The sequence below is a fragment of the Cyanistes caeruleus genome, chromosome 9 (genome assembly GCF_971803275.1).
Source record: "Cyanistes caeruleus chromosome 9, bCyaCae1.hap1.1, whole genome shotgun sequence".
In the NCBI taxonomy this organism is placed as follows: Eukaryota; Metazoa; Chordata; class Aves; order Passeriformes; family Paridae; genus Cyanistes; species Cyanistes caeruleus.
Genome location: NC_141709.1, coordinates 6,463,605 through 7,040,320, shown reverse-complemented (window position 1 = coordinate 7,040,320; position 576,716 = coordinate 6,463,605). Strand labels below are relative to the sequence as shown.

The 576,716-nt window shown below is 42.9% G+C and overlaps 9 protein-coding genes and 4 long non-coding RNA genes across 33 annotated transcripts; 7 read left to right on the top strand and 6 right to left on the bottom strand.

Annotated features, from left to right (window-relative positions):
• Positions 1-40,863: 40,863 nt before the first annotated feature.
• LOC147651474 (uncharacterized) lies at positions 40,864-43,932 on the top strand. Its single transcript, XM_086841940.1, has 4 exons — positions 40,864-40,990; positions 41,390-41,484; positions 41,858-42,887; positions 43,014-43,932. The coding sequence occupies exons 1-4, from the start codon at positions 40,864-40,866 to the stop codon at positions 43,247-43,249; spliced, it is 1,488 nt and encodes a 495-aa protein (XP_086698066.1). The 3' UTR covers positions 43,250-43,932.
• Positions 43,933-47,192: 3,260 nt separating this feature from the next.
• On the bottom strand, positions 47,193-59,030 carry LOC111932481 (uncharacterized). 3 transcript variants are annotated; one of them, XR_015274081.1, is made up of 4 exons: positions 58,865-59,030; positions 58,328-58,485; positions 53,144-53,230; positions 47,193-50,269 (listed from the first exon to the last, which is right to left on the bottom strand). It is a non-coding gene; the product is annotated as an uncharacterized LOC111932481 (long non-coding RNA). The 3 variants fall into 3 exon arrangements; XR_015274082.1 differs by lacking the exon at positions 58,328-58,485 and adding an exon at positions 51,505-51,568 and having other exon boundaries at positions 58,865-59,028; XR_015274083.1 differs by lacking the exon at positions 58,328-58,485.
• Positions 59,031-101,219: 42,189 nt separating this feature from the next.
• On the bottom strand, positions 101,220-173,166 carry PLA2G4A (phospholipase A2 group IVA). Of its 10 annotated transcripts, none has more exons than XM_086842763.1 (20): positions 173,019-173,158; positions 172,517-172,970; positions 156,181-156,286; positions 155,890-156,028; positions 150,022-150,103; positions 136,123-136,271; positions 133,155-133,268; positions 130,697-130,734; positions 128,837-128,975; positions 123,715-123,851; positions 120,033-120,255; positions 119,294-119,408; positions 116,761-116,898; positions 115,735-115,827; positions 114,317-114,388; positions 112,279-112,530; positions 106,961-107,145; positions 103,870-104,065; positions 103,510-103,667; positions 101,220-102,674 (listed from the first exon to the last, which is right to left on the bottom strand). In XM_086842763.1, exons 4-20 carry the CDS (start codon positions 155,920-155,922, stop codon positions 102,543-102,545), a joined length of 2,256 nt encoding a protein of 751 aa, XP_086698889.1. In that variant the 5' UTR covers positions 155,923-156,028; positions 156,181-156,286; positions 172,517-172,970; positions 173,019-173,158; the 3' UTR covers positions 101,220-102,542. The 10 variants fall into 10 exon arrangements, with proteins under 10 accessions (XP_086698889.1, XP_086698891.1, XP_086698895.1 ...); XM_086842765.1 differs by lacking the exon at positions 173,019-173,158 and adding an exon at positions 163,399-163,428 and having other exon boundaries at positions 156,181-156,283; positions 172,517-172,955; XM_086842769.1 differs by lacking the exon at positions 173,019-173,158 and adding an exon at positions 163,399-163,428 and having other exon boundaries at positions 156,181-156,283; positions 172,506-172,592.
• A 23,649-nt stretch (positions 173,167-196,815) lies between these two features.
• LOC147651473 (uncharacterized) lies at positions 196,816-204,763 on the top strand. The gene has a single exon (XM_086842761.1). The coding sequence runs from the start codon at positions 202,832-202,834 to the stop codon at positions 203,984-203,986; it is 1,155 nt and encodes a 384-aa protein (XP_086698887.1). The 5' UTR covers positions 196,816-202,831; the 3' UTR covers positions 203,987-204,763.
• A 3,845-nt stretch (positions 204,764-208,608) lies between these two features.
• On the top strand, positions 208,609-216,475 carry PTGS2 (prostaglandin-endoperoxide synthase 2). Of its 2 annotated transcripts, XM_086842759.1 has the most exons (11): positions 208,861-209,030; positions 209,377-209,493; positions 209,605-209,748; positions 210,175-210,318; positions 210,699-210,880; positions 211,684-211,767; positions 211,936-212,182; positions 213,082-213,368; positions 213,528-213,675; positions 213,819-214,150; positions 215,614-216,475. In XM_086842759.1, the coding sequence occupies exons 1-11, from the start codon at positions 208,916-208,918 to the stop codon at positions 215,662-215,664; spliced, it is 1,851 nt and encodes a 616-aa protein (XP_086698885.1). In that variant the 5' UTR covers positions 208,861-208,915; the 3' UTR covers positions 215,665-216,475. The 2 variants fall into 2 exon arrangements, with proteins under 2 accessions (XP_086698886.1, XP_086698885.1); XM_086842760.1 differs by lacking the exon at positions 215,614-216,475 and having other exon boundaries at positions 208,609-209,030; positions 213,819-214,680.
• Positions 216,476-278,904: 62,429 nt separating this feature from the next.
• PDC (phosducin) lies at positions 278,905-296,943 on the top strand. The gene is made up of 4 exons (XM_023931591.2): positions 278,905-278,969; positions 293,388-293,471; positions 295,086-295,246; positions 296,333-296,943. Exons 2-4 carry the CDS (start codon positions 293,411-293,413, stop codon positions 296,855-296,857), a joined length of 747 nt encoding a protein of 248 aa, XP_023787359.1. The 5' UTR covers positions 278,905-278,969; positions 293,388-293,410; the 3' UTR covers positions 296,858-296,943.
• On the bottom strand, positions 284,608-291,063 carry LOC111932525 (uncharacterized). Its single transcript, XR_002866191.2, has 4 exons — positions 290,926-291,063; positions 285,032-285,094; positions 284,745-284,794; positions 284,608-284,660 (listed from the first exon to the last, which is right to left on the bottom strand). It is a non-coding gene; the product is annotated as an uncharacterized LOC111932525 (long non-coding RNA).
• Positions 296,944-301,392: 4,449 nt separating the features above from the next.
• ODR4 (odr-4 GPCR localization factor homolog) lies at positions 301,393-317,169 on the bottom strand. Of its 2 annotated transcripts, none has more exons than XM_023931605.2 (14): positions 316,706-317,169; positions 315,495-315,628; positions 315,267-315,398; positions 314,796-314,891; positions 313,573-313,679; positions 312,841-312,877; positions 312,578-312,718; positions 311,939-312,034; positions 311,413-311,478; positions 309,999-310,127; positions 309,247-309,337; positions 308,124-308,309; positions 303,020-303,112; positions 301,393-302,474 (listed from the first exon to the last, which is right to left on the bottom strand). In XM_023931605.2, the coding sequence occupies exons 2-14, from the start codon at positions 315,591-315,593 to the stop codon at positions 302,407-302,409; spliced, it is 1,341 nt and encodes a 446-aa protein (XP_023787373.2). In that variant the 5' UTR covers positions 315,594-315,628; positions 316,706-317,169; the 3' UTR covers positions 301,393-302,406. The 2 variants fall into 2 exon arrangements, with proteins under 2 accessions (XP_023787373.2, XP_023787374.2); XM_023931606.2 differs by having other exon boundaries at positions 316,570-316,726.
• TPR (translocated promoter region, nuclear basket protein) lies at positions 316,758-351,405 on the top strand. 6 transcript variants are annotated; one of them, XM_086842755.1, is made up of 51 exons: positions 316,758-317,218; positions 319,172-319,276; positions 319,708-319,781; positions 320,698-320,794; positions 321,012-321,115; positions 321,726-321,890; positions 322,104-322,196; positions 322,317-322,397; positions 323,396-323,483; positions 323,951-324,091; positions 324,910-325,001; positions 325,762-325,959; positions 326,460-326,567; positions 327,085-327,311; positions 328,328-328,491; positions 328,571-328,710; positions 328,801-328,949; positions 329,208-329,370; positions 329,624-329,758; positions 330,505-330,645; positions 330,804-330,966; positions 331,465-331,631; positions 331,849-332,001; positions 332,505-332,621; positions 333,269-333,472; positions 333,562-333,746; positions 333,941-334,088; positions 334,452-334,589; positions 335,210-335,341; positions 335,589-335,719; positions 336,128-336,338; positions 336,487-336,633; positions 337,017-337,215; positions 338,512-338,717; positions 339,224-339,285; positions 340,166-340,374; positions 340,670-340,942; positions 341,761-341,909; positions 342,720-342,803; positions 343,141-343,341; positions 343,682-343,813; positions 344,347-344,434; positions 344,892-345,076; positions 346,006-346,074; positions 346,646-346,737; positions 347,354-347,460; positions 348,126-348,221; positions 348,352-348,508; positions 349,165-349,283; positions 350,171-350,269; positions 351,186-351,405. In XM_086842755.1, exons 1-51 carry the CDS (start codon positions 316,972-316,974, stop codon positions 351,239-351,241), a joined length of 7,191 nt encoding a protein of 2,396 aa, XP_086698881.1. In that variant the 5' UTR covers positions 316,758-316,971; the 3' UTR covers positions 351,242-351,405. The 6 variants fall into 6 exon arrangements, with proteins under 6 accessions (XP_086698881.1, XP_086698880.1, XP_086698877.1 ...); XM_086842754.1 differs by having other exon boundaries at positions 346,643-346,737; XM_086842751.1 differs by having other exon boundaries at positions 346,628-346,737.
• Positions 350,006-370,461, bottom strand: PRG4 (proteoglycan 4). Of its 2 annotated transcripts, XM_086842756.1 has the most exons (12): positions 369,993-370,461; positions 369,343-369,441; positions 366,974-367,096; positions 364,848-364,967; positions 361,460-361,555; positions 356,034-360,011; positions 354,988-355,077; positions 354,372-354,511; positions 353,546-353,702; positions 352,803-352,982; positions 352,517-352,642; positions 350,006-351,541 (listed from the first exon to the last, which is right to left on the bottom strand). In XM_086842756.1, the coding sequence occupies exons 2-12, from the start codon at positions 369,437-369,439 to the stop codon at positions 351,438-351,440; spliced, it is 5,211 nt and encodes a 1,736-aa protein (XP_086698882.1). In that variant the 5' UTR covers positions 369,440-369,441; positions 369,993-370,461; the 3' UTR covers positions 350,006-351,437. The 2 variants fall into 2 exon arrangements, with proteins under 2 accessions (XP_086698882.1, XP_086698883.1); XM_086842757.1 differs by lacking the exon at positions 366,974-367,096.
• A 2,882-nt stretch (positions 370,462-373,343) lies between these two features.
• LOC111932531 (uncharacterized) lies at positions 373,344-403,322 on the top strand. The gene is made up of 7 exons (XR_015274077.1): positions 373,344-373,429; positions 374,548-374,615; positions 390,975-391,139; positions 393,437-393,486; positions 395,281-395,490; positions 396,801-396,933; positions 402,572-403,322. It is a non-coding gene; the product is annotated as an uncharacterized LOC111932531 (long non-coding RNA).
• HMCN1 (hemicentin 1) lies at positions 391,878-564,847 on the bottom strand. The gene is made up of 107 exons (XM_023931592.2): positions 564,072-564,847; positions 531,720-531,790; positions 527,569-527,727; positions 526,912-527,034; positions 517,896-518,067; positions 516,652-516,758; positions 513,481-513,601; positions 512,733-512,996; positions 512,330-512,474; positions 508,657-508,778; positions 503,961-504,236; positions 497,580-497,721; positions 496,696-496,823; positions 495,908-496,021; positions 495,112-495,270; positions 494,262-494,456; positions 493,451-493,549; positions 491,906-492,033; positions 490,114-490,258; positions 488,757-488,869; positions 487,468-487,627; positions 486,531-486,705; positions 484,164-484,291; positions 482,614-482,886; positions 481,634-481,729; positions 481,051-481,245; positions 479,930-480,060; positions 479,160-479,307; positions 478,583-478,709; positions 477,459-477,613; positions 475,247-475,525; positions 474,152-474,433; positions 473,100-473,208; positions 472,334-472,503; positions 471,870-472,024; positions 471,020-471,143; positions 469,622-469,723; positions 467,735-467,887; positions 464,536-464,687; positions 463,654-463,777; positions 459,637-459,812; positions 459,252-459,348; positions 457,044-457,166; positions 453,214-453,375; positions 452,303-452,584; positions 451,719-451,886; positions 449,260-449,373; positions 446,653-446,739; positions 446,054-446,245; positions 445,168-445,341; positions 444,171-444,284; positions 442,602-442,747; positions 440,902-441,052; positions 440,015-440,218; positions 438,353-438,466; positions 437,349-437,536; positions 436,840-436,936; positions 433,781-433,942; positions 433,477-433,590; positions 433,156-433,358; positions 432,845-432,926; positions 432,602-432,733; positions 432,234-432,383; positions 431,055-431,214; positions 430,017-430,141; positions 428,436-428,619; positions 428,170-428,267; positions 427,318-427,596; positions 426,457-426,647; positions 425,738-425,819; positions 425,153-425,289; positions 421,506-421,647; positions 420,352-420,496; positions 419,503-419,630; positions 419,024-419,180; positions 418,725-418,846; positions 418,378-418,542; positions 418,092-418,199; positions 417,817-417,954; positions 417,559-417,693; positions 417,057-417,326; positions 416,400-416,590; positions 415,807-416,020; positions 415,203-415,337; positions 414,533-414,723; positions 413,974-414,055; positions 412,699-412,968; positions 412,032-412,202; positions 411,335-411,505; positions 410,210-410,380; positions 408,776-408,946; positions 408,444-408,614; positions 407,893-408,063; positions 407,524-407,673; positions 407,216-407,353; positions 406,768-406,889; positions 405,734-405,971; positions 404,570-404,632; positions 403,442-403,561; positions 403,041-403,175; positions 402,550-402,663; positions 402,151-402,276; positions 401,361-401,489; positions 397,163-397,513; positions 395,319-395,438; positions 394,840-394,966; positions 391,878-393,239 (listed from the first exon to the last, which is right to left on the bottom strand). Exons 1-107 carry the CDS (start codon positions 564,325-564,327, stop codon positions 392,873-392,875), a joined length of 16,884 nt encoding a protein of 5,627 aa, XP_023787360.2. The 5' UTR covers positions 564,328-564,847; the 3' UTR covers positions 391,878-392,872.
• Positions 564,635-575,662, top strand: LOC111932532 (uncharacterized). Of its 2 annotated transcripts, XR_015274078.1 has the most exons (7): positions 564,635-565,237; positions 566,111-566,228; positions 567,626-567,742; positions 568,200-568,274; positions 568,524-568,718; positions 569,614-569,880; positions 573,687-575,662. It is a non-coding gene; the product is annotated as an uncharacterized LOC111932532 (long non-coding RNA). The 2 variants fall into 2 exon arrangements; XR_015274079.1 differs by lacking the exons at positions 564,635-565,237; positions 566,111-566,228; positions 567,626-567,742 and having other exon boundaries at positions 567,882-568,274; positions 568,421-568,718.
• Positions 575,663-576,716: the final 1,054 nt, after the last annotated feature.

The window sequence follows — 576,716 nt, the reverse complement described above, 5'->3', positions numbered from 1 at the left end:
ACACCTCTTACACCTCTAGGTATCTAAAAAAAGACAATCCAAATAAAGGAAAAATAAATTATTCTGAAAACTTACAAAAAAGCCCCTCTTCTGGCTGTTAGAGCACATTCCAATCATCCTGACATTTGGAAGATTTCGTTGGTAACTTCTTTAACAGCAGAGCCTGAAAGTACCATCAATCAACAACCAACACAGGGAAATGGAACTGCTCCTTTCAGAGTGCAAACCTGAATCTGTTTTATAATTAAAGAATATTAATACAGATCTATTATAGATTTATTTTTAAATTAATAAATAAAATAAATTAAAGTCCTTATTATTTATTATTAATTATTATTAATATGAAAAATAAAATAAATTTCTTTTTAAATTACTAATATAACTGTCAAGTGGCAAGAGTTATAAACACTTTTTGGAACAAAATAATTCCCAAACCAGCCTTCCCCCTTCCTAGGACATCATCTTCCCTGTTCCCATTAGGACCAGGTGCAGGTCCTTTCTTTCCTCCCTCCCTGCATAGCCATCAGTTGCATAGTACCTAGAGAAGTTAAAAATAAATACGCTTTTAATGCCTTTTCCATTCTCCATTAAGTTGTCACACCAGAAGGGGAGGGGTAGGGAACAGCAGATGGCACAATATTTTGTAGAAGTGGTTGGACACCCCATTCTCCAGTAGAACAGGGAGGGAAGAGATGAGATAAAAATGTCATTGCAAAAACGAGAATTTCCTGCCCTGTATCTGTTGCTTCTTTTGTGTTTGTCTCCATTTCAATCAGATTTAAGTGATGTTCCCTTGAATTCCCTAACAATGTTATTATCACTTCAGACATATTAAAGGACTGTGACACTCACCACAACAGTGTAAACTATTTTTCAACAAATTCTGCTTTAAAATGTGACATGTAATGTTAAATGTATGAGATGGAGAACCCTACAGAAAGATTATGTAACACACTCAGGTTTTTTCTTCTAAAAATCCATTTCCATTGAATTATTAGCTTTTCAAAATGAAATATTTCTGAAAGATGATTTAATTTCCCCAAGAGCTATTGGCCTTTGCTTGAAATGAGCTATTGGGTTCTGTCCCTGATGATTAATTTGGGATGTGATGAATAGCGTCAGATGCAGAAGTTGTGCTTTACATATATTAATGACATTCAGATTTAAGCATTTTTACCCATTTCACAAAAATGTTATTACATCTAGAAACTAAGAAGAACACAAGTGCTTTATTTAACAACATGATTTATGACAAAAATAAACAAATTAGGAGTGCAGTCCTGAAACTGCTAAATAAGGCTGGGCCGTACAATTCCTCTACACTAAAACCTTCACACAGATAAATATTTTAGGCTTGAGTGTTATTTGTCTTTTGCTTTTAGATTTTCATACTCTTCATTTCTTATTAGCAAAATACTTTTAAAAGGCTAGACCATAACTCCAGTTATGACTCCAACCCAAATTGGCTGCAGCAATGCATCACAAATGGCCAGAACCCCAGGCTGCAACCCAAATTGCTACCTCAACAAATATCTTCAAATGAGGACAATTATCGTTAAGCCCAAATTTCTTTCATTTTCATTTAGCTGTAACTGACATGTTGAACACAGATTTTTTTACCACAGCACATTCACTGACAGGCCACAAACAATTTTCTAGTTAGATATGAAACACAAGAAAATTTCTTTAGAAAATTCAGACAAAAAGTTAAGAATAATTCACAGACACGGTTCTCCTCTCCATGGCTTCTCCAGCACAAATTCCCCCACATCACTCAATTGTTCTACCTAATGCACAGGAATTAAAGAAGGAATTCATCATAAAATCACAGAATCAATAGGGTTGGAGAAGATCTTTAAGATTATCATGTCAAATCACCAAGCTAGCAGCATCACTAGACCATGTTCTTGAGTTCATGTCTCTGTTGGTGGTGAAATTGTGGCTTTAAGGTCTGAGTGGACTCATTTTTATAACCCAAATATGGCTTCACATGCCCTGGAGACCACAGAATTCCATTCAGCAATTTTCTCCGTGTAACCACAACTCCTACTAACAGAAGTGTTTATAGACTAGTCACACATTCAGTTCTGATCTAAAGATGTGGCATAAGCTCCACCACATCCAAGAACAAGTTTCTTCCAAGGTAAACTGCCCTCATGGGTAAAACCTTAGAACTTACTTTTAGCCTGAAACCACCTGGCTTTATACTGGAATTAAAAAAGTAGTAGACTAAAGACAGATAATAAACAGAACTTTTGGATGTATAAAAAGTTACCAGTCACTGACAGATAAAAAAGAGAGCCACAAGCATGTGAGTGAAGATCATCTCTATCTCTTTTGCAGGTCAGTGCAGGAGCCCAGGAAAAAGTTCAGGTGCAAACACAAACACCTCTAAAGGGGTAGCGTATTGAAGAGCCACAGGTTTGTTGCACCAACACACTTGTAACTAGCTCAGGGATTGAGTCAGAGGAGAGTCTGGAGTTACCATCTTCAGAAATATCTGCAAGGAAAAAGGTTATTACTTTTTTATAACAGACTAAACTTTATTTCCAAAAGCCATACCTGTGTATTTTTAAAGTTTTGTTTTATAGCAAAAAGCTACAGGAAGCCAAAGGAGGGCAGGGTTAGATGGGATACTGGGAAGGAATCATTCCCTGTGAGGGTGGGGAGGCCCTGGCACAGGGTGCCCAGAGAAGCTGTGGCTGCCCCTGGATCCCTGGAAGTGTCCAAGGCCAGGTTGGATGGGGCTTGGAGCAACCTGGGCTAGTGGAAGGTGTCCCTACCCACGGCAGGGGGTGGGACTGGATGGGCTTTGAGGTCCCTTCTAAAACAAACATTTCTGGGATTCTCTTTTTCCATGAAATTCACTTAATTTTTTAGCAATTTTTTATTGATGTGAATGAACACAGACACAGCTCCAAGTTTTGAACATTTTTCTAAATCTGTCAGGGGGCAAGTGTAGTGCATATCCCAGAGTGCAAGTTAAGGAAATTTGGGGCTTAATGGAGAGATCATTGGGCAGTAACGCAGGGGAACCATTACATTCAAGGAGCAGAAACATCCAGAAATATTTATGATGCTAGTAAATGGTACAGAAGTAGCTTGGTGTGTCCTTGGGCTAACCTAGCTGGACTTCTGGAGCCTTTTTACTGAAGACAGGAGCCCTGAAATTTCCAGACTGGACAAAGATAGCAAGGTGACTGCTTGTGACAGCTGGGAGCCACTTGTTCTCTGCCTATTTGGGCTGAGGAAAGATGCAGGAAGGGATTTCACAGAGGTTTGTGGAGATAAGGAGGGCAGCTTGAGCTGAACCTGTGTAGGGAGGCTCAGAGTTTCATCCTGGCACCCAACCTTTCCTGTCTGCTCCTGGCAAAGAGCCCTTCCCTGCAGTGCCCTAACTGGCCGTGCTGCCCAAAGCCCTTCCAGCACACAAGGGAAGAGCACAGAGTAAAATGATTTATCAAGCTTGGTAGAAATTTTCACCCTGGGACACTGATACATTGAAGCATCGGAAAGGGTAAAAAAAAATTGTTTAGGCTTTCAGTAAGCTAAGGGGAGAAAAATTAAAAGGAGAACAAACAGGCCCCTCTGCCCAGAAAATGGCCTTGTTTCCTGCTCCCAGGAGAACTGGAAAACATGAAAATGATGATTAATAATTGACAAACCTGCTGTCTCTTCCATAGGTTGTGGGTTTATGCAGAGATGTTGGATTTTATAATGGCTTTAACCCCAAATTAATTTGCAGCCCTCTGACAGTGGAATGTGGTAGAGGGGAAGAGAAATTCAGGGCAGATTATGACCAACAGTGAGCAGAAATCCTGTGTTCACCTACATCTGCAGGGATACGGGGAGGAAAACGCAAGTATACCAGAGATAAAATTTACACCAGGGTACTGGAGCTAATACCATGAAATCTCATCAGGGGTTTGAAATCCAGATTGTATTCCAAAGGTTTAAAGCTCATATCCCAACAATACAGACTTGGAAAGCATTCAGGCTTTAATGGGGGGAAATACTGAATTTGTGTGCCCTGAGGTTTCCACAGTTTCCCTACAGTGGATCTGGAGGAGATCATGTTTCCTTACAGGTTGGAACCTGGAATAGCTGGTGTCCCTGAAGCGGCCTGAGCCCCTGCTCCTGCGGATATCTGTGGAACCCCAGGATGTGCTTAGACCTCTAGAAAAACAAAAATGCTTATTTTGATGCCAAGATCCTTAACTGAAATTAGAGTATTCCCACTTAGAAGCCTAGGGATAATTTCTGAGGATTCTTCATTTAGTTTTGAGTCATGGGCCTATGCAAAGACTGAAATACAACAGGAATTCTGGCTGCTCCAAAGCCAAGAACAGAGGGAAGAGCTGGCAGGACCAGGAGAGTGAAGGCTGTGGTGCAGCACAGCTCTGAATATGCATGAGGCCTTTCCACAGGCAACGGGTCGAATCCTTTCCTTTCCTTTGAGACTATATCTTTGATTTATCCTGATGGAAAGACAATGGCCCCTTCCAAATCCATTGACTTTTACATCAGCCATAATTTGAGATTGCCTCTCTGGGGATCACTTACCTTGGGGAGCAGGGAATTTCAGAAAGAGACAGTTTAATGTGCAGTGGGATTGCCACAGCTGCACTCTTTCTTTTGCAAGAGGGATTTTAGAACTGATTTCCATGTAGAGTGAAGAGAAAAGCTTTTTAAGTGTTGGTTAACCTTTTTCAGGGTGGGGGGTGTAGTTCTATTAATGAGTTGTTTTGGTTTGCATCATTTCACACTGTGATATTTTTGTTTTTCTTCCTTGTCCTCTCTGCTGTTTGTCCTTGATTTTGGTTTACATTAATTTCAGTTATATTTAATAGATATGTTTTTTAGACACAAAAATTTGTGGAAGCTCATTTAGAAAGATGGAATTATTAATGAACCTGAGGGTAACTTTGTCTCAAGGTTCCTCTGCACTGAGCCCACTCCTGTTGGTTTAAATTGCCTTTCAGGGAAATCCATGGCTAATCAGCTTAGACCCCATACATTTGGCATTTATATACCTACCCCTGGTATTAAGCTCTATTTCTAGGTACCTGTAGATTATTTCTAATTATTTTATAATTACAGTCCTGAATGCAGAGATTGAGCCTCCTTGCCTCTATTAACAGTGAAAGGAGACCTCTCCCTTGCAGTCACTTACACATGCAGAGCCATTCTGAGTCAATTGGTTTTATTATTACTGTGCTCTTCACACTCATATGCCTCAAATTGGACTGGAGCCATTAGAATTTATCTGCTGTATCAAGGCAATCAAATGACAAGGAGTGGTAGTCATTGAGGATGGATTACTTTGGATCTCAGTATCATTATTTGCTTTTAGAAATATGGGGAGACATTCAAGCCAAGGTGGGATGCTTCAGATTTTAATTAATAGCTCCAGAATGCTGTTATTAACTTTTCTTTGAACTTCTTTCATTAACTAAAGATTACATCTATAGATTGAACACATAAAGGGAAGGATGCAAACAGGGTATGATGAAGTCTGTCAAAGAAAAGGATTTTCTAACTTTCCCAGCAAAAGGAAAAATGCAGTGCTCTTGATAAGATTTCTGGATTTTAATGCTGGGACTCTTGACACAACCCAAAGCAGGTAATTTCTTGCAATCAGTAAAGCATTAACACTTAGAGGGTAGAAAAGAGAGCAAAGTTGTTAAATGACAGTAAGGTAGTAGATCATATCAAATGATTTTTTTGTTCTGAATGTATAATTCTAATCAAGTAATTAGTTTGGACTCTGTATTTTTGAACTTGTGGAAGTTTTCTTATGTGAATATTAGAAATGTACCCTTCAAAAAGGGAATGGATTTTAAAAGTGAATATTTGATCTTACAGGATACTTGGCCTGACTGTACAAATATGATTCAGAACCTTTTCTCCATGTAGTCATGAAGCTGGATTATGGCAGAATATGCTTTCCTGATGGACTGCTTCATGATTCAGAGGAGTGGTTCCTGAGATCCTGACAGAGGAACCAACAGGTGACAGAGTTGACAACTGATCTAACCCAGCTTGGGGACATCTGACATCAATTACTTTGTGCCATGAAAGCCCAGCTCCCCCCACAACTTCTGGGAGTGTGTGGAGATTCCTCCCTAGGGTGGAGACACCCTCAAGGTCACTCCTTGAGCATGAGAAAAGACACTTGATCACTGGGATGGGTGAGTGACATCAATCTCTACTTAATAACTGTTTTTCTGGCTTTGATATCATTGTCCCAATAAACAAGGCACTATATTATTGCTGCCTGTACTGTGTAAATAATTCTGATTAGATCTCTTAGTCTAATCATTATCATAATGATTTTAAATAAATAATTTACTTGATATATTTGTAGTCCCATCCTCAATACTGCAGGACAAAGGTATATAAAGCCTTGAACCTGAAGGCTCTTTTAGACAAGTGCGAGACCAGGACTGGATTCAGCTGCTCCTAAAGTGTTCTCTGAGAAGGATTTTAGGGAGATGGGAGGTTCCTTATGCACCTCATGATGGAAGGGTCTCCCTGAAAAACCCTGCCTGAAGCTCCCATCCTACTGTACTACTCAGATAGTAGCAGTAATAACACTAAGCCAACAGCATTCTGCAGATTATTTTGCGTTCTTACTACAGGATGATTCTGCAACCCAAGCTTGCAGCCTTGCTTTCAGCTGGGAAGTCTGGATATAAATGATCCTGCACTCTCCTCTTTTGGGACAGAGTTTCCAGCCCTGGGCTCAGCTCTCCAAGGAGGTACCTGAGTGGGAAGGGGGATGATGAGTTGGAAATACTCTCAGGCTGTTGCACTGCTCTCAGTTCCCTGCACATGCAAAGGCAATGAGCTGGGTATTGCACTCTTGGCTGCATGCCTGGCTCCTGAAAAATCACTCAGGGATACACCATGAGCCTTTGCTGCTGGAAAAAATGCCATTGCCTTTGTAGGGTTGAGCCATCATTTCAGGCCTTTACTGCCTCTGTGGCAGCTGTACCTTCTGTGCACAATTGGCTTCCTGGCCATACAGGCTCTTCCACATTGCTCTGCTCTGATTTGCTCCATTTCATTTTTATTTTATCCTGTTACTTTCTTCTGATTCAAGTTGAGAGTTCAACTGATAACCAATTTTTCTGTAGTGCTGGTTATATTATGTCAGTAAGTGGGAAAAGCACAGCCTCTCTGCTTTCACTCAATGGGAAGTGACATCCTGCTGATTAAAATTTATTGCTAATATGTTTTGATGAATGTTTCAGAGTCTGTTATTGGTTTAGTTTTTTTCATTGCTGGATGCTTTTTATTTCTGTTTTATCAATTCTATTTCCTACAATTGTTTTAGACATAATGTATGATGCTAATAATGCGTCAACCTCAAAAATCAGGAGCATAATATGGTATTTCTACTGAAAACTGCAGTGAGAAAGAAGAGTGATTTATAATGTTCCTTAAAATTTGCAATTACATTTGTTGAGATGCCAGTCACATGCATAAAAGTAGAAGATGTTTGAATTTCCTGTTTCAAATTGTTTATTATGAAGTCATAATTTATAGCTGGAAAGCAGATTTATTATGTAAGCAAGCCACCTGTGATCAGAAGGACTATTCACTTCCCAGCACCTCTTCAATCCTCCTTTAAGCTTCCAGCACTCCTTGAGAAGACTTTCATGGAAGTTTTATGGCTGTTCAGTCCATTAATCTCTGCTCATTTTTTTCTCTTTATCCAATAATGCCACGGTCCAACTCCCCATGTGGAATCACTCATTTTCCTTGCAGAGATCTGGGTCATGTACTTCACATGATCACTTCAAGTCCATTTTTGTGATAACATTTTGTAATGAAACCCACCTTGTGCTAGAATAAAGAACTCAGGGAAGTTCAGCTGTTGGCTGAGGTAAAAAAAATATGTATGTAGGGTGGTATAAACTAATTCTTAGCTGTTTTCACCCTGGCTGCAAACAGTTTGGTCCTTGATGCCCGTTTTAGCAAGGCACTTTAGTGTATGACTACCTTTACACACCACATTTCATCTTATCCATCTTCCATGCACTCCCATTTTCTCCTCATTGACTGCAATTCCTCCAAACTGCTCCTGGAAGTTGACTCCAGAAGGCTTTTCAGGGAAAAGAATTCCTGCTGGAGCAATTCCTTTGCTGAGCAGGAGAATGGTCACCCTATGGATGTGCTATTCCATACATATTTATGCTCAAGCATGGTTCTCCAACTCCACCACTGCCCACTGACTGCTTCTTTCCTATTTTCTCCTTTATTCAAAGGATAAATGCTTTGGATCATTTGTCACCATCTCTATTCTTTAAGAATTTCCCCTGATCTCAGATGTGTCTAGGATTTTGATTTCTCTCTCCCCATGTTTCTTCTTTGTTTGCCTTTCTACTGTCAACTGCCTCCCAGTACAGATTGACAGTTATTTTAATATGATTATTTCTCAGTCTTCCAGGTCCTTTAGGAAAATATTAAAGAATAGAAATGATAACAGCAATTCCCTTGTTTCTGTGGAAAATGCCAATTTGGCATCCCCCTCCTCCTCTTTCTCTTTTGTTTATATTCAATAAGTCAGGTTTTGGATCTGTCCAATCCAATTTGAATTCACATTTAAATTTCTCTTTCACGGAAAAAAAACCCCAAATACTTCATTAAATTACGTTCTTTATTAAAATAACCATCAACATCTGTAAAGAAACTCACCAACATGATGTTTTACAATAGAAGTGGGCTTGCACAAATTAGCACAGTCTTGAAATATCTTTTTTATTAGGTTGAAATTCAAATTGTCAGATTTTTAATGTCTTCTGGATGAGGGGATGATAAACTGAGAGTTAGAAGGTCTCAGGTTGTTGAGAGAATTTCTGTGGTTTTCTAGGGAAATGGAGCATTTGGATCCCTCTGAAATCACAAAGACTTAATGAAAAGATCATACCCATGCCCCAACATATTGGCACAGGAGGTCCCTGTGTGAAGGGATGAGTGTTTCTGTCAGCTACTCCCTGAGGTACCCCTTCCTTTGTAACTCTGCCAGGAATATTCCAGTTCCTGCAGAATGATGCACGGTGTCACTGAAATTTTGGTGTTTTTGCTGGATCCTTTGACTTATGGATTTTTCCCTTGTGTTGTGGTTTGACACTGCTCATGCATCAGGCAACCATGAAAGCCATTCGTTTACTCTCTCTTGCTATAGCTGGGCAGAGAAGCAGGAGACAAAAAATTAATGAAGGGCCCATGAGTTGACATAAGGATTGGGAGAAAACACTTTAAGGGCAAATTAGGTTCAAATTTAAAGGTATAAGATAAATTTACTATTAACAGAATCAGAGGAGGATAATAAGAATTAAAACAATGTTGTACTATACTAGGAACAGCAAAAGTAACAACATGAACTCTCTAGCCTTAGTTGCAAAAGGACCCCATTTCATTCTTTCAGATCTTCTTTTATAGACAGTTCCAAAAAGGTCCAAGAAGGTAAACCTCTCATTGGTCATTAAACAAACACATCACCATCATTGGACAGTTAGGAACAACATCCCTTGACTGCTTCTTACAAGTAAACAACAAGGTGACAAACAACACCCAACAAGGTTGTTTTTCTTCTCTAAGGACTGTTTGGATTCCTCCTTATGATTTCTCAGGCCAGAGTGACAAACTTATGTGACTTAGTTTCACACAGACTCAAGCTAATGCCTTAAGTCTAAAAATCTCTTATTTGACCACTGTCAGTTCCCACAAAACAATACTTTAAAACACCTTTATTCCCCCCAGTACCTCCCTCCTTCCCTCCAACAGTGCAGGAAGACAGGGCATTGGGGTTTTGGTCAGTTCCTCACTCAAGATCTTTTTCTGTTTGATCAGGGAGAGGAGTCTTTCCTCTGCTATGCCGTGGGGTTCCTCCCACAGGAGACAGTTCTCCGGGAACCTCTCCAGCATGGCTCCAATCTCATGAGCAGCAGTCCTGCCAAAACTGCTGCAACGTGAGTCCCTCCCACAGGCAAACAGCCTTTCCAAAACTGCTGCAACGTGAGTCCCTTGTCCATGGGCTGCAGTCCTCTAAGAACAGGCTGCTCTAGTTTGGAAGCAAGGGCCCTCTCTCTCTATTTCTGGAAGAAGACAGCTTTCTCCGCTATCCACCTGCTCCAGTGTGAGCACATTTCCCATGGGCTGCAAGTGGTTCTCTACATCCCCCGTGGACCTCACGGGCTGCAGGGGTACTACCTGCCTTTACTGTAGTCCTCACTGTGGCTTCCAGAGGAATCTCCGCTCCAACACTTGAAGCAGCTCCTCCCTGTCTTTCTTTTCCATTGACCTTGGTGTCGCCATGTTTTTTTCCCTCACATGTCCTCATTTCCCCCCTTCTCCGACCAGAAGAAAAACTGCTGCTTCTGGGTACCGTTGTCAACAAGTTCCACTGATTCGAAGATTCTTGCAAGATCCCACAGTGCCGCGAAGTTGATCTCGTCTAGGTTCCGTGCTGGGGAAATTGCTTGTCACGCTTCCACTGCTGGCCAAGCAGCCCTGCCGCCACCACATGGGCAGTGGCAGCTGCTGCAGTGCTGGCGCTATTTAATGCCTCTCTTCATGCGGGACACCGGGAAAGGGAAGCCACCGCCCCTGCCCTTCTGCCTGCCGTGCAGCTGGCTAGGGGTGGCCAGGCAGGCAAGGCTCGCTGTGGGCCGTGCTGAGATGGAGGCGGCCGCCGTGCATTGCCGCGCACCCTGCTGGGGATGGGCCCCAGCAACCACGCTTCGCCAGCCCTGGGAAAAAAAAACTGTGCACTTCCTGTTTTGATTTTCTTCTTAAATATGTCATCACAGAGGTGTTACCAACCTCTCTAATCGCTCCTTTGCTATCAAAAACCAGGCTGTGCCAAATCAATTCACCTTCTTTGGGAAAGATCTAGTTAGTCACCTAAGCATGTGAAGGATGTGCTTAACTCATGTCCATAATCAAAGTTGTTCTTAAATTTCCCTTAACTTTGGGATGAGCTACCACTGCGAGAAACTGGCTCCAGGGCTACACTTCATATCTGTGCTTAAGCTTTGTGGTTCAGTGTTTCTCAGCCTTCTGGGCTCTGAGTAATCACTCAGAAAACAAAAAAAAAAAACCAAAAAAAAAAACAAAAAAAAAACCAAAACCAAAACAAACTATTTTTCTTTTGATTCCCTCACCAGGTATTTTAGTGGAACTCTGTCACTAGAGGACACAAAGTGATGCGAGGGTTCCCAGAAATCACACACACAGCAACTGCTTTTTGTGAGATGAAGAGAGCTTTTATTGTGGGGTTTTAGAACCCTATTTATAAGCTGTTCTGGTCAGGTCATCTTGATTGGTGGAAGGAACACCTCCTTCATCTCATTGGTGAGACAAGAGACAAAACACTCTCAGAACATCTGTATCTCGTTTTGGGAAAGTAATTATTTATTTACACAAATAATTCTTGAGTGAGAAAAGGTTCCCAAGACTTTCTCTTGGGAACAGTCAGTCCCTGAGAGTTTGAAATTCTCTCAGGTTCAGAAATCAGGTCCACTGAACTCCACTTTTCTTTCTGGCCCATTTCCCAAGAAAGGACCTAGTAAAGCAATGTCACTAGCTCTGCTGGAGCAAAGCAATAGCTCTGCTCCTGCAGTTGCTGTATAGATTCCTAATTATGGTATGAAGACATTTTATAACAAAGACATAAAAAATACCATTTTTACTATCTGTTCACATGCCAGCTATAATTAATTCTACACAGGGAAGTTTGCTTTCAGTTCATTTGAACACATCTACTCTTAACCTGGATGACCGAGTAATTTCTTATAAACCCAGTCATGGATTAATGTTGAAAAGATGTAGGTGACCTTTTTTTTTATTTTTTTTTAATTATTTTTTTAAGCCCTGCAGCCACCACCTTGTGAATATATTAACTGGAAAGCCATTTCATCAGTGCTGCAAGACTTAAGCACTTGTAAGTTGATCCCAGCTGTGTAAGATGCTGAGAACTGCCAGAGAAATGTGAAATACTGATTAATACAACAATATGCTATATCTTGGATTCAATCTATGATTTAAATTGTGTATCACAGGGGCACAGTGACTTCCCCATGAGCTACAGGGGAAACTCAGCTCCAGGGCCTGGCCCTGGGCATCTGCCCAGCTATTCCCCTCACATTGCCCTTGAAATTTAAACAATAATTTCATATTATAGCCATGAATGATATCTATGGGTATTTTCACTTGTGCTGCTGGAAAACTGTTTACAGGTAGGATTAAAAATTGGAGTACAGCTGAAAATCAAGATTTTTATATGAGCTAGACCTTAGTTATTGAATTTGGAGCTCACAGTAAAATTATATGTGTCTTCCCATATTTCAGGCCTCAGAGAGACAAATCCAAGCTCCAAGTGCCTGTGCAATCCAGCATTCCTAGATGGAGTACATCTTAGGGCCACTTCATGAGCCAGAAATGTGTAGTCTTCCTCCTGCAGTGTGATTTTTGTGTCAGTAATTTGGCATTAGCTTCTTCCATCTTCACTGGTGAAATGCCAGGAATTACAGTTTTCACTTCCACTCATTAAAATTGGGATGGTAATTCTTCACTCATGTGTGGATGTAGCCTCATGGAAAGAACAGATGAATTGGACAAAACCTTTTGTCCAATTTGTTTCCTCTAGGTTTGCTCCATCTCACGTTTTCTGACAGTGAGGTGCTGATGGGAGAAGGAAGAAGAGCAGAGTCCTCTTTCAGACTGTTCACCTTAAGTTTACCCTCCAAAACTTCAAGTTTTCATGGTCTGTGTGAGCCTTAGATGGATTTCAGCCTCAGTGAAAGGAGAAGGGGCAGCAGCAGCAATGTAGTGGTGCTGCATGGGTTTATGGTTCTGTTTGTTTGGATTGTTTTTGATAATTTGCTTTTGTGCTTTAGTATTTTCCTTTTAAAATGCCCTGCTATTTGTTATGCAAGAATATTGTTGTGTACTGTGGCATGAGTAGGACATTTACAAAATAACAGCTGAATTAAAGTGCTGATCTGGAGACCAGACTACAACCAGAATTTGATTTTGTGCATGTCACCTTTTTTTTTATTTATTTAAAAAGAAAAAAAAAAAAAAAAAAAAAAAAAGCAACCCAGGCATGCATGCCTTAACCTTCAGAAACTGTAAGAGCAGCACGGTCTTGGATCAAAACAGAGACTTTAGCTCTGTTCTTAAATAACAGGCAAGTTCAGCCCTTGTTTACATGCATGGGATTTTTCTTGACAATGATGAGGTTTAGAGCTTTAGGTGCTACTGGCACAGAATACATAATGAACAGTGGAAAACAACTCAGAGGCACCAGATTTTAAAAACACAGGCGTGAGATTCATGCTGGGCTTAAGGAGGTGATTTAAAAAATCCCAAGGTAAAGGGCTCAGAAGGGGTTAATTACTCAGGTGTCTGCTTGGGATATGGCAGCCTGGCAGAAAGCTGTTGTTTCATGTCACATGTGAGACATCTGTTTGATATCATTTATCACATGGGACCTGTATATTCTCCTGGAGGATCTCAAGGACACACTTTGTCAGTGCCACCAATGCTGGGATTAAGCAGGAGGGAGTCCTGAGACCCGCCCAGATCCAGGGATGCATCAGGGCTGTGCATCCTCTCTTCCTTCTTGTAACCTGTGAAATTTCAAAGCAAAAGCAACAGTAGAGGGAAAAAAGCTTACTTGTACAAAACAGTAGTTTTAAAGCTTTCCTTGCAGTCGTAAATGTGCTTTCTTCTCATTTCCAGGAACAGATTGAAGTCAGTTTACTAAAGTCTCAGTGGACTAGAATTGTTGGTTAACCTGGTAAATAACTTCCAGTAACAGGCATTTATTAGGAAATAGGGTGTTAAGGTCAGCAAATCTTCTAAATTTGCTTCTTTTTTCAAAGGACCAACATTCTGGCACATTTCATCCTTATTAACTTTTTATTCTAGAAGCTTCACATAAAACTCTTTGCCAAAACTGTCCTTTCAGGGCAGCAGTCAATGTTAAAAGCAATGGCCTAGAGATAATCAGCTAGAAATCAGGGTATGTCCTTATATCCAGACAGATGTTCTAAGGTCTTGCTGTGGCACCTGCACTGCAGTTGAGGTGTCCTCTGTATTCCAAAGAACACAATTAAAAAACATCAAGCAATTAATCATAGCAAACAAGATTTAATATGCATGGTGTCATTAAGAGTTGGAATAATGCTAACAACCTCTGAACTTCCTTGAGTTTTAGTACTTTTCCTCTAAGAACTGTGTTTCCTTTTTACCTGTAATCTGGGATATTGCAGCCCTTAATTACTGAGGAAAATACATTTCATATACGCATTTCTCAACCGTGTTCCTATCTTTGTTCAGTAGAAATACATATATGTAATAGTCATTCATCCTGAGTTTCTTTTCTCTACAAAGAGAAATTCCTTTCTTAATTGTAACTCTTTGCTGACTGATTCAAATTGTTTCTTATCTATTCTTGCACCCCTGGATTAGATTTCCCCTTTATACTCCGTAAGTGTATGCAACCATAATATCATTTTACATTTTGATGTTTTCAAGGTATTAGAGAAGATATGGAATATATTCAAGTTAATTCCATCTAATTGCTTTCTCATATATGCTGGGATATTAATATTATTCACATTCTTAAGGTGTCTGTGAAGGATATTTGAACTGGGCTAACACTTGTGAATTACCAGCCTTGGGAAGATTTTCTTTTCATGGCATATGGAGGATAGTGAAGAGGGGAAAAGTTTCCCAGCACTGTGGTTAAACAGAATCACAGAAAGGTTTGTTTTAGAAGGGACTTCAAAGCCCGTAGAGTGAAACCCCGTGCCACGGGCAGGGACACTCTCCACAGGTTGGGCTCCAAGCCCATCCAGCCTGGCCTTGGACACTTCCAGGGATCCAGGGACAGCCACAGCTTCTCTGGCCACCTTGTGACAGGGCCTCCCCACCCTCACAGGGAGCAATTCCTCCCCAGTAGTCCATATAAACCATATTCCTCTAGAATATTCACCATTATTTCCTCTTGTAATTTCCCAGTTTCAACTGGAACCATGTGAACATTTCAGTCATTTCAAAATTGTATTCCAACAGCTCATCTCTGAAGTTTTTTCCTTTGCCTCCTGAACCCTCTGAGTTCTCCTGTGGTTTACTCTGCATCATAAAGGAGCAAATGATTGCATTATGGCTATGGTGGAATGAAAGACTTTCTCCCAAAGAGCCCAGTATTTTTACATTGGAGGTCTTGATCCTAAATTTAGTGTTGTGCATGTTCCATGCTCAAGAGCCTCTGTCTTTTTCAGTGGGCCCTCTAGCCTGATTTTAGAAGGGGATTCTCTGCAGAGTGTGCAATTAGCACAGCTAATAGACACCAATAAATTATGATCTTGGATTTGTTTGAACATTTTCCACAATTCTTTAAAACTTGTCATTATTTGTAACAAATTTCAGCCTGCAGCTATGCCTTCTACAACTGTCTTGGTTTAAAAGACAGGTGTCCACTAAGGAAAGCAGAAGCCTCCCTTGGAATGAAAAATGTAAACTCCTTCCCTCCAAATTATTATAATTTTGAAATTAAGGGGCCCTCAGGCAAACATATGAAGCTAAGAATAGCAGTTCTTTACATGTATGTGTAGTAAAGCCAACAAACAACAACTCCGTCATTAACAGCAAACAGAGCAGGAACCCAGTGACCCTTCTCGGTCACTTTCCCCTGGGTGCAGTTCCGGGCACGGCCGGCAGGGGCGCTGCTGCTCCCGGCGGGCGGGGCGGGTGCGATGATTCCCCCGCGGCTGCAGGGGGCGCTGTGGCGCGGGCTCGGGGAGCACGCGGTAATGGCGGCTCGGCCCACACGGGAAGGGATGGGACAAAGGCTTTGCTTCACAAACCCCTGGAGCAGCTGATCTGGGTGCCGCAGCAGGACTTACAGAAACAGCAAGCTGGAGCGGCAGCACATCTCAGCAGGCAGGGGGTGCGGGGATACAGTGCAGCAAAAGCTCGGAGCAGCGCCGAAGAAGCAGCGGGGGTGGGACAGCGGCAGCCCGGCTCTGAGCAGGGCTGGGAGAGGGGAGCTCTGGATCCCAGGCACCCGAGCAGATGGTGAAAAGTCCCTCTTTTAGTGAGGTAGGTGTTGCTAAGGTCCCAGTTCAATGGCTGCTCTCACAAGCAGAGGCTCACCCCACGACAGAAGCAGCAGCTCTGGGCTGGGCTCCAGCGGCAGCAGCAGCGAAACTCCCTTCCCCAAGCAGCAGCCCCGACCGTCCTGCTCCGAAGCCCAGAGAGAGAGAGAGAGAGGGAGAGAGCTGCTGCCCCAGCCTCATCTTTTACCTGCCCAGTTCTTGCAGTGTCTCTGCCTCTTGGAGGGGAACTCCCAGATGAGAGAAGTACAACCAGATTCCCTCCTCCCCAGAGCTCCCCTGGGAAGTCAGAAAAACAAAGCCTGTCCCAAATGGAAGATGCAGGGAGGGATTTGAGGGAACTGGAGGCTGCCATGGGGATCCCTTGACTCATAGAGGCCATCCCACCATGGCTCCACGCTGCCATTGATATAACACCCACGGAGGCCAAGCAGAACCCAAAGCAAGTCAGGGTTCTTGTCAGAGTAACCCTTCCTATGGCATGGACGCCTTCATGAAGGACCTGCACCAGACAATCGAGGGCACCCTCAGTCATTTGCAGACAACACCAAAGCTCAGTGGCAGTGATGATCTGCTAGAGCTGGGAGGCTCATGACTGAGGTGCCATCGTAGCTGCTGCCTCAAGAATTTGAGAAGCAGAAATAGAAGAATAGAGATATGTTCTGTAGGTTAAAGTAGGAGTAGATGTTAGTAAAGCTTCCTGTTAGAATTTAAGGTAACAGGATAAAGGCCATCTCATGCCTTCTGTTTAATTAATAAATTATAAATTTGGGCTCAGAATAGGGTGTATCATAAGAAAGCCAAGTGTTTAAGCTAAAGATCTCTGAATACTTAAGCTAGACATTAGTTTGTAAAGAAAAGCCATAGATTTTTTAAAACTTTTTGTTTCTCAAAGATAATCTTACTCAGCACTTCATCTGGAATATGTTCCTCTGGAATATGTTCCTTAGGCCATTGAGTTGTAACTTTTGCAAAGTGAGAACAGATCAGATAAAATGCTTTTATTGAAATAAAATGACTGAATTTTTAAATCAGAAGTGCTTGTTGTTTTCATTGTGTTGTGGTCATTGATTTGGGGGGTCTATCCTGAAGGCTGAGGCCTTTTGGTTGCTGGGGTGGTGCAGTGTGTGCTGTGTGGGGCAGAGGAGAAAGGCGCTGCCTGGGCTGGGAGGGATTTGGGGACACCAAGTCCTTGTGACTTGTGGCACAAGGCGTTTGTTTGATGGAAAAGCCCCTTTTTAGTGTGCATTTCTCCTCCTAGAGAGCTGCCCTGGCACAGAGATCATGCTGTAGGATCTGTGCAGGAAGAAGTGCTCCCAGCCATGCCAAGTAGTTTTGCAGAGTTCCCTGTTCTGCAGGGGAGCAGCTCCCAGGCTGTTTTGTGGAACTCGTTGGGAGGCTCACAGTGATTTTCCTGCCAGGAGATTGGATCCCACTTGCTGTGTCAGGTGCCCCCAGAGGTGCTGCAGCACTAAAATGCATTTGCAAATGCAGCTCTTGCTGCCTCACTGAAAATCTACAGAGACACCGAGCCTGAGAGGACACGTGCTTGGCAACCCCCATTCTCCAGCTAAAACTGCAGGATCCCACAGTCTGCCACGCTGGACACTGCCTGTCCTTGGGTTCACAGCAAAGCAGCTGCTTGGTTTGTGTTTGCAGCCTCAGGCTCCTGCTTGCTCCCAAATGAGCAATGGCCAGGAGATCTGTGCAGAGCTGCCCGGGCTCCCTGACCAGGCCTCGCAGGAGCTGCAGCACACAGGGTGGCAACCCAGCCTTGCGAGGCTGTGAATCTCTTGGTGCTCACACAGAGGGGAATGGTGTGGGCTGAAAGGCTCTGTGTTTGCCAGGGTGTTCAAAAGGCAAAGGGAAAATCCTCCTGGACTCAGGCAAAGGGGACCTGCAGCTCACTGAGGTGAGTGCTGAGCTCCTCCAGCACCAATCCTGTGCTATGGAGCTGAGTCATGGAATCTCAAAATCCTAGAATGGTTTGGGTTGCAAAGAAGCTTTAAGTCCATCCAGTGCCACCCCCTGCTATGGGCAGGGACACCTTCCACTAGCCCAGGTTGCTCTAAGCCCTATCCAGCATGGCCTGGGACGGCTTCCAGGGATCCAGGGGCAGCCACAGCTTCTCTGAGCACCCTGTGTCATGGCCTAACCACCCTCACAGCCAAGAATTCCTTCCCAAAATCTATTTGAAACCTCTCCTATTTTTAGCTTAAATTATTCCCTCTTGTCCACTCACTATCTACCTATGTCAAAGATCAATTTCTTTTTTCATAAGCTTCCCTAAGGTGTACTGGAAGGCCACAATGAGGTCTCCCTGGAGCTTTATCTTCCCCCAATTTATTTGAATTCCATTACAAATCTTTAATTCCAGAAGAAATTGGTCCAAATGTCTCTGAGTTCTGCACTGGAAAGGGTTTGTTGATCCTAGATGCTTTATTGAAGAAATTAATGACCTTCCAAGAAGTACTAAAAAATAAATGCAATCCACTTCCCATTAGCACAATATAAGCAATTTTAGCTTATAGCTTATTAAATATAGCTTATAGCTAAAATATAGCTGCCTGAAATTTTAGGCAGCTGAGTTCACTGTCTTGTAGAAATCATAGAACTAAAACCTGTGAGAAATGGATTTCCACATTTGTATGTGAATTTTAGGATAAATAGAGGAAAGAAAGTAAATGTTAGCGGTCATAGTGTTAACATGAATTATGGAAAAGAAACCCCTTTCCCATTCATGCCTTCAGATAGCCCAAAGCTGTGTTCTCCCTTATCTCACTGCCCAAATAAAGATGCCATTAGTCCTGAGCTATGCCTGCCTATATTAGAGACAAAATTTTATGAGCACTTTTTGGGTGCAAATGGAAAGTCAACCTGAGAGTTATATAAAGGCAAGATCCAAGCAAGCTCTTTACTTACCAAGCTTAATGCCAATCAGAATACATTAAAGAAAAAACCCCTAGATTATACAGTTGGTAAACTGAAATTAAAATCTGACAATGCAAATCTTATTATCTTTTCACAAATCAAATTTCACTTGGATTAACCTTAATGGTTCAAATTCAAAATTGGTGCATGCTTTCTTCACCTTCTGCTATCTTTGTAGCCAGGTAAGTAAATGACCTCTGAGTCTGTCCCACAGAAGTTAGCAAATGGATATTTTATCAGGTAAACACTGATTTTAATGTGGAGTTTGTAGAGAAAAAGGCAGTTCCCTTTACCAGCAAAAGAATGGAGCCATCCCTCACCTCTGCATTTTGTGATGCCTGTACCCAAGTGTGTGACAAGAACTGTTCAAGACTTTACACTGTAAATTGCCCGCTTTGGGGGTGAGCTGCAAATATCTCTGATGATTTTAGCTGGGACATTAAGCTCATTAGCTCCTACAGCAGTTATAGGCTGACATCCTCTCTGTGGATGTCACTCTGTGAAGTTAGCAAGCAGTTAGGAAAGAGGATTTTTATAATTCTTTGATTCTCCTCCCCACATACCCCACTTTTAAGGAGATTCTGCTTTTAAATGGTTGATTTGAGAGCCATTTAGTCCCAAAATTTGATGAGCTGAATTATGGAGTAATTTAATCTTTTCCCAGTCCTGGTCCACTCTCGTTTACAGAACTTTCTCCTCCCTGTTTTAACCCCAGAGAATTACAGCTTCAGTTTCTAAACCTGGAAATAACTCCAGGCAGTGTAAAATTCCCCCGATCCTGACATCTCTCCAGAGATGGATTCAATGCTTGGGAGTGCATCACCACTATAAAATGTGCTAAGTCCACATCCTCATGGACTTGTATGAACCAGGTCAGAAGTGAGGGTTCAATGTAAGGCAGCACATTGATCCACCCTCGTTGGACTTACACCTCTGAGGAAGAAAACATTTGGAGAGCTTTGGGCACTGTGCTGCATAGAAATTTTGGATCACTCCCTTCCTCCACCACTGTTCACTCCTTGCAAGCTCCAGACCTTCATCCTTAATGTCCTGACTGACAGAGGTAATAATACAATGCTGGAGAGGTCTCCAAATACTCTGCTGGCAAGAAATTTTGTTTGTTTCCTCATCTTTAATTAATATTTAATTGGGTGTGCAGACAAGGGGTTTTATCATCAATTGTGGTGAACTGGCTTAGCTCTGTCAAAGCTAATGGTGGTGTATTGATTTATGCAGCATAAGAAGCTGACTTGGAGGTAAAGGAAAGGGCAGAAACTTTCTCCCTGGGAAGGAAATTAGAAAAGAAGGAGTCACGCTGTGATCTGTCGTATGGTAATCACGGTGTGCTGCCTGCAAGGGAAAGGTGACTTCTGCAAAAACGAGCGGGAGCTTTTTTCCTTTCTTTTCTCCCTTTTTTTTGTTTTAATAATCTTACTATCATTGTGGAAAGTTTATTGCCAATTAACTTTATGGGACGGGATCATAGTGGTGGTAAGCAATTAAAGAATACAGTCTGTATTTATGCAGAGGTGAGCAGAAGTAATAGAACTTAACTTGCTTTTTAAGCTGGGCCATAGCCTTGTCCCTGGATATAAGACTGAGATTAACTGCTGGGATAAGAACCTGCATTTTGTTAAAAATCAGAACATATTTTCTTTTATTTATTAGTGTTAGTCATAAAACTCCTATTGGAAATAGCACACAAATGAGCTCCTTATCCATAAAATCACTGAAACATAACATTACATTTACTACCTGTGGTACATAATTAGGCTCCCATTCACTTGTATAACCTTTTCTTCCAGCCATTGGTGATTCTGAGAAAAGCTCACTTTCTATTAAAAAGTTAAAGCTTAAAATGTCTATTGTTCTCTCCGTGCCCCACTCCTCAGAAGGTGTTATTTCAAAGTAGGCAAATCTGCAGAAACAACCCCTAATTCTGTTTATGAACTGCATCACAATTATTGAACTTCTCCTCAGTTATTTTCTCTTTGTGGGTGAAGTTATTTATGTAGTCTTTTACTATCACTCCCTAAGAGTGATTTTAATTATAAATAAAATAATTACTCCATTAACCCATCAGCAATTAATGTACAACATTATAGATGATCAAGATCAGGCATATTAAAGTTATTCTTCACAACTTCCATTTGCAAAATGAAGTCCAGTTTCAAAGTGAGGTTGCAGACTTGCTTTCAAGTTCAGTTATTGAATATAAATCTTAATAATTCGCTTAAATCCAATATTTAATTTTATTACAAAGTTTGAATTTCTCTAAGATTAGTTTAGTATTGAGGTTTAACCTTTCTCCAAGATTTGATACATTATCCTATGATTTGTTTTCTTTCTCAAATGACTGCTGCCATTGTCTTAAACCCCACTGAGCTCAACAAGGATACCACGTGAGGATGTTGAAGCCTGAAGCAGGCTGGGGAAAAGCTGATCATTGCACCAATCCAATGAATTTTTCCCTCTGAATAAAGTGATCAAGCAGTTCTTAGCTAGTACAACTTCAATTTCAGAAGCCTGAAGATTGGAGAACAATCTGGATGCAGCCCATCCTCAAAGGGAAGAAGGAGGAATTCTTCATCAGCTTTTAAGTGAAGAAAGACAACTGAGATTTGATATCTTCAGGGAGGGTAAATTCATTGCATGAGCAAAATTTTAGCTAATTAGAAATAATGGAGCCATATGAAGGTGCTTCTAGTATTTATCAACCTGCAAAAACAGCACTAAAGACAGTTTTAGGAGCATGAAACACAAGCTGCTAGAGGCTCAAGGCACACATCTGACAAGGAGTGGCTGAGGGAGTTGGGAAAGGGGCTCAGTTTGGAGAAAAGGAGGCTTGGGGGGACCTTCTGGCTCCGCACAACTCCCTGACAGGAGGGGACAGCTGGGGAGGGGTGTTGGGCTCTGCTTCCAAGGAACAGGGACAGGAGGAGAGGGAACAGCCTCAAGCTGTGCCAGGGGAGACTTAGATTGAATATTGGGGAATATTTCTTCATGGAAGGAGCTCTCCATCCCTGGCACAGCTGCCCAGGGCACTGGTGGAATCCCCATCCAGGGATTTAAAAACCATGTGGATGTAGCACTTGGGGACATGGGTTAATGGTGGCCTTGGCAGTGCTGGTTGGACTCAATGTTCTTAGTGGTCTTTTCCAATTTAAACAATTCTATGAAAATTTAAAAAATAAACACAAACTAAGGTCCCCTTCAACTTAATCAACAAGGTCTCTTTCTCCTTGTTGGTAATGAAGAATTTGGTCTAAGTCATGTTTTATTGCTGAAACTCGTTACTTTTTGTGGTAAAAGGATCAAGCTCTGCCCTAATACAGAAAAAAAATGGGTTTTTTTTGTTTCTTCTGGGTTAAGTACATCTTAATAAAACTGTGCCTAGAATGAATTTTGATGCTTCTGTGTAATGGCATTTAATGCCCTGCATACAACTCTCTCCTTCTTGTACCTTTTCTGCCACTTGCTTCAGAAAACCATTTGACTTTGGAGTGGATCCAGTCATTGGTGAATTATTTCTGAGCTCTTTTAGGTTTGAGAATTTCAGATGGAGTGGAGGAAAGGTTGTAGGCTGAAACAATTATAACACAGTCATTAATTGGACCAAATTAATCACTGTGCTCAACACAACGACCAGGGACTCTCACTTGCTGTAGTGCTGAATAGGAAAATCTTAATAAGCACCTTCCCTCTTACATGTGCAGGAATTTGAGAGTATTTGTAAAATTTTCATGCCAAAAGGGATTTCAGATTAAATAGCAATCCCGGTGTGCTTGTTATAGCATTTATGCATTTTATTCTCTGTAAATACCTTTTAAACTGCTTTATGAGCCTTCCTTTCAGCAGGTGCCTGGTTCAGAAAGCCTGAGCAAATGAGGAGTTGGAATTGCATTTCCAAACATGACAGAGGAGAATATTCCACAAGTGCTTCCATGAATAACAATGCAAATTCAGACAATATTAAGAGGTTCCTACCCTCAAATCTCTCCATATCTTTACTTGGGTAAATGCCACTAAAAATGTGGTATTTAGCTTCTTGTCTTCTAAAGTGACTCTTTTCTGCAAACAAAATTTGTTTTTAGAGGGTCTTCCTGGACTCAGAACTACTTAATAGTTTGAAGTATTTTATCTGAGATGTACATTCCAAACTGTGTATTTGTATTTATCATTAACTGTGAAGGACAGCTCCTTAATGTAATCAAGAATAAATTACAACCCCAAATAGGAAATTAAAGTTAATTTTGCACACAGCAGAAATGCAGAGGAGACTGTCTAAGTAGGTTGCAACTAATATACAAATATTCAATATCTTGCTGAGCTGCAAAAGAATTTTTATTTTCAATTTTCTCCTGAATCTTCCACTCATATTAAATTTAATTTTTTTTTAGTTTATTTTGAGGGCTTTTTTTAGGGGTTTGGTTTGGTTTTTTGTTTTTTGGTTTTGGGTTTTTTTTTTTTGGTGGGGCGGTATTGAGTTTATTTGAAAAGATTGTGGTACCTGTTGATATTGCTGGATCTATGTGCTTAACATGGATTTTTTCCGTGCTTGGAGCCAAATGTGCATATACTGCTCACATCCCCTACACTGTCCATCACCACATCCATGGGAACCCTAGTGGGAAGTGCTACTCAGAAATAACCCAAATCTGCAATTTTCAATTCTTTTTTTTGGTTATGCAGCAAAGCCTGAGCTGGCCATCCAACCTCCCTCACTACAAAATCGTGAAGAAAACACTTGACATGGTTTAATGCAGGTTTAGTTTTTAGTTGAAGGAGTCCACGACCTGCAGAAGGAGTTGCCTGTGGGGACCTGGTGGGACTAATCAGCTGGCTATTTTGAAGATTGACACCTGGTTCAAGCGCTTAAAAGAGCTGGATAGGCCTCGGTGAAAACAAATTTAAAGACGGGCAAGGCTGCGGGGAGCTCTCTTGTTCCCAGCCTTTAAGCGGGTACCTGAGTGCGGGGCAGGCCAGGCCCTGCTGCGGTGCTGGCCCCTTCCCGGGGAGCCGCTCCTTTGTTCATTCCGGCGGTGCCACCGGGCCACGTCCATGGCGAGAGCCGTGCCCATGCCGAGAGCCGTGCCAATGCCGAGAGCCGTGCCCGTGCTGAGTGCCCATGGCGAGAGCCGTGCCCGTGCTGAGTGCCAATGCCGAGAGCCGTGCCAATGCCGAGAGCCGTGCCCGTGCTGAGTGCCAATGCCGAGAGCCGTGCCAATGCCGAGAGCCGTGCCCGTGCTGAGTGCCAATGCCGAGAGCCGTGCCAATGCCGAGAGCCATGCCCATGCCGAGAGCCATGCCCATGCCGCCGAAGCCACCATGCGGCCGAGACAAGCGCGGAGAGTGGCCCGGCGAGCAGGGCTGGGGCAGGCCCCGAGCCCAGGAGCAGCCACATAGCCGAGACAGCCCAGGCCGCACCAATTTCGGCTGAGCAGCCTCGGCATGGCTCGCAGTGAGCTTTGTGTGCTTAGCAGCTTTTTGCCAGCCATGATGCAGACAGAAAGACAAAAGCAGCAGTGGCGGCTTTTCTTTCTTTTTGACGACCCGTATAAAAAACCCCGCGCAGTGGCACCACATGCACTGTGTCAGCACAGAGCACGGGACCAACAGAGAGGCACAGCCTGGATGAAATCAAACTTTCAGCCCTGCAAAACTCCATAAGAAACTGTTTCAATTAATAAAGCTTCAGAACAAATGAACCTACGAACACCAATTCTCTCCTGAATCAGGAAAAAGGAAAGAGTGAAGACATGTGTCATGGTTTTAAACCAATAACTGAGAAAATTACTTATTTCTTGCTGTGAGACATGGATTAGAACTAGAGCAAAACAGGCATAAAACTTAAAAGGAAAAAAAAAAGAAAGTTTACTGACAAACTACAATAATAAGAACACCAGAATAAACTTCCAGAAAAACCTTTTCATCCCCTATCTACCTACTATTCCCTTGTTCACATGACAACAGAGACAAAAACCTTGGAACTTTGATGGTTAAAACAGTCTCAATTCTTGCTACAGTCTTTTCACCAGTCTTTGTAGAGAAACAGAAGTTTCTTCCTGTTAATTTATGGAGTTTCTTACAAAAAAACTATTTTTGTTATAGTTTTCCATTGCCCTAATGTTAGCTGCCCAGAGCTGCTATTATTAGAGTTCACTCCTCCCATTTTCACATCACTCTGAAGTGTGTATGGGCCATGAGTCTAGAGATAGCATTTTTAAGGATAAGTTATTCAAAGGCAAAAAAGTCTTCTTCATCTGTTTCTGTGAGCTTCACCAGAAAACAGTTTTCTCATTGCCTTTCAAGGCTTCAAATCTCCCAGCACTTCACTATACCATAATTACTCTACTTTTTACTCAAATTTACACTTTGAACACTTTATTCCTCTCTAGATACTGTATCATGAATTAAAGGAGTTCTTTTCAGGACTTCATTGTCCATCTCTATAGTTTTAACAGAGAGATATTTCAGCTTAATTAAAGCATCTTCTTAATTCTCTACCTTTCCTGAAGCTTCTTTTCTTTCCTGTCACTGGTAGTTTATAAAGTCTCTTTTCATGTTGATCACTCTCTTTTTCTCTCTCTGGATAAAAAGATTAATCCACAAGTCTCATCTGGGTAATGAAAGAGTTAACATCTTGCCCAGGCTTTTGTAGGTGGTTCGGTGATCCCTGCCGAACAGGAGCTGGAGCCGTCTGCGATGGAAAGTTCCTCATAGCTGCTCTGGAGAGTGTGGTTGTCTCCGCTTGCTGCAGGTCTTGAGCTTCTCTCTCTCTTCACTTGGCAGTTTCCAGTGAATTCAGCTACAGCAAAACCTGCAGCCAAGCCAGAGATCGGCTCGGCCCGGCCCGGGGAAAACCTTCCCCAGGCCCCGCCATCTCCCGGCCGGGAGACGGGGCAGGCCCGGCCCCATCCCCGCCCGGCCACATGGCCTGGGCAGGGAATGGAAGGCCTGCAGCTCCGCCACCCTTCACAGCCAGAAAACAAAGAGAACCCAGAGAGCTCTGCTTTTACACTTTAAGGTAGGGTTCACAAGCTGATCCCACTTTTCAATGGCCTAAACTGCTCTCAGTTCTCAGCAATGACCAATAATTGGTCAGGAGAAAAGACTCCAGGCACTTCCCAGCAACTCCAACTCCCTTAAAGGTAAAGTAACTCCATGACAACATGTAAGGAAAACAACGTAAGACACTGAAGTCACTAAAGAAGAAGTCAAATTCTAAATGGGAGGAGATTGAAGAAATGTCTTAATTTTAGGCAAAAATTCTCTTTGAAGGCTATAGTGAAGATATTTTTGATATATCAGACTTAGTTTTTTTCCCCTGTAACTTATAGAATACGCTAGGGGGATGTAGCGTTATAACTACAGCTGTGAACAGAAGCACCAGTGTTGAAATAAGCAGATGTTGCAGTAGCTGTGGTCCAGTGAGAAGTTTAAACAGAAAGGGAGAACAGAAATGAGAAACTTTGCCCCAAAGATAGAAGAAGAAAATCTCTGTTCTCAAAAATAAGAGAACTTGTGGTTATGTACTAGAACAGCTCATCCTTCAAATTGTACCCCAATAAGCAAAAATAACCCATAGTGGTAGTTATAAAAAAATTACCAAAACATAAGAAAGATTTCATGATTGCAGATTTCCAGGAGGCTAATTCACTGTAATATTAAAGCCATGCAAAAACTGTTTCTTATAAAAAAGTCTCCATAGCATAGCAAGAGAGACTCCTCTCCCTAAAAGAACTGAGGAAGAACTATTTTAAAAGTAGTAAACTGACTAAAAGTCCCAGGTATTTTAAGTAAGAAAGAAAAGAAAGTGTAGGGAGATGAGAAGTGCTTTTGTCATAAATACATAATGTGATTTGGGCTTTTCACAAGTATTAAGATGAGTGTTACATGTAATTTATTAGAATAGCTTTTTGCTATGTCTTTTCTCTTTTTCTCCTGCTAGTAGCTAAAAAAATTTTAGGTGTAGGTCAAGAAGAATTTTGGATGTTAGGGCTATGTCCTGTCTCTACAAAGCAAGATAACCTCCAGTGCACAGATAATGGGGCCCAGGCTGCTATCAACACTGACAACCTGTAGAAGAAAGAATCCCAGCCCAAATAAAAAGATGATAAAAGAGAAATTGAAACCAAATGTGCATGCTCTAAAAAGGTGGGCCCAAGGAGTGGCTATGCAGAACAGTTCCTGGAAAATTTTGAATATGCATAAATCCATGTAGCAAGGATGGTATATAAAGGGTGTTTCCAAAGCAGCAGGTGTGCCCTTGGCAGAGAGCCAAGCACCCGGCCATTTTAACTCTTCTCTTTATTATCTTTGTCTCCTATTGTCTTTTGTTTATATTAAACCTTTAAAAATTTATTTGGAGAGTGAACCTCATTTTTCACACTTTGAAAGTTTAATCTGATTTTCTTATTTTTCTTTTAATATTGCTAATAAAGTTTTATTTACACCCTTTGAAGTTTGAGCCTGCTCTACTCTTTTCCTAAACCTTATCTTGCAGCAGAAAATAAACAATTCCAGTAAGTAAGCATTTAGCCAGCACTAGACCCACTACAACAGCGCAGAAGATTTTAGTAACAATTAACTTGAGTTGATAGTCAGAACATTTCAATCCAAGCATTGCAGGAACCTCTTAAATGGTTCACTTCTTATATTGAGCTGTTCTGTGTCTTGTAGGTAAATAACACAATATACACAGGGATATAGGAGACCTGAGAACTGCTCACATGACTAAAACTCACTGAAGACTTCAGCAAGCTTGGTAATACTTCCTTAATTACTGAAACTGGAAGTATTTTGAAGCAAACCCATTCTGTGTGATTTATGGTACCAATTTTGTAGGTCTGCTGCTCTTTGTCTTTCAGCAAGTTGGGATCTATTCAGTGGAATCGCTGGAGGTTTGGATGAGGTGCTTCATTCAGCAGAACCAGAGAGATTTGTGGGGAACTTTTGATAACAGTAAATGGACCAGATATTTTGGTGCTACCAGGTAATATGGGAAAGACAATAAAGGGTGGACACAGACAAAATATAAAGGTAATCACTGGTGGTGCCACAGTATTTTAATTCCCGATGTTAGATCTGTGTGGAGTCAGGAACTGCAAGGCTTTACCAATGCACCAATCCTCTCTAAAATGAAATCCAGTTTGAATGGGCTGTGATTTTTATATGTTTGTTATAGCTGGCTAAACAGAAATGTCCCAGAGTTGTGTGGTACTTTGTGTCTGCACTGTAGCAATGTTTTTCACTGACAGCTGCCTTGTTTACAGCTCCTTCCTATAGTAAATCTCCACTATTGTTTTGTCTTTATTGCCTGTGCCAGAAGGCTACAGAGCTAAAAGTACATCACAGCTCTCCTCCAATACTTATGAACCCTTTCCCGTTGTTCATCCATCATTTTAACTGGCAGTTATCTTGATGTAAAATATCTGGAAGTTTCCAATCACCTAGAATGCTCAGGATCTGGAAACAGTGGGGATTTTGGAAGCAACTGTTCATTAATAGAAATTATATAAAATTAGCATGGGGAAAAAAAAATATTTAACTGTCTTACTTAATTTATTTCAGAAAGTTTTTCCAGCCCAAAATCAAGTCAGCTTACCAAATTCTTAACTCTGGCTGCCTGATTTTATGAAGCCTGCATCCTTTCTGCCAGTCATTCGTAACAAGGGGAGATCCTGAAAGGACACATATTTAAACATCCCTTGTTTGAGGCTATGTCCCAGTGAGGTAGTTCTATAGAGCTGTAGGTTTCTCCTTTTGTCTGTTTATTTAGGGCATAAACCAGCTTAACATAAACTTCCAAGCACTGTGTTCACAGGGTAAGGCACAGATTGACCTTTCTCTCTGAGTTACCAGCTAGTTTAATCAGGACATCTATGCAGTGGTTGGAATTAGATGATTTTGGGGTTCCCTTCCACCCCATGTTCTGTGTTCATGTTCTGTGATTAATGGTTTTCTTCTGGGTGAAGAGGAACAGGACAGTCCTGGATGTGTCCATTTAAGTGTCCACATCACCCAGCAGGCTGTGGTAAGATATTGGTTTGGAAAAGTAGAACAAGCACTGCCATGCTCAGCAGCCAAGCCAAGGTCTTGGAAAATCAGAAGATTGAGCTGTTGCACAGGATTCAGAACAAGTGAAGGACCAATGAAGGTGTCCCTGCCCATGGTGGGGGGTCAAAATGAGATGGTTTTTAAGGTCCTTTCCAACCCAGACTATTCTGTGATTCTGTATTTGCACACCCTGAGCTTCCAGAAAAGAAACTGAATTCCTCACTGAGCATTCACTGAGAGCTCTGCACTGAAGCATTATCAAAAACCCTGAGAGATTTGTCTGTCTTGGTGTGGTTGGGCCCAGCTGGATGCCCAGTGCCTCACCATAGCCCTTCCATCAGCCCCTTCTTCATCTCGACAGGAGGAAGAAAATTTAATCAAAGGCTTGTGGGTTGGGATAGAGATCACTCAGCAATTCCTGGCATGGGCATGACAGATCTGACTTGGTGAATTTATATCAAATCTGATTAGGTGTAATCTTAACACCCCTTCTTCCCATCCTTCCTTTCTCCAAGGGCTCAACTTTACTTCCAAATTCTCTCCCTTGTTCCCCCACATGGCATTTGTTTTCCCAAATGTCCCTGTATTCTTACAGGAATTCTTCACTATTTTTATAGATAGACTGTGCTAGCTGTCAATACTGTTTGAAGAATTGGCTGATTGTTCCTAATTAACAAGTTCTGTTCCATTTGCGGGCTCATTGATTATGCCTTTGGTTGTCTTTAGTTGTTCCTGGTAGAGGGGAATCACAGAAGTCAAATATTCCAGAGTATTGTCCATCATTAATGGACAATAGGATGGAAAATTGGAACTCCAGGTTTGCCAGTGCTTTATACTTCTCAAGCTTTAGATAATGCACTGCAGCAATTTATTTGATTTTAATGACAGAGAGAAGGAAACGTCATTTTTTAGTCATTTCACACATGTCATTAGCAACATAATTTTAAAAGATAATGATTTACAAACCACCTGCTGTCTGGCAGATGCTTAAATATTGGCACATGCTTGGAATTTGGTATGGAAGCTATCTGAGGGTTTAATTGCCCACTAATGCAATAGCTTCTGTTCTGTGCAGGTTAATGAGGGACAGTTGCTTTGCTTTTGAAGTACATCTGTCAGGGATCCCGTTTATGAGACAACCAGCAAGGATGATCTTCACAGGTTTAGTCACTTGTTTGCAACTGTTCTCGTATTAGTTGCTTTCACATGGCAAGAAATAGGGAAGAACATCAGGTTTGTAATAAAATGAGACCTTGGAAAGCCTTTTGAAAAGGAAGCTCATGTCAGTATGTCAAAAAACAGTGATTGATATGTTATCTAAAATGTCCTGAGGATGTCTGATCTGCTCAAGAGTGAGTAGATAAAGTCATGTCCATCAGGGGACACTTTTTATGGAAGGCCCATGGCATCTCAAATCCTCTTCTAAGCTCAAGGTTCCTCCTTGAACACTTCCAGGGTGACACTTCCAGCAGCTCAGGCTCACATCTTGCAGTGACTGTTGTTTATTTATGGGTACACACATTCCTTTAGTGCACTTAACAGCAAGGAACCTAAAGCAAATTGGCACCATTTTCCACTAAAATTCAGACCTTGATCATAAGAAGACACTTGACTAGGAAAGAAAGCCTTTCACGTGGGTACCCCCAGGGAAATTTGTATCTTGGTCCAAATTCAGTCCTGAAACTGCATTTGCTTACTCCTATTCCCTTTCAGTGAAAAGTAAGAAAATCCCCACCCCCAAACCCATAAAATTTCACACATCAATAAGACAAAAATCACAGTCACTGTGACAGCATTGGAATTGCTTAGGGGTTCTAAAATAAGTGCCTGGTGCAGAAGCAGCACTCAAGCTATTGATTCCACACGTGGACCCAAGTCAGGTGGAGAACTGGGAACCCATAAGGACAGTTTTTTAATGGGTGTTGACAGTGACAGTAAAATGTTATAACAGTCTTGTAGTCAACAGGGTAACAAAGTCACCACCAATGTATTTGTGAGGTTTGTGATGGAAATATCAGAGTGGGAATTTGTTTTAGCCACTCCCAGGGATATGATCTCAGGCACTAATCTGAGCCAGATGGAAAAAGCTTGATGTTAGTTAAATGAGAAAATTATTGCCTACTAAACCTGTATGGTCATAGAGGAGGAAGCAGCAGTGCTGGCGCTTAAACCAACTTGGGGAATCTTTGCACGGACAAATCTGGCCAGGCTAGAGATGCCCAAGCTGACTGGAATCACAGATTTGGCACAGAATTATCTTTTCCTGCCTCCCAATGCCCTGTATCAGATGAATCAGAAAACTAATTCTTTTATTCAGATTTTTTATTCCAATTTACAGTGATACACTGGAAGGAATGACCACCCCTCTAGGTTTTTCAAACTCACTGAAAATGCAGCATCATTTGAAAAACTGGATTTTAAACATTCTTGTATTTATCCAGTTTACATAAGGGTTAGAAGCCCTGCTAAGTCCATCTAGGTATAAATTTCAAACAGTGGCTTGGAGAAACATCTATAAAAATGGAAGCATTAACAGTCCCTAAATGTTCCCCTTGATGCATGAGTGTTTTACTGAATTGTGGAGCTGCTTCAGCTTACAGCCTTATTCCTTCTCCTGTGACTCTTAACTCTCTTAGCCATAATTTTGAGTGATTAATGATTGAGATGTTATTTAAATCACTGAGCCTTCCTCTGTCAGAATTGAAAACTAACTCACTAATGGGGAGAAAACTGAAAAATCTGTTCATTGTTTCTTTCTTCTTTTGAGAAGTGCTAAAATCTTTGCTATTTCTGTTCTCTACTACAAGGACAACATAAAGGGATGTCTCAGAAGGAGTGATAATGTAAACATTTGCCCCTGACAGATAAAGCAGTGAGGAATAAACTGGCTTTGACAGCATTAACAAATATACAGTGCTGGGTTTGAAGGCATTAGCTGTGGAAAGGTTTGATAATGTTGTGGCTTTCAAATGATGGTCTCAATAAAGTGCTTAACAGATTTGTCTACTGTTTCCCATCTGTAAATGACTACATAATTTACACTTTTAATGGCTGTTAGATTACCTGTCTGCCATTAGACTCTCAGGCTGCAGTGAATGAAAAACAGAAAACACCACTTTCCCAGGACATAAATGATTAGTTACCATCGCTGGCACCCATGTATCAACCTCCGTGTCACAACACCGTGGCTCTGGAAAATCCGGATAAAATGGATGGTTATACCCAGACATTAATTATATTTAAGAATTTCTGTCTATTACCCATAGAAAGATGGCTCAAGAAAGGTTGTTTTATAGTCATGGCAGGTTAGAATGATGCTTAATCAAAACTGTGATGTTGAACATTGACAACCTGCGGAGATAATCTCTACCATAATAAAGGTGACCTTTAAAAAAAGGTTACTTCATTGAGGCCTCTTTTTTTTTTCCCTCTTGTCTGGCAATAAAAGAAGTAACAGAAAATTGTGGAGCATTTATTATGCTATTAGCAGCATTTAAAATCCTAAAATAAATATTGGAGTAGGTTGAGCACATACAGATAAAACATTTGAAAATATTTCAAGGTTTTGTAGACAGGTAGTAGTAAAGATGACTTGGTAAGCTAATTTGTTATTATCTTTTTCATAAGATCACTTGAAAAAATCTTTAAAAATGGATGGCTGCACGACTAATAAACTCTGTGAAAGATAAGCTATAACCTTTGAATAGGTTTCCGTATCTAAAAGGGTATGATAGAATTTGGATAGAGAAATTTTTCATATAGTTTCAAAGTAACATGGAACTTAAAAGGAGTATCTTTCATAATATGCAAATTTATTAGCAGGCTTTCTTTACTTATTGGCATGCAATGAGGTCTCCTCCATCTGTGTGTCACACTGATCAATCCTCTAAATTATGTGCACTGATGCATTTCTGGTACATCTTCACTCAGCTCGAAACCTTCAAGGCACTTGGGGAAACTGAATCCAGCCTTGCTCTAAGCAGTTGCTAAACTGTTCCACTTCGTGGTCTAAAACATGTGCCAGACTTCATCTCTCAGTCTGGCCAGTTTCTGTGACTTCCACCCCTCCCTCCATCCCCTCCAAATATCTATTTTAGTCTCAAATTCAGATGCTTTGGTTCTCCTTGGGGACACATGGGCAGAGGGTGGCCTTGGGCCACCAGCACCAAGAGAGAGGGGTGAGCTGTTTTAAAGGAGACTTTTGGTAGCTAAATTGCCTTGGTTTTTGATGGGAAATACTTGCTTTTGTACTGATGGTGCAAATATTTCTGTCACAGAATTTGCTGGTTCATTTGCTTAAACAAGGCTGGTAAAAATGGGATCTTTCCTTAAGTACACCCTGCCAGCTGAACTGTTTTGTCTTTTGTCCATTTTCTCAGTGTAGAATATGATAATTTCCCTGATTCCAAGATGTTGCCTGGGCCTTTATTATCTAAAGGCCTTTTAGCCTTTAGATAATAATAAATGAGATATAATATATAATAAATGAGATATAATATAATAAATGAGATAAAAATAAAATGGGATTTTCAGTTTCTAATCTAATTTTGAGTGATGATTTACCCCCACATCAAACAGGCCTATAGTTTGTGTCTAATTTACACTAGTATTTGAGGATCTGATACAGTGTTTATTGTATCTATTGTCAGTTTGATATGAACAGACCCTATTGTAAATAAGAATTAAACCCTGTAACTCAGCCTACTAAAATAATCTTATTTAATGAAGTTTCATTTCTGTCAGGCATCCTATTTCCCATTGTGTATAATTAAACTCAAAAATAACTGCCCGGCAACTAAAATGTGTAAGAACAAACACAAGATGCATTCTTGAATTTATTATCAATCCACTATTTATTTGCAATGGTAATATGCTATTTATATGTGAACAGTAAAATTAAATTTAATTGTTCATCAAGGTATATTTTGTTATAGTGACTACAGCTACAGTTTTTAGGACATTGTGGCATAAATCCAAATATTCCTAAGTAGTTACATCCAAGATATGATCTGTAAAATTAATAAGAATGTGGAAAAATAATTAATACTAAGAAATTGATTGGCAGTCTCAGTGAAAATGTCATCTTTTTTTTATTACAAGGTTGGTATATATTGCTAGAACTCCATTTTTCCCTTAAATTATATTTTTCTGTAATAGCTCTAGATAATCTTTCAATACAAGTTTTTATGGGTGTCTATTTCACAGAAGGAGAAAAGAAATACAACAGTGTTGTGAAAATTTAACACTGCTGTCATGGGGTGACTTTACCTGTAAGATAGCTTTGGGGGCTAAGGAAGTTGAAGCTGCTGGTGGCTGATGGGAGTCTTTTCTCCTGACCAATTATCAGTCATTTCTGAGAATTGGCGGTGGTTTTAACCATTGAGGAGTGAGATCAACTTGTGAACACCACCTTAAGATGTAAAGCCGGAGTTCTCTTGCTCTCTTTGGTTTCTGGCTTCTGAAAAGGTAACGAGGCTCTGTCTTGGCATCCTCCCCCTGCTCCAGGCCGGACAAGGCCACAGAGTGAGGGCGGTGGGGGAGAAACAGAGCCGGCCTGGCCTGCTTGGTTTGTAGTTTCTGCTGCTGGACTGAAACGTGACACCATGAACATCTGCAGCTTTTCCAAGATTTTTACTTTTCTTTTTTTACTTTACTTCTTTTACTACCTGGATGAGACTAACAGATTACTCTTTTTTCCCAGAGAGACAGAGAGAGAGAGACAATCAACATGAAGAAGACATCATAAAACCATCCAAGACAGTGAAGAAAAGAGTTAAGTTTTAGATGGGGAAGAGAGAATAAGGAGATGCTTTATAAGCTGAAATATTTTTCTGTTAAAGCTATGGAGATGGACAATAGTGTCCTGAAAAAACTCCATTAATTCATGACAGAGTATATTGGGAGGAATGGAGTGTTCAAAGTGTGGATTTTGAGCAAAAGGTGGAGTAGTTGTGATACAGTGAGGTGCTGAACAGAAGGGGAGAAGTAATAGTTGAAGATCTGGGGCCGATAAGAGGCAAAGAGAAAACTTCTGTTTCCAGAGAAGTTTCAGAGAAACTTCTGCTCACAGAGACAGATGAAGAGAACTTTTGCCTTTGAATAACTCATCCTTAAAAATGACATCCCTAGACTCATTGACCCATAACACACCTCAGAGTGATGTGAAATGGGAGGAGTGAACTGATGACAGAATTCCCAGGCAGCTGGCATCAGAGAAATAGAAAGCTATAACAGAAATAGTTTTCTTATGAGAAACTCCATAGATTAGCAGAATAAGACTTCTGTTTCTCTACAAAGACTGATGAAAAGACTCTAGCAGGAATTGGGACTGTTTTAAACACCAAAGTTCCAAAGTTTTTTTTTTGTCTCTATGTTGTCATGTGAGCAAAGGTGGGTAGCGGGGGATAAAAGAGTTTTCTGGAAGTTTTATTCTGGTGTTCTTATTCTTGTAGTTTTGTTAATAAACTTTCTTTATTCCTTTTAAGTTTTAAGCCTGTTTTGCTCTTGTTCTAATCCATATCTCACAGCAAGAAATAAGTAAGTTTTCTAATAATTTTTTAGTTGCTGCTTTGACAACTGCATAAAGGTTCCTCTCTGCCACACTGCTAACCAGGAGGGACAGACCCCCAGGCTTCCTTTTATTCCCTTAGAGCCATCCCAAGGCTGGGAGAGGCACCAACTCCTTCCAAAGAGTGAGGAGAACCTGTTCTGAGCTCACTTTCAGGGTGTGAAGCAAAACACCTTTGACTTAGGACACAGCAGGCAACACTTCTGGTATGAATTCCACAATTTCCAGATGAATCAGAGGCATTTCATTTGGATTTGTAATATCTTTGTAAACTTTTTTATTTGAAACAAGTATTAGATTTTAGCTAGTGTAACTCAGATTTCCTGATAGTCTCTCACTCTTTCTCAGACACTTTAAGGATCACTTAGCTGGCACAATCGGTAATTATCCTGTTGTACTGTCACTGTTGGACACAAAAGGAGTCACACAGAAGCAGTTTGAGATGTGGTGAAAGAAAGAGTATCCTTTATTTATTCTTTCGGTATTTATAGGTTTCTGACCACAACCAAGGATTGGATAGTCAGGTTAACACCTTCCCAACCACACTGGCCATGAGAAATTTCTATCAAAAGGCATATCTTTAATGGAATGTATAAACACCTATGTTTATAGTTACTCTCCTGGGAAAGTGGCTAGAACTTGTAGAAAAACAATATTGAAGGCCTGATTCTCAGGGCGACCCTGTACCTCCAAGTGAGTGAACCCTGGTGCACAAGGACTGATATCCATCTCCTTCAGAGTATTTATTGATCTAACTGGAGCAAACTTTTGAGCATCACTGGCTTTGCTCTCTGGTTTGCCAAAGAAGCAGCAGCCCGTAAGTGCTGAGGTGCATTAGCTCTTAGAAATTACATTGCTCAGGGAGAATAAATCCTCCCTTTTCTACTGTTGTAGACTATTGTTCTGAAAAACAGGTTGGACTGCTGCATGTTCATATAAATTTCTGTCTAAAAAGTAAACCAGTCCTGCTCCAGTCATTTCATAGACATGTACTTTGGTGCCTCTGTTGTTGTTAACCCTCTCACTCCTTCTCTGGCTTGCTCAAGGTACATATGTCAAGTTTGACAGAGTCATATCTCTGTGAAATTTTGTGATGTGACTGATTGATTTAGTTTGTTAAAATAATTCCTTATGTAAACCTTTCTTGCTGTCCTTTATATCTCCTCCTGTATTGACTATTAACACAGTGTTAAAATTGATTGTGGATGCTCAGGCATGCTTCTAGATGTGGAAGGTTCGTGGATCTTGCCAGACAGTTTGTGCTCTGCTGCACACACAGAGCTGGTGACAAGAATTGATGATTCTTTACATGTCTCTTGATGAAACACAGGGAAAATGCAGGAAATTACTGAGTTTCAAGAGCTGTAGGCTGCCAGAAGAGATCTTGCCAGACAGAACTGCTCTTTGGCCAAATAATGGTGCATTTTGCTCTCAGCAGCTCCCTGTAATTGTGTGTGTGCTTGTCATTCCCACTGTCCAGCTTCTGTCCCTTACAAAATTGTTTCACTTTCCACACCAGTGTGTGGATTACTCACCTTCTCTACTACTGGTGTTCCCTGTTGGTGCCGCTCAGCCCTGCCACTCCCTCTGCTGCCAGGGTTCCTCCTTCCTGCAGTACTTCCATTTCTTTTGCTCAAGGAATCCTATCCCACACATCAAGACAAATGTGCTGCTCATCCCTGAACAAGCACCTTCACAAATAAGGGTAAAAATCCTGCACAGAAATCAGCACCAACCTCCTGGACCTGCCTGTCCCTAATGCAACTGTGTGGATGGCTCTGCTTTCGTGGGAGTCTTCCTGGGAGGCTTTCACTGGTTGGTAAATCATGTGGGAATGCCAGTGGTGTCCACATAGCCAGAGTGGAAGTGAATTTTATGAGGAATGGAGTTGGACAGCACCTGGAAAAGATCCTGTGTGAGGCACTGAAGCTGTGCCTGCAATCCTTTAAAATACCAGTAGTATAGAAACCCAAATAGCACCAAGAAATTGTGAAGATTATTACTGGAAAGGAATTTTTGGCTGTGAGGGTGGGGAGGCTCTGGCACAGGGTGCTCAGAGAAGCTGTGGCTGCCTTTGGATCCCTGGAAGTGTCCAAGGCCAGGTTGGATGGGTCTTGGAGCACCCTGAAACAGTGGATGATGTCCCTGACAGGGGATAGGATGGGATGGGATGAGTTTCAAGGTCCCTTCCACCCAAACAATTCTTTGGTTCTATGACTGCTTAAAATCATGAGTTGGTAGCTGAAAGTGGCAGGTTTTTTATACTAAATGTTCCTGTAACCCCCTTGTCTGCAAAAATCAGATATTTGATATGCACTTATCAGCTCCAAAGTGCTGTGTAACATCTATGTGATTTAAAAAGAAATAAGACTGTAATTTTGCGTTCTGAATTGTGCTGCTGGTGACAGCAGTCAAGTGGCAGATTTTCAAGGGCGGGAGCAGGGATAATCATCTTGGTCAAATTACAGTTTTAATTTAAGAAAAACTTCTTTCCTTATTGAGAATATTACTATGCATATTTTCATTTTATTAGTTTATGTACACAACCACTAAGTTGTTTGCACATTATAGGATTTTATTTTGTACTTAGAAAATTAATGACATCCAAGCAACTTTAGATTTAATTTGATCAATATTTAATGATTTATAATTATCATTACAACTCAGAGTTTTGCACTGCTGTATACTGCCACGTAATGTTTAATCAAGGGGAGAGAGAGACTAAAATATAACTGGAAAACAGCTACGAAGTCTATGTTAAAGTAATGTAGTGGGATCATTACCTAAATTACAGCGGTCTAATTTAATAATTTTCCCAATTACAGCTTTAAGATTGAATTTCAAGAGCATTTCCCTAATTTATATTTTTAAATGCCTGCATTATGTATTTTTAAAAGTACGTAGACAAAGGCCGTAATTACTCCATGTTATCACGGTTTGAAATCTCTTTCTGATTGGAAAAAATTCCCAGGTGCTGTACCTGGGAAAATGGGAATACTATATAAAAAGAATATCAGAGACGGACAGAACACTCAAAAGATTTGGTTTATACATTGATAAGTGCCAGGTATGTAAATATTGCAGAAATCAGCAAAACCATTAAAGTTAATGTATCTGAAAACACTGAAATAGGTCAGAAAAATCCATCAAAAAATGTAATTAAAAAAAAAATAAAAGCTAAACCTCTTTTTCCACAAGTTAAAGATTTCTTTCCCTCAGAAATGCAGGTCAATACTGAAATTTAGTCATATCAACATGATTCCTCAATTTTTATATTTAAGTAAATCTTATGGACTCTGAAGCACCTTCTCTGATACTGCCAGTGAGATAGAGGCTTGTGTGTGGGAAAAACTCATTAGGAAGCCTGGAAAAAGTCTAAAACATTTTGTTTTATAGAATCCAAGAATGGTCTGTATTGGAAAGAACCTTAAATTCCATCCCAGTGCCACCCCCTGCAATGGGCAGGGATGCCTTCCACTAGCCTAGGTTGCTCCACACTCATCCAACCTGGACGCTTACAGGGATCCAGGGACAGCCACAGCTTCTCTGGCCACCTTGTAACAGGGCCTCCCCACCCTCACAAGGAGCAATTCCTCCCCATATTCCTCTAGAATATTCACCATTATTTCCTCTTGTAATTTCCCAGTTTCAACTGGAGCCATGTGAACATTTCAGTCATTTCAAAATTGTATTCCAACAGCTCATCTCTGAAGTTTTTTCCTTTGCCTCCTGAACCCTCTGAGTTCTCCTGTGGTTTACTCTGCATCAGAAAGGAGCAAATGATTGCATTATGGCTATGGTGGAATGAAAGACTTTCTCCCAAAGAGCCCAGTATTTTTACATCAGAGGTCTTGATCCTAAACTTGGTGTTGTGCATGTTCCATGCTCAAGAGCCTCTGTCTTTTTCAGTGGGCCCTCTAGCCTGATTTTAGAAGGGGATTCTCTGCAGAGTGTGCAATTAGCACAGCTAATAGACACCAATAAATTATGATCTTGGATTTGTTTGAACATTTTCCACAATTCTTTAAAACTTGTCATTATTTGTAACAAATTTCAGCCTGCAGCGATGCCTTCTACAACTGTCTTGGTTTAAAAGACAGGTGTCCACTAAGGAAAGCAGAAGCCTCCCTTGGAATGAAAAATGTAAACTCCTTCCCTCCAAATTATTATAATTTTGAAATTAAGGGGCCCTCAGGCAAACATATGAAGCTAAGAATAGCAGTTCTTTACAAGTATGTGTAGTAAAGCCAACAAACAACAACTCCGTCATTAACAGCAAACAGAGCAGGAACCCAGTGACCCTTCTCGGTCACTTTCCCCTGGGTGCAGTTCCGGGCACGGCCGGCAGGGGCGCTGCTGCTCCCGGCGGGCGGGGCGGGTGCGATGATTCCCCCGCGGCTGCAGGGGGCGCTGTGGCGCGGGCTCGGGGAGCACGCGGTAATGGCGGCTCGGCCCACACGGGAAGGGATGGGACAAAGGCTTTGCTTCACAAACCCCTGGAGCAGCTGATCTGGGTGCCGCAGCAGGACTTACAGAAACAGCAAGCTGGAGCGGCAGCACATCTCAGCAGGCAGGGGGTGTGGGGATACAGTGCAGCAAAAGCTCCGAGCAGCGCCGAAGAAGCAGCGGGGGTGGGACAGCGGCAGCCCGGCTCTGAGCAGGGCTGGGAGAGGGGAGCTCTGGATCTCAGGCACCCGAGCAGATGGTGAAAAGTCCCTCTTTTAGTGAGGCAGGTGTTGCTAAGGTCCCAGTTCAATGGCTGCTCTCACAAGCAGAGGCTCACCCCACGACAGAAGCAGCAGCTCTGGGCTGGGCTCCAGCGGCAGCAGCAGCGAAACTCCCTTCCCCAAGCAGCAGCCCCGACCGTCCTGCTCCGAAGCCCAGAGAGAGAGAGAGAGAGGGAGAGAGAGAGAGCTGCTGCCCCAGCTCCATTGTTATGAATAAAGTTGGCTTTTGTAGGTGAGGTTATGAATTGTGAATAATATAATTTTGTAATGAATTGTTGATTAATGTAATGAATTGCTATGCATCATTAATGTAATGAGTTATGAAGTGATAAGTTATCAAGTTGGGTGAACTGTGGTATGAGTGTGTGCCCACTGGAGGGGGGAGGTGAGAATCCAGTGGGTTGAATGCAGGGAACGTTCCAGAATGCTACCTCATGAGGTAATGGCAGCAACCGAGACTGTAACAGGAGGGAGCCAGTCAATGAAATCGAGGCATCCTGGAATGATTGGTCAGGAATGCACCACAAAATGGACCAACCCAGTGACAGGAAAAAGGCCAATCAATGAAAGTATCCAAAGCACACCAATCCAGCAACTTTACAAGACTTTAAAACCCCCAGGGTGCTGAGCACCGAGGGGTCTTTCCACAGAACTGTGTCCTGGAAAATATGCTGTGTGGTACACTGCTTGCTACTCTGACTTGCCACGTAGGCTCCAGGCTTACCCTGGGGTCTCATTCCCAGGTGTTCTTAATAAACAGGGTCACAATTTTTAAAAGTCACCAGCATAATTTTCTATTGTTATTATTATTGTTGTTGTTGTTGTTGTTTTTGCCTGTCCATAATACCATTTTTTACCTGCCCAATTTTCGCGGTATCACTGCCCCTTAGAGAGAAATTCCTAGATAAGAAAGGTGCAACCAGATGCTTTCCTCCCCTGAGCTTGACCACTTTTGTTTTTCTTGTTAGCGTTTCCTACTAACTTACGGGAAGATTCTAAAAGTGAAGAGGAGCAAAAAGAAGGAAACCTAACCCCCAACAACAACTTTACAGCTATGCATGATGTGAAAACACACTTTTTTAAAGCTGTGGCACATGCACTGTTGTCATTTGCATTGATCGATTTGTCACTGCGAGAGGCTGTGTGACAGTTCTGTCACCACCCTCTCCACACGCTGCTGTCCCAGCCGGTTCCAGCCGGTTCCAGCCGGTTTGCAGCTGGTTCTGAGCCCCCCGCTGTCCATGGGGTGCTGGGGAGTGGCCCGTGGGGACAGCAGCGCGTTCCGGGCTCCTTTGTGACGAGGGGCTGCGTGTGCCCAGAGCCCATTGTGACCTTGGGGCTGCGTGTGCCCAGAGCCCATTGTGACCTTGGGGCTGCGTGTGCCCAGAGCCCATTGTGACACCTGGGGCCACGCCCTGACCAGGCGGGTATAAAAGGGCACGAAGAGCCCGGCGGTGCCCACTCCCAGGAGAGCAGCTCCGGCAGGAGACAGCGGCTCCCGGGATACTGCGGCGTCAAGGCGCAGCAGAGATGTCTTCGAGCGAGAAGACGAGCGCGGGCGTCCAGCCCAAGCAGAGTTGGCTGCGCCGTCTGAGGCGACAGAAGGTGAGCGATGGGGCAGCACGCAGCTGCCTCGGGGCCGGGGCCGGGCTGCCGGCACGGAGGGAGCTGCTGGGCCAGGGCAGCCCTTTGGGTCCCACGCGGCCGCCTCGTCGTCAGCCTTGTCCTGGTGTGTGCAGGTGCAGATCCGTGAGTGGCGGGCAGCACCTCAGGAGGCTGAGGAGCACCGTGACTCCTGGGCTGGGCCTGGAGTGCAGGCGGCAGCAGCAGAGAGCCGGGCAGCGGCCCCGCACAGCCCCAGGGCCCGCGGCCGGGCTCTGCTGCACTCGCTGCGGCGCGGCTCCCGGGCCATCCTGAGCAGGGTGGCGGCTGTGATCCGGTCACACGGCCAGCAGCCGGGGACACAGCAGCACTTGCCTCAGGGAACGGGCTCAGGGACGGCGGCAGCAGGCCCCGCAGCAGGGGCAGAGAGCCGGGCAGCTGCCCCACACAGCCCCTGCTGTCCCCCCAGCCCATTGCCCAGCCAGCAGGAAGATCTCGGGCTGCGGGCAGGTTCAGGAGGGGTGGCACTCCTGGCAGAGCCACGGGCTGAGGAGGGGTCCCGCACTGAGGAGCTCAGCTTGGGCCCACCCACGGAGTGGGCAGAAGACACAGACCTGGGCAGGAGTGCTGACCAGGAGAGCATCTCAGGGTCCCTCCAGTCTGAGCCACTGCCAGATGACACCGAGCCAAGGAGGATGGCTGGGGAGGAGAATAACTTTGTGCCTCTCCCACGTGAGGCTTGGGTAGAAGATCAAGACAAAAGCCAGAGCAGTGAGGGAGAGAGCTCCTCATGGTCCCTCTCATGGATGTCATCAGAAAAAGACCATGACAGCGAGGAACCGACTCCCTCAGGATTCCTGATAAGTGAGTCAGGAGCAGGGAACTGGGGCTCTAAAGCTTGCACAGCCATAGAGGATGGTGTGGATCAGCCACAGGAAGCCCTGACCTGCCCATATCACATGAAGCCCCTGTTCTTTCACTTGGGCACAGGCACTGAGGAAGATGCAGAGAGGGATTTCAGGGAACTGGAGGATGCTGTGGGGACCAGTTGGAGGCAGGAAGAGTCGACGAAGTGTGAGAGGCTCAGATTCCAGCCTCTGCAGGGCCTGCGCTCAGCTGCAGCTGTCCCCATGCGGTGGCTGTCCCACTCCAGGAGGGCGCTCTGGGCTCTGTGCAGGGCGTTCGGGATGTCCCTCAGACGCCTCATTCCAGTGCTCCCCTCATAGAGGCCATCCCACCATGGCTCCACGCTGCCGGTGATAGAACACCCATGGAGGCCAAGCAGAACCCAAAGCAAGTCAGGGTTCTTGTCAGAGTAACCCTTCCTATGGCATGGATGCCTTCATGAAGGACCTGCACCAGACAATCGAGTCCACCCTCAGTCATTTGCAGACAACACCAAAGCTCAGTGGCAGTGATGATCTGCTGGAGCTGGGAGGCTCATGACTGAGGTGCCATCGTAGCTGCTGCCTTGAAGAACTTGAGGAGCAGAACTAGAAGAATTAATTGAGATAGATAGGTTAAAGTAGGGGTAGATGTTAGAAGAGATTAGTGCTAGGATTTAAGGTAACAGGATAGAGGTCATCTCATGCCTTCTATTCCTGTTTAATTGCTAAATTAAAAATTTGGGCTCAGAATAGGGTGTATCATAAGAAAGCCAAGTGTTTAAGCTAAAGAGCTCTTAATATTTAATATTAGACATTAATATTTAGTATTAGACATTAGTTTGTAAAGAAAAGCCACAGGTTTTTTAAAGCTTTTTGTTTCCTATAGTCTTATTCAGCACTTGATCTGGTATGTTCCTTTGGAACATGTTCCTTATGCAATTGAGCTGTAGCTTTTGTTAAGTTAAAACAGGTTAGATATAGATAAGTTACTTTTATTGAAATAAAATGATTGAATTGTTAAATCAGAAGTGCTTGTTGTTTTCATTGTGTTGTGGTCATTGATTTGGGGGAAGATCCTGAAGGCTGAGGCCTTTTGGTTGCTGGGGCGGTGCAGTGTGTGCTGTGTGGGGCAGAGGAGAAAGGCGCTGCCTGGGCTGGGAGGGATTTGGGGACACCAAGTCCTTGTGACTTGTGGCACAAGGAGTTTGTTTGATGGAAAAGCCCCTTTTTTAGTGTGCATTTCTCCTCCTAGAGAGCTGCCCTAGTGCAGAGATCAGTCTGTGCTAAGGACTTAAGTCACAAAATACCAGAATCCCAGGCTGCTTTGAGTTGAAAAGAACCTTACAGCCCATCCAGTTCTACCTCCTGCCATGGGCAGTGAACTTCCTACTGTCCCAGGCTGATACATCTTTAAGCTTTCAAAATGGAAATATTTCCTTTTTCACAGTTTTGAGATTGGGGTAAGGCATTCTCTGGTAGTTCTAACCCTTCCTGTCTCACCTGGAGCACAATGGTACCCTTCACACACTGTGAACAGGAGCTTCATGAAGATGAAAAACAATCAGAAAATGTTATTGCCCTTTGCATTATTTTCCCAGCTGAGCCATATCTATTAAACCTGCTGTTTGGGACTTCATTTACTCACAATGAGAGTTCTCTCTCCCTTTTGTCAGAGGACTCTCCAGTCTTGCATCCACTGGATTACAAATCTCCCATCTGCTTCCCTGGGACCTGGAATTCTTCTCTGCTTTTATGGAAACTGAAAGAAATCATTACCAAGCAGAATAGGATGGTGTTGTGAAGGAATTAAAGCAGACACATTTGTTTTGATGGATGAAACGGAGGTCTCACTTGAGGAGGGAAACAGTAATCTATCCATAGCTTTAATGCAAAAACCAAGAGCTTTTAAGATAAATTTCACAGGAAACAAATGTGGTTCGAAATAGGAGCCAATCCTTATATTACCACAGGACCAAGCTGCAGAAACGTACCTGGAGAGAGGTATGTATGGCAGCAGGGCAGCTGAGAAGACTGACTTTTTTAGGAAATATTCTGTAATATGCTGGAATTGGATATGAGACAGCAGCTGAAAGAAAGAGCAAAAAATAACAGCTCTTAGCATTGAAATAACTCTGGGATTTTGGCTGCAAGCAAGAGTAAATACTTTTCAAAATTATTATTTTTTTAATTACAGCCTAAGTAAGCCCATCTGAAGCAATTGAGCCTGGTCAAGCTGTAGATTTTTGCTTGGTCCAGTTCCAAACTCCAAGCTGAAGGCAGGTTCCAAACCAAGGTTCAGTTTCACACATTACAAAGTTAAAGAGAATATGCAAAAAGAACCCATGTCATACTGAGCTGCGTGAAAACTACACTATTCCATGGCCTTTGATCAAAATCCAGTGAGGCTCAGAGGTGAGATCTCTATAGAGACAACTGTGAGAGAGGGAGAGATCTATAGAATTCTGTTTAGGATTTCTCTATGAAATGAAATCAAAGGAAATAAAGAACAATAAATATGCCTGACACATCGATGTACTGTATATGAAAATTATCCTGCTCCTGGAGTGGTCTGTTTTGGTTCAATAATTCAGGTTTATTCTTTAGCAGCATGTCCTCAGAAGAAAATCTGTGGTTTAATTTGTGTCTATGCCAGTGCAATTTGCAGAGGACTGTTGTTACACAGAGGGTTTAATTCTTAGATTTTTTTTTTCTTTATCTTTCCCCGTACTATTCTCACTCTCAATTCTCAGGCCCACAAGCTAAAAAAAAAAACCACAAATAAACACGATTAGGAAAAGAACAGAAATACTCTTTAACATCTGTTCTTACCCAAACAGGAGAATTTATCTAAGACAAAGGTAAAATAAATTACAATATGTTTCTATTTTCACTTGAGAAAAGGTTTCTGCACTCCCAGTTTCTGCATTTGTTTAGAATTCTCCATATTTGCAAAGAAATCCCTTGCTCTGCATCTCCTTGGAAGTGATTTTTCTCTCTCTTATTCTTTAAAACACCTCCCCTTACACACTCTTTTATTTATTTTTAACTCTTATGTTGAAGGCTTTCATGAAATAACATTTTTCAGCGTAATATAATTAATAATTTAATTTAAAATACTGGTTGTTACTGAGTTACAACATAACTTGTACATTGATTTTCCTTTCAATGCTACTCCAAAATTAAATCCCTGGAATCAGAGACACAAATGTCAAGCAGAAGTATAAGGTGATACCAATAACTATTTTGTCTACAAAGTAAAAAGAATTTTGTTTTGTAGGAATTTCACATCTGCGTAGAACTACTTTGAATTAAAATGTTGATTGCTTTACAAGTAAAATTTTCTCCCTGGGATTGCGGAAAACAAGGCTCTTCATGGAAACTCTTAAGCACACGCACAGAGCATAGCACACAAAAAAACAGCTATGGCACTGCTCTAGGAGTCCCCAGTTCAGTGAAAAATTGTCCAGCTCACACTGTCCAGACTGGAAGGAATATATAGGCACTTACTCTGTGCTTGCACATCTTGAAACCCCAGAAGGATTCTTATATTCTTCAAGATTTTTGCTTTCCCTGTCTAAAATAGATTATTTTCAGTAAATGGATCACATTAGAACTGGTGCCTTAGAAATTAGAGGGTTTATGGTGCTTTGTGAGCTTGCTCCCTCACTCCACAATTGTTCTTCATTATCCCTCAACTCCAGCTGTACCACATTTCTCATAAAACCGGCTGCATGCCCATACTATGAGAAGTGCCCTGGAAATAGCACTCGAGATTCTCTGAAACATCTCCCATAAATTATCTGGAGTCAATGCAATGACTCGTTGCATGTCAATGCAATGACTTCTGAATGCTTGAGAAGGTTGTTCTCCCCTCAGCTCCTCACATCATCACTTTAATGGCAAATTCAGCACAAGAATTAAGTGAGGAGAGTCTTTGCTCCCAGCACTGATGTGGGCAAGCTGGCTCCAAATGCAGCAGGTGTTCCACTGCTTCTCCAGGAGGGTTGTGAAACACAGCACTGAGGAAGGAATAAACAGTGGCCAGGAAAGGGCAGTTTAACATATGTGGGGAAATAATGCCAGTGTTAAAAATAAGTGTGAATAACAGTTCTCTGTGATTCTGTAATTCTGAAGTAAAAAGCATTCTGCTTGTACTTGGAGCAATGATATACAAGATGTCAAACACACATGAGCACTGGGGTGATTGTGGGGCCTTGGTTGATCCTCACTCTGTGACTGTGACACACTACTAAAAATTAAGAGATCAAACTCCCTCCCCACCAAAAAAAACTCAAACCATCTTTTATTGATTTAAAAAGTACAATATTTTTTTTTCTCATTACTGCTTTCCATAGAAAAATCTTTCAAAGCCCAGAACAAAATAGGTGGATGGCTTAAGATTGGAAATCATAGGACAGCATAGTAGTTTGGGATGGAACAGACCTTAAAGCCCACCCAGTGCTACCCCCTGCCATGTGCAGGGACACCTTCCACTAGCCCAGGCTGCTTCAAGCCCCATCCAGCTTGGCTTTGGACAATTCCAGGGATCCAGGGGTGGTCACAGCTTCTCTGGCCACCCTGTGCTAGGGCCTCACTCTCATCACAGGGAATAATATCTAACCTAAATTTCCACTCTTTCAATTTGAACCCATTGCTCCTTGTCCTGTCACTAGAGTACCTGATGACATCTTGTTGTCAGCTAAAAGCTCCATTCAGATTTCCTACACCTGCAAAAAGCCTTATTGAGCTACCAAAATTCCTGTTCAGGAACCCCAAGAACCATTTTATATTGTTTACCCAACTGATGATAAAACAGTAGCGGGTAGGTGGTTATTTGGTAGTTATTTGGGTGTTCACTGGAATCATGGAATCATTAAGGTGGGAAAAGATCTTTAAGATCACCAAATCCATACCTTTGTTCTAGAACCACCCCCATGTTCACCATTAAACCAATTCCCCAAGTGCCAAGGACATGGAATCTGTCCCCATCCCCTGCAGAATGAGTTCAGTTTAATTTTGGAGGCTGTATACTGAATCAAATCAAGTCATGATCATCCCATGCAAGTTTCCCCTTTGCCACCACCTTTCCACTTGAGGTATTTCCACACTTAAGGACTACAAAAGAAATTAATGTTGCAATGGCTCCACTGTATAAAAATGCACGGATTTGACTTTGCATCATCCTTTTGTTTAAAAAGAAATCCATCCCAGAAAGCAGTGCAGCACAAAGGGCACACTGTCTTATTTCCCCTAGAATTTACATGGAATATTAACCAATGAAGAATTTTGATAATTTACGTTCTTGACAAAGGTTGTAACAAGAACAAGAAATGGGGGAAACTAATTCTTCATATGGGAAACAGAGAAATTATAATTCACTGTAATCGCTGCCTTAGATTTTAATTTTCTGGTTCCCTTGGGCTTCACAGTAGGAGAAACTGAAGGACCTCACAGGAGAATTAAAAAGGAATTTATATCAGTGAAAAAATTGACTCATAAATAGTTATAGATTATATTGCAAGTTCTTATCAGACCGGTTAAAACCAAAGCAGAGAGCCTAATTTACCTTGTCAGGGCTTTTTAATAATGATTCTTTCAATTAAAAATCCAATAAATACATAATGGAAAACTTCTATTGTTTTCAATAAACAAAACTGTGGAGAGAGCTGATGGAAAAACAACATGCCATCCAAAATCCTTCTTCCCTCCCATCTGTTTTTTCTCCAGTTTTACTCAGATTGGAGCTAAAAGGCCCAAATAAAAAGCATCACCACCCCATCATTATCCTGTAGAGTCAGGGAAATCTAGATCCCTGTCTCCAGATAACAGGGACAAGGCAGTGTGTCCCTCCCAATGTCCAGCAGCCACAGCACACAAAGCTCATATATTCTGTCTTTTGTTTCCAAAAGTGTGGGGTTTAGTGCTGGGAAGCTCTTGGAATGAGATACCTCCTGTCAGAGCAGCATTTCTGTGCTCACACTGCACAGGTCTCACTCTGCAATCCACAGGTGTGGAAGAAGAGAAGGGAGTGAAAAGAAATCATTGAGACAACATCCAGAGTAAAGACAACAGCTTGGAAATCCTGTATCAGAAAGCCTCAGCTTTGTCACTGTCTTCCCCACAGCAAAGAATCCCACAGCTAGTACCAAAAAGCTGTTAGGGTTGTTCAAACCCCTTTCCCAAACACAGCCTGCAGTTCCGCAGTGGAATGAAGCACCACTCACCTCTAGGAGCACTCCTGTCACTTGTTGCCTCTTAAAGAGCATCTTGGGAGTATTCCAAGGAAATTCAAAGTAGACACATCTAGCTGTGGGCATTTTCAAAAGTGCTTTGCCATGAAATGCTGCTTTGCCCATATCTTAGAGAGCTTGGTTTCATCAGAAAGCAAAAGTAAAAAATAAAAATACAGTAAGGAAGTGATAACTGAGAAAGTACACATTTCTATTTTATTCTTATAAGGAACCAGATTCCTTGACATTTTTAGGAAGAAAGAACTGTATTTTAGTGGAAAAAATTCCATTTATCTATTCTTTAGCAAAAGATGATCAGAGGGATGGAACACCTCTCCTGTGAGGAAAGGCTGAGACACCTGGAATTGTTCAGCCTGAAGAAGAGAAGGGTCTGATAAGAATTTATGAGAACTTGGAGAGGGACTTGGAACAAGGGCCTGGAGAGACAGAAAAACGGGGAATGGCTTCCCACTGCCAGAGGGCAGGGTTAGATGGGATACTGGGAAGGAATTGCTCCCTGTGAGGGTGGAGAGGCCCTGGCACAGGGTGCCCACAGAAGCTGTGGCTGCCCCTGGATCCCTGGAAGTGTCCAAGGCCAGGTTGGACAGGGCTTGGAACAACCTAGTGGAAGGCGTCCCTGCCTGTGGCAGGGAGTGGAACAAGAGATTTAACCCATCCCTTCCGACCCAAACCATTTTGGGATTCTGAAGATAACTTGGCTCTTTCCCTCCACTCAGTTTTCAACACTCATGGAAACAAAAAACCCCAACCCTTGGGAACAGCAAGGGCTTCACAGCGCAGGCTGGATAACACCTCTGCCAACTCAGAGCTGGACATTCCCAATGCAATTAGGAATGGGGCAGCAGGAGAAGCTGACAGGAAAAATACATCCTTAAGGATGCAGGAAGCCATCCTCTCCTCCCTGTCCTTTTCATGACAGTCCATCAGTTTGTCCCTGGCTGAGGACAGACACCTTCTGCACCCATGGCCTGGTGGAAACGAACTCCAGTCAGGAGCACTGGAGAAAATACAGAAAACTCTTATTTCTTGCACAAAGAGAATGAGTATTTTTGGTGGGAAGGCAGATTTCTGGATAAAAACATGCTTTTCTCTCTCATGGTTGAGCTACCTGGGAAAACAGAAAAAAAAAATTAATTCTGTCTTTACTAAATTTTCTTTTGCTTTTGCCTGAGGTTCCTGATGCTACCTCTGCTTTTCCCATGTATTTCTGATAAGCAATGTATTTTTGCAATGTATTTTTTTTTAATGTGGTGGATAAACCCACATTTTGTGAGGTTTCACATGGCATCACACAGCTGAACCCATATTTCTGTACCTTATTACACAGCACCTTATATGCATAAAAAACATGTTTTTCACAGTTTTTTTCCCAGGCATAGCCAGGCTAACTCTGGGGCTTGGGCACAGCAATTCCCTGCAGATTTCTCTGTCTCTCTCAAAAAAACCACAGAGGTCATCTCCCTCTTCCTAGTAAAATCTGCAGCAAATCTTAATTTTCAGCCCGACAGCCCAGCTGAAAAATGTGCTTTCTGCAACATTGTTGTGCTTAAATGATACCAAAAATCAATTGTAATTAAAATAGAAAAAAGAAAAACACCAATACAAAGCTCAAAAAGCAAATTTACACATTTTCCAGAATACTAAGCAATGTCCACAAATGGTCAGTTCTTCACTCAAAAAGTTGTCTGCCCCCAATGCACAGTCAGTGGGTGTTACCTGAGGAGCTGTAGGCAATAAAATATAGTATTTTACTTTTTTGTTCCAGACAGGATTGTTTGCCCTCAGCTGTAGACTTCTATACCCTTCATCCTCCAGGCTAAGTATCAGCACCAAAAACAAGAATGAAACTGCTACACAAGACTTACAAGAATGAGCCTGATTAGGCCATTATTTCTACAGCACCCAGGTAGATGGAATTATTTTCTGTAATGCTTAAAAAACCAGATATTTTCTCATCTTTCAATTTGCATTGATATAAAAATATTTATTTCTTTTTAAGAAAGAAAACTCACCTTATAATTATTTTCCTATTTCAAACAAATCTTTTTATCTAAGGGTGAGCCCAGGTTGTTACTTGAGATTGTTTGCATAAAATCTCATTAGCCTATTGATTCTCCTTCTAACACCTTAGGTAGTACTTCATTACCATGCAAATAGAGACAGGCTTTTTACATGTACATTAATGCAGCACTGATTATTCTCCTTTCATAGTACTGGCAAGAAAGCACCATAATGAAAGTCATCAATAATTGTTCAACAGGTGAAAGAGATTAGAATCAAAGAGACACTTCTTATCAGCAAGAGATTCCTTTTTCCCTCCAAAACACGAATTTGGCTGTTTACCATTCTCAGGGATCTTGCAAGGCTCCCAGTTTCATCTTTTCATCCCACAGACAGCCACAATGCACTGCAGGGTGAAATATTTTGGAATTCAGAGTGAAATCCTGGACCCAAAGGAAGCAGTGGTGCTTCCAGTGCTGCCTTCTTCCTCCAAATCCCAGTTTTGTCATTCCAGCAAGTTCCAGCATCTCTGGGACTGCCCCTGGGACAGAGTTGCAAGTGCAGAAACTCCAGCAGGGAATCTTTGTTGGCAAACAGCCTCTGCTGGAATAGAATCACAGAACCCCGGAACATCCTGAGTGGGAAGGGACCCACAGGGACCATCCAGTCCAGTCCCTGTCCCTGCCCAGACACCCCAGCAATCCCACCCTGTCCATCCCTGGGAGCATTGTCCAAACACTCCTGGAGCTCTGGCAGCCTTGGGGCCGTGTCCATTCCCTGGGGAGCCTGGGCAGCGCCCACCACCCTCTGGGGGAAGAACCTTTCCCTGATCTCTGTCCTGACCCTGCCCTGGCACAGTTTCAGCTATTCCCTGGGTCCTGTTCCTGGGCACAGGGAGCAGAAATTGGAGCTGCCCTTGTGCTGCCCCAAAGGTGGAGATGTCAAAGGTGTACTTACAGGAAGCATAGCCCAAAGGAACCCATGCTCTTCACAAAGAGCTCAGCAGAGTCTTTGGTAAGGAGCAGGACACAAAACAGAGAGAAGAGGAGAACAAAAAAAACCAACAAAGCACGCTGGAAAGGCAGCAAAATACAACTGCAAAAAGCAGTTTTGCATTTTGCAAGATGCAAAAATGTCTTGAGAGGGAGCCCGGCATGAAGCAGGTAACCCTTCATGCTCCACCTGACTGAACAGTGATTTTATTACTGCTTCTTTTGTGTGATTACACCCAGGAGCTGCCATTTCAGACACCACAAATACCATAGACAGAGGCAGGGACTACCCATGGGGTGATATTTGTGCTGAGCCAAAAACCAAAATCTCATCTTCTTCAACTCAGGCTGCATAAAGAAGGAAGGATAGCTGGCTGCAAAACCTGCTGGGGTGATAAGGCAAAACCTACATGTCACCAAGGTCCTCAGGAAGAAAGGCATGCTGATCTCTCTTCCCTATCAGGGAACAGAGGGATGTATACAGGAACAGGACTCAGGGAATGGCGGTAGCTGAGCCAGGGCAGGGCCAGGCTGGAGATCAGGGAAAGGTTCTTCCCCCAGAGGGTGCTGGGCACTGCCCAGGCTCCCCAGGGAATGGACACGGCCCCAAGGCTGCCAGAGCTCCAGGAGTGTTTGGACAATGCTCCCAGGGATGGACAGGGTGGGGTTGTTGGGGTGTCCTGAGCCAGAAGTTGGACTCAATGATGCTTGAGGGTCTCCTCCAGGTCTGAAGATCCTGTGATTCCATGAACCAGGAACAGAGGTATGCACAGAAGAAATACAGGGATGCCATAAAAATGCTGGAAGCAGCCTCTAGTATTTTTCCTTAAGCATAAATGCAGACACAGAGCAGCAGCAGCACTAGAAATGTGGCTGTGAGAGGCAGTAGAAGACACATATTTTGGAACAGAGTGCTAAGTGGGGATAAAAAGAAAAAAAAAAAAAGTGAAAAAACACCTGAGATTTTAAGTGACGGAAACACTTCCTACCTGTTTCTCCCAAAGTTAAGGGCAATGGGGTCTCCCATGTAGGCAGACAGGACTTGACTGTTAAATTTTCCTGCAAAAAAAATGAACCTGTAAAAAAGAAAACATCAAGTAACCAGCCAAATAAAGGAAGGGAAATTTCACTTATATGTGCCTATAGTTTATAATGAATTGGGCCCAATTTCTGTATCAATTGTGAGCTGAAAGCCAGACCTTTGCTATAAATTCAGTTTGATTACTATTGTTGTCTTCCTTTTCAATAGTTTTCCCAAGAGCCAATAGAAAAAAACAAGACTCTATTATCAAAAAGTCCAGCAAGGAGGCAAGGAGGAGGAGGGAATACATGAAATAACAAAAAATGTAGATGTTTTGAGCAGAACCCCCATTAGAAGGAAAGGGTTTTACTCCATAGGCAAATTTTACTCCATTGCCAAAAAATAACAAGTAAAGGAGCAAAAAAATAAATATGTATGAAATTCTGTTCTGTCTTGTCAAAAGCGAAGCAAATTAATTGTGTAAGTATACATGTAATACTAATGATATTATACAGCTCAAGCAAAACCAGCTAATGAATCCCACTGCCTAAAAGAGCCTGCTTCAGTTACCAGCATTCCAGTCACAACTGCCACGATTTCCACTTGTGCTGTCAGAACACAGAAGTGGCTTAAAAGAAAAGGCAAAAGCTCTAGAAATGCATGTATAATATTTACTAATCACTACTAATTCAGAAAGGTTTAGGAATCTGTATGCCTTCAGCTGCCAAATATCATCTGAAATGTTTTAATACACTCCAAGACACTTATTGCCCTTTCACTTGTGAATTTTAGACAGGATTACATTTTCTTGCTTGGTTTCTTTGCACAGAAATTGTGCTCTATGCAAGGAATCAGCATTATGTGATTAACAAGAAACAAACAATACAAATAAACAGTTTAAAATGGGCTGGAGTAACAGGACATGGGGAAATGGTTTCCACTGCCAGAGGGCAGGATTAGATGGAATACTGGGGAGAAATTCTTCCCTTCGAGGGTGGGGAGGCCCTGGCACACGTTGCCCAGAGAAGCTGTGACTTCTCTTGGATCTCTGGAAGTGCCCAAGGCCAGGTTGAACCCTGGGATAGTGGAAGGTGTCCCTGCCCATGACAGGAGGTAGCACTGGATGGGCTTTAAGGTCTCTTCCATCCCAAACCATCCTGAGTTTCTGTGATTCAGTGCATGGTGCTGGTGGCACCCAAACCAATGTGGATAGAAAAGAAATGCCGTATTATTCCTGCCACTATTAAGGAAACAATTCCAATACAATGATACTTATCATCCAAACCAGCCAGAAAACAAAATCTTTAATGGTATTAATGATAACAATGTTTTCATCATTAACAGATCCTGGCACAAGATCATCCAAATTTGCTATGCTGCTAATTCAGAGAGCTGCTGCTGATTCATCCCAGACAACTCTCCATGTTCTCTTTTTTCATGCATTTCAGAAAACAGGAAAAATTAAGTTGATGACAAACACAAACACGGGGTTTACCCCTAAAATCTGTGGGTCTTAAGGGTTTTTGTTTGTTTGTTTGTTTTCTGTTTTTTAAGCACTACAACCCATATATCAAACTTGTGTTTGATGATTCAAGCCCAGAGCAGTATTTTGTGAACCCCACTAGCAAAGGGCTTTACGGATGGGAAGAAAGGAAGAGGGAGCCCATCAGTTCTGAAAGGGTCCTTACAGGATAGGGTCAGTGTCAATAAACAGAAATGCTAACTGGTTCACACTGAATACCAGGGAAGTACATGAAAATGAGCAGCTGGGTCGGTGGGTGAGTGAGTTGTTTCTATTCAAATTCACTTTGAAAGCTGTTAGATTAAATTGGACCATGGCAAATTGTGAGACAATTTGCCTTGCTGCTTAAAAATCTATAGTCTAAGTAAATCTCTCTCAAAGCTTCATCTCTGTTAAACTAAAATAGAAGACTCAGTATTAAAGAGCAAAATTTACCTGTGCTCAGCAGTGATGGACTGTTTTTGCTCAAAAGACATTGCTTAATTAAAAACAAATGGGGTTAATGTGAATTAAAGGTACAAGCTCAAGTGCAATCAACAGTCAAGTCAATGAGAGTGGGGTGACCTTTAAAGGAGAATGTTTTCACTCATTAAACACATTGCTGACTTTTGGGAAAAAAATACAGAGTTTAATAAGAAAAAAGATAAGGAGTTGCTAATGGGCTGTGAGGAGAGGATCTAAAGAAAAACAATCTTACATCTTGCTCTTCTGTGGCAAGTGAGGCAAGGACCTATATTTTTAATGAATATTTTCTGTGCACTTCCATTTATCTTCTCCATATTGTTCTCCCTAAGTATATACAGTTAAATCAAAAGAGACACTCACTAGGGAAAAATAACCCAATAGAGCCTAACAACAACAAAAGTGCTGTTATCCACAGGAACACCACAGCTTCTAAGGAAAAGAGAAAATCAGGGAGCCATTAATTAGAAAATTATTTCCAACCAAGGTGGCAAGGTTTATTTTCATGTGGAAAATGGGAATGTTGCTGTTTATGTCTCTCAGAGGCCTTTAGAGATGCCAGCTGTGAAGAAAGTTAGAAATGCTCAAAAACAAAAGAATTTTTTTCTACACTTCAAGGCACAATGGCAGAAAAATAAACTAATTGCATCCCATCTTCTCCACCAATACATAAACAATGGGATGTTTTTAGGAGTGGGGTGTAAGACAGCAGCCAGCCAGGGCCACCCCAACCCACTTTTTATACGTAAAGACTCTTGAAAGCCTAGGAGCAGTTTTTTTATGAAATTTCAGAGAAATAAGAGTCTTTAGAGAATGCCATTTTGCCAACAGAGCCCCAGTCCTGCTCACTGGGGAATTTCCACTAGGACAGAAAACACAGGCCCATGAGGAAGTTCTCAGGGAATGAATGAGATTATAATTTTATAGCACAGTTACCTGCACAAAACTTACTTCATCTTCACAACTCGCTTGATTGCTTTTCCCATTATTATTGGAAAGTCATTCCAGAACCTCATTTCCTCTATCTGTGAGCAAACTTCTGAAGTCCAGATGGAATTTATGAGCAGGCTATTTGAAACCACTCATTCTTATGCTAACATTTCACTAGAACTTTCTCCATTGATTACTTTTCTCCCTAAAGTGCCTCTCCAGACAAAGTCTATCACCTGTCAACTTTAATTTCACAAGGTGTCATCATATAAAATAGGTCTCTATTTCTTTAGTCAATCTAATAATTTTAGAAAAATATGGGACATTTTGCAAGATAAATGTTGGAGAGCTAGGATTTAACATGAGTAATAGGACTTGGAGTAAAGGAGTGCTTGAAGGCAGGAGGCCTTTCTGTCCTCCATCCCTCCTGCTCCCTTCTCAGAAGTGACACCTCCAAAAGGCACTTTAATGAGCCTGAACTGGGTAATAAAACTTTACAAACACATATCACCTACACACAGAATAAATCAGGAGCTGTCCTCTGTAATAAGCAATTTCCAAGGATTGAAGCACTCAATCCTTTCCTTTCTTTCCAAAACAAGGGTATATTCACATCTTTTTCTCACTCAAAATACAATTTAAGACCCTCTACCAAGGAATAGAAAAGGTTACACAGACTAATTGTGTCACAATTCATTTTCTCAGGAAAGTTCCCAAAATCCCAGACTGAGGATTAAAGGATCTAGCTCAGGTTGGTCCTGCACAGTTCCCAAAGCCAGGAGGAGAACTTGCAGAAGTATTGCTCTGTCTACACACTGCAGGAAGATAATAAAGAGTCCTCAATTTACTTTAGGAAAATAATATGCAAAAAGAAGAATTACTCATTATACAAAGGATTCTGGGAACACCTGCAGGCTCCAGAATACCAGTTAGTTTTGGGCAAGTCACAGATTTTTTATGTCTCTTTTCTGTGTCTTTTCTATGTGTGGTTTCCATAGTTCATGTTTAGGAAAAAAAAAAAACAAACACAACAAACAACAAACCAATTTTTCTGATGTTAGCAAGATCCTGCCTGTGCTAATCCTACAGATGGGATGACACTCTGAGTGAGTGGGAATAGTAAGAAGGGAAGTGCCACCCAATCTGATCTGCTCTGGAAAATCACAAAAGCTTCAGTTAAAGCTAAGCCAGAAAAAAAACCCCACATTTATTGAGTGGTTTGTGGCTACTATAAAAGATTGAAGACAGAAGATGGGCTCATTTAGTATTTCATGAAAGGTCCCATGAGAATTGTGACAAACCAGAAAATCTATTTCTTCCCCATCACCAACACGAGGCCATGCACTCCTTCTCCAGACCAAGGTTATTTGTCTATCCATGTTCTAATTTGCTGATAGACATCACACACTTCCATTCCTTTTCATTCAAAATTAGATAAAAGTTAGGAAATGCACCGGCACACCATGTCCCCACAGAGAGACACTCGGATATTCAATGTCATCTAAAGTCTCCCTGATGTGAGTAGCCCAGACTAATTTATTGCCTCTCCTAGTCTAGACAATATAAACATCATTTACTGTGACCTGTGGTGTGCTGCTTTCCCTTCTGTTTTTCAGACCTGTTTAGTAAGTTTCAGAGAAGCACAAATGCAGAAGTCAGAGACCAAATGACGGAAATTATTTACTGAAACCTGGAGATTCACATCCCTCTTGATTTTAACACAAATGGCAGCTTTCACTGTCTTTAAAAAGGAGACTGAGGAGCTCGGCACTCCGTACCAGCCAGATTTAAAACTCTCTCCAGGCACTTGCATTTCTTCTGAAGTAGCAACGTGAGAAGAAAACTCGAGTCAGGAGCTCCACAGTCAGTGCCAGGACAGGAGGATTTAACACCAACAACCAAAAAGGATAAATGAGCCCCCCAAAACCCCTCTCTGGAGCCAGAGGTGAAAGAAGGAATGTAACAGATGCACTCACTGCCAAAAGGAGACACAAACCTGGCAGGGCAGCTGCTCTGTGCCTGGAACTCAGGGACAATTTAGAGAGCCAAGAAAGCCCAAGCCTTTAAAGCCAAGGTGTCCATTTCCAGCCCGAGCCCTTCATCCCTCAGGTGTTGTGAGAGCATCTACTTCGAGCAGCCCTTCCCACAGCCCTGGGAGGTTTGGAGAGTGTTTCTGTACTCTTAGCACAGGAGCTCATTAAACCTTCTTCCCACCAGGAGAGGAGGAGAATGAGTCACCTGCTTGAGGGGATCTTAGTTCAGTTCCTTATTTAACTCATGTCTGGCAAGGAGAGGATGTCCTACCCTCACACAGGGAGGGTGGAGGGAGATCAGCCTTCGAATCCTCAGCAGGGATGTTGCGCAGGGCAATAGCACTTCCATCCTCCCTAGAACACCTAGATCAGGGGAAATGTTCCATGATTTACTGGCATCATTGCTTTTGCCCAGAGCACTGATAAAAAAGTTGGCTTGGACAAAGTAGCAATAAATGAAAACAGAAAATAAATAAAATTTCGGGGGATTATTCTCATTGCTGCTCTCATTTCAGAAGAAAGCCAGAAGGGAGTTTTCCCAAGAAACTCTGGTTTTCTTAAAACCTTCTAATAACAGATTGAAACTATACCCAGCCATCCCCACTGTAGGACTAGAAAGAAAGCAAAGGCTATGAGGAAATTTCTGCTGTTAGAGACACTTTGGTTTTGTCCTGGGACAGGAGGGAAATGCCTGATTTCCTGTAGCTCCTCTCTTTGTGATTCCATTGCAGGAGAGACTTACCACTCCCTGCTCAGCATCCCTTCTTATTCAGTCCTTCCAGCCTTTAGCAGATCCTCAGCGGGTGTTTATTGCTGGCTAATGCCAGGCTGGATGCCACTGGCAATGTGGCTGATGGCGGAGGCAGGAATGCAACAAAACACTCCGATGTTTATGCACCACAGCCAACTTTATTGAGTTCTCACTTTCTTAAATAGATCATTATCCACGTGGTCAGTCCCCATTGGTTGAGCTAATTGTCACCTGGCCAGCCAGCCAATAGCTGCTCGTGTCCCCAGTGGCCTGGGCCTGCTATCCAACAGTCCATACTGGTCAAATTATATAATTGAGGTACTTAGATCATAATTTATGTTATAAAATTTGGTTAAATTATAATCTTCAGGCCTTCAGGCCACCACAACAAATTCCCTTTTTTGTTTTTAAATATAAAAACAGCATCTGTCATCCTGTCTGCAGGGCCCTTGGAGACAGAGTGACAAACATGGCACTACTATGTATGGAATAGTCTTGATGACATCAATAAAAAACTTTGACTTTTTCACACAACAGCCCCAGCCCCTTTCAGCTAGTGATGTATCTCATGGTATAATTGGTGGTGTAACAGGAGCTATCAAATGGGATTACTAGTGATGTAAAATCTCAAAGTGGCATGCAGCAGGCTTATTAACTTAATTTTACAGCTTAACATTATGAACAAGGAGCATTTTAACTTTAAAACCATGGGAAACATTTAACAGGGAAAACAACACATTTCAGTTTGGTTTTATAAACCCTTAAGTTCTTATATATATTTATATATGCCTTTAAACAGATAAAAGTCTTTAAATAAATTATCATCACAAAGGTCCTGGATCTTCTAAGTGGCAGTTGTGTGCTAAAATCACTGCTCTACGCCATCTACTGGAGGCCTTTCAGGAAGATGATGTCTCTGATTCCGAGCAGAGCATAGAGCAGGGCAGACACATCTAGCTGGTATCTACTGTGTCCCTGAGTCTGTCAAAACATACGTGTATCCATGTCCCCATGGTGGTCCCATGGACCTCCCATGGTCCCATGGACCTCCCTATTTGTTTGTCATAATGTATTTTGTAATTAGGTTTGGGTGGTAGGGCATCACCAGATGACTGCAGTGACAAGAAATTATTTAAGATCACTGTGTTTTGTGAATTTTACGGTACTGTTAAGTGATTTAATGTGTATACAGCCTTAGCCACTCTACTCTGTGGTGTTTCATCACACATGCCCCCTTTTTGTTTCTCTAAAATACATTTTAAGTGCCATGTGCTCTTTCTACAATGGCTTGTCCAGTTGATTGAGGGGGGAATACCAGTTTGGTGGGACACACCCCAGAGTTGTAGAAATTGTCTAGTTTTTTGTGATATGTATGCAGATCCATTATCTGTTTTGATATTATGAGGGATACCCAGAGCAGCAAAAGTTAATCACCAATATGCAATGGCATCCCTACTTTTCTCCCCTGATACTCTTATGGAAAAAGAAAAGGTATTGACTGACACATGCACATATTTTAATTTTCCAAATTTTGGAATATGCTTGACATCAGTTTACCAGGTCTGTAAAGCTTTTAATCCACAGGGATTAACTCCCATTTGTAATGGAGCAGTGTAGCCCTGGCAATCAGCACATATGTTTACTATGTGGCAAGCCTCTGTGTTGGAAAGCATAAACTGTCTCTGTAGGGCTTGAATGCCTTGGTGAAAGAAGGCATCTGATGCCTTTGCCTGAGCCAGCATATCTAGCTGTGGTGCAGTCCAGGTGGGGCCAGCCAGGTGATCTGCTCGTGCATTTCCTTCTGTAATAAAACCTGGGAGATTTGTGTAACTTCTGATATGAAGGGTGTAATAAGGGCAAGTTCTGGCCTGGATGGTGTGCTATAAGGTTTTTAGTAAGCCAAATAACTGTGCATTGTTAACTTCCTTTAATAATGTTCGGTCCAATTTTTGTGTCAAGTCTGCAACGTATGCAGAGTCAGTGACTATACTCAAAGAACTGGGGAAAACTCTGAAAAGCCATGGCTGTGGTACATAGCTCCAGTAACTGAGGTGACCCTTTCTCATATCCTTCCAATGTTTTCCAGCCTTCTTCTTTCCATGTTACAGTGGCTTTTCCCATTTTCCCAGACCCATCAGTAAATACAGTAATTCCCTTAAAGAGTGTTCAACTGTTCAAGGGTTTTAGGGATAGTTCAGTGGTCTTATTCATTTGCAGAAGTGTATGACTTGGTAGGTAGTAATCAATTTGCCCTGAGAAATTTTGTAGAGCACTTTGTAAGAAAGCTTTTGGCATAGCACCATTCAAATTCTCCTTGTGTCACAGGCAAGATGATTTTTGAAGGATCTTTTGCACTCAATTGCAAGCATTGTTAACAACATTTAATGATTAATTGAGCGATTAACTCAAGATGATAGGGACTGTCTTTTTTGGTCAGTGGGGCAAGAACATCCATTCTAAAATATGCAAAGGCTCAAACCATTGAGCATCCCACTGCCCAATAACGCCAGTAGGATGGAAATTGCACTGCTTCTCCAAGTTGACTTATATTGCATATATTGAACATATTGAACTGGAGTATAAATTAATTTCACTAACTGCTTGATGTCAAATGGTGTTACTTCTTGGGTGGTTAAAAATCATGGCAAGTTAGCAACAGCAGGGGACCCCAATCCATACTTGGCAACAAGTTGGCATAATTCAGAAAGAACCGGCCATTGCAAAGGTGTGTACTTAGCAGGCATGGTTCTGCTGCCTCTCAGCACAGGGTACACTTCAGTTGTTCTGACCTCGGGCTTCAGTCATCTGACATGGACACATCAATTTTTTCTGCTGCCTATAATCCCCACTCATGACAGCCACTCACTTTACCTGTCTCCAGACACTGAATCAGGAGTAGCCATCAGCAGTGCAGCTATGGCTGTGTTCTCTCTGGGTTTGGTGAGGGGATGATGACTCCGGCTGTCTCTGTGGATGTGTGTTGGGTTGCTGGTCAGTATATGTACCAGGGGCTGCTTTGATTCTGGTAGTGATGGTGGTGCATGCGCAGCAGCATCAGCTTTAGAGATCTCTGATTCACCAGCACTTTTGGGTTTTGCATAGGCTTGACTTCTGCATGAAGGCATGTCCCTAGGCTCTGCCCACAGGTTGCAGCAGTCACAACAACAGGCACGTGCATCCAATCCAGGCTGTCACAAGCGCAGTTTTGCAGTCTAGCCAGTCAGCTCCAGGATAAGGCAGTCTGAGCACATCCATGGTGATGCACGGTGCATGTGATTCCAGCACAAGCTGTTCGAATGGCAGCTGGGGCACACTCATTCCACAGCAGTTAGGCACTTCTTCGCAGCAGCTAGGCACGGCTTCACAGCAGCAAGGTAGATCTTCACAGTGGCTGGGTGCGGTTTTGGTGCAATCGGTGAGGTCCACTGGCAGTGCAGAAGAGATGCCCCAGCATGAGCCGGCAGTACTGCTCCACTCAGCCATGGGATGTCCCCTGGAAGGGACATCCCAGCATGGGCAGGTGGTGCTGCTCCACTCAGCCATGGGATGTCCCCTGGAAGGGACATCCCAGCATGGGCAGGCAGCGCAGCCCCGCACAGCTGTGTCATGCTCCTCCAGGGAAACGTCCCGGCACAGAGTGGCAACATGAATTCAAGTGGCTGCTTTGCCCATCCTTCTCTCTTGTGTCCCCAGTGCAGCGTCCACACTTCCTGCTGATCTTCCTGGTGCCCTACCCTTGCTGCTGGCCTCAGTGGACGGCGCCCACAGTTTCCCTCCGCCATGTAAATTAAAATTCAACTTGGCAGCCTGTGCATAGAGTAAGCGTTCCACATGTGAGGCAAAGAGTTGACAAGCTGCTTCCTTTCTGCAAGACAAAATGTTTATCAGGGGGCTCCCCAAATCAATACTGGGGAGCTGTGGCAAATTTAGAGGCCCCTGACACTTAAAATTTACAAATTTTCTGCTCAGTATTTAACAAGAGCTCAGCTATAATTAATATTAGCTTGCCTGGAATGCAGGAATAAGCAACTAAGCAAACTAAACTGTGAACTCACTGAACTAAACTAAACTCACTGCCTGTGAGGTACTTAGTTTTTGTAACACTACAATGCCACAGCCAGGCACTGTGGAAGTGTTGAAGTATGGAAGGAATTGTGACTCCCTAAAGGGTAGACAGATGTGTGCAGCTGCTCATAGGAAGCACCCAACAAAACTATTGATTAAAATATTATACTCTGGAAACCTGAGTTCAGTTTTGAAGCTGAGCTCTCCAAAGCTTTCCCTGTCTCTCCATCCAGCCTTTCCTCCTTCCTCCTCTGCAACACAGAGAATGAAGAAACCCCATTTTCCCTCTTCCTGCATATCTCAACCATTTGATTTAAACCATCCTTTACAAGCTGCTCAGGTCACCCTTTATATCCCAAAACATGCTAATGAACCAGGATGTCCCACATGAACAGGAAAGAAGACATTTTTCCAAGGAATGTGATGGAGCCACAGAGCTCCTGCTCCCATTTCTCAACATGTTGCTGCTGTGCACCCACAGTACTCTCCAAACTGGATATTAAAAAGCCTCAGACTGGAAGAGCAGCCCAGGTTAATTTTGAGTAGAGTTTGATAATTAGAGTTTTCAGACAGTAGGAACACACCTCAGGCATTTTTGAAACTCAAAGGAAAGACAATGTGATATTGTAAATATATTATCTCTATGCAAAGATAAAAGCTGGAGTCATACTCCAGCTTTACTATGTGGTCATAGTAAAACCTCTCTCTCTCTTTTGTTTTCTGATATTTTTCTGCACTTCTGTAGATCCTGGTCTTCTGTTTCTTCCAGATGTATCTGCTTTAGACAAAATATTCTGAAAATCTGTAGTAGTGTGACACCAGCTTACTACAGCAAACTAGCTCTAAAAACACTCACAGCCCACAAGTCCATCCATTAAATGGATGGCAATTTGCATAAAACAATATATAAATTTTAAAACCTGTGGAAAATAACTGAGATATTTGAAGGTTGTTACAACTTGCACCAAAACTCTGAAATTCTGTCAGCTTTGGGAGTAAATTTATTTTAGCTGCAATGTCCCAGTGTCCAATTCTCCCTGCATTGCCTGGTAGGAATCATCCTTCCTTTGCAAGCCAGGGAAAACTCAAATTAGCTCCTGCGTAGAAAGTTGTGCTTATAATCACCTTTTTTAAAGGAGCTGGAAGTTTGGGGAACAGATTGTGATCAACAATGAACCCACTTGACAAGGTCAGGTGGTTTGTGAAGAGAAAATTGTTGCCTGTGTAAAAGTAATTAGGTTGCACTGAAGAGAAGCTGCCAAAGTCCCAGCAGCCTCCATTGGGGTAAAGCAGAGTAATTAAAGCAGTTTTAATGCCTTTTTACACCAGCAAAGTCTGGCTCTAACACTGGCTGTCAAAAAAAAAGGAATGTGGAACCGATGAATTGGAATCATTTCATAAAATGCTACTACTAAATAGTGAGGTGCTGGTGCTGAAGTACCCAGTTATCCACTGGAATATTAACCCTGTGCCCACAGGTGTTCAGGTGGGAAACAGAAGTGGGGAATTTGGTGCAATCACATGTTCCCTGAGCTAAAGCCTTGAGCTGCTGCCAGCAGGGGAGTCCACAATTTAATCTGCTGTGCAGCTCCAGCTCATGTTCTGCTCTGCAAAACCCCCCAAAAGGGTCAGCTAAAGCTTTCTCCAGCAAAAAACAAGAGCATTGACAGAAAGCCTTTGGAGCAAGGGAAAAGCAGGAAGAGCTTTAAGAGCTTGAGCACAAGTTGGATAATCCAAAACTGAAGTTTTCCAGACTGTTGAGGTGAGTGTGCCCAACCTCAGCTCAGCTCTCCTTTACCCAGACTATAACAGTTTTAGATATAAGTGTTGTTTCTCCTCCCGTATTTCCTGGGAAAGAATTTGCCATTAAGGTCTAAATTCCATCCACAGGAACCAAAGATAACTTCAGCTGGTGAAGAGATAAGACTTAATAATTTCTTAACCATTACGGATGTTTCTATAGTTCCCATATATTTTTGAAATTTGAAGGGCAGGTGTTGTTTTGGTTTTTTGGGGTTTTTTTGTTTTGTTTTTAATTAAGCAAAGCAGACAATTTGTACTATCTCTGTTACTTTCTCCTCACCCACAGAAGAGCTTTGAACAACTTCTTCCAGTTCTTTCAATTTTACCTGCAAGCTCAAAGCTGACTTTCCTCTGCTGCTGACAAAGTGAACCTGAGCAGTGGGAAGCCAGTAAATCTCAAGCAGCAGTGATGCTTTATGTACCTTAAGTACTGCAAGATTAAAAATGTGGTTTTATCACAGTGTGATACCGACGTTAATAACTCGTCTGGAGCAGGAATTCAAAGCTTTCACTATTCTATAATTGAAAGTAGCCCAGTTGCACATGGATTCATGTAGCAACAGAGGAGCTCAGATCATCTTAGTCAGTGTTTCACTCCAACAGGAGCCCGAGAAGGGCAGTGAAGCATCACTCAGTCAGGCATTACCAACACTGGGGTTTGCATTAGCAAATGAAGCTACATGCAAGTCACAATCCCATGCCAGGTGACTACAAAGCAGGTCAGGCATGCAGAAAAATTCATTCGTGACACTTGCTGAAAGCAGAGAGAACATTTAAATTTCAGATTTTCAGCCCATCAGCAACAGCCTTACCTGCTGCTACATTTTCAGTTGTCCCAGCAACAAGCAATTCTTTTTCTTTCAGTCTTTTTATTATCACTTCTCCTCTTCAATGGGCTTTTGTGAGACAATTATTTATAAATCTTAATTACTGTTTCATTTTGTTTTGACTGGGCTCAATATAACAACTCCAGGCTGCCACAGAAAGCAGTTGTCCCTCCCAGCAGGGCCATGGCCACTGCAGCTCTCGCTGCAGAGCTGGCACTCACAGATCAAAAGGAGGCAGAGCAGCAGGAGCAGGAGAGACTGGAGGGATTTCAGGGCAGCACAAAGCAACACTCAGGTGGTCACAGCCTGGGCAGGGGGCAGGAGGAACTGCAGCTCCACTGTGCTGAGCTATGGCATTTCCACCAGAGACAGGGTGGGAGATGCCCAGCTGCAGCGAGGGGTGGGCACAGGTCACCAGGAAAGCAGGCAGGGACCACGGGGAGGGAGCTGGACTCCACTGCAGGGAGTACTTGGGATGTCACAGCTCTGAGAAGGGTGGGGTGACTGTGTGTAGAGGCAAAGGCACAGGAGAGGCCATTCAGGGACACTGGTGGAGCAAGGAAAGAAAAGAAACCATCCTCAAATAATTTGAAGTACCCTTTACCCTGCCTGGGAGCTCCTGAACATCCCTGTGCAGAGACCTCTCCTAGTACAGTGGGGAAGACTAGCTTTTTCATCTTGCTAAGCAGAAGGAACATTTAAATTCCAATAACGCCTTTAAAATCTCTGCGTCACACACAGTTCACTTCAGAGTATGGAGATGCACAAAAGAAAAAGAGCAGGAGAAACCAAACAACCACCAGCAAGAGCAATTTGAAACATTCATCTGGATGGCAGTGCTATTTCACACCTCCTCTTTAGCCACTGCTGGCATCAAACTGTTGTAGATGACAATATAGTATTGGCTTTTGCATTTATGTATTAGCTTTCACCTATTATTAATCACAAAGATTTTAATATGGTACAATTTATATTTCCTTTTGACTGCTTTTTAGTATAGTATAATCTGTTAGTTTATGTATGCACCCTATAGTTTATATAAATAGTAGTGTAGTGAATATATGATATTATAGGCCTTAACTAAACACTGGGTGTTAAAATACCTCAATGTAAAAAAAACCAAAGAATAAATAAATTCTATGTAAAGGAATGATGTTAACCCCCCTTCTCCACTGACTGAATTCTCCAAGTGATAAGATAACTGCAACACAAACCAGAGCACCAGAGGACAATTAGAAAAAATACCATGTTAAATTTAAGGAGGACCTATTAAATCCTTATCAGAGGATATAAACCCACAGGATGGAGACACAAGAAGGGATAAAATATATTAACTTGACACACAGGATGTCATGCAGATAAACCAGAGTATGAAGAAACCAAACAGAAGAATTCCCATAACATCAAACAGTTCACAAGAATGTGTGAATAATGTATGGACCTTATGAATATTCATGTATCTCAATAATGTAAGAGTATAAAGATAACACTATCAGAGACTATTGGTGTATTCTTTGGCTGTTTGCCAGGAGCACCCCAGCACTGGACTTTTGTCTCTTATTTTATTCCCTATTAAACTTCTTAAAAATCCTGAAGAGTTACTTCATTTTTCACAAAACTTAGCACAAAACCCAGAATCTGAAATGGTTTCCAATAAAAGCAGCACTTCCATAGCTGCCCTGGAGCTCCATTAAGCTGTGGTTGCCTTCAGTGGTGGAGGTGCAAGTTAATTTTTATCTTTTCCTTAATTGATTGCAGCTAGCCATGCTGTTCACCACCCTGTTCCTAAATCCCTGTCTCACCTCAACACATGGTGCTCATCTACGGACTTCTCAGGGAGCTGTTGCACATTTGGTGCTGCCTTACTCTCTAGTCCTTGGACTAAATGAGGAAAAGTGCATCTCCTTTTATTGTTAATGATTAACTGCAGCATAAAACAATCTGAGACGGGAACACTGCTCTTGTGCAGCTGCATCCATTTGGAGGTTGTGGGTTCTGTCTATAAAGACAGAACCGTGCTGGGGTGGCTGGGACACAGAGCAGCTCATGGCCTCTGGGAGCTCATCAGATCTCAGAACAGCAGTGAACTGGGAATAAGATGGGGTTCTAGACAAGGTGGTAATGCTCAGGAGATACTGAATCACAGAATATCCTGGGCTGGAGGGCACCCACAGGAACCATCCACTCCGAACCCAGGCCTTGCCAGACACTACAGCAATCCCATCCTGTGCTTTCCTGAGTGTTGTCCACAGGCTCCTGGAGCTCTGGTAGCCTTGACCACTGCCCTGATCAACTTGTGTCTAATAAGTGTCAGAATGTCATTTTATCAGCTTTTGGTTACGATTTCACCCCCTTCTTTCTCAGGGCACACAATTCACCTGACTTTAAAAGATCATAAAAATGTCAAGGATGCAAAAATGCTCTGTGTGTGTCCACAGCTTTGGTCCTAAATCAGCTCTGCATTTACAGTCATCTCTGAAAACCAACAAAAGTCTCTGGGCACAAACTGTCACCATTTGTATTTCCTAAATCAGCTTAAACACAACCTAAAACACAGGGCTCAGTACTGCTTATAAGCCTGTGTAAATGGCTCTCAGTGCATATACATTGCACATTTCCCACCTGGATTTTCCTATCTCATTTGTGCAAAGCAGGCCCAGATCATCTTTCTGTAGCAGATCAGGCTGTAGAGAGGCAGCAAGGGGAGCTTCAGCATACAGGGAAAGAAAAAACAATTCACTCCTCCCTCATAAATCATAAAGAAACTAGGTAGAACACAAACTCAGGCAAATTCCTGCATTTCTGGTGAAAGAAATCTAAAGGTAGCAACCAGAAACTTGTCAGACACCTACAGAAATCTAAAAAAAAAAAAAAAAAAATCAACTTAGGCAGACATGTAAATATTTTTCAAAAGAAAGAATATTTAAATGAAGTGGTTGAATGTCCTGAGGTGGAATTGAAGGAGGTTTAGTCAGCCATAATTTCATTTGAAGAGCCTAATTAACACCCCTGGATTTAAATTCCATATATCATTCTGCATTAGTTTTGCAGTTGTTGAAAATGCCATCACAAGAAAACAATGTATACCATTTCTAGGGGTGCATATTTATAGCATTTGGCTTCTTTATCCCAAAAAATTGCCATGTATATAAAGAAAATCAATCTTTTCAATTTCCAAACTGCTTTAGAATTTATGTTCATTTTCTATTATAAGCATTTGACATGGTCTATGAGAAGTCAGATGGAGAAATTTCTACCCTTTACAGTCAGGAAGAGTATGTTCATTAATATTTTTAAACTCTGCAGTGTACAAGTCTTAAAACCTGAGATATCCCTTCACATTTTATTTCCTGATGCTCAATATCTTTTCTGTTGCCCGTTTGTGATAACAATTCCTTTGGGGCATAATGAGGAAAAGCCAAAGTTTGTTCCACACAAATTCTTCCTTCCATTAATAACACTGACAGGGATAGAGATGCTGAGGCAGTTTCTGTGCATTCAACAAAAAAACAAAAACCTAATATGAAGCTGTAGAAGCATTTTTGGCTATATTTATCATCAGATGGTGCAATTAAAGACTGACAATGTTGCAAAGCAAACAAAACAGAAATAACAATTGAGGCCACACCTCCAGGGGGAAAGTGAAAGTCAGGGTGTAAAATTATCACCTCCTGAGCCTGGTCAGCTTGGCTTAACACAGATTTGCAGGAAAATACAGGTGCATGACGTAGATATATATTAATTTAGCTCAAATTTAGCAATTAGCCCTCTTTATATATTCACAGAACTTCTGCTCTGAGGCCAGAATCTCAAAAAGTTGTGAGTCACTACTACAACTCAGTCTATGTGACCCTGTTCATCCTTAAAGGCTCAGACAATTCAAGACTGTTTGTCTGCCCTTCTTCCCTGTCAAAAATGCAACTATTAATTAAAACCCGGAGTGGAAACAATAACCAAGCAAAAACTGGACTGATGCTACCAAATTTTTGGAAAATGGTTCATTATTTTTTATTCCATGTAGCTGATGACCAGTTCTGGGGGTTACATTCCTGCTGAGAGGAAGGCACCAGGAAATCTTGAAAGTGTTGGGTTTTCTCTCTTCTCAAATAAAAAAAGTAGGGCAACCATGTGTGAGAAGATGCTGACACCACTTAGCCAACAAAAGCAATGGGGAAAAAACAAGGTTGGGAAGTCACCTCCTATGGATTAAACAATTACCTTGAAAATCAAAGGCCAAACTCAACAATGCAAGGCACAACTTCTGAATGGTCTGATGGGCACTGCCCACACAGGCAGGAAGGATACCCCCCAAAATGGGTAAAAGGATGTGGAAGATCTGTTTCCCATAAAAGATTTCCCTATTCTTCCTATCATCAGTGAAGCTCTGCACCAGCTCCTGTTCATCAAAAGTAAGAACAAGGCAGAAAAATCTGGAACCTCAGTGCAGGGTTTGAGAGGGGAAGAGTATTTCCCCAGGATTATATTTTGCTTAAATTTTAGTGTATCTGGTGAAATCAAAAAATAAAATGTGCATGTGGAGTGCCATTGTGAGAGGCTGAAGGACCTGTGATGGGAATAACTCAGGGAGGGGATGCAGAGAAGTGGCACAGTGAACACGCACCAACACTTCTTCCTCTAGAATTTGACAGCAGAATTCTTGGAGGACACAGGAAAAATTTGAATCCACAGTGAATTTCAGAGGCTGCAACTCTCTGCCAATAAGTGACAGTGTTCTTCTCCAGTATTATGGGGGAGTATTGTCTTCAGGAAATGTGGAGCTTAGCAGGATTTCCAAAACTATGTTGCATCTCAGGGATGGAGTCAAATCTAAACTAATACAAAACAAAGTAAACATGCAAATCTGGTTAGGCAGAAAGTACAGGTTGTCTGTATCCTACTTATAAATTTCTGCTACTTTCCGTGCAGTTTCAATCACTTTTTTTTTTTTTTTTTTGAGAAGAGAGGCCAGTCTCAGGAATTGCAATATAATTGTGAAATTTAAAGGTTAGCATCCAAGTATATTTTCATTTATCCTCTTTAGCTCTGAAATATCCCACCAAGCTGCTAATATCTAATAATCCATTTAGAGAAGCTGAATGTTATCTGTACAAATTAAATTGTTTACATTCACCTTGGCTTACCATAAATAAACATGCTCATTCATTATTTAAAATGCAGCACAGCATGGTGAATTTTGTGTTTTCCCTGCTCGGTTTTGGCTCTAACCGACTCCATAAATACATTAGCACCATCTTTTGGCTAAACTGGTCCTGACCTGTATTTGTATCTTTTCCTTACAAGTGGGGTAATTGGATTTTTCTGGAATTCCCAACCTTTTGAACATGAGGAAGAACCAAACAGGGAAGTGAAGATCAGGCTGTGGCTGACAACCCAACGAAGACAGCATTTTCATATCCACACTGGGGTGCCTTTATGTTGTTGCAGCCCTAAAACTGAATTTTTATAATTATTTGCCATCTAGAATTGTGTAAAGGTGATTTTTTTTTTTTTTTTTACAAATGCAAATCACATCCACTAATTATTAATCAGATGCTTGTTTGCATCATATCTTTTTAATAAAACATGGAATATGGGCATGCTCTAGGGATTTGCTGCTACTTTGCCGCTCACTTGTACTTTATGTTACCTGATATAAAAGGCTCTAAATTTAGAGTTAAGGTGGTTTGTAAAAAGTATTTTTCCCTCTTTATTTTACCTTACATTTTTTTATATGTTAATTCAAATTAATTGAAAGGTGGGATGAAAATGCAGCTTCTATTTAGGCAAAAATCTCCCCTCCCTGGTGTATTCCCTTTATCCTTCTGACATCCCCTCAGGGAAACCATCTTACATCCTTGCTCTGCTAATGGTGCCTCAATAGGATCACATCAGAGCAAGGATGGAGCGAATATACAGCAAATACGACAAATTCAGGACTTCAGGACATTGTACAAGCTGGACTGCTGGAATTTCAAAAGTAACATGTTCAGTTTTTTTGGTTTTTGTTTGTTTTGTGGGGGGGTTGTTCGTTTTTTGTTCTGGTGGTTTTGGTTTGTGTGGTTTTTTGGTGTGGGGTTTTTTGCGGAGCGGGGTTTGTTTGTTCACTTTGCTTTGCTGGATCTGAAGGGATTCTGAATAGACGTTTCAAATATGAGCACAGGTGGAGCACAAAGGACCTTGGAAAAAGTGGAATTGTCTCACAGTTACAGACACAGAGGATCCTCTCAGTGCAGTTTCAGCCTCACCTCAGTGAAGTGTCCCAGTCTGCTTCCACAGAGCTTTATGGAGTTTGGCCAAACTCCTGTGGGATTACCTGGACCTGCAAGGAAAGAGTGATGAGGATCCCCAAGTCCTTGGTCTGACCTGGAGAGAACACAACTCAAGGTCACTCAGGGGATTTCCATCCCATGAAATCACCACACACAAAAAGGGGTGCAGAGGAAGGGGCATTTCAGAGCAGGACAACAGCCAACTGTAAAGATGGGGGATTTCAGACAGAAGAGACAGAGTTTGGCACAACCTTCTGTCGAGTTTGCATCATCCATAGACCTGTTAATCCCATCAGAGTCCCCTCTACCTCATTTGCAACAAAACATCTTCCCAGGGCAAACCAACATGAAGTATTGTGTATTTTTAGTGATGTTATCTATATTCCAGCTGGAGAATGGGATCAATTGGACACTGTTCTCCACAAAGCTCTCACTGTTTATCACCACCCTGATCCAGGAATACAGATAGTGCCAGGGGCATATCCTGATGTGAGTGTTGCAGCTGTGTTAATCTGGAGCAGAAAAATAATTTACTGCATGAGAGCAGCAGATACCAGAGCAGAACCTCACGTGAGAGGGAAGCAATGACAAATACGTGCCATGTATATTTATATATTTAGTATGGGCTTTTAAAAATACATCTTTGCCAGTAACAGCTGCTGGAGTAGGGTCAGTGAAAGAAAGTCAAAGAAACTTGCCTGAAATTGGCTGAACCTGTCCAAACAGAAGGCACTTCTCCTTTCTTCCAGTTCTTGTTTTGGACTTGTGTAGCTGCAATGAGAAAAACTGGTAATAATTGGCTACATTATGACTTGCTGTTACATTATGACTGCTAAAGCCATGCAGTTCAAAAGTCTCCTGTGTAATATAATATTTATCTGTATAATTTTTACATGTATACACACATACCTACAGCAAAACATATGTTTTTATCCCCGCTGATGTAATTTCAATCCTCAGGACTGAGAAGAATGGAAAGATTGCTTGGACTGGATGATCTGAAAGGTTTCTCACCTTAATAATTTTATTATTCTATGATTCTAAAAGAACGTGTGTGTGAACAGGAATGTTTTAAGGCCACGTGGAACAGCTGGAAATAAGAGGCAGAAAATAATGTCTTGAAAGGATGTTGGCATACATCTGAAAAAAATGATGGTAAGATAGGGAGAAAAACAAGGATGTACAAGAGCTTGTCTCATTCTAGCTGGCAACAATCACATCATCCAGGAGATTTATAGGGTGAAAAAACACATAACTTGAAATTTCAGGAAGGAAGGGGAGAGATTTTTTCATTATTTATCAAATGAGGGGGAAAAGACGTTCCAGGGCTACGTTGCCTATATGACATATCTTTTCAGGTAGGGAAAATTTTCAAGGATGTGGTGGGATTCTGCTCTCATCTGAAGAGCCAGATTATCATAACTTTGCATCATTGACTGAAAGCACAGAGTTCAGGAAATGACTCTCGAGGGACCCAGTCTGGCTCTATCTCATTCCAGTTCCTTCCAACCACATCCAGTGGAGAAGCTGCCCTGACAACACACACCAATGACAAAATCTGTGCCAGCAAAATTTAATATAGGAGAAGAGAAGGGCAAAGAACCAAAAGGAAGGAAAACTGTTATCATTATATTTGCAATGCAGAGGCAAAAACTGAAATCACCTGAAGCAAGGTAAAACTACTTGAACTGAAAAATTGGAAATACAAGTTTCTCTTAATTCGGAAAGGCTAAAGTCTCACCACATACCTTTTTGCATGAGTAATTTTAAGTTCAAGGAGATGTCTTGGATAAATAAAAAAATACTAAAACCAGTGTGTTCCTTTAAAGGTACAACCCCAACTTGTTGCAATTAGCTTAAATCAATTCAGAAAGTGTTTGAAACACACCAAAAAAAGTTTCTAAATAGAAATATGCTGAATGTGGGGAAGGGAAGGGTTTGAATGTGCAGGAAGGATTTTTCTCCTTGTTGCACTGGATTTACTGGTCATTTCTTAAAACATCTCTAAGGCTTCTAAATCTGTAGTTCACCCTTGTTAACTTTTTAAGTGTGAAAGCTTTGAAATTTCAACCAACAAAACATACCCTTTTTCTTCACCTTCCCAGTTACTATTTGATAATGGGCTATGAAATCACGTATTTGAGGAGACTCTAGCCAGTCTCAGTGACGCTGGGTACCTGCATTAAAAGCAGCACTGTTCTGCTCTTTACAAATTGCAGTTTCCTCAAGCCAACCACACATTATTTGGAGTCCTTTGGCACAGTGTGTGTGCTGCACCATTATCATGGGAAGTGTTTTGTTTATTGAAAACCCACTCTTTCTGAGCCACTAAACCAAGTAAAATTCTGCATTTAACAGCACTCTGCACATTGGGCCCTGAGAAAGGACTGCTGCAGTCCTGTGTTCAAGCACTTTACTGCAAACAGTAGAAAATCAGCTCCTGCCAGGCACTTAAATATTCTCTTTTCAAATCATCTAAGGACATCTTATGGAGACTGCCTTGTTTAGAGATTTGGTGTCACTGTTAGAGGCACTTCTGGCTCTGCACAACTCCCTGACAGGAGGGGACAGCCAGGGGGGTCGGGCTCTGCTCCTGGGGAACAGGGACAGGAGGAGAGGGAACGGCCTCAGGCTGTGCCAGGGGAGGCTCAGGTTGGACACTGGGAGAAGTTTCTCCATGGAAATCGTGGTCAGGGGAAAGGATGTTGTCCTCTGTAAAAATACAAAATAATAACTAAAGAAAAATCCAAACAGGAACCACAGTAGAGTACCTTAAAAAAAAATCCCAAACAATCCACACATCATCTTGGATGATCTATTTCCTTCCATAAAGACAAACCTGAACACTACTTCCCTCTTGGCAGGAAAGGATCCTTTTAAACAGCCCTAACAGACGTGTCACTGCTCAACAGTTGGATTTGCTTACCATATAAAACCATCCTACCAAATACCAAGCAGGCCAAGTTTTCCCTGGCTCTTGAAAATCAGCCTCAACATGAAAAAATATATCAAAATTCTCACCAACGCTAAATCAGCACTCCACAGGCTAAACCATAAATGTACTCAACCAAGTCAGCCTTAGAAACTTTTCATTTAGCTCTACAAAGATTACACTAGATCATCATTTTCATTAAAAAGAAATGTCATGGTTCATTCCTTCCTGTGATTGAAGAGGAAGCAGCAACATCTTCCAAAACTCGGGAGAGAAACGTATGCTGCAATAAAAAATAAATAAAATTGTGATTGTTGTTCCATTAAATATTTCAGTCTATGATTATAATTACTTCCTGATTGGGAAGAATTCTCATGTTAAAAGCCCCATGCAAGGACAGCTCAAGTAGACCAAAAAAAGCAATGGCAGAACCCACAGGATGAGCCAGGTACAAGATTCAGGGACAGAAACTTCACTGGTCTTCATTTGTTCTGGTTTTATTCTAATTGTGCAGCTGAAGAATATTTCACCCTTCCACCACTTCTCTGTTACCTGTCCAACATCCATAATTTAGCCAAGCCCTGGAACAAAACTGCTGGAATACCTGAAGCTGATTTTGGTTGTGGTAGGTTGGCAAGTCCTTGGCAGGTTTTTCCCTTTGATACCTGCAGCAGCCAGAGTGGGATGGCCCAAAGACTGGATATGAATGAGTCCTTGTTCACAAAGAAAGCTGCTGTCATGGAACAGGAGGCAGTGTAGGGGTACAATACAGGGGTATTGGGCTGGCACAGACTCCACAGACTGTTATGGTCTGTGCTCAATGGATCCTAAGACACAAACTAAGGAGTAAACATAGAGGAGAGCAAATGGGGAGGGGTTTGGCAAAACATCTTTCTTCTCTGCAGATCATTTGTGGTCAGAACTTTTTACTGCTGGAGAGCAAATGAGTTTCAAGGAATGATTTATCCAGAAGTCTTTCTTTAGGATTTAATGACTGGTTGGAATGAAGGGCTGATGGAGAAAATGAGGGAGTAGGAATGGGAGAGTCTCAAAAAGCAGGAGCTGAACTTCCCAACATTATGGGTGATATATCTATTTCAACCATGACCCAAAACTGAAAGAAATCTGTAATCTGAAAAGCAGGAGGTGCAGCAAAGGTGCCTTACAGGCAGTACACAGCCATTCCCCAGGGCCCATGGCAGGGGGACATTAATGGGATGGAGCCAAGCCCCAGGCACACTCAGCCTCCTCTCAGGAGTGCAACACCTCCATGCCATTTCCATCGCTCCCCTCTGGCAAAACCATCTGCTAAAGCCTGATGCTATCCAGGATGGGAGTTGTACTTGAATCCCAGAAAAGCTTGGGTTGGAAGGGACCTTAAATCTCTTGTTCCACCCTGTGTCATGTGCAGGAACACCTTCCACTAGCCCAGGTTGCTCCAAGTCCCATCCACCCCATTGTCAGACACTCCCAGGGATGGGGCAGCTACGGCTTCTCTGGGCACCCTGTGCCAGTGAGCTGCTGGATATCCAGGTGGAAGCAAATCCTCCAAATTCCTCTGTTTGAGAACCAGTAAAATAGACTCTGATAATTGGAGAGGAAGTGATGAGCAGTCTCAAGACAAAAGCAAGTTCACACATTTTCCCTTTTACTGAAAGCTTCGTGTTCAACCATCGTGTAAACTCCACCAGAAAACAGTACTAATCTTCCATCAAGAATCCAAGCCCAAATTTGCAAACCAAAGGGAAGACTGAAGGAGTCTTTTTGTTGTTTATACAGCACTGTCCTCCAGCTCTTTAGTACCACAATGTAGAGCACTAGTAATTCAACATAAATACATAACTGTACATAAGGAGCGTACACGGAGTCACGCACAAACAGCATCCCCAAAACCCACAGACAAGGAGCTGGGAACCTTTGCTGTTGATCATGACTACTTTCTTTGTGTTAACTTTAAAATAGTAATGATTTTCTTTTATCTTGAATACACGAACAATGAAGTAAAACAATGTCAAGTCAGATGAGAGAACCCTAAGTCACTTCAAACAATTGAGATCTGACGCTTACTGTAAGTACAGTTCTGCTTTCAACAGATTAAAGTACTCTCAGATCTATTTTTTGTTCTAGTCAAAGGCAGGCATGTTGCATAAAACATCAGGGGGCTTTCTTTGATCAGATGCATAATTTTACATTTCTTGTTAAACAGTTATAAAAATAAAAAGGCCTTATAAGAGGTAAACTTGGAGGATATTTATACTCACCTGATGACAGCTCAATCGGGGTCTTGAGTTTAGCACCACTTTCAAGATGTAAAAATAATTATTTGTAGAGTAAGTTTTCAAGTTACATCTCTAGAGGAGATAAAGGAATGATCCACAGCTCTGTGCAAAACAAGTCCCACTTGGAGAGGGTTGTTACCTTCATTGAAATAAACCTCTGCTTAATATCACTGGATTAGAATAGAGAGACTTTCTGAGCATTAATAGGGCCTTTTTGTGCCACTCTGCAAGTTCACAGGAATGATAAAACTGTCTTAATTAAGTCTAAAGATTTTCTCAGCATAAGAGATTATCCCTGGGAGAGGCTGCCAGAGCAGTTCTTTGTCTTCAACAATTAGATCAGATCTGAGGCACAAATGGCAAAGCCCAGAACAGGAGCTTCTAAAAATAAAGCATGGCAAGGACAGGCTGGTACTCAGCCTCAACATATAGCCTCGTTTACTGAGGGTTTTAAAGCTTCTCCAAAAATAAAAATTAATTTGAGCTATCAAGTTTTTATATTGATTTTCCTCCTTCTCATTTAGGGGAAAAAAAAAAAAAAAAAAAAAAAGAAAAAGAAAAAGAAAAAAGAGGAAGGTTAATCAACTGTTGAGGAATTGGAAGGAGATTAACCATAGGAAAGAACTTGTAATACAAAGGAAAATGGGGCTGTTAAGACCCTCATACTTAGGGTGAGATAAAAACCATGCTAAACTGAAGGTTTTAAACTCAAGCATTTCTCCAAGTTTTTTTATCTTGCAGCTCTGCAGATTTTAACACCCAGCAAAATAAATCCAGCCACACAGCAAATAGCTGCTTTTCCTGGGAGCACATTATTTTGTTGGATCACCAAGTGAGCACCAGGGATGCACGGAACAGTTTTGGTTTCCGTGTTTCTCAGGCAACTTAGTTTTAGCAGTCAGAGCAAAAAGAGAAGGATTTTTTTTTTTAAAACATAAAAAAAATCAAATAACCTGCTGGCAGATTAAAGGAGTTTTATCCTCATTTATCTAAACTCTTCATCAACATCCTTAAACTCAAAGGGATGTAGGTCAGCTCTGCTGTCCTTTCTTGAGTCACATCTGAAACCCTGACAGGGTTCAAACATTTTGAACAGCATCAGCTCTGTGTGTGCTGCCAATCCCACCCCTCCCCTCAGGAATGTTAACTTTCATCCTCTGAGACACTGTGTTTTAAAAGTGCAAATTTTTTTCTTGCCACAGTGATGCTGTAGCATTTCTAAAGTCTTGGTCTCTCCACAAAAAAATGCTTATTGGTTATGGAAATAAAGGCCAGCTCAATGCTTTGGGTTGGGTTGATTGACACAGAGTTAGGAATTCATACACACAACTTTTCCAGACTATAGTAAGCAATTTCACTCTGATTTGCAAGACAGCAGCTCAGAATCATCAAAGTTGGAAAAGACCCCCAAGATCATATAATTGCATTCCTTTAGTGGCCCACTCTCTGCACAATCCCTCACCTGTTTCACAGTATGTGCAGAGGTCTGATGGAAAAACAGCACTAAAATTCCAGCTCCACACTCATTAAAATTATATACAGGTCCCTGTGTTGTGTATCTGCCAATGTATTATTTATTCTCCTTCCCAAAACTGGGATGGATTGTGCAGTTTTCCTTGGGGAGATGCACAGGAAGCCAGGATCACAGCTCAGACAGCTGACCCATAACTGGCCAGGGGGATATTCCAAACCACGGAATGCTGTGCCCAGTGGATAAACTGGGGGAGCTGACTGGGAGGGAACGATCACTGCTGGGGGATTTAGATATTGGGCATCACTCATCTTTCTTGTTGTTTTCCTCTGTCTTTCTCCCTTTCACTACAATTATTATTATATTTTATTTTGTTTCAGTCACGAAACTGCTACTTTCTTCCCAATCTTCCTCCCCACCTTGGGAGGAGAAGTTAAACCACAACAGACAGAAGAATATTTTTGGCTGCAGCTTTGTAATTCTCAGACAAGTCCTTTGGCCAGTCCGTGCCATCCCTAGCAGGATTTTTTTTCACGTCAACCAAGGAAGGAACAAGGTTCCAACGAGGAACCAAAAAATCCACTGAGGCTTTCAATTCATCTTTCAGCTGTACATCAAGCATTTAAGGATAAGTGTCCACCTTGTGAACAAGGAGCTTTGGTAACACAGCTTGGGGAAAAGAGCTCTATTCCAACTTCCAAAATCAGACACTATCTCCTGTCCACCTTTGTGCAAAATAATTTGCAAAGAGCAGATACCACAAGATGGGGCAAGTGGTGAGGAAAACTCCTTCCTTCATTCAAAGGTTTGAGGGTGCTCTTTTCCAGCAGTTCAGCTGGATCTGTGCTAAAATACTGATGGATCCATTTGCATAATCCCCTCTGAATAATAAATAACAAGAATAATAAAAAACAAGCAAGAATCACAGAGTGAATACTGCATCCACACCAACAGGAGCTGGTGTCAACCTCACGCTCTCCTTTGCTGCTTTTGGGACATTTTTGTTTCTGTGAGACCTAAAGCAACATTCTGCTTTTATTTCAAAGTTTACATTCCAATGACTGATCCTTTTGTACTGAGCTCCCCTATGGGTGCTGCTCCACTCAGAGCTCAGAAAACATCTCTCCACCCTCCATGATCTGGTTTTCTAGGTGGTTTAGACAGTTCCAAGCCAGGCTGGATGGGGCTTGGAGCAACCTGGGACAATGGAAGATTCCCTTCTGAGAAGGACCTCTCACCTGCCCATAACAGGGGTGGAATAAAATAATCTTGAAGGTACTTCCAACCCAAACCAGTGATTCTGTGATATCTACAATAAAATCCCAGTTTCCAAGTTGCAGTTACTGTCTAAAGAAAAATTTCTGTGTGGCAAGTGATGACTGGAAAGCAGAGAGAAGAAATTCCCTGTGTCTCACATCCATGCAGAGGTGACAAATGGGGGGGACAGGCAGTTTGGCAAGACCAAGAACAACCAGAATTCATATTCCAGGTAAATGTTAGAGGATTATCCCTCAAAGAGACATGGGGGTCTAACCAGGAAGGACCTCCCAGCTGCAGGCAGGCAGCAAAAGCCTGAAAATCAGTTAAATTGAATTTCAGCTAATGAGGCAGTTTGGATGGAAAGCACTCAGACAACTGTGACATACAAACACTCCCCTCCAGTGAAGTTGTGGGAAAAGGCTGAAACCTGCCCATAAAGCCACAGCACACACATCACACGTGAGCAGGCCAGGACCTTGTCCTGAATCCTGGAGTTCTGCACTGAAAGCACCAAAATGAGGAATGAGGCATTGGACTACTCAATTTTAGCCAATATACCTATGGAAAGGTTCCAAGATACAAGAACAGTCATAAAAAAAAAACCCAACAAAAAACAAGGTAGAAGATGAGATTCATGTATTTTAACAGTTTTGGTGCTGGCTTTTTCAAATGATCCCAGAATGCTTAATATCTAGTTTTTAAACCCCCCTTTTCCTGTTAGTTTTAAACAGATATGTTCTACCCTTTTTTTATAGTTTTAAATTAAACTAAATGGTAAGAATTTTTCCTCATATGCTTTTTATTTTTAAATGAAAGATGTTTTGCATATACATCAGGTTAGGAAGAATTGTTGGCATAGAGTGACTTTTTAAAAAAACACGAGGTTCAGAGACTTTACATTATTATCCTGTTATGGTCAACTTCGAGTAAATATTTTCTGCCATGGGGTGAATCTTGCTTTAAAAAATTCCAGTCTTCCATACCAAAAATGTGGCATAGCTAAAACCTGATGTTTGCAAATGTACAACCAATACCATCTAAAATAAACTCCAGCAAGGCACCAAGATAGATGTTTCCTTTGCTTTGGAAATTTTACCATGGTACAATACTAGGAAAACACAAGACTGATTATTATCCTCAAACTTTCCCTTTAATTCTCAAGCAGGAAACACCAAGCTGACCAAGACCATCAAAATACTCCATAAATACTCTGGTTTCTAAATACCGGAGCCAAGGGCAGCTGAAGTTTCCAGTCAGGGCTTTTAAATCAGGATTATCCTAGGTAGAGGCTCAGGAAAGCTCAGCATGCTCATTTCAGGTGCAAATTGAGCTGTTCCCAAAGGATGGGCAAAAAAAGTTAATAAAGCCTTGGCTGGCACTCAGTTTGAACCCTGGTTGAATCACATGAACAGACATTGTGTTTCAGGGAAAAATAAAAGGCATTGCTGACATCAATACATCAGAGCCAAAGCTGCACAAGTCCCAGAACTGAAGGGCTGCTTGATATCGCCCAAATGGGGAAGCAGGAATTACAAATGGCCAACACCTGCTGCATTACTGATCTGGATTCTCTTCTTCTGAGCCTGTGGGCATAATTTGAAATTTCTGTTCCATTTGTACTAGACCAAAGATTTCTGTCAAGGCACCATCTGTAGCAATGAAATCCCCATCCAGTTCCAGTTCCTGACACAAACCAAACCAAGCCAAATGGAAATTAAACCTGCAAAACACCTACATGAAAGCACACCCTTCCAAACTATCAAAGTCCTCACCCATCAGATTGTATTTACATCCTGTGTAAAATACCTTCTGGGATCATTTGGAACAGCCACAACCAGGAAAAGCCTCAGTAAAAGCAAAAGCACAACAATATGAAAAAGGCTAACAGCCTGCATCCCCAGGGCACTCTCCAAAATTGTTCATTTTATTCTTCTGGGAACAATTGGGGTGTTTGGGGCAGTCCAGCAGCTGCAGGTGGTGGTCCCAGGGTGTGCAGGGACCATGTGCATGGTGCAGTCAGCACTTTGGAGCAGACAAGGAAATTGTTTCTGATATAAAAATCATCTCTGAACAACTCTGTTTTCTTTCTTTCATGATCTGCTGAAGGGAGTAGATGACTGGGGATGGGATGAGATCCAGCACTTTTCCATAGTTTTTTTCCCCAGGAGCACTTGGAAGAGCATTGGATTCTCAGCAAGGTAGCAAAAATAGAAGCTAGTATCTTGCAAGGAGAGAAAAATGAAGGGTTTTCAACACTTTGCACATTTTAAGCTGGGACAGGGCACACAACCAAGTGTTGTGCAAACACAACATGTAAGAAGAGAAATCTGTCCACATTCCTGTTTTGCTGAGTTGTGAGAAAGGATAAGAAGGTCTTGGAACACAATACTGCAGGGTGGGACCAGGGAGAGCTCTGTGCAGCAGGATCATGCTCAGCACCTCCCTCACCTCAGCAAATATGAATTATCTGGGGCTGGTGACCCAGCAGAATTGTTTGGCATGAGAATTTCTCTGTGCTTTTGAAATTAATTTAAGAAATGAATGCCTTTGACACCCCTGGAGTGGGGATCATCAGCTAATATCCATACTGACCCCCAAGGGAAGCTGTGCTTCAGGCAGCAAGAAAGAACCAGCCTGCTGGGGAGCCTCCTGTTCTTGGAGGCCTGAGTTAAAACCTTCCAGGGAGAAGAGATAGCTGCAACTTGGGTCACCACAGAGTGCCAGAGGGGTTTGGATTGGAAGGGACCTCAAAGCTCATCCAGCTATCCAGGGATACTTTACACTAGAGCAGGAAGGTCCAAGCCTTGATGTCCATGAGCCCTAGGAAACAGATCCCAAATTTTAGCACCAGTTCACCATGATCCTGGTCCCCTTCTCTGCGAGCCCCAGGAACCTCAGGCAGATCCTGTACAACCTGGTCTGGGGCAGGACAAGCACTCCCAGGCTGCTCCCTTTGCTTGTTGACAGCCAACCATGAATCTGCCAAATCCCACCTGCCTGGGGCTCCTTACAGACATTAAATACTTTCTACAAGAGACACAATTGGCTGGGTCAAGAAATTTATTGAGCTGTTCCCACAGACAGTTAAAATTTATGAAGGGCTTCATATTAACTAGATTGTATATAAACATTTTAAAATGCTGCATGCAGAAGTAACTGGAATAACTCAGAGCTGAAGCCATGGGGATTTGCTTTGAAAAAGTTGCATTCTTCCCGTGAAAACATTTTCATGTGACCAGAGGTTTTACACCACACCTATGTAGTTGTGGCTACTGAGGGAGAATTTTGTTGCTTTTGTCCAAAGTCACTTTGAAATGGCATCCCCTCTGAGATGGAGGGTTTGCTGCTCATTTCTTTCCTGACACTTGAAAAGAACACCCAAAACCACACACAAGCAGCTCTTCCACAGCTTAAGTGGTCTATCACTAATTAACACTCATGCCACACTGAGCTGAGCCCTTCTCCCTGGTCACTGGAGGCACAGACAAGGAGGGGAAGTTAAAGTCAGACTGGAGAGGCAAGGAGAGGCTGAGGCCACCCAGCAAAGCCCTGGCACAGGAATGCAACCTGGGATTTAAATATCTTAACTCTGTGAAGGCCAGGATTTCTCTGTAAAGTCCCAGAAGCTGTCATTGCTCCCTCATGCTTCAGTTCCAGTTTGCCATTGATTTGTGATTTATGGGTAACCCCTGCAACATCACCTTGCTGAAACTGCAGACAGCCAGAGGCGATTTTGGGGCCAATCAGCAGGATATATGGATGGTTTTACCTTCCCTGGACCTCTCAGTGTGACTGTGGATTGAAATCCTCCTCCAGACTTTCTGCACTGGGATGTTTGGCTGAAGGTCTCCCAGTCCCAGTGAAGTGGAAAGAAAAAGAGTAGAAGTCAAGCCTGTGAGATCAAGCTCAGTTTTACAATTAATCTGAGCATGGGAATGGCTGGAGCTGTGTCAGAGGAGGGTTAGGCTGGATATCAGAAAAAGGTTCTTCCCCCAGGGAGTGGTTGGGCAAAAACACAACAGAAGAGACACAAAGACACACAAATTCTCTTTAAAAAGACATTTTCCTATGTGCTAATGTAACAGAACAATAGCAGGTAAAAATATGACAACCCAAAATTAAAATTAATGGCAAACTTCACAACACATTCCTTTAATCCCTGAACTAATAACACAGAGTGTAAAGCTCATTAGAAATTCCTCACAGGACTGAACTCAGACTCGAGGAAGGGTTAAAATGGGCAGCCTTACTATTTGCTGTTTTGCTCTCCAAAGCCTTGCACTGGGTGCATTTAATGTGCTCGGGAAAAGGGTGAGAGAGGTCCCTGCAACCACGAGATTTCGAGGGAAATTGTCACTTTCTCCTCTTAAGTGACAATTTTGTAAATTCCCAATGTGACAGGAACAATGGAGAAAGCGAATTAGGAGAGGGGAGGGAGGTGGCTGGTGCTGGGTTTGGCACAGAAGGAGCTCCACAGGCTCATCTCGGGGGTTTGCCCAGGAATTCCGGCTCCTGCAGAGCACGAGTAGCATCTAGAGGATGTGGGGAGAACTTCCAGAGCAGGGAAAACTCATCCTCGGGGATGGGAACAGATTAAGAGAGGAAATAAAGGCGTGCCTTTATTCCCCGCCCCCCCCACCCTGCCATTGTTCTTAGAGCTGCTTAAACAGCCCCAGTCAAATCCCATTTTGCCAAATTTAAATGGGATATTATGGCATATCTGCTGACCAAAGAGGCAAATTAATAACACACACAGACACAAATATCCCACAAATCCCACAGCAGGTGGGGAAAGGTGACAGTCTGCAGGAAGGAAGAGTGGAAGGCGTCCCCAAAATGGCAGGGGTGGAACAAGGTAAGTTTTAAGATCCCCCCCCCAATTCAAAACAGTCTGGAAGTCAGTGAGGGTGAATTTTATTTCTCCATTCTGTTGAAGTTAACAGCCAGCAATGGCAGAGGACTGGTCACCTGGCTCAGCCACCTGAAGCCTCATCTCTGATGAGAAAGGATGCAAAAGCATCAGCTCTTGTAACAAACATCTGAAAACTAAACAAAGCCAACAGCCTCGGCTGGTTTGGAACCTTGTCTGAATGTCCCTGTGCTAGAAGACATCCAGCACAAGCTTTGGAAGGGCACCTTCTCCTCCTTTCCTATTTCATTACACATTTACTAAAATCAGAGCTCATTTCTCCCACTCCCCCCTCCACCCCCGGCTGCAAAACAAGCAGAAGCAAAAATCCATGCAGATATCAACCAGTCTCTCTCTCTTCCTTTACTGGAACTCCACCTAAAGCTGCAGCTGTTACCACAGCTTCTGCCCAAGGAGCCACTTCTGTTCTTTCTGGAAGGGCACAGAAAAGCCCTTAGCCATCTAACATTACTGTTGCACCCAGACTTTAGAGGGCAGGTGACTTCATCAGCTCCTTGCTAACCCACCTGAGCCAAAGGAACACAATTTACATGCAGAGACAATAATTTGTTGCAGGTTAATTAAAGCACAGTCCAGCCCAGGAATTATTAGTCCAATTGCAAAGATACAAACATTTGGGGTGTCAAGCATCCAACTGGCTCAGCCCTTTTGCAATGATGGGGTGGTTACAACCTGGACATGCAGAACTTTCTCACATCTCCCCCTTTTTCTGGGAGCTCCCCCTTTCTACTTATTGAGCCTGAATGTCCCTTCACTGTCCTCAACATCCCACCTTCCTCACCAGGAGGGTTCTGATGCTGTTAATGGAATTTCTTCTCCAGTCTGTGGCTTTCTGAATGGTTTGCTTACTTGCTTTTTCCTCATTTATGCATAAATCACATGCTGTATCCAGTTTTCCTTTTTTTATGGGCAGTCAGTGTATGCTGGACTCTTGTTCTTTGTTCCCTTTGTTATTCCCAAATCAGCTTTATCAGTGTCCTTGTTGCATCTCTGAAGGATTCTTAGTTTCCACTCCTTGCAGGTGTTTACAAGCCCCACAGGCCCTCTGTAGCTTCCAGTGGTAGCATTCTGGGGGCTCACTGCTATGTTCTCCTATTTTTGAGTGCTAATAAGTCATCAGCCCAAGTTATTTCCACAAAGATCCCCTCTCCACGGTGACAAATGATCCACTCCAGCAGAGCAGAGATCAGGAGGCCGAGTAATTCACATGGATTCATGTGCAAATAAGACAAAGTACCAGCAGCTCTTGATTTTCCTTCTTTTTTTTTTTTCCCGTAAGAAATTCTTTCTCCTCACTCACAATCACCCTCTGAAACTCCCAACTAAATTGAATTAATGGTTATTTGAAATACTGTTTAAAGAGCTAAATAACTAAACCTAAATAACTCACACTCTCTGGGGTAAATTCTGCAGGACTCTCAGATTTGGGCTCATTTATTCCTCCTCTCAAATGGTTGTTATTGCCCACTTCAGGGCTTGCTCCAGCTCCTGCTGGAAAGTTTCCAGCTGTGACAGAGGAATGTCAAGTCCAAGAGGGCTGGTACCTCCTCCACATGTGTTTTTGTAAGATTAGCAGCTTCCAGCAGCTTCTCCTGAAAACTGGATCCCACCTGTGGTGTCTTAGCTTAACTCTTAAATACATCAGGAATTGGGGGCTGATTTTGCCAGGGGTCAAATTGATGGAGAGATTTGTTGCTTCTTGATAGTTTCTCATTTTTGGAAAGGTCAAACCACCGTGGTTTGGTTTTCCCATCAGCTCAAAACACATTGGGTGCCTTTCCCTTGCCTCTACTCTCCTCCTGCCACCTCTGAAAATACATTGGAGTAGCTGTGAATAAGTGCTTTCCAAAGAAAATAATTCCCAGAGGTGAAAAATACCCACCTCATGAAGTTTCCCACTAAAATTTTACTGCAGGGAATGAGCTTGAAGCAGCACTCAGAAATAGGAACCAGCCATGCCAGGGACACTGCGGGACAGAGAGCTGTCACCTGGGTGTGATGTACAAATGTGGTGGGCCTGGGGAACTCCTGAGGAGCCCCAAAAAGGGGTCTAAAGAGGTTAAGGACTACCTGGAGAGAAAGAGGCCCGGGGAAGAGGCTGCACATGCTCCTGGCTCTCACAGAAAAATATAAATTGTGTGCGGCAGTGTGCTAAGCCAGCAAATTGCAAGTAAATCTGTTCCTGCGGAGCTCTTCCACCACCCCATCCCATGGGAAAGCAGGAAATCTTTCTATCATCACCTCAGGTAGTTCATGCAGACCAGGATAATGCAGCCTCAAAAGCAAAATTCCCCAGCACTTCATTTCAGGGTCCTCTGACTTCATTTCCAGAGCTCTCCTGCTGAAATGCTTGCAGCCCTGAGGGACAGCAGTGTCACATTTTACTCCTCTACCTTTAGAGACAGATATGATCTCGAGAAGAGGCTAAATTCTCTTCAGCTACAAGACCAATTTAGCACCATAAACGTGCAGTGAGAATTTATCCGACAGCCTCTGTCCCAGCACTCAGGGAAGGCTTGCTGGACCCGAGGTGACACATCAGCATCGGTCCCACCTCCATCTCCTCCCTCCCCTCAAAGAAACAAAAACGTTAAGAGCCAACACTACCCACAAAAGACAGATTTTTGACTAACTCCGTGTGTTCCTTACTGCTCTCTTGGACTGTTCAGTCTCTTTCAGTGCTAATCTCCTCTCATTTACTGTTTGTATTAAACAATGACCCGGGGTCAAAAACTGAGGGTGAGATTACAAGGGGGGATTCGTTGCATTTTCAGAGCGTTTTAGACGTACAAACACATACTGACCTCTTGGGATACTGCCTTCAAAACCCAGCTTTGCAAGGTCAGATCAAAGCACCTATCACTCCAATTGTCCTTTGAGCCATTTGCAGATTTCCTGACTCCTCCTAGGCATAAAAGAGTAGAAGATTTCAGTCTCTTTTCAGCCCGAAACATGCACCCACACTTCCCAAAATCCCAGATTATTATTTCCTCAGTCTGTGCCTTGACTCCCATTTGCTCGACAGGCGTCACACAGAATCCCAGAATGGTTTGGGTTGGAAGGGCCTCAGAGCTCACCCAGTGCCACCCCCTGACACTTTCCACTGTCCCAGGTTGTTTCAAGACCCATCCAACCTGGACGCTTCCATATCCCGTATTTGTCAAATTGATGTGAAATTTCTATTTCAAATGAAATATTTTCCATTCATTTATTTTTCTCCAGGTAAAACTGTTATAATTAGAGATTTTACTCCAGCTTGTTTCCAGGGTCCTACCAAACAGGAGAGAAAATAGGAACTACTAATTTTATTTTTCAGAAAACTCAGTTTCTACTTGTTTTCCTTTTCTTTCCCTTGTCTATTGCTCCAGACACAGGAAAACCTGGCCATATTATAGGCAAAGAATAAACCAAGGAGATTTGATGGAAAAATTCCAGTTTTACTGCTTAGCACACTGGAGCTGGAGGAGGATAAACTCAAATACTCAGAAATATAGTGCAGTGTTAGAAGCCTTATGAGTATCTGGGTGGCCTGATCGATGTCCCTGAGCCTCCCAGCTTTGCCTGCACCAGCCAGCCAAGGAGAACACCAGGCACTGGGATGCCATAAGGAAAATGGGCAATGACACAAAGCCTCAGGGTGGCCTGTAGGGTAAACAAGGTGAGTAATGATCCCTGTGAGCTCCTTTCTGGTGCTGGAAATGAGTCTGCAATTCCCACCTCGGTATTCAACTCCAAGCATAACCCATTCACAACAATTTCAGATTCATGGAACAAAGCTGGGTCCTTGAATTATGTCTGGGATAGCAGAAAGTAATAAAATGTTATTGAGCTGATAGTTGTCATTATGCACTTATAATCATGGAATCATTAAGGCTGGAAAGGACCTGTAAGAGCATGGAGTCAAAACCCTGTATTTGGCTGGAGGGGAAATGGGGGGGCAGGGAGAACCCAGATCACCACATTTTCATTTAAAAAATATAAATTAAAAATTAAAATAAATCCTGGAACTTTGATCTCCAGTGTTTTGCTCCTGCCTTTCTGGGGTTGCTGTCCTTAGTTAATCCAATAATGAGAGCAAAGGATTGACCACTCAGAATCCATTTCCAGTTCCTTTCCTTCCTAATGATCACTTTGACTCCAAGTGGAACTGAGCAGAGTTCTGCTAATTGTCTTCTGAAAGGGGGGAAAAAGAAAGCCACAAAAAGCAAGTTTTTCTGAGCAACCTGTGCCAGGGCCACACCACCCTCACAGTAAAAACTTCTTCCTTGTACGGGGAGGGGAAAGAACATTTACACCAGATTTCTACTGGTGCAGCTTGATCTCCTTACTTTCTGCTTTGCCTTCACCACCTGCACTTTCCAGCCTGCTCTTTAAATACTCGTGGACCCCCCCTCCATTCCTTTAAAACTTTTTATTGCTTCTTGTTAACAATTCCTTAATACCTGTTTAAGATGTGCTAAAATGAGGGAATAGCCTTGTGCTTTTCCAAGCCGTCCCACAGACCCAGACTGTAGCACTGTTCCCTCTCCACCTCCTGGTACGTAATGTTGGCTTTGCAAATAAAGAAGAATATAAAAATGTCCAGGCCCCATCCATTGCAAAAGGCAGGGTTGTTTTGTTGTTTGGTTTTTTGTTTTGTTTGGGTTTTTTTTGTTTTGTTTGGGTTTTTTTAAAATAAAATAAAATAAAATAAAATAAAATAAAATAAAATAAAATAAAATAAAATAAAATAAAATAAAATAAAATAAAATAAAATAGCACCCTTGTTGCTGAAATTTATGGACTGCTTTTCAGTTTTATCATTTTATCCCATTTGAATGGTTAAATCAGTTAATCCTGGGTAGCAGGACCAGAGACACACCATAAACCATCTGAGGGTGTTGTGGTACAAATCCCTGTTGGAAAAGCAGCAGAATTTAACTCCTTCCCCTCCAGATCCTCTTCATGGCTCCAGGCAGGCTGCAAGGTGAATATTTATTCATTAGCAGCTCTAAGGGTGCTGGCAATTATTAATTAGCCAGTGAAGTCCATCAGGGTTGGGAGCAGGGAAGGTGAAGCGCTCTGATGGGAAGGCTCATGGCGAGAGGAGGGACGAGTGCTCGAACGCAGTGATGCTCAGGCACAGGGCTCATTTCAAGCTAAAACACTCACCTTCCATCCCACCTTTCATCTGCAGTTCTTCAACTCCTGCTCTCAGGAGCCACTCGAGCCCCAGGGAGCTCAGGAATGAGCTCTCATCCAAGCGGGATCCCGAGGAAAGCCATTCCCATCTGCTTGGGCTGCTCCCTGCATGCGCCCCAGATCTGGCAGACCAGTCCCTAAACCCCTCCTGCAGGCACCATCCCGGGAAATCCACCTTCCCGAGAACAACAAAGGATCCAAAATGCATTCTCCTCATCAGTTATTGAAACTTTAATCAGTTGTGCAAGAGCCTGGATGGATGACTGAAAAGGCAGTGGAGAAATGCACCTGTGCTTGTGTGAGTTAATGAACAGGATGCTGAACCTCATCCTGTGATGTTTCCACTTCACACCGCTGTCTCCCTATGGGATATAGTGGGTTTTTCTGGAAGATCTGGCATGGGCTACTCATGCAGACTAAAAATCCCCACAAAAACAATAATAAGGAGTAAAACAGCAACAAAACCCAACCAGACAATCCTGATCTGACCCAAAACATTAAAATCCACTTCAGGTCACAACCATGTCATTCACAAGGGCAGGTTTGGAACTGGTTTCAGAGGTGCAGGTATTTCTCTTTTCCTTGGGTGGCAGTACTAAACTTCCAGTTGCTGCCGCCGGGACTTTTCAGATGAGCTGCTGTCCCTCACATCCATGGCTTTCCTCGGTAAAGAACAGAAATCTGGGCACAGCCCATCCCTCGGCCCCATGTTCAGCACTGAGAGGAATGATGAGTTTGTCTTCACAAACAAGCTGTGGGTCAGTTGATAAGATGCAGCTATCAGTGAGAGACGACAGAAACAATGGGATGGATTCCAGTAGAAGATCAAAGAGGCACTGAAAGAACACTATGAATTCCATAAAAGTTAAGAAGGGATTATGCATTGGGGGTGGGGGGGGAAGGTACCCCAGGTGTCAGGCGTTCCGGGAAGCCTGTACCTCTCAAGTACCTCAGCCTATGGGGAAAGGGAGAAGGGACAAGCGGCCGGGAATGAGGATAAAAAGGAGGCTGCGCCCTCCAAAAATTTGAGAGACCCCAGGGGAATGCCCCATGGCCTCTGCCTTTATTCGAATAAAGAAAAACGACTCCTCTGTCTCCTTTTTGGACATAAACCTCTGGTGTTTGTGGATTAATTTTCCTGACAGCACCAAACGGAGGAGCCATCCCAGCACCAAGAGGTGGCGCCCAGAAACCGGGAGATGCTGCTCGTGGGACTGGTTTGTGTTGGGGCAGGGCCCAGCACGGTCCTGCAGCATCAGGGTGAGGAAGGCAGGTGGAAAAGACACATCAGGACAGTTACAGAAACTGAACAAAATGAGAATCAGCCTCCATTTCCAGCTTTCAGGTCTCCTCATGCTCCAAGCACCAAGCTCGGGTTGCTGCAGCTGTGTGCACACCAAATCAGCAATTTGTTCTTTCTCCACATCTTTGCTATCAATTTATTCCACACAGACCCTTGACTCCTTCTCCTGGCCTCAGCTTCAGTTTTCTACAGCCTTTACAGGAACACTGTAATGCAGTGAATTGCAAAATTCCATAGTAAAAGTCCCTACTGTGTTTTCCAGTGTCCTTAAGCTAAAATTACTTGTGTTTAAAGTGAGAAGTGAATATTCAATATCCATGTTTTGAGCACAAACTACTGAATGAAGAAAAACAAACCTTTTACTGAAGAAATTAGTCAAATTGGGCAAAAACTTCAAAGTGCAAGTCTATCATATCTTGATCTTTCACGTTACAAACACAAGGTTATGATCAGCAACAGATTGAAAGAGGAAATAAAAAGAGCAGGGGGAAATCTGGTTTGTCACTGAAATTCAGTACAAAGAGATCACTGAGGCAAGACATTGTATACATTTAAAAATAGATTTATTTTACAAAAAAAAAAAAAAAAAGAGGGAAAATATTTACAGTTTGAGAAACGGGTAAGACAGTACTTCAGAGTACCCAATCACTGACTGTGTGCTATAACTTACGGGCTGAGTTTTCTATTGCTGATCTATTCAAGCCTTTCTGAATACTGACGAAGGACATAACAATTGGCAGCAAGGAAAACATCCTATAAACCCACCCCATGTTTTTATCAAAGGAAAGAAGCCAAAGTTAAGTAAGCTTCTAATCACTTTAGTAAAATGTATTTGTCTGGATTTGTACCCTGAGCAACCTGATGCAGTGGAAGGTGTCCCTGCCCATGGCAGGGGGATGGAATGGGAGGAACTTTGAGGTCCCTTCCAATCTAAAACACCCTGGCATTCCACAATTCCTCACAGCTCTCTCTCTCTCTCTCAAAAAAAAAAAAAAAAAAAAAGTTTATAAATTGTGGAGGGCACTACCAATATTTTAAGGTACTTTTGAGAAAACTCTGAGTTTCTGTTCTGCACTGACCCCAGTGGAGCCTCTTCTGCCTCTTGAAGGGAGAAGAAGAGCCCTGGAGGTGCCACTGGCTGGATCCAGCTGCTCCAAGCCCCGGTTCCATGAGGAGCGCTGCAGGTGTTTTAATGAAACCCTTTCCCTTCAGGGCAGCAGAGCAGTGACTCCCCCCGGCCTTTCCCTCGCACAGAACTCCCGCAAAGCCCAGGCACTGTTTCCATCCCTGGCTCAGGCTTTTCCCCTGAATGGGGTGCACACATTCTCCCTGTCCTCACCCTTGGCTTGCTCTCCAGGGAGCAGCAGGATGGCAGCAGCTCCACGGGCCCCTTCCCTCACCAGTGACAGCAGCGTGGGCACAGGAGCCCCTCTGCCAGCAAGGAGCTGGTTTCCCTGGCAATCCTGCAAACCAGAGAATGTCTTTATCCTCCCTGTGCACCTTCATAGAACAAGGGAGTCTTTAATATATATATATGTTCGTACATCAAAAGCCCATTACCTTCCCCATTCCTTTCAGCACACTTTTATTTGACTGAAGTCACCTCCAGCTGCCTTTGCAACTTTCTTGATCTGCAGGCAATCGGTGGGAAATGCTACTGCTTTTTGTGTCTCCTACATTTCAGTCTGTAGCAAAAGTTCCTGAAGAAGAGCACTCTCTGTCTCCCCCATCAGATTTTTATGGAAAATGAACCTCTTACCCAGCCCAGTGCATGCTCTCTATTTATTTACACCATTTCTTGTCAGTGCCAAGCAGAGCAACAGGCAAACAAATTTCTTCAAAGTACTCCCCAAAAATGATATTTGAATTTAAACACTTCACCTGCTAGAATGAAAAGTCTGTATGGTGCCTGGAATGACATATTTCCCTCCCTATGCTGCTAGATCTGCCTAATTATTATTGTCATTCTGATTTAGAAACAATGTATGGGGACAACTGAACACTTCTGGGAGGGTCACCTGGACAAAACTTCAATTAAACATTTTGTTTAGGAGACAAGGAACAAAATAGGAGCATTGCTGCAAACACAGGGTCTAACAGAATTTACAAAGGGGAAACAGGGAAAAAATGTTGGACTGCTGAGCCACTCCATCAATTTTGTGCCCACTGAAACCACCCTATTTCCACAGAGCCACAGAGGGTTGGCTTAGTGCTGGAAGGAACTGTCACTGACAATTTACATTCACGTCCATTTCAGAGCGCCAACAAAACATTCTCCAAGATCTTTTTTTTCTTCTCACATCAAAGAAACATATCCTGTATTAATTCTAAACCAAGGAAGTGTTAAATTAATTGTTAACATTTCTCACTGTTACAAATTCATGACTTTTGGAGATATTTTTTGTCGTTCTGAAAGTTTCCTTGATTTCCAAAGAGATAATTCTAGTAGTTTTTACACAATTCTGAAAAGTTCCTTGAGTTCCTAAAAAACAATTCTCATTGTGGAGTTGTTTGTTGAATTCCAAAACAAATTTAGCCACTAATTGGAGAGAGGTTGCTCTGGATAAAAATTCAGATCCTGCACAACTGTCCTTAATCAGAATGCCAATGGATCTGAGCCATAGTTTGATACGATATTTGAGTGTCTTCCAGCCTCAGGATTCTGTGATTCGTTGTCAGGAAAACAAAATAAAGCAGGTAACGATTACAAAATAAGCTGTGAAACAATCCAGCCTCATTTGTGCAGGTAAATATTAACTGAGAAGGAATGAAGAGTTTGCTTAGTTCAGGGTTGGAGACTTAAAACAATGCCATGCACGATGCTGTGGGGAAAACGTCATGGCTCATTAATGCTCCTGTTTGGCTGAAGGGTTGGGCAGCCTGGAAGTGCTGCCAGCCAGAGGCCACAGAAAAAGGCTGGATGATTTCCACTGGTGTTTTGATGGATATCAGGCTGTTAGGGATGTCCATGGCAATGTGGGGAAGAAATGCTGAAATTTCTTCTCTTTTCTTGATGCTTCCATTTCTCACGTTCTTCATAGAATCCCTGACTGGTTTGGGTTGGAAGGACCCTGTTCCAGCTCTGCCATGGGCAGGGACAACTTCCACAATCCCAGGTTGCTCCAAGCCCCATCCAGTCTGGCCTTGGACACTTCCAGGGATCCAGGGGCACGCACAGCTTCTCTGGGCACCCTGTGCCAGGGCTCTTCCTCCAACCCTGCCTCTGTGTGAGTCCCCTCACTATGGAATTCTGACACAGAAAATGTTTAATCTGAGATTTCCCCTTGTGACTTTCAGGACTTTCACAGGACCCAAGGCAGGGGAAATGAAGATGGGAGAAAAGAGTAAACAAGTTTAGGAAACAGTGGTCGTAATTTTTGCTCCTGATTAAAAAAAAACCAAAGGGTTGAGATCAAACCTTCGATCATACTATCATCTGAGTCCTCCTCTTAAAATAGCAAACCAACAGATCTTATCCACTGGAAGGTGTCCTTGCCCATGGCAGAGGGTTGGAACAAGATGACCCTAAATGTGCCTTTCCATCCAAACCATTCTGGGATTTTTATGGATGAATGTATGGAATGTCAACCACAGCAGCTGAAGTACTGCAGTAAAGTGGACCCAGAAAACATTACCCAAGATACAACTCAGAGCTCACAAAAAGTCAGGGATTCTTCCAAAATTTGCTGCTGAATCTGACACACCTTGAATGTTATGTTTGCTCTGTTGTCTCTAAAGAACAACTGCTATAAATAAATGTATGTGTTTATCTGCATCAAAAAGTCTTATTGTTTAAAATTAAACCAAACCAAAGAGTCTCATTTTCTTTCTTGCCTTCTCAGTGATACATAATAATTTATGAGCTACTTAGCTGTTAGGTCTTTACAGCTGAAAATACCTAAAGGCAAGAAAACCAATAAGGCACTGAGCAAAATATGAGAGACATGTGAGGATCCCACACTACAATTGCCAGCCACAGTGCCAAGGTCCCTCCCAGGCACTCACTAACTCCTGAAATTCCTGCTGAATAAGAGAAAGGCCACCAGTTTGTCAGCACCCCAAAATCATTGGAAATCTCGATTTTCCTACTTTTAGAAGCAGAGGTATATGTTCCTTTTATTTGTCCTTGTTCATAATGTGAGCTATGGGCTGGCAAAAGTTTTAATAGCTACAGCCCTATGAAATGGGTGTATTGATATTTAAATCACTTGGCAATTAACCGTGCATTAACTAACTAAACTTAGAGTCTTGAGCAGCACTCACAGGTGGAGGGGGCTGGGTTAAACTGGGGGGCTCAGTGCTCACAGGCACTGAGAGTGCCTTGTCCATGTTTTCCTTACACTTGCCTAGAGAATCCAAAAACATAAAGCTGCTCAACTATTCAGTCATAAATGTCTTGTATCCATGTACAGAATTCTGAGGCAAAAAGAAAAGAAAATACTTCCAATTATTTTTCCTGCTTTACCACTGAGAAGTAGAGAAAGAGAAAATCAAGTTTTGGGGTAAGATTCCAGAGGAAAATCTGATGATAAATGTGCCTTCCTGTAAGGGACGACCGAAACCTGTCCAGTTTTCTACTGAAATGATTTCTGTTCCAAGGTTAATCACCTTTTTTTGCAGCTTGAAGTACCAACTGTGTTGTCCCTGAGCCACTCATTCAGTCACAGAGGTTCCCTGAGGGACAGCCTGGTTGCTCAGGGGCACCTGGTGTTAATGTCCTGCAAAAAGCTGTTTGTGCATCCAGGAAGAATGTCACCAAACCGTCTGGGAGCCACTCGAGCACTGTGTCCTCCTCCTGCTGGGAAGCAAAGGCTGGATCTTCATGTAATTTTTATTTTTCCTAAACACCCTGTGTTTGTTTAGAAGGCAAAATACCGTTGCTTGGCTATTACCTGCGGATTCATAACACCAAGGTCTTTGTTTTGTAAGGGCTTTCCTCGATGTCCCACCACACAGGGAACTGGGAAAATATGAGCAAGGGCTGTTTTCCACTGCAAGGATTTGCCATCAAAGAACAGTGATTCAGTGGCATCCTTTAAGCCAACAAATTTTTGTTAAGTGCATCTTACAACACCATGTTATAAAAAAAATTTCAATGGAGTTGAATTTGTCAACCTGACATTTATTACATTACACAACAGAGCAGAAGAGTTGGCTTTGGTCACACTGTAGAACACAAATGCTGGAATTTTACGTTGGAGTGAAACTTTCAAACTTCACCAAATTCAGCTGTTCAGACATGGTGCAGCTGCAGGGCTCCAACTCCTCATTCTGGTTTGAAAGGAACCCAAACTTCAACTAGCAAATTGCCTTCAGATCCATATGCCAGGCTCAAGGGAGCAACTTTCCTGTGCACAACTCCCAGGGCATGTTTGTCCAGCTTGGCCCCTGCTGTATGTTCACAGGAGGAGCTCTGGCCTCACACTTCCAGTCACACACACAGAAGGGGCTGCTGGGTCTGGACCTTGTCCTTTAGGCCATCCCCTCCTTCTTGTTAGCATCTATTTAAGGAATCAAAGTGAGTCTGGTGGGTTTATTTCATTTCAATCAGCTCCACCAACACTAGATTAGATATTGGGAAGGAATTGTTCCCTGTGACCATCAGGAGGCCCTGGCACAGGGTGCTCAGAGAAGCTGTGGCTGCCCCTGGATCCCTGGAAGTGTCCAAGACCAGGCTGGATGGGGCTTGGAGCAACCTGGGATAGTGGAAGATGTCCCTGCTGATGGAACTGGATGAAATTTAAGGTCCCTTCCAATGAAACCCATGTGTCATTCTATGATATTTGCTGATCTGTTTTCTACTCTGTGTATCAGGCATGCCATTGGTCCAGTCCAGATCTCTCCTGCTAAATCCTTTTAAATAAATGCACCAAAAACAAGTTCTAAAGCAAAACATTAAATAGAAAGGGAAAATTATGAGACACTGATTAAAGACCACTCTTGTCCTGGGTTACAAGAGGTTAGAACTGCCTTGGTTGGGCAGAGGTAGAACTCATAGCAGAAAGATGGTTAGGTTTACTACAAAACTCAGTGTTAGATTTATCTCTGTGCCTTCAAATTTTCACTCAGATTGATAGGAATTTGACTCATACTGTGGGCAGTTATCACTGCCTGGAAGAAAAACATCTAGATTAAAATTAAAATGTACAAAACTCCAGAGGCTGCGGCCTTCAAGACAGAGGCTTTCTCACCCTGGGAGTGCCTAAAGCAGGCAATTGAGTGTCCCTCAGTGTTCACCTGCTTTTCACATCCTCACCGATTTTAGCCATTTTATTACATTTAGGTCACTCTCATCACATTTTGTTGCTTGCACAACTCACCCTCCTTGCCACTGGGACTAAATAATTTACAAGCACAAAGACCAACCCCAACACTGCTGCCCTTTCATGGCAGGGACCAAACAGCAGGACAATTATCTTTGGTACTTTAAATACTTCCTTTATATAGAGACATGCACTGGCCCCAGGGGTTAGAAGAAAAGTGGGGTGGGTTTGGTCTTGAGCAATGACAGTCCATATATTGAACAAAAATTTTAAATATATATATTTAACTGTATAAATACCTGTGTTAATCTAGGAGATTGTATTTCCCGTACCTCAATTTACATTGAAAAACTGCTCCCTCACACAACCCCACACCTGCTGCTGGACCTTCCAGGTATCCCAGCTCACAGCCACGTCATGGAGTGTGGTGGAGTCACCATCCTTGTGTTCAAAAGGTGTTCAAAAACCATGTGGATCTGGCACTTAGGGACAAGGTTTAATGCTTAACCTGGTGGTGGAGCTGGACTGATGGTTGGACTTGATTCTCTGTTAGGTCTTTCCCAACCTTAATGATTCTATGATCACAATATCCCAAAATAAAAGAAAAGGAAGTGAGTAATAAAGACATAGTGGATTTCAGATGTCAAATTATTCTCTCATTTATTTTCTGGCAGCCCTTGAAAAAAGAGTCAGAAAAGACACAGAGGTAACATCAGAAAAAGTCCTTTGGTCTGGTGGGGTATCGAAACCTGCTCTGTATCACCTTGGAATCAATTTCTTTACCTAAAAATGAGTTTGAAATGTGGTTTTAAACAAGGTGTTAAAAGAGGCTTGAAGCTGAGGGAGGAACAGCAAACTGGAGTTAAACAGCATTACTAACTTCTGGATTTCTGCAAAGTCAAAAAAGCATCAGTTCAAAAGAGCTTCCTCCCCGTGTTGTAAAGGAACATCCTAAGCAAACTCTGAGACCGCCTACGGCACACGTTTGGATGCAAACCTCCCTCCTTTCAGCCTCTGCTCCCATCCCTCATCCCACAGTCCACAGCCAACAGCGAGAGCCCCATGGAGGAGCAGAGGGACCTTCTCATCACAGACCGGACCCCAGCCCTCCAGGCTGTCTCTCTCTGTGCTGGCAGCATCCAGGGATTATTAGTGCCAGAAGCAGGGGCTGAGTCACACAGAAACGCCTTCAGACAAATCCCTGGGGTTTGGTAAAACCGAACCAGGATTTGCATTGAATCCACAGCTGCAAAGCGTCAGTGTCTTTGCTTACCAAACACGCTGGCCAAACACTTCCCTCAATCTCTTTTAAAGCCATGGCGTTAATTCTGGTCTCTATATTTCCAGCACATGCCTTAAACGAGCTGTGAGAAAGTGTCTGGAAGGTGCTAAGCACCATTGGGATGTGGAGGGTATCTCCCACATTCTCCTCCTCATCCCAGAATTGACAGACTGCCTGGCACAAGTCCCGTGTCCCATGCTGCCAGTGCTGGCCCGGCCATCCATCCAAAAAGCTGGGTGAGGAGCAGAAATGCAGCTAAATTACAAAATGGCACCAAAAATTATCTAACTTTAGAATCATAAAATCATGGAATGTTTTGGCTTGGGAGAAACCTTAAAGCCCACCCAGTGCCATCCCCTTCCACTACCCCAAGTTGTCCAAGCCCTGTCTGACCTGGCCTTGGACACTTCCAGGGATGGGAGGTGTATCTTTACCAGTGTTGTTTATTCTTTAATGCCAGAAGTTACAGTTTCACTCCAAAATAAGCCCAGAGCTACCTATTTTTCCCTGCTCAGTTTTGACTTGCCTAAAACAAGTGAGAATTGTCTCTGGATGAGAATTTGAGAGGGATACAAAGGCCAAAACCACCTCCAGGTTCCCAGGTTTCTGTGGGCAGTTTGGCCACAGCCTATGAGGAGGACACACTGGAAGAGCATTGTACTGAATAAAGACAAAATATTTAAGTATACAGCTGGTTCGATTTTAAATTCCCTCAGTTCTTTCTGACAGGCCTCAGGACAGCCTCACAAATGGGCTGCTGGCTCCAGGTGAAGATGGAGTGGCAGGGAAGCCCCAGGTGCTGCAGAAAGTTCCCTCTGCAGACATCAGACCCAGCATTAGTGACTCCATCACAGCTGGGGTTGCCCTTTCAGTGCCCCCTTTGCCCCCATGTCTTTCTCAGACCTGGCTGTGTTTCTGGCACCCCTGAGATCCAGGTCTCTCCTACCACATGGGTCTCTTCAAGTTCATGGCTGCCTGCTTTGGGAGTTCTGCTCTCAAACATCTCCTGGCAAAACTTAATGAAATCAGGAGTGTTTTGGCTCGGTCTTTGTTCTCTAATTTCAGGTCTGTGGGGCTTGGCACTCATGGGTTACACAGACACATAAGAATTCCTGTTTCTGTTGGGCCCAGTCCTGTGGGGTTTGGTTGTCTGAAGGTTAAGGAGTTGTCATGTCCTTGCTTTGCCTCAGTGCCTGCTCCTCACATGCACAGCAGTGCTGTGTTTGTGTTGCCATGGGGAATTACAGGGAACCCTCACAGCCCCTGCCTTCCACCCTGCATGAGAAGGGCCCTGTGTAACCTCCTGCGTGAGTCACATCCCTCACAAACCTGTCCATCCCAGGTACCAGGAGCCAGTGAGGGGTGAATTTACAGCTCCAGGAAACGTCTGCTTGGCTTTGCTTCCAGTGAGCACCGGAGCAAAACCTGTTATGTCAACACAAGTAGTTGCACAACTGACATTTGATTCCACATCCACTCCTGTGCACAAGCAGCTCTCCTGGAAAACCAGCTCTGTGTGCTCTGTAGGAACAGCTCTGCAGGTGATCACTCACACTCAGGGCTCAGATTTCATCCCACAGATAAAACATGCCCAGGGGAACGGGAAAGGGCATTGGCTGCCGCCCCATTCCCTGCCAAAATGGATTTTCTTCTCACCAATACAAACATGCTGAGGTCACCGCTCTGCAGCTCCAATGCTCCCCGGATCAGTGGGGTTTATTCTGAGCATTCCCTTCTGCTGGTAAAGGCAGGCAGATTTCCAATGCCCATCCTGGTACTGCAGCCTCCCCCAGGGTCCCCAGGAAGAGAAGCTCAAGGCCATGCTCAGTGCCAGGTGTCCCAGACCCCACCAGAGCTGCTCTCCAGAGCAGACCAGAGCTGTTGCCAGGGCCCACCAGAGCTGATTCCAGGGCCCACCAGAGCTGGTTTCCAGACCATACCAGAGGTGTTTCCCAGGAACTGAGCTCACCCCTAAGGCTACACCATCTTCACCAGTGCAGGGTGATATTTCCATGTCCTTGAGGCATGAAGGATCTTCCATGTGCTACCCCTACAGCAATGTTTGAAGCCCAAAATAATTAATTCTCTAAATCCACCTTTTTCTGCCTCCTATGGACCACACACTGAGTTGGAAAAAAATACTGTACACAGAAAGCAGAAGAACCTGCATTAAAGAGAGGGAAAATGAGAAACAAAGAATTACATTTCTAGGTATGGGAAAACTATGTGTGGTTGGTGTCAAATTGTGTGTCAGAAGAGGGTTTTTCCTGCACTATTATTCTCCTTCCACATTATTTTAAATAATGTCTAAGGAATTCTCCTGCTTTATAAGGAATCCAAGATTAAAGGCAGCAAAGACTCATCCTTTGCACTGTCAGTCTTGTGAGCTGCCCCACACCATCGAGCTGCTCCACATCTCTTCACAGAAGAACTGAAAATAGCCCACAAATTATCATAATAAAACTGTCTGAAAACAGCAGGTGACAAATATAGTTTTATTTTTTATCATCTGGTAATACTGTGATAATATAAACTGTATAAAGCATGATAAAACTCTTCCATAAAACAGAGTAGGTACATATTATAAAATAAAAAATACAAATATTACATTACCAAAAGGAAAGATGACATTTAAAAGAAAATATTACAATAATATAATGGTACCATTTCCTTTCTGTATTCCAGAATTTATGAAACATGTTTAAATTATGCAGCACTAAGATAAGTTACTTTTATTTTCTCTCTTGATGATTTTAAACATGCACTAACTCAAACAGAAATAAAACTTATTGATAATACAGGAAATGTTATTTAACCACAGAACTTTGCATGTAGACTTGGACCAACCTAGGCTGGTGGGAGGTGTCCCTGCCCATGGCAGTGGGTGGAACGAAATCAATTTTAAGGTCCCTTCCACCCCAACCATTCCACAATTCTTAGGTGCAGTGGCTGTTAAAAGAAATGCATTGTAATTATTTCCCTTTCCAGAGATTTACTGATTTTAGCAATTAAAGTTTTCAGAGGTGCAGCTGCATTTTCTGTGCATTTGTAGAGTTACAGCAATACTGGTTGAGATGGCACTAAAATAATCTCTGTCTATGCACAGTCTTTCATTATTCAAAGTACTAAGAATATATTTTTTAAATAGCCCTCAAGGCTTCACATTCTTACCTGGGCACATTTTACCAATCCCCAGTACACATTGCCACTGTCCCTCTGCAGAAATGTGTTGCTTTAATCATGCTCAAATGCAAAATCACTGTCAATTTATGATGAAACGTTCAGGTCAGAAATACACAAACTGACAATAATTTAACACATGGTTGCCAGTAGCTCAAGAGCTCAAGCAATGTAATTTTGAGAATTAAAAAAGAAAAAGAAAATATCAGAGGTTTAGTTTTTGCTGAGCAGTACAGACATTCTCATATAGCAGTAAAGTAGATTTCAATTTTTTTTTTCCTAATTCCATCTTACACTTGAAGCTGTGCCCAGTTTACATCAATTAAAAATCAATTACCCCCCCAAAAGAAACCAGTGTTTACAATTTTATAAGAAAACAAAAAGACACTGAACCCAATGATCTCCAACTAAGTCCACAGTTTTAAAAATTAGGATCTCAGCCTACTGAAATGTTTTTAGCTCTTTAAAAAAGCATTACAAACTGCTATTGGAACATGAACTTCATGAAGAAGACATGTTCAGGAGTGTTGCACAGCCCTGTGAGGAGCAGGGATGCTCCACTCAAGTCCCTTTGACTCCAGTTCCAAAGGCAGGAGCAGTTTCTGGGTGGGGCAGGGCCAGCCTCTACGTGTGGTTGTTGTTGAGGTTGCTCTTGTTGAAGAACCTCCTGGCCTCCACACTGCTGAGAGACACAGAGCAGCGTGAGGGGTTCTGCTTCCTGTACTCGATGCTTTCCATCATCGCCTCCTTGATCACCTGCAGGGAACAACACAGCCAGCAGGAAAACTCACATTTGAACCAGTTTGCAATGGGCAGGAACAGCCCCTTCTCCCATTAACAGCAGCTGCTCCCACTTTTAGCTCTGCTCCATCACTGAGCAAAGGGATTGATGAGTTTTAGTACAAATAGTATTTCTTGAGTGTATAAAACACTGATTTTAATGTGGTTAATAAAAATATGAGGGAGGCCACTAACAGTAAAGAAGTCACATGGAAATACACAGTATTTAAAAAACCCCAGTGAAACTCAGAAGGGTAAATCCAAGCACTAGGAAATCCATATTTCAAGGATGTAGAAAGTAATTATTATGTTGAGAACAATTAAATCTTCACTTTTATTTCCTTTGTGCTGATGTAACAATTTTTCCTCACTATATTGATTAAAACCCCCATATCTTTATATGGGATGATAATTACACTTGTCACTCCACAGATGTTGGGATCATGATGTCATGTTTTGCCAACTATCAATTACAAATAACTATTACTGAGTTAGCTGATAAAGAAATTTCCTACAGAGAAAACTTGTAAACTTGTAGTGTCCTTTTTGTCCAATTAGACAAAATACCCAAGTATAAAATCCTGCACATCATGTTTACATCTTTAACAGTCCCCTTTGCTCAGTTAATCTTCAATGGCTTTGGATGGTAAAATGGCAAAACCAAGGCAAGGACCGAGAACCAAGAACTGAGAAAATCAGGCAAACACTGAGGCAAAACCCTGTACCTTCTGTAGGGCAGATTTAGGGCTTTACTTACATGACCCACTCATCTCCCTGTAACAATCCAGGCCCTTTAACCCCCCATACTTACATCCATGTTGTTTAGGGTGTTGAACTCCATGAGGTCATGGAGCCTCTTGAAAGCCTCATTAGGATACTGGAAGTTGAAGGTAGAGAAAGGTGTATCTGGATCATCAAAAATATCAAAGTCTGCAAAATCCTTTTCTTCTTGTGTTTCTCTGGGAACGCCTGCACAGGACAAATACAAAAATTCCATCCAAATGCTAGGGCTGAGGATTTATTACCTTATTTTTAATGGTTCCTTTGAATTATTTCTCTAAGGACTGCAGACAAAGCTTGAGTTGTTTCAGAGGAAAAACATTCCTAGTACATAACGATCAAGTGATTCCAGAGGAACAGATGGATTCAGCATCAGGAACTGTGAGCTCACCTGGAGCTTTGTACTTCCTGAAGTTGATGTTGGCCAGCACAAAGTGGATGATGGTTGGACAGTCCTTCTCCGAGGAGGTGTCCTTTGGTTTGAAAACATAGCACTCTTTCATGCCCTCCCGATCAAACACGTTGGGGTCTATCTTGGGGAAAGGAAGCTTGTTCATTTTAGCCCATTTTTCAGCCAGCAGGATTTCCTGGAAAGAGGAGAAAGACGCAGGTGCATAAAAGCTTCCACTGCAAAGTCAAGAGGTTTGCAGAGACAGGGATCATGTGGGCTGGTTAATGTAATCCATAAATTATGAAGTCTCCAACAGAGGAAGACATGGAAGGAGTCCAGAGGAGCCACCAGGATGATCAGAGGGGTGGAACAGCTCTTCTGGAAGGAAAGGCTGGGAGAGCTGGGATTGTTCAGCCTGGAGAGGTGAAGCTTTGGGGTGACCTCACTGTGGCCTTCCAGGGCCTGAAGGAGCCAACAGGAAACATGGAGAGAGACTGTTTACAAGGGATGGAGTGATAGGACAAGGGGGGAATGGCTTCCCACTGGCAGAGGGCAGGGCTAGATGGGATATTGGGAAGAAATCCTTCCCTGTGAGGGTGGTGAGGCCCTGGTACAGGTTGGCCAGAGAAACTGTGGCTGCCCCATCCCTGGGAGTGTTCAAGGCCAGGTTGGACAGGGCTTGGAGCACTCTGGGCTAGTGGAAGGTGTCCCTGCCCATGGCAGGGGTGGGATGAGGTTAACATCCCTTCCAGACCAAACCATCCTGTAGTTCTCAGGACTAATCAAGTCCATCTCAGTGCAGATGACCCAGCAAGACCAACTGAGCACCTCACTCACCCTGCCCAGGCTCTACCACCTGCCACATGAGTCACAGGAAGGAATGTGGTCTGCCCCAGAAACCTGGGGGTGAATTTACAGAGCTGACAGTGAGGGAAAAGCCATCCATAATTTTACTTTGCAAAGCAGTACCCGTGCTGTGGCAACCACTGAGAGCTTCTAAACACCGGGCCACACATTGTTGTACTCCGAGTCAATCCCCACACACAGCAGCCTCTCAAAGCACATTGTGTGAAGAGCTCTGGAAAACAGGCTTCTTTTTCCTCGTGACAACTCAGTAAACAAAATAATTTGTAAATAATGACTCAAAAGCATGTAATGAGGGTGTGTGAGAGGGAGGAGAGGGAAGGTCAAACATCTTTAATCTTGGTTTTCAATGAAATAGGACCCTTCTTTGGACGACTGTTTTGGATACGCAAGAGATTAGGAGATAGTGGGTGTAAAATGGTAAACCAAGGCTCTAGTCATTAAGTTCAGCTGGCTGATTTCCCAATGGAGTAAAATATTAGAATGCTACCATAGATACAGACCACTTCTAAAGTGGCATTTGCCCTTTGCAATGCACCAATGGGACAGACTGGTTCCTGTTCCTGTCCTCTGCCTCAGGAATACACCTGTGTCTGACTCAGCACACATCTACTTGTACTCCGTAAACAATGGACCATTCCCTTCAACAAAGGCTTCTGGAAAACCTGAAGCACCATCTAATTTTCCCCCCATTTTTTATTGGGTTAAGGCAATTTTTGCCATTTTAAAATGACAGTTTAGAGAAAAACCTTCAGGATGCCACTAGAGTGCTAATTAATCTATGTTCCCCAAAACAACTCAGAAAATTGCAGCTGACAAAGACAAAATGTTTTGGGTAGCAAAGGGTAGCAGGGGTGACCATATACAGCCTTTTTCACAGACTCCACCTGTGGAACGTTAAAAAAGGGAGGAAAAAGATGTTTCAGAGGCAATAGCAGTGCTGTATCAGCAAATTTAGCTGCTGGGGCAAATACCTGAGAAAAAAAGGAGATATGTTCTTATGCAAATAGAATATTAAAGGAGAAAACAGACTCTGGGATTCAGTCATTTAAGTAAAAACGAAGGATCTCAAGCACTAGAAGTCTTCTCAGTGCTCTATTCTCTACAGTAGCCCCAAGAGACCTAGCGATTACAGGAATTTCTCCTTTTTATTCTCCTGCAATTTGGCTTTGAAGTTGGCAGCACTCATCTCAAACTCATTTTACTACTGCTGTTATTTTCTAATGTTTTTCTGGGGCTTTTGTCACTCCATGGCAGGTGAAGGAAAAGAATTTTCTGTTTGTTCTAACTGAAATTTATCTGTAAAGCAACAAGGAATGCCAATTGTTTCTCAAACAGGAATGTTTCCTGAGTTCCCTTAAAAATTATTTTAAAAATCCATTTGGGTTTGAAATAAATAATGCCTCATTTTTGAGGATGTTAGAATCACTAACATTGGAAAAGACCTCCAAGATCACACAGATCCACCAAATCCTGCCATGCCCACTAGACCACAGCACAAAGTGAGAACCTCACAGTCATCTCTGAAGTGCTGTGTTTTCTGTAGCAGTTTCCAAAATGATGCATGTTTGTTTCTAAAATGATCCATGTAAAGGCTTTGGGATCAGTTGGCGCTCTGTGACCTGCAGGTTGTACAGACTGACAGCTGTGCTTTCTGCACCTCTGCATGGCAGCCATGGCACTTGCTCCCTGTTTTCCTGTTGCTGTTTTGCTCTGGTCTGGATGGATTTAAGAGTCTCACTTAAACTAGTGCTGGGATTATCCTGGTGAGATGTAAATGAACAGTTAGCCCTGATTCCAAAAGGTTATTTATTTAGCAATCCTGAGATGATGCATTTCTGCAAGATGATGACATGAAAGCATCCATTTACATCACAGCACACAGAGGACAGCAGCTGGGCAGAGGGAGAGTACAGCATGGAAAATGACTTAATTGTTTAATTCTGACAGAAAATAAAACTCTGCAATCAGTGCCAAAGCAAAACTTCCATAAAAACAACCAAGCTCATGCTTCAAAGAACTTTCATTATCCCTCTTTGTGCCAGTTGCCTCATGGAAGGCATGTAAACAGGAACTGAGGCACAGGGCAATATTCTGCCTTGATGTGGAAAGAAATATTCCAAAGCTGTAGATACAATAGCACCAAGGCCTTTCTGGGACCATGTGGAATAGAACTGAGTCACCTTAAACTCCTGAACCCAGGAAAGGAAGGGTCTGTGTCACTTACTTTGAAAGGAGGGCTGGAGTCACTTGGCCGGGCTGAGAAATCAAAGGAGATGATGAGATCCACTCCTCTTTGGGGCCTTAGGATGAGTGGGTAGGGCAGGTTAAAGGTCAGCCCACTGTCCACGATATGGATCTTCTTGCTCTTCACATCCAGGGGCTCATAGATCCTCTCAAACTCATCAGGATCTGCATGGAACACAGGAAAACCAAGCAGGGACACCTGACGTAAGAACTGAGGCTCTCATGGGCTTTCCAGTGTCTCCCTTAGTTCTGGAGAGAGCACGGACTTTGAACTGCAGAGTGCATCCCAGGTAAACACACCATGAATTCAAGTGTAACTAAAACTCTCAAAAACTGGAAAATGAGGTGAAAAGCCAGAACTAAAAGGGCCCTCAGGAGGCCACGTGCAAGAGGCAGTCCCAGAGGTAGCTTGAGGTGAACCAAAAGGGACAAACACCCAGGTTTGATCCCAGCCCTCACACCCTCACTTCATCATCCCAAACAATCAATACACAAAGGAAAAAGTTTATGGGATATTCAGAGACATCAGGGGGTGTCACAAGATGGTCCCAGCCTCTGTTCAGTGGTGCCAGTGACAGGATGAGGAGCAATGGCCATAAACCAAAGCACAAGTTCCACCTCAACACAAGGAAGAACTCCTTTCCTTGAAGGGTGCAGAGCCCTGGAACAGCTGCCCAGGAAGGGCACAGAACTCTCTGGAAACATTCCAAACTCAGTTGGATGTGCCCCTGTGTCACCTGCTCCGGGTAACCCTGCCTGGGCAGGGGGCTGGACTGGGCGATCTCCAGAGATCTTCCAACCCTAATATTCTGTGATCCCTTCAGTGTCCTACAACACCTGCCCAAACCTATTCTCCTAGGTTCTCTCCCAACCCCACATCATTCCCAGCTCTCCCAAATTTGTCCAAAAATCCTTAATGTGGCTCTGCCCTCCTGTGACACTTGTCTGTGTCTGGTTCTGCTCATTAAATTGGGACTATCAGGTCTTGTTTTCAAACCTGCACCAGACCTAATGACCTCACACTCACCACTCTCCCAGGAACAAAAAGAATTAGTGACCCATATCCATAATTTAGGCACTGGACAGAATTCCCTGTCAGCCACTTGCTGCTGGTGCTGTGTCAGTCTGGTATCCACTACTCTTCTCTCTAAGCCCTACCTGATGTTTCCTCTAACTCAAGCATTCCCTCCTGTGCAGCTCAGGAAATAACAATGATTTTCCCTGTGTGTCTTCACACACTATGGATACCAGAAAATTAAAGTCTCTGGAAACTACTAAACTATCCCTGCTGTACTTAAAACTTTTCCCCTCACAGTCTTTTCTTGTTCCAGGCCTTACAAATATTTCCAGTGCATGGTTTTGCTTTTTAACAAAGATCTAATGCTCATATATGTAGAGGGCAGTGTAATATAAGGAATGCTGGATAGAAAAATATAATTATTTCTGCTACAATTGAATTTCCTGGCACCTAATTACTGACAATGATAGTAATCTGAAAAGGGAAAAAAAAAAGGTATTTTTGAAGCAAATGAAATCCATCAAAAATAATTCTAACTCTTGTCCCTGTCATTCCAGGAGCATCATGTGAGCAACAAACAAAATCTTAAAACAAATTCCTTTTTTTGCTTCTGTTGCTATTTATGAGAGGACTTTTTTCTAAGTAATGAGGCACCATTTCCCTACTATTTGCCTTGATTTCTAAAGGAAAGAACACTTTTAAATCATTGCCTATTGCTAAAGGGCTATGTGTGTTTATAAGCCTATTTTAAAGCAGATATATTTCATAATCATGAATTAGCATAAATGAATGAAAATATATCAGTATTTATCAAATTCATCACAATTTTAAAAAACAGTAAAAAACCCACACTGACTACAGTTCACTTTAGCACACGTAGACCAATTTGGTTTTCTTCTTCTTGTTCAAAGACATGTTAAACATAATTTAACCCTTGCTCTCACTAGAACTTCTAAGGAATTGCAAAAATATTTTTGTTCAGGTTTTGTCTTTTCTTATGTTACAAAAAATAAATTTCAAACATCCTTTACCTTTAATCAAGAACAGCATCACCTGTAACAGTGTTTGTGATGGGAGTATTATTACTGCCACACAAACTTCCTCCCAACACTGAAGAATGAGATGAATCCTATTGCTTACAGTCCTTATGACCTTAAAATCAAATTTATCAAAATAAAATTACTATATTTTAAAGGAGAAAACATCTTAATATTGTCAATAAATTTATAACAGCCATATAAGTGGGTTTCAGTAATCACAGTCTTTATAGAATCTCAGCCTGGAACATGAATATTCAGCCTTTTAGGAAAGATGGATTCCTATTACCTATTACCTATTATATACCTATTACCTTCCAGCCCATCAAACAGCAAACTGGGAGAAAATGGGAGAATGTGGCAGTTGAGGACAGGATTTAGTGGCAGTGCTGGGTTGATGGTTGGACATGATGATCTTAAAGGTCTTTTCCAGATGTAACAAATCTGTGGGTCTGTGTTTACCAGTCCAGCTCCATGTTTAGCCAGCTCAGTCCCAGCAATGGGATACACAGACAGATATTTGTTAGGAAATCATAAAGAGGGCATGTGCTAGAGACCACATCTGCCACAGACGGCAGCTCCAGTGGAATGAGGAGAAGGGCATTTGCTACTGACGTCCATCTACTACAACTGTTTCCATAAATACTGAAATAAGGAAGCAGAGATTAGGGGTTATTTTTCCCCATTGTTATGCACTTGGCATCTTCTCAAATTGTTCTGGTGTGTTGTAACACCAAGAAAAGAAACAGAACAACTCTGAGTTCACAATGAAATCATTCCTGATGAAATAAGAAAATGCTTAGCATTATCTCCACAAATAGAATCTGTGGAAAAGCAAAGCCAAGGGTTTTACTTCCAGACCAAGCAGCTGGGATCTCTGCTGCAGGCACTGCAGACCCTAAATTCAATCCTCAGTAATGACTGTAAGATTGCCTCAGGTCAGCCACAGTTCATCCTCTGCAGAGGGTTTGGGACAACTGGAGATGGAAAGTATTATTGATATCCTTTTTGATTCACTTATTTCTCCTTTGGAGTGTCTGGCAATAAAAGAGAGTAAGTCTTAAAGCAATACGGACTTCTCTCTGCACTCAAGCTGACAGGTAAACTGCCAGTGTTAGGAATAAATATGCACAATTTAAATGCATCCAGTGCCACGGTAATCTAAGGATTTAAATTTTACACCACAGTCTCCTTTTATCTGTGCCTCTGAGCTCCTCACCTCTTCCATGTATTAGGAAAACTCACAGCACTAAAATGTGGATACTCATCACATTACTGAATGACTACATTTTATATTAACTACTGACATTTCAAGGGGATTTTAACTATTCTTGACTATAATGCAACCACTCACAGCTGTCAGATCTGAGTTGTTACTGCAGGTTTATGAATGTGGGCTTTGGCTAACAGCAAAAAACTGCAGTCATGTCAAACTTTTCCCATGTTAACCCACAGAAGTTTCAGGCACTCCAAAGTAATTGTGTCAGAGGTGCAGAGCTCTGTCAAACCAGCATTTTGTTTCCATCTAAATCAAATCCCAGGAAGTTGATAGTTGATTCAGAAGACTATTCACGTGTCTTAATTATGCAAAATTCTCATCAACTGTCATTTTTTCCAACCATAAATTTCCTACCCACTTTCCTGCCTCTTTTTCTAAGTACTATAAATATTAAGACTACCCAGTTGTAAACACCTCTGAGATGACAGAAATATTTAGAAAGTGGAATCCAGATGGAAATTACTCTTCAAGCCCTGCAAGGGATTTGTTACATTAACAAATACACATTAGAGTATGGCTGCTACTTAAGCTTTTAAATGACATCTGGTATTTACTCTTGTTTAATGAGGGGTTGGGACAATCTCCTTCCCCTGAATAGGAAATGAGTGCTGAGGAGAATGTTGCTGTCACCAGGGATGGTTGGTAGGACTGTACCGTGAGGAACATCCTGGAAGGAACACCCCCTTCAGAGAGCTGTAGTTGTTCTTAGCTTGATGGATCACAGAATCATGGGATGGGATGGGATGGGATGGGATGGGATGGGATGGGATGGGATGGGATGGGATGGGATGGGATGGGATGGGATGGGATGGGATGGAAGGGACTTTGAAACTGCTCAGTGCCACCCCTGCCATGGGCAGAGATGCCTTCCACTATCCCAGGCTGCTCCTAGCCCTGTCCAGCCTGGTCTTGGACACTTCCAGTGCCAGAAGAACACTAAGAAATTAACTACCTTTCACTGAGCAGATTGCAGTGAACACTAAGGCAAAGGCTCCAAAATCCTAACCTAATACAATTATTCTTCACAGCTACTGCCCCACACACCACATCCCTCATGGAGTAGGGGAAGACTTTGAACATCTTCTGCAAATTCATATTTTTTTGAAATTCTTATCCTCTATATGCACTCTTGCTTAAGCCAATATGAAATGTGGATGCACCTGCATATCAGGGACCATGGAATGGGAGTGGTTTGTCAGGTGGATTCACACTGGGAAGAACATGGTGTCAGCAAAGTAAGAATCTATCAGCTGTGTCAGGGCAGGGTCAGGCTGCAGCTTATAGAAAGGTTCTTCGTCTAGAGAGTGGTCAGGCTCCCTTGTGAATGGGACCCAAGACTGCCAGAGCTCCAGAAGCTTTTGGACAACACTCTCAGGGATGCACAGGGTGGGATTGTTGGGGTGTCTGGGCAGGGCCAGTGGTTGGACTCCATGATCCTGGTGGATCCCTTCTAAAACTCACTGATTCTGTGATCCTACAAGTGAAGAAGTGTGTTGCCTCCAGGGGTTTTTCAAAAGACAAAGACAGCAGATGAGCTAAAAAGGTTCTGCAACAGGGAAGCCCTGCAGGAGAACAAGGAAAGATTTCATTTCCACCAGCAGGCTTAGAATTATTAAGAACCAAAGAAAAACCTGGATACCCTTTGCGAAGGCAAAGACAGTGAGAAAGTGGATGTAACAAAGGGCACCATACACAAAAGCAGTTTGGTCCCCTTCTGCCAAACGAAGAGCCACTGTCCCTCTAGTGGCTGTTTCACATGCTGTGTCAAGGGACAGGGCAGGGAGCAGACAGAAGTCACTGTGTGATGCCCTTTGAGCCTCCCAGTCCCCTCATAAGCTCTACTGTTGAACAATCCCCATGGTGCTGTTGTGACCCTCCTGGTGTGATGTTACCACGCCAGGAACTGCTGGCTGCCTCTGGCTTAATTAAAAACCAAACACAGCACCAGTGTTCTGGGAACTGACCTGCGACTGCTGCTGGCTCCTCCTCTTCCAGGGACTCCTGGGTGAGCAGCTCGGCCAGAGGGGAAAGGGGGTAGCAGCTGTTGAGGTTGAGCCCCAGCATGAAGTTGTGCACCTTGCCAGCACGGCCCTCGCGCGTGTTGAACAGGGCGCTGTCCCCCACCAGGGCCATCAGCATGCGCTGTACCCAGCTCTCCTGGCTGCTCTCCTGCAGCTTCTCCTGGCACTCCCGCTTTGCCTCAGCACCCTCAGTGCCTGCACACAAAGTAGAAAACACCCAGCATTGAAACATTTATTTTATATAAACAGGTATTTAAAGATAGAAAGTGTAACCTCAGCATTTCAGGGCTATAAAATAAAGGACCTACGAAAATAAAAAACTTCCTTCAACAAGACAGGGGCTGGATGATGGAGCTTTGCCACAGTGATTTCAGAGGAGTGCAGAGAATCCATTATTTCGACTGCACAGCCCTGTGAAACCTTTCATCTACACCACAATGTGTAGATGTGTGTAGTGTGGATGTGTTCATCAGGAAAATAGACTGGGAACATTAGATGACCTGAGCAAGACTTAATTAGTCTGAGGGCTTTCTCTGTAAGCTCTGCTGGGCTCAGGGACAGACCTGAGCTAATATGATCCACACTTGATGTAGACATAAATTCATCTGGATGTACATTGACAGCCTTCTCCATCTTTCCTGCCTATTACAAATCCAGCTTTCCTCAAGAAAGCAGAGCTAGTCTGCATAAAAGATAATGTTATAGTATAGGAATTCTACAATACCTGACATTATAATTTCAGTAAACTGTAAATAACAATTAATATATGGCTTTAATTAACTAGAGAGTACAATGAAAGATCCAGACTTAGATGTCAGCAGTTGGAGCTCGCAGTAAAAATTACCTGGACTGGCACCACCCTGCATTCATTCACCTGTCAAAACTTGACTTTTTTTTAACTTGACTTTTGGGGTGTTTTGGATAAGAAAATAATTCAGACTCAACCTTGATACTTTAAATCCAGCTTTTAACTTGTCTCTTTAACCCAGGCTTTAAAGGAGCTGAGCTTTATATAAGTAGAGAGAAAACAAGCATCAGAGAAGTCCAACATCTGTCCAATAACATTCTATGAAGTGAGAAGGATTTCCAAGTGTTTACAATCCCAGATTTGTTGGTTGTTCACTATGGCTACAAACTAGGAGAGAAGTGTGTTTGGTGCTGGCTGTAGTGTCTAAACAGGATATCCACAAATAAACACAAAACCTGGTACCACCTACGGTTTTACACATAAGGGGACTTGAAGAAGCAATCATTGAGCTGAGCTAATGACATAATTCACTGTCTCACCACACAGGATTTTCTTTTCTTCTGTAGATACTGAAATCATAAACAGCTGCATTCCCATCTTTTCTCCACTTGTTAAAAATAAAACCAGATTTTTGCAGGTGAAAATCATCCCAAAAATATCATCAAACACAGAAAGCTGACTAAGACACCAGAAATCTCCAGGTACTTTAGGTAATCAGAGATAATTGTAAATAGACTCTTTTCTTCCCACTGCCCAACATTCCCTTTGTGGTTGTGCCTCTTCTGGGCACCTGGATTTGGGCATTGTTACAAACATTGTACCATGCATGAGGAATTTCCTGTATCAGATGGCATTTGTAAAGGTCCTAGAAGACACCTGTGAATGTTGGAAATACACATTAAACCATTCTCAGGTAAATATTTGATCAGGAAACCCTTGAAAACAATGGATAGTGTTGGTTTAGGGGGCTGGCAGCAATTCCTAGGTGCCTCTGAGCTCAGCAGTTTGCTGGAAACAGACTTCTGAAGAGCTCTGGCCCAGCAAACATTTTTGGTGTTTCCACATTTATGTGGAATTCCAGACACATGTGAGAAAATCACCTGATGATCAGCTTGAGCAGGAGACATGAAGTGAAGCCCAGAGCCTTCTGGGGTTTTTTGTTCTGTTTTGCTGAGGCACACCACAGCTGATGGAAAAAGGAAACGATGAAATGAAATCTGAGCATTTTCTTACCTTTTGGATGCTGTGATTCATCTTCACTGTCTGAGCTGTCGTTGCTCACAAGGTGCTTTAGCCTAATATTTTCTGTTGAAAGAAATATAAATTCCTCTAAACTTCTGGGGTTTAACTGGCAGAACAGTTAAGAATTTCAAAACAACCTGAGTCATAAAGTTTTCATCATCTTTGTAATAGAAAATACAGCTGTGGACATTAGAATGTGAGCAGCAGGTATTGGATTTAGCCTGCAATTTTTGGGCTGAAAAAGAAAATGTAACCCTAAAACAGTACCTCCCACTCCCCTCTACATCATACACCTGACACACCTTATTCACCTTCATTAAAATGTAGATGTTTAGTTTCTGTACTCTCAGTAGCTCTTATTGAACTAGGAAAACATTACAGTGGTGCCAAGGTGGCACTGGGACTTCCCCAGCTCTGGTCCAAACTGTGGTTCAAGTCACATGAGTATTTTTACATCTGATCCCACTTCAAAGAACATTTTTTAAATTATATGTGAAATGAGTCACAGATGACAGATAACATTCTATGTCTCACTATCTTTCAAAAGCAGACTTTTCCATGATCACATTTATTGATAGGGATCCTCTGTGAGGAGGTGTTAACACTCATGGGTTGTATCAGAAATAGGAATCTGAAGGTCTCATTCTCATCCATAAAGAAGAGATTATCAAACAGCTGAATTCCATCCATTAGGAGGCAGACAGAGGTTATTATTTAAAAATTATCTCAATCTACATTTTCTCTTCTTGCTCTTCAGAAAGATCTGGCTGTCTAGGACAAGTTATTTATTGGTCAGATCTTCCCCTGTAATGCTGCCTTCTCAATAGGAAACAAAAAAATAAAAACCCTTTCATCATTAACTACATTCTCAGATAAAATTTGATAAAGTCCATCAAACCAAGCCACAACTTTACAGTCATCTTGCCATTTGTGTGCCAGGAGTGAAACCAGATTTGCAATCAATTTGCAAGCAAAGGACCAGACACCAACAGGCTTTGATTAGAATGGAGCAATTTAGCAACCCAGACATAAGAACGTTCAGGTGCATTTTGCTAATCCCTTTAATAACACAGCCCAATATCAAGAGACTACACAAGTAACTATCAAATGCTTGTCAGCTTCTGCTCTCCAAAAATTACACAACATAAATATAGGATTCTATTAACTACCAGAAAGGAGCTGGATAGATGCATGTGACTTTCAGCAGTTCTGACTGACCAGAAACAAAAGCGAGAGAAAGGAAAGAACATTCCCAACGCTCATTCCCTACATCAGCAGCATCCAGCATCCCAGCAACTAAAAGTAATTAATTCCACATTCTTAAATGACTACCAGCAGTGCCATCCTTTCACAGAGGGAGAATCTTCCTAGTAATTTCTCTGCATAATGGAATTATTTACTAATAGTACCTAGTTCTTCTTCCATGGTGGGCCCTTTATTCTGAGAATTGGAGACACCAAGGACTCTGTTAAATAAGATTGAAAATGCACTGCCCCAGACACCTGAAAGAGAAAAAATAAACAATGAATGGTGTTTGGCAAAAGGAAAATGAACTCCACGTATTTTAATAAGCACTATTTAAGCAGTTGTTTGCCCTATGAACAGACCTCTGAGTTTGGAGCAGGCCAAGTCATAAGCTCAGATGTCCAAATCAGAACAAAAACCCATGGAAATAAAAAACAAATGAACAATGCCAATCCATACATATCTCTGAAATCTTTGAAATTAATGTCTTCCAACAAACTGAGAGCTCCTTTTGGATTTCCCCTTGCTAAAATGCAAGGGGTTCTCCTTGGGGGGTGGCAGTCAGTCCCAACAGCAGCACACACCGCAGTGAGAACTACAGGTGGACACTTCTTCAGGGGCTCTTCAAGTGCCCCACGTTGGGCACCACTTGCCGCAGCAGGGTGGATGTTGGGGGGCTGCGACCTTCCTGAAAATGTGTCCTGAGAAGGACGGCTCTCAGAGTCACAGGCACGTCCCTCTCCTGGCCCAGTGAGAGGTGTCCAGCTTGTCAGCAGCTCTCTCCCAGGTGACACAGGGAAGAAAGGACTAGAGCTCTGGATAGCGATTCCACAGAGAAATCAGCCTTTATTAGTGCAGGGCCCTCTGCAAAGGGGGCTAGCACAGAAGCTCCACTCAACTGGGGACAAAACAGGGTTTATATAGGATAGGAGAGGGGTGGGGGAAACTTGGATACGTAAGAGGGTGGAGTGATGGGGAAGAACACCAGTGGGGTGCAACAGTTTAACATGCAACATGAAAGGTTTTCTGAGAAAGACACTTCTCTCACTGTGAGGGAAAGTGCCTGGCCTATGATGAAGCTCTCCAGGGGAGCGCCAACTTCTTGTCTCACATTTTTTGTGATGGCATTTAAAGTCCATGAACTACTGAAATTGCTTGTATTTTTAAGCCTCTTTCTGTCACATACTCACCCATCAGGAAATGCAAGGGATTTTCAGCATATTTCTTCACCACTGTCCCCATAAAAAACTTGCTTCCAAACAAATCAGGAGACATGAAAGTGCCATACTTGGCCATTCCAATTTCATATGGACTGAATTCCACCCAGTCTGCAAAGTCAGAAACAAAACTGTGCTCAGTCAGAAATCTCAGCCCGAATAGAAACAGAGGAGGAAAACACAGTGATGCAAAGAAATCTTAGTGAAATGGGAAGCCAAACAACCATTAGGAATATCAAATCAAGGTCAGTGATTTGATCAGCAGGGAAAGAATCCTCTCTCATTCTCTCTTACCACAATAAACTTTGGTGAAAAGAATGAGGTTGGAAAAGCAGAGGTGTAAAAGGGGAGATCACAAATGAGGAACACACAGTGACATCTGGTTTTCATCCCCTGCTTCAGCATGATTCCCTGCCACATGTGGATCTCGGCTCTAAGCTGCCTTTCCTTCACTGCAATTCCACTAAAAATATGGAGAGCAGTAACAGAGGTGGCACAAAACCAGTCATTGAATATCCCAAGGGTTGTGAAATATTCTAGCAGAGACATTTGGATTCTACCCAAAACTAAAGTTTCCTGGGAAATCCAATATCAAAAGGCAAAGCTGAGAGGCAGCTGATAAACTTACCAATTCAAACATTGCCAAAGATCTTTGAAAGTCTATTTTATTGAACAAAGAGCTCAAGAAAAATATGGAGTAAAATGTTCAAATGCATTTTCTGATCTTAGCAGAAAATATCAGAAGTGATTTGCATTCTATTGATGCAGGCCTTTGAAAATGGCCTTAGCTGACTCAGTCTTAGCTGACTTGGAAACACTTTTTTTGATACCAGTGGAGTTGCTTCCATCAGAGAGTTCAAAAAGGAAGCAAATAACAAACAAAACATATCTTATCTTTTTAGCATTTCACCCATTCATCTATTTCACCTTCCCTATTTTTAGCAGGGATTGATTTGATTGGAAATAAATCAGAAGTAATTCTGAAAAAGAACAGCAAAAGAGGCAGGTTTGAAATATCCCCACATGTCATGGAATGCCATGCACCCTCAGGATATTCCTGCTGACATGTGGAGCAGAAGGTGAACACTTGTCCTGAAAAGGAAAGATTTAATCATGACTGCTGGGAGTTTCATTTCACAGAGTAATGCTTATTTGCTTATCTGCTAAGTCAAATACAATATCCTATTTTCCAAATAAATCACCCACAAATCTTCACATTCACTGGATCAGAAGGAAATTCCTCTAAAGACTCAGTTCAGGAATTTCATATTTCCTTTTATCTGTGTAAACATGAATTAGCATATATGTATTCAGAAACAGAGTGACAGAAAACCTGAACTGAGAAATAGAATTAAGTAGTCTTAGTCCACCTCTAGCTTGCATTTGCACTGAAGGAGATTTCTCAAGTACAAAGCCTGCTCAGGGAAATAAAATTTCTGCCTTAAAATCCATGTAAATTAGGAAGTGTAAATATTTCTGTTCAAAATTTACTATTGCTCTCACATTAGGAACAGCTAAAAGGAGAAACAGAGCTTAAAATAAGAAGCAGTCAAGATCTAGTACCCTCTATAATGACAGAGATGTCAGCCTCAAAAGGCAAACCCAAGACCCACTGGCACAGGGAATACCTTTTTTTAGAGCAAAAACACTCCAGGTGCTTCTGAACTTGCTTAGAGAAAGACGTTATTAACAAAAGATCATTTTGGTTTTCAAACAGTAACCCAAATAAAATTTACTGAAAAACAGAAGTTCATCTAAAACCCAAAATACTCCTATTTTCAAACAAAAAGATACCAGTTTCCTAAGTAGCAAAGTTAAAGACACACTTTCCCATGAAATAGCCTAATTTACAATTCCTCATTTTCATTTCCAACAAAGCTTTGACAGCAACTTCTCCAAATAACTATTTTAGGAAATACAATGATGTATAAACCTGAGGCAAACCACCTGGCACTTCCCATTCCAGTCTTGTATACAACTCTTTATAGATGCACACATACTTATCTTTGTATAGCACCTTCCACAACTGGACCCACTCTCAACTGAAGTTACCAGAGGGAATTAAAATCTATCTAATAAATACAAGTAAAAGGGATTTTCTGTGTTACCAACAGCACTTCACACTGGGCAAGAAGTGAAAAAGAGGCATTATTTGTTTGTCCAATTTTAATCAAAAAATCATTAAAGTTGGTAAAGGCCTCCAAGACCATTGCGTCTAACTGTTGATTTCACCCTTCTCTAAAAGAGAAGGTGACTGAGACATCTTCCTTTCCCTGTTTGATATATTAATTTAAACATCTTTTCCCTGTTGGAGTCACCAGGTTTCTCTTTGGCTTGGCACTCCTACCTGAATACGTGATCACCCATCCCTGAGTAACTTCTTATCACTGTCCAATTCCCAGAAGTCAGATGCAATTAGTCTCAGGTGTATTAAAAAAAAGGGTTTTTAACCAGCCACACACCTCTCTCCTTGCCACAAGTGACTCAACACAGATTGAGAACACACCTGCAAACATCAGCTCTGAGACATCTGGTTTGACGTGTAGACAGGTGAAGAGTGGCAGAGCACACTGGGCATTACTGACCTTCTCTTTCATATTGCTCAGAGTGGTGTCCATCCTCTGCAGGAAAATAAAGACATTGGTCCTAAACACATCCTGTAAAGGCTTGCTGATACATTTCTATAAAGTTTTTCACTAATGTGTCAGGTTCTGATTTAAATTAAACATCTGTGCATTTTTTTCATCCCCTGGTGAACAGGGACTTTCAACAACCTCACACAAACATTAACAGCCCTTCAGCAACAGAATTCTATACGTCTGCCACTAAAAGCTGTGTTGCTTCTTTTTCAGTTTTAAATTGTGTAAAACCCACTATCAGTGTACACTCATAGGAGATAGAAGTGTATAAAACACATCTGCAAATCTATTGACACATTTCAATCTTGCCACAAGATCAAATCCAACTGCTGTTCACCTGACTCATTAGAACTGGAATTCTTTGTGCCTGATTGAACCAATTAGGAATTTTAAATTATAGAATACAACAGTATGAAGCTCTCCTGTTGTCTTTTTTCCAAAAAAATCTTTCATGCTGGAATTAGTACTTTTTTAAGCAAATGCTGTTTCTTATAGTAAAATGTACACCCTTTATTAAATGTCACTAAGGTAATTTCAAAATAATAGTAACAGTGGGAATTATATAAGAGTTTGACAGCTTTAACAGCATCAAAAGTGAGCACTCACATCATGGATCAGTGTTTCCCCTATGAGCATCCCGAAGATGTCTGTGAAGGTGACAGGCTGCCCTGAACTCTTCTTGTTCCACAGAGCCTCGATGTAGCGCTTGACCTTTTGAGGGGTGAGCAGCAGCAGGGGGTTGTGGCTCACAGAGTTCATCAGCTCCTCATTGATCTCCTTTGGGCCCTTGGTTGGGAAATCCGGGTGGGAATACAGAGTTGACATATACCTGCAATGGCAAACAGGCTCTGTGAGCTTCAAACCTGCTGCAGTGTCAGCGGCCTGAAAGCTACAAAATGCTCATAAATGAGTTGACACAGTTACTGATTAAATCAGGTTAATTAACTCTCCATTTATACAGGAAATTATTATTTCCTTTTTCTCAAAGCCCAGAAAGCTGAGCAATTTGTTCTAAATATCAAAAGAATCAAAAACTCAACATGCATTTTCCATAATGTGTATGAAATAAATTATTTAAAGAGTCCTCATTTTTCAGTTTAAGGAATAACAGATAGAACATCCTAAACTGAAAGGAGTTCCTCCAGTTAGCATAGCTGTTTGGCAGACTGGAAATCCTATGACACATGCAGTTCTCTCCCTCTAAGAGGTACCTCTCTGCCCTCCAGTTTCCAACAGCAGAATTCAACAGAATTACTAGGTTGGAAGAGATCTCCAAGATCATTGAGTCCAACCCATGCCCTGACACCACAACTAGGCCATGGCACCAAGTGCCACATCCAGTCTTTTTTCATTACCACTACTGAAAAATTCCTAAAATATCTCAGTGTATCAGAGAATCCCAGAATGGTTTGGGTTGAAAGGGACCTTAAAGCCCCTCTAGAGCCACCCCCTGCCATGGGCAGGAACACTCTCCATTAGCCCAAGGTGCTCCAAGCCTCATCCAACCTGGCCTTGGACACTTACAGGAATCATGGGCCAGCCACAGCTTCTCTGTGCCAGGGCCTCACCACCTTCACAGGAAAGGATTTCTTCCCAATATCCCAACTCAATCTACTCTCTGCCACTGGGAAGCCATTTCCTATTGTCCTACCACTCCATCCCTTTGAAATTTTCTCTCTTCATGTTTCCTACTGGCTCCTTCAGGCACTGCAAGGTCACAGTGAGGTCAACCCAAAGCTCCTCCTCTCCAGGTGAACAATCCCAACACTCCCAGCCTTTCCTCCCACCAGAGCTGCTCCATCTCTCTGATCATCCTGATGCCTCCTCTGGACTCTCTCTAGCAGTTCCACATCCTTCCTGTGCTGGGCCCCAGGGCAGGAGCAGCTCTGCAGGTGGCATCTCACCTGAACAGGGCAGAGGGGCAGAATCCCAATCCCTTTCCTGCCACCCACGCTGAGGGCTCAGGCCTGGGCTGAAGGGATTCTGGCCTCGATATGGACCCACTTTCCAGGATATGATGCTCCTATAATAAACTGAAGCACAGAAACAACAACCTGTGCAGAGAATTAGTTGACTGTGAGGATGTGGAAGAGGCAAATCACGAGTTTGTTACTGAGAAACAAGTTTAGTTTTACTGCAAACCAAGCTCAGACACTCGTGCTGGCAGCCCTGGCTTCTACTTGCTTGGGTTAGGCCACACCAAAACTCAAGACATGCCCTTCTAATCTATGAGAGGCTCATTTACTATTATTTACCCAGTGACCTGGCTCAGGTACACATCCCTTATTCCAGGCACAGCTCTGAGACACACACAGTGCCAGCCTGGCCCTGAGGTCATGCCCAGCCATTTCTCTGACAGCAGAACCAACCCTGTCCCACATGGGCTGCCAGGACTCTATCCACAGGCTCCACGTCAGCTCCTGGGGCGCAGGAAAGGGGAATGCAGCTGGAGAAGTCAGTACAAGGTTGAAGCAAGATGGCAGAAAAGCATTGCTCCAAGGCTACGCATGCAGCTGAGGGGACAAGTAAAAACCTGCCTCTCCCACCAGGAAAGGAATTATCCACCCTTCAGGAAAAAAAGAAAAGAGAATTATTCCCAAGTGACAGACTGCATGAAAAAGAAAAAGAAAGGGAGTGCCAAAGTGTACATTTATTTATTCATCAAGCAAGGAAAGACTGAAGGATGACATCAGAGAGTAAAAGCAAATTTGTTCAAACACAGCTGTCTCCAATCTGTTTCTGACTGGAGCAGTTCAGATAATCTTGCTATTTTAACTCAGATTTTGTAGGTTTACATTAGATCATGTATTCACCCCTGGGTTTTCCCCAAAAGAGACCTCATAGCCAGCAGAGTGACATTTGTCCTGAGCAGGGATTGCAAATCCTTCCCTAGAAACACAGGGTATGTTTTAACACCACATTGCACTATTCCACCATTCTTCATCCACCTTCTGCTCTTCACTGCTGTGACAGAAGTCCATCCATCTCTCTCAATGGACAGTGATGAATCTGCCCCCACCACCAGCGATAGAAAACACAGGTTCCAACCTTTTATAGTCCAGTCTAAAGGAGGAATTTATCTAGTTCACAGACACTTCTGACATTTCAAAACATCCTGGCATTCTGAAAGCTTCCCGCTAGTCTGGGAGGGCAGAATCAAGCTTCACACAATGAGAAATAATTGACAAAAAAATCCATACAAGGAATAGAACTGATCATTATCTCCTTCAATAGTCAACTTTGGGGTTAGAGTGTGAAATTAAAATTCATGTGCTTCCTTACACCTAAACCAGGTGATAAAACTCATCCCAGGTAGATTCTATGCTCATTTATATTACAAGTCTTTTTCTCTCAAAGAATTGAGACATTTGAATAATTTCATCCATGAGTCTGAAAGGACCCTGGAGGTCTCTGCTCCAGCCTCCTTCTCTAGGCAGAGCCAGCCTAAGTCAGATGAGGCTGCTCAGGGCTGTGCTCAGTCAAGTTCAGCTTTCACATGAGCACTGCCTGAGTCAGACTGAGAGGATGACACCATCCCCAGCCTACTCAGGTGAGGTTGGCTCAACACATTACAGTGCTTGGCCACTCTCACTGCAACATAGTTTCCCTAAGAGTTAATCCAATTACTCCTTGTCCTTTCTCCAGGCATTTCCAAAAAGAATCTCTTTTCTTCACAGCTATCAGGAACTTATTAGGAACCGAAGATAACAATAAGATCTCCCCCATCAATACCTGTCCCTGCTCCTCAAGGCTATTTTAGAACCTGATGTACTGTCTAAATTAAACAGTGCCAGTGGGACTGAGGCAGTGGGTAATCCACAGTGGGATGCCCTGCAGGGTGGCAGCCATGCCCCAGACATTCACAGTAAATCCATTAGGATTTTACACTGGGTGTAAAACAGAGCAAAAGATCTTTCAGTGATTTTGAGGAGCTCTAAAAGTCCTCCCAAAGCATTGTGGGTTCATTGAGTCATCAGCTTCAAATCACAAGGGATTTTTTTTTCACATTTCATCAGGAAAATAAAACAACACACATTAGTGTTGATATAGAAATATGGGTACGTATGTTGGCACCTCTTTTCATCCATTCCTGTTCTCAAAGCTCCTGGAAGAGCTCCTGGAGCCTGAGCTGTCCTTGCCCTTTGGGGCATCCAAAACACCTCCCCCAGCAGATTTGGATGTGTAAAATGTGCTGTGAATTATAACCATAGAAATAAGTCAGCTCTTGTGACAATTCCTTCAGAACTTGTTGCAGGGAAGCTGAAGATAACCAAGAGGAAGGCCTTACCATGTGGATCCAGAGAGCCCAGCAATGTATGTGGCACAGTCCAGGACTCCTGACTCATAAAGTGCTTTCATGACTCCAGCAAAGCCCACCATGGCCCGGAAACCCCCTCCCGAGCCCAGCACAGCGATCACCGGCACCTGCAGGGATGAGAGCAACACAACCACATCCGTGACAAGGGACACAGCCTGGGAGCACCCAGTCCAACCCCTGGACACCCCAAGAAGAATTAGAATTTATTTGAAGAAGTCACCACTTGTAGCAAGATTTCTAAACAAAAATACACTCAGAATTTCTTTAGGATGTCTGTCCTTCTTATCCACAATCCAAAATAGTGGAGATATTAAATTTAGTTATTAAATGAGCTATTTAGTTACAAGACCACAGATATTTTTAAAGCAACCTAAACACAAGCTTTAATCCAATTCATATAATTGTTACAGAGCCAAAGGCAGTAAAATTTACTAATGAGAAACAAAACAGAGACAAATAATATTTTGACTGGAGTTTAAAAACAGGTTTTATAACAAAAACATCCAGTATTACTACATAACATGAAGATGGTATCAATTTTATCATCACTTTGCAAAAACTAACAAAGAGGTAATGGGAATTAATGAGGATCTGGACAACTGCTCAGCCACCAAGAGAGAAGTGAGCAGAACCAGATATGTTTATTGTGGCATCAGGTTAAAATTGTGTCCACAGCGGTTTATTTTACACTTTTCTCCTTCTTACTGCCCAGCCCTGACATCCAGGCTGTTCCCCTCAACTGCACAGCTTCCCCAGGTATCCAAAAAGAAAACAAAATAAAATAAAAATTCATTTGCTCCCACCATCATATGTTTTGTCCTAAGTAAAAGGCTCATCTGGTTCCCAGTTTCCAAAACCCAGGAGGATTTTCCACTGTTCCATGGTGACAAAGAAACCACCTCTTGGTTGTTACTGAGCATAAGAATCACACAGCTGTGCAGAAAGCCCCTATCTGATCAAACTGTTAATCTGTCAAAAATCTCCCTGAAAGGCAATTTCAGGCGCCAATAGACAGGATTACTGACAAGAAAAGGATTCATGTGACTAGACAGCCCTGTTCTTTCTGCAGACTCCATGCTCCAAGCCATGAAACTCCCCTGAGGACTGACTGTCACAAGGAAATACCTGTGAACAATGACCAAGGCACTCAAGATGTTTCTTGAGGCTTCCACTCCCCAAAACTGCTTATTCTTGATGCAGTGAGATTATTTTTTACCTCCTTCATAAATGTTCAGCTTTAGTTATAGAAACCACAGGTATTCCCTGGCCCTGCATTCATCATGCAGCTCCAGAGATAGGGATCTATCCCAAAAATGACACAGCCCAGGGAAGGATTTGGGATATGTTTTGTTAAGCCAACACCCCAATAATGGAGCAGCTGCTTTGAAGAAAGAGCCATGTCAGTAATCACTCCTTTAATAACATGGAGAATCTTTGAAAACTTGTCAGGAGCACTGCCCATTCAGCCTGAGCAGACACATCCCAACAGGATTGAGATGTCACCTGCAGATGCAAGCCTGGAGAAGGTATGTGAGAACACTTCCAGAGCACCACTGCTCCACTCATCAGTGCACTGGCACAAGGGAAAATGGGAGTGTCCCTCAGGAGGCAGAGGAATCCGCTATGGAGACCAAGATCATCAAGTCCAACCATCAGCCCAGCACCACCACCGAGTTCAACACTAAACCTTGTCCCCAGGTACCACATCCACACATTTTTGAACACCTCCAGGGATGATGATTCCACCACTGCCCTGGGAAGCCCCTTCCAATGCTTTACACCCCTTTCCATGAAGAAATTTTCCTAAATATCCAACCGGACCCTTGCCTGGCACAGCTCAAGGCTGTTCCCTCTCATCCTGTCCCTATTCTTTGGGAGCAGAGCCTGACCCCCTTGGCTGCCCCCTCCTGTCAGGGAGTTGTGCAGAGCCAGAAGGTCCTCCCTGAGCCTCTTTTTCTCCAGGCTGGGCCTCCCCAGCACAGGTGGGCATTGCACAATAAATAAATAAAGCTTTAAAATTAAGACAAAAAATAACTGAAGAGAAACACCTACTGCACATTTCCACTCATTTATTTCAAAAGAAGTTGAGCTGCAGCATAAATCAGGTGAGGCAGGTTCAGAGTCCTCTCCTGCTCTGCAGAGGAAGCAGGAAGGTTTGTTAAACCAGCTTTTTAGCCCCAATTCAGTTTCTGACATGTTTAAAGCCACAAAACAGTAAAAATCAAAATGAAATACCTCAATCCTGCAATTTGCTCTATGGGATAAATACGACAGAGGCAGGGAAGGGGGGAAGGAGCTGCAGCCAGAGCACCCTGAGCCAAGAACCAAGAAACCATATCCTGATGAAGAACAGATAAAAGAGGCTACCAAGGGCTGCACATTCCTCTACTGAGCCCCAAATCCTTTGTACAGAAACAATAGCACATGAGTTCACTCAAACTAAAAGGTTCTTAATCATATCTTCCAGTAATCAGGCAAGAAAAAACTAAACCACACTAAATCTTGTTTTGGGAACGAGTAGTATAGATGTCTTTATCCAAATGCCCTGGAAACACAGTGCACAAAATCTGAATACCTGTGGTGGAAAAAGAATGCCATAGGGCACACAAATGATTAATAAAAAAACATTCTGCAAATCCAGTCATAGAGAACTATATGCTTTCTTTAGAAGATTATGATATTTTTGGAAAATTGCTTGAAGCAGCAAAAATTTAAAAAATAAACCAAGCAAGAACAGAAGTACGAGAAATATCTACCTCTGTGTTTCCAGAATGTGCCTCAGGATTAAGTTAGGAAATTTAGAACTACTCACTTTCCCATCCAGACATGTGTAATGAATTCAGAGGTAGTAAAGTCTCTCAACATCCCTGCAAATCATAAGCTACTTACAGATGAAGCAACCTGGGTGAACTTTGAGTATGTGACTTGTCCAAGATTAAACAAAGCCCACAGACAGCTAAGACTACTCAACGTCTCCCAGCTTCACGTTAAGGCTTCAAACAACCCATAAATCCTCCTGATATCTTCCATCTGTAGCAATAAAAGTAAGACTACAGCTGAATTTGAACAAAAAGGGTTTTTTCATTGCTAGAAATAGATAAAAATTCTGACAAGTCTGCTTAGAAATACACATTTGACATATGAAGAATGGAAGGATACCTACAGTTACTGTCTGGGAAGATGCAATTTCACTGATAAAATTTCAGTATTGGAGTCAGTGAGGGATACCAAGGGAAGATGATGACACAAAGAATAAGAGATATTAGCTACCATTTGTAATAATTCATGCACAGATACCACGTACATGGAACTGAGACCTGAGGCACTGATTAGCACTCCAGTTCCAAATGGAGCTTGGCAGAATATCCACATCCTTTCTGAGGAAGATCCTATGCTGCTCTAGGTCATACCAATGTCACACTGACAGATTCCTACTCTGATAAGATCTGCATGTGTTAAGATTAAAATAACTGATCTGAAAATTAAGAAATCTTGAAAATGTTCCTTCACAATACACACAATTTATCTCAGTCCAATTAAAATATGTACAATACTTGTTAAATTTTTTCATGTTCCTCAGAAAGTTCACAGAAGAACATTCACAAAACAAGACATAGTTCCAAAGTACACAACAATAAAACATTTACAACCCGCTCAAAACTTCATGGAAATGTAAGATATTCTTCAGTGCTGGTTGCAGAAGACTGTCACATTCTCTTGATACTAAAAACGCACAAAGGGAATCAATGCCGATGAAGGAATCAACCCAGATTAATTCATGGACTGTTCATTGCTTGACATCCCCCACAGGCACAGAATTCTCCTGTCACAATTCTTGAAGCAGCACAGGTGAGGGAAGGGGCAAGGAAGGAAGAGCTTCAACAACAAAAATTGCTGTTGCTACAACAAAATTAGTAGATCTGTACTAAGTGGATTCTTAATTAACTCTAAATAAAGCAGTGTTTTATGAAATCACTGAAAAGCTCAGTAGGATCTGGGCCCCTTCCTCATTGTGGTGTGAGGCCCTGGCACAGGGTGCCCAGAGAAGCTGTGGCTGCCTCTGGATCCCTGGAAGTGTCCAAGGCCAGGCTGGATAGGGTTTGGAGCAAGCTGGGCTAGTGGAAGGTGTCCCTGCCCATGGCAGAGGGTGGAAGTGGATGATCCTTACAGTCCCTTCCCACCCAAACCATTCCCTGATTCTGTGATATGACCCAAGGCACCATCAGCCCACTCAGATCTGCTGGCTTCCTTTCCTCTCGGCCTAGTTCAAAGCATCAGCAAGTCAAGGAAAACTACAGTTCCTCATGTTTCAAAGAAATAAAACTTCATAACCCTAATCCAGTTAAAAGGAGAAAAAGAAGGAAGGAAAGAAATAAACTAATTTCCATGCTGACTCTAAATTTAAACCAGCTCATTTCCTGCCTAGCCTTTCAGAGAAGAAGGTCACAGAGCACAGGATGGGTACTGGGCATGCAGGGGCACATTCTGTGCTTGGTGAGTGCCCAGAGCTACTGCAGGATTCAGCAGGTATTTCACACACCCTGAGGCACTTTTCAGATGGCAATCTCCCCTCGGAGCCAACACCTTAACCAAGCCTGGGATTCAAGGGGAAAAACTGGAGCAGTTTGTTCAAAGGGCCAATGAATCACAGAACCCCAGAATGATTTGGTTGGAAGGGACATCAAAACTCATCCATTGTCACCCTAGGGACGTTTTCCACTATCACAGGCTGCTCCAAGCCCCATCCAAACTGGTCTTGGACACTTCCAGGGGTGGGGCAGCCACAGCTTTCCTGGGCAACCTGTGCCAGGGCCTCACCACCCTCATAGGGAAGAATTTCCTCCTAATATCTAATCTAAATCTCTCCTTTTATAGATTCCCCCAGTCAGAAACTTTAATTTATAAATTTAGAACCAAGGAAAATTACTCTCCAGGCTAAATATTGCATGTTCATAGAAGGAAAAGAATTTTTATAATCTTTAATCTTTTTGTATCAAACCCTTCCACCTCGCATGCCTCATTCTTTCCTCTCACAGGCAAATGAAGGATTCCAAAGGGGATGCTAGTCCTGATGGAAACTCTCCGAACTTACATCACGGGAAGTGGTCAGGTTCTGGCTGTTCTCCCCTAGAAATGATTTGATGCTGTGCATGATGTTGTCTCTGCGCTGCTGCCGGAACCTCTTCTCCTCATCGCACAGGGCCATACTGAACCGCAGGTCCGTCGAGGAGCTGTTTGGAAAAGGGACAGGCTGTCACAAGAGGCTCAGTTCCAAACAGGATCACAAATGTCACTGTGGGAAATGAGCAAACAGAAAATACTCACCCACTTACATAAAATCAAATGAAATTGTATTTTTCATGTGACACCATCCATCAAAGTACAGCGTGTCTTTAAGACAAGCATTTTATATATAGAACGCATTAAAAGCGAATAAATAAATACAGCAAGCAAGTTCTCTACTCACATACAATTATAAATCTACAGCACAGATCATACTGGCATACCACAGGAAAAACTAAGCCCTTTTCTCTGTATTTTTCCCCACATGGTGGTACAAAACATGTACACAAGGCTGTGTAAGGATCTCAGCACTGTACTTAAATAAATGTACAACTTCAGCTGCCACTTCCCATGGACAGCAGAGAGGGGGAGTGGACAAATCCACCCTGGTACCCACTGAAAAACACACAATGGTGAAATGGATCCATTTAGGCTCAGATAATAATTCCCCAGATTTTTAAAACAACCTAATATGTAATAAAATAATAGGATTAAGAAAAGGGGGGAAAAGACTCCCTGGAAGCAATGTTCCATGAAGATATCTACAATCTTCATGGATATCAGGGACTAGCAGCAGAACTTGATAAGATACTTTACATTTCAAAGCCTAAGAAGACACAGTCAAGCATCTTCTGTTTATTTAATGTCAGAGATACAAAATGTTTGTAATGTACAAAGCCTAACTCGTTCAGGGTGGTCTCAAGGACCACCCACAAATACATTTTCCTTGTACAACATGATGAGCAGAAATTATCCCTGGGGGATGTTTGTCAGCCTCCAGAGTAATCAGGAAATAATTTGGCTTTTACAGTGCTCAGTGTTCCTATTTATAGTTACAGACAAAAAATGATTCCTTAAATTAGTTGCTCTCAGAAAAACATTTTTAGACTTGAAATGTATTGTTCTGATTATGCCTCAATGAGATTTTTGGTCTTTCGCCAGGATAAGTGAAGAATGAGGGAGAAAGACAGCTAGAGATGGAAAAAAAAGGGACAAATAAAGGTAGGCATCTGCTTAGCTTTTACATGAGGAAATCCTGGCCCTAAATCTTCACCTAAATTCACTGTGTGGTATTTATATTTAAATACATTTTAGGGGCAGCTCTGTAACAGCAGCTGAAAGTTCATGTGGGGGGCCAAGTTCCCAGAGAAGGTAAAACAGTAAGGATGAAGCTGCACCAAGTGAGGTCTGTGAGTTTTTTAGAAAAAAAGCCCTTGAGAAGAAAAGGCCTTCATATAAACCAGGCTGAGAGATCTCCATGGGATTGCCTCATTCCTGCAAACATTTGGAAGGGTCACACCTCTTAGTCCCAGTAAGCGTGTTTAGTCAATAACAGAATTACAACATGAAAATAAACCAAAGCTGTAAAATTTCCTCGCTTTTACAGTATCTCGTATTTCTATGCTACAACAAGGAATTTTTGCACTCTACTTCACATGTTTTTTGAAAAATCCAGCAGGATGGGACTCTTGGGGTGTCCTGTGCAGGGTCAGGAGTCGGACTTTGATGATCCTTGTGGATCCCTTCCAATTCAAGATATTCTGTGATTCTATGAAGTTTTTAATAAACAGTTTAAAATTAAAAAAAAAAAATCCTTTCCTGCTGGTATATTTTCACCCTTTAAATATATATATATATATATATATATATATATATATATGATACTCACCATACTTCCAGAGACAATTCCAAAGACATTTCTGTGACCTAAACAAGAAATAGTTAATTATGGTTACAGCACTTAGAGAGGGAAGACCCACAAACACACCTGGAACATCAACTACTACTGTCAGAACTTTTCTCTCTTTCTTTCATCTTCACATTTTTTAAAAAAGGAGGATATTTGTGGCACATGTGAATAAGATTCTTTTCTGTGGATTTTTTTTTAAAGCACACAGTGTGATTCCAAAATACACCACTAGCACTGAATACAGTGGAAAATGTTGGTAAGTGCTGACTTTCATTCCTCAGATCCTACTGTTTTGCCTTTCTTGCACTGCTAATCCCTTTCTGACAGTGCAACTCATCTCTATCCTGAGGGGATCTGATTCTCTTCACCCACTCATGGCTGGCAGGAGAACCAGGGGATCACATCTAAGTGCCACCTGTGTGAGAGAATCGCTGCTCTGTGTTCCACAGGAGCCACCAAGTGTCTCTTCACTGATAAACATGCCTTAATTAGCAATCAGGAAGGGTGATTGCTTACAGCTTACTGGAAAATGAAATAAATGTCACTGCACAATGGCTTCACTTGCCAACCACACTGAACTCCCTAGCCACAAGCTAGGTTGGTCTCCCCTGCCTTTCACAGTGCACTGAAAGGGTTGCATGCAAGCAAGAAGTTAAAAAAAATATGATTAAAGCACTAATTCCATGTCAGGCACAATCCAGGAGTACTGGCTGCGGAACTAAGATCGAATGGAGAGGTATTTTCAGCCTCTCTCTGTGCAATGGCCTCAATGGTGCAGCCCTGGAGGAGTGACAGAATGTCCTCTCTGTAAAACCAGATTCTCCTCCTTACTTGGAGCACGTGAGCACCAAGGATGGAACCACAACACCCCAGACTGAATGTCTGGTTGACCCTCAGATAGCAGTGAAGGATCTGGGATGCAAAGCTGCCTCTGACTCCCACATGCAGACCCAAATTCTGAAATGCAAATGAGGGAATTGCAAATGAGGCAGGGCATGAGCAAGGTGGGGGAAAAAAGAACAGGCAAAGAAACAACAAAGGGAGGACATGAAGAAACAGAGTGAAGAGTCACTGAGGAAGCGCTTCAAAGGCAGGGAAGCAATTACATTATTCCACACCTGGTATTACTAATTTAGAAAGCACTCCTGAAACCATGCAGTGATCCAATGCTTAGAAAAATGTATGCACATGAAATAAACCCTTGGAGGGAAGCATTCCAACAAGGAGATATCATGGCATATTCTATACCTTATACAGACTTACACAGACATTTCAGGAATACATGCTATGTATACATTGCCTACATCAGGCTCAACCTCATTTCATCTCCCCTTAATTATGTGCTTATAAATTTCAGAGTATATTTGCCTTTTTTGCAGTGTTTTTTTCCCATGTGACTCTCTACCAAGTTTTGTTGAGCACTGATGAGAAGTTCAAGCAAGGCAAGGCCTTGTATTAATGAAATGAGTTTTGTGAACTGTGTTTACAAAATGTATTCATCAGTTCTTTCTCACTGCCCCACCTCACACCTGACAGAACCAAGACCTGCTCTTAGCCCATGCTCTGGAAGCCCAAGAGTTACTGAAACACTTAATGAAATAAATATGCAGAAACTTAAAAAAATGCTGTTGTTTTAAAAAGGAAAAATAATGGAGGGTATCAAAATTCCAACTGCCCTAAGGCTGTGCCAAATTAAATGCTAAACCTCACATATGAAACTCTCTGGCCTCAAATAAATAGGCCCTTAACCAGTTATTTGCTGTAATTACACTTTTAAAGTTGTATCACATGGAGAACAGTAGACTGGTGACAAATCAAGATCTTGGATGATACAATAAACTACAGTCCAAAACAGAAATGCAGATAGTATTTATAGATTTTAATATGTGCAGAATAAGCTCAAATCCACCCAGATTTAACAACAGTTTCCAGCAGTTACAGTGCAGGCAGACAAGCCCTGTTCAAGTGATTCCATCTGGTTTGCAGACGTGTTTAAAGGGAATAATCCAATTACTGCATCATTGCATGTTAACCAGGGCTGTGTTACAACAAGCCACTTACAGAAAGTGAAACATACAATAATAAAATAATTCCTTCAGCTTTCTGGAAGCCACAGGCAGCAGCAGGAGCGGTAATGCACTGACCAGTAAACTCTGAGTAACCTCACACTAACTCAGACCATGAAACTAAACTACACTAAAGTTGAAGAAACTGCTCGAGGCAGAGAAAGTTCCAAACTAGACTTTTAAAGAGGATTCTTCCAGCAGGGACACCAAGGCATTCAGTGGCGCTATTTTGCTTAATTCTCCTCTCAGCAGGGCTGAAAGAAGATAAATAATTAAGGCTTAAAAGTGTTTTTAGAATCTGTGCTTATCCATGGGCAACAGTAAATGCTCAGAAAACTTCTGACCTGGGCAGTCATGAATGTCCAACTTACATCATTGAAAGTTAACTGGACCTCCTTCTTCTCTCCCAGCTTCAGAGAAGAGATGGGAAATGTGGATGTGCCAAGCGTCTCGTCCATAACATAGTTGGCGTCCATGAGAGTAACCTGGAAGAGATATCTGAATATTCAATTCTACTGCAAGAAATCCCTTTTTAATTCCATCAAGTGTCACTCTATTAGGAACGGCGAGAAGAACGACACAGACTCTCTTGGGAGTCGATCAGAAGAATTTCTCTCTCGGTTTATTACCTCAGGTCTTTTTTTAGAGCGATACGTGAAAAGTACAGAAAAGAAACTCTTATTGGTTAGTAAACTAACACATCACCATCATTGGTCAGTGGGGTTCACCACCCCTCGACTTTCTCTTGCAAGAAAACAAGGAACAGACAAACAGCACCTGCAACGCTATTTTCATCTCTGAGGATTGTTTTAATTCCTCCTTATGATTTCCCAGGCCACTTTCTCAGGCAAGACTGAGAAAGTTATGTGGCCTGCAATTTCCACAGGCACTTTGCTCCCTGTTTCACAGTTAGCATCCATAATCAAGCCTATGCCTCAAACAAACAAACAAAAAAATTATATGGAAAAAGAATGGGCCTGACCTCACCCAACCAATGCCCAGTGCCAACTAACATTTCTTTTAAACCAGGATAAGCACATGGGCAGTGGAGGTGGCACTTCAAGGAACTGAACTGCAGGAGTACACCAGGATTATTCACAACAGGATTTTCATCCCAGCACCCTTCTGGCAGCAAATCTCACCATCTTTCTAATACCTTCAAATTCTACATATAAAACACAGTATCTTCAAATTTGCAGTCAGTAAAATTTCCCATGGAGAAACTTGTATAACTCTATCTGTGATAGGCCAAAAAAACATCCAGCAACTTTTCAGAGAAGATGTAATACACATACCCCAGCCTCAGCCTTGACTCTACAGACGAAGATTGTTACAGCAGTGATTTGGCAAAGCCTGCAGCATTCCAATTTATACAAAGCTGCTCTCTGTATCCAGCCAGACCTTCAAGTCTCTTCTCATTCCCTCCATGTTGGAGCAGAGACCTCACCAAAATGTGATAATATCCAAAGATGGATGTGGATATGGCAGAGCACCATTCCATGCTTTTGCTTTAATCCACGTGGATCTATGTTTAGCAGACTTTTTTCCCCAGTGGCAGATTTCCAAATCCTCAAGTAAGATATTCAGAAAGAATTTCAAATTATCATTTACACGGTTTTTATTAAATGAGATCTCCAAACTCATTTGACTTATGGGTTTTTTTCAACTTTGTGGCATTTTATCTTCTAAAATATCACATCTTTGTGGCTTGGACTGTATCTTTTGCAGAAAACAAAAGGAATCAAGATACATGCACTTGAATAATTAGCACTGAATAATTAACATCTGGGATCAGCCTCTTCTCAGCTATAAAGAATCTTCTTCATCCTGTGCCACAAGCAACACTTTGAAATTATGAATTCTCTTTATATTAGGACAGAGCTCATTATTTTAATGGTATTTACACTGCTCTGTTTCCTTGCAGGACTTTATGCCCATTCCTGCAATCTCTGAGTGCTGTCTCTTAAAACCAAAAGTAAAACCTTCTTAGTGGGATTTTGAAGAGCTGCTTACACTTCAGAGGGAAAACTGCACTTGGGTTAAAGCTGCAGATTAAAACAATCCAAAGAGTCACAAGGATTGTGGAGTCTGAGCTTCAGAATTCACAGAGGGTTTGGGTGGGGAGTTTACTTTACACTGCACTCCATTGCAGAATGCAAAGGTTCTTGCCTACAATACCAGGTCCACAATTAACCATTATTAAATGTTGTCATCTACTCTTTGCAGGCAATTTTCAAGGAATTTTATTGCACTATCTCAGAACCAGCAACAGCCTTTAGTTACTGTAAAGATACACTTCTACCTATAATCCATCTTGCTCTATTTGTGACTGTAGTAGTTTTATCCTTTTCAAAACCCTTGAACCAAATTTTGTCCTCAACAAATTCAAACATTCCTAGGGAAGCTGCCTAAGTGTGAGGGAGCTCAGAGCAGGGCCCAGGCTCTGCTCCAGGAAACCCAGGAATGGCACCAGAGGAACAGGCTCAGGGAAGTGATACCCAGGAAATCATTTTCCTGAACTAGTTCTTAATATCTTTTGTCTCTAGTGCAGGATGCATGGGATAGTTCCTCATGATCCAACAAGCTAACCATGCATGTAATGCTCAAACTGGCAAAAGCCTTCCACAGGAACAAAGGGACCTTGTAGGAAGCACAATTCCCCTTCAGACCCAAGGCCTGATGGTCACAAGCTCAGCCTCTGTCCCAGTTGGCCAATTTAGACTGAACTCTGTAATCTTTGGTCAGAAGACAGCAGATGGCAGAGCCATCCTCTATGAAGAACAGAGCTCAAAAAGAACCCGAGCTAACCTTAAATCCTAGCCATGCCCACTCAGAAAACACTTAGACCTAACATTCAGCTCTTTTGCACAGTCTGGAGAAGTTGAACCCACTGAGACTGAACAGTGGCTTGGCCAACAAGGCTGTATACTAAATTGTCTCCAGAAGAGCCCTGTGTGGGCTCCAGGTGAGGAGGACACAGCAGAATCAGCCTTTTGCTTTGTCTCCATGGGCAGACACTTGACTTAAGCCCCACCTATTCCCTGTCTGTAAGAGCTGAATCAGGGTAGGAAGCAGGGAGTACTCCACAGCTGATGTGAGGGATAACAAGCTGCTATCCCTCAGGAGCTGTCCAAGAGATGACTCACAGGCATATCTTGTAATGACTCTTCAGGCTACCCCTTGAATAATTCAATTTGTCCAACACTTCTTGCTTAGGACCATGGCTAAAACCAGGTTTAACATTTTAAACAAAGGGGTGATCCTGAAACATCAGATGCCACACATGTGTAAGCCACTGTTATTCTACCCTTTATCTCCCAGCCCAGCCATGGGATTTACCTCCAGAATATTCTCCAGATTGGGGTCCAGAATGAACTCAAAGGTCTCATTCCACACGGGGTTGATGTCGTTGTTGAAGTGCTTTGTTCTCTTTCTGCAGTCGGGGGCAGTGGGGATGAACAGCTCCACGTAGGGATCTGGAGTGTCAACTGTGGAGTAGAACACAGGTCAGGCAAGGGAAAACTTCAGCTAGGGCTGGAATAATTTATATAATTGTGTGAAACCAGATCCCCTCATGGTCAGGGACAGAAAGATATCCAACTCTATAAATTACACAAATGTAATGACAGGAATGATACAATTATTCCAATAATTTCTGCAAAAGAAAAATTAGGCTTTTAGGAGGGAAGGGGGAAGCCTTGAGTAAACAGAATGGCACAGGGACTGAGTCAAGTTTATTGGTAATATGAAAACATCTGTCAGGCAGTGGTGTTTTTAAAAGCTTTATCTTCCTCCTCTCTTTCTAGCCTTTAATGGCTTTGGCTCATGTCACAGTAGCAAGTATTCCACAAAACAATGAAAACAAGCAGTTTTCTGTGGGTTTTGGATCCTCTTTCACCCTTTGCTGGCTTGGGAGTGATTGAGGAAATCAGTCACAGCACTGCAGTGCTGCACACAGCATAAGGAGCACGCAGCTCTGAAACACTGCCATTATCACAGCTCTGGGGAGTCACCACAGGATCAGGACCTTATTTACACAGAAGAACCCTGACTGAAAACAGAGATATGGCAACTGCAGCTGATAGGAATTACCAGGGGGAGAAAAGGAAACATTGGTATATCCCATTGGATGTGTCTAAAAATAGCCATTCCTGAGAGCACAGAATGCAGCCCTAAAAATGCACTTTCTAACAAGGGGTTTTCTGTACAATGGTGGGGGGCAGAGGGGGTGTGCTTGTGTCAAACGGGGCCAGGGGTCAGATGCTTCCAAGGAGAGCAGGGGAGATTATTTCTGCGGTTGTGATGGATCATGAAAAGCCTTCTGCTCTGCTGTGGTAAAACACCCACGTCTTCCAACACTGAAACATGGCATCACAGAATATCCTGAGCTGGAAGGGATCCACAGGGATCATCAATCCAATTCCTGGCCCTGCACAGACACCCCAACAATCCCACCCTGTGCACCCCTGGGAGCATTGTCCAAACACTCTTGGAGCTCTGGCAGCCTTGGGGCCGTGTCCATTCACTGGGGAGCCTGGGCAGTGCCCAGCACCCTCTGGGGGAAGAACCTTTCCCTGATCTCTGGCTCAGCTCCAGCCATTCCCCGGGTCCTGTCCCTCACCAGAGTGAGCAGAGACCAGAGCTGTCCCTCAGGAGGAAGCTAAATCCTCTCCTCCAAGTTTGTCCTCTGCTTTAGTGAAACATTATAAACCAAACCAATGCCCACCACAAACAATTCCTTAAAGGCCTCTTTTGGAAAGAGATTAAATCCTATCATAAGGGAAAACAAGTCCAAACATTACCCCTTGCACACATTTTAAGTGTAAAGATGCCTTTTTTCAATAAAGGCAAATTTTAGAAACTGGGAGTTCAATAAGACCTTATCCATGAGATTCTTGAGGCCCAGAACCACTTCTCTCTCCTGCTGGGAGAAGAAGGAAAAGAGGAAAACAAAGAAGTTGGATAATTTCAAATCAAATCAAATGTCTTTTGGAGAAAAAACCCTGACCAGCAACCAAATAAAAGGCTTTTGGAAACCAGTCACAAGGTTCTGGATGCATCCCCGGCAAATCCTATTCAGTGTTATCCTAATCTAGGTTCTCAAGTAGTTTTCCACTGTGCTCTGTACCTGTGGGGTTCAGCTAATTGCTCCATTGAGGTGGTCTCAGTGCTCCTTGAATAACAAAGAAGCAGGTATTTAAAGCTGGGGATCAGTGTGGAAAGCCTTTAAATAGCAACCTTTATTAGCTCCTGAGGAATTATGTCTGATCTTGTCTCTTTCCTATGGGCAGGAGAACTGGGGGATCAAGCCCCAAGTCTTTCCTCACAGGCAGATGTTCCAACTTGCCTACTTTTCCATTAGTTCCTTTCAACTATTACACAAAGCTCTGCCACAAAAAATCAAGAGAAACAAGGCTCTTTGAAACTAAAAATCCATCGAGTGACAAGGTCTCATTTGTGAAGTCTTGATATCCAGGAAGATTTGGCAATAAACACTCAGGCTTGCTCTGCCAAGAGACTGAAGTTGCCTACAAAAACCTGGATTTTAGACAAAATCCTGATAGCTGATCAGAATTCTGGGCAAAACATCAATGCCTCCCTCTCCATTCTAATCATGCTGTGATCAGTCCCAACTCTGTTACAAAAGACTGATTTTTCTTATCAAGAAAAACAGCAAATGGTTTCCTACCCAAAGCATGAGAAACCCCAGAGCTCTGACATGCAGTTACTTTACTAAATTCCTAACAGGCAAACCCTGGTAAGTGTTGAAACAGAAACTAAAACCAAGGCATGGATTAACTAAACTTGGAAAAATCAGTGTTGGTAGTTCAGTATTGCCAAGTCACCTCACTCCATCTCTTTATTAGCTTTTTAACCCAGGGCAAAGATTTAATCACCTGCCCTTTCATGTTTCAAAGTTTATTTGGAGCTATTTTAAGCTAGGAAAATGAAAATCTATTATTAACTTCCTTTTTAGATGAAGAGAAAATATACAGGAAGACTTGCTTGCTTGCTCTGATTAAGATATTGCTATAAGCGATACTAAAATACTTCTTTAAGATATATTAATCAAAACCTCACTCCTTGGATGGGTACCAAAAACTACCAGCAACCTGACAAATAACACAGAAGTATTCACTTAATGTATTTCAAAACACTGAAGTTATCAAATGTACATTAAACAGCCAGCGTGCACTCTCAGCATGGGTGTTTTTATTCCTGCCTGGCCTTCTGTTAATTGATTTCCCAGGTAATGTTAAAAAAACTAAGCTGAAAACATAACTAAAAATAGCTCGATCACCACCATCATCACAGAACCCCAGAATGGTTTGGGTAGGGAGTAACATTAAAGCCCATCCAGTTCCATCCCCTGACATGGGCAGGGACACCTTCCACTCTCCCAGCTTGCCCCAAGTCCTGTCCAGCCTGGCCTTGGACACTGCCAGGCATCAAGGGGCAGCCACAGCTTCTCTGGGCACCCCCTGCCAGGACCTCCCCACCCTCACAGGGAAGGATTCCTCCTCAATATCCCATATAACCCTGCCCTCTGGCAGTGGGAAGCCATTCACTGTTGTCCTGTCCTTCCGGACCCTTGTCACACATTCCTCTCCTGCTCTCCTGGAGCCCCTTCAGGCACTGGAAAGCTGCCATCTATATTTTGATTTTAAAAGGAAGAATCATTATGATGTATGGGTCAAAAGCTGATGTTCAATCACAACAAGACAATAACCTATGTCTGAGAATTATCTCTATCTGAATCTGATGATCCTAAAGGCCTTTTCCAGCCTTAAGGAGTTTGTATTGTGGCAGCCCTGTTGGGGAACTGGTCTTTTGTTGCAGCATTTGCCTGAGATACCAAGCACAGCGTCCTCAGCAGCAGCCACCTGCAGGAATTTGCAATTGTTCTCAGGACATTTTGAGGAAAGAGTTTCTCTGCAGCTCAGCCCTGCTCGGGGTGTTCCTTACACAAGTGCTGCCACTCCATCACCATTTCTCAGAAACGAGGCAGGCTGAACCAACGATCAAGCACAAGTTTCTCAAACCTTACCTGCACACTAAAAAAAAAATTAAGGCTTTCAGCACTGATGCTAACGAGGGTCCTGCAATTAGCAGCTTGGAGGCAGATGAAGTCTCGGGCATTTAACAAAATGTTGGTGATAATTCAGATTTATGGCTCCCCACCCAAAGCTCCAGGGGTTGAAGACACACATCCCAAAATGAGAGCAGAGTCAGCATCCCCATCGCTGTTTTTAAACTGCTACTTTAGGAACGGCTGAGAGGTAGAAAGTAAGGATTCATTGACTTTTCCTCATTTGATTTATCTCCTGGTTAAGTCATGGCTATAGGATTCTCCCTTTAAATTACATTATGAATCACCAAGTGAAACACACAGTGGACAGTAACTAGGGTCAAACATTTTCACAGTGAAAAATGAGTAATGCTTTAAGCAATCTGGCTATTAGGGAAACCTGTAAAATTTTCTGCAATGACTGGAAACCATTTGATCTTATGTTACTAGTCTGGTGAGATGGCTGTCATCAGGCCTCCATATTAATATGATTAATATTTCAGATATATGATTTATATTTCAGTCATTCCAATTTCAATTACTTCAACAGTATAATTAACAAAAAGAAACTATAGAAAGCCTGTTCAAATATAATACTGACATAGATACATGTCTATCTCAAAATAAAAAGTTGTAATAACCCTTTAATTATCCACCATTAAGAGCAATCCCATTGATAAAAACTTATTCGATCCCAAATGACCGTGTTTGTGTATTTCCCACGATTTTTTTGGCTTGCTGCACCCCAGTACAACTTGTTTAGCACATACAGCTGAGCAGTCTGGCTGAGGTCAAGTCAATAAGGGGAATTGCCATATGACCTCTCTTTCCTCGAAGGCGAAGGAAGCTAAATAAAGACAGAATTTCTATTCAAACTGTAAATTTTATGGGGCCTCACAGTGGCACAGAAATATGAGTTGGTGTCTCTGCCATGGTCAGGAGAAAGCAGTGAATTTTGAATTTTAAATTCATGGGTTTTCCCAGTTTCATGTGATTTTTCAGTTTTTAAAAAGGGAATTCTTAAAACCTGTACTTATCAATAAATGTCCCTCCAGTCAAGGAACAGATGCTTGAGATGCTCCAGACAAATCTATAGTCTAGCAGTAATGCAGAAGCCAGGAGACCTGCCAGAAGGCCACAGCAACCTAAAAACCCCAGAAGTACTCACTGCTGCTTATGTTTAAGGCACCACACAGGGAATGCCAGGGCTAGTGGCTTTGGGGATTTTGCAAAGGGGTGATGCAGTGCCAGATTTCGTGAGCGGAAGGTGACTCCAAGGGAAGTAAGGCAGCTCTGAAGAAGCAGCTATGCTTTGAGAAATCCTGGGATTAGGTAACACCTTCATTAAAAACTATTTGTGCCTTTTATGACAGTGCTTTTTTCATCTCTGGCGTTACTTCAGTGGAGGGAAGAACCAGCTCCCAGCACAGGCACTGCACTATCACCCAGTTCACTGATGTGGGACACCATTGCTTCAGTCTTGAAAGGGCAAAAAAACCCCAAACAAGTCAGCTTTTGGTCCAACCACATTTGTAGAAGTGCCTAGGGCAAAGAAACACTGCCTTCTCTAGGTTATCTGTACATGACCCTTTGCAGACACACACTGAAAAGTGACTGAAGCATTAAGCAAAATAACATTTTTCTAGTAGTGTGCCAGAGTCTAAGGGGTTTAGGGTTTTTTTTTAATGAATTTAAATGCCTAGTTCTCACTGTTAAACCAGTGAGATATCTTACTCCATGTGTTGGTTTTGCACAGTCTGGGTTTTGGTAGCAGGGGGGCCACAGAAGTGGTTTCTGTGGGAAGCTGCTGGAAGCTTCCACCATGTCTGGCAGAGCCAATCCCTGATGGCTCTGAAGATGGACATGCTGCTGGCCAAAACTGGGCCAATTAGAGAGGCTGTTAATGCCTCTGTGATTATGTATTTAAGAAAATAATCAAAACAAAGTGGGGCACAGCTTTTTTCCTAGTCAGAGAAGAGGAGGAGGTGAGAACATGTGAAGGAAAACAACATGGAGACACCAAGGTCAGTGGAGAAGGAGAGGGAGGAGGAGCTCCAGGTGCCAGAGCCAAGATTCCTCTGCAGGCTGTGGTGAGGCCATGGTGAAGCAGCTGTGTCCCTGCAGCCCATGGGGATCCACAGGGGACGCAGAGATCCACCCACAGCCCATGGAGGTCCGCAGGGATGCAGAGGTACAGCCACAGCCCATGGAGATCCACCTGCAGCCCATAGGGTAGGTGCTCACATGTCGCTAGAGGACACTAAATGATTCACACAAATACCTCTCAGTGTCAGAACAGAAAAAGTCACCTTTATTCTCTGACTCCAGTATTCATAGATTCTCAACAATGATCAGGGATTGGATAATTAAGTTACCACCTTTCCAAGCACACTGGTCATGAGAAACGTCCATCAAAAGATGTTTCTTAGAAGGAATGTGACAAACAACTTATGCTTATAGAACTTTCATGGGAAAGTAACTAAAACTATGAAAACATTATCAGAAAGCTTAATTTTTATGGCAACACTCACACAGGAGTGGGTGGATGCCTGGAGGAGGATGTGATCCAGTGGGAGACCCAGTGGAGAGAGGACCCTGCTTCCAGGCTGGAGCAGCCTGTCCTTGGAGGGCTGCGCCCTGTGGAAAGAGAGACTCGAGTTGCAGCTGTTTTGGGAGGGCTGTCTGCCCTGTGAGGGACTCACATTGTGGCAGGTGTGCTATGGATGCTGCCTTGAGAGTGCACCCATGTGAGAAGTTCACAGAGAACTGTCTCCTGTGGGAGGGACCCCACAGTCTCTCAGGGGAAGGACTCCACTCCCTGAGCAGGGGAAGAAAATCTCAGTGATGCACTGACCAAAACCCACAGGCCCTGTCTCCCTGTGCTGTCGGTGGGAAGGAGGGAGGGGCTGGGTAATAAAAGGTGGTTTAAGGGCTTATTTTACTTCTTATTATCCTCCTCTGATTCTGCTAGTAATAAATTCACTTTGTCCTTCTAAGCCGAGTCTGTTTTGGCCTTGGAGTGTTTTCTCCTGGTCCTTATCTCAATTCATGAACCCTTCATTAAATTTTTCTTTGCCCACCTGTGGCAGGTGAAGGTGAGTGAGTGACTTTGGTGGGTGCCTGGCATTTGGCCAGCATCAAACCATGACACTCCACCACCAAAGACATGAGCAGGACAGAAGGAGGCCTGGCTCAGCTCTGACTGTGGGTCCATGGAAATGCCAGACCTGAACAGGCTAATTTGGTCTGCAGCAAGTACAGGTATGTCATCATTCCTGCTGAATTACTCCAAATCCACAGTATGATTTTTAGTCCACATTTATGCTATCTGATGGAGCACAGATTACCCCCAGTCTGGCATAAACTCTACTAATACAGATTTACACTGGCAACGTTTTCTGAATTGGCAAAGCAAGTTTACACTGGGCCTGTGTTTGTTATCAGGAGGCTTTAGAGGTTTTGGGACTCTCCCAGCAGCCCCAGAGCTTGATTTCCCATATTGCTGAAGTGCAGCCTCAGGGCCTGTGAGGGAGAAGAGTCTCTTCCCTTGACTTTTTAATTCAGACAACTGTCAGGAATGCTTCAAACACCCAGCACTGAGCACACATTCCCTGGATTTCAACTGCCCTGTAACACTCTTGGCTGGATGCTTTGATAAAGCCTGTCACTAAAAACCATCCTTCACAAACATGTTCATTTCTGTGGTGGCAAATGTGAGGAAGGCTGATCATTTTCTCCCTCCCTTTCAGAACACATGCAGTCAGAAATAAATAAATGAACATTCTTGAGTTGTAAGAGCTTTTCTTTGGTACAGATGGATCTGTGGGACAGTTGGAATCAAAACAGAAGGCAGTACTCAGAAGATGAATCACAGAATGGGTGAGGTTGGAAAAGATCTCCCAAGACCATCAAGCTGAAATATCAGCCCAGCATTACCACCATGTTCACCACTAAACCTTGTCCCCAGGTGCCACATGCACATAGCTTTTGAACACCTCTAGGGTTGTGGCCTCCACCACTGCCCTGACAATGTCTGACCGCCCTTTCCAGGAAGAAATTCTTCCTGATGTCCAACCTGAGCCTCCCCTGGCACAGCCTGAGGCTGTTCCCTCTCCTCCTGTCCCTGTTCCCTGGGAGCAGAGCCCGACCCCCCTGGCTGTCCCCTCCTGTCAGGGAGTTGTGCAGAGCCAGAAGGTCCCTCCTGAGCCTCCTCTTCTCCAGGCTGAGCCCCTTTCCCAGCTCCCTCAGCCACCCCTGGGACATCACACCCTTCCCCAGCTCCACTCCTTTCCTTGGCTTCAGCTTCTCAGCATCTCTTGTGAAGCACCCCAAACTGACCCCAGTTCAGAGTCTTTAGCTCATGATTTTAAAGTAACATTTTCAAAACTAATTAAAAGTCTCCTTCAGGCAGCAACCTGCAGAACTCCTTACCCAAGGATCTGTGGATGAGAAGACCTATGTGGACTAAAGGAAAAACAGTGAATTTCCGGGAAGAGAAATTCAGTGATAGCTGATTACCCCAAGGGCATATCCATCTCAAGGAGTCTCACTGAAGGCAGCTGAGGAGAGGACAGGATCAAGTGGGAAGCATCACATTCTCTGTTCATATTTTTCCTTTACATCTCAGTATCACTGATGTTCTTCACAATTCTCCCTTGGATCAGGCATTAGCCCAACCCTAACACAGCTTCAAAGCACTCTTGGGACAGGGAATGAGAGGGAAAAGAATCAAAAGCAAGAAAAAGTCAAATTGTCACAGGAGACAAATGGCATAAATAGAGGGAGCCTCCTCCTAAATGGAGTGAAAGGCTCAAGCTGGAGGAACAGTGCTGTCCACAGGCCCTGAAGGAGAGCCCCACCAGGAAGCTCTGCCTGGAGACAGGATAGCACATGGAACAGGAGCAGCTCCCAGCCACCACGAAGCTCTAGGGCTGGTCACAGTCTGTCAGGGCCTGGAGCAGGGACAGGGGGTTCTCCAGCCACACAAGATGGATCCCAGGCCTGAGCCAGCAGTGCTCCATGTCACCATCATGGCATAACGGAGTCATGGGTGAGCTTCCTGTAGGATTGGAACAAGTTTTCATGAACCTTTCACAGAAAAAGTAACTGAAGGTCCCCCCTTCAGTAACTCCATGGCAAGCACTTGCAGACAGAATTTCTCATCAAAATTATATTTTTGCAGCTGGGAAGAGCAGTATTATCTGGATCAGTTTCAATGTGGAACACGTGAGCATATTTCCAATATGACTTCCACTTCCTAGTATTGGATATCCCTACAAAAGGAATAGTATACTGGGTGTGCCAAGGAAACTGAAATCTAGCAATTGGTTGCCTCACTGTTAGACTGAGATCTACAGCAGACATCTTGAACAGTTGTTAGCAACACAGGTCATTTAAGATTTTTCCTTTTATCCATCTTTTATGGATCCATATTTCACCCACATGAAGACTTGCACATGCAGCTTGTAGGATGTGGAGGATTGGTCATTCTGACCTACTTTTCCTAAGATGTTAGGCTGGAAAAGGGGAGCTGCTTTCAAAAATCGGGACCTGCTCCAGGGCCTTGCACAAAGAGCCTTATCTGATGGCACTCCAACAGGTAAATGTGCTGTAGCTGATTCAGGGTGCAGGACTGGCCAGCTGTACTCCAGAGAACAGAGCTGAACTCCAGAGTCCTGAATGAGCTGCTGTAACACAAACCATAATACAAACAGACAAATCACCAGTTCCTTCCTTTCAGCTAGGCCAGGTTTAAAACCCCACTCACATCTGCCTGGACTTCTGTGACTTGGGTTTAACCAAGCCAGCTTGAACCCCAGGAGCTCTGGCTCATGGGGAACAGCCCCAGGGCACGGGGGTGTGAGGAACAAACAGAGCATGTTGGACATCCCTTCCTCATTCCCAGATCCCAGAGCCAAGGCCAGACAGGTAAAGGTGTGTTCGCATCCCAGTTTCCTTTGGAGATGCAGGAAGAAATGAGGAAGGGCATCTCTTGAACTTGAGAGGATGTCCACAGCTGGCTGCAGTGACATGGACTGACCATGCCAAGAAGCACCCAGGAGCTGCCTCCCAGCTCTATTTAGACAAGTTTTGCAACCTGAGTTGAACTCTGGTGACTGCACTGCTCCCAGCACTTGTTTATCTGAGCAGTTTAAGAGCAGTAGAAATGCATCCTTGATTCAAACAGGGTGGACAGCAACTGGGAGAGAAGCTGAGTACCAGTGCTGTGAGCTATCAAACTTTAAACATGTTTAAGAAGGGAATTTTTTCCTCAAATTACCTGGAATGACACTGTTCATTACCACAGCATCAAAAGAAGATGAAGCAAGGAAAAGCTGCAAATCCCAAACAGGATTAAGCAAGATGAGTGATTGTTAAGAGCAGAGTCACACAACTGGTTTTCTCTGTAGATGCCACCATTTGTTGTGAAAGCCAGTACACTTAAATACACGTTTAAAGATAGAAGACAAATTTTACAATGCTTCCTCTGACCCAGTTTTCCACCAAGATCCCTAAAAGTCCAGAAGGGGAGAGATGCTATGGAGAGGAGAGCCAGTTTGCAAGCACTTCTCTTCCACAATGCTGCAGTTTGGGCCTCTGGTCTTTTTTCCTAGCAGTTCTTGTACTATCATGGAAGTAAGGAAAGGCTCTACAGTTTGAGTGGCATCTGAGTAGACTCAAAACTACACATCTACTATACAGGAACTCACTGTGCTAGAGGCAAGTTCTCCTTCAAGACGTCCAGTCAAGAGAAGTGATTTTACAAGGTCTGCAATCAGCAGCAAGCTAAACAATTAAGATAATGAAATCCTCGCCAAAGCCATGCAAGTTTTCTGATTTTTCACCTTGTAATAGCTTTATGTAGCAGGCTTTGAGCAGCAGGGGCATGGAATCCTAGAATGGTTTGGGTTTAAAGGGACTGTAAAACTCTCCCTGCCATGGACAGGGACGCCTTCCCTTATCCCAGGCTGCTCCAAGCCCTGTCCAGCCTGGCCTCCGACACTTCCAGGGATCCAGGGGCAGCCACAGCTTCTCTGGGCAACCTGTGACAGGGCCTCCCCCCCCCACCACAGGGAACAATCTCTTCCTAATACATTTTTTTGTCTTCTTTTTCACTGAACTGTGGTTCTGCCAATTCAGCAGGGTGCATTGGCTGACTCCAATCCCACTGATAGCTGGTAGAGGGATGCAGCAGGAAAGAAGGAAAGGTGTGAAGTAGGAGGTAGGTTTAGCTTTATTTCTGACTATCCTACTGTGATACAATTAACTGGCAAATTGCAGTCATTTCCTCAAACTGAGCCCGTTTTCCTATGTGGGTAAGAGGTGAGAGCTGTCCCTGTCCTCATGCTAACCCTTTCGTCATGTTCTCTCCCCATCTTGTTGACAGAGGGAGTGACAGAGCAGCCAGCCAAGGTCACCCAGCACCCATCTGCTGCACTTACTCAGCTCACAAACCTTCCAGCCTGGAAAGAAGCTGAGCACACCTACCAGAGCAGCAGCCTCTAAACCAGGATTTAAACCTTTGTAAAGCTACAGCTGCATCACCTGGATGTTGACAATACAGTATCCAGGACATGGGAGTCACCCAGACAGGGACACTAAAACTGAAACAAGTGACACCAGTAAAGGAAGGACTTCTACAGAGGCAACAGTAAATGGGCAGACATCTGAAATAAGAAGGAACTTGAATGAACTGCTGGGAAAGAAAGGGTCTGCCCTCGAACTTCTTTTGCCCCCCTCCCCACCATCTGAGGTGGTGAGTTCTTACAGGAAATCTCATTTATCATCCCCACACACGGATTCACAGAATGACAAAATGGCCTGAGGATGACACAAACATTTACACTGCCATTCAGAGTTACTGCCTCCGTGCCACCCCCTTTGTGGGGCACCAGACCTGCAAGCTAAAACTCCTTCAGGACAGGTAGAGTTCAGAGCCCCCAGATAAAAAATATCACACAAAGCACTTCAGCATACTTCATAAACTTAGATTTGCTCCAGTCTCTCAGAGCTGTTCCAGAAAGTCTTGGAAAGGCTGACAGGGAAAAAAGAACATCAAAACAAACAAAATCCCTCATGTTCCCCCAGGCCTCTACCACTCCACAATATAAAATTAACTCTCTTGTTCCCAGAGCACTTCTGGTTCATAACCTGGAAAAACGACAACAGAAAAAATTAAGGGCAATCCCCCAGAAGAGTCAACAGCTTGGGAGTGTCCATGAGGCAAGTGAAATTCAGGCACCCACCCCAAACAGGGCTCACACATGGTCTGTCACAGCCATCTTCCTGTCCTTGAAACAGAAAACCTGATGGAAAAATTCAGCAATTCCCTCAACAAGTTCAATTTTTGGCAAATCAAATAAAACATATATATATATATATATATATAGGTTGGCGCAATCAACTGTAAGGTCCTTCCACACTCACAGCTTCAAGCACCTCCTCACAGTAATTAGCACAATCATTCATTTGATCAAGCAGCTGCCAGGATCCAATGACAGGAAATAAAAACACTTTTAATTTTTCCAAAATAAAAAAAAAAAAAAACAATCTGTTTTTCTTGCTTTGGGGGATTTGCCAGGACCCCAAGGACCAGCCCTGAGTCCTTGGAAGCTCACCCAAAGATGCCTCAGACTGGGGGTGGCTCAGATTACTAAACTCTGGCAGTCTCCTCAGACAAGAAGCCATGCAGGTTTCAGTGGTCCTACAGCATTACTCGGGCAGGTTTTATCAAAATAAAACGTTCTTCCTGAGCAGCTTCTTGATTTTGATGACTTGCTAAGATAAAAGGATCTTTTTTCTAGGAAAAAAATACAATTATATTGATAGGTAATATTTGAAGTTTATACTATAGGGCCATATTTGCTCTGGTGCACAAAGCTGCCATGATCTTCTGGCTTTCATCACCCTTTCCATATTCCCTTTAAGATCATATCACTTCAACCTCCCTTTTTTCCCTGCCCATGTTGCCCACACTGTCTCATGACAGACACTTGTATCCAAGAACCTGTGTAGACCCCATGTATTTCTGTTTAACTCATCTTCTTACACATACAGACTCATGAGTTCCTTGTTCCACTCTTACAGCACTTTTCCTGAGGTCTTCTTATCTAAAGACCACCATATATATGAAATTACATATATCTGTATACACACACACACACACACACACACACACACCACTGCATCTTCTCTGTGTGATCTTTACCCCACAGGGGATGAAAGACTCCCAATTCCCTCTTTTCCCCTTTGCCAGGGCTCCCCTCTCTTTCCTTGTACTAGTGGCTGTTGAATATCCCCCTCTCAATTTTAGCATCAACAGTAGACTTCAATTACAAAAACCCCCTGAAGCAAAACTGTGGGTCAGAGCAACTGCTATAGTTTGACACAAAAGTAGTTTCCAGGAGTTGGGAAACACTTGTATGTCCAGTCAGCTTGATGGAAGAGCAGGAGGCAAGGTTCACACTCATCCTCCCTGTCTCAGCCTGCAAGCCTCGGGGAGAACTGGGAAAAGGGAAAGATGACCTGGCTACAAAGCAGAGAGACCCAAGGAAGCAGAAATATTATTTCTGCAAATTCAGGCAATAGTCTCTCCCTCTTCCCTCCTTAAGAGAAGATCGGAGTTGTTCTTCCTAGCGGTTTCCTGTTCAGCTGCAAAGTCCAGAGGCCCAGCAGCCTCCCAGAAAGAGGAAGAAGTGCTGGTGTCATCCATCTCCCTACCACAAGATCTGCTGACCCATTTGAGTGTTTTTTTTTACTTAATGGCCTTACATTTTTTTTTTGCTTTCTGCACTGACTCAGCAGAGCTCTGGGCTCTTTCTTTTCCCCACCAAACCACAGCCCTGTGAGGTGGCAGCAATTTCCAGTTTCACTGCACTCAGACAGCACTTTTGACCGAGCCAAAAAGCTAATTGTAGGTGTTGCTGGCTTGTAGGCAAATCGTTTACAACTCACTTAGCCCTTACGGATCAATGGAAAGGAGCGGCAGATCTGCTCTCTGAGTGAGAGTGAGCAGTGACACGGGGACGCTGCCCTGGCTTTAAACAAGACAGACAGAAACCCACCACCAGCCCACTAACAACCATTTAATGCAAAATGATTCACCATCTCCCCCTGCCCACAGCAGCAGGCTCATAGAAGAAAGGCAAAATAGTAAGAGAGATACTCACGCATGTCACCAATGGCTCCTTTGGTGACATTTGTGGCTTTCCTTACTGTCACAGTGAATATGTGTGAGTATTGGTGTTCCACCTAAAAGTCAGAGAGTGAGAGATGATTAAGCTCCAGAACCAAAAAAAAACCTATCTATCAAAATAAGGTTTCATTTTGTCCAAAAACAGAGAGCGAGAAGTCACCCAGTCAAAACGTAAGGGAAACTCATACTGGATAGAGCATCCTAAAGCTGAACTGCACCCTGGAGCTTTACCAAGAGGTACCTGCACTGGGGCTGCTGGATTTTCCTGCAGCCACACCTACTAATCTCAACCAACAACACTCCCCCTCACCACAGAACCTGCTCTGAGGCATTTAGTCAGGAGGAACCATTGACTTTTATTTTTCCCTTTACAGGGCTTTACAGGGACACAGAGATTGGGAGGAAATGTGAGGTATTCGAGCAAGGATCAGGTCTCACACAATTGTATACTTTCTATCTTTTCCTAACCAGCCACCAACCTTGTTAAATGCATTAAAATAAACACAGCCTATCAGTCACTGGGACCAAAACAACCAGGGAGAAGGGCACAATCAGGAAATTCACTGAAATTCATTTAAAATCATAGACCATACCCTTGCTATGGGGCATGCTTATTCAGGTTCTGACTGGTGCTTTCCTGCTATTTTTTCATCTGGTTGCTTCCTATTTTTTTTTTTTTTTCTTTTTTCAGAACTGGTTGTTTCAGCCAAGCCTCCTTATTTTGTGTCTACAGCTCACACCCAGAGACCTGAGCCAAACTGGATCTCTCTCACATGAATAAAGAAAAAAGTTAATGTCTTGTAGGTTTACATACCATTTTCACAAAAAAATAAAATAAAAAAAATAAAGAAAAGCCAAAACTAATCTTCTAAAGGCAGCAAAAGTGACTTGTGAGTGTTTAAGTGGCATTTGAGTCAGGACTCATTAAAAAGCACCTCCAGTGATACCGACACAACTCCTGCAGAAGCCCGAGGCAAGGCCACAGGCACAGCCACATCCCCATGGCAAAAGATCCAGGAGAAGATATCCACAGTGATACAGGGGGTGACTTCACTGCAGCCACTGCCTGACCCAGACACGGAGTTTATCAGCTTTATCTGACTGTAATCATCCCCACACCGTGCCAGCTGCTGGAGGCTCTGGCCAGGACTGTCTGTCTGTCTCTGGAATTTTCCCCTGACAGCCATAGGAGTTACCCGGATCCAAGACCAAATAAGCAGGCAGGTGGAAACTGTGGCAATGTAGTTTACTGAAACCATCATGGCACAGCAAGTGGTTCAGCAACCACAGGAAAAAGGGAATTCAGACTCTTCTGGATACTCCCAGTAGGATGTTGGTCACCTCGAAAGCATCAGACCCAGCAGAGAGGGTTCAGCTGTGGGAACCCAGAGTTCCTAAGGAGCAACACCTATTCAACAGCCTTCCATGGGCTGGCATGAGACATCCCAATGACTGAGTGACATCCATCACCTTCTGCACTGCAGCTTCCAAGAAGGATGAACAGGAAGGAGGATGTGACTTCTCCCTGAACAAATTTCTGTCCATGCCACAGGGCAAAAAGAAGTCGGGAGTCTTCCTCCACAGCAGGGTAAATGGGGATTTTCATGGGTATCTGTGAAGGGTTGGGAACACAACTATGTGAAGTCATCCCAGCTCTGTCATTTACCCTGCCCCAAGAACTTTTACAAGCTATGACTCTCCAGAGACTACCTGCGCTCACTGCCCCCTATTTTCAGTTTGCTGTCTGAAAATGCTCAAAGCTGCTTTATTATCTCCCTATTATATTATCTCCCAACTATGTCAGATTGATGAAGTTGGTTTCACAACTGGCCTCAGTTTCTTCATACAGACTGAAGCATTTCCTTTGTCATATCCAACCTTGTAATTAAAAGAAACAGCCCAAAGTCCAAACACACCACCCTCTTCCTTTTTCTCAGCTGTCAAGAAAGAGCTTGTCCTCCCTGGAGACCACAAATCAGAGATCATGAGCATTTAACAGTGAAGAGGAGTTATAATTAAGCAACAAAGATGGGACATGGGCGTGCTGGGTTTAGTTCTCACCTGATAGGTGAAATTCAAGTGCAATTCTTATGTCCCACAGCTCTGGCCTGAAAAGGGGGATACTACACCATCCTTCCTGACAACAAGCACTCTGTGAAGCAATTTGCTTGCATCTCCCATATGCCTAAACTCGTATGCCTAAATTCGTATGCCTAACATCAAAGCAAGGCCAAGTCACCACTTACCTTGCTCTCCTCCCAGCAGTATAGAGATCACCACTATTTCTATTACAAGCTGATAACTGCTTTTCTAATGCCATTGCAAAAATTGCTTTTTATTGACTTAAGCAACAACCCCCATCATTCCAGCTGTTGTACTGCCAGGAAAATTAAGTCTGGTTTAGGACTGGGATCCTCTGAAAGGCATGTGAGAACACAGAGGCCTGGCAAAACAGAAAAGCAGTATCTTCTTTCCGTGCCTCACCTAAAACAACACACTGAGGATTACAATTATACACAGTTATTAATATTTGGCCATAGTTATACACTTGGAGGAAATTTGTCACTACTGAAATAAACAATCTCCTTCTCAGTAGAAAAAAAATAAATACACAGATATACACAGGAAGCTTGAAAGTCTAGATCTCTTCTTACACCAAAATAAATGTTTTTCATGCAAATTAAGTGCAAGCGGAAATTAAGGCAATTTTCCACTTAGAGTCCCGTTTCTGAGGAGATCAAAAAGGCCTAAATGTCCATATTTCAGAAGAATTTATTTTATTAGTTTTTCAGAAGGAGTTCTGAAGAAGTCCCCTGAAAACACCATGAGAAATGTATTGACTCTGAATGCCTTTACAAATCCAGCTCTTACTAGTTTAGATGACTAAGCTGCCTTTTTTCAAGTGACTTATGTTCACCTTAAGTCTTGATAAAAATCTGTACAAATTCCTCAAGTACTTCTGAAAAACAGATGATGGTAAATAAATCACTTCAACGTTGCAACACTGAGAGGAGCAACATCTACATTCCTTTAAAAATCTAGGACAGGTTACAAATTTCAAAAACTCAGAATTAACTCCAGTGCAAGTTGTCCCTGCCCATGGCAGTGAGGTGGGATGGGCTGTAAGGTCCCACCCAACTCAATCCATTATGGGATTCTATGGATTTAAGAAACTAAAATACACCATCCAAAGTGATCTTGCTTTACACGTCTTTCATTTCATTTCCTCTTTCTCCATAAACTGAGAGAGAAAAGAAGAACCAAAAAGTTTTCACTGTGCCCTGACAGCATATGGGTTTTCTGAGTTATGGAAACTCGGATGGATAGTGTTCACTGTTCAATCCACAAGGTTTTCCATGACTGGAATCGCCATGGTTCAGCATCTCCTGTTTTCACACCTCACCTTAGCTCTCCCTACCTCCTTTGTTCTTCTCACCTTTGAATGCTTTCCTTTCCCTTAGTAAAATTTCCCTAATTATCTGCTTTGCTCTCTTTTAGATATCCCTACATTTGTGAGCACACAAATACCACCCCCTTCCCACCAGGGGCTGGGACCCAGCAATCTCCCATAACATTACGGGCGGGTTTTGCCTGCTGCCCTTCCAGACGTGCCCAGAAAGGCAGGGATTTGTATGTGTTCAATATCACATTTGTCATATTCCAGAATGCTGAATCATGGAGCGGAGCTCCACCAGGACATTGGCATTCTGTGTGCCAAGCAGTCAGGAAGCTCTGGCACAGGCAGACTGAACAAGTATTAAATGGGTTTACTTCCTTCATGTTAAGGACACTCGAGCTAACAATGGGGCTGGACAAATGAAAATATTTGTCTGTTTATCTAAGTAATCGATGTATTGGAGTCCATGCTCTTCTTTCACAGGGTATTACAATTAAGACAAACTTTTGTGCCCACACACAAATTTTATCTTGAAGTGCTTTTTTCCATTGTTATAATATTTATCCCCATATCAAAATAAATAAAGATGTATTACACACTTCAATTATTTGCATTTTTGTAATAGTAAGTTCTGTCTGTATCTGCAGCAGGTTTCTGAACATCTTAATTTATACCTCAGAGTCTTTCATAAAATGAGAAAAAAAAATCAGAAAATACACAACAATCAGCACAAGGACTTCTGGAAAATGCAGAATCTTTTTGAGTAATTTAATACCAAATATAATTTAAATCCAAGATTTTTGCATTGATGTAAGCTTGCTGCCCATGACTGTTCCAAATTTCAGTTAAACTTTTCACAGGATTTCAGTTTTCAAATTAAAAACCTTCAAAGATTTCCATTCACTTTCTAAGCAATTAAAGGATCAGCTCTTGCACAAACAGTGTTGATTCTGGAATTAGCAACATTCCCACAGCAACAGTTCAGCATTCCTAGGGAGTTGTAACTACATTTACTAAAAACACTTCTTATTTGTTATATTATATATGTAGGTCAGCTCCATTTTGTTGATTATTGGCATCAAAAAGTCCTTTTATGTAAGTGACTTAAAATATAACCAAGTGCCTCAGAGACTTCTCATAAAAGTACAGATCATTCCAAGCAATACATCCAGGAGAGGGCACTGATGCTGAAAGGAATTAAGTCAGTATTGTTTTAACACAGAAATCACCCTGAGGTTTGTCCTCCCTCCCAGCAGTTCACAGGACTGGGGAGGGAGTAAAAGCCAGTTTGACATCTTCTGGCTGCACACTGCCATGGAGGATGTGAGTGCATAGGGCAAAAACCACAGGGTTGATAAGAGATCACTTCTAGGAAGCAGAGGGAGTATTTTTAGCCATGTGAAAGTAAAACACCGTGACAAGTATGTGGCAGCTATCTCTGGGGACACCTCACTGCTGCTGCTGTTAGCCTGGCACTGTTACAAGAAGCCCCTGATAGGAACACGCCCAGTGTGGCTCCACATTTCGGCTTGGGCAGGAATTGCCATTACAGTGTTTCCTTTGGAAACTCACTTCCAGCACAGCTGCATTCAGAGGCTGGTGAGCCACAGGCTTGCCAAAGGGCAGCTCTGCTCCCATTTCCCTCCTGCTTCCCTTGTTCCTATTTCTACACTTTCACAGGCTGAGCTCACTCTCCCCTTGGGCCAGCTCCAACAGCATAGAATGGATTTTCTAACCCTTCCATGGAATCCCAGAATGGTTTAGGCTGGGAGGATCTTAAAGCCCATTCAGTGGCACCCCTTCACCCCCTGTCCTGGGCAGAACACCTTCCACAATCCCAGGTTGCCCCAAGCCCTGTCCAGCCTGCCCTTGGACACTGCCAGGGATCCAGGGGCAGCCACAGCTTCTCTGGGCACCCTGTGCCAGGGCCTTTCCACCCTCACAGGGAAGAATTCTTCCTAAGAAATGTTTGTCTTTTTTTGTATTGAACCGGATTTTTGCTCATTTAGCTGGATCCATTGGCTCACTGCCATCCCAAAGGTGTGACAGCTGGGACAAGAATGCAGCTTGAAAATTGGAATAAAGCAGAAGGAAGGGATCAGGGAAACTGTGCTGCTGAGTAGCACAGATCATCTCACTCAGAGCTTGCACGATATATTTTGAGGATTCTCTTTGAACCAACATTAGTGATATACACCACTTTAAGATCTAAATACCCCAAATTGTCAGCTTGCCCCTCCATTCATACTAATGAAGAGAAAAAGAGTACAAATCTGTCCCCCCCCCCCCCCTCCAAAACTGCACTGTAAAGAAGAAAGCTAGACACATCAACCTTTTCGTGAAGGAAATAGTAACAACTCTAAATAAGCACATAACATTGGAGTAACTTCCAACAGGGAGGTCATTATACAAGACAATGTATATCAGAGATGCAGTGCTACTTACCACAATGTGTTGATAAGGATCTATGATAGACATTTTTGCCTTAGTTTATTCAAGGCAACTGCCAAGTATGTATTTCAATCCCACGCAGGAGAGACTTCTCCTTTTTTCAGAACAGAGCTCCGTATGAAAGGTCCTTTAACTAATAAATAAAGAAGAAGATAAAATTAATCAGTTCCTTTTAAATTGTATTTTACAGAGCAAATAAATTCCCACTCTTTATGAAGGCTTCCACAATTCATTTGTTAACCAAGAACTTAATTTCATATAAGCTATGGAGATAAAGGTATTTACCTGCCTGAGCTGGAGAAATTTCTCGTGCTTATTTCCTCTACTTCCAGGTAAGAGCAGGAATCAAGTATCTTAAATTCCAGTCATCCCAGCCTTTCTAGCAGCTCTACTGATAAACAAAAGAAGTGAGGAATTACATTTATCCTGTAAATAGTAGTGTTTATGCTTCCATGCATTACAATCCTAGTTATGATTGTGAGCTCTGCAGGAGCAGCAATACTGCCCTCTGTAAATCCAGGAAGGGAATTCCAGCTGCAGCTGTATGTAACCTCCTGGCCAACCCTGGCTGTCTGGAGATGTTCCAGAAGCTTGGAGGGGCAAACTGAAAACCAGGACTTCATGTCTCTTCAACAGGCTCTCCATAGGCCACTGCTTTCTGAGCACTCTGTGAAGATCAGGGGCCACCAGAGGCCTTCAAAAACAGAACTGTTTTCAACTATCAAAGTAACAGACATTATTCCTTTCTGCATCTCTAAAAACCCTGGGAACTGGACAGGATCAGTTCTCAGATCCAGCTGGACCATGGTCAGACCTGAACCATTAGCAGAAATTCCAAAGTGAAAAGATATGAAGCACTATGTGGGGTTTGGTCTGAAGGGAATAATTCCTAATGCTAAATTCTGAAATAGCAGGATAAGCCCTAAACAATGATTTGTCACTCCCAAACCTTTGCTCTTGAGAAACTCAGGAAGACATGAAAATAAAAATTTAGTTTCATTACGATCACTAGAACATTACAATGTCCTTTCTTTAGTTACTGAATCATTAAGGCTGGATAAGCCCTCCAAGATCGTCAAGTCCATCCACTAACAGCACTGCCAGGTTCATCATTAAACTATGTCCCAAAGCACCATATCCCACATGTTTTCTGAACACTTCCGGAGACAGAAATTTCATCACTTCCCTGGTCATGCCTGACTATTCTTTACAGTCAGACCTAATGATAGTTTGAGGCTAGGAATCATCCTGGGTTTATTTATTCATTTTTATCTGAGGAAATGTGAATAAGAAAGACTTCACCATTGGAGAATCATGGTAAAGGTGTCCAGCTATATCATTTCTGGAGGAAATGCTGCCATCTTGGAAGGCAATCCAGGAAAGGGAACAAGAGGAGCTACCCAATCACCATAAAGGAGAGTAAATTTGTAAAACAAGAAAATACTCATTTCGCCTTAGCGCACAGCCAACTACCACGCTCACTTTAAGAGGATACACAAAACCAAGCCGAGGATACTGCTCTGTCTGGGGAAATAAGAGAACAGGTTAGACCCAGGACAAAAAGCCTGGTTTGAGTTAATGTCCTGCATCCTAAAGGCAGAGTTCCAGCTCCCCAGATGATCCCGTAGCTGGTTCAGACATGAGATCATGCTCTGTCTCCCTACAACCCCCCACCTCATTTGTTTCAACATCTGCAGGAAGCGCATTTGTGATGCTGCAGACAACAGTCTCTTCAGCTACAGGGCCAGGACAAGTCCCCAAGCGCCATCTGCCCCCCATGCTTGATGAGGCAAGGATCATGCAGATGGACAAAAATGCAACCACATCATCAACAACTTCATCCCAACACCCGCGCAGAGTGCAGGCGACAGGCAGTGCTCTCAGCGGGGACAGCAGAGCCAGGGAGCAAGGTTACCTCATACACAAAGCCTTGGAGCCCAGGTTCCCACACAGCTCCAACCATCAGCACTGCACATCCCAGCCCTGCCCATATTATGTTACTCCACATGGAGCTCCTGGCTTGCTGTGTTAATCAGAGTCTCTCGGGATGTGATAACACAGGCAAGTACCCAAGCACAGGCCCAGGTGCCATTTCAGGGGTCCAGGGCTGGCAGAGGGACAGCTATCCATGCTCATCCCAGTACCAGCAGGACACCTCAAGAGAAAGCAGACATTTAAGTTACTTGAATACTTAATCCCTTACAGTGGATTTAATTCAAATCAGTTAATTACACCACACCCTCTGGAAACTCGCACTACATTACCATAGAGTTTGGGTAAAGCGCACAAAGATTTCTACATGTAAAAATCGTAGTGTGGCAGAGGAGCCAAAAACAGCACTACCAAGAAATCCTGAATACACTCATCAAGAGCCGTGAAGAAAGTCTTGAAAAATGTTTACTGCAAACATCTGCAGCAAATAGAGCTATGATCCCAAAATTATTTTGCTTAATACCTCCACTACACACTGTCCATCCCACATGGCCTAATGGAAAAGTCTTCATGGAATCACAGAATGCCCTGAGTGGGAAGAAACCCCCAAGGATCATCCAGTCTGACCCCTGTCCCTGCACTGGCACCCCAACAATCCCACCCTATGCATCCCTGAGAGAGTTGGCCAAAATGATCCTGGAGCTCTGGCAGCCTTGGGGCCATGCCCATTCCCTGGGCAGCCTGGGCAGTGCCTGATCACCCTCTGGGGAAAGAAGCTTTTCCTGGTATCCAGGAAAACTTTCCTCTGGCCCAGCTGCAACCACTCCCTGGGTCCTGTCCCCAGCCACAGGGAGCAGAGATTGGAGCTCCCTTTGGGAGAAGCTGCAGCCCCAGTGAGCTCTGCCTTCAGCCTCCTCTTCCCCAGGCTGATCCTAACTAATTCAGGGCTGTATCACAAGCACATACAAAATCCTGCATTTGAGCTGGGGTTGGTGAGCCTCGCCCTTGGCAGGGGGCCTCCCCTTGGCAGGGGAAGCAGTGCCTCTAAACACATCTTCAAGGACACTTTGATATTCCCAACACAGATTGTTTTGCTTCCCTGATATCTGGTGGTATCACACCATCTGTAACTATGTTGTTGTCAGGGCTGACAGCATTCCTTCCTAAAGGAAAAGCACCTCACAGGCAGCACTACCAAAATTAACTAAGCTGGCCAGACTGTTTAACTGTATATCATAGGTAATCAAAGAAGAGATTAAGTTAACTGGAGAACAGAGGGTTGTGTGGAGACCTTCCAGCAGCTTTTCAGGATGCGAAGGGGCCTACAAGGAAGCCAGAGGGGGACTCTGCGTCAGGAATTATAGTGACATGAGCAAGGGGGAATGGCTTCAAACTGACTGAGGGAAAATTTAGGTTCAACATACAGAAGATATTCTTCCCTCTGACGGTGATGGGGCCCTGGCACAGGGTGCCCCGAGAAGCTGTGGCTGCCCCTGGATCCCTGGAAGTGTTGATGGCTAGATTGGATAGGGCTTGGAGCAACCTAGGAAAGTATCCCTACCCGTGGCAGGGAGTGCCACTGGATGGGCATTAAGGTCCCTTCCAACACAAATCATTCCATGACCCTCTGATTCTCATTGTTTTATTGGTCAATGTCAAAGTTTACAAATTACACAGCAAACAGGCCACAGTTTAGCCCAGCCCTGTCATGGAGAGCCAGCCTTTCCCTAAGTGCCTAAATCTCACTTTCACCCAAAAGTGAACTCCTATCAGGACAAGGGTGTTTCATTGCTAGGCAGAGTTTCAAACGCTATCAGTACCAAGCTATCAGTGGATAGCTGGATCACTCCTCGAGTCAAGGGTCTTCTGTGATCTCAGCTCATAGTCACTTGAGGTGACAGACTGAAGCAGAGAAGGGATTATTGCCTTGGAAGACCAACTGTAACAGAGTAACTCACAAAAAGAAGCTACACACACATAAACGGACAGAGAATATTACTGGAACATTTTCATCCTTAGTACATTCCTACAGATAATTCAGTTGTACAGGATGTGTCAAAAGATAAGAATAATGAGATTTTTCCCATGCTGAGCACAAGCTTACTCCAGAGTTAGTCTCACTGAGTGGAAAAGACCTGAAAATGAGTAAACACAGCACAATATAAGTATCATCACCAGAATACATCTTCACGAGTGTAAGAAAAATCATTAGATGGAGATTGTTTATATCAAGCTGTCCAATTCTTCTTAAAAAAAATCAAAGACATGAACAATTTTTAAAATAATAAGTGTGATTCACCAGCACAGTCATTAACTTTCAATCTATTAGGAGAAGAGTAAGGGGTAGAGAATAAGCTAAGTAATGACTCAGGCTTTTTGTATGAATGTCACCCTCCATTTCTATCAAATCAGATTACAGCATTTTATTTGGTTAGATTGATCCTGTGATTGTATAACAGAAATAACAAATACTGTTTCTACATGACTTTGCCTAGCATCCTGGAAAATCACTGTAATGTTATTTTTTAATTTAGGGCTTCCCACACAAGGAGCCTCTGACTCCATGTAGAGTACCCATCACTCCACTTCCACCACAAACAGAAAAGTAAATGTTCTGCTGATGTGCCAAGTAGACCCATGGGCCAAGCCCAAAGGGATGAGGGTCAACAAGGACAAGTGCTGGGTCTTGACCTTGGGTCACCCCAACCCCCTGCAGCACCAGGCTGAGGGGAAGAGTGGCTGGAAAGCTGGACAAGGCCCTGGGGGTGTTGGGGACAGAACTTAAAAATGAGCCTAGGTGGACCAGGGGCCAATGGGCCCTGGGCTGTCCCAGCCCTGATGTGGCCACAGGCCCGGGGCAGTGGCTGTTCCCTGTGCTGGCACAGCTGAGGGACCTCAAGTTCTCTGCCCAGTTCCAGGCCTTCATGACCAGACAGACCTTGAGGGGCTGGAGTGGGTCCAGGGAAGGGAACAGAGCTGGGGAAGGGTCTGGAGCCCCAGGAGCAGCTGAGGGAGTTGGGAAAGGGGCTCAGCCTGGAGAAAAGGAGACTCAGGGGGGACTTTCTGGCTCTGCACAACTCCCTGACAGGAGGAGGCAGCTGGGGGGGCTCGTCAGGCTCTGCTCCCAAGGAACAGGATGAGAGGGAGTGGCCTCAAGTTGTGAGGTTGGACATCAGGAGGAACTTCTTCATGGAAAAGGTTGTCAGACATTGGAACAGACTGTCCATAGTGGAGTCCCCATCCCTGGAGGTGCCCAGGGAAGTGCTCTGGGCTCGTAAGAAGGTGGGAATCGGTTACAAGCCTTTTCCAACCCCAATGATTCTGTAGTTCTATGACTGCTCTCCCCACACCTTGCTAAGGAAGCATGGGTGGGAGGAAAGATTCTGAGAAAAAGGACAAAAAGTTCAACCTTTGTGCCACATTTTCAGAGGACACCATGGGGTGAAGCTTATCAAGGAAGTTGACATAGCATAGCTAGACAGGAGATTTTAAGACTTGACTTCCTGCTATAGGGGAGGTAATAGATGAAAAGATAGTAAATTTTTTTTTAAAGATGACTTGTCAGCCTATAAGCAGTTACTGAAAATACAGGTGACACAACAACAGTGGAAGGAGGGCTGTAAAACACTCTAGCAGGACTGAAACTCCGGAAAAGTCCCAACAATCACCACCAGTGTAAAGTTTCACCTTTTCTAGTGCTGAAGGCTACTTCAGAGGCCCAAAGTGAGGAAGAAAAATTATTAGGCCATGGATACACTGGATACACTCCATACACTCCATATATTCCATATACATGGAATAATGCTCTATGTTACAGGAGGCAAGACTTGGTTAATCAGGGGCATCAGACATGGTCCTTTAATAAACTTGAATTAGGCTGGATTCAAAACATCTCCCCTGTCTTACATTCTGCAAGGAATGACCTCCCCACCAGGAATATTCAAGAGGCTGGAAGCATCTCTGCCTGAATACCCACACCTGTGTCATGTTGGCCATGGAAGTTCCCTGGACTGAAAACCCAGTCACGTGCTGTAGTTTCCCCATAGACAGCATCTGCAAGTCTGAGGCAACTGATTCAGGGCACAATGGTTTATGTTACAATTATCCTGCTTACACAAAGGAGCTCTAACAAGAATCACTTGCTGCAACAGCCTGTGAGGTTATGAGAAAAACCCATGTCACCATAAGTGAACTCACTGTATGACAAATTCACAGGAGGACTTCAATGTGAAACTGAGCAAAAGAGTAAAGGAGTTCATTTATTCAAGGAACGAAAGAGCCCCTTGAGTTAATACCTTTAAATAACTCTTCTTCAAAATCATATTTTACTTCAACTGAAATTGCACTGGAAATAAAAAACAGCCTTGAGAGGGAACAACAAACTCAGCTGAGAGATGCCAAGAATACTCTTTAAAAATGGCAACAATCACTATCCTTTGCTACAGAAATCAAAGCCACAAGGCAGAGAGTTTAGGTGGCAGAGTCTCAAAATTAATCAAAAAACCTCAGGCAGCTGACCAGGAATCACCACTGAGTAGGTCAGGGTTATGTGGGAAGCAGCTCACTTGTTTTCCAGCAAGAAAGCCAAGAAACAAAGAGAAATGTGAAAAATCTGATGGAAGTTCCTTGAAAAATAATTATTAGGATACAGACCTAAAACAATTAGAATGCACTACTCAAGTCCACCTATTACTTGTGTCATTTCAAGATCATACCTGCAGGTAATTTACTATGAGCACAGTGCAATTAGGAAAAGAAGATGGAAAAGTGCCCAACATTTCTATCCAGTAGTAATTTGGAACCTAGTTATTCCACAAACAAACCTTCCATCATATAATCCTGGAATGATGTGGGTTGGAAGGGACCTTGAAGGTCATCCAGTGCCACCCCTTTCCATGGGCAGGGACACCTCTCACTATCCCAGGTTGCTCCCAGCCCTATCCATCCTGGCCTTGGACACTTCCAGGGATGTTTGTCAGTCATTTGTTTAAGAGTATTTTCACTTTGGAAGCACAGTTTAAGGCTCACTTTCAAATTTCAAGATATTGGGTGTCCCAAGTACCCAGAGCCAGGCTCTCTAAAATGGAAAACTTCACTGCCAGTGGCAGCTTCCAAAGTCTTGCCAGAAATGCAAACAGTTATGCAAGAACTCCTAAAATTAAGTGATAGACATCTCAATTACAACACCTGACTGGGCAGAGCTTTTTGTTGACTATATTATTTTAATGTTTCTGTGAAGGGGGGAAAAGAAGGAAAAAACCTCCCCTGCATTTCTTTCTTACCTGGAGCATTGGCAAAACTTTCCACTTGCTCTGCTGCACTGTGGTTAAGAGCTGCTGCCTGCCAAAACCTCAGGATCCCCTTTCCAGATGCCTCGCTGGTACCATGAAAAGAACTGTGCTGCATGATTTAGAGCTCTATAATCAGCCTCCAAAAATCTCATTCCAAATCCATTCCTGTCCCTTGGGGACAGCACCTAGCTCAGCCAACTTCTAAGTGTTTCTGGGCCAATGCCTTTTAAAGATTTTATTAAAATCATGAGGGTTTGGTTCTTATGTATCTTTAACTTACCTATGCCTTCATTCCCCTTCTTTTGCATCCCTGCAAAGGGAAAGTAGGAATGGTTTAAAAACAAAAACTCTAGGGAAAATATTAGAGTAAGGTTTTATTTAAGTGTTTATGGGGTTTTGGGAGAAGAATCCAACATGTAAACGTGCCTGATGCACTCAGGCTTCAACTGCAGCTGACAGTCCTTCTGTAATACAGCTAAGCAGTGGTTTCACACAAAAACCCAACAAAAACAGCTAAGAATGGAACAAGCTGGTAAAATTTAGCAGCTAGCTTCTGGTCAGATAATGCAGGTAAAACAAATTTAGCTGAACATATGGTAAATATTTCCTTCCAATGTATTTTTCATTCTTTTTCAGTTTAATTGGTATTAGTTTTCAGGATTTCCTGGTATTTTGGCACAGGCTGTAGCGTCAGCCAGGCTGCTGGCACTGCCAAGCTGGAGGAAGGGTTGCACGCACAAGGTGTGTTTTGTCATCTCCCACTCGTCATGTCTGCACAATGTGACTCAACTTTCTGGTTTTGAGCTCCTCACTCCAAACACTAGCTCTGGTCACTGTCTGCAGCCAAGGGGACAATTGTGCAGCACTTCCTTTGGTCTCTATGGTCACAGCATTTAAAGCATGACAAAGTTGGAGTGACTCAAGGAAATCTGTCTGGACTTTCTAGTAAAAGTAGTCATGAACAAACTTCTGACGCTGACATTTTTCAGCCTCTTTAAATGCTGAGAGTAAAATTTATATGGAAATATTTCATGGCTATTGACAAGCTGGAGTCTGAGTAAGTAACATAAATATATGTTTTACACACAGACACAAACATAGACATGCCCAACACATACATTATATTTTTGAGAGGAAAGATTAAGTACTTCCATAACAGTGATCTTTGTCTTGTATCCAGCCCTTGGCTGCTGAACAAAGCCAGACCTGGAGCAAACCCCACCTGGCTCCACACAGCCAAGCCGCTGGCCAAGCAGACCTTCAGCCCTGGATCTGAGCTGTTACACAGAATCCCAGACAGATCTGGATTCGAATGGGCCTTAACCACCATCTTCATCCACCCACAGGGATGCCACTCACTATCCTAGGTTGCTCCAAGTCCTATCCACACTGGTCTTGGGAGATTTCCAGGGATGGGGCAGCCACAACCTCTCAGGAGCAAGCAGCTCCTGAGCTGCCAGCTTGTGTTTGAAGGCAACTTCATCTTGGCAAAGCATTTGCACAGGGGGTTTGATTTTCTTCGAAAGACTTGGCTGAGCTCTCCTCCACCCTCCTGTCCTGTTGGAGAGGGCAAGCAATGGTACCTTCCTGCTCAGAGACCACACTGGGAGAGGTGCCTCACTGCCACTGCCTGAGCTCCTTCCTCTTCCTGTGCTGTGGCTCTCACAACTTCCCCAAGTTCTCTGTTCCCTGAGCAGTTCTGCCAGCCCTGCCCCACAGACAAGTTCCTGCTCCTGCTCTTTCCCAAGGGCTTCAGTTTTCTGCCTCACTGTTGCCCTGAAAACTCAGCCTCTGAGCTTGCTAACATAGTTTTCTAAGGACTTTCCCAGGAAAGTAACTGTAAACATAGGTATGTGTACATTCTTTCTGTTACACGTCTTGTGATGGGCATCTCTCATGGCCAGTGCAGTGAGAAAGTGTTATCCTGACCATCCAATCCCTGGCCATGGTCAGAAATGTATAAATCCTGGGAGGAAAAATAAACTCGGTTCTTCTTTTCACCACACCTTGACCTGTGTGCGTGTGATCTATTCATCTTCAGTGGTAACACCTCACCATTTCAGACAGAGTCAGAGTGCCAACAGTTAAAACGCCAAGCTGTGGCACGAGCTACAGTGCAACCCCTGCTGATTTAGGAAGAAAGCTTTGAATCAGGTGCCACTTAATTTTTAGATAACTGTTATCCACGAGACACACAGGCCCTGAGAGGATAAAGGGAAGGACTGAAGCCACTACAAATGAATGCCCAACATTCCCAACTAAAGCTTTGGAGATGGATTAAAACTGAAAATAACATCTTTATACAATTTTTGGAAGATTTTCTCTATCATAATAAAAAAAAAAAAAAAGAAAAAGAAAATCTCTCTTTAATTCTCTTCACCTGGTACTGGTGATTCTACCAGTACCAGGAGGTTAATTCCATCAGTGGATACACAAATCAGAAAAAAAAGAGAGAAGTTTGTTACAGAGAAGTATCAAAACCCATAAAAAACACAGCAACTTCAGGAGTGTGATACAGTAACTCTCAGTCACTAAGGAGCCACAAACAATGATTTCAAAAGTAAAAGGACAGCAGTCAAAGGGAGGAAGAAACCCCAAATTTACATATCCCCTTGTTAAAAGAGCTTTGCAAAATCTGGGACACAAGGGGGACTTTCATGCTTCTCTCTGAGGCACAGAGGATTGGTTCAGGAAACTTAATCAACAACTACTCAATGACTACTCTCTTACCAAACTACCTAAGTTTCTAATTTAACTATTTCTTAAGACACTGAGGGCTTACTACCTCCCTTGCCAACTCAGACTCTCTCTCAGCATATTAAACACCCATGGACATGTTGTCTCTGGGGTGAAAGGGAAATAACTGACACGTTACAGGGCATAGATCACACAGTGCAGGTGTTTGAGCACTTTTCAAAAATATTTTTTATAAAGAAAATGTCAACTTGCCAAAGCATGAGGTTGTCAGAAGAGAACTACATCAGTTTAAATAAAACTGTCTGGGGGAGAGCTTAACCCCACTTTTACTCAAAACAGCACTTAAATGGAAAGAGCCACTAAGTATCCAGGAAAGGTCACTCTCAGATGGAGGAGAACAGCCTTGGCCCACACCATTCCTTTCAGATGGTGATTTTGATTCATATTTGACTTAATGCCTCTAAAGAAGCTATTTCATTTCACAGAATCATAGAAGGTTTGAAGTGACCTTGAAGTCCATCCAGTGCCACCCACCCCTGCCATGGGCACTGGCATCTTCCACTATCCCAGGTGGCTCCAAGTCAGCCCTGTTCAACCTGGCCTTGGTCTCTTCCAGGGACGGGGCAGCCACAGCTTCCCTGGGCACCCCGTGCCAGGGCCTTCCTATGCTCAGATGGAAGGCTTTCTTCCTAATATCCAATATAATTTTCTCTATATCAAAAACACCCTTATAAAAATTTAACCTGCATTCTCCAGGACACGGGGAAGTTGAAGAGCTCATTGAATAGCACACTGAGTTAATGCGTTTAGAATTCTTGGAAAAAGGAATTTAAGTATAAAAAGCAAAATAATCCATGGAAGCATGTCCCAGGTGAATGCAATCACTCACCAAGAAAGCCTGTATGGACATGTGCTGTTCCAAGTGGAAAATGCCAGAGAAATGCAAGATGTTGGCAAGCTTTGCCATTAGCAAAGAGCTGGTTCTCATTACCATTAGCACAGGCTTCGCAGCAGCTCCCTATGGGGATCTTACAGTGCTGGGAAAAAGCAGGAAGTCTGAAAGTATTGTCACTGAAACAAACATACACCCATAAAAATACTTTAGATTTAGGGAAAGCCAGGACCTGCTTCCCAGAAGCTGTACAAGCTCCTATTCCCATTTATGTCAGGTTTTTCACCAGCACTGTCCTTAAGTCACAGCTGTAGGGCTTTGGTTACAGAGGGAAAACTACTTTTTTTTCACAATACAAGTCTAAAAACAGCAGGTTTGTGAAAATTAGAGTCCTGCCTTTATCAGGAGATAAAGGGGTGTAACATTCAGTGTTATGTTCTATGGTTAGAAACTCATTATCTGTTCTGCTTGGATTGAGGAGGAAAAAGATTCAAACAGAACAGCAGCACATGAATAGTTAGTTCTGTATTTTATAAAAATTGTCTAGGACAAGAGATGACCACTATTGGAATGTTGACTTAAACACATACCCATATTGATGAAATTAAAGTACAGATGTGCCTCAAAAGTCTTTTAAAATTCTCAATTATAGGCTAATTTTGAAAACCAGAACACAAGAGGATCAACCAGAAAGTTTCTATTTAGTCACATTCCAGAGATCTAGAACCACCTTCTCCCCAAAATGCAGTTTTACGTTGTTTCTTCCAGGACTGCCAGATCAGGCAGCAGCTGCTGGCTTTGCATAGAGCTTCAGTTTTGCATGTGAGGTCCAAAGGCACAGTTTTTGGAATGGAGCATGCAAAGTGATGGTGCACGCCACAGCCAGAGCTGCTCTCTGTTCAGTGCAGTCATCCACAGGTTCTGTTTCCCCTGAAAGGGACAAAATGAAATCTCTGCTTGGGGGCATTTATTTTTAGCATCCACTTGACAGTACAGTAAGTTAAATGAATGAGAAACACAGTTTTAGTAATTAAACCCTATTTATAATCTCTACCCTTGAGAAACAGACATGGTAATGGGGGTGAGAGTGAGGGGAAATCACCACCAAATCAAAAGTAACTTCACACCAAAACTGTAAGGCCAAACCTTTCTACTTAAAGGTCTGGCAAAGGCCATGGAGCAGATGGAATGAGACAACCTGGACATGTCCATACAATTCTTACTCCATCAGCTCCATCTGTCCCAATATTCCACTTATCAGTCCTGTCCTGTCCTTCATGCATGTTTAATAAAATGTAATCCCTTGGTGACTGGAACTGCCACTTACAGAAAATAAGGACCTTTATGTAAAAGGATAATTTATTGTAGAATTGCACATCTTGGCAAAGGATATGAGCACTGATAATACTAGTAGGAAAATAAATTAGAGTCTTACTGATTTATGCTGAAATCATTCTAAAGAAAATACCAGATGAATATCAAAGATGAGTCAGCTTTATTATCGGGTAACTGCAAAAAAACAGATGTGACTGATACACCTCAAATAGTTCAAAACTTGTGTGTGTGGAAGCTTTTGACCCTGTATTTTGTGTCTCCTTCCTAAACTTGCGTATTTTGGGAAGCTGGAAAGATGGAAAGACAAAGATTTTTGTTTGCAGGCTTAGCTACATTTTGAAAAATACACATTCAGCATTCTAAGCTGAAGTAATCTGGAGAAAAAACAGCTCTGTATTCTTCTCTCCAAGTTACCAGTGCTACCATTCATCTGGAAGGAGGTTAAACATCACAATTAGGGAAGGCTTGTCAGCAGAGCTGTGCAGCTTGGACAGCAGCCCAGTGCTCAGAGACACCACAGGGACCACTCACTCCAGCTCTGACATCAACCCCAGATAACTGTGCCCCTTGCACAGAGCAAAGGGCACTCCCAGCACATCATCTCTGTGCTCTGGGGGAATATCTGTTTGGAATCACATGGACTTTATCATGGAAACACCTGTTTTTCCTCCAGGGATCACTTAAAGAGTCTGGGACACTCCCACACTGACTCCTACTCTAGCTGTACTCAGTCCAGGTCCCAAAAACATCCTTCCCTACATGCTGAGAAGTCTTGGAATTACCAGCACACAGCAAAAGCATGAGCTGAGATGGAAGTGTCATCCCCACAACCCACTCTCTGGGAAAAGAAAACGTTCTGAGAGAAAAGCTGCAGTGTCCCCTAGCCAGCTGTCCAGACAGGACCAGCACCGGCTGAGGAAGCACTACTGCTGACAACCCATAATAAACCCATGACAAAATTAATCAAATCTGTACATCTATCAATATATGGCTGATATTTTCCCCTCACTAACACTGTGGGCTTATTTTTTACAGGAGCTGTGTCATTCTATATAATACCACAGAAACCCAGAATGATCTGAGTTGGAAGGGACCTTAAAGACCATCCAGTTCCACCCCTGCCATGGGCAGGGACACCTTCCACCTGCCCAGGTTGCTCCAAGCCCCATCCAACCTGGCCTTGGACACCTCCACAATGTGTTCAAGCTGGAGAGCTAATTGATATTTCTCAAAAATGTCCATGAATTCTTACTTGCAGTATCTCCACAATATTTTTCATTTAAAACAAATAAAGTTTAAATGTTCACTAGTTCCTTTTGTTTTCCTCACAGTCTGTTTTAAAAAATAAAAGAAAATATTGGAAGCTTTTGGTGCTTAGTTTGGTCTTGCTTTGGGGACCACTTTCCCCTGTCCTAGAGCCCACCTCCCATCCCTGCCTCATGGGCTGAGTAACTCTGCTCCAGACATTGACACACAGGCTACTGGAAATTGGTACAGTCAGGAAATTTGGGTCATCTCTCTGAGGTAAACGGTAAATGAAAACTCTCAGAAAAGCCTGAATACCAAGGTGGTGAGGGCCTGCTTTTTTCTTCTTTTTAAAAAAGGAAGAATTCTTTTGAAAGTATTCTGTTACTACATCACGTTATTATAACCTAGGGCAGTGATGAGGTAATTTCCATTACCAAGGCAGGTTCTGGGATTTGTTTTTCAGATTACTGAGAAAGACACAGTTACATCACAGTACCACAGCAAACACAGACAAGAGTTCATCATCTTACAGCAAGATCCTGCTGCTCTTGCCCATCAAATCAAAGACAAATTCTTCCACAAATGATGTGGAGCTTCTGTTTAGAAAGAAACAAATGAAATAAAGCCAGACCAATTGATAACACAGTTTAAAAGTGTCTCATGAGTTGGCCCCAGGATTTAACTGAAAGCTGAATCCCTAGCTGAATCAGAGCTGTAAGGAAGGACCTGCTTTTATTGCTTAAATGATGCCCAGATTGTAAGGCACCAATATTTTTGACACATACTTGCCCATCAGTGTCAACTAAACAATTAGTTAAGAATTCAGTTTTGCTCCCTCAAGGACACTGCCCTTCTTCAGATACAGAGGATGTGTGCCCTGAAGGACAGGGAGACTGCTCCACAGCAGTATTATGTGCCAGGTAAAAAGTAAATTGGAATTTAATCTCTCAACTCCAAATTCACCACAGACCATACCATACTCAGGGCTTTTACCTCTTGAGCTAGAAATCTTCCATGGAAAACTAAGTATTTTCTCATATTTTGTAGTTAGTTTTCATATACTTGAACTTCTGAGTACATGGGGGAGACACTTCCTTCTCTGGATGCTACTTGCTGCTATCCCTGGTATTTTCCATCCAAAGCCATTCAATTAACATCATGTGATTTGAATTCAAAGTTCCCAAGTCTCCAGTTCCACTGCCAACACTGTCCTACTCCAACCCACATGGAAGTCATCAAGGTTCCCACATCCCTGAATGTTGCACATTAATTCAAACACTCCAACAGAGCCATTCTCATTATTCCTGCAGCAATGTGCACCCAGGAGGTAATTTCTGCATTGCACTGGGTTCAGCCCTTGGCATCGTCAGGAAGAACTGAGGTTATCCAAAGTGTCAGTGAAGTTTGCTCAATGGCTTTGCAGGAATACCTCTGAGGGAAATACTCACTGTTCACCCCATGCTGGTGATTTTCCCCTTTGTAGGATGAAAATTCATGAACTGAAGAGAAAAACTATTGCAAAACCTGAAATATTTCCCATTCTAGCTGGTTCAGGCCAAGTGGCAAAAGTAACCTATTCAAAGTGCCATAAAAATTATACTTATGATAACAATGTTCAATGGAACATATTCAAGTTAAGCTGAAATCAAGTATGCAACCCTAGTGACACAGGAGCACTGGATAACTTTTCTTTTTTCCCTTTTCTTTTTTTTTGTTTTTTTTTTTGTAATTTTTTTTAGAAAAACAACTCATAAACAGCACTTCGTGCCAAGAGTCAAAAAACTGGTGTTTTTCCAGTGAAGATTGACTGGTCATGCAGGAAGAGATTAATTTATGTGATTCAAGCATAAATCAATATTTGCATTTTGCTTTTGTTATGGATCCCTGCTATAGGAGAACAAGAGAGTGCAGAAAAGTAGACAGGGCCAACATGAAGATTTGGAGACACAACAGTGCTAGAAGAGCATTTATCTCCACATTATATATTGGAAACCCCTCCCTAACAAAAAAGAAAATAAAAAAAGCACATCAGTTTTAGATTCATGCTTCCTGTCTGGAATCCTTAGCAGGCTGAACAGCTCTTGGTAACCAAAAAGAAGCTGATCCTATCTATCAATAGCTTCACATGCATCTCACCCCACTGAGGTACAGAATAGCATTTTCTGCCAGGAACATCCACTGCAGTTACAGGTCCTACCACACCACTGCTCCTGCCCAGGGGTTGGAAGCTTTAACCGAGAGTCTGCATCCCACCACCCATATGGGAAATTCCACACTCAGCAATTCAAGCAGTGGAAGGGATTTTCCCCAAAGGGAAGGCACAAGGTACCTGTGGACAAGCTCTGGGCAGGAGTCACACGGGCCCAGCAGCTCCAACTCACACCAGCTCCCCAGTGCAAACCCCTGAACTGCTGGGGGGAGCACGACCACCAGCACAGGAATTGGTCGCACCACTGAGGCAGGACTGACCAGAGGCCGGACAGAGCAAATTACCCTGCACCTGTAAGTGTGGGAGCCTGGTCCCAAAGAGGCACAGGGAGCCCCATGAAAACCAGGCTGTTCCAGGCCAGGTTGAACAGGGCTTGGAGCAACCTGGGATAGTGGAAGGTGGCAGTGGGTGCGACTGGATGGACTTTTTCCAACCCAAAGCATTCTGTGATTTTGGACCATGATCACACCAATGTAACTGAACAGAAACCTGCTAAAGGCCGTAACCAGGAACTCTTAGATATTTCTCTCACTTCAGACCCATGAGAAAAGCTGCACTCGCACACTTTTTGTGATATGTTCCCTCGGCAGCCACTCTGCCGCACTTCCCCACAGCTCCCACGGCCGACAGCTTCACCGCCGGTGCCCGTGACAGTGCCAGCCGCGGGGACAGGGTCCGAGCACGCACCCCCGCCCCGGCTGGGGATGGAGCTGCGGGACCTGTGCAGGGACCCCGCGGTCCCGCTCCCACCCCGCTCTCCCCGCGCTGCCTCCCCCGTACCTCTCGGAGCCCTCGCCTTGGAGAGAGCGGGGCCGGCGCGGCCGGGGGTGTCCGCGCAGGCACTGCTCCTCCTGGGGGCTCCGCCGCCCCCGATCCGGACCGTCCTGTCCCGCCGCGGGGGCGGCTCTGCGCCGGCCCCGACCCCGGCGCCGGCGCCGCTGCCGCTCCTCGCCCGCCCCTACGGCCGTTCCAGCCGCGCCCGGCCCCAGTGACCCCCCGTTCCCACCCTGCGCTTACGGCTGCCGGGCTCCGCCGGGCGCGTCCCGCTCCCGCTCCCGTTCCAGCCGCGGGCGACTCCGCGCTCCGGGCGGGGAGGGGCCCGCGCCGCCACCGCCTCTTAAGGAGGATCCAGGCGCCGGCCGGGGCTGTGGGGGACAAGAGGTGTGAGGGGGACAGGGGGCGTGCGGGGGACAAGGGGTGTGAGGGGGACAAGGGGTGTGAGGGGGACAAGGGGTGTGAGGGGAACAGTGGCTGTGAGAGGGACAGCGGCTGTGAGAAGTGATAGGGAGCATGAGAGGGACAGCGGCTATGTGAGGGGGCAGGGCTGTGAGGGGACAGCGACTGTGAGGGGGCACAGCGGCTGTGAGGGGCACAGCGGCTGTGTGAGGGGACAGCGGCTGTGAAGGGGCACAGCGGCTGTGAGGGGACAGCGGCTGTGTGAGGGGACAGCGGTTGTGAAGGGGCACAGCGGCTGTGAGGGGACAGAGGCTGTGAGGGGACAGCGGCTGTGAGGGGGCACAGCGGCTGTGAGGGGACAGCGGCTGTGAGGGGACAGCGGCTGTGAAGGGGCACAGCGGCTGTGAGGGGACAGCGACTGTGAGGGGCACAGCGGCAGGGCTGCGGCGGCTCCGTCCCTCTGGGAGCTGCGGTGACCGGGCCGAGGGGACGGAGGAGCCCCGGGCGCTGCCGAGAGGAGAGAGGCGGGCGGGCAGCGCTTGGCTGGAGCCGGAGTGAGAGACTGATGTGGCAGAAAATAGCAATCAAATAAATGGAATTTGCATTAAGATATCCCTTGCTTTATATACCCCTTGCTGTGGCGGCGGCGGTGGGTGTTACTGTGGGAACATGCCTTCCTCAAGGTGCTTGATTCAGCAGGTGTGACCACAAAACGCTTTCATTCCCTGCAAGTACTCGCGAACATTTGAACGTGCAACACTTTCACTTACAGACTTCGTTTTGAAACGGAGGGTGTTGAAACAGTGGTGACTGCGTGTCACGATCCGCAAGGTGGGATTCGTGATGTGGTTCTTTTAGTCGGTCTCAGAGTACAAAAGATTATCAGCAAACCGAGGACTTAAACAGCAAAACACACTTTATTGAGTGCTCATCAGCACTAATATGCAATAGAGAGAAAAGAGGAGAAAGCAAAGCATAAGGAAAAGAGAGTAAGGGGATTATAGCTGCCAACATCGAAGTCCACTCAGCCGTCCAACGATGCAGAGTCTTCTGTCTGTTGGGGGGATCTCAAAGGAAGGTAAGTTTGGGGTATAATTTTAGAGTCTTTTGCAAAGCAAGGGGCACAGGGCCAAAACCAGAGGCGATTGATGATCACTGTGATGAATTCCCTTGTGCGGGGGGCAGGTGCAGGGTACAGAGCAGACCACATCTTGCAAGCCTCTGCTCACCAGCAGGAACGAGGGCAATGTGTCGTGGAAACCCATTGCACAGGGTACCAGGCACAAGCCTCTGCTCACCAGCAGAATAAGGGCAGTGTACCGTGCAACCACCTGCAAACAATCACTTAGCAAACATCCACCTCAGCTAGGCCCAAACCCCAAAACCAAGTTCCTTGTGATATTCAGGGTCTCAGTCTCTGTCCTTGAGACGGTTGTGAGACAGATGAGGGAATCTTCAGACCATCTCTTACACTGTGCCGTGAACCTCGGCCAGGTCCACCAAGGTGTTGCGTGATCACCCAGTCCCCTTTAGATTTCCATCTAAAAAGTGGAATTTTAAGTCATTATTAATGCTATCACTTTTGCCCTTCATGATAATTAAAGAAGACCTTGGAATTCCCTTCCATTCATCCACATTTTTTCTGTTTTGCTGTAATAGATTTAAAATTTAAGTGTTTTGAAATACACTGAAATGGGAAATTTATTTCTAATTTGTATTGTACTATTTGATGCATCATTTCCTGCTAAACAGGGTGTGGCCTTAAATTGAAGGAGGGCAAGTTTAGATTAAGAAAGAATTGTTCCCTGTGAGGGTGGGGAGGCCCTGGAACAGGGTGCCCAGAGAAGCTGTGGCTGCCCCTGGATCCCTGGAAGTGTCCAAGGCCAGACTGGATGGTGCTTGGAGCAACCTGGGATAGCAGAATGTGTCCTTGCCCATGGCAGGGGTGGAACTGGATGGGCTTTAGGGTCCCTTCCAATCCAAACTATTCCATGAGTCTATGATCCTTTGATTAACACCCAAAAAAGTATTTCTCATCTGTGCTTTTGGAGTTCACAGTGAGTCAGTGTGTCGTGAAGTGCCTCGGGGAGGCCAAGAGTTAGTTTCAGATAAGCATTGTTAAAGGAGAGGCATGGCTGTAGGCCATGTGTGTGAATTTTGACCCCCTGTGTTGGGGGATGGGTATGTGAGCCCTGGATGAAGTTGTCCCACCCCAAACCCCTTGTGAAGGGTGGCCCAGGAGTTCTGATTGGGTTTGAGTCCCTGGGGGTTTCTCCCTTGCTGTGTTTCTAGTGGTCCCTGACCCTGAACTCCACCCTAGTTCTGTCCCTCAAAAACCCCTGCTCAACCTCTGTTCGGGGCTCTCTGTTCTGGACCTGAGTTTGTTCCCATGCTGAATAAATGGTTTCATGAATGGGAGCCTGTCTCGTTGGTGTTCCATGCTGGTCCCCAGAACCCTGCGGCTTCTCTGGACATGATCCTGAGGTTGCGGACTGCAACATCAGTGGGAGAGTCTGGTGGGCTCAAACCTCAGCTGCTGCTCACCCACAAGCTGCACTCTTAACATAACACCTCTCAAAGATATCAGTTCTTCTCCAGACACACCAAAAGACAAGAATGAGTTTCACTTCAACATTGACATCAAGCTCTTTCCAAAGACCCATTTTTACACTGGGGCTTTGCACAAACTCAGTGCCTAAATTGGAACTCACTTCTTTGAAAAATGTGGTCATAAAAAAGCAAAGATGAAGAGGGGAAGAAAAAGCTTGAATGACTCAACCAAGACCTCCTCAAAGTGCAGCAAACCAAAGGATACTGTTCTACAAGTGAGGGGCACGTAGGAGCATTCACATTGTATTAACAAAGTGAAGTGTCTGGCAAAGCAGTAGCCACAATTAGAGGACAGCAAGCCAGTCCTCCACACAAAGCAAGCAAAAAACCTCATTTTCTCCATTATCCTACTGGTCCCCTGCTGTGATGCACTGAGGGGCTGAGCCACTCTGGCCACTACTGATGACCTAGTGGTCTGTCTCATTTGTGAGGGAAAAAAGCAGGGTAGGGAAGAGCTGCCCTGTAAGTGTTGTCACAAAGGAGGGCAAGTGTATGTTTAGAAAGCCAGCCTAGGACTGCCAGCTCAGAAAGTGCCTGTTTGATGTGGCAGCCTCCTCCTCCTCCACATCCTCAATGTGCCATTTGAGGGAACATTAACCAGAAAAATGCAGCGAATTTTGGAATAATGGTGCCGTTATTTGGGTCCTTTTGTCTTCCACATCAACCACTGTCTGAAGACCACCTCCCTCATCTCTTGGTAGGAAAGGACTCTGAAATGCGTCAGACAAGCTAAGTATTGGTCAGGAGACATGTAGAGATGACAAAAGCATGAATAAAATTGTTCTCATCAAGTTAGTTACCCTTTCCCCTTTGTCTAGGGATTGACCAACTAGGCTGAGGGTCCAACCCCCTTATCTGTGCTCTGAATCTTCCAAATGTACTTATTTGAAGTGCCCAAGAGTTGCCCTACTGAGCACAAGAGAAGCAGAGTTCCCAGCACTCAGAAGTGCCTGTGAGTGTCCAGGGCAAGTGTGAGCCACATTCCTGGGGGTCCTCCTGCTCCACCTTCTCTGGCACAGTCCTGCTCCAGCCACAGACTTGTGTGGAGCCACGAGCTGCTGACAGGCTTGATCATCTGCCCCTGAACTCTGCTAAAGAGGGGGAATCTGCAGACCCAGGGCTTATCTCTGACTCTCTTTCTCGGCATTTTAAATCTCTCCAAAGTGCAATTCCCAGGGGCTATAGTTTTTGCGGTTTTACAGATAGCAAATGCTGGAATAAACACAACCCCCAGCAAACAGGGGAACTCCAGTATTTCCACTGGAGTTCTATTAGAACTCCCAGAGTTAGTTCTGTTAACAAAACTCTGATTTCTTCCCGGTCAAGGAAACAACTCAGACTCCTGATAAGGAGCTGAGTAACTAAAAGTCAAGAATTCCTCTTCCCTTCTTGTTGACGCAAGGAAAAATAAAAAGCTTTTTTTATACATTGTGACTGTTCTTGTTATTTTGTATAATTATTTTTGGTCTTAATCCTGTTTCTTCAAGGAAATTATGGGTAGGGTTTCATGATTTATTTATTTTCCCTGTGACAAATGAAGTTTAGTAGCTGCCTTCCTCCAGCCTTCATTCTTCCCCACACAATGCAGGTCCTGCGTTGTGGGGCGCCTCATCAACTAACCTTGGAATGGGTTAAGAAACCTCTTTCCCTTGTCTCTTATGTGGAGTTTGTTTTTGGAATTTCAGGGTATTTCAGTCCACTAAGAGCTGCCTGCTGCAGTGTCCCTGACCTGTCTGCCTGCCGTGTGTGTGTCGAGAGCTGCTGGAGCCCCCAGACCTTGCGCTGCCCCCTCGGCTTCCCTCCCTTCCTGAGGCTGCTCCGCAGTGGAAATGAGCCCTGCGGTGAGGCAATGACAGGGTGTGGAAAAGGGCCTTGAGAGGCACCGAGCACACAGAGGTCCCTCCTGAGGCAGAACTTCAAGGAAAGCCGTGCCAAATTACAGGGGCACTCTTAGTGTGTTCTCAAGGGCATAGCTTCAGGCAGACGGTGGAAAAGGGAGAGTGGGAATAGCAGGACAAACACGCAATTAAGTAAACAAAAAAGGGTATTTTGTCAGATGCTTCACACAAACCAACTATTTTCTTCCAGACATTTCACCATGTATCAGAGAAAAATCACTCTTTGATCAGGCTTACAAACATGAGGTGTTCCATGGAAGCCTGACATTTGCTCTTGTCAAGATAAAATATCTCTCCTCCTGTGGTGAAAATCATTATCTATAGCACCATGAGGTGAGGGGGGCGACTGTGAACTTGCTATTAAGATTTTTCCTAGTGAAAAATAGCCATTTGCTTATCCATTGCATATCCTGATATGGTTTAGCTGGGGCTCTGCCTAGAGCAGGATTTTCAAGCTGGTGCCTTCTATCATTGACATCTGGCAGAGTAAATGCATTCCTTTTTTCTACTTTGCTCCTTAAGACCATTTATCTGATATGTCAGGGCTGCAGAAAAATGGCTTTTCCTCCAAGCCAATTTGCCTCTGCCCTTACTTCCCCACTCCCACATAGAAATATTTCCCCTATGACATAAAAACTAAGTAATAATTCTGGAAGACTTTCCGCTGTGAATGAGAAAACTTTGCACCACAAGGGACTTCTGAAGTGAGTTCTCAATCAGGTGTGATTCCTTGATATTCCTCTCCTTCCTTCTCTCCCTGCTTCCACCTACAAGGTGATTTTCTGGGGCTGTGGCCAAGTTACCCATGCCACTTACGGAAACAAACATAAAGGACTAAAATAACATAAGGTTTTGGTCACAATCCTGTGATCCTGAAATAACCCCTGAGTGCTTGAAGTGCAGCATGTTGGGGGAAACCTTCATATTAAGGGAGAAGTCAGTGCCTGTAATTGCCTGCTGTTGTATCTATGGTGTCTGGCCTCATAAAATGACAGGATCACAGGAGAACTGGCTGAAAAGAACCTCAAGTGGCTCCTATCCAACTCAAAGGAGAGGCAGCTCTGGGTCATAGCAGGTTGCCCAGGGCTTGATACACCCAGCTTTCCTTGACAGGAAACTGGCTTTTCATGTGACTTTGACTTGTGACTTTTCAACAAATTAGAATAATTTTATACCGAGAGTGATCCTATTTATATTAGGATATTTTAAATCAGATCAGTACAGGATCAAATATTTTATTAAATTCTACCCAGGAATAACACTTACATTATGGATATGAATAAAATGGCCTCAGTCTAAACAAAAATCAGTCACCAAAAGAGGCAATAGACAAAAAAAACCAAACATTTTAAGAACATGAATGGCATGAATCTCATTATTCTGAAGATTCACTGACATTTCCCACCTGTCTTCTTGCCCAGTACCTTGTTGACAACTGTGGCCAGAAGTTCCCCTTTGATTTCCCCTTGAAAAAATTATATGGTTATCACATATTTATAGATATAATTTAATGTTCCCTGGGAAGAAGTGAGGATTCACAGGTCCAGAAGTCTCAGCCCTGTCCTGTAACCATTATTAGAGAAAAAGTCAGTGCAAACTTTTCTCTTTATATGTGCCAATAGCTACAAGAAATAGAATTCAGCTTCAAATTCAAACTCAAAATCAGTAACTAATGAAGACCTTGCGATCAATACATAAATCAAAACAAAATAAGTCAACCCCACTCCCAAGAAGTGCAAGAAAACTGAGAGGAACCCAGAGACTATATTGAAATTATACTTTTGAGGAGATATATTTTCATTAAATAACTGAAGGTGTTTGGACAACCTTGTTTGCCCTTTTGAGAGTAATGGCACCATCAACATTCACTTCACACTCTGTTATTAACATCATGGGTCACTGGTTTTATGGTTCATTCAGGCTCTTCCAAGACAACACTCCACTTAAAGGGTAACTTGTACATTTCCTCTCTCAAATGAGGCCATTTCTGTTCTAATGCCTTCCTTTTCTTTCCATACAGCCATTACTCTTCGGCTTCTCTGTTGACTAAAATCAATCTGAGCTCTGTTGTGACCAGGAGAGACTAGGTTCCACATCAGAAATTTTAATGGAAATCCAGGAGCAGTGCAAAACTCCAGGTGTGACGGACCAATGAGAAACTCTGGAGAAATGCTGCTGAGTTTTGCATCTTCTGTTGATAAACACCTCTTCATCTCTTTAGCTTATTTTGTCCTCATTCTCCTGACTGTTAATTTGTCTGTCTCAAACCCATAAACAAAGTTAGACATGAAAACGCAACATCAAAGGCTGATATAAGACACAACACGACACAGAGGGTTGGGTTTATTTTAAATATGTACTATTATTCAGGAAAGTTCCTAGATACCATCAAAGTTTTTGACTATCAGGAAACCTTATTCTCTAATGCCCTAAATCTATTATATTATTATGACAAAGGCAAAGCACATAAAAACATTCCCTAACCACAAAGAAACACTCTGTAAAACAAACTCAAATAGGACCAGTAATAACCAGTAGGAGTTATGGACCCTCAGTCCTTTTCCATCAGAGGAAAAAAAGGAATTTTTGTGTACTGAGGCTGAATTTGAATTTTCAAAATACTTCTAGAGCAGAAGAACCTCAAAATACATATTCAGTCTGGTACCAAGCATCAAATAATCAAAAATAAGTCCTGTGTGGAACAATCTCCCAACCTGCTGTTTCAGGAAGAATTGAGTCCAAATTTGCAGAATACACAGAAAAGTGAACAATTTTTTACATCTGCAGAATGAGGAAATTGTATTTTTTTCACGCTTGTTTTTTGTTTGATGGAATAAATCAGCTGGAAGTTAAACACGTTTGCCTTAATATACAAATAAAAACAAGGAAATCAGGTGCCAGCTGATTTCTCAGGTATTGTACAGACTTGTACATATCTCCCTGAGGAACTATGAAATCTTTTCTCTATCTTATAAAAGGTCAAAATCATGCTGGAGTAAGAGCAAATCTAAAGATTTCTCACCAACAACTGAATTTGTAAGTTGCTGTTCCTTATCAGATTGATCCTTGGCAGTCAATTCTACTCAGTGATGAATATTTCGGTTATTTATTTCTGAAGTAGAGGATCCTTGTGATTAAAGACATCTGCTCCCAGAAATAGCTGGAAAACATTAGGATGAAACAAACATCACCCACCCCACCCTGCCCAGCAGCAAGCCTTAAGTCTCCCCAGAATAACAATCTGACAAATCATTTTGCAAGTAGAAGCTAAGAAACAACTAAAACCTGAAAATATTCAAAGCCACCATCACACAGAGAATCAATGCAGAACAGATGATAAATACATGGTGCATGGAGAAGGATTTTTTTACAACTCTACAGACAAAACTTAGCATTCCAATACAGCAAGAAAAAATGTGCATTTTGTGTCTCTGGAACTGACTATCCAAATGAGTATTTTTTCACAATGTTGAGTTACAGAAATACTCTGGGTAATTTTCCTAAATCTTCCCCCATTCTCTTAAACTTTTGGGGTCTGCTGACCCCAATCTGGCATCCCTGGTGCTGCTGCTCAAAGCAGTATGAGGCAAGGAAAGGCTTTCAGCCCTGTAATCCCTGATCTGTAGCTCCAGGGACTCATGCTCTGTGCTGGGACAGAGCGGTCTGGGGGGTGGCGTGGTCTAAGGCAGCTAAATTCCTAAGGAATTAAAATCTCTGTGGTGAATGATTCCTAAACATGAGCTGTGCCTTGGGATTTTTACTCTTAACTCTCAAAGTAATTAACTGGACCCTCCCAGGATAAGGGTTTTTGTTACATAAGAAAATTGAGGAGATCCCTATGATTCTGTGAAAAAGGGGGCTTCTTCCCCACAAGCAGTGTCTCTTCTGAGAGGGCTTCTCTCTACCATCCTGCCTTTAAACTCCATCTCTGTCTCACCCATTGCCTTGGGGGAGAACCAAAGATCAGAGTGCAGAACACCAGAACAGGAGGGTCAGGCTGGAGATCAGAGAAAGGTTCTTCCCCCAGAGGGTGGTGGGCAGGCACTGCCCAGGTTCCCCAGGGAATGGACACGGCCCCAAGGCTGCCAGAGCTCCAGGAGTGTTTGGACAATGCTCCCAGGGGTGCACAGGGTGGGATTGCTGGGGTGTCTGTGCAGGGACAGGGGTTGGACTCCATGATTGCTGTGGGTCTTTTCCCACTCAGGATATTGTCTGACCCAATGATTCATACCTTATCTACTCACCCCTTACAAGTATCACTATCTACTGGAAAAGAATACACAGCAATTTGCCAAAGAGAAAACAAACCTTATACAGGAATTAGTAGATGAAGTTATTATTTGATAGAGCATAATCCTTTTTATTAATGACTAAATGGGTGCAACAGCTTAGTCCTCAATGATTATGCTTCTTTACATCTCTGGATATTCCCAAAATACATTCTGTCAAGGGAGGTAACTGTATTTACCTTAAGTCCAACAGGGCTTACTCCTGTGGACATGCCAAGTGAAACAGCTGAAGAAAAAATACCCACAGATTGAAACATAAACTGTATTTTTGTCAGTATGTGACAGTAATGTTTCAGTATGACAAACCAGCCTGCTAGTGGCAGAAGGACACAGTCCTGTGACACTTGCAGAAGTAGGCAAGTGAACAAAACACATGAGAAAAACAGCTCACAGATAGTATTGGTAATTTCATAAAGATCCTGGTGAAGAACCATCATGGTAACAAGGTACCCAGGTATGCAGATTGTTAGAAATAGTCAGGATGCAGAACATTAGGAGAACAGTTCTTGTGCTTGAAACATTTGTAGAATTTCTCTTTTCTTTGTTATGCTTTTTGTTTGGAGGAATTTCACCCAGCTGTCCTGATGCAACAATGCTGACTGCAGAGCAGGGCCCTCACCTGCAGCTGCACCCTCCACTTCTGGGCCTGCAGACCCCAATCTTTCTCCTTTTGCTCTGCTTGCCTTTTTTTTTAAAACACTGAAGCAGCATAAACCATTACTGGCGTTCACCAATCCTTGTCAATACCCAGATCTCAGCAAACCAGCCCTGAGAGCAGGTTCAGCACAGTTTACATCAGGATCCCCTCTCATCTTATGCCAAGCACACAGAGCTTATTACAGTACTTTGCTTATCAGAACAAACCCTTTTCTCCTTGCTGGCCACCTCTTCCCTTTCCACTTGAGGAATGGCACCTCATTCAAGGAATATAAAAATATTCCCTGCTGCCTTTTCCCTAATGAGACCTCTCCCTTTACACTCCCAAACAATGTTTCCTGTAGAGACAAATTGTTACAAAGCTGTATAAAATCTTGCCATCAATCCTGCAGCCAGCTCTGGTTCTGAATACGACTTGGCCCTACATTTTTATTCTATTGTGCACACATTTACCAGTGGGATTGAACATCACATAAAAATGCATGGCAGCTTTAAGGACATCTCTTTAAGTCCAAGTTTAAATCAGCAGAACTATGAGGTGATGGAAGCTTCTCTAGTCAGGACATCACTAAAGCCCTGTTGAAGTCCCACTGACGTCAAAGAAATATAAACATACACTTAATTTTAATTGTACACTTAAAGGCTGGTCTGAAATGGGTCACAAATGGCCACCTTCTCTATTTGTTCTGAATCCTGTGGGATCATTTCCATCAGGGAATTGATTCTCATTAACACACTCATTTTTCCAAGACGAAATTGTTTCTGCATTCTCTATGTGTAAACCATCCTAAGCCTAAGCAGCAGAAAATCCTAAAGCATGAGTATCTGACAATAAAAAACTACATTTCTTATAATAAACTGTTGAAAATAAACCATTACTGTGATTAATGATTAATTTGCTACGTCTTTGGTCTTCAGCTTTGCCTAAGGCTGCAGGCTGTTCTTCCAGGCCATTACTTGCTACAAACATCCAATTTCCTATGTGTTTCCTTAGAATTTATTATAACACTACTGAGGGGTAAAGGTCACCAAACAAGTTCTTTTGCCTTTTCCACCCATACTCCACCTCTCCAGTGTGGTTCTCAAGGCCTCTGATTTCTGTTTTCCCTTTAGGAATATCACCCACTGTCTTGGTTCAAAAGACAGGTGTCTACTAAGGAAGGCAGGAGCCTCCTTCCCTCCCAGTTACTATAATTTTGAAATAAAAGGGTTTCCAGGCAAAGATATGGGGCTAGGAATAGCAGTTCTTTACAAGTATGTACAATAAAGCAAACAACTCCGTCATTAACAGCAAACAGAGCAGGAACCCAGTGACCCTTCTCGGTCACTTTCCCCTGGGTGCAGTTCCGGGCACGGCCGGCAGGGGCGCTGCTGCTCCCGGCGGGCGGGGCGGGTGCGATGATTCCCCCGCGGCTGCAGGGGGCGCTGTGGCGCGGGCTCGGGGAGCACGCGGTAATGGCGGCTCGGCCCACACGGGAAGGGATGGGACAAAGGCTTTGCTTCACAAACCCCTGGAGCAGCTGATCTGGGTGCCGCAGCAGGACTTACAGAAACAGCAAGCTGGAGCGGCAGCACATCTCAGCAGGCAGGGGGTGTGGGGATACAGTGCAGCAAAAGCTCCGAGCAGCGCCGAAGAAGCAGCGGGGGTGGGACAGCGGCAGCCCGGCTCTGAGCAGGGCTGGGAGAGGGGAGCTCTGGATCCCAGGCACCCGAGCAGACGGTGAAAAGTCCCTCTTTTAGTGAGGCAGGTGTTGCTAAGGTCCCAGTTCAATGGCTGCTCTCACAAGCAGAGGCTCACCCCACGACAGAAGCAGCAGCTCTGGGCTGGGCTCCAGCGGCAGCAGCAGCGAAACTCCCTTCCCCAAGCAGCAGCCCCGACTGTCCTGCTCTGAAGCCCAGAGAGAGAGAGAGAGAGAGAGAGAGAGAGAGAGCTGCTGCCCCAGCCTCATCTTTTACTTGCCCAGTTCTTGCAGTGTCTCTGCCTCTTGGAGAGGAACTCCCAGATGAGAGAAGTACAACCAGATGCCCTCCTAAAAAATCTCTAAGAAAAAGAAACAAATTGAATGAACCTAACCCCCAACACCCATCAGTAAAGCATGGAGATGGAATGCTGTAATTTATGGAATATACAGAATCATGAAGAGGTTTGGGATGGAAGGGATCTAAAAGCTCATCCTGTTCCATACCCTGCCACAGGCAGAGGGACACCTTCCACTAGGGCCAGGGCCTTTTCACCCTCACAGGGAAGAATTCCTTCCCAGTATCCCATCTAACCCTGCCCTCTTGCAGTGGGAAGCCTCTTGTCCTATCCTCCATCTATTGTCCCAAGTCCCTCTCCAGCTCTCCTGGAGCCCCTTTTGGGGCTGGAAGGGGCTCTGAGGTCTCCCTGGAGCTTTCTCTTTTCCAGGTGAACAGCCCAGCTCTCCCAGGCTGGCTCCTGTCAGGGCATGACTCCCCAGTTAGTTGGTGTCACTGTAGACAATGGGCATTCCTTGCTCTAGCTCCTCTGGATGGACATGTCCCCCTCTGCTCCGAGGCCAGTCCTAAACTCAAGCTTTCATATCACAGCTCTCTGCTACCAGCTACGTAAGAAAAGGCAGTTAAAGTGTGTCTGCTACCTAAAATTCCACTGTCATTGGGATGGAATGTGTGTTCTAGGCAGAGCTGGAAGGATTCTCAGGCGCTGAGATAAAACCCTCAGAGCAGCTGCATTTGGAGAGGCTTTGTCACACAGAACAGCCTCGCTGCTTGGCAGGATGCTGTCCCCCAGCAGCCACTCCAAGCACAGGGCTGGCGGGACTGTCCCAGTGCGGATGGGAAGAGGCAAGAACAGGACAGGGTTTTTTGCCCTCTCTCCTGCCTCTCACAAAGCAGTTTGTTCTTGCTGCCATGTCACCCCCTCCCCATTCCTCATGTGCTCTCAGCACCCTCCAAGGTTTCCATCACTACTTGGAGAGAGAATGGGATGATCTGCAAGACATTATTTTCTAAGGATTCCCTTCCTGATATCCAGATGACTGTTTCCTCCATTACTTTGTTTGCTATCTTTAAAGACACCTGAAACTCTTCTTTCCGCAACCAGTATGTCCATAGAAGGTGACCTGTCATGGAGCCAAGTTATGCAGTATATTTACCTACTTTATTACCCTCTCAAAACTCCAGCCTTCCAGGCACTTACCTGGTTTATTTCTGGGTCTGAACTTCTTCCAGCTCTTCTCTGCTCAGAAGGGAATGACAGGATCTAGGAGGAATTGCACTAAAAACCATTACATCCTACTCTGGTACGGGATGGGACCCAACAGCAAAATCATACTGGGTTAACTTCCTAATAACTGGGAAGTTACTTCTGTAAGGAAACTATAATTAGTGAGCATCTTTGATTTACTGCTGATCATCCCATTATCAGCCTGCTGGAAATTTCAAGGAGTTTTGCACTTGAAATGGCAGAATTTCATTTTTTTCTCTTTTGACAATGCTTCACTCAAACTCTCTCTCATACTAAGCTGTCATTCCCTTCAGCCAGTAGTTTTGTAAAACTCGTAGGAAGGGATGTTGGAACTTTGAATGGGCACATTACTATTCCTGGGTATAAAGAGCCATTTTTAACCCAAGCTTGAACAAAACATCTCAAGTTTTGAAAGTTCGATTCACTTTTGAAGTCCTAAAAACATATCTTAGATACAGACCTTTTCTTTTTGAAATTTTTATCCTTCAGTGTAAAATATCCAGATTTATTTTTTCTAAGAACTGAGCAGTAATTCTAACATTCTTGAAGGTCCCAGTGCTTGCACTTCTAACTGAGCTCAGGTCAGTAGTGCTCCGGAAATCCCAAGTAGTCCAGCAGACACAGAGGGCCATTAGGAAGGAAAGATTAGGTAGAAAAAACTAACTGCTCCTTCCCTGATGGAAATTTTTTCCAGTCTAAACTCAGCACAATGGTAATAACTCCACAAAACTGAAAGAATCCCAAGGAGGAGATCCCTGCACTGAGGCTGATTTGGGAACTGTTTGTTCTAGCAAAGGACTCTTCTCCTCCATGCCAACTCTGACAGTGCCAGAACAACTCTGTGTTTTTACTGCAGTTACACAATCCCGAGGGCTGTGCCTGGCACACAAATAGTCTTTAACTCCCTTCCAAAACTAGAGAAATATCCATGTCTTTTCCCCATCCACAGCCTTAAGTGATTGGACAGGAATGAAGGAGCAAAGTATGAGAAGTAAGACCAGGAATTCCATCTGCCACTGTTAATTTTAACTTGAGTGCAACAGGCCCCTGGTGCAAAGGGGGTGGAAAGAGCATGGTGAAATTCTAAACCCATCAAAACAAAAAACAAAGTCTCTGCATCCATGTCATCCACTTGGGTTAGGGGTTTGAAATAATCTACATCTAAATCAAGTTGACTACAAGTTCCTATAGTGGTTAAGAGTTTATCTACATTTTACCTAAAATTTTATCTACAGCCAGACCTCTCTAAACGCACATGCTATAGATTTCATAACCAGATTGAAATTAAGTCTACAGCTTCAAACACACCAAATAAATTGTTCACAGTGGGCTCAGAAAACCCTGTAAATAAAGGTTTATGTGGTTGGATGTGCCACATATGCAAACATACCTCCACCTATAACATATCTCTGTACCTATATGAATGTATCTGTCCAGGATTGTATGAGCCACAAACAGGCACAAAAAGCAAGGCAAACACAACCTGCATCACACTGGAGTAATATGCATTACTGCCAACCAAGAAAGGCAAAAGAAACTAAAGGAGAATTAGTAACCAGCTGAGGTTTCCTCTATACAACTGGGCATGCTCAGGTTTAACAAATTCACAGAATCCTACAATGGTTTGGGCTGGAAGGGACCTTAAAGCCCATCCAGTACCACCCCCTGCCACAGGCAGGGACATCTGCTATCCCAGATTGCTTCATGCCCTGTCCAACACTTCATGCCCTTGGACACTTCCAGGGATCCAGGGGCAATCACAGCTTCTCTGGGAAACCTGTGCCAGGACCTCTCTACTCTTAAGGAAAAAATTGCTGCCAAGAAAGGAAGATTAGGAATGATGCTTTCTACCAGGATGCTCATCACTCTGGCAGCCAGATGCTCTTCTGTGTAGCAAAGATGTCCCTGTATTGTTGTTGATTCCAGATTTAATTTCACCTTGCTAAGGTTAACCAAAAGCTGCAATTCTTGGGTATTTTCACTCAGCTCTTCTCTCTCTGCAAAAACAACTTGATTGAATTATAAACTCTAGTTCTCTTCTCAGATGATTTATCTGCTAATTTATCTAGACAACTCAAAGCTGTGATTCTGCTCAGCCACTCCTGTGTCTCTGCTTACTGGAAGGACTGGGAAATTCGGTATTTTTAATAGTGACAGGAACAAACCCAATACACAAATCCCACTGTGTGGTGGTTTTTGCTAAAAGAGGTACAAGATACAGCTAAAACATGTGCTGGGAGCAAGACATTTGGTGGATGTTAGGGATCAATAAGTGGGATCAGGATCCTAAAACCTCAGCTGGAAATAGGCTGGCTTTCAGAAAACTGAGGTCATACTCAGCCAACAACATGCCAAGCATCCGAGAGCACATGGGCAAGAGTCCCCATGAGAGCACTCCCCAAGAGTCCTCCTGGAAGGAGTGGGTCATGGATTCATGTCTAGAAACCAAATAAGCTGGGGCTGAGGATGGATGGATCTGACCAAACATGAGTACAGTATTTCCGCAGGTAGAAGTCAATTCACTTGCAGACCCCTCCTCAGCATGCATGGAAAGAACTGGAAATTTCTCTTAATTGAAATGCATAAGGAGGGCAATTCCAGTGAGCACAGATCACACCTTGTGACCAGAGTTTGCAGTCACAACCCTCAATCCATCTTGTTGGCAAGATCATTTGCACTTTGTGACACAGGCTTCCACTGCCCCTGCATCCCAGGCATGGTGAATTCAGTAGGAACTCCAAAGTGTGCCCCTACCTAGGGGACAAGGCAGAGGTGACAAAACAGTCCTGTTCCTCTGCTCTTACATTTGGGAGTTTGGAACCTGTTCAGGAGCCTGAACAATTCTCACCAGGCTGCACATGAAGCTAATTGCAAAAGCCTAATTTTAATCTCAAAGTCACCCTTCCTCTTCTAGCTCTGGAAGAGCTAGTTCACTTCTTTATTTCTCCAGGGATATCTTGGATAAAGCTTAAGGTGATAATGCAGTGCCTCCCATAAAAGGGTAAACATGGAAATTTGTGATGAACTAGAAACATGCAAAACAAATAACTATTCACTTCCTAATATTGTTCTTTCTTTTAAATAAAACCGTATATTGCCCCCATGTTCTGTCAGAAGAAGTGAGAAACTTGGTCACAAATACAGAAGCTTTGAGACTGGGATTAGGTGAAGATTTGAAAACATTTATATGATCCATAATGCCGTTAATAGCAAAGACAGCAATGGGTTTGCTCTTAAGAATACACATCTCCTTAAGTAATTATCTCTGAGCATAAGGAAGAACATGAATATCTATGGCGGGTGTCTGGAAATACACAGATGGGTCCTCACCCTTCTCTGAACAAGGCAGGTCATGTGTTGGAACAGCAGCAGAAGCATCACAGGAAAGTCTGCAACAATGCACACACCTGAGTGATCTTTGTTCTGGGGCTTGTATCAGCAGCTCAAACCATCAGCATCCCATTCAATTCTCTCAGGTTTAGCTACTCCTAAAGCTTTTTCAGTAGGGTCCCAATTGTATAAATTCCTATTTTTTCACCTTTACAGAGTTGTGTGGCTCTTTCGAGCTGCGTACATCAGAGTCCACTTTTCCTCATCATAATTCTGTGCATTAAAGGATGGGGACACAGTTGTGCCACTTAAAATGTAGATATTCACCAGGAAGGATTAAATCCTTCATAAGCCCAACCTTATTTTATCTCCACCTTCCCCATTTTTAAGATTGTAATGAGACAGCCCAAAAAGAGTCACTATTTTGTCAGATGTGTGGATAAATTTTGTGTTCTCTCCCCAAAATGTTGATCTGTTTAACATTATTTATTTTTTTATTTTTTCTTATTTACCATTTCCTGTTTAAATAAATTTTATTATGCCTCATACATATTTATCTAGTAAAGTTCATAAAACATAAGTATTGGAAATCTGTCCAGGAGAATGCTGAGGTGAGAGTCAAGGAGAGGAGACAGAACAGGACACGCAATGTACATCATTATCCATGGCTTGCATGCTCTCACCAAAATCAGGAAAAGGTTGTAGAGTCCCCATCCCTGGAAGTGACCAAGGTCAGGCTGAATGGGGCTTGGTGCAACTTGGGATAGTGGAAGAGGCAGGGGGTGGAACTGGATAGGCTTAAACTTCCCAACCTAAACCATTCTGGGATTCTAGGGTTTTAAAAACTGAGTGAATCATATGTATGTCCACACCCAGCTGACAGCAACGTGCTGGGCATTTTCAGTTGGTAAATATTTTGCAAACCAACATTTTTCCTTTTTGATAACAGAGTGGGAAGACAATGGGAGTGAGAACCTAAAGACAGATGATTGTTTTTGGTCTTGCTAGGTTTTCACCTTTATTCTCTGGTCAAACCAAAGAACAACATGAAAGCAAAAATGATCACCTAGCCATGCCCATTATTCCTTAAATCCAGTCTCTGAGCTTAACACACAGTCCCAGTGACACAGGGATAGCCTGGTGTTCCAAAACTTGCAGCTCCTCATAATCCCCCATAAACTTTTAAGGAGGTTTCAGGGGTTTCTGACAACCTCAGGGAGCTGAACAGTTCCTGTAACAGGAAGGCAAACAAGGCTCACACAGCTCCCAGCCCACTTTACGTCATATGGATAAAAGGAGGAGATGTGACCTCAAAGAACGACAGCAGTGGCTATCACTCCTGCAAAATTTGTATGGATTATTTTAGGATGCACGTCAATTCAAATTTGTCATCTCATTTGCCTAATGACACTTTATTCAGTAACTAAACAAACTATTTATTTCTGTTGGCATTGGTTACCTTCATGTTAATTATTAACTTTCAGTTTTGAGGGTAGCAAATTATTTTTTTTTTCCTTTTTTTTTCCCCTCAGTGGTTTTTATATGCATCTCCCCCTAGCCACAGTACCCAGCAGGTTTACTAACTCAGAATTGTAGGTGGACAGGCACTGGAAGGGGCTGCCCAGTCCTCATCCCTGGAGATGTTCAAGGAATGACTGGATGTGGCACTCAGGGCTCTGTTCTGGCTGACAAGGGCTCATTGGGTTGAATGCTGTAGTCTAGCTCTGGTGATCGGTCACAGGTTGGACTGGATGATCCTGGAGGTCTTTTCCAGCCTGAATGATTCTGTGATTCTAAAATCTCTCACGGATGCCACACTTCTAATCCACCGCAGGTGCATTGAAAGGGCAGAGGGGTGATTCCCTTTACCAGGCAGCACTAAAATAATTTCAGCTCTTGTCAAAACAAAGCACTTTGCATATCCTCAGGAAAAAGACATTGTATTTTAAACAAAAAATCTGCAAATGTGGAATACATTGTTTGCCACAAGCTTCAAATATACTGCTCCACACCTGGAAATGGATGTGCCTGCGGTGACTGTATTTAAAGACATGTTCTCTAGCAGTGCTCCTGTTCATGAATGCCTGATCCCAGACAAAACAGGCATTAGAGCTCAGGGACAAGCACTCCATCTCAAAACCAGGACTGATTCCAGATACTGGTAGCTTAAAAAGAAGGTTAAAAATGGCTGTATCAAATGTGAAACTCAAAGTGAGAGAAAAAGATTCACATCTGTATCAAGTGGAAAATCCAGTTCTTAATGCACAGGAGGTGAAGTCTTTATTAATATTTTGGGTAATCATCAGAGCAAAACAGAACAGCTGAGAAAGAGTAAAATTAAAATCACTCTCCTAATTAAGTTGGAACCAGAACACCTGGGAAGGGGATGTTTTGAAATGTTCACCTGGATGAAATCCAAACAGCCTTAGGATATGGAATGAAACATGTTACCTCAATCAACACAATTTTTGATGACTGCAAGCCTGAAGTTGTATAGAGTTTTTTGCATAAGAAGTGGTTCCCAGTTAGTTAGGTAAGTGTTATCCAGCAGTGTATGAAGCCATTGTAGCTGAGGAGTTCTGCAGGCAGGCTTGTCTCACTCTCATCCACCATGAACATTTTAACTGTCCAGATTCTGATGCTGTGCATAAGTTCTTTGTTTCACACTGATCTTGCACTGCCTTGTGCTGAGGAGGCATTCTAGGTAATTGGCAATCACTAAAATATTCCAACCCAAGGATAATCATTTTAATGTAAATCTCCATGGGGCTGCAGAGACTTGCTTTGGAGCAGGTAACAAATCACCTGATATGAAAATATTGCATGCCCAGTGGGTGCAGCACACAGAAAATGATGTAACATGGTTACCTGGTGATTCCTGCTGTACTTTGCTTTTGTTGGGGGCTTCCCCCCACCCCCCTGCTCAGAAATGCTCGCAAGCCTGCCTTTTGTCATTTACATTCATTAGTGCTACAGACCAGGTAGCAAGGAGCCTTGGGGAAGAGGCCCAACATTCATATTGCTCAAGTATAACAGAAATGATCTACACACAAATATTTTCCCTCTTTCCTACCCTCTGGAAAGTCTATAAACATTTAAAATCCCCAGGAGCCAAGGTGCAACACTTCAGAATTATTCTATGTGGAACAATCCGTAATTGATGGATCCGGACAGGAGCTCCAGCCTTTCACACAAGTTAAGCCAGTGGAAGTTCACGAGGTCTGTCTTGCCACATCCACGCTTCCATTCCCAGCCACCCCACATGGGTCCGACCCCAGATGATCCCAGTTCATGGAGTCCAGGAGAGAGGGTGGAGGAGTGTTTGTGGTGAGAAGAGCCACGGGGAGTGGTTTGGACAGCAGCTCTGGCCCTTCCCACAGAAATCAAGTCAAGAGGAAACACAGGCATTGCACAGAGTCAGGTGTTCTTTCCCTAAGAAGAGCTGGACCTCTTACCAAGCAGCAGGCACAGAAAAACTCCCTGGAACAGCAGGAAATTGTGATTCCCACCAGCCCTGCCACCAGCTGCTGGCCTGGGCACCACTGATGGCTTGTCCCAAGGCTGTGACAGCCTTTGTGATGGCTAGAACCAGACATATGCAGGAACTGCTACCTCAAAGAAGCACCAGCCCAAAATTAGCTGCCCAGCCAGAGCTCTGTGCTGGTGACATAAACTCTGCTATTTCCACCTGGCTCCAGCCCACTGGCCCTAGGTTGCTGGCAACTCTCTCCAAAACAGTCCCTGGAAGAATGTCATCTGGAACGTAACCCCAAAATAACACACACTGCCAGAACGCTGCAAAGCCCTCATTTACTTAATGAACTCCCTCCAAGCAGCACACAGAGAGGCAACCAGCACAGAGTTTCCACAGCTGCTGGAAACCACTGAACCAGACAAGCTGATTGTTTTCTGTTGGCTGTTTGACTTGTATGATTTATCTTCTCTACACCGGGGGTCAGAATGAGAAATAAATACCAAAGTATAGTCAGGACTGCCTCTGGATAAATAGAAAAATAGTGGTAGAGAGACATGTCAATATTAAACCAAATTCACAACTGCTCCACAAAGAAACACCATCAAAATGCATGAGTCATGTGAAGGACAGCAATAAGAACCATAAATTCACACACTTTACTTGTAAAAACAGTAATTCATCTAGACATCAGTTAGTCCCTAACCTGGACACTTCATTTCCTGGAATAAACACTCTTGTTGTGTGAGAACACATCCCCTTCAGAACCATGGTTGGAGCTGATGGTCTCCAAGGTCTTTTCCAGCCTTAAGGATCCTGTGATCCCCAGTTCTGCGCTTCGCAGAGGGCTTTTTCTGCAGGCACATGGTGCACCTGGCTGGCTTCAGGTTCCCCAAGACATCCAAATGGTAAAAATAAATGGATGATGTTGCTGAAGACGGATGACTGACACAGCTCCAGCACCAAAAAGAGACATGGGATGTTTATCCTGGCAGATATAAACTCTCTGGGCTGTGAGTATGAGCTCTTACAGCCACTTCAGGGCTTGTAGATCCTTAATTATTTTCTATTTCTGTAATTTTGATCATTATACATTTTCCCTAACTGCATATCCTAGGGAGAGGAGTCAAAGCCAGCAAGGCTTTATCTCCTGATGAGTCTCTCCAGGGCACAGTTTCCCTCAAAGCTTGGATATTAAGCCCAGTGAGCCATCCAGGTTTTTATGCCATTGCATAATTGGCCATCTTAAAAAGTAGTTGAACAATTTCCAGATGATTTGTTTTTGCTTAGAGTCATATGTCTTGGCAAGACACAGTATGATGGGATGTCTCCTTCCCAGTCATATAATTTAACTTTGAATAAAACAGAAATTTCTCCAGTTTGTCTATCCTGAGATGTACATTGCCTTGATCTTGTTCTGACCTGAGTAGTTTAACTCACAATACTTCTTCAAGTGCTTCCAATTCCCACTGGTAACTACAAATAATTTGAGTTTCTGGAGGCCTGTTATGGAAAAATATCATGGGGCACAGTTTTAATCTGTCAAGTCCTTTTCCCTCACCAGTAATCAGCTTATTCTATATAATTTCATCCCTTTTCTTTCTTAACTTCTTCCTATTATTTTTTATAATTGTAAGGGTATGTTGGAAGTGTGGCAAAGTGACAACCCATTGGAAAACAGTCCTGATTTAATTCTGGAAGTGAAGATGAGTAGAAAAGATCCTTGGGAGTTTGGGTATACAGCAGTGGGCAGAGCCTGCTCCAGAGGCCTTCCCACCCTGGCACAAGCCACAGCCATAATTTGTGCGGGCACTGTCCATCCCAAGGGCTGCCACGGAAGCTGTGTCATGGAACATTCTTCTCTGGCTGACACCAGATGACTCCTCCAGCCTCCAGCTGGGAAGAACTAGAGTCAGTTTTAAGGAACTCAGTGTCTCAGTACCAATACTGGAATCCCTTCTAGGCCCCAGAGAAGAGCCTGGGGGTACCTTGGTAGTACCTTCCTTGTGGGCACTGAGGAAAGGTCACAACAAGGAGCTGCAGAGTGCAGCTTCCCCCTTCTCAAAGCACTGGATGTCATTGCTCTGGGGAGACCTTGGAGCCCCTTCCAGTGCCTAAAGGGGCTCTAGGAGAGCTAGAGGGGGACTTCGGACAAGGGATCAAGGGACAGGACACAGGGAATGGCTTCCCACTGCCACAGGGCAGGGTTGGATGGGATACTGGGAAGGAATTGTTCCCTGTGAGGCCCTGTCACAGGGTGCCCAGAGAAGCTGTGTCTGCCCCTGGATCCCTGGCAGTGTCCCAGGCCAGGCTGGATGGGGCTTGGAGCAACCTGGGCTAGTGGAAAGTGTCCCTGCCCATGACATGGGGTGGCACTGGATGGGTGTTAAGGTCCCTTCCATCCCAAACCGTTCTGGGATTTTGTGATTCAGTGAAACCATGAATTCACAGACAACCATACAAAACCACGCAGAGCAGAGCTTACTGGGTGGAACAGCAGGTTTTCCACTGTTGTAAACCAATCTGCTAAATGCTCTTGTAGAAAAAGATTCTTATTTGCAGAAGGAATGTTTCCTTTCTTTAAATTGAATGAATAATGGAATTAATGAATAAAGCTAAATAAGCTTCAGTTTTATGTAAGAAAGCGTTATACTGAAACAATTTTCCACTCAGGAAAATCTGCTTCAGTTTCTCTTACCCAGTTTAACGTCCATGTGCTTGAAGCAAAGGAAAATTCCATGATTGTGTATGTGCACAACAAAAGAGCATGAGGCTGGATGACAGATTTCACTGAAAGTTAAGCAGGAAGTTGCTAAAAGAAAATTCCAGCATCTGCACTGAGGAGGGAAGTGTTTGGAAATCTCTCTAAGGAGGGTCTTGTGTGCAGGTTTCCCACAGAAAGATAGCATTTAAATATGCAATGCTTACTAAAAATAGCACATCAGAAGCAATTACCTTAATGTGAGTTGCAGCCAGTGACCAAAAGCAGATAAAATGTCAGCTGACGTTTCTTTATGTAAGGCAGTTACAAAATATCATGAAGTATTTCAGAGCTCCCTGTGATCAAATGTCCACACTGGAAACACATGGAGGCTGTATGGGGAAAAACAGGGTCTCTGCAAAAAATTCCAGGATCACGGGAGCAAGGAAGTTCATGGCTTAACTTTGGTAACAATTGCCAATAAAGAAAACATCCTCTTCTTCAGTCAAAAAACAATGAAAAATAGTTTCCATTTTAATAGGTACTGCTTATATAGGAAAAAAAAAAAAAATCCCATAGATGAGTATATCCAAACAAAGTCTCTGAAAACTTACTTGAAATTTAAAAAAAAAAAATTAAAAAATCCACAAGTCTAATCCAGAGTGTGGCTGCCAAAATCTTATGTTTATCTAATAGCTCATGTTTATTTTAAATTCACCGTAAAAAAGAATTTAAATCTTGTGACTGAAAAAAAAAAGGGACAGATTGTACCTAGAATGAAATTTTCAGTCAGCTCCTGCCTCAGACTACCATATAGGATAAAAATGCTTTGCTTCATCCTCCATTCATCTACAATCCTTGGAAAAAAGTCGTCCTAGTTTGAGCTGAGTTTTAGTCATTTAGGGCTTGTGTTTCAGGAACTCGCCAGGCAGGACTGAAGCTGTGACTACCAAGAGTGCAAGTTGCAGAAGCTGGGAAACCGCGGAAGCCGGGAAACTAGCCAATTCAGAGATGCTGGCTCTGACCTGGGAGACCTTCTCCCAGGCGAGTCACTTTATGTCATGAAGAGAAACAGTGCCACTCCCAGAAGCCTTAGAGTTGAACATGTTAATATGTTGCACCCCATTGATTTCCCTCTATGCCAATCCACCCCGATACACGAATCCAAGTTTTACCCGCCCCTCTCCTTCCGGCATTTGCCCTGTTCAGGGAGCTGCTGTCACTGGCTGCCCTCACTGAGGGCCCTGCTATAAGAGCCCCTGAAGAAGCATCTGCCTGCAGTTTTAACTGCAGAGTGTGCTGCTGTTGGAGCAGCCATCCCCCTGAGGAGAACCCCTTGTGTTCTAGCAAGAGGCAATCTGAAGGGCTGCAACCAGGACCCTTGCTGACCATCCAGGGCCAAGAAGAAAGAAGATAGAAGAGCCCCTGAGGACCGGCTGCCAGGTGACCATCCTCCCACCAGCTTTCCATTGGCCTCATCGGCATCGGCTGAAGAAAAAGTGTGAGTCACCCCTTTAAGTATTTTTTTGGCCTTTCTTAGTTTAGTTTGCATTTTGCTGCTGGGTGGGGAACCAGCTCTCCAAACCGAGACTGTCCCTTCCTGGGACCCTTCCTTTATATCCACGTTGTGGGCACCCTCAAAGCGGGAAATTTTAAGTTTTCTAAAGGGGAGTTAAAGAGGTTTATTCATTGGGTTTTTAAGTACTTTAAAGTAACTCCTGATTCTGTTAAGTCAGGGAATTTTTGGGATAATGTGGGGAAAAAGTTATACACTGCTCTTAGCGGGGGGAGATTTATCAGTTGCCAAGTTTTTTCCTTTGTTGCAAACCATTATACTTCCTGTTGAGAAAGAGGGAAAAAGGGTTGATGAAGTTTCGGGTCCCCAGTTGAAATCCCCGTCCCCGTTACCCTCTCCAAGTTGTTAGCGTTCAGGAACACACATAATCACAGATTGATTATATGCAGGTACTTTATTGAAGCGCACGGGAACTAGGGGTATCAGCAACCCAAATCTAGCTCCATTGTCTTTGTCTAAAGTGCACATATTTATACAATTTCAGCTGTAGCAGTAATCACTGTAACAACCTTATCAATATTGCTTCATTAATAAATCTTCATTAACTTTATCGATATTGCTTCATGAGAGTTAGCTCATCCTTGTACGAACATGTACAAATCTTATCTCTGGGTGGGTATCTTGGAGACCCCAAGTACCAGCTCCCTTTACCGTAAAAATTTCAGCTTTCTAGACATCCCTAGTACCAAGCATTCTTGAGGCCTACCTCTACAAGATTTTAAGAAACATTTTCAGAAACATTTAACCCCATAGTAACAAAGTGTTCCTAAACCCTCTTCCCTACCCGAGGGACAGCTGGCGGGTGGACGTAGCCTACAGGCACAGGGTTGCTGCCGTCTCCCTGACACCCCCCTATAGCCACCTCTATACCCTTATCAGGACAGCACTGGCCATGCTGCTCTGGACCTTTCCTCTACCCTCCTCCCTATGCCCACTTACCTGGTTGTATCCCCCCCGGTTCTTAACGTTGGCAAAGATGGTGCTGGCAATGTGGCCAGCCCCGCCATCTTGTCTCCTTCACAACCAGGTTTTCCCGTCCTTTCACCTCAAAATGGCCACTTTCCCGCCTCTACCCCTCCTCTTCCTGCCACGCCCTTCTCCTCTTCCCCTCCCACCGCATCACTGGGTGTAACCACCTTGGGCCCCTCCCCTTCCATCGGGAAACCCCTCCCCGTCACGGACTCCAGTCCCGGCCCTTCCAACCAGAGCTCCACCCCCAACGGCATTCCCACCACCAGCCCCCCCAGCACTGGGACCAGAAGTGGTAATGACGGCAACTGGAATGAAGACATCTTGGCTTCCTTAGCCACTCACAAGCGAGCCAGTACCGGTTGCCCAAAATGGCCATGCACTGTCATCAGGTACCCAGGACATCAGGTACTCATCTCCACCAGGAGATGAGGACAGTGAGTCCTCATATTCAGATTCTGAATATGAGGACCACTGGGCCGAGGTACAGAGGGAAGCCACACAGGCAGGGGACTCAGCCCAGTCCAAAAAGACCTTAGTCTTCCCTGTAGTACATAAGAAGGACAGGGCAGGGGCACTCATTAACGTGTGGGAGTCCTTATAGTGTAAGTAGAGAGTTGCAGGAACTTTGCAAGGCTGCGGAAGAACATGGCCAGGGCTCTCATTTCTTCAAACATTTACTGGAAGCCACCTTCACAGCCCATGTCTTGATGCCCCATGACATTAAAAATATCATGAACTGTCTTCTCTCCCCAGCAGAATATATGCTGTGGGAGAGGCAGTGGAAAAAACATCTAAAGCAATTGGCAGATGTATACACCAAAGATGCCAACCAACCAAATTTAACCCGGGAACAACTGGCAGGAGAAGGTGATTTCCAGAAGCACTGAGATCAGGCCCAAGAGCTGCCCAAGGCAGCCCTACATGACATTGCCCATGCTGCCAAGGTATCTCTTTTTACCACTGCTGATGACAAAGTGCCAATGCAGTGCTTCACCAACATCAAACAAGGGGCAAGTGAATCCTTTATCAAATATGTAGATAAATTAAAATTGGCCATTGAAAAGCAAATAGAGAGCCCTCAGGCACAAAAGGAATTATCAGTAAAAATAGCAATGGCCAATGCTAATTCAGAGTGCAAAGCAGTCTTACGGGCCCTTCCACTTGACCTCAAACCGACCATAGATCAGATGGCTGAAGCCTGCACCAAGCACTTCTCTGCCTCAAGTGAGAATACGGTAGCACTTGCAGTCGCAAAGGGAGTGGCAGAAGAGATGAATGCAGTAGAGAGATTGAGAGACTCAAGCACAAGCCGCTGCTTTAATTGCGGCAAACCTGGACATTTTTTCAAAGACTGCCTGGAGACACATTGTGGCAAGTCTGGACATCTTTTCAAAAGCTGCCCAGAGAGACATTTTCTACAACCACCTACCCACCAATGGTTACCCAGATCAAATTGGCGTTCGGGAAACTCCAAGCAGAGCGCAGAATGGCCCTGCGCTCTGACATCAAATCAAATGCCACACCACTCCACCCCTCCTGCCAAACCCACCATCCTGCCTCCACGGGGACCATGATCTCAGACCCAGCAGGTGGAGCGATTCAGATGGGAACCTGACACCAATTGGTAACCAGACTCTCCTTGCAGCTTAAGGGTGACTGTTTATATTTCCACAGGGAAATGTGCACCACCAGGTGGTCCCTCCAACATTTTAATACTTGGGAATCCAATTAACTCTCTGGGACAAGTCCACATAACTCCAGAAGTCCAGACCTTACACCCAAGAGGTGAAATTTTCATCTCTTTAACTTGCACAGACCCTCCTTATTTTTTAAAACAGCAGACTCCAGTGGCACAAGCCTTTTTGTTACCAAATGACTGTCCAGAACAGGTTCTCCTCAATCCCACCACCATGTGGACTCAGGTTGTGGGCTCCAACAAGCCTGTCATGGACTGCAGCCTGTTCTGTAAAGGGGAAAAGATCCATTGCCCAGGAATGCTGGACACTGGAGCAGACGTTACCATCATTGCCCGTTCCCAGTGGCCAGCCAAATGGGAATTGCAGCCTGTGGCGGGGATGATTTCGGGAATTGGCGGAGTGGCAGTGTCTATGAGAAGCAGGCACAATGTAATAGCAGAAGGTCCCGAGGGAAAAATGGCGACCATCAGGCCATTTGTTGTGAGGGCACCAATCACTCTCTGGGGAAGGGATCTCCTATCCCAATGGGGGGGCTTCTTTGCGTATTCCCAGTAGGGATTTTTAGTGGGGGTCACTGAAGAGCGCACTAAGCCCACCATCCCCCAACTCACCTGGAAACAGCACCATCCAGTGTGGGTTGATCAGGCCCCTTTCCGAAACCAAACTGCGCGCACTAGAAGCCCTCGTGGAGGAGCAGCTTGCCAAGGGCCATATTACAGAGACCAACAGCCCTTGGAACTCCCCTGTCTTTGTTTTAAGCAAACCAGGCAAAGACAGGTGGAGACTCCTCCATGACCTCCGAAAAATCAATGAGGTCATTGAGGATATGGGCCCCCTCCAGCCTGGTATGCCCTCACTTTCCATGCTTCCTCGGGACTGGAAGCTTGCAATCATAGACATCAAAGATTGCTTTTTTAACATCCCTCTCCATTCTCGAGACGCTCCCAGGTTTGCATTTTCGGTTCCCTCCCCGAACAGACAGGCACCTCTAAAAAGGTACCATTGGCTTGCTCTCCTGCAAAAGATGAAAAATTCTCCCACCATCTGCCAATGGTAAGTAGCCCACATCCCGTCCCCAGTGAGGGTCCTGTTCCCAGATGCAGTCATTCTACATTACATGGATGACATCCTGGTTTGTGCCACTGATGATGACTACCTGAACCGGACTTTACAAAAAACTATCCAGACAATTGAGGATGCTGGATTTGAGATCCGTGAGGACAAGATCCAGCACACCTGCCCTTGGACCTACCTGGGACTCCAGATCTGTGAGCGGACCATCGTGCCCCAGCAGCTGACCATCAAAGACGACCCCAAGACCCTGTGGGGCCTACAGCAGCTCTGCGGGTCCATCAACTGGATACGTCCTCTGCTTGGGGTAACGATGGATGTCCTCGCGCCCCTCTTCAACCTGCTCCGTGGCAGTGAGGCCCTCGACTCACCGCGCTCCCTTACACCGGAGGCCTGGGAATCCATCACCAAGGTCCAGGAGGCCCTGTCTTCGTGGCAAGCCCACCGCTATGAGCCCAGCCTGCCCTTCCAGCTGGTTATCCTGGGTAAGGCCCCGCGCTTACACGCGCTCGTTTTCCAATGGGACATGGCATTGAAAGATCTACTCCTTATCATCAAGTGGATTTTCACAATCAGCCCACCAAAACTATCACGACTATCACGACTCCACAGGAAATCATGGCTGAACTCATTAAAAAAGCAAGAGGCTGTCTCCGCACTCTTGTGGAGTGTGAGTTCACATGCATTTTCCTTCCATTGACAACTGGGGATTTGGAGCCTTTACTCCAAACCAATGAGAGCCTTCAGTTCACTCTCGATAGCTATTCAGGCCAGATTTCTATACATCCACCTGGCCACAAACTATTCAAAACCACATTTAATTTGGTACCCAAATTATTACAGGGCAAAACACCACTCAAGGCTCTGACAGTTTTTACAGATGGCTTGGGGAAATCCCACAAGTCACTAATGACTTGGAAGGACCCCAGGACACAGAAATGGGAATCTGATGTCCAAGTGGTCGAGGGATTACCACAGATTGCTGAATTGGCAGCCGTCGTCAGAGCTTTTGAGAAATTCTCTGAGCCTTTTAATTTGGTCACAGATTCGGCTTATGTGGCTGGAATAGCTATGAGAGCAGAACATGCATTTTTAAAAGAAGTCTCTAACCCAAATTTATACAAATTGCTTTCTGAATTAATATATCTCATCTCCCACAGAAAGCAACCATACTATGTCATGAATGTAAGGTCACACACAGACCTCCCAGGTGCCATCGCGGAGGGTAACAAGAGAGCAGACACCTTAGCCATGCCTGCTGGAGCAGCCATAGTCCCGTACATACTTGCGCAAGCAAAATTGTCCCACCAATTTTATCATCAGAACGTCCCTGCCTTGATGAGGATGTTCAAGTTACCCAGGGATCAGGCCAGGGCAATAGTTGCCACCTGTCCCAATTGTCAATCTTTTCAAATTCCAGCCATGAACTCTGGGGCTAACCCCCAAGGACTCAACAGCTGCCAAATTTGGCAGACGGATGTTACCCACGTCCCATCCTTCGGGAGAGTTAAATATGTTCACGTTTCAGTGGACACCTTTTCTGGCAGTGTTAGCCTCAGCCCATGCGGGAGAAAATGCCAAACATACCATCCAACATTTTCTCCTTGTGTTTGCTACCCTGGGAATCCCCCAGCAAATAAAAACAGATAATGGACCCGCTTACACCTCTCACAAGTTGAGAGATTTCTTCAGCCAGTGGGGGGTGAGGCATACCACAGGCATACCTCACTCTCCCACAGGGCAATCAATTGTGGAAAGGACACACCAGAACCTTAAGAGAGTCCTTGATCAGCAGCAGGGAGGAACAGAGATCATTCCTCCCATTGAGAGGCTCTGTAAGGCTCTGTATGTTATGAATTTTCTGAATTGTTCATCTACAGAGCCTGACCCCCCTGTGATACGGCACTTCTCTAATTCGACCCATGCCAAATTCACAGAAAAGCTGCCGATGCTGATCAAAGACCCCGAATCACAGCAAACACTGGGACCTTTCCCATTGATTACCTGGGGGAGAGGGTATGCTTGTGTGTCGACTCCATCTGGTCCTAGGTGGCTCCCAGGGAAAAATATAAAATCATACTTAGGCCCTGAAAACCCTGCACCAGAACCAGATCAATCAGAATCTCCTGAGACCCACACAGGTTCTCAAAAACAACAAGCCACCGCAGCCTGGAGACGGAGATGTCGCCGGAGTCCACTGAGCCGGCCCGCTACCAGACCATCGATCAGACGGCGACCGACACAGCTTACCACCAGACCACCCACTTCATATAAGCCAAATCGTCCTGCCACCAGGACTACAAAAAGACAAGAGCCAATGTCCACCCCAATGTTGTGAAACGTACAAGTTCCTCTAACTCCTTTCCCTTCCCTTTTCCCTCCCCCTCTTCCCTTTCTCACCTTAAATACCTACCCTTAAACTACCCACTTGCTAATTTGCACTAGATGCACCTTAATGCTGCTGCTGCTGGTGTCTGGTCATGTGTCTCCTATGCACAAAATGACCCCGCCAGCAAACCACTACCTCATCCCCAATACCTGTTCCTCATTTTTTTTTTTTTTGAAAGGTGGGGAGAGACAGGAGTAGAAAGTGGGAGAAGGAAAAATAACATCTTTCCTTGCTCAGCCCTAATCTGTTTTACATTCATTTACAGACCATGGAATTTAACACCATCCTTGTGTTCCTGGCCACCTGGATGCTCCTGACAACATCAGCCGTGGATGCCTGGCTAGTAGCACAGCCCCGGGAGAATGTGTGGATCACTCTTGCCAAGACTCTAAGACAAGAGCACATGTGCTTGTCCATGGGCAGTGCCACCAACCCTCTGTCATCCTGCCTGATAGGGATTCCTTTGAAGCCCCATGAATATCCTTTCACAGGGAAAAAACCCAACCCAGTAGACATTTGGGACGAGTGGACAAGGACCTTGCCCCATGCACCAGAGGAACCCCAGGAATTGGAGCTTTTGGTGTCCTCCAAGGCTACCTATTGTATAAATTTTGACTATCGTCCAGTAGTAGACCAGGCATGGCCTGCCTCGGAATACCACAGGGCAATGAAATCAAAGAAAATTGTGACCCCCAACAGTAAAATTTACAGCCAATCTAAATGGTGCAATTATACTAGCAGTACACTATCTGCTTCCTCTCACCATCCCAGAGTGCTTCCCCGGGGAGTGTTCTTGATCTGTGGGGATAGAGTGTGGGCAGGCATCCCTTCCCGACTCCAGGGAGGTCCTTGCACGCTTGGACAGCTTACCATCCTCACTCCAAATTCAACTCTGATGTATGATGGGCAAAGAAAAAATGAATTGGCCCGCCAAAAGAGAGATCTCACCCAATTAGATGAAAATTGTGATAGCCAAATTGATGATTGGTCATATACGAAGAGGGTAGTGATGGCATTTTTGCCATGGGTAGCTGCTGCTAAAGCTCTCGGTGAGCTTTCTCATCTGGAATGTTGGCTTGGTAAGGAGGCCAACCTGACCTCCTCTGTCTTGAGCGACCTCTTAGCGGATGAAGAGACTGTTAGGCACACCACTCTACAAAACCGGGCTGCCATAGACTTTCTTCTCCTGGTCCATGAACACAGTTGCAAGGAGTTCGACGGGCTGTGCTGCTTTCACCTGTCCAACCACGGCGAAAGCATCCATGCGCGCATCCAAAAGACCAGCAACATGGTACTGGAACTCAAAAGAGAAAAGGAGCCCCAGTGGTTTGAGGACCATTTTGGAAGCTGGGGACTCAAAGGATGGGTTGCCTCCCTCCTTACATACATCTTTTGGATTTTTTTAATTATCATCATTGTGTAATGTATGTTCTCCTGTTTCAAAAAGTTGCTAACTAGGTTTCTGGGAGATGCCTTTTATTAAATAAAGAAGCAGGAGTTGTGGAGGACGGGAAACCAGCCAATTCAGAGATTCTGGCTCTCCCCTGGGGAGCTTCTCCCTAGGCAAGACACTTTGTCTCATGAAGAGAAAAGGTGTCACTCCCAGAGGCCTTAGAGTTGAACACGTTAATATGTTGCACCCCATTGGTTTCCCTCCATGTCAGTCCACCCCGATATATGTATCCAAGTTTCCCCCGCCCCTCTCCTTCCCTATAAATACCCCGGTTTTCCTCCTGTTGGAGAGCTGCTGTCACTGGTTGCCTTCACTGAGGGCCCGGCTGTTGCAGTGCATCTAAAAATCTTGGTACCTCCCAAGGGTAAAACTCACCTCTGGTTTGTGTAATGTTAGTTCCTACCTGAAAACCTTCTTTCCCTTCCCCCTTCCCATTGGCTGTGACCTCCCTGTATCCCCTGATCACCCCTGCCCCCTGGTATAAGAGATAAGACCGAGAGCATTTCGCTCTCTCTCTTGCCCCGGATGGACAACAGACAATAAACCCGGGATTATTCCAGCAAGTTTGAGCCTCCTGTGTCTAGATACTTTGAGTCCGTGTTGTATCCACTCCAGGACCCCCTCCACCACCTGTGTTCTGAGATGATCCCGACTCTCACCACCGGGGGTGGGACAGAGGGGTCTCCCTGGAGGAGGAACACCTGCAACACCCTGCTATAATAAAAGCTATTTCTCAGTGGAATGCCATACAGCTCTCTAGTCTCTCTTTCTGTGTTGCCTGCACACTGCCGCTGAGCTGAGATCACTCACTGGGCAAAGGATGCTTCGTCTGTGCCCCTGGGCAGTCCTTTTCAGGACGGCTTCTTCAGGGTAGTCGTGGCACCCCTGCCACCTCCACCGCCACGGCACCAATGAGGAAAGGAATTGTCTAATCCACTTCATCTGAACAAACAAAACACAGTTCTGCAGGGCCATTTCTGCAGGGGCTTCATTCATTCCCTTTCTTTTCAAATAATGGGGATTGAGTGTCTGGGCACCTCCCAAGGAAAGAGCTCAGCCTTACTTTGGATCGGGTGGAGATCCACATTTAAGCTCAGAAAAAGGGAGCAATTCTTGTGTTCTTTTCCTCTGGTTTGGTAACAAACTGATGTGCATCGTGTCCCAAGCAGTGTGAACTTGATGCCCTGTAGACATGGTATCATACAGGTAAATGGCAAAGAATTTGAAAAGCAAACAGGCCTGGGAGAAACCTGGGCACCACACAGCACTCACTGTGCAGGTGTCTCATTTTATATCTCATCTCTGCAGGTAAAAATGATGCAAAGTAAAATGTCTCACCTGTTTCATTACAGCCTCTGACTTGTAACTGAGTCTGTCAAGAATGCCAGCAAATTAATACAAGAACTCAGAGACATTATTAAAAACAGAGGTTTGGAAAGGGTGGTTGAGCAGGGTTTACTCTATGCTTTATTCATGATAAAATAAAATCTATCATATTGGAATGCATTCCTCAAAACTTTTACTGGCTTGCAAATAAAGCACAGCCTGTGAATATATGTTGTTTTCCAGCAGCTGAAGTCCAAAGGGAAGCTGCTCTAAAGAGGAAAAAAAAGGGCGGTGAGGGCTCAAACTTGCTCAGGTCTTGCCTAAGTCAGATGTAGATTTTTGTGCCACTCACTTATTTTTTTTCACATTTTTTCCAATATAATTCCAGGAGTAAAAACAACCCCACCTGAAGATGATTTGGATAACAAGGTATGCTCCATTTCCTTACACAATGACTGATGTCCACATGTACCCCCCCACTGAGGCGAGCTCCCAGCTCACAGTCCCACTCCTGGTCCCCCTGGAACAGCTGTGTGCCAGCAGCCCCAGCCCATGCACAAACATTCCTTGCCAATCACTGTCCACAGGATTTTTCCTGAGGGCAAGGCAATCCAGCTCACAGTTCTCACACCCTCTATATTCATATATAGTTTTGCCTGGAATTGATTTGTGTTCTGAACAATTCCAAAATTGTGGTCACCTGGAAACCTCATAAATGGTTTAAATCACCTTTTTGATTTTCCTGGGGAAAATAAGCAAACTTCCCTTGTCTCCAAACCAGGTAATGAGTACTTTTGCTTTCCAGCACAACCCAGGGTGCCAATGAAACTGGGACCCAAGTGATCAGAGTGCTCCATGAGGACACAGCAAGAAGAGACAGAGAAGTAGATGAGACAGTTGCCTGGCCAGGGTGATCCCATGAAAGCACAAAGCAATTTCATAATCAAACCCTTCTGTTAAGAGAGTTCTAATATTGCAAAAGGCACAAAACAGGAGCTTCAAGACACCAACTTTCCCCAGAAGTCCTTTGGTTCTCAAGAACATTTTTAGAACATCCAGGACTGTTATCATACCCATGTCTGATCAGCCTTTGGAGTGTGCTTGCCTTGGGAGCAACATATCCAAATTTCATATTGACCTCCTTCTGCCATGAAAAGAGCAGGAAGAAGGCACAGAGCAAATGAAACTGATTCACATCCCAGGAAACTACTCGCTATAAAATGTTTCAAACACATTAAAAAGGCTCAAGGATAAATTCAGTGCTAATTCAGCTGGGTTCAGCTGACCCATTGGAAAATGGAGCAGCACCAGTGCCAAGAGACATTTCCACTGTTGCCACTCAATCTCCCTTTGTTTTGGTGGCATTACTGAAAGCATGTCAATCCTTAAAGGTCACTGCATCCTCTGTCCTGAACCCTTGCCTTAGAAAGGTGTGAATTCATGCAGTTAAACCTAAAATAGAAACAGGAACAGCTTCAGGGAATTGCCTCCTCCAGAAATGTCAGCAAATGCAAAAAGGCTGAGGTTGACAAAGGTTCTCTGTTCCGTAGGCTGCTCTCACCTGGACCAAAAGGTACTTCACGCAACAGAAAGAAAAATAACACAAATTCTTAGCAAAGACGGTTTATGTGCTAAAAACAAAAAGAGCACTTAGTTGATGCATAAAATCTCCACCTGGTGGTGAATCCTGCCACAGCAAACTTCCATTTCTAAGAAAAATTCCTTTTCCAACATATAACCAGCTCTTTACCTGAGATAATCCCAAAGCAACAAGTGGGGCAGGGCAGCCTTCAAAGAAGCAGCACTGTTGTATCTCCCTGATTTTTCACTGTTTTGCAAAACTGAAGAATCCCTTCAATTCTACTGCAGCTGACAGTCACACAAGTGACCTTCCTCAGCTAAAATCAGACTGGAGAGAGTTCACATCATGCTGAATACAGTATTGGTTGTAAGGTGGGGGGTGCTGACTGGTTTTCCTGCTGCAGAAGTACTGCTTCCCAGGAAGAAACATCCTCTCCAAAGCCTGGAGTTCTGCCCTGTTTCTTGGTTTACATATTAATTATAATAATTGAAAACTTTAAGCATCATGAGTTATCTATATCTCTAGGGTCTTCTAAATTACAGCACAGTCACCTTTGTATTATCATTTTAGGGGTGATTGTCTGGCTGCACACAATTACTTCAGTTTTCCCCTTAATGTTGCTGGTTCTACACTCTAGAAACATTTTCCTATGCACCTTATTTAAACACAGTGTCTCATTTGCCTGCTCTTTGCAGTAAAGTCTTACCATGTCATAGCATCCACAAAAGCTTTGTGAGATTGAACAAAATCAGTGTGAGATGGACATATGAAATATATGTGAATATGTGTAGACTTTTGATCTACGGTGCTGTGCATGCCTTAGGCTCATGCCTTGGATAACCAGCATTCCATAATTAATTTATTTGGCTTATGCAAGAACAAGATATCACCTTTTTTACACTTGACAAGACTGAGCAAGACGTGGCTGTGGCCACAGACTCCAGTGGCCCCTGGTTCAGCTGGGCTGACAGACATCCTCTGCTTAAGTGTTTGACCCAGCCTGTGGTTTCTGCATGCAAATGTATAAAGAAATATTATCTGCCTTCTCTTGATTATGCAGCTTTTTGTGTACCAGTCCTAAAACATCCAGGAAGACCCACTACTGATGCACACAAATTAGTCACTGACCACAATACACTTTGGGGCCAAAAATAAGATTGTTTAAATCAGCCTGATTCCACTTTCTGTCATGCCACGCATTTGCAATTCAAACACCATCAGCCTCGCAAGCTATCTTTGTTGAAGCCACTATGGGTTTTTGGTGTTTAATGCTGACCTCGAGGGCGAAAGTGCTGCTCCACACTGCACGGTTGCACAACCACATGACATCCTCCTGCTTTCATTGCCGTTCCTCACGCAACAGGGACTAAAAATAGTTACAAAGCATTCTGATTAATAAAACATAATCTATGACCAAAAGGCAAAGTATTCTCAAAGAAAAGACGGAATTTTTGTTTACAGTGCAACTAGCGGGGGGGGGGGGGGGGGGGGGGGCGGCGGGAGAAAAGGGTAGGGGTTGGTGCTGGGGGGAATTTAAAGGAAAAGTGTTGGGGAAAAGCCACTGTTTGTTCCAAAAATGCCTAATAACACGATTTGGTCCTCTCAGACACACTAAATTCCTTAAAACTAAGCTAAAACGAAACTCCCCCCAGCATTCCTTCCTTCCCGCTGTGCGTGGCGCTTCGCAGCGCGGGTGCCCTGCAGCCCGTGTGCGATCGCAGCCCTCTGACCTCCTGCCTGATGAATGAAATAAAATAAATAGCAAGGCGTCAATCAGCGGAGCCCCGCGCTGGCAGGAGCTCGGAGTGGCAGGGCGCCAGCCCCGTGCCGTCCCCTCAGCCGGTGACAGGCCGTCCCTCACACCTGCCTCAAGCGGGGCCAGGCCGGGGCGGGCCGGGGCGGGCCGGGGCGGGAAGAGAAATTCCCCGCTGGGTTCGTGCTTCCGGCCAGTGACTCAGCCGGGCTCCCCTGTACACTGCCATAAATACGGGATGTGCAGCAGGGGACGGCACTTGGAGCTGCCGAGCCAGCCCCGCCAGCCCAGCCCCGCCATGCCGCTGCTGCCCCTGGCCCTGCTGGCCGCGCTGCTGGCCGCCGGCCGCGCCGGTGAGTCCGCCCCGCGCTCCGCATTAACGCGCGCTCTGCCTTTCTGCTTTTCGTGCTCCTCGCTCTCTTGCCATCTCTCTGCTGTGGATGGGTGCCAAGCCCCCGCTGGCCTGTGAGGGATGGTCTCCCCTTCTGAGGGGGGTTATTGCTGGCAGCAGGCAAGAGGCGAATTGCTGCGCTTTTCAAAGCTGCTCCCTGGTAGCCCAGATGTTACCGTGGATGGTTGGTCGCTGTGATGCCTTCTGATCAGCGTTAAACTCCAGAGCATTCTCGTTCCTTGTCTAAAGTCCTGGGGAGGTGGGAGTGTATTGCAGAGGTGCTAACCCGAGCTCTGATTCCCCCGCAGCCAACCCTTGCTGCTCGAACCCCTGCCAGAACAGAGGTGTCTGCATGAGCGCTGGGCCAGATCGCTACGAGTGCGACTGCACCAGGACAGGCTACTACGGGCAGAACTGCACCACACGTGAGTATCCCGCACCCCTCTCTGTGGAAATGAAACGCATGATCCAGTTCCAGCATTGCAGGTTATCCTCCATAAGGTAATTAATAATAACCTTCCCATTGTCGCTTGCAGCGGAATTCTTCACGTGGCTGAGGCTAGCACTGAAACCATCACCAAACACTGTCCACTACATCCTCACCCACTACCAAGCAGCCTGGAATATCATCAACAACATTCCCTTCCTACGGGACACTATTATGAGATATGTACTAACTTGTAAGTGTGAGTTGTCTCTTCCAGTCCTCTTAGAGCTTATTCCAGAATATTGCACTGAATTGATCTGTCTACAAACCAAACAGCCTAAATTGCACTGCAGTTAAAAGAGCAAAATTTAAGATTTCTGCATGATGCAAGCTTGTGTGAAACATGCTGAAGTGCATCTTAATTCTGCTTTCTGCAGGAGTCCAGGATTTTTCTGACATGAACTTGGCACCCCATTGCTCATGTCGATAATGAGATCTAGCTGATCAGCTAGGATCCAGTTCTGTTATTCAGTAACTGTAATAATTTTTAACATCAGTAACTGATATGTGTGGAATGTACAACTGCTGCCAAATATATGCAAAAGATCTGGCTTTGTGATTTACTTTTTGAGACTAAAATGTACAGTTAAAAATAACTAAATACTTATTTGTCTTACAGCAAGATCACACTTGATTGACAGCCCACCAACTTACAATAGTGACTACAGTTACAAAAGCTGGGAAGCTTATTCCAATCTTTCCTACTACACGAGAAGCCTTCCACCAGTAGGACTTGACTGCCCAACACCAATGGGTATTAAAGGTGAGCAATAAACCAGATACATAATGATTGCTTGGTCTTTTCTAAGAGGAAAAAATAAGTAGTAGTTCCTATGAGATCTGCTTGTCTGTAACCTTTTTTCAGTGTAGTTGACTTTAGGAATAACCATGTTTTGGATATGTTGTTTAAAGATCTTAAAGATATTGTTCTGGTTCTTGCTATTGAGTTACATGCTAAAAGCAGGGGATTTAGAAATTTCTAATAAAATCAAGAAGGTGATTTTAGAAAAGTAGGTAATTCCTCTTGTTTGTATGCTGCTGTCATTATATTCCACTGAAAGTCTTAAGCCTTTTTGTTAGGAATAAACTTCAGTATTGCATAAAGGGTTGTCTTGAGTATCTCACTGTCTGTTTCTCTCACAGGCAAGAAAGAGCTCCCAGATTCAAATCTGATTGTGGAGAAGTTTCTGCTGAGGAGAAAGTTTATTCCTGACCCGCAAGGCACAAATGTGATGTTCACATTCTTTGCCCAGCACTTCACCCACCAGTTCTTCAAGACGGACCACAAGCGGGGCCCTGCCTTCACCAGAGCGCTCGGCCACGGGGTATGGTCACAGCTGGGGACACAGCTCGGGACACAGCCCATGCTCTTCGGGAGCTGCTGAGCGGCTGGAATGGCCAGAACGGCATCCTGCGAGTTGCCAGGGCACATGTGTGCACACACTGTGCCACAATCCCATGGGATTACCCCTTCTGTAACTTCAGGCCAAATTCCAGTGTTCGCTAGTGTCTCCTCCTGGGTCAGAACCTGTGCTCTGCACAAGTGGTTCTGTTTAAAATATCTGTCCAGAGATCTCTTACTGTTCCCAAAAATCTGCTTTCACCTAAAGCATGTTAGATGTAGTGCATATCGAAAGCTTCTCTTGTCTTTGTCAGTTCCAAAGAGCTGTATCCAGCATTTAAGTATTGCTTATGTACTGCTAATAGCCTTAGTTTAAAAAGAACGTCAAAAGCAGACTTGGATTTAAGATCTTTACCTACAAGATAGGCATCCTTTGGACAAAGAGTTCTTCACTGTGTTACTCTTATGTCCAAACCAAATCTAGAAATTGTGTGTGTATATATAGAAAGCTGTCTGCATAATAAAAAGTTGCTGACACTATAAACAGAGTCCTCTTAAATTGCCAATGTAACAACCTCCTCTTATACAGACATGGCTCCAGTTGCCAGGAAATAATTTGGCTTCATCTTAAATATCAATCCATGATACTTATAAGGTAGTGATAATATAATTAAAAGGTAAACATCGAGGGGTTGGACTCTTATTGGTATCCAGAGAAGTGGGACTTATCCTAAAATAGCAAAAAATTCAGGTTGGCTTCATGTCCCAAATGCTTTTATTTTACAGGTTGACTTGAACCACATTTATGGAGAGACTCTGGAGAGACAACTTAAACTGAGGCTTCGAAAGGATGGAAAGCTAAAATACCAGGTATGTCTTAGCTCAGAATTCCTACCTTCTTACTGGATGGCATAAATTTCCTAAATTAGTGCTGTGTGAATGCTGTAGGTGATGTAAAGTGTGAGTCAGAGCTGAGAAAGTCGACAGAGCTTAACCAAAGTATCGTAGCTCACAACCTGGTTTTTCCCCATTACACAGATGATCAATGGAGAAATGTACCCGCCGACGGTGCGGGACACACAGGCAGAGATGCTGTACCCGCCCCACGTGCCTGAGCACCTGCAGTTCTCCGTGGGGCAGGAGGTGTTCGGGCTGGTGCCAGGGCTGATGATGTATGCCACGATCTGGCTGCGCGAGCACAACCGCGTCTGCGATGTGCTCAAGCACCAGCACCCCGACTGGGACGACGAGCAGCTTTTCCAGACCACCCGTCTCATACTGATAGGTGAGAGCCCCTGCTGCTATGTGCAGCTCCAGCTCGAGCCTGCATGGCTGGAGTGAGGGGAAAGCTATCCTGTAAATTGGGGTGTGAGTGGCTCCTTCATGGCTTGTCACTGGGATTGGGTTGAGGTGCAGCTTCCCCCCAGCTCTGCTAAAGATGGAAATGAAGAAAACTCAGGGACACTCAATTCCCTTGTCTGAGGGAAGCAGAACTGAAAGCAGTGAAAAGACTGGAAGCTCAGGTTCCTTTCTCAGAGAAAGCCTGTGAAGCTGGATGACCTCAGGCTCCCTGATCTGGGGTTCTGGGGTTTTTTTTCCCCCTAGGGTTGGGTCAGCTCAGGTATGCTTTAAAAGAAAGGCTGTGATTAAGTCTAAAGTTCAGAAGGTTATGTAAAATGTAACTGCATAGTTCTCCTGTCTAATTGTGTGCCCAGTGGTATTTCATCTTATGTAAATGGTGACGTGCTCTAAGCTGGAAAAACCTTGCCACAACTGAAACCATAAATCAAGACAATTGTATTATGTAGTTTAGAAGCTGAGATTTGCTTTCAGACATCAACTCTATCCTAGAAATATCCCTCTATCGTAGATATAATGAAAAATTGAACACAGGGTAAATACTGGTGTGTGCTGTTCTGTGGAGTGTGCAAGGAATTGTGTCTTGGGAGTGGGAAATCAGGCTGTAGAAAACACCTCACTACCCACAGCCCAGAATTCTCGGGATTTGAAGTACTGTTTCACCCTTTAGTCACATAAAATACATTGCTTCCTAGGAGAGATTACAGAAAAGTGTTTGTTGTCCTGATCACTGTAGTATGTTTTATAACAGTTCAGAAAGGGTGTTTTCCCTGCCACTGAGGAGAAGCAGTGCCAACAGTTCTCTCCTGTTCCTTTGTCCAACAGGAGAGACAATCAAGATCGTTATAGAGGACTATGTGCAGCACCTGAGCGGGTACCACTTCAAGCTGAAGTTTGACCCCGAGCTGCTCTTCAACCAGAGGTTCCAATACCAGAACCGCATTGCAGCTGAATTCAACACCCTGTACCACTGGCACCCACTGCTGCCTGACACCTTCCAGATCCATGACCAGGAGTACACCTTCCAGCAGTTCCTGTACAACAACTCCATCATGCTAGAGCATGGACTCTCCCATATGGTCAAATCTTTCTCCAAGCAAAGTGCTGGCAGGGTAGGTCCTTCCTCAAGTTCATTGTGAACTGACAGAGGCATGAGCTGGGGGTGGAACAAAGGAATGGGATAAAGCTATTTAAAACTAATCACTGGAAAGGCACAACTTCCTCATAACTTGTATCAGGAGATCTTACAGCTTTTTGTCTTTCATGAACAGGTTGCTGGTGGGAAGAATGTTCCTGCTGCAGTACAGAAAGTGGCAAAGGCCTCCATTGACCAAAGCAGACAGATGAGGTACCAGTCCTTGAACGAGTACAGGAAACGCTTCATGCTGAAACCATTCCGATCCTTCGAAGAGCTTACAGGTAACAATCCTCATCCTTCCCAGCAAATGAGAGACATTGTCTTAAAATGCCCACAGAGTCCTGCAGTGTCATTACTGGGCTTCAGTAGGACAGTCCTGCACAGAAAATGGGACTTTTCCACTTACAGTTTTCACTCATTGCAGGAGAAAAAGAGATGGCAGCGGAGCTGGAGGAGCTCTACGGGGACATTGATGCCATGGAGCTGTACCCAGGCCTGCTGGTGGAGAAGCCCCGGCCCGGGGCCATCTTTGGCGAGACCATGGTGGAAATGGGGGCACCATTCTCCCTGAAGGGTCTGATGGGCAATGCCATCTGCTCCCCTGAGTACTGGAAGCCCAGCACCTTCGGGGGCAAGGTGGGCTTTGACATCGTCAACACAGCCTCCCTGCAGAAGCTCATCTGCAACAACGTGAAGGGCTGTCCCTTCACTGCCTTCCACATCCTGCCTCCTGAGCCCACTGAGGCCACGATTAATGTTAGTACCTCAAAAACTGCCATGGAAGATATCAACCCCACGCTTCTGCTGAAAGAGCGCTCTGCCGAGCTGTAGAAATCCAGCTATCTATTTATTTATTTAACGGTGTTATTTATTCTATTTATGACTTAGTATTTAAAAAAACAACTTGAGCATCTTCATTGTGGGGGTTGCCTTAAGTTCCTTACTGAGGTAAGGCTTCCATGTACAAAAAGGGATTTTTTGTGTTTCAGCTTAACAGTGGTGAATCCCTTTTTTAAAATCTTCTGTAACAGAATGATGTATTCCAAAGTGGATAAAGGTTCCACCTTGTTTTTACTATTGTTTTAATACTTGATGAAGGGGAGTGGTGGTGATTCTGTCTGACAGTTTTCATAGGTCACATAACACTACAAAAGCAACTTTTTTTCTCAGCAACTTGAAAGCAGGTATTGACCTAAAAGTACAAGAAAAAATCTGACTCAATGAAAACTGCCAGAAGAGATTATGACTTTCATATGAGCACTCAAAAAATTAACAAAAAAAAAAAATACTTGAGACTCACTTCTTTATGTAAGGTCAGAAAATGCATTGCATTTGTTGTTGATACTACCTCTCCATCACTGCAGATAGGGCACTTTGTATCATAACTTAATGTCTCTTATGTGCAAATCCATTTCTGGATTTAGATGAAAGTAAATTTTTTTACAACTTTTTAAAAATATGTTTTTAATGTTTTAAATATTTAAAGTAAATTTTTTACAACTTTGAAAAAAATGTTTATAATGTTTTAAATATTTAAAGAAAATGGTACTTTTCCTGGATTCTACTTCTTTTTGAAGGAAGTGTGACAGATATATTAGTTGTGTAAGGGAGTGAGAATGAGATACTGAGCTTAGCAGTCATTGACTCTCAGGCTGCAATACAAGGCTGCTTGCATTTGGATAGGGGTGTTTCTTTTATGTAGCTCTGGGGAGGTCTTAAACTTAGCCTAAGGCACTGGGATTCTTTTCATAGCTGTAGTTCTCTGGACTACTTGATAATGTAATTTTAATGTCTGTTACTCTAAGTACAGGAGGACAGTATAGCTGGAGTTAGGGTGTGCTGTGGCTTTGTGCTCCCAAAAACAGGAGGGTGATAAACTGAGCAGCTCTGTAAATACAGAGAACTGAACACAAGAGATTCAGCAGCACTTCCAGGCACAGGAGGTAGCTCTGCCTGTGTGCACAAGCTGTACATATAACTTGTACTTCTATTTATTGGGGAGGGGGAGGAGGGATAATGGTTTATTTATAATTTATAAACAGAGGTGTTTTAAGTAAGTGGCTTAAGCTTCTTTAAAACTGGCCAGCACAAAATCTTCTAGACATATTTGTCCTAATCCATCAGTAAAATATCTAGTCTCATCTGGGCACATACGTTACACAGGATCTTGTATAGGACTTCAGACTTTGCATGTAAGGGTATCTTTTTTTAATTTCTAGAGAGGAAATGTAGAAGATGATCTTCCCATAAAAGCAGCTGGGGAACTATAGGGAAAAAGAAAATGTCACTTCAGACTGGACTAGAGCAGCAACCGGGTATTCTGTTCCCCTGCCCAAAATTCCTTGACTACTTGTGGAAAAGGACTTGAGTTTTCTATTTCATCTGCACTCTCAAGCACTTGTAGAGGCTTGTGCATTGTACCAGTTCTGGCAGCAGTGTAGTTTGTCTGTGGCTTCTGTTTCCATGGATTTGTGTAAAGCCAGCCATGCCTCATGCTGGATAGGTCTGTAATTGTGACCATGAACAGCAGAACCAAGCTCTCCTGCAGCCGTCAATGCCAGTGACTGATCTGGAGTGGTCCTTGGTATGGATGCTGTGGGAGCAAGAAGGGCATTCGTTTTCCTTTCTCTGTTTGAAGCATGAAGAAAGGAAAACCTTCTCTCTCCTTATATCCAAAGGTGGTCAGTACTGTATGTGCTAACGAGTGAACACTGTTCAGACACTTGTTCCTCATGCAAATTGTCCATCAGATCCAGCTCTGGGCACCCTTCAGAGCACCCTTCTGCCATTAACCCAGTAACAGGGTTTGGCAGAGTCAAAGGGAGGCAAGTCTGGACAGATCAAGTTATTTTGGGGTAGGTACAGAAGAATTTCTCAGAACATCTCACTTGAGTTAAGGTACAGGCTGCTTCAGCAAGGATTCCTGTGCACTCTGTGTTTTGTACTTTGCAGCCACTGAATGTGGATGTTTGAGATTATTTATTTAAAATTCTGTGAATTGTTTTTCACTTTATTTTTGTAGGACAACAATGTTGTTAAAATGCAATTGTTTATATAAATAAATTGAAAGCATTACCTTTATGGACTCCTTTGTGTTTTCCTTCAGCGGTATTTAGGATGGAACAGTTCTTTAATTGATTACATGGAGAATTACAGTGCATTACTAATTAGCAGCATTAAATTCTCTGATGTGTCAAACCCAAGATGCCTGTAGCTTAAATTGCCCAGATGGAGTTATTTTTTTCTCCTTTTGGCTTCAAGTGAAAAGGGGTTTTACTGCTCCATCCCTGGAGGAGTCAGCTCCTCTTATCCACAGCAGAGATGCCAGCACTGCCCTGGCAGCTTCAAAGGGAAAGTACAGTACTGGAGTTGCTCAACACCACCTTGGTGTAACTGACTTCCCTTCCTCTCTTCCCTTTTCCCAGGCTAGAACAGCCCAGAGCTGTTTCCTTTCATGCTCGACATTCTCCAGAATGGGAAACTGCTTTCGAATGCAAGTGACCACTAGACCAGAGCAGGGCTGTGCTTCCTGAAAGCTGGAGCAGGAGCATGGACATTGTATTCCCTCTCTTGCAGTGAGCATCTTTGAGACCACCCAGCCTCTGCCCTACATTTTCACCTTTGTTGAGAAAGAAGGGGAAGCTGGGAAGGAGACATCCCAGCCTGTCACTTACCACCTGCACCAGCCTCTGACCAAATGTCACCTCAGTCCCCCTCAATCATCCCAGTGCTGACTGTCCCCAGTACTCCCCCATCCCAATATTGGTGCCCTGTCCTTTCACAGCCTCTGCCTAGAGACCAACCCCAGTTCACACAGAGTCACCTTCCTTCCAGCCACCCGAAGTCCTCTTTGGTCCAAGCTCATCCCAGTGTCCCACATTACCAACAACTCTCCAGCCCTGAGAGTGGACAGTTGTGCCTCTGCTTTGGAGCTCATTTCCATCTCCACAGACGTGCAGTTCCTTTGCATTCCTCCTGTACCCAGGCACCTAAACATCTCCAGCAAATCTCCTCATCACTCAGTCCTAATCACTTCAGTGACCATCTTCAGTCCCAAAAATGCAACATCCTGAGGACCCTTGCAAAAGCATCACTCCAATGCCTCTCCAGGCTGTGGGTGAATGGGGGCAGGTGCAGACCACATGTGGGACTTCTTTTCTTTGACACCCAGTCAGTTCATTATCCCCACAGGGAATGCCACTTCCCTGTTTGGGGGGAAGCTGAGCAAGGGAGGAGTGAAGACAAAGCTGGTGGTTTCAGTGGGAGATGATGGGCAGTGATCAGGCAGCTGCAGGATCATCCATGGAGAAGGTGATTTGGGTGACTGCTGCCCTAATTAGGGAAGGCCCAGCCCGAATGGATTCAAGCATGATGGCTGAGATAGTTTGATTGAGGAGGAGCTCCTCCTTCCCTCTGAGCAGGGGCATGTCCCGATGACACAAAAGACAAGAATGCTTCCCAGAGGAAACCTGCCCTGCCAAATTCTTCCTCTCCAGCCTGGGTTGAGGGAACTGTTTTACCCTAGGCAGTGTGATAAAGGAGGGGGGCTCAGCAGGAAGTCCATCCAGGCTCATGAGAGCTCCGAGAGCTTCATGCTTTGGGAGCAGGTCACCTCCCATCCCTGCCAAAGGCTTTCCCCAGCATCATTCACTCTCTGCCCACTGTGCAGAAATTCCTTACCGTCCTGAGTCGGAGCCCTGCAGGCACCTGACCAGACTGCATTCTGTACCTGAGCTGACTTTTACACTGAGCTCCCAAGGCAACTGCTTTTCCAGATTCCAGGAGACTTTCCTGTAACAAGTATCCACAAGAAAAGAATCCTTTGGTTTTCAGCTTCAATCCAGAAAAGCTAAGAGGTGGCTTGGCTGGAGAGAGGGAATGGATCTGTCATGTTTCCTGCCTGTCCACAACCAATGAAATAGGTGAACAGCTCTGGAAAGCTTATTGCAAATCTGTGCTGTTCCCTTTGGAAGGCCAGGAAGGAAAACACCTATGTGTTGTAGGAATGTACATATAAGAAAGAAAAGAGCAGCCTGTAACTCTATGTTCTAAACATGGAAAAGGAGGTGAACTGAGATATCCTACCTCCTATGCTAAAATGCATGAAAAGAGCCACACAAGGCAGAAATGCAGCAATACCCGAAAGGAATATCATAGGGAGAAAACTCTCCAAAGGAAGAGCTGAGTGCTCATCTTCCTTTAATCTGGGATTTCAGTTTGCAGATAACATATTGAGGAGCAACAGGATTGCATTCCATTTGTCATTCTTTCTTCTGATCCTCTTGGTTTTTTCCTGTTAGCATAAAATCTGGGACTTCTGTGATTACTTTTAGAGTAAGTCCAGATATTTTCATTAATATTGGCAAGACTGATCACAACCAAAATCAAACCCAACCAAATTTTCCATTCTGCTATTTTCTTGTCTGAAAATTCTGGGTCCACACAGAAAATCTCAGTGTTCACATCCAGGCAAAGCTCGAGAAAGCAGAGCCAGAGGTGGCCTGGGCAACTTGAGAACTGAGTACTTTTGGGAGAGAACCTGTTAAAGCTGGTGAGATCTCACCAGTTTGCCATTGGGAGAGGGCAGGGTACAGAGCACTCTGAATTTGACTCATGCTGGTTACTTTTCTTCCAGCAGGCATTTCCCACTGGAGAGAAAGCAGGGCATGGAAACCCTAAACCTGGGGGATGAAGGCAAATAATGTTCAAAGCACCTGCTTTCAAACCAACCCATTACATACCCACTGAGGATTAAATTAAATTACTTAACACTTACCAGAGGGGCACTGGCAAAACATAAACTGTGACACAACCAGGAGCATCCTCTTGCAAGTGCCTCAGATCTTTACTTAATAGAATCACAGAATCAGGTTGGAAAAGACCTCCAAGATCAAAGTAGCAGCTCATTCTTCTGTCTCAGGACAAACCCCAAAATCCTTCCAAGACTGTGTGAGCTGCATTCCTACTCTGTATTTTATTTTCTCACAGTAACCAGGTGTAGCCCAGGCTCACTTCATGGTGGATGTAGGTGTGTACGAGCATCCCTGCCCAAACCTGCCCTGCTGACAGACAACTTTAACACCCATTTGTTTGCCCCAAAAGCACCGCGTTTGCGGTTGACTTTCCTCTGGGAGCACCTGAAACCTTTGAAACACACACACACACATACACACACACACACACACCCCAAAACTGCTAAAAGAGTGAAAGCAATGCTCAGGACACTGAGCAGCTGTGGGGGTGGGAAAGCACTTTCCCAAAATGGTCTCATCTTCCTTTCCCCTTTAGAGGATCTACCCAAAGAAATTATTCTATGGGCATTCCTCAAGGGAGCACCATGCAAGCCACACAGGCTTCAGCTAACAGGGATATCCCCAGAGTTATGCTGGCAGGTCCTTAGAGGTGGGAGATGAAACCGGGACCACCAGAAGTACCAGAACTTTGGGGTAAAAACCCAGCAAAATAATCTTTTAATGTGATTTTAAGCACTGAAACTTTCCAGTGAGCCATGACAGAGAAACAAAACATGGCTGTTCACCAGTAGCTCCAAAACCCTGCCCTGAGAACTGACGCAGCTCAGTGTCCTCGCAGTTGTGGCTTTCCAGCCTGTTGCCTAGACAAGATTAATTAATCCTGCCTAACAAATAATGGCAAAGTTTCTAAGTAGCACTGGTAGGTACTCATTAAAGCAAATCCTGGCTGAGCTGGCGCAGGGGTGAAATAGCAGCTCTTACACAAGGCAGGGATGTTCCATGTGGTGATGCCATCACATCCAGAACTATTACGTCCAGAGAAGCAGGGAGGGAGAAACCATTCCAGCTAAATCAGGGCTGGGATTTTTATAGCGTGGAGAATTCCAGTGAAGGTGGGAAAAAAGAAAACATTTTATAATTATAAATGGACTGAATTTTCTAAGTGACCAACTTATTGGTAGAATTTCAGGCAAACTCAGGCTGTATCACTGGCAGTGAGATAGTGAACCATCTTTTTACTGTTTGCTAGGTCAAGTGTTTCAGCATTTGTCATCATAACTGAACTAGGCTGGATGGGGAAAGATTTCCCAACCCAACCATGAAGAGGAAGACCTTTTTATAAATCAAGAAAAGGATTTAGCATAATTCCAAAGGGAAGATGACATTATTGTATTGTAAGAAACCTTGGATGTTCTACATAGTCTTCACTCTGTATCAGGAATGGTTTCATTATAAATTGAATCTCCAGATCAGTAGGTGGATCAATGTGGATAAAACACTGACCTGAAGTTTCCATGAGTTTTTCCTCAGTCTGAAGAAAGAAAAAGGATGCTCATCTAATTTTGAGGAAAATTTGAGGGGCATATGAACACTGTCCATGAAGTTAGTGTCTCCCATAAGTGCACAACAAAATCAGAATACTCAAGGAGAGATGGGACTTTGAAAAATGACTCTGTTTCAGCAGAGCCCAGGGATTTGGTTTCTGCAACTCCTGGGCACTCTTGAAAGCATCTCTGGAAATTTTCTGTCTGACAGTGAAGTCCACACTGCCGCCAGAGTGCAGGCAGGTTTTCTGGATCACTTAGGAAGGAGGTGCCAAATGTGAAAGGCTTTTCAGTTAAAATATTCCTTTAAATAGAAGAAAAATTAGGGCAGGCAATGGTTCACAGCAAGAAAAGATTGTTAGCATTTCACAGCCATGTTTTTAAAAGCAGCAGCAAAAATAATACCATTTCTCATGTGAATTGAGACTAAAAATCCCCAGGGTTCCTGAATTTTTAGGAAGTTGATTTCCTTTTTGAAGTTACTTCCTTGTTCACACTTTGTTGCAAATATTTCCCATAAATCCCTTTAAACCTTCTTTGCAAATAAGTGAATATTTACCACCATTTTCCTTAATATTTGTTTATTCAACAGCCAGGCTTCCAGTGCCTTCAGCTGGCACTGTTTGAGGTGGCATTGGTGAAATTGCACATGATTTGCATGACACTGGGCTATAATAAACATCATTTGCACTTCGCACCCTCCTTCTTCAGCGAATGCAATGGCAAGAGAGATTCAAAGCCCTTTCCCTATGGAATTTGTTATAGACTGAAAACGTGCGGGTGTGATTCAACACAAACCAGCACCTTGGGATGCTCTGCGCTCTGAAACAATCTGAAAAATTATTCTGCAACTGTGTATCATATTTCGAACTGACTTCTGAGAAACTCAAGAGCTTGTCTGCATCGCCTGACATTGCAAAAATGGACAGGGAAGCTCCCTAGAAAAGGTTCCCATGAGATTTCTGTCACTTCTGATTTCAGACAGATACTATGAAACCAAACTCCAAAATAGGATTTTAATTATATTTTAAATTTTTTTGTTCTCTTCACTTAGAGACCAGGAACCAGAATACAGACTGAGGAATGATTTCATAATAGTTTGTATGAGAAAAAAAATACATTGAGAGAAGGATGTGCTGTTCCCCATTGAATTAAATCTGTTTGCTCATTCTCAGTAACTACAAAATTTACTGGGGGAACTGGAAGTGAAGTAAATCATCTTGAATGACTAATAAAATTTTTATTTATTTGCCTCTAGCTCCATTTTCACAGGAAGATTCTTCCTTTAAAAAAGAAGCTACATTACTCATGAATCAACACCTGAATGGGTAGGCAACATGGGAGGTTATGATTAAGATTCTTTATTATTAAAGGGCCATAAATGCACACACTTTGACAGAGCAATCCATCATTGCCTGACTTGCACAAAGCCAGCCCCACCTTCCAGTTCACAGCCAGGTTCGATTCTCCTCAAATCAAATTCTTCTTACTCCACTGGTGATGTTTAATCAAAATTAATTTAATGACTGCACACTTTGAGTTTCCTAACAAGCCCTCTCCTCATTTTCCCTCCCTGCTTCTCATAACCCTGACAGGGCACAAGACTCCATGGTGATAAGTGAAGTGCATTTACTTGTAAAACAAGCTCATACAAGTAAATTTTTCTGCAAATTTTGCTTTTTCATTTTATTGGGCTACTTTTCACGAATTTAAAATGTATCTAAGGGCTTGAAAATTTGGACTTGAAGTCCCCCTCTATTTTTTTTCCAAACAACACTTTTCCAGTTCTATCCTCAGATCTATTTCTAAAGGAGGAATCTATTTTTAATGGAGACCATTCCTAGGGGAAAGGGACAGCTGCTTTGTGTTTATTGCTTTTTAGGTAAGAAATGGAGCATGTCTCCAAATCCAGTATTAAAAGTTATAATAACCATCTTCCAAGTTCTGATCTTCGTAACGTAAAATACTCCTCTGCAGACTATGTTAAAACCTTTTAGGCTTTTTGTTTAGTATTTAAACAAGAATATATGTTTAGTACTTAAGTAAGAACATATTATAAGAAAAATAACATTTTTGATTTCTAATAGAATATAACATAGAGATGTTGCAATGAATAAAAGTTTGAAGGAAATACAGACTTACTGAGATAAAGAACTACATGTTAGGCAATTAGCAGCTTCAGCCCTACTTCACAATGATATCAGAAATCAGAAGAGGTGTGGCGTAACCAATTTTAATATAAATAAATACATAAATGGTAACAGGGGAACACAATAGGAAAAATCCATGGGAGGCGCGGTGCTGAGGTTCCCCTGGCTGAGTGCAGCATTGAGAAAAGCAATGTGGGATTTTACTCTCAAATTAGTTTTTTCTTTTTTGTAAAAAAAAATATTTACGATCCCCTTACAATGTCCCTGCATGCTACCCAAATTCTTAACCTTCCCATCCCTAAACACAGAGTCATAGGACCATGGAATGATTTGGATGTTCTTGTTTCACCCCCCAGTACTGTTTGTAGACACAAGGATGGAATTGCTCTGTTCGGATGTCGTGGGCCATGGCCAGTGCTGGGGAAACTCCTTTGGACTCACGCTGGGCCCTTTTCCTGATCTCCAACAAAAGCATCTTTAAGGGGAAGTTTATTTTGCTCCATAACATTACACATCTTGATTGGACTCAGGATGAGTAAGGAGCGGATGTATGGAGCCACATTCATCCAGAGCTGGAATCCCCTTTTGTCCCTGCCTTGCTGTAGCAAACAGGAGTTCATTTCCATCTCCTCTGTGTCCTGGGAAGCAAGGAAACCTCTCAGCTTGAGCCCATGGAAATTTTCAGACAAAACATTTGTTGGAATGTAATACTTTGGAGACAAGCCAAGTTCAACTGAAGTGTCCTTGGGAAGTGTTTCTCAGGTCTACCAAGGAATGTGTTGGTCAAAGGTCACAGCTGTGGCCTTCCTGCTCCCCTCCATCTGCCAGAGAGAGCAGAGGTTTAAACTCTCTTGGAGGCTCTTGGGCCAGTGCTTGGGATGAGCTTTTGTGAAGCCTCAGTCCTCCAGGTTAGTACATTAACTCCCAATAGAATCACTGTTGCAGGGTCATTCTTTCCCCATCAATTCCTTTATTTAATTTATAAACCCCACAACTTTAAATTTCCATTTCTCTTCTGTCATAAAATAGGAATATTTTTGTAGGATGACAGATCTTCTCCTGCCTACCACTAGTCCTGGAGCAAAGTTTTTTGGCCCAGTTGGCAGAGAGAGCATCACCTGGACAGAGTATTCCCAGGGCCACAATGCTCTAAAAGGAAACAAAAGGCCAAAATATGATTGCACCTCTTGGATCATATTTCTTCAATTATCATAGGAAAAAAATATGTTTAATGTGGTATGTGTAAGCTGTTTGGGGTTTGAAAGCCTAAGGAAAATTAAGATATTTAATGCTACCCTCAAATGAACTGGGATAAGGAGAAAGGTTTTAAAATTTTCCCTATATGCAAAGTGGAGCTATTGTCAAACACAAAAAGTCATGCTAGAGCACAGCAAAACTGCCTCTGGGAAGCAACCCAAATTTATTCAAATTGGGTAGGAAAAACCCTACCTATTTGTTTGTTCTGACTCTTTGTTTGATGTCAGCCTGTGAAGGCGTGTGAAGATAGAGACACCAACCTGTTCATACTTTCGAGCCCTACGTGGCGCATCTGACGCACTCCAGAAGGGCAGGACGTGAGGGATGCAGGCTCTGCTATGGCACCACAGCTACCTCTTCCCCTCCTTCACAGAGCCTGGTGCAGAACAGAGCCCTGCAATGCTGGGGGGATGCAGCCAATCATGGACCCAACCCTGGAGCCACCAAGCACAGCCTGGTCATAGTGTGGTCCCCACACAGGGAATGGGGCAGTCTGTGGTCTGATAGGAAAGGGAGATTCGGGCTGCCTGTGGGATCTCAGAGTTATGAGACACTTGGGAATATGAACAAAACTCAGCCCTTTGTGTGATGCCATGGTCCTTGGGGTTCCCACCACAGGGCTGTGGGTACTGGGAACACCCCAGAACGTCCCAAGTGTGAGGAAACCTCTGGCACCTTTTCTGCACCTCTCAAAGGACACCCCTACAGGACACCAAGTTGACCACATCACCCAGGGGTTCATGGACACCAGGGAAATGGGGGAGAAGCATAGATAAGAGCCCTGCAGCTGCCTAAAATCAGTGGGGCTGACCTCAGGTGTCCTGGCAGCAAGTCTGGTAGTACAGCTGCTGTGGAGCTTTAAATTGAATTATTTGGTGTTTTACTACTGCTCCAAGAGTCTGGATAAAGGAGGCACCTCCTGGATGAGGGCAGAAGAACTGCCTGCTCCCTCCTGCCATTTTCAGTATTTCCACACACCCCTTTCCTCTAGCAGAGCTCTCTGCAGGCACTAAGACCTGGACAAGTTTCAGGTCTTAGCCTGGACAAGACTGTGCAGAGCAGATGCATTTTAATGGCCAGCATTCACTGCTTGGCTTGGTGCCTTTGGAAGAGCTCCGTGAGCTCACTTGGTTGAGCTCAAGACCCATCACCACAGTGTGGGGATGAACATCAGAACCTCTGGGGTGGGGATGTTCTAGAAGAAGGATACAGGAAAGGGCATTGCATTGGGAACTGCTCCACAACTGCAGGAGGAGCATCTCAGCAACCTTTCCTTAAGGATCTTCCTTAAGGGTCTCAAACATCAGCCCTATGTCATCAGTTCTTTTACTTCTTCCATGCATGCTGTGCTCCATTATCATTACTCATATTCTCATGGTGCCCAGAGGCCTTCGTAGGCAGCAGCTCTTGTGGTCCAGAAACAAAAAGTAGCAGCACAGACCTTCATGGGAAGGGCTTCCTTTTCAGAAAGACACAACTCAGCAGAGAAACAAAGCATCCAAAGTGTGGTGGCTTTCTTTGTGTAGGAAAAAAAATATCACAAGGAGACAGAGTCAAAGATGGAGCAAAGGATGAAGAGGAACAGGAGTGATAATGAGAAAGCATAGGAAGAAGAGAAATAAAGGAGATGATGAGAACAAAGGAAGGAGGGCAATGGATGAAGGGAAGGCCCTGGGAAGGGATGAATAGCAGAGGCATTTAAAAGTGGGTAATCACCAAGCACGAACAGTCAGCAGGGGACATTGCACCATGTCCACACTCCCAGGGAAAGGTCATCAGGGATGGGGGCAGAAAGGACTGGCAGATATGACATGGACATTCAACTGTCCCCCAGGAGCTCCAGCTGCCTCCAAGGACAGCCCCCTTGGGCTGGCTCACCCAGCACATCTGCAGGGCCACCATGGAACTTCCCATCCTCCCCTCACTACCTCTGCCTTCCAGACCTTCCCTGCTCTTTATTTTCTTTTCCTTACCCTTTTATGGAGCAGCCCTTTGTTCTGATGGTTCTCCCAAAGAGAATTGTCTGACAGGGCCGCCATGGCTCCTTTTAACAAATCCCAGGAATTTTTTTCACCTGAGGAAGGAGGCAAACTCATGGCTCACCTCCTGTCTGATCCTTCTCTGGCTGCTTTGCGAATACAACTGAGCTGTGACTCAGAAGACAAAAATAGAGCCTTTTCTCCCCAGTGTAGTCAGTGGACAGAGCTGTGCACCTACAGAGGATGATTCAGACCAACTTGGATGTGTAAAGCCTTTCAATTTTTGGAAAATTTTCCGAAATAGTCTGAAATTGTAAAGGTCCCGATGGCTGCCTAAATCATCCGTGACTTACGCTAAAGAAGAGGAGGAAGAAATATGGACTGGGGCACTTGGTAATGACAGAATACAATGAAAATTTCGTGGTTCCTCCTTACATTACATCGAATTACATCAAAGCTGGACTTCTATGAGCCTTTTGGGTCCCTTCCAACTCAGGATATTCTGCGATTCTATGATTCTACATAATGTGGAATTGTAACTTTCCTGGCTTTTAGAGAGACTTGAATGTATAGAATAACCAAAAAAAAGATAAAAATTAGGAAGATAGAAACTGTTAACGTCCTCTCATGCTGTCACTCATGCAAGAAGAAAGTACCCAGAGTGAAATATTTTATATGGAGAATAAAGAAGAAGAGCATAATCACCTCATTGGAAGCCAGATTTACTGAGAGATTCCCAATAAAGTGAAATTGCTCCTGTTTGCAGCCAAAACACTAAGAAATCAAGATTAGGAAAACCTTGTGAAAGGCTTAGAGAGCCAAGAGTTGTATCATAGTGCTTAGAAAGCTTCTTGCAGTCCCATCCCTCTTTATCCAGCATCTGGAAGAGTGGCGTAACACCACTCTTGTTCCAGCACTTTGGAACAGCACCAATGATTTCTTTTGTTGTGTTGGGTTTTTTTTGGTGGTTTTTTTTTTTTGCTGTTGTTTTTGGTTTTGTTTTTTTGTTTTGTTTTTTGGGTTTTTTGTTTTTGTTTTTTTTTAATTCCTGGACTCTGACATCGCCTGGTGCTGGTTGGTGAGGAAAGTGTGAGTTCCTGGGAAAGGATGCAGACGGATGGGTTTTCCATGTGCTGCTCTGCTCACAGTGACGTGGTGCTAGCACAGCACACCCAGACCTGGCTTGGACTCCAAGCAAGGCTTTTTCCTTCTGTCTGAGAAAAAGAAAGCCTTTAGTGACCCCAACTGATTGTAGCTGCCTGGCAAAATGTGATTTATCTGCTTTACTTTTACCCATTACCACCCCACTTGAAGTACTCTAAATGAGGAGTCCAGTAACACTATTTATCATGGAGAGTATGGACATGCTAGAAATTCTATTTAAATCCAAGCAAATGACTTCTAACAATGCCACCTGAAAGGTTTCTGAGAGCAGTGGATTATGTGTATAATGTAATTACATATGTAAATGTCATCCATTGCTCCTGACCTGATTTGATTCAATGGATTGCATACATCAAGCGCCTGAATTAAGAGAAGCTTCACCTTCACGACTGATTTCTCTGCCTGCTGTGAATCATCAACCCCAAATCTTTTTCTGACCGGAAGCAGACAGCAGGGCTGTCCAGCAGACAGCTTGGGTGTGCGTAAGCACATTTAGCACAATGAGGCAAGTCTGGATCCAAAGCCTGAAACCTGTTCAGATATTCCTGCTCTCATTCCTGATGAAAAACCTTATTTCACTGGTATTAGTGCAGCATCTGTGTGTTCATTCCACAGGCTGAAATGAAATAATCTATAACTGCTTCTCCATGAGTTTAAATCCCTAAAGGAAATACCAAGGACTAGCTAACTTTTGAAACTGATTATAGAGGAGAAAAATGCCTTTCAGGATCATCAGGAGAAACCATTAGAGACCTGAGAAAATTTACTCCCAGGCACCAGGACACGTGTGCTGTTCTCCAGGCTCCTTGTTTTCATGAGCACTGTCTACATGAAAGCAGAAATGCTCTTAGGACAGAAGAATTCTTCAGGGCAAAGTTCTGGCAACAGAATTAATTCTCCTAATCAGTTTTGCCATGCATGCCTGGCAGAAATATAACAAAAACTCAAGTTGTCACCTGAAGAGACCCGATCTTGATGTTGACTGCTGGCCAACCTGCAGAAGTAGACAAAGATCTGTGTGGAAGACAAATGCCATGGACAAAGTCATGCTGGGACATGAGACACTTGGATAAATATATTATATTATATTATATTATATTATATTATATTATATTATATTATATTATATTATATTATATTATATTATATTATATTATATTATATTATATTATATTATATTATATTATATTATATTATATTATATTATATCATATCATATCATATCATATCATATCATATCATATTATATCATATCATATCATATCATATCATATCATATCATATTATATCATATCATATCATATCATATCATATCAATTGGTCAGAGCGTGATGCTGATAACACCAAGGTTTTCAGGTAGATCTGTGTAGGGCTGTTCACTGAAGAGTTGGACTTGACAATCCTTGTGGGTCCCTTCCAACTCAAAATATTTGTGGTAATAAAGCTAGTGGGTAATGTGCCATTCTGTGATTATTTATTATATGTTATATATTATATGATATATATAATATGTGATATATCATATTATATATATATCATATTATATTTATATAACATATATTATATTTATATAACATATATTATATAAATATTATTATTTATATCATATAATATATGAGATATACATGATATAAGATATATATATTAATTGTATCTTATATATTATATTTTTTAGAAGAGAGCTGGTGGGAGAAACTGGCTTCTAGGAAAACCTAATCTGGAAGGCACCTCAGGAAGTCCCTGGTCCAACCTGCAGCTCAAAGCAGGTCACCTCTGGGGTCAGCCCAGAGCTTCACCCATGACGCAGACATGAGCAGGTGGCATTTGGAAGGTGACTGGCACTGGCGTAGTCACTGCTTCTCCTGACCCATCTTGAGGCCTATTCAGCTCACCTGATGCAATTCTAGAACAAAAGGCTGACATTTTTCACACAACTTGTAAAGCTGCACAACATTTTGATGTAATGGCAAAGCCCAAAGTATAAACAGATGTAATAACTAGCTGGATTAATGGAAGAAGGGCCATTCATTGGTTAGTAAAAATAAATAAATGTAAGTCAGTATGGTCACCCTTACTCTACAGGTCTAGGCTGGGAGCACAAGCAAAACCCTGCAAATAAGAATTGCTGCCATAGGTTGAGGACCAACAAATTTAAGTGTCTGCAACCTCAGCTACTCTGGTCTCCTAAAAGCTTTTTCCAAGGCAGGGATGTCAGCACTGACAGCATCACCACACCAGTGCCATGCAGGGCTTTCCTTCTACAAGGACACTTGCCTGCTTCTGGTCAAACAGCCCCTCCTTGGCTGAGAGCAGCCCCAAGACTATATTCCAAGGAAATTCCATTTATGCCACCACGTTATTACAGAACCCACATTAGCTCACACAAAACTTTCACAAATCTGTATTTTTAAGGGCTTAACAGGTTCACAAAAGTATTGTTCATGCTGGCAGGCTATAAAACTGAGCAATAACCTGCCAAGGGAAATTTCAGAAAATTTCTCATCTGAATCATCTCCATCAAGGGCATGAAATAGAGAAAACCTTTGAAACAAATTACTGGTTTCTGAGTTGGAAAAATGACCAACACCCCACCACACACACACACACCAGTGAAGTAAGTTCTTTCACATCACTTGCTTTTGTTTCTCTTTTGTTGTCCACACTACTTACTCATTCTTGTTGCATGGCCAAGAAAAAAACCTGTCACATGTGGCACGTCAACAACAGTTCTTCCAATTTTCAGGGAATTACATTTTCAGCATGAGTTAGTTGCAATTCAAAGAAAAATAGTCTTTCAAGAGTTCTTATAGAGTAGAAATTCCCTAAAAAGAGCTTTGATAAATGCCAGCACCAGGAATAATGAAATAAGGGTGTCTGAGATGGATTTCAGGAGCTGTTGATGGATTTCATCATCTTCTTGCTTTGGTCATGTATTGGTGATGCAGCTCTACACTCTCTCATAACAAGAGTTGTTACAAAAATAATGACTTAATTTAAATTCCTATTCACACTCATGTGTTCACTCACAAATCACAGAATCCCAGACTGGCTTGAGTTGGAATTACCTTAAAACTCTTCTAGTTCCACCCTCTGCCATGGGCAGGGATACCAGGTTGGTCCAAGCCTTGTTCAACCCAGCCTTGAACACTCCCAGGGATGGGGTAGCCACAGCTTCTTAATTAATTAATTAAGTAATTCAATTCTCTATATCTGAGGAGCTAGTAAATATGTGCCTATAAGTATATGAGAATATGAATCATCTGTCCAAGTGCCACATACTGAAAAACTGTAGGAACTAGAACCAAATATTTATAGGAAGTGCCTCCCTCTGGGGAGGGAAGGCAACAAAGCACAGAAAATTATTTAATCCTTTAATCTGTTCAGTGCTTGAGCACCTCCTTCCTAGCCAGGCTTCACTTCCATACAATGGAAATCAAACTGTTGGCTGCCAAGCAGCAGCACAAGCATGAGAAGGAACTCTGCAAAGCCATGGACCAAAATATTGTGCTCTCCTCAGGTTTCATTGTTTACTGGGTGGCTCACACTGTGGGTATGTAAACATGGATTAATCCATTAGATGAGAATCTATACAAATAAATGAGTCTATGTCACTAATTTCCCCTTAAACCTGGCATGTGAATGTCACCATGGTCACATCTAAAATGTCCAGGGATCTGCCCAGGCCTGCAGGATATCAACAGCATCATATAATCAGATCAGAGTTCAACTCTGCCTTCTAGAATAAACACTTTTAAATTTTTTTTTCACGTGTAAGCAAAGTTTCTTAGGCTTCTTCACTTCTACAAACATTCATGGCGGCTCTAAATACTCTCACTTGGCAATTTCTGATTCAGTAGCACTACTTACAAGACAACATTCATCCAAATACCATCTTGATTATTCGACAGAGTTAATAGCTGGGTGAGAATCTGAAGACACAGTGTTCCCCCAGTACAATGAGAAAGCAGAAATTCAAGCATCACAATGTGCATTTAGGTATAAACAGAGAAGGAAATATCTGCTTTGATACCTTTTCTCTGTTCAAAACTGAAAGCAAGTTCTCACAAAAATAGGAAGTCTGGTCTGGGGATGTGGAAGTTCATGGCAGCCTGGTCTACACTGAGGTCCAGAGTGAGGAGGGAGCACACAGAGCTGGGAGCAGGAGCAGTCTGCAAAGGAAGGGACTGGGACATATGGCCCTGCCATGTGCCATCAGGAAGGCCACAGCTCAATGGACTGGGTCAAGGGCAGCAAGAAGAGTTTCTAAACCTACATGGGCAGCACAGCTGGACAAGGAAAATGTATCTGAGAGAGGCAGCATTTAGTGACTGCTGAGGCAGGTGGGAATGAGACACTCTGTCTCCTTTGCATCACTGCTCACCAGGCAGGTCTCCAGGCTCCAGAGCTTAGAGATGGAGCTCAAAGAGGAAAGGATCCACCAGTGCTGGAAGGGAATTGACTTTGGGTCTCTCAAGAAACCTTCTCCCTTAAAGTCCATGAGATCTGATGGGTGGCATCCACTGGTGCCCAGAGTGCTAGCCGGTGTTCTTCCAAGACCTGTCCATCATCTCTGAAAGTTCACGGAGATCAGGGAAGGGCCCAGGGGATGGAAAAGGCAAACATCATTCCCAGGGTTTGTTTTGCCAAAAGATAAAGGAGGATGGTGAAAGTAAATAATATCATGGAGTCCCAGAATGGTTTGGGTTGGAAGGGACTTTAAAAAACTCATGCAGTTCCACCCCTGCCATGGGCAGTGACACCTTCCACTAGCCCAGGTTTCTCCAAGCTCAGTCCAGCCTGGCCTTGGACACTTCCAGGGATCCAGAGGGCAGCCACAACTTCTCTGGGCACCCTGTGCCAGGGCCTTGCCACCCTCACAGGGAACAATTCCTTCCACGTATTGAACCTAAATTTCCCCTCAGTCGTTTGAACACATTAAAAGGATTCAAAAAAACCTGAAACTTCTCCCACTATTTCACAATTTTCTTAAGCAATGACAGCACTGTAAAAAGTTGCAATGAGAAGAATGAATTTTACTTTAATTTTGTTGCCTTCAGCTATTGCGTGTTATGTTGCAATTCATTTCACTCTGTAATGCTTCCTGTTACAGTAGCTGGTGTAAATCACCCCCATTTTGTTTATAATGTGCATAAAAACATTCTTCATACATAATAATTCCACAAGCAGCGTTGAAAACAGGTGGATTTAATTTAATTCTTTGACCAGTCACTGACGACAATTAAACCAGCCATAAAAAAAAAGTAAATAAAAATACTTTGGCCATCCATGGTTTAAGGAATCTGTTTTCTTTTACATCCTGCCTGGGGCAAGGGGAAAAATATTTCATTCAAGTGATTTGCCCTTCAGGCTTTAGCAAGGACAACAGGAATTATGCAATGCAGCCTCTGAATGTGCAACCTCCTTAAAACAAAGTCTTGAAAAGAAATGCAGGGGAAAAAAGGAGTGTTGTCACAAGAAGGAAAAGTTCTTATAGTTCCTATTGCCTGGCATAGAGAGGGAAGTCACATCCACAAAGCAGGTCCTGGCATTCTTTTCACTTCAACTCCCAACCATCTGTGAGCTCACCTGGGTCTTGCTATTGCTGTTCACAGAACATTTTTGTGTAGTTTTAATTTTGTTGGAATCTATTCATTCTAAGAAAAAAGCAGAGTAACAACAGTGTATTTGAGGCCCAGACATCAGATGGGTTTGAGGCCCAGACCTTAGATGGCTTTGAGGCTCCCCAGGCTGAGCAGGATTATCAGCTCAGGAATTGATTAGGATCAGGCATTACAGTGGCCATTTGGACACAAGGACTGACCCTCACCGCTCATTCCAGGCAGGAGGAAGGTACAATGTGCTCTCAGGGCTGGCTCCATGCATTGAGGCTCTCAAGACCCAGCTGCTGCCAGCCCTGAGTGACCCGGTCTGACCCAGAGCTGACCTGCTTTGAGGGGGGTTGGACAGGGACCTCCCGAGGTCACCTCCAGGCCAAGTGATCCTGTGACCCTTTGGCACAGTCAGGGTACCCCATGCATCCATCATTCAGCTCTCACAGTGTGTCACCAATCTTCAACACAGCTGACTTCCTGCACTTGTGCAAAGCCATTTCGCTGCAGGATATATGATCCAGGGGCAGGATCCTTGGGCTGACCACACCAGTAGCTTCCTCACGCTTACACAACCAGTGGCTTACGAGGAGTTACACACCGTCCATCCTTTCAGCTTCCACGAACGAAACACCAGTTTTTGTGGATTTACAGCCCTTTCCCATGACAAAACGTCGTCACTGGTTGGATGTGTTAACCTATGCTGCAATACCCAGTTCTGGTCACACAGTTATTAGTGGTCTGTTAATTGTGCATCCATTTTCTGTGCAATTGAGGGGAAAAAAAAGCTGTATAAAGGTCAGCTCTGATCCAAACAGTGACCCCCATTTCTATTGCTATAACTAGCTTTGTACATGAACAGGACCTGGGAACCCCTTAAAGCCCATGGAGAAAAAGAAATGTTGAAATTGGAATCCAAAAAATTCCACTGGTCTCTAAGAGCAGAAGGAGCAGCCCCATGTTGACCATTTCCAAAGGTCCCTTGGCAGGGACATTACCTGGTCTCACCATGTCCAATGATAACTTCCAGGGTACTCAGCTCCTTTAGCTCTCATGATTTTCTGATAGACATTGGCTTTGAAATAGCTAAATCCACGGAGAGAAAAGTAAGTATTTTGGTTCAATGCTTGAGGAATACAGATTTTCTGCACACCGTGCTAAACTCTGGCATCTGTATGTAAATCTCTGGCAGCAGCATGAGAGGGAAGGAATTGCAGTGACTGGATTCCTGCAGCAATGTCTGTGTTGAAAGTTCATGTGATCCACTTCAGCAGCCAACAGCAGAGGCATTTTTGACCAACAGAAGCAAAAGCCTAGAGAAATCTGTCCCAAAGAGTGACACGGGTGTCTGAGACATCAGGTTGGCTCCAGGAGGTGTTGGAAAAGTGTTTTCGCTTGCTGAGCTCCATCACTTGCTGCAGACACATTTTGTGAGGGGCTACACACCCACAAGTATCATGGAGGCCCAGAAACTCTTGCATCTTTTTTATTTGCTAGAAAAAGCTCCTTTGACTGAGGTTGTAGGCTCAGAACAGGCAGACCAGAAGAATTTGATGAAACTTGATTCCAGCCCCACCACGGCTCACGAGCCCTCGTATCAAGCCTACATGGGGTTGTTATCAAGCTCAAGTTACTCAGGAGAACAAGCTATTCACTGAACTGGTTTGTATCACACCCTTCACTCTGCCTTTCCTCTCAGATCCTTTCTACAAAGTGCTGCAAATATTTCCTTGTTGATGAACTCGTTGTTCTGAACCTGGCGATTGCACTTATTTGGCTTTTCTGAGACTTTGATAAGATACATGGAAGGGTTTCATAAATCCCAAATATCTCCCCTCATATGACTCAGTAAGGTCAGTGGATAAGGTTGCTCCTAGAGGCATTAAAGGCTCTTCTTCCCTAATATCTGCATTTCAATCAAGTTATTCATATCATCAAGTGTTGAACTTGCACAGCAAGTTCTAGACACTATTAAAAGTGCAATAAACCATTTCCGCTGGCTCTGTCCTTAACCAGAGCAGTCAGTGTAGGGAAATGCAAGTGTTTTGGACCTTTTGAGCAGTTCTTGTACCTATCTGTTTGCTGGTGCTTGACAAATACATTAATGTTTGACCAAGGCTGTGTCACTTAAATTTTTCAATTTTATATAGAAAGAATCAGAATAGGCTGGTTTTATTATGAAATTATTTTTATTATGAGAATCTTACCAGTTTCTTAATGCAAGTTAGGACCATTTTTAAAATATCCCCCATTGTGAATCTGGATATAAAGGAGCCAGCCAGACTTCTGAAAGGAAATCACTGGATGAGCAACAGGGTTTAAAGTCCCCCAGCCTTCCCACTGTTTTATATATCACGGTTTGCCATTGCAGAGTTAACATCTCCAGCAGGTTATGGGAAGCAACAGCAAATACCCACTCATTTCCTGGATCTGGGATGGTGGGACAGGCAAGGAAAAGCTTCCCAAAATCACCCAACTGATGCAGATTTTAGTGGGATTTTAGAAGAGCGGAAGCCAAATTCATCATCCCTGCTTTCTTCAAACGGGAGTTAAGGGTACTATTTATATTATGCGGGGAAATACACAGAATTCCTGAACAGACTGGCTGTATAAGCAATGACTAGGAAAAAGGGGAACCCCTGAATTCCCTAGAGAGGGTTTTTTAGCCGGCCAAGGGGCTGATGCAAGATGCCTGAACCTTGCACACACTGCCAGTGCACAAGCACTGCTATGCCAAGCACTGCTGTGCCTGCACACCCACAGGGGCACTTCCTGGCCTGCCTGGGTGTTCCAAGTCTTTCCGACTCCCAGTGAAGAGAGAAAACAGATGTTTTCATTCACCCTTTAATCTGCTGTGTGGGGAGATGGGTCAGGAGTGTGGGGGCTGTCAGGCTTAGCTGGGCAGGGAGAACCATGGTGAGACAGAGGGAACGGCACTGGCACCAATACCAACCAGCCTGGAGAGAGGAGACAGGGCTGAGCTCACTGGGGGCTGCAGTTCCTCCCAAGGCAGGACTCTGGTCTCCCTGTGACAGGGACAGGACCCAGGGAATGGCTGGAGATGTGCCAGCGAGGTTTAAGCTACATCTCAGGAAAAGCTTCTTCCCCTATAGGGTGCTGGGCACTGCTCAGGCTCCCCAGGGCATGACCCCAAGGTTGCCAGAGCTCCAGGAGCATTTGGACAATGCTTTCAGGGATGCACAGGGTGGGATTGTTGGGGTGTCTGGGCAGGGCCAGGATCCATGATCCTGGTGTGTCCCTTCCCACTCAGGAAATTCTGTTATTCCATGACTCTGTGAATTGGACTTACATATTGTCCATGTCACAGCATCCTTGTCTAACAAACAGAAAGGCCTCCAGGAGGGCATCCTAGATGGATCCTGGTGGAAAAAGCCACAGACTAACATGTGGCATTGGGAGACTCACCAAGAGAGGCTGTTTTTCAGATTTGGCTCCAGCAGGTGTTGGAAAAGGAAGCTGATCTTCAGATCAGCCTCCTACAGGACCTTTAAAGTTGAAATTATCACATATTTCCTGGAAAAGTGAACACCAAGACATGTTACAAAGGTTATTTAGTGGGTGACACTTCCCAGAAAAATCTCCTTTACATTGTCTTTGAGAGATCACCAAGGTAAAGCATGTCCCAAGGACAAGCCTGCTGGACATCTCTGGCATGGCTGGGCTTGTCTCCCAGGTAGTCACCCTATGGCCCAGCTGGCCACAGCAGGAGCCGCTGTGAGACTCTGGATGCACCCTGGAAATTTTCCATGCCTTGGAGAATCATCCCCCGAACGCTGATGCAGCTGAAGTGGTGCTTTTTGAGCATCAATCAACATGAAGCCTTTGGCACTGGCTCAGTGGAAGTTACCAAGAGTAGATGTGCTGATCCCCTTCCTCTCCCACTGGAAACGGGAATCTCCAAACTGCTCATCCCCTTGTAGGGGCAGCACAAGAACGGTCCTTGCTGGGAACATGAAGTTCCACCCTTTTCTCCCTAATTTGCAAACACCAGAGAAAAAGGAGGAGTAAAAATTCGCAGGAGAAAAATTCTTACGCATGACTGTCACCACAAAACCTCATGTAAGATATTGATGTCACAGTCCTGGAGTTTAACCCCAAACTCCTGGAAGGTTGCTGTAAATACCAACATGGGGACACGGATACACTTCAGCTGATGTGTTGCCAAGGAGAAGCGGAAAACCACTGTCTGCAAGTGGAGGATAATTGTTGGGAACTGCTGCAGTTCATGCAAATCTTTTCCAACAAGGAGAAGGTCCCTTTATGAAAAAAAGGCCTTTAAAAACCTTCACTGAGGCTGAATTTTGAAACAGAAGTTACACTGTGGTGTGGTGCTTGGGCTGCTGCCCTCCTGGTAACATTCAGATTAAAAACTAGATTGAGAACTTTTCAAAATCAAGATATGATCTGAGGGCTGAAGGCTCTCTGCTCTGGAGCCAGGCTGGATGACTGGGGGTGTCCAATCTGGAGAAGAGAAGAGGTCTCCAGGGAGACCTTAGTGACAGGACACAGGGAATGGCTTCCCATTGCCGGAGGACAGGGTTAGGTGGGATATTGGTGAGGAATTGTTCCCTGTCGGGGTGGTTAGGCCCTGGCACAGGGTGCCCAGAGAAGCTGTGGCTGCCCCTGGATCCTTGGCAGTGTCCAAGGCCAGGACAGGACTTGGAGAAACCTGACCTAGTGGAAGGTGTCCCTGTCCATAAGTAGGGGGTGGCACTGGATGAGTTTTTAGATCCTTCCCAACTCAATCTACTCTGGATATGTCAAATCATTATGGGTTTTTAGAGGTTTTTTGGCTGTGATCTCTGACAAGTAGGATTTTAACCACCGACCTGAGCATGGAGCGCACTCAGATACAAACACACACACACACGCACACACCAACAAGTGACAACTCGTTAAACACATTAATAAAGAGTTTGGCTCAAAAATTAACATCCAAATATGGATTTCAACAATCCCCATTTCTGACACTACAGTGGCTGGGGAAGGAAGTTATTAAGCAAATTAATGAACTTTGGGTTCCCTCTTCAGTTTGAAACAGTCTGAAATAGGGAGCTTGAAGACAAAGAGACAACTACAGCAAAATAGCATTTATATATTTATGAAGCGCAATATGGAAAAAAAACTTGTACTTCCAACTCTGGAATGTATTGTACTGCATTACACTGTAATGGAATGGGACCATTGCACTGCCAATCTTCCACGACAAGTGCAGCACAGGTTTTCACACCTCCTGGACCAGACATTCACCTTCTTGTCAGAAGTGGAAGCATGGGAGGAGGAAAGTCATCTTTTCATGACTTTTACTTTCCAAACCCACAAGTAATCTAGATTGTCAGCTTTTATCACTGTACGTCTGAAACAGCCTCAGCTCCTCAAGCAGGTGCTCTTACAGGTGAAACCTATTTTTACTCATTTTTATCCTCTCAGAGAAGAGAAAAAACTTCTTTTCTTGGTTCTTCTACAACCAGCAGTTACTGATTAATTTATCTTTCATTACAATTATTTACAGAGGTAAGATTTTTATGCACATAGGTCTAGTTGACTATTAGTAATTATTTAAAAATAATCTTTTAAATTCAGTCCTTCATTGTAAAGGTCAAACATGAAGACATATGGAAAAACTCAAATATTTACAGTAAAAGTAATTGCAGACCCAGACTGCTCTGAGTGGAATTCATGGTCAATATTTTTCCTCAATGAGACTGAACAGCTGAAGTCCTGAACTTCCTTTCACAGTGTTGATTTGGGGTTATAAGGATCAGGTGGAGGGACCACACTCAACCTTGAGATTTACCCTGCAACTCCCATCCTCCAGCCACAGATACCAACATCTCCCATTGTGCTGGAAGAGATACCATAAATACCAGAAGAATGACCCAATTTTTCTCAGTGGCCAGAGAAAAGGAGCCCTGCAGACCTGTCTAATTATGTGATTTGATTAATGTACTCCATAAGCTGTGTGTGCTGAGGGAAAAACTCCAGTGCTTCTGAGACACCCAGCTGTTAATCCAGACAGGATTGTTCAGCTGTCCCAATGGCACCTCCTCAGCCCTGCGTTGTTCAGCCTGCCCTGGATTTATACACTGACTCAAGTGTAGCCAGTGGCTTCTGGGATGCTGAAAATGCAAATAGGGAAAGATCAAAAGATCCCACCCCTGAGTGGTCTTTCCTGGCTCAGCCTGGAAAAGCCTCAAATCCACAAGGTTGTTTTCGTGGGGAAAGCATGGAAAAGGCTCGTGACATGAAACACCTGTCACACCTACATGGGTACTGACTGGTCACACACCTTCCAAATCCATACAAAGCTCCCTGCACCAAAATTCCAGGGCCTCTCTGATCTCTGGTTTTGGAAAGCCATAGATGGGAACAAGACCACACAATTATTTTCAGGAACCACCACAAGCTCTCTTCTGGCAACTGGACACCCTGACTGGCCCAGTTCTGGCTCTCATCCAAGAACTGGGCATTCTGACTAGTCCAGTTCTGACTCTTTTCTGGGAATTGAACACCCAGCTGGTCAGACTGGAAGGCAGGATGGTTCCCAGCCTCACAGTCATCACCAAGACAACTTTCCCAAAACCTGTTCTGGTCACTGGGATTTCCAGTGGCTCCCTCTCCCAAGGGCACGCAGGTTTATACCAAAACCCTGGCTGCTTTAGCCATGAGTCCCTCAGAAATGACATATTTTCCTGAATTCTTTTGGGTGTGGGGAGCTCAATATCATGTCTCCCTTCTCCATTATGGATTTCTTTGTTTGAGATCATCCTGGATGCCTCCCTTCTTTCTTCAACTGCAGTCTTCAAAATTTTTGCAGCTTTTCTTCGAAATCTGAAAGTGAACAAGCCACTTCTGAAGATCCAGATAAAAGGGTTTGTTTCCACAACTGCCTTGTGCTGAATGAAAACCAAAATCAGGGAGGAGGGAGATGCATGCCCTGCGATAGGAAATCCATGTTGAACAGCTCTGCAGAATCCAAAAAGCAGCTGGGAACAGCCCAACTTGTATTTCTGATGGATAAGAAAGAAGAGAAACCAGGATGTGGTTTCTTTTCAAATTCTCTCTGAAGATACGAACTTGTTTTAAAACATAACCCAGAACTCTGACACTAAGGAAAACATGCAAAAGCCCCAGGAAATCTAAAGAGAAACAAGGAAACAGACAAAAGATTAACTTTTTCTTAATTAAACAATTGATTAGGAAGTTGTGTGTAACATTCCTGCTGTATCTGACTATGCCTGACTCACAGGCACTTAAATTTATGGAGCATTAAGATCTGATTGCCCTCAGAAAAGTGAAACAGAGGTTTGCTTCACTGTTTATCATGTATTTGAATAAAAAACACAGTGGAATAACCCTAGGTGCCAGCAGGTACTAAAATGTTCCTTAATATTACCTCAAATCTGTCATGGGAAAGCAGCAAACCAATGTGAACTATACCCTCCTTTATTTACCTGTCACCTTCCCTTCTGCAACTCAGGGCAGGGCTAAGCTTCTCACCTGTATTTATTTAACAAGCTGGAGGGATGCAAATCTGACCAAGAATTAATGTAGCCCAGGTCAAAAAATATTTGTACTGATAGATTATTTTACATTTTACACCCACAAGCATAACTTCAGTCCAGTACAGTTAAACCATGCCAAAAGCCAACACCAAAACCCGGTTTGGCAGCCTGGTCAATGCTGTATCTCTCCTTTCCTCTTCCTGGAATTTTAGACAGCCCTGGAAACAAGTAATTACAAAATTGTGTACAAATTATTTAAGGTCTTATTCAACTTCAAAGTGACAATAAAAATAAAGCAGGGAGGAGAAGTACAGGTCAACTCATAGAAAATTTCCATTGCATGTAACAGTTTCAGGATTGTCTTGTTGCAAAATAGAAGTTTGGTTTTTTTCTTAATGAAACCACCTTTTTCTACTGACATGGTCTGTTTCCTGACAGTGATTTTGCCAATTAAACCAAGGGGTAACATGATGGAGATGGGATAGATGATGGGATAGAGGAGCAAGACAGATGCTGGAACAGACACAAGGAACATAAAAAATTTCCCATTATTCCATATATTGAAAGAGGATTTCTTTAAAAAATCCACAATTTCTCATTAAGTATTTCCAGCTAGCCTAATAATAACTTCAGATAAATAAATCAGCTTCCTCTCCTAGAAAAATCTGAGGTCAAGTACCGTTTGCCATTTTATATTTCTCTGACATCCCTGACTTTACACAGAAGAATTCAGACAAGAAACACAAAAGTTCATGAAAAATGCAGCACACAGAAGGAGGAAACTATTTTTCAATGCTCATCAAATTAAGTACCTTAACAACATACACTGAAGAGGAAATCTGGGAGCTGGAAATGCACTTTAGTGTTTCAAACTGTTATACTTTAAGTTTCTGTTTTACTTGGGGGATTCCACCCCTCCCCCAGCTGAAGGTAGAAGCTATGGAGTCTGCTTTATTTGTGGTTTTGGGTTAATTTTAAAGCAAGTACTTAAATATAATTATGGACCAAAACAAGCTGGTGCAAGAGGAGCGGATTTGGGTAGATCCAGAAATAGATTTTACTTTTATTTTCTATAGCTACCAGGACAGGGGAATCCAACCCACTCAATCTGACTTTAAAAAGCACACAAAGGAAAAGAAAGGACCCAAAAAGGACTTCAAACTGTTGAGGCTGCCTCAATGTGATTGATCTAGAGCAGGGCTATAGAAACAAGCTGTTTTCCTTGTACGGGTGCAGAAGCTTTAGGGCCTGAGAGCGCAGGAAAACCTGTCCAAACCCTTTAAAAATACTGTCACTATAGAAACACAAGCTGTACCAACCTTACAAAGTTCAGATTTACTGATTTGATGGTAATTCAATGGCTTTGCTTCACAGCTACCAGGGGAACACATGGTTTGCAGAGTTGCATGAGACAGTTCCTCGTATCCCTGTCAGATTGCAAAAGGACCTTCCCACACTCCCACAGCCCCACCAAAAGTACCTGAAACTTTGTATTTTTCTCCATAAAAACTCATTCCATTTTTATTTCTAGCCTGTGGTTGCAGATTCCACCTACAACACACATCCAGGGAGCTACCAGAGGTGTGATCCACCTGCTGGGAATCACAGCCACAGAACAAGACCGAGCTGGTGGCATGAGCTGCATGTGGAGCTTCCCTACAGCATCCCACAGGAGCATCTTCCCATAATGGTGGAGGGACCCTCTCCACTGGCCACATCTGGCATGGGGAGAGGTCAGAGCAGCAGGAAATCGTTAATTAGTTATTAATTCATTATTAATAATTAATAATGAATTTATGTGTCTGCACTAGAAACCATTAAACACAAAGCACCTTGGGCTAGCTGTGTGTCTCGAGCAGCATTTCCTGCTGAGAAAGTTAATCAAAAAACAGCTTAAGTGGTAGGGAGAAGAGAGAGTTCATTCAACCCACCAGAGTTACCCTGAGCCCACAGAAGCAGAAGGGCTCAAGAGTCGGATGTTGAGCCTGACTCTGCAATTCCAGCCAGCATGTGAAATGAGAAAAGTCTGTGTCCCTGTTTCCCAAACACACAGCAATGCATTCCCAGCATCTCTCTGGATTTTCAGCATGTACTTTTCCTACTGTCCCTTTCTCCTTTCTTCCCGCAGTTTCAAACAGAACCATTCCACACCAGCTGATTCCCTGCATGTCCCCTGGCCAGACAGGCAAAAAGCACAGGGTTTCCACCAGTTTCCACCAGTTTCCACCAGTTTCCACCACTGGAATTAAAAGCACTGAACTCCTCACCTGGAAGAGTACCACAGACAGGGAGAGGGACTTCTGCAGGGAGAAAGAGGATAAGTTCAAGCCCTGGTCTAAACATATGTTTCTGTTCCAGTGAGCCAAGTTTAGTTATTCCAGGCTGCCTTAAAGCAAAAAAAGTGCAGCTCTGTAACCACTGCCTGAGAGAGGCTGTGCAGAGACCTCTGATCAACTCCCTGGCAGCAGAAGTGGCACCTGGAGATACCAAACACGTGGAAGAAATGTACTCAGCAAACACTGTGGGTGTGAGCCAGCTCCCCAAACCTTATCAGTGCCAAAGTTCACCAGTTTGGTCAGCCAGGCTCCATCCCTGGGCTGTAGGTAGGGGATGGATGTGCTCCCAGGTGAGTCACCCCACACACTGACAGATGTTCGTGATGTGTGGTACCAGCCCCATTTAGATAAGACTTTCAGATGGCTAAATTTAGACTAAACTCATTCTCTCCAACCATGATCTCATCCCAAACCTGTGAAGTCTTGCCCCACTTAAGGCTGCAGCAGATGTGCCAATGTGCAGATATTGGCATTCCAGCATCGCTGAATAGCTTGTTCAAAATCCAGGGTTAATTCCACTTGTGCCACATGCTGGTTACCAGTGGTGGATTAATCATCCTCAAGATGCCTGAGTCAAATACCAAATTCCCCTTTTCTACACCAGCATGCACAAACTGTGGTTGATTTCCAGCAATTCTGACCATCATTATGACTCCAGATTAAAATCTCTAGGAAGCATAAAATTTACTCAATTCTGCAATTATCACATCTGTTAAAATCACCTAAATATACAAGCTGGGCCACACAGGACCCACTATTGCCTTCCTCTGATCAAAAAACTGCTGAAGGAACAGGTCCTTTTCAAGACCAAGGCTGGTTGAATAATTTCCTCTAAATTCCTGGTCCAGACAACAATCATAAGGATTCAGCATTCTCCTCATTATCTCAGTAACCAAAGTATCCTATTTTGAATCTGACTGTAAATGGTTAATTTCAGTGAACTGCTCTAAAGCCCAGCATGGGGCTCTGAGGCCCCACAACTGAGTATCCCCTTCAAAACGAAAAAGAAGAGGAACAACTTGGAGTGGGAGGAAGTTTTATTATTTCCTAGTCTGTATTTGAAGATAATGTATTTTCCAAAGGGCTCAAGGTTTGCATGTGAGAGAATGCCTGAGTTTCTAATCTCATGGGCTCTTAGATGTGCAAGTGGATGAGGAGCTCCAGCTCATCCAGGCACTCCTTCTGCACACACTGCTTGAGGGGATGTGAGAGATCACTTCATTTCATTATAAAATTAAATTTATTAACTGCAATGGATTTAACAGACCACCAAGAATAGGCCAGAGCCTGTTTTTTGGTTTAGCCACTGCCGGCTTTTGAGGAGGCCTCTCAGGAGTTGAAAGCAAGTGCAAAGCGACAGAGTTCTTTCTTTCAGTTCCTTTGGGACCCACTGCCAAGTTTCATGATTGTGGTAGGAAATGATGCTGAGGAGAGTGGGGCCTGTTGAGCAGAGGCTCCTTCACACTGACACAAAAGGAGGGTGGTTTTGTTTTCCCCTGTTAGACTGATTCCCAGCAGTGAGGGGATGAACTGCAGTGCCACATGCAGGAAACCAGGATTACAGCTCTTCTTGCATGACTTACATAACTATCCCTTCCCTCCTGAGCATCCAGCAGGATCTTTGGATGTGAGGACACCTGTGTCACCAGGAAGCACCAGCTGAGAGCTGAGTCCAGGCCACAACACCAAGAAAGGCAGAGCCATGTATGGGATCCTGGATGGATCACACTGGGCATTGCAGAGAGAGCGCCGGCAGCTCCCACACCTCCCTGGGTGCAGCTGGGGCAAACACACAGCTCCACACGGAGATCAAACCCATTGCAGTCAGTTTTGTCTGTATTTAGCACATCAGCCCCCAAAGGGCTGCTGACTCAGGCGCTCAGCCTGCGCCAGCTCAAATCTGCCCAGTGGCCAAGGCTGAGATTTCACATCTGAGCACGTACAAAGCTCTGGCTGGTAACTGGAAATTGTGTCAGTGAACACACAGCAAAGTCATATTCTAATTTTGCTCTGAATAATTAACTAAATGGGTTAATTGTATAAAATTAATTGCTACTGCTTGAATCATTACAATCCATATTGGGATCATCAGTTCAGCTAAGAGCTGTATTGTATTTCACTGCCTTTCACTGCTTCCCTCTACAGAGGAAGAAAGGAAATTTAAATATTATACAAATAGCCAAAGAAGATAAATTATCCATGACCAGAAAAACTCAATTCCAGCACTGTTTGGGAGGGAAGTCAGCTGAGGAAAGTCAGCTTGTCTTAGGTCCACTTTGACAATAAGAATAAGCAGTCACAGGAAGGTGCTGCTCTTCCAAACTTCAGGGTTAGTCCAACTTTCCCAGCTCTGTTCTTTGCTCAAATTACAGCCCTGCTGGAACCAAAGCACATTTGTGTCAATGCTTCCATCTGTACCTCTCCAGAGTAATTTATTTCCTTCTCTTTCCCTTTATTTTTCCACAGATTCAAGCTCCAAGAGACACACTTTTGTTTCTGGCTTTCCCCCACTCCCTTTCCTTTTTAGTTTTTTTCCCCTTAAAAGAATGCATGCAGACTTAAAAATGGGTTTTCTAGGATACTTTTTAGAGAGCCCAGCATCTCTGCCGAGAGCTGGATACTGCCAGCTTTAGAGGAAGTTTCTCCTACTTGTTTTTCCCACATGTGACTCCATGACTGAAGCACCCTCATCCAGAGGAATCCAGGGGAGAACCCCTATTTTATCACCTCCCTCATCAACACAACCAACCCAACACATCATAGGTGAGCTGTAGGGTGGACCTGGCCAGCCCCAGATGCTTCTGCAGTCACAGGGTTCCTGCACAGGCAGTAGCACACGTACAGCATTCCTGCTCTGCCTTCCCCAAACCAAAGGGATAACAACTTTCTCATAGGTACATTTCCCCTTAAGAGAAGAGTTTTATGCTAAGCTGAGGGTGCTTGCTTAGCAAAGTTCACCTGAGCATCCAGGTATCTGCTAATTTCTTCAATGCAGATAGGGCCCCCAGGCTGGGGCTCTGAAATTCACTGCCTCTTCTGTTCTCACAAAGATCCTTAGAGCTTCCATAGGGTGGGGGAGTCACAGAACCATAAAATCATTAAGGTTGGAAAATCCCTCCAGGTCATCAAGTTCAAGATGTGCCTGATGCCTACCCTGTCACCAGTCAGAGTGCCACATCCAGGCCTTCCTTGGACACCTCCAGGAATGGGGAGTCCAACACCTCCCTGGACATCCCCTTCCAAGGGCTGACCACCCTTTCCATGAAAAATTTCCTCCCGATGTCCAACCTGACCATTGCCTGGCACAGATTGAGGCCCTTTCCTCTCATCCTGTCCCTGTTCCCTGGGATCAGATCCCAACACCCATTTGGCTGCACCCTCCTGTCAGGGAGTTGTGGAGTGTAAGTTCTCCATGAACTCCATACCCATGAATTCCCATGATTTGGTTCAAGTGTTTAAAAAATTCATTGTGCACTTTATAATAATAATTAAAAAAAAGCATTTAGAAGCCAGGGGGATTATGCTATTGCAGCCATAATCATAGGGAAATATCCTATTGTAGGGCCTGCAGTAAAGAGTTTCTGATGAGGGGCAAGAACAGATGAAATAGAATACCCAAAATAGGTGTAATCTGCCAAATTTTTATGCTTGGAGGAGAGCAATGAGCTGGAAAGAGCTGCCCTGGTTGGAAGTGAGGAAAAGACACCCAAAGAAAGGGAATGGTGCTTATTCCCTCAGTGATCCTCAGCTCTAAGTCTCGACATGCTCCCTCCCACAACCCCAAGCCATGATCAATTTGACCCAAATAATTTGACAGATGCTGGTCCAACATATTCATAAAACCCTCATATATACCACACCCTCAGACCCATGCTCTGCTTCCATCAGAGACTGGCACTGGAGTTTCCTATTGGAATTCTAACCACAGCTACTCACTCTGTTGCCTGTGGCCAGGAAGGACAGCTCATTCCCTTAATCCCTCCCAGAGACCTTTCCCAGCTAGAGGATGTATTCTTTCCTCCAGGATCCAGAAGCCTGTCCCCCATAAAACACAACTTAAAACTAAGGCTACAGAGCAATTCTATAAAATAGAGTGTAGGGAAGCAGGACTGTAGTTGCAGGACTGAGGATCTCCCATATCCATTGAAAACATTCTTGGTTCAAAAAACTTTAAAAACTGTGTATTTTTCCGTTTGTCTTTGGTGATCAAAGTTCTCCAGACGTTGCTCATTCTTGCCAACTTCCTCTCCACTTTAACTGAGCCAGAGCTTGTTAGGATCCCTCAGCCACCACATCCTGAGCACCCAAACACAAAGGGCCTTATCCACCAGCCAACCTCCAGCCCAGCACCAGGAATCTGCCCAGGAGCTGCTTTGGGAGCAAGGTGGGAAATCAGCCAGCAGTGCCAGGGAAGGGGCTTGACAGTGCCACAACTGGGCTTCACAATCCTTCTTTCTCTCCATCCATTTCCCAGAAACCCATGAATCTTTGGGTCTCAATCAATTTGCAACTCTGGGATCAAATTCAAGCTGGGCCTCAAACTTGATGGCTGAGCCTAAATGGTGGCCTGGGGCCATGGGCAAGGGTGAGCAAGCCCCAGCTGAGGCCACCCCATGTTCCCTTTGAACACATTTATTAGTTCATAAATTCACCTTTTAAAGGTATTTCCATTGCTCTCAGTATCTGGAGTTTATTAACTTAAATATCCATCTGCATTATTTATCACAGCGCCCTATAAAATCTTTCTTTTTCCTGAAAGTAATAGCTGCACTCACAAACATACTTTTAAGTTTACTTTGTCTACTAAAATTCATCAATGTTGATATGTCTAAATCATGAAATAGCAAAGAACTGCACTTCAGCTGAGATAAAACTCCCAGGAGATAAAATGTTTCCATTTAAGAAATGTTAAAAAAAAGATCACCAGGAACAGCAAAGTTAGTAATATGCTTTGCTGCAGGATTATTTACTGTGCCTAAGTCTCATGGGCAGTTTTACCAGATGACTTTCCTTTAAAGCCTGAACTCACCCTGTGCTTCTAATGGGCTCATAAAAGTTCAAGGCAGCAGGTTCATAATCAATAAAAATCAAACTGCCTTTGAAGAACTGCAGGAGCATGTCTTCCTTATCCCTCACTTGCTCATATCCCAGGCTGGCAACTGTCATCCTGACCATCCTGCTGGAACAGGTACTCCAAAAAATCTTCTTGATAAATGGGATAAATTGAGGGCTGCAGCTCTGGCAGGAACCTCAGTAAATCCCATGAATGCAGCAGCTTTCCCTGGAGGAAACATCCTAAGCCATGATCAGAGTCATTCTCCTCATCTGCTGAGGCACAAAGTGACATCCATGGAAACATCACAGCTGGTGGGACCTCCAGAATGAGAAGAAGGCCTTGGAGGGCCCCAGTGGGATATTTCTGAACACCTCACAGCTAGGCCAGGCTTTCCAGGGAAGCTTTGACACCTCCATGTGGTGAGAACGCGCGGTCACCAGTGCCGAACCGCTTTCCCTATGAATTCCTATTCCCCCGTTACACTGGGTGCCTGCTGCCTTTTCCTGAGGAGATTGTCCAAACACCCTCTTTTCTGTGGCCCTCTGCACCCCTGAGATTCCTCCGGCTCCTGGGTGAAGCCCCAACCACAGCAAAGGTCCAGAAGCGAAGTGACCGAGACAAGAGGAATGCGCTGAGCTGCACTGGAACAGACACTGGCAGCACTTACCAAGCCCAGACAAAGGAGGAATATTTTCCAAATTTTTCCTCTGTGTGTCATCTTTCTCCTCTGGTTAGCCAGAGTATTTTCCTGCTCTTCTGCACCATCAGAATTTTCTGTGATCTGATCTGATCCATGGAGTTGGTGCCACCAGGCACCAACCAATGCCTGGCTCTGGCCACATCTTCTCCTGCCTTTACACCTAATTGTTTTCCCTTTCTTGTGCTCTTCTGCTCTTCACTCAGGAAATCTCTCCAAAGTATCCAGAACTGCAGGTCCAAAGGTGTGGCCTCACTATAAGACACAACCACAAAAGGAAGGCTCTACAGGTCTGTCTCCCATCTAAATCAAGATTTTGGCTTGTATAGCAGACAGAAAGTTTTTAGCATCTCTTATTTTCTGCATCCTGCAGAGAGAACAGGACTGAGCAGGTTGAATTTGCAGTAAAGGAGAGTCCAGTGCCTGTGCAGCACTTTTCCAACAGTGTTTGCCCTTGAATCCAACAAACAATCATGTTTGTCTTCTTCGGAGAAGCATTTCAAGAAAAAAAAAAAAAAAAGAAAAAGAAAAGAAAAAAGAAAATGCATCAGCAGGAAAATAAATTCTCTTTTGGACAAAAATTTAAAAAAAACAAAACATAGTCTTTTACTTATTCTTTCACTATTTCAGCAGCTATTTTTCTAAAAATCAAATGCAAAATCCACTTTGAAGCTCAAGCTTTGTTCAGCTTCATGAAACAGTTGATTGAAAAATCCATCTTTAAACCTGCAAGGCAGGACTGGGCAGAACACACATCTTTAAATATTTACAGTCTTACTTAGCTAAACACTTGAATTACTTTAAAAAATAGATTCCAACTGTGCTTCATAAGGAGAATCAGACAGGTCTATCTGGAATACCAAATGATTCTTCAGAAATTTAGTAAATATTTAAATTTTCTTTAATTTAGTGTTAGATTCAGTTACATTCAGGACAAACACTTTGGAGCCCTGAAATCAGAAAAATAAACAGAATGCTGGAAAATTTGGGTAGCTGGTTGTGTGTGGGCCAAGAAAAAAATTGGCCTCAAAAAAGTCTTTGTAAGACAGCATGATCCAGCATTTGGATTAGGTAGGCTTTAGAAAGGAAAGGGAAAATCTCACCTCCAATTAAATCACTGTATTAATTAGCCAATGCCAGCCATAAATCTAAACCAGCACTGTAAGCTAAGGGCAGGCAAAGGACAGTAAGCTCAGGGACTCTGGATTGCCTCCACAGGAGCAGCTGCTGGAAGAGAACAAAGATGGAGCACAGGAGATTGTGTCTGGAAGCAATGCGGGGTTTGGATGCTCTCCATGGACATTCTTGCATGTGTCCAGGTGCCTGTCCAGTCCCATGGCCTGGAGAGCTGCCCCCAGAAGGGCAGCACACCCACAGTGGTGGCATGTCCATGCTGAGATGCTCCATTGGCTTATGGGGAGGTCACTCTGCCTTTTCATTGGGAGCAGGGATAGGAATCTATTTATCTCTTCTCTTCTACGTGCAAAGGGAAGTAAATGCACCTTCCAGTTGCTGGCAATTGCATATTGTTGAAAAATAGGGGTTTTTTTCTATTCCTACAAGAAGTTTCCACACACTCTAGCCTGGAGGATTCCTCAGGAGCCACACTGGCCTCTCCCTGCCCATGCACACATTTCCTCTTGGAGAAAAACTTTCCCATCCTCTCCTGGCTACTCCCAGAGAAGGACAGCGCTCATTCCCTCGGAATAGGGCTGGATCTCACCTGCAGAGTCACTGCCCCACTCCCCCCAGGTGTGACCACAGGGCTCTTCAACTTTTGAGGCAGTTTCTGAGAATGTTTTGAGAACACATTTACAAGAGCTGAGCACCAATTGTTTGCCCCAGCTTCTGTTCTCCAGAAGCCAAGTGTTGACATGGACAAAGGCGAAAGGCGAAGAAACACGAAGCTCTCCAGCCTGCTTGAGATGAGCACAGAGGTTGTGTGGAAAAGGTGAATTTCCTAAGCAATGGAAAAGTCTTAATGCCTAAGTTTTGAGAACAGTTTCTCAGAGAGATTACCAGAGCAGCTCAGCCTTCTGGAGAAGCCAGGGGCAGTTCTGGGGTACACAAAAAGATGTGTGATAGAAAATTTCCCCAAAGCCTCAAAAGCCAGGATTGCTTTCCTGGCTTTACAACTGCTCTGCAAACTCACAAAATCACTTCCTCTCCATTCCTCAACCCCCAAGTTGTAGCATGGAATGACACCAGACCCACAGGTCACACTAGTTCTATCCCAGGGACACCACATAAAGATTGGATGGATGGATGGATGGATGGATGGATGGATGGATGGATGGATGGATGGATTGATGGATGGATGGGTGGATGGATGGATGGATGGATGGATGGATGGATGGATGGATGGATGAATGGATGGATGGATGGATGGATGGGTGGATGGATGATGGATGGATGGATGGATGGATGGATGGATGGATGATGGATGGATGGATGGATGGATGGATAGATGGATGGATGGATATAACTCTTGCCTTTTCTGTGGACTACAACAATGTTACACCACTCAAGAGATCTTAGGAAGGGGAGGTAAAACTCAAAAAAAATCTGTTTTCCGTACAGAACTCTTTTGGAGTTGTTGTCCTATTGTGAAAATACTAGGGTTAAATAAAGGTTAAACAAAGAGAAACTCATCATATTTTCCACAGCCAGAACTGTTTCAGAAGAGCTTAATTCAGGCTGTTTTCCCCTCAAAATCCTCCATCTGAAGCACAGCTGATTGGCTGCAGCTTTATTCTGCTTTGTCAGCCACTTCTCCTGGAGGGAACAGCACAGGATATTGCTCTGATTAAACCAATTCCACTTGGTATGAGACTCTGGAGATTATAGCTGGAGGGATAACCTTCAGCTAGAGGGATAACCACAGAATTATTTAACTGAAGTCTGTTCCACAGATTTATTTAATGTAAGTCTAGTTTTAACCAGAGCTCTACCTGATTTTTTCCATGTTCCCCATCAGCACTTTCATTGTGATGTTGCCCAATCTCTCCATCACTCATACCATTCATGTTGATCAGAGGAATTACATATTATATAAAAGGGACTTTTAATTAGCAGAATTAAAATTCTGAAAGTCAGAGTGCAGTTACTCTTCATCCTGTTAGAATTATGGCACCTCTCATCCCCTGCTCGCTCTCCTCTGCTGGAATCACTGGATAACTACTCATTTCTTCCAGAAAAAACACACTCTTTTGCTCTCTACAATTCAGAACAACAAAGGACAGAATAAATGCAGGCATTGTGTGGTTTGATGTGATCTGTGTTTCAATAGCTTATTATTTTTACCTCAGTGATGCATCCTGAGCAGTGTGTGATGGGCCAGATCAGCCAAAGAGACAAAACTCTTCAGGCAGAAGAGATGCTTCAGTCTGTGAAATCAGCTGCCTTTCTTTGTAAAACCTACCTCAGTGAGAAATAGGACTATTAAAATACATGCTCATGACAATGAGAAAAATAAAATTTAATTGCTGTTACCAACTCATCATACAGAAAATACAACATGTGAACACGGAGAATGAAAAAATTGAAGTTGACCTTTTCAGTCTTACATGCAAATTATCTAAAACCTCCTTTTCCTTTGCAAAGATTCTCCTAAGAGAAAAATTGCACAGAAATTGCAGTTTCATGGAAAAAAACAAAATAAACCCAAGCAATGTAAAAAATGAAGCAAGGCAGCTTTGCAAAAGAGCGTAGGCCAATCAAACCTGTAACTAAGTCTACTACATTTACCTTTGTGTTCTTTGTGGCTCCCTGGTTTTGTTACACCTCCTGGACCAGACAGGGGAGGGGAATGCAGCTCTTTGGATGTGCAGCACAAGGACAATGCCAGATTTTAGAGAATATAAATAGATGTCTGAGCTGGGCTTTGTTGTTTTTGAAGCTTGTCTGAATTAGTAGGAGAGGGAAAAATGCATCTGTCACCACATTTCAGTCATAAATGGCTCTTTTCTGGAAAGGGATGTCAGAGGAGTTGAACAGGTTTGTGGAAAGCAGTGCAATATCAGTTTCTTCACTTCCAATACATCAAAGATGTTTTATGTATTGCCATATTTTGGCCCATTTCTAGTGCTTCTCTACGCAGTTCTTCCTGGTCTACCTGAACCAACCAGGAAATCCTGTTCAGAAATACCCACCCCCTGCCAGGGCTCAGCATTTCCCCATGTTTGTTGGACAAACATCATCCTACCCAAGTGCTGCAGCAACAACAGACCTGGGAAAATGCAAATAATACCATCAGGGAAGATACTTTGGTTTCAGATCATGTTCTGGGTGAAGTTTGCCATTTTTATCTATCCCATTTCTTCCTCTTCTATGTGCAGAAATTTGGCAATGATTAAAGTGCAATCATTTGTACAACAGATATGAATCATACCTAGAGGAGATGCTTTTAGCAATGAAAATGAGACAGAGGCAGGAGAGAAGGTGTCCATAAGGAGAAAAAGAAACATCTTAGTGGTTATTTTCGGGTTTGAGATGGTTTAATGCCAGCCCAAGCAGGCACAGGGTATGGGCAATGCAGCACGAGAAATAAAGACTCCACCGTGACTGCTGTGCCCCACTGACACCACTGGTACCCTCCCTGTGCCCAGCACACCATCACCCCCCAGGAAGGCACCTTCCCTGGGATCCCTGTGGCCACACCTTGCTTTGGGAAGGTGGGAATGGGCAGGACAAATGGACGTGCTGTGTTGCCCTGGGCTGGGTGCCCACGGGTTTCTCCCCATGGGGCAGTGGCTGTTCCTTCAAACCACAGGCTGGACTCTGAGGGGACGGCTGGGAAAACGTTCTGTCATCTGCAGCTCTGCCCCAGGCAGGAATAGCCCACATTACAGAATACCAAGTGGGTAAGGAAAAACCACATTTTCTCATTCTTAGCAAGGAAACTGTATTTTCCAAACAGCCCATTCCCCCTGGCACTCGAGGCTCAGACTGGATAATTCCTGGGATGGTTTACCTCATCCCACCCAGATGGTTTTGACCTCAGGTTGCCTGCAGGACACAGAAGGACCTAGGCAAGCAGACAGACCAGCAGCTGCCATGCATTAACCACTCTAGAGACCTGGAAAGGCTGGCAATGGGATGAGAAGTCTTCTACTTTATTTTTTGTTAACTTCTCTGTAGGGCCATTCACAATCTGCCAAGTAGCACAAACTAAAAAGAGGAAACAAACTTTAAGCCAGTTTCCTAGAAATCAGGTGAAGGTGGATCCTTTTTATATAGCGAATACAGAAGAAAAGTGGTATAGACAACTTTTTAGGGAAAAAATTGCCTCAGACTGCACTAGCCCCATAAGGCTTTGGAGAGAAACTGGAAAGGTGTATTTTTCCACAGATACTACCCAAATCTGGCTGTCATGTTCCATCTGCACCCTCTTCTTCCTTCTTGTCCATACTTCAGAAACCATCATCTCTACCTCATCTCCTGCCTTTCTCTCACTGGGGATACACCAGCTCTTGAACTGTCTCATATCTTCCCCCTGTGCAGACTGAACACACATCCATGAAACCAAGAAAGCCAGCCCTGGAACAGACCAGGAAGCTTCAGAAATCCCTGCTTCTAGATTATTCTAGAATCTGTACCAAAAGAGGGGCCTTGCTGCTATGGTGACCTAATTCTGTATTTGCTCCTCCTTTTGCCTATGGAATGTATTTCCAGGACCAGCACCAGGTAGGTGATGGAAGTCCACCTGGGCAGGAAATGTGGGTGAAAGAAGATCCATATGTCTCACAGGCTTGTGTAGAAGGTCACTGTGCCTCACACTTCATCTGTCTCCTCCCTGCAGCACTGTTCATGTTCCCCAAATAAACAGGAAAACACACACAAATACTTTCTGTTTGGAACTTTCTCTGCTTTCCCTCCTTGCTCAAAAGTGTCTCTGCAGAATCTGGGATCCATCTCCTTGGAAGGCAGGGAGCCTTTCACTTAGAGCCTCCCAACACCCTGTCAAACACCAGAATGCCAATCATGAATCACTCTGGATGAAGCAAAACTATCTCTTGCATAAATAAAAAAAGTCCAGAGCGAGAGCTAGCGTGAGTAGAAAGTAAACTTCCTTGCTTTACAGCTTGCCAAACTCTAGAAAGAAAACCTTTGAAAAACCAGCAGAATGATGCTATTTCCTGTTGATTTACTCTCTCCAGACACAGAAGGGATGATGGTGACAGACCACTCTGGCTTGCAAAGCAGCTCTAAGGAACAGCCATGGCTGGATCATGTCACCAACAGAGGCATTTCATACATGCACTCAGTCACATACAGCCATGGCAACACCAATTTATTGTGTCACCATTTCACACCCTTCTCTTTCCTCCTCACCACAGGTAACTGAATAACTGCACTTCTTTTTAAGAAGTTTTTATTTTTTTTTTTTTGCTTGCACACCTCTCAGCAAGCCCTGCAGAAGATCCCCTCTCCAGGGCAGCACCACTGTAGGGAGTGTGTGTGAGATGGGAAAGTCTCTTTTCAAAGCTCCCCGACTGCCAGGGCAAAGCCAGCACCCCCAACTAAGTGCCAAAACAAGATCACGAGCACAGGGTGAGGGATTTTCCACTCAGTGCAGGACCTGTGAGGAGCAGGGCTGGGGAGAGCCTGTCCTGCTCTCCAGGTGCTCCCTGTGCAGTGCCTGGGAGCCTCTCCCCGCCTCTGCTGAGTTCCCAGCCGCACGTTCAGCCTCTAATTTGGGAAAGGAAAAACCCAGACTGGCCCAGCACCAGCCTGGAAATCCAGCCCACCTATGTCCTATGCCAAAACTGGTGTTTACAGCTTACTTCAGACCAGGTCAGCAGGTTCTCCCCAGCCCTGCACAGCGTGGGATGTGCGTTCACAGAGATGCCAAAACACTCACTGAGCTCTGTGCACAGGAACTGCATTTCTGCACCTCACAAAACCTTCCCTGAAGCTGTGGATTTCCTCCCTCTTCCATTAGGCAACCATAGGAGAAGCCATCCAAATCTCCTGGGATGTCCTCTACAACCCAGCCACACTACTGAACCCCTCACAACAAAACCAAATGAAGCCCTGGTGATGGAGTGACTGAAAAAATCTACACAAAGAGGGAATTTTCTAGCACCACTTCAAAAAGAAAACACCTTCCCTTGGTATTTCAGTACTGCACAACCACAGCTGGAAATAAACAGATTGCAGGCTACAGGCATGGCTTCACCAGCTAGCTGAAAAAAAAAAGTTTAATATGAAAAACTTAAAATTTTAAAATTAGTAACATTTATAACAAACTATTTTATTTTTATTAAAACATTTTTATAATACATATAAATAACATATACGAATATATATAAAATTATATTTAAATTTTACATAATTTTATATAATTTATATACAAAATATATATTTATAATTTTATATATAGTCTATGAAATTAAATATAAAAAATTAATAAAATCTAATTTTAAGAGGTGAAAATGGCACCAGGATTTTGCTAAAACCATTCAAAATTTCCAAATTTTCCATTCCAAATTCAAACTCCAAAATTTTCAATCTTGAAAATGCAATTCACCCTTTGGAGATACTTCTCCTTAAGGCTTTAATCACTGTGCAAAATATTCATCATTGTCCTCTTCACTTTTCTCCTGCAGCAAGTTAAAGCATAATGTTAAGTCTCAGTGTTCCACTCCAGCCAGAGAGCCCAGAAAGGGCTTTCCCATTCAAATCTTGGGTCCAATTCATTGAAGTGAAGTTCTACCTCAGACTGTTTTTCACTGTCCATACACTAAATGAGAACTGGCCTTGGACCAGCGAACAGGAATGGGGACAAGATCCCACCTCACTTCCTGCAGCATCTGAGCTTTGTTTGGATCATGATGGAGCCCAGCCTGACATTCCTGAGCTCTTATGGGGACAGAAACTACAAGGTCTGTGCTGAAGTTTTCCAGATGTTCCCCAACTCCTGCAGAGCTTTTCCCCCTCCATCCCCACACTGGGCCTTGTGACCAGCTCTACAAGGGTCATTCTCCATTTCCCCTTGCTCAGAGTCCCTTTTCACTGAATGTTGGGAGGTTTTTTTTCAGTCCCTGGCACCAGTCAGACCCTTTCACTTTGGGAGAGGAGGCCCAGGGAGGAGAAGGGCTCTAAGGCACAGTTCACCATTTCTGACCACGGTTCACTGTTTTCTGGGCTCCTCAGTGCCTCTGGCAGAAAATCACTTAAGTAAGTGTTAACAGTTTGATGAGGAAACCTTTCCTCACACTGGAGGCTTCACCAGCCTCTTTTTGACAATGCTCAAAAGTCACATAATAAAAAGCTTTGGAATTTTTCAACATTTCTTTTTCCTGTAAAACTTAAAAAAGAGCTTTTCAGAAAATGAAACAAAACAAACATAAAACCCAAAAAAAACAAAACAAAAACAAAAGAAAAAACCCAGAAAAAAACCAACCAACCAAACAAACAAACAAAAAAATAACAAAAAAACCCTGACACCACCAAATTCAGTCCCCAGACATGGAAAATGCAGCTGAAGGAAAAAATTTTACAACTTTCCCCTCCCATGAGCAGCTGGTGTCAAAAGCATTTTTGAAGCAGCACAGATCGAAGAGATATTAATTGATATTAAATAAATGTGGGGTGCTGGAACACAGGAAGCCCAGCCTAACATTGCTGCTGTTTATCACAATTATTTAAGCCACTGAAGAGAGCACCTCCTACAGCCTCTGACACCTCTGCTATCCTTCAGCCAAAATATTCCTACAAATTTCAAGGTACAACAAAAATTTATAAATCTGCACATGTAAATAACTGGGATATGTTAAAAATTTCCCAGCAGAAAAGCAACTTATCAAAAGCAGTCTTTTTACCAAAATGTGTGAATCTTGGAGTCAAAAAAATGCCAAACAATTCTAAGTATTTGTGGTCAAAATATCTTCCCCACAGGGTTATTGCCCCAAGCACCAGCTGACTTCCAGGTATTCTCCCAGCAGACTATTCCAAGTTCACTCTAGGAGCTGCTCCAAAATGTTTCTATAATTAAGCATTCTGTGAAGCAAGATATATTTTATATATATAAAAAAAATACATAAAATCTATAAAAATAAATTATATATAAATTTCAGCAATTTCTACCTTCTGTATAAATTGTAACTGTAAGGACATAAATTGTCCACGTAAGGACTGTTACCAAAGCATGGCTTTTCTTTAATCCTTCTCCCCCAGCACAGGGAGAGCCACATTAAAAGCAAGAATGACTCAAAATCTAGAGCACAAGCTAAGGACACAGATTTGACATTCAAACCTACAGAACACAGGAAAACTCCAAAAATGTTTGTTGCGTCCTTAGATGGAAGATGAAATTTTTCACATGCAAAGAATTTCGAGAGACTGGGCACAAGGAAGCCTCCCTGCTGTACTTTTATGACCTTTTATTAATAAAGGCTCAGTCACATCCTGCATCTGAAGTACAACACACACAACTGACAAGCCTGAGAGAACAAAACCTGAGCGCTCCCACCCTCAGGTCAGAGCTCAAATTGCTAATTAGCACCATGGCTAACACCCTCTGCCCAGGGTTTCTCCCCATAGTGCAGCCTTTCCAGAGAGATAATTTATCCCATAGGAATGGCAGTTTCCTTTAAAACTTATTTTACTGTGAAATATCTTGTGCCTGTATTTGTGGCAAATTGGGTTGTAATTAATAGCCAGGCAAATATTTGGGTTTGGTGAAATGCAATGAGCTCCCAGCCCCATCAGTTGGTGTGGGAGAGGTGACTTAAATGACATGACATATAAGAGCTGGCATAAAAGACTGAGAATATGGATGAATATGAGAAATTAATTCTGAGAATGGAATAACTCGTTAGAAAGGAACATATGATCAGCTCTGCAACAGTCTCCGTAATTCCCCAAACTGAAATGTTGCCATCAAATAAAATTATGAGAATTGTGGTATGGTTTGGGGGAGAACAAAGAGGAAAGGAGACCTTTTGGTTGTGTGTTTACAGCCAAAGATGCTCCCAAGCCAGTATCTGTCCCAAATTATAAATCTCCAGGTTTTAGATGTAAAAGAAACATAGATGAGGGGGAGTGGACCCAGCGATTTTCACAGGAAGGAGAAGGGCACCAGGCTGAGCAGAACTGGCTCCTGCAAGAAATTAGAGGAAAATACACAGAAAAATTCTATCTGTCTCTTCAGCTGATGAAATCAGGAAGCAGCTTCAGTGGAGGTTTTTATAAGAAGCCAAAGGTAACACTGAATTACCTTCAAGTGTTGTTTGCTTGTTTGAATTTCTCTTTCTTTTTTTCTTTCTTGAGGTGAAACAGAAACTTTAATGAATGTATGGAAAATAAACTTTAGAAAAAGGTGCACCCCAACACCTTTTATAACTGAAAATTCAAAGTTTCTCATGAGCAAATATTATACTCTTGTTTTATAAAGGTGGAAAACAGTGAACAGAAGCACAAGAGGCATTTTAAAATTTTTATGGAGTCCAAAGGTGACAAAACAGAGGAATTACGACAACTAAGAAGAAACTGGACAAGTCCATTGAAATAAATTTGTCCTGTGGAATGTCTTATATTGTATTTATCCTCTAAACATCCACTTGAAAGCAGCAACCCTGCCCTAGACTTACTGACTTAATCCCATACACTTTAGTGTTGCATTTCCAAAGCAGCACTTCACCCCAATGAAACTTAAAAGTTCTTCAGGGGAAAATCCTGAAAGCAACTTCTCCTTTGCCAAAGGACCTGCCCAAGATTTTATCTTCCCCCAAACAATTACTTCTGTTTGATGAGGAAAAAAACCCTCATAAAATTGTTATAATTGATGTCAGCTTAAACCACACACGAACTAAGAAATGAAGGAATAGCTCTGTTAATACTGCTTTTGTAAGGCAGTGTCTGTCTCCCAAAATGAACTCAAGCACCTAAAAATAGCCACAAAAAAACTTTGGGGCAATATTATCCCTGAAGAACAAACAGCTCCAGAATTTTATTCAGCACACAAAATTCCTCTGCTCCAAACCCCTCCTGTTCACAAGCAAGGAGCCAACAAAATTATATTTTTAATTAAAATCCCTGGAATTTGTGCAGTGAAGCTCTTTGTTAGCATTATAATTTTTAGATGTTGAGTTAGCACAAGAACACCACTGTTCAAGATTTATCACTGCAGCTTTTGATTCTTCTTTCTACATTTAGCACTTACAACCATCTCCAAACTCCTAAGCTAACCAGAGCTGTTTTATGAGTGGAGAATTAAGGTACCCACACAAATACGTCTTAAAATGCCTAAATTTATTCCTGCTCCTGAAGAGTTTATTCTTTTCCATTTCTTTTCTGTGTGGCAAGTACACAATTGCATGTTCAGTTTATTATTATTCTTTATTATTTTATTTCTCTTGGAATTCTTCCAAACACAACAGCCTTTCTCAGTAATGGCTTTAGTTTACTTTTCCTTTTCAAGAGATTTCCAGAAAATCTGGATTTAATATAGCAATATATTGTTAAAAAAGAAGAACCTGTTTCCAGCTGCCAACAGTAGCTGGGAATGCTCACCAGGAATGTAACTGCACAAATGAAAAGAGAAAGTCATCAAATATAAAACTTCTCACATCAGGTAAAAATTACTTTTTAAGTAAGGGAGTTAAAGCTAATATTCCAAAACCATAACTTTGTATGAGAGATCCTACCCCAAAGGTAAGCAACATAAAATAATTATAAATTAAATAAACTAAGTAAATAATACAATTTTCTTTCTTTTAAATAACTAAATAAATTTAAAGTTCATTTTAACACAAAATGAACACCCAGTAAGGTATAAAAAATATATATATAGTCAGCAATTACACTACTGTGTTTGAGGCACAAAAGCTAGGATCAAATCTCATAGATACTGACAAAGTTTTTTTCCATGTTTTCTCCTTTTACAGCGTCTTTCCAAGGCAGCTTTGGACTGTTTTGGTGTTCAGACTTCCCTTCCTGGGAACAAGACACGAAGAAGATAAGTTCTCTGAGAATTTCACAGAGCACAGAGAACACCTGTTGGTTTATGAAAAATCATGGCTAGAAAACCGTAATTTTAAATCTGTTTTTAAGCTGAAGGTTTGCCATTAATTGATTGCCATCAATTTGTATCTTCATTGCTCCACAAAAAAAACTTGGCCTGAGATCAGGAACTGAATTTCACTATGAACATTCTTTTTAATAAGCTGAACAGAGATAAATGGGCTTTGCTCTGAACATGTGGCAAACTGAATAAACTGTGAAAGAAGAAATCTGTAATTTTGATCACAATACTCCCTCTCCCTTAGTGAAAAATAAGTTTTTCTCATCCCTGAGCAGAACCAGCATGACCCCAGCAGTTGGTCAGGATTAACCTCCTCTGATGAGTAAGGTCAGTGTGAGTCCATCCAAAGTACTTAAGCAACCAAATGCAGAATACAACATGAAAATGAAGAGGTAATATCAGTTTCTGCTGAGTGATGAGCACAGTCCATCCCAAGTGCGTGGATGCATTCTCAGAGTGTGAATTCACACGTACTCAGCCCAGTGGGATCCCACCAGGGAAAACGTGCCAGATGCTTGATTCAAGAGGAAAGATTTTCAATTAGCACAGTTAAATACCGTTCTCTTCTCTTTCTGGGTAAAACAATTAAATTAAAGGCTTCTTTCAGCAGATTGTGCTAAGAAATGTCATAATGAATCACACCAAGAGTCTTTCAGACAATTTTAGAACAATTATTGCTAAAGGAAGTTGGTTCTTAATTTCCTTCGTTAAAACCTTCCAGCCTCAGTCTAACAGTGAAGCATAAGAACCACCCAGCCTTCAAGTGCATATTTACAACAAAATTCTGTCTGTCCCAATGAAGAAGACAAGATCTGTGCTACCAAAGAAGCAAATTTGAAAGTTCCACTTGGTAAATTCTCAAGATGTTATTGATACCCTACACAGACACCCTACAAGGATCAGTAGCAGGTGAATCAAAATTGGGTCCCAGTTCTCTCTGCTTTCCAAAGGAAGGACACATGGCATGAAAGGGTTCACAGTGAAGCAGTGGAACTGCTGCTGTCTGCACCCAGGCACAGCCCTGGGGCAGGGGCTTGAGAGGAAAATCATCTCATTGCTCTCTGGACTTCCTTCAAAACCAATTTCTGCATGCCCTAGGGAGCACATGAATAATCTTCCTCTGGAATTTTATCAGGAGATTATCCAAACAAATGGGAAATTATCAAAACAAGTGGGATGTTGTTGTCTCCATGGTGTCTCCAAGCAAAGTAAAGATGCTTGAGGTGGCTTCAGCAGAATCTGCTTCTGGGCTGGGAGGTCTTTACAGGGACTGTAAGGATGGACAATAGTCCTGGAGCAAGGACTGATGGAATACAGAGCAGTCAGGTTCATTCTAAGTTACATTGCCAGGAAGCTGAGACAGGGTTCATTTTATCTGGATTATGACAAGAGGAGGTCATTGCTCAGGAGAATTGGTATCTACAGAACATCAGACCTTTAGGACATGGCAGATTTGCTGCTTTCCATGAGGGATCTGCCACGTACAGGTGTCTCAAATACCTAGGAAATAAATAAATACCCACTCAAAAGAGCAGCAAACACAGGACAGTGGCTCTCTTAACACCTGAAAAAAAAAAAAGTGACCACAATATTAAATACCTATAGTATGACAGACATTAAAATATTTAGGGCATCAAGTCTGCAGCCAGAGCAACATAAATGCACTCTGCAACATTTCCTCACTGAAGAAAAAAAAGAAAATTAGTTATTTGGTCTTATACTAAAATGGGATTTGCTACATTTCAGGGAAGAGATTAGAGTATAAACCCTTTTAACTCACAGAGAGGAACCTTGAATTCCTCACATGCTGTATTGATGTTCCTCCTTTTTTTTGGAAGGAATTGCTTCTCCTGCATTCCCTCTTTCAAATCCTTCTAATTTGCATTTCAGATTCAAATAGCTGCAATTATGGAACAATTCAACCACAGGGTAAGGGAAAAGAAAACTAAAACCCTCACTGAGCACAGTTTGGCAGGGTGTGTTCTGCTTTAAACAAGGATTAAAATTAGAAAGATTGTTCAAAATCAAGTAAATTCGTGCAAATTCCTAGAATATTGGATTATTTCTCCTTATTACTCCTCAGCAGCAATAGGTTATTCAGAACAGGAATTTTTCTTTCTGTGGGTGTTCAAAGCTTTTGTGCAGACACCTAGAAAATTCACCCTTTACCAAGGCTGTGTTGGAATTTTAAGAACAATTAAAGCTAAATTTGTTATACTGCCTGAAGGGCTAAGAAAAAAATCTGACAACCAGCAAGAAGCCTCTTTTACAAGCACCATTCTGCAATGTTGAGCAGAGATCAGAAGAACCTGAACAAATGAAATCTGATGCAGACTGAAATTATTGGGAAAAGCAAATTTATCTTCATCTTATTGTCATAATAGCAACCAGCTCTTTGGCTGATGTTCCAGACTACTCAACCCCTATTCTGTCGTAAGGAATTTGAGACACACTGTGGAAAACTGTGATTAAATCCAGGTTTCTCATCCAAGTACTCCACCAGCACAGGCATTTCCAGGCATGGCCCACTCAGTGCAGAAACGTGTCCCACTGGATTATGCACCTTGGGTGAAATACCAGGGGGACAATACACCCTGGAGAGCCCATGCAGAGCTTGCTACCTGCAGGAGATCCCTGGAGATGCCCCCAGCATGTTTCCTGCAGGCAGGAAGAGGCAGGAGGACATTTACACATCACCCACGTACCAACATCAAGGCAAAGTGACAGGTCGTGTAATCTGGGGATTTTTCCAGCCTCAGAACCAAAAACTGGAAACTAAAAGAAGGTCATTGCTAAACCTGTGTCATATTTTCTGAGTCAGGCACAGACACCCCAGCAGCATTGAAGAATTGCCATTTTGTTTGGTTTCAGGTGTATTGCCTTTGATGAAGGATAGTCAGAGGTTAGTCTGAGTAGCTAATTATTTATTTGGAAGCAGTCTGTCAAATTAGCATCAATTTTTTCAAACAGGTTACACCCAAAATGCCTAAAATGCATCAATATATGACAGGCAGTGGGTGACAAAAGGGAAGCCAGAACCTTGACTTTATGTTTTCTTTTACTGATGTTGTTACTGAAAGAGTGACTGAGGTTGGGTTTCTCACCATGTGAGGAACATGGTGCTGCAGAAGAACCTGTGTTATGTCTGTGACCCTCCTGGGCCTTCACAAAAGAAATAAATAACCTAACTTTTATGGATAAATTCAGTTTTATTAAGGTGTAGCTCACTGAGCTGTGCTTAAAGCCAAGTCAAAAGTTAGACATGGAAATCCTAAGGGACCTTGATCTAATACTGAGTTTTACATTGAAATGCCAGAAAGGGATTGGGCCACAGGAGACAACCAGAAAACAAAGACATCACTGTGTGACTAAGAAGAAGTGAGAAACACCTATTGAAGCAGTATTAAAAAGTTGAAAATTAAAATTGAAAGTATTAAAAATAGTTGCATTAACATCTCATGAGAGATTTCTCCCTGCCTCTCCCTCAGTTACCCTTCTGCTACCACATATTTAGAAATATTTTTCTGTAATCACATCATTTGCCAGGTGATTTATAAAGCAGAATGAGCAACAGCCAAACAGTTACCAGAACTGTTGCTGAGCAGTGAACAAATTACCTGCTGTGCCACAGTAGGACAAACAAGCTGGGCTGAGCGGTCCATACATAAACACCAATGATCTCATTAACTCAATCCATTTTATTAATCACTACCAAAATAAAGGCCACACTTCTACTCTCTTCTGTCTCTGGATACACTGCTCCTCTCAAATGAATGAGTTTGAAGTGATCCTCTTAAAACCTATCCTTGGTCACCACCTGGCTTGCTCACACTGAACCCTTGTGAAAATGTGGAGAGGTACTTTGCATATTCCCTTACTAATTCCAAGAATTCAAATAAATCCGCATTCTCTGAAAGTGAGTCATTAGTCTTGAGTCCACCATCATCATTGTTTCCAGTCAAAACACCTCAAAAAGGAAATTACAGCAGCCAAGACAATCAAGCATTGGGGATGATATTTTGACACCTTAGATCTTACCACGGAAATTTGCTCAGAAATTTGAATGAATCAGTAACCTGGAAAAATAACAAAATGAGTAAAACCAAAACTACAATAGGTCATGATTCATTTTTTTTCACTGTTAAAGGACTACGTGCACTCAACCCCTTGCTAAAGGACATGCTGGAGGAGGAGCAGGGCAGTGAGGGAGGAGAAGCCCAAGGCAGCATCTGCACCAGCAAATGTCTGTGACACATCCCAGGTTCCAGTGCTCCACGACTGAAGGGGCGCTTTGACACTGGACTCATGAGTCCAGTCAGAAAGTAAGAGGACAAAGGAAGCGAGTTCAGCAGATGGAGTCATCTCTTCACCGCAGGGATCCCTTCCGAGGCATTGGGCAACATATTTTGCTTTTCAGGGTGATGTTGAATTTTAAACCCAGTGAATAACAGGCTCTGTACTCACTGCCAGCAGCAGCTGGCATTGAAAATGGTGAATCCTTTCCTTCCAAGCCTGGAATAGAGGTCAGGTGGGCACTGACTTATCACTGATGGGAAACCTTTGGTTTTATTTGCTGACAATTTCTGCTTGGTGGGGGAAAGGAGTTAGAAGCCATCTGGACATTTTTAACTGAAAATTTTCATTCTAAACACAGCAAGATCATTAAAAATTGGTTAAAGTTAAAAGTTTATCCAAAGGCATTGGTGATTTCAAGATTCAATAATACATTTCCATGTAGTAAAAAGTTAAGTCTAAATCACTTTTTAATGTTTTAATTTCAACAAAAAAGCATTGAAGATGTAATTTTGACTCAAAGAAAGCCCTTATTTCAAGTTTCAGAAAAACAAAACCAGAAATATCCATTTTTCCTTGCACTGGGTCCCTAAACCCCTGTGTAGAGCCCTCTTGAGCTAGGAAAGCAGAAAGTTTCTTTGGCTGTAAGTATTAAATCATAGAATCTTTATGGTTAGTAAAGACCTTCCAGACTATTTAAAGTGAAGTTACGTGACTGTCCTTCATTGACCATTGGCAATATCTGCTCCAGTGTTTGTGTACAGGGATTACAGGACTGTTTCTGATTTTCCTTTGGGAAGAAGCTTTGGAAAGCAGCTCTTCCTCACAGAGTTTGCAAAAGTTCAGACACTTTTAATCCTGGGGAGATGCTGCAGCTGAGTCTGTGGCGCTCCTGCCCTGTACAGGCTCCGTTCCCACCCCACGCTGTGCTCCAAAGGACTCCCCAGACATGTGCACAGCTGTGGGGGCTCAGGACAGTGCAAAAACCACTCTGGCATTCTGAGGAGTGGGGAGGAAGGAGGGAGGTTTTGTGGTTTTCCTCACAGCCCCCTGCAGCCTGGCACCAAGCCTATTTTCCTGCTGTCTGGAGACCAGGGTGGGAGTGCCAGGCTGGGTTGTGATTTTGCCTAGCAATAATCTCCCATCTTTTGGTAACATGCTCTACACTGCTCCTTCACAGTCAAGAGCTGTCCTGACACAGATGTTCTCTGAAGCAGCTCTGGAGCTGCTCTCCACTTCAGTTGGGGCTTTCTGTTGTTTTTCTTTAAATATTTATATCTGAGCAACCCACTGAAACATTCAAATGTATACACAAAGAATCCCAAAGCAGGAGGAGTAGCCAGTTCTCCCTCCTTCATCTCCTTGTTTTCTTGCTGCAGCAGAGAGAAGCCAAAATACATGTCTGGAAGGGGTCAACACTTAAACCACTGGAACATAGGAATGAGGTTTTTCCATTACTAGATAGAGCCTTATCTACCACTTTGGAAAAGATTCTCAAACCTTACAAGTGAGAGATTAGGGGAAAATCAGCAAAAATGAGAAAATGTGTCCTTCCAACAGCTCCTGCTTTACCTATTTCAGTTTATGAAACTACACAACAAACCCTGAAGGCAGAAAAAATATGGAAGAAGATAATGACCACAACCTTTGGTAACAGCTGTGGGATGTATTTAACTTAGAGAGGTGTTACAACGTTAAGGAAGCTTTAAGCCATCTTTGTGGTCCCCTAAACCCAGGCCAGATGAGTCTTCTAAACCATGGAATATAAATTACAGCATCCTCCTAGAATTTAAGCCAGTTATCCATGACCCCAGGGTCTGCTGAAAGCATTTGAGCTGCAAGTGCTTCTTGCAGGATCACTCTCCACCTGTTGCCAAGGAGGAAAAGGAGGAAGAAGATGATGTCTTTTAAAAGTGTTTAGTGTATTTTAAATTGCTTGTAAAACTGTGATTCTTTATTACACCTGAAAAGAACAAGATACATTCATTTCACCTTAAGCCTTCACTTCCCTCATGCTCCTTTCAGGTACTTGCATCATCCACACAGTGTTTCCTCATCACCTGCCTGTCACAGCTATTTAGAAGTACCATTATTTGTAAGGGGCTCTGTACATCTCTGCAGAACAATTCAGGGGTATTTTTCTTGAGATAAAAATTAACTCTGTGCCATAAAAATCAAACGTTTACACACACAGTTTTCTCTCTCTCTTTGCATTTCCTCAAGTAAATTATTTGTTGGCACCCAGTCCAAGGTGCTGCTGACACTGCTGTGCAGGCTCTTCAGAAGTCCTGTGCCTGTACCTGTGAAAACAGCTGAAATCTCACTTGCCTCTTTCCTCTTGCTCCTGTTACAAGGGCAATAGAGGAAAGGTGTGGCATTAACCCCACACACACCTCCATGGATTTCTCCACTGGGAACACACCAGCATAGTTGTGCAATGTTTCACATGGAATCCCAGAAAGGTTTGGGTTGGAAGGCACCACAGAGTTGACATTTTTTCACCCTCTGCCATGGGCAGGGACATCTTCCACTAACCCAGGTTGCTCCAAGTCCCATCCAACCCAGCCTTGCACACTTCCAGGGAACCAGGGACAGCCACAGCTTCTCTGGGCACTCCATGCCAGGGCCTCCTCACCCTCATACTCAGCTTCTTCTTCACACACAAAGATTCACAGGCATGTCCTGGTGAGACTTCCCTGCATGGATTTATTTTATTCAGGACGCCCTGGAGTTCATCTGCACTTTGTGAATCACTGCTGACAATGAGAGATAGTGATGTGATGCACCGAGCACGTTCCTCTCTCAACCGACAGCCGATGATGGTGAACTTTTAATTCCCCCCCGGATTACATGGCCTGGGATTTCTCAGACGAGGCTAAGGGGGTTAGGTGGCAAGACCAGGGGGTTTCAGTGGGCACTCAGCCACAGTATTACACACGCATCCTATATCCTCTGGTATGTCCTGACCAGATGCTGATTTACAAGCAAATTCCTATTGCTCGTGTCACAGTCTTCGTGCTCCTGACTTATAAACAACACGGGACAGCTGCGGGGATTACACACAGCGCAGGAGTTTCAAAAGGCCACTCCTGTTAATATCTAAATCTCAAGATGGGCAGGGCTCCAAGTTTTCCTGAGCAACTTGGTGTCAGATGATAGGTAGCCAGAAGAGACAATGCCATCACACTGGAGGGTCCTACTCCAAGCTAAATGAGAGTCTTGATCATGGATGTCCATCTGCCTTTCCATTTTTATATTAAACTCTTTGGGGAAAAGATCCGGTGAACTTGTCCAACCTGGCGATGTCAGATCACAGAAAGATAAGAAAAAATATATAAGTACATATGAAAACTAAAGCCCTGAAGACCTTTTCCTTCTGTTAGATAGTCATCATCTTGTTATGTGGAAAAGAACCCAAGGTTGAAAAACTCACAGTGATTTGCCAGGCAATCATTACTGATAAAATGATAAGGACCAAACAGTAATTGTCAGCATTTCCCTAGATGCTTTATGATGTATTTGGTAAAGGAAGAAATAGTGCCAAGACTGATTCCTATGTGCATTTCTACAGTCTCTTCAGGAGCTGCGTTAAAAGGGCCTCCGTTAGATATTGACAGGTCCATTTATAATAATCTATAAAAGATTCTTTGTTCAGAAATTACTTTCAAATCATCCTCTTTCCTCAGAGCCAGCCTTTAAATATTCATCTAAACATCATATTTTGATACATTCTGCAGCTGCACATTTCTGAGCAGAGGAACATGCCACTCCCAGCATTTCAGGAAATAAAACTTGTGAGAGATGTTCACAAACATTAATTCTCACATCTAAAATCTAACTGCTGCAGATTCCTACAGCCAGTGAAAATAAAGTAGCTGCTTATGAATTATTTTACGGAAGTTTTTAGAACTGTAAGATTTTAAGGCATGATTTTGATTAGGCTGCAGTGCTGGTAAAGAAAAGATCCAAACCCTTGAAGGCTTATGGAAAAAGGAAGGAGCCTTCAGCACAGACATGTTAACATATAAATCAGGCAAGAATGGGAGCCAACACAACTATGATTTAAGAAATGCATTAGTTTAAATAACAGAGAAAGTAAAAGCCCCAGGAAACAGAAAACAATCTCTTTCCATTAAAATCTGGGATCTGCCAGATCATAGAGCTGTTGTGCACAGTGCCATTAACACTGTGCTAGACAAGGCAGGAATTGTCCTCCTCAGGTAGTGACTGGCAGGTTCCACAAAGCAACTCTTAGAAAAGTCAGATGAGGCTACAGAAATGTCCAAGGAAAGCAGAAAAGGCCAAGGGCCTATTTATAGTCTGTTCCTACCTTCCCGAGTTTGGGAATCAGACATGCCAGTGAGCCAAAGGAAGCAATTAGCCCATTATTGTAGTGGTACCTGAGGAAAGGCAGACTTGAAAGAGAGCTAAAGAATATGAAAATAGGCATATCCATGAAAAGCACTGGTAAAGAAAGATTCAAGAGCCTTGTGAAGGGGAAAAGCTACCCAGAAAACTGTGAGAAACAGCTCACTTCAAGGAAGTAGATTCCAGTCAGAAAAGAGCAGAGTCACAACACAGCAAGCAGAACATAAAAATGATTTTGTGTGCTGCAACAAAGAAAGCCTGAAGTGGCTGGAGATGCAAACAGGTGACAGGGTACCAAACCCAGGCAGAGAGTGAGACCAGACCAAGAACTCGCCAGGTGCACCAAGGTAACACCAAAACTGGGTCCTCAAAACAGGCTGCAGGCCCATGGTGCTCAGGCAAGGGCTGCCAGCCCAGTCTCTCCTCCATCCCTGGCTCTGTTCTAACACCAAAATATCATAGATGCCGAAAGCTCCCTTGGATAGGATACGAAAGGGAATTTGGACATCAACATGCTACTAGAAAGGACAACAGAACATAAATGAAAGAAATGTTTCAAGCTAATGTTTATAACATGGAACCTCGGGATCTGTCCTTGTTCCTTAAAAAGCAGAGTTGGCACATCATCCCACTCCATATTTTTACTAAATCACATGCATGAAAAAGAAATTTGAATCTCAAATACCTAAGGCAAAGAATTCATAAAGGACCTAAAATCTCTAAAATCATTATCTAGGATCACACATGGATAAGACACAGCCTGTTTGGATAACTCACTGCACTAAAAGGGCAATTCTTGATTGGAAAATTAATTTTCAATTAATTAAACTTCTGTAATTTTTCAGTTCCTCCAAGGAAGCAGAAGCAGCTCAAGAAGTCATACTCTGCCAGGTCTAAATGTGTATGGAACACAAACATGTACAGGTGAGACACATGTATATATATATGTGTGTGTATATACACACACATACACAAAAAAATATATATATAAATATACATATAGTTTATGTTGTTCTGTATATAGGACAACATAAACCAGCACATGCATCTGAGTCCCAGATTCTTTAGCAAAAAACTCAGACAGAAAAAGCCCCGAATTTCGGCTCCTAGGGAACATGTTCCATGACTCCTGCTCAGAAGACAAAATTACAAGTTTACTTCTCCACTGAAAACCCTGGGTCAGAAGTTCCTGGGAAGCAATAACCATGGAGCCTAAGCTATTCCATTTTTTACTGTCACTTCTCAGAGTTCAACAACACTACATTGCAGTCCTTTTGTTTGTAAGAGCTGGACAGTGCAGGAGCTGCCAAGAAACCTCTTTGCTGGCCATAATGATCCCTGGGCCTCCCTCGCCGGTGGGACGGCTCTGCACAGTTAAACTCTTCCATGACGCAAGGGACTGGCCCGATGACCAACAGAGGGCTCCTTCCAAAGACCTCTCTGTGATTATGTGCTGATTAAATACCTGCGTGTACTGCTGCCTTATTTCCCCATTTTGCTCCAAATTCATCCGGCTTGGCCCTGCATCACTTTATGACGTGCAGTGTTATATCAGGACCTATGAATAACTGTCCCTCTCCCCCGTGTGTCTGCCCCGGGAAATTCTGCCCTTTTTTTGGTCCATCCCCTGGTTTTATAATAATTTTCTCTCTGTGTTGTAACCACAGACCACATACAGACCTCCCACCAGACCAGGCATGCAGAGAGCTAGCACAAGCAGCCTGACACTCCTGTGGTGGATTCTCCGAAGAGCTGCTGAGAAGATGCCCTTGACAAACTGCATAAACTCCACAACATTAGTATAGACAGTTATGGCTTCACTGTTGCCCATGGCTTTCAAGTTCAAATAAACTTTGGATGAGCAGCTGGACATTGGAGAGAAATCTGAGAAGGAGCTTAAGGAGACCAGCAAGACCTGCACTCCTCTGCTGTTAGAAATGGTTTGTTTGGGTTTGCTTCAAAACAGCCAAATAGGAGACAGATCCAAAAGGTCCTTGCTGGGCTCTCAGAGACAGAGCCTGCCAGAGCTCCAGGAGCATTTGGACAATGCTCTCAGGGAAGCACACAGTGGGATTGTTGGCTGTCTGTACATGGCCAGGGGTTGAACTCCCTGATCCCTGTGGGTCCCTTCAGGGGGGATATTCTATGATTCCACAATTGCGCAGAGGTGACGTACCACACACAGAGTGACTGTCCTCCACATCACCCGTGTGCACTCTGATCCTTGGAATCATCATCCAAAGCAGGGGGAGCTGGGCAGCCTGGCTCTAGGAAACAGCAGGTTCAGCTCCAAACTCTTTGTACCAGGAACCATGACATCCTGGATGCAGACATCCACCTACTGCAGGGTGCAGCTATGTGTCGTCCTGACAGAGGTCTACAAATTAATATCTACAGGAAATTACCTGGATCCCGATAGGGGAAAAGTTCCATTTTGCTTTTAAAACCTTCACTGAACCATGTGTGGAGCTCTGGTTAATTCTGGGAAGGAAAACAAACACATGAAAGCTGTCCCAGCTTGACTGTGAAAGCTTTTGAATAATGAGGTGGCTGATGGGTCAGTTTACTCTGTTCAGTTTTGAACCTGATGTTTTTCTCTGTGAAAATATTTTCATTTTGTTACACATGTGCACAACAGACTTCTGATACCAAATTGAGACTGTGTGAAGCTCACCAATGCTGAGTGCAGGGTGCTGCACCTGGGTCAGGGCATCCCTGGTACTGATGCTTTAAGTTTTAGCTTTCATATTTTTCAGGTTCTGTACTGCATTAGTTCATTACTCTGAACTTCACATAAAGTGTTAGCAAGTTCTCCTCACAGTTTAATTAGACACAACAATCCTTTTCCAGCCCAAGAACCAAGGACACCATTGCAGCTTCAGGCCCAAAAAGTATAAACAACAGCAAATTGAGGAAAGCAATTTGGGAGGATGGGACTTCATAACCTGAAGCTGTAATTGGACAATTAACCCAAATATGGGGTTAAATGGACCAAAATTTATAAAAGTGTGGAAACTCATGACTGGGTGTCCATCTTGGGTGTAGCCTTGGCCAGGCTCTTTTACTGCCCACAGTGCATCCTTTTTAATAAATACCTACTTTATTCCTTTAACTCTGCCTAGCCTCTGTTCCAGGTAGCCTCTCAAGGCATCAGTACCAGCACATACTGTGCTGGGATTGAGAGCAGCCCTGTGCAGAAGGATTTGGGGATACTGGTGGGGTGGCAAATGGGACATCTCTGGCCATGAGTGCTGGCACACAGAAATACAGTGCTATCCCAGACTGCATTCCCAGAGTGTGGGAAGAAGGCAAGGGGGGATTCTGCCCTTCTGACCCACTCAGGTGAGACCCCACCTGTAGAGCTGCCCCCTGGGGCCCAGCACAGAAGGACATGGATCTGTTACAGCTGATCCAGAGGGACCACAAAAATTGTCAGAGGGCTGGAGCATCTCTCCATAAAGAACAGTTAAGAGAGCTGGGGTTGTTCAACCTGGAGAAGAAAATGCTCTGGGGAGACCTTACTACAGCCTTTCAGTGCCTAAAGCAGGCTTAGAAGGAATCTGGAGAGAGGTTTTTGCTATGGTCTGTAGTAACAGGACAAGGAGTAATGGATTTAGGATGAAAGAAGAAATTTAGATTAGATTTTAGGAGGAAATCCTTCTGTATGAAGCTGGGGAGGCCTTGGGACACAGAAGCTGTGGCTGTCCCTGGATGCCTCAGTGATAGATGAGTAATGGGATGATTTGCTCTCACAGTTAAGGAATAAATATTATGTATATATTAAGAGTACCTTTATTGATGCATAGTTATGTTATTGTGGTTTGTTGTTTAGGTGTTCTCTGTTCTCCCCATAGTCCCCTTTCCCCCCATCTGTATTTTGTAATTAAACAGTTTAAGATGTCCAGGACATGTGGAGAGAAGGCATGTAATGGGAAAAGCTTGTTGCTAGGGGGGCACAGTATGAGAACAACTAACCTCCAGTCAAGTCACAAGAAAGTAATCTTCACCAATAGATGGTGAATAAGAATTGACTGGCAGACGCTGGGAGGGGCCAGGGTTGCCTAATGCACCCCCCCCCCTGCCCCCAGGGGTATAAAAGGCCAAGCAGCCACTTTGTAGATGAGCATGCGGCTGCTGGTCACAGAGACTCCTGCCACTGTAATTTTTACTTATTCAGTCTTTTGTTGTAGTCTGTTAAACTTTAATAAACCTTTGAAATTTTGAAAAGTGAGCATTGTTTCTCACACCTGGAAGTGTCCAAGGCCAGATTGGACGGGGCTTGGAGCAACCTTGGATGGTTGGAGATGTTCCTTCTCACAGCAGGGGTGGGACTGGATGAGTTTTGATGTCTCTTCCAGCACAAAGAACTCTGTGATCACATTGAGGAGTGGCAAAATGAAGGTCATACATCACTGTTGTGGAAACACATACATGGCAAATCCCTACAAGAAGACTAAGGGAGAATTGCTTCATCTCACTGCAAGCTGTCATTCAGTGTTAGCAAGCAGAGTATGAGCAGTAGGGAAATAGGCACAAAAGTCTCATTACATGGCAACAAATCAGTATAGAAATTGCATCATTTAACAGTTCCCAGCTTCACCCTTTACCCATTGTTCTGGTGAAAGAATTTGCTGCCTAAACACACCAAGCCAGCAGAAACTGAGGTGTGAGTGGAGTATTTCAGCGCCTCAGGTAACAGTGCTCCCTTCCAGCTTCAAAAGAAACAAAACTCTTTCAGATTCCAAAAAAATCTGAAAGGGAGCGATCTTCACTTGCCTAGATGTAGATTGAGAAAGCATACATCATGCTGTCTGATGCACTTATTTAAAAATAATAATAATAAATTAAAAAAGGAGGATTGGGAAGTTAATTTAATAAAAAGTTAGGGGGAGCACACCTGGGTACAAACAGGACTTCAACATTTAGTATCTCTCAGCCACTGCAAAGATGCTTTAAGGAGACCTTTAAGGAGAGAAAAGGAATATTAAAATTATGTATAAGTGCTTTTAGCTGAAGATTTCCACAAGTAGATTTCCAAAAGCACTAGGTGCACCACACTTTCCACAATCATTTCATTTATAATCTATCCTCCATAGAAACTCTCCAATGAATAGAGTCCCAAGAACTATCCAGTTAAATCAGTTGGTTTCATTTTTATAGAATGGTCACTCTTCAAAGGGGGTTTAGGCCATTTTAATCACAAGAACACAAAGAACTATTAATTAAAATATTATTAATTGTCACCTCACTTTCCATGTGGAAGCATGCAAAAAATAATTTAAAATAACATATTTAAATGTATTTAGGAACATTTACCTGTGGTTCACATAAAGAACATTTGAAGGAAAAGTCCTTACAAAACACAGCTGGGTTGTTGAGTGATGGCTTTTATATTTCCCTCACTCAAAAGCACTCCACAGAGTTTATTTCCCCAAATATCTTCCATAATTTCTGGCAGACAGCTGGTGTAATGCTGTTACTACCCTTGACAAATCATGGGGGTGGATGTCAGGATAAAGAGGGAGCACTTCGTTCCACAAGCACATCACTGAAAATGTTTCATGTGCTCAGCCAGCAAATGACTGCATAAAATATATGTAAGATGATAACTACAGACACAGTTATCACTCTGAATTATCCTCTACTCCTCTTTAAGATATGCAAATATTTTACTAAATGTCAAGTTCTTGGGAGTTTTTTTAAATAGCATGTTTGATCTTCTCAAATCTGTTAAAGGTAGCCAAGCCTAATGACGTAGCAATATACACACCGGCATCTTCCTTTGCAGGTATGTCTTTAGAAGCTCAGAAGAGATTAATGTAACGTTTTTATCACAGGGAAGGGGGGGAAGCCCCTCTGAAGCAAAGAGGACGTATGGATGGAGACTGCAGAGTTCCAGGCAACTGGCTCTGCTTTCCCAGGCAAACACCGACCTCTACGGGCAATGTGGAATGGTGCAAAATAAAGGACTGAAGAAAGGCCAAATGTTTGGGGAAAAAAGGAAAATCAAAAAAAGCTTGGTGAACCTGTCTGGAAGACAAAGTCATAATGAAGTAGGATATGGATAACGATCCTCCCTCTGGATGTAATGATGGGCTCCAGAAGCAGTTACACCCCTCACCAAATGCTTTCAGCAGTTTTGCATTGACCCTTGCTGGAACAGATTTTGGTAGCACACAGACTCAACTCAATGTATAAAGCACTCCTAAAACCGAGGCAATGACTCCCTAAAGGAACCTTACAGTGCCCAAGCCCCTCTGGCCCCCGATCTAGCGCTCCTCAGGTGCTCCTGAGCCCATGAGGGTATGCAGACATCTCCACTGCACACCAGCGTTTGAGTCCAACCTTGCCAAGGCTATCCAGGCCTGGCATTGCTTGGGACACACAGAGTGGGCAGCCAGAATGAAGGAGCAGAAGTCCTGTGCCAGAGAATGGGCAGTTGGGAATATGGCTTCTCCTCATCCCTCTTCAAAGGCAGGAAGGTCACTGCTGGCAGGAATGGAGCCATCGTCCTGGGTGATGGAGACTGGGCCACAGTGGGAGGAAAACCACCACATTGATAATGACATAAACTGCAAAAATACAGAAGGGCAGTTAATGGTTGGGGAGTGGGAAGGTGGGACCAGTCTCTTCATAGCTGCTTTGACCTCTTCCATGGAAAACAACTAAATTGGCCACAATTTTAAGCATTGTTTTGCCTCAGACCTGCAACAGGTCAGGACACTGCAGCTCCATGACAAATTGGGTATGAGAAACACATTGCTCCTCTTCCTGCTCTGCATTTTAATCTTCCTTAACTTAATGACAGGGATGCAAACAAATGGAGTTTTCCTAATTGGTTTAGGATCAGTTTCCACGTCAAGATTTAATCCATCTTTTTGCAACAAAGGGGCTTTTTGAGCCAGTGGTGAACAACTGTAAATTTGTAGATATTCTTGCAAATTCTTCATCATTAGATATAAAACTATCCCAAAATAATACCAGTAATCAAATATTTTGACAGATATTTTGTTTGAAATTGTGGCATGTACAGTCCAGTTGCTAGCAGTGAAAATATAATCTAAATTAAAAACATTAAGGGCATGTTTTAACCTAAAGTTGTAGAAGTGATATCTCACCAGAAGCAAGGAGGAAATATATTATAATAATTAAAAAAGAGAGAGAAAAACAGGAAAGCCCTAAAAAATTGAATAAAGCTTACCAGTTGGAGAAGACTAAATTGTTTCAAAATGACATTTTTAGGCCTGACAAAGCTTTTTTGGACATGCTAATTTAAAAGGTTTCCTCCACAGGCACACTGGAAATTTTTTATGGATTTTTGTGTTCTTGAAACTTGCAGCAGGGAGAACCATGCTAGCTTTAATCTTCAAAGAACTGGAAGCTGACAAGTTTATATTTAGGAATTCCGTGCCTGGCCCCTTTCCCCTGCCTGTGTCCTGCTGTGGGGCCATGGAAAAGCTCCATCAGCTCCTTCACTTTTGAATTGAATTCTGCCTAGACAATGCTATGATTTTATATGTTTTCACAGGGAATGAAATTTCTTGGTTTGCCCTTTGGAAGCAAGCTAAGTGAGCTTCTCAATTTAATGGGATCTTCCATTAAAAATTAAAACTATCTCATAAAAGACATTCAGATAGTCCATAAGGAAATGAAAGGAATTAAGAACCTGGAATCTCTGGCAGCTCATGCATATCAGGCAGGAAATAACTCAGGGCAGGTTTAGCAAAGAGAGACACACAGTCCTGAAATCCCGGAGTGGATTGTGCTGGAAGCTCATCCTATTCCAGCTCTTTGCCTTGGACAGGAACACCTTCTGCTAGGCCAAACTGGGAACAAAACCAGGCAAACAAGAAAGGAACGACTATATATAAAATTCTACATAAATACTAGAAGTTGGGGAAAAAATGCCGCTGAACTGGAATGTCTCATTTTAAAAGAAACTGTTGCCATTTTAGCATAATTATGGGTTTTTTTAAAACTGGGGCTCCAGTACAAGCACCTGCTCGAGCAGGGCCAGCTAGACCAGGGTGGCCAGGACTCACCAGCTGGATTTGAGAAACTCCAAGGACAGAGGCTTCTTAATTCCTCCATTCCCACCTTCATGGTAAAAAAGCATTTTCTTCAGTTCACAGGAATTTTGTGTGTTTCAGTCTGTGCCCACTGTCTTTTGTCCTGTCCCTGGGCACCACTGCCCAGAGCCTCTCTCTTTTCCTCATTCCCACCCGCTGAATATCCACAGACATGGATGAGACCCCCTTAAGCTCTCTGCTCTCCAAGCTGAACACACTCAGCTCTTTCAGTCTCTCCTCAGACAGCAGATGCTCCAATCCCTTGATCATCCCTTCCATGGACTTGTGAGTCCAGCCCACACCAGTCCTGTTCTGGGCACCCCCTGACTGGACACAACCATGTCTCTCCAGGGCCCAGACAAGGACAGTGGCCCTGACTGACATGGGCCAGCCCTCTCAGCCCTCCTGGGCACACCATCTCCAATGGACATGATAACATCCAGTTGTTAAAATGTCCTCTAGCCTGATCCTCCCCCACTGGGAGAAAGAGGGGCTTTCCTTGTGCCAGCCTTTCTGATGTCAGGAAGATGATGCTTAATGAGGGCTGATCTTAGCAAAAACTCAGACCTCTGAAGAGCTTTCAGTGTAATCAGAACAAAAGCTTGGATAACCAAAGCAACCAGACAGCCACTCCAGCGACCCCTCCAGAAACACAATTCTAAAAGCTCTGGGTACCCTGCAACTCTTGCTTAATATTCACATGGGGCAACGACCCTCAAGACTGCACCTGTGAAGGATGTTCTCATATAAGTATTTTTAACTGGTTCAAGTTTGCTGATTTTGGTTAGACAGGGAGTGACAGGACACGACGAATGTCTTTAAACTAAAAGATGAGAGATACAGATTAAATGTTAGGAAGAAATTTTTCCCTGTGAGGATGGAGAGGCCCTGGCACAGGCTGCTCAGAGAAGCTGTGGCTGCCCGTGGATCCCTGGAAGTGTCCAAGGATGGGGCTTGGAGCAACCTGGGATAGTGGAAGGTGTCCCTAGCCACACCAGGGCATGGCACTGCATGGGCTGCAAGGTCCCTTCCAACCCAAACCATTCTGGGATTCTGCGCAGAGCATCCAGCTGCATGTCACAGCCACAGATGCAGGTATTTAAATCCAAACCTTCCATTTAAAATCCTTAGAATTTAATGTTCCTTCATTCCACATAAGACATTTATAGTCTTCCACAGAACAAAATTCTCCCTCACCCTTTTTTCATTTGAGCTCTCTCAGTGCTTAATGAGTAACTAGGTATGACTGGGTGATTTATTTAAATATTAGCATAATTTCTGTAAATAATTCTATTCTTTTTATAAACTGGAGTCCATCATAGCTCAGAAATAAGGGCAGCTTTCCTGCACCCAGTAATGGGTTCTTGCACCATTCCTATAATCCATTGGTACGTCTCCAGAATATTTAATGCACCTGGCTCTGCAATAGCAAGGTGCCATCTGTGATGGCTCTTGGGATACAGTTGTTTTTCCCCCTGCCCAATTATATTTATGCACCAAATCCTTTAAACCTCTCTCCAGTCTGTAGCTTCATTGGCTCAAACTAATGAACAGAATTTTCTAATTCCCTCCTGATAATCCTATTACCTGTCCAAAGCTATTTCTGCAAGGGTCATCATTCCAGAGGGATGTAAATCTGGGGCCAGGTCTCACCGTGGTCAGTTGTAATCTGGTTCCTCTCCTGGAAACTCCAAGGACATTGGTCAACGCCTGGGAACAGTGGAGCTGGGGGACTGTGCCTCTCAGGTACTGTGATTTGTATGTCCAAACCTTGCCTTTCAAGTTTGATTTCAGTAGGGGAAAAAATACAGTGTTTTGAAGATGCATTAGTGGTGTATGAAAAGTTCTAATAAAGAAATGTATGTGATGGGGTCTCTCAGAGCCTTAGATTTGGTAGCATGAGTGAAATGGGGCTGGTGACATAACAACTACTGCCAGGTTCCCAGCTGTGAATTTGGCAGGCTGCTTTCATTAAGCTGAGAACAACGAGCTGCTCCAGCTGTCATTATTTGTGCTTTAAATGAATGCATGGGCAGTGAGTGGTGCTTCACTCCAGCTGGATTCATCTGAGGGAAATGGAAGTATATTAGAAATCTGGATCTGCTGACAGTGTGTACCCAGACTATTGGAAGCGACACCTGTATCTAATTTAACAGGGTTTTTATATTCCTTGCATGGAATCCTGTCTCTCTTTACTTGATTTTGGCATTGATTTGATTCAAAAATGGGATTTCTCTTCTTTTGTAAACTACCTTTGAATACTAACCTGTATATAAAGATCTGCAAGAGAATATAAAGATGCCATTCCTTCGCCTCTGCTGGGATGGAGTTGTGTGCTCTGGGGAAGGGTGAGTGAAGGACTCAAATCTCTGGGAAAATCTCCAGAAAGTTATCATGTCTGGGCCCATTTTGGAGCTTCCAAGGAACTTTAAATAGCTAACTGTAGAATAAATGCTTCTTATCAAGGTATCTAATCTCAGCTTGGCTTTGCAAGAATTGTTTTCTTGCAAAATAATATTTTGGTCAGCACAAATATTGGTGTGAAAGAATAATAACCCAAATGTGCCATAGACAAGACAATTCCCTCTGTAGCTGCTGTGACAGCACTAGTTTTAGGCAGATGACAGGTATGTAACTGAAGGTATAAATGATGTGTTACATTAAAAAATGGAGGAAAAAAACCCATTTTTTGGCCCTGAGAGATTGTTTTGGACAGCTGAGATCCCCAGAAGATGAGCATGCTTTTAATAGGATACGTCTGAGTGGTCAAGAAACCTTGGGGCAAAATTACACCTTGGATTCTTGCTTCCACACCCAAACACAAACAGTATAATCTGTACAATGAATGGCTTTACAGGTATCCTGCAAGTATTTGACATCTTTTTGACGGGAAGGAATAATTTCAATGTAACCCATTCTTCTGCAGCTCATTTGTACCAGATTTCTACAATTATATGGTAGCGTTTCATCCTGTTTGAGAATGGGATTTTAAGCTGATCTGTGTTACAAATATTAAAGTCTAATCCTAGCAATTATAATTACAGCACAGCTAAAAGATGGGGAAATGCATTAGGGCATGACAGATAGTCACCAAAAATAATACAGCTTGAGAACAAGTAACATAGTTAAAGATGATTACTATACACCAGGATGTTCAGCTGCTGGTTTCCAGTGATAAGGGGAATTCCTCTAGCAGCAGTGGGTCTCAAAGCCATTACAGGGTTTTCATATTCCTCATTTGCAAAGTTCAAAAACCCTTCAGGTATTTCACACCTTCAAAATACTCATGGTGCCATCTGGTCATACCCTCAGCTCAACTGCAGAGGTTTTTCCTTGGTGAATCACAGCACCAAAGGGCATTTCCTGCCCCCTTCCAGCCCTCCAAAGCAAAAACCAGAGCCTGACCAATGCAATCAGTGGAGAAATAATTCTCCATAAATGTTGCACTGGATTCCAGGATTAGGCAGCTCAGTGGGGTAACTTCCTGCAGCTCTGGAAGGTTGTGACTCTCACTCAGCACCAGCTCTGCAACTTCAGAAGAATCTTAAATGCAGAACTGCAGTAATTTAGGAAAAATCCACATCAGTCCTTAGCTTCCAGCCCCATCTTTTAGACTTATTGTGTTCTTTCACATAGCCGGTGATATGACACCAAATTAACAACCCTACAAGGCACCTGTGGACAGAAAACCTTCCAGAGACTACTGCCCATTTAGTCAGGCATTGGTGAGCAAAGAGAGGAAAGAAAAATCAGCTTGCCTCTGAGACTTGGTGTGTGTAAGGTGACCAAAGGACACAGGGAACTCAGTTGGAGACTCTGGTTACCAGCTTTCAGCACTATCCCATCTTAAACTAGATAAGGAGCTCAATCTAAGGCACATGGCCAATCACAGTGGGACTGAATTACACCCTTAATTCTGAACTGCTTGAATGGGCACAGTCTTCAGCCTCAGTCCAAATACAGAGAAACCTCTCATGGATTTAAATGTAAGCTGGAACATGCTATAAACCAACATATTATTGTATTGAGCAGAATGCATCCCACAGCTCCTTCCTTTAATGCTCAGTGCCTACAGAATTCCAGGCAAAGCTGTAGAGCATCTCCATGGTCAGCATCCCAGTACAGAGAAATTCTTATTTTGCTGCTTACTGGAATGAGGATATCAAAGGGCTATGAGTAGAAGAAAACAAAGTGAAAGTGAGAAATGGTGTCTACCCCAACACCAGATATGAGTAGAGTTGGACAAAATTATGGGATTTGCACTTTCTGAGTGAAAGAACAAAAACCAAACCAAACCCCCTCACCTCTTCCAAATTCAAGTGAAAGGCTTAGTGAATTCATGTCACCGCATGTAATTTTTTTTTTTCCTTTTTTAAGCTAAAATGAAACATTTCAATTTTTCATTGTCATTTTTGTTATGGACAGACATGGAAAATGAAGGCAACAACATGCAGAGAAATAATGATAAGCCTGAAAAGTAGCTCCATATATTAGCCTGCCTAATATAAATATAAAACAAGGAACTCTTTTTTGATGACCCAGAACCCTTTCCAATCTATCAGTCAGAGATCAGACAAATAAGAAAAATGCAGGAAATTACAGTGAGAAAATACCATATAGCTTTTCTCTCTGCATTCTGGATGGCATGGCAGGAGCAGTGATTCCTGCAGATAGAGCTGATCTTCCACAAAAGCAATCTCTCTGTTTTGAAAACATCAAAGGAATGCATTCAAATGGCATCGGGAAATGACATTTGTTTCTATTAGCATATCCTTGCCATTTTAGCAGTGTAAATCATTCATTATGTGATGTAATTAAAATATTCTTGAATTATTCCATTTGTGCAATACTTTACAGAGTTGCTTTGCATGGAATTAAAGACTTTTCCATAATTTGAGATGAAAACACTTTATTATAAAGGCTTGGCATTCTGGCACAAAGTACTAAATAAAACAACTGGGGTGCTGATTCCTGTCCTTCCGAATTGCTGGAATCCCATGAAAACAGCTTCAGCAGAACCCAAGGATAACCATTCATTCCTGTTCCTCCTGGGGGCAGGGACACTGTCCAGGCTTAGAGCAGTAACAGCACAACAATCCCATAAGGAAGGCTTTAAAGCAAAGGAAGTTATGAGATAAATCCTTGGACCTCACCTCTCTGTAAGCACACGATGATGCATCACCTTCCCTGGCAACTCTAAGTTAAATCCAGGTCCATGGTCACTGTTGGCCACTGGTTTAGAGGTGGAACCCAGATGAACACCCAGTGTCATGCACAACCAGTCATGGGAAGGCCTCAATTCTGTCCTGAGGTCCCAGGCAGCAGTACCTGGGTGCTCCCCTTTGCCCCTTTCCATGCTGGATGTGCCCAGGTTTGCTTTGTGACACTCCACATTTGGTCACAGGCAAGAGGCACATTTGCAAATACAGCCTAGCTAAAAATAGCTAGACTAAGCCTTAAGCCAAACAGGATGAAGTAAGTGCTCAGAAAGACTTAGGAGAAGTAAGGCTCTGCCAGAGGAGGAAAGAAGGCAGACATGGATGGTCTGAGATCTAAACATAGTGCCTTCAGATCCTAGGGGCTTCCTCAGCATCCATGCCACAGCCACCTTAATTTCCAGGGACCATCTGTGACAAGGAGAGCGAATTTTGGTCCCCATTATCCATGACTGAATCCTTTCAAGGTGAGTCAAGTTCTGTAGCTCATCCAAAAAGGGTTTCAGGCCACTGAACCAAGCTGTCTCAGCAAAGTCAGTAACCCACAGCCTATGGCAAACCTCACACCAGAATGTGTTTACCCACATCTGCCTTAGGGGATCAATGGAAGGTGTCCCTGCCCATGCCAGGGGGCCAGAACAAGATGACCTTCAACATCCCTTCCAACCCAAGCCATTCTATGATTCCTTTACTTAATTAATTTTAGAAAGTGGCTGTTCATTTAAAACAGAGTAGCAATCATTTTAAGACTTTAAAATTTGATTATATCCTTCTGTTCAGTATGAATACTGATGCATTGCCCAAGACTCTCCGACAATGTTTAAAGTAAAGGGATTAATGTAGGTTTTCTGCCATATAGCCTAATCTGTTTCTGTTAAATAGTAAAATTATTATTGTGATTTGATTTTTAGTTTTTCAAGCGACCTTGTTGGAACACATCAATAAATGAGGCTCTTACAAACTGATTAATATTTTAACTGTTCCATTGGGACATCTAATGCTGCAACAGTCATTTAGCAAGTCTCTGACATCATGGCAATCTGAAATAGCATGGTTTTTCTCTGATGTATGATACTCTCTGGGTTTGTATGTGAGTCTGATTCTCCCAAAGGGAGAGGTAATTCTCTTACTTGCATTCACTTTTTCTTTAGCACTGAAGAATCCACAAATAGAGTCACATTTAGTACTGAAGCCACAGCAAAAAGCTTTTAGGTGCCAAAATCATTAGAAAACAAATCCTGGAGATTCATTACTTCTAATGCTCATGGAATTCCTCTCCCTTCCCAAGCACAGCACACTGCTAGAGCTGTGCCTCCATCCATTTCCCACATCTGCCACAGCCTTCACAGCTAGAGTCAGGCTTGGGCTTAACCAAACATTACACTCTGCTCTACAAATAAAGGTGCAGAGAGGAGAAAACCCACCATCCATCAGAACACCTCCAGTGTCTCTTGTCCTGACTCCTGATGATCCCATGGATACCTGCTGCAAACAGAAGGGGTCAGGACCTGGCTTATTTTATCACATCAGCCCCAGGGTCAACAGAGCTGGGGCTGCTCTGGGCCGCTTCAGAAGGTAACTAAATCCAGGAACATCGTGTTCAGGCACCATGTTGAGCATATTTTCCATTCACCCTCAAGGTTGTCACAGGAACCCAAGGCATTGGGGCACTTTTCCCTCACCTAGAGCAGCAGCATCAGTGTTACTGTCATTCCTTGGGTTGGCAGGAGCGTTCCTAGCACGCGAGAGATCAGAATGCTGCCCCTGGGCTCAGCTCCAAATCCCATCCCAGGGAGGGGAAAATTGGCACTGGGGTGCTGCTCTTGCAATCAGTCAGAATGTCAGAAGCCTCCAAGAACACTATCAGATGACTTCTCAGGTGATACAACTACAGCCTGAGCATGGGGAAGACTAAAATATTTGGGATTAATTTTTAGATAGAGCCATGGCAGTCCCTGTGAAGAAGTCCTAAAAACAACTAAGAGTGCACAGAGAAACTGGTCCAGCATTTGTGCTCCAGTTTCTATATAAATAAAAGCAAGTCCCTGGGAAAGGATTTGCTCTGCTGTTTATCTGATCTATGTTTTGGAGCAGGAGAGGGAGCACATGTGTTTTAAGCCATCAGCCTGTGCTTCAAATCATGACATTTATTTGCATGCTCAGAGAAACTCCTGTACATGCCTCAGCTGCTGCATAGCTGCCTGGTTTGTCTTACTTGGGTCTGAAAAGGAAGCATAATTCTAATTTTGTGCAGTTTTGCAAGCCACATGTAAAGACATTTACAAATTACCTTATGAAATCTCACCATTTATAATCACAAGTTAATCACAAGATCCAAAGGAAAACGTGAAGCCTCTGGAATGACATAAATGGTATGAGAGCTCTCATCAGGAAAGGGATACACTTTTCTGTGTGAGTGACTGAGCACTGAAACAGCCTGCCCAGAAAGGCTGTGCAGTCTGCTCCTCTGCAGATATTCAAACCCACCTGGATAAGATCCAGCTGCTCTAGCCAGGAGCTGGACTGGATGATCCCCACACTCCTTCTAACCCCAACCAGGCTGTGATTCTGGGATATAGGGAAGTTACAGACCTGATGTAAACACTCCAGGGTTTTCAATGGCCACACAATCCTGTCTTCTTTGGCTTTCATCTTCTGGTTAATAAAGGTAATAAGAGGAATACATTCTTATTATCACTGACTTCATGCAATCACAGTTGTGATTATGGTTGCAGGTATATATAGTTGCAGGTGTGTCAGGATCATTCAGTGGGGATAGTTATTTCTGGTATTGCAAACAAATGAGCAGCTGGTTGGAGCAGGACCTGGGCATCCATCACTTAATCAATTACATGGTAACTCCAGTTTTTGGTAAATGGTAAAGTAAAAAAAAAATCAACAAACCAAAACCACATCCAGCTGACCACAGCTTCACGGTTCAATAGAGGAAATTTTTTATTCTCTTTTGCATATAGTGAACCTAACTCCAGACTGTCAGTGTCCTCCTGACAGCATCTCCAGTGGTAAAAGACCACTTTTACCTCTGGATCTTCCCATTTAAGAGAAATGAGGAAATTAATCTATCAGATCTTCTAAGATGTGGAAATGCACCCAGGACACTTTAGAAGAAGAATAAAAAAGGGAATGGAGGAAGAGGAAGCACCTGGCAGTCACAAGTGAGCACTACTGCTTGGCTCTGCCAGTCCTACAGGAAGAGTTCCAAGGAAGCAGGCTGGAAAACACAAGAAATTCTTGACAGCAAAAGATGAACCACAGAATTTAGGTTGGGAAAGATCTCCTATATAATTGAATCCAACCATTTACCCAGCATTGCCAAGGCCAAAACATATCCTCAAGTGCCACATTCAGGGGCAGCCACTGTTGAATCCCTGCGGGTATGGGGATTCCACCACTGCCTGACCACCCAAGGTCACCTGTCCCTTTTCCTACCATAGCAAGGTCTTTCTCTGCTGCGACTTAGATTACACCTGAATCAGCATCATAAAATATGTAAATCTAATTTAAGTGCCACAAAGTCAATAAATATCCCTGGTCATGGATATTTGCCCAGTGCCCAAAGCAGTAGATGGTTCATTCTTCTCCCTTCACACAGGGACTTTCTCTGGAAAGAGGAGGCCCAGATGCAGAGAAAGGCACTCATTCAGTGAGAGAGGGTCAGGATTACAAGATAATCTAAATTTTTAGTGATGGGAAAGCAGCAAACGAGATCTTCACACATCTCAGAGGATGGATGTTAAGGCTCAGAGAAATCCAGGAATAAATAATCCATCAATATGAAAGCTGTTGTGAAGAATTGCATTATTTTTTTAATTGCTTAGCTCTCAAGTTTAAGATAATGACTGTTTAGACCCTGCTTTAGAAGAAGCCTGTTGGCTAAGTTAAGCCTGCCTTTTCCAAATGATGGTAACAAAGTGTAGATATGAAGAAAGTAAAAGCATATATTCCTACTGATTTATAGTTACAAATACATATTTGAAAAGAACATCAACCAGCTAAGGAGAAAAAAAAAAAAAAAGCCAGAAAAAAAACCCCCACCAGATATAAATGTTATAATTCCAAAACTATTTTCTTAACTGTTTATTGTGGGCAATTTTTTGCATGTCCAGAGCCTTAGGAGGCATTCTTAGTCAAACCAATCCCAAAAGAGACAGTGGATGCTCTTGCAGCTTCAAAAGGGTTGATTCTTCTCAGCCCTGCCCCACAGGCATCTTCTAGGAGCAGTAAGAGTTGCTCAAAGCCCTCACAGGGTAACTACTTCAAGCCTTTAATTAGTCTCACAACCAACTCGAGTTCCTTCCCTTTTCCATAAAACACAAGCCATCAACCTCTCCAGTGCCTGTCTCCAGTCACTGCCAGAGTTACAGCTCAGACACAAGAGATTTTTGACAAACTACAAGGATTATACACATTGCAAACATCTGTTCAGCTTGGGAAAAAAATGTGCACAATCTCTCCCCTGGGCTTCTGCCATCCATCATGACTTGGCTAAATACAGCCATAAACTCCAACCAAGGCTCTGAAGTACGTGTCAAATTTAGTAAACATGAATGTGGAGTTCAGAAAGAAACACACACTTAAATATCAACTGAAAGCTCTGCCCAGACTCCTAGAGGACTGTGGTGAACTGTCCAATCCATCTGACAAATTGGGCCAGGCATTGAGGTTAAACATGGATTGAGGTTCATGCCCTTAAATAATCTGCATTTGAAAACGTTGCCTGTTCCCTCTCGCTTCAAATAAACATTTTTTCAGTATCCAGCCACCCTGCCTGATACGCTCAAGTTTGTTTTAAAAGAAGATAAATCAATTTCCTAGCAGAATAATTAAAAAAAAAAAAAAAGGATGAATTCATCACAATGGTAACCATGGTGGAGCTGCTCCAACAAATATGTAACATGCCCCAAAATTTGAATCCCAAGTTTAGAAAGATATTCACCATTTCATATACAAAATTAAGCTTTTCCAAATAAAATTTTTTGGTTAATGCTAAATGAAATTTGACATGACAACTACTGGCAATACTAATACTATTGCCATAATAATAATAACAACTGTAATTTTTTCTCAAGAAATAAAACAAGTCCTGTTTTAAAGTATCTGCATTCTACCTTTCCAGACAAAACCGTGGTACTCTGGTAGAAGTGAGTCATAGAACCACAGAATCATGGAATAGCTTGGGATGGAAGGGACCATAAAGCCCATCCAGTGCCACCCCCTGCCATGGGCAGGGAAGCTTTCCTTTCACTAGCCGAGGTTGTTCCAAGTCCCATCCAACCTGGCTTTGGACACTTCTGAGGATCCAGGGGCTGCCACAGCCTCTCTGGGCATCCTGTTCCAGGGCCTCACCATCCCCCCAGGGAAGGATTTATCCCTAATATCAATCTGAAGCTACCCTCTGGCAGTTTGAAGCCATTCCCTCCTGTCCTGTGAAGGCATTCCCCCCTGATTGCTGTGAAGGCATTGAGCTAATTTCCTGTCTCAGAGTGATATTCAGAAATAAATGTGCAATCCAGAAAAGATGAATCATTTCTGGTGCATAATTATAGGCCAAATTTTGAAAGACTAAAATAAAGAAAAAAGGATATTTATTTAATCCTATGATATTGCAGCCCAACACAATGTTGAAGTCACATAAGGCATTTCATAATTGGCAAAGCCTTAAGGATAAATGAAACATTGGACTCATCTATTTAAAATGTTTCAACCTCACAAATAAAGAACAGAATAACTCTGCTAAAGCGGATAGAGGGAATAATCCAATCCCATAACCCTCTCATCAGGCCCAGTGACGTGCAGCGGAGCTGGCAGCTCCCTGCATCAGCCCAGACTGCTTTATATTTTATTCCCATCATATGACCTCTTCTCTAACAAATCAAGTCCTGGCCCAGTGTTTTGAAATTATGTTTTTTTCCCAGCCACAGTGACCTGATCACTCCATGATACACCACATTTTTTCCCTGAGGTGAGCCCAGGATGCTTCCATTTTGCCACACAATTAGCCTGCCTTTGCACCTTGGGATGACACAAGCAGTCAAAGCAGTTTGGCTGTTAACTCTGTCTTTAGCCACTTTCCTGTAAGGGATCTGATTGCCCATGATGCAAGGGGAGCTGCAGGTGCTCCATGTTTGCTGCTCCCTGGCACTGGGCCCAGGAGCAGATCATGGAAGGTGCTGTAGGGCCTTGAGCAAAGGGCTGGAACTCCAACCTTGGTATTGATCTTGATTACATAACACTGCTAATGCCTCCTGCAAACTTTGGTGCATCCATCACCAAGGATTCTTGGAAACCTGTCCCTGCAGCAGGCACAGGAGGATGCTGGTCCTCCCAAGGGTACATAAAGAGCGGAGGACTCGCTCCAGTCCACTGCCCAGGCAGGGGGAATGATGCCTGCTCCAGTTCCATGTTATTTTACCCAATTTCCCCAAGTTTCAGGAACCTGAACATTTAAATCCATGGCTGCTCCTTCTCTTGTCTTGCTTGCTTCAAAAGCTGCCCATATGCCAGATACATCTGTGACTATTCCTTGCCATTTGAGACAGAGGACAGGAGCAATGAGGGAGGGAATTCTGCAACTGGAATGAGGGAAAAGGGGCAGAGAAGCAAGATTCAAATTAGCCCTTGGGAGAGGGAAGTGCTGCTCAAGTTCAAACACTTCCCAAGAGCCAAGGGAACACTTGGAACACATCCTGTCTGAGTGCTCACCCACACGGAGCTCAACACAGAGACATGCAGCCACATCTCACTGCCAAATACCCTTCAGTTTTCACTCTCCCCCTAATGGGTCCCCAAAATGTCATGCTTCCCAGTTCACCAGCAATGTCCCACTGACCACTGTGGAATCACAGCCTGCTGCTGATCTGCTTACCTAAACCCAGACACAAACAGCATTTTCAGCAGGATTTGCACAGATGGAAAGCAGCAAATTTGTGCTTAGAACATGTTTATATTTTAAGAAAAATATTACTCATGTTTACTTACTGGACTAGCAGGAAAAACTCTTATATTGGAAAGCAAGTTTTATTTATTGGCTTTGTCCTTTGCAGAATGTATCATGCCTTTTACAGTTTGTTTAGGGATACTTTTAATTTCCTTCTCTTCTGTAACTATAACTCACAACTACAAGACACTATTTTTGTATTTACATCTGCAATCTTTTACAAGGATTAAATAAGGCTTCATTACAAGTACACAGCTACAGTGCTTTCTTCCTGAGCTACCTCAGAAGATATGAGCAAGAGAAAATAGCAAAATTGTAATTTTGGGTAGACAGGAATATCTCTGTGAAGGCCAAAGGCATAAAATCATGCCTCATCCCTGGAAGTGTTCAAGGCCAGTTGGAACAGACTTGGAGAAACCTGGGATAGTGGAAGGTGTCCCTGCCCATGACAGGGGGTGGCTGGATGAGCTTTAAGGTCCCTTCCACCCCAAGCTATTCTATGAGTCTGTGTTTTGTTACTAAGCAGAAAACCTTATTCCATGTTGGATAAAAAGGAACCACTTCATTAAATAGTTATTTCTACCCTGTAGTAAGGCTGACCCATCCAGTTTAATGACACCAGAGGAATGAGCAGCAGTAACAGGATTTCTGCTTCTGTTTTACAACAGGTCCAGAGCTCATAGAAATTAAATGGCAGTGTCGGGCCTATACTTTGCATTTGGGTTTATTCTTGCTGAAGAAGTATTTTTGGACACAAAAATCTTCTCCATTTCTTCATGCAGAAAATCTGACAGAAAGACAGGAAAGTAAAGAACATCTAGAGTGATCAGTCTCTTAAAATACATATGTAAAGCCACTATACTCATGACAAAATAGGGCCTAGTGCATTGATGACCCACAGACCTGATAAGAAGTTGTTACAGCCATTTGAACTTTTCAGGAGCCACTTTCAGTCATCAAAACCAAAGAGAAAAGCTAATGAAAATACAAAAGATTTTCTAAATTAGCAATTTCCCCCTTCCCAGAGAGTGCTGTTCATCTGGAATGTCAAAATGGTACAAAGGGGAAGCTTGGGATCAGTACCAATGGCAGCTGATGGGCTGGAAAGTCTGTGGATGCTTCCTTAGGAGACATAACTAATTCCAATGATGACATTAATCCTCATGTCACCATCACTGCACATCTTCCTGCTATGTAACACCACACCCTCTCAGGGGACTCTGTGCTCTGTACTGGGATTGAGAGGCTGCACAGTTACACAATTAAAAAAAAAAAAGAAAATAATCAGCTGTAAAGCAGTAGGGAATCTGTAAGAGAAGGTTGGGATGTCCAGGGATAGTCATTCTCCAGGACACAAGGCCATTCCTGCTGGATCCAGCCATCCCCATGCAGTGAACTGCTGCCTCTCAGTCATGGGCCTAACAATGCTCTCAGCCGACTCAGGTTGATGACCTTAGTCAGGTGACCTTAAAGGAATTTCTGAAAGACAACACTATCAGTCAACAAATTATGACCCACTTGCACCCACATGAGCCTCTCCATGGGGTTGATGCTCTTGCAAGAGCTGCCATGTGATGCAGCGAACGGTTCCAGCTGTCCCCATGCTCAGGACACCAGGTCCCAGCACACTTGTAGAGGCAAGCAGGTGGCACATTTTCAGCTGAGACCCTTGTGATGGGCCTGACCTACTCTGTGACACTCTTTGCTGTGCTGACTCAACCTTACACATGGACATTTCCTCACAGAGGCACTTGCATAACTACCTCCACAGCTGGCAGCACCCACACTTCCCCATTTATTGGGAAGCTCATTTTTAACTTTGGAAAATGCTGCTTGCCTGGCACATAAAAGAACACCTCCTCACTACCCAAAAAAAAAAACCAACCCAACCCACCACACAACAGCTCCACCTCAACCCTTGATGAGGATGTGGGAGAGTTCCCTGCTCAGGTGATTGCCTGACTTTGCCCACACATGACACACAAGAGCTTCCTCTGCTCTTTCCTCAAGGAGAGCCAGCTCAGCCTGGAACACCCTCCCACGGACCACCCTGTCCATGTGCCTTGTCCTCAGCTGCCTGGTTGAGAAACACCTGGCTTGGCCAGCCCCATTCTCCCAGGGCCGAGATAAGAATGACAAGGATTTACAGACCCACTGAGCTGAAAGGGGAATGGTTTGCATGCCTGGCTCCCAGCTCCCAGCCCAACTCAGTCACAGGGACAGGATTAAGCTTTAGGAGTTCCCACTCCCAGTCCATGGTCAGCCTCCCAGCCTGTGCACGGTCAGGGTTGTTGCCTTATGCCACACTGCAGAAGAATGGTGAAACATAGCCTTTACGCTGTTATGATTCATCTAATCTTCACAGATTTATGGGGCACAATAGATCAGTAACATAAATTTTACAGAGACCTTTCATTTGTTAAGCAATCAGTTCCCACCTCTGGGAAGAGAGATGTTTCACCGAAAGCACAGTCAAGTCTTCTGGTTTGAGCCCAAAACTGAGTGCTTGAGTTTCATACCCTGTGCTTTTTTTCAGCTCAAAGCTGTGAAACAGCAAAGTACACAGAGAATCAAACCCTCTGTTTCCCCCAGAACAAAAAAAAAATCTGCAGCAGCAGCCAGAAGAGCTTATTGTAGATGTTCATGTAAGCCAAGGCAATGACTTAAGGATTTGACCCAGCATATATATCTGCTCATCCCTGACACGGCAAAGATTCTTAGTTTTGCCAAGTGAGAAGGGATTAGCTTCAGATTTCTATTTCAGAACTGAGGGAATACCAAGTGATCTGATAATCTGGATCTATGCAGCGACAACAACCTATCTATAGAGCAACCTAGAGAATTTATACTAATGAAGCTTAATTCATTACCTGCTTTTCTTTCAAATTTACTTGCACTGTTTCCCACAAGTTTTGATTAATTGTCATGGGTACATGCATGGAGCAACTTATTTGCACATTTGCTAATCAGCTTTGGTCGAAATACATACAAGAACCAGATACCTTGTGTCCTGCTCAGCCATTATTCCACATTATCCCTTGATGGTGCTATGGAAAAATGAAGGTGCTATTTGTCACTCCAGTCTAACACCCCAGCAGCCTTTAAATAAGGTAGTCATGGCATGAGAATGTCTTTGTTACTGTGAAGTCAAACAAATCTTAACTTAGTACCTGAACAGCTAAAAACTAGTCTAGACTTAATGGGAACACTCAAATCACCTGCCTTAAGACTTGTTGCTGCTCTGTAGTGCTCTGGCACCACTGATCTGGGATCATGTCCTTGGTGGCAACACTCAAAATAAATGTGGTTCTCCATCAAAAACTCTATTGTAAGAGACAAAAAAGTACTGGTGAATCACAGTGCCCTGAAAGTGTCATCTGGCTCTTTGGGTTGCCTGGTTTATGGAAAGGGTGGAACAAGAAAGTGATTTTGATTTATAACCACCATCAGTTTTCTGTTTTGCAACAAACATGGCCCAGCCAGCTCCAGGATGTTCAGAGGTCTCTTGCCCAACAAGTTCAAATATTTGGCTCCATTTTCTGTATGTGAAATGAGCATTTGGGCAACCCTTAAAAATAAATACTTACAGCACTTGGAAAATTAGTAGGGTCCCATTTCCAAGAAGGATTAAAAAGAAAAAAAAAAGAAAAAAAAAAGAAAGGTAAGAAAATGCTCACTATCATTTCCATTGCAGGAAGTTTTACACCCACTGTTATCCATGACCATGTCCCTGATATTCTCCAGTGACTGGGAAGGAACAGCATAATGAAGGAACCCTCACCTGAGAATCTGGCCAGACCCATTTTTTAGGAGACTGACATATATCCCAACTGCTTTCTGTGGGTCAATGACAAGCTCCATAATTACCACGTGTATTTTGATCTTCACTGATACTCACCAGCTACAGGAAATTACACACTGTGCTGTACCTGCTGCAAGCTTATCCCTTTGCTATGCTGTTATTAACTGTTCTCCCTTTGGGACTTGCAGCATTTCCTACTCTGGCCACTGAAATGGAAGAAAATGCCAACACCAGCTTGGAAGAAGACTTTGAAGGACAGGCAACACACACAGGCAAGGAAACTAACCGGGTTTTTTAAACTGTTGGTGTTCACTGGGGAAGCCCAGAATTCCAGTTGCTCCAGTGGCCAAACCTCTTGCACAAAAGCACAGGTTCCAAAGGCAATGAGAAGGTAATTTGGGGCAAGTGACAGCCTCCATGGAAGGCAGGTAACACCAAACGTGCTTCTCCTCCTCAGACCTGAAGCAAAGGGAAACATAGGGGACACTTGACAAAGCCACCAAGAGCCATGGCCCAACATGGCTCCTGTTGGTTTATTTCCTCACTCCTGTGGTTAATTGCTTCACTTTGTTCTCCAGGGGAGGAGAATAGACAACAAAAGATCAACAAAACCCACACTCCCACGTTAGAATTAGGTGATAACGTTTCACCAGAAGGTGCTAAAAATGCCCCTTGTGACAAACACAGCACAGCATTTAGAAACTTTAAAAGAGACCTCACTCAAAACCGTAATTCTTTTTAATCCAGTGCTCAATCACAAGGGTTTTTATAAGTACTGACATTGTGTTCAGCTCTACAGCTCCTCCACCCCATTGCCAGGTAACAGGATGGCAATCACTCCCTCCCTCTGCTCTGAGGACTTCTTTCCTTGGAGCTATAATGAATGCAGTTCATGTAATAACTCTGGGGTTCTTTCACAACCAGCCTTGCTGCTGTTGGCCAAGATTATGATATGGCTGGATGGGGCTCTGAGCAACAGAGCTAGTGGAAGGTGTCCCTGCCCATGGCAGGGGGTGGAATGAGATGAGCTTTAAGGTCCCTTCCAACCCAAACCATTCTATGAAATATATATATATATATGTATATAAAACTATATATAACATACCACATCTCACTTTGATCACATATGCCTTGTGAAAATGAGAGCTGCCTACCTGGCCTTTTCTAAATTTTCCATAGGAAACTTCACCTCTGAAAACACAGAAGTAGTCTTTGTAATCTAAGATGCAGATTAAATATCTTCATTTTGAAAAACAACACTGTGATTTTGCAATTATTTTTTTTCCCAATTTCAAAACTTAAGTGGTTTAATCAGGCAGCTCCAAAGACTAGAATCTACGTTACAATCAGAATTATCATTTGCCTTATTTACCTTATTTGCCTTATTTATTGGGTTACTCTTCCAGTCCAATAGGTATTGTTTGGGGTTTTTAAAAATAATCTCAAATGTCCTGCATTCTTAGTTTTACACCAAATTCTTATGCACATTTAATATTTAAATTTTACTAAATATTTAAATTAATATTTAAATACCCTGTTTATAAAGAAATCAAATATTTGTCTACAAAACATCATCTTTGGCCAACATGGCAGTTTTATCATGTTTCAACATCCTCATCCATGTTATCTTCTCCTGTAGTTCAACAAAATCCTTCCAAAGTATCCCATGGGAGCCAGATCACCAAAGTGATCCAGGCAAGAAAAACCCTTTTTGTTTTTGGGACATATTGATCCGAAAGCTCTGGTTCTCAGCACCCCTGGTGAGTGCTTTGGAAGGAGGAGGAACAGATAAACTGAGGCACAAAAGGACAAACCAGCAAAGAACATAAGACTGTCAGGAAACCTCTTGTTGCAACCACTTTCTCAGCCAACTTCATCTCCCTTAGGTCCTAAAGGTGTGATCAATGACTGGAGGAAGTTCAAATTAGAGAGTGAAGATGGAGACTCCTTACCCCTGAGTAAGAAAGAAATGCTTAGACAAATGTCTTCACCACACAGATCTTTCAGCAGAGATGATAAAGACACCAGAGAGAGATTCTGCCGTAAGGTAAGAGAAGCAAAAGGAATTAACTTCAGCTCTATATAAAACATGCCTGTTATAAAGTAGAAAATCTTCAATTTTACACTCAATTTCTGCATAACTTAGCAGAACTCTCACAATGCAGACAGAATACATGTGCAAAACAATGGAGCTGGGGAGGGGGCTGGAGCACCAGGAGTGGCTGAGGGAGCCGGGGAGGCTCAGCCTGGAGAAAAGGAGGCTCAGGGGGGACCTTCTGGCTCTGTACAATGCCCTGACAGGAGGGGACAGGTGGGAGTTGGGCTCTGCTCCCAGGGAACAAGGGACAGAATGACAGGAAATGGCCACAAGTTGTTCCAGGGGAGGCTTAGAGTGGATGTCAGGAAAATTTCTTCCCTATATGGGTGTTCAAACGCTTGAAGGGGCTGCTCAGGTATTGATGGCATCACCATTCCTAAAAGAATTGAAAAAATAGGAATGTGGTGCTCAGCAACAGGGGCTAGAGGTGGATTTGGCAGTGCTGGGTTAATGGTTGGACTTGATGATCTTAGAGGGCTTTTCCAACCTTAATTAGTGGCTACGTGAGTCTCTTTATCCAGTCCTCTCTCAAGCAAAGGGTAGCTTCAGTAAAACAAGCAGTGTATTTCACATCTATCACAGCAGAGCTCGGCCTTTCTTCCTCCCTTCCCTGACACAATGCTGTATGCTTGATTAATGCAATGGAAAATTTTTAGCAGGTTTAAAAACCTATTAGTCAGGATAGAGCTCTGAGCCTGAACTCATGACCATTTACTAATTCTGAAACAGGGGGGAACCAAGCCCCCAATAACACAGGAACTAAACCTGCCCCACTACTGGCAGAATTTCCACTAACTCTGAGAGATCCATAAATTTTTGCCAAACGTGGCCACTGCCTTCAGTACCATCATGTTGACAGGCAGGTGTTGAGACACGATCTTCACCTGTCTCTCAACAAGACCTCCCAGAGTCACTGTAGGGAAGGATGGTTCTTCTGGCTCAGCTTTTGGTGCTCTCCAAACAACAGGTGGGTCTGTTTCTATTTCAGCTCCAAGGGGCTCCCAGTCACTAACCTCACTCTCTGGATATCCACAGATGAGCATGCAGGAGTACGAGTTGATTCATGCCGCACAGGAGGACGAAAGCTGCCTACAGCAATACCGCAAACGCTGCATGCAGGACATGCACCAGCGCCTCAGCTTTGGCCCCAAGTTTGGCTTCCTGTGCGAGCTGCAGAATGGGGAACAGTTCCTGGATGCCGTGGAGAAGGAGCACAAAACCACCACGGTCATCGTGCACATTTACGAGGATGGCATCAAGGGCTGTGAGGCCCTCAACAGCAGCCTGACCTGCCTGGCTGCTGAGTACCCCACCGTCAAGTTCTGCAAGATCAAGGCCTCCAGCACGGGCGCCGGGGATCGCTTCTCCAGTGAGGTGCTCCCCTCCCTACTGGTCTACAAGGCCGGGGAGCTCCTGAGCAATTTCATTAGTGTTTCTGAACAGTTCAGTGAGGAGTTTTTTGCTGTGGATGTGGAAGCTTTCCTAAATGAGTATGGGCTGCTACCTGAGAGGGAGCTTCCAACGCTGGGAAATGGCACGGATGAGCCAGATGTTGAATAACTAGAGCCAGAGTCCTTACTGCCCTTTCCTCTTCACTCAGCTGTGAACCAATGTCAGTAACACCCACCCCACTTAGAGAAGGCTGTCTTTGCTGACTTACTTGTAACAAAGATATAAAAATTGTTTAACTGTTAGCATGTGAATTCTTCTTACAACACATACAGCTGGCAGACCTGTACATATTTCTATGCCAGCCACAAGTACTAGGAAGAACAGCAGTGATATTTAAGAAATATAGGTAAAACAAATGAAAATATGAGGGCCCATGCCTGCCTCCACAAAGCACAAGTCCTTCATCTCAGTGGGAACAGGACTGGTCCATCCCTCTCTAACGCAAAGCACCATCTCCATGCTCTGGAGTTATAGCAAGTCCTGGCTCATGATTCACTTCTACCAACTTTGGCAGAAACAAGCAATTTGAAGGACAAATACCCCAAAGTCCTTGCATTCCTAAATGGCTCAAGTATCTAGGTCATTATTTCATTCTACATTTAATACTCAATACTGATGCAAAGAGAGAAGTTAGCTCGGTGCTCCTGTAAGTTTTTCACCCAAACAGCTGACATAGACACAGCATCACTGATTTCAGTTCATCAGTGCTCCCTATGCTGAACAGCAGCATTTAAAATGCCTGTAAGTTTCTGGAAAAGTATGTTATGCTTATGTAATAACTCTGAATAAAGCTTATCAGCACTCAAAACCTACCATTGGAAGTGTGAAATATATTGCTAGTACATAATCTTACCCTTAAAAACGTGAAATATTAGTAAGTACTCATTAGATATTTACTAAACTCAAAGTTTTAAAGTTTTGTTAAAGGGAAGCTGCTGAGAACTACAATTTAACAGTCTGACTGAGAGGAAGACACGGGGTAAACTCACTATAAACATTCCTCTCTCTGATACAAAACAACAAAACATTAGAAGCACTTCAGTGACTTCTGCACACTGGCAAAGCTAATGGCTGGATTTGACAGGGGATGGAAGTACCTGTATCTTACTAAAGATCTTAACAGCACAGATTAGTTGATAATATGACATTATAAAAATGTTAAAGACTATTTTTCTTTTGTTCTTTTTTAGAAACTATCAAAATGTCACTGAATTGCTACATTTAACATTGTTTTGCTGTGGATGACTATTTTAACAGAGCTCCAGAAATCTCACATCATATACACTAAGCAGTACAAATGAAGTTCCTTATCATCTCACATGCAATTTTCTCTAACCTTGTAAAACAGTTCATTACCTTATTACACCAATAGTTCAAATAGCACGTTCCCAAAATGTCATGATTTTCATGTCGTAAATTGCTGAGTGAGAGACTGTCCCATCTTTTTGATGGAACTCCAGGGGAAATAAAGTTTTTCCTTTGGAGTAGTCCTCTCTCCCCTTACTGACGTGTGAAGTTGACTCCTCAGGTAAAGTCACTTTCAGCCTAACATTTCATTTACCTCTTCAGAATATTTGCAGATCTACCATTTCCAGATCCACCCAACAGCATGAAAACCCAATGATCTTACAGGAGTTTAGGTAGAAAATACTGAATTATCTTTTTTCCATCACAAAAGTACCCAGCTACCTGAGTGCTATGACAATATTTCTCTTGCATTTTACTGACATGTTTTGAAGAGACATGAAAAATTTCTATCCTCTACACACCAAAAATTCTCCATGTAAATCGTGGGAACCTAACTTCCGTGAGAACTTTCCCTCTTTATCCAACTTGGTTTAGAAGCTATTAGGCTGTACACCAGCAGCCTCATCACATAAGCTTCCTTTATTTTGAGAACAAGGCTGAAAGCACAAAACCCCAACAATAACACCACAGCAGCTGCACCTATAGCTACTGTAAGAAATAAGTGGACACTCCAATTTAAGAGACAGATTAAATGCGCTTAAGCAGGATTTTCTTCAACCTGTAATTTCAAAAACAAAAACCAAAGAGCAAACACACATGTAGCACCAAGCCTCAACAGAAGCTCGTGACTAATGAAGTTGCAAATAAACTCTGATCACAGCAGTTATCAGTTTATGCAGGAAGAAAACCCAACTTTAAAAACATGAAAGTAAGATTTGACTCATATATTTAATACCATGTGAAGGTTTTTGAGTAGCAAATAGTAAATGCTTCAATAAGCACATGGAACAGCCTTCCTGCTACCCTGGGCTGTGGATACTCTTCCTTTTGACTCAGAGTCCCTGAGTCCCCAAATATTCTGATGGAGCAGAGGTGGGAACAAATTATCACTGGTGTCACTGCTGCTCAGACTGAGAGCAAACCCTCCAGTAGATGCCAGTGTCCTGCTGTCAGCTGGGATAGTGATTTTTCCTCCCAGTAGCCTGGAAAGAGCTGTGTTCTGGATTCAGTACAGAATCATTTGGTAACAGTGATGCTTCAGTTGTTGCTGAGCAGAGCTTACCCCAAGTCAAGGACTCTGCAGTGTCCCAGGCTCTGTCAGTGAGGAGCTGCACCTCACTGGGATGATCCCCAGAGGCTGGGATGGAGCATGACCAGGACAGCTGATCCCCCTGGGCAGAGGGATATTCCACACCATGGCATGTCATGCCCAGTGTGTGAACTGGGCCAGCCGGCCACGACGGGCCGATGGCTACTCGATTTTGACAGGCTGGGCATCAGTGGGTGGGGGGTGAGGGACTGCATTGGGAACACTCATCTGCCTGGCTTGTATTCCCCTCTCTCTTTTTGTTATCTCCCTTTTCATCATTATTACCACTACTATTATTATATTGTACTTTATTTAAGTTATTAAACTGTTCTTATTGCAATCCAAGAGTTTTATCTGTCCCAACCCTCCCGCCCCTTGCCCCAGGGAAGCGAATAAGCCCTGCGTGGTCCTTAGTTGCCAGCTGGGGTAAACCATCAGAACCTGTCACAATTTAACCACACAAATGCTGCCCTCAGATGTGAGGAATTATAAACCTCAGTGACCCAGACCACTGAGGCTTTTAAAACTACATTTTAAAACCTCGTGGCACAGAAATTTATGATTCTGTAAAACAATTTAGTATCATAAATTTTAGAACTATGCTTAGAAGAGCCTGATTTTCAGATGTGGAAGTCCAAAGCACTCTGGACTCTTACATATTAAAATAAATATGTATCTGCAATCATGGACATGGATTAACAAAGCTCAGTATCGGTTACAGTGGAGTTTTCTCAGACTGAAAGCTTCACAGTGTGTCCTGGGGTGACAGATAGGAAAAGGATAAACCAACAATGAAGCCTGAGCTAGAGTTATGCACTAGTCAGGAGATATATTTTTAAAAGGTTGTTTTCCTTTTCTCTTATACACACATTTTAATTTATCCTAAAACCCTCATTTTTTAACACTCTCAATGGTACAAAATGGTACAAGAAAGGATGGGACAATGAAATCCCCTCTTGGTTAGTCCTGTAATTCTTAGACAAGTGAGAACCCGCTTTCTTCTACATCCACTATTTCCTCATGGCAGGATGATTGGAAGGCTAAATCTGTAGGTACAAGTCAAATTACCAATTTTTTCTGTTACAGGTTTAATTAATTTCTTATTGCACAGATGGTACTTCAACTGTCTCCTATATTATACCTGAAATCTCCACTAGAGCAACTTCTTCCTTTGCCTTCTTCCAAGCCCAAACTGGAAAATTAGATCCCTGATACCTAGTTAGTTCTAGGATTAATTTAACCATCACCACAAAGAAAAGGATCATTTATTGAGCACTGAATAAATTTGCAGAGGGAAGAAAAAAGCGGAAGAGGTCTTTGCAGAGGAATCCCTGAAATAATGCATCCCACAAGCCCTATTGAACAACTCTAAGAAGTGTTTCAGGACAATTTTCTTCTCAGATGTCTGAGATGCTGTACTTCACTTCTGAGTGGCTGAGTTTTGTGTTACAGGCAACTAAAGAATAATCTTTTTTTTATCTTACCTCCAAAAGCACACACTATTCTTAAAAAAAAAAAAAAAAAGAAAAAAAAAAAAAAAGAGAGATAGCACCTTTCTTCTAATTATACCCCTGTTCCTCCTTATAACAGATTGTAGCAGAGCAATTTTTAAACCAACCATATTCTGAGGAATGTTATAAAATTTCTCCCATTTTCTGGACAACCCTTAGCCTCCCCTGGATGTCATCTGTCCTCCTGATTCCTGCCTATTGATTCCACTCAGTGGTACAGAATAAAAAGCAATTCTAAAACCCACAGCTGAAACCAGTGCCTCCAATACAACACCATCTTCCTCTAGGAATCCCCACCTGAGCAATGCTGAGGACAGAAGGTCAACATGGTCTTTCAAAATTTACAATACTAAATACTTTACAATACTAAATTACAATACTAAAACTTTCAATACTAAAAGCAGCCCCTTTTTCCAAACATGTAAAACAGAATGCACACGCAATAGTAGTAAAGACGCCTTTCTCAGAGTTACCTTTAATAAAGGTATCCCAGTAGATACTTGATTATGCTTTAGAATCAAAGGGTTTATTTTTTTGTCTTCCACTGCCTTCAAACAAACAAACAAACGAACAAATTTGCATTGGTATTAAAATGCCTTTAATTCTTTTCTGTTGTAGTTCAGTTCCGAGTAAACATCACATTTCATATACAGATTACCTTTATTACTAGAATTAATTCCCTCCTTCCACCTTCCTCATGTCAAGTAAACATGTAACTGGCCAACATCCCCAGGAGAATCTCTCATAATGGAAAGCTCTCTTTTTATAATCTAAAAATCCTGATTAGTAGTAATTTTGATAACTTGCCTGTATCTACAAGATAACACACAAGGCCTGTCTAGGTGTAACTTTCACAGGAATAGTTAAAATTGCAAGATAACAATGATTGTATTGGAGCTGGACAGAGATACCCTCATCAGGAGGCACTGAGTCAAAAGGCAGCAGTATACACACAGCTCAGCAATGCCATGCATTTCATTGGTTTCTGAGCTCTTCAGTCTTGAACCAAGCTATTTACAGGCTGCCTTGGTCTAGTTTTGAAACTTTTAGAAACTATTCGTATGCATTTTATGCTAGTTAGCCAGTATTATCTAAAACAATGTGTACAGTTAAATGCTAGCTTCATTAAAACTAATTTTCCCCCAAGTTAACTGTAACAAAATAAGATTTCTCTTTGCAAAGGAACCCTTAAAGCAGGAATTGTCATACCAGGTCATTATGCAGGTTTTACCAATACCCTGAGAAACAACAGGAGCAGCATTTACCATTAAAGGAGCCAGATCCTATATTTTTTTAAGGGACCTCTCCAGAAAATAATATTATCATTCACTTATACAGAGTGACAGGGTTAGTTTCTTGTAAACCTGATTCACCCTCTACTTGATTCTCTAAGTGTATAATTCTATTTGATCTAGGAAGTGTATGATGGAACAAGGTAACTGAACCTACCATTAAAGTTTACATTGCACATCTACCTGGTGAGATTTAGGCAACAATTCTGAATTATTATCTTAACCCCAGCTATTTCCATCTTGTGAATGGCCAACACTTCCCAGGAACTGTGGTGGCTGGAGTTTAATCACTGGATATCAATCACTGAAGTAGTTGAAGGAGAAAATCGATGCCAGGACTGCAACAGCGGCTGCCACGACCAGCCCTAAATCCAGAGGGAAGAAGCAGTGAGGGAAGGGCAGCACAGGCAGCAGCAGGCAGGGAGGGGAGGGTGGGTCCAGGGAAATGAGCACAAGGAGAAACAAAAAGAGCTACCCCAAAAACTACTGTTATTAGCATGCTCATTACTGATGCAGCCGAGGAGACAGAAAACCCCAAAACAACTTTGATTATGTAAGGGAAAACATTTTTACATTCAAACCAAACGCATATTTACTTTTATTTAATCTTCCAGTTACTATATTCCATTTTTAATAATTAATAGAAATCAGAAGTAACTGCTTTGTTGACTAAAGTGTATCTATTTCAATATAAGCAGACCCACAGCAAAGAGAGCTGAACTAAGGGCAGACAGATCTCTGAGAGCTGGACAAGGCAGTACCATGAAGAAGTTGCAATGGAAAGGATAGTTCTGTGGCTGGTGCTCCCTGAATTTCTGAGCTGACAATTAGGATGCTGTGAGAACTAAGAGTCCTGAAAGGGCCCACTGCAGGTTCTAGAGAGCCATAACAAAAATCTGAAGGAACATACCCATATTTTGTTGGAGCTTCAACAGCAACACTGCTTTTGTCAGCTGTGCCTCTTGTGTGTCACTCGGGCTGTCAGCCACTGGGCAAATATCAACTGCATGGAAATCAAGGGAAGAAGGGAAAAAATTATAGTTATGTTTTACAGTGAATTAATTCAAAAGACCAAGAACTTCACATCAACTTTATAAAGTGTATTTATGGTAGAAAAAACCAGTTTATTGCAGTAGAAGTGGTACAACAGCAATAGCAATAGTGCTAAACTATGCTGTGTGGCTGGAAGGGAAAAACTAAAGAAACAAAATACATTTCAAGAGTTCCTCTTCCAAAACTCATTTTCCACACCCTGCTTCCAGAGTAACATTCCCAACCCTCTTTGCATAGCCTGGGAGAATTTGACTACTAAAGAGGGAAGCACCAAAATGTACCATTAAGCACCTTCCAAGATCAAAGATTCCTTTCAGAGCCATCTGTCCCAAGTTCAGGGTACATGCAAATCCCACTGCCACGAGAGGAGAGGATGAACCCAGCAGCACTTCCCTACCCAACAGCCAGAGATGCATTTTTTCCAACCACAGAAGTTTCTTTTTGAAGATCCCCTAAAAATACCCTTTCACAGCAGGCATGGAAGACTCATTCCTCTTGGAAGAATTACTAAATCCCTAGTCTGCCCAGCCAGGATGTGAGAGAGCTTGAGTCTATTTCCAGGAGGATGGGACTCAAACCTGTATCTATTTCCTTTGCAAAGATCTCCTAATCCCTTGGCTATATCCAGCTTATTAGAAGGGCAGGAAAGAAAGAAGGGGATTAATCTCCAGTCCTTCAGCCCATCTTGTCTGAGCCACATAGAGCCAGCATGGAATACACCATACACCCGCACAGTGACAAGGCTGCTTGATGGTGGTGGGCCAAAGGCCTTCAATTTGCAGCAGTCCTGTTTCCAGGAGTTTGCTAAGGCTTCGCTTGCCAAAAGTTTGGATTACAATTCAGAATCTATAACCACAGGCACCTTCTGCACAAGCAAAGGGTAAGACAAAGTGTTTGTCACAGCAGTGAGAGCTGGATGTGTCTGGGAAGAACGGGACAGGCAGGCTGAGGTAAGAGAATAAGCCTAACAGACTGATCAGGAGACAAGGAAACCCCCCAGCAGTACCAGGTATCAGGGTTTAGAAGACCATGAGACACTGATCTGAATAAAAACAGATCTCCATTTCCACAGAAGGGTTATCCATAATAAATCACAAATTACATGCTTGAGTAATAAGGCACATCCTTTGTGTGATTCATATGCAAATGATTCATGAAGTACTTTCTCTGTCATTAGCTATGGTGGAAATGGATAATCTAGATGTGATCAGAAAGGTTGTTTCTGTTGAGTCATGTGGATAATTGCCTTCAAAATCTCCTTAAGTCAAACTTGCACAAGACCTGTTGCAGGAAAACACCCAAACTAGGCTTCTAAAACCTGTCTTTAGGGTTTTTATCCCTAAACCCACTGCATTGGTACAGGATGTACAGCAGCAGAGAAATCACTAACCGACTGATACGAAACTCAACAGGACAGTGAGCTATATAAAGACATTGCTTGCATATCTCTCTGTGAGAAGCATATACATGTAAATTCAACAATATTTCAGTGCTAAGTGTGTTTTTAAAAGAGAAATTATCAAATAACCCTGAATCCCACTGGTCATTAATGAAGCCATGGCTAGATCGTTATTTTCTTTGTACCAATAAAGACACTCCCTCAGCTGCCTAAAATATGAATAGAAGTCTACAGCTATAGAAGTTATTAATTGTTCCAAGATAGGTTTTAAGTAAGTATCTTAACTAGCACAGTAAAAACTTCTGTCAGTTTTGAATTCCATAAAACATCCCACTTTGGGATAATATGACTACATTTGTTGGGTCACCTCTAGAGTCCAGCTCCAGCAGGTTCCTTACTGCTGTATATTTGATGGGCAGGTAGGACAGTCCATGCCCTCTAACTTGAGGTTTCTTTGTGCCTCCCTGTGCTGAGAGGACCTTTGAAAGCTGCACATCAAGGCAGCTGCACATTCCTCACCTGTTAAGAGGGGAAAAATAAAAAAGACAAAGAGAAAAAGAAAAAAGAACCACTCTTGAGCTATTTATTTACTTTTGGCATAAAGGCAGGCCTTTATGCCAAAGATTTACATGTGGAGAAGCTGTAGCACAAATCACACAAATAATTTTCATAGCAGATGTTTTCTAGTACCAATTAGATGAATCCTTAATTCTTCAGTTTCCTAAACAAGATGGGGAAGTGATTACCACTGCTGAAGTCTTATTTCTGTCTGTACACTCAGGGTATTTAGCAGCTCAACCCCTGCACCAAGGAGGTGCAGGGATTTAGTAAATCAGAAATGCATAGTTTTCAGTTGCCTGTATTAGAGCACTAAATACCTTGAAATTATAGTGTTACAGCTATTTAAGACTTCCATTTATAAACAGCCCAGAGTTTACTTTCTATTTTCCACAAAGCAATTTTAAAGTATGACCCATTGGTGTCCCCACTGGAGAGCTGTACAAGGAGTCAAGAGACTGAAACTTCAGGAGACAGCAGGAGAGCCCAAGTTCAGTAAACACATAAAACTGACCTCAAAAATTCATGTTTTGACTAAAAGCTGCCTAAAAAATAAATATTTTTCCTATACTGATTAGATCTTCTTCTTCTAAAGTGCATATTTTAAAGAGCAACAAAATCCGAAATTATTTCAAAAGCCTGCTTGTATTCTTGAATTTTAGAGAATTCTTTTCATCAGCAAACTTTCCCCAGAACCTCAGTATGAACAGCATTTCCAGTTAATTCGAGGTAGATGCCTCACCAGAACTGTGACACAAACAGAAAGGCTGATGACAAAATTCCCTACAAACCAAATGCTGAATATTGACTGTTATTAACAAAGTTAGAGAAACAACACATGCTTCCCAAGACAAAATGATGCACTGGAAAAGCCTTTGCACAAGAGAAACCACAAACTCTTATTATAACACAAAAAACATGTTCACAGCAATACGTAGACATTTCATACCAAGGAAACAATAAAAATCAAATCCCATAATTACTGGGATTTTTTTTTTTTAGAATGCAGAACACTTTGCATGCATTTAACCAGACTCTTTCTAAAATGACCTTCCTGGTGTGATAAAAGTGTATAAATAACTTGTGATTTTAATAAACCACCAGTGACTGATGCCTCAATATTAATTATCAGAATGAACAGTGCTGTGTTGACAGCATTATTGATATCACTGCTATTAACAGAGCCCATTCAACGGACAAACTGTGGTGATCACCAAGACAAGGCCAGGCTTTCCCAAAATCCCCTTGCATGTTTTTACTCTCTTCTATGCAATTATTTTAATTTGTGGGTTGGGTTTTTTTTTAAAAGAAAATACACACCTACTTTTATTTGCTTTTCTTTAAAAGAAAAGGAATATAAATACCCCCCAGTTAACTCTACAAGCAGCACTCTACAAGAACACCCAAGCTCCTTCTGTAGCCATCACACCTATTGTTGAGACAAATCTTTGGGATGCCCTGCCGTGAGTAGAAAGGTGCTTCCTTCCTACCTGCAGCTCACACAACCTTACATAAGCAATAAAGCTGAACTGACTCATCACCACTCTCCTCCCACACTTCTCTCCACTGCTACAACAATACTCATTTGCTTCTTTAAGCTACACCGATTCCTTAAAGCTCAGTAGTAATTAGTTTTAAGAGTATTAAAGTTACTCTAATAATGCCAGAGATTTTTATTGGCTTTCCTGTTTTCCTTGAGGTTCCTGTACACCTCTTACTACTCAAGAGGATGAGTCACTTCACAGCTAAAAGGTCTAGTTAAAGCCTGGGGAGAGCTGATTCATTTAGAAAGACAAGAATTTATGGTTAGCTCTGAAATTAGGAAACTCAAAGCCCCCTCCAAGTTAACGTGTAAGTCAAGGAGAATATCAACTCACAGTTCAACCTGCACAGCAAGTAATGGTTACATTGCCCAGTTTTTGTCCCTAAATACCAGCATTAAAAAGTGTTCACAGTTCTTATCTGAGAATTAGTGTTGGATTTTTGATTTATTTGAATTATAAAACTGGAACCTGCAGCTTATATGCATTTTGAAGGGGGAAAAAAAAAGGGGAGTAAAAATCTCTTCCATAAGACCACAGGAAATGTTATTAGGTGCAGTTCAGTGTCATATTTGAATTCTACATTGAAATCAACATTGCAAGGGGAAAAAACCCAACAGGGAATTATATAAACCAGAAATATTAAGGAAGAGGAATTCCATAACTAGATTATGGCAAAATATCTGTATTAAAATTAATATAGCAGTCTCATAATCAGACCACAAACTTGTAAGACATGCAGTAGAAAATGGAAAGTGCTCTCAATTTTGTTTTCACTCCAGGTGAACCACAAATCTTCAGGTTTGGGCACTGCATTTGGTACATAAATTAAAACACTGAGAATAAAGAAAGGTATCTGGCATTTTAGAAAACATCAGGTGTAGCATAAAAACTTCTTGAAAGACACATTAGACTATATGAATGTTTTGCTGGAAGAATTTTTAAAGTGTTTTTAATTCTGTAGTGAAAAAACAGGAGATTTGACTAAATCACTCACCGTATTCTAATTTGTCTCAAAACTAATTAGCACTGAAAAGATGAACTACTGAAAGTGGAAATGTATATATTAATGTAAAAAATAAATTTTTACAGGACATTTTTTAAGACTTTATTTGTCAATAAAGGATCCCCTCTAATTCATGAGCAGAGTGGCACATGCAAAGGTTGGTTAACCATCTCTTCATGTTTCTACAAAAGCTTATGAGCTGCAGCCATGGCTGCACTGTAAAAACAAAATATTTGAGAGGAGAAAAAGAAATCTGTTCCAAGAAACACAAACTGTTAGAAACCTGATCATTTTCCACAATATATTTAAGCTGTAATGAATCGTTATTAATCCTTAGAGTTGCATATGAAGTAAGTTGACCTTAGGCACATCCATATCTAGATAAAACTGGCCTATGCCATTAGTCAGGCATTTTTCTAGCCCCTGACCCAGCCTGCCCTGGCTCTCAGATATTTACCTGTGCTAATGTCCTCAGCTATGTGCATATCTTCAGCTTGCACAGGCTGATCCAACATCTCCACGAAACGTTCCTGGATTTCTCCAGCAGCCTCATCACCAAACTTATAATCACTGAGCATCACACTGGATCCAGCAACTGGGACAAACAGTCTCTGAGGCAAGACATGATATTCCCTCTCAAAATCTAAAAAGAAAGAAATACCATCCCAAAAAAAGCCTTGAGAGTTATGATAAGATTCTTATATAATCTCTGAGCATAAGATAAAGTCATTGCAAAAGAAGAGCTCAAGGTCCCTGTGTAGAAACCCTGCTTTCAGACATGCCTAGTTTAGTTGGCTGCTATTATATGGATTTATGTCCTTACATTATTAGTCTCTTCAGAAATACCCACAGCAGCTCCAAAACAGACCATAAACCACAAAGCAGAGCTTTTGGAATGACTTGCAGGAGGGCTCTGGGAGAGCCTGCAGGTAAGAGCTCCCCGAGGAGCAGGATTTCACCAGCACAAAGGATTGCAGGGGTGTCACATTCAGAGCCACAAAGTTTGGGTGCCACCTAGAGAGGGGACCCAGAACTACGTGCAATTGAAAAGGCTCTTCCTGCCCAAGATATTCCCATTGATTTGTCAATTAAGTCCTTTTTGGTTTAAACACAACAAGACAACAATACAACTGCAGTAACTTAAAGGAGTTTAAGGAGTACTGGCATGGTCTCTATCAAGTTTTAACACATTTCAATATTAATAGGAACACCATACATGGATTTAAAAAATAAAAATAAAAATTTAAAGTGTGAAAGGTACAGTTGGAACTTCAGAGACAAGAGTTTCAACTACAGAAGTTCTAAAAATCACAAAATTTCTGATGAGTGAGGAAGAAGCTGGGATTGCATTTTGTGGTTACAGGAACTGAACATAAACATGGTGTAAAAGCTGTGATGACAAAGGACACCAACTTGACAAACAAATTTACAGATTTAAGAAAAAGCCAAGGCTGACAAGCAGCAATTATACCTTTTACTTTTTATTCTGCTCTAATCATACTGGAACTTCACTATAATAGAATTTTCTACAATCACTAAAATTCACTGCAAATATAAGCTGGTTTTTTTTTATTTCTTACTTTTTTTCTGAGGTCCTTCATTTAAAATCAGATCTTCAAACAGTATTTCACACCGATCACTCAATGTGTTTATTATGTCTCTTTTCAAAGCCTGCAAGGACACAGTGAAATAATTAGGAATGTCAAAGCTATTTGCAAAGATTTAAACCAGGAAGAAATAATGAAAGAAGCCCCATATGTTAAACCCATGACAAAAGAATAGGTTTTTTCCCTAGAAAATAAAAACTAGTATGAATTTTCAAATTAATAAACTGTAACTTATTAATAAAGAGAAGCTAATATTACCAAAAGAATTGTTATCCAGAAGGAAAACCATAAAACAAAAATGAAAAGCGGAAAAAAAGTTTTAGGATTGTTAGGATAAGAACTGGCAACTTCTAGATATTTACCAGTAAAACCAAACAAAAATAACCATGAGACACTGACTCGGTGAGAGAAAAAAAAATAAATTACTGAGCAAGTAAATTTGAATTTTACCTCTAAAGATAATAATAAATTTTACTTCTAAATATAAAACTGTAGTCTGCAAAGCCCTTTGACAATTTGTGTAAAGACTCCCCAGAGCCCAGCCTGTGCCCAGCCACAGCACACATACCCACTCCCTAGAAGAGTTAGAAAAACTAACCCCACATGGCTTCTAAAGTAATCTCCCATCCAACATTTTGACCCCAGTTTAGACCATTCTGGCAAATTAAAAACAGTATGCCAAGTACCACGTAATGTTTCTGATGGACTAAGACCCTGCTCAGTACCTGAATGGCTTCTTTAACCTTGGGCTTGTTGCTATGGATGTAGGCCCTGCATTTCACAGCTCCCCGGAGGTTTATGGAACCGCTGCACACTTGCACCGTCGCTGTGGACCTGGCATTGGCACCCTGGCACTGAGGAACAAACACATCCACTTTTACCCCAGGCCCAGGCACCTGCAGCAGAATCACTAAAACCAGAACCAGCTAACCAACAGCAGGTGTTTACACACAATCTGTTTCCCTCATCATGTATAGCTTATTTTATTTGAGTTATTCATTTGGTTAGGTAAGACTGAAAATCTCTTTTCTGTTATGGAATATGTGTTTATCTCTCCAGGTGTTTCAAACACTTGAAATCTTACGAGATTTTGAAACTTTCCAGGTTTGTGGCAAATAACAGCATTGCAAGTGATAAGTCTTTTCCAGACTTTTTTAAACATTGAAGTTTTCATGTTTGCTATAATCAGTGTAACCTAGGGTCTGCTGGGAGTCATCCCATCAGTCACTACCAATTATACACGTGGTCACACTGAGAGCTGCATCAAACTGTTGCCTAGAAATGCTCTCCTTAATTACCACAACAATGAGTGTGAGCATGAAGCACTCCAGGGCAACACCTGGGAACACTGGGATGCAGAACTTCCACACCAGCTGCACAAACCACTTCTGCCAAAGAAGATTTCCTCTCCCTGCAGCAACTAACCTCAATACAACAGATAGTAACAACAAAAGAAGCTGAGATACTCATGGAGTCCTTAAAATGGCACTGGAAACACTTCTAGTTTTGCTGAACATAACTTTGAGAATCCAGGAAGCACCTCACAAAACATAGAAGGCTATGAAACAATGCCTGGACACATCTGGACCTCAAGACTGGGGCACTAAATTCATGGTTCTTCACAGCTCTGGTAGGGAGGAAACTTCTGACAGATGCAGCAGTTCCAGATGATGATTTAGCTCACTGGATCTGTGCCTTAATCCAGAGCTGGAAGCTGAGCTTCTGACAAAAGCATCCAAGTGAATGTCCAAGCTAGCCAGGGCAAGCTGAAGTGTGGGGATGACTCTGAACTTCAGATGCAAAGTCACTTGAAATCAATGTACACAGGTACCTACAAGTATCCTACTACCAAATGAATTAATCACAGGACTTCTTTACCATAACCTGTTCTCCAGTCTTTCAACTATACTGTGGAATTCATGGAAAACATGGCTATCACACCACAAGAATTTCTAAAGGCACAAAATATGCAGATCTGCTGACAATCAGTTTCACATTCAATATGCAAGTGGGAAAAAAAAAAGTCTTAGGACTAAGTGTCAATTTCTAGACAATAATTGAGAACCCTGTTATTTTATTTTGTGCTCTATTTTATAATTTAAAGGCGAGCTTATACTTTGCAAGCCACTAAAAACTTACCAGCTGTGTCAGAACCTTGACATCAGAAAACTGAGTGCTGGGCTGAGTATTTCCTCTGAACTTTTTCTGAGGGGAAAAAAATTCTTTGTGTCATGAAACAGGAAAATTAGTTCCCGAAACAGTCTCCTCACTATGGCACAGAGTATGCCCTAGTTTATAGCCTTTGAGAAAAACAGCACTTAGAAACCAACCATGAGAATAGAACCACAAAACTGAGAGATGAATGCATCAGCCAACGAAGTGACAGACAGGTATTTGAAATGTCATTCACACCTCACTCCGTGCTCTGTAATGGAAACATTTCAGTCACTTCACACATAATTACTGCATTCACAACAGCCCGAGGAGGGAGAGGCAATCTGCAGGAATGGAGCTGAGAACAGGAGTAGTTCTGTGTATGAGTTACCTGGAACAGCCAATCAGATCAACAAATACTGCACAGGACTTGTCTCAGTCAATGCTTTGCCACACAGAGGTTCCAACCACGTATCTGTTAGAGCTCAATTCCTCCTTGTTTGGTACTCACCTGCCCTTCCAGCAGTTCTGTATCCTCATCTTTAACTTGGCCATTGATCAGAAAAACACTGTCTTCTATCTGTTTTGACCATCGGTTTAACCCATTCTTTAAAATAAGTGAAAAAAAAAAAATCACAAGAAAGAGGAAAGAATTTTACTAAAGGGTTGAACAGTACCATGCTGAAACTTACAGAAGTATGTGTTTTAACAGTTACTCTGAGAGAGTTTTAAAGTATCTGAAAAATCTATGTTTTTCCAAAGGTAAACCTTAAATAGACCACATTCAGAACAAATTAAGAAGCAAGCACTGCAAAATACTGAAGTGCCACCCCAGGGATTTGGGGGTTGTAGAGAGGGTTGCAGCCCATTGAAAGTCAACTCATAGCAAAAGCATAGCCCTGCATGAACTGGGTGTAACCTTTCATTAGGTGAGGCGCCAGAGAGGTTACCTGGGATACTCATGACAATAATTTTGAACAAAGGAAATTTCTCACTGAGCACAGCAGAAGAATTACATTTAAAAGAGGAATAATTGCTAAACATTTTCCACTTATTAGTCCTACTCCTCTCCTGCACTGCACTCTTTCTCTCTTATTTAATTTTCAGCAGAGAAATGGGTGTGTAAGAACTGGTGCAGACAGTGAATTACCTTGGTATTCTTCTCCAGGTCGTGGTTGGGGGAAGTAGCAAGAAGTGGAATATGGATGTTCACATTTACTGTGCAGCCCAAAGCTACCCAGGAAGCAGTCAGAGCACTCTGGTATTTCCAATCTGCTGGTTTAGCTGAACTCTGAGAGCAGAAAAGAAAAGCCATAAAGCATCTATCCAAAGCACTGTATTGAGGCTTTTTTGGGTTTTAGCGTTACTTGCCATGCATTAAAAGCTGCGTGTGGCACAGCAGGACAAGCTTACCTTTGGGTCCTGAACATCGTAGGTGCGGCAAACTACTCTGTGCTATTTAAAGGAAAAGATCCAGTGAAAAGCAAGGGAACAACTAAGAACAATTCACATTTAACTTTGTCCTCTACTAAACTTCCTTGTCAAGCTAATTTATGCTCTGAAGCAAGTTCTCACCTTTCATCAGTGTAAAAAAAATGAGAAAACATTTGCCTTAAATCTCCAACTACCACAACGATGCTGTGCTATCACTTACAAATTAACACCAATATGTACTGACAGAAGCACCAAGGCACCAACTTGTAATTTTTCCACATCTCTCTCCCCTCTCAGAGAAAAATCCTTGCTACCTCTCCTTGTATGATGTCATTACCAACAGCTCCTGCATTCTGCTGCAGCTCTAGTATTAATCCCACAGGCCTGCTGCTCCCCCAATTTCATGCAAGCACCCATGGTAACAGCAATTCAAGGTTTTTTCAGTTCATGCAAGTCAGGACTGACTAGGAAAGGTGTCATTTGATGCTGTCACACAGACATACCTCATAAGAAATGATGGAAATTTTGCAAGGACAAAAGGGTCAATAGTCTTAACCATGGCTAATCAGAAAACTTCATTATTTCAACTTATACATATCTAGCTGAACTTAAACAGCCTCTTCCTCCCTAATTCTTATTTATTCAGTACTAACTGGATACAAGAGGTTGGGATAGCAGCCTCAGTCAATAAAACTTGCTCATAAAGGATACTTTTTTGTAGCAGAACAGATTTGCAGTGCTGCTCTGTCTGAGACCTCCTCCTCAGCAGGTTTCCAGAGCCTTCTTTTACTCAAGGACTTTTCCACTGAGAAGATTAGCTGAAGACAAAAAATATATTGCAAAAATACACACTATAATTCCTAGAAAATAGTATTGTACTAAAATTTTAAGTCCAAGTGATATCAAAATTATGTATAAGCAAGAAAAACAGCTTACATGTCACCAAAACACATTAAAAGAACACTTAACAGGGGTTCAGAGGCTCTTTTCCCCAAAGTGAAAAAGGCTTGTGAAATCTTAATTTCATTCCCTTATAAACCAAAGCAAGCAGTACACACTCACGTGTCTAACCTACATGTTTTTGTCCTTACAGACATATTACAGTTTTGTGCCTATCAGCTAGGCCAGGAAAGCTGTGCAAAAGAGCTACTACTAATTATAAAAAACAAATCCCTCCCCAATTTTAAATGCATCAATCACTGATCACCTGGACACAGCTCACCCTTTTTAGTCAGCTACCAGTTTCATTAAGCACAACTGAGATGCAATTACACTGAACTGCCAAAATTGACTCTTAGATCTCAGGCTGCCAAACCTGCTCATGTTTAAATCACTTACCATGATTACGTTAGAAAAATTATAAAATTAACATACATTTTCAGAACTGAAAGCAAATACGGCAGTAGATGCCCCAATACTGTACCAATAATGCATTTTAAGTCTATCATGTAGTTCTGAGTATGTCCTAAATTTAATACTGGACCCTTAAGTCAAGTGCATGTCCTAGACAAGACGTTTCTCTTAAAGGAATCAGTATTATAGATCTTTCACTACTGTAAGCACCTCTAAACTGAGTGATTCGTTCAGACAAGGAAAGCTAGTGTGTTAACATCACTAGGACTTGTGCCACAAGGATTTAGCTTAATATAAACCTTGAGGACGTTTTCCCAAGCCAGAATGTGCACATTCAGTAAATACCGATAAACACAGTAAATACAAATTCAGATTTGCTACTAAAGCAACAAACAGGAGGTTAACAAACACTGTCCCACAACAGGGATTTCTGAAGTTCCAGTCTCAAAACCACACGTCAAAGCACAAAGCTTGTGAAATAAAGCAACAAAACAACTGTATTTTAGTCAAGTCAATGACAGAAAATTCCTCACATGCACAGCTAAATATGCTGCTGTCCTTCCAGCAGCAACTCTGCTTACCTTGCGCAAAGCATTTTGACTGTCTTTTGCCAGCTCTGGAGTTACAATCATAAACACACCGAGAACCAGCAACCCCCCAGGGAGCATTCTGGACACCTTGAAAATAAAAATGAGCACTAATTAATAGGATTGGCAATCTAGAAACCATGTAACTCGATGTATCAAAAATGACTGGTGAGACAAGTCTGCGCCAAGAGAAGAAGTGAACTAAGGGAGACGAAGGTTTTGACTAACAGGACCCTCTCCATGCGGGAACATATACTGAAAGTGCTCTCCCTTCAGTAATAACAAAAAACCTGAAAACAATAAGGCTATTTCTGGTTTAAAACATCTGTGCACAGCATGGTTACGAGGACTCTATCACTTTGAGAAAAGGACTTAAGATGACACAAGTACTGAGATCCTTTGTGTCCATCTTATTTCCCTCCTGTTCATCCCACCTCTTTGTCACCTGCCATGGTAGTTCCTCACCTGACTGGCGTGTGTGGTGATCCACTCCTCATCCAGGGATGCCAGCTTGGGAGGGCCCACACTCTCCTCCTGCTGCTGCTCCTTGAGAGGGGTTCGCACAGCCCGAATGACATAGTCCCGTTGTGGGGAGCACTTGCCAAAACATCAATAGAAGAAAACACCTTGAGACTGGTGAAAAGGCATTTCCCCAGTTCACAGAAATTGACGGAAGGACAATTCCATACTTACCTGCCCTATCAACAAGCCCGTGACATATGGCTTCACCTTCGTGCTGAGCTCTGTCAGATACTGCCCAATACCCTCCTCAACAAGATATGTTCTACCCATGGCTCCAGGTTTTAGTGAGGTGTTGTAGTTCCAACCTACAAAACACACAATGCATATGGTGAAATAAGGTACATACACTGCAGTAGGTACAGGAGAACAAGTCTCACACAAAGATCTTTTAGAACTCTTTGTTTGAAAAATCCCTGCAAGGTCATCGAGTCCAGCCATTCCTCCATGCCCTCCATTGACCCATGTCTCCAAATGCTACATCCACATGGCTTTTAAATCCCTCCAGGGATGGGGACTCCATCCCTGTCCTGAGCAGCTGTGCCTGGGCTGGACAATCCCTTCAGTGAATAAACTTTACCAACATCCGACCTGACCCTCCCCTGGCACAGCTTGAGGCCATTTTTCCTTGTCCTATCCCTGTTCCTGGGAGCAGAGCCCGACCTGCCCTGGCTGCCCCCTCCTGTCAGGGAGTTGTGCAGAGCCAGAAGGTCCCCCCTGAGCCTCTTTTTCTCCAGACTGAGGCCCTCCAGCTCTCTTGGCCTCTCCTGGGGCACCAGCCCCTTCTCCAGCTCTGTTCCCTTCCCTGGACATGCTCCAGCCCCTCCATGTCTTTCTTGTCATGAGGGGCCCAAAACTGAACCCAGGATTTGGATTTTGAAATGCCTTCAAGAAACAGTATCTGCTTGCACGATACTTTTAAGGATGTACTGCTCCATTCGCACAAGGACTTGCTCAGTTCCACCCAAGTCCTTTAACATGCCCTACACCACTTCCATTCTAGTTCCTAAGGACTCAAAGCACAGCATCTGCAGACATTTCAATAAGCCGCCTTTGCAGATCCCCCGCAGAACCCAGGCCATGAGGGCTGACACAGACTCCCATCCCTTCCCTGTAGAGCTAGTCTGAAAACCCCTTCATGCCTGGAGAGCTCTCCTAAAGAATTAAGCATTAAAAAGCTGAAGCCCAAGAGCACAGGGTGAGGAAGCAAAGGGCATCCTAAACCTCCATAAGGAAGGGGCTCGCACACCTCAACTCATGCCCCCACAATCGGGCTCAGCACTTTCAGATCCCCGCGCTCAAAACCTGCACATGCCCGGGATCAGCACCTCCGGACCGCCAGGGTTCAGCACCTGCACATCCCCAATTTCGACAACCACCCTTACCTCAGCCGAGCAGAGGTGGCCGGTCCTACGTCATCGGTAAGCGCCGCGGAGCAGTGAGATGATGCACGCCAATGCCGAGCAGAGCGCGGGAAAAGGACGAGCGGGGTGACGCAAAGCACTCCCCCCCGTACCGCCATGCTGGGAGTGGCGGGAAGCGGCCGCGTTTCCCCGGCACCTCCCGGGCACACAGGTCACCTTAGAAGCATAGATAGCTCCGTATTCGTCATGGCTACGAGGCCGTGGGGTCTCCTAGCCCGACTGTGGCGATGACGCGATGCAGCCGCCACACCCATGATGGCGGACGGCGCGGCCGTGCCGGAAGCGGAAGCGTGCCCGGCGGCGGGCGGTGCTGTGCTGGAGCCATGGCGGCCGTACTGCAGCAGCTCCTGGAGCGGGCTGAGCTCGCCAAGCTGCCCCGCGCCGTGCAGGGCAAGCTGGAGCGCTTCCTGGGCGACCAGCAGGGCGAGATCGACGGGCTGCGTGCCCGGCATGAGCGCTTCAAGGTGGACAGTGGTGAGTGCGGGCGGCGGGCCCGCGGTCCCTGTGCACAGGAGAGGCAGCGCGGGCATAGCGCGGAACGCGATGTTGTCTTCCAGAGACTCTCGGGGGTTGCCCTGGGGGCTGTGGGGCCGGGAGAGGGCTGGGAAGGGGCCTGCAGTGGGACCTGATGGGTGTTTATCTTTTTTATCTTTCGCTTTGGCTCCTGGAGTATTTTCTCTTTTTTTTTTTTTTTTTTGTTTTTTTTTGGTTTTTTTTTGTTTTGTTTTGGTTTGGTTTGGTTTGGTTTTTTTTTGGGTTTTGTTTTTTTTTTTTCTTTCTAAGAGACGTTCAGGGTTAAAACTGTGTTTGAAGTGGTCTTGAAGAACAGCTTTTGGTCAGGTTTTTAACTACATTGATACGCAGAGGTCTGATGAGGAGCGGCTGTGGGAAAGGGGCTCAGCCTGGAGAAAAGGAGGCTCAGGAGGGATCTTCTGGCTCTGCACAACTCCCTGACAGGAGGGGACAGCCAGGGGGGAGTTGGGCTCTGCTCCCAGGGAACAGGGACAGGGTGAGAGGAAACGGCCTCAAGTTGCATCAAGGAAAGTTCAGGTTCGATATTGGGGAAAAAATCCTTTACTGAAAGGGTTTTCCAGCCCTGGCACAGCTGCCCAGGGCAGTGGTGGAATCCCCATCCATGGTGGGATTTTAAAGCCCTGTGGATGTAGAATTTGGGGACATGGATCAGTGGTGGCCTTGGCAATGCTGGCCAATGGTTGGACTCTGATCTTAGGTGTCTATTCCAAACTAAACAGTTCTGTGCTTCAGTCTGCTTTGGTCCTCGTTGTGGAGGAGAAATACAGCTTTGTTCACATAGCCCTCAAACAGCCTTAGGTTTATATTTTACTGTCAAATCCATTCCTGATGGAAAATCACCCTGATGGAATAAATATTTTGATACTGATTTGGAGATGAGTTGATCACAGAACAATAATCCCGGCAGAGAACAGGAGATAAGAGTGTGAGGTTGTGAATATGAGTTAATTTGCAGAGGATGTGACACACTTCTGATGTAAACTTTACTTTACTTTTCAGTCTTTCATGGCAGAAATCTTGGTATATGTATTATTGAAGTGTGGTGTAAATAAAGGTAACCCACAGATTTTAGCTAGTTACTGTCTTCCAGGTTCATTCTTCTTGTGTGTGGCAGGAGGAGCATCATTATTTGAAATTATAATGTATGAGAGGAAGAAAATAAACAAACATCCCTCAGTGCTTCCTTAGAAGCCCATCCTGCCCAAGAGTGGGATTAGTTCTGCTTTTACTGAGAATTCTACACTGAAGCTCCATGACACAGTTACTGTTTCAGATCACAAAAATTCACATTTAATTCTTTTTTTTTTTTTTTTTTTCACTGCTAAAGGAATAGAGTCCAGGAATTAATTTTAAGAAGTCTTCATTAAAAGTTTCCCCATATCACATGCCTTTATACCTGAGGCTATGTGGATTTTATTGTATATGTATAGAAATACTCAAGAAGTGAAAGAAGTTGATGAGCCCTGACTGCATAATTGGGCTGATACAATGTCTTTGGTTGCATCAAAAATGTTGAAGAACTATTCAGATTAATTAGGTTCTTATTTGATGGGTCATTTCACAGAATCAGGGAATGATTTGGGTTAGAAGGGACATTAAAGCTCATCTCATTTCAACCTCTGCCATTGGTGGGGACATCTTCCACCAGACCAGGCTGAAACATATCATGCAGTTTCTGCAAATATACCATTTGCCATGCTAGCAAAATGTTTTAAACCACATTCATTCGATGTGGAAATGTAAGTTTTTGCCTTTAAAAAAAATTTCCCCTCCCTTCAAATTCTACTGCAACTGTAGTATTTTTATATATTTTCTTTAGAATGATCCTTGGTAAAGGTGAGAAAGAAAAAAATGTTTATTATGTGTAACCGAGATGATTTTATTATTTTGTAGAACAACAGTACTTTGAAGTGGAAAAGCGACTGGCTCAGAGTCAGGAAAGACTTGTAAATGAGACCCAGGAATGTCAAACTCTGCGGGAAGAGCTTAAAAAGCTTCGTAAGTGTAACTGTGTAACATCTTTAAGTGTTGGGCAGGATATTCACCCTTCAGTCCAGTGTTGTGGGAACTGCTTCAGGTTTTTTACAGGAGCTGAAAATCTTTCATAGTGGGATTTGTAGAGATGTGTTTTGGTGGTGTATTCAAGTCAGCTTTTTTCATGGAATCTTTTGTTCTCATAGAAAAAAAGCTCCTTGCTGGGTAGTAACAAGACAGTGGGCTTTATACTGATCCTTACAAAAGGTGCTTCTGCTCTAAGGATTGCCTTAGTCTGCCTCAGTACCCCTGGTCCATCCTGGGTGAGGCCTGGCATTCTTCTCTCTCTTTTGTTAAAAATATTTGTCAGGGAAATTTTGACTCTGTTGCATTTGGAGAGTGAGTTCTGCCACATTCTAGTGGAGATCCCTCACTGCTGTTCCTTCCCTCCCCAGATGAGCAGCTGAAAGTGCTGAATGAGAAGAACAAGGAGCTTGAGGCTGCCCAGGACCGGAATGCAGCCGTTCAGGTACTGCTGGGCCTTGGCCAGGAGCTGAAATCCTGTGGTTCCCCTGGCCCTTCACAGCACAGAATGTACTCAGTTCCCAATAGAGTGTATCAGGATCAGTACCAGTATGAGCTCATGGAGATGTTTACATGTCCATGGGCCATGTGTGCAATAAAATTGCAGGAACTTTTAAAGTAAAAGGTGGTGTTTCAGCAAACTGAATGACAGGTGAGCAGGTGCTTTTTGGGTAGATTGTTCCATTTCAGCTGAAACGTATTGTAAAGAGACTTTAAATCAAACCCCCAAAATTCAGACAAAAGCATAAACAAGAGTTTTGTTTTTCCCCTTCCTTTCCCACACTCTGGCACAGTTTTTCTTGCGTTATGTTCAAAAGTCACTGGGTTTCAGGATAAGTCACTTAAGCTGACTGATCTAGCAGAACAGTAATTTTGAAGCAGGAAACTAAAACAGGTTTATTAGATTGACTTTTTCCACAATGAAAAGATGGATCTCAATTGTTTGCCCAGAGGAGCGTAGCTGGGCCTGGCTGAGGTGCTTTGTACTGATACCTTGAGGGCAAAGACAGTGTAGCCTGTAAATGATCCAAGATTATTGATTTTGTTTTGATTTTTGTATTGATGCATGTGTTCATTCTTTGTTTACCGTTACCCCTTTTATTTAATGAAATAAAGATGCTTCAGTAAATTCGTGACTATCACAGCTGTCTTTTCATTAATATTAAATTAAAGCGTAGTTTTGAACAGCTCCACTCTGATTTGTCTGCCCACTCTAAGCCTCTTATCCCAGTGTCCAGTTGGCTGGGGTAGCTCACTGAGGTTTAGCTTGCTGCTGTGTGATTCTGAATGTAAGTAGTGGTTATAAACTGTTCCAGAGAGCTGCTTACATTTCTTTTTTGCCCTTCTGCAATCTTTTTCAGAACCAGTTAAGTCGAGAGAAAGAAGAATTGGAAGCTGAGAAGAGAGACTTGGTCAGAACAACTGAAAGGCGATCTCAGGAAGTTGAACATTTAAATGGTACAGCCAGGAGCACAGTCAATAAATACCAGGAAATAACACAGTAATTGCAGAAAAACAGCGGTTTGGTGCTTGTTTTTCTCTCTTTAGAAATGTGCCGTGTACAGTGCCCAACATACAATTACATACAAAGTATCTTGCCTGTTGTCATTCTTTACAATTTACTAATTAATCTGTTGCACAACAGCTTTTTCTAACACTGATTTCCCTCCTCCAGAGGATGTTAAACGCTTAAATGAAAAGCTCACAGAGGCAAACACAGAAAAGGCAAAACTTCAGCTGAAGTTGGATGAGCTTCAAACATCAGATGTTTCCATGAAGGTGAGTAGGGCTTTATAAGTGCATTGTTTGTGTGTGATGTAATCACCATTTTGTTATGATTCCTTGGAAAGTAGGTCGAGTAAGCACGTTATTTATAGCAAATTCTTTTATTATAAAATTGGCGGCTCTGACTAGAAGTGAGATCTGTATTTCTAGTCAGCAGGTATCAGGCTGGGCAAGCATGTCGAGGCCTTCTTGCTGGAAGTGGTGGCTGCTTCTTCCTGCTAGGCAGTCCATGACAGGAGGTAGAAAGCAGTAAAATAATTAGCTGTGAACCTGTACAATTACTCTGTGGGCAGAATAAACTCCATAAAGAGAGGAGGAAAGGACAAAGACCTCAATATCATAATTAATTTCCTCTAAAAGGCTACTAATGTAGTTCATGTTCCCAACTAAACTTGGAGGAAATGTAACCTTGGATGACACTAACTCAAATGGCAGAAATTTCTTGTTGATTGATAGTTGTAACATACTACCAGTATAATGAGGAGCACTGCCTGTATTTACCAAATTACAGTACATTTTTCTCATCCTCTAACCAGAGTAGTTTAATTGGCTGCTTTATTTTCTGTGGAACCACTACAATCACACTATGCAATTCTCTTTTCAGTACCGGGAAAAAAGGCTGGAGCAAGAAAAAGAGCTGCTGCAGAACCAGAACACATGGCTGAATGCTGAGCTGAAAGCCAAAACAGATGAACTGCTCCATACTGCCAGGGAAAAAGGCAATGAAATCCTGGAGCTCAGATGCAGTCTAGAGAACAAAAAGGAGGAGGTAATGTAATTACTGAGTTGTAATTTCTTAGAAATTATGGTTAACTGTGTTAAACAAAGGCAATATTTTAATGAGTAAACCTTTATGCTCTTTCAGCAACTTCTGGATTTGTTTTTATTTTTAAGTTAAAAACAGTGAGACAAGTGTTTTCCAAAATTAACTAGACAAGTAACTAAAAATTTTATACAATGTTGTTATTTCTTCTCTGAATAGGTTTCCAGAATGGAGGAACAGGTGAACAGCTTGAAACAGTCAAATGAAAACCTCCAGAAGCATGTTGAAGAACTTTTGAATAAACTGAAGGAGGTGAGATGTCTTGAAATATATTAAACAGCATTACAGTTGCTTCTACAAATCAAGCAATAAAATGAGTGAAATAGAAATAGTGGATTGCTCTCCTATCCTGTCTTCTCTTTCATATGCCAGGCAAAAGAGCAGCAGGCAAGCATGGAAGAGAGATTCCACAATGAGCTGAATGCTCACATGAAATTATCTAACTTGTATAAGGTGAGTTTGTTAATTCTACTATAACTATAGTAGGGGATGAATCTTATATAATGTTGGCAAATTTGGAGTTTTTTCCCCAGAAAATTGGGATGTGTACCAAAGGCTATCTTCCATTGCAGGACTTTGTGAAGCATGCAAAACATTGTTTTCTTAGCTGCTTAGTCAGTATTTAGACTCTTACATTGTTTGGATTATCTTGGAGAATAAGCAAAACTGGGGTTGAAATAGTAATTATATGCCAGCTATTCTGAGGCTCCATGTTGTAAAAATGTGGTTATGTCTAGGATCTATTGGAAGGTAAAAGTTTATGTGGAAAGTATGACTGTGGAAGAGATTTTCCTGAGTTAGAGATCATTTCTGAGCAGTGTAGGTGTTGGTGACTTGGTTAGGACCCAGCTGAATGTCCTGTACTGTATCAAAGACACACCATCTAAACAAGTAATATTTGTTCTGTTTGCTCAAAGAGTGAAAAATACCCTGTAACCTTCTGACTAAGTCAGCTGAAACGTACAACTCCTTGCTCTTTCGTTTGGATGTTTTAGTGCACAGGTTACCAAGCTCTGCTTTGTGAGCTTTCTTTTACAGGTACCCAAATAAGCATTGTACAGTTTTGCACTTGGTACATCTCAAGCTGGAAGCAAAGAAGCTTAAACTGTTGTATAATATGGGTCCCTAAAAATCCCATATTTTTCAGACAGTTTGAAATAGAGTATTGAAAATTCCCAGTTTTGTTTAGTCAGAAGAGCCAGCAGCAGCTGTAAACAGCTAAAGGCCATACATCATATTGGAAATTGTCACATCAAATCAGTGCTTCTGACTTTGAAGCATTTTGCATCAAAGTGAGATGATCCACATGGAAAGGATTGACCAGTTTAGGTGAATCTTTCAGCATTTTAGGCAGAGAACTGTGTTCATAATATGTAGTCAGTTTAAGCTGTCTTGTAAACATGGGGCTGCTGTTGCTGTGTACTAAAGGTGAGCTAAAATGCTTTCTTCAGAGTGCAGCTGATGACTCAGAGGCAAAGAGCAATGAGCTGACAGGAGCAGTGGAAGAGCTGCACAAGCTCCTGAAGGAAGCAGGTGAAGGTAAGCTGGCAAAGGGAGTATAGCAGTTGGGCTTGGAGTACCTTGATACTCTGAAAATTTGTGTGTTTTGTTCCTGAAAAAAATTTCATTGGGCTTTTGGGGTGATGGAATATCAGTCCCTTTGTAATAAAAACTACCTGAGTAGTTGAATTTACTGATAGTTGGGGAACTATTTTCAAATACACCTGTAATTTTACTACAGATTTTGATGAAAGGGTCTTATTTTGCAAGATATGTCTTCACTTGAGCTTTTTAGTTTAGGTTCCTTTTCACTGCTAAGGACAGTTCATATTTTTGCCCTTTTCTAAGCTAAGGTGATAGGCTTTTCTCACACTGCAGAGTTTTCTTATCAGCATGAACTTCAGCAGATCATATAATGTAAAATTTAAGGTACACAGGTAAATTCTGGTACTTTTAAAATTAAAATAAATCACAACACATAACCTGCTTGTCTGATTCAATTTTAGCTAATAAAGCGGCCCAGGAGCATTTGGCTGAGGTGGAGGAGTCAAAAGCCACCATGGAAAAGGAGCTGAGAGAGAAGATCAGTAAGCTGGAGAAGGAGCTGGAGAATGCTAATGATTTACTGTCAGCTACGAAGCGCAAAGGTGGGATAAGTTGGCACCTGAAATACAGGAACTCGTGGGCTTTTGTGATCTTTCAAGGATATTGTGCTGAATTTCCATAAGAACCAGCTGCATTAATCTAATTAATCTTTGGTAACTTCTAATAATTAATTTTAGAAGCTTTTTAATACATTGGGAATTGCATATATAAATACATATATTTATTTTATATTCTGTAATTACATATATTTATATTATATTATTTTCTGCCCCATAGCAGAAAGTGCATTTCTGTCATAGTTTTTTGCAGTTCTTCTGTTAATCTGTTATCTTTTCAAAGAAAATGGAGAGAAAACTTTTCTTCAAGGCTGAATCAGTGGGTTTTAGTGGTTTTCTGGAGAGGGAAGTGGAGATGATAAACTAGTCTTATTTTTCTCTTTAAAGAAAAGGCAGCAGTAAACAAATCTCTGTCCTTACATTTCTGTTTAACATTAAATCTTGTTTAATATTCACTATTCTAGCTCTTTTTTGTTGTTTGCTACATATCCATAGTTCCTAAAGGATAGAGAGCAGGAAGGAATAGAGGCAGGGAGAACATTTGCTCTATCCCTGTGTTAATTTAATGAAAATAAACCAGTGCTCTGCTACTCCAAACCTCTGACAGTGTGATAAAAACCTGAGGTTAAGCTTTGCTCCAGCTATTTCAACTGTTCGTGTTCTGAAATTATTTAAATTTTTGGTTTCTAATAGCAACAATTTTTCAGCAATTCAAATAAAGCCAGTCAGATATGATATTTAAGAATATTTCTGGTGGGGATTATTGCAGCTTTTGGATGGTAATTGTGGGGTTGTGTCTCCAGGAGCCATCCTGTCCGAGGAGGAGCTGGCAGCCATGTCTCCCACTGCTGCAGCAGTGGCCAAAGTGGTCAAGCCTGGCATGAAGTTAACTGAGGTGAGTGAGCACAACCTCTCTTAAGAGCAAAGTCGTTGGATGCCATAATTGACTCTGAGAAAGGAAAGGTTCAGGCTTGGGGCACTCTTTGGGTTTGGAGTCATGCCTGATGAAGACAAGGAAATCTTACCTGAGCTCAGCTTCTCTTGCTGTTACTTGGTTTTTTCCAACATGCCTTAAAATTTTTCTTTAGTAGATCAAATTCAGAAATAGGTGGCTTTTGTTAATATAAACTTACTTTCTATATGCATTTTTGGCAGGATCAGCCTTTTTTTGCTTACTTAAATAATTTTTTAATCTGTACTGCTGTGCTTTTGGCTGATACTTGCAAAAAAATTAACATAACAGTATGTTGTACAGGTTCTGGATTTTTTTTTTTTTCTGTTTCTGCAATCTGTGTTGTCATTGTTTGTTACTGATTGTTTTGTCCAGTCATTAAATTCCTGTATGTTGTGTTACTGCTTTTGATATTTCTCTTGTCTTAAATTTGCTTAAAACTTATGCCTTTTACATGGAATTCTTTTATTGCAGACAGGTGCACTATAAAGTTTGCCATTATAAAATTAATATGTGTAACTTCTTTGCTGTGATATGAGTCCTAGAACCATATTTTAAAAGTCCAACTTGTTTTTCTGAATTAACTACTTCAGTTGTATAAAATTGCAGTGCCTTAAGGTATGAATTGTATCATTACCGGTGGTTCTTTTTAAAGAGATCTTTACAGATGTATCAACAACAAACCAAAACCTTTTTGTTGCAGCTGTACAATGCCTATGTAGAAACTCAAGATCAGTTGCATATGGAGAAGCTGGAGAATAAAAGAATCAATAAATATTTGGATGAAATAGTACAGGAAGTGGAAGCCAAAGCTCCAATCTTAAAACGTCAGCGTGAAGAATTTGAGCGTTCCCAAAAAGCTGTTGTGAGTCTTTCTGCAAAGCTTGAACAAGCTATGAAGGTTGGTATAAAGTAAAAGACCATGTGTAATATTGGAAAACAAATTAATTTTCAAATCTTTAAACCTAATTGCTATTGTAAGTGTATGAAATGGATCTTTCAGTCAACTTTTATTATGGGAAAAGACGTGTTGGACTTTCTGGCTTGCGATTTCTGGAACTGTACAAAGTATTTTGCAGAACCAACATATTTTGTAGTTTGTTATAGTGGTGATTTACAGTCTGATTTTCTGAGAGAGTAGATTTGCTGTAAACAAAGTTTAGTGTATATTTGGCATAAAACTGGACTTCAGTGCTCCCTTCCCACTGGTTTTAAAGCATACCACCAGTATTATTACAAAAGAATGTGGCTCTTGGTTCCAGAACACCTGGAGTTTAACCTTGGGACTGAATTTGAAGGAGAAGTTTGTTTCCCCAGGCATGTCTGCACATGCTGTTATCTCTCTGGAAAGGAATGTGTTCAGTTGAGGTGTGATGTTTGATCCTGTTGGTGTGCTTGCAGGAAATCCATCGCCTGCAGGACAGCGCTGACCAAGCCAACAAACATGCCTCCTTCTTTGAGAGGGAGAGCCAGAGACTGGAGGTTCGAGTGAAGGATCTCTCCCAGCAGGTAGAGGAAACATTGCTGTGGTTAAATGTGGTGTTTGCAGTTGGTGTATTCATGTGGTGCTGCGTTTCAGATGCTTACTTAGAAGCTGCATCCAGCCACAGTCACGGAGACTTTGGCTGTCCTAAATACCTTGGTGACTTTAAAGCTTTTCCTCAAGACAGCATGGTACTTCTGCTTTAAAAGCTGGAATAAATTTAGCTGGATAGAAGTGTTGCTGCTTTAGGATAATATTGCTAAGCATCTGACATGGAAAACTCATCTGTGTCATTTCTTTGTTAGATTGGACTGTCCTGTAATGTGTTCACAGAAGTGAACAGTTTATGTACTTCTGATTTGTTGCCTTTTGTCAAGCTATTTTTCTGTCGTATAATTATCTTACAAGGATTTATTGTTCGTAACTATTTGCACATTGTAGGGAAAACCCCTTAATTTCCAAGTCCCTTGTTATTTATATGTTGTTTTTTAGAGCAAACTTTAGAGTCTGTGCAGGCCTTATATGAGGACTGTTCTCTTTCAGATCTGTGTGCTGTTAATGGAACTGGAAGAAGCCAGAGGCAACCATGTGATCCGTGATGAAGCAGTGAGCTCTGCTGACATCAGCAGCTCTTCTGAAGTGATCACTCAACACCTGGTCTCATACAGAAATATCCAAGAGCTTCAGCAGCAAAATCAGCGTCTCCTGGTGGCTCTTCGGGAGCTGGGGGAAGCAAGAGAAAAAGAGGAAAAAGAAACAACGTCATCAAAGTAGGTCACCTCTTCCTTTTCATTAACTTTGTACTAAGTAGTAACAGGGATTCATTCAAGCATTTTTCAGTCTTTTACTTCTGACTGTTATTAATTGTGACTAGCAGTTATGTAACTCATAAAAGCAGGTTCTTATTAAGCTACAGGACCTTCAGGTTTCCATTAAAATGGCTTTATAGCTTTATATCTTGTAATAGGTCCTGTCATAAAACCTGAAGTAAAAATAATTGTCAGTCTTCTAGTGACTGATTTCACTCCACAGAGCTGTTTTTCAAAAAGTCTTTATTCCTGTTAGCAGAACAAAAAACTGCATGTGTGCATATTTAAATGACCACTGTAAAGGCCACAGGTGTGAATTCTGTTTGAAAGGTTCTTAGTCTTACTCTCTGCTCATGCTACTGACATTTTTGAACTTACTTGCACGAATAGAATTCTGCTGCTCAGGAAGAGATCTGCTTTCTTTTTAATCTGAAAATGGCAGCCCAAAGGCCTGTCTCCTAGAGCTTTGCAGGATTCTGTCACAGGTTCACAGAAACATTAAGTTTGGGAAACATGTCCAAAATCAAGTCCAAGCCCCAGATGTCACCAGCCAAGAGCACTGAGTGCCATGTCCTGGCCTTCCTTAGACACCTCCAGGGATGGGGACTCCACCACCACCCTGGGCAGCTCCTTCCAATGCTTAACAAAGCCTTCTGTGAAAAAATTCTTCTTGATATCCAACTGGAACCTCCCCTAGCAGAGCTTCAGGCTGTTTCCCTTTGTCCTGTCCCTTGTTTCCTGGGAGCAGAGTCCGATCCCCGCACCTGCCCCCTCCTTTCAGGGAGTTGTGCAGAGCCAGAAGGTTCCTCCAAAGCCTCCTTTTCTCCCAGCTGAGCTCCCTCAGCCACTCCTGGTGCTCCAGCTCCATTCACTTCCCTGGACACACTCCGGCCCCTCACCATCCTTGTAGAAGGAAGCAGCCCAGAATGCCTGAATGTGCCTCTCTGTGATGTTGAAGGCAGCTGTTGTTGTTTCAGGATCTCTGAGCTCCAGAGCCAGCTGGATGAGGCTGTTGGTGAGCTGCAGCAGCTGCGGGAGTCGCGGCAGCACCAGCTGCAGCTCGTGGAGTCCATCATCCGCCAGCGGGACATGTTCCGCATCCTGCTCACCCAGACCACGGGGGCCATCATTCCTCTGCAAGGTACCCAGGCTGCAGGGGCTGTGTGGTCTGCTGTGGCAAGCACCAGTGTTGCTTTAAAACACCCTTTATCTTCCTGTAGCTTCAGGTATGGTACCAGAGGAGATCTGTCTTACATCTACTCCAAAGCGCCCGAATTTACCTCAGTCCATGGCAACTCCTGCTCCAGTGTCCATGAGTGAGTCTGTGGAGACTGTGGAGGCCAAGGCTGCTCTTAAGCAGGTACATTTTTCAGTAGACACTGCACAAAGCTGTCCCTGTTTCTTTTTACTTGCTTTTGGTAAGCACTTTCATATTTGTTCTTTGCTGTAGTTGCAGGAAGTTTTTGAAAACTATAAAAAAGAAAAGGCAGAGAACGACAAGCTTCTGAATGAACAGAATGAAAAGCTTCAGGAGCAGGTCACAGACTTGAGGTCACAAAATGCCAAGATATCCACGCAGCTAGAATTTGCCTCCAAACGGTAATTCAGCTACATAGTATCATTGCCTTACATGTTCTCTGGCTGCTTGATACTGTTTGCTCACTTAAACATTGATACTATTCTGTTTAAGAACATAAAGGAAATAGTGCTGGTGGGATCAAGAGCAGAAGCTGTAGTTGCGTGAGGCACACATGTGCAAACTGAAGCATAAAACCATGCAACACACAGCTGTGTGAATGTCTCTGTTGAGCTGGACAATGCAATGTGGCAGACTTGCTTTGCTGTGTTCCCTGGAAGGTACGAGATGCTCCAAGATAACGTGGAAGGCTATCGCCGGGAAATCACCTCCCTGCATGAGAGAACCCAGAAGCTCACAGCGACCACTCAGAAGCAGGAGCAGATCATTAACACTATGACTCAGGACCTGAGGGGAGCTAATGAAAAACTGGCAGTGGCAGAGGTCAGTAACAGTGTGTGGCACTGCAGGATATTCCGAGGTAGCATGAGAGTTTTCGTTATGATTATTCTGAAATGTCCCAAGTGAAGAGTGGAGGTGTAAGAATATTTAGTTTCAGTTTGCAGGGAAAGCACAGTGTCCAGTACTTTCATTCTTAATATTCTTGGCTAAATTCACATGGATTTTAAAATAATACTAAATTTAATGGATGGATTTGGGATTGACAACAAAGTTTTTATTATTTGCTGTCTTAAAGGTGAGAGCAGAAAACTTGAAAAAAGAGAAGGATATCCTGAAGATGTCTGATGTGCGCCTGACTCAGCAACGTGACTCTCTGCTGGTTGAACAAAGAGGACAGAACTTGCTGCTCACCAATTTGAGAACAATTCAGGTATGTGGTGCTATTTTTATGACCAGATTGGGTCTGTCTGACAGGCTTTTCAATAAATACCCATGAAAATCAAGTACAAGACTCATGGGATTGGGTCTTGACGTGGATTTTTACGTGGTTACAAATCAACACAATATTAAATACTTCAGCAACTTGTTTCAGCAAGTTTGAGATTCCTGTCCTACATTGTGATAGTCTGTTCTTTAGCTGGGCAAAGTCCTGAGAATTCTGAGTTGATGAAAAGAATTTTCACAATCACATAGAATCAAAACACATTTTTGTTTCAAAGTGAAAGGAAAAAAATTGTAATTTTAATTTTTATGATAGTAAAATTTAATAGTGCTCACTGTGGTAGTTGATTTTGCTGTTACGTTACATTTACTTTTATACATTTATATAATTTATTGTAATGTATATCAACACTTAGAATATATTTAAGGATGCACATATCATCATGTGACAGAATTCTATTTCTCTAGTCAATCTTTTATTCCATGACATTAGACTGCACGGATAATAGATTTTCTTCTAATAATATTTATTGTATTAACATTACTAATAAAACCTTTCAAAGCTAAGTCAAACATTGTAAGTGCTACTTTTCATCCTTTTCTATATCTACCTATTATTTAATTATTCTTGTGTTGGAAGAACAGTTGTGACAACTTTGTTTGGGGTGCTGTAGTAATTCAGAAGAAAATTATTGCGGTGTGTTGTAAACCAAGTGCATTGTGCTCTTTTCTCAGGGAATACTCGAGAGATCCGAGACAGAAACAAAGCAGAGACTCAATAATCAGATAGAAAAGCTGGAGCGTGAGGTATCTCAGCTGAAGAAGAAACTGGAAAGTGAGGTGGAACAAAGACATTCCCTTACCAAGAATCAAGAGGTGAGTGTACATGTGCTGCACTTGTTTGAAGGAAAATAAAGCTCCAGGTGCTAGTGCTGGAGTGTAGCATGTTGTTCTCCATACCTGACATGTAGAACCACACTTGGCCTGTGTACCATTTGGGAATAGTTGCAAACTGAAGAACCCTGTGCTTACAGGTTCATATCCTGGACCTAAAGAGGCAGCTGGAGACAGAGACTAACCGTCACATCAGCACAAAGGAGCTCCTGAAGAACGCCCAGAAGGAAAGTGCCATGCTGAAACAACAGCTGAACAACACTGAGGCCCAGCTCACATCCCAGTCCTCACAAAGACCTCCAGGTAAAGATAAAATCTTCCTCTACACTTAATTTCTCTTTATGCTAAGCATTGCCATCTGCAGAATGGTAAAATTCACAGTCCATAATAATTAGAATTTGGACACTAAACAGTACACTAAATAATAAAACACTTTGTTACTGCAATCACGTATTCAGACACATGATTACCAGCATGATTTATTAATGTGAAATTCACATCCAAGCAGTCTTTGACAAAGGGGAAAAATAATGCAAAACTTCTTAAAGGATTCCTTTTATTTTTATTTGAGGGAGCTTAAATGTATTAGGTTACATGATTCTAAACAGTCAGTGATGTTTATTGTAAGTAAACATTTGTATTTTGGTGAGACCTTACAGTTTTATTTAGGGAAGCTTTTTTTTTTTGTGAAAGTAATTGTTTTTATCATGCCATTATCCTAAAATTACTTCAGTTTTCAAGAGAACAGTGGTTTTAAAACTAAATTAAATTTCAGTAAATGAATGTGTTCTGATATTGCAGGTCAGCCTAGTACAAATGAAGATGTGGATGATCTTGTAAGTCGGCTGAGACAAGCTGAAGAGCAAGTCAATGACCTGAGAGAGAGGCTCAAGACTAGTTCCAGTAATGTGGAGCAGTACAGGGCCATGGTTCTTAGCCTGGAGGAATCCCTCAATAAGGAAAAACAAGTCAGTAGTTAACTACTTATTTTTATTTACTTTAATTATTTTTTAGAGCAAAAATTCATTGCTGTTTGTGATTTTCCACATTTTCAGTGTTGTTGTTTTAAATTAGATGCTGAGAATACCTCTTCTGGCTTTATACGGTTAATAAAATTCCAGTTTTGTATCAGAATAATGTATTTAACTGGATAAAAAATGGATCTCATGATTGATTTTAATGAAGGTGACAGAGGAAGTTCGTACAACAATTGAAGCTCGTCTGAAGGAGTCTTCAGAATATCAGACACAGCTGGAAAAGAAGTTGATGGAATCAGAAAAAGAAAAACAAGAACTGCAGGAGGAGAAGCGTAAAGCTGTGGAGAACATGGAGCAACAGGTATGCACTGCCCCATCCCGAGAGTCTCCATGAACGGGATTTCACAAAGCTTCCTCAGCTTCACTTGGGTCTCACAGTCTAGCAGTGCCCCGAACCACGTCTTTTAGATACCTGAATTTGTGAGAGCTTTCCAAACATGAGCACTACATTTGACAGTGTCACTTCAGTGGAGTGATTGTGTGTTTAAAGCTGTCACTCTCTGCCTGAACTTTGAGCAGGAAAACATAAGTAACAGCCTTTGCTTGAGGTTTCAGAAGGAAACAAAATTACTCTAACTAGAATTACTGCAGGCCCAACTCTGAAAGTAAAGGATTATATATTCACTGGAAAAGAGCTATGTATATTAGTAAGTCAAGAAAGTATTTTTCTCTTTTAGACTAATTTTAATCCATAAGTAATAAAATAATCACTGTTATGAATGACTGTGTTCAGAACTCTGCAAATTCTTTGCCACTTGGTTCTGGGTTTGTTCTTACTTTGTTCTTGTTCCCCTGTCACTGCAGCTTTCAGAGCTGAAGAAGAGTCTGTCAGCTGTGCAGTCAGAAGTTCAGGAAGCTCTTCAGAGAGCCAGCACAGCTCTGAATAATGAACAGCAGGCCAGGAGGGACTGCCAGGAACAAGTATGTTTGTGGTGTTTGCCTATTTTAGCCAGGGTCAGCAAAACTGTTAGCTTTCAGTTGAACTCAAAACTAAACTTGTTACTCAGGGACTGCTGGAGGCAGAAAAAGTGCTGGGAGAGTCCATTCTCTATTTTGGGAGCAGCTGCTTATTGAATACAATAGATTTCTAAGGTCTGTTTCATTATGTAAAAAGATTAGTTTGGGAATGTAATTAACTGGTTTTAAGGAATTTCTGCCTCCATGGCCTGAGGAGGGAGGTGAAAATGCTCCCAACACAGGACAATGGGGAAAGTATTTTTTCTAACCCAAAAGATAATTGTTGTCTTTTAACAGCTGTGGGGCAGTGTGATATTTAGCAGCAGCTGATAAGATGTCTTTTTACCAATTCTTTTTAAAGGGAATTTACTTTTCTGCAGATGAGAATTCCAGCAGCACTAATTGGTGTCAAGGATGTTGAAAAACTTGACTATTTAATCCAACCCCAAATGTAGTAGGTGGACATTTCCATGTTTCCTGTGTTTGAGAATAACAGAGGTTTTGGGCAGTGGTTTTCTTTTTGCTTTGTGGTCATTGATTTTGTCTCTTTGTACACAGGTCAAACATACAAAATGAGGGTAGCAGAGTTTATTTATTCTGGTTTTGTGTAGGCAATGATGGCTTCTGAAGCTCAGAACAAATATGAGAGAGAATTGATGCTTCATGCTGCTGATGTGGAGGCACTGCAGGCCATCAAAGAGCAGGTCGCCAAGAATGCAACAGTGAGGCAGCAGCTGGAGGAGGCTGCTCAGAAAGCAGAGTCTGAGCTCCTGGAATCCAAAGCCTCCTGGGAAGAGAGAGAGAGAATGATTAAGGTGTGATGGGCTTTGTTGTTTCAGTGGGTTTTTTCAGTTAACAGAAATTCAATCACAGAAATCACAGTCAGCGAATGATTTTGTTGTAGGATGAAGCTTCAAAACTTGCATCCCGCTGTGAGGATCTGGAAAAACAAAATCGATTATTACATGAGCAGCTGGAGAGCATGAGCAATAAGATGGTGACTTCCATGAAAGAAGCAATCCCAACTGCAGCAAATGTTTCTCTTAGTGAGGAAGGCAAATCCCAGGAACAAATCTTGGAAATCCTTAGGTAACCTTAGCTCTAGGTTCCTTGTCCTGGCAGTTATAAATTAGATTTGAACTAAATAGTTCTGTATTATTTTATACTTGAAGGATAATGTTAAAAAGTCTAGGTTTTTTTTTTTTTTTGCTGGTGGTTGGAGGTGGTTGTACTACATGAGAACATTTTCCTGGTGTGATGTGGTGTTGAACTCTTCCCTGCAGGTTTATCCGTCGGGAGAAGGAGATTGCGGAGACGAGGTTTGAGGTAGCACAGGTGGAGAGCCTGCGGTACCGCCAGAGAGTGGAGCACCTGGAGAGGGAGCTCCAGGAGCTGCAGGACAGCCTCAATGCTGAGAGGGAGAAGGTGCAGGTATGGCTGGGGGTTAATGCTTATGATTTCAGTGAGTACAGGGCTGTTCTGGGGCTGTCTGTGCCCCAGATAGAATTTTTGAAAGAATTTGGAGTTTTTTAAAACTGGGATTGCTTATAACCAAATGGAGTATCTTGTTTTGAGTCTTGTGAGAGACTGTGGCAATTCCAAAATCTCATAATTAGGGAAAATAAAGATAATTCATCTTTTTTTTCCCCTCATCTCCTGCTTCCCATTGTCTTGAATGCACATGTGAGAAAATTAATGCCATGATAGCTTTTCGAAGTGGTGTTATACCAGGTCCAGGTGGAGTATATGTGTATGTGCAAGCAAAACAAATGACTGAGTTGACTCTTTCCACAGGTAACAGCAAAAACCATTGCACAGCACGAAGAATTAATGAAGAAAACTGAGACCATGAACATACTCATAGAAACCAACAAGATGTTAAGGGAGGAGAAGGAGAGGCTGGAGCAAGACCTACAGCAGATACAAGCAAAGGTTAGTACTGAGCTTCACATAAACCTTTCAGATATTCAGTCTATGAGTTAAATGTTGGGATACACCATTGCTAATTACAGCAAATGCATGATTTGCATTATAATTATTCCTTGAAGTCAACACTAATAAGGAAACTTTCCATTTCAAATTTTAAAAGATATTGATCCATCTATAGCATTGGGAAGCTTGAAGTTCAGATCCATTTAGATGAACCTGAACATCAGTGTTTGTTCTTGGCTAGAGATACACCAGGAACAAAGATATTATCAGCAATTAAATAAAAAAATGGCACAAGAATACATATAAAACAGACCACACCTTTATTAAGAGTTTAAAAGGGAGATACTGCTCATTTTAATGGAATTCAGTGCATTGGATTTTAACATTAATAATCTCTCCTGTACCAAAGTACAGAGTGGGCATCTAAGTCTGGGAAGTCACATCAATTTTTTTTTTTCCCTGTAGGATCATCCTCTGCTGTTGCCCTTGTCCTTTTCTCTTCCTCCAGCTGGCCACTGGAAGGCAGAGAGTTAGGAAAGGAGCTCTATCATGACTTTTTCCTGAGGGATTCTTTCAGTCTCCTGAGACACAGAATGTAACACTTTATTGTGCTTTCTCAGGTACGCAAGCTTGAGGCAGACATCCTGCCCCTGCAAGAGTCAAATGCTGAGCTCAGTGAGAAAAGTGGAATGCTGCAGGCAGAGAAAAAGCTCTTGGAAGAGGATGTTAAACGCTGGAAAGCCCGGACTCAGGTGGGGAAGTGCCTCCTTTCAAAGAACATAATGTGGAAAAAAAGGCCCAGCAGTCAAACTAAAAAAGTGCTAATTTTCTTACAAAGAATAAAAAACTATGAAATACGTTTGAATTATAAACATTGTTCACACGGGTTCTTGGCTATTCCATATCAAAATGCAAAAGCAGCGGCTCTAATTCAAAGAGATTTTCTGGCTATAACTGTAATTATTTTACAAAAATATCCCTGTTTTCTTCCCCTTTCAGCACTTATTGAGCCAGCAGAAGGACACTGATCTCGAAGAATACCGAAAACTGCTCTCTGAGAAGGAGGCAAATGCCAAGCGTGTCCAACAGATGAGTGAAGAAACAGGCAGGCTTAAAGCAGAAGTTGCCAGGTGTGGTACTGGTCAATTCGTAAAAAGTTTTGTGCAAAGCAAAATATTCTAATTATAGCTGTATCTGGAAGTGTAATTTCTCAAGTGTCTCCATGTAACCGAAGCTTTTAGTATTCTTTCTGTGGCTTGATAACAAGCAGGTAAGGTGAAGTGAGAGTTGTTTTGCAAGCTGTCTATTGGCTGAAATTATTCCAAAGTAATATATTGTGGTGTATATTTGTAGTATGTATATTGTATTTGTAGTATTGTAGGATGTATTGAAATAATTTCTATTCTGTATTGCAAAATCCTAGAAAACTCAATCCACTACCGATAATGCCTGTGATGTTTACATGAGTAAGGGATATTGAAGTATATATGTGTTTGAAGCATCTCATTTGCATCTCCCTCTGATCTCTTGTCATTTAGAACTAATGCATCCTTGACTACAAGCCAGAATCTTGTTCAAAGCTTGAAGGATGAAGTAACTAAAATAAGAACAGAAAAGGACACTTTGCAGAAAGAACTGGATGCTAAAGTGGCTGACATACAGGAAAAAGTGAAAACTATAACACAGGTCAAGAAAATCGGTCGCAGGTACAAGACTCAGTATGAGGAGCTGAAAGCACAGCATGATAAGGTAGATAGAACTGAAATGGAGCATTCCTTAGAGTTCATGGGCTTTGCCCAGAACTTTTAAACCGATCACTTAGCACACAAAAAAGCATATTGTGAGAATAATGACATTGTGAGTCCACTTCAGCCTTGTACCCCTTGATGCCTTTCAGTTGGTTGCTGAAGTGTCAACTCTGCCTTTGGCAGAACCACAAGAAGACCAAGTTTCTGTCCGGGAAGTACAAGAGCTAAAAGACACTCTCAATCAAGCTGAAGTAAAGACAAAGAATTTGGAGACTCAGGTCGAAAGCTTACAAAAGGTAAGACCAGTGAGTAATTTTGGAGTACTGTTCTCCACTGCAGTCCTAAGTGTGAAACACTGAAGAATGGGAGGGTGTTTTAATGTGTGTTACAGAAATATGTGAAGTGACAAACTATGCCTCTACTTTCTTGGGAAAGAGTGATCTTAAGCCTGGTGTAAATCCTGTGTCTAGTGTGTCTCACATTATTTCCTCGAATAAGTGGGAAAGCGAATGCTGTTCTCTGGCTCTTGCATTCAGAGAGGTCTGAACTCTTGTTAAGAAGCCTTTTAACTTTAATCCAGTAGCCAGTTAATACCAGCTCCTTGGAACTTGGGCCAAGGAGCTGGATTTGCCAGAGTAGCTGGTTGTGGCCAACAATTGCAATCTTTCTCTCTTCCTAGACAATAACAGAAAAGGAAACTGAAGTTAGAAATCTTCAGGAGCAGATAATGCAGCTACAGGCAGAACTGGCCCGTTTCCATCAAGATCTACAAGAGAAGACTACACAGGAAGAACAGCTCAGGCAACAGATCACTGAGAAGGAAGAGAAAACGAGGAAGACCTTGCTTGCAGCCAAGCAGAAAATTGCACAGTTAGCTGGTATTGTAATTCTTTTTTTCTGTCTATAGAGATTTTCAATTATTTCTATGGAAAAACCTTTAGACAGGATACTTGAAAAATATGGCCTGCTTCATATTTTACTGAAAAGTGTTTTCTAGACTAAGTGCTACAGGGATTGTTCTAAAGTTTAAAATTTAATTCCTCCAGGGGATTATATAAGTACATAAGTAACTGAACACTGGACATAGAAAAAGTTTTGCTTACTTTTGGCTACCCAACATGATACCTGGCATTTTTGATCCTTCTGTTGATTAGAGCAGATTTGCCCTACTAACAGCTCAGGTAATTCTCCCCTTCCCTAAATGTGCAGGTGCAAAACACATTGTCTCCTCTGTTTTTAAATGTCACTGAGAGGAATGATGGTGTAAGAGCTTGCTGGAAACATCTTGTTCTTTTGGGATTACTTCTTTTAGTCTTTATTTATCTATATATATTACATATTTTTCTGTCTTTAGTTTCTTTTTGCTTAATTGCAATTGAAAAGAAAAATTGCCATATTGTCTCCCAGATTTCCTTTTATAGCTTAACATTTTTAGGAATTTGTCCTGGTTTAGGGCAAATCTGGGAGAAAACCTCTGAATTGGGTCCCTCTAAAAAGCAAATTTAAGCAGCCCCTCCCCCAGCTGGTTTGGGAAAAGATTTTCTTAGAGAAAAGTGGAAAAAAATGTTTATTTAATGAGCAAAGTATTCACAAGCATAAAAATTGAATAGCATTAAATAATAAAACCTCTTGCTGTTCGAGGAGATGGCAAATCTAGAAAAGTCCTTGTCATGGGGTGTAGCTCGGCTCGCTCAGTCTCAGTCCCTCTGGTGCTGGAAAGTGCCGAGGCCCAGGCCCCGGTGGGCCACAGGCGTGAGCTCCCGGGGTTTGGCTGGGGTTTCAGTCCACAGCAGGTTTGAACAGACTCAAGAAAAAGGATAAAAACAGTCTGGGGAACTTCTCTGCCTCAGCTAGCTGAAAACTAACAAAAAGCAAAGTAGAGCTCTGTCCCACTGTCTGTCTGTGCTGCAGACAACACAGTCCAGAGCAGCATGTGGGGCAGTGAGTGCAGTTTCTGAAAACAAACTGCACGCTGCTTCTTCCCCACTTGGCTCTTGGAACCAGTGTTAAGGGTGCAGAACTTAATATCCAGCATAAACAGAAGAGACAACTGGGGATACAAGCATAATAAAGTCACCCCAGGACAGATTTCAGAATACTTCAGTGACCTGGTGAAACACCCAGGTGTTCAGTGTGCAGATTCAGCAAGGGTGGACCCTTTCCTGTTCCACCAGGTACAAAAGAGCAGCTCACAAAGGAAAATGAGGAGTGGAAGCAGAAGAGCAGCTCCCTCGAGGAGCAGAAGACAGAGCTGGAGGTGCGGATGAGCGCCCTGAAGTCCCAGTATGAGGGACGGATCTGCCGCCTGGAGAGGGAGCTCCGGGAGCAGCAGGAGCGGCACCATGAGCAGCGGGATGAGCCCCCAGAGTCCACAAATAAGGTACAAAATTTACACAGTCCTGCCAGGCAGCCCTGGGACAGCAGCCAGGCCACCACTACCCAGCCAGTACTCACATGCCACCATGACCTGTGCTTGGAAATACACAGGTTGGCTACAGTAGGGGTTCAGAACTTAATTTAAATTTCCTGCCCTAATCAGAATTCCCAGTGCGAACAAGCAGACAGTTCTGCCATTCACTGTGAATCAGCCAAGGAGCTGTTCATGCTGTGCCCTCTATTTTTGTATTTTACTCGTGCATTCAGTATAATGGGTTCATGTCTCAAAGCTTCAGAAAATACCTGAGCAGTTACCAAATTGTTTTCCAGCCTTGGTATGGCTGGTATGATTTGGTTTGGGGAATTTGCCATAATTACAGAGTCTGGCCATGTAAACACCCAACAAGCATTTCTCTCACAGACTTGTTAGCATAGTACTGAAACGTTTTCCATGTTGCCTGCTCTGTTTCATGTGTACATGACATGATATTTCTGATTTTTACCTAATAGGTCCCAGAACAGCAGAGGCAAATCTCACTCAAGTCTACTCCAGCTTCAGGTGAAAGAGGAATGTGAGTTCAAGGGGTTTGCAGAGTTTCTGTGGTTAATACTTCTTTGGTTTATCATTATGTAGTTGCTCTTCTTTTTAGAAAACCTATGACTTTTCATAATTTTTCTTAAACTACTGCAAAAATACTGACTGACATAATACATTCCTCCTGTTTTCTCAGCTATGTCTAATCAATAGGGCTTTTAAGCTGTAAATTGGCATATTAACCACCAGGAACATGGTATCTGGGAAACATGGAAGATTTTTTAAAATTGTTTTCAGACTTCAAGGTTTTAGAAGTTGTATAATTTTGCTTGTTAACTTTAACCCTTTTGGTTTTAGGAAGGATCTTCCTTGTGAAAGAATGAGAAATGGACTGAATAGATAATTCTAACAACAGATAAAATAGTCATTTGCCTAAGCTCTGAAATAGGAAATATTGCTGTACTACCAAGCTGGGATAACAAACTCCCTCTCAGCTGATACGAATGCATCCTTTAGACAGCAAGACTTTTAAAAACGTCTCCTAAATTTGACTGCCCCTTGTCTCAGCCAAGAGATGACATTGTTCTGTATTGAGTGAATCAATTTTGATGTAAGATGTGTTACTCACTGAAATAAAGTCGCAGTGCAGTCAACAGTATGAACATTTTGATCTGTTACTAGATTCCCACTTGATTACCTTGGAAGAAACCTGTCAGTTCTCCAAGCTGGATAAAACACTGTTTATGGCATAGTATGTCTCTCTTCTTTCAACTGTAAAAATTTCGGAAGACAATTCCTCATGCTCTTGTCAGGCTTTTAAATGTAAAAGCTTTAAAAAATAGTATTTCTGGCTATTAGTTTGTTATTTTTAACATCTTCTTTCTGTACCATGATGAAACTAATCTCCTGTTTTTCAGTGCCAGCACTTCAGATCCCCCAACAGCAAACATTAAACCAACTCCTGTTGTGTCAACTCCCAGTAAAGTGACTGCTGCTGCAATAGCTGGGAATAAATCTACTCCGAGAGCCAGCATCCGTCCCATGGTGACTCCTGCCACAGTCACCAATCCCACCACTACCCCCACAGCCACGGTTATGCCCACAACACAGGTGGAGACTCAGGAAGGTGAGCTATTTAGTGTACTGTAACGATCCTCAGTACTCAGAACTGCTACCTTTGCCTTGAAATATTTGCAGTCAGTTTAGAAGGGCCTCAGACAGTGTCATTGTCCCTGTATCTATTGAAGTGTTGTACTTCCATGACCATTCTCCTTGCAGCAAAGTTCCTGAGCTAGAGATGTGCATAACATTAATTAATCTGCAAAACACTGAATGTGCTTGTTCAGGGCATCCTGAGAAGGGAGAATGTCAGCTGTGCTGGATGAATGAAGACCCTGACTGTGCTGCTGTTTGCCTTCCAGCCATGCAGTCAGAAGGACCTGTGGAGCACGTCCCAGTGTTCGGGAGCACCAGTGGCTCCGTGCGTTCCACCAGCCCCAACGTGCAGACATCCCTGCCCCAGCCCATCCTGACTGTGCAGCAGCAGACACAGGCCACTGCCTTTGTGCAGCCCACCCAGCAAAGCCATGCTCAGATCGAACCTGCAGCTCAGGAGCCAGCCCCTGCCATCGTGGAGGTGGTGCAGAGCTCCCAGATAGAGAGGCCCTCCACTTCCACAGCCGTGTTTGGCACAGGTTGGTATCATTTTGTAGGCCTGCCTTGCTCAATATTCCTTAAAAGTAGCTCCAGTTTGACCCTTGGCCAACCAGGCCTCACTTCAGTTCAGGCCTTTTTCCCCTCCCTTAGTTTATTGCACATTTTAAGAACTTCTGAATTTAGGCTTCCTTCTTGAGCTGTCAGAAATGGTGCCTCTGAAATGCTGTTGGCACTGCATTTCTTAAAGTAGAAAGAAAATAAAACTTTGTGTTTGTCTTTTTCAGATTAGCTTTGGAGTTTAATACATTAAACCTTGCTGGCTCTTGTTTCCATGGCATTATGAACAAGGTTAATTTTAGGAGCCATGAGTAAGCTACCTAAGCTTGAATTTCAAGTATAGGAAGTACTCTAAAGCTAATCACTCTAATACACTGTTGCACATCTATTTGCCCTACACAGTGTAAATAGAATATTTGTTCCCCCCCCCAAAAAAAAACCATTTCTGCAAACTGTTTGGGTTCTCTTTTTCCAGCTGATACACTCTTTAAGATTTTGGGTGTACTTGTCCCAAGCAAAGATGTTGGAAGAAATATTTGGGTTATAATATATATAATATATATAAGCCCTGAGGCTTATACTTGGAGTCAGTTAAGTTGTGAATAAAGGCCTGAGAGCTTAAGACTTGTAACTAAAGGGATTGATGTTTTCCTGGCCTAGAAAAACAGTTCAGTGCAATTCTGACTGATTGTTGTCATTCAGTGCAGAAATGGAGATGATCTTCAGAGGAAAATAACAAAGGGTTTGATTTCTGGTTTGTACATGTGTTGTTCTGAAAGTAACTCAGAGGTCTTTGAAGTTTCAGCCACCCCCAGTTCCTCACTGTCTAAACGCTCCCGAGAGGAAGAGGAGGACAGCACTGTGGAGAACTCAGACCAAATCTCTGAGGAAACAGTGGATGCACCTACTTCAAAGAAACTGAGAATCATGCAGAGAGTTGGGCCTGAGGTTTGCACAAACATAATGTTGCAGTACTACTTAATCTGTCCCTTTGTAGGATTTGAATGGGAAGAAAAAATGTGTTACTTCAGAGCAAATCAGTGAATTGTTAATTGACTTTCTAATCTGTTTGGAAGGAAACAATTGTATTTGGGTATCTAAAAAGGCAGAGCTTAAACCAGTTAGAGTAAATGATGTAAATCTTAACCTGTAGGATGGAAGAGAGAGGGCCCTATCTTAGGATTGAGGAGGGAGACGTTCAAACTTCTTTCAGTGTGGTTCAGAAGGTCTTTATCTACAGTAACTCTGGACAAAACTACAGGGTATTTAGGAGATAGGAAGCTAAGATGAGTTGGTGGAAAAGTCTGCAGAAGATGTATGTGAATGTTGGTGTGAGGGATTTGGGATGTGCTGTGAAAAAGAGAGAAATTGAGACAGAACCTCACAGTGTTAAGGAAGCCAAAGATGTTTACTAGCTCTATGCCAGAATAATGTTCATAAGAGAAAAAGGGCAGGTTTGTGTAAGAACATCACTTAAGGATCTGGGAGACTGGGGGTAGAATGGGAAACTTTGATGATTTAGTTTTGGTCCTGAAAAGATTGAGGTATGCTGAGGTCCAGTGGGCTGGGGAAATTGTATTTCTCCAGGGCAGGGAAGTGAAATTTTTTGATAAAAGCTTTGCTAAGGAAGCAGAAGAAAATGTTGCCCATTATCTTTATGGGAAATGATAATTTTTATTAAAGAAGTAAACAAAAAAACCCTCAAACGTGTTTAGGGCTAATGCTGTGTTTTAAATGAGAAAATGATTGCTCTTCCAGGAGGAAGTAACAGCAGAAGAGAGCACTGATGGAGAGGTGGAGGCACAAACATACAATCAAGACTCACAAGACTCCATTGGAGAAGTAAGCATATTTGAAGAGCAAAAAATCTTCAGCAGAAATAGCCATCTGCCCCCCAAACTCTCAGTGTGTTTAGAAGTAAAATCTTAAATGTAATCCTGCAGATTTCCCATGGAAACCACTTAAAATATTTTAAAGTTTAGACTTGAACTGTTCAGTCACTGACAGTCACTTGTCACAATCCTTTTTGTCCTCTCCTCTGGTCAGTTTTTAAGGAACTGCAATAACTGTCCTCTAAGAGCAATAACTGTCCTCTAAGCATCAGAGTCTGGTTCTATTGCTGTCGTATATGGTGCATTGGATTTTGCTTGTTCTGGTGATTGCCTTTGGTCTTTGGCAGGGTGTGACACAGGGGGAGTACGCGGCCATGGAGGACAGTGAGGAGACTTCCCAGTCTATCCCAATAGATCTTGGATCCCTTCAGTCAGACCAACAAAACACTTCTTCATCTCAGGATGGCCAGTCCAAGAGAGATGATGTGATTGTAATTGATAGTGATGATGAAGATGATGATGATGAAGAAAATGAAGGGGAGCAGGAGGTATGTATATCATGGAATTCCTTTATGATTTTGTCTTTCATCAGATGTAAAACTAGCCAGGCAGGACTAATTAAATCAAAATATTTTTGGCTGAGTAAGTGGTCTATATTTATGTTGCCTGAACTTGTAGTGTTTTAAAGTTACCTGCTAATTGACCTTGAATTTTTCTTTTACCTTCCTTTATCTGAGCCCTCAGGCTTTTCTATCTTCTTTTCTACCTTCGTCCTATTGAAGAGGGAGAGAGGGAATGTCTGGATGGGTGTGGATCTGTGCACCACATCCAGCCTATTCCACTGCCCTTTCTGCATTTCCCTAAGGCTCTTTTATTGTCTTGTCTCAGGATTACGATGATGAGGAAGAGGAGGATGAGGATGATGATGAAGACACAGGGATGGGAGATGAAGGTGATGACAGTAATGAGGGAACTGGTAGTGCTGATGGCAACGATGGATATGAGGCAGATGATGCTGAGGTGAGATTTGTACCTTTCTTTTATAGCCTCTTAAAGTTTTTACAACAAATCAGTGCTGTTGTGCACAGATGTGAATGCTTGGAAGAGGAAAATCTTGGTATGAATTCATCCCCAAAAGTTGATCCTGATCCATTACTAGGTGATGGTAATTTCTTAAAACTGGTATTTTCACAAGAAAGATCAAGTTGGAATGTTTAAGAGGGCTGAGTGAAAATACAATGTACAGGAGCCAGCAGCAAATACTATAGTTCCAAAGCTGGTGAGGCTTTTGAAGAGCTGGATATTTAACTGTCTGTTATTATTAAATGATGGTGGCTACATTGTTCATGTTTGTGTATACACAGGTCCTGAAAACTTCAGAAATCTCAATACAGTTCAATATATTTACCTAATGCTGTAGATACCTAGAGAAATCTTTTAAGACTGTCATATATTTGACTTCGTTTGCTTTCTGAATACCTTTGTACTGCTTTTATATTCTTTTAATAACCTTTTATTTATTTAGTCATACTCTTATATATGTGGGATTTTAGGGTGCTGATGGTACAGATCCTGGAACAGAGACTGAAGAGAGCATGGGAGGAGCTGAAAGCAACCAGAGGGCAGCAGATTCCCAAAATAGTGGTACAGTTATTCCATGTTTCTTCATAGTCTATGTATGTAGGGGGAGGGCTACATGTAGAAGCTGTCTTCCATGTGTTAAAATCTGCACTGAAAAGTAAAAATATAAGTGAAATACTAAAGGCCATTACAACATGCAGCGTGGATTCTTTTGAAATGTTCTTTTCCAGATTTATGCTAAATTCCTTTGAAAATCCTGCAAGCTCTGGTTGCTGTGGAAACTTAATGGCTCAGTGGATTAATCTGTCTCTGAATCAGCACCTGAACAACTAATATTTTGTTTCAGTGCTGGTGTTGTAGCTGGAACAAGTCTTCTTGAAGTGATTTTAAATAACAATACTGGGCTGTCCCCAGGCTTGCAAGGGAAAAATGTGTTAATGGGGGCAGAATTGGAAGATTTGCCTTCATGTGTTCAACTTGGTTTCTAGGGTTTTCCCCCTGTGTATTTGTGTTGTAGGAGAAGGGAGCACAAGTGCTGCAGAGTCCACATTTCCCCATGAGAGCCTGAGGGAGCAGCAGCCATCATCCGCATCCGAGCGCCAGGGCCCAAGGCCCCCGCAGTCCCCACGGAGGCCACCGCACCCTCTGCCCCCACGGCTCACCATCCACGCCCCTCCCCAGGAGCTGGGGCCCCCAGTGCAGGTACAGACCAGCTTCAGCACCTCAGAAGAGGTGCAAATTTTGAAAAAAAATGCTGTATGATTTCTTACAAGTAAAATCCATTGGGAAGAATGATGCCAGCTGTTCAGTGTCCTAGAAATGGTAGCTGAGCATCTGTCTGAGGTGTCTGTCATCCTGCAGATGATGGCTGGACAGGGAACATACAAATCCATCCCCAGTGCCTTACTGCTTTTTATCTTGGAATTGTTATTATATTAAACCAGTGCTATGTCAGTCAGTGGCTGATGGTATTTCCACTCAAAAAGCTTCTCTTGGCCTGGTTGTAGCTCAGCTTGGAAGGGTTTTTATGAGTCTCTGCCCCAGTGTAGACAGGGCAACGGAATGTTGTCATTTATTTTCCAAGTTAAACCTTTCACAGTCAGTGCCTGACCCATGATTATGGTTTATTGAAGACCTGTAGATTTTGTAAATTAAAACATCACAACAGGAATTCTTCAAAAATATCCTGACTGGAATGATCCTTTACCATTAACTTGTGCTGAGGCTTGGGATCACAATATTTCTGTGCACAGGTATTCTGTATTCAGTAGAGACTTAAGTAAAATATTACTGTCACTTGCCCAGAATATACACATTGTCTCCCAGAGAGTGTTGGGGCACTGAACAGACACCCCAGGGAGTGGGCGCAGCCCAAGGCTGCCAGAGCTCAAAGAGTGTTTGGACAATGCTCTCAGGCTCTTCCTGGGTTTATTGGGCCTGTGTTTCATGCAGGGGTTGGACTTGATCCATGTGGGTCCCTTCCAGCTCAGGATATTCTGATTCTATGATTGCTATACATACTCATTTAACTGCTATACTTACTCATTTAGCTGCTATCCTTGGCTCTGACTGAGAACTTGTATGTTGTTAGACCACATGCACAAAACTTCCCTCTTTTCTTTCCTGTAAAGAGAATCCAAATGACCCGAAGACAGTCAGTGGGGCGAGGACTTCAGCTGACCCCTGGGATAGGTGGAATGGTGAGTGTATCAGAATCTACAACTAAACCCCCTGCTCTTGGGGTTTATTTTATTTTTTAAAGAAGCCCGGATGCTGACTTCAGGGGCGATGGTTGCTATAGTCTTGCAGAAAATGTCCTGGTCCTGTAAATTCCTGAATCAGTGGAAAGACTAGAAAACTCCCAGGAAACAAAAGGCTTCAAAAGAGGCTCAAATTTGTTTTGTCTAAGGTGAATTTATTTATTTGTTTTTAGAGTCAGGCCGTGTTGCTGAAAGAAATAATACTAAGTTCAGCCTCATTCTAAAGGAACAAGGCTAATTTATGCTGTCTTCATCAGCTAATTTTGAACCCTTTATTCAGGTGTATTTGGCAGAACAAATGCAGGTTCAATGAGTGAAAAGAGAGACTGACTAACTAAAGTACCTTTGGTAAGATCAAAGGCATCAGCTTTAGATGTCTGAAATGAAACAAGAATTTTGTTAGAGCTAAATCTGTTTCACTGGACTATGTGGAAAAATCAACCTTCAACTCAGCTGGTAAAAACTGGAAATACATTGTAGGCTCTCATATCAGTCTCTTTTTTTCCAGCAGCAGCACTTCTTTGATGATGAGGACAGAACAGTTCCAAGCACACCAACTCTTGTAGTTCCACATCGTACAGATGGATTTGCAGAAGCCATTCAGTAAGTAGATATGAAAAGAAAAAGGAAAAAAAAGGCTTTTCTCTATTCTATTTCTTTATATTTTTCAGTGAAATGAAAATAAATTTAAATTAAATGAACTTGTGATTGGAGTAATATGCTAGGTAGTAGGATAGATAACTGCATGTGCAGATAAGTAATTATTGTTTGAACTGTCTGTCATATAACTGATCAGCAAACTAAGAAGTGAATATTCTCCAGTGTATTGTAACCTAGTGATTTAAGAAGAGATTAAACAAACAAAAAAAATTCTATCCAATTTCCTTCCTTGTTCTTCCTCCCTCCCCATTAATATTACCAATGAAAGTAGGGAAAGTTACCTCTATTTTTGCTTTTGAGACATGTCCAGCAATGCATGTAAAATTGAGAGTTCATAGAATGGATATTCTCCTCAGGACTGTTGTACTGATTTTGAATGTGTTCCCAATAATCTGAGAAGTTAATTGATCTTTATTTAGCAGTAGCTCAGCTGATTTTTACGGTCAGTATTAGCTCATGTTGTCTCATGCACGATTTTTTCTCTTAGTCAGAAAGTTCTTCCCACCCTGCCCTGATCTTTGGGGAAGTCACAGAATTCCTTATATCTGTATTTTTCCAGTTCCCCCCAGGTAGCTGGAGTTCCTCGGTTCAGATTTGGGCCTCCTGAGGATATGCCACAAACCAGCTCCAGTCACTCTGATCTTGGGCAGCTGGCATCACAAGGAGGTAAAGCTGTTCTGGGCTCTCTTTTCCATGGGTGTTTGAGTGAAAAACAGAGAATTCAGTCAACAAAATACAATTCTGCTTCAGGAAATTGTTGAAGTGTGGAAACGTGCATCTCTTAAATAATTGTCTGCAGCGAGAGAATAACAAAAAGTGAGAAGACGTTATCTTCAAGCTGCTACATTTCTAGTTGTGTTAGGATTTTGAAATTGAATGAAATATTGAAGGAATGGTTTTTAACTTAAATTTTACTATTGTAGCTTCTCTGTAGTGAAACAATAGGGGAAAAACAGCAAATGCAAAAAAATCTTTGAGTCATATCCTTATCTGCTCAGAGATCGTCAGGCTGTTGTGTTTGTGTTGGTCTGAATCTGTCTCTTTCCCCAGCATCCCTGTTGGCATGGAACACAGGCTGTTCTCTAAAGAAAGATCACAGCAAAATAATGGCATAAGGCAAGGATGAAAGTTAAAAAAAACCAAGTATTTTCATCAAGGTTTTACCTCCCAATAAATTATGATCAGCTCTGACACCAAGTCAAAACAAAATTACAAAAATCTGCTTAAATACAAGTGACTGAATTTTATCAAGTGTCCGGAGGGAAGACATCGGTTAATCCTTTTTTTAGCTGCTTATTTGGATGGATTGTCACTGGAACTTTGTGTTGCAGGTTTAGGGATGTATGAAACCCCACTATTCCTTGCCCATGAGGAAGAATCAGGGGGTCGTAGTGTCCCCACAACACCGTTACAAGTGGCAGCACCAGGTAAGTGGCAGAGATTTGCAGAGCAAAGCAGGGAATGATTCCCCATGGTTGGTGCAGTGCTGCTGCAGCCTGTCCCTGAGCTGCCTGTGCTGCTCTGTGGGCAGGCCCTGAGGGTGTCTGTGTTCCCCAGTGACGGTGTTCACAGAGAGCGCCTCAGCCGATGCCTCGGAGCATGCATCCCAGTCCGTGCCCATGGTCACCACCTCCACCGGCAGCCTGTCCACCACCACCGAGCCTGGCACCGGCGACGATGCTGACGAGGTCTTTGCAGAGGCAGAGTCTGAAGGGTAAAGCACCGCTGCTTTGGTTCACTAGCACTTCTGACATGTTCATTGTCACCCAAGGACAGCTCAGACAGCATTTTGTAATGCTGTGAAGCAGGACAATATGACACTTAATCCAGAACCAATGGTTTTCTGCTGATCTTCTTGGCATTTAACAAAGTTAATATAAAAGTCAGGAAAAAAAAAAATTGTAATTTTTAAGAATGCAGAGGACTCTGTAATAGTCAAATACTGATGGTAAAGGCACAGGTTGAAGGATCAATTTGTAAAATAAAGACTAAGGCAGTCCTGTGTAATACAGAAAATCACTCCTCATGCAAAGCACACATATGAGATTAAGTCACTCATTTAAGACAGTGCATGTACAAAAGATGAAACACGGGGCTGGAATAAGCAGTTCTTACTAAATTTTGTAGACAAATAATTTGGTCTTTTGCTTTACAAGTGCAACTTTTAATATTTGTAATATTTATAATAATTGCTATATTTTTTATTATGATGAAGTAAAGATCTAAAAGGGGACCATTTATAATTTTATGCTTTATTTTACTTTTTATTTTCATTTAATCTTTATGTTCCAAGACAAGGGGTTTTTCTGGACCTTTTTGAAACTATGCAAGTACACTTACATGGTTCTCTTCCCCCTCCTTCCCTTCTAGCATTACTTCAGAAGCAGGTCTAGAAATCGATAGCCAGCAAGAAGAAGAATCTGTTCAAGCATCTGATGAGTCAGATCTTCCTTCAACTAGTCAGGATCCTCCTTCAAGTTCATCTGCAGGTACAGGATAATCACAGTAATAGTTTGTACCTTTACTTTAAGAGTGGGAATTCCTTTGTCCAGCATCATGGCTGGTAGCCAGGATACACAAAGATAAAACTCTTAGAATCACAGACTCATAAAATGGTTTGGAAAGAAGGGATCTTAAAGCCCATCCAGTTCCACCCCTGCCATGGGCAGGGACACCTTCCACTATCTCAGGTTGTTTGAGGCTTTGTCCTGCCTGACCTTGAACACTTCCAAGGATCCAGAGGCAGACACAGCTTCTCTGGACAAGGCCTCCCCACCATCACAAAGAAAAATTCTTTCCCAATATCCCATCTGACCCTGCCCTCTGACAGTGGGAAGCCATTCCCCCTTGTCCTGTCCTTACAGTCCATTGTCCCAAATCCCTTTCCAGCTCTCCTGGACCCCCTTTAGTCACTGGAAGGGGCTCTAAGGTCTCCCCAGATTCTCTTAGAGCAAGATCATATTTTGATGTTTATAATTCTTTGGTACATTGGCAAATCATTTTTCTTTGGACCACAGTAACTGGAGTAGGCCAAGTAAGAATAACATTTCAAGGAGCAAATGTTATTTATACTTTGGTGATTTATCCACTGGCATATTTGATGTCAGCTTAAAAAATATTTTTAATTAAATTATGAAACAACAGTAAGTTAATCTCTATTGAGTTATCAATTAACCTTCTTGTATTGATGGCAAAAGAAGTCCCAGACTTACTTGTTTCAAAGCTTTTATTTGTAATAGAGGAGAGGTCAATGAAATAAGGAGACACCTTCATCATTCTAAAGTAAAGAAAGCATAACACATACCAAAACATATAAAGATGAAGAGTGAGAACCTGGCAGGCACAGCCACCCTTTCTGTACTGCCTCTTCCCACAGACACGAGCAGCACTCAGCCCAAGTCCTTGCGCCGTGTCCGGCTGCAGCCCCCAACACTGAGGACAGGCGTGCGTGGCCGGCAGTTCAACAGGCAGAGGGGTAAGTGCTCCTGGCTGCTCCCAGCCAGGCTGCTGCAAACATGGCTCTAGCCCTTTCCTCCCTTGGGTACCACATCTAAAGCTTTACAGGCTGGCCTTGCTGGCAGACAGGGGGTGACACAGCAGCCCTGTCTTGAGTTTGGTGTGTGACCCTAAGAGCTCTAGTTTGGGTTTAGTGTGTTAGGCTGAGCAAACTTCCTTCTGCAGTGGCACCTGGCTCTTATCAGTAGAGAGAAAGTAAAGGGCACTAGATCTTATACTTCAAAGTTTTAAGGGTAGGTTTCAAAAGTCCTGTTAGGACAGCAGTTTAGAAACTTCTGGTTTTAGCATTAGAGGAATTTCCATTTGGTACATTAAGGGTTCCAGTTATATCAATGCGTACTCATTGGAAAAAAGCTTTATTGGAAGGATTACAGGTTTTTTTGTGCAGTAGAGTTAAACCATGACAAGAAATTATTTTTGCAACTTCTGTATTAAGAAAAAGCCTGAGATTTTATTCTGTTTTGTATTATTTTAACATTGTAGAAAACTCAATATTAGCGTTGAAGTATAGATTAGCTGGTATTTTAAGGGGAAAAAATAAGGAGGTGGGCCTAGGATAGATTTTCTTCCATCTGTCACCATTTTTTTAAATAATGAAAAGGAGGGACTACCTGATTTCAGATGTTGTAGGAGTCCTCTGCTCATTGGTTTATCTCAGGATCACAAGTCAGCCCCAGCCTTTTGCATGACACAGGTGACATGTACATGTGTCACCAGGCTTAGGGGGAAAGAGGGGAACTTGAACTGTATCAGAAAGGAACCACTCCCCTGCCCTGAAAATTCCTTAGGGAAGGATGAAATATCAGCTGTGCAGTGGTTGATTAAAAGGGTAAGAAGGGTTTATAATAATGCACTTGTTTTCTTTCCCTGCACAGGTGTAACTCATGCCATGGGAGGCAGAGGAGGCCTGAACAGAGGAAACATTAGTTAAATGAAATGTAAAGTACTTCCAGCTGTGTATACAAAATGCCAGTTTGCCTGTGATTGCTTAGTGTAATGAAGCCAGAGCTTGAAGCAGCATTTCATACTTAGAGTTGTGTGCACACATTTCAATGTCTTTTATTAATAAAATTAGAAAAAACATTGACATTCAAATGGCATCTTGTTTTAAACTCCCCTGCTGCGCATCACTTGCTGGGACAGTTGTACCAGTCTTTGGATACAGTTTTTCCTGTGAGAGCAGTAACAGGTCGTGCTATTCTTTTGCCAATATCCAAACTGTAGTACCGATCTGAAAGGAAGAGAGGTCAGGATTAAATTCCAGAAACAACATTTAATATATGGGAAGAATTCACAAATTCAAGCCTGCGTTTTAATGTCACTTAGGCCTCAATTACAGATTTTCCATTCCATGTGCATATAGGGAGCTGAGAGACTCCAACAGGAAATTTCTGTCCTCAGCTTTATTTTTCAGGTGTCCTTGGTTACACTAAGTTTTACAGCACTGCTAATAATTAAATCTGTTCCAGGAGCAGGGAAGAAAGTTCTTGTATTGTTAGAACACAGAAATAGTCACAAGAGTTTGGAAATCAAATAAACTACATCCACCACAATCCTGCACTCACTACAGAAGTGGGAAGTCCACGGCCCCTGAGTGTGAATGGGCCTGTGAGGCTGATTCCTCCAAGGTGAGGAACTGGATCTTCCTGACAGGGACTTTAATAGCCTGTATTTGGTTATGGCTTGTTCTTACAGTTTGTTGGTTTTTGCTTTTTTTTTTTAAATGCAGAAAATTCTGAGGAATGCTTATATGGGACCCTGGTTTGGGGAATGAATCTACCTAATCTAGGATCATAAATACTGTTTCTGAGCAAAGTCAAGTAGTTCATCTCCCTCCCTTTTGTGTTTTCTCAGAAACGTAGCTCCATAGAAGCTATTGAAAAATTTGCTGTGTAGCTATTTAAAGACTTCAGTCTATCATTAACATAACCCTTAATTTAAGTGCAAGGTTTGTCACTTTACAAGGCTGAATTCCCTGGCAATGACTGCCCCAGTTCGCTGCTTTGAACCTCTGTATTTCATTGCTGCACGTTGTCCTGTAATTACAGATTTCTAATACAAACATCTCCTGATTATGGGCAACATTTTAGTTCTCAGGATTTCCTAGTAGTGCTGAAAGTAGTACCACAAGTGGTAACAGGAGCTTCTTTCTTCCCCACCCCCATGTCTTTTGAGATCCATAGTGATATGCTTTAGCTTTACTTACTGTAAGAGAAGGCGTAGTAATCGTAGCCATCGGGCTTGTTCTGGTTGGGCACAGAGAGAGTTGAGTGGATAACTTTGGGGAGCCCTCTCCAGTATGTTGTCATTTGGATTTCCTTGCGCAGAGCTCCTGCAAGCAAAAAGAACCCTCTGTGAGGAGCTGCGGCACTGCTGCATCTGCCATAGGGCTGTTGTCACCTACAGCCATTAAAACCTTCCAAACACAGTGTTGTGTGAGAACCTACAGAGGTAAAAGCATCCATGTAAGAGAACCGTAATGCCCACATTACCAGAGGGGTGGGGGTTGATCCTGACAGTGCGGATGATGGTTGGCATTTGCACAGCACGCTGGAAGCGTCGCCGGATGACAAGTCTGGGAACAAAGGCTGGATATCTGATGGTGACACGAGCTCGTCTTTGACACTTCTTGGCTGGTTCTTGTCTGTACACGTACTGCTGCATGTTCCCATCTAAAACACATTTGTTTTGTTAGGTCAAAAAAAAATAAACCCCTCCCTCTCCCCCAAAAACACACCCAAACACCCGCTTGATCAGGTATGAAAATGTCATTACATTCATATTGCACACAGGAAATCAATAACAAATAACATTCTTGTGGTGGCAGTACACCGTTCATGTAAGATAAGGAAATTTCTTTAAAATAGAAAATCAGAAATAGAGATGGAAATTTCTACACATAAGAACTAGGAAGAATAAAGCCTTTCCTTCTCTAATTAACTTGAGACTAAAATAGCTTTACCACCAGATGAAACTTATTTCAGTGTTTAGCCACTACAGTGCTGGATTCCTGGATTCCCACCCTTACAGGTCTGGTTTAAAATGCACTAAAAGACCTCCAAGTACTAATACAAATTTTTTAAAGCTTCAGGCTATTTTTGAGGACCTGGAACATGGGCATCATTTGTGTTTGAAAGAAATAGGTCTTGGGTCAAGAGAAATGGTGTTTTACTCCTGACTAAGGTAATTCAAGCACTTTTTGATGTTCCCTGAACTTCAGGAATATAAGACATACCTCTTTTGATAAAATAAACAGATTCTGGTCTGTTGTTGTATCTTGCCACAGGGAGGGTTGCTACTATTCTCCCACTTAACCCTGCAAATCCAGTTGCAAGAGGTTTGGGATAGCCTTTATCCATAACACCATTAGTGAAGCGCCAGTACAGGGGACCCTGAGCATTTAAGGAAAAGAAAATGAGTTTTAGAGGAGGTTAATTCCTGGTTATTGAACTTCAGAAAAAAAACCGTGAAGAATAATCCATAAATAAGCACTAGCGCTTTGATTACCACATTGTAAATCTGACTGGAATCACTCCTACATCCATCGCAAATTGGATAAATCTACTACAGCTTCATTAAGTACCTCCTGCAGCCTTTTAACCTTTGGATAGGGATAGAGTATCTTAGAAGCTAATTTTTAAGAGGGGTTACTGAACAAAGAGATGTTTTTATAAATCTTTTAAATTTTCATAGATATAATAAGCAGCTTGAATTCTAGGACTGAGTGATTTACTGGGAAATAACTATATAACAGCTTTAATGAGGTGTGGGCATTTCATTAGTATTTTATTTCAGGTTGCGAAACATACTAGGAATAAGTTCAGGCAATTTTTTTTACACAATATCCAATCTAAACCTCCCCTGGTGCAACCTGAGGCCCTTTCCTCTCATCTTGTCCCTTTTCCCTGGGAGCAGAGCCCAACTCCCCTCAACTGCCTTATACTGTCAGGGAGCTGTGGAGAGTCATAAGGTCCCCCCTAAGCCTCCTTTCCTCCAGAATGAGCCTCCCCAGCTGCTCCTCATCAGCCTCGCCCCATCCTGCCGGCCGGGGCCGCTCTCACCTTGATGAAGAAGGTTTTCCCATCGCAGTTACACCTGGAAAAGACAGAGTCGATGGGCGAGGGGATGCCCCAGCCGTCGCTGATCCGGCGGGGGTTGGTGGTCGGTGGGGTCCGGCCGTTCAGCAGCCAATAATAGTGACCTGGGGGGGCGACAGGCGTGAGGGGTGCTGGGGACAGCACGACCTGCCCCGGGAACAGTGCGGGGACACCACCGTCCTGCCCCGGGGGCGGTGCGGGGACGCCACCGTCCTGCCCCGGGGACGGTGCGGGGACGCCACCGTCCTGCCCCGGGGACGGTGAGGGGACGCCACCGTCCTGCCCCGGGGGCGTGGCTGAGCCGGCCCCGTGAGGGGTGTGCCGGGGCGGGCTCTGGGCTCGGGAGAGTTTCCTGAGGGGCACCTTGGCGAGTGAGGGAGGAAAAAGAGGAGGAAGAGCGACGGGGCAGGTCAAGGAGGAGGTGAAGTTAAAGCATTGGGTCCGGGAAAGGTGAAGGAGGAGATCTGGCGCTTGCGGGAGAAGGAGGAGGGCTGGGACCAGGGCCGGAGCCAGAGCCGGATAGGTGAAGGAGGAATGGGGCCATGCCCGGGCAGGTGGAGGATCTTCGGAGCACTCTCACCTCGGAAGACGGCCAGGGTGCCATTGGGCAGGGCCACCATGCCGTCTGCTGGCTTGCCGCTGCACAGGTCCTTCTCCTCGTTCTTCCTCTCTGCAAAACACAGACAGCTGGGTTTGTTTAAGACTCAACAAGAACGGCCTTAGCTTTCCCTCTCGGCCCCGCCTGTGGGCTAGGGATTGAGGAGCTGAACGCGTCCTCGTCGGGGTGCCCGACTGTGGCCCCAGCAGTGCCGAGTGACCAGGTGTGGGCGTCTTTGCTTATTGCCACCTAAGTACCTGTAATTCAGGAAAACACCTACAAACACCTCGTATGTTACATCCCTCATGGACTTACTGCATGCTCAGGGATTTTATTGTTCCTTTAACTGCTTTAGCGTTTTCTCTTCCCTCTTGTTATTTCTTTAAAAGGAAAAAGGAAAAGCATTTATGCTTTCTTTCAGTTATATATATATGCAGTTAAATATAAAGGAAAGATGAATCTCTTTTAGACTGAAATTCAAATATTTTGCATCTAAACCCCTAATTTTTCCCACCAAAATATATTTCAATATAGGATTGAAAAATTTCCCAAGAACCTGCTATGTCTGATTAAAATACAGAGAGGGCATGAAAAAGGCTGCGGCAAAAAGCACCAATGCAAGAGACTTCTTGTCTCTTTTATATGACATTTTTAGTAGGTGGCTACAAAACACCAGATTAGGTACCATGAGGGAGGATGGATGTGCAGCCTGACTTCTAGCAATTTTTTCATGGGATTTAGAAATTTGTCATCTATTTTCCTTGACTTTTTGTCTGTTTGCATCTTCTACAATAGCAAATAGGAGGAGGAGAAACTTAGAGCAAACAATTTTCAGTAGGACCAATTATTTTACTGAAACCAATTAATTTAGTTCATGTTCTAAACTGCCTGAAGGATTTAACTCCACAGCTGAGAACTGAGGTTCCAGTATTCAGGACACTGGCAGCTGTGGTGCTGTGGCTGCCTATAGGACACTGCCATGTTCCCTTGAGTTACTGATGCTTTCATACTTACTGGAATGCACTTACCTTGTGTTTCTCCAGGGAACATTGGCAGGTCCCCAACTTGTATTAAAGGTTTGTTTATCTCGGGCTCTTCTTTCACTGGCAGAGTTTCAGGTTCAGTTGGATGAGCCTCTTCTCTGGCATCAGTGACTTCCTGGAAATGTATTGTTGGCTTGGATGTCCCATTGGACACAAGATACATTTCTTCTATTGTGTCCTTTTTATCTCTTGTTGTAGTTTCTTTGGTAACTGTAGTTACCTCTTCTTTGTCAATACCAGGAGCCTTTTCAGTGACATCTTCCATTTCTTTTTCAGGTGTCCCCATTTCTTTGATGTTTGTTACCTCTTTTTTACCAGTTGTTGTCATCTCCACAATAACACAAGTAGCACCTGGGCTGTCTTTATGTGCTGCTGGCCCAGCCTGCTCAGTGTCTGTAGCTGTCTCTTTTTCATTTGGTGTTGCAGCCTCACTGGGTTGAGGAGTTGAATATTCTTTAATGGTTGTTACCAGCACACTGGGACTGGAAAAGGGAGCTGTGGCTGCTGTTGTTGCAGTCTTGGTGTCTATAGAAGTTGTTTCTGATTCAGCTGCTGCAGTGACAGGTTGCTTGGCCATAGGAGATGTGTCTGGAATGTCATCCATACCTTTAGGAGAATCTGGTTTAGCTGTTGTCACCATAGCTACTGTAACTGTGTCTTTCCCAGTTGCAGCTGTAAAAATGTCTTTAAGCAGAGTAGTTCTGTCTTTCTTTGGTGTTGTCATCTCCTTGTTCTCCACTGTGGCATCTGTAAGTATTGTGCCTGCCTCAGGTGTGGGGGAGTCCTTCCCAGCTGTTGTGGCTGCAGCATTGTCTGGAGAAGCTGTGGCTTTACTGGCAGTGGTATAGGCATCAAGTGCTGCAGGGCTGGTCGGAGAGTCAGAATCTTCTTCTTTAAAGGTGGTAGGAGAGTCTGGCTTGGTTGTAGTTTTTTCTGTGGTTGTTTCTTTGGATTTGGGGGTAGTTGGAGAGTTTGCCTTGGTTGTTGGCTCCTCTGGGGTAGTCCCCTCTGGTTTGGGGGTTGTTGGCTCCTCTGGGGTTGTTTCTTCAGGTTTTGGGGTGGTGGGAGAGTCTGCCTTGGTTGAAGGCTTTTCTGGAGTTGTCTCCTCAGGTTTGGGGGTTGTTGGCTCTTCTGGGGTTGACTCTTTAGGGTTAGTGGTGGTGGGAGAGTCTGCTAAAGTCGCTGGCTCTTCAGGAGTTGTCTCCTCTGGTGTGGGGATGATCAGCTCCTTGGATGATGTCTCTTCGGGTTTAGGGGTTGTTGGCTCCTCTGGGGCTGTCTCCTCTTGTTTAGGGGTTGTGGTCTCCTCAGGTGTGGGAGTCGTTGGCTGCTCTGGGGTTGTCTTCTCTGGTATAGGGGTGGTTGGCTCCTCTGAGGTTGTCTCTTCTGGTTTAGGGGTTATTGGCTCCTCTGGGGTTGTCTCCTCAGGTATAGAGGTGGTTGGCTCCTCTGGAGTTGTCTTGTCTGGTGTGGGAGTTGTGGGCTCCTCTGGGGTTATCTCCTCTGGTGGAGGGGTGGTCGGCTCCTCTGATGTTGTCTCTTCTGGTTTAGGGGTTGTGGGCTCCTCTGGGGTTGTTTCCTCTGGTGTAGGGGTTGTAGGCTGCTCTGGAGTTGTCTCCTCTGGTGTGGGGGTGGTCAGCTCCTTTGGGGTTGTCTCCTCTGGTGGAGGGGTTGTCTCCTCTGGAGTTGTCTCCTCTGGTAGTGGGGTGGTTGGCTCCTCTGGGGTTGTCTCTTCTGGTGTGGGGGTGGTGGGCTCCTCTGGGGTTGTCTCCTCTGGTTTGGGGGTGGTTGGCTCCTCTGGAGTTGTCTCCTCTGGTAGTGGGGTGGTTGGCTCCTCTGGGGTTGTCTCTTCTGGTGTGGGGGTGGTGGGCTCCTCTGGGGTTGTCTCCTCTGGTTTGGGGGTGGTTGGCTCCTCTGGGGTTGTCTCCTCTGGTGGAGGGGTTGTCTCCTCTGGTGGAGGGGTTGTCTCCTCTGGAGTTGTTTCCTCTGGTGGTGGGGTTGTCTCCTCTGGGGTTGTTTCCTCTGGTGGAGGGGTTGTCTCCTCTGGTAGAGGGGTGGTCGGCTCCTCTGGAGTTGTCTCCTCTGGTGGAGGGGTTGTCTCCTCTGGTGTGGGGGTGGTCGGCTCCTCTGGGGTTGTCTCCTCTGGTAGTGGGGTGGTTGGCTCCTCTGGGGTTGTCTCCTCTGGTGTGGGGGTTGTCTCCTCTGGAGTTGTTTCCTCTGGTGGTGGGGTTGTCTCCTCTGGGCTTGTCTCCTCTGGTGGAGGGGTAGTGTCCTCTGGTGTGGGGGTGGTCAGCTCCTCTGGGGTTGTCTCCTCTGGTGGAGGGGTTGTCTCCTCTGGTGGAGGGGTTGTCTCCTCTGGTGGAGGGGTTGTCTCCTCTGGTGTGGGGGTTGTCTCCTCTGGTGGAGGGGTTGTCTCCTCTGGTGGAGGGGTGGTCAACTCCTCTGGGGTTGTCTCCTCTGGTGGAGGGGTTGTCTCCTCTGGTGGAGGGGTTGTCTCCTCTGGTGGAGGGGTGGTCGGCTCCTCTGGAGTTGTCTCCTCTGGTGGAGGGGTTGTCTCCTCTGGTGGAGTGGTTTCTTCTGGTGGTGGGGTAGTGTCCTCAGGTGTGGGGGTGGTCGGCTCCTCTGGGGTTGTCTCCTCTGGTGGTGGGGTTGTCTCCTCTGGTGTAGGGGTGGTTGGCTCCTCTGGGGTTGTCTCCTCTGGTGGAGGGGTTGTCTCCTCTGGTGGAGGGGTTGTCTCCTCTGGTGGAGGGGTTGTCTCCTCTGGTGGAGGGGTGGTCGGCTCCTCTGGACTTGTCTCCTCTGGTGGAGGGGTTGTCTCCTCTGGTGTGGGGGTGGTTGGCTCCTCTGGGGTTGTTTCCTCTGGTGGAGGGGTTGTCTCCTCTGGTGTGGGGGTGGTTGGCTCCTCTGGGGTTGTTTCCTCTGGTGGAGGGGTTGTCTCCTCTGGTGTGGGGGTGGTTGGCTCCTCTGGAGTTGTTTCCTCTGGTGGAGGGGTTGTCTCCTCTGGTGGAGGGGTGGTCGGCTCCTCTGGGGTTGTTTCCTCTGGTGGAGGGGTTGTCTCCTCTGGTGGTGGGGTGGTCGGCTCCTCTGGGGTTGTCTCCTCTGGTGTGGGAGGGGTTGTCTCCTCTGGAGTTGTTTCCTCTGGTGGAGGGGTTGTCTCCTCTGGTGGAGGGGTGGTCGGCTCCTCTGGGGTTGTTTCCTCTGGTGGAGGGGTTGTCTCCTCTGGAGTTGTCTCCTCTGGTGGAGGGGTTGTCTCCTCTGGTGGAGGGGTTGTCTCCTCTGGAGTTGTTTCCTCTGGTGGTGGGGTTGTCTCCTCTGGGGTTGTCTCCTCTGGTGGAGGGGTTGTCTCCTCTGGTGGAGGGGTTGTCTCCTCTGGAGTTGTTTCCTCTGGTGGTGGGGTTGTCTCCTCTGGTGGAGGGGTTGTCTCCTCTGGTGGAGGGGTTGTCTCCTCTGGTGGAGGGGTTGTCTCCTCTGGTGGAGGGGTTGTCTCCTCTGGTGGAGGGGTGGTCTCCTCTGGAGTTGTTTCCTCTGGTGGAGGGGTTGTTTCCTCTGGTGTGGGGGTGGTCGGCTCCTCTGGGCTTGTCTCCTCTGGTGTGGGAGGGGTTGTCTCCTCTGGGGTTGTTTCCTCTGGTGGAGGGGTTGTCTCCTCTGGTGTGGGGGTGGTGGGAGGCTCAGAGTCAGTTGCTGGTACCTCGGTGGCGTCAAGGGTTGGATCCTGTGTTGGGAGGTCTGTGGGGTCCACTTCAGTCAGTGGTTCCTCTGTGGCATCAGGGGTCACATCTTCTGCCACTTCTGGAGTGGGAGGTTCAGCTTCAGTCGCTGGTTCCTCTGTGGCCTCAGGGGTTGGATCCTCCAGCTCTGGGGTTTGGGGAGTGTCGTCTGTGGTAGTTGATGCCTCCGTGGCTTCAAGGGTTGTCTCTGCAGGTTCTGTAGTTGGAGCAGGAGTGGTCAGTTGGATTTCAGGATCTAGAAGACAAATAGAAATTCGGTTCAGCCATTGGAATTGTTTTGCAGGTAGGCATTGCCTATAAGTGTATTATCAGCTATAGGTGCTTCCTTTGGAATAGGAAGACCTTTTTTAAATGGCCAAACTAGCCCGGACCATGTGAAAGGAACCAGGGAGTCCCTTTTGTCCACATGGAACTTTGAAGCAGCTCAGCTCAGTTTTAGGTGATCCCTTTTGGCCAACTTGGTGCTTTCCCGGGTTCAGGGTTTAGTTTAATGCTTGTAGGTGAGGCTGTCTGGGGTTTCCAGCTGCTTTCATGGAAAGGAAGCCACTTAATGAAATAGTCCTTCCAACAAAACACTTCCCTTCTCAGTCTATTATTTTGATTTATTCCACTGCCCTTCATTATAACTTAGCCTGCACCAACAACCTGGAGTTGGAGGAGAGAGGTAGGGAAGCAGGAAGAAAATAATTCCTGAACACAGAGCCCTGACTCCATCTCCTGCTGTATCTTTATTCCTTGGATTATTTTCCTCATTGTGATGCATGGATTTCAGGCTCTCTTTACTTGTATTTATAGTTACATTTATTTGAGTAAAATTGTTGATATTCAGCAAAAAGAACAGTAAATGCTTCTGCATTTCAATGTCTCCCTAAGTATTCTCTCTCTGAGATTTTGGAGTTTAGTTCTGCTTTCACAAATGTTATGTGTTTAGTATGAGCAAAGTATTGCAGAATAGGTTTCACTCCCATCCCCTGTGTCTGAAATACCATAAGTCAGCTGGGATCCTATTAATGGTAATTTGAATTTCCTTAATTTTCTTTCATTTAATACACAATATTGTTCTTGGGGTTTGGGTTGGTTTTGTTGGGTATTTTTTTGTAATAGAAAATTGGAACAGCAGAAAATAAGTACTCCAAATCTAAAAAAAAACTGGGGGGAGGATTAAAATATTGACAGACTTCTAGTGTCTTTTTAATTGTTTCAAGTTCAAACTGGTCTCCTGAGTTATCACTTCAAATGCTGGAACACAGTACCAGAGAACAAATATTTTCCAGTCAGAATAAATAAACCATGTGTTCTCTGAAGCAGTATAAGGCCTGGCTTGATTAAAGCTAGAGGAGCCTGCTAGGACTTTTTCCTGTGCTGCCAGTTCACCACTGTCCCACCCTTCCTGTTCCAGCCACAGATGCTGTCCAAGACTGCCTGACTGTACCCTGTTTTTGGAGGATGTGTGAGAAAATCCAATAGAGACACGGGACACATCACCATTCTGCACTCTGTGCTGAGTGAACTCTCCAAAGTCCTCAGGGCTTGGTGAGGTAATCAGTTTATAAACCAAGTGCTTCCAAGCTTGGTAACTGTCTGGTAATGTCTAGGATCAGCTTTCTATTTCCAGAGCAGGGATATGGTCTTTAATGTTCCTTCAGGTAACACCCATCCTGGTGCATCCATATACTTGCCTACCTTCCACAGCTTCTTCTGGTGACTCTTCCTCATCTGTGGAGGACCTTTTAGATTTGTTTTCTGGAGGAGTCTCTGGGGTTGGTTTTTCTGTGTGTGCTGAAAGAGAGAAGTGCTTCCATTAACAGGTCATTTTATCTTTATAGGTGTTAACTGTATAAGAGTGATTACAAAATTTCAGTCACCATCTTCCATTTAAAACTAAGTTTCTTTTTATCTATAGGATTTTTTATACAATTATTTGTGTGGAAAAGAGCAAAAATACCCTTTGGATCCTGAAGTGTTTCATCACAGATGGGAGCAATATTTTTCCCAGAAGTTTGAGGTGAGGCATTATTAGCTAATGGCAATTTTGAGGGGGGAAAAGAGATGAATTCTGAGTGGAGCGCTACATTCTGAAATTTTGTCGTATTTTATTTCACTACAGATGGCTTTTCACTACTTGACTTTCACTACAGATAACTAACTAGTGGAAATAGGAGAGCTGTCATATTAGCCAAAAATTTGTTTTGATAATCCCCTTGCAGTTCTTCAGATGTGATAATTCCACACAAGTGATTGTTTTGGAGAGACATTTTAAAATAAATGGTTTCCTTGAAGGAGACAGGTGCTACAAAGCAGGCATGGACCAAGGAAACAACATGGGTATTAAGCTAACTTCTTGTAGGCTGAGTTTTAGGAGAAATAGGAGGTTGTGTTCACATTTTAGAGCTCCGAAGAGTGAAAGGAATTTCAGTTACATCCAGTAAGAGCCAGATAGTATTTTGTAATTTATTACTGATCAAATTGTACAATTGGAAATGAGCTACTAGCATAGCCTTGTAGAAGGAGCTTGTTAGTTGTGAAGGAAATGTGATGGAGCTCAGGGAACTGTCCAGATAATTTTGATTTAGCCATAGGAGCTGGTAACTGGCAGAGGTGTGTGCAGTCAGCTTTTTACAAAAGGGAGTTTTGTCTCCAAGGGATGATCATGGTGTCAAAAGATTTATTTTCACAGCAAGCTAGTGCTCAAAGCAGGGAAGGTTGGGTATTGCACTATTTCCTGAAACCTTTATCGAGGAAGAGAGAGAAATTGTTGTTGTTGAAGATGAATGACTCCTTTGAAAGCCAGTTGTTGGGGAGGGGAATGTTTTGGCTATGTGTATTCAGGGAATAAAGAGCTTCTGGAGGACAGGAAAGATAACAGTGAAGTCTGGATATACATTGTATGCTTGGCTTTACTGTACAGAAAAAAAATGTTCAGAGGATGCTGAAACAGCAAATTTATTCCAAGAGGTTTAACAGATTTCTCACATAGTATAAATAATAAAATATATTCACACATAGTATAAAGAGTAAAATAATGAGTATAGTTGTTTGGGAGTTTTCTGCTGGATTTTTTGACAAAAATTGATAGCTAAGTTTAGTTCAATACAGAAGAAACTCTTTAAGACTAGGAACGGTTGATTAATTCTTCATTATATTTTAACTGAAGAAGTGAAATGGTTTAACAGTGTTTTGTGAGTGTTTGAGTGTGATAAACTCAGCAGAAAGAGGGAAATACTAAGCAGCCTCAAAAGCAGCAAATTCACCTCAATATGCTTCCAAGACACTTCTCTAGACATTCAGTCAAAAATGCTGAATACAGACTCTGTTTCAGTCTAAATTACTGTGCAATTGTGTGGCAAAGCCAAGCCACTATCCCAGCTCTTGGGGACCACTTGGATGAAGAGAACAAAATGATAATTGTGACTTATGTTGTATGTTAATGCTGCAGGCTTTGGGAATTGGCTGCCTTGGAGGTGGACTGCTCTGTGCATGCAGCAACCCCTTGCCAAGCCACATTTGTCAAGTGTGTTGGCAGAAATCAATTTAGGTCTGTAGGTACCAGAAAGTTTAAGGACATGATGAGATTATTGTTGTTTTTTAGAGTTCATTTGCTGGTGTCCTTAAAGCTACATGAGGGCGGGACTGCACCTCCAGATCTGTGCCTTTGTGCTCAGCTGAAACCCCAGCAGGCTCTGCAGAAAACGACAGAACAAAATAAGTGACTGCAGGTCAGTTTGATTCCTTCTTGGACTGAATGCCAGCCTAAAGGTAAAATGTGTGTTTTCTTAAATTTTTCTTGCTACAATGTGAACATGTAACACCAGTTCCTCCCTTCTGCCTCACAGGATGGGTTTCTGTGTTAGGCTTCTCTTCCCACACTGGATTTGAGATGGGGAGAATCTAGGATGTGCATCTCTAATATGCAGCCAGTGACTGTGGTGACCCCAAGCAAGTGAACTGGAGGTCCAGGTACTGCTATCCCAAGGCATGGAGTAGCCATTACCCAATTTCAGATGGGTGGGGATTTTAAGGGAGTTGAACCTTCCATAAATTTGAACCTTCCACCTTGTTTTTATAAGATGAACTCAGCTTTTTACTGCAATTCATTTATTCATCTGGCTAGTGGAAAAGGCCCTGGGGGTGCTGGTGACAGTGGCTGAATGTGAGGTAGGTGGACCAGGAGCCAATGACCCTGGGCTGTCCCAGCCCTGATGTGGCCACAGGCCCAGGGCAGTGGCTGTCCCCTGTGCTGGCACAGCTGAGGAACCTCAAGTGCTGTGCCCAGTTCCAGGCCTTCATGACCAGACAGACCTTGAGGGGCTGGAGCGGGTCCAGGGAAGGGAACAGAGCTGGGGAAGGGTCTGGAGCCCCAGGAGCAGCTGAGGGAGCTGGGAAAGGGGCTCAGCCTGGAGAAAAGGAGGCTCAGGGGGGACCTTCTGGTTCTGCACTACTCCCTGACAGGAGGGGACAGCTGGCGGGGGGTGAGGCTCTGCTCCCAGGAACATGGGATAGGACAAGAAGGACAATGACCCCTAGGAGCACCAAGGGAGGTTTAGGTTACCAGGCTGCCCAGGGCAGGGGTGGAGTCCCCATCCCAGATGGGATTTAGAATATGTGTGTATGTGGCACTTGGGGACATGTTTTAGTGGTGGCCTTGGCAGTGCTGGGGGAATGGTTGGATACAATGATCTCAAAAGACCTTTTCCAAACAAAACTTTTCTGATTCCTCACCTTCCCTCATTTAATTTTATGATTGATGTACAGATCTTGTCCTTACATGTGGTATTCTGAGTAATGACTGATAGTTAGAGCGTGGCTAGTGCCAAAAGAGCCTAATGTAAAATACAACTTTACCCTTAGAATTCAAGTCTTGGTGGTGGCTTCCAGGATATCTACCTGTATGCTTCCATAAAGCGTTCACACTTGAGAAGTTGGCCGATTTGTTAGTGAAATTATGTTTTGTTATTTTTGTTGTTTTCCTTTGTCCAGTTTTTACCAAAGCCCACACAGTTTTGTTTATAGTAAAGCAAAGCACCTCTGTTTAAATATGTCTTAGAAAAACAGTGATGGAGAAATGTCTTACCCTCTTTACAATGCTTGGCGTAGTCTGGGCAGCATTTGCCATATCGCTCGCAGTCAGCATCGCAGTCACACTCCCTTCCCCTCTCGAAGGATTCAAAGCAGCGTCCCTCGCAGGAGATGGCTGCAGAGGCAGAGCAGTACAGTCAGGCTTTGGGCCAGCTCATGTGGAACGCTGGGACCTCTCTACAGTGAAGTCGTTTACTTGAGCTGGTGCCAAGGGCAGCTCCGCAAAAAGCAGGCATTTATGCTGGTCTGATACAGGATTTGTCTGTAACTGGGGTTTGGATCAGGCAGTACTGCCAGAACAGCACTGCCTTGGATGTGAATCAAGACCATTAGATTGGCAGTGCAATAAAACATGACCACCGCGTTCACTTTAGCCAGGTCCCACCGTAGGAGGCTTATGCTTCCTCAACCGCAGAGCGGTGATCTCAAGAGTGATATTTAAATTCTGGGCTGGGTTTGTAGGAAAGTGTTCACCAGGGTATCCCTTTGCAACAAGAATGATGTGTCTGCCAAAGCATTTCTGAAAAATAATTGACCTAATTGGGTCACAACCAAATGTACCTGGTGTGTCCAGGTAAAGTGGTGCTGTCTAGTAAAGTTCTTAAATTATTAGTACCAAAGGACTGTATACCATGTTTTGACATGATTAATAACCACATGATTTTAATATTTCATGTTTGGTTAACTTATGAAACATCACTGACCAAACTGCTATTTAATTTCAAATAATGACCATATTGTGTTAGAAGGAGTGTGCACAGCTATTACAGATTTCAGAAAAAGCTTTCTCTATGTACATCTCTATTGAAGTCATTGTCTCTGTGGCACAGAAGGCATACAATCATGTTTTACAGTTAAATCACTGACTAGAAAAATTAGGATTACAGTATAGGCAGATTCTGAACATCTTTGGTTTAGTGTAGGTGTGGAATCAGTTTTGGTGCCAGCAGATCCATCCCATGTGCACAGGTGAGAATTATTTTTATTATCTTAGGGAAATTTTTATTCATAAATAATGTCTGCCATTTCTGCCATTTAGTCAGTGTTGATTCCACAACAACTGGACAACAGTTCTTAGCCAGACTGCCTGCATCCTTTCAGGATGGCACCTACTGTGCTTGCCTGGACTCACTGATTAGAGCAGAACAGAGAAGACTTCCTCTAGCCATAAACTTTTAGTTAAATGTTGTGTAGAAGCCAGAATACGTTTAGAATCTGACCCACAATGAATAAATAGCCTACATAATTAAAATGCCTCACTCTGCATCTTCAGCTGTGAAGTGCTGATGTCCCTCCACAAAGCAAAATGAGGATGGGGAAGACTGAAGGGCAAGTGTCCCAGTGTTTGCTTCAAGGCAGCAGAACTGGAATTTTAGGGAATGCTAGGTCTGCATTTTGAGCAACACTCAGTGGTGCTGGTTCTGAGAAATATTTGTTACTCCTCTAACCCTACTGGAACCACAGTGTAGTGTAACAAACCATTGTAATCCAAATCACTGACATTTCTGACACTGGTGATTCCCAAGAAAATGCTTTTAATGCTTAGTGAAGCAGTTTGAAAAACCTATGTTTATTTACATTGTATAGTTTTGCCTATAACTAAAGCATAAATACTCATCCAACCACCTTTTCCAGCAGACTCTGGACATGGTTCTGATCCAGAGTCAATTTTTGCCCATGGAAGGACACCCTGGCTTTGGATTAGACCTCATAGTATCCACACTTCTTAAATTTGAGTTGGAGTATGTCAGAATTTCTTTCTGCAAAACCCTGAATTGGCTTTTACTGCTTCTTTTCTTTGTATAAGAGACAGACACATACAGTACAAATTCACTAAGGAGTAGAAAACAAACAATAAACTGTTTTTTCCCATCTTGCCTGGTTCTGCTTTTGTAGAAAGCAAAATTCTTTGCTTGGCAAAATAACCTGTGGATACGCAATTTTCTTTGGATTGCAAGAGGTTATCCTGAGTATTTGAGGGGATCAACAATACGAGTATGAGAGGGAACAACGACACAGCAAACCAACAGACATTTAAGCATTCAGAGAGGAGACACTGGTGTGGTAGGGAGCTGGGACGGGAATTTTGAGGAGAGGAACTGGCTGTGTTTGGGAACTTACCCACTGTGCAGACTTTCCTGAAGTCAGGGCAGCACTCCATGTAGTGGTGACAGTTAAAATCACACTGGCAGTCATGCTCTCTAGAATACCCTGCCCCACATCTCCCTGTACAGCTCGATTCATCTAAAATCACACAACACTGGCGTAAGCGTTGCCACATCACAACTGTCCTTAAGGAAATGCTGAATGGAAAAGGAGTAAAGTTTCTCTCTTTTCCTAAATAATGTGGTTTCTTTACTCAGTACTGCAGAAGCTGAGGGCCTGTTGTGACCCCCCCCTCAAAGGTGTGGGGAGCAGAGGTTTGCTCTCAGCCAGCCTGAAGACCAGCAGCAGCACATGTTCAGGTTAGAGAGGTCTACCACTGAGCTAACTTAACCTGTTCCTTCTGAAAAGTAAGGAATCCTAGAGGATTGCTTCTGTAGTATGACCACTGGCATCCAAACTAGCCCCTTAGACAATGTATCAGCTTTGCTGGCTAATTCTCCAATTTGATTCACTCTCTGTATGGTAATAGGTGTGCATCTGCACACCCATACCTGACAGACCCCCTAGGTGTCTGGTTTTTACTATTGGTAATGCTATTCCTAATAACTCATCTAATCAGGTTACTTGCAAACTGGAAAGCACTGTCATAATAAACACAGGTCCCTGAAGCCATTTTTATTGGGAGTTTCAAAATCTGTCTATTCTCTACACTATATTTTTTCCCCCTGATGTTGGGGAAGAAATTGGTATCAGCTCTAAGGTTAAGAACAGTTGGCATCTAGCCCTGCTACCCCTATGAAGTATAGTTTGTCAATTAGAAGATTACTTACTAGCAGACTAACAGAAAAGCTTATCATACAATGGCTTTACTGGCAGATTTCTGGGAAATGTTTTATAATAGGAAATAGTGCAGATAACAGGTGGTAAAGCAAGACATCAGGAGGTGTCTTGCTTTATCCCGTGATCATTCCAGCTTGGCAGTGCCTTGCTACGTTCTGCTGCCAAATTAGAGATTCACACTGCAGCCCTCCCCTTTCTCTGTGAAATCCTTGCTAACACAACCAGCTAACAGCTTCTTCTGGAAATGAAACATGCAGGACCACAAGTGAAGCGTCCCTAAATACAAACAAAGAAGCTGAACAATCAGCAAGCTCAAACAGATAATCAGCTGAAACATTGAGGAATGACAAGGAAATAACATGTAACACAACACCAAAGACAATTTCTAACAGTGCACACTCCACGTGTGTGAGTCTGAAGGAAGAGCATGGGATAACAAATATTATATCTATTGGATATAATGTGATTTTCAGCCTGTACTTTTAATGCTCGTTACCACTTTGTTACAAATAGAGAAGTAGAACCAAGGAATAACTGGAGACATTAATGGACTTGAGGTACTGGGCTATTAATAAAACAGTTCAAAAGATGGACATCTTTTTTTATGGCTATATGCCAAATATATTGAACCCTTCTTCCTTTATGTAAAGAAAATAAGTCCAGTAGTTATACAGTTAATATATAGTAGTCCAATACTTATACCTCTTCATTTGTTTCTTTTAAGTTTATGACTTATAAGTTACGGAGTTACTCGTAAGGAAAATGCCTGAATGGTCCTGGGTGCTGCTGGCAAAAGTCTTGATTTTTGCTGAAAGTGGTGGGAAGGCATCAGTTATCAAGGGGTCAGCATAAGGTCATATCTGGCATGGGGTGTGCCCTGAGGAGCTGTTCAGATACATGACATTGTCCCTTCTGCTATCAAGTAGTAATAAATCATTTTCTACCAGCAAGTAATACCCAGTGTTATTCCCCTGAAAATCTGGGAGCTACCAGTGAACTGCAACAGCACAGAATTTGCCAAGTAGAATGTTCTGCTTCACCATGACAGTGTTACTTTAGTTAGGAATCAGTTACAGAGCTTGGAATATCATTAGACAAATAATTCTGCAAATTTGCCTCAGTGGTGTGATAATGGTACATTTAATGGGAAAGCACCTAGCAAGGTAGAGACATTCATTTCTCTGAACTTATTGAAATATTTCTAGCCAACCTTCATGGATATTCTCATTTTAGATCAAACTACAAATCACTAGGGCTAAATACATCAGTATAGGGGCAAGAGGCTCTGTAGACTGTCTACAGAGAAAGTAATAAGTTCATACACATTCTGCATTACATTTATATTTTTATATTATTCCTAAAAAAAAGACCATGCTACACTAAAATTTCTTTATGAAAATATTCAGTAACGATAAAACAGGAATCATATTTTCTGTCTTAATAAAGTTCTAGAACTTAGTATTTTATGAAGATGCATTTGAAATATTCATGTGTATCAGACACATTCCTAGACACCCTCCCTTCAGCTTTGTGTGTTACAGTACCTTGAGAAGACACTTCTGGAATCAATGACAGTGAAAGGACCACCAGGGATAAGCAAAATATGTTCCATATGATCATAACTTTCAGGTACGACATCATTCCTAAAAATAAGTAATCTCACATCACTATCTGCAATTCACTTAATTCATAATTTTAAAAATGCAGTACATATCTTTATATATAAGACCAGTTTGATAAAAACATAAAATAAATAATAAAACTTTTCAAGGAAAAATTGCTAATTTATAATTACTCCATAAATTCCCTCTTGATCATTAGTCAATTAGCTATTAAATTCTGTAGTAAGACTATAGAAATTCATTATCAACAAATAATAGAAATAAATTGTTGCAGAATTGTTACATGAAGACTACAGTCACAGTTGTCTTCTAACATGGGTACACTTCAGCACAACAATATTTAAAGTTATAATACTGATAAATGAAAATCTATAATAAAACCAAATATTGACAGAATATGAGTTATTCAGCAACATAATTTTATAAATCATAAGCTAACATTGAAATATGTAAAATGGAAAAAATAGGCTAAAAGTAAATCTTCCTTCAAAAGGAAAACTTTGGGTTTTCTGTCCCAGTTCCTTGTTTGCTATTGAAGAAGAGTTCTGGCTAGAGACAGGTGTAGCACTTACCTAGCAGAGAGTGTGTCTGCTCCCAGAGCTGTTGCAAAGTCCTTTTATATTGCTTTGGAACTGTGCTGGGGTCAGGTAATTAGGCAGCTTGCTAAACACACCATCAATGACAGCTCATGACAGCAAACTTTCCACAGGGCTTGGAAGAGGGCCTGGATGACTAGAGTAACACAACATCTGGAAAATACTCCCATTAAGAAAAACGATTACAGAAAAAACTAAATAGGGACTTACTAGTCAAAACACATTTTGATTAGTGAGAGAAATGAACAAATTGTCCTCAATGCATCTGGAAGGCATTAGAGTATTGCAGAGCAATAGAAAATCATTACAGGCAAATGCTGAGTGTATTTTCTTTCCTGTCAAATGACTCTTAGGTGACAGTAGCCTGAAATTATGCTGTTTTATCTGCTACTGATGGTGTATCTTCTCCAAAAAGCTGTAAGAGCTAATTCATACAGACATAAGTAATTTACCACTTGCACTGAGTATTTTGTACTTTTCCCCTGAACTAAATGGAAACATTGCCAAGGCATTGGCTAGCAATCAAAGAGTTGAGTCAAATCTCAAAGTTTTTGAACATACGATATGTAAGACATCAAAAATGAATGAAAGAGCCGTTAATTGTTTTAATGGTCTTTGTGTTCATTGGTTCCAGATTCAGGATAGTGGAAATGGTCATTCGTAACTCTCAGAGCTAAAGAAGGTTTTAACTGTAACTTTTATAGACGTGACTCTTGGCGTTAGGGGGGGATTTTTTATTCAGAAATTATCCTAAAAGCCAGGGAACTTTAATACTTCTCCTTTATGGTATTACTTGAGTCCCAAAGTAGTTCTGTTAACACAAAATAATAAATCTGGTATAGTACACATTGATCCCAGTTGAGGAAAGGACTTCAAATAAAAAGGAGACTCTTTAAGGAAAATAATGCAGAATAGGAGTGGGTTTAAACATTTTAAACATGAAGTTTTCCTCACTTGGTTCACTGACTGTACAGCTTTAGTATTTTTATGTTAGAATTTCTAATTTCTGTATTATCACAATAGAGAGATTTTCATTCAGTCTTTCTGCATTGTGTGCAGATGGAATAAGTGTTTTACTTGAATTAAATGGTGTAACTATTACTCTACTTTGTGGAAAAGGGGAGAATGTGTTTTTATGGAGTTTATACAAGGACATACAAAAAGAAAGGTATATTACATGTCTTATAATAAGAGTTTCAGGGCTGTCTTTAGTGGACTATAGGCTTGATAAAGAAACCCTGGCTTGGGTAGAATGGTGCCTGTCTATGATTACTTGAAGCCTGGGGAAGAAGTACTTGTAAGAGTAACCAGAAAGGATCAACATGATGAGAAGTTTCCTAGAAAAGTACTGAAACCTTTCTAACTTAATTAATTTATAATTTCATCAAGTAAAACATTTAAGACTAAATTAATGGGTATATCCTTACTTTGAGATCCATGATATGGAGGAGATTTGTTGTCTTTTCCATCAATTCACAGCTGGTGCAGCTGTGAGTCCTAGTTAATACTGCCTGGCTACCTGAGGTGAATATGTGTATGTGTGTGTGTGTGTGTATGACTCAATAAAAAGAAACAGAAGACCAAAATTATTATCATTTTCATGTTAACATGCCAGGGTTCAACTGAGTCATACAATTAAGTATATACACACTAGAAATATGAGTAGTCGTGACTGGCTGCTACATTGTGTTATGGATGTTCCTTTTGGTAGGATTCTATTGTTTCATTTCTCTTCTGAATTGAAGTTTTGGATTGTTACAGATCACATGGGGTTGCAAAGTTTGAGTGAAAAGAATGTCGTAAGTGGATCAAAAGGCTGTGAGGAGCACTTAAGACAGTAGTGTCTCTGTGGCATGGCATCCATTGAGATGGGTGGTCAGACAACACTCAGGTGGGGGCTGACCAGCTTTTGCTGGTCTTCCCTTTGTTTTTAGGCATGGATTTTGAAATCCTGCTTTAAATTATTTTTATGGATTCTTATAGGTGGCAAGAAAAGCACTCAGGGCACATATGATGGGCAGAGTGTGCTCCTGCTGCTGTGCCCAGGTTGGAATGCAGGGAAAAGGGCCTGGAGAGGATCAGGGGAGAGAGAGCTCCATCCCAAACACAGATAAAACATAGGGAAAGTACAAAATGTTCCATTTCCTTCTTTTGATTTCAGCTGCCTTTAAGGAAACAAGATTCATTACATTCCTGATGAGTAAATAAGGATACATGGCTTCACCAGCATTTTGTCTTAAAGTAGCACATGTGACCTAATAATGTGGTTAGTCACTCCTATCAAAAAGAGAGAACCTTATTTTTTATCTGATTTTTATTCCTTTACTTAGATATCAACTGGCCAGTCATTTAATTTGGCAAGGCTTTCAGGCAACGTAAACCCTTCATCAGACCTTGGCATGTGTATCTGAAATCCTATCTGTACTTCCAACTTCCCTAGTAGATTGCATTTAAAAAAAAAAGAAGAGGTAAAAAAAAGAAAAAGAAAAGCCTTTCCTTCCAAACCCTGCTTTGCCTGTGTACTGAGATTATCCCAATTACAGCACAATTTCTGTTATTTTTATTTCTGAATGAACAGGTTCCCTACACTGATGCCTGTGACCCAGCAATGTCTTTTCAGGCCTTGGGTTTTCCACAACCTCATCAGTCAGTCACATTTATGACAGTGGTTTGGGCATGTGATCATATTCACTGGGATCACATGAAAAATATAAATCAGTGAAATCCCAGACTACAGTTGTTAGAATGATCTGGGCCTGCTCTGACAGAGCCTTACTGCTTTTTCAGTTCCATCATTGATCCCCTTTGTAAACCCATCAGGATCCTCAAAATATCCTGTGATTTTCAGATGAACACTAAGTTACCTTGGGTGTTCTTGATGCCTTAAGTTTTAGCTTTCATGTATTTCCTAGGTGTGTAGTTTTGAACTTCATATTAAGTGTTAGTGAGCTCTCTCCAGAGTAGGTAGACAAAACAACTTATTTTCTAGCTTGATACCAAGGGCAGTTGTTACAAATTTCAGGCCCAAAAGCATAAACAATGGTGGACTGAAGAGGGAAAACAAGAAGGATGGGACTTCATAACCTGAAGCAGTGATTGGACAATTAACACTGATACACAGATGGACCAAAACTTATAAAAATGTGAAACCTCGTGACCAGTCATTCATTTTGTGATCATTTTTAGGTTCATCTTGGGTGTAGCTCTGGCCAGGGTCTTGTACTGCCCAAGGTGTATCCTTTAAGACCTTTCAATAAATACCTACTTTATTCTTAACTCTGTCTAGACTTGGTTCTAGGTCAGCCTTCTCAAGGCATCACTCTGACTCCCTGTAAAGACTCAAGAAGAGCTGCTGGGGAATCCCAGCAGAAGTGATACACACAAACTGAGCTGAGCAAAAGGAAAGGGAAAAGGTACTTGGAGTAATGTTGGCCTGTTAAATATTCACTGATTGGTGAACCCTTATTTCTCGTAAAAGGAATCACAGAAGGAATGTAATTGCAAGTTAAATGAGAATGCTGGAGGTCTCACTAAAGTTACTAAGAAAAATTATCAAGAATCACAGAAAAATTTTGGTCTTGCAGGAAGGACTTTCAGGGCTGGGGTATTGTGGGGGGAAAGGAAGGCAATGGTGTAGAGGAGATAGAAGCCTTCATGTGGTAAGGTCATGGGATTACAGTTCCAGGACAACTGATCAAAGGTGCTTCTTTGTCTTGCCTTCCAGTCTGTCACTTTCTTTTGTGCACAACTGACTACTTTTCATTGGCATTTCATCTAAGTAAAAAAAAAAATTAAAAAAATAGTTAATTTGAAAGAACAGCTCTGGCTTTCAAGATAAAGGACAAAGGACCCTAGCTTTTCCATAGTACTGCAATGAATTCTGCTGCACCAAGGCTCAAAATGCTCACATACACCATCCTGATGCAAATATAGATTTATTGTATTTCCAATTCTGAAAAACGTGAGAAAATATTTTAAAAGTAAGAAGTGAAGAGGAAAATATGACTTAGATATTACATTTGTTCTCACAAAAATCTCAAGTAAGCCCATAATGATAGGTGGAAGAAGGATAGAATCTGCAGGTTTGTGTTATTTTTATAGTACTACCAATATCAGTAGCAGAAATATTTTTATTCCAGAAAAGCCTTTAAACTCAGTATAGGTGTAGACATTATGGAACATCTTGAAGAGCACAAAAAGGAAAAGCAGATTTGCTGGCTGATTACATCTATGGATGTAATGGACTTCTCTGGAGCCTTGGCCATAAGAACATCATTTTATAGCTGTCATAATATTTCTCAGTGGGTCCTCACAAGTTTCCCTAAAATAATTGTAAAGGTTTTTATCCCAAAGCTAGAGCATGGGTTTATTTGAGCTAAACTGGAATCTCATTTTATGTGTAATCGGTGCTCTGATTCATACAACAGGACAGACTTCATGGCAGAAAATTACTGAGAAAAATCTTTTGGGGAATGTCTGTCATAACAGGACCTCATTAAATAAAAAATATTTAACTTCTTTTTCCCTACAGGAGTTATTCTTCTTTGAACCTGGGCCTAGTGAAACGGTTATAGATTTGAATACAGATTGCTAATAAAAGTGAGTACTGTTTCATAAAAAATATCTCATAAAATGAAATATATTTCATATTGTTTGTTTTTTTTTTTTTATTCATATAGTGTATTGACTAATTCTACTGAATCATATCTGTGAGAAAACAAGATATCTAACTGTAGGAAGAAAAAAACTCAAGCACCATTTGATTAACATGAGGAATGGCCCAGGATAAGAAGAATGAAGAAAATTAACATGAGAAAGGAAAAATCTCGGAGAGCAAGAAGTTATATATGTTGTCTGTAACGTAAGAAATTATGTTTAGCAGTTAAACCAGAATTCTCAGTTCAACAGTAGGACCTGAATTAGCAGTGGCTCCTGGAAATCTTGGGAATGAAAGATGCAGACAATTCTTTCAGTTTAGGTATGCCATTACCCCTTCAGGACAGATACTAGAGACTCCCAGAAACAGTCACCATTTTTCATATGGCTGATAAATAACACCTTCAGTTTGGCAAAGAACAGTGAAAAGGTGTCAGATGGGGTTTTTCTAACTTGGTATGAAGTAATTTTCATGTAACATGAAGAATTATCTTAGACATCACACTCAAGCTACTATAAATAAATCTTTTAACAGATTTTCAAGCTTTCACTTCTTATGTACTTATGCAAAAGTAATCTGTTTGAATGTGTATATGCAAAGGGGGAAATCTTCCTTGATCAGCATAATTTTAGAAGTGTGATGAGTGGATTTTAATGTAAACAGCTCTGAGATGTGTTTTTTTGGCTTTTTTTTTTTTTTTCGGGACTTTTCTGCTGTTCCTTGACTTCAGAGTGAGAACTGAATAGTAACTTCTTATGTACATTCAACAGGGAGCTCTCAAAAGTCAAATAAGCTCCTGTACCTTTCCTGGGACTATTGAATACTCTGTATTAATGGTAGTGGAGAAAGCTTTGGTTAAAGCTGCCAGAAGCTTGTGGAACCTGCTTTCTTTCTTACTGGAAACATTGTTTTACAGGAATCTGAATTATTTTTGTGAAATGTTCAGTACTTCTGTCTATTCAGATTCTGTTGTTTAAAAGACACCTACAGTGAACAAGGGTTGCCTGGGTGATTGGCAGAGTGAATTGTCTCAGCACTTCAAATCCCCTTTTCTTTGGCAGAGGTAAAGGTATTTAAAACACAAGAAAATGTTCATTTCCCTTTCATTTTCAGTGACCTTTGAAATTGTTGTATTCTCTTTTAAATGCTTTCAACATGAACTCTGCCTCTAAAAGATTAGTTTTCTCAGACCTCTTGCAAGAGTTGCACAAGCACAGCATGATTGCAGCAGCTCCAAGCAGGGCACTGAGGCTCCGCAGTTCTGAGTTTGTACTTCAAATATAACAGGAATTTTCTGTCTACACATGAAATGATGGCAAATATGTAAATTGTTCAGCAAGGCTGTGTTATATCAGAAGTTGTACAGTGCTGATCTGAAGCAGGAGTGATCTGCTGCAAAGGCAAAATTCTTGACCTTAACTGATGAGAGAGAATAAAATTTAAAAAAACCCAAGCTGTAGTTGTTTTCCAGATATCTTTCTGATCTATCAGGAAATTTCTAGGCATTGGCTTCTGTTTGCCTATAATTAAATCTGGGGTTAGATGTATTAGGTTTTAGAAATCTAAAACTGAAAGCCCATGTAATTACCTGTTTCTCAAGGGCACCAGCATGGTGGTAGGAGTTCCCTTCTAGCAGGGAGTGCCTTACCTCTCCCAAATAGTTCTTCTTCACAGCATTGACTGCCAGCAGTCACAGCTATTGGGGCTGGGGGTGTGAACTAGTCCCCATGTCCTTCCTGAGGGGTGACTGTGCTGGAGACTTAGGTCAAGGTCAAACTTTAGAAATATGAGCCTCTGTGGATTTTAAAATCCCAAGGAGTTAAAAGAGCAGCTTTTCTGTTTAAATGATTCATCCACCTTCTAGACTTCAAATTAAATTTATGTTTTGAATTAGATTCTAAATCAGTGATTCAACTTTGTGGTGTCCAGTTTCAGGGAGGTGCCTGGCACAGCCCTGCTGCTCTCATTTACTGTAGGGATTGATTGATATACTGATATTACTAAGCATTTATTTGGGCTCACAGTCAGGGCTTCTGGTGTTGGAGTTCTGGCACTGAAGGTTAAAAGAAGGGCTGAGGGCTAACAGAGGTCTTACCTTCTGCATTATCATAGGAATTATCTCCACAGTAAAACTCAGTTTAGGGTCTTGTCCTGGTTTAGGGCAAATCTGGGAAAAACCTCTGAATTGGGTCCCGCCAGAAAGCAAATTCACGTGGCCCCTCCCCCAACTTTTTCACAGAGAAAAGTGGAAAAAACTGTTTATTTAACAGAAATTGAATAACATTAAACAATAAAACCTCTTGCTGTTCGAGGAGATGGCAAATCTAGAAAAGTCCTTGTCATGGGGTGTAGCTGGGCTCGCTCAGTCTCAGTCCCTCTGGTGCTGGAAAGTGCCGAGGCCCAGGCCCCGGTGGGCCACAGGCGTGAGCTCCCGGGGTTTGGCTGGGGTTTCAGTCCACAGCAGGTTTGAACAGATCCAAGAAAAAGGATAAAAACAGTCTGGGGAACTTCTCTGCCTCAGCTAGCTGAAAACTAACAAAAAGCAAAGTAGAGCTCTGTCCCACTGTCTGTCTGTGCTGCAGACAACACAGTCCAGAGCAGCATGTGGGGCAGTGAGTGCAGTTTCTGAAAACAAACTGCACGCTGCTTCTTCCCCACTTGGCTCTTGGAACCAGTGTTAAGGGTGCAGAACTTAATATCCAGCATAAACAGAAGAGACAACTGGGGATACAAGCATAATAAAGTCACCCCATGACATGTCTTCATGATACTTACATTTATGGCTAGCATTCAGTATATGTTTAGTAATAGCATTTCAGTGTATTTCATTAAAGTTTAATTTATATATTTCAGTTTTGGTCTAAATTTCAGAGATTTGTGTGTTTCAGTTGCTTCATATGTTACTGTAAGGATTTGCCTTATTGCTGAGGTTAGCCTAAGGATGTGGGTTGGAGTCAATATTTAGGCTTCTACAGCCCAAAAAATATCAGCAGACATGACCCACAACCATTTTACTTTTATAGATGGACTAATCTCTGCCTATAAGGAAGACTGGATTTAACAATTCAGTACATCAATATGTACATTATCAGGGGATTGAAGAGATAGGACTAGAGTTAGGAGAAATCTAATCTGGTACTTAAAACCAGGGTTAGAGGATTTAAAATTAGGATTACGAAATTTGGTGCTGTCTGTGGTATAGATTTTTGACTGTTGACGTGTCTAGGTTTTAATTGGGGATTGCCTTTGTGTTTAGAAAGTCTGAATTCCCAGAACTGGTTTTCTGGTGTACTTTACAGAGCTATAATTTGTACTGATGTCAACCTTTGGCTGTAAGTATGTGACATTTAAATATGTAATATTTTTTACTGCATAGATGGGTATGTTAAAGTCTGGTTTAACATTTGGGAAACTATAGTGCCAGAAACCCATTTTATTGATTGCTGCTATTGGCATTACTTATCCTAACAGGGCTTAGACTAAACCCAGCACAGACTGTTGCCTTAATAACAGGGAGAAAATCCTTGTAATGTTCCCAGAAAGATAAAACATAAGCATCTCTCCATCCCAGCTCATTCACCTCCATATAGAATATATGAATGTGATGCATGTCTAGGAAAAGAATGTGGGCTATGAACTGCCGTGCTCTGGAATGTTTAATCACCAGTCAGGAACAGGAAAAGACATCTTTCTCTTCCCCAAGGCACAGCATGGGAGAGCAGGTGCATCTGACAGGCTTTGTACCTTGATTGGCATCACTGTCAAGGGAAAATGAATACCAAAGTTTGGCAACAGTTTCCTATATTTTCTGTAACTGGCACCTGAGACTGAATTGGTGTCACCAAACATGGTCTGCTCTGTTTCTGTCACAGTGTTCTCTGTGCTGATAGCTCTTTAACTCAACTTTTTGAGGGACTCTGAGCTGTAACGAGGACTGCAAGGAAAAGAAAATCTTTCTGGAAGAGAAACAAGCAGTTTGCATCACTCTCTGATGTGCTGACAGTTTTGTAGATAATACCTACCTGCAATAAAAGCCTAGTTTGAAGAAAAACTATTTCCCTCAGCTGGACTTTGAATTCCCTTTCTAGCACAGAAAGCGGGAAGGAACTTTTTTTTTTTTTTTTTTTTTTAACTCCCGTCCCAAAAGATTAGAACAGGCTTTGGATGTCAGATTCCGACACAAAAAGAAAGGTGCATTTGTAAAGGACACACTAGAAGAACAAGTTTAAAGGCAGTATCAGGTCATCCTTACAAGCTTCTCTTTTTCCAAAGGAAAAAGAAAGTGCTTTGCAGACCAAACAAGAAAAGTCCTTTCCCTCAGCACCTATCTTGTTTCAGTACATCATCAGAGATGTATCTGGAGGATGGGACTTTTTACAGGCAGCCTTCTTTCATTCACTTCAGCATGAATAATGTTTATGTGACTGAAGCAGTTGGTTTGAAGATGAAAATTATAATACACCACCCTTAAGACAATCCTATTCTTGAAAGATTGAGTTCAGGGTATTGGCAACGTGCTTTGCTAAAAGTTAATTTTCAGAAAATAAGAGAAAATCCAAGGGATGCTGGTAAAGAATATGGGTTGACATGAGCATATTCTTACAGGAGAAAATAATATATCCTGTGTTTATGGTTGCTGTGCCTGAGAAACAAGTATCATATAGGCTCAATCAGACTAGAAAGAAAAGAATTTGCATAACTGTGATAATATACGATAACTGCTGCTTGAAAGCATGGCCTTCCAGTAATCCTGTTAGTAATGAAATGACATTGCCAATTGCTTCCTTTTCTTCTGGGAAGTGAAAACCTAAGGTATGGGGTGGAGGTGCATGTACCAAAATACTGACAATGAACATTAGAGCCCCTGCTCTGCCTGTGTTTTAGTAAATGATTCAGCTGAATTCTTGCTGCTGTTTCAATGCAGGACATGAGAAGTGAGCAGGATGGAAAGACGCAATTTATGGGAAAGCTCAGTGTAACAGCATGCCAAAGCCAATCCCATAGGAGCTTAGTGACTACTCTGTGATGTGAAATAGCAGTGAAAATGAACTCTCAGATGAATGCGGGGGCCACGTGAGGAAGAACAGCCCAAAGAAAGATCCTACAATGACCCTTTCCTGGTACCTCATCACGGCTTCTTGGTTGTCCTGAATACACTAAAAGGAAAAGGAGCTGGAAAGGGAAGCGTCTTGCTCAGCCTTTCATGCCAAGCTCAGTGGAAATTCAGATCTCTTGATGTTGTAATTAATATTTTTTTCCTTAATTCTTCAAGAATTAAGCCTACATTTCAACTAAGGATATGCTCCAAACTCACCAGTGTGTTCAGGAGAACAGCAAGTCCTTCTAAGTGTTTAGCGTAACTCTTAAACTAATTTGATGTAACTGTGATATGAACGCCATATTTTCAAAATGATCCTTAGAATCTATAAAGTGGACATCTACTAGAAGAAGAATTGCTAGCAAAGGTTTAAGGATGGAGAAGGTAAAGCAGTGGGACTGCAGGCTGTCTGTCAAATTCTAGGAAATTAATTTCAGAATGTCCAAAAAGATGCAACTTTTATTTGCAGATAAAGAGTTCCTGTGAAGACACTGTATCTTAATAAATCTGTTTTCATGTGAAAGTATGAGATGAGTTTAAACGAAGAAGGTCTATATTATAAATAGAGAAAAGGTGCTTCTCATGTTTTGGGCATCTTTGAGCTTTTCAGCTGGGTTAATGTGATACAGTCTTGTTTCTATGAATAGTTTTAGTTCCATTTAGCCTAGAGAAAGAGAAATGTGTGGCTTTGTCTTAAGTAAAATTAGTTTTATAAGCAAAGCTTTTCTGATATCAGATATAAGTATTTAAAATTCCAAATCCATTTGAGGTTTACTTTTAATGCATTACAGTAATTTTTATATATAAATACTAGAGCTGTGAGCATAGGCTAGGTTAAAGTGGTTTATTTCTGAAATAAGAACACAGATAATATATTTTTCCATGCCTATACCAAGCTCTGATGAAGCTTGAATTTTAATTGTGCTTATTTTGCCCAGAGTGAAGTCCAATCAGGAAAACTCAGTTATTTGCAGTACTTTATAAATGTGATGATAAATATTTCCTTTAGAACATTCTAAGAAGTAGTTACTTATATGATCCTAAGAAAGGATTGTTTAACTAGGAAAATTTCCTAAATTAGTAATTCGTCAGTAAAATATATACATAAAATAATAGATATTATTGGAATGTATTCCAGCCTATTACCTCTAACTGAAAAGCCACAAAACATCCAAGCATTTTTTCCCATCTGCGTATAATAAATTTTATACCTTAGGATGCTTTCAAATTCCCAGGAGTTTCACAGTGGTTTCAGAATATGTACAAATCCTGAATATTGTCTTAAGGCTTTGCTGAGATGGTTATGGTGTTTCTTTGCAGTATTCCTGATGTGGAAAACATGAAGGACAGACGGGCACTGTTATTGGACTATCCTGGTTTGTAGGTGGTGTCCATATGGGATGAGCCCTTTTGTTTCACCTCAAGTTTACTGAAATACAAGGTGACTAGAGGGTGCACTGTGCCAGGTGTGGTCTTGTGTTTCAACCAGCTGCATTATTAGATTCAGTGAGAAATGGGGCCAGTTTGGGCACATTTTAAATATGGCATTAAGGATAACTTAGCAGGAGGCAAGTTGAACCTTGGCAGTGGAGGTCAAGGAGATGCTGGAAGGCGTAAGCAGAGACTGAGAGGCTCTGGGTGCTCAATGAGTCCCTCAGTGTTGGTGGAGATGATGTGCTGATTTGTTTGGCCAGTGGGGCATTGATGGGAATGGGCTGGGCTGCAGACACAGGATGTGAGAGCAGAAGGAGGATTTGACATCAGTGAGCAGCTAGCAGGCCGTAGGCAGCAGGCACTGCCTGGAATACTCACTCATGGAGGGGCCAGGAACAGTCCTCCCGGCCAGTAGATAGGCTTAAGTGTTTTTGTCTTTGGGAACCCTGGGGGATGGGGAAGATGGCTGTGGAATTTGCAAGGATTGCAGAAGTTTGGCACCATTTTCAGGTTGATGTTATGTTCATAACATTCTGTTCCAGGGCTCTGGCTGGGGCTGATGACTCTGCATTACCTCATGGCAACGCCCTGGTGCTCTGCTCCTAAGGGCATGGGTTACTCAGTGAACTTCACTGTGGCCAGATAAAATTGCCCCATTATTGTGACATGCTGTTCAGACTCTTCTGGTGACATTTAGACCCACACAGTTCAGAAATTCAGGGGCCTGGATTCAGTGAAAGCAGACATGGGGCATGGTTATTATTTTTAGACTGATATGGGATACTGTGAGCAGCTTTGACTGCATGAGCACAAGGTACTGAAAGTAAGACAAATGAGAAGAGGCTGCAATAATAAATAAAGTAATGGAAAGATGCGAGAGGAAAGCATAGAGGAGTTTAGCTTGTTAATTCTAGCAAAGAAGGGCTTTGATTTCTGTGCATAAATACCTCCAGGCAATAGGAATCTGGGGGACCGAGAAGAAGAGGATTATTTGAACCTTTAATTTAATAAAAACTTTAGCAACACCAGCCAAAGTCCAATCATTTTAACACTTTGTATGTAAGACTGCAGGATGTTAGAGCAAGGTTCTTAAGCATTATGTCACTGAGACTTGGGAACAGCCTGCTGGCCAAATGACTTTTAAGATGGAGTTGGATGCTATTTTCAGCCAGGTAGGAGAAGGATCTTGGTGCCAGGAGTTCCTTCCCAGTGTCCCTCCCTGGCTGCCCTCTCAATCTGCATTGCTGTAAGAGTGCAGTGCGGCTGTAGCAGGAACCTGAGGTGATTTTGGAAAGCTTTTGCTGTAAGACAGTACAGCAGTGATAGTTGTTTTGGAGACATTACTTCACTATAAACAGATCTGATGTATTTCCATTTACTAAGTCGTCTATCACAGCCGTCTGTTAAAGTCTTCTTTGGGCAGCTAGTAAAACCTTGCCATTTCATAATTAATAGATGGGTAACAACACTAATTTCCCAGCTTCCCGGTGCTGCAGAGCAACTGCCAATGGCCCCAGTATTTTACTTCAGTCCCTCCTCTGCTAGGGTAATTTCTGCTTTCTCAGTGGCTTGGGGTGAGAGGGGAGAATGCCTCAGTCACCCTTTTGAAATTTGTCCTTCCATGTCTGTGAGCTCTGTCATTCAATTATTGGTTTCTCTTGCTAATTGTGAAAATTAGCAGATTTTGACAAGAATAAAAGTCAGGAAAATCACTCCAGTAGTTGTAAAAGATAAGGTGTGTACCATCTGAAGCTTTCTGTGTATAAAATTGTGAATAATATTCACTGCTGCTGCTCAACAGAGTTACCCAAGCGTTGGTTTGTTTTGGGTGTTTTTAGTTTCAGAAACAATATTTAAGTAGATAACTGTAGTTGCCGTTAAAGCATTTTGATCACCGTATTGGTTTGCTTTTCAACCCAGCTTTGAAACCAAATCTAAAATTTAAACTTACGTTCTCAATGACAAAGATGATCTCTCTGAAACACTAAGTTAATACAAGATAATTTAAAAGCTTGCCTAGTTTGTAACAAAATCACATTATTAAATTGTGAAGAGTGAGAAAGTGTAGATATTTGCCATTAGTTCCTCCTTATAACCTTATAACTTATCTCCTAATGAAAGGAAATATTGGTATTGGACTAGTGATAAATAAGATCATGATGATGTTCTTTTGAAGTCATTCCAAGTTAGCATTTGTTAATGAAAGCAGTTTAATTCCAAAGTATCACCTTTATTTGTCTCAGTTAATCTATGAACACTTCCTTGAACAAGTAAGCTGTCCATAGAACGTGATGATCTGTGAGTTTTGCTTCATTTTTCTCTTTCCTTTTTTTCCCCTTGTGAACATCATGCATGTTCCCCTTCTGGGACCTTTGGGTCCTGCCAGGACAGTAGTTTGCCTGTGATTCATATGTGAACTTCAGAAAATATGGATCCTTGGTGATGATTTCAGGGATATGATACTCTCATCGTTTTAGGCTTTTTACATTTTTATAATCAATTTATCTGGCATAATATTAAAGAGCACTGCAAATAACATTTCTTTGGAGTGATTGCTCTTGCACAAGACTGTCTGGCAGATTGCAGGCATTTCCAGATGTTCTGATTTACAAGTACTGTTGCTCATCTTATTAAAGTTAGTGTATTTAATGCAGGACCAGCACATCTTAAAAATAAACAACCATTGCATAATAGGTAAATGCAAAGATAGATTATTATTATTACTTACATTATTATTATTACTTACAGAATCTGTCTATGGAAAACTGGAGTAGAAACTGACTGAATAACTGATATATCGGTTCTGCTATAGGCACAAAAATTATAACTCTCAAAATATTTGATTTTTTGTTGTTAAAATACAACAGATTTAATCTAAAATCTCAGTCTTCTGAGAACATCTATCAATCAAAGAGCAGTATCTAACCTGTGGCCATTCAGGCAATAGCAATGGTTATTTTTCATGTCAGTCTCTCTCAAAGGGGATCTACAGCTCACTTGGAATATGGGGACATAATACTCCAGGTAAAATTGTATAATAACTAATAAAAAATAAGAATGCATAGCATCTGGGCAATGCTTTGTTCAGCTATCCATATGGAGCTTTTTCCATCTCAGTGTGAGAACATGAACTCTCATTTTATTAATTAATTAATTTGATTAAGCTAATTAATACAATCTTATTTATGCAAATGGTCTCATAAACACTACAATTACATATTCCTTTTGTGCTGGAGACAATAGTGAAGAAAATAGAATTTCATCCCAGAAGTTCAGAACTAAGCTCAGAGCTATACCTGCAGGCTTGCTTGCTAAGTAGCAGAGCTTTTTGATGCTCTATGTTTTGTTATCTTAAGAAAAACCAAAACAAATAAATGAAATCCCAATTATATTTACAAAAAATACCCATCCACTGTCACAGCAAATATGGACTTAAATTCTGGTTTCTGTTTTGAAGTTGTCCCAGTGTGCTGTGGGCTTGAGGGTGTGTTGGTAAGTGCTCATGTACCCTAAGTACCTGCTCAGGATGTTGTCAGGAATTAGTGACAGCTCTCACTTGAACTAAATCCATACATCCATGATGTAAACATGACCTGGTGTTTGTGGATGCCCTTTCTGATTTAAATATACCACAGGTCTCTCTGTGACTCCTGGGTGTTTGGTACTGCTGAGTCCCTCATGTTCATGGATGTCTCTGACCTAGGGAATTTTTGTCTCTGTGACCAGCATTTGAGACCTGCAAGTGCTGGTGGCAGCATCTGATATTCATGGCAAGTCTCATTGGGCCACCTGCAGTCCAAGAGTTCTGATGCCAGTGGGTCCTTCCTTCAGCATCACTACTCTGTCACTGTCCCCTCCCATGGAGCAACAAGGGCTCCTCCAATCAATCCCGCCAGCTAAAACTCCAATTTTTTGGTAGCAGTGTTCATATGTTCAAGAATATTTCTCCATCATGGGTTTTGGTGTGGTACCAGTGCATTATTTTAAAGACAATATATAAGATTGTGAGCCAGAGGAACCCCCTGTTCTTCCCCCAAGAGCACAGTGCAGAACAGGTCCTAAAATCCAAGCACACACACCTTTGTAATGGAATGGAGTTTATCTGGGCAGAGTTGGTAAAACTGGGAAAAGCAGCTCAATAACCATCCCTCTCATAAAGGAAATCATTATTAAAGTGCTGTTTACCAACATGATGTTGTACTGGAAGGTGTTTAATGGCTTCCAAAACTAATTTTTTAGATAATTTGTACAGAAAATGCTGTTGGACTCCTTTCCTATAGTTATGCATTTCACTATCTTTGCTGTATTTATCTCTAATCACACCCCAACAGAGGAGTACTTTGGAAGAGTTGAAAGAGCAAAATGAAGTTGTTCTGTGCAAGGAGCAAACTCCTGCCAAGTGAAAAAAGGCCAATTTGAGAGGAAGAGCAAACAGATCTGGAATTGTAGCAAGGCTGATTCCTGGGAGTAAAGACAGGCTGAAGAGGGCTTGAAAGAAAAGAACTAGCTGCTTTGTGTTTGTATTCCAAGATCAAAGTCTTTGTAGCAGTACTCACAGTTATTGTGAATAGGGGTGAAAGGATTTGCTGTAGTCAGAGGAAAGGTTATTGCTGTCATTGAGAGGTGGCTGAGAAGTTGATGCTCAGGTATATAAAACTCAGACTTTGACTTCAGTGTAATTGGGACCAAATATCTAATTTGAAGACGTTGTGAGGATGTGTATCTGAGTATCAGAAGCATTTGTTCAAAGACACAAATGGTAGAAAAGTGGGAGTGTTTGGGGTTTGCCCAGTGGAACAAACATCCATTGTGCTTTTCTCAGCTCACCTTTAGGTGGTCAAAGGACTTTGTAGGAATACTGCAAAAATGGGTGGAAATGGGCAATTTACTCATGCAGTTCTAAATCCTGAAAATGTCTCAGACTTTACCATGCCTGGTTTAAATTCCAGTTTCAAGCTGGAGATTCAGTGATTGTTATTTTCTATTAATTCCTTTCTAGCACTCAAGGTGGGAGTAAAACCAATGCTGTGTGATTTATTTAGATAACCAGAAGGGCTTTGTAAACAAACGGGCTAATCTGGTGATGCTGAACTTCACTGCCCAAAAAGCAGCTTTACTTCTCCAAAAAGCTGATTCTCAGCTAAGTTCAGCCTGTTTCCATTAGCTGCTCTGCTGGTGTGTTTTTATGTGCTGTGGTAATTCATTCTGCAATGGGCCTTCTGTCCTGTTTATAATTTTCAAATATATATCAGGACCATTTGGGTTACATCAGCTCTAAGTAAAACTTAGTTTCTGCTATTAGCTGTAGTATCTGCTGAGAACTTTTCTATGATTAAGAGAGATTTTGATAAGCTGAGGTGCTCAATTTGAAGGCAGTTGGAGTTTTTTAGCAAGGGTGTAACTGGCTTTCATTAGATGTGGCTTTTTGGTAATTGTTGATGGCTCTTTGCCTGTCTATAGTAAAGGTACTACAGGTGGTAAAAACACCATGATATCACCTTGCTGTGCATTTGGGCTGGTGAACACAAACCACTTCTGTCTTACAGGCTCATCTATAAAAGGACAACATTGTTTATGCATCCAAAAAATTTTCAAAACATGAGCTGTGAAAGGTTAGCAGTAATATTTTGGCACAGGCTTTGCAGGGTTACACCCAACTTGAGGTTCTCTATCAGTCTCTGCATCACTGAGAGCAACCAGTAAGAAAACCACCAATATTTCCTTTTCAACAAGGCCACAGCAGCTGAGAAAAGCATGCTGGCCTGAGGGATTGGTAAATAGGGAATACTGGTGAGCTAATTCTGCTTGCAGACAGATGAGGAAGGATGACACAGCTGAGGAAGGATGAATAAATTTGATGCAATCAGAGTTATTTCCAAAGTTTATATTTAAAGTCCGTTTTTAAAAATATAAGAGAAATTGAAAAGTGATGGTTTTGTTGCAGATTTTTTCAGCCCATCTCTTTCCCATAAGCTGTTGAGCATATGAGTTGCTAGAATATCTCAGCTGAAATGGTCTGGTTCTGGTGCAAGGAAGCTTTGTCCTCCCCTGCTTATCACTGTGGCTCCTGTTGTCCTTTCCATGTGTGTTTTAATGGTTTTTTTCTCATGTTTTTTTTTGCTTCTTCCATTTCAGTCAGTCATGCAGTGGTACTAGAGAACTTTGCATTTTCCTCTCTGGATATAGGGAAGTCCTGTTGCTTTGCCTGCTTTATGTGAAGGTCTGGCACATTCCAGCTGTTCCTGTGGTATTTGGGAACTCATTCTTCTCCCAGATTTGCAATCCTCATTTTTTACAGCTACAGAAGCATATTCCAGAGACAATGCAGCTAAAATACTGTCAAGGAACCTTGATGCTGTTTGGAACTGGGCTTTTTTATGCACCAATGTGTTTATCAGGAAAAGTGGTAATGAGTAATACTCATGGGATTCTTTACTTTAGGGATGCTGGTGGGCTTTGTCTCTGAAGCTGGAGACCCAAAATGAGATACACTCATTTTTTGAAGCTTTTACATACAAGTTTGTGTTTGCTGGTGGTTCTGCTACAGTTTTGCATAGCAAGAGTTTGGTCTTGCTTGAATTATGGGCTGTGCAGTGCAGATCTCTTGATACCTCTCAGGCGTTCTCTATGAGTGGAGTCCTTGAGACACTTCTTGTGATTGAGCAGGAGGGCAGGACTTGATTTGTGTGACTGCTGTGCAGTAAGCTGTTAAAAGGTGTGGAGGGGGGCTTGTCTCAGTCCTTAGCAATGAGAAGCTATTAATAATGAAGCCATCTGCATCTCACTGCATTGTAAGACTACTTAAGCTATCCAGAACCACAGGAGATGTGCAGTGTTTACATACAGTGAAAAATAACAGATTCTTTTCTCCTTGCACAGCATTACTTAGAGAACTTCTTAACCTTTTCTCTGTATTCTGAACAGCCCCTTGGCTTGGTGATGTTTGTGACGCTTCCCAGTATTTAGCTATTCATAAATTATAATTTAAATCTGTGTTAGCACTGAAGAGCACTTTTTTTATCCATATGCCTTATTCTGCAAGCAAGTCTCCTTTGCTTCCCTTCCTAACACTATACTTATCAAAGCAGAAAAATCTGGCCCCAGTTTTGCACTGAAGATGTGAACATTGAACCCAGTGATCTGAGAAGTGACTGGAACTGTGTTGTGTCCAGACATGCAAATGTGTTATAAAAATCTGCAGCCAGTTAGGGATCACATTTAACCTTATTCAGAGTGCCTGGCTGGATGTACTGCTTGGATGTTGAGATGATTAGTGCAGTGCTGCTGGAGGTGTGATGCTGTGATGCCTAAGGCCCCATTTAGCTCTGGCCATCAGCTGACACTCTGGTGTTCCCTTGCTGTCCCAACTCACACCCAGAGGCCTGTGCCTCTCAGTCTGCCCAGGGTTACAAGAGGCAAATGAAGTAATTCACTAAGAGTTCTTGTAGTCCCTGTGGAGCAGCAGCTCTGTATGAATGGGGAACTTCTGCATGTGCAAGAGCTGAGAATGTCTCCGATTTCTCCTCAGGAAATACAGCTGCACTTAAGCCATTCAGACTCTGCAGCATTAATGGAAGTTGGTGAAGGTGCTTTAGGTTTCCAGGCTACATTGTGGTGCTGAGTGATAGCAATGAGATCCATTTGGTTTTAGGCTGAATCAAAGCTCAATCAAAGCTCAATCAAAGCTGGAGCACAGGCTGAAGCCCACAAGGCTGGAGGCATCTTATCTGCCCACAGGATTCTCCACAGAAACAAAGCACGGCACTGCCCAGCAGCCCTTGCCCAACCATACATACATTTTTACATCCCATATCCTGACAGAGGTAACTGCAAATGTGCCAGGTGTCTCCTCTGCACCCTGGCCAGGGGGATTCCACAACCAGTGCTGTGTGTTCTGCTCCCACCCATGTGCGACTGTGGGACGAGTGCTAGGATTCCAGCCTTATAAAATAAATCATGGATTTCAACTGTTGCACTGTGCCAAGTTTTTATTGGCAGCAGCCTTGGATTTGAGCTGCCAGAACTAGAAACGCCTCTGAAGTCAAAGGGCACCAGAACTCCCCCTTGGACCCCAGGAGCAGTGTCCTGCCTGTAAGTGCCCCGCCGATGTGGGCAATGACGGCCGCATTACTCAGCATCCGGCTTGGTTTCACACCCAACTGTCTGGATCTGACTTGGAAGTGGACATTTCCCTGTCAAGCACAGCTGCTCTGATCTTTGCTGAGCAGCCATCCCACCTGATGACTTGTTTTCTCTTTATCCCACAGTGCTGTGCATCCAGCACAGGCTCATTGCAGTACTACATGCTACATGCAGTAGCTTTTTACTTCAGCCAGTGTGTGAAGGAAAACAAAACCGCAGTGCATTTTCTCTCCATGGGCTGGCAAGCTGGATCCCTACAGAAGATGTTACAGACTTTCTTTATCTGCCTCTGATTCCTGAACACCTGCCTTGTATGGTGGGTGTGAGATATAGAAACCTGATGCTGCGGCACTGTTTGCATTAGGGCATCAGTCACCTTCAAGAAATGCTGGTTGTGAATTTTCCAGCCTTTCTGGCCCCAGTCAGCCCTGGTTTCATTCCTGAACTCATTTTCCTGCCTTACTCCTCTCCTAGACCTTAGATTTGGAAAGAATCACATGGGTTTTTGCAAAGGGCTGTATTTAACATGTAGTTTCCTCTAGGCTTTACCAAGAAAGGATTGTTTTTGGGAGGAAGAATGAGTCTGGTTGTGCTCTGGCAAAGGCTGGGGTTTAGCAGATATTTTCCTGGAATACAGGCGTGGGCTGAGTGCTCTGGGCACTGTTGCAGCAAGCAGGTGGCTGGGTTCCAAGGTGTGCCCACTGGGAGGTGAGCCTCCTGGTGCCCAGCAGCTGGGATGCCACCAGATATCATCCTGAAACCACCTCTATGTACAAATGCCTTCCTATGGGAGAAAACCCCTCTTTTGCCATTGTCCACAGGGTGTGTTCGATCCAGGTAGTGTCGTTAATGAAACATTGCTGTTTGCACAGAGGTGAGGGCCAGGAACAGAGACAGGAACCTGTGGCACAGGACGGCGTTTCAGGGATAAACAGGCCAGGAGAAAATGGAGCACTAGAAAATCCAGTAGGCAGTGGAAACAGTAGGCTTGTGCAGAAGAAAGGTAAGCACAGGCCTGACGTAGCAATGGAGCATTCCTGGTCAGCTCTTTCAAACCTCCCTTTATTTTTTTAAGTATTATTTTTCTGATGGCGTGGTATCTTTTAATAAGAACTTTACATTCTCACGTATTGCTCTTAGGATGCTGTTATTAGAGAGTCAGTTATTTGTGATCGGAGGGCATCTGCAAATAGTTTTGTGACAAATGATGTGGTGACCATATCAGCCTTTTATGGAATGGTAGTGAACCTTTAACAGTGCAAATACAGTATCTGCAGACTAATAGAGGGGCTTGGACAAAGTGACTGTACAGCCCCAAGCCACTGAAAATTGCATCTAAGGTTTGGGCAGCCTTATCCAAAGTGGTAATAAACACAGTAGAATATTTGTTGTATTTAAAATTTGGATTTATGAAAGCAGGATTTTTAATCTTTAGCAAACATCCAAGTTCATGTGGGCACATAAAGATGTACTAACCTGATCTCTCGAATTAGACCAGGAAAACTAATGATAAGCAGCAGCTTTTCCAGCCTGTCAGCAACAGGGTCAGGTAGCCTATGGAGGTAAAGCAGCAGCAGGTACAGTTGCTCTGAGATCTAATTTAACATACTTGCAATCTTTTTAATAGAGCAGAAATGAAATTTGTAACACAGCTCAAAATGTCCAAAGAAGAGAAGGCCATGGCTCAAATTTTCCTTTCCTGACCACTTCACTTCCGAGTTCCTGAGTGCAAACCACCACGCTCACAGTGACCCACGTCTCACCGGTCCTTTTGTCCTGGCATCATCTCAGGGTAAGGAACACCTTCCACATGGACAAGCAGCTCCTCCTTGGCTTCCATCTAGGAAGTGACTATTACTTCTTTTAGGGTCAGATTGGCCTTTAAAGGCTGTCAACTGTTGGGGCTGTTTTCCCTTCTCACAAAATATGTCAGAGGGGAAATTTTTGTGTTCTGAGAGTAGAATGAGATTCCCTTAAGGACATCACTTTCCGTCTGAGTCTCATCCTTAAAAGACATTGAGATAATTACCTGTACCTATTACAACTTACTCTCATTTCTCCTTTCCCTCACGTCTTTTTTCATGGGCTTTGTCTTTGTTGAGCTGCTTTTATTATTCAAGTCAGGTTTCCAAGAAGCAAACCTGTTCGGTTTGAAGTCTGTAACTCAGATAAATTTGTATCAATTGCAAAGTAATTTTAAGTCATCCTTGTTTTGCAGGCCTACTTCACTTGGTGCACTGGAAAGAAAAGAAAGAACAAGGGGACAACAAGTGGGGATGTCTAAAGTTAGTTAGTAATATACAATAATAGAGACAAAATTCTACTGGAGACAATTTGTCCCTGTGGCTTAAAATCTGCTTTAAAGCTGGTGATAATCTCTTACTATCCTAGAGTGCCAGGAAGAGGGGAAAGAGCTGGAGCTGCTCCCCGGTTTGATGGGCAAGGTATCTTCTGCATTGTCCCCTGGCACTTAGGGTAAGAGCTTTAGAAATGGAGAAGAATTGTTTCAAAGATAAAACTCACAGCAGTCTCAAAGGTTATAGGAACCTTTATTTTGATTATTTTCATTGTACTGACATTTTCCTTTTATGCAAACTTAACTGTAAAACACTCTTGAGATACTGCATAGAAAATACACATAGGAAAAACCACATATATACATGTTCATAAAAATAGAATACATCTTGGCAAAATTACTTGTGTACAGTGTATTGACATTATTGAACCAAACTTACATCACTTTTGGAGAAAAATGTTCCATGTGCGTAAAACCCCCAGTTACTGAGCTGGAAGCATGGCAGTGAATATGGGTTTGGGTTGAATAAATGGCTATACCAGAATGGTAGAGTAAAAACAAGTTATAAAATACCTGCTCTGTGAAGTAGAAGAAGCCACTTTGTTTTTTTCTTCCAAAAAATAGCAGTATCTTTCCACCTGCATGGAAACCAAAGGTACCAGTTCCAAATTCTCTTGTAGATTTGTAAGCTGCAAACAAATTTCAATGTAATTTGTTTCCGCATTTGCAACCCTTGGGCACGGTGGCATTTGGTGGGTTCAAGCACTCAACATAGTATAGCACAGACCTAATTCTATTGGGTAATTGATAAGGAAAAAATCTAATAGATATAAAATTTAAAACACTTATCAACCTTTAAAATATGTAGACCACTTGAAATTGTGGGTTTATTTTCTTCTGTTAATATCAGTGGAGGCTGCTCCTTGCTTACTGCTTTGACTACACAGATTTCTCTGCTGGTTTTCAGAACATACTGTGGAAAATGACTATTCCAGTGTAATAAATAAAGCAACTGGTAACGGGTACTCAAAGCCAAGGATCTTCCTCTTGAATTGGAACAATGGTACTGGAAAGGCAGCCTGTGGGAAGCAGGGGAGGAGAAAAGAGCATAGCACTCTCTGAAGCGTGGTGGTTCTGTGCACGGGGCAGACAGCAGTCAGGCTGAAGCGGTAGCATCCCCTGGCACTGGGGAATGAGGTTCAGCTGCGGGCTCGCTGCAAGGGCCGCACTCAGTAGGGGAAGGCAGACACGGCGATGTAGACGATGAAGGTGGTGCGGTACTCCACACTGCCGTCAGCGCTGTAGGACAGGGCCCGCACGCCCATGCGGTATGTCCGGGGCTCCCGCAGCGCCCTCGTGGTGAACACCACCCCCTTCCAGTTCTCATCCCTCAGGGCAAACGGCAAGGCAGGGTCCTCATCCGCCATCAGGAAGGTGGTCCTGGGGTGCATGACTTGGTCGTGAGTGTAGGCCACCAGCCGGATCAGATCCTGCCCCGCAGCGATGCCAAAGGGCAGCGACAGCAGCTTGTACTCCAGGGCATAGGTGCTCAGGTCACACTCCAGGTCGTTGGCTGGGCAGCTTTTGAGACAGAACCTAGGAAGAAGCAGAAGACTTTAGCCCAGGGAGAAGGCACAGTATCTTAAGTACTGGGCTGGGTTTCAGAGGAGAAATTCTTCTCCTGTTTACCCTATTGCAGATTAAAACTTTTCTAGAAGTACTCATGCACTCTTCATCCTTCATTGTTCCTTTAGAGCTGCAGCCCAGTTTAATGACCCTTTTTGCTTCAACAGGATCATTCCAGAAAGATGTTGGCTACACTGATGTCACTGACGTCCATGGGGTAAGTTTTACTGACTGTGGTCTTAAACATTAGAATGGGAAGACCTTGTTTAAAATGTTCTGGACAGCATTTGAGGTATGTGTCTGTTAGGCCGTTGTTATAGATACATATTATATTATTGGCTTTTCACCAATATTAAAATGAATGTTATATGTATAATGTTGGAAAACTTTGCTGCATAAAACTTAGAAAGAGGGTGTAATACACACACACACACATATATATATATATATATTAGGCTGTAGTATGTTATTAAAATAAAGACTACTTTTGTTCATGCAACCCAGAGAATGAAAAGATACTCAGAAACGCCCCCTGCATTCTTAGATTATCTTATCCAGATGAAGTCAGCAGTGACTGGAGCTCCAAGGGAGGAATTTATTGAACCTCTGTTATCAGGGAGTGTGAGACTCAACAGAGCCAAGGAGATTGATCTGTTGGGGAGGAGGGAGTTGAAGCTAAACAAAGGAACATCTAAAACATAAAGGGAATGTTTGAATCATGCATAAGAATTTATGAATATGCAAGAGACTGGTGTTTTTACAGGACAATCCTTTGTTAGTAAGGTGCACTCTTAGTTGAATACTAAGGCACCCGGCTGTATTTGTTCATTTTGCTTTATTTTTGTCTCCTAATTATCTTTTTATTAAAATTTTAAAATTATACCAAAAGGTGAACATCGTTTTTCACAGTCATAAAACAAAGAATTTGGAATGAAGGGCAGAATAAAATTTATTTTTATTAATCAAAATTTAAAACATGAAATCTTTGCTAGTGCAGCTTGCCAGTGTTAATGGAGGTCAAAGGACCTGACCAAGGTTTCTGACTATGAAACAAGCTATTTTTCTTTGAGGATATTGAAAGATTAAAAGATATTAGAATGGGCTTTTTTCCCATAACAGGGAAATAACAAAGCTTATCAGGAACTTAGCATTATTTTCATGACTACAAGAATATATCTGATGCTTTGAAGCTGATGTCAAGTCAGGCCATTAGAAAGATTAAGATTAGATGTTAGGAAGGAATTCTACCCTGGCAGTAGAGGCAGTGGCACAGAGAAATTGTGGCTGCCCCCATTTCTGGAAGTGTCCAAGGCCAGGCTGGACAGGGCTTGGAGCTCCCTGGGATAGTGGAAGGTGTCCCTGCCCATGGGCAGAGGGTGGAAGTGGATGTTCTGTTAAGGTCCCTTCCAACCCAAAGCATCCCAGGACTCTGATCTCTAATGTCAATGCCTTACCTTTAGCTACTGTGAGCCCTACTGGTGTCAGGCAAACTTGAAGTTTCTTCTTTAACAACCACAGATTAAGGTACTGAGCTTGGGGCAGGTGAGAAGGGGCTGAGAATAAAACATACCCAGAATGTGGCTCTCGCTGGTAGTTGGGTGGACAAGGGGTGTCTATGCACTGGAAGCTTCCTCTCATATTGAAACACATCTGATTTGATCCACAACTTACGTTCTCTTCAAGACACTCATCAATATCTGAATAGAAAAACATGCAAAGGATCAACTGCTGGTAGAAGAATTAAAGGGTGAAAACCAAAGTGGGTAAAGGCTGAGCAGAGCCCAGACTGTGCCTCTGTTTGACCCTGCAGCTTGGAGCCCCATGTAATCTGAGGTCACAGAGGAATTGCAGAGAATTAGAAGTTGCAATTGTCTAGTTTGCTGATGTTTTACGAAACAGTGAAGAATGGAATATAAAAACTTGAAATTTTGCATTCTGACTCTTAGATAGCCAATTCAGAGAGGTGGCTGAGCCATGTGCTGAGCCTGGTTTGTGTCTGGTTTCTTTGCAGACCTCCCCCCTGAGCACTGTAGGGATGACTCTCCGTACCTTGGCAGGTTTTGCCGTTGGGCATGAGGCGGTATCCCACGGGACAGGCACACTGGAAGCTGCCCAGGCTGTTCCTGCACTCGTGCTGACACGCATCTCTGCTCTCACATTCATCGATGTCTGTGGAGAGAAGGACCAACACCTCAGCATTCCCTGAGCCTGCAATGAACAGGCACTTTTCCCCTATTTATGTACTCCAAGTGTATGGACAGAGCTGGTGGGAGCTGTTGATCTTCTTTTCTAATGGGGTTGAACATCTAAGACTAGATTTTCCTCTCCCCTTATCTGTGCCATTCCTTGTAACTCTGCAGGCACTAAGGACAGCTTTGAGGGGTTCTTCCCCTTGGTGAAGAGCAACTATGACAGATCTCAGTTGAGGAGAGCAGTTATGAGACAAAGCTCTTGGAAAAAGGGGGAAGTGCCACCTGTGTCCACTGCCAGGGTCATACAAACACAGTCCTGCCCAAAAAGTAATCTGAGCTGCCTGATAATCAATCAGCTGTTAAGCAACATCCTTATGGAACGCCCACACTAGTTATCTCACTAGAGGAAGCCTTGTCACTGAGGGAGTCTTCCTTACAGTCACTCCCTCCTCAGGCAAAGGTGTTTCCCTTTTAAACTGACCTTGCCCGTGCCAGAGGACTGAATTAGGTTCAGCAGCTGGGAAAACTGTCACTAAATGCTCTTTCTACTTTTTTTTTTTTTTTTTTTAAATCTCCCTCTCAAATACAGAAGTACCAGACCACATTATGTAAAGTTTTCAAAGCACATTAGCATGATTTAGACACATATAAAGTGTATATATTATTATAACAGCTTTTGAAACTTCTGCCTAGTTCCAGACAGCAGTAATCTCATGCAGGAGTTCAGACTTGCATATTTAAATCAGTGGAAGAAAGGTCTTTGCTTCTCCTCTGTCTGACTGACAAGGCTTGCATTAGATCAAAATGCAGAGAAGAGAAACAGATGTGACTACAAATCTCTGTGTGTTAGCAAATCCTGATAGTTTGCCTATTGAAAGAGTTTTCTTTAACAAAAGCATCATTTGGGGGTATTTTTCATATTAAACAATCACTTTAAGATTTAGATACTCAATGAAATGTAAGTTTCATGGAATATTAATATTATTAATATTAATGACATATTAATAAATTCCAACTGGAAGCTGGAATGAAGATGCAAATTTGAAACAAACCCTTCCTTCCCTCACAGTTGTATTCCTGTATCTCTCAGTTAAAATCCTATACCCTAACAATCCACATGGGATATGACTACTGAAACCTCTCTGTAGCTTAAATACAAGGTTTGATGTCTTCTCCATGCTCACTGAATTACACTGCAACCCCTTTTCATACATAAAATAATTTAAAAGCTTCTGTGCCTGTTGCCTGTGTGACAGTGACTGACAGTCCTGTGGCACTGCTGGCACTGGCCCCAGTGTGATAGATTCTAAGATGTTTATTCCAAACTTTTCTGACACAGATTACTGATGCCAGCAGGAGTCTGACAGAAGCACTGTGACTAGACTGAGGCTACTGGTGGTTTTTGGAGTGTGAGAAGATTCACCAAGGTGAGCTACTGTCATCAGGAGAAAGAGAATAACAAAGGCAAACAGGTAATAAGCAGCACAATTAAAACAAGAGGTTATAAGGATGTTTGAGAACATTTTTGCTACAATGTGAGACAAGACAGCAGAGACCGGAACATGCAGAACCCTCTGAATATTGACCAGGGTAATAGAAAACACAACCCCAGCACCACAAACCCTCAGTCCCTGGTAATTATCATACAGTAACCTAAGAAAAGGCCCAAAACAGAGTTGCATAGATAGGACTGACATTTACCTACACATCTGGCATTTCTTGCCTCATAGCCTTCAGGACAAGTTTCTCTAAGGTTCCTTCTAGTCCTGGAGAAAGGTATTCTGCTGTTCCTATACTCTGAGAAGGAGCTGTAGAGATTTGAGGAGTGCCTGTAATAGTGCTGCAGTTGCTGGTTGTCTCTCCCAGGAGAGAATTGAGCATAGTTATAGCTACTGTAATAGGCACCCGAATTTGGCACCCTCTCCAATCCGGCGCAAGATTTTCCATCACCCAGTAACTGTTGCCCAGGTGGACAGAAACACTTGAAGCTGCCGGGGGTGTTGGTGCAGTGAAGTGCACAGGGTTTAGGTACTTGTTCACATTCATTAATGTCTGCTCATGTGACATGATCCAGAGCCCCAAACCATGTGGAAAGGAGAGAAAACAAACAAAGAACACATAACTATACATATATATACACACAGATACTTATCTCAGTCTCAGGAACAAGCTGAAGACATAAAAGTGAGATTTGGAGGCAGTAAAACATGGAAAACATGAGGCCAAGCAGGCAGGATCCACTGTCCTGGAGTGTAAGAGACCTTCATTCTCCCACAGGCTCACATGACTGTGCTCACCAGGACAGGAGCCCTGCTGAGGCCTCGTTTCAGCCTCAGCTGCTCAATAATCTCTTAATAATTGGGTTTTTTCCCTTGAGTGCTCCACAGAGGAGTGGAAGAAGCTGCTGGGCCCTTCTTAAAAGACAATGCTTAACACAGAGCATTCCAGAGAAGTACAGTGCTATAAATTCCCACACTGAGGGAAGCACAACAGGCTCTGCTGTGGTTATTGTGCCTCGTGTTGGGGGAATCATAGAATCATGGAATGCTGTGGGTTGGAGGGACCTTAAAATTCAGCCAGTCCCACCCCCCGCCATGGGCAGGGACACCTTCCACTATCCCAGGCTGCTCCAAGCCCTGTCCAACCTGGCCTTGGACACATCCAGGGATCCAGGGGCATCAGGCTCAAGAATGTGTTTCAAGGCTGCAGGGGCAACAGGTCGGGTATGTTCTAACTTTTGATGCTGTTATTGGTCATTCCAGTTGTGACAGGTAGGAGACTTAAGAGTTCATATTAATTCACTTTTGGACAATTAAAAAATAGAATTATTTTTGCCTTCCTAAGAAATGTATTTTTCTTTTTAGTTGTTTAAATTGCAGTCCGAAGTTATTAGAGCCACCCCAGCAGTAAATATCATCCTTAAATCAAAACCGAGTGCTGAGCATACAAATGGTAAAGGCCTTGAGGGTACAACATGCCGAGTGTCCTTCCCTCCAAGTAACTATGAGTGCTCTTGGGACTGCAGGACCTTCTCCCATAGTCTCTCTTGACACTGCCAGAAAGAAATTTTCTATAGTTTTTATTAAGTTACTTCAGGATCAGCTGGAAATTTGACATATATTGTATTTCTTTTCAAACTTAATATTTCTTCACCAGAAAAGACAAAAGTCTATTAATTATAAACAACCCTGCAATGACCAGAAATAAAAAACCTGCTACTAAAGTATATCACAACATATCTATAATTGACATATATTATAAACATTCTCCTACTAGAAATTAAAGATGATCTTAATGGCAACTCAACAATAGTTTAATTGATTTATAGTAGTGTGTATTCTTTCCATTACTATTGGAAAAATGCCATTAAGCAAGTGTTACAGTTTCATTTGGATCCCCTATGAACAGAGGCTTTTCAGCACAGCTTGCAACTCCCACAAATTCATGGGAATAGTATTTAAAAATCAATACTCTCAGAAATATAGTAGAACATTAGGCTGCATTTTTATGAAGTGGTTAATATTTGATACATTTCAGGTTTTAAACAATTTAGGGGGATATTAATAATTAAATGTTTTAAGAGTTGAAAATCCAGAAGCAGAAATTGCAGTGTTACAATATTTTCCAGCTGTTATTTGGCAAACACACAACTGAAACTTCACATATTCCTAGAATTATCCTTAACATGGAATTTTCAGGTGTTACAAACAAGAATTTCACTTTAAGTATGGAAACAACTAATCTGAATTTTAAGTGTATTCATCTCAGTATGTGCTTAAGATGAAAAATTTATTATTCATATATATGTTAAAGAAAACAAACTCATTATTTCCTTAGTAGTTAAATGCTGACTTTTATATTCTGTACCTGCCTAAAATAAATTAACAGTGATGTCTTTATGACAATCAAAGTCCTTGGAACAAGTTGTGGATAAGCAATAGAAGATTATCATAGACATTATGAAAGACAACAGGTGAAAATTGGAGCAATTTCTTCTGCAAGAGCAGCCTGTGCAATACAAGCAGAATAGACTGCAGAGAGTCTCCAGAGTTGGTTCCAGGGATGCCTCTGTGAGAAGAAGCTACTGAGGCATGGGAATCCTAATATTTACAAGAACAAGGTAAAATTAATTTGAAATTGAAATAGTTACATTTTCAGGCTATAATTTGAAAATCAGTACCTGATTTTGTATTCTAGATAGCCTTGCATGTGTAATCTGCACTATAGCAGCTTTTAGTAAAGCCCTTCTACCTATGTGGAGAGAAAAGAACACAACTCGCAGAAATGCTGTAATTCAGGTAAATGGGCAGGCAGAGCTCTGTGGGAGTCACAAAGGAGTATCTTATCCCCGTCCAACAAATAAAACAGGCTACTGTGGCACAAAGGGCTTTACCCAGGGTAAAGATGGCACAGGCAGGAGCCAACTTCACTTCTGTTTCAGTCTTGGGCCCCACTTACTTTTCAACTCCTCCCGTGCTCACTGTCAACAATGACAATAAAAACTGGATTTTATTAACAAAATTAATACCTTGGATCAATCTATATTTTAAATATATTTTAGGAATGTAAAAATTCCAACTATAAAAACACCTTAGGAGGGAGCTTTCAGTGGCCCTTGGTCAGAAAGTAGCTTTAAGGCTGCTGGTGTTTTGTGAAAACCCACTGTCCTAGACTTCACCTGGCTTCTTCCTGTCAGAAGTTTAAATGGCTTAAATGTAAGTTAAGAGTCTGGGATTAGTTTTATTTCAATACAGAGGCAGATGGCAGAAGTAATATCTTGGTCTACAGCCAAACACTTCTTAATGCAATTTAATCTCTTTAAAAAAATACCAAACATTCCTGGTTTTTGACAGTCCAAAATCTTAGGTTGTTAATAAAATAAAATAAGAAAAAGCTCTTTATCACATAGGAGAGTTAATCCTGAAGAAGTCATCAGGGAGGAATGCTTTTCTGACATGATACATAACAGCAACCAAAACCACCCTCACTTGGTATCACATATCTGCATTCAGAAATCCTCATTATCAGGATGCTAGCTCTTACATTTTAAATATTTGACATAAATGCAGTAAAGGTGATTCTAAATGATCCTTATGCAGTAAAGGTGATTCTAAATGATCTAAATAATGCCTTCCTGAAGTCTCTTAAATGCCAGGGGAAGTGCTTATCCACTTGCCCTGGCCCCACACATTAAACTCTCTTGCTCCCCGTGTCAGAGCTCTGGAGCCTCCCGTGACATGGGAGAAAACCATTCGTGGCTTTATGCTAAAGGTGGAACAGGGAGTGACTGCATGGTTGGCATTCTTGTGCGTGCCAGGGATCCTATTCCTTCCCTGCTGGGAGCCACCCATGCCAGGAGGGGAGCACTGAGGAAGAAATGCAGAATAGACCCCTGTGCTCTGCTTGCTGGGGAACACCCCTGGCAGTCCTGATGGGGGATAGGTGTATTTGGGATGTTCAGGAGCCAAACTCAGTTCTGGGTCTGTTGGGCCTCTTGCAGCTCCTTGGCAAGTGCTCCCTATGGGAACCCACATGTCTCCCTGTGTGACTGCCTTCAGGGGTGAGCCAGGGCAGGCCAGGGCTCAGCCAGGCACATCAGCAAACCTCACCTGATTTTTATAACTGAAGCCTCCTGTGGAGTAGTGATTTGCCACATCCATCCACCAGTGCTCTGAGACCCTCTTACACTTTATTTTCAAAGTACAGCCCCAAACTAATCTGTTAGGAACCATTTAGCTCTGACTGTATTTAGAATGGAACACTTTTAAATGGGCAATTTGGAAATGCAGAGCAAACTTGTCTCTACAGCATGGTCTTGCACAGGGATAGCACTGCTGTTGTGTTGCAGCAGAAAGGCAAAAGCAGAGCAAAGGTGTGAGAGGACTGAGTGGCAGCTTACCCACGCAGGGCCTGGCTGTGCCCTGGGAGCGGAATCCTCGCGGGCACACGCAGCGGTAGCTGCCACGGGTGTTCTCACACAGCTGGTTGTAGCGGCACTGGTGCGACCCCGACCGGCACTCATCAACATCTGCAGCACACAGCAAGGGAACAGTCACAGCTCTGCAACATCTGCAACATCCTTACTCGGGGAGGAAGCTGTGGCTGCTCCATCCCTGGAAATGTCCAAGGACAGGCTGGATGGGGCTTGGAGCAGCTTGGGATAGTGAATGGTATCCTTGCCCACAGCAAAGGGTAAAAATAGGTGATTTTTAAGGTCTCTTCCAGCCCAAATCATCCCATGATTCCACTGGAACAAAAGCTTTGGTACTACCTACGACATCAGCTGTGCTTAAAACCCTCCCTGATAAGCAGCAGGGACCTGTGATCTTGATTGAGAGCTCCCAAGCCAAACTCTTAAGAAATCATGCACACACAGAGCAAAATATTTCAGTCAATGAATAACTGAGAGAAATCAAGGTGCCAACACAGAAAATACACCAAAGGAACTCCCACTTTTCTTGCTTAAAACAGTGGAAAACTAGAGGTGGCAAGGATACATCTGCTTTTTAATTCCAACTACAAAAAAAGTTAAATATAGGTCTTCCATAAGAGAAAACAAGTTGGTGCTTTAGTATGTGCAAGTATTAACAACAGGAGGTGGACAATCTTCAGGATTATTTAAAAAAGCAAACATCATCATTGTCCCTGTGTTTCCCATAACCACACAGAGCATTAATGCTTCTACTCACCAATGCAAGTCCCATTCTCTGCTTTGGTCATTCCACTGGGACACAGATCAATGCACTTATAGCCACCACGGGTGTTCTTGCAGAGCTGGTCAGGCCTGCACACGTTCTGCCTGCACTCATTGACATCTTATTCAAACAAAAGCCAAAAAAAACCGTGCAGGATTGGACTCAATTATGTAATGAAATTACCCTGTGTCCACACATTGAATCATTTCATGCACAAAGATCAGTCAGCCCAATTCTTGCTGCCTCTGGCTTTCAGTACTGCTTGACAGATTCCAAAATGTACATCAAGTGTATTATCCATAGTAACACTTTCTTTCATAAGCAAATAGAGCAACAAATAAATGTTGAACTCTGTTGGAAAGAGGGAACAGACATTCAGAACTTCATCCCTACCTATGCATTTTCTTCCCTTCAGCTGGAATCCTGGGTCACAGCCACAGTGGAAACTTCCTATGGTATTGAAGCAACGCTGATGGCAGGAGTTGGACTCTTGACACTCATTAACATCTGTGGAACAACACAAATCCTTGGCACCAGGGCTGGGAGTCGCCCCATGGGCATTACCTGAGCAGGGTTTGGCTGAATTCTGCTCAGGAGTGTTTGCTGCTCTCTCATCTTTGTACAAGAAAACGAACACGGGACACAAACCCGAGAATGCCAAGTTCTTCTCTGATGGGATTTTAAACTTAGTTCTAAAGACAGAAGAAGCAAAAGATTAAGAAACAAAAAAACCTATAGGAAAACCAGACCTGCAAAATCTACAACCTTAAGAATGAAAATGACAGGTACTTGGAGACACCCCCTAAAGTGAGTTTCAGTTGCATGAGAGCAGCATTTTCAGTTGCATGAGAGCTGATGGTCCCCGAGCCACAGCCCGTGTGTACCTTGGCAGCTGAAGCCGTCGGGTGTCCTGCGGAAGCCGCTCCCGCAGCGGAGCACGCAGCGGAAGGAGCCAGGCAGGTTCTCGCAGTCCTGCCCTGCATGGCAGCTGTGCCCTCCCAGCGCACACTCATCGACGTCTGCAACGGGAAATGAGCTGCAAACCCCGCACAGGGGACACACTAACCAGTGCCTTCAGCACAAGCAACTAGAAACATGTGACTGAAAATGCGTTCAGCTATGAAATAATTAGAATACCACCAATAAATTGTGTTCTTATGAGAAAATGGCCTGAATAAACTTTTCCTTAGCAATTTAAGTCCCTCTTAAGGTATTTTAACGCCTTAGATAAAAATTATCTAAGGGGCATTTATATCTAAGCTGTCCCCAACAGCACCTTTCTTACCCTGACACGTTCTGCCATCAGCAGAGATGGTGAGGCCTTTGGGACAGGAGCAGTAGTAGGATCCCACAGCATTGTGACAGGTGTGGGAACAAGGATTTCCCACAGCACATTCATCTTCATCTGGAACAAGAAAATGTTTGAAAAACCAGTGAGATTTCCCAAGAAACTACTCCAATCTGATTTTTCCTCAGAGGGGTGTGACTAGTAAAGCTCACAGGGCAAAACCAGATCCAGCAATTCCCTTCATTGCAGCCTTTCAAGAGGTAATGTACTAATTCCACAAAATCATGTCAGATGATTTCTCCCTAAGACAACCCTGACGCTAGAGAGACAGACAGTGTACTCATGTGCTTCTCTCCACCTCCATCCCCCAAGCAGGAACACATGGGCACCTGTCTGAGGTGCCAACACTCATCCTTTCCTCCACACAGGTCACCTAAGTCTTTCATTGCTCTGCAGGCTCAGCAGAGCCTGAGGCTCAATTTCCTCCACGTGTACCTGAGGTACCGATTTAAAAGCTGTCTGGGCACTACTCATATTGTAGATGAGAAGGGAAATAACATCTTCAACTGCCCTTGGATACACAACCTGTTAGCAAGGATAACTCACACTTCCAGAAGTGCATACTTTGAATTCTAAATAAAGAGGATGTAGGTTCTGGTGGTTTAATAATGTGTCCAGCTCTGGAGCCTCTCTGCTCTGGAGCCAGGCTGGGAGAGCTGGGGGTGTTCACCTGGAGAAGGGAAGGCTTCATGGAAACTTCTAAGCCCCTTCCAGTGACTGAAGGGGCACCAGGAGAGCTGGAGAGGGACTTGGGACAAGGGCCTGCAGGGACAGGACACAGGGAATGGTTTCCTACTGCCAGAGGGCAGGATTAGATGGGATATTAGGAAGGAATTGTTCCCTGTGAGGGTGGAGAGCCCCTGGCACAGGGTGCCCAGAGAAGCTGTGGCTGCCCCTGGATCCCTGGCAGTGTCAAAGGCCAGTTTGGACAGGGCTTTGAGCACCCTGGGCTAGTGGAAGGTGTCCCTGCCCATGGCAGTGGTGGAAATAGGGGATCTTTAAGGCCCCTTCCCACCCAAAGCACTCTAGGACTTCATGGTTACACCCACCCATGTCAGTCATTACCTGAGCAGTAAGGCCCAGAGGAGTCCAAAGCAAACCCCACAGGGCACTGGTTGCTCCGATCCCCTGTATAATAAAACAAACATGTGTTACTTGTGGATAGAAATATAGCCATTCCATTACTTTAACAGTAAGAATTGCAGCCCAGCAATTTTACAATATTTATTATATTTCAACACCAAAACAGAATCTTTTAAATCCAGCCTTTAGTGGTTTTTCTACTTTGGCACTAAAAGTCAGTATTGCTTGGCTTGTGCTGATTTGAATAACGTTGAACAGGTGTGTGGTGGTCCCCTTAGAGTGAGCTGTAAGTTCCATCCCAGCCTAATGCATCCTGGAAAGTTTCTTATTGAAAGAATAAAGACCATTCAGTTTTACTTCACAAAAAAGGATGACAATAGACCCAAACCGAAGAAATCAACATCTCACAGATCATAGGCCACTGTAGAAGAACACAACCATGTGCTACAAACTGCAGTGGAAAACTTAGGGAGAGACTCCTCAAAGGACACAGGGCTTTGGCTGCTTGAAAACTGAAATTTAAGAAACAAAATTTAAAAAGATCCCAAACACCAACATTAATTGTTGGAGGAAATAAGTGCAAGTTCAGTAGAGGTTTAGCCAGATCTAATCACAGGCATATCTTGACCCAGTGACTCCCTTTTATCAGATCTCTTTTTAAATTAGAAAAAAAAGTATTTGGTTTTCAAACTGTACTATGAGTCCCTAGTCTGGCCAAAATGGGGAAAACCTTATTTTACTTAATTTAGAATGTTGTTACTGAAAAGAAAACTGAGACAGGCAACTGCTCTGTTTCATTACTTCCAAACCAGAGTAATTTCTCTACTACTTAAAAAAAACAAACCCAAATAACATAAAAAAAGTAACAGGCCAGTTTGCTCATTAATTAGAGCTTCTCAATAGAAAATCTGCTCATATATATCCATGCCCATCCCCTTTGGTCACTCAGGTCCATAAAAGCCAGCAGTTAGCAATGCTAACTAATAGTGAATTTATGGGTACATCAAGACTTTCAGGTCCTGGGATCTACACTAAAGCTACCCGAGTTTTACAGAATTTCCTTTTGAGACTATGGGTGACTCAATGAATTCTAGAAAGAGAAGATACTCTTTTCCCCATTATTTCTGTGAGGGCCTAGAACAATACCTTTTGCAATGGAAGCCTGGATTTTGAAAGCCACAGCCTCCTCCAGCGGGTTGTACTCTGTTGTGATGGAGGCAGCATGCAGTGTTTGCACCAGGAAGGGCATCCTCCCCTTGGTGGAATCGTAGGTGATGGTGTGGTTCCACGTGTAGGGAACACTGACTCCATCTGCGGTGAAGAGGCGTGTGGAGTGTGCATGCAGCTGCCCAGGGCCTGTCTGGATGTAGTCCTCTGTGTAATCCTGCAACAGAACCCTGGTCATCAGCTGCTCCCACACCAGCACCACCTGGGCCTGTACTTCAGAGTTGTGAGATGCATTTAGAGAAAGGGGCTTATCTTAACCGCTGAACAAAGGGTATTGTACACACACAGGTCCTTTTCACTCTTATTTTAACTGTTGAATCTTAACACTGCCTGGTCTATTACTTTAAAAAAGATACAGAGCGATGTACTGAGGATCCTGATGATGGAAGCTACAGCAAAGGATTTCTAAAAAATATCTTACTCCTCAATAACAATCTTTTGAGGTCTAAACATTTGGCTTTTATTAGAAGTCAGATGCTAACAAATGTGCTAAATAAACAAGTGGTAAAGAAAAATTCTGCCACTGAAGAGGGATATAAATATTTGACATACTACATATTGCAGTCTTCCAAAATATCAACAACTTCGGGTATATTTATTACATGGTGGGATTAATACAGTAAAATACTGGTTGCCTGCTACTAAGTCAGAGAGGTTAAATGCGCACCTTTCTAGCTCTGCCCAAAGCAACACTGACACGCCAGACATCAGTAACTGCCCTGAAGATCCTCCTCAACACTACCTGCCAACATCTCAAACTCTTGTGAGACCAACACCACCCTCCTCTGAGAACTTTCTGCTTTCAAAGGCAACATCAGCACCATCAGTTCAACCAGGCACAAAAGAAGTCACATACAGCACAGCAGGTTTCAGAACTCAGTGTTTCCTGCTTTCCTCTGGGTGAGAGAAGTACAAATTCATGACAGCAGAGGTGGTACATAAAGCAGCTTTACCTTGACACTGACATCAGCCACTGACTGGAGCTGCAGCACGTGGCCACTCACAACAACATCCAGCAGCAAGGCCCCATCCGCGTCCAGGCCCCGTGCAATGTGCGTCATGCGCAGGATCTCACCTGGCAGTATAACAGCACACTGATTTATCACATGTTCCAAACACAGACTCCCAACAGCCACACTGAATTGAAACTGGAGTCTCTTGACCAGTTATTTATACTTACATTTTGTAAGGTGTACCATGATCATGAGAAAAAACATGACACATTTCAAACTACAGCTCTGAAAGATGGAATAAAGCCTCAGAAGGCCACAGTCAATCTGCAAATATTACTGTAAGCACAAGACCCAAATTTCAGCAATGGTCCTCTGCTGTCTTTTCAGAAATACAGCATCTATCTGGCTTACTGGACACAGAAAGAGCTGGTCTATCCCAGCAGCTCACCAGTTGCAAACTCCACTTGAGTTTCTCTCTTGAAGACAGCATCAGTGAGTGTAAACCCATTCATTGCTTCCCCAATTTCTTTGGCAGTTGTCCAATAAACTGGGCTGAGTATGGAAATGAGCTTTCTCATCGCTGGGCCTGAAGGAAACACCACAGAAAATTGGGGAGCTTTGATCTCATCACAGACCCATATACACAAGAGCTGAATATGAAGACCTAGAACTAGTGCAACCCTTCAAATTTAAACCAGAAGACCATAGGCATTGGTGTATTCAGAGAAAAAATTGATTAAAGTCAAAAAGGCCTACCAAGGGTCCGAGGGACGTTGGTGATCTTTGCCTGTATCACTCTGGTGTCAGAGTCCAGGCTGTCTGTTACTGTAGCATTCAGGAAAGCAATCCCAAATTCCACATCATTGATATTGCCAATGATGCTGCCCTTGGCACGTGCAGGCCCACCTGTGCAAGGGATGGGGGAGAGGCAAAACACAATCCCATGTGATATGCACTGTTAGGTATTGTAGGGGAGAGAGAAGTGAGCTTAAATTGCAGGGCAGATTTAAGCCCAAAAAATTAAATCACCCGGTCAACTGGCCAAGATGAGAGATAGCACCAGTGAAATCAGGAGAGCCACAGGCTTTCACCAACTGGCACTGTGTGTAGGCTGTAAATACTCACCAGGACACGCTTGGGTGTTGCACCTGGATATCTGGGAGGAGTCCCCAGGGCAAGGACGGCCACGATTTAATGGGGCTGGGCTGCTGCACAGGCGCACCCGGGTCTGCTCTCCTCCTCCACAGGAAGCAGAGCACTGACTCCATGACTGCCACTGCCCCCAGTTTCCATCCACTGCAGAATAAAGAGAGCAATTTTTCAATTTAAATACTTCAGGCTGCATCAGTTATGCTGAAGTCGATTCCTTTCTGGAGGAACCAAGGTTCTAAAGGAATAACTCAAAGGACAACAAAACCATTGTAACGGGCAGATGTGAACATTCTTGCCGTCAGAAACACAGAATCCCAGACGGGTTTGGGTTGGAAAGGACCTTAAAGGTCATCCTGTCCCACCCCCTGCCATGGGCAGTGACACCTTTCACTGTCCCAGGTTGCTCCAAGCCCCATCCAACCTGGCCTTGGACCCTTCCGTGGGTGGTCTACATCCATTATGTGGCATATACTCTGACGCCTTGCAGGGAAAGCTGCATTCCTGCTCCTGTTGTGAGCACTGACCTGGGCATAGGTCTGTGCTGCACCTCTGGATCTGCACATCAGCCCCAGCACAGGCCCTGCCGCCGCTGGCCGGGCGTGGGTTGTCACAACTTCGGTACCGCCTTGTCTGGCCCCCGCTACATGTCCGACTGCAAGTTCCCCAACTGCTCCATGGGCCCCAGTTGCCATGAACTGCAAGAGTAAGTCATATTTTATCTTCCTCGGGGATTTAAAACGAGACAGTCAATCTAGGAAAATACTTTTGTTGGAGAGTAACTTTTAAATTTTCTTTTCCCCACAAGAAAACAACCAAACCCAGAGAGCAGGTGAACAGCCCAACCCAAAGCACTTACCCGGGCAAGGATCACTGTTGCAAAAATCCATTTGTATGTCACTCCCCTCACACTTGTGTCCCCCGAACTGTGGGTCTGGGTCAGAGCAGTGGCGTGTCCTCTGCCTGCTGCCTCCCCCACAGGACACGCTGCAGGCACTCCAGCTACTCCACAGAGACCACTTCCCATCCACTGGAGAGAGAGGCATGGCAGTTACAGCCTCTGGCTCCAGGAGTAATACAGCACAGCAGTGCTACATCAGGGAAAACTGAACATGGATGTCACTGACTCTCTACAGCATCTCAGCTACTCAGGGATTTCTCCCTAGGGACCAGGGGTGCAGGTGGGTGAGAGCGTGACCAGGCCTGGCCATTTGGGGTGGGACCAGAACTCCCTATACCCTGGGCTGATCCCCCAGTGTGGGCAGCAAGGGAGGGGGGATTCTTCCCATCTGTCCTTCTCCTCAGGTGAGACCCCACCTGCACAGCTGCCTCCAGCCCTGGGGGCAGAAGCACAGGAAGAACATGGAGCTGCTGGAGAGAGTCCAGAGGAGGCACCAGAGCTGCTCCCAGGGCTGGAGCCCCTCTGCTCTGGAGCCAGCCTGGGAGAGCTGGACTGTTCATCTGGAGAAGAGAAGGCTCTAGGGAAACTTCAGAGCCCCTTGCAGTGCCTAAAGGAGCTCCGAGAGAGCTGGAGAGGGACTTGGGACAAGGGGAAATGGCTTCCCACTGCCAGAGGGCACGGTTAGATGGGATACTGGGACAGAAGTCTTCCCTGGGAAAGAGGGGAGGACCTGGCACAGGGTGCCCAGAGAAGCTGTGGCTGCCCCTGGATTCCTGGAAGTGTCCAAGGCCCGGCTGGATGGGGCTTGGAGCAACCTGAGATAGTGGAAGGTGCTTCTGCCCATGGCAGAGGTAAAATGAGATGGGCTCTATTAAAGTCCACCATCACAAGGTCAGTTCTCCCTTCTACTGCTCCTGGTCTCGATGAGGACTCGGTGCAGGGTCTGGCAAGGACAAAATAGAGCATGAAGCCAGAAGGCTCAGTCTGACATGTTGCACATTGCAATCCATGGAATTTCCCTCCACTATCCCTGCACTCAGCCAAATACAGAAGACCTATTTCAGAAATGTGATTTTTCCTATCCTCTCATGAAGCAGTCATTGAAATGTGGAAGAAAAGGATAAATGAATAACAGAATATAAGAAAATTTAAAAAATAAATAATTAGGAAACATATCATTTAACTATCAATAATTTAAAATGTGGCTTCTGTGAGGAAAAGCAACAAGGATAAGGAAAGAAATCCCATTTGTAGGCTCTACAGTAGATGCTAAGTAGTGACAGAGTCAGTGACAATAAAAAGCTTGAAGGGGAGTTTTTTCAGGGATTTCACAGAAACCATTAACCAAGACTGAAGCAGAACTGGGGAAGGGAAGGAGAAGTTTGGTCTCACCTGGGCAGCGCCGGCGGTAGCAGAGCTGGAGCTGAGTGTCAGGGCCCTGGCAGCGGGGGCCGCCGTGCGCTGGGGCCGGGCTGGCGCAGAGCCGCAGCCGCGTCTGGGTGCCCTTCCCGCACGTGGTGCTGCACTGCCCCCACGGCCCCCACAGGCTCCACTCGCCAGCCACTGCAACAGCACCACAGCTTGCACACTGCCCCACAACAGACACCTGGGGTATCCCTGATCCCCCCACACTGCCCCACAACAGACACCCAGGACGTCCCAAATCCCCCACAAAATGCCATGAGCAGTGGACGAAACAATCAGCACTTTGACAAGTGGAGATGGACCCTGTAACTTCTGTTTTTCGACTACATCACTTCATCACCACCATGGAGCATCAGAACTGAACACTTCATCAAATCTGGAGTTTTTCAATTCCCTTGGTAGGATGGAGGCCTGAGGAGGGCCAAAGCAGCCTGGCAAAAAGCTGCCAGAGAGCAGCAGCCAGAGCTGATTTTCCTGCCAAAACCTAGAGAAATGAGTCTCAGGTCCACGGATGAGTGTTTGGCATCACAGTGGCAACAGAGCCAGGGAAAAATGAAAAAATCAAACATTGCAAATTGTACAGAAGGGAACATGTCAGTGGTGAAGGCTCTGAATAAACTCTAAGTTGTCAAATATGGGAAATTCTCATGGAACAGGAAGGAAACCAGAACATTCAGGTAGCTGGGAGCAAAATGTGGCTAAAAATTATAACAATAGAGGAAAATGTACAGATAAAATCTTAAATTATTAACAATAATTTTTACATAACTTTAAATAGTTGGTTCTTATTTTAACTGGCTTAGCAGGAAAGGTTTAGCATACAAAGAATTTACACTGTGAGGACATGGGTAACAAGTACTGGAAAACATTAGAATACAAATTGATATTTTTACTGGTGTAAAAAAAAGAAGAAATTTCTGAGACTTCTTACACTTATTTCAATGATTCCTGTTTCCAAGAACTCATGCCATTCAATTAAAAAAAAAGTTATTAACAACAAACAATAAACTAAGATAACTTGGGTTTGGAGAGACAAAGAGACCTCTAAGAGAAGTCCCTCATGAAAATAAGGTTAAATTACTCTTTTCTTACCTGGGCAAGGCCTAAGATTGCACATGACTGACTCCAGAGTGCTACCCTCACAGGGCTTCCCTCCGTGCTGAACTGGTGGGTTACTGCAGGTCCTGCTCCTTGTCCTGTTCCCTTGGCCACAGCTCCTTGAACACTCTTCCCACAGCCCCCACTCCGACCAGCTCCCATCCACTAAGGGCCAGAAAAGCCAAGTTTTCATTAAATAATATTTTTGTGGTATTTATTGAAATTTTCTTTCCAAAATTAATAACAACTACTTAGAAAAATTAATCTTCCATAAAGATCTATGGTGACAAAAGTTCATTGTTTGGGCACTTAATGCAAGATACATTAAAAGTATCAATTCATTGCGGCTTTTCAGTACTTAAACAGGGTTTACAAAATAGAGGGAAGGAGACTTAGATAGGCAGACAGAGACAGGACACAGGGGAGAAGTTTTAAACTAAAAGAGGAGAAATTTAGATTAGGTATTTGGAAGGAATTGCTCTCTGTGAGGGTGAGAAGGCCCTGGAACAGGGTGCCCAGCGAAGCTGTGGCTGCCTCTGGATCCCTGGAAGTGTCCAAGGCTAGGCTGGAAGGGTTTGGAGCAATCTGGGGTAGTAGAAGATGTCCCTGTCCATGGCAGGGGGTGGCACTGGATGGAATTTCAGGTCCCTCCAACCCATACCCTTGTGGGATTGTGTGACTGCAGCAGTACCTGGGCAGGGCTGGCGGTGGCAGCTGCGCCGGTCGGTGTGGGGCCCTTGGCAGCCGCGGCCTCCGTTGGCTGGCACGGGGTTGTCGCACTGCCGGACGCGCTCCTGCACACCCTGGCCACAGGTGACACTGCATGCCTGCCATTCCAGCCAGCTGGAGAACCCACCGTGCACTGCAACAAGAGCAGGGATGCTGCTGGGCACTGCTGGTACCTACAGGTCCCTTAGGCCAACACAGAGAAGTGAAAACTGCACCTCCTGACCCTTGGAAATCCATCTCACTTCATGTCATTACTGTGCAAAAATCTCTTACCATAGTTCGAAGACAATTACTGCATATGCTCCTGAATGCTTTTCTTTAGAGACACAGTTCAGTCATGACTGTGTTCTGAGGATGGAATCTGGTTCAAGACCCTTTCATTATGATTTTTGTCTCTCACCCTCCACAGCCTCTGTCTCTCCCAACTGGCTGAAGAAATGGAAGAAAATTTAATGAAAGAGAATCCCACTCAAACATCAGACTAGGCTTACCTTACACCTAATACTTATAAAGTAGATAAGATCAAACATCTCATCCATAAAATGAATGATGAACCTTGACCACACTGGATCCAGATTAATGCTATCCTCTACCAGCTTCAAAGCCCCTCTGATGCTTTTTGCACCTACCCTGCACAGTCAGGGGCACTGTGACGAGGACGGATCCCAAGAGATTCCTGGCTATGCACTCGTACTCTGAGGTGTCCTCCCTCTGCAGCGCGGCGATGCGCAGGGAGCCGTTGGGCAGCAGGGTCACTCTGTCATTGCCCAGCACGGGCTGTCCCTGGCGGGACCAGCTGATGGTGGGAGGGGGCTCTCCTCTGGCCTGACAGTCCAGCACCGCCGTGGCACCGGCTTCCAGCATGGTCCCCATCGGTTCAACAGTGATGACTGGGGGGCCTGGGAGAGAAAGGGTTCTTTGGGCAACAGCACATGGGCACAGGCTTGATTTAGCATTAAAGTGAGTGCAGAGAAGTCAGCTTACTTTGATTAAAATTATTATTGTTGATCCCCTGCCAGCAAAATAGAAACACAGAATCCTTAAGGTTGGAAAAGACCTGTCAGATCACCAAGTTCAACCATCAACACAACACCACCACTGATGTTCACCACTAAACCATGTCCCCAAGTGCCACCAAACAGACACATGTTACAATGCCAACAATAAGATGGTTTGAACATGCAGCAATCTGAGGACTAAAGCAGCAATTAAGGCCAAGCTACAAGTGCATATGCTCTTCTTTATTGCTAAAATGGGTTGTTTTTCATAAAACCCACAGGAAGGCGTTAATATTCATGTCCAGAAACAACTGAGGGGTAAGAACAGACCCGCACTGCTTGAGTCTACAGTAGGAAGGGCATGCCTAGAAAATTTTCCAACTAGTAAAGAAAAACTCTAACATATCTTTTTTGCCAAAAATAAAATATTGTCAGTGAGAATTAGGATTCACCTCATGTAACTCTATATGTTGAGAGTCTAGTTTATTCCAGTTGTATTGAGTGAACTGAGAGAAACAGGCCCCTTCGGAGAGTGATTCAGCTCATTCCATACTGGTTTCTATGATGAGGCTCAACCACCCTTTACATCCCTCTCTTCTTTGACCAATCACAGCTTAGACTAGACTCTCAAACATTCATGATGAAGATGCCCAGAGAAGTTCTTGCCTGCCTCATCTCTGTAAGTGTTCAAGGAGCAACCAGCTCTAGTGGAAGCTCTGCCCACAGCAGATGATCTTTAAAGACCCTTCTAACCCAAGCCATTCTACAATTCCATGGAAGAGGAAATGAGTCCAAACCTCCAGGGCACTGCCCAATCTGCAACACTTCCCCCAGGAGCTGTTTGCACCTCCCCACAGACAGGTTTTCCCTCCCTTAAGAGGCATTAAGCCTCCCTTTGAGCCTTACTCTGCAGGGTCAGTGTCAGGCTGCGCTCCACAACACCCACATCGTTGGTCGCCACGCACTTGTAGTCACCAGCATCTTCATTCTGAGGAACAAAACAGGGGCTCAGTCTACAGGGCCCTTCCTGGCAGGGAATTTTAACTCAAATTCAAAATGCAGACATGAGTTCATGGGGGAAAAATATGAGTCTTGCTGCCCAGATTAACAATTTTGATTTAGAATAAGAGATTTGGACATGGAAAATGCAATTGCTTTTCAGCTGTCCCATAGAACCCAGGCTTTTTTAAGGCAAAGAGTAAAGGTGCTATTTAACTGGTCATGACCAGGATCTCACAAACCAATAATTAATATGTGAATTCAGTCCTTCTGACAAACAGGGAGAACTCTAACCTCCTGGTTTTTGCCTCAATAATTTGAATCGTACTAGTCTTAATTAAAACATCTGTTAAAGGTAAAAGCAAAAAAGGATAAATGTCTAGCCTGACTCTTTCAAATCAGTATCAGGAATACCTTTATCAATCAAGTTCAAGGCAGACACTCAAAGTACCGGGGCATGACTCACCACAGTGCCATAGATAGCAAGGGAACCATTAACAAGCTGTTGGATCCTGTTGCTAATCTGAACTCCTACTCCTTTTTTGCTCCACTGGATGGTTGGAGGAGGATCTCCCCTGACTTCACAATTCAACATGGCATTGCCACCCAAGGGCTCAATTCGGCTGGAGGGATAATCCCCTTTGAAGACTGGAGGCTCTGAAAAAACAAGGGATGGCAGAGAAATAGTAGAGCCAAAATGAAGTGTTCCTAATGATAACTGCTGGCAGGGATCACTCGCCTCACACTTTCTGAAAGGGGTATTTCAACCAGTTTGGATTTTTCCCATTTAGCCATTGGCAAGGTATTATATACTAGGGGGAATGGCTTTAAAATGACAGCAGGCAGGTTCAAATTGGATATTCGGGAGAAATTCTCTCTGTGAGGGTGGTGAGACCCCTGGCACACGTTGCCCAGAGAAGATGTGGCTGCCCCTGGATCCCTGTAAGTGTCTAAGGCCAGACTGGACAGGGCTTGGAGCACCCTGGGCTAGTGGAAGGTGTCCCTGCCCATGGAAGAGGGTGGCACTGGATGAGTTTTAAGGTCCCTTCCACCCATTCCATTGTGATTCCACTATCCAAACCCTGTGGTTACAGGGAGCTGTCCAGCAACGACCTCAACTGTTTTATTTCACATACCTTTGACATACACAAAGCCAATGGCCTTGATGGAGCCCACTGTGTTCTCTGCAGAGCATACATAGGTGCCAGAGTCCTCCTTGGACACCCTCTCGATGAGCAGCTCACTGTGCCCATTGACATTGTCATACTGTGCTGGAAGGAGAGCAGGAAAAGGGTCATCCAGGGATTGAAATATACACAGCTCACAGGAGTGTTTGAATCTGTGCACTCTCTGCAGCACAGCTCAGAGGCCCTGTGCATCCCTGAGACATTCCAGGAACGCACAGAAAGTTACTGCTGTGACACTCGCCCATGTGCACCTATTCACTTCAGCTGCCCCTTAATTTCAAGCATCTGTTCCTTGGATGCTGAGTAAATATCATCAGGTATTATTTTTTTTAGTGTGCTACATTATTGGCTACAGAAGAGGGACCTTTTTTAATTGCCTTCCTTACAGCTTTGTCTCAGAGGCAGTTTAATTACATGACTGCATAACACTAAAGATATTCCTCATACAATTACTAACAGTATATTCCAGCCAGAATTTTGTTCTTCCCTGCCCTAAACTGCAATGCTGGACGGGGGAAAAAAATCTGCAGCCAAATGGCCATCAGGGACTCACCTGGAATGATGTTATTGTTAAAGGTCCACGTTATTCTGGGGACAGGTATCCCAGTTGCTTTGCAGGTTAACCTGAGCTGTTCTCCTTTGGTCAAGGCTATGTCTCCAGGCAGTTCAGTGAAAGCTGGGAGCACGTGAACTGTCAGGGTGACCATATGTGTGTCCTCCCCAGCAGCATTGGTGGCAATGCAGGTGTAACTGCCAGAGTCTTCGGGCTAGAAGGAAACATGGTGGAAAATTTCAGCTGGGATATATCTCACAGCTCAGATATATCCTACAGCACATGCCACTCGTATCATAAGTTATATATAAGAGAATTTTGAAAGGCTTGGAACAAGCATTCAGCAGAAATGCTCAGCTGAGCTCGTCCACTTCCCTAAATTTGAAGGATGACTAACACTTCTTTTTACCCTTCCTGAGCATTTACCACTACAAATTCTTCATCGATTTTACTCCCCAGTGGAAAATGAAAACTTTTATAATGATTTTGGAACGTTAAGAACAAGGAATCAAAATTAAAACAATGACTAACCCAGAAGTGGATCTTATCACTGCCAAATGTGTCCAGTAATAGTTTAGATTTAGGGAACTTACCACAACATTGACCAAAATGAGGTCTCCACCAGGCACAGTCTGGAATTTTCCCACTGTGTCCCTTAACAGCGTGTTGTTCCTCCTCCAGTTAATTGTTGGTGTTGGGATCCCCTCAGCCACACAGGACAGAACAGCCTGGGAACTCTCCATGACTGTGTACTGCGTATCTGTGCTGCGGATCCTGGGTGGAACTGTGGGGAGGTCATGAGAAACATTTCTTCTGGGTATTATCCAAGCACAACATTGGACTGAAGAAAACCCTTGCCTGGACCTTCTGGATTGTCCATCTCCATCAATGACTGTGTGCCAAAATTCAAGAAACTGACCAATATTACAACTTAGTAGCGCTCCCCTGTATTAAGGAGCACAATTTTCCTTAACTCCTCCTGTACATCCCTAGCTCCTTACTCACTGTGGTGTCACACTGGTAACACACATCGTTTCTCTACAGTCCCACTTATCATGGAATCACGGGATGGTTTGGGCTGGAAGGGACTTTTAGAGCTCATCTCATTTCAACCCCCTACTGAGCACAGGGACACCTTCCACTCTACCCCAGGTTGCTCCAAGCCACATCCAGCCTGTGGATGTGGAGTCCTCAGCCTGTCTGGACCAGCTGTTGCAGTGCAACCTACCCTCCCAGGAAGAGTTCCTTACCGTGCACAGTGAGCTCCATGTTGGAGGTGGTGGATCCTGCAGGATTTGCTGCTGTGCAGGTGTAGCGGCCGCTGTCCCCGGGCTGCACAAACAGGATCTGCAGAGCTCCCGTGCTCAGGATTCTCCTTCGCATGGACTCTGTTATCTGCTGTCCATCCTTATGCCAGCTGATCTCTGGCCCAGGGTAGCCTTCAGCCTCACACTGCAGAGTGACAGACTGATCAACAGCAACAACATATTCCTCCACGTAGGACTTGATAACAGGAGGAACTGAAAGAAACAAAGACAATCATTAAAAGAATTATATGGTGTAAGAAGAAAGGAACACTTTAGTTCTTAGTGAAAATAACTCTAAAAGCATATACTAAACTAGACATCTAACTAAAGGGAATAAACCTCCTGGGATCTGTTCAGTGTCGCATCAAACAGGAAAGCACTAGGTCCCTTTCTATTGCTCAGAATTGTGTTTGGACCAAGAGAAGGCATTTAAAAGGTAATTTACCTTGAACTTTCAGCTTGATCTTCCCCAGAGCAGTGCCAGCTGGATTCTGAGCAACACACATGTAAGTGCCAGCATCTTCCACAGCTGCTCTGGCAATCTGCAAACTGCCACTTGGCTGGACCATGTAACTGTTCCCTAAAACAAATATAATCAAAGTATTGGTTTGGTGTTTGGTTTTAAATAAATGGCAAGGAGAAACACAAGTTTCAGAAAAGAAAATGGGCATCTGTGTCACAGGAACAGGCTTTGGGAGGGTACCTGTGCTGATGATGTTGATGCCCTCCTTCTGCCACGTGATCACAGGCAGAGGACTGCCCGTGGCCTCGCAGGGCAACACAATGGGATTGTTCACAATGACATCCAACGTCCTCAGCTGGGCCTGGATAACAGGTGGCTCTGTGGAATGAAAAAGGGAAAAGCATAACATTCAGGGCTAGGAAAATACAGAAGAGCACTAAAATTGTACAACCTGAGCAGGCTGAAGTAGCACCACTGGCTGCCAGAACAGCCTTGCTCATCAGCCTCCAGCTTACCCTGCACAAGCAGAGTGATGTGCCTGTGGGCAGAGCCCGCAGCGTTCCGGGCCACGCAAGTGTACCTGCCCCCATGGGCCAGCTGGGCAGAGGGGATCTCCACAGCTCCTGGGGCAGAGAGAGCACCACAACATGCAGAGCATCCTCAAGGCACAGGTGCTCCCTTACAGCATCCCTCACTTCATTCCAAGCCATCAGAGAGGAGATCTTCTGGGGATTGTTTGCATTTCTGTAATTCATTACTTACGGATGTGCCTGATTGTACTAATTTCCTGCAGCACATTACCTGAAGAGAGAATTCTGTAGCCATCTCCTCTGGGAAGCAATTTAATGCCATTTTTGGTCCAATGAACTGAGGGCACAGGAACACCAGAGGCAGTGCAGGAAACCACGACTGGAGACAGCTTTGTTACCAGGAGCTCTGTGGCTTCATCTGCTATGGATGGGGGCACTGAAAATCAAGAGCAGGGTAAAGGTTACTTACCCACATTAATTTGTTATAAATTCTTGGAAATACCAGAGACTTATGGATATCAGTATCAAACAGGAATGAAATAAACTCTCATCTCAACATTGGAACACCCCAAAGGAGTTCTGGGTGCCACACAAATGTAATAGCAATATCCCCTCTACCTTGAACAGTGAGATCAATTGCCCTTTGATCTTCTCCTGCATCATTTGATACAGAGCACTCATAGACAGCAGTGTCATCCACAGTGGGAGAAATGATTACTAAGGAACCTGAAGACAGAAGTCTGAACAAAGAAAAAAGAAAGTAAAAGCTATTGAAATACTTCTTTCCTTCTCAGGTAATCAGCCCACTGAATTTGCTGGCTAGACAAGGTAGTGTTTAAGCACAGATAGATTTTTCAAGTGCCAAAATCATCCCTGAAAACCTAAAACCCACAGCAAAAAAAAGAAACACCTTTCACCTGTATGTATTCTGGTTCTGGTCAATATGAAGTAGATGCCCATTCTTTTTCCAGCTAATTGCTGGTTTAGGAATTCCGGTGGCTTCACAAGGCAAAGTGGTTTGCACATTTACGGTAACTGTGATATTCGTCTGCCCAGGAGCAATAGCTGGAGGAACTAAGGACAAAAAAGCCTAATTATTTAGAATAACTATAACTATATATATATATATATTTGTGTGTATGTATATATATATATATATATATTTGTGTGTGTGTATGTGTATATATATCTGTATATATATATATGTATATGTATCTGTATATAGATATATATGTGTGTGTATATATGTGTGTGTGTGTATATATATATATATATATGTATATACATTTCTCCCCCTATTTTTTTAACCAGAGCAGCTAAGAAGGGGCTAAACTGAAACTGCCTCTGGCAGAAGAAACCTGCCATCAGTGGATTCAGTGGCAGCCCCAGGCTTTACCGAGGACGTGCAGGTCAATGCGCTGGCGCTCGCTGCCTGCGGCGTTGGTGGCCATGCACACGTATCTGCCCGTATCAGCCACCTGCGCCCAGGGGATGTGCAGGGACCCATCCTCCAACACCGAGTACCTGCAACAAGTGCAAATGGTGCTGCCCACCATCCATCAACAGGGCACACTGGCAGTGCAGAGGAAGAGATGACTCAGAGAACACAATCAATGGCCTAAATGAGGCATGCATTAATTGGAGCACAGAGTTTTCTAACTTATTTCACTCTTACACAACACATCCATTTCCCACAGAAACAATGAAATCTGGCTGACATGGTGATTTCACATAAACGATACTGGATTTACAGAAAACAGCCAACCCCATTTTTTATGGTTTCTCATTTAACCTTAAAAAAACTTAAATAATGCCTGTACTTTTTCTTTGCAATATAAAAGAATTCCTTAACATTTATTCAGTTCTAGAAAATGCCAAACTATTTCCTTACAAAATAGTCAGGAAACAGAAAGTATTCACTATAATAAAAGTTGGTACTAGAACATGTATAGAAAGTTACATGAAATACAGAATAGCTTTTGGTCTGCATGAAATTGCTTGTCTGCATCCCAAAACTCTGTGTACATATAACAATGTAAAGATATTTCACATTTCTTATTCAAAATCTCTAATGTCAGAATAATTATATTTAGTTGCCAACGTTTTTTTATCTTTAACAACAAAAAGGTGAAACGTTTGGTGCTGCTATTTTTCTCTAGAACAATTTAATGTCTAATTAAGTTTCTGTAATAAATACATTCTTAAGTAGCAATGAAGAATATTTATGCTAAATTCTGGGCAATACCTGGAATTATTTCCAGTAAAAACAGCCCCATCCTTCCTCCAGGTGATCCTGGGGGCTGGGACTCCTTCTGCAGCACACTCCAGCAGGGCAGAGGTGTTGATGTGCACCATGGCGGTCTGGGGGCTGCTCCGGATCGTGGGAGCCACTGCAAAGGAGAATTGCTGATGATACAAAGGAAGTAACTCTACATTGCAATGATTGAAACTGAACAAATGAAAAGAGTTGCAGCAGCAGGTCTGGGCTCACTGCAAAGACAGGAACAAGTTTCTTACCATTCTGGGTGACGGTAATTGCCAAGGTGCAGCAGGGAAGGAGAAAGAAAAGTTTAGGCTGAAATGCACTGCAAAGGTCAGCTCTGCAAGCTACTGCAAAGGGTATCACTGAGCTAAAACAGTGGGATTTCAGCACATGGAATTCAGCAAGCTAAGGCTGTGGGGTCATCCTCTCTTCCTGATTACACACTAAGGAGAAAAAAGGACTTTAGCTGGACTAGGTAAGGCCAGTCATTGGGAGCACAGTGTAAGGCAGGGCCCACACGACAGGGCTGGAAACCAAATAGAAAAAAGGGGGAAAGGTTCCTTCCAGTCACCTGAGCGTGAAAGTAGAATAGCTTCTCATCAGCCTAGAGGTGAGAACATAAAAAGGTTTAAAATGGAGCTCAGGGCTCTGGTAGCACAGGACAAGTATCAAGTGTAAAGCTGCTCAAGCTCTCTCCTCTCTAGGCACAGAGAAGCTGCCACAGCTCTCAAGTAACGTGTTAAACCAGCTGTGAAACCTTGTCCCCAAGGCATCAGTCAAATGCTTCAAAGAATTGCTCTGGGTTTGTCCAAGAGCATGTGCCAGTTGTGGATATGGGTGTTCACTCTGGATGTATCCTGACTTCGTGTCAGGATGATGGCTGGATGCAGCCTCTGCTCGCAGGAAACGCAGATGGACAGAGAGTGAGCCATGGCAAGTGCCCAGCAGGTCCCTTAATCTGGGAGCCAGCTGTGGGCTCAGCAGTGGGACATAAGGCCATGCACATGTTTTGGACACGGCCTGAGTGGACAACGTATGGCTAGAAAGCGACCACAAATGCTCAGTCCTTGCTGCCTGAACTCCTGCAGAAATTCCATGCAAAGCCCAAGCTGCCCAAGGCTGTTCCATGACATTACCGTGCACTGCCAGCAGGAACTCCCTGGTGGTTTCCCCTGCCACATTCCTGGCCACACAGGTGTATCTGGCACTGTCACCCAGCTCGGCGTTGTTGATCTGCAGGTACCTCCCACTGGACAGGATCCGCAGCCGGGGGCCTCCCTGCGGGTACACACAGACACAGGCAGGGGTTTAGAGCTTCACTGCTGGCCTCTCCTGAGCACAGAACATCCTTCCACTGCACAGCAATGAATGCCAGGAGAGAAGGGCACCAATAAACCAGGGACTGAACTCACTGCTGCCTTTATATCCCTGAAAAGAAGACGGTAAAGAAAGCTTTTAAAACTTAGCATTGCTTACTAGTTCTCCATTGAAACCCCTACTGTGGCTCGTGCTTGAAGAAGGCAGGTGTTACAGAGCCAAAGGGCTCTGGAGTTTTTATGGAAAGGGGCACTTAATAAGAACACGATTAATTTAATTTATCTTGTTATCTATGCACACTATAGGCAGAAGGAATCTAAGTTTGTCTACGCTGTTCTTCCAGCATCACAGTCAGGCTTAGCCAGCTCAGTTTACCATCCAGGAGTTCACCAGCCAGCAGTTCTGGGCACAGGCTGCCCCTCTTCCCAGCCCTGCAGTGACTCCACAGGCCCTGCCCAGAGCCAGTTCAGTAAGAGCTTTACCACACCCAGCCTGGGTTGTGTCTGCATCAATCACTGACAGCAACATCAGCTACAAGTGCTCAGAGACCTGAATGGATAAAAAGCAGCAGGAAAAAAAGTACAAACTTAGCTTTCCCACTATGTGCTACCCACCCTCTGGATGCAACTGAAAGCTAACATTCCCATCTACTCTTCTTGTTAGGGGGTCTAAGAAGGGCATCCCAGGAGAGATTAAACTCCTCTGATTCTGCATTAGCAACCTGATACTCTGCTTTCACATCAGAGCAGACATCACCTCCAAGGCTGCAGTGCAGGGCCGGAGCTCTCAGATGGCCCAATTCCACACCAGGGTGGGTTATTGACAGATTTTGGAAAATCACTGGCATTTCCTGTTGAGAACACAACATGTGTGATGGTTTCTAAATACAGAAACCTAGAGATAACAGAAGACAGGGGATGAAGCTGTAACTTAATCCTTAGGCTCTACTCAAGCTAAGCCAGGAAACTCACTGAAAATAAAAAATACAAACTCAGCAAGTCTTTTAGTGTTTGAAAAAAGCCTGATTAGGCCAGGAGGCTCCTATTCTTTTCTTAACCCTCAATGCATTTCCAAAATCCGTCAGGAGTGCCACAGCTTCAAAGCTGCTGGAGGGCAGATCTTCGCATAGTTCTGCTGCCAGAGAAGGTGGTGCTGCACAATTCCATCACTCAGCACAGAGACAGAATAGGGCAGGCTTCATCTCAAAATCTGCCCAATGGAAGACAACAAAAGTGGGAGGAATGACAACCCCCACAACAAGGCTGCTTCACAAAACCAGTGATATATAAATAGATATACAGATAGAAATATATAGAAATAACACTGCAGTCTGAGAACCTGCCTTTCTCCAGCCCTCTCTTGTCACTCTGACACCTCCTTATTTCCAGGCAAGGAGGATGACGTGCCAAGGAGGTGCTCACCTCTTCCCCCACCCACGGACATCCATTTCCAGCTGCTCAGGATTAGTCAGCTGTTGCATTTCTTTGGGGTTGAGAAAGCAACCAGGAATTGGGGAGGACACTGATTTCTCCTTATGTCTAGTGTTGGAAACCAAAAATCTGCAGCCTTAGAAAAAGCCTGGATTGATGTAGTGATGAAAGTACACAGACATTAGGTAGAGAAATTATAAACTTATGTCTCTATAGTTATAAGTAAGAATATGTGTTAAGTAGGTAAGAAATTATATTAGGTAAAATAGTTTGAAGTTTGAACTGTAATAGTATGATTTATAGATTAGGTTAGAGATCCAGAAATTATAACAGAGAGATGTATGAGCACGTGACCTGTCAGCTTAGTGGCTAAGGGACAGATGCAGCGCAGCAAAATTAAGCAAAGGTGACAGGTTAATAAGTGAAAACAAGCTTCATGTCAACTGCCTATTGGGCTAAAATGTTATATATTGCTGTGCAGAGAAGAAACAGGTGACTTCCTCAAGCTATATTTGACTTGTTGCCTATAAATGTCACACCTTGAGACTGATACCTTATCGGGCTACTTAAGCAATAAATCATCTTGCAGCATGGTGATCCCATCCCTTGTGTTTCATCTTGACAGCCTAGAATATGCGCTCATGGATGGGGAGGCACAGGGTGCCCAGAGAAGCTGTGGCTATCCCTGGATCCTTGGAAGCATCCAAAGCCAGGCTGAACAGGGCATGGAGCAACCTGGGCTAGTGGAAGGTGTCCTTGCCCATGGCAGGAGGAAGCATTGGATGGGCTTTGAACCCCCAAGAAGTTTCAGCCCTCACATTCTGACATGAATTCATGAGGCAGGAGGAGAACTAACAGTGGAAAGATAATTCCCAGGTTAGCAGCTGTGCACCTCTGGCTGTCACGGTATTCCTCTATTTCTGTTTTCTGGTGAATATTTTTAACAGTAGCTGCTTTCCATGGTTTATGTTCTCTAAGCACAGCTTTTCAAACACAAGCTTTCCAATGAAGGCTAAGGCAAAAAACATTCATATGTATTATTATTTAAAACCTTGTTCAACCTTGTTTTCATTAAAGAAACCCACCCCCCAATTAGAGAATTAACTTTCCAGAAGTAGAATGGTCCTCTTAAATTTGTTTCCAGCTGGTTCCTTGGTTGTATTAAGATCATGGTCCCTAGCAGCACTTTGTAAGACACATTCACCCACCATATCCTACTTCCAGTAATATTTAATTCTTCTAAATCTACCACAGAGAAAGAGTCAGAGGAATGACATGTCAGAGGAAAGCAAACAAGCAGAAACTTGGGTGAAGATTTAGTGAAGGATCACAGTTAAAGGAGACAATTCTGTATTTGTATCTGTAATCTATATTTGCTTCCTCTTTATTAATGAGCAAAGGTTGAGAGAAAAATTTTAAGTTCAATTAATAACTTAACTTTAATATTCAGTTGAAAAGGACCTGTTTTGTGAGTGGTTCAAAGGATGGGAAGGAAAAAATTCCTTCTGTATAAACAATCCTCATCTTGCTAACTGTCTCTCAACCAGCAAAGACTCTCTGCCTTGTCATGGCACTAGGGAATTCTGAACGGGAAAGATGCGCTTGGTACAAAACATGGTGATTAGTAACCCATTTTCTTTTAAAGAACTTCAATTCCTTTCTAAATGCTGCTAGAGTAGGAGGATGCACAATAATAGCCAAAGGAAACACAGTGCAGTCTTGTCTCAGCTACCTTTCCTGGGAAGCCATTCAGGAGTTTACCAAAGGCTTCTAGCATTGCTCAGAGGAGCCAGGAGGAGCAAGGGATCCCCCTAAAGGAAAAAAGAACAAATAACAGTGGGATGGCCACTTCACATGCCTGCTGGCTCTGGGGGCTCAGCTGGGACAGACTGCAGTGGCATTAGGGCTACCCAGCTGCTCTGAGTTCCGGGCATATAACTCGGGCTGAGGGGTGAGCGAGTGGAGCAAGAGACCCTGAACACTGCTGTGACACTGCAGTGAGCAAAAGGCCAGCACAAAGGCTGGAACCTTGGTACCTCCAGCAGCTCTCCGTTCTTCAGCCAGGAGATGGTGGGAGGAGGCACAGCGTCCGACCTGCACTCCAGAATAACCTGGCTGTTCTGCAGCACCGTCAGCTCCTGGGGCCCTCCAGTACCAGCGATGTTGGGGGGCACTGGGACAAAAACCCAGAGAACAAAATCAACACCACACATATGAGCCATCAAGAAAACTACTTATTGAAAATTTCCAATTTATCTCAAGTTTAAAATAAATGCCAAGGTATCATTAATTAGTTCTTCCTCTCAATATCTGTGTTAAATATATCATCTCTATAGAGTGAGCACAACAAACTTGATCCAACCAAATACTGACATCTGTGAGCTTCCTGAATATTCAAAATAAGACTTGGAATTGTAACAGAAATCAAGTGGAACTTGCCTTCAAATTGTGTATCACATTCAGACTAACCATCCTTAATCAGAAACATTAATTATGATCATATAGTGTAATAGTATAGAATATTTTTTCTTTAGGAATATGTGCTTGTCAACTGAGATGCTGATATGCACCTTAGCAGCTTACACTTTGAGAAAATTTTTTCTTCCCTAAATTAAACATACCATGCACTCGTACTAAATATTCCTTGTCATCATCTCCTGCTGGGCTAGATGCTAAGCATGTGTATCTTCCTGTGTCCTCCACCTGGAAACACATAACAACTTCAGCAGAAACCCCAGATCGTCCTAGGGAAAAATTCAGCAAAACCAAGAAATACAAACACGGTAACAACATACAACAGGCGGCATTTGAACACAAACACAGGAGACACAGAATGCTTGGAAAGAAAGCAATGAAGTTGTTGAATACTTCTTGATTTCACTTTGCTGGGTTTAGTCAGAGACTCCACAAACTCTCCCTGGATAATGTGTGTGCAGCACTAAAGATGGAACTGGCTGTAGGGATCCACCTAAGGCAGGGTCAGGTTTTGGTACTGAGGAAATCCTTTTGTGCGCACAGTCATTAGCATCTTTATGGTTTCTCCTTCCTATAAACTCCTCACTGTACAGCCCAGAAATGTTTGTTTTACAAACAAAACAAACAGCAATCAATCCCAGCCCTATCCCCCTTCTGTCTGGGGAACTTCACCTGAGCATACACACCTGGATCCAGCCTTAGTTTACTGATGCATGTTTTTAAAGGTTGCTTGACCCAGACCCTTCTCTAACCACAAATGCAGGTGGGTGAATTTTAGGGGTTTTTATGACACTTCTAAGGATGGTCCTAAGGCAGGAACCACTTTAGGGATTGCAGAACTGAGCCTATTTTAAACAAACACTACCTGAGCACTGGTTATTCGGAGGGCTTCTCTTAGCATGTGAATATTGTCAGTCTGCAACAGTGGGCGCCCATCCTTCATCCATGAGATTTTAGGCACTGGGATGCCAGAGGAGATGCAGAGAAGCTCAAGTGGGTTGTTAACAATGACAGAGAGCTCTTCTGGTTCATCTGAACCATTAATATGAGGTGGCTCTGTGGAAGGAAAAACATTCCAGTTCTCTATGGACTCAAAACATGTATAAAAACTGACTGACAACATGATCTTATGGGTAGAGTCTGTAGAATTAGTCTACATTAAATTATTTCTGATTGTATCATGATCTCTTTGAGGAACTCAGGTAATTTCTATCTGATTCTGCCTATTAGTTTGGGTATTTTATGATTTAGAATTATTAGTTAGAAAATGTTTCAAAAAACACAGATAAAACATTATACAATTTCAGCAACTATATTTATCAGCCTTTTAACTGTTGTGCCTTCAGCTGTGCATCTTCCAAGCAAGTTGAATTTCTGCTAAGCAAAGTTACTAATTTATAGCATATATTAATATTAGTTACAGCACATTTCTGTACATAGTGGAAATAGGAAATACATAGTGTACTGCACATTCACACATCTTTAGCTATCTTTAATTTCCTTATTTCTCTCATTTATCATTTATTGAAATGACCACGTTGGACAGGGCTTGGAGAAACCTGGGATAGTGCAAGGTGTCCCTGCCCATGGCAGGGGGTTAAACTGGATGGGCTTTAAGGTCCCAACCTAAACCCCTCTGGGATTCTGTGAGCCTATGAAAATACTTAATATCCTTGGAGGTGTTTAAGTGTTATGTCCCTGCTCATGCTGAGAGGTGAACACTCACCCAGCACCTTCAGGATGAAGTGCTTGCTGCTCTGCCCAGCGGTGTTGGAGGCCACGCAGGTGTATCTGCCCGTGTCTGCAGGCTCTGCCCTCAGCACCTGCAGCACCATCCCTCGCTTGCTGGAGCTCAGGCGAGCCCCGAGGGGCAGGGCAAGGCCATCCTTGAGCCACGACAGGCTGGGGACAGGGGAGCCATCGCTCACACAGCCCAGGGAGGCCACGCTGCCCCGCAGCACCAGCACCTCCTCCGTGCCCCCGGCATTGTCCAGGCTGGGTGGCACTGCAGGGACAGAGCTCAGTCACACACGGGAGAGGGGCACAGGGACAGAGCTCAGTCACACACAGGAGAGGGGCACAGGGACAGAGCTCAGTCACACACAGGACAGAGGCACAGGGACAGAGCTCAGTCACACACAGGAGAGGGGCACAGGGACAGAGCTCAGTCACACACAGGACAGAGGCACAGGGACAGAGCTCAGTCGGGTTTTCTGTGCTTCTGCACTTCCCCACTTACATTCTTGTGCTAAACTTTGCTTATAAATTAAATAATTTTCTTTCTTAAAAAAAACCTGTCACACATGGGAGTTGGAACTAGATGAGCTTTCAAGCTGTTTCCAACTCAAACCACTCTGTGATTTTATGGTTATTGGTGACAATTCAAGTAAGGACTTTTCTAGGGCTAAAACACGTTCCATTTAAAAAAAAAACCCCAACACTTTGAAAAGTTAGTATTTCCCCAGTGATAATCTCTGCTTGTGGCTATCTGCAATAAGGTGTTGGTGAGAAAGAAAACTAAAGAGTTTAGGAAATCAAGAAATAAGATTCTTTCCATAAAAATTTCAGAGACACTCACCCAAAACTTGCAGATTGTAATGTTTGTTGTGCACTCCAGCCCTGTTAGATGCTACACAAGTGTACACTCCAGTATCAGATATCTGCACTCGAGCAAGCCTAAGGAAAATGCAATTAAAGCAAGCTGTAAATGGAATACATGGAACACATCACCTTTATTATGGCATGATTTGGATGAAATTTTACTCTTGCTTCCAAAAATATAGCAGAATTATGCTGATACCACAAGAAAGAACAGAAAGCTAGTTAAAAAAAAAGAAAACCAACCTGAGGATTTGCCCAGCTGAGAGGAGCTTGATCTGGGAGGAGACAGACAGAGGAAGGCCATTCTTCAGCCAGTGAAGCTGTGGTGGGGGGGTCCCAGCAGCATCACATTCAATATTTAGGGAGGTGTCCAAAAGGGCAGTGAGCTCCTCTGCTTCATCTTTACTATTTGCTATTGTTGGAGGAACTGTATTTTGTAGATGATGGAAAGAAATGTATTAAAACAGGGTCTTGAAACCACTCCACCTTGCAGGAAATCCTACCCCAAATGTCCCACTGACAACTGAGTAAAAGGATCCCATTTTTTGTAGAGTATATCCTTAGACAGTAATATTGAGCACTAGAAATCATCCATTTATATATTTCTAATCACAGGCACTGTACAGTGGAATTCCCTTTGATTTGCCAACCTGCAGCAAGCACAAAAGCTCAGGGCCTGGAGTTCCTGGAGAGAGAAGGACAGTGCAGGAAGGGATGAGCTGAACCCAGGGCCAAAAGGGACCACTCAAACTCATAATAAACAAATCAATAAATTCCTTCAATAAATCTTAAATACATAGTGAAATAGCGAAATCACAGAGGAGGAAAGTTAGTTTACTGGGTGCATCTGCTGACTTCATTCTTAAAAACAGAAAGCTCAAAATGTCTAGGTAGGTGTCCTGGATGATGACACAAACTGCTGCTTTGGGGCTCTTTGGGGTTACAGGTTGGTTTAAAATCCATGGACTTGGGGGTTCACTACATAAAGAAGTCCAGTCAGGTGCAGCTCCAGGCACTGGCTCAGTTAGGATCCTATCACTCATCAGTAAGACCCTTAAATTGGTTGTTTTGAACTTCAACCAATACAAACTGAGCACCAACACCCTGTTGTTGTGCAGAACCATTCTGTCCCAAAAAGATGTGCTGTGGTCATTCGGGACTGTTTTTAATGATACCAAAGGTCTTCTCTTATTGCTTAGTCCATGCCTGTATGCCCACTGACTCTGAGTCTGTGTAAGTGGGACAGACATGTGAAACCCTGCTCTGAAGGCAGAACTCTCCCCTCTACCTTCCATTGTACTTAATGACCACATTTTCCACAATTTAAAATATCCATTCTCTATGCTGCTGAAGGATTACACTCACTAGCCACTGGATGTCAAACTGCAATTTCCCCCAATGCTCCCTCATTTTTAAACTCTCAGGACCTTAAACTATCAGCTCACTTCATACCATTCTGCTCTTAGCTGACGTGCTTCAATTGGAATTAGGGAAGATAATACAACAATGCAGCAGTGTCACAGCAAATCAGCCCCAATATATTCTTCCCCACAAGAAATAAAAAATTACCACAAGCAGAATCCCTCTATTATGAAATCCACCAAAGGAACCAACTCCTGTTTATCCCAAAACACATTAACCAGCAATTTCAACTCTTCTGTCATTGACAGAGCATCCTGTGTAATATATGCAGCACAGGCATTTGAAACACGTGTGTGCAGGATTTCACTGCAGACAGACATTCCTCTCTGTGCTCTCCCTTGGGAGCGCCCCCAAGGATGGGATTATGGAGCAGACTTGGGTTTCACATCTGGCAGAACTCACCGTATACATTCAGGTTGAAAATCCTGTCCTCCTCTCCTGCAGGGTTAGTAGCCACACAAGTGTATTTTCCTGTGTCCGAGGTGAGAGCTCTGGAGATGTTTAATGTGCTGCCATCTGTAGTCACTCTACAAGGACCACCACAAAGCACAGTGAGTTTGTTTAGTGTTCCTCTGACCTGGCAAATAAACAGCCTAGTCTGGACATTTCAGTAACTACCTCTACCCTCTGAAGACCTGATTTTATGAGCCTGAGAGAGTTTTTCAGCCTGTCAGTGTCTGATCTGTTCCTAAGGGTAAGTCTCTTGAGAACATTTTTCTCTCGAGGACCATTTTTGTAAGTAACTTGGGTTTCTCAAAACAATTCTGTACAGCTGTGCTAAGTGTGTTTTCTCTTGTTCCACCAATGGGACTAGAGAGGTGTTGTTCCCTTTACCAATCATGTTAAACCTGTATCAGACCACCTTATAAAAGAGGCTGAAAAGTTCCGAAATAAATCCTTCTGATGATCCTCTTTCTGCCTGTTGAATTGAATCCACGCTCCTTATTTCGTGTCCAACAGTGACAACCCTCTTGCTCTTGGGAGCTTGATGAAAGAATCACTGTGTTTTGCAAAGTATTTTTTGTAGAGATAGGCTAAAAAGTTCTTTCCTAGAGATGTCCTGTTTAACATTGTTTTAAGATTCACCTCCAGCCTGACTTTTGAAGGACCCATAATGAAAAGCATCAAGTAAAATGTTTCCATGCCTCAGATCTTTCCCCTCCAAAGGAACTAAATGACCTTAATAAACTTTCATGAAGCTGATGAACTTCTGCAGAATTCATTAACTGAGAAAGACATGAATATAATATACTTATCTCTGTTATGAAAAAGAAATTTTAAAAAATCAAAGGACTAACAAATTATGCTTGATTTATAGAAGCTAAGGAGGGAGATGATACTCTTAACCTGGCTAAGCTCCAGTTCAGGCTCTCCTCACATTCTCTCCTTAGGGCCCTTAAAATTACAGAAGAGAATGCAGTATCTGCTTATTTTTCTTGCCTTATCCTTTGTAAATCATCGCTGGCAACTGTTTTTCCATCCTTCAGCCATTGCACATCTGGGGTGGGCACTCCAGTGGCATTGCAGAGCAGCTGGACACTCTCTCCCAGGAGGACACTGACTTCACTTGGCATCTCAGAGCCAGCAATACTGGGAGGAACTGGAAACGCACCATGGAGGGAAGAGATTCAGCAGCAAGAAATGTAACCTGAACTAGAAACAGACACACTGCAGTAGCTCATGAGCACCAACACTTAGTGCAGTACCTGGAGCAGGTTCTCAGCAGCTGTGGCTGCCGTGGAAGTGTCCAAGGCCAGGTTAGACAGGGCTTGGATAGTGAAAGGTGTCTCTGCCCATGGCAGGGGATGGCACTGGATGGGCTTTAAGGTCCCTTCCAGCCCAAACCAGCCTGGGATTTTGTGACCAACATCATCATAGCCCTGTAAACAGCCACACTAATTCCATCCTAATCAAGGCCATTTGCAGCCTGCATTCCCAAGGAACAAGGATAACAGTCTTGCTATGCATGAAGTCAAGACTGTCAGTCCCATTAATAAGTTCAGAGAATTTCAAGCAATTTTAGAAACATTTGATCAAACAACCAGCTTGACATTCCATTCTCAAGCTCAGGGAAAAAATGGCAGGCAGGAGTACACCAGTGCAATTAGTGGGGATGAGTCATTAGGAACAAAGGAAAACACAACAGCTGCAGACTAAGGGTGATTCACAGTGAGGCAGGAGACAATTCCACAACAAATAAGTGTTTGTCACTTAAGGTGGGGATGAGGGAAGTATTCCTAAGCTTGGTCTTTTCTAGCTCCCTCCATGGCATAACAGGTACCCCTGCTCCTGAATCCATCTCCGTGTGCTGCTCTGCAGCCAACCAAGGCAGCTCCAGTGCTCAGCAGGAGGAATGATGTGACCAGCAGCAGACACATAAAACCTGCACAACTTTGTTCAAGTTCCATTGTCAGGACTAAAGAATGTTCTTTTCCATGCAAATTTTGGACCAGAAGTATTGAATTCTCCAACCACTCTCCCCTCTGGTAACAAAAGTAACAGTTCAAATTCTCCACTTTTCTATGTGGTTACATGATCTCAGTGTCTCCAGCACAGACAATGCCACATTCATGCAATATTCAACCAGTTCTGCTCCCTCCATTCTCCCCCATTCCTTACCTTGGATGGAAAGCACGTAGGTTTTCTGAGCTTTCCCCTCTGGATTGGACGCAATGCACGTGTAGGTGCCACTGTCCAGGAGCTGAGAGCGAGCAATCTGAAGCTTGCTTCCACCAGATAAAATACGAACTTCAAGAGTAGCCAAGTTTTCTGAAATACATAAACAAGTCATCATTCCAAATCGGGCTACAGGGAGCAAAGATCTCTTTTGGGAGAAATTGTTCCATCAAGGTTTCAAAACAAAGATTCTAATCAGTTCTCGTAAGAGTCTGTCTAGAGACAAATGAAGAGGAAACATAAACCAGACAGCAAACAGCAAAGTGGTGCCTCAAAGAGGGGAAGGAGTGAAAAGCAGGAGACCATGTTACCTATCGGTTTTCCATTCTTAAGCCACACTAATGTGGGTGGAGGAATTCCAGTAGCATCACACACAAAGGTGACAGGATTACTGACGGATTCACTGACCAGCTCTTGTTCAGAGCCTTCTATACTTGGAGGCACTGTGAATTGAATGGAAGCAGTAAGAATGTTATGTAAACTGATTTTGAAGTGCCTAATCTGCTAAGTTTGCTATTATAATAACTAGTGTAGATGATGCAGAGTGTGCTCACCATAAACATTGAGATGGAAATTTTTATCATCTCGTCCCACAATATTTGTGGCTTTGCACACATACTGTCCCATGTCAGAAACCTGAAATAAAAACAAGTTTTTTAAAAAATCATTATGGATTCTTATTTTAATGCTACAGTTTAGAGACATTAAAAACCTCTGCCAACTTGAAGTACTTCTCACAGGATGAAAAGCCTCCAGGAAACACATCTCCCTTGTACAGCAAGTAAAATAAACCACTAAAGACTGAAATAATTGTTTGGCAGTGGCAGAGCAGCTGCAGATGCAGCCTCCCCTCAGCCTGGCCCACCTCTGCAGCCTTAATTCGCAAGGTCTGCCCATCTGCCAGGACCTCCACAGCAGCAGAGTCAGGAATGATGCGGCTGTTCTTGTACCAGGTGATGACTGGGGCTGGGATGGCATTGGACTCGCAGTCCAGGGTCACCGGGGTGCCCACTCGCACGTTCAGCACTGTCACCGACGTTCCCCCCTGCGCCTTGATGCTCGGGGGCACTAGGGAAGGAGCGTAGACTCAGTTCTGCATCATGTTGAAACAACCCAATAAAGCAGATAAACCTCCCCACACTTTCCAAGAAATAGGTATTATTTCAGAAAAGAGTAAAACACAAACCAAGGACAGTTAGGAAGCTCTTCTTCTGACTTTCCCCAGCTTGGTTCCTGGCAGTACAGGTGTATTCTCCACCATCTGACAGCTTAGCTCGAGGAATCTGCAGCATCCGAGCACCTGGAGTGAGGAGAGAAGTCTGGAGATTTGCTCTGTGGTGGTTATGTCAATCCCAAAAGCTGGTTTAAAATTGCAGGTGCAACAGGCTGACCACAGGCACTGTGCCCCACAAAGAGTGGCCATGGGCCCCATCAAGACAAGCCAGACAGAAGCTGAGCCCTAAGGCTGCAGGATAACTGAGATTCCTCACCAGGCACAATGAAAGTGTTGGAACTTGAACTGATAGGCTTTCCATTCTTGAGCCAACTGAGATCAGGAGGTGGAAAGCCTGTGACCTCACAAGTCAGGGAGATGAAATTATTCACCACCACAGTCAGATTCTCAGGGTTAGTCCCAACAACACTTGGAGGAACTGTAGAGAGAAAAATACATTAATAGCATCTATCACTGTATCAACAAAGGATTTCCCAAAAGATCCTGATTTACTACAATAAAGCTGAATTGCTGCATTTTGCCAAAGGGCCAGGTTGCAAAAATCTTTCACATCCTATTAACAGATCCACTGCTTTTTGGATGCATCTGGAAATATGACTGAAACTTATCTAATGGTCATTCCTATTCCTGTTCTTGTACTTCACAACAATGTCAACTATTTAATTTGCAGTCCTTCTGTGTTGGAGGCTTGGGAGGGCTAATGAACCTACATGATATCCTGACAATGCACTGCCAATTTTCTAACACTGCTCATGGACATTTTCTGTGTAAGACAGGACAGAGCAAATCCCCATTGTCAGGATATGTAGGATGACTAACACCTTTTCCTGATTCCTTTCTGCTCCTGTTCTTGCTATAACAGTCCATTTTCCACCTAGAGACCCCAAATTTATTCCTCCGACACAGTTCAGAGTTGTTCTGTCAACCAGACAAACCTGTTGCTTAGCAGTGAGCTAGCACTGGAAAATCCTGGCATGCTGCAATGCTCCAAGGGGTGCATTCCTTAAGCTCACAAGTCCCAGAATTTTTAAATCAAGGATAGTTTGACATGTGGCCCTTCTACAAGAACCATTTAGAATGAAAGAACTGTAAATCTCTTCCTTTTAATAACCCCCAAGCTCTAGTTGCCATGTTTTTCCAGTGGGGATATATAAAACACTTAAGAGGAAAGCAAAAGCATGTTCTTGGCTTTATTGTGTGGAAAAATTACTCCAAAGAACACATGGAATCCTCCTCTTCAAAGACAGAAACGTTTAAGTATTTTGGCCCATCTTCCCCTTAAAAGCTCCAGCTGTTTGCTGTCACTTGAGTGACACAAACCAGTCATTAAAGCAAGTTTATGGCTCCTCTGGGCACTGCACAAACAAGAGCAGTCCATGTAAATGGGGAATTGAGTCCATATTTTTCAGCTTGAAATAACTGAAGGATATTTCCTTGATAAAGAGGACAAAATGGCTCACTAGAGCAAGTGGAGAATTCTGACCTCATGTGATAGTTATTTATATTTATTGATAGTTTGATAGTTATTTATATTTATTGACTTTACAGTTCCTTTTGCACAGATGTTATTGTTGGCAGTAGGTAATTTAACGTACAGGGCTGAATCTTGGCTGTCTTTAATGAAATTTGCTTAAATTGCATCAGTGGTTGATTAAAATTTCTGCAGGAAAAAACACCCACAAATGTACCACAGGTAATCTGCCTATGCAAACGTATCTCTATGTGCAAAAACACGGAGTCATGGGCTCAAATATAGCACTCAGCATGAAAATTACCTATTATTTCCCTACTATTTTAAATCTGGGTGCTTAACTTCTGTATTTTAAAAAGTATTATATTAGTTTTATTACTCACCTTGGAGACCCGAAGTGAATTTTCTAATTTAATAAAGAGCATAATCTTTAGTATTTTATTTAAATTTATGAGAACAGTTATATTAGAAATACATAAAAATGCTGGGAAATAGCCATTTTTTTGACACTGACAAAACACAGATCCTGCTGCTTACTGATAATGCATTTTCCTTAGTGCTTCACCCTGTGTGGTCTTTTCCTGCAGAGCTACACTCTTAATTTTTCAAATTAAACTGCATTAAGAAAGATAGACCTAAGCTGGTAATACTGTTAGGTTAGAATTGGAATTTCATGTAAATATTTCTTTTAAGAGAACAGTATTTAGCCATAATCACTAAAACCAAATATTTTTAAGACAGAAGTTTAAATTTAAACACAAATGTCAGGAAAAGTGAAATATTTTTATTTAAAAACAGAACTCACACATCAGGAAATCTGGATAGATTCCACTGTCTGTCCAGAAAATAACTTCTCAGAGAACAACTCCAGGGCAAATTCTTCCCATGACAACACTATTTTTGGCCAAATGCATTACTGAGTAGCAAAAAGGGTTAGAAATCTGTGCTATGTAATAGGTAAATTTTCTGCATGTGTGACAGAGGAAAAAAATGCAATTATTCTGTGTGCAAAAACCTGATTCCTCACATTCCTGGGATGCTAGTACTGTCTTTAGCCCTTATTATCTCTAAAGCACAAAAAAAATGTAGCTGCCAGTGTTCCTTGTCAGGTTGAAACATGGAAGAAGAATTAGCACAGAAGAATTGGTGGGAATGATGCTTCTTTTGTCTTCAGGATGGAAAGCTGAAAGTGTGCAGAAGCAGAAGAGGAAGTTTGGGTTTACTCTGAAATGTTCATTAGAGATGTCTTGATTTTCTGAAGTTATCAGGAGAGAGAAGGGAAGGTAGTGGAGACTATTTTATGAAAAAATATCTTGATCATATTTGTCTCAGACTTCTGATGCTTAAAGCCAACATTTATTTTAACCCTATTGTGACTCCACAAGAAAACCAAAAACAGAGAACAGGAAGGAACCTTAATGGGCACATTTCTAAAAACCAAGCTTTTCCAAGCCATGTATCCTTGTTTAATGCTTTCTATCATTAAATTCTTTAGAAAAAATGTGTTTTCTTAATGTATCAAAACAGGCTATAATCAAACCTTATAATTAATGATCCCAGGGCTCAGCAATCCCAACTAGGTGAAGACAGACACCACACCGGGCTCCCTCCAGAACAATTGCTACCTTTCTGGAACACGTATGAGGAGCTAAAGCCACATGGTATCAAGAGCCATATGTTGTCAAGATACTTTAAACTGATATTTAAGTTCTGATCTGTCAGAATCTCCATCACATCCAGTAGGACTCACATGAATGAAGCTGAGGGGGTCTGACCATTCTGCTAAAAATAACACATCCAAGCTGAACCAGCATTTGACAGAAGTTATGGATGATGGTACTTACCGTGAACATTGAGGTCAAAATACTTCTTGGCACTTCCAGCTCTGTTTTCTGCAATGCAGATGTACCTGCCAGTATCTGTTATTTGGGGATTCAAAATCTAAGGCAAAAAAAGACAAATATGGCTTTGAAACTAACATATAGACATCACAGTGCCAAAGAAGCAAGTGGAGAGGATTAACCCCAGCCCTCTGCTTTCATAGTTTTATTCAATTTAACTCATCAATGGGAAGTTCTTCAGAATACACTATTTTCATTATTTTCTCAAAGTAAGTCAATAATATGTAAAAGCCAATTATTTCAATGGATGTGCCTCATAGCATGGTCCCACAAATGGAAGTATTTGAGGAACTACGTGGGAGTGAGAAGCAGCAGGTGAAGAACAGGAACAAAGGACAAAGACTTGTTTGCAGCACCTTGTAGGAGAAAGAAAATACTTCCTACTCAGCAAAACCAGACAGTTTTGTTGTTGCCAAAACCCAGTTTTTCCACTGTGAAAAAGGTTATACTACCTGTAACCTTCTTCCATTGGACAGAAATGTGTGTTTGTCATCCTCTGCCAGGAGCTGGCCATCCTTCTGCCAAGTGATCCTTGGGGAAGGGCTCCCACTGGGAATGCAGTCCATGGCTGCCTCCTCGCTCACCAGCACAGTCACCTCCTCAGGCAGGTCCCCGTCAGCCCCACTGATGGATGGGGGAGCTGCAGGGAGCAAAGGTGAGGAGAACACACACTCAGCACCTCTCAGGTGGTTGTGAGATTAGAATGGGTTTGCAGGAGAAAGGAGTGAAACCACCAGTGAATCCAGTGAAAGATAAAGCCATCCCATGAGTAGTTCAGCTGAAACTCAGGATAACTCCAAGGACTGCAGCAGAACTATACTTATCCACAGCACACAGAGAGAAGTGAAAACCCATCTTCCAATTATTCCACAGTATTCTTTGCTACCAAAATAAAAGATTATTTCCAAGGCAGGACCCCTTTGTAACAATAAATCAGTATTTTCAGTGGTCTAACACTACCACAGAGACAAAGAAGTGTTTCCCAAGGCTAAAACGCTGAGTACATCAACAGACACAAAAGATCATCCAAATAGTTGCAGGCATTCATTAATCTAAATCCTCAATTCCCTTCAGGCTTTGGGAGTTCTGCAGGTATTGTGGAAAATGATGGCCAAAATAAAGAAAGAGAGAAAAGTCTTGGTCACAATTCTCAATGGGAAGCTGAAGAGAGAACAAGAGACACTAAGATAAAACCTGGATTTTTACCTATGCTTTTCTTTCTGGTGAATGGTGAGAGCTGTAACACAACTGAGACCCTTTAATATTAACCTACACACATGAAACTAAGAACATCAACTGCTCACATAACTCCGTACAGCTGTACAGCTCTAGCACCCTAAACACATTAACACCATGGTTTACAAATAAACATTAAAAACACTAGGGACTCCTGGACTACAATGGCTGGTTATTTTGCACAGAAGACTTTTTTGGCACTCAGAGAAGGGAAGCTCACAGAGCACTCGGACGTCGTAGTGGATAGAGTCCTGCCCCGCCTCGTTGACTGCCACACACTCATATCTGCCGGTGTCCTCTGCCTGGGCCCGTGCAATCTGCAGCACCCGGCCTCCTGCAAACAAAAGTCCAAGGCAGCATCAAGCACTCTCCATCATCTCCACACCACACCCCACCAGAGACCTGAGCAAGCAAATTTATGAATGGTCAGCATTTGGTTTGAATTATAAGTAGCTAAAGGTTTTATTTCCTGGCTACTTTTTCTACAGGCAGATAGCTGGAGTGCAGCCATGCTCATACTGAAATATTAGAAAAGAGCAATTAATTCCACATAAAGGATGAACATGCTGCAGCAATATGCAGCCAGGCATTAGTCTTCCATTAAAAATAGAAATACTTCTCAGTAAGATGGCACAGAACTAATAGGCAGAAGGAAATACAGGCACAGAATACTCCGTTCCAAACTGAAAAGATTAACTTCTGAGGTTTAGAGGTACTTTTCACTCTAGTCCTCATAAAAGCATAGCCATATAAACACCTTCAGAAGGAGAGGAAATCTTAGGAGTGCACTTTGGGAGTATTCGTCATTACCCTCTCATGAGATGAACAAGCATTTTAACACTGCCCTTCTTTAAACACTCCATCTCAAACCATCTCTGCATAGCAACACTCATGACTGCAGGCAGCTCCTTCCCTCTCCCATGAGCTTAAGCAGGAGATCATGGCCATTTTTCTGCTGCAAACATGATTTTCATGCCTCACCCCTTGGTTAAGAGGCTTCTCTACTCCAAATATCTTTTTGTCAAAGCAAATTTAGCAAGGAAACAAATCAGGAACACATCAGAGAGAAGGTATCATTGCTGTAGTGCATTTTACAACACACTGAAGTGTCCAAGGATGGGGCTTGAAGCAACCTGAGATAGTGGAAGGTGCCCCTGCCAATGGCAGAGGGTGGAATGTGATGGGCCTTAAGATTCCTTGAAATCAAACTGTTCTGTAGTTCCATGATTCACTGTGAGAGTTCAATGGTGACCTTCACACCATTTTAAGGACTACTTCTTAAAGAAAATAACTTAAGGCTAAGGACTGGAGAGAAACATTTCCAGCTAATGATGTCTGAAAAGAACATTAAAGAAGTATTCTGAAGGGAAGAAATGTGTCATCACTACACAAATACTAGCACTAGGGCCATTTCTTAATCACAGAGTCATAGAATGGTTAGGGTTGGAAGGGACATTAGAGATCATCCAGTGTAACTCCCTGCCATGGGAAGGGACACCTTCCACTGGGCAATTGCTCCAAACCCTGTCCAGCCTGGCCTTGGACACTTCCAGGGATCTAGGGGCAGCCACAGCTTCTCTGGGCACCCTGTGAAAAGGCCCCTCCATCCTCATAGCCAAGAATTGCTTCCTAATATCAGATCTAAAACCACTCACTTTGAGTCCATACCCTCTTGTCCTGTCCCTCCAGCCCTTGTAAACAGTCTCTCTCCATCTTTCCTGTTGGCCCCTTCAGGCACTGGAAGGCCACAATGAGGTCACCCTGAAGCTTCTCTTGTCCAGGCTGAACAATTCCAACTCTCCCAGCCTTTCCTCACATGAGAGGGGCTCCATCCCTCTGATCACCTCAATGCAGGGCCAGAGAGTGCCAGCTGAACACCCACCTGGCAGGATGAGCACTCTGTCACTGGAGCTCAGGGGATACCCATCCTTAAACCACGTGAGCACAGGGGGAGGAACAGCATTGGTCTCACAGTACAGAGAGAGGGGATTGTTGACAATCACATCTTTACTTTCTCCACCTCTTTCTGCATCCACCATGTTCCCAGCTTCCCATTCCCTGTAAGGCTTTTGGAAGCTAGGAGGAACTACAACAAAGAGGAAAAATGTTAGCATTTTGCAGCAGAAATAGCTAGTTTTAAAGTCAAGAAATAAGAACGTATTGTAATGTCCAATAGCAGTAATAAAAATTAAGTGTATTAAATCAACCCCTCCCCCTACTTTAAGTGACCCAGGAAAATTCTAGTTCTTCTAGAATGAAAAATTGAGCAATTTATTTAGCATTTTTTGAAGAGTAATAAATAACAGTGTAAGTTGACCTGGTAACAAACACAGAAGGTATTCATCAACAAAAATACTTAAAACAATGAGGTATCTGGTTTCACTCAAGCTCTCATTTTGTCTAAATTTTCAGAAATTACTCATGGTAGTTTCCTTGTATTTAGACACAGTAGGCCAATAGGATGCTTATGGGGCCTCTAAATAGTACTCAAAACAGACAAGTATGTCTTAGTTCAAAACAAATTAAATTTTTTCATGGCATTTAGAGGAAGATCAGAGTTGCTATGCCATTGCACTGATTTCAGAAACACAAGATATAAAAGAATAATCAAATACTATAAGTCAGCAATAAGCAAAATATCCCTGAAATCAAAGCCACACAAAAGCATTGGGTTTGACCACACAAGGGTAAAGGACCTAAAATTATTAATTCCAGCATCCCAAAATACTAGAAAAGCAGGCTACCAGGAGAGTTTTATTACCCTTTTACCTTGTATATTTACATCAAATTCCAGCTCATCCTCGCCAGCAATGTTGGAGGCCAGACAAGTGTAGCGCCCTGTGTCTGACACCTGGGCCTCCTTGATGTGCAGGGTGCGGCCACTGCCCTGGATCAGGACATGCTCATCTGCCTGCAGTGGCTGCAATGTCAATTCAAATTAAAATTAATACTCAGAAAAGGACACACTAGAAATAGCCAGATTTGTGATATCTACATGAGTAAACTCAAGCAAGCTCCAAGTTCCTGGAGACAATTTTCTTTTCACGGCTGTCAGAAACTCTGCATCTTCATCCTTCTGATTGTGGTGGCTGGTCTCCTCAAGGATGTGATTTGCCATCACTCCTAGCCCCAGGATGCTGCTGAGAGGAGCAATGCCATCCCCATCAGGCCAGGGTTCTCATGGCATTGGATCCAACCCTGAACTAAGAGGCCAAGTTTCCAATACATGGAAAATCCCCAGCTTTCTGTGAATATAACAGATCTAATCCATCCTACAGATCTGCTGCTCAGCAAGAACACAGTTTGATGATGGAATGGACCAAACAGCAGCCCAGAGACACAGGATTAGATATTCCTGCACCCAAATGTGGCTCACACATGACAGGAGAGGCTGCAGTGGCACAGCCTGTGTGTCCAGAACACATTAGATGTGCTCATCTACATCAGCAGCCTGGGCTAGTGGGAGGTGTCCCTGTCCATGGAACTGGATGGGCTTTGAGGTCCTTTTCAACCCAAACCATGCCATGAGCTCATGCTTCCATGATTAGGGAGTCAGCACTGAACTCCTCACCAGCAGTTCATCCAGTCCATGAACAGGAGTGAGAGCCTTTCACCCAGGGCAGCCTAAGGAGAACCAGCTGCTGTGCCAGTGGCAGTCAGGTGTACACAGCCACTGCCTTTGGAGACCTCTTAACTCCCCCAAACTGAGGTTTTCTTTGGCAAGATGGCCAGGACTCCCAGGGATCTCAGAACAGCAGGGCACACTTGAAACAGCCAGAGGGTGATCATCCAGGTTATTCCCACATGCCCCTTAAATGCAGGAAGAGCTGTTCCATGATGAGTGCCCTACCAAGAACAGCTCAAGCAAGAGCTACTCTCCTTTCTTACAGAATAGCAGTACAGTTCCTTTTTTATTCATCCCCTGTGCTGGATTTCAGTGTGTCCCTATGGCCCTGCCCTTCCCAAGCTCTCCAGACAGATTCATGGAGCGCTGTGTGTGGCAGGACTTGTGCCTCACCCCCCCAGAGCAGCCAGATGCTCTTGTGGCTTTGTGAGCTCTGCCAGGACCGAGGGGGAGGTTCTGCAACTTCTGCAAGGCCAGCACTTGAGGGAACCATCTGTAATAGGGCCTTTGGGGGCTTTTCACAACAGCCATGGGTCCTGTGGTCACACCATGGGATGATCCTGCCAAGAAGGGCACTCCCTCTCACAGCACAGACCAGTGCCAGGCCTGGAAACTCCAGCCCCAGTGTCTCAGGCACTGCCAGGCACCCACCAAACGCCAGGATGTCGATTTGCAGAGGTCTGGATGCCAGCAAACACCCCCAACTGCTGGGTGGTGATTCTGCAGGCAGCAGGGAGTGAGGGTGACTGCTGCTGCCTTGCATGGATGCTATTTCCACGGTCAGAGAACACTCAGCTGTCCCTGTCCCACATCCCCTCAGTGGAAGGAATAGTTTGTGACTGGCCTGTCCGTCCTTGTACCAGCTGATGGTGGCAGCAGGAATGGCGTGAGCCTCACACTCCAGGGTCAGGCTGTGGTTCACTTTGATCTTCACCTCCTTAGGGGACAGCCCTGGCCCTGAGATGTCCCCTTTGGCAATGCTGGGTGGAACTGCACACAGACAAAGGAGAGGAGAGAGACTGTTATGGCTTACTGGCTGCTGCACCATTTCAACATTAACTGGAAAAAGTTTATAACCTCCAGGAAAAGCAAGTGCATTCCCCCAATAAACTGCCTCTTGCCCACAGCCAAATTATTACTTTATTTATATATATATATATATATATATATATATATATTTAGTACAGTTATTATGTACAAAAATATACAAAACTGTGTTCAACACTTTTTAACATGCAGGTTTTTAAACATGCAAACCTGACTACAGCCCTACCTAACTATAGCACTTAATTACTACATGCCTGGCTTCAATTCTGTAAAGTTCAGGGTACTGTAGTCATTAAAGAGCATTTTAATGGAAACTAATATTCCCAGAAACATATGTTGGATCACAAGTCCACACTCAGGGTAGCTGGTGAAAACTCAACATTTCCACTGAAATGTCAGCGTTGCAAAACCCTGGTTCTTTCTGAATCAGAAGGAAAACAGAATGCTTCAAAATTCTTCAGTTACCCCCAGCTTGGTCTCACAATATTTTTGAAATTATGTAAAATGCTTTCAGAGCATTTTCTACTCTTTTTTTCCACTGGGAATTTTTAAATTTCCCCCTAATACTTACAGTATCCTAATAACTGACAGTTGCAATGGCATTTGGGGGTGGAGGGCTTTATGTTCCCACACAATCAGGCATTAGTAATGAACTTTTTTGTCATCTTCTCATTATTCCAAATCCAGTGGGGCCTTATTAGGGACTTAGTGTAATTAAGTAACAGTATGGTTACTGTAAGGGAACAAACCAATTCCAAATCAGACAGGGAAATTAAAAAAAAAAAAAGGTAAAAATTACACTTCATTGAGCCCATAATGAAGAGTTTAAGCATTAAAATTGAGTATCTAGGTAGATGTTCAAAGGATAATGTGCTGATGGAAGGACTTGAATGGGAATTTTTTTTGTGCATATGAAATCTTATAGAAGGATATGAAATTAATATCCTCCTATTTTACCTTCCTCAATAAAGTTCCCTCTAGATGTTAGAGGCCATCTCCTGTTTTTCTAAAATGGTTTCTGTGTTCAGGAGATTCTCTGCACACATCATACATTGTGCTGCACTCATCTGACTTGAAAATCAGCAACAAAAGAAGCATTTCAGAGGAAACAGGAGTTCAGTGTTTCTTAAATGTCCTCCCCTGGGTGATATCAAGGCTTTTAGTGCAACTGTATCATTGCAAAGGATGCAACAATCAACTTTTCTGGTGTCTTTCCTCCAGCAATGTCACCAGCTAATGCGGATGTTTGCTCAGCAGAGCCACTAATTGGAAATCTTGTATTCACCAGGACACACAACACTGCAATGGGGAAAATGGAAGAACGCAAAACTAAAAGAAATTTCAAAAACTGAAAGCATTGCCATACTGTAGACTTTCACTTGATAGTGCCTCAGTGTCTCCCCAGCCTCATTTGTGGCTATGCAGGTGTATCTTCCAGCACTGTCCTCCTGGGCATTCAGGATTTGTAGGGTACGCCCACCTGCCAAAGACACCAACCTTTAATAGTTTCCCAGTTATTTGAATACTTCCTGCAGCATATTTCCAAACCCTTTGGTCCAAAATCTGCCCTCTCAAGAGCAGAAAACCTGACTGCTTACTACCACATGTAACAAATGAATATATGATTCATGGCAGTACTGTGGATTCACAACTCCTGTTGCTTGTGGATTCTTGGGGAATTTGTCACAAGAAATTTGTGCAGGGAATTTCTTGAAGCTATTTAGCCAGGACTCATTCTTCCTCTGAATGCTTGCAGTTAACAAGGTAAGGTACTCATACATCTACGGTACTCCAGTGTTCCCTCTGAAGCTTGTTCCCATTTTCCAACCTCCACAGGTACTACAGAAAAGTTATTCTACTAACTAAAAATGGCAAACTACTAATGACCTAGAAAAATCCCACCTCATTCTCTTTATTAATTTATATCTCTCTCCATCTAATTTCCACACTTAATTACAAGTATTTTATATTCATTAACTCTTATGCATTTTCCCATCATTTTGCTTGATGGTACAAAAGAATAAATACACCATAAAACACAAATAAACAATCAGTCAATTGTGAAGTACTTAAAAATATTGGAATGGGGAGTGCTAGAGAAGTACAAAGAATCCCAGAATGGTTTGGGTTGGAGGGAACATAAAGCCCATTCATGGGCAGGGGTACCTTCCACTATCCCAGGCTGGGTCCAGCCTGGCCTTGGATACTTCCAGGGATAGGGCTGCCACAGCCTCTCTGGGCAACTTGTGCCAGTGCATTGCACTTAATAGAAATATATCCTTTGATTTTTTTAAAGAAGTCTGTAACAGAAAAATATGCAATAAAATAATTAGGTGTTATTTCTCACTAAGAACAGAGTTTACCTGGCAGAATGCGGATGTTTCTGCTGGACTCTAAGGGACTTCCATCTTTCAGCCAGGTGATGGTGGCTGGAGGGTAGGAATAAGCTTCACAGACCAGTGAGGTGGGGCTGTTGAGGATAACAGTGACATCCTCTGCATCCCCTTGGCTGTCTGCTCCCACGATGCTTGGAGCCACTGGGAACAACAAAATCAGTAACCACAGGGAGGAAAGCCCTTCTGTGAAAATCTGATTTTCTGGCCCCTGTTCAGACTGTGAATCTGACTGCACCCTCGGCTAGCTGGGTGGCAGTCCTACAAGGAGCATCAAAAGCCAGACAACAGTCAGCTGGTTTTATGTTTTGTCCTGAAGTCAGCAGTGATCCCAAATCAGTGGAATTCACTCCCACCCCTGCCTCTGTCAAGTACAGGTTCCCAGGAAGCAAGGCACAACTCCTTGGGCCGAGCTGCTGCTTGACAATCCTGGAAGGAGGGATGAGCCTAGGAACAAGGCTGTCTAAAACAAACTCACCATTGTTTGTACTCCATTGTGCAATAACCCTCATGTAAAAAAAAAAAAAACACCAAAAGCAAAACAAAATGAGAAGCGCAGATGGTTTCAGCTTTTCTGAAGAGATCATAATCTGAAATGCTCTTCAGATGCTCTTTCCTTGAATCACAGTAAGCCAAAGTGCTTGTCCTGCCCATCCCATAGGGGTGATATCCTGTGAAGGCTCCCTATGCTCCAGCTCTGTTGTCTAAAGCACAGCACTGGTGTTTCTATTAAACCACTATCACTTATCAATTACTGACATGTAAAATTCTCATAGACAGGCAACAGTCAATAAAGCCCCACAGAATTCTAAGGGAACTCCTTCTTCCCGAGCTGCCTGCTCCTCCAGCTGCTCACCAAGCACATTGAGGCTGTAGGTTCTGCTCCTGTCCCCAGCAGCGTTGGATGCTAGACATGTGTACCGGCCTGTGTCCAGGAGCTGTGCCTCGGAGATCCGCAGCGATTGCCCACTGGACACGATCCTGGGATCTCCAGCCTCAGCCAGAGCCTGTCCATCCTTCAGCCACGTGATCTGTGGCACAGGGTTCCCTTGATGGAGTTGAGAAAACGGCAAACATGAGTTGCTGCATAACCTCTAGGATATACCAAGGTGTCTGAGAAACAGGAAAATACAGTTTCAGGTGTGCTCTTCATGTACATTCAAGAAGGGAAGTTTTGGAATATGTGTTCTGAAGTCTCTGAACCTCCTTAAGTGATATACACCTCCTCTGAATTCCACATGCCTTTGGAGAAGAAATATCACAGCAACATCCCTCTTGGTTCATCTCATCCAACCTTTACAAGAAGTGCTTAGTCCTGCTCTAAGCACCGCAGTTAAATCTGAGATTTTAAAATCTCATTGAACTGAAAGCTCATTAAAAACAGGCTTTACAGTACCAGCAGTGATCTGACCATGCCATTGATGAGCAAAGGTAAATAATAAACTGTTCTTTTACCTGTCACCTCACACGTCAGGGTAACTCCGTGCTTCTCTTTCACTTTCACATCTTCCAGTGCATTTTCCCCAACAATCCCTGGAGGCACTGGAACAGGCAAGGACACAACATCAGCATGGATTCCTTGCAACACTGAAATATAACAGGCTGCTTGATGATGCTGCTAGAAGGGATAAGCCCAGGAACACAGGATTAGGAAAACAAACTCACCACTATTAGTGTTTGATTACATATCAACTGTCATAAAAACCAAAAGCAATACAACATATTGCCAAGAAGTGGATACTGTGCCATGGTTTATCAGTGCTCTCTGCAAATACAGCTAATTCCATATGGGAATAAACACACTACATAGGTCTAAAGGCACCTTGCTGTGGCACAAATTACACTTCTCTAGGGAAGTAGAAGATAAAACATCTAAAATACCTATTCCACCCACCCCCCCCACTCTCCCATACAGCCAATCCAAGACATGGAAACTCCTACTATATGGCTGACGTGGCAGACATGTTTCCAAATTATCCTGGTCAACTTGTGATTTTGGATGAGGAGGGCAGGTTATGAGCGTGCTCATAATCTCAGGGAGATTATGAGATAATGCTCAGGGAGTAACTGAGGTGGTTAAAAACTGTGATCAATTATTTCTTTCATGGTAGAGGTATTTGTAGATCAGGCCAAAAGAAACTGGTCTTAACTACAAAAAACTGGCACTACAAGTCAAAGCAGGCATGGAGTGTAACAGGCTGAAAAGATCTGTAGTTATTAGAAAGCAGCTCCAACTCCTGGAGATACAGCAAATTTTGTAACAAAATGTCATAGTAAGGAGCCAGATTTATGCTTTAATAATCCTGCAATATGCAAACTCTTTCAGTCTATATATAAGACCTAAGAAGAAAGGAACTAAAATATATTTAGCAGCTTATTTGTGATCTAGCTCATTGCTGGAAAAAATCTTTTATAGAAGTAAAAATCATGGAAATATGCAGAATTCATTGTCAACAGATACAAGAATGTTACACCAGATTTCTGATAACTAATGAAGGGTTCAAACTAGAGTGAAGGAAACAGATGCAGGGAAACAAAACTTAAAATCATAAAAGTTCAGGACTTAAGTCAGGCTAGAAGTTACTGTTATTCATAAACAAAGACAGCAACTCATTGCTTTGACTCCAAAAAAATACAAGAGGTCATCAACACATCTTCTTTCAAAAATATGGCAAAGCCACACCAAACCCTTTCCAAATATATAAATATTGTGCTTATTATTCCAAGCTCTGCCTGCGAATTGCTGCACCTCCTATAGTAACCCAGAAAAACCCTGGCATGTCTGTGTACAGTTCCCACTGACAGGGACTGGTAAGGATACTGTGCCACTGTCAGGCTCCATTCCAGTAACTTTCCTCTAGAAAGACAAAGAAAGAAGTTACTGGGGGGAAGGAAGAGAAGACTGAACAATGGAATTTTCCACTTGAAGTCAGCTTCACTGAGCATTTTTCTTCAAGGGAAACAAAGCCTATGCAATAGAGGTTCCCAGAACCCTCAGGAACACCCTGCTACTAAAACCCTCCAAAGAAAACAGTCAGACAATGAATGCTTTCTAGTTTTTATCCATCTCTTCCATTCTACCACACTTACACTTCCATGACCTCATCAAATAAACATGAACTGACTTGAATGGGAGTTATCATTTACAGGGTGAATATGCTCAAGTCAGCTGAAGGGAAAGGAAGATGAGGGTGCTCAGCACCTCAGAGAATGGAAACTGAGAACAAAGTTCTACACAGAAACACTGAGAGAAAACGTGCACTGTGCCAGGCCTGACTGTTATTGATAAAAGCAACAGTTACTAAACTAAGAAGTAGTGTTTTCTGGGGAAAATAATGATTTGCAAAACTAAGCAATGTGATAAAGTAATACATTAATGGTTCCAAATAGCATTTAAAGAGCCTGCAGGACAACTCCTGGTCTAAGTATGTCAGCAGGATCACCCCCTACCACATTGGTTTATATCCTATGTCATACTAAAGGCTCTGCTGACTGAAGGTTTCCTACTGTATTTGAGCTGGGATTGCTGATCCTGGAGAAAGCTCTGGGGAGACTTTGGAGTCCCTTCTAGGACCTCAGTGGACTCTAAGAGAGCTGGAGAGGGACTTTGGACAAGGACCTGGAAGGACAGACAAGGGGGAATAGCTTCCTACTGCCAGAGGGTAGGGATAGATGAGGTATTGGGAAGGAATCCTTCCCTCTGAGGGTGGGGAGGCTGCAGCACAGATTGCCATCCCTGCAAGTACCCAAGGCCAGGCTAGACAGGGCTTGGAGCAACCTGGGATAGTGGTGCCCATGGATGGGAGGTGGGTGGGTGGTAGAATGAGATATGCTTTAAGGTCCCTTCCAACCTAAACCTTTCTATGATTCTATGTAGAAGATGATTCTCTTTACAACTTGATTTTCTGTCTATGGTATCAAATTCACTTATTTTTTTTTCCCTAAGGACACGTGTTTTGGCATAATGTTTTTTAAAATACCAGCAAAGTATACAGAATGCCCTCCCCTCCCCACTGTACAAACCTGTCTCTTGTGCTGCCCCAAATCTGAACAGGTACTCACCCAGGACAGAGAGGTGGTAGTCCTTCCTGGCCTCCCCTGCAGCATTGGTCACCACACACGTGTAATGTCCCTCGTCTGCCGTGCCCGTGGGGCTGAGCCGCAGTGTCCGGCCCCCTGGGACAGCCAAAATAGCATCAGAGTCCTGTTCTAACACCCAGCACCATCCCAGGGCTGGGCAGGGCAAACACACCCTGCTCCACTGCACAGGATTCATGGATCGGCACTTAGGATGTGGCAGAAACGCTGTACTTCACTTCTGGGCAGGAAACTGGGACAGCACACAGTGCCTCAGACAGCAGGGTTTTCACTCACAAGAGTGCTTTACAATATTGAGATTCTAGATTAATATTCAGGAAAATTTATAATGCCTCATCAGTGCTTTTTATGTGTGTACACACAAAAATAAGCTTACCTCTATAAACAACTTATATTATAAATACTCCTTAAGGTATTTTCATATTTATATATAAGGAATAAAATTCCACTTCTCCCCTCTAGCATTTTCATTAACTGTGCAAATCAATAATAGTAACAGCTGATAATAGCACTGGTTTATATGCAATGGTTTAAAAGAACAGATTATTCTTAACTCTGTGGTTGTCAAGTTACCTTTGCACAGACATGATCTTTTAAAAGGAAGATTTGCAAGTATGTTTGACCAAAGATAAGGAATATCCCTGCTTTGCTATCGCAGAGTAACTTCTCTCTCCTTGCTTTTTGGCAGAGGAACAGCAGAACAGACATTAGGGAGCATTTGAGTGTGAAGCCAAAGGCGGCAGCCAGCCTGCAGCTTTCCCATCAGCAACCATTCCCTAACCTACACCACACCTGCCCAGGGCAGCTCCTGCCTGTGGCTAACACTGTTGGGATACAGCCCAGAAAGTAATGATCCTGGTTATGCACTTGGAGGAACAAACTGCTGAGGTGGTTACTGGATGTGCCTCGGCCCAAGGAGTCCTGCCTGCCATTGGGAGTACTGGGAGACTGAGGGAGGCTCAAGTCTTCCAGCCTCAAGTCTCTCTGATGCCTCCTCCCACCTACTCCTGCACAAGGCCAAAGCAGGAGCAGAAACCTGCCTGCCAGAGACTGTGACCTTCCCAGGCATCGCACACCAGAACATACCCAGCCCTCCAGTGCTGAGGCAAGACAGATTTTCTACATTTAGCTAAACAAAAGCTCTTCTCCTTCTTAAGGCTCATGTGCAGCTTAGGACACAGCCTACATGGGTAGCAGGTAGATTTTTACAGTGGATTTTTTTCTTTTTCCTAGAAGATATGCAGGAAGGATCATCAAAAGCAAACATCAGTAACTGGACAATGCTCTAAAGCACTGGGTGGGATTGCTGGGGTGTCCTGTGAAGGGCCAGGAGTGGGACTGGACGGTCCTTGTGGGTCCCTTCCAGCTCAGGATATTCTGTGATTCCATGATCTGAATTAACTGACTAAAAGCTGCCAGCAGTGTGTCCACACACTGAAACTACCTACAATGCCAAGTATGTTTTCAATCAACAGAACCAGAATCTTGCTTTGCCAAAGAATTTAACTCCAAAATTAGAGGAGTATTTTTGTTGTTGTTTTTTACAGCTGTACAAGCACAAATAAAGCTCCAAGTGCCATGCTGGCTACAGTTCACTACCACAACGTGTAGCTTTCTGAAGCACGAAGTTTGGAGGAAAACAAAGCCCTGATCCCTGGCGTGTTTCCCCTCCCACACAGCCAACATCCAGAGACAATAAACATCTTTTTGTCTCTCCCTTCCTGACTCGAGATCTGGGAGGTGAGATTAGTGTGGGTGTAGAAAGCAACAGACAGGACAGAAACAAGCTCAGAAGATGTTATTTTTGTTAAAAGCAACTTGACACAGAAGGGAATGCAGAGCAGCTCCCAGAGCCAGGTTCATACTGGGAAATAATCACACACCCACTCCTTTTCCCACACACCATATGCAAAAATGGGAAAGCAGAGGACAGGACTATCTGTAACTTTAAAAGCTTCACTTATTAAAACATCCTGAATATCAGCTTCAAATGCAATCTTAGCTAAGCTCTTAAACACCTTCCAGCTCTTTACCTGTCTGATAGTTCTCTTAGGTTCATGGTGCAGGCTTTGCATGGTGGCTATCACAGAGTATTAAAAACTTCATCAAAATTTATTGTCATAAGATTTCTACTTGCCAGTGGCAAACCCAAGGTCGAAGAAACAACATGGCCAGAAATGCTTTTACATGCACTCATCTCTGGCACTCATTTCTGAGGCTCCCTTTGGTTTCATACACAGACCCACAAAAATTGAAGATGTGCTTTGGTTTTAGTCATTTGTTCTTTCAAAGATTTTTCCTCTTAAAACAGTGATACAACTGTGAAAATGAGGAGGTGGTGAAAAATAAATACGAAAGCTAATTAACTGTATTTCTGCCCATGACAAAGTGAGATGTTGCCATCTGTCCTCCAGCTTTTGTACCTGAAAGGATTCGCACAGAGCCATTCAAGGTGATGGGCAACCCATTCTTGAGCCATGTTATTGCTGGCAAGGGGATTCCTGAGGCTTCACAAACCAGGGAGATGGGATTCTTCTCCACAGTGCTGATGTTTTCAGGCAGCTGCAGGTAACCACCAATACTTGGGGGAACTACAGCAAATAATAAAGAAAAGCCATACTTCAGAGCAAATACGAATTCATTTTGCTCACAAAATGTTGTGTCACCCAAATATTAGTTTACTGAGGGAGAGTAGCAGGGTGGTCTTGGCTAAACCTTAATTTCTCTCTCCAAGAACAGAGTATTTCCCACCATGACACCCCAATATCATGCAAAATTATACTATATCCTGGTTATCTCAGGCAATTAAGCAACTTGGGGTAGACTGATATTAACAGAACAAGGGCTACAATTTTAAAATATTCAGGAGTTATAAACTTGGATTTGGAATTTTCCTAACACTACAGCTGGAGCTGCATCCCCTGCAGCAGATCCAGTAGGTGCACTGAGCTTCACACCATTGCTTGGAGTGGTGAATTTCCATGTGCCCCAGGTGGACCCCACTCACCGTGGACACTGAGGTCATATTTCTTGTCGGCCAGCCCGGCGGTGTTGGTGGCCACACAGACATAGCGGCCTGTGTCAGACACCTGGACACGCTCCAGCCGCAGGACACGGCCCCCGGCCAGCACTGCCACATCCCTGCCACTGCCCAGCGCCTGCCCGTCCTTCAGCCACATCACTGCTGGCTCAGGAATGCCCTGAGCCTCGCACTCCAGGGATATTTCACTTCCCTGGATGACAACGACCTCTGACGGGTGGGGACCACTGTTGAATATAGTTGGTTGAGCTAGGGAAGAAGAATGGACACAGTGTAGGAGTCAACTGGACGCTGTACTTCAGAATCCTCACTTGCTGCTGAGTCAACTTTCCAATGAAGCAGGCCCAGTAAAAGGCAAATCACCTCCTTTTCCCCTCTCCAGCAACATAAAGTAAAAATACTTTTTAAAATGTTAACTTACAGGCAATTTTTAAAATTCAAACAAGAGAAAAAACTGAATTAAAGAAGACTGCCCCAGCACTGTCAATCCGTACAGATTTTGGAAGATTTTCTTCTCTGTGGGATTGTTCAAAAATACCTCATTTTATTCCCAACAAAAATTCAATAAAGTCTAAGGGAATGAAGGGAAATCTAAGTTCCGTCAGTTGTTATCACTACTGCAGCTTGGGGACAAGACTAAAGGGGTTAAATCTGTGGACTGTACACTTTCAATAGGGATATGCAATATCTTGGTCAAGCTACAGGTCCAAATTGCCAAAATTTTAATGACATAACATTCTCCTTAAGCCACCTCTAAATTGTCTTACAGCCAGCACTGTGTCTGGAGACCCTGCAGCTCAATATCACTGACCAGCTTATACTCCCATAACATTACTGCAGAACTGATAAATCATGATCAGAGTTTTCCTGGCACTTACTGTACACTTGCAGGCTGTATTCTTTGGTGGCACTCCCAGCCACGTTTGAAGCAATACAGGTGTAAGATGCAGCATCAGACCTGTCAGCAATTGCAACTTGAAGCTGTCTGCCCCCAGACAGCACCCGCACCCTTCCTGATGGGTCCGGCACCACAGGAGAGCCTGCAAGAAACCTTCTGTCACATGAAAGCACACAAGTGGCCAGGAGCAAATGAAAATCATGTGGTGTGAAGTTCACTGTCTCATTCAAAAGGACTGAGTTGCACAATTGCCCATTTTAGAAATACTCTGTCAGGGTCTTCCCAGAGAGCAGGAACTTGGCACAAGCAGATACAGAGGACTTTTTGTATTAACCACTGACCATGGGATACCCTAAGCTAAAGCACACTGACTCTCCCTCACACCCATCCAGAGTTTGGAACACCTCCACTGAGCAGAAAGCTCAGCACTTTTAGTAAAACGTCATTCATTTTTCAGTATATAACTGTCTCATCCAGCAGTGCCAGTGCTTAGAATTGTATAGTTTAGGTTTGTTTTAGATGAATAATGCGATAGTTGGCTCGCACAATTAAGGGATGAATATTATGTGTATGTTAAAAGAAGTATTGTAGATGTACAGTTTTGTTACTGTAATATGTTGTCCCATATTCCTCTTCCCCCTCCCCCTTGTACTGTTTTCACAACATGGCCTTGGTAGTCAGGACATTTGGGGAGGGCCGGCTTGTTACTAGGAGGTGTGACATAATGGCACCTGACCTCCAATCAAGATGTAAGAACATCATCTCCACCAATGGACGGCAAAGAAGGAGTTGACAAGACTCTGTGAGGGGCTAGGGGTATAAAAGGCAGAGCATTCATTTTGTAGATGAGCACATGCTGGTTTAGTCTTATTCTCCCAGGGCTGCTTTTTCGCCTTATTCAGTCTTTTTGTTGTATTTTGTTAAGGTTTAATAAACCTTTGAAATTTTAAAAGTGAGCATTGTTTCTCACAGATTTCACACCATCTCTGTGTTGTGTGTCACAGGCTTCTTCTCATGAAATCCTCAGCAGAAATGTGACAGCAAACCCCACTGCATTCTCTGAGCAGATTCTTCAGTCTTGGACACCTCAGATTATCCATTGTCATCTTTCCATACTGCAGGAAGACTTTGTGACAGAAGGAATGCACCTGCCATGGACACTTCTAACAAGCTTTATCTTCGTTTCCCTCTTGTGCATTTTAAGTCCACTTTACAAAGTGCACCAAATGTCAAACATGCTGAAAAATGCACTCCTCTTCCTCTCTAACTGCTTTTCTAGACTTTGTAGCAGGTTTAAGTCTCCTTCCCACCATTAAGTGTACACACATTAGCATTGCAGTGCATTTACATATCATACAAAGCCTTTCTGGCTTCCATGAAACAGGGTTTAAAAATAGCTTCCTGTTCTCTAAAAAAAGTTATGCATTGGAAAAAGTGTTCTGTACTTAAAACCTGCTCCTTCCATGAGCCAAAATTAATTAAAGCAAGTACATATCATATTGAATTGTGCTGCTTAGAAAAACACAAATATAAGCAAGATTGATTAACAACACAAGAATTACCACATTGAAAGAGTAAATTATCCTATTTTGTCCTATATTCTGTCCCCAACCATGTCAATGCTTAAAAGAAGGTGCTGAAAATAGCTGGCTTTGTCTGCCAATGCCTAAAGATGTGTTTGGTGATGTAACTTTAACCCCTAAAGCAAAAGGTGTGCAGAATGCTTTTGAACAAGATGGGATGAGAGAAAAGGTTTGATGCATCCCCAAAGCAATTACTACAACTACATACATCTTCACCACTTGGCAGGATACCATGGCTGCAGATTTAAAACCAGCTCAGAGAATCCCTATTGTGTGGTGGATCACAGGGCAGAAACTCAACTCCACACCAAGGAACTCCCAGTGACCCTGACCCTGACATCTGGGATCCAGAAACAAATCTTACAATCCCAGAATGGTTTATCTTTAAGGTCAAACCATTCTGGGATTGGTTTGATCATCTCATTCCAACTCTCTGCCATGGGCCCGGACACCTTCCACTTGCTTAAAAGACACCTACCCTGGTCTGGAACACCTCCAGGGATTGGGCACTGTGCTGCTGTCCTGTTGCCTCATGGTAAATAAATATATTAAGTGCTCCACAGTTCACTTTTGTCAGCTGAGCAATCTCAGCACTGCACTTCTCTTGCACCTTTAGGAATACCTAATCCAAGCAGAGATGAGATAGAGAGAAGGAAATAATCCACTCCTGGAGTTCACTTTACTCAGTGTCAGGACTGTGCAGGTTTGAGCTCCTCAGAACACACTATCCAAAATGTACTCAAGATGAAAAGAAATCCCAACCAGTCAGAAAGATCCTATTTGCTTTATAAAACAGTGTCATGGAGTTACTTTACCTTTAAGAAAGTTGGAGTTGCTGGGAACTGCCTGGAGTCTTTTCTCCTGACCAATTATCGGTCATTGCTGAGAACTGACAGCAGTTTAAGCCATTGAAAAGTGGGATCAACTTGTGAACCCTACCTTAAAGTGTAAAAGCAGAGCTCTCTGGGTTCTCTTTGTTTTCTGGCTGTGGAGGGTGGCGGAGCTGCAGGCCTTCCATTCCCTGCCCAGGCCATGTGGCCGGGCGGGGATGGGGCCGGGCCTGCCCCGTCTCCCGGCCGGGAGATGGCGGGGCCTGGGGAAGGTTTTCCCCGGGCCGGGCCGAGCCGATCTCTGGCTCGGCTGCAGGTTTTGCTGTAGCTGAATTCATTAGAAACTGCCGAGTGAAGAAGGAGAGAGGCTCAGGACCTGCAGCAAGCGGAGACAGCCACACTCTCCAGAGCAGCTATGAGGAACCTTCCATCGCAGACGGCTCCAGCTCCTGTTCGGCAGAGATCTCCGAACCACCTACAAAAGCCTGGGCAGGATTTTAACTCTTTCATTACCCAGATGAGACTTGTGTATTAATCTTTTTATCCAGAGAGAGAGAGAGAGAGATCAACATGAAAAGAGACTTTATAAACTACCAGTGACAGGAAAGAAAAGAAGCTTCAGAAGAGGTAGAGAATTAAGAAGATGCTTTAATTAAGCTGAAATATCTTTCTGTTAAAACTATAGAGATGGACAATGAAGTCCTGAAAAGAACTTCTTTAATTCATGATACAGTATCTAGAGAGGAATAAAGTGTTCAAAGTGTAAATTTGAGTAAAAAGTAGAGTAATTATGGTATAGTGAAGTGCTGGGAGATTTGAAGCCTTGAGAGGCAATGAGAAAACTGTTTTCTAGTGAAGCTTACAAAAACAGATGAAGAAGACTTTTTTGCCTTTGAATAACTTATCCTTAAAAATGCTGTCTCTAGACTCATGGCCCATACACACTTCAGAGTGATGTGAAAATGGGAGGAGTGAACTGTAATAATAACAGCTCTGGGCAGCTAACATTAGGGCAATAGAAAACTATAACAAAAATAGTTTTCTTGTGAGAAACTCCATAAATTAACAGGTAGAAACTTCTGTTTCTCTACAAAGACTGGTGAAAAGACTGTAGCAAGAATTGGGACTGTTTTAACCATCAAAGTTCCAAAGTTTTTGTCTCTGTTGTCACGTGAACAAGGGAATAGTGGGTAGATAGGGGATGAATAGGTTTTTCTAGAAGTTTATTCTGGTGTTCTTATTATTGTAGTTTGTCAATAAACTTTTTTTTTTTTTCCCCTTTTAAGTTGTATGCCTGTTTTTCTCTTGTTCTAATCCATGTCTCACAGCAAGAAATAAGTAATTTTCTTAGTTGTTGGTTTAAAACCACGACAAACAGACAGTTGGAAGTTACCCACCATTCTTTTTCCAGGTGAGACTGGGTGGTGGGATGCCACTTGACTCACAGATCAGGCTAATCAAACTCCCTTCAGTGACTGTCAGCTGAGAGCTGTCATCCGAGCCAGAAATACTTGGTGACACTGCAAAGAAAAGCCAAATAAATGCAGCCTTTGAAACAACAATTATCAGGCAGCAGTAAACCCAAATGACCCTCATGCAAATCTCTCCCAGTCAGCTCTGAAGCAACAACAGTGATTGTCTCCTCAGTGCTAACCAGGCCCTGGGTAGGGAATACACTTGGCAATAACTGCATCCATCCTTCTGGCCTCTAAGGACTGCTGCATGCACAGGCTTTATTTTGGGCTGCCTTTAATGGACTTCACTGAACAAAGCTGGTTTGGGGAGCTTTGTTAAGTGACTCCAACTCTTAAGAGCCTGCCTTATTCATGGCCTCAGTTCATAAATCCAGAGATCATCATCAGCGACTTTAAAATTCAGCCTACATTTTTCCTTTGAATTTTTCCTGCATCAGCACACTGGCTGCCACATCCAAGGTTATGGATCCCACCCCTCTGATCACCCTCCTGCAACAGAAAGATCACTTTGCTTTACAGCTCTGTGACTCTAAACCAGCTGCAGACAAAAGGGACCAATGTTTTACTCTGATTCTCAAAGTCTTAAAGCACTTTGGTTCAATCCCTAGGGAAGGGCTAACTCCCTCTTAGGAATCACAGAATCATTTTCATGAGATAAAAATAAGAGTAGGTACAGAAAAAGCAGAGGAGAATGCAGGTTAACCTGGCAAATAAAATCTCCCAGGTGAACAACTTATGCAGCACTTTTTTAATGTATGTGACAATAGCCAGGTTCTCCTTCTCCTTCTGACACTTCCAGCTGTCCAGCAGCAACCAGATCTGTGGGGTTTGAAACAACACTGCCAAGGGCCTTATGATACTGTCTCCTTTACCCTTTATTTGTCCTGCTTCCAGCCAGGACAAGCCTGTGCTATTCTGTTAATTTAACTCATGGGCTGGCTCCTGGATCCATACTCAGCTCTCAAGATCTCACTAATACTCAGAAGGATACAGTTCCTGGATTTAAAACGTCAAAATATGGCAAGGAGGCCTTCGGGTGCTGGGGCATAAATGCAAACTATAATTACAAACCATTATCCACGGATGCCTATCACAGGCAGCCTGTGGTTTCTATCAAGCTTATCCCATCAAAGCTGCTAAGCAGCAAAGAATTATCCCTCCACTCAAATTCTACTGGAATGGTCTTACTGCACAAAGGAATAAATCTGAATCCCTCCAGCAAAGGTCCTATGCAAAGGTCTGGAAGAGAGAGGAGAGCGAAGGTTGACCTGCAAAGTAAATTATATTTCCTTCTGCATGGGAAAATGGCATGATACTACAATATCCACCTCTAACTCAAATGCCATGAATGGGTCTTTTAATAATGGCAGACTTGAAATCTGTACTAAAAAATGTCATTTTAGTGTTACAAACCCTCATAGGTAATTCTAGTTGTATGACTCCAAAGCAAGAAATTGATTTATAATAGTAAAACATGGACATTTCCATTTGTATATGAGAAGAAAATGATGGTGCAGAAAATCCCCTCAAAAGCAATTATTAAAATAATGTCTTAAGCCACATTTGCCATAGAGCCATTGAAAAGAATTATTAAAGGTGTTATTATGACTCAGGACTATTAAGTTTGTAGAGCAAATAAAGCTAGGTAAGGCAGCTTTTATTTATCTGAATTTTCGATGCTTCAGCATTTCAGTAAGTGGAAAGCTGGTATATTACTTTAAATAGCATTAAAGCTATGGATCCAAACCCAAGTATTTATCACAGAATCATAGATCACAGAATGGCGTGAGTTGGAAGGGACCTTAAAGATCATCTTATTCCAAGCCTTTGCCATGAGAAGGGATGCTGCCACTCACTAGTTACAGCTCTAACTACTCTCATTCCTGCAAGCTCAACAAAGGCCTGTGGAGCAACCAGTGTTCATTTAGACCTAAATAAAAGCAATTTGAAAAATGTGTGCACTGTCATGGGCCTGCTCAAATATAGCAAATAAAACATCTCCCTGCACAAGCCTCAGCAACTGAGTGTTGATGAACTACAGAGGATTTCCATGTCTCACATCTTATGATGTGATCACATCTCAGCTCTGAGCTTCATTCCCGCTTCTGGAATAAGCATAATAAATCTTACCCCAAATATTGACATTATAGTTCTTCTCAGTTTTCCCTGCAACATTTGTTGCTTCACAAGTGTAGCGTCCAGTGTCCTGCACTTGAGCTCCTTCAATCTGGGCACAAAAGGAAAATCTGGGTTTCTTCTTCCAGCATAATTACTCATGAAATGTATAGAGATAGGGACCTCAGGTTCAAATTTAATTTTTACATATGTCTCCCTGAATATTAATAATAGAGCATGAATCCAGCAAGCTCTGTATCCAGACCACCAGGGTCTCCGACATCCCTCCCTCCTCACACACTACTCTCTGCTGCCCCAGGGAGCCCAATGCAGTCCCACCTCCATGGAGAGTGCAACTCCCCAGGAAGGAAACCCAACACGCCCTGCCTTCCCAGTTTACCTTCAGCACACTCCCATCTCCAGAGATGCTCAAGCCTGGCTTCTCCAGCAAGGGCCGTCCATCCCTGAGCCAGGTCAGGCGGGGTGGGGGCACGGCGCTGCTGTGGCACCGCAGCTCCAGATCCTGGCCCAGCAGCACTGACACGTTCTGCTCCTCACCCACGATGTCAGGGGGAACTGCACCAACACAATCACACACTTGGTTACCTCGGAAAAGCCCTCTGAGACAAGTGAGTACAACCATTCCCCAGCACTGTCACCAGGGGCAACAGCCACAGGTCTTAAATCCCTCCAGGGATGACAATTCCACCCCTGCCCTGGCCAGCAGTGCCAGTACTGACCATCTTTTCTGTCAAGAAATTTTTACCAATATCCAACCTGAACCTCCAGTGGCACAACCTGAGGCTGTTTCCTCTTGTCCTATTGCTCAAACCAAGGGACCTTTGGGCACTGAAGACTTCCCAGAGCAAACATAATTTGGAGTTAAGGGACTTCACTTAGCACTAAGATAAAATTACACTTACACCTTCAGCTACACACAACTTCAGTCTCCTTTATACCACAAACATCACAATAATATTTTTTTTTTACTTACAGAATATCTTCCACACAAAACACACTAGTGAGGTGTCAGCTACAGAGAAATCATAAGAACAGGAAAAAACCCCCTTGAAACACAGATAGAAAGAAAAATCCCCAGTATATAATAATGGGGGAATGCATTCCTTCAAGAAGGAAAAAGAGCTGCTGAGTGAAAAAGCTCATGAGGTAACAGCTAGCCCCAGAAGCTGAAAATGTCTTAAGCTGTTAGTGCCAAGAAGGATACTTGGCTTTAAGGTAAACTCTGGTTTACAGAGAATTTGTCCAGAGATGGCCAAATACAGCTGACAAAATGAGAACTTACATGGCCAGCAAGCAAGTCAATGGGTTCATGACTTAATCAACAAATCATAATCTACAATTAGCTCATGTATCAGGTTTGTGTGGTATCCACTAATTATTGCAGTTATTGGCACTGAGCACTATATTTACATTTGTCCTACAGTTCAGTGAAAATCTCATTATTACACTATTATTTCCAAATCAGACAGTAGAAAAATCTCCTTTTGAAAGGAAGGTTTTCTGTATGGAAATAAAAAAATCCTAAAACACTGGGCACTTCAGCTGAAACTCATTAGCTGCTCTTGAACAGCATCAGGATTTAAGAAAACACTTTTTTTTCCCCCGTTCTAAAATTTTGTGTTTCCACAATCAGAAAAACAAAAGTAACTGAGAAGGCAACTGAGAGCTAATCTTGAACACAGCAAGTCAGCAATTTTCCATAGGGAAAGTGTTCATGGCTGGAGTCAAAAAGAACACAGACAAAATACTGGCCCCCAAAAAGTTGACCAGAACTAAATATAAGAATTTTTGTTGTCACATTTTCTTTGCCCTTTAGTTTTGGGATCTATGACTCCAGACATAGAGGGTATGAGTGCATGGAATCCTGGGGTGAGAAGGGAAGCAGTGGGACCATCTGTGAGAAGAAGGACACTAGGTTAATCACACATGGGAGACCAGAACGTGTCCCAAAGCAATACTTAGGAGACAGCAAGACAGCTCTCCAGGTGGCCTGAAAAGACTGGGAAGAATCGAGCTTTGTGTTTCTTGCCCAGGAAGTACAGAACAGAGCTGCTGATTTCACAGTTTGGAAATAATTTAGGGAAAAGCCTGTTCCCTGTGGATAAGAAATATAGTAAATGAAAAAAAAAAAAACGGTTTCTATTTTTTCTTCCTAAAATTCACAAAGGTCCAGATTCTTTATGAGTATTGTGGAACTGAAAACGGGAAGCTGATCCATTCCTGCAGAAGGCAAATTTATGTCCAAAGACTTTTCAACCAGTTACTTCTCCTCCCAGCTCAATGAATTGAAATATGCTCAAAAGGAAATTGAGTTTATGACACAAAGACACTAAAACATTTATTTCTGAAGGAATGAAGTTTAAAATTAATCTAATTATGCTCATAGTAACTTTAAGTAACCAAGCTGGTTCCAACTCCTGGCTCAGTGCACATTTCCAACAGACCCAGCTCAACTCAACTCCAAATTATTTTCCTCCTGTGGCTTCTTAATTAGATTGCCCTTATGAGGCAAGTCTGAAGAGCCATCAGACTTTTTGGTGACAGCCTCTCTCAAGCTGGTCCTGCAGCTGAGCTCAACCCTGCCCAGCTTCTAATACAACATTAATTTTAAACATACACAACTCCTAACTCTTTTCATTTCCTCCAGCTAAAATGGACAGAGGTTCCAGAAAATAAAAGAGGAATAATAAATATATCTGTGTCACATTACACAGACATACACACCTGTCCTCAAACTCCAAAGGAGACCATGGTATTCCTTACTCTAGACATAAAATGCTCCAGCCTGTATTAACTGACTTCGGCTTGCTTGCCACAACAGACTCCTGGGTTTCTGAACTGCCCCTTCTAGATGCAAAAGTCACCAGGATTTTAGTCAGGGGTACTCTAACCAAGAGAGACAATTCTGAAAGCCAAACTCAGGATTAAATAACTTGGCCAGCTGCCCCTGCTTAGAACTCATCCAAACTCCTAACTTTTCTTGCAAGGTTTTCCACATGGGATTGCTACAATGCTGAGACTGACAGAGTCCACTGACCTACTGAAAGCAGAAGCAAAACCAAAAAGGTGCCTCAATTCCAAATGTCTCTCTACACATCTGGTACTGTAACATCTCTAAAACATCGTCATATTGTTGTTCATCCTCATTTCGCTGCTGGACAAATTCTCTGAGCTGTCTAAGGGAACTCAAAACCTGCTACAGCCACACTCTCTGGCATCCCTGCTGGCACAGCACCCACAGGCTCTTGAGAACACAACATGGGCTGACCTTAGGGACTGTTCCAGTGCCTGAAGAGGCTCCATGAGAACTCGAGAGGAACTTGGGACAAGGGCCTGGAGGGACAGGACAACTAGGAGTGCCTTCCATAGGGCAGGGTCAGATGGGATATTGGGAAGGAATTCTTCCCTGTGAGGGTGGGGAGGCCTGGCACAAGGTGCCCAGAGAAGCTGTGGCTGCCCTGGATCCCTGGACATGTCCAAGGCCAGGTTGGATGGGGCTTGGAGCAACCTAGGATAGTGGGAGGCGTCCCTGCCCATGGCACAGGGTAGGACTGGAGCTTTAAAGCTCCCTTCAATTCCAAACCATTCTATGAATATGAAATGGTATCTGATACAAGTTAGAGAAAGCCCAGGATGAAATTCATACAAGTTAAAAGAAAGCACAGAATCATAGACTATCCTGATTTGGAAGGGGCCCACGGGGATCACCAAAATCCTGCATAGGACATCCCCAATAATCCCACCATGCATCTGAGAGTATTGTACAAATCAGAAGGGAGAATGAATTTACACAAGTTCAGGCAAGAAGATTTCAGAAGTAACTTATTGATCATCTGGAAAACTGACAAACTGAAAAAACACTCCTTTTCTGCTCCTTGAAGGAGACAGAACTGACTGGCTGGGCTCAAGACAGTATCACTACTTAGCACCAAGAGTCCCCTCCATTTAAGCAGGCAGAGTAAGGCTTGGGAACAGCATGGGAACTGCAGAGCTGGATGGGGAGCTCCCAGTACCTCCCTGTGGTGGTCAGTAAATCCCCAGTATAAAAAACAGAGCACTGGCCCCAAGAATACGTCTCACCTGGCAGATCTACCAGGTTTTACAAGCATGTATTTTCTTTCATCATTCATAAATGAGCTTTTATGCATTAAACTTGTAACTGCAGCAGTGAATTTACATTTCTTTAAGGATACACAAAAGGACACATCTACATGCTTTAGTAAATTAGAGTGAATGCGCATATACATATTTTAACTTCCATAACCAGACCCCTCCTCTTCACCTGGCCTTCAGGTGAAGGTTGGGACTATTTTTACTCAGGGTCTGGGCCCAGTGTTTTAAATTAAAAGCTTCAAGAATAGCTCTCAGAACCAAAAGAAAGACATTTGTCACTCACCATAAACACGGAGGTCGATGTCCCTCTGGCTCTCCCCCGCAGCATTGACTGCCACACACGTGTATATCCCCGTGTCACTGAGCTGGGCACTGGGCAGTGCCAGCCCCCTGCCCCCTGAGAGGACCTGCAACAAAACCACAGCACCCTCAGGCACACCCCAGGGTCAAAGACAGGCAAGGGGAGCTCTTAGGGTTCATTTCAAAATGGAACACTTGTTTTGCCACTGCTTCCCAGCATCTACCCGCACTCCAGTGCTCTCTTCTCATCCAGACTTGCGAAAGCAAAACTCTAATTTTGTGCCAGTCCCTAGGGAATTCCTGGCATTCTCAAGCCTTTGCAGGATCTGGACAGCCCTCCCTCCCCTTTCCTCCCACCAGCTTCGAACATGCTGTCACAGCTTTCATCTGCACTCTGAGCTGTCCCCACAGAACACAAATGCCCCCTCTTCCCTTTCAGATTATAAAACTGACTTCCAAAAACCAACCACAGCCTCTCATTATACCTCATTTTATAAGGAGATATTTACCTCGAAATATCTCCTTATATCAGAGGTTGGTTTTCTTTTCTGAATTATTGTTATATGTAATAAGCTCCAGATCCCTTCAGCAGAGGAATTGGGCCCAATTTCCTCTTCTTCCCAGTAAGTGGAAAATTTCTGATGTAAACTTACTAAATATGACATCAGCTGAAAGGAACACTTTATTTCAATATATCTCTGTCTTCCATAGTACAGGAGCTAAACTCACACAAACAACCCAGAGCAAAAGGCCTTATACTATTATTACAAATCCTCCAATTTACTCTCTTTCCATTAAACTGCATTGACTTAAGAGCTTCCTCCCACAACAGAGAACACCACAGAGCAGGATCTGATCCTGGTACCTGGAGTCCATTGCTGACACTGGACACAGGGCTCCCATCCTTCAGCCACGTCAGGATAGGAGCAGGGATCCCTCTGGCTTCACATTCCAGCCTCACTGGATTATTGACCACTACTGTTACCCGGTCACTACTACCAGAGATGGACGGGGGGACTGAAAAAGACCCACAGAAAAAGGGCTGTAACAGCTACATAAGAGTATTAATCACAGTGAAATTAAATAGGCTGCCTAGTTTTGTATCTTATTTCTCTTCTGTTATTCCTGCTGAGCTCTTGTCACATCTTTGCTCATGCTCTTCCCTAGCATGAGCAGGCAGATGACTGCAGTGAAACTACAGTGAACAAGGTATGTGGGACTGGGCCCACAGCCCAGAGGACAGCTGTGGAACCCAGGAACCATAACATAAAGCCAGAAAACATTCCCTCAAACTTTTCTACTATTCCATTTAGACCTTGTGAAAGACGTTAGGAGTGGTGGGGATTAAAGAAAGGAGTTTACCATATAAACCACATAAAGTAAATCCACACACAGAGTGATAAATCGGCCTGGCAGAGCATATGGAAACATTTACCAGGTTGGACTGGAAAACATCTGCCTCTCTGATGACACAGAATAGTGCAATGGTACATCTACACTTACTCTAGGCACACAGTCTAGCAAATGTTGTAGGGCTCTGGTAGAAAGGGAGACAAGAATCATTAAAAAAGGAAGATGTTTCACATACTAGGAGAATCAAAACTCTTCCTATTTGTTCCTACCATTACTAACTTAGTGATAAAGTTTAAAAGTCAGTATCGGACGAAAACTTAGTGTTTAAAGGCACTCCTGCAAAGACATGAGAATAGTGAGCTACTCATACATATCCCCCTTTGTGAAGGGAGATAATATGCATAACATTCTGAACTTAAAATAATATTAATTAATAAATTTAGCAACCTCTAAGAGCCTGTAACTCAAGTTGTGGTTGCCCCTGGATCCCTGGAAGTGTCCAGGGCCAGGCTGGACAGGGCTTGGAGCAGTCTGGGATAGTGGAAGGTGTACCTGGCCATGGCAGGGGGTGGAGCTGGATGGGCTTTAAGGTCCCTTCTAACCCAAACCATTCCATGGTTATGTGACTCTCCTCACTCATGCATATATTTCAGTAATAGAATTAATGGCAGAAAAAAGGCACAAGATTTCATAATTTTTTAATCCTTTCCCCACACATAGAGTTCCTCCTACTGCAGTGCATGCCTGAGAAAGCTACACTGGGGAGAAAGAAGTGAAAAAAATTAATACAATGAAATCTTATGAATTCTAACTAAACTGGAATTCCACCTGCTTCCTCCAGTTGGCCTACCTGGTTCCACTAAGTGTTAAGCCTGCTCTATCAAGCATTGTTTTTAATGCCAAAAAGATCTGTTAACACTATTAACAACAGAAACTGGTGAATAAGACCAGTAGCTGACCAAGGCAGGTGCTCCTGGAAATCTAGAGCAGCCTGCTGATAAATGCAGCACGACTTTCAGTACTTGGCATTTGAACCTGCTCTTCAATAAGGAGTCATTGCTTCCACCAGTAAAGAGGGCAAAATGCTCAAGTTTTGTCTTCTCCAACTCATAAACTCTAAGGGACAATAAACCTGTGGATGGTGAATTCCAGCACCTCCCTACTGTGAGCCTGGAAGGACACCAGCTGAATGAAGCAGGTTCATGGACAGGGGGTCAATGCAATTAGTTCCTTTGATGCCATTAGTCGTGGCTGCAACTACATATACTCTGTTCTAGAAGGGGAAGTTCTGTGTCTTAGTCAGAAAGTTTTAGTTCCCTAGAAAACTCTGGACGTGTTTGCTGAAATTCCGCCACCCCTAAAAAGACGCACGAGTACTGAGGGGTTATTTTCCATTTAACTAAAATAATGACCGCAGCTCTAAGGATTTCCTGGGAATTAATCACTGGGTGTGGTTAATTGCCTTTGACTGTGTCTTGTGCCATCAGTTTTTTCCATGATGGTCATTAAATCCATGGAAAAGCACTGCCCAAAGTCAATAATTAACATTAGTAGGAACTATATACTGTGTGTGCATCTCAGCTGGGGACACTGTGCCAAATTTGGGCCACACTTCTGCATGGAAGACTCCCACAGAAAAGCAGCTACATGCACATGCATGTATCAAAGATAGGAATTTGGATTATAGCCACATCCAAAAGCCACTGAAATCACTGGAAAACCTCCAACTGGGCTTTTGCTCAGGAGCCTCATGTCAGCAAACACCCACACTTCTACTTCATCTTCTTAGACACAGCACATTTTTCTTTAAAACTCTTGGATTATGAAAGAGCATTTGATCTGTGTCCTTTGTCTACTGTGAGCTTCAAAGTCACCTACAACAAACCCCAGCAACTGCCAGGCCCTCTAAATTGCTTAAGTGATATCTTAAACAAAATACCTCTTCCACAAATTCATTCTTATTAGAAATGCCTTCCCTTGGCACATTTTCTGTGTTCAAAACACCTATTCTAATGTAAGTAAGAAAACGGAAGAGTGAAGAGCATGGAGTGCCAGGACAAGGGGGAATGGCTTCCCACTGCCAGAGGGCAGGGTTAGATGGGATATTGGGAAGGAATTCCTGGCTGTGAGGGTGGTGAGGGTCCTGGAATGGAATTCCCAGAGAGGATGTGGCTGCCCCTGGATCCCTGGAAGTGCTCCAGGCCAGGCTGGACAGGGGTTGGAGCAATCTGGGCTAGTGAAAGGCGTCTCTGCCTATTGTCTAGTCTCTGCCTAGTGCAGAGGGTGGCACTGGATGGGTTTTAAGGTCCCTTCCAACCCAAACCACTCTGGGATTCTGTAATCATGTGATGAGTTACACCAAGTCTGTTAAGCGGACTGGAAAAGGAGGAAAGCAAAGGTGGAGCTTGCATGTGTTACTCCCAAGTGTCATAATAAAGGGCAATAGGAAACAACCTCAAGCTGTGCTGGGGGTAGGGAGGTTAATTTGCATACTGGGACAAGTTCATGGATAGGGTAGTCAGACACTGGCACAGCCACCCAGGGCAGTGGTGGGGTCCCCATCCCTGGAGGGAATTAAAAGCCATGTGGATGTAGCACTTGGAGACAGGGGTCAGTGCTGACCTTAGCAGCACTGGGGGAACAGTTGGAGACTCAATGCTCTCAGTATTTCCTAGGTTCCAGGAGTGACAGTTCCATGGTTCTGCACTCACCATGGACCTGGAGGCTGTAAAGTAGCTCTGCCGTGCCCGCGACGTTGGCAGCCAGGCACCTGTAGAGGCCGGAGTCGGCCACCTGCGTGCCCTCAATGTGCAGCACCTGTCCCCTGTCACCCAGCACACGCCCATCTTTGGACCACGACACGGCTGTGGGGGAGGAATGGGGACAAATCACTGACAACTCCAACAAACGTGGCACCACAGAGCTGTTACACCACCCACCTCAGCTCACACGTCAACGTTTAACAGTCAATAGCAGTGTTAATCGTGATTAAGAATAGTAAAATGTAACAGAAAATTAGGAAATGGGAAGATTTGTACAAAAATACTATGCCCCACAACTCAACAGGAAATTTGGCACTATCATCCACACACCTCATATATTTAGGGAAAAGTGTTCTGAAACTGAGAAATTATCACACAAAGAAAATTATAGGAAATTTACTTATCTTACACCAAGGTAAAGAACAGCTGTTTCAAACCACACAAAAACACAAAGGCATCCCTGCCCATGGCAGGGAAATGGAAGGACATGAGTTTTCAGATCCCTTCCAAACCAAACCATCCAGGGATTCTATAATAAATATCAAATTTTTTTTACCTTTTACCCTAAATTATCACTACATTAAACTGAACTACCTGGGGCAAAGAATCATTGAAAAACTGAAACTAAAGAACAGAAAACTTGGTGTTACTGCAAAAGAAAATTTTATAGGAAGTTGACAACCAAGAAAATATGCAAATTTTGCAACTCAGTCAAAAGATAGCACCATCCAACAGGGCAATGGGTCACTGAGGCTTTGCTGGCACCACTTTACTACTCAGATGAAATTATTGCTCTTGGAAGGATTATGTGTAATGCAGAAGGGGTTTCGGGCAAAGATTTACAACTCTACTAAGTGCTCTGGCCTGACTGATGGACAAGACTTGCACACCACTTCTCTCTTTTCCAGTGGGATGCTGTGCTCTCACTTTCCTGACTTGTTATATCTTGACAGTAAGATGTGCCATCGCATCACACCAGGGGTGACCAAACTGTTCTTATTGCATAAATTATCTGAAATACATAGTTTTAATTGTTTGTTCTAAAATAACTCAGTATTTGGAAGATAAAAGGAGAAAAAAAAATTAAAAGGAGTGTAAAATAGATACAAAGTTCTTATGCTTTTATAACATTTTATTTCCTAATTTTTTAACTTTTTTTATGCAAGTATAAATTATTCCACAAAATAATACTGTGAATATATTCCTTGTGAATTAATTCTTAAAAAGACAGAAAAGGAGAAGCTGGATGCACAGCTGAAATGTAATAACACCTTTCTTCTGAAAATGTTGCTGTAATCAGCATGAGAATAATTTGCTATATTAGATACAAGCTCTTAGTAACTATTCCCCCTGGTTTGCTCTACAATAATTAATACAGAAAATTGCTCTCATAATAATATATAATTTTATATCTTACCAGCTAACAAAAAACACATTAAAAAAGTCCTAGACAGGGGCACACTTGACAGGAACACTCAATCCATGAGTATTTCAGATCTGCCTTACACTAAAAAATACTGAACTGACAGGAGATCAAAGTGGATGTGTTTAAAGCTCATTCAGTAGAAATCAAGTGGTGCTCTTGCCTGTGGACAGGGCATCACAAGGGAATAGATTATCCTTGTGATATGTTTTCACTCATTTATCACTGGGGATCACTGAATTCTTCAATCCTTCTGACATGCCAGCCCATACATGGACATTTCTCATTACACACAGTTTCTACCTGGTTTAAAATCACACAATTAGCTCCATTACATTACATATCTATTATTTTCCAAAGACACATGAAAGTGAAAGTCTTTATGAGATGTTCCCCAAGGTGCACATGGGTACCTGGCAGAGGGTTCCCAGATGCTTTGCATTCAAGATGGATTGGATTGTTCACCACCACCGTTTCATTTAATATTTTTCCTGCATCTTTCAGACTGGGAGGTTCTGGGAAAAGACAAAACCATCAGGTTTTCATTAATTCAGCCACCCAGCTAGCAGAGCATCCAATCACAAAGTCACGAACCCATGGAGAAACTTCGGGCAATGAGTTGCACAAGCTTCCACTGCTGGGTGACAAAGGAATTTCTCCAGAAAGTTCATCTCTGAAATGGGAATACTCACTAATTATATAATCACATTAGTGGTAAGAGGAATAAAACATTATTTTTGTTAATTTTCATTTTTTTCAGAACTTAAAAATAGATTTGCAAGTATTGGGTACACAACACAGAACAGCACTTCTTTCTTCTGGAAAGCTCCTCACTTCACCTGGTGATAGTAAACTGAGTGGTTGTAGACAGCTTTTACCTTCTTGAAGTTCCAAAATCTCAAATATGAGAGAAATGCCAGATAATGACAGTTTGAAGATGAAGACTGGCAGCAAAGGAAAGCTTTATGAGCATGGGACTGACACTGAAATTAGTTGTGATGCAATTATCACAGTCTGAATGTGGCTCCTCTTTCTAAGTCCCATCCACAGAGACTCTGCAACCTCTCCTCACTTCAATTTAACATTTTCCAGTTATTGGCTTGGTTTGGCAATAAAAGTCAACAGAGCCATACTCTGTGAGAATATTGCCACTGTCTATTTCTGTACTTCATGAGGGTTCCCACACCTCCTTTGAGGACTGGGTCACATAAGCAATGCACAATACTTCATGACCACTTCTGAGCCAAATATTCCTAAATCATGGTGAGAGCATTTATTAAAAATCACATGCAAACAACAACTTCTTGAGTTTCCCTGATTCTTTTTATACTGTTTTTATCAGCAAAAGAAAATTCCTTTTAAACAGGCTGAAAAGTCCCCTCACAAGAAAACATTCCTTTCTCAGAAAAGTTATTCCTGTAAAAATTTCCTATTCCCCAGGGTCACGGGGAATACCAATATCCACAAAAAGTTTAGATGAAATTAGTAATGCCAGTGGTGCTATATCACACATTGCTTCAGAAACACAGAGTACCCTTCTGAGGGGTGGGTTAGTAGTAATGTGTTTGGCTTTTTGGGATACCTGAGCAGCAGAGGTATTTGGAAAGACATTCATTTATTCATTTGTGTCCTTTGGTATTACAGGAGTGAGGCCAACCCCTACAAAAGCCAGCTTTTCCCCATACTCCTTACTAACCGAGTGGGACAGAGAAAGAGAACTGAGAGGTGGATGTGCAGAGTCAGGAGAAAAGCCAGAGCAAAGTGAGCCAAGGTGCAAGAGCTGCATGGACAGCCCCATTTGGATGCATTACCGTGCACATGGAGCCAGGTGTGCTGCTGGGCCTCCCCCGCAGCGTTGGTGGCCACACAGGTGTAGCGGGCGGCGTCTCCAGGCAGGGCCTTGCCAAGCTGCAGGACACGGCCTGAGGCCTCCAGCTGTTCCCAAACACAGAGAGAAGCCGTGTGACACTGCTGCCCCCAGCACAGTCACTTGGCAAGAGGGCAAGCGGACACAACCAGGCTCATCCCTCCCAACCCTGGCTCATGGAATGAGGAAACTGCTGGGTCAGAGATTTCAGTGTCCCTGGACAGCAGCATCAGGAGCTGTACACGTGTGAGAAGATCTGGTTGGCGAGAGGCAGGAAAGGAGAGGAAACTGCAGGCAAGGTGCCAAAAACTGCTCCAGCCACAGGAAATCAAAGCCACTGCAAGCACACACTCCTGGACCATGTGAGCACTGGGAAGGGCTCTTCATGGAAAGGCAGGATCTCACCAGAAGAAGGGAATTACAGGTAGCTGCTGCAGTAATTACAGAACAGCTCAGCTAATCCTATCTTACAGGGATGAGTGGCCAGAGCCACCTCACAATCAGCAGATAACCATTTGACCTTGAAGGGCAAAGTACAACTGGAAGGAGACAGATTCTGAATTTCCAGTCACAGACTCTCCTGATAGTGTCTAGTGGGATTCAGTCTACTGAACACTGATATTACCTGAGACACCACCCCAATCAGGTAAGAAGCCCCCCATCACTCTGCAGGATGGCTCTTAAGCCCTTTTGTATCACAGTGTGAGAGAAGGAGAAGGAAAAGAAGCACTAGCATGTGTAACTTGTGGCAATTACCTTCCACGGTTTGGATCCCATAAAAGAATCATGCTTACTCTGATATTTCCCCTGGCTGTGTTTACTGGCTGTCCATCTTTTAACCAGGTTATGGAAGGGCTGGGGATGCCACTGGCTATGCACTGCAGCATCACAGGCTTGTGGAGCACAACTGCCCTCTCGGAAGGCCCAGATGATTTAATGGCTGGAGGAACTGCAAAAAGCACCAGAAACAAATATGATGCCACATTTAAACATGTACATTTCAATATACAAAAGTATATTGAAATGTATCCCAGAGCTAAGCGCAGCTTTACTTCTACTTCCAGATCTAGTGGAAGATGTCCCTAGCTATGGCTGGTGTCCAACCCAAACCATTCTATGATCCTATTTCATCTAATCTCCTCTCCAGTTTTCCAACCTGCTAATACAAATAAACAATTATAGAAAGTTTGAGCACCTTCTTGCCAGCAATTTGAAATAAAAGCAGTCTGCTGCTTCCCACCCACCTTGAGTAACCTACCGTGCACTGTAATATCAAATTCCTTTTCATGTTCTCCTGCCTTGTTTGCAGCCACACATTTATAGCGGCCGCTATCTGACACTTGAGCTTGAGAGACAACAAGTTTCTGTCCATTTAATAAGACCTTGTGTCCAGCTTCCTGTCCAACTGGTTGACCATCTTTGAACCATCTACCAAAAAGAAAGTTCCATTTCAGTTATCAGTTAAAGTAAGATCAACAACAATCATAAAACATGCACAGTTCTCTTAAACAGAATGCCTCACTACCTCTGTTTACATTTCTAGTGAAGTCTGGAAGTGTCAAACTGTATTCCCCTTGTGTGACTGCCATGGATTGAAGAGCTTATCAGAAGGGAGTATACACACACGCACACACACATATATACATATACACACTAAAGACAGTGTCAGAAGGGTGACAGCAGATACAACCAGAGGCAGAGTGAAGCCACCAAAGCAAAAGCAATCATGGGTGTTAGAAGAAAAGGGCACATTAAGTTGCATTAGCAAAGGACTAAAACGTTTTGTCTGATCTTGTTTTCTATCCTCATCTCCAGGACATGGATACTAGCACAACAACTCATACTACTTTAAAATGAAACCCTGATATGTTGCCAGGTGAGTGCCTGATGGTGCTATCAGTTGAGTCAGGAGTTTGCCCTTTACTCATTAACCACCACTAATTAATACAGATGGCTCATAAAGCTCACCTAACCAACCTGCAGATTTATTTGTTTCTTTCTACTGTCATACCAGTGGCCCTTACGTGATAGTTGGTGAAGGTGTTCCTCTTGCTGAACAATCCAGCTCCAAAGGGCTATGGAGAACAACAATGTAGTCCAAGATCTCATCCGCACCTTCCACAAATGGTGGCACTGTAAGAGAGAAAAATCCACCAACAGAAACATTTACACATCAGAACTGTCAAAAAAGTCTCTCTCAAACAGCACTGTTAAACGCACACTGAGTCATTATGAACTACTGTTCCTTTTTGAAGAGAAACATCTGCCCAGTGACATTCTGTGGCTCCAAATCACTTCTCTCACTTTTTTACTGTTTCTTGTTTGGTTAGGTTTTCCAGACTCTGTCAGAACAACCTTGTGAATGGGTGGGAAGAGGGGGGCATTTTAGCACCCTCCCTAAGTAGAAAGAGAAAACAAAGGTGTAGAGGATCCTCTTCCAGGTCCTCTTCACCCTGTCCCATCCTCTCTGGGAAGGAAGCACTGGCACACATCTCCTCCACTATGAAGACCAGTGACATTTACCTGCAGAAGCAGAAGGGATGCTCTGCATCTGCATTCAGTATTACGCTCAAGTGAGCAAAACCTAAAAATCAGTTCCTTACAGTTGTCTTCCATGTCAGGCGAAGACCTCAAGACATTCAGAAGGGACTGCTGAAATACAGTGTGGTAATGGATTCAAGGGATACAGAAGAAAAAGTATTTTTTTCAGTATAAGGTTCAAAACTTGCACAACACAAATTCAGAGAAAGATGTCCTCGCCCAGAGGCAACTACTAAGAGATATTTTTAATGGATTTCTGTGATTTTTTTCTCTGAAGATAAGAAGAGGTTACTGAGAATAATATTTGCCTACCAAATGCACTGGAAAAATTCTTCAAGAACTAACATGAAAGTATAAGTCTTCAACTGTCCTGTAGCCCTGGACAGAAAAGTTGTGCAGTGCCCAGGTTCAGCCAGATACAGAGCACAACTAACTGATCTTAATATATTAATATCAACGAAAATAAAACCGTAGGTTTTATGGAACTTTTCCATCTTAGATCTATGGGAACCTGATAAATCTGCAGCTCACACACCTAAGATTTCAACGTCATACTTGATTTCTTGTTCTCCAGCTATGCTTGTGGCCACACACCAGTACTGGCCCTGGTCAGCCTCGACGGCATTCAGGATCTCCAGCTGCTTCCCCCCAGCCAGGATACGGAGCTTGTCACTTGCTTTCACAGGAACTCTATCTTTTAACCAGGTCAGGAGAGGGGGAGGGTTGCCGGCAGCCTTACATTCCAGTGTCAGGGAATTCCCAGCAATCACCTGCCTGCTCTGGGCTGTGTCAGCATCACCCTCGATTACTGGAGGAACTGCAGAAATGAAGAAATATATTGCAAGCCATTAATTCTGTAGCCAGAAAATGCATTAAGAGAAAATGGGTTTGTTACACCTACTCTGGCTCCATCTGCCATCATGTCATGCACAGTTTCATGTGAGAATTTGCTGCTGGGACAAGGCAAAGCAGAGAAGACAAATGATGCAGCTCAAAATTGACCAGCTCTATAAAACAGAGGATACGTAGTACCTTAAGAGGGAAGAACTAGACAAGGACTTAAAAGGAGTACACTAAAGATCCCACCCAGAGTGTTCTTTCAAGTAAGTATTGTTTAGCATGCAGATGTGAGATAGAGAATGAATATATATGGAAAAGAAATAGCTGTATAGAAGAAAGCATGATACCAAGGCAGTGAAGGGAGGGCAGGGTTAGATGAGGTATTGGAAAGGAATTGTTCCCTGTGAGGGTGGTGAGACCCTGGCACAGGATGCCCAGGTAAGTTGTGGCTGCCCCTGTGTCCCTGGAAGTGTCCAAGGCCAGGCTGGATGGGCCATGAAGCAAATCTGGGATAGTGGAAGGTGTCCCTTGCCCATGGCAAGGGTGGGACTGAATGGGCTTTAAGGTCCTGTCCCTAAACCAGGACAGGTCTTTTTCAACCCACACCATTTTATGATTCCATGAAGCTGCTGGAGAGTCCCATAAAGCAGAGAGTCTAAATCGCCCTCTACATAGCCCTGTCAACAGAGGCCAGAATTTAATCACAGCCACTGCCAGGCTGCAGAGGCTGAAAATCTCTTCCACAGCTGTTCTGAAGAAGCAGTAAGGTAGTCCAGGAGCTGTCCCTCACCGTAGACATCCACATGGAACAGCTTCTCTGCAGCCCCTGCAGTGCTGCTGACACGACATGAATACCGGGCAGAGTCTGACACCTGTGCCCGAGGGATCTGCAGGAACTGCCCTCTGTCCACGTACAGAGCCTGGGGGCTGGAAATCACACGCTGTCCATCCTTGTACCAGGTGATGGTGGGCACAGGGATTCCCTTGGCTTCACATTCCAGATTTATCAGGTTGTTGAAGAGCACCGATACCTCTGTGGTAATGTTTCCCCCTTTAATACTAGGGGGAACTAGTTCAAAAGACAAAACAACAATATTAAAGCCTTAAACTACAAATATGTGCAGATTTAAACAAAACATTAGAATGCTGTAAGAATAAAATATCTTCATCAGCCTTCCTGTTGTGTTTTGTTTGGTTCTTTGTCCTATAGAGCTCATCTATCACCTGAACAGTCCTTCAAGGTGCACAGGGTGGAAAGCATGAACATAACAAAAAGCCCACCAGGCTCCAATATGTGACAGATTGGGAGAGCTGGGCCTCCATGCCTCCTGCAATGCATCTGGGCAGTCCTCTTCCCTGTCTTCAAAGAAAGAGCAATTCCTGGATGCCTTCAGAGAATCCGGCAAGATCCCAACATCCTCCCAGCAAGGATGCTGCTATTGAAAATACCAAACACACCCAAGAGCCTCCACAACAGTAGTGGTTACTGCTCCATGCTCCAAACTTTTGAGGATGAAGTCAGTTACTTTCAGACTAAGCATGAGCTTAACAGTCTTGCTTTATGCTCCTATTTTTGAAGCTTTTTGGCCCATAGTCATTCCCCTTGGTCTCTAGGCAGCAGGACTCGGATTTTTCTAGCAAACAAACTCTTGTGTAAATCAGCCAATATAAAGAATCCGTAAATCTCTAAAGAAGCAATAAAAACACAGTGCAATTGGCAATGACTAAATTTATGGCTGCTGAAAGGAACAGACACATCTGGCAGACACATGACTCCTCTGCTGCCAAACATACTCAGTACATTCACAGATTCCTCTGACTTCCATAGTGGTCATTGAAAACACCACTGCAGAAATGTGAAGCAAAGTGTCTGTGAACAGATGGACTCCCACCTGAGACAGGTCCTGCAATTATCAAACCACAATGAAATATTTACTAATTAAACATTTTTTTATCAATAATCCCAAATCCACTGAATGAGCTGAAACATACCCAGTTTAAAGGCAACTGCACTTCTCTACCAGAGATGAGGAATGGTTTTAATATGGTGTTTTGGGAGAATATCAAAGCCAAAAGCAGGACTACACAGCTAAAACAAAGTAAGAACTAGCAAGAATTAGCACTGAGGTTCTATTCTTACTCTGTGGGCTTCTATTTATCCACAAAGGACAAAAGAGAAATAAAAAAGTAAAGAAGTTCTATTCTGCTGTCACAAACTCATCTTTCCTGAAGAGCCTGAAATAAATCTACTCATCTGTGAGCATTTTATATGAGGGGAAGGGGTAGAAGTGTTTTATTCCTCTAATCTCAGAAGAGCCACAATCCACTGCAAGTCCTCTGAGCATTCTCTTTGTTCCTGATAGAAAAAGGTATCACCACAGCAGCCACATTCCTGTGCCCGTGGGTGCTCTGTGCTTCACAAATGACCCAGATGAAAGAAATAATGCACATTAAGTTCACAGAATCACACACAATGTTCAGGAACAAATTCATAGCAAGGGAGGACTTGAGACCTAACAAAGCTCTACCCATCACACTACAGGCACAAGAATTTCTGAGTCTCATGAAGCACAGGCTGTATCCTGGCACCAGGATAAGAAAAATAAGACCAAATGTGTATTTAAATCAAAATCTTATTAATTTACTCCTTCTTGAGACAGAGCAAAACAATAAAGACAATGTGATAATAAAAATTCAGTTGAAACTAAGAGTAGAATTTGAAAACATCCTTCAATATTTTTTGCTTTCACTAATTAGAAAAAGAAGCATATAAACAACATTTCAAGGTGTTTTTCCAAGCCTGTGAAGGCTACAAACATACTTCATACATACAAATACTCGAAAAGGTCATTTTGTGAACACGTGATTATTAACTTAAGTTTACACACAAATTTTTTAGTATCAGAGACTTAATTTGCATTTGCCTGAGTATCTCCATTCAAAAAGAAACTTTAGGAGTAAAACAAGAGGATCTCCTGGGATTAGGCATTCCATAAACGTACCGTGGACAATGAGCCTGACCTCCTTCACTTGTTTGCCAGCAGTGTTGGTGGCACTGCACTGGTAACGACCCTTGTCAACCCTGCGAGCACTCTTGATGCGGAGAACTTGGTCCCTGTCCAGGAGCTCAACATTTGGATCACCCAAAAACAAGGGTCTGAAACAGAGAGCATTTTGCTTCACAGAATTCTGCCCCCACACTTTCAACATTAATTTAAACTGACAGTAAGAAGAAGAGGTTCTTTGGTAGCAGTAATTGTACCACCTGAGAGTGCCATTCAGCTCTAAATTAACGGCATTAATCACAAGAACCACCATGTAGCGACAAACTATTATGATTAACTCTACTCCTAACTTCTAAACAAAATCAAACCACAGAAAGTACTTTTCTCAGACCTCCAGGATGCCACCATCAAACCCAGAGTCGCACGCCTGACCTTAGCTCCTTTTCCTAATTCATTTAGTCATGCCAGGCCTTTGCTGATAACAAAATGTCAGCTACTACACAGGAACAACATATCCATAGTAACGAGTAAGGAACTGTCACAGCAGAGTATCTGTGAGTCCTGACCAATGCCTAAAACTAAACTACATTGTTAAACACCAAAACCAGCCAGTCGGATTATCAGCTAATATTTAAGAATTCTTCCGGTGTGCTTTCCTGGAAGATGAGATGAGGAATGGAAAGCATGCAGGCTATAAATGTATACAAACCTTCACTATGTATATATATATATATATATATAAAATTTTCAAACATTCAGTGCATATATGCAGAACTGCACAAGACACTAGCCAGCAAATATCTGACATGAATTCTGTCTACCAGTGAAAAAAATCATCTCAGCTAAACAACTCACAGAATAAACTCAAAGATATGGTTCTGATTATCTTGCTTCAACCATCATCTCCCCTCCAAAAACCCAAAAATCTGCTCTGCAAGTGACAATAATGGCTGAGTTCAGAAAGAAAAGTGGGATGTTAAGTTCTGATTAAATAATTTACCACCTCACATCACCCCAAATTCTGTAAGTTAACACTAAGTAGTTAAATACTGCACATCCTTCCCCTCTGCTCTAGGGGAAGAAGAGCCTGACACAAACCACAAAAGCTACAATATACTCACTTGCCATCCTTGAACCAATGAATGTCAGGAACAGGGAAGCCTTTGGCTCTGCATTCCAGAGTGATTTCCTGGTTGAGGATGACTGCCACTTCAGCAGGGGTATCAGCATCTATTATGCTCGGTGCAACTTTAAAAAGACAAACATTAAGGAATGACTGGTATTTAGCCAGGTAAGCTTTGTCCTGTGATGGAAGGGAATGCAACAGTGGATCTTACTACTCTTTTGAAACACCTTTAGTGTTCACTGCAGAGGGAATTCTGCTGATCACAACAGCCTACCTATCGTGACAAGCACTTTCCCATTTGCACTGGTGAACTGTACCTGGCAACACCCCTATGTCACACTGCACCCCCACAAAACAAAGCACCAAAGCCCAGAAATCAAAAGCAACATTTTGTCTGTGTAGCTACAAAAGAATGGCAAAGTATAAGCATTCAGTGCTTCAGCATCCAATAATTCATGAGCAGTGAAGAATCTATTTATAATGAGTTGACATTTATTGGCTTCTTAAATATCAACTGTTTTTCCAATCACCAACTAAAACCCAAACCAAACGAAAATTAACCCCAAACTAACCAAGTATATGGAGGTTAAACAGCTTCTCAGAACTTCCTGCTACGTTTATGGCTTTGCATGAGTACTGTCCTGCATCCTCAGTAGTAGCTTTCAGGAGCTTCAGTATCTTCCCGTTGTGCAAAATCTGGAGAGCACTGCTTTCCACAACCTTAGAGGAACCCAAGACATTAGCCTTATGTGATCCAAGCTACAGCAGCCAAGTATCACAGCTGGATTTTTAGAAGAAAATAGTAGTTTCAATGGAAGGATAATCTGTTTTCCCTTTCAGTTTCAGCACTAATCTCCTGCCTTGCTGCAATGTATTCAATATGGTTTGTAGCTCAGCCTAGGGGAGGGAGTGGGGAAACTCCAATCAGCAGTAATGGGCAGTCCCGGGAGTGCATAAAGGGACCTCACCTCATCTTAAACTATGACTTATCAGCTACAAGTGGAAACAGAGGACTCAAGGATAATCCTGAGGAATTCAATTCACCTCCAAAAGTTCTTATTTCTCCATCTATAGAATGAAAAAAATGGCAATATTGGTCCCCTCTGCATGGATTGGCCTCTACAATACTGGGGGATTGCCAAAGACAATTCCTAAGGAAATACTGAAAATCACGAGTTTACATTTGACTTACAGAATTAATAGATGAGCCGTACTTAGCTGCCTTTTTGTGGAAGTGTTCTTAAAGCACTTAAATATACATAAAGGCATTTACCTGTATTTATTTTCAATGAATTCTCATACCAAGCCCTCAAAAGTCCACAGTTAGATTAATCCCACATACCTGGATATCATCCTTATACCAGGAGATGACTGGAAAGGGGTTTCCAGTTACTTCACAGAAGAGACTTACAGGGTGATGAACAACCACAGATGTATTTGTCACCTTATCTTGATCTCTAATTTCAGGAGGAACTGCAAGAAAGCTCAACATTATGATTTAAGTCTTCCTATTCCAGTAATTTCCCTTCCTCCTTTCCATCCAGTCAAGGACCACTATAAATCAAAATTTTCAAACCTTTCTCATTCCCTTCCCACCATTTCCATTTGTCTTTAGGCTCTGGACATATCTCCCTGTGTCATTTCTAATCTTCACTAAAAACAGTCTTCTTTTGCTCAATAAGAAACTCCCAGGGAAATTCACTCAAACACAAGGACTATCAACATTTTAAGAGAATAACCTTAAAATTAATCTGAAATTGAATCTTGAAATCTAGTGTTATTTAGCATATGAAGGCAGCCTATTCCAGCATCATCTTTGTCTTCACAGGTTCAATTGTGCCCAAGAACCCCATCTATATTTTGTGCCACTATTAAATGCAGAGAGAATGGCCTTAAATAGTGGATTAGGAAATTCCAACCCCACTGAGGAGCCCTAATGGCACAAAATGGAATTCCTGCTCTTCTCAAAACAAGGATATAATCCTGCTCAGACATTAGAGCTAACTGTCATGGGAAGTGAACAAGGTTGGAATAAAAGTAATCTGTAGGGTTTCTATTTCCTTACTAGGATTCTGGAAGAATATCAACAACTAGAAATCTCCTAGTCTGTGTTCATTCTGGTAATTCTCCTCTCATTTGAAATGCAGATCTAACCTTCAGTCTGTAACTTCTACAATACAAAGCTTCATTTGTTATTAATATTAAAATTTTCAAGTATAACTGGAGTTTCTGCCAATAAGATGTACCTGGATTCTTGAGCAAAACAAAGATGGTTTGCGAATAAAGTCATGGAGAACAGAAAAAACAAGGGAAAAGAAAAACTACAGAGAGTGTCAGAAAAATAGAAGTACTTAGATTTTATAGTTTAATAACACAAGGGCAGATTTGGGCCATGGAATTTGCAAGAAGAAAACAGAAGAAACACTTCCAAGCCAGCACCCCAAGGCTGTATGTATTATTTACCATGGACTTTCAGGTTGTATCTCCTCTGTACGCTCCCAGCCTCATTGGCTGCCAAGCAGACGTAGTCCCCACTGTCTGAGGGTATGAGGGCAGCTATGACCAGGAGGGTCCCATCCTCCAGCACAGAGAGCCCTGGCTCAGCCCCGGTCAGCTCCCGCCCATTCCGCAGCCATTTGATGGCAGGCTTGGGAATACCTGTAAGGTAAAAGTGACACAGCCACAAATGCTTCACTCAGAACAAGAATGATTCAAATAACTCCTGCTGCTTGCTGGAAGTCTTTCTGGAAAGACAACACACAGGGAGACCAGGAGCTTCCAAGAGGAAGCCCAGCTGTTACAGGACATTTATAACATTAAAAATCTTCATCCTAAACATTGTAAAATCCTTGTTGGCTAGCAATGACTTTCCATAGGTCTTTCACACACAGTAGTCATTTAAATTACTGTTAAGTTTAGATTTTTCCATATAAAGCATACATGGAAAATACTGTGTGGATTGGACATTTTTACAAGAGCATTGTAATTTCCATGGTCAGCAGAAAAAGGTTCTTTTGTCACTGTAAGGGATAACAAAGACAGTCACCTTTCACAGGGCACGGGAACACAATCCGCTCGTTGGCCACTCTTTCTTGGAAGGGACTGTTGAATGGAGGGTCCAGGTCCTCAATAGTGGGAGGCTCTGAAAGAAAGTTAGACCCAAAAAACTTCTTGATCTCTGCTCCAAATATAAAAATACAGTTTGATAATACATTACACTAAGTCTCTCTCTTTCACACAAGGTCACATTCCAGTAACCCTCTTTACGTTGTCTGGAATAGGTATTACACAAGAAATGCCCATTTCAGTGGAATATTTAGGAAGCGAGCAGTCCAAGAGGCTTTCAAACTTGACAGAAAATAGTTCTCTTTAAATCTTGCTATATTTATTTTTAAAGCAATGTTTGTGCACAATCCGAAAAATATTATTTTAACTGTTTTTTTCCCCACAGCACATATTTTAGAGCTACTGCCATCCTTTGTTCTCCAGGTCTCATTTTAAACTTCTGTGCAGACTGAGACTATATGAAGAATATTCTTTATAATTAAATAAAGTTACTGAGAGTTCTTGGTTGTCTGTAGGAAGCGTTCTTCAGCCTGTCTAATCCAAAGGGATCAGAAGGTTGCCTTTAGACTATTGCAAAGAAACAGTTCCTGCTTAGCTTAAGTCAGTCATGCTCCATTGACATCTGTCAGCCCCTCAGGTGAGGAGTTATGCTACGTTTTTAAACTGGCACATTGACCACTTACCCTTTCACCATTTCAACATCATTTTTTAATTTAAATAGAGCAAGAGAGTGTGTGCACACTTAGTTTTTTTAAATTTCTGCAACCTCTCCAAAGACTACTTGCTCATTCTAATTATCCTCAATTACCATCAGAACATAACATCTAAACCAGATGTGGTTTTTGCATCTCATAAAAGTGGACTAGAGAAAACCCTGCCCTGCAAGGCCCCACCCCACGGCACTGGCAGGGAATCCCTGCCAGCCCAGGCCAGGGCAGGAGCGTGGCCCTGAACAAGTACCTTGCACTTGTACTGTGACCTCCACTGTGTCACTGCCTGCAATGTTGGTGGCCACACAGGTGTAGATGCCAGCATCAGGGAGCTGGATACTGTTGATGCCCAGAGCTCCATCCGGGCTCTGCGCGAACTTCCCCCCGTCTGTGGGCACGGCACCTGTGCCTCGGAACCAAGAGACCGATGGGGCAGGGACACCCTGGACACTGCAGGGAAGCTCCACTTGCTGTCCAGCCTGCACTTTCAGAACTTGAGGCCCACGATGGATCCTTGGAGGAACTGAGGAAGACAAGTTTAAGAAACAACATACAGAATCATTCTTAAGGCTGGGAGCGCTGGGGGTGGTCAGCCTGTTGAAGAGAAAGTTCCAGGGAGACCACAGAGCCCCTTCCAATGCCTAACGGGGCTCCAGAAGAGCTGGAGAGGGACTTGGGACAAGGGATGGAGGGACGACAAGGGGGAACTATTTTAAAGTAAGAGAGCAGAGATTCAGACCATGTATAAGGAAGACATTTTTTATGGTGAGGGTGGGGAGGCCCTGGCACAGAGTGCTCAGAGAAGCTGCTGCTGCTCCTGGATCCCTGGAAGGTCTATGGCCAGGTTGAACAGGGCTTGGGGCACCCTGGGATAGTGTGAGATGTCCCTGCCCATGGCAGGGGGTGGCACTGGGTGATCCTTAAAAGTCCCCTTCAACTCAAACCATTTTATGATCCTATGAAATTCTTTCCTATTTCTATAATTTTAGAAAATGTTCCTTATTTATTGAAATCAAATGCCCTCAGGTGACTACAAAAGCAGCCCTGCATAGAATTCTGTTCTCAGAATAGGATGGGCGATACCCTGATGCTGAATTTATTTGAACAAGCCACATTACACAACTCCCATGAGCACTGTCATATTCTGAGCACACTGGAAGTGCTGTGGGTACTGGCTCCTTATAACACAGAACAACTCAAAAGATTCTATGATAGAGAATCACATTTTCCTCCTGGCACTTTAATTTCCTTTCCCTAATCCCTGATCTTTGTACATTTCTAAACACAAGTTCAGACAAGGGAGATAAAATATGACTGGAAGTGATTTCACTGGTCCTATAGAAAAATATAAACCCACTCTAAGTCTTTTGCCACAATATTTCTTTTTCCGCTAAGGATCACTGACAATAAAAAGACTAAAAAAATGCCTGAAACAATAACAAGACATTATTCCAGACTTAACAGTGTGTGAGTGTTTAAGAGACAGTGGTTGGGCCCCAACATGCAGGGACAGCAGGAGAGAGACAAAGGAGCAACATGAGATAAAGGTAAGGAAAGGGAGAGGGACACAGGTTATGGCTGGAGCCACTGGACACCTTTACACATATCTATGTATTTGTGGGTGCTTATACAATATTTCCTTTCCACAAAATCAATAACTCACATATGAAGATAATACAACCTGAAAGAAAAACAGTTGAGAGGATTTAATGTCAATAGGAAAAAACTTTGAAAATCTCTTAAAGATGCTCAGTTCCATGTGGAAACTTGCAGATGATGAACCCTGGAGTTCCAACCCACCATGTACACTGAGCTTCACTGACTGAGTCACGTTCCCAGCAATGTTTGTGGCAACGCAGATATACATTCCACTGTCTGTAACTTGGGTCTCGCTGATCTTCATTGACCCTAAGGGGAGGAAAGTGTGTCTGGAAAAAGAAGAAGCAGATAAACCATATAAACATGTATGGAAATGTGAATGACTCTCCTTACACACTGCTAATGATTGCTATGAGCCAAAATAACATCGCTCTGACCATATTATGCAATTATGACTTACATTTACTCATTTTTTTCCTAACTCTTTATGGAGCCCCTATATTCAGAATACACAATAAATATCTAAAATTTAAGATCCAAATTACAAAATTTGCTTCTAGCTATTTATAGGGCTTATTAAAATGTGATAGAGGCAGAGAAATGGAGCTCTTCACCCTCTTGTGAAATTTTTTTCCTCAGCTCAGACCAGCAGGGTTAAAAATTTAAAACTTTTATTACTGCTTCATCCTGGCAAAAAATGATATTACGTTGATTCAAGATGGAAGACAGGATTTTGATTCAAAACAGTTCTGGTGTTTATAGGAATTGCCATTATTTCCCGGTAAATAATTAACTACACAGCATTAAGTTCTCCCACACTTCTGGTCACAGATCTGTAACACCAACAGCAACTTTGGCCAGCTAAGCCAAAATCTTCTGTAGGATTCAAAAGTAATAGGGACAGGGAAAATAAGTGAGGAGGGAAGAAAAAAATGACAGCTAAGGATTGATGAGAAGAAATTCAAGCTTGGCACTCAAGGTAACATCCAGAACTGGTGGGATCATCTGTCTGCCTTTCTGTGGCACTAATTAGGACAACATTATCGTAAGGACATAAATGGCAAATTTGGGGATTACAGTGGCTGGAGAGATGAATGGAAGGAAAGTGAAATGTATTTTCTCCAGTGTAAAATCTGTCTGATGCTACAATTCCTCCTCCACTGCCTGTATCTTTTCCAACTTTTTATCACTTTTTTATAAACCCGAAAGACAAATTTCTGAGGCAACTTCTCCTCCTTGATTTTGTCCAGTAATTACATTTGCTTTCTGATAAAAGTTCCCTCATATTTGATTGCCCTCTCCCTTTATTTACTGTTCACATTTCTAACAAATCTTTGGGTGGTCTCAAACAGTTCTGTTTGGACTAATCTGTAACTTTTGCTGACATCTGTAAATAATTTTATGGAATGGCCTGAACTGGACTTCTGTTCCTCTGGACAACATGGATCTCACCACAACAGGCATGAGCAAGTACTCTAATTTATCAGTGTCTCCTGAGGTAAAATAAGAACAAGTGAGAGACCAAGAATGCAGATTTGTTAGTGCATGTTCACAGGACACAGCAGAAAATCCCTCGTGGATTACTGACAACAAGCCAAATCCCTGCATGTGAGCCTCCTTCAGCAGACACAGTGGCTAAAGATCTGCTGAGGCTGTCACAGGCTCCCTGGAATTCCTCCAAGGTACAGGTTTGTCCACAAGGGAAAGAGGATCTCCAGAACAGTTCTTCAGCTCAGATGCTGGCTAATTCTGTCCATGGAATGACTGGGAGACACCAGCAAGCAGAGTGTGCCTTTGGCCAGCCTTGCCATTCTCTGTTTTATGGACACAGGTGGTGCCTGGCCCTTCTGAGGGACCCTGAGGAGCAGAAAGCAGCAGCATAGCCTGTGACAGTACCTGGCACTCCAATGGGGAGCATCTAGGGAATAGTCCCCTCATCCAGCTCATCTCCCCTCTTGCTCTGTGCCACATTAAATAATAAGGGAGAACTCCAGCACTGTCCAACACACCCCCAGCTCTTCATTCTCTAAGGCTGTCAGCTCAACATTTTGCAAGTATTTAACTCTGCTTTCACATGTTCAATAGTCTCTGGTGAGTTTTTGGATCAAAAACACAGCAAGCAACATGCCCTTGTCAGCACATCCAAACATTTATCATCATCATCTGTACCCTGCTGGCAGCCCAGGCTTCATGTAAATCACAGACGGTGCTCCCCTGAGCATAAATGCAAAGTACGTAAGGAAAAGAACACAATTTTTAAACAATTATAATCATGCACAGATGATGTGAGTCTCTGGGCACCGCTACAGTACAGATACTCAGGATCTCTTTCCTCTAAGCCTCCTGAGACTGGATATAAGCATATGCTGGAATAGGAGCTGTGCAACCATATACAGGCTTAGCAGGCTTGGAAAAGAGAGTTTCAAGACCCAGTACAACAGGTCAGGCAGGACAAAGTAACACCCCTTCTGAGCGGTCCTGTGGCAATCAGAAATCACACATCCTTCCAAAATCCTGACAGTTTAGAGGCAATTTCACTTTTCTTTTGTTTTCATCAAACATTGTTACCTTGGAGAGAATGGAGATATGAGCTGTGTTTCTTTGGCCCAGGTAATTATGGGAGGTGGCAAGCTCCTCACTTCACATGGAAGTGTGACATCTTCCCCTGCAACTACTGAGACCTCTATGGGTTTATCATGTGTATTTCCTTGCTGGTCTCCAGGCCTGGACACTCTAGGTTTCACTATAACATGGAACATGTTAAGAAGCTACAATGAATAAACATATTTGTACAAAATATAACACCATACAGCATTTCTTTTTTTCAAGTATTATACATTACAGTCCTATTTTAATGACCTGGCTACAATAGAAATAAACAGTGGTTTATGTGCTGTGCTTATGTACAGTGCCTGTAGCTCAGACATGCATTGATGCCCACATGGAACACCACAAATGCCAGAAAGCCTGGACTATCCATTCAAAAATATGGATAGGACAGATGGCTGTAATTCCTGCATGTGCTGAGCTCGGTATTCCATAGGTAGTTAGTTAGCAACAACTCCCTGTACTGTTACACTATAACCCCAGTAACTCCGAGCCATAAAAACTTTGCAAAGCACACCTACACCTGAACCAAATTTTAGAACAATGGATTGATGATGACAGGAAAGCTTGGGACTGGTGGGATTAAGGGATCTTCATTCTTCTCTCAGCAGGAAATTCTACCCCCGTACAGATGCTTCCTGTCCACTTCCATAAAGCTGAAATTATGCTCAGCCCAAGGCCCATGAACTTGAGCTAAGAGGGATAAGGAGGCTTTAAGGGAATTACAGTGGCTGAAGGACAGGCCTTTTGGGATCAGCCATGTATAAAATTTCCTGGTTTGGGGATCCCAAAGCACTAACTAGAGAAGAATTCCCATCCCATGTGCCTTGGGTATGTCTAGTCCCAATGCACTGGATGGGTGACAGGGGCACTGCAGCTGAGCTGAGGTGACACTCACCATAGACAGTCAGCTGCACCTTCCTGGTGGCATAGCCAGCAGCATTGGTGGCGGTACACACATATTCCCCACTCTCTTCTCCCCCTGGGGACACCACGTACAGGCTTCCATCTGACCCTGCCGAGAACCTCAGGTTGCTGGGAAGGATTACCTCTCCTTTCTGTGCAAAGAAAAATTATGAAAGTCCACAGTGCCAGTATTTCCAAAATAAAGCAAATTACAATTATTTAATTCAATAAAATCTGCTTTTATTTTTTCAAGGCTGAGATAGACAAAATATTTTATATTAACTATGAAACTTGGCCGTAAAATTCCATTTATACAAACTAATTAACTACAATTAACTTTTCACAGTCCTTGAGTATCATTTTGGAAGCAGTAATGAGAACAGAAGCATCAGGATTCTTATGAAGAAAATTTGCTGCATTTTACAGATGCAAGTCTTAAAAGAAAATTAAAAAAACAATAGTCAAGAAATAAAATCAAGATTTCAACTGAATTAATTTGACATTGATTTCTGATGTCAAAATGAATCTTCTCCACATTACACTAACTTCTTAGTCAGCTTCCTCCCCATCTGTAGTTGAATAAGTGGTAAAATAAAGAAAAATAAATTCTTCCATGTTCTCTTCCCTACCAAACCAACAGTTAACCATGCTTCTTCTTTGAAACAAACCTGTTCCCAAGTTCCTAATCAGTTACTCCTGCACAACTTCAGAGGCCCAAAAGTGCCTCCACAGCACATCATGTGAGCTGTAACACACCCCAAATAACTGTTACTACCAGAAACTATCCTGTTCAAAGAGGGAAAAAAACCCAACAAAACTGGCTTTAAAAGCCAGTCTTAAAGACCAATTCCCTCAAAGGCTGAGGTCCTCCTCAGTGTACATCTTGTCAAGGCCATGACTGAAAAGTCATGTGTTAACCCCACAATGCCATTCCTCCAGGAAAAAAGTCAGAGCTCCCCAAGAAAAATGAACTCACCATCTGTGGCAGGCTGCCTAAACACAAATTATCAACTCACAACAGGAACAAGAACAATTTCTAAAGTGTAAAACCCATAAAGATACAGCGATAACCTAAATCCTGCCGAAGAATAGAACACTGAGCTGTGGCAGGACCACAGCCAAAAGTTCTGCTCTAAGAAACAAAAGCAGTTCTGAACAGAGATCTCCAGGTGCCTCCCAACTGGAATTTTAGGCCATGTTCTTTGACTATAGTTTTTATGACAAGTAAATTACATATTCAGCCCATTTTTCAGCATGAACAGCTCAAAGGTGAGAGATTACCTTGGACCAAACAATGGATGGCTTGGGAACTCCACTTGCTTTGCAGGGCAGCGTCACTGGGATTCCTTCAATGGTGCTGAATATCTGCTGTCCGTGCTGAATGACAGGCAGGACTACAGACATGCAAATATTAAAGACATGCAGAACCCATTTCAACATGGCACAACTATTACAATAAAATCCTTACATTCAATTACTACTTCCTACAGGCAAGCAGGATTTGGGACCTTTCAGCCTCTTCTTCAACCCTAACATGGACAAGGAACCACCTTCCAGCCTTTCAGGACAGAATAAATCCCTCTTCATTACAGAGCCTGTCAGCCATAGGTTTATCACTGCATTATGTACACACAGTTTTAAACTAACTACCGGTATTTCACTTTTGACTTTGAAAGGCTTTGTCACATTATCCTCCTACTACATTTTAGGCTTTGCTTCTCAAGATCAGTAACAGGAGACAACAAAAACGTGAATGGCCTCACTCAGTTGAGCTGCCTTTGAATTAACAGAAAAATAAGCTAAGATTTAAGAGTACAATACCAAAACCAAGATATTTCTAAACACATACAAAGATATTACTTTTTGTTCTCAAGCTTTGAAACATTCAAAAAAACTAGTGTTGACATGGAAGATCTTATGGGTACTTCCATGTACTAAAGGTTTATAGTCATTCTTTATATAAAAGAAGGTTTCTGCATCTTCAGTGAAGCTTAAAATTAATCTCCCATGATTCATTTAACATGTGAGAAAATTTAACATGTGAAAAATCCTTAAGTAATTGTGGCCTCACAGAGTTAACACAAATATACTCAGTAGAAACACGGATGGGTTACCAGAGTGCTAACACTTTGTCTTGCTGTCAGTTCAGTTTTTGCTGTTTTAATTAAAGAGAAAAAATAAGGGGGAGGAGAACAGGGATGACACCATAAACAACAAAGGATTACTTTTACCAAACTCATAATTCATTTTCTTTTATTCTAATTTTCCCATGAGCTGTGCTTCCTTACCCCAGTTATGAAACATTCAGACAGCACTTCTCATGGTTTTCCAACAAACTCCCACTTGCACCCGTTTGTTAATTAAACCAGATGAAGACTGCACAGCCCAGCCTTTGAATGAGGATCTTTTGTGAACACAACATAGTTTTATTTGATATTACTTGAAAAACAGTCTTGATCGCTCAGCTCTTTCCTGCGCAGTGGATCCAATCTCCCCCCCGTGTTACTTTACAAAGTAACATCATGACAGAAGAGGTAATGCAGGAAGTTGGTGTAAGTGCAGCAAAGCAGTGAAAGCTGCTGTGGTCAGTGCTGCCCTTCCCTTGTGCCCAAGAACAAAGGCCAGCCCTGTTGCTCACCGAACACGTGGACAGTGGTGGTGCTGTTGCTGGTGCCCACCACGCTGCTGGCCATGCAGGTGTAATCCCCCCCGTCCTGCAGCCGAACCCGCTCCAGGTGCAGGCTCCCATCGCTGCGCACGCTCACATACGGATTGGGAACCAGCTGCCAAAGGAGAGATGGAACTTTTCACTGGGAAAACACTCCTTGACAATGCTCACTTTGGGATGCAGTGTGGCCTCACTTGACTATGTCACATTGTTAAAAATTATGTGTTCCTGGAGATTTTTACTAGAGCTTTTCCTACTTTCCATCCTTCGTACAATGTAATTTTTCTTGAGAGTTTCAGTAGCACCTCGTGTTTACTACTGGAGTGAGAGTGAGAACTGCAAGAGACACTCTGTTCTGCCACAGCACATCCTGTGTTGCCACTCCTGCTTTTAATGAAGCAAACCCAAATTCAGCTCAATTATTTCACTGTATTTTTACTGGTTATTCTAGTAATTGATAAGTACAATGACTTGTTCTTCTTCCACAAGCAGACTATTTTCCTTTACAGTTATCAAAGCCTTCTAACTTCCATAACCATCAAACAAATCAGCTCTGAAGCAAACCATTGTGAAAGAGAATTATAACTTTCACCAAGGAGTAACCCTTGAAGAGTTATATATCCTACAGCAACATCAAACACCCTGAGCTTGGCAGCACAGTCCTCCCTCATAAAGGGTTGTTAGAAAGAAAATCTGTTCCAGTCACACTCAGAAGCAGCTGAATTCCTCTCTAAATATAACTTGCTCCAACACTTTCCTTGGAGCACAGCTTTTCCCAGCAGTTTACAATGCCAGGAAACCAGCACTACTAGAGAAAGGAATTAGCAACTCAACAAGGAGGATCCTGCCAGTATTTCTCACACAGCTTACAGCCGGTGCTCCTTGCACAGCCTAAGAAAAAGCCAGTGATTCCCAGAGACAAATAAAGAAAGCAGAAAACCTGAACAGGGGTCAGGTAGTATGAGGTTCTCCTTTGTGACAATGAATTAGACATTTTGCTACAGTATTTTAATTCTAGTTGTGCAGAAAGGGTTTTAGGGAGAAATTAGCAACAAAGATAAAAAGCAGCTTCACAGGGTAAGTCATTTTAGTATTAAAGAACTGAAGTTTCATTCACAAAACCAACCTAAGTGTGGTGTCTACAGCACCTTTCTAGAACCTTTGAGTGCTTTGGAGTGGAAGGGACCATAAATTTGTGTCTCCAGGAAGTATAAACTGGCATGTTATACATGGTATGCTCCCAAGTGAGAAAGAAAAAACACACTAATTCATGCTCTGAGTAGAGCACCACCAGGAAAGGAGAATATGGAACAGGGATATTGTTATTTACCTCAGCACATCAGCAACAGGAAAAGTCAAGATGTTACAACATCCTAAATCTACAGAAATTTTCTGGTACCTCTATTTAAAAAAAACCAACTTCTGTCATTCTACTGGGTATATTCCACTAGCATTTCTATATTCAGAGTCCAAGGCTGAAGTTCATGAGCTACAAAAATGCATAAAACTTGTTTGAAAGTAAGCAAAATAGAAGATAAAAGGATAATTCACAAATACTTTGGTTCCAAGTTCTTTTCTAGACCTCCACATCCCCCACTGTCTTCTCCTATTCCCTCATCCGTACTTCAGGGTCAGAAATTACCTGGCATGGGCAGTGATCACATTAACTTTGGTAAATTAAACCAAGCTGTTATCATGCCTTGAGATGTCAGTTGTAGCTTTCCTCTGCCAATAAATCTCACAGGAAACAAAGTAGTCTTACCACCACATTGTTCTTAATCCATCTTCTCTCTGGAATGGGGTTCCCAGCAAGCAGAACACAAGGCAAAGTGAGCTGCTGGCCCTCAATGACATTGGCTGTGGCCGGGCTTGCTCCAATCAGAGGAGTGACTTGAACAAAAGGAAGAGTGAGAAGAAATTACTAGGAATTTTTATATACTCATGTAAATTACTAAATTAAATAAGTATTAAATTGAAGACATGAAAAAAAAGAGAAGCAAATGTAGGGGTGGGGTAGCACAGAAGTGATAGGAAGCTAGGGAAATACAAAAACACTGATCCTTAGCCTAAGGAATTGCAGAAAATAGAATAATCTGTCCAGCTGAAACTGGATCCAATCAAAGGTTTCCCTGGGAACTCATGTTCCCCTGGCACCAAGTTGATTTATTTTTTCTTACTTGGGCAAAATACCAAAGAACAGAAGTAGTGGGTTTGGGGAGGCCAAAGGTAAGTTGTAATTATCAATGGGCATAAAATTGTGAAGGATAAGAAGAGAGGTCACAGCCTAGCAGAAAATCTGCACTGTCTGTGAAAAGCCAACAGCAAACATGCCTGGGCACATGGCTGAGAAATTAAATTAAGTACTGGGGATTAAATAATACTTTTAAACAGGTAAAAACCACGTCTATCAAACACTACCAGCATTAATGGCTCTTGCAATAAGTTTGAAGTTAACAAACGGTTTCTTTGATGGCAGAGAGACTGTTCTTATCCTCATACAAATGTACACATTCCATTGCATTATTCTTCTTTTTATTGCCAGATATCAAACTGAGATAACAACCAAGTCTCTAACAGCATGGATACGTGAAAGAGAGTACAACTGTATGGGATATTAGGACGGAATTGTTCCTTGTGTGGGTGGGGAGGCCCTGGCACAGGGTGCCCAGAGAAGCTGCGGCTATCCCTGGATCCCTGAAAGTGTCCAAGGCCAGACTGGATGGGGCTTGGAGCAACCTGGGATAGTAGAAGGTGTCCCTGCCCATGGCAAGGGGGTAGGACTGAATGGGCTTTAAGGTCCCTTCCAATCCAAACCATTGTGGGATTTTGTGGTCAAGGCAAGACATTCATTGTCTTCTTGGATCACCAAGATTCCTTCCCACCTATCTCAACACTGACCCAACCATGTTCATTGCTGCCTTGTTTCTTTGTTTTTTTAGATTAATTAAATGGCAGAAACTCCATTATTAGCATTCATCATAATGGCGATTTTTCAGATTTTTTCATTCCGCAATAAATTTACTTAGGAATAAGGAAAAAAACCATAGGATAAATCACTTCTTTAAGGTCCAAACTAAAAGTGCAGGTGAAACTAATTCCAGTTAGTGAACCAGTCAAAAAAATATCCTAACAAACTAAATCCACTGAACTCAATTACAATATTTCATGTAAATGTTTTCTAATTCAGTTTGTATGGATGACACATAAATACAGCACACAGATAGCTCAGGATATATGGACATAACCCCCAGACGTCCTGTTTGCTGCCCAAACACCAGCAGCTCCTACTGCCATGCACTGTTCTTACCCAGTCCTGTCACTGTGACTGTGGCTGGCCTGGACTGAATCCTTCCAAACTGGTTCTCAGCTTCACAGATATAAGTCCCTTCATCACTGACCCACAGATCTACAGGGGGGAAAAAAGAGTTGACTGCAGCATCTGAAATTTTGCAGAATGAACAGTCTGCCCCCACACCCCACACATGGACACCATGTCCTTGCCTCTCCCACCTTCAAACACTCAGTTTCAAACCAAGCATTCTTTCCATCAGTCACCAAGTACAGAAGCAATGAAAATATAGAAAGGAATTAAATGCTAATTAAGAAAACAGATTAATATTACTTAGCATAGGAGTGACTGAAATGCTCAAAAATAATCAAAATCACAAAGCCACTTGCAAAGTTTTTGATTATTACACAAATTAGGACAGATTTAAAACAGAGTTTAGAACCAATTTTCTACAAAAAAACAAACCAAAACAAACAAAAAAAACCCCACCCACAAAAATGCCCATCAAAACAAAACAAACCCCAACAAAAAAGAAAATTCGTGGCTTCTCAGGATCAGAGACCATAGCCCACATTTATTTTAACAAAGATATAATAATTTGCATGAAGAAGAGTGAAGCCAATGACCAAACACAACTGAATTCACAAGCTCACAGCAAAATGAACTGCACGTCAAACAGCAATAATGTCACAGCATCACAAATACAATCTGTGATAAAAATCAGTCTTTTTACATAGTTAATTTAATAAAGTCATGTAGCAACTTAAATGCCTTGCAAATGTCTACATTCCTCGTGGAATTCTGCTCTTCTAAGGTTGAGTCTACCTACTCTGGATGGCCAGTGCGCCTGTCCTGAGCTGGCTGCTGGAGCCGAGTGTGAAGGGCCGGGAGAAGAGGGGAGCCCCATCCAGCCTCCTCCACGTGACCCTGGGCTCAGGGTAGCCCTGCACATAGCACAGAAGCGTCACATTGGAGCCCAGATCTGCGGATTCGTCACCTGGCTCCTGTGTGAAAACGGGGGGAGCTGGGGAGAGAGCACATGCAGAAAGTGAGCATTGTAACACAACAATCCCATTCTCCAATACCACAAACTGTCTCAATTTATGTCCCACTGTGCACAGGTTTTCTTCTAACATTCCCAACTCTAGGAGCACCTTAAGTATCAGCTTTGCTAAATCCCTTGTCTTCTGCAAACAGTGCCATTCATTCAGAAAGCAGATGTGCCAGACACGAACATTTAACAGGATGCAATGTGTCAGACCACAGGCAGATGGAAAGAATTAGGAAATGAAGAGAGGAAGGGCTAAATTACAATAATCTCACATAGTAACTCCAGTTTGTGTAATTAATTCTCTATCTGAGAATTTTGTAAGGTTGAGGTTTGAACAGCTTCCTCCTCCTGTGCCTCTCTTTCTCCCCATAGCTTTTATGCTTCACAAAAGAAGAAAGACCAGGCTGGAAACAGATGGGCTTTAAGGTCCCTTCCAATGCAAACCATTCTGTGATTCCAAGCTGGAGTCCAAACGGGACAAGAAAAACTGCTTAGCCAACACCACCAGAAGGTGTTCCCAGCACACACGGAGATCTGTGAGAAAGATTTGGGGAGCCAAAGCACTACTCCATGACCAGTACAGAAAATCTGCAGTCTGAATGTGCCCCTGCAGGTTTTAACTACTTACAGCCAACATCCAGAGTTATCTTGCCAGCAGCCCTCCCTGCCTCGTTGGTGGCCACACACGTGTAGTCACCAGCATCCAGGTCTTGTGTTTCCTGGATCTTCAAAAGACCCCGGTGAATATCAATAATGAGAAATGCTGATGCCCTCAACTCTAAGTCACCTAAGTCCAGATAGAAAAAGGCAATGTGTTTATATCAAATATATACCTATATTTATCAAAATTATCCCAATAAAACAATGTTCAAGTTTGAGTTAGTCCATAACACAGCTGTAGGAATTCAGCAGATGAGAACTATGACTCCCACTCAACCGAGAGGAAAAGTTTATTACTACATTAAATACATCCTTTTTTATTTATTGGTTCCACAAGGCAAACACAAATCTAAGTACCTCTGGACAGAGATCAGGATTAGGACAGTGTGTCAGGCTGTATTTCTCCTTCCCTAATTAGAGGCTACACAAAAACAGAACAATAAAGGCTACAGAAAAATATTTTGTGATTTTTGTAGCATAAAGCTAAACATTTTCTGAAAGAATGAACCTTACTTAAGCAGGCAGGAGGCTCAGCTTTGTTTTACTATTATTAACTATGCTACAGTGTGCAAATTCACCATATTTAAATAGAAGCAGGAATGTATGTGCTAAAAGTCAGTGCCATTTCTTCTAGATTTAAAGAATTTCACAGGTCACTGGTTGAATACAACATAATGGTCTTTAGAGAAATGCAGTCACTTCCAGATCACTGTTCTAAATATTGCTGCTAAATAAATGACTCAATCACCAAGCAATGAGCACACCTTTAAACCATTTCACTTGGGGGGGTGGGATTCCAGTTGTTTTACACTCCATAACAGTCGTGTCTCCAAGACCAACCAGAATTTCACTCTGAACTACAGTCAATGTTGGGCCCTCTAAAAAGAAACGAGACAGGAAAAAATTAGCTCTTCACCCAAAGTATAGGTAATTTTTAAGACATAAACCATGAAAGACTCTAATTTTCTCTTGTTATATGGAAGAATGTTTGCATTAAGAGTCAAACAGACTTAAAAATGAAAGATAAACACTGGGAAACAAGGAAAAGTAAAGTCTGGTCCAGAGCACTTGAATCATATGCAGACTGTACAGGAAATATAAGGAAAAAAAATCAGAAAAGTTTCAGCATGCAGAAAGTACAAACATGAAGAGTCATTCTCCTCCTCTAGCCAGATGTTGGTCATAGAACAGTTTAATACTCTGCTATCAATATTTTAACACAGTATTTTGATACAGAAACATGATTTCTTTTCCAAAGACTCTCTCAAGTTACCCAGTCCATCCCATAGAAAAACCCTATTCTAGGAAATTTTTTAACCTAAAAAGCTTTCTTTTTAGAAAGAGCATCAAGCTCCAAATACTACCTAACAATACTACTTAGGTTTGAACAGAAAACAAAAGGGACATTTGTGAGCTGTTCAACATGTCTTCTGAGATTTTTGAAATTTCTCCCTCATGTTCTACAGGGTTCTACTAATTTTAACAATTCCTCCTCCCTGATGATGAATTAGTTTGTTTTTTTAAATTTTACTACATTGTGTTTCTCACTTACCAATATATGTGAGGGTGGATGTCTGTTTCTCTGTCCCAGCTGAGTTACTTGCCAAACAACCATAAATACCTGCATCTCCAGGAGTTGCCTTTCTTATGATTAAGGTACCTTCTGGGGTCATTCTGTACCTGGGAACACACAGGGGACCAAGCAAAATTATTAGAAAGAACAATGGTTATATCCACACTCCAAGCAGACACAGCAGCATGAGCAGATGGTCTAAAAATAGATGTTTTGGAGTTCTTTTTCTTCATGATAAACTCTATTAGCACTACATTTTGTGAAAAGTACATAAATTAATCTTGTAAAAAAAACAGGAGAAGAGAACTAAAGTGTTTCTCTGTTAGAGATGAAGTAATTGTAATTAAAGAGTAATCAAAGTAAAGATTGAGGTGCTATTTCTGAAACTCACAGACTTCTGTTGAAGTAGTGGAATATTTTGGCATTACTCAATGTCGTTCCGATTGGGAACGGCTAGAAAGAACGACACAAACTCTCAAGGGAGTTTCAACACGAGAATTCTCTAGTTTATTGCTTCAGGCCTGTCTTATAGACAGATACGTGGAAAGTACAGAAAAGAAACTCTTATTGGTTAGCAAAGTGCTACATCACCATCATTGGTCAGGGGCACACTGCCCCCCTGACTCTCTCCTGCAAGGGAAAACAAGAGACTGCAAAACAACACCTGCAAGGCTGTTTAGTGTCCCTGAGAATTGTTTTAATTCCTTCTCATATTTTTCCCAGGCCACTCTCTCAGGCAGCCTGAGGAGCTATGCGGCCTGTAATTTGTACAGGCACTGTGGTTCAGATTTAGCACCCATAACTCAAACCTTCATTCTGACATATGATATTAAAATAAATGGAGACAACTTCTGAAGTCCCACCTGCTGGAGCCAATGATAAACATATCGTTGAGTGTCCACACAACTGTTGGCTTTGGGTAACCTGTGGCAGAACACCTGATGGACACTTCAGAACCTTCTGTAAAAGTCTGGTTCTTGGGTGAAATTACAACCCTTGGTGGTTCTACCAAAAGAAATGAAAAACAGCAATTTAAAACATCTTGTTAGAAAACACAGGACTTCATTCCCATTTTCAAATAGCTCCATGGTGAGAAAGCAGCCCAATGAAGGTCAGAGTACACTTGCTTCCACTGGCATTGTCAATCAAAGTCTCAGACCAAAACTCCCTGGTAAGAGGCATTAGGTCAGAATTCAGGTATTGGCCTTCCTCAGATGGGAGTTTAAAAAGCAGCAACAGAGCTAATTTTGACAAACACCAGACAATAAGCAATGTGTCCCTGCCCATGGCAGGGGTCAGAACAAAATGAGCTTTAAGGTCCCTTTGAACACACACAATTCTGTGATTCTATGAAATTTATTCAGACTACTGGACACTAAAGCCCACAAACCTTCAGGTGGGTCAATTGTCAGAATGTAACCTGAGGGATAAGAATGAACGCCACAATATATGTGCAGATGCACAAGTGGAAGTGGACCTCCAGTGTTAACAACTGTAAAGGATGTTATGGATTTCAGGGTGTTTTCACTAGAAAAACAATTCGTGAACTCAATAGAATTCATTCATTTTTAACTCAGAAAGGCTGTGGACTCCCCAAACCTGGAAGTGTCCAAGGCCAGCTTGGACAGAGCTTGGAGCAACATGGGATAGTGGGAAGTGTCCCTGCCCAGGGCAGAGGGTGGCACTGAATGGGCTTTAAGGTGTTTCCAGCACAAACCATTCTGTGATTCCATAATCCTTAGACTTCCTCAGTAAAAAATTATCAGCAAAGCAGTTCACTTGGGCAACAGACACTTTCTATGGTGTGTCTGACTTTGTCTTACAGTGGCAAGAAGATCCACACCCATGGATAAAAAGTTAGTTGAGACATGAAACTAGCTGCTACAAAGTAAGTAGTACCAATCTTCAGGTTTCAGGCTTTGCCTTTTGCTCACCACTCTCTACTGATATGAATTCCTGGACAAACTACCAGACAAAAGCCTAAGCCCAACTCTTCTGTTCATGGAAGTCCAAGAGACTGAACACATGTAACTCAGAGGTACCTCACATCTAGGGCTGCTCTGCACAGCCCTTCTTTCTAAGCTCCAGCAGAAATTACCCCATCCCACTGGCCTAGGTGACACTTGACACATTTCAGTGGTTGCTAAGGAGCAGCGTGTGTAAGAGCCAGCACACAGCACAAGTGGGCAGGAAGGGGCCAGAAATGGCTGCACGTTACGGAACTGTCCCCAAGTGAATCAAGATGTGCACAGCTGGCTCAGCTATTTTTATTTGGTTTGAAAACCTGCCAAGAGATGCTGGGGGTATTGTGCACGCTCTGGTCACAGGAAGGTCACCTCTCCTGTTGGGATTAGGAAACTGGCTCTGATGGCAATGACACATCATGCTTTGGCAACACACTATTGTCTATGCCAGTATTTTCACATGATATTAGGTGAGAAAAGATGAAAGAAATTTTAACTTGTATTGTATTTGTAATTATTAGAAAAAAGTCAATATACACAGCTGTAATAATCAAGATACTGACTAAAATGAGTGAGACTAAAAGGAATCCTCACCCATTTGCCACCAATTAACAATCTTATTTTCTTGCCCAAATGCCAGGGACCAGGCAGGCACACAGAGGGGCTTTCTCATATGTCAGGTCCATTTAATTTCCTTTGCTTTGTTCTTTGTATCTCAGAGGTGAAGATTTGTAGATGAAAGGAGAAGCACAAGCTCCTTACAGTGCCCATCTCACTCAAGGCTGTACAATTAAACCTTTTAAACAACACAGATCATGTGTAAAGCTATTCAAGAAACCCCACCTGCAGAGCTGCCTCCAGCTCTTGGTCTCTAAAATCAGAAGGACACGGAGCTGATGGAGCGAGTCCAGAGGAGGCCACAAAGATGCCACCTGGACTGGAGCCCCTCTGCTCTGGAGCCAGGCTGGGAGAGCTGGGGGTGTTCACCTGGAGAAGAGAAGGCTCCAGGGGAGACCTCAAGCCCTTCCAGTGACTAAAGGGACTCCAGGAGAGCTGGAGAGTGACTTGGGACAAGGGCCTGGAGGGACAGGACACAAGGAATGGCTTCCCACTGCCAGATGGCAGGGTCGGATGGGATACTGGGAAAGAACTGCTCCCTGTGAGGGTGGGGAGGCCCTGGAAGAGAGTACCCAGAGAAGCTGTGGCTGCCCCTGGATCCCTGGAAGTGTCCAAGGCGATAGGGGATGGGGTTTGGGGCAGCCTGGGATAGTGGAAGGTGTCCCTGCCCATGGAATGAAATGGGCTTTATGGCCCATTTGAGGATTCTATTAATTAATATTCAATTCAATGTTATGATTTTATTCACAAGCCAAATTAAAGATGCGCAGAAGAAAAATTGCACATAAACAGAAAAGCTGTAACAATGTTTGGACATCAAGCTGAGACCAAAGTTTTATAGCATAAAGACAGATCAAAACATTCAAGAGGGATAAACAAAAAGAAGCCATCAGCATCAATCAGCCAGTCACATTCATCTTCTTTTCTGGCATCAACTAAGTGAACCCAATTAAAAAGTAGTATCATCTTCACACATGATCTTGCCTTATTCACTTGCCAGTTGCCTTACTTAGCTACCAAATTCTCAGTGATCCCCTTCCCAATCCCTTGTCATCCCCACCAAGGTTCAGGGTGAGCTGTCCTGTAGCATTCCTTGTCCTGGTAGTCTGCTGATGGGCACCCACATGTTGCAAGTAAAGTGCCTTTCAGCTAATGATGGTGATACCAGACAGGCACTTGAACATTTCTGAACAGCACAGTGAAGGAAACCTACCATGGTGTAGACAGGACAGTAACTAAAGCATCTATGATTTTATTCCAGCTATACATTCAGATAAGAAGATGCACCTGAGCAGGATGCTCATTCCACTGCTTGTTAACTCAATGTTGGAATTCATCACATGCCCAGATTACTAACTCAAAACATCCCTACTAATCCAATCTAAAAAAAGCCAAGGTCTCCCCCACATTACACAGCTGTGTTGTATGGGGAAAAGAAAGTTGCAATACCAAGATAATCCCTTCCTTGTCTGCTTCTACACCAGAACACACGAAAAAACCAAGATTACCATAAAATCATGTTTAGCAACACCCAAATTTCTGAGGATTAATTGTGTCATTGAAATTCTTCAAGGGGAAGGAAACAAAAGACATCACAAATTGATGTACCACCAAGCACACTGTTTCAATTTTTAAAAAAGGGCCCAAATTCCTACATTTCCCCCCTCAATCAGTATTACTGAAATATATATGTGAAAACACCAGAAACAAAACATCAAGCTTCCACTATATGCAACATTAATTGAGCCTAAAAAATATGCAGATACCAAACTCATATTTCAGCTACCAGGCTGTAACAAAACCAGAAAGAAAAGGTTTAAGTGTTCATGGAATTTTAGTCATCAGTGAGAAACATACTGAAAAATGCACAGAATCACCTGTGTTTCACACCCTTGGCCAATCTCCAGCCTCACATAGCTGCAATATACTCCTATAGGCACCTGAAAAAGTAAGGAATCCCCATACAAATTAATTTCTTTCCATACAAGACCAATCTGATGGGAGGACTTGAGCAACTCACACTACATAGCCACCATTTCACAACTCCAAATTTGGGCACATACTTTTTACTCCTAGCACTCAATGGGCATCAAGAGTCCTTGGGATTTATCAAACTGCATTCCAGGACCTTTCAGACTGCTCTGGCCAATACCCCTAGCCTACAGAGAGGCCCAAGTTTCACACAAAGCTCTGCCCTACCTGCATCCCTGTCATGAGGAGCAGTGAGAGGCTGGGGACAGTATGCTCTCCTGAGCACAGAGCACACAACTGGGGCACAAAGTCAGCCCCATGAAGACTCCAAGCTGTATTTGCACAGCTGCTGGCACAGGACACGCATGAACATTCCCTTTCAGAAACAGCAGCATCAAACCCAACACTTTCAAAACAAGAGTTTACAGCAACCCCCTTCAGCAGGAAAAGTAGATGCTGGGTTATTTTTAGAGCCACCAGCATTTGTTCTCTGCCTTAACTCCCCCCCAGAAAGAAAACAGGGATGAAAGCAGCGTTTATTCTCTTATGATCTGAAACTCAAAGATCTGCATGGAGCTGCTCCAACAATAATAAAGGGTTTCAGGATGAATTTAATTTGACGTTCTGAACTACTTACAACTACACAAAGCATGGACCCATCTGCATCAATTAACAAGACTTCAAATTTCCCTCTTTGGCATATTAATAATGACAAGCCCATAAAGCTGTAGCTCTAACATCTAGCCATCCTTTACACTTTGCTGCCAAATAAAAAAAATGTTTTTTGAAAACTATTCCAGGCCCTAAAAATCACTGCAAATTGTACATGACAACCATGCACTAAGTACCCTCAGAAATCTGACAGTGGAGGTATGACTAACACCAAAGAAGGCTTTAAGCATCAGCACTTTATTGTTTTCCAGTACAATCTTTTATACTCATCTTACATGAATTCCACCTGTGTGTCCTCTCTATGCTTCTGTGATTGGTCAATACACCTTGGCACTCCATATTTCTTTACCTTCAATACTGTTCACCTGTCCCACCTGTTGTAGCTCATTAGGGATGAGGCTTGGCCACAGCCCCATTCACAATCACCACAAACTGTGTGCTCACAGGAATCATTTTGTCCAGGCAAATTAAAATGATCACAAGCAGCAGTACTTGCAAACCCTTCAGACACCATTCAGCTCCTGCATGCAGCCATTGGGACGGCTGGCAGTAGATTACTTGTCTAAACAAAAGAGGCAGGCACTACTGCAGAAAGCTGAATTAAGCTGCACCTTAGTGTTTCCTATGTATTTATTCTGTTCTAAGCATCCTTTACGAAAAATGAAGAAAACTTGACTCAGACTCTCAGCTAAGACTGAGCTGCCCAAGAGGGTTCTCTCAAACACGTTTGAAAGCTGTTAGCACTACCAGGACCAGCCAAAAAATAATTCCCAACAATCTGATACAATCATTCTACATAGATAAGTGATTTGAAACTCAATATTCTGTTGTGGCAGCAGTAAAATATCTTTAGCTTTACTAGAAAAAAACACCAGAAGCTATTTGGACAGTGTATTAAAGCTCCCAGCTGAGCCACAGACATTAGGGAGGAAAACCTAAATCCCAGGAAGACATGAACGAGGGAGAGAGGCACTTCTCTTGATGCCTTTGGCATCATTTGAATGAGTGTATTAATGAAAAAATTCTGTACAAAATTTTGTTCAAAACTAGGTTTTCCAAACGCATGGGGGTTGATGTTTTTTAATAACTTTTTTCCTCTCAGCTTTGTTAAAAAATTAGGTTAGAGAAATCTAAGTTAGTTAGAAATTAAGTTGTAACGCTACTGTAGCAATCTGTGGGTAATTCAAATAGACACTGAAAAACCCCACTTCATTCTGCTGTATTTTGTACTAGGCCCTGCACAAGTGGTCCCACACCTACTAATTCTACCTTGGTAACTAATATGGGAAAAACAACATCCCTTTAGTAAGTGTTACAGCTCCACTTCTGAACTCTGTTTTGGAGCACATTAGGTCAAGTTATTCCATTCAAAATTTCTTCTTTCAATAATTCTAAGTTTTCCATTAGCTAACAAATTACTAGAATTAGAGCAGAAGAATTAATTAATGAAGGTACCCGCTCTGTGCAGAACATGGCCTAGCAGCATCACAAACAGAAATGTGTTGGAATTGCCTAAAAGTGACAGAATAATTTTCTTTCTATAATATTTTGAGTTCTGTCTCTCCTCACCCACAGACAGGCACCAAAGAACAAAGGTTCTTTGTCTTGACACAATCAAGACAAATAGAAAAAAGCCAAAAATCCTGCCGTGCTTCAAAATTTTAAAAATATTTGTTCCAATACAAATTATTGTATTTATACTATTTTTTTCTTTTAAATTTGTTCTATGGTATACAGCAACAGCCCAGACCTAGATTTGTTTGGTCTTACTCATGCTGCCTTTTTTTAGTTCTGACTGATTTTTCATTAAATCCCGCAACAGTTTGGGTTGAAAAGGATATCAAAGCCCCTCTCATTCCATCCCCTGCCATGGGTAGGGATACCTTCCACTATCCCAGATTGCTCCAAGCTCTGTCCAGCCTTAGACACTTCCAGGGACGGGCCTGTCCAAGGTTGTGGGCAGCCTGTTCCAACACAAGCCCTTCCAATTGAGCTGCGGGCGCAGTACCCCACCGTTACCTTGCACAGTGAGGAAGACAGAAGCTGTGGCAGATCCGCCCTCGTTGGCAGCAGTGCAGCTGTAGCTGCCTGTGTCTGACAGCCGGGCTGGCCTCACCTCCAAGGACAGGTTAGCCAGGACCCGGAGCCGCAGTGGGTCCTGCAGGCGCGCGTCACGCCCATGCCGCTGCCAGGTCAGGTTGTAGGGCCCCGCGCTCAGCACCAGGCAGCTCAGCACCGCCACGGCCCCAGGAACCACTGTCAGGTTAGCAGGCACCTGGAGCACAGGTGGGGGCTCTGCAGGAAGGAGAGGAAAGGTGTGAGAGACATCTGGCAACCTTTCAGCATTTGCACATTCTTGATAAACGACTTTAGGCACACTACAGAATAAAAAAAAAGTGTAATATTTTAATATTTAATTATTTATTTAATAAGTTAGGTGTTAAATATTAAATTTCATTAACTGACTTATTCAGTAATTTTGTTTTAATATTTGGTTTCATCTCCCATTCTGAAGCCATGAACAGAACCAAGGGCTGCAGCCTTATTCTCTCATGCTGAGCTACCTGCCAGGAGCTCACATCACACAGACACACCTGGTCTAGATCCAAACTACCACATGCTGTAGGATGAAAAATTACACTCTGTATGACAAGAGGCAGCTCTGTGTTCTTTCAGCACAGCCAACAAGAGATCAGTGTCACAGCAACAGGAGGGAGACAGGACCACCACAGGCCTCCAAGTCTGATCTCTGGCCCAGGTGTGACCCCACCTGGTGGCATTTGAGCTACACAGTAGAGTTTTACAGGTTGTATATGGAAAAAAATACCTTAGTAGGAAATTCTTCCAGCAGTAACAATGGAACCAAGTTAACACCATTAGTGAGTTCTTTTCATAATGGATTCTATACAAAAATGTGGATGGAGAAAGCATCCATACTCTGATTTTATTAAGGACCTCATGAAATAAGATAAGAAAAGGGGAGGCAATAAACACAGTATGCAGACAGCCCTGACAGACAGCAAACACAATGCCAACAGCCACTCCTCCTCTTGCTGACTGAAGGGCACCAAAAGTTACCTGCATCACTGCACAGAGGGGCCAGCCCAGACTGCGCAGCTGGTAAGGACACAAACCTGAGGCTCCTGCTAGGGTGTGGGGCAGCTGGCAAAATCATGAAGGGATATGCAGGGAAGTGAATCAGAGAGGAAAAAAGGGAGGAATAGGCACAGAGGGACATAAAAGGGGCCTGTCCCCTGTAAAGTACCACCAAGCAGTGCCCTGTCTGCCCCAGCCCTAGCCTGACCAGCACAACTTGTCCTCTCCCACTAGTAAATCCCTTCTGTAAGTCTCCCAGGGTAACCTCAGTTCCTGTCCCTTCTCTGTATCCCTACTAATATTAAGTGCCAGCTACGGGGGGACTGGTGTGTGTAGACTGGGTGCCACCTGCTGGAGGCAGACCAGGGGTTTAGGAGCCCCATGCCAGTGGCACCAGCTCCTGAGGGGCCTGGGGTCCCAGCCCCAGCTCTTGCAGCCCACAGTGACCTCAAGCAGTGCTGTGCTGCCACACACCAGGTGTCCCAGGGTACACGGGATGAGTTCCGGCAGCCAGGCAGAAGGAATTCCTACAGCTATGTACAACATCCCTCAATTCTCACTTCCACTCAAATCTCTGGGAATTTCATTATCTTTTCTTGTACACATTTTATGTTGTAACTCCCAGTATTTTTTTATCTGCTTTCTACCTGACCCACCTGTACAGTTCTATCATTCTCCCAGAAGAAAGAAGATGCAGTAATTTTCTACTGAAGTTAAACTTTGAAACCACAGATGCTTAAAATAGCAGTAATCATTCTGCTCCTCCTTGAGATATTACTGATCAAGGAGGACACATTTCAAGAAAGAAAATGAATTATTTATGACTTCATGCAATCCCATTAAAAATACCACACATATTCCATTTGGTTCTCCCCAGACTGGTTCTTGAACAAAGAAAACTCCACTCCAATAAATAACACTGAGAGGGATGCTTGTGCAGAAATGAGACAGCTGTAAGAACAAGACCAAATCTTTATCAGTACACACTAAAATACAACTATCCTAAAAAAACAAGGATAACAGGGAACTAAAAAAAAAATTTAAAAAAAAAATCTGTATTTATTAAGGGTTAAAGTTACTCTTATGGCTCAGAACCAGCCATAAATCCTCCTCCTCAAGGTCTCCTGGGCAGCTCTCAGATGAGGTTCACAAGCTCCATGCTGGATCCCTGCACAGCACTGTGTGCTGAGTGTGCAACTCTTCCTCTCTACAAACACAGACTGCACAGCAATTGCCCTCATTGCCAAACCCATAGACTTTAACCCATGCAGAGGAGAGTCAGGGGAAGCTTGCTTACTGAATGGAGTTTCTCCCCTGTACTTTTAGGTTTGGGGTGTTTAGAAGAAACAATTAATCTTCTATTGCTTTCCACAGGCTTATCATCAAATATGTTACCTAAGCTCAGGAAAGAGAGAGATGAAGCCAGTACAGGACTGGAATCCCCATCTTTTGACTGCCAATCCAGTGGGACAACACAAGTTTTGGACTACCCCAGCCTCTGCCCACAGTCAGCCATTCCCCAGCAGTTTACTGGCCCTTCAGTTAGGGTGCTGCACAAGCTAATGAGCCATTTGACATTTTTAAGATTTAATAGGAGTAAAAAAAAGTCAAACTCAAGTGTTTGCTTTCTGCGAAATGTGAAAACATTGGCACAGCTCCAATACCTTTCACACAGCAGTCGCCAGAATGGATTATCTGTGATATACTGTCTGTCAGCTGGGTAAGCCAAGAACACTTAAAAATATTGTTTACTTTGCTTCAAGAAGAAATTTCAAGTAATTTTCCTGCAAATGTTTGTACACAAGGATTTCAAAGCATCTCCCTGCCATTAATCCTCCGTAGGGCTCTGAACAGAACAAATTGTCATGTTTATACAGTGACTCAGTTCCAGGCCATCTCTCGTGCTTTGTAAATGAGGGGATATGGGATTTTTCCCCTTATTAGTGTTGGCTTTCAAGTGCTATCAACATCACAAGAAAAAGGTCAGGATTCTCATTCACGTCTCTCTTTGATGAGGAGAATGGTTGCAGCTTCCAGACTTAGAATCTTTATGCCCACAGTTGTTTGCTCTCCAAGCCGTAGTTTGAAATAAGCATCTGGGAATATCCCTTCTGTTTGAAGGATTTTTGTGGCCAAAATATAAACTAGTGCTCTAGAACCAGGACCTGGGTAAGCACCGATGTTACTGTTACATTCTACTCACTACTTCGTGTGAATAAAATTGATGTTCCTCTCCTCAAATTCATCCCTTGGTCCAAGAGGGCTATTTCTCGACATATTTTGCCTTGCACAAAATCAATGCTATCACACTGGTTTCTTTGAATTTGCTCATAGTACAATGAAAGGAACATCTTTGCCTGGAAAAGGGAAGGTGAAGGATTATGGAGCCACACTCTTCAGCTACTGAGAGGGTTGTTTTAGGGAATACACAATTAGAGTATTCTCAGGGCACAGGAGAGGAAAACAAAAGAGAGTCTTTGTTCATACTTTGTTCATGACATGCAGCAGAAGAAATTCAGACCAGACATACAAAATATTTTCCTAGTGGGGGCAGTTAAGCACTGAAGGCTGACCATGAACTTGTGAAATCTCCACCCTTGGGGACATTCAAAGACTGACTCGATAAGTTCCTTGAAAACATCATCAAGCTTGGAAGCTAATTTTGTTTGAACAGTGAATGGGACTAGATAACTTCCAAAGGTCCCTCCAGCCTGAATCGTTTTGTGATTCTGTAACTCATAATCCAGGTTAATTTACCTGGAATAGCTACTGCAGGAGATAAGAGGCAAGACAACTTTAATTTCAAGCCATTAAATGAAACCCTGAGTTGAAAATGTTGTTCTGAGTTCTCCCATTCCTCCCTGTCACAGAAAATTATTGCTCCAGTGTTTCTCAAGCTCACCAGCAACAGCTTTCACTTGCTCCAAGACTCGTATCTGATCAACACCAACACAAGGCTATATAGATATATACAGATGTATACAGATCTTTGCTACAAACCAGAAATTATTTTTCCTTCTCACTCTGGCTGCATTGCAACTGTGAAAAATTAAGTGACAAAATGTGCTATAGTATGGGCAGGGGTCTCATCCATCCACTCACAGACAGAAATAAGCCTACTGTTTATTCAAAATTATCTTTGTGATTAGCCCTATTTTTACTTCCTCATTTTTATTACTAGTTTTAAGAAATTCAAGGTAATAGATGAGATTTCCAACAATTTACTGAATTTTGTACTGCAAGAAAGCAGAAATTTGAACACAACCTTCATACGTCCTTGTCTATCAGATAACACATACATACAATCAAGCCAACATATAACTGCTACAAAGTGAAATAAAAATTAAAACAATTGAAATCTGAGATTTAAAAGTTTTGGATTCTCTAGGTCAGATCTATTCTGCAAATCCAAATGATAGCAGGAACTAAAACCAAACCAACTTTGATATTTAAAACAGGTTTGTTGAATAAACCTCAGCTCACTTATAGACATGGGTAAGGAAAAAACACAGAAATTAAAAATACACTTAAAACTGAGAATGTATTTTATCACCCCCATGTGCTTTTCTTAAGTGTTTGAGCCCAAAAAATTCAACCCAGAAGGGTGGCTGGGACACACCTGACACATCGAGGAATGTCTGCGCACGTCCCATTCCCGCAGTGCTGGTGGCCAAGCACTCATAAAAGCCCTCGTCGGACACGGACACCTGGGCAATGTCCCAGCTCATGCTGGATGATTCTCTGCAGGAGAAAAGGGCACTCATGAATTCCTCAAAGAAACAAGAGTTACATCAGCTTGGCTTGCAGACAACAGGAGAGTTTCTCAATCATTAAGAGGCAAGATGGACCCTCTGATGAATCAAATTGGGTATCACTTTACAGATGATACTGTCTCATAAGATTTTGCAGAACATCCCACTTGCACATCAAAAAATAAACCTTTAACAAGTCAGCAATTGTCACACAATACCAAAGGCAGTGTATCTGTTGTCGTTCCCTCAGCTGCTTGTGCGCTGTTCTATTTACCACCTGAGAAGACAGATTCCTTGAAGCCACAGAGTTTCCGTGCAGAGCCAGTTGATGGTACCAACCCCACCCCTCTTTACCAGCAAATCCAACAAGGTCTCATCCTCCCACCTGAGCTTCCCAAACTCAAAGGTGCATGAATCCAGAGAACCACTGCAGGTTTTCCCTAGATCCCTGCAAAGCCAAGGCTGCTGGACATTAACACCATGTTGGTATCACACACAATGTGAAAGCAAGAAGGGAGTAAAATTGTAGCTACATAGGCTGCTTACATGTGCTTCAAAACAAACATTCTCAGTTTCTCGTAACTCAAAACCACATTTCATGAACTCCTGGTGCTACAGACACATGGAGGATGACATAAATGAGCAAACCAGTGGTTCTGCAGTGTCCCAGTGCTCCCCATAGCCTGTTGCTATGGCAGATAAACAAAACTGATAAGCACTAAAATATCTGGGAGAGCTTTGGCAAGTCATTGCCACATTACAGGAAAACACTACTTTAATAACCCCTTTGTTAGTCTGAATAGATTGATTTATTAGCCCTTAAAGGATACAGAAGGAATAAGAGACTTGGAATACGCATGGAGGTTTAATGCTGTAGCACCATGGGACAGACAATCCAATTACGCCACAAATGAAAACAGTGTACAGTGACCTTAAATGGCTTTCTATTTGTTCCCTCTTACTTTATATTTATTCTAGAGAACCTAATGTATCATACTTCAAATCTCAGACATTTCCCAGTGCAATGCTGGCACATGGACATGGCAGCAACTGCCAGCACTAAAGAATAAGGTGGTGTTTCTTCCAAATAACGAGTGAGAAACTCCTCTATTTCATGGAAAGTGTGTTAAAAGTGAGGTTAGGCAATCGTGTTCCGCTTCCTTCCTTACTCATGCTACACACCAGATGTCAACTGTGGAAGCCCTGAGAACAGAAGCACAAAGGAAAATGTGCCCAGGGGGTAGAACAGCTTGGCAAAACATAGACCTGTGGTGGACTATTAAAGAAAAAATTAAAAAAAAAATCAGGCCAACACTGGCAGCAAGGACTAACATGTCAGGGCATCTGCTCCACACGTGGGCACTAGGTGAAGAGCTGTAACTGCACACAAGTCACAGCATGTGTCAGGCGATAACTCAGCACCTTCCAGCACCACCATAACCTACCAAATTCATTTTACTGTAGATGCAATCTGATAATTAGGCTGTTTATCTGGGCAGCTGGGGAACTACAAACATTCAAACTCTGGTTTCTCAGTCACTGCAGAGAACACAGTGGTGCTTGAGTTGTACTGCACCTCACCTCCTGGACACCCCCCTCCATGCTGCTGCAAACCCAGCTGGGAACTCACCAGACAAAGGCTGTGGCTCACAGGGAGAAATGAAACCTATCATTTCACTACCTAGCACATGGTCTGGAGAGACATATTCTGCATGGTTTACTAGATTTGAATAGCAACCACAAAGATCAGTTGATTATGAGTGAACTTTTTAATTATCATGATTGTTGTTTTGATCAACTACATGAATTGCCTCTCATCAGAATTTAATGTCTTATTTTTGCTGATTCTAAACTCTGCAGGATTAGTGGGATCTGCTGTTTATAATACAGAATGGATTGTAAAGACACTTTCATGCTCAGTTTCCACTGACATGAGGTGCTCAGCTATTGCTCTTGACCTCCTATATCAGGCTGCTCAAAAATGCACTGCAAAATCCAGTTTTCTTACTACACTACCATAGGATGCAGAAATGTAAAAAGACAAAGCTGTTACAATTTTACAAGTTTTTTCTTCCTAACATATGGTACTTATTTAAAATTAGGAATTATTATTGCATCTGACAGTAGTACCTCTGGAACCAAAGTAAAAATGTATTTGAATTTCAAAGTCTGTTCTCTTCATGAACCCTGAACTTGTAGTTATTCTAAGGGTATCTTCACATAGACAACTGTCAAAACAGAAATATGATATTCAATTTGTAAACCATTTAGGTTTTGAAATAAATAGTTGAGTAAAGACATCTGGATACCAAAACAAACCTTATTCAGTGCAGAGGAATACTGGAGTTCAAACGTGCACTGAACTACTAAGCTGGACAAACCCTGCCTGGAACTTCACTACAAGAGGCAAAAAACCCAAGCTGAAGTAGATCCTATTTAACTGTGAACAATATTTGGCTCGAGATATGTTTTGTTAAATTAAATTGGATGACGTGTTCATTCATAATGACACTTCTGTAACAGAAAAAAGAAAAATGCAGCTGAATTAGTGGTGCCAGGTGTGTGAAGAACAAGGAGAAGCATGGGGTTTGATACCTAAGGAATGGAAAATATTACACAGCGGCCCAAGTATGTGCTGTGCTGGGGCTGACTATGTGTCAGTTGCACCTCATTAAAACCCAAACCACACCAAGCTGCAGCATTTCCCACTGCCAGCAGTGCACAAGGCAGCTGCAGGATGTGTTTACTTGGGTATGCTGTACCTGCTGGGGAATACAGAAGTTACTCTTCAGTCCACTCCTGAGGTGCTTCAGGCTGCACAGGAGGTTGCTGACAGTGCTTGCTAGTGCACAGTTTCCTTTAGGTTTTACAAACAGAATTACAAGGGGCACTTTATGAGTATTTTAACTAATTTACCTTTTTATTAATATTATTCTCTCATCCTACAGAGAAAGGGCACGAGATTCTCTTTCTATACAGAAATCTGAAGAGCCTTCTGGATATCCCACATAAGTTTTGCTATTTTGAGAGATTTTCTGAAGATGAAATTTTCTAGGGCAGGTCAGGACATACTTCTAGGGCATCCATGAAAGGCAATACAAATCAAACAAATTCATGTATGTCCAGTCATCTAAGTATCACTGAGGCCAGAGTGAGGGATGTGTTTCATAAACAAAGCTAGTTACCAATTTTGAATAACTTTCTAAAATATAAATTAAAACCATATGACTTCTAGACTTTTAGATCCAGTTTACCATAATTTCAGAGCACACATCTGAGGGGAATTTAGGCCAGAACTTTATAAATCCCATCACATGTACAGCATGTACACCCTCTGCTATAAATCATACATAGATATATCTCTCGATATATATAAATATTATCAATATCTTCATAAAATACAGCCTTCCTGATGAAGAGCACCAAAAATAACAGACTGGAAGTAGCAGGATGTAGACAGCACATAGCGGTAAATAATAACAGAAATCATAAGCTATAAATAGGAAATGAAGCAGCATTGTGAAAAAAATCACGACTTACTTGAAGAACTGATCCACTCCCAGTTTTACTCCATTTTTAGTAAAATGTTGAGTAAAAGGTATAAGGCTTTCAACATGGCAAGGAACAGAGCCTGGCTGTGAATAATACCCTGGAGTCTTCATGGGCATTGTAACTTTGGGGGCATCTAAAGAAAGAAAACATTCCCCAGATTCTATTATCAGCTACTAACACAGATCCCCTCCTTTCCTTTTATTAAAAGGAAGCTCAATTTCTGATAAAGCTTCACTTAGTAAGTATTGACCATCATGAACTAGAGACAGAAATTTGGAAGGAATCACCACATAAGTTATAAAAAGCTTAAGTTATAAAAGCATACGAGATCTCAATTTTAACTGATTCAGAGGAGACAGATGAGGAGTCAATTCAAGTTAAAGTCTCTTACCAGGAGTAATACTAGAAAATGAAACACTTGAAACTCTCTGAAAAAGATAATCATCCTTGTCATAGCCCATTATTTTAACAAAAAAAGCTTCATCTGGTGGAATGAAGTCAGAAATATTCCATAGTCCATAGGGCTTTCTGTCAGGGTAGTATTTCACAGGCAAGGTCTTAAGGAGCTCCCCTGTAATGCTCAGAAGTTCCAGTCGGTCTACTCTAGCTGGAGGCAGGATCCCCGTGGTATTCAGCAGCATGAAGGTAGGAATCCCTAGAAAAACAGAAACACACTATTTTAAGTGCTAAAGAAAACAGATAACTAAACATGAAAGATTATATTCCATCTGCATAGCTCACTACCCCATGAATGCAGCATTCAGCTCCAGCCCTCACCCACTGAGTAGGGAAAGGCCAAATTGTACTGAGCTGAGCTCTGCTTATTAGCTGTGAGGAGACCCAACTGGGGAGAGTTTAAATTACTGATTTAAACAGGTGCTTCTAAAATAGAAGCTTCTTTATTAATTTGTCACCATGCACCTGGGCCAAGGCCTTTTTCTGAAGCTCCAGAAATAACAGAAACAGCACTGCAATTTTGAGGCAACATTAAAAATATCTGTATTTATGTCACACAGATAACAAAGCACCCACAGGAACCAACCCACAGCATCCCCAGAGCTATCACAAAGCTCATCATAGAGCTCTATTCAATTCTGGGGGCCTGAAGTTATTTAATGTGGACTAAAGTGGAAACAAACCTTGCACTGGCCTGCTGGATGTTTTTTTAAAGTCTAAGGTGGGCTTCCTGGAGAAGCCAGCTCGGAAGTCGATGGTGCTGAGCCCTGTGATGCGCACAGAGTGCCTCCCACTGCTCGAGGTCTGAAAAACACCCAGCACATGGAATCAGTACTGCAGGCACTGCACAGAGGGTGAGCCAGCCCCTGAGCTCAGGGACTGACTCCAGCATAGTTAACAGCAGCACACAGAAGAGCCTCATGGCTTAAGTTGTAAGGAAAAGCACCTTGAATAAAGCTTTGCTTTCACATCCAGGCACTACAACTGTGGTGTCAGCAAAGACAGACAATTTGTCTTGGAAGTAAATCATATCAACAAATCAACAACTCCTTGTCATGTGCCAATGCCTGTAATGGGAGTGGTCTGGGAGTTCAGACCTGACAATTACAAACGCTACTAGAAAATGGTGTGTTAATCAGAACTCCAGAAAAAAATACCTATGCTTTAAAGGTCCATCTCTTCTCCAGCCAAGGGGAAAGTAGAGGGTGAATAGGTACCTGTTCCCTGTGGTCTCTACCCTTGTACCCTCACCTTGTCATTCTGCTTCAACCAGAAAAAAAAAACTAAAAACAACCTCCACCCATCCATCACCCTTGAACAGCCTGAGCTTCATGCTCTGGAGAGTACAGCTGCTCTAATGCAAGTCTTTCATCTTAAAGATGACAAATCAAAGTAATTCTAAGTCACTTCCTATGATAATATGCAGAGAAAGAAAGGTCAGCTGCTACTTGCCAAAGGTGTAGGAACCCAAGGCTTATCCTCCTCATCTACTTCTACAACCTTCAGCTGTCTGGAAGCTTCCAGTGAGCTTTCCCTGGAGTTTTACCCAATCCATTCTCAAATTCCTGAAGCTCTCTGGAAGAGGTTACTCCAGAGTAACCCCTCTACCATCACTGCATGTGAGTATCAAATTAAACAGTTGTTTCTTAAAAGTAACAGCCTTGGGACAGGCATTAGACACCATGAAAAATCAATGCCTAACTGATCAAAGCAACATCTTCTATTTAGCTAGCCTTTCACCTCAGAAATAGCACCACTAAAACCTTTTTTATATAAGTCAGCTGTTAACAATATAAAGAAATATTTAATTGTGCCAAACAATTCAAGGTATTGAGTGTTAATTACCAGTTAAAATTTCATTAGATAAACTCAGTGATAAAGTTCTGTTTTATAGCTTGGTGAATCTGCATAAGGAGTTTATGGTGTGAATAAAATTTTCGTAAAGCTTAAGTCTGAAGTCTTAAAAATCTTTGTGTAAATAAACCAAACCAGTGACTAAAGCTGAGAAAACACACAGAAAAATATAAATCATTTTTCTTTTTGAATTACTGAGACCTTTGGATATTTGTGAGTTTTAAGGCCAGAATAACCTTATAAAATTTTACCATTTCCTAATAACAATAAACACATCTCTGACTGTCATGTCTAGGAGCTGGGGGGTCTTTAGGCAAACACCAGGAATTAGTTTTATCACACAGAACTACTTTCCAATTATCTTTAGGCCTCTTCTCATTATTTGTAGTTGAACATGGATTGTAGAGACTATACATTAGGGTTTCCTCTCCCAGGTTGGATGAGGATAATCAAAGGAGCAATTACATATTTGTGAAAGACCTTTTCCTGTCTTGCAAACAACATCAAAAAATTACCCAAAATACACGTATCTAAGAAATGCATGACCTGGCTTGCTCATAAAATTTAAATTAATATTTCAACTACATATTCAAGAGATTTTCTTCATTTCTTTTTTCATGCAACATACAGCAATTTGAATGTTTTATCCATGCTCTCCATAGAGTTGGAGACAGCATTATGCTGAGCTTAGAAAAAAACCCAAAATCCACCCAAATCCCAACCACCAGAAAAACTCCCAGGCCCTCCCTGCAGGAGCAGCCTGATGGCTTGAGAAGGCTGCTGTCCTGCTGCCAGAAGTGCATGCCAGCAGTGGCAGCCTGGGCAAGAGAAGACTGTTGGCTCTGCAGGTGTCCCACCCCAAGCATGCACTCCTCCCCGCTCGGTGCTTGGGGTGGATGCTGGCACACACCGGTGGCTCAGCTCACATCACACAGCCAAGAGCACACGGGGCATTTCCTGCACTGTCCCTCTGGGCTGCAGGGCACTAGATATTTGCTGCACTGATCCCTCAACCTAGAAGTCTCCAACAAATGACAGAAGGGAATCCTAAGGCCCTGACTGTAGGAAAAGGTCTCAGGATCCAATGTGGCTCATGTTACCATGTCGAACAGGACCCAAACCTTTTTATTTTTAACAGCCCGCCAGGTTGTCTCTGTACTGGAATTTGCAGCACTTTTGGTCATAGTATCATGGAATTGGAAGGGACCTTAAAAGGTCACCCAGTGCTAACCCCTGCTATAGGCAGGGACACCTTCCACTAGCCCAGGTTGCTCCAAGCTTCATTCAGCCTAGCCTCAGACACTTCCAGGGCCCAGAGGGGTAGACACAGCTTCTCTGGGCACCCTGTGGCCAAGGCCTCCCCACCCTCACAGGGAACAATTCCTTCCCAACAACCCATCCAGCCCTGCCCTCTAGCAGTTTGGGGTTTTTTTTCCCCTCTTGTCACATCACTATCTGCCCATATAAAAAATCCCTATCCCTCATTTGAAAAGCCCCCAGTCCTAGACAGACATTCAAACAATTCTCCCCAGAGCTGCTGAGCTCAACATGCTTTTGTAGCTGCAGTTCTGCAGCAGGATCAACAGCTTCCCCCAGGGCTGTGTGTGAATTAATGATCCTTTTCAAAGCACCTCTGTGCTTAGGGCAGGGACAATGCAGAGCAGCATCCATTCAGCACTGCCTATAAAGTGCCTCACCCGGCTGCCTTCCCCTCCAAAAATGACTATGGAGTATTTACACTGCTACAATAGAATAGATCAGTCAGAAAGGATCTACACCAGTAGGATTGTTTCCATACCTATTTAGGAAAGCTCGGATCATGCAGCTTTACCTACATAAAGAGGTATACAACAATATTAAATACAAGATCACAGGATATTTACTGTAACACAGACTCAGTTATGAGTATCTGTGATAAATAACATAGGAAATCATTATACAACCTACACAACCCCCTTAATATGCTACAGAACAATCTACATGTGTTCTGCAATAACTACCTTAACTGTCCATGTTCCAGGCTCTGGATCTTTGACATTTACTACCTTTGCAGAGTTGTGGATATTTAGCAATTCATTCAGACCTGATCCTTTACTGAGCTGCTTGCCTGGAAAAACAGAAACAGGAAGTAAATACAATATTGCTTAAAAAAAGCAGAGAGTAAATACAATATTGTTGTTTTGTACCAATGTATTTCTGATAATTGACTTTCTCACTACTTAGCAGTCAATGACATTTACAACAGTCAAAATTCCCTATAATTCTTTGACAGATTACTGAAAATGTTCATTTATATGTGGGTGGTTGTGTGCAGGAATTGGCTCTCTAGAGGGGGATTTTGTTCCCTCAAAGCTGACCCTGAAGAATCATCAGCCCTAAAACTCATCTGGCTGTTTCACAGGACTAAAGGGAAAGAGGAAGTGGAGACTGGGATGTCCTAATGCCCATTTTCAAAACATAACAGACATGCCTTTAGTGAGACACTGTGTTTATATAGATTTAGATGCACGGAGTTAATCTATGAGAAAGGCCAAAAAAGATGTGAGGTGACAGCTTCAGCAAAGCCTGACATTTGCACCCAGGACTGTGTTGTGATGGCTTGAACACTGATACTGAGCAAATATCTTTCCTGTAAACAAGAATGCCACAGTGCAGGACAGACCAGACAACATTGCAGGGAACCCATCCTGGGCATAAAATATTTCCAAGCTACTCAAGCTATATCCTTAGGCAAAAGTCATTCAGAGAATACAAAATATGATCTGAATTTATTTCTGGAGTGTTGTTCCAAGTTCCTAAGGCATCAACATAATAATAAAGAACAGATTTGTTCAAAATAGCTTCAATTACAAATTAGTTCCAAATCTGTCACTGCATTCCCCATCACACACTGCTCAGCTGGAGATGGGCAGGGGAGACAGGTTCGGTTCTGAATGTTCTCGCAATTCAAAAAAGCCAGACCATGGTTGAACTTTCCTCACATAAAACCCAATGAACATGTACAACCCTTAAATGATGGTTCAGGGAATATAAAAACAGATGAAAGGCCAAAATGTTCAGCAATCCAGAATGCAAGGACAAACTGTAACAAAGAAGATGGAGGTGAGATGGACAGAATAAGGAAGTTTTCCAGCTGCCTCCAAGTGAAAAAAAAACATGGAATATTGGGAAAAAAATAAAATATGAGAAGAGATTTTTCCTTCCCTTTTTTCACTGTTACAAAGTAAAATATAAAGTACTTCACCTAAAGGATTATGAATTTCCATTGCTGGTGAAGGACCACTCAAGGACACTGTAACTTCCTTCAGACTGGGATCAAAAGGGATCTGCCAAGTATTTACAGCCATGGACAGATGGTCTGTAGACAAGAGATGCACTTTGGAGGCTTGAACTGCTTCTTCAACCCATTTTAACACCTAGAAGAGAAAATAACAGTTGTTACTATACTGTCAGCAGTACTGGCTGTTGAAATATTTTCTGCTGAAATGCTTGTCTCTACTGTCTTGTAGAGATTCCATATTGATTTATTTTTAAAAATGTGAATACTTAAAGGAAATGCAACTTTACTAGAAAATACTAGCAAAGCCATGGGCATCATGGTGTTAAAGGAGTACACAAGCACACCTGGATACATCTCTGGACAACCACAGGTAAATTTTAAAAGAAATTAGGGATAAAAACCTGTGGATATTTCTGGTCATCAACTATTAATTGCATGAAGAAACAAGGAAAATATTCTCATCCAGATGTACTAAGTAATTTCTATCTATGGACTTTTCCAAGGTTTTATTCCCTTAAAACATGTAATACAAATTTCTGTTAGGCACAGCACAGAGATGGGACTGGAGGGGAACACGCCTTTGGAAGGTATGTTTCTGCAGGGCACAGAGGCTCCCACACCAGGGAAAGCAGCCCATGGGAGAGTCCACAGTGAAGGAGAGGAAGGGTGTGAGGAGGAAAAGGAGCTAAGAGAAATCTATGTGTACTAACCACACCCCTTTCCTGGTGGCACTGGGGAAGGAAGAATGAATTGGGGGAGGAGTCAGGCAAGTGGAATCAAAGGTGTTCCTACCTATCTTTGCTTCCCACCATCTGAAGAAATAATTTCGTATCTCTTTTAATTGGCAACAAATTAATTTTCCTTAAGTCAACTTTGTCTTGCCCTCAACAACAACTGGTGATTTCCCTGTCTTTATCTCTGTCGTGGTTTTAAACCAATAACTAAGAAAATTACTTATTTCTTGCTGTGAGACATGGATTAGAACAAGAGAAAAACAGGCATACAACTTAAAAGGGGAAAAAAAAAAAAAGTTTATTGACAAACTACAATAATAAGAACACCAGAATAAACTTCTAGAAAAACCTATTCATCCCCTATCTACCCACTATTCCCTTGTTCACGTGACAACAGAGACAAAAACTTTGGAACTTTGATGGTTAAAACAGTCCCAATTCTTGCTACAGTCTTTTCACCAGTCTTTGTAGAGAAACAGAAGTTTCTACCTGTTAATTTATGGAGTTTCTCACAAGAAAACTATTTTTGTTATAATTTTCTATTGCCCTAATGTTAGCTGCCCAGAGCTGTTATTATTAGAGTTCACTCCTCCCATTTTCACATCACTCTGAAGTGTGTATGGGCCATGAGTCTAGAGATAGCATTTTTAAGGATAAGTTATTCAAAGGCAAAAAAGTCTTCTTCATCTGTTTTTGTAAGCTTCACTAGAAAACAGTTTTCTCATTGCCTCTCAAGGCTTCAAATCTCCCAGCACTTCACTATACCATAATTACTCTACTTTTTACTCAAATTTACACTTTGAACACTTTATTCCTCTCTAGATACTGTATCATGAATTAAAGGAGTTCTTTTCAGGACTTCATTGTCCATCTCTATAGTTTTAACAGAAAGATATTTCAGCTTAATTAAAGCATCTTCTTAATTCTCTACCTCTTCTGAAGCTTCTTTTCTTTCCTGTCACTGGTAGTTTATAAAGTCTCTTTTCATGTTGATCTCTCTCTCTCTCTCTCTGGATAAAAAGATTAATCCGCAAGTCTCATCTGGGTAATGAAAGAGTTAAAATCTTGCCCAGGCTTTTGTAGGTGGTTCGGTGATCCCTGCCGAACAGGAGCTGGAGCCGTCTGCGATGGAAGGTTCCTCATGGCTGCTCTGGAGAGTGTGGCTGTCTCCGCTTGCTGCAGGTCCTGAGCCTCTCTCCTTCTTCACTCGGCAGTTTCTAGTGAATTCAGCTACAGCAAAACCTGCAGCCGAGCCAGAGATCGGCTCGGCCCGGCCCGGGGAAAACCTTCCCCAGGCCCCGCCATCTCCCGGCCGGGAGACGGGGCAGGCCCGGCCCCATCCCCGCCCGGCCACATGGCCTGGGCAGGGAATGGAAGGCCTGCAGCTCCGCCACCCTCCACAGCCAGAAAACAAAGAGAGCCCAGAGAGCTCTGCTTTTACACTTTAAGGTAGGGTTCACAAGTTGATCCTACTTTTCAATGTCCTAAACTGCTGTCAATTCTCAGCAATGACCGATAATTGGTCAGGAGAAAAGACTCCAGGCAGTTCTCAGCAACTCCAACTCCCTTAAAGGTAAAGTAACTCCATGACAATCTCAACCCAGAAGCTTCCTCAACCCACTCCTCCTCGGCAAGGGGTGAGTGAGTGGCTGAGAGGGAGCTTGACAATTAGCCAAGGGAAATCCAACACAACCAACCCAACCTCCCCAGAAACACACCTCGTTTGTCAAACTATATGATTTTGCATCACCTCTGTATGTAACAAAGCTGTAGCATATTTTTTAAATCCTACTGAAGTAATATTGGCTTTGTGTAACATGAATGTGACTCACAATAATACTGAACTGTCATATTAAGTTGCAGTTGACCATGGTGGCATTGAGAAACATCTTGTAAAGGAGAGCCATCTTTTGATTATGTCAGTTCAAGACTTGGAAACCAATAATAAACCAACCTGAATGTGTTACCCCTCAGTCCTGGGGGATCTCCAGGGCAAGTCCTTCAACCTAGGACTCAATTCAACACATTGTGCAAAAGAACCTCATTCCCCTGGTTTATTGTGCATTACTTGCTTACTTTATCATTTAAAAAACAGAAATATGCCATAGGTTTTTGTGTTTGATGACTTTAGATTCCAGCCTCCTATAAAAGCATACTTGTTCTCATCTGTTACAGTATAAATGCCCAACAACCTTTGTGCAAAGATGAAATAAGTGAATAAGTGAAGTAAGTAAATAAGTCATCATTGGAAACACATTAGAAATGGTGAGGGCAGGTTTTCATTAATGATTCTCCCTCTACTCTTAGGAATGTCCCACCTGGGCTGTGCTGAGTGCTCCCAGTACAGGGTGCAACAGCACTGACCAGGTGTCTCCTCGCCAAGTGTCTGCACAAGCTAGGTGCTTGGGCATGTTTGCAAAACAACATACCCAAAAATCACAGTAAAACTGCCTGTGCTACTCAAAGCCCTGCAGCAATGTGGCCCAAGAGAGAACTGTGGTTTGTGCAACCACTGGTGATAGCAGCTAGGGAGCAACTCAAGTTTGCTTTAGACAAGCCTGGAACAGGAATCACAAGGCTTCAAAAAGATCCAACTCATTTAATTTCTACTTTGGATATTACACAGCTGGGTCCAAAAATGCTTCCAAAGAAATTTTAGTGTTCTACTCCCAGTGAGATGAGCATGACACTTTTTTGTATAAGGTATATGGAAAAGTTCCCATTTAATTCCAGGATCTCACTTCTATAGGTAAGTTTTTAAATGGATTGTAAAACTCAATGAATCCATATGAACTTCAGTTTCTTAGAGTTTCTCAAGATCAAAACTGAAAATTGAAGGCAACAGAACAACCCAGCTGTCTGCAGTCTGGCAGCAACTTGCTTATGTAAGTTCAGTAGGCAATTCTAGGAGACCCATTTCCCAACCCTGTAATTCCAAAGAGGTTTGCAATACTGCTGTAACACTGGTATAGAAATAGTTTTTTTTTCCCCTCTGGGACCTTTACAGAAAGCCCCCAAAACAACGGCAGCTTTTGTTGTTCTGCCAGAATGCAACGTGATGAGTATTATTAGAGGGAGAAGGGCAAATACAGCAATGATTTATAACATTTACCAAAAAATTTTGCTCTTGCAACCTGCCCTGCTGTCAGGTCATTTCTTGGAATGCATACTGAAACCTGGAAAATCTGTGGAGCATAGTCTCTATTCCCATTTGTTTATTCTGGAACTCAAGAATATTTCTCAAGCAGTCAAAGCAACAGGATCTCAGGTTAACTGTTTTATTGCTTAAGTAATTTTAGGTTCATACTTACACCCAAAGAGGAAAAATATTCTATTAATGTTTTTAAATGCACATAAAAAATATAACTAAGACAGTGCATGAGAAAATAATACTGTAAAAATAAAACATGAATTATATATATAGCATGTATGAAAACCACATGACTAAAAGGTTTTAGTGTTGGATCAAAAGCTCTTCAAAGTTAGGAACCACAAGAACTAAGCCTGTCTGCTTTCAACTGTCTTTCAAAAGCTCTTCTGCAATTGCCTTATGACAGACCTTAGGTACATGATCATTTTTTTTTTTTTTCCCAGAGACTCCAAATTCCATGTAAAACAGAGAAAGACCAGCTGTAACTATTTGTTTTTCCTTTCTTTGCTTGGCATTCACAGTACATTATGTATCTCCAAAACAGAAGCATTCAGCTGCTTCTTCCATGAACCCATTCCTCCTTTCTCTATGAAAATGAATAATGCCTATCTAGGGAGAAGAAAATGCAAGAAACAGAGGTTTACAAGAAACCTTCATTCTATGTTGTAATTTTGGACTTTTGACTTTGTCACCTGCACTGTATCCTTGAAAAGCAGTAGAAGGGCCTTTTACACTGTTAACTGAGTGAAACAAGATTTCATATTGCTTCCTCTGCAGTATCATCCAAACACACACTGGTCATACACAGCAGGGACCTGTAACAACAACCCAAGCTGGTTGGTGTAACCCTTGGGTTGACATCCCCCTGGGAGGATTAAGAGCCTGCAGAAATGGGATGTACTCCAGTGGGTTTAGGGACCTCTGTTTACAGCAGACCACTCTTGAGTGAGCACCACCAGACTCCATTTCCTGTGATCTTTAGCACCTTCCCTCCAATAAAACTCTTTTTGCACCATCCCTTCTAAATGTTCTGTTACCAGTCTTGTCTTCAGTCTACCCTCCATCTCATCTCATCCACAGGCTTCTCATCCAATTCCAAACTCTCTTTTTTTCCCCATGTAGGTTCATCCACCTATCAAATCACTCAACAACACCCCCTTCTTCCATCAAAGTTGAAGCTGTGCCCTTCTGCCATTCTCAGTTCTCTTCCCATCAATGTTCTTTATATGGAAGATCCATTTCTACTTATTTTAAAAATCAGGAAGAAAGATGTATTTTTAGGCAGTGTAAGTACAGGAATTTTTCCCTCCTTACAGAAAGGTTAAAAATAAGAAAAATCAAGTGCTTCAACACTAAAAGAAATGGAAAAAGACCACTCACCAGGTCTGTTCTTGTGAACTCTCAGCTCTCTGATCAGGCCAGTTTATCAGACACAGGAATGACTCATTATTGCCACAATCACTCAAAACGACCTGGAGACATGACCTGAACTGGCAATGAATAAAGTCTCCACTATCTTCCACAGCACCATAGTCACCCTCTACTGATCATCACAGTTCATCTCAACACCTCCTCTGGCATCAGTACAAATCTTTGGGCACCACAGCCATTTACAGGAATTTCCTTACAGAAGGATAATTAGGTATGGTGTAATGTAACTTCTGTTCAAGTGAAAATTAGTACCTTTTGGAAACTGGACACAGTTATGAAAATAGAGAATCTGTTCCTAACGGAATTTAACCCATGCTTGATGCATATTCTTAATGTCATGATAACAGAACCTAAGGGAATGGCTGCAGCTGGGCCGGGGAGAGTAAGGCTGGAGATCAAGAAAAGGTTCTTCCCCCAAGGGGTGGTGGGCACTGACCAGACTCTCTAGGGAATGGGTATGGTCCCAAGGCTGCCAGAACTCCAGGCCTGTTTGGACAATGCTTCCCTGCTTAGGGATGCAGAGGCTGGGACTTTTGGGGTGTCTTTGCAGGGCCAGGGGTTGGACTCAATCCTTGCAGACTCCCAGGATCCCCCCTCCAGCTCGGGATATTCTGCAATTCATTTAAATTTTGAGCAATTATTGCAAATTAAGCCCTGAGTCTACAAAAGCAACCAGAGAAATCTCACCCTAAAGAAATACTTTTCAAAGCCAGGACTTCAATGTTTTCATAAAGCACTTTGATAAAGACTTTCCAAGACACTGGGGACAACGTTTTAGAATATTATGATCCTATAATGGTTTGTGATGAAAAGGACACTAAAGCTCATCTTGTCTAACTCCCCTGCCATAGGCAGGGACGCATTCAAATAGTCCAGGTTGTCCAGAGCCCCAACATGGGCCTTGAATATTCCAGGGATGGGGCCTTGATACTATGACTAGATAAATATTCTCATTTATCTACTGCACAGAAATCAGAGTGAGTTTGTAAAAATAGGACCTTCATCCCAGACTCTTAGATGATCTACCTTCAGCAGACAAGTGGAGATACATATGTATTTCATGTTTTGCTGGACTGAACCCAACACAACTCTGTCAATCACCATTAATTTCAACCAAGTTAATTGTAGGATTTGAAATCAGAACATGTTTTTTCAGAAGTAAAAAAAAAGCACTAAGTTTTCACAGTCTTCTCAGTACACAAGCATTGGATGTGTATCAAGTATTGTTTTGCTGTGTTTCCTTGTATCTATCCTAGAATATTGCTTCACTCTGCACTTAATGCTCAAAGGGCAAGAACAAGAGGAATGGTTTGAAATTTCATATACTAAAAATAGCTTTGTTTGGGTTTTTTGGGGGTAGAATAATCAAAATGGTTTAACAAAACAAGTTGTTGTTTGGCAGGGTACTCAGCAGGGACTTTGTAGCTATTCCCTAATCCCCAATCCAGCATTGGCTGTCTCTGGGCCCACAATGGTGAGTGTGCTTCAGCATTTATAAACTGCATTCTTTACACATCATCAACTCCTCAGAGAAAAAGGAGCACAAGTGTGATTGTTTGATTGCTGCTGGATCCTGCCTGAGGGCTATTCCATAAACAGCTGATCAAATCTTTTTGAGATGTCCTGTTTGTTTGCATCCACCCACTGGTGAATGTGCTTCTTGGAATCAATGCTGACCCAGAACTGAAACCACAGAGAAGGTTTTACTGGGAATGGCAGCAATTTGGTCAACTCATTTTCACAGTCACTTTGTCCAGACACAGATTTATGTAAGGTCAATAATCACTAAAATTGCACAGTCTTTTGGGTTTGGCTTTAACATAAATTGTTCAGCAGTTATTGTGGAAGACTTCTGGAGGTGATTTATGGTTTGCTTTTTTTCCACCTTAGGCAATCTCTTACATTAGTTAAGCATCTCTTTCCAGTGGCCATAAGCTGCATTTTTCCCTCCCTCTCAAAAACACTGCAAAAATATCACCTACTGATTTCACCCTCTGCTGCTGCGCAGGTGGGGAGGCCCTGGCACAGGGTGCCCAGAGAAGCTGTGGCTACCCCTGGATCCCTGGCAGTGTCCAAGGCCACGCTGGACAGGGCTTGGAGCACCCTGGGATAGTGGAAGTTGTCCCTGCCCATTCCAGGGGGTGGAATGAGATGATCTTCAAGATATCTTGCAACCCAGTACATTTTACAACTTTACAATTCTATGATTACTCAATCAAAAGAAATGCAGAGCTGAAATCTGGAAGGGGGTGAAAGCGGCTACTGAAACCCCCTGCTTAAAACCTTACTCAAAATTCCAAGACAGTCTGTTGTTTCACACAGAAGCTGGTGTTCTTACAAACAGGAAAGTGCCAAGTTCAGAAAGCAGCAGCCAGGAAAGCAGCTCATGCCAGCTCCACTCCAGAACACGGTACTGTCTAGCACCTACACGTGGCTTTATCTGCTCACTTCTACCTCCCAAAAGCACAAGAAAACAAAACCACAGCTTTTACCCTGAAACTCCAGTCTGGGCAAAGAGCATTCCACACTGCGAGTAGCAGAGAGCTGCAGAATTGGTTGGGTTGGAAGGGCACTTAAAGACCATCTCATTCCATGATGATCCCTTTTGTATAAAGGGATTTCATGGAGTGTCACAGAGAAGTTTTACCCTTTATATATAATAGCAAAATGCAGGCTGGGAACAGACCAGGTAAATTCTTTTCTTCCAAATTTTAGCCTAACTTTTGGAGGATAAATCTTATGGGAATTTTGGCACCACTGCCAACAGCTTCTGTCATTCTCAATGAGAACTTCAATTTTTCTAGGCAACAGCTGTAGAAAAATGCAATTTATCTCCAATATTTATCCTTGTCCAAATTTTAGGACAGAAAGAAGAAGGAACAAACCAGGGTAGATTTTCATTAAAAAACCTCAGCTAGTTATTGCCTACACTGGAAATTCAAAGGGAAATGTTTACAAAATTTATAAACAATTACAGCTCTCCAGATAAATACCATGTGATTTCACCTCTCTCCTAACTGTTTTCTCATGCACTTCTGAAGTTTCTTTACTGTCTGAGACCCACCAAAGTTCCCAAAGCAAATAGTCATTCATGGCTGTGGGTCAGGAACCACAGTTACCAGGAGGGCAGCAGAGGTGGCAAAAGTATTGCAGTGATAACCTCAATTAAAAAGTTACTTCCATGGCTCTGTGAACAATGGAAACCTGAGAGTTCACACTATTTATCCTATGTAGGGAACATTTTTGTGCATGCTAAGTAGCAGTCCTTTGCTTGCTAACAAAATGCTCATTTAAAGCTAAATGTGTGCACTTGTTTTGAGCAGAAAAGCCACTAGGCTACATACTAGCCCAGAACTGCTCCTTTTTTTTTTTAAAGGCTCTTCTCCTGGAAGCCTTCTGGCACAGGCAGAGAGAAGTTGGGGAGGTTCTGGAGAGATGTGCCATTTCACACTTCCCTAACGTCAGCAAAAGTCACAGAATTGCATCCTGATGGAGAAGACGGAGAAAGGAACAAAGGGAAAGGTGGAACAGAGTCCACACACTAACACCAGAAAATTTATAAATTCTCCTTCTGCTCCCGAACCCACCATCAGGTCTCTTAAAGATTTACAGTACAACTCTTGCCCCATATTCTTTATTGATTGCAAAACTCAAGCAAAGTTACCTCATTAACTTGTTTTTTGTCCAAGTGAAAAACTTGACCAGAACTTGTTGAGGCAATTTCTTCATAGACCTTGTAACCAATATGATCCCTGTCATCACAGTCTCCAGTCAGCACAAATACCACCTGGATTAAAGAAAAATGAGTTAATCATTGGACACATGGTACACAGGTGAGGAAAGCATTGCCATGGCAGCATTAAGGCAAGACAACAAAAGAATGTGTCAGTTGAGATGGGTTTGTTACTCTGCATGGACAGAGGCATTGCACTCAGTAATGACGGCAAAAGCAATGCAGAAGAAAAGGAACAGACAAAAATCCCTTTAAAAAATCAATCAGCCTGTCATTCATATAATACTTCTTTCAGAACAACATAAAAATATCCATATAGATGATAAGCTGCCCAGACCACATATACTGGTAGAAGATTCAGTTGCATTCTTTAATTCACTATAATAAAAAGCATATTCCACTAAGTTTTTCCTTAACTAGATCAATTAACTCTATTAAAAATAAAATTAAATCCTTAGAAGGCAGTATAACAGTCTCTTCTGTATAAAGATGTCACTGAGTTTCACACAGAAGAATTCTACCCTTTGTCATTGAGAAAAGAGAGCATTAAACACACAACCCAGCTGGGAATGCAAATCCCCTTGATACCTGTGACTGTTTCTGTTGGATGAGTTGAAGCACTTCATGGGTCAGTCTGTAATCCTTGGATCGGGCATCAGTAAATACATAGATGAAAGAGCCAGGCAGGGAAATTTCTAGAGCAATCTTTATTGCCCCAATGCTCATCTCTGGACAGTCTCCGCCACCCTGTTCACAAGCAGAAATAAAGCATAACTTTTTTTTTTCTTTTAAGAAAAAAAAACATACAAAACAAGTTACTTTCTTCTCGGACATTCAAGACAGATACTTTCTCAGCCTCTAATGATTTATTCATCTTTTCCACCCTAAAGTTTTTATGCTTTCTGCAGAGTGCTGTCACGCACTCACAAGCAGAAACTGCAACAGTTCCAAAAGGAAAATAAAGTCAAAGGAAGAGCCCTGATGTTGGCTGGTGTCACGATCACTCTTATCCCTGTCCTGTTCAGTTCCAGCTTATGTGACAGCCCCATTTCCTACACTCAGATGTTCCCTTCCTGGCTGACAGCTCCCCTGATCTGGTAGCACACAGCAGTCATGGAAGGTCAGGGGCACAGACAGATGGGAAGTGGTCCCAGGTAGGCAGTGCCAAGTTCCAGGAGCACCTCTGGAAACCAGAGCAGCAAGAACCTGCCCTGGACTCCACCCTGGTATGGGGAGCTCAGCAGAGGGTATAGGTGCCGTGTTCCCACAGCTCTGCACTGCAGCAGCTGCAGAGCTGGAGGTTTTTCAGACCATGTGTTCAATCAAAATGCTTCCAAGTATGACTTTATCTTTAAAAGAGAGGATTCATTTCTCTCCCTAAATTTCTTTTATTTTTATAATCAACATGCCTTCACACATATGTATATACAAATCTACACATGCTGGGAAAGAAGAAGGCAAAAAGAGAGCAGTCCTTCATACTTGAAGGAATAATTTTGTTTGTCCTCAGTGAAATGTTCATGTTGAGAAGAAGTTTAATCTATCAGTATCCTTAGTCTGATTTCAAAGCAAGTTATCAATAAGTTTCTCATCTATGCTAAAGAATAAGCATGTGGTCACTGTTTTTTCTGTAAATGGTTCTGTAAGAACCACTGTTCTTTCTCAAAATCAATTCTCCTAAATGTACCCTTAGTTTTACGGGAAAAGCAAGTGGTAGATTCCAGACAGCCTGAAATTCAAGAGAGAACTCTCCAGGAAGATTTTTGACACATGTCAGTGTTTTTGACACATCTTGGCAATGCCTATCCAGTCTAATGGGACATATATCCAAATTCTTTCAGCAGAAGACTCTTCCATGTAAAGCTTTAATTTGTGGGCAAAGTTGAAATCACAGCTAATTTCTATAGACGTCTACTTGGAACAGGAAAATTTCTATTCCCACTTCAAGTCTACTTGATTATAATCTCATAATATTCCATATAGCAGTATCTGTTTTCTACACAGAATGTGAAAAGCACCACTGAGCTAAACGGTTGTTCTGAGAACAAGCATGGACTTTTTTGTTCCTATTATGTAGAATAATACTCTTAAAAGGCAGCTGGTAGAACAACAAAACATCATCATCATGTGTTGTTGCAAAGACAGAGTACTTTGGACCTGATTAGCATAAGAGATTTGATAATCAGGATGCCTTGGCAAGAACAAATGGAGCTTTGAAGATTGCAAAAGGATCAGACTGGCAACAGGGAAGAAGATTGAATCTATTTCTGCAAGTAGAAGAGATGTTGCAAAAATGTATAAGCTTGTTGATATGATGCCTAACCCAATTATTGTAGCAAAAAATTACTAGCCTTCCTAGAATGGTATATAAGCATATGTTGCCCACAGTAAATTCAGATACTGATCACCAGTCAGTTGTCTCTATCTCTCTCAATCACTGATAATCACAGAATGGTTTGGATTGGAAGGACCTTAAAGCCATCCAGTGCCACCCTCTGTCATGGGCTGGGACTACTTCCACTACCCCAGGTTGCTCCAAGCCCCATCCAAACTGGCCTTGGACACTTCCAGGGATTCAGGGGCAGCCACAGCTTCTCTGAGCATCCCCTACCAGGACTACCCCACCTTCACAGGCAGAATTACTTTCTAACATTTAACATTAGTATTGCCTTTACTTAACTAAAAAAAAAAAGAAAAAAGTAGAAAATTTTCCATTCAGTATTTCCTTCCTTTCTCTCCAAACTGAAATTAAATACAACTACCTTGTGAAGCTTTCTGGAAAAGCTGAGGTGAGTGAAGCTCGGGAAGCTTCATTTTCCCTTCAGTTTGAAGAGGCCCACAGAAATATATACAAAAAATCTGCTTAATGCAAAAAAAACCAAAACCAACCAACCAAAAAAAAAAAACCCAACTGCCAAAAAGACCCAAACAAAAACAACAACAAAAAATCTAAGGAGCCATTGCTGCCCAAGTCCATGTTCTTATCACATGTCTGTAAGAATGATTCAAAGGTAATTACAGATGAAATATAGGTGATACCTCCACCTAGGATCCTGATCTTGTATCCAAGGAACATGTCCTTTATAACTCTGAATGTAAAAGGAACAGGGCCCAGTTTCTGCAGTGAAATGTACATAGCCCAATTTTTACCTGATGGCAAATGTCAGCCAAAAGACCCTCCAGCTATTCTGTGACGGATGAATGAAAAACAAGAGCTGGGCTTACCCTGATGTTCAGAGAGGACAAGTTGAGGATATTTTGACATTATATGTTTTATACACAAGATGCCTTGAAATAATTTATCTTCACCCTAATTTTAGCTTTGTTCATTAATGAGAATATTCAGTCCATGCCCTTTCTCAACCCCAGTTCAAAATTTTCTCTACCTCCTCAACATTCATTCTTGCATCTTTTATTAGTCATTTTGGAAAAATACTGGTAACAAACCTGTAGAAAGTCTTTACATTTTCTCTACAGCAAGATGACCTATCAGTCCTGTTCTGACCATTTTTTTATTTCTGTTTTGGACCTTTATCAATTCAATGGATGAATACAAGTCAGTGACAGCCTTCATATAGCAGAATGAGTATATCTTGAAAGTAATTATGAAATATGTGATCAAAGAATGAAATACAAAATTAATTAAACAGAAACTTTTAAACAACTTGATTAGTAATGAAGAGTTTGAAATTCCCAAAAGCTTCACCTAAATCATTCACCTTTTAGAAACAGCTGCAATTACTGTCCAGTATATTGAGGAAACAAATGATGAAAACTGGATAGAGTGCTGAAGCTTAAATTTCCCATGAAGGAGAAAACTGCAATAGCTGTTGTTTTCTCTGGATTTCAAACTTTCTGCCAACTTTTAAAGTAATCTTTAAACCATGTGCCAGTTTCTGAGGGAGAGCCTGTTTGGCACTACTGACTCCAGCAAGGTTTGCCACAGATCAGAAGCATTTTCCTTGGTAAAAGACAAAACAATACGAACATATGTTCTGTCAGTAAGGATAACTCCATTCCAATACTTCCCCCTTTCTTTCCATCACCCAAAGAACACCCGGAGCTGTGTCAGGGCAGAGTCAGGCTGGATCTCAGGAAAAGGTTCTTCCCCCAGAAGGTGCTAGGGCACTGAACAGGCTCCCCAGATAATGGGCACAGCCCCAGGTCAGCTCGAGGAGCGTTTGGACAATGCTCTCAGGGATGCACAGGGTGGGATTATTGGGGTGTCTGTGCAGGGAGAGGGGTTGGACTCCGTGGTCCCTGTGGGTCCCTTCCCACTCAGGATATTCTGTGATTCTAAGAAGCCACTGTATCATTAAGTGCGAAGTAATGCACAGCAGGGAAGGCAGTACCTATGGAAAACCTGATGGGTCTTACAGTCCTCTTTGTCTGAATGGTGTTCATGGAATATAATTTCCAGAACACAGTAAAAGTCCAAAAAGTATCTGTGAACAAGTAGCAGGACTAATGAAAATGACAACTAAATGACAGCATTACCTAACTATTCCTTCTTGTGCTATTAAACCATGTCTCCACACAATGATGTAAACTAAGAAAAAGGAATGAATCATAACCCTAAATTAGGATGATCAGGGAGATGACAGTTTGTGCAAGCAAAATGACAGAGGTAAGTGATATACATCCTCATGAATGCTTGCAGCAGGAACATCAGCACAGGAGGAAAGATAAGCATGAGGAAACAGTCTTTATTAAAACCACATAGGAAACAAGTTACTCACCTGAACATAAAGTTCCCTAAGTTCAAACTGAAATTTCTTGGGATCTGTGGTTATTGTCACTGGACCAATTTCTAGAATGAAATACAAAGCAAACAGAGTTATCCAAAGACATATAGTAGTAAAAAAAATGAAATTATAAGAAGAATGAACAGAAAGAAATAGTAGAGAATTATATCCCCGGTACTGAAACCTATGATTCCAAATCTGGTAACTTTAATATTCTAGTATTACCAATTTCTGTGTGCCTGTAAACTTTTATAAGCACAAAGCCTTTCACCTTTGATTTTGATCAAACATTTAATTGTTCTTAGTAATAAAAACAGAACAAAAATTCCCAGAACAAATGTTGCTGGACCAAGAAATAATGTATTTTTCCAGAAAGAGGCTCTTCAGACTGGAGAAAATGAGGCTTTGGGAAAACTTTACTGTAGCCTTCCAGTGCCTAAAGGGGCTCAAAGAGAGTTGGAGGGGGACTTTGGACAAGGGGAAATGGCTTCAAACTTAAAGATATTAGGTATTGGGGAAGCAGCTCTTCCCTGTGAGGGTGGGGAGGCCCTGGAAGAGAGTGCTCAGAGAAGCTGTGGCTGCCCCTGGATCCCTGGCAGTGTTCAAGACCAGGTTGGATGGGGCATGGAGTAACCTGGGATAATGGAAGGTGTCCCTACCCACCCTCATGGCAGAGGGTGAACAAGATGAATTTAAGGTCCCTTCCAACCCAAACCATTCCACAATTTTGTGATTCTAGGTAAACATGAAGAGGCCTTTCTGGACAGAATACACATACTTGGCTTTGCAATTTTACTCATGTAAAAAAAAAAAAAAAAAAAAAAAAAAGAAAGACATGTGCCACATCTCTTCCCTGAAAAAAAAAAGTACCTCTGGAAAAATCCCAGTATGAGCCCTATCCCCAATCCCAGCACATCTAGCAGGAGCTGCCAGAAGGAATCAAAGCAGAAACACTTATTCATGGCATTCACCATGTCTTTATCTACTGAGGAAGACATGAGGAAGGGCAGGATGTCCAAGTGAAGTTGCCTGGGACGTGTAACAGCAGCACATATATGAGCATTTCCCAATCCCACCGAGTTGTCCCTCTGCCCCTCACACAGCTGCCTTCCTGATTGGTTACAAATGTGATTCTAGTCAGCTGGTTCCTATGCCATGATTTCCTGCCTGGGTACATCAATCTGCCTTGGCACCAGTGCCCTTCATTCTTTGCCTGGCCTGAGCAGGCATTGCTGCCCTGGCCATCAGTACATGCCCAGCTCATCAAGCACATTCAGGGTGCTATACCAAAAATCAATAAATAAACACACACAAAAATGAAGAGACTTCTGACAGTTGAGTGTCGTTCCGATTGGGAACGGCGATAAAGAACGACAATGGACTCTCAAGGGAGTCACAACACAAGAATTCTTCAGTTTATTGCTTCAGCCCTGTCTTATAGACAGATACGTGGAAAGGTACAGAAAGGAAACTCTTATTGGTTAGCAAAGTGCTACATTACCATCATTGGTCAGGGGCACTCTGCCCCCCTTGACTGTCTCCTGCAAGGAGAAACAAGAAGTTGCAAAACAACACCTGCAAGGCTGTTTAGTATCTCTGAGAATTGTTTTAATTCCTTCTCATGAATTTCTCAGGCTAGTTCTCAGTCAGGCCTGAGAGCTATGTGGCCTGTAATAACTACAGGCACTCTGGTTCAGATTTAGCATCCATAGTTGAGTGCTCCAAAGGACTCAAAGAGATCAGCTGAGTCCCAACAGACCAAATGGAGCACAATTCTGCTGTCAGGGTAAAAGCCAAGCATAAAACTGCAGCAGTGCCAATTTAATACAGCTGCAGCTTACAGGGAAGTGCTGCCTCAACAGACCTCACAACACTTTCCAAGCTCTATAAAAGTCAATATGCACTTATCTTCCACATAATACAGACATTTCTCTTTTTTAAACAATCCAAAGTTTTATTTCACTGAAGTTACAACAGCTGCCATCACTAAGGTCTACTTTAATCACACCAGTATTTGTTGGGCAAGCTCTATTTATGAGGGTCTTTTGGTTTAATTTCTTTGAAAGTCACCCATGAGATCACACAAAACCTTTCCTAGAATATTAAACTGTCCTTAGGGGTTTTTTGTATGACTGTGAGTCATTTATCTGTGAATGCCATGTACTAAAATGCTGCACTATCATTAAAAGAGCCATTATAAAGACTCACTGTTCCTTCACATACCTCATCCTGCTGTGCTCCCTCTCCTCCTGGCACTATTCTCCTTTAGGTATCCTTTAAAGCCAACACCTGCAATAAAGCTACCTCCAAATTGTTTTGCTCCAATCTCCCCCTTGCCAAGCACTCTTCTAAACTATGTCACTGACTGGAGTTTATCCATGGAGTAACCCCATTAGCTCCATTATTCCCACCCGTTGAGGGAGTCGGTGTTTCAGTCTACAGCAGTAAATCCTTTGGAAAGACTTTCTTACCCTATAAAATAAAGATCTGAAAAGCGACTCTCCTTCAGCTAAGCTAAAACAGTCCATCAGGTCAGATGGGCTGAGAAAATGGCCTTATGCCCCCACAGGCAGCACAGGCTAGTTCCAGCCAAGCGGAGCCCAGACAGCTTCCTGCAGGATCATAGCTCCAGCTGCCCTCTGCTGAGAGCTCAAAAAAGAGCTGTGAAGTGCACACAGGCCACAAGAGCATGGCATAGTCAGCATCAAGTGCTGTGGGGCAGGACAGAGCAGAGAACCCTGCAGGAGCTGTGCAGGGGCAGATGTCCTCAGTTGATTCCACAACCAAGGCCATGACTGAATGGTGATGGTGCTCCTCTTCACCACCTGCTTCTCCCAAAAAGCCCAGCAGCTGTCCTTCACATACTGTTGTGCCACCAGCTCATGTGACCTGCCTGCCAGAAAAAATAAATAGCCTTCACCAGCTTCAGTTTTTCATTCTCATTCTGTGACCTCCACGTGAAGCCCAAGTAAGGCTGTTTCACCAACACAGGTTAACACAGGCCTTCAAAGTGTCCAGAATAGAAAAAAGTGAGAGGGCTTTATGAGAAGTGATTTAAATTTACATAACAAGCATAGTTTAAACAGAATGCTCACTCAGAAACTATACCCTGTAAACACACCAAGCAGAAGCAAATAAATAGCTTTTTAACTTCATTAGCTCTTTAGGTCAAGCTTGACACATGGAATACTCTTAACAGAATACAGAATCACATAATAGTTTGGGTGGAAGGCCCCTCCAGCCCCACCCTCTGCCATGGGCAGGGACACCTTCCACTATCCCAGGTTGCTCCAAGCTCCATCTAACCTGGCCTTGGACACTTCCACCTGATGGGATGGTTTTCTATTCTCACACTGCATTCTGAATCCATTTTTAGGAACTGATATGGAAAGATTTGGAACGGTTTTGTTGTGGGGGTCTGTCCATTGCTCACTACTCCAAAACTTTCATGGTCACCCAGAGGGAGCTGTGCAAAGGTGAAAAAGCTGACATAGCCCCAGAATGGCAGCAAGTCTTTTTGAGGCACGAACTCAATCCTCCGGCCTCACAAGTACAGTGTAAATATCAGCTCTTCCAGACTGACTCAGGAATCCAACAAGTCAATGCAGCACACACACAAACCGATAACAGCCAAAAAGAAATGTTTTAAATGAATAGCTGCACATCCCTGAGCAAAGCCTGGACTTCTGAAACTGAAATTAGAAACGTCAAGGTAGCCACTGTGGCATCTGAGCTTCTACCAAAGCAATTAAACAACTATAAGACTGAGTAACACAGAGATCAAGGATTTTGATGCTTCCTTTCTGGGGCAAGTCTTGTAAATACCATTTCATTGGTAAATAAAGAGAAAAGCACACAACAACCAGAGAAACTGGCCATTCCAAAAGGCCCTGCTGTTTTTCCATGGCTTTCAAATGCCCACATGTTTATGTACAAGCTAACCAACAAGCACATTGGGAAAACCACAGATTTCCCCATGATACACAATCACACATAATTACCACTGATGTTGATTGCAAATTTGGCACTCCCCTAGTCCTGACCACAGAACACATCTGCACCAAATGTCTGCTTCGGACAGCTGGGTGCTTTAGGAGATCTAGCAAAGGAATATGGAAGTCTTTTGCCTCCCAGGAAACCTCTGGGGTGGCTGAAGCTTTTCCTGGGGGCATCCCCAGCTCTAACCGCCACTGAGCTGAAACCTGGCAGCATGAACACCTGTGGCTTGTGCAAGATTTTAACCCTTTTACTACCCAGATGAGACTTGCAGATTTAATCCTTCTTCCAAGAAGAGGGCAAGAGAGAGTGATCAACAGATAAAGAGACAACATAAACTATCAAAGACAGTGAAGAAAGGAATTAAACTTCAGATGGGGGAGAGAAATAAGGAAATGCCTTAATAAGCTGAAATACTCTTTTGTTAAAGCTATGGAGATGGACAATAATATTCTGAAAAAACTCCTTTAATTCATGACAGTATTTTGGGGGAAATGGACTATTTCAAAGTGTGGATCTAAGCAAATGGTAATGTAGTTGTAATCTTAAGAGATGCTGGAACAAAAAAAGAAGTGAGAGTTGTTGAAGATTTGTGGCCCTTAAGAGACAAAGAGAAAACTTCTGTTTCCAGAGTTGATCACAGAGATAGATGAAGAACATTTTTGCCTTTGAATAACTCATCCTTAAAATGACACCCCTTGACTTATGGTCCACAAGCACACCTCAGAGTGGTGTGAAAAGGGAGGAAAGAACTGATGGCAGAGTTTTCTGGGAGGCTGGCATCAGAAAAATAGAAAGCCATGAGAAAATGTGAAAAACTCCATAGATTGACAAAAGAGAACTTCTTTTTCTCTACCAAGACTGATGAAAAGACTATAGCAAATTTGGGACTGTTTTAACCACCAGGTTTTTTTGTCTCTATGTTGTCAATTAAACAAGAGAATGGTTGGGTAGTGGGGGAAAAAGTGTTTCTAGAGGCTTTATTCTGGTTTCTTATTCTTGTAGTTTTGTTAATAAACTTTCTTTATTCCTTTTAAGTTTAAAGCCTTTTCTGCCATTCTCCTAATCCATATCTCACAGCAAGAAATGAGTACGTTTTCTAGTGATTTTTTAGCTAATGCTTTAAAACCACAACAGGAGTGGACTGACAAATCTAGCACTGGGCTGTGGCAATTCTGACAGTTTTTGAGATCAGAGGACTAATATGGTTTTCACATACTCATATATACAAATCTTCACCTGCCTATTTATATATGTGTATGAATACACATACATCAAATATTTTTCACCACAAATTAAGAGATGCTGAAGGATTTGGAGTAATTAGATGGGACAGCTGAAATGCCTTAACCAAGATCCCTGACAAAAGAAGCTGGTATACAATTATTCACTAAGAGTCATTTACTAAGGGTGCTGAGCACCGAGGTTTATCTGATTTAATGCTCTCCCCAGAGAGAGAAGAGAACTATATCCAATCCATTGCAAAGCTCTGCTTATAATGCCTCCGAAGACCTTTAGGAGTAGCTGCTGCCAAGAATTCAGAGAATAAGAACAATGGTACAACTGCTTCCAGCCAGGCTCCAGCAAGCTATCCATCCTGAGGGCACATAAGCAGAAACCTGCAATTTTCCAACAGCACATTGGGTCCTGCAGGTTCTTCCCTCTACAGATCCTTCACAGGCTGCCACTGGAAGTGCTTCACAGGGCTCTCCTTCCCCTTAAAGGGAAGGTCATCACACAGGGGAGACTACATAAAATACATAAAAGAAAACCACTTGTAACCGCCATCTCAAATGATAGTGAACAGTTTTGTTCCACACACAGCTGACAAATACATGCATACAGTATCAGTAACTGGCTTACAGCATTATGTTTTCATGCACCAAAAAATGCACTCCTTTTTAAGTGATTGCAAATTTCTACTGTAGACTACTAAAGCAAGAAGCTGGCTCCACCACATAGTAAAGAAAGACTAAACTTAAAGCTTTGTGCTTTGTGCTCTGAAGTGAAGGACACTCTCAGCTCCCATTCAGATGACGGGAGCTGTGTGGATAGAAACCTTGATGAATTTTTCCAGGAGCACAAGACAGCACTGAAAATGCTGCCTACAGTCATGAGCCCCCTGTGGCTAACACACATCCCTCTGGAAAGACTGTCCCAATTCATTTAGAGAGCACTGAGTAAGCCAAGATGCTTAGCAGTAGAACATGTAATAATCTATTTAAAGGTTCCTAGTAAATTGTATTACCTCATGACTCAGCTGCTTTGAGATTCTAACCTGGCAATAATTAATTTTTTGAAGAGACCAGAAACTTCAGTGAGCAACTTTTACCTGATTCTTAACCAGAGAGAAATAAGCCAAACCAGCCCAGCAAGTTCATGTTTCCTTAACACACTCACTTTTTTATTTTTTAAATAATTTTTCAGCCTCATGACTTATGATTACTATGTGTAACAGCAGACAGGAAGGAGTCAGACTGCTCAGTTTTTCACAGAGTTTTTCATGAGTTGGCTGTTCACAGACAAACCAGATAGATTATCCTGGGAATTGCAGAGCCCTGCTAAGCAGCCCAGCCTAGTTCCAGTGGAGCTGATGAAACTCCATCCTCACAGATGGCAAGGGCCACCACCTTCATGCATCAAACTATTCACCTCCGGACAGTGGCCAGAGCCTGGCTGAAATTCAGTGACCAAAGATCTAACACAAGCTTTACTAACAGTGTGCCTTAGCAAGTGCCACGTTTTTGTTGCTATTTCCTATTGTTTTAATAGTTATGAGGTCATGATTTTTTTAAAATTTTTTTTTAAAGAAAATAACAATGACAAAAAAAAAACATTATACATGCTTCATTTCTTGGAAAAGTAAAGCTCACTGGGAGACCCACACTGGATAAAATCTGATATTCTCATCTTTTGTCTACTGCGACAAGCACCAAGTTTAGCTTATAAGCCTCAAGTGCAGTTGTCTAAAAATTATTAACCCCATGCAGTAAGAAGCAATAAAAATCACAGACAGATTTGCCCACCACACTGTTTAGTCCATCTTCTGAGAACTACAGTCAAAAACCACACCATGTGAAGAGTAACCTCCTCTACCCAGAGATGGTTAAAATAAATCCAGATTTGCTACAAATGCTTTCTTAAATGGGTAATGCACAGTCTTGGAGCCTCTCAAGCCCTCTGCATGAGTGGCATATCACATTAACCATGGAATCCTAATTTAAAAACTACTCCCTTAGACTGAAAATGAGAAGAAGATAGCTTGAATGAAATAGAAACACAGATTGATTATTGTTTTGAGAAAGTAATCCACCTGAGCATCTCCTCTAGCTCCATTGTGAAGCCAGAAGTCTATTACTGGTGCACAACTATGGGCAAAGAGACCTGAAAACTTGAGTCCATGTGGTTCAGATTTAAAGTAATGATTTTAGTGGCTATTAAATGTCTCAAAAAGAATGACACAAAACAAGGTTTTTCCTTTCTAGGGACAAGCAAACATACTGAATGTTGAAATCTGGAACAGCCCCACCTTCCTCCTCCCTGTCTGTCTTTTGCACAGCACCGGAGGTCTGTTCTCAGCAGGGCCATAATGCCGTGTCTGAGCTGACTCTGCTGCCTCTGGCCAGCCCTCCATGGATGACTGCCCAACTCCCAACACGCAGCCACAGCTGGCGACTCAGCTGACAGGCCCTGAGAGAGGCCAAGGGCTGAGAAGCCACGGAGATTATGGGAAGCTCATACAACTAGGTGGTCCCCGACATCCAAGCCTTGAGCTCAAGCTCCATCCCAGCACTGAGTACATTCAGGACTGCAGTCTGTGCTCTCCTGCATCTCTCTCTCCTGTGTGCCCAGAGCTTTGGGGTTCATGGTTGCCCATTCAGCACTGCCACTACTGCAGGCATTCACGGGGCTGCTTTGCTTTTTCAACAACAAAAGGCACAAGCAGACACAAGGGGAAAATGCTTTGAGCGATTTGCTTTGCTCAGCCTACAGTAAAGGACAAACAGCTGATAAGGACTGCAGACACAGCTTCCTTACTGTCCAGCCTGGGAGCAGCACCGGATCCCAGGGCTGGCCTGCATTCTCAACTCCCACTGAACATCTGAGAAGGTCATCAGCTCACTTTCTGCTTGTGTTTATTTCCCCTTGTTAACAACAGGCTGAACAGAGTAAAACTCAGTTCATAATACTCTTTAAATTCTTTCTCCAGACTGAACTCCAGTTCAGTCCAGGTCTATTTCTGTCTCATCTCTGGGTCTGTGTATTTTGGCACCACTCCTTCTACACTTGTAACAGCACTGGATAAAGAACGTGCACTGAGGAATCAGGCAGGAATGAATGCAACTACCCATTTTACAGTGCTGCCTTGTCATTAATTAGCTTACCATGCTTAAGACAAATCAAGAAATATTTAAACCACAGTTTTCAATTCACATTTTATACTTAATATTGCATTACAAAATTAACTTATTTACTGTGACATCTAGCATGATTGACTTTGAGCTGCTGTCCGTACCACTGCCAGCTTGGAATATCTGAGCTCCACCATCGGGAGCCTCCTGGCACTGCAGGGTACCACGGCCTCATCCATAAAGCTCCTTCTTCTTCTTCATTGAACTCAGGCTCCCACCGTGTCCCCAAACATACCTCACGGTAAGAGGGGTCCAGTGGCTGACTGGAAAAAAAATTCACTGCTTCTTTTATTTGAAGGATAAATAGATTCAATTACAATGGCTAATTAAAAGCTTCTTCTGCTTGGAAGATTATATTCCCAGATTACTTCCTTCAAAGACATTTGGAAAATCCCTGGAGAGAGCTACCTTACTGAAGCCAAGTCAGCTTTTTGGTATTGAGACATCAGCAAACTGAAAAGCAACTGACTATTTCCTGCTGAAAGTGAAGCTGCATTGCTTTCCCAAAGGATATGGAACTACTAATGCACTCAGAACCCACAGCTACACAAAAATAGACCCTTTAAGCAAATAAAGTTACCATCAGCAACCTGAGCATCCTAGGAGCAGGATAAGCCAGTCCTGCTCAGTCTTGGATGAGGGGAAACATTCTACATCCCCGTTATATAGCACGCATTGAAGTCCCAAGGCAGGAATGGTACTTGATGAGGATAATAACCCCCCAGTTATTAATAAAGCAGCAGCCAGTTTTACTTCAAGAAGCTGCTCTCCTAACAAGCTTTATGGAGACCATGGCACTAATCCATCAGTGCTTAAAACTGCCAAGAGACAATGGGAACACAAGGACTTTTCAGAGTATGTTCCCATATTAACCTTATCGTGCTCTTTAACAAGCTTATGTTGTGCATTTGCTTTCACATGATAATTTTATTTTAAATCATTATAGAATCATAAGCTTAGGTGGGAAGGGATCTTAAAGTTCATCTAGTTCCATCCCTTGGGATGGGACATTTCCACTGTCCAAGGTTGCTCCAAGCCCTGTCCAACCTGGCCTTGGACACTTCCAGCAAAGGGGCAGCCACAGCTTCTCTGGGTACCCTTGTGCCAGGGCTTTCCTACCCTCATGGGGAACAATTCCATCCTAACATTTAATCAGTGCTTCCCTCTGGCAAAGGGAAGCCACCCCTCCATCCCTTGTAAAAAGTCTCTTCATCTTTCCTGGAGGCTCCCCTCAGGTACTGCAAGACCACAATTAGGTCACAGCAAAGCATCTCATCTCCAGGCTGACCAATCCCAATGCTCTCAGCCCGTACCCACAGGAGAGGTGCTCCATCCCCATGACCCCCTGGGTGGCTCTGCACCTGACCACAGATGCAATAAGGTGTATTAGATTTAAATGAGTTTCTGGAGGTTTCTTTGGCTGGAGGGAGTTACAGCCTGGGACAAAACACCACTGTTGGATATGAAGCTCAAAAACAGTGTGGTAAATTTTAGGCTTTTTTTCCCTAAAAGAAACAAAAAAAGTAAAGACTGAGCTAGAATTCCTTCAGATGCCAGACACAATCCTTGAAACATTAATTAAATTTTGCTCAGCAAAGTATCAGCAAACCACATAATTACTCAATTAGCCCTAAACAAAGGGAAAAGATAGGCACTAAACACAGACCTATCTATACTTGCATAATTCAAACACTACTAAATAGAACTTCCTCAGTTTTCATACAAAGCTACCTGTCTCTCAATAGAACACAAGGAAGAAAGAAAAAAGTTTCCTTTTAAAAATTCTAGGAGAATAAAACCAAAGTTCTAGGAGATTACCTGTGTGTGCTTGCACACATATACATACATGTGCATGAACATCATCATTTTGATACTACAAAAGGCTTTAGGATATATCCAGCTGCCATCCTCTGAGAATGCAATTTCCAAATATAACAAAAATCGAGTAATCTGAGGCCAGCTGCTGGGAGAAAGAAGTGTCACATTGAGTACAAAATTCAGATATGGCAACTGAACCAGCTGGGATGGATAGCGGCTTAGCTCAGATGACTTGTACAGAAGGCATAACCCTGAGACCTGGCAGGAAGGATACTGAAAGGATGGAAATTAGGATGCTGCTGGGATCATTCCATAATAGACCATGTTTCTGGTTCTGGCTCTCAGTTGGTTCAGGACCTGTCACACATAAAGTCATGTCCCTGGTCTGCATTCGCGATTGGACCCCTGCCCTCAGGTATCCCCACATATTGTTAAGTTCACCATGCCCCTTGGTCTTTAGAGCTTGCCCCCAGAACATGTGGCTTCTAGGGTCTGTTATTTTACCATCATTAAAGTATTTTGGGCAACTCCATTGTTCCCATCCCTCTATTTTGCCATGTTCACCTGGCCAGGCCGGACTTGGAGTCACAGTGAGCCAACTGTGACATTCAAATATTCTGCATGAGGTTACTCTGTACCTAAAATATTCCTTTTTACTATTAAAAATGCATCTGCCTTCTTTCCAAGTACCTGACAGAGTTTTTATTGATTTCAGTTAAACAGACTCTAGCTCCTGTCCAAGTATTCCACTATAAAGTGAATTGCTAAAGGGTTACCAGTGTAAAACCATTAGAAACCCCAGCCTTGTCCTTTCAGGCATTACAACTGTAAATTCAAATCTCTCCATCATTTCAGCTAAGTCTCCACTTCACAGAACTAATCCATGTGCAGCTGACAGAACATGGAATATTACAGTAGACAACACTGTCCGTGTACAGCGATTATTTACTCTGACAATATCCAGTTGGAAATATTATCCTTAGGGCTCTAACAAGGGTCCAGTGATGCTTCAAATACCACTGTGAATAAAGAGGCATCAATTAGCTGAAGTTAAAACACCCACTTAAGGATGTTCAAAGAAGGGCTATTACTGGTGTTCCAGGTTAATGTGAACTTTTTGATCTTTTAAAAAATCTATTATTAACTTAAACAATGAAGACTCTAAATAGTTCATTTTGTATTTCTACCTATCAGACACATTTCTTGCTCCTGGTGAGGCTCTATTTGAGAAGTTGAATCAGATGATTTTTTCAAGGTCCCTTCTAACCTGGGCTGTTGCAGGGCTCTATTGTACAAGAAGGCAGTGAGAAAAAGAAGAAGAAAATAAGACTGCAAAATAGTTTATCTGACAGAGACAACCCAGGAAGAAGAAGATACTGAAATATTATAGTTCTGTTTTTAAAAATATGTGGTTTGGATTGAAATGCCAATTTAAAAAGAAAGATATAGCAAGTTTTTCATGGCCAGATGAGCCTCTCAAAAGCTTCATTAGAGCACTGTTTACTTTGGTAACTGGTGAGTCAGTTGGAAGCAGCTCTTTCCCATCCCTTCACTTTTCCCTGTATCATTTGTAATTGTGTCATTTGCAAAACTGCACCAAGAAAAACATTTTTAAGCAGAAACCATTCAAGTAAGGGATAAACTTCTTGCAGAAGTCTAGAGAACCGAGGCTGAGAAAGTGTAATGTTCACCACAACCAGTGGAAGGGGAAAGGAGTCAGGCCAGGCTGAGCAGTGTCTCCACACTGCCAGAATAGCTCAGTGGTGACAGTGGTCTCATGTGTCCTTGCTTTCCATGGGCCACAGCAGTGAGAATGCCTTGCCTCTGGTTCTTCCCAGCTCCGAGTCTGGCCCAGCAGTGCACACAGGGAGCTGGCAGCTCTTCTACCTGAGACAGGCTGCAACCCCTGGAGCTGGGCTGCTGGGAGCCACCTACACAATGGCACAGAGGCTCTTCTCCCCCTGCCCTGCAGCACTGCACTCACTTCATGGTTTTAATACGCCAGGAGAACTGAAAACCAGAACTTCTCCCCACAGTAGTCACACAGGCCCTGAGAATGACTATTTGATAAATGAATCCTGTTGCACAGAAGTCTCCCACTCAGTGGTGCTGAGGGTCTGGGTGCAAGACACACATGTTTAGTTGTCACTTTGGAAAGGGAAACTGCACATTCATTGATGTATGTAAACTCTGTGGTACATAAATAATCTGCCAGTCCATGTCTAAGCATCATTTCTGTCCACAGTCATTTGTCATATAAAATTGACATCTCAGTGCGATAGCAAAACACCTTATAATAGAGAATCATGGAATCATTTAGGATGGAAAAGCCCTCTTAGATCATTGAGTCAAACCACAGCCCCAGCACTGCCAAGGCCACCACTAACCACATCCACAAGTGACACATCCATACAGTTTTTAAATCCCTTCAAGGATGGTGATCCCTCCACTTCCCTGGACAGACTGTTCCAATGCTTGTCAATCCTTTGAGGGAAGAAATTTTCTTAATATCAATTTAAAGCTCCCCTGGAGCAACTTGAGGATATTTCCTCCTGTCTTATATAACAACATAGCTTTAAATTTCAACTGAGAAAAGACCAGAAAGAAGTCCAAAGCTGGAAGAGCCATGCACTTGTTCAGGAAGAATTTCAGGCTGCTTCTCAAGCTGTGAAACAGCAGCTCTGGGGGTTCATCATCAACAGCTCAGCCAAGAACTCAGAGTATGTCACTGTCTCAGTATGATCTGGCTCCATGCAGGACTCAGAATCCTAAAAGCTCATCAGGTCCCTTCTTCAGCATCCTTCAGAGTCAACCTAAACCCTCAAGGGTATGAGAAGTTTTCAAACCAGATGAACTGCCATAGCAAGCTGAAGGACTTTCCCTGAGAACCTGTGACTGCCTCATTCCGGGAAGCATCCAAGGCCAGGCCGGACAAGGCTTGGAGCAACCTGAGCTAGTGGATGGTGTTCCTGCCCATGGCAGGGGGTGAAATGAGATGGGCTTTAAGGTCCCTTCCAACACAAACTGTTCTGGGATTCTATGAGCTGAAGAGACCATCAGCACTTTGGACTCCACAGCAAGAAACCAAACAGGATTTCAGCTGTAGCTGTTACCCCATTCCACCCTGTGAGCAGGCAGGGAAAGAGTCTTTGCTGACTATAAGCAGTACTACAGTGTTATGTCTTTATTCCCTATGGGTCTGGCTCAGGACAAATTCAAAGTTAAGCCTCTGTAAGTGTTTTCAGAAAACTAATTTCAAGGGCAAATTTGAGTTGCTGCAGCTGTCAGACAAGCACGGTAACTGAGGATGCCACCAGTGAACACCATGGAATGCTTTGGTTTGGAAAGGTCCTTAAAGATCACCTTGTTCCAACCCCCTGCCATGAGCAGAGACACCTTCCACTAGACTAGGTTGCCCAGTTCACAAAAACAGCATAGGTGTGTGTCACAGGGCCTGGCCTGGCACTTGGACTGCAGCCCTGCTCAGATGCTACTGATGAGCCCCACAAATGGCATTTGTTCCCTGTGCACCAGCAGCTCCCTTACAACCACACTGCCTTTTGCCAACTCCTCTGCAAAAGCAAGAACTCCAGGCAGTTCATTACAGCAGGATCCACGAGAGCTTAACTGGGGAGCTGCTAATCCGGGCAGCTTTGCCCAGCCTTGTCTGCCCAGTTGCAGAATCCCAGCCATGCAGATCTCTATCACCTCCCCACACGGGTCCTGTGTGCCCCTGCACTGACCCACGGACACGGCACAGCCCACAGGAGCGCTGGGATGCCTCAGCACAATGGGAGCTCAGTAGCTAGAAGAAAGCTGTTTCATGGCTTTGGAAGAATGAAAAAAAGGCATCAGAATATTTCTGCTCTTGATGCAGGTTTCAATGCTCAGTAGTTTCTAGGAAGCTGTGGAAGAGAGCAAAGCACTATCTGTGGATTATAAAATTCCACAGAGCTTTAACAGTGTAAAAATGCAAGCATTCTCCAAATTAACTCAAAAAGCAGATGTGAACAGGGAGGGAAGAAGAAAAGAGGATGAGAACATTAACTTTTTTGCCCTCATCAGCTTAAGAGGAATACACTAGGCAAAACTTTGTTTTGCATTCACTCATCATGTAAAATTTGTTTGAAATAATGACACTATTTATGTTTAGACAGAAATTTATTTAGACTAACTGATCTGTCTTGAACCTTCTATTTCCCAGTTTCAGCCTCTATCTGGCCTAGCCCAAGCAGACTCAGCTGACTACTGGAAAAGCATGGAACTCTCATAATGAAATAATCAATCGCTAAATAATTACCAAACTTATCCTAAAAGAATGATTATAGTGTAGAAGCAGAAGCATTTACCATGATGATTGTTTTCACTAAATTGTTCAGCTTGTTTATACAACACAGAGCAGAAAGATTTCTTCTCTGTGGAATTTGGATCTGTGACCATAAAGCCATCAAGCTCCAAAAATCAATGTTACCACCTGACTTGCACCATTTGTGTAGGTCAATCTAAAGCATATTTTCTCAGGATCTGCATCACGTCTGGAAGAAAACCCACTCTCTGAACTGGCAGGTCCTTTCAAATACAATCTGACAACTCAGATATTTTAAGTGGTCAGGTCACCACTGCCCTCATGAGTCAACATGAGTGAAGAGTGAGTGCTAATTCCTGAGCTGTGCAGCAAGTATAGTCACCGAGGATGCCACCAGTGCACGGCATGGAATCATGGAATGGTTTGAGTTTGGAAGTGACCTTGAAGCTCATCTCATTCCACCCTGCCATGGGCATGGACAGCTTCCACTAGGTTGTTCCAAGTCCCTCCAATCTGGCCTTGGACACTTCCAGGGATCCGGGGCAGCCACAGCAGCTCTGGGCACCCTGTGCTAGGACCTCCCCACCCTCAAAGGGAATAACTTCTCCCCAGAAGCCCATGTAACCCTGCCCCCTGGCAGTGGGAAGCCATTCCCCCTCATTCTATCCCTCCAGGACCCTTGTGCCAAGTCCCTCTCCAGCTCTCTTGAAGCTCTTTAGGCACTGGAAAGGACTTTCAGGTCTCCCCAGAAACCTCTCTTCTCCAGATGAACACTCCCAGCTCTCCCAGCTTCTCTTCAGTCCTGCCCTTAGAGACTAGTCCTGTCTTTGCCCTGCTGTGCTGCTCAGTGCTCCAGCTGCAAACTCTCTCTGGCTCACCCTCCAGTGTCTTAAAGACATTCACAAACCAAAATGGAATTCCTGCGTGCATTGAGAGTCAAGGCAATTTTGATGAACATGAAATGAAGGTCAAGGAACAAAGATTGTGAGGGCGTCTCTAATTCTTTAAACAACAGCCTGTTGGGCAGGCCCAAGGCACCATTTTTTTGTACCAATTGCCCACTGGAATGGTTACAGTGAAGACTGTCATTTTGTGGAATTCAGGAGATATTCAGGAAATATTCATGGATAGTCATCCAGCCTCTCTTGAAGATCTCGCCCAGGTGTCCGCAGTACAAAATGGCATCCAAATGATTAAGGCAGGATGGTTCAGGTTTAAATCACCACTTCTGCCAAACATCTCCTTTGCTTCCAGAGGCAGATCTTCAGGCCTCACTTTAAGGATATGTGAAGCAGGTATCAAAATCAACATAATATATATATACACATTCCAAAGTGTTTTGGTTAACTACAGGGTTTGTGCCTGAGGTCTCCAAACTAAGGGAGGTGACATTTCCCATCTCCTATCCCTTCTTTATCTCTAGAGCTGGGGCTGGATATCCTGGGCAGGATTATTTATCATCACATGCATGTAGCAATACTGTACCAGCATAAGCCCAACTGGAAAACTGTTAAGACAAACATTACAGATTGATTTCTGGAATGATTACAAGGCCCAAGACCCCAGTGTCCAGCTAAACTACATAAACACAGATAAAACTGTCCAAACTGCAAACCTGAATAATAAACCCTATTTAACTAACAGAATAGTCTAGATGAAATTCCAGATGTCTCTCACACACGATAAATTAAAATACTTTGTAAGAAAGTTGAGTGTACACTTCTACAAAGGAAATATCAACAAAACCAGGAAAAGCTTAATTCATTTCATTCTTCAAAGTTACAGCTCACATTTACTGAGACTTTCCAAACACATTATGTTGCTGATTAGCAGTAATGCCTTAAGGTACTTCTTCCTGATCTTTGGAGTTAAAAACTGCTTTAAAACATCACTGAGGCACATAATTCTTACTGAACAATAACATCGGGGAGCACCCTGTAATTTAAAATACCACACTTCTAATGGACAAAATTGAGTCAAGTAGGAAAAGCAAGATGGATCCAGATTCCAGCCTGAGCACAATCAGACTTCAAAAAGGGCTGAAAAAATGAAAACCAGCTGAGCTAATAAAAACCAGACCCTGTTTAAACAATCTTTCATCAAGTAAACTTCACCTATGTTGTTACTCTTGGAATTTGGTAAAATAGGAGGAGCCAGCAAGGTCTAAAAACAAGATGAGAAAGCATATTTGGGAAGGATGGAATATTTAGCAAAAAAAGATGGCAGACAACCAAAGCCAGACTCTGAGCTCAGTCATACTGGTGTAAATCCAAACTAGCATCACTGACTGTAATGGAATTACTCTGGATTTACTCCATGTTAACTGAGATCAAAACCTGGTCAGAGACAGGATATCAAACTGGGAAAAAAGGCTTTTATATCTACACAATGGGACATTTCATTGCAAGTAACTAAGCAGTGTTTAATGCTACATAGCTACAACACAAGGTGAGATGGGCTTGAGTTACGCCATAAATACCCACAGCCAAAATTCTCTACAGAGTGAAAAGTGTTATGTACTTCAAGTCTACCTCTAAGCAAGATTAATGCATTAATTAATTAATAAATTAATGAGCTAATACAAAACATGCTTCATTTATTCAAGACTTTTCTTGTTTTGTAAAAAGGACAGTTTGAGATCAACCAAGACTCATCCCCATGAAGCAGGAATGCAACAGTATCTCTTCAGTTACCTCCCTTGTGTCTTTTCCAGAAAGGAATACAGACTTTCACCATTTGCTAAGCTGCAGCTTCAGATGCATACCATATTATACACTTCTACACTGGGGAGTATTTCTGTGCCTTTCCTCTAAAGTGTTTCTGTGCCTTCCCTCTAAATAAAGTCCCAGACACGGGTACACATCATATCGGTGGCTGTGCCAAACCACCAAGGCATTAAAAGATTTGCTCAATGTGGTAAAATTGCCAATTCTTCAAAATGCCATTTAGCCAACAGTCATTTTCATCTCCCTATACAGCGGCTCATTTGGGTAACAGAATACCATTCAAATCAATTTTGGAAGATGGAGAAAGGGCCTACATTTTACAGCAATGACATGATCTTTTCGCATCCTAAGCATAAGCCACAGCAGGAACATTGAGAACGAAGCTTGACACACAAAGCAGCCACATTTTCCCCCCCCACTGTCAGTATTCACAGAGACTGCCCAGATTCTCCCTCATACACAGATCCTGTGTAACTCAGTCCTTCCAGTTCACTAGCACTAGTGATGGTACTTCCCTGCTCACTGCAGATCTGCCAGCTGAGCCCACTGCCAGTCCTGCTGGCCAGAACCGCCACAACACAAGCCATCACCTCCTCTGCTCAGCCCCAGGGTGGCTCATGCACTCTAATCAAGCTCCCAAACTAAAGAGCTTCTTCAGCCTCTGCAAACCTGGATTGTTTGGGAATGAATCTGGGATTGCCAAGCGGCACTCCTGTCTGGGGATCAGAAAAAGCTTAAAGAAGATGGAAGCAGGAAGCAGTGCAGAACAATAATTATTTTGTCCACTACAGTTACAACTTTAAGAAAGTGTAACTCAACAGATTCAAAACAATTTCAGAAAACAAAATATCAGGGTCAGTTGGTCCAATTTTGACCCAGAACAAACTCTACAAAAGTACTCACTCTGACGGCCAACATGTGAAGGGGCAATGAGATGTATCCTAGCTAGCAGACTCATTCAGGCTGAGGCAAACATCACCTGGCAGGTCAAGAGAGGGGATTCTCTCCTCTACTCTGCTCTGGTGAGACTCTACACTCAGCACAAGAAAGATATGGACCTGCTGGAATGAGTCCAGAGGAGGTGATGGAGATGCTCGTAGGGCTGGAGCCCCTCTGCTCTAGATCCAGCCTGGGAGAGCTGGGGTGTTCACCAGAGAGAACTTCCCTGGAAAAGGCTCCAGGGTGACCTTAAAGCCCTTTCCAGTGCCTAAAGGGGCTCCAGGAGAGCTGGAAAGGGACTTGGGACATGAGCTTGGAGTGGCAGAACAAGGGATTGCTTTGAGCAACCTGAACTAGTGCAGGGTGTCCCTGCTCACAGCAGGGCGCTGGAACTAGATGGTCTCTGAAGCCCCTTCTAACACAACCCATTCCATGATTCTGTGTTCTCCCACACAAACCCTTTTGTGGGTAACACAGCACCTCTTTCAGAGCAAGAATATATTGTAGCACCAGCACATTTCACCGCCAGGATCCAGTGTGTATATGCAAAAGATACTCCAGACTGCCAAGAAATCTTGAGATACAGAGGGGAGTGCTGAGAAGAGACACTAAACCTCTGAGAGAAAAGGGTCAATGAAAATTTTGAGGAAGGGATGGGCTGAATACAAAGATGATAAAAAGATGAGGATTCAGACAGACTAGGAAAGAAATGAAAAGAAGGAATAAACATTTCAGGGAGAAAAAAGTGATTCGTGGATTTGTGGTTAACACTGAGAACTGTGACTCAGGGGTAGGTCACATGAATTCCCTGTGATTTGATTCAGCTTATGTAAAATTTATAAAGGGAAGGACATGACCAAACCAAAACAAACAAAAGCCCCAAGACACCAAAAAAAACACCAAACAAAAAAACCCACCACCAAAAAAAACCAAAAACAAACCTCAACAAAACAAAGCCAACCACACAGACATCTGAAATGTCCTAAGACATAGGGGTTTAAGTAGCATGTTGTTAAATCAGAAGTAAACAATCCTGGCCAAGCACCACTGCCTAAGCACTTTGTTATGTTCTCCAAATGCTGTAGGAGAGCAGCCAAAATGTTAACCCAGCAGTGTACACCATGTCTTATTTCAGCAAAGTACCAGGGCATCACCAGGGACTTGGATTGGCCTGTGCCACACCCTGGGTTCTTGATGTGCTACTGGTACTCAGACTCTGGCACATGACAGCAATTAGTGTGCACAGAGATGCTAAAGATCTCTAATTAAAAATCACACCACTAATGTATTGTGTAAGTAACAGAAAACGGGAAAGGATCTGCCCAAAGATGGGCAGAATCACAGGTTCTCTGCCTGGGTGTTCCAGCTATTGCTCTTTTACCTAAAAATGTGTGCTTGCCCAAACATTTCCCCTGTTTGCAGCCTAAAAACCTGGTTCTGACACAGTAGCTTGAAGACGCAATCTCATGAAGATTTTAGTAAACAGAAACACAAATTAATATGGGAGCATAAAAGAAATTACAGTACTCCTAGCTGTCCTAAGACAGAGCCCACCATTTTCCAGCTTTCCTCCTCTTCTTGTTCCTCACTAAGTTCCAACAGCAAAAGCATACTACTCAAGTGAACTAAGACCTCACTAACTAAACAAAAAGCTCCATCCTTTGGAAAACAGACTCGGACATACCATTGCAGAGCTTAAGAAAACTCAGGAAATGTTTCAGAGATATTCAGCATCCCCAGAGACACTTCACTTCAGCTCACGAAAATACACTGGTGTCCAAGGCATGAAAATTACAATGGCTTCCTGCTGACCACCCCAGCCCCCAGGCTAAGAATCTAATTTAAACAAGCTGGCAAGAGTCCAGCAGTAACCTACAGTCACAGCTCAGAGCTGCTATCCTGAGCAAACAGCCCAGACATTTAGCAGGGCCTACAGCAACATAAGACATTCCTTCATTTTCATTCCATGCTGCAAACCCACCCCCACTCACTCCACTTCAGCAGCATTTTTCCAGGCTAAGAACTAGGGTCCTGTTCTGCTTTGGTTACCTCTCATTGCTGAGAAAGGCTCTGCTGGTTGTAATTTATCCTATGAAGTTGATACTTGGCTCCATTATAAATCAGGCTACATGAGATTGGCTTTTAAAGTTGTATAATCATTCACTGTACCTATATCACACACTTACTAGTCTATTCCCAAAAGCAAATGGTAAGGAAGCCACCATTCCAGCAAGAATGGATGAGTCTGCTAAGAGGGATACATCACCAAGAATAAATTCAACCCTTTCAGTTATCTCTGGTTGTTTGAGATGTTTGCTGCATGCTGGCTTGCTGTCTGGGAATATGTCATTTGCAAAAACACATATATCTTACCAGTAATGCCTTGCAGACTGAAATCTGTGGCTGAGATGCTTTTGGAGATGGGCTACAACTTGGGAAAGTGCACAGAGAGGAGTATCAAGGGTGCCAAAGCAAATCAAGATGGAGGAGCACAGGGATACAGAACAGTAAGTTAACACTGCTGCGTGAACACACACAGCCCATTTACATTTGCAGTACACAGCACAAGGCACATCCCAGCCCCCACTTGAGGACTGTCCCACGGCACTATCAGCCTCAGAGCTGCCAGTGTTTAGCTAACACAGAAGGGGTCTCTGAACACCCAAGGTTCAAACCCTGTCAATAATCTATGGAGAGGGCAAAGGAGGTGCATGAGCTTCTGAGTAGCCCTATGATCAGAAATGCACAAAGGACTTTGACAAAGCAAGCTCACAGAAGCCCTCAGGGTGGGGCTGCCCCACCAGGGACCTTTTTCAGCTGCTGGGATCACCATGTGGGAATAACCTATTTCCCCCCCGAGAGTCCTTGGTATCCATGTGGTAGGATGAAAACCTAGGTGTGAAACAAACCTCAGCAACTATTATGTGGACAGTCAGCCCAGTGCAAAATGTGAGAAAGCAGAAAGCCTCTCAATTAACTTCATATTTTTTAAATTCAGGGTTTTAACTGAACTAACCATTGCTTCCCCTACAGCCAGTGAAAGCAAATGAGATCTCCAAACAGTATTTAAAAATTCACAGGGGATTAATTGCTCCTTAAGGTGCCAGTTTCATTTTGTGATTTACAGAAAGTGCCTTTGGGTCACCAGCCTGTCAGCTGAGAGTCTTCAGTTAAGTTCCTGAAGTGAAATGGGATTAATCCTGTCCTCAGTGTCATGGCTTCATATATCTTGACATATGACGCCATCCAAGTGCTTCAGGAACACAAAGTCATTGTGCTTTTCTCCTCCAGCAAACCAGTTACAAAAGAGTATGTTGCACATGTCCTCAAAAAGCAACAAAAGCAGCTTAACCACAGATAATAATGGGATATGCCTGACCTAAACCATTCTGGTCTCCCTAAAAAAAGGCAATACTGCAAACTATACCTTTGCAAAATGCAAATCTTGGACCCAGAGTTCACCCAACAACTGCACAGCATGAATTCACTACCAACATCACTAAAGGGTCTCATAAATCTCAGAGCAGCATACCTCAAACAGGAAATCCTAAACACCATCAACAGTTACAAAAAGTACGTTATGTTCAACAATGTGAGGGGTAAAACATTCTCCCTGGCTGGAGTAATGAAGCACAAAAGCAGCCAGCTCAGAGCATATTTCATTAAATCCATCCTATTCCTTCTAACAAAACTGCTGATTACCAAGGCATGGTGAGCTGATCAAGTAACACCATCACTCTCTTTCAACAAAGAAACTGTTTCGCCATTTGCAAACCGAAAAACAGATGTTCTTAATATTTCCTCTGGTGCATGTATCTCCTTCAAAACCAAAGCCACAGCATATGCCAACAATCAAATCATTGACTGGAAAATATATACCAACTGGCATCTGAGGGCTGTCTAAAGGGTTCTTCCTGACAGGCTTTAGGCCACATTCAAAATACATTAACGAAATGAAATATCTGCTCCTTTCCCATTGTCCTTAATCTGGTTTATCCAGATCTTTTAGTGAGTGGAATCCACACTCACTAAATTATAAGTATGAATTCCAAGCAGCTCTGATACACACACAAAGGATAAAGCACAAGTCAAGAAGGATGACAGAGGCCTCAAGTCACAGAATCACAAAGTATCCTGAGTTGGTAGGGATCCACAAGGGTCATCCAATCCAATCCCTGGCCCCACACAAGTCACCCCAACAATCCCATCCTGTGCCTGAGAGCACTGTCCAATAGCTCCTGGAGCTCTGGTAGTCTTTGGATCATGACTGTTCCCTATTTTCACAGTACAGCAGAAATAGATCTAAGGTTTCTAACAAGTTGGTCCAGAAAGATGCAGAATGAACTTTACAGGATGCATTGGAAAAATCACCAATCCAATACAAACTCCTTTTGCTCCCCATTGGTTAAGAAAAGCTCAAATACAACTTGTCACAGGGAGTCTCATCACTCCATGCCACCTCTGCAGGACAGGTACTGTTCACCCTCTGCTGGCAACACACAGCACACCTCTGCACCACACAACAGCAAGCTTTCAAAGGCACCTGGGCACCACCTCATGCCTGATCCTAATCAAGTCAGTACTGCTGGACGGCAGTGCAGCACACAGAGCAAGGATTAAGGATCAGAGTGTCAGTTTCACCAGGGTTCAGATCTTGGGTGGTTCTTCTTCTTTATTCTCCCCTGAGAACTCAACTTCATTCTCTTCAGTGAAGGCATTCACTATTAATTCGTGTCCAGAGAAGGGAACAGGGCTGGGGAAGGGGCTCAGCCTGGAGAAGAGGAGGCTTAAGGAATAACCTTCTAGTTCTGCAAAAATTCCTGACAGGAGGATGCAGCTGGGGGAAGTCAGGCTCTGCACCCAGGGAACAAGGGACAGGATGAGAGGAAAAAGCCTCAAGTTGCTCCTGGGGAGGTTAAGATTGGATATTGGGAAAAATGTCTTTACCAAACAGGTGGTCAGGCACTGAACAGTCTGCCCAGGGAAATGGAGAAGTCACCATCCCAGCAGGCATTCAAAAGACGTGTCAATATGGCACTTGGGAACATTCTTTAGTGGTGAACATGGCAGCACTGGATTAGTGGTTGGACTCAAATATCTTAGGAGTCTCATCCAACCTCTCAACAATTAACCTCTCTTAACAATTCTATGATTCTAATTCCCCGTCACAGACATGTTTTTTCCTAGCTTTCCTCTAGGATTGGCACTTCAAAAGATCAAGCTTGGTATTTCAAGAAGCAAATACTCTGATTGGCCTCCTTGTCAACTTTCCTTCCATATTTCTGCGACAATTCTCTTTACAATGAACACTGTTTCCTCAGTTAAAGTGAGATAAAGATGTATACAATATTCATGGCTCTTTATTCATTTCATTACCATGCATTCTCAGAAAATAGTTGTTTTCTCCAGATGAAAAAAAGACACTGTATCGGTCTCAGGGAGGGACAGCTTATTCATAGCTTAAAAGTACTTGAGGATCTGCACCAAATACCTGGTTTTTTTACAGCAGTAGGAATTTGATTTGTGTGCATTTAAACCAATCCAGGAGATGCATGGAGCAGCAGAAATTGCTCTTTTCTTTCCATACCACAGAGCTCCCATCAAGACCCATAGCCAGTGTAGCCTTGTCTTAAACAATTACTGCCATGAATAGGATTAACTGGGCTTCTCCGTGTGATTGTATGAAACACAAACTGCTGCAACTCCTGGGAGATAAATTCAGAGTGAGGGAAAGAAGAGAGGAAGGTGAATGAGGAAGTTTCTTTGTTTAAAAGTGGTTAAGGAACTGGGAAAAGATCTCTCTGTGAATTGTCACGTACCTAAAAGCTGAGTTAATGAGGGCACTCTGAGTTCTATGTGACACAACAGGTGAAGTATCCTCTATGCAAACTCCAGAAGTTCTAGGGAAAAGGCGCACACTGCTAACAAACAGCAAGGCTCACCTGATAAACAGCATCAGTTGTAATTATAGGGACAGAATAGCACTGGAATACATTGTAAATGAGCTGCAGAGCTTTCCTTGGGATTAAAACCACTTGGAGCTGAGGAGAGCAAAGCAAAATAGAACAAGTAGCTTCCAAGTTTTGCAGGCAACAATTTCAAATGTAACACGAAAAATAAATTGTAATTCAAAGCAGAAAAGAATTATGTATTTGAGGCATTGTAATTTTTTTCCCAAAAAAAGAATCTCTACTGCATCTTCAAATAAAAACAGGGAGAATGATCCTTTCCCTTGACAGAAGGATTCAAGAATCAGAGGGGAAACTCACCCTTGTGCATACCTTCTGGGCTAGACATGCAGAGTTAAGACAGCAGAAAAATAAGTTGTAAGTAATGCTCTAACAGGATTTTGGATCATGTCACAACATTTTGGCTGACTCACAGATTTTGGAGCTTCTGGCACTGGCAATACTTACTGTCTTATAATCTATATAAGCAGATACTTTTAGAGGGACCCCCAGATAAATCCCTCTAGAGGAACAAGAAAACATCCATGCAATCACAGGACGCATGGATGTTTTTTTCACTCCGTTAAGGGTGACAATAAGGTTTCAAACACTCTTTCCCACACGGTCAGTACAGTTACCTCAGAGATGGAAAATGTCTGCAAGTGTTTTAGATTTCATCCTTATCAGCCCAGAGCTGTTCATTACAGCTGTGTTGATGACAGCCACTCACCTGGTGACAGCAACAGTAACACTTGTTAGTAGTAACAACACAGCACAGTTTTTGAGCATTAGGCAAGCAGTATTTCCCAGTGAAATATTAATAGCAATACTTCATCAGTTTTGGCACAAAAGAGCAGAATTCACAGTTATTATGCCCAGGTCTGCTTATCATTTGCACTCAGACATACCAAGACAACACTGAACAGCTGTAACTTTGCACTGCACCTCCTAAAACACCAAGGAAAAAACTCGGAATTTGGATGTGCACTCATTATTGCTGTCACTGTGTATATAAATCCAAAATAAACAAGCTTCCAAAAAACCCCAAATCCTTACACATCCTTGAGTTGTTAGATGGTATGTTCACAAATTTGAGGCCACCAAAAAGCAGTGCTGACAGATCAGCTGTGACAGCTTTAACCTGGTATTCTGTGTGTGATCCATCAGAAGAAGAGGGAGATGAGACTTCCTAAATTAGCACATTCTTTTCCCACTTTTGATTTCGGTAGCAATATAAAAGCCACTCAACTCTCAAATAAGACAAGCCACTCAATTCTCAAATAAGACAATTACTTGAATTAAGTGGAGAGCATAATTTTTTTGGCCTCTGACCTTACTCTTTCCAAAGAGAATTGAGGCAATTCTTCTCTATCTGTCATGGTTTGACACTGGCCCAATGACCCAAAAGAGTCACTTGCTCATCCTCCCCTGCTACAGCTGAGCAGAGGAAAGGAAAAAAGTTAACAAAGGCTTCATGAGTTAAGGACCAGGAGAAAACAGTCCAAGGGCAAAACAGGCTTAACTTAAGGTTGCAAAGTGAAATTTATTACTAGCAGAATCAGAGGAGGATAATGAGAAGTAAAATAAGCCCTTTTTTAAAACACCTTTTATGCCCCAGCCCCTCCCTCCTTCCCACCAACAGCACAGGGAGACAGGGCCTGTGGGTTTTGGTCAGTGCATCACTGAGATTTTCTTCCCCTGCTCAGGGAGTGGAGTCCTTCCCCTGAGAGACTGTGGGGTCCCTCCCACAGGAGACAGTTCTCTGTGAACTTCTCACATGGGTGCACTCTCAAGGCAGCATCCATAGCACACCTGCCACAATGTGAGTCCCTCACAGGGCAGACAGCCCTCCCAAAACAGCTGCAACATGAGTCTCCCTTTCCCTGGGGTACAGCCCTCCAAGGACAGGCTGCTCCAGCCTGGAAGCAGGGTTCTCTCTCCACTGGGTCCTCCACTGGATCATATTCTCCTCCAGGACTCCACCCGCTCCTGTGTGAACACCTACCCCAGGGGCTGCAGGTTCTCTGCAGGATCACCTGCAGGATGCAGGGATCTCCACATCCTCTGCAGACCCATGACATGGGGGTGGATCTCTGCATCCCTGTGGATCTCCATGGGCTGTGGCTGTACCACTGCATCCCTGCAGACCTCCATGGGCTGTGGGTGGATCTCTGCGTCCTCTGTGGATCCCCATGGGCTGCAGGGGCACAGCTGCTTCACCCTGGTCTCACCACAGCCTGCAGAGGAATCTTGGCTCTGGCCAAGATCCACCTGGATCACCTCCTCCCTTCTCCTTCTCCACTGACCTTGCTGTCTCCATGTTGTTTTCCTTCACATGTTCTCACCTTCTCCTCTTCTCTGACTCAGAGAAAAACCCATGACTTTGTTTTAATTTTTGTATTAAATACATTGTTACAGAGGTGTTACCAGCCTCTCATATTGGCGCAGTTTCGGCCAGCAGCATGTCCAGCTTCAGAGCCATCAGAGATTGGCTCTTCTGGACACAGTGGAAGCTTCCAGGAGCTTTTTACAGGAGCCATCTTTGTGGCCCCCTTGCTACCAAAAACCAAGTCATGCAAAACCAATACATTATCCTATAAAAGTTATGATATTTTGATAAATACCCAGCTTTCACAAAGTATTTGCCCACGGAAACTTCACTGGTAAGCAGTTTATTTCTTCTGGGCAACCCAATATCTTGTCTATTTCAAATAACAGACAGCTTTCAAACAGTTTTAAGCAGTTTTACCTACTACGGAAGGTGAGGAGGCCCCTGGAATTTGGACAGGAACACAGGGTCATATCCCTCTCTCTCTTTCAGCTGTTTCCCTTTTCATTATAATCATAAAAACACAGACTGGTTTCAGTTGGAAGGAATCTTAAAGCCCATCTTAAAGCCCTTGCCATGGGCTGGGGCACCCTCCACTATCCCAGGTTGCTCCAAGCCCCATCCAACCTGCCTTGGACACTGCCAGGTATCCAGGGGTAGCCACAGCTCCTGTGACACCAATCTTTTCTCCTGCTGCCCCCCTCCCCTGTAAAAGCACCACCTCCATGGTGTGGGCAAATTCAAGATACCAGTACAGAATACCACATCTCCTTTGAACTTGCTCTCCCAGCTTTGGAAACCACTGCTGCAGTATTGTTTCCCTACAGCCACGTTCCCGTTCTTTACTAAAACTAATAACAAGTATTGAAGCACTTCTACCCTACAAAGGAAGCAGAGGGAATGCTGAAGACAATGCCACTCTTCTTCAGGCTATACCAGAAGGACCGTTCTTCATCTTCTCCAGTTGGTTTATACAGACCCAGCCTTTGCCTGAGAAGTTTAGACACTCATAAATCTGAGAGTAAAGCCCAAGGCCAAAGACCTCAAGTGACAGAAGAATGCAAAAGTGCAGGGCAGCACATGGGAGAAGGGCTATCAGGAGAGTTTATACAAGAGGAAGAGGCAGTGACATTGTCTGTGATACCATCCAGCTGTGGATACAGCAAAGCCACAGGAGTGCCTTCCCCTTTCCCTTCATTATCCATCTGCATAGCCATAGTACTTTAACTCCATTAATAGAGTAATTTTAATTTCATAAAATTCCTCTCTGGAAAAAACATTATTTCTTCATTATAACCTCTAAAAAAAAACTATCAAACCTGCAAAACCCAAAGTTCCCAGGCTTTTCATATGACCTCCTGAACTTGATCCAAGCTAGTATGTGGCTCAGCAGCCTAACCATGTTACGGACACAGACCTGCCAGTCTGTTAAAAAAAAGGAGACTCCAGTTACGCATAACTACATGCTTAACTATGTGCATAACTTCACTTAAGATAGAAAAGAGCTTTACTCTCTCAAAAGAGAGGGGTGGGATCAAGAAAAAAAAAAAAGTATTCCTAGTTCTCCTACACACTGTGTGACTTAATTCAATGCTATTTTCCCATCTAAACTAAGTATTATTAATGTTTCCCCTTTTCTCACACAGTGTTTTCTATTTGATTTGTAAGAAAAGGGTCAGGAGATGCACAGAGTTCTGCAGATATGCAGAGTATGAACAGGCAAACACCATCCCCTAGCCCAGGAAGTCCAGAGATTATATATTCCCTTTATTTTTGTCTTAATCACTGTAGTTTGGTCTATAGAATAGCCATTCACACTAAAGGAATGCTCAATTAAATCACACAGATTGAGTTATGGCTGGTATAATTCCATTAGCTTTACAGAAAAGTACTAGGGATGAATTCGTCCTCTCAGGCTTATTTTCCATTCCAAAATTCCTTAATGGCATAATGAAAAAATAGCAAAGCTGGCCACAGATGTTAAAGACATTCCAAATCCAATCCCATTTCCACAGGATACAATGGGAGTTAGTAGGACATCAGGACCCACAAGATGCAACAACAAAAGCATTTGCTGATCTTCAGCTTTAGCTGCAGTTCAAAATTATCCTGTGCCAACTCTTCTTAAATTTGGGACAATTTTCCATCCCCCACACCAGTTTTTCCATTGAACACAAGTCTGGCAAGAGATTTCTTAGTCAACAGCCCTTTTCACTATCTACAAAAGTTCTGTGGTCACGTTTAGGCATTGAAAGTCCAAAATAAAAAAATTCCCTGTAATCTGTTAAAGCACTTCACATACTTATTCACCAAGTAGTATCCAAAGCAAAAGGTTTTTCCAAAGTTGAACTCTCTGCATCCCACCAGATGGTACAGAGTGTAGGAATGTGAAACCCACGACTAATTTTTCTGTAGGCCATCATTCTGTGCCAAAGGCCTCAGATTTGATACTAAAAATATACTTGTATTCCTGTTTTACCAAAATGCCACTGCAGTAGGGAAAACATACAAATCTACCATCACACACCCCAGTGCATCAGCACATCACAGACATGGAATCATTCAGGTTGGAAGAGACCTTTTACATCAAGTCCAACCATCAACCCAACACCACCACCACTCAACCTTGTCCCCAAGTGCCACACGCACTTGGTTTTTGAACCTCTCAGGGATGGGGATTCTACCACTGCCCTGGGCAGCCTGTGTGAATACTTTACAGCCCTTTCTATGAAAAGATTTTCCCTGATGTCCAACCTGACCCTGCCTTGGCACAGCTTGAAGCTGTTTCCCCTTATCCTGTCCCTGTTCCCTGGGAGCAGACCCTGATCCCCCCGGCAGCCCCCTCCTGTTAGAGTTGTTCAGAGCCAGAAGGCTCTTCTTTTCCAGGCTGAGCCGTCCTCCCAGCTCCCTCAGCCACTCCTGTTGTTCAGCCCCTTCCTCGGCTTCATTCCCTTCCCTGGACAAGCTCCAGTCCCTCAATGCAGCACTAATAATGCAGCACTTTGAGTTATTTAAAAATCCTCCCATATTCTGTTAGACTACATTTATACCAAATTATTTACAATCCAGCTGTACCCTGTGGGACGTCAAGTGCACTCTACAACACAGACTAGGAAAACAATAGAGTTTGAAACCAAATCCACACCCAATTTAAACTGCAATTACCTATCAACAGTGTATCTGCAAGAGAAGCTCCTTGGACTTGAGCCCAAACTGTATCTGTACCCCAGTAGAGTCCCACCTGCCCAGGGACCACAGCACCTCACCAAAACATCCAAAAAATTTGCCTGTGAGGCAACTAATTTTTACATATAAAGCTCTTTTTTTGGAAGAAGAATTGAGTGAATAACAACACAACTCGTGAAAAAAAATAGCTTCATGCTAATTAATTCAGTTGATCAACCTTCAGAAAGAATGACACTAGGTAAACAAATTGGATGCTGTGAAATACTTGCAAAGCAATATTTTTATGAGGTTTTGAGTAAAGTTACTTCTCTATGGATTAAAAAAAAAAAAAAAAGGTTCATGTGGTCACAACAGCATTTCTTGAATTTTCATTTCAAGTGCCTTGGCTTGATCATCATCAGATGTATGGTACAGATGACCACCAGTCATCTGGACCTTGCACATTCATAAAATTCAAGACAGTGGCCTGTGGTGTGTCTTTCTATTCTGAGAAAGACCAAATAAATAATTTTCAGAAACTAGGTCAAAATTAAATTGAAAATTGTCCATCCTCCACTTTGAGAGAGCTCCCTGCCATCACAAGTTATCCATCACGCTAAGTAAGGCACTCTCAGCGAAGTTGGACTTCCACACAGAGAGGTGTAACAGGATACTCTGAGGCATGTTTGCCAGCAGCTCTGTGCTGTACAGGTCAGTCCTCTGTAGGTTTAAGTTTCAGTTGCTCCATTGAATGTGAAGTCTAACATTTGCCAAGGAAAGGGATCTCCTGTGCAGAGAAAGGGAATGGGGGAGGAGGTGAGGAAGCAAGGAGTCGGTGAGTGGGAAAATGTGACTCAAGCAGGGGAGGGTGGCAGTGGATTTGCTGCTGGTGAGGTGTGTACAGAGAAAGGAGGGGTGGTATAACAACACATAATCAAAAGAGTCAGTCTGGAACGCAAGCAAAGAACCTGTAGAGGCAGTGGGAGCAAGAATGTGATAAGGACAGAGAAAAAGACTGAAAAGGTAAAAATGCGCAGAAGAAAAACTGAATGAAAATATACACAATGAGAAAGAAAACAGGAGCTACTGAAACAGAGGATGTGAAAGTGGTCTGAAAACTAAGCACAAGACTACCCAAGAAAGAAAGCTGAGACTTCTTTCTGCTGAGGATGCACAAGAACAAAGGACCACCACACAAACCTGCAAACTAAAAGTGGACCACACAAGATCTTCTTGCCCTTGTGGATGGAATAGCTCTCAATCACTCTGAAAAAGAGAACTATCAACTCCTAGAATGATCCCTTTCTGATCACTGAAGTGAAGATGTGCTATCATTGAAAGAAAAGCAAACCAAAACACTCTCAACCCATCTTCTTGATCTTCTGGCCATTCCATGGAAAAAGAGGTCCAAAGAGATCTATTAACTTGATTTTCCAGGCTATAAAAGAGTTCCAGGTTCTACACTTGACCCAATCTTTCCCTTGTTGTTTATTTCTGTGGCGTGATGCTTATTAAGTCCCATATAAGCTTGTTTCATAAAATAATAATAAAAAAAAGGGTGGGAACAGAGGGAAAACAAAAAGAAAATGACATCAAATGTAGAAACAGTAAGGACCCTTTTGTGATAGAACACTCTGATACCACAATGAAGAACTCTTTGTAAGAAAAAAAGTAGAACCTATATAAGCTATTCCCTCTAATTTTCTAAACATTTGGTTTAAGGTATTTATACCAATAACAATCATATGTCTTGTAAGCAGAAGTATCTGTGACTGGGGGAAATAGAGATGATGTCCATTTTTTTTTGCTGGCATCCCTGCAAAAATGGAACTCTTAAGCACTGAGTTTGGCAATATCATATTCTGAGATATTCCATGGAAACTAAAGGCACAAGGTAATTTTCAAGGGCTTTTTCCCACTTTCTAGGGTGTTGTGGTTTTTTTGTTGTTTTTTTTTTATTTATTTAAGAGAGTGTGTACTGCACAGTACAGCACACATCACCAGCCTGGGGCATCCTGTTCCTATTTCCTCTTCAAGTCAACAGAAGAATTTGACAAGGAAAGAGAAAGAAAACCAGAGAAAATGGATAGGAAGGGAACAAACAACAGATGCTGAAAGAGAGGAATGCACAATGTACAGCGTAAAGGGGAAAAAAGGTAAGATGAGGGAAAGAAATAAAACCCCAAACAAAAAATACACACCATGTAAAGCTTCTGGATCATTTCACTGCAAGTTTCTGAATGTAAACAGGGGATAATGAGACAGGAGGAGGAGTGCAACAGCATTATGCATGTTCTTAACTGCGCTCCCATAGAAGGGCATTGGAAAAAAACTCAGTAGCACCATTAGTACTACACGTGCAGTTCACTGACCCTACTCCAGCCCGTATCAGAACAATTAAGGGAAATATTTGATCCCTTAAGCTACTCCGTGGTGCACAAAGTGCACTTAGAGTCCACTCCAGTATATCCTGAAGGCTTTGGAAAGCTTTGTAGAGAGATAGGGAGGTGGTGGTCACAAAATGTTACTCGCCCTCTGCAGAGAAACGCGTGCGCCAGGGACTAGGACGGGACAAGAATACTTGGGCTCCAGTCTCTGCAAGCGCAGGAAACAACCTTGTACCAGCACTCGTGAGCTCCCTGCCGCCCTTCCCGGCTCCTGCCCGCCCCGGCCCGGGTCCCGCTCGGCCCACCGGATGAACCGCTACCTGGGTCATGGAACGGCACCAGCGCGAAGTTGTACAGCGGCCGCTTGGGTCTCTTCAGCGATGTCTCCAGGATCTTGGATGCGCCCTCGATAACTTGCACCAAGTCGTCGTACATGGAGCCGGTTACATCGAAGACGAAGGCCAGGGTGGAGGCTCCCTCGGGCACCGCCTCGGGCTCGGGCACGGCTCGGGCGCTCAGGGCGAGCAGCAGCAGCAGCACCGTGCCCAGCGCCCCGGGGCTCCCACCGACAGCCATCGCGCCGGCACCCTCGGCGGCCGGGAAAGGCACTGGGGGCAGTCGGGCCGGGGAAACGGGGACAGATCGCGGGGAAAGACCAGGACGGACCGCGGAGAGCACGGGGATAGCTCCGGAAGGGACCTGGGAGAGCACGGGGACAGACCCGGGAAGAACTGGGGAGAGCGCGGGTATATACCAGGACGGACAAGGGAGCGCGCTGAGATAAACTGGGGAGAGCGGGAACAGACCGAGGGGAGCAAAGACCGCGAGCGGAGCTCGTCGCCCACCGCCCGCTCCCCTCAGGCGCGGAGCAGGAAGCGCCGCCGCTTTTGTCTGCGCGCGGCTGCGGCCCCGCTCCGCCTTCCCTACCGGGCAGGGCTGGGGCAGCGCCGCCCTGAGGGACAGGGCTGAGCCCCGGCCGTGCCGCGGGGCTGCTGCTGCCGGCCGGGGCTGGGGACGGAGCCCCCGGGGATGGGAACGGCGGATGGCTGCCGCCCCGGGAGTAGCGGCTGTGGATTGAGGTGGTGCCCGCCCTGGTCCCGCCTCCCGTGGCCCGCTGCGGCCCCTGCCCTCACCTCGGTGTCCCTCCTTCACCTGGGATCTCCTCCTCACTTCGGGGTCGCTGTCCTTACCTCAGGGTTTCCGCCCTCACTAGGGGGTCCCTCCCTCACCTCCGGGTCTCCGGTCTCACCTGGAGTCCTCCCACCCCCCGCCCCGGCCACCCCCCAGCAGGACCTGTCCTTCACGGCCCGGGGTCTGTGCCCACACTTGCCGCAGGTGAGGGTGGCGGTGCCGGCTCGTCCCAGAAGAGCAGGGTCAGATGGGATATTGGAACGGAAACCTTCCCTGTGAGGGTTGGGAAGCCCTGTCACAAGGTACCCAGAGAAACCCTGGCTGCCCCTGGATCCCTGGAAGTGTCCAAGGCCAGGTGGGAGAGAGCTTGGAGAAACCTGGGATAGTGGGAGGTGTCCCTGCCCATGGCATGGGGTGGGACTGGGTGAGCTCTATGGTCTCTTCCAACCCAAACCATTCTGAGATTCTGTGATTTTTTAGTGTTTTATTATTGGAAACGTGATACAAGACTGAAATCACTGTGACATGCACTACTGCCCTGGCTGTCCCTTGGTTTCAATTACATGTCCGTAACTACTGAAGCCCTCCTCAGTGCTCATGAGCATATCCTTAAATTTAATAGTTTAAAGGGAGTAGGAAAGACTCTAGATTGTGACCAGGACCATGACTTCAGGCACCATCAGTTCCTGGTGCAAGAAAAAGCCTGGAAAACAAAGGAAAGGAAGCAACCAGAGTGGTTGCTTCAGGCAGTGGAACAGATTAAAGGTTTTATATTTCAGGCCTTCTTAGTTGTTTAGGGATGCAGCAATTTCCCAGGGGGCATCTTTGGAAAACTCTGTCCTGACTCAATGCCACACAGAAAGGCTCTACAGAGTCAGGAGCCAAATTCCCTTTGCTCCAGCTCACCTCAGTAATGCTGTGTAAGCCTCCTTTCCATGGGCTGCATCCTGCACTGTGGGGAGTAACAGGACATCATTTTAAACACCAAGTGGAAGGGAAATCCCCAGCCTTTGCACAATGTTCAGTGCAGCTCAGAAAGGTAAACCATCAAGAAGGATTTACCTCATTAGTTTCCATCCTTATTTTACTAATCTTCAAATTGCTGCTAAAACTGTGCATTGTTGTGACTGGAAAATAAATCATGTAGAAACATTGCTTATCCTAATCAAGTTATAAGCCTGGAACTGAATTATAAAAAGCAGATGTTTACGTTCTTTCTCCCCTTCAGCACTGATGTCATGAGAAGGAAGCGCATAACCAGAGCTGTGCGAAGCATTCACAATAAAACCCAAAACCATGGAAAACTTGTCTCATCTGTAACTCTGCTAGCAGAAAACTAGGACCAGGTTTGTCAAAAATACTCGCAAATTGTGTAAGGAGAGATGCACTCACGCCATTAAATAGGAATATGTATTTCAAACATCCTAAGGACTGGCAGCATTTGCATTTAAGGATTGCCTTTAGTCCTTTAGGAAGACAAAATCCTATTATGTTTTGTATCATAAAGCCGTCGTGTTCTTTCCGTCTCAAATTACTTCCCAATTTTCTGTGAACAAGAAATAACAAACCCAATGCCTATATGAAAAAATAACCCTCTGGGGTACCTACTTCTGTGTCCCAAAACACATGTCCCTAAACATGGCTTTTAAGGTACAACATAAAGCAAAATCTTTATTTTGTAACAGTGGAAACTGATATTTGTTTTGGTTGCCTCATACTTTCCACTATAAAATAGCCTTGCAGTTGGAAGCTCTGACACTATTATTCACAGCAGGCCTCTGAAATTTTCAGGAAGAAAGTCCTGTAGCAAGAGGAACAACTTTTTTTCTTCTTCTCCAATGAAGTGGTTTTCATAGTTTGCCAAATATTAATCTATGGGAAAAAAAATCCTTGTGTTCCTTCTGACATGCTCTACAGTAAGGTTTTGACATGATGCCAGAATGAGAGCAAAGCACAGGCACTCTGAGGTCAGACCATGGCACTGTGGGAGTTCCCAGACAGGAACACCTGGGGATTATCAGGGTGTGGGCAGGACATGGAGGGGAGCGGGGTCAGGGTACCCCAGAGGGAGCAGGCCTGGCTCTGACACAGTGGGTACCACCCTCACAAGGTCTGCTGGAGTCTCCTTCATACACACAGGTATTTCAGTTGTATTCTCACTTCCTAATTCTAAGCATTTCTAATTTCACCTTGATCATCTTTTTGTGCCTGTTTTGGGGCTACAATTTAACATTTTCTTTATGCAATTTGGTAGCATGAAAGCATCCAACAGATGTGGTCTTAATAGTGTAAACCCTTGCCACCACACTCCTGTACTTTCACACCGAGTGTGGGCAAAGTGTGGGACAGCTGACTTTAGAGGTCCCTTCCAACCCAAGCAGTCCATGAGTCTTTCCCTATGAATTTATCTTGGACAGTTGTAAAGTATTAGCTTTAGAGTAAAGAACTAAGTTGTTTAATTCCTTTTCTAGCTCATCTCAGTTAAAACAAATAAAATTCATATACTAGCTTAAAAGATTGGGAAGGAAATACTTTTCACCCTTTGTGCTTCTGTCTGGATCTGCCCCATTTGGTAATTTGCAGCTAAAAATAGTTACTGTCCAGTGGCTGCTAATGAGGAAAGAGCTGTCTGTTTCATCCTCATTTATAATAAACAAGACTCTACTTCAAAAACCTAAGTTTCCATCTGAAGGAGAACATCAAAATGATTGTTTTTAAAGTTGATGCTGCTCTCTAATTACAGCAACTGCTGGTCCCAAAACAGATGCTCCTCCTGGGATCCCGTGGACCACTCGCAGCAGGCTGCATCCACCAGAGCTCTTTCTCACGACACCTCTCTCCTGGCCAGCAAGTTCTGCACGTATCCCAGATACTCTAGGCTGCCTTGTCACAGACATTTGGCAATATTTTGTTTCCTCTTGAACTCCATAAAGCTTTTTATGCATTTATACCTTTTATTCCAACTTGTCCTGAAAGTCCCATCCCATCCCTTCTCTTTTTTTTTTCTTTTTTTTTTTTTTTTTTTTTTGTGTGTGTGTGTGTGTGTGTGTGTGTGTTTGAACTTGATTATTGTGGAAAAGGAGGGAACAGTTGCTGTTTGTTTTGGGTAGGTGGCTTTGGCTCTCCCTGTGAGAAATGTGTGTATTGCAGAGTGAGATCTCTCCAGTTCACTGACCTTATTTTTTTAGCCAGCCTTTAGTCCTGTCTTTGTATTTTATGTATGCAAACACTCTGGTCCTGGATATGAGAGGTGTAAATTCACTGCTTTAAAACTAAAAATAAACTTTTTTTTGTCTCAAAATCTTTCATGCAGGCAGAACCTATGCTGCTTTTGGCAGGGACAGGGTTAAAGTGCCATCCCAGGACAGGAATGCTGCAACAGGAATTAGCAGGTATGTCAGGAGCCTGGAAACAGGTAATGCAGCTCACTGGAGCTGCTGCTTAGAGAAAAATCAAAGATAAGCAAAGTGCAGAAAAGAGAAAGAGCTGATAGATTAATCTGTGGTTATATGGTTATAATCTTCATACTCATCTACAGAGAACATGAAAAGACCTGCACAACTTCTGGGGGAGATTTTGTAATATGAATGCCATTATATGATGAGGGTTCAGACTCTGAAGGGACTCTGACCCTTTTCCAGCCTGTGCCCTGTGGTTTTCATCTGTGCAGCTGCTCTCAAACATGGACAGTGTGTTTTTAGTACTCATCTCTGCTCTGTGACCAAGGCATTTCACTGAAGATGGTTAAAAGCGGTCCTGCAGACAGAACCAAGGAGCCTCTATACTGAACAATCTCAAGGTCTTTCAGTCACAGAGGATTCACAGCTTCCTGTGAGGTACCTTACCTTTGCCAACAATATGAAAAATGTGATTTAATATAAAAATGGGATGTATGTAACTTTAGTTCTACTTCTGACTCTTTGAAAGGGTAATACATAATGAATTTTCTCCAGAATCCATGACTAGGAACAACTTGCTCTAGTTAAGGAAACAAACCCTTGGATTCTTGCATCTGTGTAGGAATGATTTTATTACATAACCCAGGTGCTGAAAAACTGCAAGTTTCTGATCTCTACTTTCCCAAAAGGCTTGAATCTGAAACTAAGCTACAGGCTATGTTCCCTGGTCCTACCCTACATCTATAAAGTGATAAGTTTGGAACTGAAATCTGTATTGAAATGTTCATACCTATAGTGTCTGGCTGAATTCTGGCTGAATTCTGGCCATCCTGTGTTTTATGGGTTCTGCTTCATTTTTAAACTCAGTCTGCTGTAATATTTCATGGCTTTGCCAATTAATGCTTTACAGCAGCATCAAAGCAGACAGGTGAATGGTAGCAGTTCCCTGTATTTTACAAGCATTTCTGATGACAGGCAGCTTTTAATGTAAAAGTGGTAAAAAATAGGTATTTTAACATGCTGTGTTTTACATTATGAAGAATCTAGAAGTCCTGCAGAGACACTTCTGCCATTTTGAATCTTCTTTCTGTTCCACGGAGGTTTGCTTAAATATAAATGTCAGTTTGATTCATAGTTCAAGACATTTCAAACTTCTCCCAGTGAAAGAGTAAGACACAGGCATAAGTAGCTGTAGCAACTGGAATAGTTTGTTTAACAAACCCTGTGCTTGAGCCAAGAGACCATTTCACCCTGCTGTAGCACTGAATCATCTCTCATCTGCAAGATGAAATCACTTTACTTTTGGTTATAAAACATTTGTTTTATAAAACAGGCCATCCTGTGATCATGACATAGAAGTCAGGGGTCAAAAGTTTTGTTTCTGGCTCAGAAGCGGACTTGCTGCCTTCATTAATACAATTATGGAGCAAGACCAGGACAAAGTTAGAACCTGCTCTGCTGCTTACTTGGAAAAACAAAAGAGAAGATAAACTGATGAATGAAGATTTCAAGCTATTAAATATCTAATGAGAAAGTACCGTATTTCTCCATAAAAAGACTGGGAACACACTGAAACCAGAAGAAGAACCATGCCATAAAGGTAATTTTTCAAGATCAGTTCCACGAAGATTAATAAATCGTGTAATTATTTTTTTTATTTCTGCACATGGGGAATTCATGCCAATTATCCGTTATTCCAAGCTATTTTTACCCACAGCCAGGTCCTCATGAAAACCTTACTTGTGGTTGTGTATTAAATACAGTGCATGAGGCAGTGGGGGCAGGGGTTCATTGCTCCTAAAATATCAGGATCTCCACTGACCATGTGTGTCCACATCCACCCTAAACACCTGGAGCTCCTTTTCCAGTCCATGGAGATCTCCCATTTGATTTCTCCAAGAAATCCCCATGTATATGCATTATGTTGCGTGCATGAACTTTACATCAAGTTATATTTATAGAGAACAAGATGTACAGAGGTAACAAAACAAGAATTACAGGAAATGACCTCAAGATGCATTAGGGGAGATTTAGATTGGAGATTTCTGGGAAAATTTTTTCATGGAAAGAGTGTTTAGGCATTGGAACAGGTTGCCCAGGGCAGTGGTGGAGTCCCCATCCCTGGAGGTATTCAAATAATGTGAGGATGTGGCGCTGGGGTCAGTGGTGGGGAATAGCTGGACTCAATGATCTTGGATGGCTTTTCCAACCTAAACAATTCCATGATTCTATGAAAACAGATAAAATTACTACACAGTTACTGCTTTCACTGCTGGAGTAATTGCCTGTTGCATACAGAAAGTTTTTGAAAAATATTTTTGCAAGGTGTATTAAAATTTTGTCATTTACAAGGATTGTATTTTGGAGAATTTCAAGATATTCTATTTGCCATGTCAAGGTTATCACTACATTTACAATTAGGCAACCAGGTGTGTTAGGAAAGCAAGAGGAAGAACAAGAACATGATCTCCCTCTGCTGGTACATCACAACGAAATGTTGTGAGAAGGGATTATAGAAAGGATGAATTTTAGGCTTATTTTTAATAAAGTTAGAGAATAATAGGATGAAATTACTTTTCACACATGACATTGAAAACAGCCTTAAAATAGCAGCAAATACCACAGATACACACAGACCCATCCCTATGTCCAAATGTTTTGTACATAATATTTACACAAGTCTTATCTACAGTAAGGTTTTCTGGAAAGTAAATTAAGTTGCACAGAGATTCTAGTGATAAGAGAATTCAAAAAGCAAGAGTAATTTTTATATTTGGGTGGGAAATGTATTTACTTAGAGTAAACTAATTTTAAAATTGATTCAGTGATAGATTTGTTTAATAATTTGACAATAGAAAATCTGGCATTTAATACTTTCTGTTGTCTCCTTAATAGTTCTGAATTACTTAAAATTAACTTTTCTATTCAGAAAAATCTAAAAAAGTTCCATCACATGACAATCTATAACATGTAACAGCAACTTTGGAGATGCATAAGTATTCTCAATTATTTTACTACTAAAGCAAGTCCTATACACTGCAGAGGGACCTGAGGTTCAATGTTTGATGCAGTGCTAACAGAATTAGTCCAGAACATAGCTCTGCAATCTCTTATCTGTCAGGCAAGCAGTAATATTTCCTGGCTTACACCCAGAATAGGTTCTGAAAGAAGAGGAAATTACTTCAGATATCATAGTATTTGATATTTGAATTACATATTTGAATTGTAATTGAGTTACAAAGGGCAGCTACTTTGGCACTTGGCTTTACAGACAAAAACTTGTTTTGGAGTCAATGACAGACACTCAAACCATAGATAAAATCATAAAGCATCCCATTCCTCTCATACCAGGAGCTATCTTCTGGAATACAGTTGATAGATGAGCTTAATTACTGCACCTCGTGCCTTGGAATGAACTCTTCTAGTTTTAATTTCTCAGGAGGAGTGAGTTAGGGTTCAGCATCACATCAACACCCCATGACAGAATTTAGATATAGCTGTCCTGTGGGTGTATTCTGATAAAGCTGAAGTGAAAGAGATCTAGGCACCCCTTGATCATAAATCATGAAATAAAACTACTTCATGGAACAACAAACCATAGAATCCTAGAAAAGTTTGGGTTGGAAGGGATCTTAAAGTTCATCCCATTCCAAGCCCCTGCCAGGAACACCTTCCACTAGCCCAGGTTGCTCCAAGCCCTGTCCAATCTGGCCTCAAACCTTTCTAGGAATGGGAATGAGTTTGGTGTTTGTGCCATTTTCACAACAAAGAAGAAAATAAATGTTTAGTTCTCCAGAGTTGTGGTTTTGCTCCTTTTTAAGTCTGTCAGAAAGGTATTATGTTTTAAACCAAACGTAAGTCCAGATTCCAGGCACCTGTCTGTACAGGCTGAGACTGATGAAAATTGCTTGGCATTTCTCTCCCCACCTATCCTCATCTGAATGAAAGTGTTAGCTCACAGTTCCAATCCCAATATTATATTTTTGTCTGTGTGTCAACTTGGCTAATTTAAATATTTCTCACATTATTAAAAATCCTGCTTTAGATTTCTTCAGCCACAGAGCACTAAATATCTTCAGGAATGTGAGATGTGTTTTCCTGGCATTTGAAGAAACCAAGTTCACCCAATTTATGAGTTTATAATTTTTGAGTTATTTTTTTTAGTCTACAGTTTCAGTTTTTACATTTAAGCCCTTAAAGACCAAAGCGTCCTTTAAAATCCTACAAGAGTGTAAGTTAGCACCTCCCTAGCAGTTAACAAGGATAACTTTCCAAGACCTCTAGGTAGTGGAGAGCTTGTTTTACTACCAGCATAGACTGTATTCTCCACAGTCACACTCTTCTTGGCATAACAGAGGTGTTCTGAAAACTTGGAATGTTTTGCATATAAATTTTTTCATTATTGTCTGTTTCTCCTTCTACTGTGAAATGTGAGCCTTCTGTCAGGCATAGCATTTTCTAGGATTAAAGGGATGAGTTAAATAGGAGTGGACTTGAGTCTTTATTCATAATAAGAATAAAAAGCCTTTCATAGGAAAGGGTGATAAAAGTTTTCCTCTTACAAAACATAATTGTTAACACACACACACACACACACACACACACACCAGACAGAAATGGCTAATTAATCATTTGGCATCAGGTTACCTGGCAGTTTCCATTCCAAATCTGCTGTCAGGGCCTTACTCTTTTGTTAGACTCATGGTCTAGTTTGAAATTTTCCAGATAAAATGTCTGCTCTGAGGTGATTTTGTTGGCTTTCCACTGAAAGAACTCAGGTGTTTCCAAGAGCACTCACTGCCCCAGACAAGACCATCTGTACCCTTCTCTGCACTGGTTTTGCAAAGCTCAGTGCAGTGAGCCAAATGGTGCCCAAAGTAGGAACCAGCAGTATCAGGAGCTCTGCATCAAAGATGGAAGGAATCACAGAATCATGAAGATTGGAAAAGACCTCTAAGACCATTGAGTCCAACTTTCAACCAAATCCCACCATGCCCAATAAAGCATATCATGAAGTGCTACGTCTGCTCAGTTTTTGAACACCTGCAGGAATGGTGACTCCAGCACTGCCCTGGGCAGCCTGTGGCAGTACTTCACCACTCTTTACATGAAGATATTTTTCCTAATATCCAATGTGAATGTCCCCTGGCACTACTTGGGACCAGGCTTCTGAATTAGCACAGGTGAACTGACACCATTCTGATTGTGGCCACTCTTTGGTCACAGATAGTGAACCCAGCACAGAGCAGGGCTCTGAGATGGGGCTGGGTGAGATGCTGATGCTCTGAGCCTGGCAACCAGGCTTGCAGCTATGCAAACTGGAGACCAGGAGCCACAGGTCTATGCTGCTAGGATTTCAAGCTCATTTTCTGAGACTTGAGAACATCTATCTATTTGTTTTCACAGATACCCACAGCTACAGCTGCAGCTGGTCTGCAAAGCCCTGGCAGGCTGTTCAGCTTTACCTTGTAACATGTACCAAAGCTGACCCACTGGCCTGCAGCTCTAGTGGGTGTCAAATTAGGTTGTGAATGGACCTCAGGAGGTTGATGCTGCAGCAGTGCGGGGCTAAAGTCAGCTGTAAGTAGCAGAGGTTATTCCCCTATGGTCACCAAATCCCTTGGGCACAGTCTGAACACAGCAGTGGTTCCTGTCACTACTCTAAGACCTCCATCTAAAGTGAGCTTTTCCAGTGCCCTGTGACAGGCTGATTTCTCTTATAATGCCTGACTTACAAGAGAGAAACTTGGTTTGGAGCCAAGCTACAGCAGCATGTGAGACAAGCAAGCCCATTCTGCTCCAGTGCACTGAAGCATCAAGCAATGCTCTGGTCACTGATTGTGGTTTGTCTGTGCTCCAAAACAGTTAGCAGCAGATTCACTTCATGTAACTCAATGCCAAGTCCTTTCTGAAGAACCACAGTGAATCTTGGTAAATTCACATCATGAGTAATTGACATAAGCTGAGCTGGGAAAAGTAATTGTTCCTGCAACTGCAGTGGCAGGCCTATGCACAGGAACGGCTCCTATAAGGAATGATCACAGCTACACCTAAAAAGACAGTCTTATTTCAGTGCTCTAGTCTTGGGCAGGTTTACCTCCTGCCTTCAGACTTCTGGGTCTAAGAGTGAAAGCAAAAGGTTGTCTGTTATGCTGAAAGGTGTCAGAAATAATGTTTCCTGTTAAATACAAACAATAACACATTCCTGGCCTCAAGAAGTGAAGGGGCTCCTTCACTTTTTTTCCCGCCATCTCTGGATCAGACCATTCCTGTTTAACCAGGCAATAATGTGTTCAGACTCAGAATAAGCTGCTCCTTCAGTATGAGAGGCCACACTCCAGACACAGGCAGCCTGATCAACTTTCCCATTTCTCCTGTCTCTGTATTTAATTTTCACTGGGAGAGTTTCTGAATCCACTGATTAGGGTGCCATGTATATTGGCATGTATAATAATTCCAAAAATGCAGGGCCTAGATTAGTAGGACTGCTACTGAAGCACATGGGTCTGCTGGCAAAGTTCTGTATGACTCCTTTCTACCCCTGTCTGTGCCCACTAACTAACATGTAACAACAGTAATAAATTAATTTTCATGAGTTTTAGAATCTAGTAAGTAAAATATAGAGAGACCTCTCCTTTCCATGGCTTGTAGATGAGCAGAAGGTGAGGGGAAGTGCTCTTTCCATGTCTGTCAGCCACAGAACATCTCAAGTGTCTGCAGAATCACCTACTGTCTTTGCCTAGCCTTCCTGAGCTGCTGTGAAGATTTTTAAGATACTCACACTTTAATAACTTAAAATATAAACTTCTGTGTGTATAATAAGATAATTTACAGGAAGGTAGTGCATCATATTTTTTGTTATACTTCTTGAATCCCAAGATAAAATTTATTCTTGCTTAATAACACCAGTGGCAGTATTGCAGGGTTTGGGAGTGTTCTTGTGATCAAAGCATTTCTGCAGACTTCTTTAGATTCTTGTTACAGTCTTTTAGTTCCTGTTGCTTGCAGTTACCATTTTTATTGTTGTATTTTTTGTTCTGGTTAAAGTACTTTTAAATCCACTCTTCAAAACCAGAATAAACAGAGTGAATACACAGCTGAACTGCAATATTCAGCACCCAACTAACCTCTTCCGGTAGTGCCACTCTGTGATGCTCAATATGACTTTCCCAGCACAGAACCCAAGAAGCAGGGAGTGAACCTTCTCTGCAAATCAATAAGTAGTAATAGGCAATGTATACTTCTAATATATTTTAGAAACTCTACTGTAGATGTCCTCATGAAGGGATTGTTCTCAAGGGTCTTAAATTTAAAAAAAAAAAAGTCTGGAAGTAGAAGGTTTACAGTCTCTTGCAAAATAAAATATTCTAAGGTTTCAGTAATTGGTTTTAAATATGGGAGTTTTATTTCACTGATGCCACAGTTGTTCTGCAGAAGGGACCTACAAGAAACCTGGAAAAAAACTTTGTCAAGGGCATGGAGTGACAGGACAAGGGGAAGTGGCTTTAAGCTGAAAGAGAATAACTTTAGATGGAATATTTGGAAGAAACTCTTCCCTGTGAGGGTGGTGAGGCCTTGGCACAGGGTGCCCAGAGAAGCTGTGGCTGCCCCATCCCTGGAAGTGTCCAAGGCCAGGTGGGAGAAAGCTTGGAGCAACCTGGGATAGTGGGAGGTATCCCTTCCCATGCCAGGGGATGGGATTGGATGGGCTTTAAGATCCTTTCCAACCCAAACAATTCTGTGACTGTATGATTTTTAATTATTTAACTAACAAAACAGCCTTCAGAAAAAGGCAGGCAGTAAAATTTTGATGTCTGGGCAAGACATCAGATAGAAACTGCTATGGTACCACTGAAACTCTTGGTTTAGTGCTTAAAGCTGGTTTCTCTGTATATTGAATGGAGTTTGGATGTACAGAGCTCTCAAGTAAAACAGCTGCTCTCTTCACAAGTATTTGTATTTTTCCAGTATTTCCCAGAATGGCTTGGATTGGAAGGGACCTTAAAGATTGTCCGTTTCCACTCCCTGCCATAGGCAGGGATGTCACTGGATCAGTTTGCTCAGGACCCCATCTTACCTCCCTTGGTTGCCCTTTTGGGCTCAGAATCACCTGTTACCCACTATTCTGATTTCAAAGTGACCCAGCTGTAATGATTACTGGCTCTCTAAATTATTAATTTTTATTAATCAAGCAGAAACTGCTCCACCAAATATTGCTCCCATAGCACAGTCACACCTCTGCTTTTGATGAAAGCTTATCTCCCAGTGCCAGGCCATGGTAACAAAGGCAGAGATTAGAGATACTTTCTGGAGCTCATGGGCTGGAACAAAGCAGCATGTGCATAAACCCAAAGGTACAACTCAGTTATTAAACTGCTGGGAATTCTTCTCCTGAGCTTTGAAATGGGAATGGTGGGTTAAGAATGGGCTTGACTG

Coding starts and splice junctions, on each gene's coding strand:
- LOC147651473 (XM_086842761.1), top strand. CDS start 202,832: ATGGAATTTAACACCATCCTTGTGTTCCTGGCCACCTGGATGCTCCTG.
- LOC147651474 (XM_086841940.1), top strand. CDS start 40,864: ATGGCAGCAACCGAGACTGTAACAGGAGGGAGCCAGTCAATGAAATCG. Junction 41,485..41,857: donor ACTTTACAGCTATGCATGAT/GTGAAAACACAC, acceptor CGGGTATAAAAG/GGCACGAAGAGCCCGGCGGT. Junction 42,888..43,013: donor TCCCTCAGGATTCCTGATAA/GTGAGTCAGGAG, acceptor ACTTGGGCACAG/GCACTGAGGAAGATGCAGAG.
- PTGS2 (XM_086842760.1), top strand. CDS start 208,916: ATGTGCAGCAGGGGACGGCACTTGGAGCTGCCGAGCCAGCCCCGCCAG. Junction 210,319..210,698: donor AACACCAATGGGTATTAAAG/GTGAGCAATAAA, acceptor TTTCTCTCACAG/GCAAGAAAGAGCTCCCAGAT. Junction 213,676..213,818: donor ATCCTTCGAAGAGCTTACAG/GTAACAATCCTC, acceptor CACTCATTGCAG/GAGAAAAAGAGATGGCAGCG.
- PDC (XM_023931591.2), top strand. CDS start 293,411: ATGGAAGAAAATGCCAACACCAGCTTGGAAGAAGACTTTGAAGGACAG. Junction 293,472..295,085: donor AGGACAGGCAACACACACAG/GCAAGGAAACTA, acceptor CATCTCCCTTAG/GTCCTAAAGGTGTGATCAAT. Junction 295,247..296,332: donor GAGAGAGATTCTGCCGTAAG/GTAAGAGAAGCA, acceptor GGATATCCACAG/ATGAGCATGCAGGAGTACGA.
- PLA2G4A (XM_086842764.1), bottom strand. CDS start 155,922: ATGTCTATCATAGATCCTTATCAACACATTGTG. Junction 133,269..136,122: donor ATCTGGAGAATATTCTGGAG/GTAAATCCCATG, acceptor TATCTCTTCCAG/GTTACTCTCATGGACGCCAA. Junction 116,899..119,293: donor CTCAGAGCTGATGTTTGCAG/GTGTGTTCTCAA, acceptor CTGACTTTGCAG/ACTGGGTGGAATTCAGTCCA.
- TPR (XM_086842750.1), top strand. CDS start 316,972: ATGACGCGATGCAGCCGCCACACCCATGATGGCGGACGGCGCGGCCGT. Junction 317,219..319,171: donor GCGCTTCAAGGTGGACAGTG/GTGAGTGCGGGC, acceptor ATTATTTTGTAG/AACAACAGTACTTTGAAGTG. Junction 345,077..346,005: donor AGCTGGGGCCCCCAGTGCAG/GTACAGACCAGC, acceptor TTTCCTGTAAAG/AGAATCCAAATGACCCGAAG.
- PRG4 (XM_086842756.1), bottom strand. CDS start 369,439: ATGATGTCGTACCTGAAAGTTATGATCATATGGAACATATTTTGCTTA. Junction 355,078..356,033: donor GTTCCCTGGAGAAACACAAG/GTAAGTGCATTC, acceptor TGTGTTTTGCAG/AGAGGAAGAACGAGGAGAAG. Junction 353,703..354,371: donor GGAAAACCTTCTTCATCAAG/GTGAGAGCGGCC, acceptor TTAAATGCTCAG/GGTCCCCTGTACTGGCGCTT.
- HMCN1 (XM_023931592.2), bottom strand. CDS start 564,327: ATGGCTGTCGGTGGGAGCCCCGGGGCGCTGGGCACGGTGCTGCTGCTG. Junction 527,728..531,719: donor TTAGGGAACTTTATGTTCAG/GTGAGTAACTTG, acceptor GCTTGTGAACAG/GGTGGCGGAGACTGTCCAGA. Junction 433,591..433,780: donor CAACACTTTCATTGTGCCTG/GTGAGGAATCTC, acceptor TCCTCACTCCAG/GTGCTCGGATGCTGCAGATT.
- ODR4 (XM_023931605.2), bottom strand. CDS start 315,593: ATGGGTAGAACATATCTTGTTGAGGAGGGTATTGGGCAGTATCTGACA. Junction 315,399..315,494: donor CGGGCTTGTTGATAGGGCAG/GTAAGTATGGAA, acceptor TGTTTTGGCAAG/TGCTCCCCACAACGGGACTA. Junction 311,479..311,938: donor CAGAACTGCTGGAAGGGCAG/GTGAGTACCAAA, acceptor TTTTCCCCTCAG/AAAAAGTTCAGAGGAAATAC.